Source organism: Pelecanus crispus, chromosome 3 (genome assembly GCF_030463565.1).
Source record: "Pelecanus crispus isolate bPelCri1 chromosome 3, bPelCri1.pri, whole genome shotgun sequence".
NCBI lineage: Eukaryota > Metazoa > Chordata > Aves > Pelecaniformes > Pelecanidae > Pelecanus > Pelecanus crispus.
In genome coordinates, this window is record NC_134645.1 from 14,193,099 (window position 1) to 14,769,814 (window position 576,716).

The window sequence follows — 576,716 nt, forward strand, 5'->3', positions numbered from 1 at the left end:
CAGCTCACAAAGTTAAAACATACAGCCATGTTTCCCTCTTAATATTTCTAAGGGCTTAATGCTCTTGCTGGTCCTCACCTTCCCTTGCCAGCACTTTCACACCCAGACAGACACTGCGGATGTACTTTTGCCTTGCCTCCCAGCACTCTCAATACACATTCGCAAGCTCACTCTCACTCTTCGCACAGACCAGCTCACAAAGTGCAAACATCCAGCCATTTCTCCCACACCAGAGCTCTAAGGGCTTAGAGCTCCTGCTGTTTCTGACCTTCCCTTGCCAGTGCTTTCACAGCCAAACATACACTAAGAATCTCCCCTTGCCTTGCCTCCCACCACTCCCAAGACACATTCGCAAGCTCACTCTCACTCTCGGCACAGACCAGCTCACAAAGTTAAAACATACAGCCATTTCTCCCACACCAGAGCTCTAAGGGCTTAGAGCTCTTGCTGTTTCTGACTTTCCCTTGCCAGTGCTTTCACAGCCAAACATACACTAAGAATCTCCCCTTGCCTTGCCTCCCACCACTCCCAAGACACATTCGCAAGCTCCCTCACACTCTCGGCACAGACCAGCTCACAAAGTTAAAACATCCAGCCATTTCTCCCACACCAGAGCTCTAAGGCCTAAGAGCTGGTGCTGTTTCTGACCTTCCCTTGCCAGTGCTTTCACAGCCAAACATACACTAAGAATCTCCCCTTGCCTTGCCTCCCACCACTCCCAAGACACATTCGCAAGTTCACTCTCACTCTCGGCACAGACCAGCTCACAAAGTTAAAACATACAGCCATGTTTCCCTCTTAATATTTCTAAGGGCTTAATGCTCTTGCTGGTCCTCACCTTCCCTTGCCAGCACTTTCACACCCAGACAGACACTGCGGATGTACTTTTGCCTTGCCTCCCAGCACTCTCAATACACATTCACAAGCTCACTATCACTCTTCGCACAGACCAGCTCACAAAGTGCAAACATCCAGCCATTTCTCCCACACCAGAGCTCTAAGGCCTAAGAGCTGGTGCTGTATTCAACTGCCCTTCCCACCGCACTCACAGCCAGACACCCCCCTGGCATCTCCCCTTGCCTTGCCTCCCACCACTCCCAAGACACATTCTCAAGCTCACTCTCACTCTCGGCACAGACCAGCTCACAAAGTTAAAACATACAGCCATTTCTCCCACACCAGACCTCTAAAGGCTTAGAGCGCTTGCTGTTTCTGACCTTCCCTTGCCAGTGCTTTCACAGCCAAACATACACTAAGAATCTCCCCTTGCCTTGCCTACCACCACTCCCAAGACACATTCGCAAGCTCCCTCTCACTCTCGGCACAGACCAGCTCACAAAGTTAAAACATACAGCCATGTTTCCCTCTTAATATTTCTAAGGGCTTAATGCTCTTGCTGGTCCTCACCTTCCCTTGCCAGCACTTTCACACCCAGGCAGACACTGCGGATGTACTTTTGCCTTGCCTCCCAGCACTCTCAATACACATTCGCAAGCTCACTCTCACTCTTCGCACAGACCAGCTCACAAAGTGCAAACATCCAGCCATTTCTCCCACACCAGAGCTCTAAGGGCTTAGAGCTCCTGTTGTTTCTGACCTTCCCTTGCCAGTGCTTTCACAGCCAAACATACACTAAGAATCTCCCCTTGCCTTGCCTCCCACCACTCACAAGACACATTCTCAAGCTCCCTCTCACTCTCGGCACAGACCAGCTCACAAAGTTAAAACATACAGCCATTTCTCCCACACCAGAGCTCTAAGGCCTAAGAGCTGGTGCTGTATTCAACTGCCCTTCCCACCGCACTCACAGACAGACACCCCCCTGGCATCTCCCCTTGCCTTGCCTCCCACCACTCCCAAGACACATTCTCAAGCTCACTCTCACTCGCGGCACAGACCAGCTCCCAAAGTATAAAACATCCAGCCATTTCTCCCACACCAGAGCTCTAAGGGCTTAGAGCTCTTGCTGTTTCTGACCTTCCCTTGCCAGTGCTTTCACAGCCAAACATACACTAAGAATCTCCCCTTCCCTTGCCTCCCACCACTCCCAAGACACATTCGCAAGTTCACTCTCACTCTCGGCACAGACCAGCTCACAAAGTTAAAACATACAGCCATGTTTCCCTCTTAATATTTCTAAGGGCTTAATGCTCTTGCTGGTCCTCACCTTCCCTTGCCAGCACTTTCACACCCAGACAGACACTGCGGATGTACTTTTGCCTTGCCTCCCAGCACTCTCAATACACATTCGCAAGCTCACTCTCACTCTTCGCACAGACCAGCTCACAAAGTGCAAACATCCAGCCATTTCTCCCACACCAGAGCTCTAAGGCCTAAGAGCTGGTGCTGTATTCAACTGCCCTTCCCACCGCACTCACAGCCAGACACCCCCCTGGCATCTCCCCTTGCCTTGCCTCCCACCACTCCCAAGACACATTCTCAAGCTCCCTCTCACTCTCGCCACAGACCAGCTCACAAAGTTAAAACATACAGCCATTTCTCCCACACCAGAGCTCTAAGGGCTTAGAGCTCCTGCTGTTTCTGACCTTCCCTTGCCAGTGCTTTCACAGCCAAACATACACTAAGAATCTCCCCTTGCCTTGCCTCCCACCACTCCCAAGACACATTCGCAAGCTCACTCTCACTCTTCGCACAGACCAGCTCACAAAGTTAAAACATCCAGCCATTTCTCCCACACCAGAGCTCTAAGGGCTTAGAGCGCTTGCTGTTTCTGACCTTCCCTTGCCAGTGCTTTCACAGCCAAACATACACTAAGAATCTCCCCTTGCCTTGCCTCCCACCACTCCCAAGACACATTCTCAAGCTCCCTCTCACTCTCGGCACAGACCAGCTCACAAAGTTAAAACATCCAGCCATTTCTCCCACACCAGAGCTCTAAGGGCTTAGAGCTCCTGCTGTTTCTGACCTTCCCTTGCCAGTGCTTTCACAGCCAAACATACACTAAGAATCTCCCCTTGCCTTGCCTCCCACCACTCCCAAGACACATTCGCAAGCTCACTCTCACTCTCGGCACAGACCAGCTCACAAAGTTAAAACATACAGCCATGTTTCCCTCTTAATATTTCTAAGGGCTTAATGTTCTTGCTGGTCCTCACCTTCCCTTGCCAGCACTTTCACACCCAGACAGACACTGCGGATGTACTTTTGCCTTGCCTCCCAGCACTCTCAATACACATTCGCAAGCTCACTCTCACTCTTCGCACAGACCAGCTCACAAAGTGCAAACATCCAGCCATTTCTCCCACACCAGAGCTCTAAGGGCTTAGAGCTCCTGTTGTTTCTGACCTTCCCTTGCCAGTGCTTTCACAGCCAAACATACACTAAGAATCTCCCCTTGCCTTGCCTCCCACCACTCACAAGACACATTCTCAAGCTCACTCTCACTCTCGGCACAGACCAGCTCACAAAGTTAAAACATACAGCCATTTCTCCCACACCAGAGCTCTAAGGCCTAAGAGCTGGTGCTGTATTCAACTGCCCTTCCCACCGCACTCACAGACAGACACCCCCCTGGCATCTCCCCTTGCCTTGCCTCCCACCACTCCCAAGACACATTCTCAAGCGCACTCTCACTCTCGGCACAGACCAGCTCACAAAGTATAAAACATACAGCCATTTCTCCCACACCAGAGCTCTAAGGGCTTAGAGCTCTTGCTGTTTCTGACCTTCCCTTGCCAGTGCTTTCACAGCCAAACATACACTAAGAATCTCCCCTTCCCTTGCCTCCCACCACTCCCAAGACACATTCGCAAGTTCACTCTCACTCTCGGCACAGACCAGCTCACAAAGTTAAAACATACAGCCATGTTTCCCTCTTAATATTTCTAAGGGCTTAATGCTCTTGCTGGTCCTCACCTTCCCTTGCCAGCACTTTCACACCCAGACAGACACTGCGGATGTACTTTTGCCTTGCCTCCCACCACTCTCAATACACATTCGCAAGCTCACTCTCACTCTTCGCACAGACCAGCTCACAAAGTGCAAACATCCAGCCATTTCTCCCACACCAGAGCTCTAAGGGCTTAGAGCGCTTGCTGTTTCTGACCTTCCCTTGCCAGTGCTTTCACAGCCAAACATACACTAAGAATCTCCCCTTGCCTTGCCTCCCACCACTCCCAAGACACATTCGCAAGTTCACTCTCACTCTCGGCACAGACCAGCTCACAAAGTTAAAACATACAGCCATGTTTCCCTCTTAATATTTCTAAGGGCTTAATGCTCTTGCTGGTCCTCACCTTCCCTTGCCAGCACTTTCACACCCAGACAGACACTGCGGATGTACTTTTGCCTTGCCTCCCACCACTCTCAATACACATTCACAAGCTCACTATCACTCTTCGCACAGACCAGCTCACAAAGTGCAAACATCCAGCCATTTCTCCCACACCAGAGCTCTAAGGCCTAAGAGCTGGTGCTGTATTCAACTGCCCTTCCCACCGCAGTCACAGACAGACACCCCCCTGGCATCTCCCCTTGCCTTGCCTCCCACCACTCCCAAGACACATTCTCAAGCTCACTCTCACTCTCGGCACAGACCAGCTCACAAAGTTAAAACATACAGCCATTTCTCCCACACCAGACCTCTAAGGGCTTAGAGCTCCTGCTGTTTCTGACCTTCCCTTGCCAGTGCTTTCACAGCCAAACATACACTAAGAATCTCCCCTTGCCTTGCCTCCCACCACTCCCAAGACACATTCGCAAGCTCACTCTCACTCTCGGCACAGACCAGCTCACAAAGTTAAAACATACAGCCATGTTTCCCTCTTAATATTTCTAAGGGCTTAATGCTCTTGCTGGTCCTCACCTTCCCTTGCCAGCACTTTCACACCCAGACAGACACTGCGGATGTACTTTTGCCTTGCCTCCCAGCACTCTCAATACACATTCGCAAGCTCACTCTCACTCTTCGCACAGACCAGCTCACAAAGTGCAAACATCCAGCCATTTCTCCCACACCAGAGCTCTAAGGGCTTAGAGCTCCTGTTGTTTCTGACCTTCCCTTGCCAGTGCTTTCACAGCCAAACATACACTAAGAATCTCCCCTTGCCTTGCCTCCCACCACTCACAAGACACATTCTCAAGCTCACTCTCACTCTCGGCACAGACCAGCTCACAAAGTTAAAACATACAGCCATTTCTCCCACACCAGAGCTCTAAGGCCTAAGAGCTGGTGCTGTATTCAACTGCCCTTCCCACCGCACTCACAGACAGACACCCCCCTGGCATCTCCCCTTGCCTTGCCTCCCACCACTCCCAAGACACATTCGCAAGCTCACTCTCACTCTCGGCACAGACCAGCTCACAAAGTATAAAACATCCAGCCATTTCTCCCACACCAGAGCTCTAAGGGCTTAGAGCTCTTGCTGTTTCTGACCTTCCCTTGCCAGTGCTTTCACAGCCAAACATACACTAAGAATCTCCCCTTGCCTTGCCTCCCACCACTCCCAAGACACATTCGCAAGTTCACTCTCACTCTCGGCACAGACCAGCTCACAAAGTTAAAACATACAGCCATGTTTCCCTCTTAATATTTCTAAGGGCTTAATGCTCTTGCTGGTCCTCACCTTCCCTTGCCAGCACTTTCACACCCAGACAGACACTGCGGATGTACTTTTGCCTTGCCTCCCAGCACTCTCAATACACATTCGCAAGCTCACTCTCACTCTTCGCACAGACCAGCTCACAAAGTGCAAACATCCAGCCATTTCTCCCACACCAGAGCTCTAAGGGCTTAGAGCGCTTGCTGTTTCTGACCTTCCCTTGCCAGTGCTTTCACAGCCAAACATACACTAAGAATCTCCCCTTGCCTTGCCTCCCACCACTCCCAAGACACATTCGCAAGTTCACTCTCACTCTCGGCACAGACCAGCTCACAAAGTTAAAACATACAGCCATGTTTCCCTCTTAATATTTCTAAGGGCTTAATGCTCTTGCTGGTCCTCACCTTCCCTTGCCAGCACTTTCACACCCAGACAGACACTGCGGATGTACTTTTGCCTTGCCTCCCAGCACTCTCAATACACATTCGCAAGCTCACTCTCACTCTTCGCACAGACCAGCTCACAAAGTGCAAACATCCAGCCATTTCTCCCACACCAGAGCTCTAAGGGCTTAGAGCTCCTGTTCTTTCTGACCTTCCCTTGCCAGTGCTTTCACAGCCAAACATACACTAAGAATCTCCCCTTGCCTTGCCTCCCACCACTCACAAGATACATTCTCAAGCTCACTCTCACTCTCGGCACAGACCAGCTCACAAAGTTAAAACATACAGCCATTTCTCCCACACCAGAGCTCTAAGGCCTAAGAGCTGGTGCTGTATTCAACTGCCCTTCCCACCGCACTCACAGCCAGACACCCCCCTGGCATCTCCCCTTGCCTTGCCTCCCACCACTCCCAAGACACATTAGCAAGCTCACTCTCACTCTCGGCACAGACCAGCTCACAAAGTGCAAAACATCCAGCCATTTCTCCCACACCAGAGCTCTAAGGGCTTAGAGCTCTTGCTGTTTCTGACCTTCCCTTGCCAGTGCTTTCACAGCCAAACATACACTAAGAATCTCCCCTTCCCTTGCCTCCCACCACTCCCAAGACACATTCGCAAGTTCACTCTCACTCTCGGCACAGACCAGCTCACAAAGTTAAAACATACAGCCATGTTTCCCTCTTAATATTTCTAAGGGCTTAATGCTCTTGCTGGTCCTCACCTTCCCTTGCCAGCACTTTCACACCCAGACAGACACTGCGGATGTACTTTTGCCTTGCCTCCCAGCACTCTCAATACACATTCGCAAGCTCACTCTCACTCTTCGCACAGACCAGCTCACAAAGTGCAAACATCCAGCCATTTCTCCCACACCAGAGCTCTAAGGGCTTAGAGCGCTTGCTGTTTCTGACCTTCCCTTGCCAGTGCTTTCACAGCCAAACATACACTAAGAATCTCCCCTTCTCTTGCCTCCCACCACTCACAAGACACATTCTCAAGCTCACTCTCACTCTCGGCACAGACCAGCTCACAAAGTTAAAACATCCAGCCATTTCTCCCACACCAGAGCTCTAAGGGCTTAGAGCTCCTGCTGTTTCTGACCTTCCCTTGCCAGTGCTTTCACAGCCAAACATACACTAAGAATCTCCCCTTGCCTTGCCTCCCACCACTCCCAAGACACATTCGCAAGCTCACTCTCACTCGCGGCACAGACCAGCTCCCAAAGTATAAAACATCCAGCCAATTCTCCCACACCAGAGCTCTAAGGGCTTAGAGCTCTTGCTGTTTCTGACTTTCCCTTGCCAGTGCTTTCACAGCCAAACATATACTAATAATCTCCCCTTGCCTTGCCTCGCACCACTCCCAAGACACATTCGCAAGCTCCCTCACACTCTCGGCACAGACCAGCTCACAAAGTTAAAACATCCAGCCATTTCTCCCACACCAGAGCTCTAAGGCCTAAGAGCTGGTGCTGTTTCTGACCTTCCCTTGCCAGTGCTTTCACAGCCAAACATACACTAAGAATATCCGCTTGCCTTGCCTCCCACCACTCCCAAGACACATTCGCAAGTTCACTCTCACTCTCGGCACAGACCAGCTCACAAAGTTAAAACATACAGCCATGTTTCCCTCTTAATATTTCTAAGGGCTTAATGCTCTTGCTGGTCCTCACCTTCCCTTGCCAGCACTTTCACACCCAGACAGACACTGCGGATGTACTTTTGCCTTGCCTCCCAGCACTCTCAATACACATTCACAAGCTCACTATCACTCTTCGCACAGACCAGCTCACAAAGTGCAAACATCCAGCCATTTCTCCCACACCAGAGCTCTAAGGCCTAAGAGCTGGTGCTGTATTCAACTGCCCTTCCCACCGCACTCACAGACAGACACCCCCCTGGCATCTCCCCTTGCCTTGCCTCCCACCACTCCCAAGACACATTCTCAAGCTCCCTCTCACTCTCGGCACAGACCAGCTCACAAAGTTAAAACATACAGCCATTTCTCCCACACCAGAGCTCTAAGGGCTTAGAGCTCCTGCTGTTTCTGACCTTCCCTTGCCAGTGCTTTCACAGCCAAACATACACTAAGAATCTCCCCTTGCCTTGCCTCCCACCACTCCCAAGACACATTCGCAAGCTCACTCTCACTCTTCGCACAGACCAGCTCACAAAGTGCAAACATCCAGCCATTTCTCCCACACCAGAGCTCTAAGGGCTTAGAGCGCTTGCTGTTTCTGACCTTCCCTTGCCAGTGCTTTCACAGCCAAACATACACTAAGAATCTCCCCTTGCCTTGCCTCCCACCACTCCCAAGACACATTCGCAAGTTCACTCTCACTCTCGGCACAGACCAGCTCACAAAGTTAAAACATACAGCCATGTTTCCCTCTTAATATTTCTAAGGGCTTAATGCTCTTGCTGGTCCTCACCTTCCCTTGCCAGCACTTTCACACCCAGACAGACACTGCGGATGTACTTTTGCCTTGCCTCCCAGCACTCTCAATACACATTCGCAAGCTCACTCTCACTCTTCGCACAGACCAGCTCACAAAGTGCAAACATCCAGCCATTTCTCCCACACCAGAGCTCTAAGGCCTAAGAGCTCCTGCTGTTTCTGACCTTCCCTTGCCAGTGCTTTCACAGCCAAACATACACTAAGAATCTCCCCTTGCCTTGCCTCCCACCACTCCCAAGACACATTCGCAAGCTCACTCTCACTCGCGCCACAGACCAGCTCACAAAGTTAAAACATACAGCCATTTCTCCCACACCAGAGCTCTAAGGGCTTAGAGCTCTTGCTGTTTCTGACTTTCCCTTGCCAGTGCTTTCACAGCCAAACATACACTAAGAATCTCCCCTTGCCTTGCCTCCCACCACTCCCAAGACACATTCGCAAGCTCCCTCACACTCTCGGCACAGAGCAGCTCACAAAGTTAAAACATCCAGCCATTTCTCCCACACCAGAGCTCTAAGGCCTAAGAGCTGGTGCTGTTTCTGACCTTCCCTTGCCAGTGCTTTCACAGCCAAACATACACTAAGAATCTCCCCTTGCCTTGCCTCCCACCACTCCCAAGACACATTCGCAAGTTCACTGTCACTCTCGGCACAGACCAGCTCACAAAGTTAAAACATACAGCCATGTTTCACTCTTAATATTTCTAAGGGCTTAATGCTCTTGCTGGTCCTCACCTTCCCTTGCCAGCACTTTCACACCCAGACAGACACTGCGGATGTACTTTTGCCTTGCCTCCCAGCACTCTCAATACACATTCACAAGCTCACTATCACTATTCGCACAGACCAGCTCACAAAGTGCAAACATACAGCCATTTCTCCCACACCAGAGCTCTAAGGCCTAAGAGCTGGTGCTGTATTCAACTGCCCTTCCCACCCCACTCACAGCCAGACACCCCCCTGGCATCTCCCCTTGCCTTGCCTCCCACCACTCCCAAGACACATTCTCAAGCTCACTCTCACTCTCGGCACAGACCAGCTCACAAAGTTAAAACATACAGCCATTTCTCCCACACCAGACCTCTAAAGGCTTAGAGCGCTTGCTGTTTCTGACCTTCCCTTGCCAGTGCTTTCACAGCCAAACATACACTAAGAATCTCCCCTTGCCTTGCCTCCCACCACTCCCAAGACACATTCGCAAGCTCACTCTCACTCTCGGCACAGACCAGCTCACAAAGTTAAAACATACAGCCATGTTTCCCTCTTAATATTTCTAAGGGCTTAATGCTCTTGCTGGTCCTCACCTTCCCTTGCCAGCACTTTCACACCCAGGCAGACACTGCGGATGTACTTTTGCCTTGCCTCCCAGCACTCTCAATACACATTCGCAAGCTCACTCTCACTCTTCGCACAGACCAGCTCACAAAGTGCAAACATCCAGCCATTTCTCCCACACCAGAGCTCTAAGGGCTTAGAGCTCCTGTTGTTTTTGACCTTCCCTTGCCAGTGCTTTCACAGCCAAACATACACTAAGAATCTCCCCTTGCCTTGCCTCCCACCACTCACAAGACACATTCTCAAGCTCACTCTCACTCTCGGCACAGACCAGCTCACAAAGTTAAAACATACAGCCATTTCTCCCACACCAGAGCTCTAAGGCCTAAGAGCTGGTGCTGTATTCAACTGCCCTTCCCACCGCACTCACAGACAGACACCCCCCTGGCATCTCCCCTTGCCTTGCCTCCCACCACTCCCAAGACACATTCTCAAGCTCACTCTCACTCGCGGCACAGACCAGCTCCCAAAGTATAAAACATCCAGCCATTTCTCCCACACCAGAGCTCTAAGGGCTTAGAGCTCTTGCTGTTTCTGACCTTCCCTTGCCAGTGCTTTCACAGCCAAACATACACTAAGAATCTCCCCTTGCCTTGCCTCCCACCACTCCCAAGACACATTCGCAAGTTCACTCTCACTCTCGGCACAGACCAGCTCACAAAGTTAAAACATACAGCCATGTTTCCCTCTTAATATTTCTAAGGGCTTAATGCTCTTGCTGGTCCTCACCTTCCCTTGCCAGCACTTTCACACCCAGACAGACACTGCGGATGTACTTTTGCCTTGCCTCCCAGCACTCTCAATACACATTCGCAAGCTCACTCTCACTCTTCGCACAGACCAGCTCACAAAGTGCAAACATCCAGCCATTTCTCCCACACCAGAGCTCTAAGGCCTAAGAGCTGGTGCTGTATTCAACTGCCCTTCCCACCGCACTCACAGCCAGACACCCCACAGGCATCTCCCCTTGCCTTGCCTCCCAACACTCCCAAGACACATTCTCAAGCTCACTCTCACTCTCGCCACAGACCAGCTCACAAAGTTAAAACATAGAGCCATTTCTCCCACACCAGAGCTCTAAGGGCTTAGAGCTCCTGCTGTTTCTGACCTTCCCTTGCCAGTGCTTTCACAGCCAAACATACACTAAGAATCTCCCCTTGCCTTGCCTCCCACCACTCCCAAGACACATTCGCAAGCTCACTCTCACTCTTCGCACAGACCAGCTCACAAAGTGCAAACATCCAGCCATTTCTCCCACACCAGAGCTCTAAGGGCTTAGAGCGCTTGCTGTTTCTGACCTTCCCTTGCCAGTGCTTTCACAGCCAAACATACACTAAGAATCTCCCCTTGCCTTGCCTCCCACCACTCCCAAGACACATTCTCAAGCTCCCTCTCACTCTCGGCACAGACCAGCTCACAAAGTTAAAACATCCAGCCATTTCTCCCACACCAGAGCTCTAAGGGCTTAGAGCTCCTGCTGTTTCTGACCTTCCCTTGCCAGTGCTTTCACAGCCAAACATACACTAAGAATCTCCCCTTGCCTTGCCTCCCACCACTCCCAAGACACATTCGCAAGTTCACTCTCACTCTCGGCACAGACCAGCTCACAAAGTTAAAACATACAGCCATGTTTCCCTCTTAATATTTCTAAGGGCTTAATGCTCTTGCTGGTCCTCACCTTCCCTTGCCAGCACTTTCACACCCAGACAGACACTGCGGATGTACTTTTGCCTTGCCTCCCAGCACTCTCAATACACTTTCGCAAGCTCACTCTCACTCTTCGCACAGACCAGCTCACAAAGTGCAAACATACAGCCATTTCTCCCACACCAGAGCTCTAAGGGCTTAGAGCGCTTGCTGTTTCTGACCTTCCCTTGCCAGTGCTTTCACAGCCAAACATACACTAAGAATCTCCCCTTGCCTTGCCTCCCACCACTCACAAGACACATTCTCAAGCTCACTCTCACTCTCGGCACAGACCAGCTCACAAAGTTAAAACATACAGCCATTTCTCCCACACCAGAGCTCTAAGGCCTAAGAGCTGGTGCTGTATTCAACTGCCCTTCCCACCGCACTCACAGACAGACACCCCCCTGGCATCTCCCCTTGCCTTGCCTCCCACCACTCCCAAGACACATTCTCAAGCTCACTCTCACTCTCGGCACAGACCAGCTCACAAAGTATAAAACATACAGCCATTTCTCCCACACCAGAGCTCTAAGGGCTTAGAGCGCTTGCTGTTTCTGACCTTCCCTTGCCAGTGCTTTCACAGCCAAACATACACTAAGAATCTCCCCTTGCCTTGCCTCCCACCACTCCCAAGACACATTCGCAAGTTCACTCTCACTCTCGGCACAGACCAGCTCACAAAGTTAACACATACAGCCATGTTTCCCTCTTAATATTTCTAAGGGCTTAATGCTCTTGCTGGTCCTCACCTTCCCTTGCCAGCACTTTCACACCCAGACAGACACTGCGGATGTACTTTTGCCTTGCCTCCCAGCACTCTCAATACACATTCGCAAGCTCACTCTCACTCTTCGCACAGACCAGCTCACAAAGTGCAAACATCCAGCCATTTCTCCCACACCAGAGCTCTAAGGCCTAAGAGCTGGTGCTGTATTCAACTGCCCTTCCCACCGCACTCACAGCCAGACACCCCCCTGGCATCTACCCTTGCCTTGCCTCCCACCACTCCCAAGACACATTCTCAAGCTCCCTCTCACTCTCGGCACAGACCAGCTCACAAAGTTAAAACATAGAGCCATTTCTCCCACACCAGAGCTCTAAGGGCTTAGAGCTCCTGCTGTTTCTGACCTTCCCTTGCCAGTGCTTTCACAGCCAAACATACACTAAGAATCTCCCCTTGCCTTGCCTCCCACCACTCCCAAGACACATTCGCAAGCTCACTCTCACTCTTCGCACAGACCAGCTCACAAAGTGCAAACATCCAGCCATTTCTCCCACACCAGAGCTCTAAGGGCTTAGAGCGCTTGCTGTTTCTGACCTTCCCTTGCCAGTGCTTTCACAGCCAAACATACACTAAGAATCTCCCCTTGCCTTGCCTCCCACCACTCCCAAGACACATTCTCAAGCTCCCTCTCACTCTCGGCACAGACCAGCTCACAAAGTTAAAACATCCAGCCATTTCTCCCACACCAGAGCTCTAAGGGCTTAGAGCTCCAGCTGTTTCTGACCTTCCCTTGCCAGTGCTTTCACAGCCAAACATACACTAAGAATCTCCCCTTGCCTTGCCTCCCACCACTCCCAAGACACATTCGCAAGTTCACTCTCACTCTCGGCACAGACCAGCTCACAAAGTTAAAACATACAGCCATGTTTCCCTCTTAATATTTCTAAGGGCTTAATGCTCTTGCTGGTCCTCACCTTCCCTTGCCAGCACTTTCACACCCAGACAGACACTGCGGATGTACTTTTGCCTTGCCTCCCAGCACTCTCAATACACATTCGCAAGCTCACTCTCACTCTTCGCACAGACCAGCTCACAAAGTTAAAACATCCAGCCATTTCTCCCACACCAGAGCTCTAAGGGCTTAGAGCTCCTGTTGTTTCTGACCTTCCCTTGCCAGTGCTTTCACAGCCAAACATACACTAAGAATCTCCCCTTGCCTTGCCTCCCACCACTCCCAAGACACATTCTCAAGCTCACTCTCACTCTCGGCACAGACCAGCTCACAAAGTTAAAACATACAGCCATTTCTCCCACACCAGAGCTCTAAGGGCTTAGAGCTGGTGCTGTTTCTGACCTTCCCTTGCCAGTGCTTTCACAGCCAAACATACACTAAGAATCTCCCCTTGCCTTGCCTCCCACCACTCCCAAGAAAAATTCGCAAGCTCCCTCACACTCTCGGCACAGACCAGCTCACAAAGTTAAAACATACAGCCATTTCTCCCACACCAGAGCTGTAAGGCCTAAGAGCTGGTGCTGTTTCTGACCTTCCCTTGCCAGTGCTTTCACAGCCAAACATACACTAAGAATCTCCCCTTGCCTTGCCTCCCACCACTCCCAAGACACATTCGCAAGTTCACTCTCACTCTCGGCACAGACCAGCTCACAAAGTTAAAACATACAGCCATGTTTCCCTCTTAATATTTCTAAGGGCTTAATGCTCTTGCTGGTCCTCACCTTCCCTTGCCAGCACTTTCACACCCAGACAGACACTGCGGATGTACTTTTGCCTTGCCTCCCAGCACTCTCAATACACATTCGCAAGCTCACTCTCACTCTTCGCACAGACCAGCTCACAAAGTGCAAACATCCAGCCATTTCTCCCACACCAGAGCTCTAAGGCCTAAGAGCTGGTACTGTATTCAACTGCCCTTCCCACCGCACTCACAGCCAGACACCCCCCTGGCATCTCCCCTTGCCTTGCCTCCCACCACTCCCAAGACACATTCGCAAGCTCACTCTCACTCTCGGCACAGACCAGCTCACAAAGTTAAAACATACAGCCATGTTTCCCTCTTAATATTTCTAAGGGCCTAATGCTCTTGCTGGTCCTCACCTTCCCTTGCCAGCACTTTCACACCCAGGCAGACACTGCGGATGTACTTTTGCCTTGCCTCCCAGCACTCTCAATACACATTCGCAAGCTCACTCTCACTCTTCGCACAGACCAGCTCACAAAGTTAAAACATCCAGCCATTTCTCCCACACCAGAGCTCTAAGGCCTAAGAGCTGGTGCTGTATTCAACTGCCCTTCCCACCGCACTCACAGCCAGACACCCCACTGGCATCTCCCCTTGCCTTGCCTCCCACCACTCCCAAGACACATTCTCAAGCTCCCTCTCACTCTCGGCACAGACCAGCTCACAAAGTTAAAACATACAGCCATTTCTCCCACACCAGACCTCTAAAGGCTTAGAGCGCTTGCTGTTTTTGACCTTCCCTTGCCAGTGCTTTCACAGCCAAACATACACTAAGAATCTCCCCTTGCCTTGCCTCCCACCACTCCCAAGACACATTCGCAAGCTCACTCTCACTCTCGGCACAGACCAGCTCACAAAGTATAAAACACCCAGCCATTTCTCCCACACCAGAGCTCTAAGGCCTAAGAGCTGGTGCTGTTTCTGACCTTCCCTTGCCAGTGCTTTCACAGCCAAACATACACTAAGAATCTCCCCTTGCCTTGCCTCCCACCACTCCCAAGACACATTCGCAAGCTCACTCTCACTCTCGGCACAGACCAGCTCACAAAGTGCAAAACATTCAGCCATTTCTCCCACACCAGAGCTCTAAGGGCTTAGAGCTCCTGCTGTTTCTGACCTTCCCTTGCCAGTGCTTTCACAGCCAAACATACACTAAGAATCTCCCCTTGCCTTGCCTCCCACCACTCCCAAGACACATTCGCAAGCTCACTCTCACTCTCGGCACAGACCAGCTCACAAAGTTAAAACATACAGCCATGTTTCCCTCTTAATATTTCTAAGGGCTTAATGCTCTTGCTGGTCCTCACCTTCCCTTGCCAGCACTTTCACACCCAGACAGACACTGCGGATGTACTTTTGCCTTGCCTCCCAGCACTCTCAATACACATTCGCAAGCTCACTCTCAGTCTTCGCACAGACCAGCTCACAAAGTGCAAACATCCAGCCATTTCTCCCACACCAGAGCTCTAAGGGCTTAGAGCTCCTGCTGTTTCTGACCTTCCCTTGCCAGTGCTTTCACAGCCAAACATACACTAAGAATCTCCCCTTGCCTTGCCTCCCACCACTCCCAAGACACATTCGCAAGCTCACTCTCACTCTCGGCACAGACCAGCTCACAAAGTTAAAACATACAGCCATGTTTCCCTCTTAATATTTCTAAGGGCTTAATGCTCTTGCTGGTCCTCACCTTCCCTTGCCAGCACTTTCACACCCAGACAGACACTGCGGATGTACTTTTGCCTTGCCTCCCAGCACTCTCAATACACATTCGCAAGCTCACTCTCACTCTTCGCACAGACCAGCTCACAAAGTGCAAACATCCAGCCATTTCTCCCACACCAGAGCTCTAAGGCCTAAGAGCTGGTGCTGTATTCAACTGCCCTTCCCACCGCACTCACAGCCAGACACCCCACAGGCATCTCCCCTTGCCTTGCCTCCCAACACTCCCAAGACACATTCGCAAGCTCACTCTCACTCTCGGCACAGACCAGCTCACAAAGTTAAAACATCCAGCCATTTCTCCCACACCAGAGCTCTAAGGGCTTAGAGCTCCTGCTGTTTCTGACCTTCCCTTGCCAGTGCTTTCACAGCCAAACATACACTAAGAATCTCCCCTTGCCTTGCCTCCCACCACTACCAAGACACATTCGCAAGCTCCCTCTCACTCGCGGCACAGACCAGCTCACAAAGTTAAAACATCCAGCCATTTCTCCCACACCAGAGCTCTAAGGGCTTAGAGCTCCAGCTGTTTCTGACCTTCCCTTGCCAGTGCTTTCACAGCCAAACATACACTAAGAATCTCCCCTTGCCTTGCCTCCCACCACTCCCAAGACACATTCGCAAGCTCACTCTCACTCTCGGCACAGACCAGCTCACAAAGTTAAAACATACAGCCATGTTTCCCTCTTAATATTTCTAAGGGCTTAATGCTCTTGCTGGTCCTCACCTTCCCTTGCCAGCACTTTCACACCCAGACAGACACTGCGGATGTACTTTTGCCTTGCCTCCCAGCACTCTCAATACACATTCGCAAGCTCACTCACTCTTCGCACAGACCAGCTCACAAAGTGCAAACATCCAGCCATTTCTCCCACACCAGAGCTCTAAGGCCTAAGAGCTGGTGCTGTATTCAACTGCCCTTCCCACCGCACTCACAGCCAGACACCCCACAGGCATCTCCCCTTGCCTTGCCTCCCAACACTCCCAAGACACATTCGCAAGCTCACTCTCACTCTTCGCACAGACCAGCTCACAAAGTTAAAACATACAGCCATTTCTCCCACACCAGAGCTCTAAGGGCTTAGAGCTCCTGCTGTTTCTGACCTTCCCTTGCCAGTGCTTTCACAGCCAAACAGACACTAAGAATCTCCCCTTGCCTTGCCTCCCACCACTCCCAAGACACATTCGCAAGCTCACTCTCACTCTCGGCACAGACCAGCTCACAAAGTTAAAACATACAGCCATTTCTCCCACACCAGAGCTCTAAGGGCTTAGAGCTCCTGCTGTTTCTGACCTTCCCTTGCCAGTGCTTTCACAGCCAAACATACACTAAGAATCTCCCCTTGCCTTGCCTCCCACCACTCCCAAGACACATTCGCAAGCTCACTCTCACTCGCGCCACAGACCAGCTCACAAAGTATAAAACATCCAGCCATTTCTCCCACACCAGAGCTCTAAGGGCTTAGAGCTCCTGCTGTTTCTGACCTTCCCTTGCCAGTGCTTTCACAGCCAAACATACACTAAGAATCTCCCCTTGCCTTGCCTCCCACCACTCACAAGATACATTCTCAAGCTCACTCTCACTCTGGGCACAGACCAGCTCACAAAGTTAAAACATACAGCCATTTCTCCCACACCAGAGCTCTAAGGCCTAAGAGCTGGTGCTGTATTCAACTGCCCTTCCCACCGCACTCACAGCCAGACACCCCCCTGGCATCTACCCTTGCCTTGCCTCCCACCACTCCCAAGACACATTCTCAAGCTCCCTCTCACTCTCGCCACAGACCAGCTCACAAAGTTAAAACATACAGCCATTTCTCCCACACCAGAGCTCTAAGGGCTTAGAGCTCCTGCTGTTTCTGACCTTCCCTTGCCAGTGCTTTCACAGCCAAACATACACTAAGAATCTCCCCTTGCCTTGCCTCCCACCACTCCCAAGACACATTCGCAAGTTCACTCTCACTCTCGGCACAGACCAGCTCACAAAGTTAAAACATACAGCCATGTTTCCCTCTTAATATTTCTAAGGGCTTAATGCTCTTGCTGGTCCTCACCTTCCCTTGCCAGCACTTTCACACCCAGACAGACACTGCGGATGTACTTTTGCCTTGCCTCCCAGCACTCTCAATACACATTCGCAAGCTCACTCTCACTCTTCGCACAGACCAGCTCACAAAGTGCAAACATCCAGCCATTTCTCCCACACCAGAGCTCTAAGGCCTAAGAGCTGGTGCTGTATTCAACTGCCCTTCCCACCGCACTCACAGCCAGACACCCCCCTGGCATCTCCCCTTGCCTTGCCTCCCACCACTCCCAAGACACATTCACAAGCTCCCTCTCACTCTCGGCACAGACCAGCTCACAAAGTTAAAACATAGAGCCATTTCTCCCACACCAGAGCTCTAAGGGCTTAGAGCTCCTGCTGTTTCTGACCTTCCCTTGCCAGTGCTTTCACAGCCAAACATACACTAAGAATCTCCCCTTGCCTTGCCTCCCACCACTCCCAAGACACATTCGCAAGCTCACTCTCACTCTTCGCACAGACCAGCTCACAAAGTGCAAACATCCAGCCATTTCTCCCACACCAGAGCTCTAAGGGCTTAGAGCGCTTGCTGTTTCTGACCTTCCCTTGCCAGTGCTTTCACAGCCAAACATACACTAAGAATCTCCCCTTGCCTTGCCTCCCACCACTCCCAAGACACATTCTCAAGCTCCCTCTCACTCTCGGCACAGACCAGCTCACAAAGTTAAAACATCCAGCCATTTCTCCCACACCAGAGCTCTAAGGGCTTAGAGCTCCAGCTGTTTCTGACCTTCCCTTGCCAGTGCTTTCACAGCCAAACATACACTAAGAATCTCCCCTTCCCTTGCCTCCCACCACTCCCAAGACACATTCGCAAGTTCACTCTCACTCTCGGCACAGACCAGCTCACAAAGTTAAAACATACAGCCATGTTTCCCTCTTAATATTTCTAAGGGCTTAATGCTCTTGCTGGTCCTCACCTTCCCTTGCCAGCACTTTCACACCCAGACAGACACTGCGGATGTACTTTTGCCTTGCCTCCCAGCACTCTCAATACACATTCGCAAGCTCACTCTCACTCTTCGCACAGACCAGCTCACAAAGTTAAAACATCCAGCCATTTCTCCCACACCAGAGCTCTAAGGGCTTAGAGCTCCTGTTGTTTCTGACCTTCCCTTGCCAGTGCTTTCACAGCCAAACATACACTAAGAATCTCCCCTTGCCTTGCCTCCCACCACTCACAAGACACATTCTCAAGCTCACTCTCACTCTCGGCACAGACCAGCTCACAAAGTTAAAACATACAGCCATTTCTCCCACACCAGAGCTCTAAGGCCTAAGAGCTGGTGCTGTATTCAACTGCCCTTCCCACCGCACTCACAGACAGACACCCCCCTGGCATCTCCCCTTGCCTTGCCTCCCACCACTCCCAAGACACATTCTCAAGCTCACTCTCACTCTCGGCACAGACCAGCTCACAAAGTATAAAACATCCAGCCATTTCTCCCACACCAGAGCTCTAAGGGCTTAGAGCTCTTGCTGTTTCTGACCTTCCCTTGCCAGTGCTTTCACAGCCAAACATACACTAAGAATCTCCCCTTGCCTTGCCTCCCACCACTCCAAGACACATTCGCAAGTTCACTCTCACTCTCGGCACAGACCAGCTCACAAAGTTAAAACATACAGCCATGTTTCCCTCTTAATATTTCTAAGGGCTTAATGCTCTTGCTGGTCCTCACCTTCCCTTGCCAGCACTTTCACACCCAGACAGACACTGCGGATGTACTTTTGCCTTGCCTCCCAGCACTCTCAATACACATTCGCAAGCTCACTCTCAGTCTTCGCACAGACCAGCTCACAAAGTGCAAACATCCAGCCATTTCTCCCACACCAGAGCTCTAAGGCCTAAGAGCTGGTGCTGTATTCAACTGCCCTTCCCACCGCACTCACAGACAGACACCCCACTGGCATCTCCCCTTGCCTTGCCTCCCACCATTCCCAAGACACATTCTCAAGCTCACTCTCACTCTCGGCACAGACCAGCTCACAAAGTAAAATACATTCAGCCATTTCTCCCACACCAGAGCTCTAAGGGCTTAGAGCTCTTGCTGTTTCTGACCTTCCCTTGCCAGTGCTTTCACAGCCAAACATACACTAAGAATCTCCCCTTCCCTTGCCTCCCACCACTCCCAAGACACATTCGCAAGTTCACTCTCACTCTCGGCACAGACCAGCTCACAAAGTTAAAACATCCAGCCATTTCTCCCACACCAGAGCTCTAAGGCCTAAGAGCTGGTGCTGTTTCTGACCTTCCCTTGCCAGTGCTTTCACAGCCAAACATACACTAAGAATCTCCCCTTGCCTTGCCTCCCACCACTCCCAAGACACATTCGCAAGCTCACTCTCACTCGCGGCACAGACCAGCTCACAAAGTTAAAACATCCAGCCATTTCTCCCACACCAGAGCTCTAAGGTCTTAGAGCTCCTGCTGTTTCTGACCTTCCCTTGCCAGTGCTTTCACAGCCAAACATACACTAAGAATCTCCCCTTGCCTTGCCTCCCACCACTCCCAAGACACATTCTCAAGCTCACTCTCACTCTCGGCACAGACCAGCTCACAAAGTTAAAACATACAGCCATTTCTCCCACACCAGAGCTCTAAGGGCTTAGAGCTGGTGCTGTTTCTGACCTTCCCTTGCCAGTGCTTTCACAGCCAAACATACACTAAGAATCTCCCCTTGCCTTGCCTGCCACTACTCCCAAGAAAAATTCGCAAGCTCCCTCACACTCTCGGCACAGACCAGCTCACAAAGTTAAAACATACAGCCATTTCTCCCACACCAGAGCTGTAAGGCCTAAGAGCTGGTGCTGTTTCTGACCTTCCCTTGCCAGTGCTTTCACAGCCAAACATACACTAAGAATCTCCCCTTGCCTTGCCTCCCACCACTCCCAAGACACATTCGCAAGTTCACTCTCACTCTCGGCACAGACCAGCTCACAAAGTTAAAACATACAGCCATGTTTCCCTCTTAATATTTCTAAGGGCTTAATGCTCTTGCTGGTCCTCACCTTCCCTTGCCAGCACTTTCACACCCAGACAGACACTGCGGATGTACTTTTGCCTTGCCTCCCAGCACTCTCAATACACATTCGCAAGCTCACTCTCACTCTTCGCACAGACCAGCTCACAAAGTGCAAACATCCAGCCATTTCTCCCACACCAGAGCTCTAAGGCCTAAGAGCTGGTACTGTATTCAACTGCCCTTCCCACCGCACTCACAGCCAGACACCCCCCTGGCATCTCCCCTTGCCTTGCCTCCCACCACTCCCAAGACACATTCGCAAGCTCACTCTCACTCTCGGCACAGACCAGCTCACAAAGTTAAAACATACAGCCATGTTTCCCTCTTAATATTTCTAAGGGCCTAATGCTCTTGCTGGTCCTCACCTTCCCTTGCCAGCACTTTCACACCCAGGCAGACACTGCGGATGTACTTTTGCCTTGCCTCCCAGCACTCTCAATACACATTCGCAAGCTCACTCTCACTCTTCGCACAGACCAGCTCACAAAGTGCAAACATCCAGCCATTTCTCCCACACCAGAGCTCTAAGGCCTAAGAGCTGGTGCTGTATTCAACTGCCCTTCCCACCGCACTCACAGCCAGACACCCCCCTGGCATCTCCCCTTGCCTTGCCTCCCACCACTCCCAAGACACATTCTCAAGCTCCCTCTCACTCTCGGCACAGACCAGCTCACAAAGTTAAAACATACAGCCATTTCTCCCACACCAGACCTCTAAAGGCTTAGAGCGCTTGCTGTTTTTGACCTTCCCTTGCCAGTGCTTTCACAGCCAAACATACACTAAGAATCTCCCCTTGCCTTGCCTCCCACCACTCCCAAGACACATTCGCAAGCTCACTCTCACTCTCGGCACAGACCAGCTCACAAAGTATAAAACACCCAGCCATTTCTCCCACACCAGAGCTCTAAGGCCTAAGAGCTGGTGCTGTTTCTGACCTTCCCTTGCCAGTGCTTTCACAGCCAAACATACACTAAGAATCTCCCCTTGCCTTGCCTCCCACCACTCCCAAGACACATTCGCAAGCTCACTCTCACTCTCGGCACAGACCAGCTCACAAAGTTAAAACATACAGCCATGTTTCACTCTTAATATTTCTAAGGGCTTAATGCTCTTGCTGGTCCTCACCTTCCCTTGCCAGCACTTTCACACCCAGACAGACACTGCGGATGTACTTTTGCCTTGCCTCCCAGCACTCTCAATACACATTCGCAAGCTCACTCTCACTCTTCGCACAGACCAGCTCACAAAGTGCAAACATCCAGCCATTTCTCCCACACCAGAGCTCTAAGGCCTAAGAGCTGGTGCTGTATTCAACTGCCCTTCCCACCGCACTCACAGCCAGACACCCCACAGGCATCTCCCCTTGCCTTGCCTCCCAACACTCCCAAGACACATTCGCAAGCTCACTCTCACTCTCGGCACAGACCAGCTCACAAAGTTAAAACATCCAGCCATTTCTCCCACACCAGAGCTCTAAGGGCTTAGAGCTCCTGCTGTTTCTGACCTTCCCTTGCCAGTGCTTTCACAGCCAAACATACACTAAGAATCTCCCCTTGCCTTGCCTCCCACCACTCCCAAGACACATTCGCAAGCTCCCTCTCACTCGCGGCACAGACCAGCTCACAAAGTTAAAACATCCAGCCATTTCTCCCACACCAGAGCTCTAAGGGCTTAGAGCTCCAGCTGTTTCTGACCTTCCCTTGCCAGTGCTTTCACAGCCAAACATACACTAAGAATCTCCCCTTGCCTTGCCTCCCACCACTCCCAAGACACATTCGCAAGCTCACTCTCACTCTCGGCACAGACCAGCTCACAAAGTTAAAACATACAGCCATGTTTCCCTCTTAATATTTCTAAGGGCTTAATGCTCTTGCTGGTCCTCACCTTCCCTTGCCAGCACTTTCACACCCACACAGACACTGCGGATGTACTTTTGCCTTGCCTCCCAGCACTCTCAATACACATTCGCAAGCTCACTCACTCTTCGCACAGACCAGCTCACAAAGTGCAAACATCCAGCCATTTCTCCCACACCAGACCTCTAAGGCCTAAGAGCTGGTGCTGTATTCAACTGCCCTTCCCACCGCACTCACAGCCAGACACCCCACAGGCATCTCCCCTTGCCTTGCCTCCCAACACTCCCAAGACACATTCGCAAGCTCACTCTCACTCTTCGCACAGACCAGCTCACAAAGTTAAAACATACAGCCATTTCTCCCACACCAGAGCTCTAAGGGCTTAGAGCTCCTGCTGTTTCTGACCTTCCCTTGCCAGTGCTTTCACAGCCAAACAGACACTAAGAATCTCCCCTTGCCTTGCCTCCCACCACTCCCAAGACACATTCGCAAGCTCACTCTCACTCTCGGCACAGACCAGCTCACAAAGTTAAAACATACAGCCATTTCTCCCACACCAGAGCTCTAAGGGCTTAGAGCTCCTGCTGTTTCTGACCTTCCCTTGCCAGTGCTTTCACAGCCAAACATACACTAAGAATCTCCCCTTGCCTTGCCTCCCACCACTCCCAAGACACATTCGCAAGCTCACTCTCACTCTTCGCACAGACCAGCTCACAAAGTTAAAACATCCAGCCATTTCTCCCACACCAGAGCTCTAAGGGCTTAGAGCGCTTGCTGTTTCTGACCTTCCCTTGCCAGTGCTTTCACAGCCAAACATACACTAAGAATCTCCCCTTGCCTTGCCTCCCACCACTCCCAAGACACATTCTCAAGCTCCCTCTCACTCTCGGCACAGACCAGCTCACAAAGTTAAAACATCCAGCCATTTCTCCCACACCAGAGCTCTAAGGGCTTAGAGCTCCTGCTGTTTCTGACCTTCCCTTGCCAGTGCTTTCACAGCCAAACATACACTAAGAATCTCCCCTTGCCTTGCCTCCCACCACTCCCAAGACACATTCGCAAGCTCACTCTCACTCTCGGCACAGACCAGCTCACAAAGTTAAAACATACAGCCATTTCTCCCACACCAGAGCTCTAAGGCCTAAGAGCTGGTGCTGTATTCAACTGCCCTTCCCACCGCACTCACAGACAGACACCCCCCTGGCATCTCCCCTTGCCTTGCCTCCCACCACTCCCAAGACACATTCTCAAGCGCACTCTCACTCTCGGCACAGACCAGCTCACAAAGTATAAAACATACAGCCATTTCTCCCACACCAGAGCTCTAAGGGCTTAGAGCTCTTGCTGTTTCTGACCTTCCCTTGCCAGTGCTTTCACAGCCAAACATACACTAAGAATCTCCCCTTGCCTTGCCTCCCACCACTCCCAAGACACATTCGCAAGTTCACTCTCACTCTCGGCACAGACCAGCTCACAAAGTTAAAACATACAGCCATGTTTCCCTCTTAATATTTCTAAGGGCTTAATGCTCTTGCTGGTCCTCACCTTCCCTTGCCAGCACTTTCACACCCAGACAGACACTGCGGATGTACTTTTGCCTTGCCTCCCAGCACTCTCAATACACATTCGCAAGCTCACTCTCACTCTTCGCACAGACCAGCTCACAAAGTGCAAACATCCAGCCATTTCTCCCACACCAGAGCTCTAAGGGCTTAGAGCTCCTGTTGTTTCTGACCTTCCCTTGCCAGTGCTTTCACAGCCAAACATACACTAAGAATCTCCCCTTGCCTTGCCTCCCACCACTCACAAGACACATTCTCAAGCTCACTCTCACTCTCGGCACAGACCAGCTCACAAAGTTAAAACATACAGCCATTTCTCCCACACCAGAGCTCTAAGGCCTAAGAGCTGGTGCTGTATTCAACTGCCCTTCCCACCGCACTCACAGACAGACACCCCCCTGGCATCTCCCCTTGCCTTGCCTCCCACCACTCCCAAGACACATTCTCAAGCTCACTCTCACTCTCGGCACAGACCAGCTCACAAAGTATAAAACATCCAGCCATTTCTCCCACACCAGAGCTCTAAGGGCTTAGAGCTCTTGCTGTTTCTGACCTTCCCTTGCCAGTGCTTTCACAGCCAAACATACACTAAGAATCTCCCCTTGCCTTGCCTCCCACCACTCCCAAGACACATTCGCAAGTTCACTCTCACTCTCGGCACAGACCAGCTCACAAAGTTAAAACATACAGCCATGTTTCCCTCTTAATATTTCTAAGGGCTTAATGCTCTTGCTGGTCCTCACCTTCCCTTGCCAGCACTTTCACACCCAGACAGACACTGCGGATGTACTTTTGCCTTGCCTCCCAGCACTCTCAATACACATTCGCAAGCTCACTCTCACTCTTCGCACAGACCAGCTCACAAAGTGCAAACATCCAGCCATTTCTCCCACACCAGAGCTCTAAGGGCTTAGAGCGCTTGCTGTTTCTGACCTTCCCTTGCCAGTGCTTTCACAGCCAAACATACACTAAGAATCTCCCCTTGCCTTGCCTCCCACCACTCCCAAGACACATTCGCAAGTTCACTCTCACTCTCGGCACAGACCAGCTCACAAAGTTAAAACATACAGCCATGTTTCCCTCTTAATATTTCTAAGGGCTTAATGCTCTTGCTGGTCCTCACCTTCCCTTGCCAGCACTTTCACACCCAGACAGACACTGCGGATGTACTTTTGCCTTGCCTCCCAGCACTCTCAATACACATTCGCAAGCTCACTCTCACTCTTCGCACAGACCAGCTCACAAAGTGCAAACATCCAGCCATTTCTCCCACACCAGAGCTCTAAGGGCTTAGAGCTCCTGTTCTTTCTGACCTTCCCTTGCCAGTGCTTTCACAGCCAAACATACACTAAGAATCTCCCCTTGCCTTGCCTCCCACCACTCACAAGATACATTCTCAAGCTCACTCTCACTCTCGGCACAGACCAGCTCACAAAGTTAAAACATACAGCCATTTCTCCCACACCAGAGCTCTAAGGCCTAAGAGCTGGTGCTGTATTCAACTGCCCTTCCCACCGCACTCACAGCCAGACACCCCCCTGGCATCTCCCCTTGCCTTGCCTCCCACCACTCCCAAGACACATTAGCAAGCTCACTCTCACTCTCGGCACAGACCAGCTCACAAAGTGCAAAACATCCAGCCATTTCTCCCACACCAGAGCTCTAAGGGCTTAGAGCTCTTGCTGTTTCTGACCTTCCCTTGCCAGTGCTTTCACAGCCAAACATACACTAAGAATCTCCCCTTCCCTTGCCTCCCACCACTCCCAAGACACATTCGCAAGTTCACTCTCACTCTCGGCACAGACCAGCTCACAAAGTTAAAACATACAGCCATGTTTCCCTCTTAATATTTCTAAGGGCTTAATGCTCTTGCTGGTCCTCACCTTCCCTTGCCAGCACTTTCACACCCAGACAGACACTGCGGATGTACTTTTGCCTTGCCTCCCAGCACTCTCAATACACATTCGCAAGCTCACTCTCACTCTTCGCACAGACCAGCTCACAAAGTGCAAACATCCAGCCATTTCTCCCACACCAGAGCTCTAAGGGCTTAGAGCGCTTGCTGTTTCTGACCTTCCCTTGCCAGTGCTTTCACAGCCAAACATACACTAAGAATCTCCCCTTCTCTTGCCTCCCACCACTCCCAAGACACATTCTCAAGCTCCCTCTCACTCTCGGCACAGACCAGCTCACAAAGTTAAAACATCCAGCCATTTCTCCCACACCAGAGCTCTAAGGGCTTAGAGCTCCTGCTGTTTCTGACCTTCCCTTGCCAGTGCTTTCACAGCCAAACATACACTAAGAATCTCCCCTTGCCTTGCCTCCCACCACTCCCAAGACACATTCGCAAGCTCACTCTCACTCGCGGCACAGACCAGCTCCCAAAGTATAAAACATCCAGCCAATTCTCCCACACCAGAGCTCTAAGGGCTTAGAGCTCTTGCTGTTTCTGACTTTCCCTTGCCAGTGCTTTCACAGCCAAACATATACTAATAATCTCCCCTTGCCTTGCCTCCCACCACTCCCAAGACACATTCGCAAGCTCCCTCACACTCTCGGCACAGAGCAGCTCACAAAGTTAAAACATCCAGCCATTTCTCCCACACCAGAGCTCTAAGGCCTAAGAGCTGGTGCTGTTTCTGACCTTCCCTTGCCAGTGCTTTCACAGCCAAACATACACTAAGAATATCCGCTTGCCTTGCCTCCCACCACTCCCAAGACACATTCGCAAGTTCACTCTCACTCTCGGCACAGACCAGCTCACAAAGTTAAAACATACAGCCATGTTTCCCTCTTAATATTTCTAAGGGCTTAATGCTCTTGCTGGTCCTCACCTTCCCTTGCCAGCACTTTCACACCCAGACAGACACTGCGGATGTACTTTTGCCTTGCCTCCCAGCACTCTCAATACACATTCACAAGCTCACTCTCACTCTTCGCACAGACCAGCTCACAAAGTGCAAACATCCAGCCATTTCTCCCACACCAGAGCTCTAAGGCCTAAGAGCTGGTGCTGTATTCAACTGCCCTTCCCACCGCACTCACAGACAGACACCCCCCTGGCATCTCCCCTTGCCTTGCCTCCCACCACTCCCAAGACACATTCGCAAGCTCACTCTCACTCTTCGCACAGACCAGCTCACAAAGTGCAAACATCCAGCCATTTCTCCCACACCAGAGCTCTAAGGGCTTAGAGCGCTTGCTGTTTCTGACCTTCCCTTGCCAGTGCTTTCACAGCCAAACATACACTAAGAATCTCCCCTTGCCTTGCCTCCCACCACTCCCAAGACACATTCGCAAGCTCACTCTCACTCTTCGCACAGACCAGCTCACAAAGTGCAAACATCCAGCCATTTCTCCCACACCAGAGCTCTAAGGGCTTAGAGCGCTTGCTGTTTCTGACCTTCCCTTGCCAGTGCTTTCACAGCCAAACATACACTAAGAATCTCCCCTTGCCTTGCCTCCCACCACTCCCAAGACACATTCGCAAGTTCACTCTCACTCTCGGCACAGACCAGCTCACAAAGTTAAAACATACAGCCATGTTTCCCTCTTAATATTTCTAAGGGCTTAATGCTCTTGCTGGTCCTCACCTTCCCTTGCCAGCACTTTCACACCCAGACAGACACTGCGGATGTACTTTTGCCTTGCCTCCCAGCACTCTCAATACACATTCGCAAGCTCACTCTCACTCTTCGCACAGACCAGCTCACAACGTGAAAACATCCAGCCATTTCTCCCACACCAGAGCTCTAAGGCCTAAGAGCTCCTGCTGTTTCTGACCTTCCCTTGCCAGTGCTTTCACAGCCAAACATACACTAAGAATCTCCCCTTGCCTTGCCTCCCACCACTCCCAAGACACATTCGCAAGCTCACTCTCACTCGCGCCACAGACCAGCTCACAAAGTTAAAACATACAGCCATTTCTCCCACACCAGAGCTCTAAGGGCTTAGAGCTCTTGCTGTTTCTGACTTTCCCTTGCCAGTGCTTTCACAGCCAAACATACACTAAGAATCTCCCCTTGCCTTGCCTCCCACCACTCCCAAGACACATTCGCAAGCTCCCTCACACTCTCGGCACAGAGCAGCTCACAAAGTTAAAACATCCAGCCATTTCTCCCACACCAGAGCTCTAAGGCCTAACAGCTGGTGCTGTTTCTGACCTTCCCTTGCCAGTGCTTTCACAGCCAAACATACACTAAGAATCTCCCCTTGCCTTGCCTCCCACCACTCCCAAGACACATTCGCAAGTTCACTCTCACTCTCGGCACAGACCAGCTCACAAAGTTAAAACATACAGCCATGTTTCACTCTTAATATTTCTAAGGGCTTAATGCTCTTGCTGGTCCTCACCTTCCCTTGCCAGCACTTTCACACCCAGACAGACACTGCGGATGTACTTTTGCCTTGCCTCCCAGCACTCTCAATACACATTCACAAGCTCACTATCACTCTTCGCACAGACCAGCTCACAAAGTGCAAACATACAGCCATTTCTCCCACACCAGAGCTCTAAGGCCTAAGAGCTGGTGCTGTATTCAACTGCCCTTCCCACCCCACTCACAGCCAGACACCCCCCTGGCATCTCCCCTTGCCTTGCCTCCCACCACTCCCAAGACACATTCTCAAGCTCACTCTCACTCTCGGCACAGACCAGCTCACAAAGTTAAAACATACAGCCATTTCTCCCACACCAGACCTCTAAAGGCTTAGAGCGCTTGCTGTTTCTGACCTTCCCTTGCCAGTGCTTTCACAGCCAAACATACACTAAGAATCTCCCCTTCCCTTGCCTCCCACCACTCCCAAGACACATTCGCAAGCTCACTCTCACTCTCGGCACAGACCAGCTCACAAAGTTAAAACATACAGCCATGTTTCCCTCTTAATATTTCTAAGGGCTTAATGCTCTTGCTGGTCCTCACCTTCCCTTGCCAGCACTTTCACACCCAGGCAGACACTGCGGATGTACTTTTGCCTTGCCTCCCAGCACTCTCAATACACATTCGCAAGCTCACTCTCACTCTTCGCACAGACCAGCTCACAAAGTGCAAACATCCAGCCATTTCTCCCACACCAGAGCTCTAAGGGCTTAGAGCTCCTGTTGTTTTTGACCTTCCCTTGCCAGTGCTTTCACAGCCAAACATACACTAAGAATCTCCCCTTGCCTTGCCTCCCACCACTCACAAGACACATTCTCAAGCTCACTCTCACTCTCGGCACAGACCAGCTCACAAAGTTAAAACATCCAGCCATTTCTCCCACACCAGAGCTCTAAGGCCTAAGAGCTGGTGCTGTATTCAACTGCCCTTCCCACCGCACTCACAGACAGACACCCCCCTGGCATCTCCCCTTGCCTTGCCTCCCACCACTCCCAAGACACATTCTCAAGCTCACTCTCACTCGCGGCACAGACCAGCTCCCAAAGTATAAAACATCCAGCCATTTCTCCCACACCAGAGCTCTAAGGGCTTAGAGCTCTTGCTGTTTCTGACCTTCCCTTGCCAGTGCTTTCACAGCCAAACATACACTAAGAATCTCCCCTTGCCTTGCCTCCCACCACTCCCAAGACACATTCGCAAGTTCACTCTCACTCTCGGCACAGACCAGCTCACAAAGTTAAAACATACAGCCATGTTTCCCTCTTAATATTTCTAAGGGCTTAATGCTCTTGCTGGTCCTCACCTTCCCTTGCCAGCACTTTCACACCCAGACAGACACTGCGGATGTACTTTTGCCTTGCCTCCCAGCACTCTCAATACACATTCGCAAGCTCACTCTCACTCTTCGCACAGACCAGCTCACAAAGTGCAAACATCCAGCCATTTCTCCCACACCAGAGCTCTAAGGCCTAAGAGCTGGTGCTGTATTCAACTGCCCTTCCCACCGCACTCACAGCCAGACACCCCACAGGCATCTCCCCTTGCCTTGCCTCCCAACACTCCCAAGACACATTCTCAAGCTCACTCTCACTCTCGCCACAGACCAGCTCACAAAGTTAAAACATAGAGCCATTTCTCCCACACCAGAGCTCTAAGGGCTTAGAGCTCCTGCTGTTTCTGACCTTCCCTTGCCAGTGCTTTCACAGCCAAACATACACTAAGAATCTCCCCTTGCCTTGCCTCCCACCACTCCCAAGACACATTCGCAAGCTCACTCTCACTCTTCGCACAGACCAGCTCACAAAGTGCAAACATCCAGCCATTTCTCCCACACCAGAGCTCTAAGGGCTTAGAGCGCTTGCTGTTTCTGACCTTCCCTTGCCAGTGCTTTCACAGCCAAACATACACTAAGAATCTCCCCTTGCCTTGCCTCCCACCACTCCCAAGACACATTCTCAAGCTCCCTCTCACTCTCGGCACAGACCAGCTCACAAAGTTAAAACATCCAGCCATTTCTCCCACACCAGAGCTCTAAGGGCTTAGAGCTCCTGCTGTTTCTGACCTTCCCTTGCCAGTGCTTTCACAGCCAAACATACACTAAGAATCTCCCCTTGCCTTGCCTCCCACCACTCCCAAGACACATTCGCAAGTTCACTCTCACTCTCGGCACAGACCAGCTCACAAAGTTAAAACATACAGCCATGTTTCCCTCTTAATATTTCTAAGGGCTTAATGCTCTTGCTGGTCCTCACCTTCCCTTGCCAGCACTTTCACACCCAGACAGACACTGCGGATGTACTTTTGCCTTGCCTCCCAGCACTCTCAATACACATTCGCAAGCTCACTCTCACTCTTCGCACAGACCAGCTCACAAAGTGCAAACATACAGCCATTTCTCCCACACCAGAGCTCTAAGGGCTTAGAGCTCCTGTTGTTTCTGACCTTCCCTTGCCAGTGCTTTCACAGCCAAACATACACTAAGAATCTCCCCTTGCCTTGCCTCCCACCACTCACAAGACACATTCTCAAGCTCCCTCTCACTCTCGGCACAGACCAGCTCACAAAGTTAAAACATACAGCCATTTCTCCCACACCAGAGCTCTAAGGCCTAAGAGCTGGTGCTGTATTCAACTGCCCTTCCCACCGCACTCACAGACAGACACCCCCCTGGCATCTCCCCTTGCCTTGCCTCCCACCACTCCCAAGACACATTCTCAAGCTCACTCTCACTCTCGGCACAGACCAGCTCACAAAGTATAAAACATCCAGCCATTTCTCCCACACCAGAGCTCTAAGGGCTTAGAGCGCTTGCTGTTTCTGACCTTCCCTTGCCAGTGCTTTCACAGCCAAACATACACTAAGAATCTCCCCTTGCCTTGCCTCCCACCACTCCCAAGACACATTCGCAAGTTCACTCTCACTCTCGGCACAGACCAGCTCACAAAGTTAAAACATACAGCCATGTTTCCCTCTTAATATTTCTAAGGGCTTAATGCTCTTGCTGGTCCTCACCTTCCCTTGCCAGCACTTTCACACCCAGACAGACACTGCGGATGTACTTTTGCCTTGCCTCCCAGCACTCTCAATACACATTCGCAAGCTCACTCTCACTCTTCGCACAGACCAGCTCACAAAGTGCAAACATCCAGCCATTTCTCCCACACCAGAGCTCTAAGGCCTAAGAGCTGGTGCTGTATTCAACTGCCCTTCCCACCGCACTCACAGCCAGACACCCCCCTGGCATCTCCCCTTGCCTTGCCTCCCACCACTCCCAAGACACATTCTCAAGCTCCCTCTCACTCTCGGCACAGACCAGCTCACAAAGTTAAAACATAGAGCCATTTCTCCCACACCAGAGCTCTAAGGGCTTAGAGCTCCTGCTGTTTCTGACCTTCCCTTGCCAGTGCTTTCACAGCCAAACATACACTAAGAATCTCCCCTTGCCTTGCCTCCCACCACTCCCAAGACACATTCGCAAGCTCACTCTCACTCTTCGCACAGACCAGCTCACAAAGTGCAAACATCCAGCCATTTCTCCCACACCAGAGCTCTAAGGGCTTAGAGCGCTTGCTGTTTCTGACCTTCCCTTGCCAGTGCTTTCACAGCCAAACATACACTAAGAATCTCCCCTTGCCTTGCCTCCCACCACTCCCAAGACACATTCTCAAGCTCCCTCTCACTCTCGGCACAGACCAGCTCACAAAGTTAAAACATCCAGCCATTTCTCCCACACCAGAGCTCTAAGGGCTTAGAGCTCCTGCTGTTTCTGACCTTCCCTTGCCAGTGCTTTCACAGCCAAACATACACTAAGAATCTCCCCTTCCCTTGCCTCCCACCACTCCCAAGACACATTCGCAAGTTCACTCTCACTCTCGGCACAGACCAGCTCACAAAGTTAAAACATACAGCCATGTTTCCCTCTTAATATTTCTAAGGGCTTAATGCTCTTGCTGGTCCTCACCTTCCCTTGCCAGCACTTTCACACCCAGACAGACACTGCGGATGTACTTTTGCCTTGCCTCCCAGCACTCTCAATACACATTCGCAAGCTCACTCTCACTCTCGGCACAGACCAGCTCACAAAGTTAAAACATCCAGCCATTTCTCCCACACCAGAGCTCTAAGGGCTTAGAGCTCCTGTTGTTTCTGACCTTCCCTTGCCAGTGCTTTCACAGCCAAACATACACTAAGAATCTCCCCTTGCCTTGCCTCCCACCACTCACAAGACACATTCTCAAGCTCACTCTCACTCTCGGCACAGACCAGCTCACAAAGTTAAAACATACAGCCATTTCTCCCACACCAGAGCTCTAAGGCCTAAGAGCTGGTGCTGTATTCAACTGCCCTTCCCACCGCACTCACAGACAGACACCCCCCTGGCATCTCCCCTTGCCTTGCCTCCCACCACTCCCAAGACACATTCTCAAGCTCACTCTCACTCTCGGCACAGACCAGCTCACAAAGTATAAAACATCCAGCCATTTCTCCCACACCAGAGCTCTAAGGGCTTAGAGCTCCTGTTGTTTCTGACCTTCCCTTGCCAGTGCTTTCACAGCCAAACATACACTAAGAATCTCCCCTTGCCTTGCCTCCCACCACTCCCAAGACACATTCGCAAGTTCACTCTCACTCTCGGCACAGACCAGCTCACAAAGTTAAAACATACAGCCATGTTTCCCTCTTAATATTTCTAAGGGCTTAATGCTCTTGCTGGTCCTCACCTTCCCTTGCCAGCACTTTCACACCCAGACAGACACTGCGGATGTACTTTTGCCTTGCCTCCCAGCACTCTCAATACACATTCGCAAGCTCACTCTCACTCTTCGCACAGACCAGCTCACAAAGTGCAAACATCCAGCCATTTCTCCCACACCAGAGCTCTAAGGCCTAAGAGCTGGTGCTGTATTCAACTGCCCTTCCCACCGCACTCACAGACAGACACCCCACTGGCATCTCCCCTTGCCTTGCCTCCCACCATTCCCAAGACACATTCTCAAGCTCACTCTCACTCTCGGCACAGACCAGCTCACAAAGTAAAATACATTCAGCCATTTCTCCCACACCAGAGATCTAAGGGCTTAGAGCTCTTGCTGTTTCTGACCTTCCCTTGCCAGTGCTTTCACAGCCAAACATACACTAAGAATCTCCCCTTCCCTTGCCTCCCACCACTCCCAAGACACATTCGCAAGTTCACTCTCACTCTCGGCACAGACCAGCTCACAAAGTTAAAACATCCAGCCATTTCTCCCACACCAGAGCTCTAAGGCCTAAGAGCTGGTGCTGTTTCTGACCTTCCCTTGCCAGTGCTTTCACAGCCAAACATACACTAAGAATCTCCCCTTGCCTTGCCTCCCACCACTCCCAAGACACATTCGCAAGCTCACTCTCACTCGCGGCACAGACCAGCTCACAAAGTTAAAACATCCAGCCATTTCTCCCACACCAGAGCTCTAAGGGCTTAGAGCTCTTGCTGTTTCTGACCTTCCCTTGCCAGTGCTTTCACAGCCAAACATACACTAAGAATCTCCCCTTGCCTTGCCTCCCACCACTCCCAAGACACATTCGCAAGCTCACTCTCACTCTCGGCACAGACCAGCTCACAAAGTTAAAACATCCAGCCATTTCTCCCACACCAGAGCTCTAAGGTCTTAGAGCTCCAGCTGTTTCTGACCTTCCCTTGCCAGTGCTTTCACAGCCAAACATACACTAAGAATCTCCCCTTGCCTTGCCTCCCACCACTCCCAAGACACATTCTCAAGCTCACTCTCACTCTCGGCACAGACCAGCTCACAAAGTTAAAACATCCAGCCATTTCTCCCACACCAGAGCTCTAAGGGCTTAGAGCTGGTGCTGTTTCTGACCTTCCCTTGCCAGTGCTTTCACAGCCAAACATACACTAAGAATCTCCCCTTGCCTTGCCTGCCACTACTCCCAAGAAAAATTCGCAAGCTCCCTCACACTCTCGGCACAGACCAGCTCACAAAGTTAAAACATACAGCCATTTCTCCCACACCAGAGCTGTAAGGCCTAAGAGCTGGTGCTGTTTCTGACCTTCCCTTGCCAGTGCTTTCACAGCCAAACATACACTAAGAATCTCCCCTTGCCTTGCCTCCCACCACTCCCAAGACACATTCGCAAGTTCACTCTCACTCTCGGCACAGACCAGCTCACAAAGTTAAAACATACAGCCATGTTTCCCTCTTAATATTTCTAAGGACTTAATGCTCTTGCTGGTCCTCACCTTCCCTTGCCAGCACTTTCACACCCAGACAGACACTGCGGATGTACTTTTGCCTTGCCTCCCACCACTCTCAATACACATTCGCAAGCTCACTCTCACTCTTCGCACAGACCAGCTCACAAAGTGCAAACATCCAGCCATTTCTCCCACACCAGAGCTCTAAGGCCTAAGAGCTGGTGCTGTATTCAACTGCCCTTCCCACCGCACTCACAGCCAGACACCCCCCTGGCATCTCCCCTTGCCTTGCCTCCCACCACTCCCAAGACACATTCTCAAGCTCACTCTCACTCTCGGCACAGACCAGCTCACAAAGTTAAAACATACAGCCATGTTTCCCTCTTAATATTTCTAAGGGCCTAATGCTCTTGCTGGTCCTCACCTTCCCTTGCCAGCACTTTCACACCCAGGCAGACACTGCGGATGTACTTTTGCCTTGCCTCCCAGCACTCTCAATACACATTCGCAAGCTCACTCTCACTCTTCGCACAGACCAGCTCACAAAGTTAAAACATCCAGCCATTTCTCCCACACCAGAGCTCTAAGGCCTAAGAGCTGGTGCTGTATTCAACTGCCCTTCCCACCGCACTCACAGCCAGACACCCCACTGGCATCTCCCCTTGCCTTGCCTCCCACCACTCCCAAGACACATTCTCAAGCTCCCTCTCACTCTCGGCACAGACCAGCTCACAAAGTTAAAACATACAGCCATTTCTCCCACACCAGACCTCTAAAGGCTTAGAGCGCTTGCTGTTTTTGACCTTCCCTTGCCAGTGCTTTCACAGCCAAACATACACTAAGAATCTCCCCTTGCCTTGCCTCCCACCACTCCCAAGACACATTCGCAAGCTCACTCTCACTCTCGGCACAGACCAGCTCACAAAGTATAAAACACCCAGCCATTTCTCCCACACCAGAGCTCTAAGGCCTAAGAGCTGGTGCTGTTTCTGACCTTCCCTTGCCAGTGCTTTCACAGCCAAACATACACTAAGAATCTCCCCTTGCCTTGCCTCCCACCACTCCCAAGACACATTCGCAAGCTCACTCTCACTCTCGGCACAGACCAGCTCACAAAGTTAAAACATACAGCCATGTTTCCCTCTTAATATTTCTAAGGGCTTAATGCTCTTGCTGGTCCTCACCTTCCCTTGCCAGCACTTTCACACCCAGGCAGACACTGCGGATGTACTTTTGCCTTGCCTCCCAGCACTCTCAATACACATTCGCAAGCTCACTCTCACTCTTCGCACAGACCAGCTCACAAAGTGCAAACATCCAGCCATTTCTCCCACACCAGAGCTCTAAGGGCTTAGAGCTCCTGTTGTTTTTGACCTTCCCTTGCCAGTGCTTTCACAGCCAAACATACACTAAGAATCTCCCCTTGCCTTGCCTCCCACCACTCACAAGACACATTCTCAAGCTCACTCTCACTCTCGGCACAGACCAGCTCACAAAGTTAAAACATCCAGCCATTTCTCCCACACCAGAGCTCTAAGGCCTAAGAGCTGGTGCTGTATTCAACTGCCCTTCCCACCGCACTCACAGACAGACACCCCCCTGGCATCTCCCCTTGCCTTGCCTCCCACCACTCCCAACACACATTCTCAAGCTCACTCTCACTCGCGGCACAGACCAGCTCCCAAAGTATAAAACATCCAGCCATTTCTCCCACACCAGAGCTCTAAGGGCTTAGAGCTCTTGCTGTTTCTGACCTTCCCTTGCCAGTGCTTTCACAGCCAAACATACACTAAGAATCTCCCCTTGCCTTGCCTCCCACCACTCCCAAGACACATTCGCAAGTTCACTCTCACTCTCGGCACAGACCAGCTCACAAAGTTAAAACATACAGCCATGTTTCCCTCTTAATATTTCTAAGGGCTTAATGCTCTTGCTGGTCCTCACCTTCCCTTGCCAGCACTTTCACACCCAGACAGACACTGCGGATGTACTTTTGCCTTGCCTCCCAGCACTCTCAATACACATTCGCAAGCTCACTCTCACTCTTCGCACAGACCAGCTCACAAAGTGCAAACATCCAGCCATTTCTCCCACACCAGAGCTCTAAGGCCTAAGAGCTGGTGCTGTATTCAACTGCCCTTCCCACCGCACTCACAGCCAGACACCCCACAGGCATCTCCCCTTGCCTTGCCTCCCAACACTCCCAAGACACATTCTCAAGCTCACTCTCACTCTCGCCACAGACCAGCTCACAAAGTTAAAACATAGAGCCATTTCTCCCACACCAGAGCTCTAAGGGCTTAGAGCTCCTGCTGTTTCTGACCTTCCCTTGCCAGTGCTTTCACAGCCAAACATACACTAAGAATCTCCCCTTGCCTTGCCTCCCACCACTCCCAAGACACATTCGCAAGCTCACTCTCACTCTTCGCACAGACCAGCTCACAAAGTGCAAACATCCAGCCATTTCTCCCACACCAGAGCTCTAAGGGCTTAGAGCGCTTGCTGTTTCTGACCTTCCCTTGCCAGTGCTTTCACAGCCAAACATACACTAAGAATCTCCCCTTGCCTTGCCTCCCACCACTCCCAAGACACATTCTCAAGCTCCCTCTCACTCTCGGCACAGACCAGCTCACAAAGTTAAAACATCCAGCCATGTTTCCCTCTTAATATTTCTAAGGGCTTAATGCTCTTGCTGGTCCTCACCTTCCCTTGCCAGCACTTTCACACCCAGACAGACACTGCGGATGTACTTTTGCCTTGCCTCCCAGCACTCTCAATACACATTCGCAAGCTCACTCTCACTCTTCGCACAGACCAGCTCACAAAGTGCAAACATACAGCCATTTCTCCCACACCAGAGCTCTAAGGGCTTAGAGCTCCTGTTGTTTCTGACCTTCCCTTGCCAGTGCTTTCACAGCCAAACATACACTAAGAATCTCCCCTTGCCTTGCCTCCCACCACTCACAAGACACATTCTCAAGCTCACTCTCACTCTCGGCACAGACCAGCTCACAAAGTTAAAACATACAGCCATTTCTCCCACACCAGAGCTCTAAGGCCTAAGAGCTGGTGCTGTATTCAACTGCCCTTCCCACCGCACTCACAGACAGACACCCCCCTGGCATCTCCCCTTGCCTTGCCTCCCACCACTCCCAAGACACATTCTCAAGCTCACTCTCACTCTCGGCACAGACCAGCTCACAAAGTATAAAACATCCAGCCATTTCTCCCACACCAGAGCTCTAAGGGCTTAGAGCGCTTGCTGTTTCTGACCTTCCCTTGCCAGTGCTTTCACAGCCAAACATACACTAAGAATCTCCCCTTGCCTTGCCTCCCACCACTCCCAAGACACATTCGCAAGTTCACTCTCACTCTCGGCACAGACCAGCTCACAAAGTTAAAACATACAGCCATGTTTCCCTCTTAATATTTCTAAGGGCTTAATGCTCTTGCTGGTCCTCACCTTCCCTTGCCAGCACTTTCACACCCAGACAGACACTGCGGATGTACTTTTGCCTTGCCTCCCAGCACTCTCAATACACATTCGCAAGCTCACTCTCACTCTTCGCACAGACCAGCTCACAAAGTGCAAACATCCAGCCATTTCTCCCACACCAGAGCTCTAAGGCCTAAGAGCTGGTGCTGTATTCAACTGCCCTTCCCACCGCACTCACAGCCAGACACCCCCCTGGCATCTCCCCTTGCCTTGCCTCCCACCACTCCCAAGACACATTCTCAAGCTCCCTCTCACTCTCGGCACAGACCAGCTCACAAAGTTAAAACATAGAGCCATTTCTCCCACACCAGAGCTCTAAGGGCTTAGAGCTCCTGCTGTTTCTGACCTTCCCTTGCCAGTGCTTTCACAGCCAAACATACACTAAGAATCTCCCCTTGCCTTGCCTCCCACCACTCCCAAGACACATTCGCAAGCTCACTCTCACTCTTCGCACAGACCAGCTCACAAAGTGCAAACATCCAGCCATTTCTCCCACACCAGAGCTCTAAGGGCTTAGAGCGCTTGCTGTTTCTGACCTTCCCTTGCCAGTGCTTTCACAGCCAAACATACACTAAGAATCTCCCCTTGCCTTGCCTCCCACCACTCCCAAGACACATTCTCAAGCTCCCTCTCACTCTCGGCACAGACCAGCTCACAAAGTTAAAACATCCAGCCATTTCTCCCACACCAGAGCTCTAAGGGCTTAGAGCTCCTGCTGTTTCTGACCTTCCCTTGCCAGTGCTTTCACAGCCAAACATACACTAAGAATCTCCCCTTGCCTTGCCTCCCACCACTCCCAAGACACATTCGCAAGCTCACTCTCACTCTCGGCACAGACCAGCTCACAAAGTTAAAACATACAGCCATGTTTCCCTCTTAATATTTCTAAGGGCTTAATGCTCTTGCTGGTCCTCACCTTCCCTTGCCAGCACTTTCACACCCAGGCAGACACTGCGGATGTACTTTTGCCTTGCCTCCCAGCACTCTCAATACACATTCGCAAGCTCACTCTCACTCTTCGCACAGACCAGCTCACAAAGTGCAAACATCCAGCCATTTCTCCCACACCAGAGCTCTAAGGGCTTAGAGCTCCTGTTGTTTTTGACCTTCCCTTGCCAGTGCTTTCACAGCCAAACATACACTAAGAATCTCCCCTTGCCTTGCCTCCCACCACTCACAAGACACATTCTCAAGCTCACTCTCACTCTCGGCACAGACCAGCTCACAAAGTTAAAACATCCAGCCATTTCTCCCACACCAGAGCTCTAAGGCCTAAGAGCTGGTGCTGTATTCAACTGCCCTTCCCACCGCACTCACAGACAGACACCCCCCTGGCATCTCCCCTTGCCTTGCCTCCCACCACTCCCAAGACACATTCTCAAGCTCACTCTCACTCGCGGCACAGACCAGCTCCCAAAGTATAAAACATCCAGCCATTTCTCCCACACCAGAGCTCTAAGGGCTTAGAGCTCTTGCTGTTTCTGACCTTCCCTTGCCAGTGCTTTCACAGCCAAACATACACTAAGAATCTCCCCTTGCCTTGCCTCCCACCACTCCCAAGACACATTCGCAAGTTCACTCTCACTCTCGGCACAGACCAGCTCACAAAGTTAAAACATACAGCCATGTTTCCCTCTTAATATTTCTAAGGGCTTAATGCTCTTGCTGGTCCTCACCTTCCCTTGCCAGCACTTTCACACCCAGACAGACACTGCGGATGTACTTTTGCCTTGCCTCCCAGCACTCTCAATACACATTCGCAAGCTCACTCTCACTCTTCGCACAGACCAGCTCACAAAGTGCAAACATCCAGCCATTTCTCCCACACCAGAGCTCTAAGGCCTAAGAGCTGGTGCTGTATTCAACTGCCCTTCCCACCGCACTCACAGCCAGACACCCCACAGGCATCTCCCCTTGCCTTGCCTCCCAACACTCCCAAGACACATTCTCAAGCTCACTCTCACTCTCGCCACAGACCAGCTCACAAAGTTAAAACATAGAGCCATTTCTCCCACACCAGAGCTCTAAGGGCTTAGAGCTCCTGCTGTTTCTGACCTTCCCTTGCCAGTGCTTTCACAGCCAAACATACACTAAGAATCTCCCCTTGCCTTGCCTCCCACCACTCCCAAGACACATTCGCAAGCTCACTCTCACTCTTCGCACAGACCAGCTCACAAAGTGCAAACATCCAGCCATTTCTCCCACACCAGAGCTCTAAGGGCTTAGAGCGCTTGCTGTTTCTGACCTTCCCTTGCCAGTGCTTTCACAGCCAAACATACACTAAGAATCTCCCCTTGCCTTGCCTCCCACCACTCCCAAGACACATTCTCAAGCTCCCTCTCACTCTCGGCACAGACCAGCTCACAAAGTTAAAACATCCAGCCATTTCTCCCACACCAGAGCTCTAAGGGCTTAGAGCTCCTGCTGTTTCTGACCTTCCCTTGCCAGTGCTTTCACAGCCAAACATACACTAAGAATCTCCCCTTGCCTTGCCTCCCACCACTCCCAAGACACATTCGCAAGTTCACTCTCACTCTCGGCACAGACCAGCTCACAAAGTTAAAACATACAGCCATGTTTCCCTCTTAATATTTCTAAGGGCTTAATGCTCTTGCTGGTCCTCACCTTCCCTTGCCAGCACTTTCACACCCAGACAGACACTGCGGATGTACTTTTGCCTTGCCTCCCAGCACTCTCAATACACATTCGCAAGCTCACTCTCACTCTTCGCACAGACCAGCTCACAAAGTGCAAACATACAGCCATTTCTCCCACACCAGAGCTCTAAGGGCTTAGAGCTCCTGTTGTTTCTGACCTTCCCTTGCCAGTGCTTTCACAGCCAAACATACACTAAGAATCTCCCCTTGCCTTGCCTCCCACCACTCACAAGACACATTCTCAAGCTCACTCTCACTCTCGGCACAGACCAGCTCACAAAGTTAAAACATACAGCCATTTCTCCCACACCAGAGCTCTAAGGCCTAAGAGCTGGTGCTGTATTCAACTGCCCTTCCCACCGCACTCACAGACAGACACCCCCCTGGCATCTCCCCTTGCCTTGCCTCCCACCACTCCCAAGACACATTCTCAAGCTCACTCTCACTCTCGGCACAGACCAGCTCACAAAGTATAAAACATCCAGCCATTTCTCCCACACCAGAGCTCTAAGGGCTTAGAGCGCTTGCTGTTTCTGACCTTCCCTTGCCAGTGCTTTCACAGCCAAACATACACTAAGAATCTCCCCTTGCCTTGCCTCCCACCACTCCCAAGACACATTCGCAAGTTCACTCTCACTCTCGGCACAGACCAGCTCACAAAGTTAAAACATACAGCCATGTTTCCCTCTTAATATTTCTAAGGGCTTAATGCTCTTGCTGGTCCTCACCTTCCCTTGCCAGCACTTTCACACCCAGACAGACACTGCGGATGTACTTTTGCCTTGCCTCCCAGCACTCTCAATACACATTCGCAAGCTCACTCTCACTCTTCGCACAGACCAGCTCACAAAGTGCAAACATCCAGCCATTTCTCCCACACCAGAGCTCTAAGGCCTAAGAGCTGGTGCTGTATTCAACTGCCCTTCCCACCGCACTCACAGCCAGACACCCCCCTGGCATCTCCCCTTGCCTTGCCTCCCACCACTCCCAAGACACATTCTCAAGCTCCCTCTCACTCTCGGCACAGACCAGCTCACAAAGTTAAAACATAGAGCCATTTCTCCCACACCAGAGCTCTAAGGGCTTAGAGCTCCTGCTGTTTCTGACCTTCCCTTGCCAGTGCTTTCACAGCCAAACATACACTAAGAATCTCCCCTTGCCTTGCCTCCCACCACTCCCAAGACACATTCGCAAGCTCACTCTCACTCTTCGCACAGACCAGCTCACAAAGTGCAAACATCCAGCCATTTCTCCCACACCAGAGCTCTAAGGGCTTAGAGCGCTTGCTGTTTCTGACCTTCCCTTGCCAGTGCTTTCACAGCCAAACATACACTAAGAATCTCCCCTTGCCTTGCCTCCCACCACTCCCAAGACACATTCTCAAGCTCCCTCTCACTCTCGGCACAGACCAGCTCACAAAGTTAAAACATCCAGCCATTTCTCCCACACCAGAGCTCTAAGGGCTTAGAGCTCCTGCTGTTTCTGACCTTCCCTTGCCAGTGCTTTCACAGCCAAACATACACTAAGAATCTCCCCTTCCCTTGCCTCCCACCACTCCCAAGACACATTCGCAAGTTCACTCTCACTCTCGGCACAGACCAGCTCACAAAGTTAAAACATACAGCCATGTTTCCCTCTTAATATTTCTAAGGGCTTAATGCTCTTGCTGGTCCTCACCTTCCCTTGCCAGCACTTTCACACCCAGACAGACACTGCGGATGTACTTTTGCCTTGCCTCCCAGCACTCTCAATACACATTCGCAAGCTCACTCTCACTCTTCGCACAGACCAGCTCACAAAGTTAAAACATCCAGCCATTTCTCCCACACCAGAGCTCTAAGGGCTTAGAGCTCCTGTTGTTTCTGACCTTCCCTTGCCAGTGCTTTCACAGCCAAACATACACTAAGAATCTCCCCTTGCCTTGCCTCCCACCACTCACAAGACACATTCTCAAGCTCACTCTCACTCTCGGCACAGACCAGCTCACAAAGTTAAAACATACAGCCATTTCTCCCACACCAGAGCTCTAAGGCCTAAGAGCTGGTGCTGTATTCAACTGCCCTTCCCACCGCACTCACAGACAGACACCCCCCTGGCATCTCCCCTTGCCTTGCCTCCCACCACTCCCAAGACACATTCTCAAGCTCACTCTCACTCTCGGCACAGACCAGCTCACAAAGTATAAAACATCCAGCCATTTCTCCCACACCAGAGCTCTAAGGGCTTAGAGCTCTTGCTGTTTCTGACCTTCCCTTGCCAGTGCTTTCACAGCCAAACATACACTAAGAATCTCCCCTTGCCTTGCCTCCCACCACTCCCAAGACACATTCGCAAGTTCACTCTCACTCTCGGCACAGACCAGCTCACAAAGTTAAAACATACAGCCATGTTTCCCTCTTAATATTTCTAAGGGCTTAATGCTCTTGCTGGTCCTCACCTTCCCTTGCCAGCACTTTCACACCCAGACAGACACTGCGGATGTACTTTTGCCTTGCCTCCCAGCACTCTCAATACACATTCGCAAGCTCACTCTCAGTCTTCGCACAGACCAGCTCACAAAGTGCAAACATCCAGCCATTTCTCCCACACCAGAGCTCTAAGGCCTAAGAGCTGGTGCTGTATTCAACTGCCCTTCCCACCGCACTCACAGACAGACACCCCACTGGCATCTCCCCTTGCCTTGCCTCCCACCATTCCCAAGACACATTCTCAAGCTCACTCTCACTCTCGGCACAGACCAGCTCACAAAGTAAAATACATTCAGCCATTTCTCCCACACCAGAGCTCTAAGGGCTTAGAGCTGGTGCTGTTTCTGACCTTCCCTTGCCAGTGCTTTCACAGCCAAACATACACTAAGAATCTCCCCTTCCCTTGCCTCCCACCACTCCCAAGACACATTCGCAAGTTCACTCTCACTCTCGGCACAGACCAGCTCACAAAGTTAAAACATCCAGCCATTTCTCCCACACCAGAGCTCTAAGGCCTAAGAGCTGGTGCTGTTTCTGACCTTCCCTTGCCAGTGCTTTCACAGCCAAACATACACTAAGAATCTCCCCTTGCCTTGCCTCCCACCACTCCCAAGACACATTCGCAAGCTCACTCTCACTCGCGGCACAGACCAGCTCACAAAGTTAAAACATCCAGCCATTTCTCCCACACCAGAGCTCTAAGGGCTTAGAGCTCTTGCTGTTTCTGACCTTCCCTTGCCAGTGCTTTCACAGCCAAACATACACTAAGAATCTCCCCTTCCCTTGCCTCCCACCACTCCCAAGACACATTCGCAAGCTCACTCTCACTCTCGGCACAGACCAGCTCACAAAGTTAAAACATCCAGCCATTTCTCCCACACCAGAGCTCTAAGGTCTTAGAGCTCCAGCTGTTTCTGACCTTCCCTTGCCAGTGCTTTCACAGCCAAACATACACTAAGAATCTCCCCTTGCCTTGCCTCCCACCACTCCCAAGACACATTCTCAAGCTCACTCTCACTCTCGGCACAGACCAGCTCACAAAGTTAAAACATCCAGCCATTTCTCCCACACCAGAGCTCTAAGGGCTTAGAGCTGGTGCTGTTTCTGACCTTCCCTTGCCAGTGCTTTCACAGCCAAACATACACTAAGAATCTCCCCTTGCCTTGCCTGCCACTACTCCCAAGAAAAATTCGCAAGCTCCCTCACACTCTCGGCACAGACCAGCTCACAAAGTTAAAACATACAGCCATTTCTCCCACACCAGAGCTGTAAGGCCTAAGAGCTGGTGCTGTTTCTGACCTTCCCTTGCCAGTGCTTTCACAGCCAAACATACACTAAGAATCTCCCCTTGCCTTGCCTCCCACCACTCCCAAGACACATTCGCAAGTTCACTCTCACTCTCGGCACAGACCAGCTCACAAAGTTAAAACATACAGCCATGTTTCCCTCTTAATATTTCTAAGGACTTAATGCTCTTGCTGGTCCTCACCTTCCCTTGCCAGCACTTTCACACCCAGACAGACACTGCGGATGTACTTTTGCCTTGCCTCCCAGCACTCTCAATACACATTCACAAGCTCACTCTCACTCTTCGCACAGACCAGCTCACAAAGTGCAAACATCCAGCCATTTCTCCCACACCAGAGCTCTAAGGCCTAAGAGCTGGTACTGTATTCAACTGCCCTTCCCACCGCACTCACAGCCAGACACCCCCCTGGCATCTCCCCTTGCCTTGCCTCCCACCACTCCCAAGACACATTCTCAAGCTCACTCTCACTCTCGGCACAGACCAGCTCACAAAGTTAAAACATACAGCCATGTTTCCCTCTTAATATTTCTAAGGGCCTAATGCTCTTGCTGGTCCTCACCTTCCCTTGCCAGCACTTTCACACCCAGGCAGACACTGCGGATGTACTTTTGCCTTGCCTCCCAGCACTCTCAATACACATTCGCAAGCTCACTCTCACTCTTCGCACAGACCAGCTCACAAAGTTAAAACATCCAGCCATTTCTCCCACACCAGAGCTCTAAGGCCTAAGAGCTGGTGCTGTATTCAACTGCCCTTCCCACCGCACTCACAGCCAGACACCCCACTGGCATCTCCCCTTGCCTTGCCTCCCACCACTCCCAAGACACATTCTCAAGCTCCCTCTCACTCTCGGCACAGACCAGCTCACAAAGTTAAAACATACAGCCATTTCTCCCACACCAGACCTCTAAAGGCTTAGAGCGCTTGCTGTTTTTGACCTTCCCTTGCCAGTGCTTTCACAGCCAAACATACACTAAGAATCTCCCCTTGCCTTGCCTCCCACCACTCCCAAGACACATTCGCAAGCTCACTCTCACTCTCGGCACAGACCAGCTCACAAAGTATAAAACACCCAGCCATTTCTCCCACACCAGAGCTCTAAGGCCTAAGAGCTGGTGCTGTTTCTGACCTTCCCTTGCCAGTGCTTTCACAGCCAAACATACACTAAGAATCTCCCCTTGCCTTGCCTCCCACCACTCCCAAGACACATTCGCAAGCTCACTCTCACTCTCGGCACAGACCAGCTCACAAAGTGCAAAACATTCAGCCATTTCTCCCACACCAGAGCTCTAAGGGCTTAGAGCTCCTGCTGTTTCTGACCTTCCCTTGCCAGTGCTTTCACAGCCAAACATACACTAAGAATCTCCCCTTGCCTTGCCTCCCACCACTCCCAAGACACATTCGCAAGCTCACTCTCACTCTCGGCACAGACCAGCTCACAAAGTTAAAACATACAGCCATGTTTCACTCTTAATATTTCTAAGGGCTTAATGCTCTTGCTGGTCCTCACCTTCCCTTGCCAGCACTTTCACACCCAGACAGACACTGCGGATGTACTTTTGCCTTGCCTCCCAGCACTCTCAATACACATTCGCAAGCTCACTCTCAGTCTTCGCACAGACCAGCTCACAAAGTGCAAACATCCAGCCATTTCTCCCACACCAGAGCTCTAAGGGCTTAGAGCTCCTGCTGTTTCTGACCTTCCCTTGCCAGTGCTTTCACAGCCAAACATACACTAAGAATCTCCCCTTGCCTTGCCTCCCACCACTCCCAAGACACATTCGCAAGCTCACTCTCACTCTCGGCACAGACCAGCTCACAAAGTTAAAACATACAGCCATGTTTCCCTCTTAATATTTCTAAGGGCTTAATGCTCTTGCTGGTCCTCACCTTCCCTTGCCAGCACTTTCACACCCAGACAGACACTGCGGATGTACTTTTGCCTTGCCTCCCAGCACTCTCAATACACATTCGCAAGCTCACTCTCACTCTTCGCACAGACCAGCTCACAAAGTGCAAACATCCAGCCATTTCTCCCACACCAGAGCTCTAAGGCCTAAGAGCTGGTGCTGTATTCAACTGCCCTTCCCACCGCACTCACAGCCAGACACCCCACAGGCATCTCCCCTTGCCTTGCCTCCCAACACTCCCAAGACACATTCTCAAGCGCACTCTCACTCTCGGCACAGACCAGCTCACAAAGTTAAAACATCCAGCCATTTCTCCCACACCAGAGCTCTAAGGGCTTAGAGCTCCTGCTGTTTCTGACCTTCCCTTGCCAGTGCTTTCACAGCCAAACATACACTAAGAATCTCCCCTTGCCTTGCCTCCCACCACTCCCAAGACACATTCGCAAGCTCCCTCTCACTCGCGGCACAGACCAGCTCACAAAGTTAAAACATACAGCCATTTCTCCCACACCAGAGCTCTAAGGGCTTAGAGCTCCAGCTGTTTCTGACCTTCCCTTGCCAGTGCTTTCACAGCCAAACATACACTAAGAATCTCCCCTTGCCTTGCCTCCCACCACTCCCAAGACACATTCGCAAGCTCACTCTCACTCTCGGCACAGACCAGCTCACAAAGTTAAAACATACAGCCATGTTTCCCTCTTAATATTTCTAAGGGCTTAATGCTCTTGCTGGTCCTCACCTTCCCTTGCCAGCACTTTCACACCCACACAGACACTGCGGATGTACTTTTGCCTTGCCTCCCAGCACTCTCAATACACATTCGCAAGCTCACTCACTCTTCGCACAGACCAGCTCACAAAGTGCAAACATCCAGCCATTTCTCCCACACCAGACCTCTAAGGCCTAAGAGCTGGTGCTGTATTCAACTGCCCTTCCCACCGCACTCACAGCCAGACACCCCACAGGCATCTCCCCTTGCCTTGCCTCCCAACACTCCCAAGACACATTCGCAAGCTCACTCTCACTCTTCGCACAGACCAGCTCACAAAGTTAAAACATACAGCCATTTCTCCCACACCAGAGCTCTAAGGGCTTAGAGCTCCTGCTGTTTCTGACCTTCCCTTGCCAGTGCTTTCACAGCCAAACATACACTAAGAATCTCCCCTTGCCTTGCCTCCCACCACTCCCAAGACACATTCGCAAGCTCACTCTCACTCTCGGCACAGACCAGCTCACAAAGTTAAAACATACAGCCATTTCTCCCACACCAGAGCTCTAAGGGCTTAGAGCTCCTGCTGTTTCTGACCTTCCCTTGCCAGTGCTTTCACAGCCAAACATACACTAAGAATCTCCCCTTGCCTTGCCTCCCACCACTCCCAAGACACATTCGCAAGCTCACTCTCACTTGCGCCACAGACCAGCTCACAAAGTATAAAACATCCAGCCATTTCTCCCACACCAGAGCTCTAAGGGCTTAGAGCTCCTGCTGTTTCTGACCTTCCCTTGCCAGTGCTTTCACAGCCAGACAGACACTAAGAATCACCCCTTGCCTTGCCTCCCACCACTCCCAAGACACATTCTCATGCTCACTCTCACTCTTCGCACAGACCAGCTCACAACGTGAAAACATCCAGCCAATTCTCCCACACCAGAGCTCTAAGGGCTTAGAGCTCCTGCTGTTTCTGACCTTCCCTTGCCAGTGCTTTCACAGCCAAACATACACTAAGAATCTCCCCTTGCCTTGCCTCCCAACACTCCCAAGACACATTCGCAAGCTCACTCTCACTCTCGGCACAGAGCAGCTCACAAAGTTAAAACATACAGCCATTTCTCCCACACCAGAGCTCTAAGGCCTAAGAGCTGGTGCTGTTTCTGACCTTCCCTTGCCAGTGCTTTCACAGCCAAACATACACTAAGAATCTCCCCTTGCCTTGCCTCCCACCACTCCCAAGACACATTCGCAAGCTCCCTCTCACTCTCGGCACAGACCAGCTCACAAAGTTAAAACATACAGCCATTTCTCCCACACCAGAGCTCTAAGGGCTTAGAGCGCTTGCTGTTTCTGACCTTCCCTTGCCAGTGCTTTCACAGCCAAACATACACTAAGAATCTCCCCTTGCCTTGCCTACCACCACTCCCAAGACACATTCGCAAGCTCACTCTCACTCTCGGCACAGACCAGCTCACAAAGTTAAAACATACAGCCATGTTTCCCTCTTAATATTTCTAAGGGCTTAGAGCTCCTGCTGTTTCTGACCTTCCCTTGCCAGCACTTTCACACCCAGACAGACACTGCGGATGTACTTTTGCCTTGCCTCCCAGCACTCTCAATACACATTCGCAAGCTCACTCTCACTCTTCGCACAGACCAGCTCACAAAGTGCAAACATCCAGCCATTTCTCCCACACCAGAGCTCTAAGGCCTAAGAGCTGGTGCTGTATTCAACTGCCCTTCCCACCGCACTCACAGCCAGACACCCCCCTGGCATCTCCCCTTGCCTTGCCTCCCACCACTCCCAAGACACATTCTCAAGCTCACTCTCACTCTTCGCACAGACCAGCTCACAAAGTATAAAACATCCAGCCATTTCTCCCACACCAGAGCTCTAAGGGCTTAGAGCTCCTGCTGTTTCTGACCTTCCCTTGCCAGTGCTTTCACAGCCAGACAGACACTAAGAATCTCCCCTTGCCTTGCCTCCCACCACTCCCAAGACACATTCTCAAGCTCACTCTCACTCTCGGCACAGACCAGCTCACAACGTGAAAACATCCAGCCAATTCTCCCACACCAGAGCTCTAAGGGCTTAGAGCTCCTGCTGTTTCTGACTTTCCCTTGCCAGTGCTTTCACAGCCAAACATACACTAAGAATCTCCCCTTGCCTTGCTTCCCACCACTCCCAAGACACATTCGCAAGCTCCCTCTCACTCTCGGCACAGACCAGCTCACAAAGTTAAAACATACAGCCATTTCTCCCACACCAGAGCTCTAAGGCCTAAGAGCTGGTGCTGTTTCTGACCTTCCCTTGCCAGTGCTTTCACAGCCAAACATACACTAAGAATCTCCCCTTGCCTTGCCTCCCACCACTCCCAAGACACATTCTCAAGCTCCCTCTCACTCTCGGCACAGACCAGCTCACAAAGTTAAAACATACAGCCATGTTTCCCTCTTAATATTTCTAAGGGCTTAATGCTCTTGCTGGTCCTCACCTTCCCTTGCCAGCACTTTCACACCCAGACAGACACTGCGGATGTACTTTTGCCTTGCCTCCCAGCACTCTCAATACACATTCACAAGCTCACTCTCACTCTTCGCACAGACCAGCTCACAAAGTGCAAACATCCAGCCATTTCTCCCACACCAGAGCTCTAAGGCCTAAGAGCTGGTGCTGTATTCAACTGCCCTTCCCACCGCACTCACAGCCAGACACCCCCCTGGCATCTCCCCTTGCCTTGCCTCCCACCACTCCCAAGACACATTCTCAAGCTCACTCTCACTCTCGGCACAGACCAGCTCACAAAGTTAAAACATACAGCCATTTCTCCCACACCAGACCTCTAAAGGCTTAGAGCGCTTGCTGTTTCTGACCTTCCCTTGCCAGTGCTTTCACAGCCAAACATACACTAAGAATCTCCCCTTGCCTTGCCTCCCACCACTCCCAAGACACATTCGCAAGCTCACTCTCACTCTCGGCACAGACCAGCTCACAAAGTTAAAACATACAGCCATGTTTCCCTCTTAATATTTCTAAGGGCTTAATGCTCTTGCTGGTCCTCACCTTCCCTTGCCAGCACTTTCACACCCAGACAGACACTGCGGATGTACTTTTGCCTTGCCTCCCAGCACTCTCAATACACATTCGCAAGCTCACTCTCACTCTTCGCACAGACCAGCTCACAAAGTGCAAACATCCAGCCATTTCTCCCACACCAGAGCTCTAAGGGCTTAGAGCTCCTGCTGTTTCTGACCTTCCCTTGCCAGTGCTTTCACAGCCAAACATATACTAATAATCTCCCCTTGCCTTGCCTCCCACCACTCCCAAGACACATTCGCAAGCTCCCTCACACTCTCGGCACAGAGCAGCTCACAAAGTTAAAACATCCAGCCATTTCTCCCACACCAGAGCTCTAAGGCCTAAGAGCTGGTGCTGTTTCTGACCTTCCCTTGCCAGTGCTTTCACAGCCAAACATACACTAAGAATCTCCCCTTGCCTTGCCTCCCACCACTCCCAAGACACATTCGCAAGTTCACTCTCACTCTCGGCACAGACCAGCTCACAAAGTTAAAACATACAGCCATGTTTCCCTCTTAATATTTCTAAGGGCTTAATGCTCTTGCTGGTCCTCACCTTCCCTTGCCAGCACTTTCACACCCAGGCAGACACTGCGGATGTACTTTTGCCTTGCCTCCCAGCACTCTCAATACACATTCACAAGCTCACTCTCACTCTTCGCACAGACCAGCTCACAAAGTGCAAACATCCAGCCATTTCTCCCACACCAGAGCTCTAAGGCCTAAGAGCTGGTGCTGTATTCAACTGCCCTTCCCACCGCACTCACAGACAGACACCCCCCTGGCATCTCCCCTTGCCTTGCCTCCCACCACTCCCAAGACACATTCTCAAGCTCACTCTCACTCTCGGCACAGACCAGCTCACAAAGTTAAAACATACAGCCATTTCTCCCACACCAGACCTCTAAAGGCTTAGAGCGCTTGCTGTTTCTGACCTTCCCTTGCCAGTGCTTTCACAGCCAAACATACACTAAGAATCTCCCCTTGCCTTGCCTCCCACCACTCCCAAGACACATTCTCAAGCTCCCTCTCACTCTCGGCACAGACCAGCTCACAAAGTTAAAACATACAGCCATGTTTCCCTCTTAATATTTCTAAGGGCTTAATGCTCTTGCTGGTCCTCACCTTCCCTTGCCAGCACTTTCACACCCACACAGACACTGCGGATGTACTTTTGCCTTGCCTCCCAGCACTCTCAATACACATTCACAAGCTCACTCTCACTCTTCGCACAGACCAGCTCACAAAGTGCAAACATCCAGCCATTTCTCCCACACCAGAGCTCTAAGGCCTAAGAGCTGGTGCTGTATTCAACTGCCCTTCCCACCGCACTCACAGACAGACACCCCCCTGGCATCTCCCCTTGCCTTGCCTCCCACCACTCCCAAGACACATTCTCAAGCTCACTCTCACTCTCGGCACAGACCAGCTCACAAAGTTAAAACATACAGCCATTTCTCCCACACCAGACCTCTAAAGGCTTAGAGCGCTTCCTGTTTCTGACCTTCCCTTGCCAGTGCTTTCACAGCCAAACATACACTAAGAATCTCCCCTTGCCTTGCCTCCCACCACTCCCAAGACACATTCGCAAGCTCACTCTCACTCGCGGCACAGACCAGCTCACAAAGTTAAAACATACAGCCATGTTTCCCTCTTAATATTTCTAAGGGCTTAATGCTCTTGCTGGTCCTCACCTTCCCTTGCCAGCACTTTCACACCCAGACAGACACTGCGGATGTACTTTTGCCTTGCCTCCCAGCACTCTCAATACACATTCGCAAGCTCACTCTCACTCTTCGCACAGACCAGCTCACAAAGTGCAAACATCCAGCCATTTCTCCCACACCAGAGCTCTAAGGCCTAAGAGCTGGTGCTGTTTCTGACCTTCCCTTGCCAGTGCTTTCACAGCCAAACATACACTAAGAATCTCCCCTTGCCTTGCCTCCCACCACTCCCAAGACACATTCTCAAGCTCACTCTCACTCTCGGCACAGACCAGCTCACAAAGTTAAAACATACAGCCATTTCTCCCACACCAGACCTCTAAGGCCTAAGAGCTGGTGCTGTATTCAACTGCCCTTCCCACCGCACTCACAGACAGACACCCCCCTGGCATCTCCCCTTGCCTTGCCTCCCACCACTCCCAACACACATTCACAAGCTCACTCTCACTCGCGGCACAGACCAGCTCCCAAAGTATAAAACATCCAGCCATTTCTCCCACACCAGAGCTCTAAGGGCTTAGAGCTCTTGCTGTTTCTGACCTTCCCTTGCCAGTGCTTTCACAGCCAAACATACACTAAGAATCTCCCCTTGCCTTGCCTCCCACCACTCCCAAGACACATTCGCAAGTTCACTCTCACTCTCGGCACAGACCAGCTCACAAAGTTAAAACATACAGCCATGTTTCCCTCTTAATATTTCTAAGGGCTTAATGCTCTTGCTGGTCCTCACCTTCCCTTGCCAGCACTTTCACACCCAGGCAGACACTGCGGATGTACTTTTGCCTTGCCTCCCAGCACTCTCAATACACATTCACAAGCTCACTCTCACTCTTCGCACAGACCAGCTCACAAAGTGCAAACATCCAGCCATTTCTCCCACACCAGAGCTCTAAGGGCTTAGAGCTCCTGCTGTTTCTGACCTTCCCTTGCCAGTGCTTTCACAGCCAAACATATACTAAGAATCTCCCCTTGCCTTGCCTCCCACCACTCCCAAGACACATTCGCAAGCTCCCTCACACTCTCGGCACAGAGCAGCTCACAAAGTTAAAACATCCAGCCATTTCTCCCACACCAGAGCTCTAAGGCCTAAGAGCTGGTGCTGTTTCTGACCTTCCCTTGCCAGTGCTTTCACAGCCAAACATACACTAAGAATCTCCCCTTGCCTTGCCTCCCACCACTCCCAAGACACATTCGCAAGTTCACTCTCACTCTCGGCACAGACCAGCTCACAAAGTTAAAACATACAGCCATGTTTCCCTCTTAATATTTCTAAGGGCTTAATGCTCTTGCTGGTCCTCACCTTCCCTTGCCAGCACTTTCACACCCAGGCAGACACTGCGGATGTACTTTTGCCTTGCCTCCCAGCACTCTCAATACACATTCACAAGCTCACTCTCACTCTTCGCACAGACCAGCTCACAAAGTGCAAACATCCAGCCATTTCTCCCACACCAGAGCTCTAAGGCCTAAGAGCTGGTGCTGTATTCAACTGCCCTTCCCACCGCACTCACAGACAGACACCCCCCTGGCATCTCCCCTTGCCTTGCCTCCCACCACTCCCAAGACACATTCTCAAGCTCACTCTCACTCTCGGCACAGACCAGCTCACAAAGTTAAAACATACAGCCATTTCTCCCACACCAGACCTCTAAAGGCTTAGAGCGCTTGCTGTTTCTGACCTTCCCTTGCCAGTGCTTTCACAGCCAAACATACACTAAGAATCTCCCCTTGCCTTGCCTCCCACCACTCCCAAGACACATTCTCAAGCTCCCTCTCACTCTCGGCACAGACCAGCTCACAAAGTTAAAACATACAGCCATGTTTCCCTCTTAATATTTCTAAGGGCTTAATGCTCTTGCTGGTCCTCACCTTCCCTTGCCAGCACTTTCACACCCAGACAGACACTGCGGATGTACTTTTGCCTTGCCTCCCAGCACTCTCAATACACATTCACAAGCTCACTCTCACTCTTCGCACAGACCAGCTCACAAAGTGCAAACATCCAGCCATTTCTCCCACACCAGAGCTCTAAGGCCTAAGAGCTGGTGCTGTATTCAACTGCCCTTCCCACCGCACTCACAGCCAGACACCCCCCTGGCATCTCCCCTTGCCTTGCCTCCCACCACTCCCAAGACACATTCTCAAGCTCCCTCTCACTCTCGGCACAGACCAGCTCACAAAGTTAAAACATACAGCCATTTCTCCCACACCAGACCTCTAAAGGCTTAGAGCGCTTGCTGTTTCTGACCTTCCCTTGCCAGTGCTTTCACAGCCAAACATACACTAAGAATCTCCCCTTGCCTTGCCTCCCACCACTCCCAAGACACATTCGCAAGTTCACTCTCACTCTCGGCACAGACCAGCTCACAAAGTTAAAACATACAGCCATGTTTCCCTCTTAATATTTCTAAGGGCTTAATGCTCTTGCTGGTCCTCACATTCCCTTGCCAGCACTTTCACACCCAGACAGACACTGCGGATGTACTTTTGCCTTGCCTCCCAGCACTCTCAATACACATTCGCAAGCTCACTCTCACTCTTCGCACAGACCAGCTCACAAAGTGCAAACATCCAGCCATTTCTCCAACACCAGAGCTCTAAGGCCTAAGAGCTGGTGCTGTTTCTGACCTTCCCTTGCCAGTGCTTTCACAGCCAAACATACACTAAGAATCTCCCCTTCCCTTGCCTCCCACCACTCACAAGACACATTCTCAAGCTCACTCTCACTCTCGGCACAGACCAGCTCACAAAGTTAAAACATACAGCCATTTCTCCCACACCAGACCTCTAAGGCCTAAGAGCTGGTGCTGTATTCAACTGCCCTTCCCACCGCACTCACAGACAGACACCCCCCTGGCATCTCCCCTTGCCTTGCCTCCCACCACTCCCAAGACACATTCTCAAGCTCACTCTCACTCGCGGCACAGACCAGCTCCCAAAGTATAAAACATCCAGCCATTTCTCCCACACCAGAGCTCTAAGGGCTTAGAGCTCTTGCTGTTTCTGACCTTCCCTTGCCAGTGCTTTCACAGCCAAATATACACTAAGAATCTCCCCTTGCCTTGCCTCCCACCACTCCCAAGACACATTCGCAAGTTCACTCTCACTCTCGGCACAGACCAGCTCACAAAGTTAAAACATACAGCCATGTTTCCCTCTTAATATTTCTAAGGGCTTAATGCTCTTGCTGGTCCTCACCTTCCCTTGCCAGCACTTTCACACCCAGACAGACACTGCGGATGTACTTTTGCCTTGCCTCCCAGCACTCTCAATACACATTCGCAAGCTCACTCTCACTCTTCGCACAGACCAGCTCACAAAGTGCAAACATCCAGCCATTTCTCCCACACCAGAGCTCTAAGGGCTTAGAGCTCCTGCTGTTTCTGACCTTCCCTTGCCAGTGCTTTCACAGCCAAACATATACTAAGAATCTCCCCTTGCCTTGCCTCCCACCACTCCCAAGACACATTCGCAAGCTCCCTCACACTCTCGGCACAGAGCAGCTCACAAAGTTAAAACATCCAGCCATTTCTCCCACACCAGAGCTCTAAGGCCTAAGAGCTGGTGCTGTTTCTGACCTTCCCTTGCCAGTGCTTTCACAGCCAAACATACACTAAGAATCTCCCCTTGCCTTGCCTCCCACCACTCCCAAGACACATTCGCAAGTTCACTCTCACTCTCGGCACAGACCAGCTCACAAAGTTAAAACATACAGCCATGTTTCCCTCTTAATATTTCTAAGGGCTTAATGCTCTTGCTGGTCCTCACCTTCCCTTGCCAGCACTTTCACACCCAGACAGACACTGCGGATGTACTTTTGCCTTGCCTCCCAGCACTCTCAATACACATTCGCAAGCTCACTCTCACTCTTCGCACAGACCAGCTCACAAAGTGCAAACATCCAGCCATTTCTCCCACACCAGAGCTCTAAGGCCTAAGAGCTGGTGCTGTATTCAACTGCCCTTCCCACCGCACTCACAGCCAGACACCCCCCTGGCATCTCCCCTTGCCTTGCCTCCCACCACTCCCAAGACACATTCTCAAGCTCACTCTCACTCTCGGCACAGACCAGCTCACAAAGTTAAAACATAGAGCCATTTCTCCCACACCAGAGCTCTAAGGGCTTAGAGCTCCTGCTGTTTCTGACCTTCCCTTGCCAGTGCTTTCACAGCCAAACATACACTAAGAATCTCCCCTTGCCTTGCCTCCCACCACTCCCAAGACACATTCGCAAGTTCACTCTCACTCTCGGCACAGACCAGCTCACAAAGTTAAAACATACAGCCATGTTTCCCTCTTAATATTTCTAAGGGCTTAATGCTCTTGCTGGTCCTCACCTTCCCTTGCCAGCACTTTCACACCCACACAGACACTGCGGATGTACTTTTGCCTTGCCTCCCAGCACTCTCAATACACATTCGCAAGCTCCCTCTCACTCTCGGCACAGACCAGCTCACAAAGTTAAAACATACAGCCATTTCTCCCACACCAGAGCTCTAAGGCCTAAGAGCTGGTGCTGTATTCAACTGCCCTTCCCACCGCACTCACAGACAGACACCCCCCTGGCATCTCCCCTTGCCTTGCCTCCCACCACTCCCAAGACACATTCTCAAGCTCACTCTCACTCGCGGCACAGACCAGCTCCCAAAGTATAAAACATACAGCCATTTCTCCCACACCAGAGCTCTAAGGGCTTAGAGCGCTTGCTGTTTCTGACCTTCCCTTGCCAGTGCTTTCACAGCCAAACATACACTAAGAATCTCCCCTTGCCTTGCCTCCCACCACTCCCAAGACACATTCGCAAGTTCACTCTCACTCTCGGCACAGACCAGCTCACAAAGTTAAAACATACAGCCATGTTTCCCTCTTAATATTTCTAAGGGCTTAATGCTCTTGCTGGTCCTCACCTTCCCTTGCCAGCACTTTCACACCCAGACAGACACTGCGGATGTACTTTTGCCTTGCCTCCCAGCACTCTCAATACACATTCGCAAGCTCACTCTCACTCTTCGCACAGACCAGCTCACAAAGTGCAAACATCCAGCCATTTCTCCCACACCAGAGCTCTAAGGGCTTAGAGCTCCTGCTGTTTCTGACCTTCCCTTGCCAGTGCTTTCACAGCCAAACATATACTAATAATCTCCCCTTGCCTTGCCTCCCACCACTCCCAAGACACATTCGCAAGCTCCCTCACACTCTCGGCACAGAGCAGCTCACAAAGTTAAAACATCCAGCCATTTCTCCCACACCAGAGCTCTAAGGCCTAAGAGCTGGTGCTGTTTCTGACCTTCCCTTGCCAGTGCTTTCACAGCCAAACATACACTAAGAATCTCCCCTTGCCTTGCCTCCCACCACTCCCAAGACACATTCGCAAGCTCACTCTCACTCGCGGCACAGACCAGCTCACAAAGTTAAAACATACAGCCATGTTTCCCTCTTAATATTTCTAAGGGCTTAATGCTCTTGCTGGTCCTCACCTTCCCTTGCCAGCACTTTCACACCCAGACAGACACTGCGGATGTACTTTTGCCTTGCCTCCCAGCACTCTCAATACACATTCGCAAGCTCACTCTCACTCTTCGCACAGACCAGCTCACAAAGTGCAAACATCCAGCCATTTCTCCCACACCAGAGCTCTAAGGCCTAAGAGCTGGTGCTGTATTCAACTGCCCTTCCCACCGCACTCACAGCCAGACACCCCCCTGGCATCTCCCCTTGCCTTGCCTCCCACCACTCCCAAGACACATTCTCAAGCTCACTCTCACTCTCGGCACAGACCAGCTCACAAAGTTAAAACATAGAGCCATTTCTCCCACACCAGAGCTCTAAGGGCTTAGAGCTCCTGCTGTTTCTGACCTTCCCTTGCCAGTGCTTTCACAGCCAAACATACACTAAGAATCTCCCCTTGCCTTGCCTCCCACCACTCCCAAGACACATTCGCAAGCTCACTCTCACTCTTCGCACAGACCAGCTCACAAAGTTAAAACATCCAGCCATTTCTCCCACACCAGAGCTCTAAGGGCTTAGAGCGCTTGCTGTTTCTGACCTTCCCTTGCCAGTGCTTTCACAGCCAAACATACACTAAGAATCTCCCCTTGCCTTGCCTCCCACCACTCCCAAGACACATTCTCAAGCTCCCTCTCACTCTCGGCACAGACCAGCTCACAAAGTTAAAACATCCAGCCATTTCTCCCACACCAGAGCTCTAAGGGCTTAGAGCTCTTGCTGTTTCTGACCTTCCCTTGCCAGTGCTTTCACAGCCAAACATACACTAAGAATCTCCCCTTGCCTTGCCTCCCACCACTCCCAAGACACATTCGCAAGTTCACTCTCACTCTCGGCACAGACCAGCTCACAAAGTTAAAACATACAGCCATGTTTCCCTCTTAATATTTCTAAGGGCTTAATGCTCTTGCTGGTCCTCACCTTCCCTTGCCAGCACTTTCACACCCAGACAGACACTGCGGATGTACTTTTGCCTTGCCTCCCAGCACTCTCAATACACATTCACAAGCTCACTATCACTCTTCGCACAGACCAGCTCACAAAGTGCAAACATGCAGCCATTTCTCCCACACCAGAGCTCTAAGGCCTAAGAGCTGGTGCTGTATTCAACTGCCCTTCCCACCGCACTCACAGCCAGACACCCCCCTGGCATCTCCCCTTGCCTTGCCTCCCACCACTCCCAAGACACATTCGCAAGCTCACTCTCACTCTCGGCACAGACCAGCTCACAAAGTTAAAACATACAGCCATTTCTCCCACACCAGACCTCTAAAGGCTTAGATCGATTGCTGTTTCTGATCTTCCCTTGCCAGTGCTTTCACAGCCAAACATACACTAAGAATCTCCCCTTGCCTTGCCTCCCACCACTCCCAAGACACATTCGCAAGCTCACTCTCACTCTCGGCACAGACCAGCTCACAAAGTTAAAACATACAGCCATGTTTCCCTCTTAATATTTCTAAAGGGCTTAATGCTCTTGCTGGTCCTCACCTTCCCTTGCCAGCACTTTCACACCCAGACAGACACTGCGGATGTACTTTTGCCTTGCCTCCCAGCACTCTCAATACACATTCGCAAGCTCACTCTCACTCTTCGCACAGACCAGCTCACAAAGTGCAAACATCCAGCCATTTCTCCCACCCCAGAGCTCTAAGGCCTAAGAGCTGGTGCTGTATTCAACTGCCCTTCCCACCGCACTCACAGCCAGACACCCCCCTGGCATCTCCCCTTGCCTTGCCTCCCACCACTCCCAAGACACATTCTCAAGCTCACTCTCACTCGCGGCACAGACCAGCTCCCAAAGTATAAAACATCCAGCCATTTCTCCCACACCAGAGCTCTAAGGGCTTAGAGCTCTTGCTGTTTCTGACCTTCCCTTGCCAGTGCTTTCACAGCCAAACATACACTAAGAATCTCCCCTTGCCTTGCCTCCCACCACTCCCAAGACACATTCGCAAGTTCACTCTCACTCTCGGCACAGACCAGCTCACAAAGTTAAAACATACAGCCATGTTTCCCTCTTAATATTTCTAAGGGCTTAATGCTCTTGCTGGTCCTCACCTTCCCTTGCCAGCACTTTCACACCCAGACAGACACTGCGGATGTACTTTTGCCTTGCCTCCCAGCACTCTCAATACACATTCGCAAGCTCACTCTCACTCTTCGCACAGACCAGCTCACAAAGTGCAAACATCCAGCCATTTCTCCCACACCAGAGCTCTAAGGGCTTAGAGCTCCTGCTGTTTCTGACCTTCCCTTGCCAGTGCTTTCACAGCCAAACATATACTAATAATCTCCCCTTGCCTTGCCTCCCACCACTCCCAAGACACATTCGCAAGCTCCCTCACACTCTCGGCACAGACCAGCTCACAAAGTTAAAACATCCAGCCATTTCTCCCACACCAGACCTCTAAGGCCTAAGAGCTGGTGCTGTTTCTGACCTTCCCTTGCCAGTGCTTTCACAGCCAAACATACACTAAGAATCTCCCCTTGCCTTGCCTCCCACCACTCCCAAGACACATTCGCAAGCTCACTCTCACTCTCGGCACAGACCAGCTCACAAAGTTAAAACATACAGCCATGTTTCCCTCTTAATATTTCTAAGGGCTTAATGCTCTTGCTGGTCCTCACCTTCCCTTGCCAGCACTTTCACACCCAGACAGACACTGCGGATGTACTTTTGCCTTGCCTCCCAGCACTCTCAATACACATTCGCAAGCTCACTCTCACTCTTCGCACAGACCAGCTCACAAAGTGCAAACATGCAGCCATTTCTCCCACACCAGAGCTCTAAGGCCTAAGAGCTGGTGCTGTATTCAACTGCCCTTCCCACCGCACTCACAGCCAGACACCCCCCTGGCATCTCCCCTTGCCTTGCCTCCCACCACTCCCAAGACACATTCTCAAGCTCCCTCTCACTCTCGGCACAGACCAGCTCACAAAGTATAAAACATACAGCCATTTCTACCACACCAGAGCTCTAAGGGCTTAGAGCTCCTGCTGTTTCTGACCTTCCCTTGCCAGTGCTTTCACAGCCAGACAGACACTAAGAATCTCCCCTTGCCTTGCCTCCCACCACTCCCAAGACACATTCTCAAGCTCACTCTCACTCTCGGCACAGACCAGCTCACAACGTGAAAACATCCAGCCAATTATCCCACACCAGAGCTCTAAGGGCTTAGAGCTCCTGCTGTTTCTGACTTTCCCTTGCCAGTGCTTTCACAGCCAAACATACACTAAGAATCTCCCCTTGCCTTGCTTCCCACCACTCCCAAGACACATTCGCAAGCTCCCTCTCACTCTCGGCACAGACCAGCTCACAAAGTTAAAACATACAGCCATTTCTCCCACACCAGAGCTCTAAGGCCTAAGAGCTGGTGCTGTTTCTGACCTTCCCTTGCCAGTGCTTTCACAGCCAAACATACACTAAGAATCTCCCCTTGCCTTGCCTCCCACCACTCCCAAGACACATTCTCAAGCTCCCTCTCACTCTCGGCACAGACCAGCTCACAAAGTTAAAACATACAGCCATGTTTCCCTCTTAATATTTCTAAGGGCTTAATGCTCTTGCTGGTCCTCACCTTCCCTTGCCAGCACTTTCACACCCACACAGACACTGCGGATGTACTTTTGCCTTGCCTCCCAGCACTCTCAATACACATTCGCAAGCTCACTCTCACTCTTCGCACAGACCAGCTCACAAAGTGCAAACATCCAGCCATTTCTCCCACACCAGAGCTCTAAGGCCTAAGAGCTGGTGCTGTATTCAACTGCCCTTCCCACCGCACTCACAGACAGACACCCCCCTGGCATCTCCCCTTGCCTTGCCTCCCACCACTCCCAAGACACATTCTCAAGCTCACTCTCACTCTCGGCACAGACCAGCTCACAAAGTTAAAACATACAGCCATTTCTCCCACACCAGACCTCTAAAGGCTTAGAGCGCTTGCTGTTTCTGACCTTCCCTTGCCAGTGCTTTCACAGCCAAACATACACTAAGAATCTCCCCTTGCCTTGCCTCCCACCACTCCCAAGACACATTCGCAAGCTCACTCTCACTCTCGGCACAGACCAGCTCACAAAGTTAAAACATACAGCCATGTTTCCCTCTTAATATTTCTAAGGGCTTAATGCTCTTGCTGGTCCTCACCTTCCCTTGCCAGCACTTTCACACCCAGACAGACACTGCGGATGTACTTTTGCCTTGCCTCCCAGCACTCTCAATACACATTCGCAAGCTCACTCTCACTCTTCGCACAGACCAGCTCACAAAGTGCAAACATCCAGCCATTTCTCCCACACCAGAGCTCTAAGGCCTAAGAGCTGGTGCTGTTTCTGACCTTCCCTTGCCAGTGCTTTCACAGCCAAACATACACTAAGAATCTCCCCTTGCCTTGCCTCCCACCACTCCCAAGACACATTCTCAAGCTCACTCTCACTCTCGGCACAGACCAGCTCACAAAGTTAAAACATACAGCCATTTCTCCCACACCAGAGCTCTAAGGCCTAAGAGCTGGTGCTGTATTCAACTGCCCTTCCCACCGCACTCACAGACAGACACCCCCCTGGCATCTCCCCTTGCCTTGCCTCCCACCACTCCCAAGACACATTCTCAAGCTCACTCTCACTCGCGGCACAGACCAGCTCACAAAGTATAAAACATCCAGCCATTTCTCCCACACCAGAGCTCTAAGGGCTTAGAGCTCTTGCTGTTTCTGACCTTCCCTTGCCAGTGCTTTCACAGCCAAACATACACTAAGAATCTCCCCTTGCCTTGCCTCCCACCACTCCCAAGACACATTCGCAAGTTCACTCTCACTCTCGGCACAGACCAGCTCACAAAGTTAAAACATACAGCCATGTTTCCCTCTTAATATTTCTAAGGGCTTAATGCTCTTGCTGGTCCTCACCTTCCCTTGCCAGCACTTTCACACCCAGACAGACACTGCGGATGTACTTTTGCCTTGCCTCCCAGCACTCTCAATACACATTCGCAAGCTCACTCTCACTCTTCGCACAGACCAGCTCACAAAGTGCAAACATCCAGCCATTTCTCCCACACCAGAGCTCTAAGGGCTTAGAGCTCCTGCTGTTTCTGACCTTCCCTTGCCAGTGCTTTCACAGCCAAACATATACTAATAATCTCCCCTTGCCTTGCCTCCCACCACTCCCAAGACACATTCGCAAGCTCCCTCACACTCTCGGCACAGAGCAGCTCACAAAGTTAAAACATACAGCCATTTCTCCCACACCAGAGCTCTAAGGGCTTAGAGCTCCTGCTGTTTCTGACCTTCCCTTGCCAGTGCTTTCACAGCCAAACATACACTAAGAATCTCCCCTTGCCTTGCCTCCCACCACTCCCAAGACACATTCGCAAGTTCACTCTCACTCTCGGCACAGACCAGCTCACAAAGTTAAAACATACAGCCATGTTTCCCTCTTAATATTTCTAAGGGCTTAATGCTCTTGCTGGTCCTCACCTTCCCTTGCCAGCACTTTCACACCCAGGCAGACACTGCGGATGTACTTTTGCCTTGCCTCCCAGCACTCTCAATACACATTCACAAGCTCACTCTCACTCTTCGCACAGACCAGCTCACAAAGTGCAAACATCCAGCCATTTCTCCCACACCAGAGCTCTAAGGCCTAAGAGCTGGTGCTGTATTCAACTGCCCTTCCCACCGCACTCACAGACAGACACCCCCCTGGCATCTCCCCTTGCCTTGCCTCCCACCACTCCCAAGACACATTCTCAAGCTCCCTCTCACTCTCGGCACAGACCAGCTCACAAAGTTAAAACATACAGCCATTTCTCCCACACCAGACCTCTAAAGGCTTAGAGCGCTTGCTGTTTCTGACCTTCCCTTGCCAGTGCTTTCACAGCCAAACATACACTAAGAATCTCCCCTTGCCTTGCCTCCCACCACTCCCAAGACACATTCTCAAGCTCCCTCTCACTCTCGGCACAGACCAGCTCACAAAGTTAAAACATACAGCCATGTTTCCCTATTAATATTTCTAAGGGCTTAATGCTCTTGCTGGTCCTCACCTTCCCTTGCCAGCACTTTCACACCCAGACAGACACTGCGGATGTACTTTTGCCTTGCCTCCCAGCACTCTCAATACACATTCACAAGCTCACTCTCACTCTTCGCACAGACCAGCTCACAAAGTGCAAACATCCAGCCATTTCTCCCACACCAGAGCTCTAAGGCCTAAGAGCTGGTGCTGTATTCAACTGCCCTTCCCACCGCACTCACAGACAGACACCCCCCTGGCATCTCCCCTTGCCTTGCCTCCCACCACTCCCAAGACACATTCTCAAGCTCACTCTCACTCTCGGCACAGACCAGCTCACAAAGTTAAAACATACAGCCATTTCTCCCACACCAGACCTCTAAAGGCTTAGAGCGCTTGCTGTTTCTGACCTTCCCTTGCCAGTGCTTTCACAGCCAAACATACACTAAGAATCTCCCCTTGCCTTGCCTCCCACCACTCCCAAGACACATTCGCAAGTTCACTCTCACTCTCGGCACAGACCAGCTCACAAAGTTAAAACATACAGCCATGTTTCCCTCTTAATATTTCTAAGGGCTTAATGCTCTTGCTGGTCCTCACCTTCCCTTGCCAGCACTTTCACACCCAGACAGACACTGCGGATGTACTTTTGCCTTGCCTCCCAGCACTCTCAATACACATTCGCAAGCTCACTCTCACTCTTCGCACAGACCAGCTCACAAAGTGCAAACATCCAGCCATTTCTCCAACACCAGAGCTCTAAGGCCTAAGAGCTGGTGCTGTTTCTGACCTTCCCTTGCCAGTGCTTTCACAGCCAAACATACACTAAGAATCTCCCCTTCCCTTGCCTCCCACCACTCACAAGACACATTCTCAAGCTCACTCTCACTCTCGGCACAGACCAGCTCACAAAGTTAAAACATCCAGCCATTTCTCCCACACCAGAGCTCTAAGGCCTAAGAGCTGGTGCTGTATTCAACTGCCCTTCCCACCGCACTCACAGACAGACACCCCCCTGGCATCTCCCCTTGCCTTGCCTCCCACCACTCCCAAGACACATTCTCAAGCTCACTCTCACTCGCGGCACAGACCAGCTCCCAAAGTATAAAACATCCAGCCATTTCTCCCACACCAGAGCTCTAAGGGCTTAGAGCTCTTGCTGTTTCTGACCTTCCCTTGCCAGTGCTTTCACAGCCAAATATACACTAAGAATCTCCCCTTGCCTTGCCTCCCACCACTCCCAAGACACATTCGCAAGTTCACTCTCACTCTCGGCACAGACCAGCTCACAAAGTTAAAACATACAGCCATGTTTCCCTCTTAATATTTCTAAGGGCTTAATGCTCTTGCTGGTCCTCACCTTCCCTTGCCAGCACTTTCACACCCAGACAGACACTGCGGATGTACTTTTGCCTTGCCTCCCAGCACTCTCAATACACATTCGCAAGCTCACTCTCACTCTTCGCACAGACCAGCTCACAAAGTGCAAACATCCAGCCATTTCTCCCACACCAGAGCTCTAAGGGCTTAGAGCTCCTGCTGTTTCTGACCTTCCCTTGCCAGTGCTTTCACAGCCAAACATATACTAAGAATCTCCCCTTCCCTTGCCTCCCACCACTCCCAAGACACATTCGCAAGCTCCCTCACACTCTCGGCACAGAGCAGCTCACAAAGTTAAAACATCCAGCCATTTCTCCCACACCAGAGCTCTAAGGCCTAAGAGCTGGTGCTGTTTCTGACCTTCCCTTGCCAGTGCTTTCACAGCCAAACATACACTAAGAATCTCCCCTTGCCTTGCCTCCCACCACTCCCAAGTCACATTCGCAAGTTCACTCTCACTCTCGGCACAGACCAGCTCACAAAGTTAAAACATACAGCCATGTTTCCCTCTTAATATTTCTAAGGGCTTAATGCTCTTGCTGGTCCTCACCTTCCCTTGCCAGCACTTTCACACCCAGACAGACACTGCGGATGTACTTTTGCCTTGCCTCCCAGCACTCTCAATACACATTCGCAAGCTCACTCTCACTCTTCGCACAGACCAGCTCACAAAGTGCAAACATCCAGCCATTTCTCCCACACCAGAGCTCTAAGGCCTAAGAGCTGGTGCTGTATTCAACTGCCCTTCCCACCGCACTCACAGCCAGACACCCCCCTGGCATCTCCCCTTGCCTTGCCTCCCACCACTCCCAAGACACATTCTCAAGCTCACTCTCACTCTCGGCACAGACCAGCTCACAAAGTTAAAACATAGAGCCATTTCTCCCACACCAGAGCTCTAAGGGCTTAGAGCTCCTGCTGTTTCTGACCTTCCCTTGCCAGTGCTTTCACAGCCAAACATACACTAAGAATCTCCCCTTGCCTTGCCTCCCACCACTCCCAAGACACATTCGCAAGTTCACTCTCACTCTCGGCACAGACCAGCTCACAAAGTTAAAACATACAGCCATGTTTCCCTCTTAATATTTCTAAGGGCTTAATGCTCTTGCTGGTCCTCACCTTCCCTTGCCAGCACTTTCACACCCAGACAGACACTGCGGATGTACTTTTGCCTTGCCTCCCAGCACTCTCAATACACATTCGCAAGCTCACTCTCACTCTTCGCACAGACCAGCTCACAAAGTGCAAACATCCAGCCATTTCTCCCACACCAGAGCTCTAAGGGCTTAGAGCGCTTGCTGTTTCTGACCTTCCCTTGCCAGTGCTTTCACAGCCAAACATATACTAAGAATCTCCCCTTGCCTTGCCTCCCACCACTCCCAAGACACATTCGCAAGCTCCCTCACACTCTCGGCACAGACCAGCTCACAAAGTTAAAACATCCAGCCATTTCTCCCACACCAGACCTCTAAGGCCTAAGAGCTGGTGCTGTTTCTGACCTTCCCTTGCCAGTGCTTTCACAGCCAAACATACACTAAGAATCTCCCCTTGCCTTGCCTCCCACCACTCCCAAGACACATTCGCAAGCTCACTCTCACTCTCGGCACAGACCAGCTCACAAAGTTAAAACATACAGCCATGTTTCCCTCTTAATATTTCTAAGGGCTTAATGCTCTTGCTGGTCCTCACCTTCCCTTGCCAGCACTTTCACACCCAGACAGACACTGCGGATGTACTTTTGCCTTGCCTCCCAGCACTCTCAATACACATTCGCAAGCTCACTCTCACTCTTCGCACAGACCAGCTCACAAAGTGCAAACATGCAGCCATTTCTCCCACACCAGAGCTCTAAGGCCTAAGAGCTGGTGCTGTATTCAACTGCCCTTCCCACCGCACTCACAGCCAGACACCCCCCTGGCATCTCCCCTTGCCTTGCCTCCCACCACTCCCAAGACACATTCGCAAGCTCACTCTCACTCTCGGCACAGACCAGCTCACAAAGTATAAAACATACAGCCATTTCTACCACACCAGAGCTCTAAGGGCTTAGAGCTCCTGCTGTTTCTGACCTTCCCTTGCCAGTGCTTTCACAGCCAGACAGACACTAAGAATCTCCCCTTGCCTTGCCTCCCACCACTCCCAAGACACATTCTCAAGCTCACTCTCACTCTCGGCACAGACCAGCTCACAACGTGAAAACATCCAGCCAATTATCCCACACCAGAGCTCTAAGGGCTTAGAGCTCCTGCTGTTTCTGACTTTCCCTTGCCAGTGCTTTCACAGCCAAACATACACTAAGAATCTCCCCTTGCCTTGCTTCCCACCACTCCCAAGACACATTCGCAAGCTCCCTCTCACTCTCGGCACAGACCAGCTCACAAAGTTAAAACATACAGCCATTTCTCCCACACCAGAGCTCTAAGGCCTAAGAGCTGGTGCTGTTTCTGACCTTCCCTTGCCAGTGCTTTCACAGCCAAACATACACTAAGAATCTCCCCTTGCCTTGCCTCCCACCACTCCCAAGACACATTCTCAAGCTCCCTCTCACTCTCGGCACAGACCAGCTCACAAAGTTAAAACATACAGCCATGTTTCCCTCTTAATATTTCTAAGGGCTTAATGCTCTTGCTGGTCCTCACCTTCCCTTGCCAGCACTTTCACACCCAGACAGACACTGCGGATGTACTTTTGCCTTGCCTCCCAGCACTCTCAATACACATTCACAAGCTCACTCTCACTCTTCGCACAGACCAGCTCACAAAGTGCAAACATCCAGCCATTTCTCCCACACCAGAGCTCTAAGGCCTAAGAGCTGGTGCTGTATTCAACTGCCCTTCCCACCGCACTCACAGACAGACACCCCCCTGGCATCTCCCCTTGCCTTGCCTCCCACCACTCCCAAGACACATTCTCAAGCTCACTCTCACTCTCGGCACAGACCAGCTCACAAAGTTAAAACATACAGCCATTTCTCCCACACCAGACCTCTAAAGGCTTAGAGCGCTTGCTGTTTCTGACCTTCCCTTGCCAGTGCTTTCACAGCCAAACATACACTAAGAATCTCCCCTTGCCTTGCCTCCCACCACTCCCAAGACACATTCGCAAGCTCACTCTCACTCTCGGCACAGACCAGCTCACAAAGTTAAAACATACAGCCATGTTTCCCTCTTAATATTTCTAAGGGCTTAATGCTCTTGCTGGTCCTCACCTTCCCTTGCCAGCACTTTCACACCCAGACAGACACTGCGGATGTACTTTTGCCTTGCCTCCCAGCACTCTCAATACACATTCGCAAGCTCACTCTCACTCTTCGCACAGACCAGCTCACAAAGTGCAAACATCCAGCCATTTCTCCCACACCAGAGCTCTAAGGCCTAAGAGCTGGTGCTGTTTCTGACCTTCCCTTGCCAGTGCTTTCACAGCCAAACATACACTAAGAATCTCCCCTTGCCTTGCCTCCCACCACTCCCAAGACACATTCTCAAGCTCACTCTCACTCTCGGCACAGACCAGCTCACAAAGTTAAAACATACAGCCATTTCTCCCACACCAGAGCTCTAAGGCCTAAGAGCTGGTGCTGTATTCAACTGCCCTTCCCACCGCACTCACAGACAGACACCCCCCTGGCATCTCCCCTTGCCTTGCCTCCCACCACTCCCAAGACACATTCTCAAGCTCACTCTCACTCGCGGCACAGACCAGCTCACAAAGTATAAAACATCCAGCCATTTCTCCCACACCAGAGCTCTAAGGGCTTAGAGCTCTTGCTGTTTCTGACCTTCCCTTGCCAGTGCTTTCACAGCCAAACATACACTAAGAATCTCCCCTTGCCTTGCCTCCCACCACTCCCAAGACACATTCGCAAGTTCACTCTCACTCTCGGCACAGACCAGCTCACAAAGTTAAAACATACAGCCATGTTTCCCTCTTAATATTTCTAAGGGCTTAATGCTCTTGCTGGTCCTCACCTTCCCTTGCCAGCACTTTCACACCCAGACAGACACTGCGGATGTACTTTTGCCTTGCCTCCCAGCACTCTCAATACACATTCGCAAGCTCACTCTCACTCTTCGCACAGACCAGCTCACAAAGTGCAAACATCCAGCCATTTCTCCCACACCAGAGCTCTAAGGGCTTAGAGCTCCTGCTGTTTCTGACCTTCCCTTGCCAGTGCTTTCACAGCCAAACATATACTAATAATCTCCCCTTGCCTTGCCTCCCACCACTCCCAAGACACATTCGCAAGCTCCCTCACACTCTCGGCACAGAGCAGCTCACAAAGTTAAAACATACAGCCATTTCTCCCACACCAGAGCTCTAAGGCCTAAGAGCTGGTGCTGTTTCTGACCTTCCCTTGCCAGTGCTTTCACAGCCAAACATACACTAAGAATCTCCCCTTGCCTTGCCTCCCACCACTCCCAAGACACATTCGCAAGTTCACTCTCACTCTCGGCACAGACCAGCTCACAAAGTTAAAACATACAGCCATGTTTCCCTCTTAATATTTCTAAGGGCTTAATGCTCTTGCTGGTCCTCACCTTCCCTTGCCAGCACTTTCACACCCAGGCAGACACTGCGGATGTACTTTTGCCTTGCCTCCCAGCACTCTCAATACACATTCACAAGCTCACTCTCACTCTTCGCACAGACCAGCTCACAAAGTGCAAACATCCAGCCATTTCTCCCACACCAGAGCTCTAAGGCCTAAGAGCTGGTGCTGTATTCAACTGCCCTTCCCACCGCACTCACAGACAGACACCCCCCTGGCATCTCCCCTTGCCTTGCCTCCCACCACTCCCAAGACACATTCTCAAGCTCCCTCTCACTCTCGGCACAGACCAGCTCACAAAGTTAAAACATACAGCCATTTCTCCCACACCAGACCTCTAAAGGCTTAGAGCGCTTGCTGTTTCTGACCTTCCCTTGCCAGTGCTTTCACAGCCAAACATACACTAAGAATCTCCCCTTGCCTTGCCTCCCACCACTCCCAAGACACATTCTCAAGCTCCCTCTCACTCTCGGCACAGACCAGCTCACAAAGTTAAAACATACAGCCATGTTTCCCTATTAATATTTCTAAGGGCTTAATGCTCTTGCTGGTCCTCACCTTCCCTTGCCAGCACTTTCACACCCAGACAGACACTGCGGATGTACTTTTGCCTTGCCTCCCAGCACTCTCAATACACATTCACAAGCTCACTCTCACTCTTCGCACAGACCAGCTCACAAAGTGCAAACATCCAGCCATTTCTCCCACACCAGAGCTCTAAGGCCTAAGAGCTGGTGCTGTATTCAACTGCCCTTCCCACCGCACTCACAGACAGACACCCCCCTGGCATCTCCCCTTGCCTTGCCTCCCACCACTCCCAAGACACATTCTCAAGCTCACTCTCACTCTCGGCACAGACCAGCTCACAAAGTTAAAACATACAGCCATTTCTCCCACACCAGACCTCTAAAGGCTTAGAGCGCTTGCTGTTTCTGACCTTCCCTTGCCAGTGCTTTCACAGCCAAACATACACTAAGAATCTCCCCTTGCCTTGCCTCCCACCACTCCCAAGACACATTCGCAAGTTCACTCTCACTCTCGGCACAGACCAGCTCACAAAGTTAAAACATACAGCCATGTTTCCCTCTTAATATTTCTAAGGGCTTAATGCTCTTGCTGGTCCTCACATTCCCTTGCCAGCACTTTCACACCCAGACAGACACTGCGGATGTACTTTTGCCTTGCCTCCCAGCACTCTCAATACACATTCGCAAGCTCACTCTCACTCTTCGCACAGACCAGCTCACAAAGTGCAAACATCCAGCCATTTCTCCAACACCAGAGCTCTAAGGCCTAAGAGCTGGTGCTGTTTCTGACCTTCCCTTGCCAGTGCTTTCACAGCCAAACATACACTAAGAATCTCCCCTTCCCTTGCCTCCCACCACTCACAAGACACATTCTCAAGCTCACTCTCACTCTCGGCACAGACCAGCTCACAAAGTTAAAACATACAGCCATTTCTCCCACACCAGAGCTCTAAGGCCTAAGAGCTGGTGCTGTATTCAACTGCCCTTCCCACCGCACTCACAGACAGACACCCCCCTGGCATCTCCCCTTGCCTTGCCTCCCACCACTCCCAAGACACATTCTCAAGCTCACTCTCACTCGCGGCACAGACCAACTCCCAAAGTATAAAACATCCAGCCATTTCTCCCACACCAGAGCTCTAAGGGCTTAGAGCTCTTGCTGTTTCTGACCTTCCCTTGCCAGTGCTTTCACAGCCAAATATACACTAAGAATCTCCCCTTGCCTTGCCTCCCACCACTCCCAAGACACATTCGCAAGTTCACTCTCACTCTCGGCACAGACCAGCTCACAAAGTTAAAACATACAGCCATGTTTCCCTCTTAATATTTCTAAGGGCTTAATGCTCTTGCTGGTCCTCACCTTCCCTTGCCAGCACTTTCACACCCAGACAGACACTGCGGATGTACTTTTGCCTTGCCTCCCAGCACTCTCAATACACATTCGCAAGCTCACTCTCACTCTTCGCACAGACCAGCTCACAAAGTGCAAACATCCAGCCATTTCTCCCACACCAGAGCTCTAAGGGCTTAGAGCTCCTGCTGTTTCTGACCTTCCCTTGCCAGTGCTTTCACAGCCAAACATATACTAAGAATCTCCCCTTCCCTTGCCTCCCACCACTCCCAAGACACATTCGCAAGCTCCCTCACACTCTCGGCACAGAGCAGCTCACAAAGTTAAAACATCCAGCCATTTCTCCCACACCAGAGCTCTAAGGCCTAAGAGCTGGTGCTGTTTCTGACCTTCCCTTGCCAGTGCTTTCACAGCCAAACATACACTAAGAATCTCCCCTTGCCTTGCCTCCCACCACTCCCAAGTCACATTCGCAAGTTCACTCTCACTCTCGGCACAGACCAGCTCACAAAGTTAAAACATACAGCCATGTTTCCCTCTTAATATTTCTAAGGGCTTAATGCTCTTGCTGGTCCTCACCTTCCCTTGCCAGCACTTTCACACCCAGACAGACACTGCGGATGTACTTTTGCCTTGCCTCCCAGCACTCTCAATACACATTCGCAAGCTCACTCTCACTCTTCGCACAGACCAGCTCACAAAGTGCAAACATCCAGCCATTTCTCCCACACCAGAGCTCTAAGGCCTAAGAGCTGGTGCTGTATTCAACTGCCCTTCCCACCGCACTCACAGCCAGACACCCCCCTGGCATCTCCCCTTGCCTTGCCTCCCACCACTCCCAAGACACATTCTCAAGCTCACTCTCACTCTCGGCACAGACCAGCTCACAAAGTTAAAACATAGAGCCATTTCTCCCACACCAGAGCTCTAAGGGCTTAGAGCTCCTGCTGTTTCTGACCTTCCCTTGCCAGTGCTTTCACAGCCAAACATACACTAAGAATCTCCCCTTGCCTTGCCTCCCACCACTCCCAAGACACATTCGCAAGTTCACTCTCACTCTCGGCACAGACCAGCTCACAAAGTTAAAACATACAGCCATGTTTCCCTCTTAATATTTCTAAGGGCTTAATGCTCTTGCTGGTCCTCACCTTCCCTTGCCAGCACTTTCACACCCACACAGACACTGCGGATGTACTTTTGCCTTGCCTCCCAGCACTCTCAATACACATTCGCAAGCTCCCTCTCACTCTCGGCACAGACCAGCTCACAAAGTTAAAACATCCAGCCATTTCTCCCACACCAGAGCTCTAAGGCCTAAGAGCTGGTGCTGTATTCAACTGCCCTTCCCACCGCACTCACAGACAGACACCCCCCTGGCATCTCCCCTTGCCTTGCCTCCCACCACTCCCAAGACACATTCGCAAGCTCCCTCACACTCTCGGCACAGAGCAGCTCACAAAGTTAAAACATCCAGCCATTTCTCCCACACCAGAGCTCTAAGGCCTAAGAGCTGGTGCTGTTTCTGACCTTCCCTTGCCAGTGCTTTCACAGCCAAACATACACTAAGAATCTCCCCTTGCCTTGCCTCCCACCACTCCCAAGACACATTCGCAAGCTCACTCTCACTCGCGGCACAGACCAGCTCACAAAGTTAAAACATACAGCCATGTTTCCCTCTTAATATTTCTAAGGGCTTAATGCTCTTGCTGGTCCTCACCTTCCCTTGCCAGCACTTTCACACCCAGACAGACACTGCGGATGTACTTTTGCCTTGCCTCCCAGCACTCTCAATACACATTCGCAAGCTCACTCTCACTCTTCGCACAGACCAGCTCACAAAGTGCAAACATGCAGCCATTTCTCCCACACCAGAGCTCTAAGGCCTAAGAGCTGGTGCTGTATTCAACTGCCCTTCCCACCGCACTCACAGCCAGACACCCCCCTGGCATCTCCCCTTGCCTTGCCTCCCACCACTCCCAAGACACATTCTCAAGCTCACTCTCACTCTCGGCACAGACCAGCTCACAAAGTTAAAACATAGAGCCATTTCTCCCACACCAGAGCTCTAAGGGCTTAGAGCTCCTGCTGTTTCTGACCTTCCCTTGCCAGTGCTTTCACAGCCAAACATACACTAAGAATCTCCCCTTGCCTTGCCTCCCACCACTCCCAAGACACATTCGCAAGCTCACTCTCACTCTTCGCACAGACCAGCTCACAAAGTTAAAACATCCAGCCATTTCTCCCACACCAGAGCTCTAAGGGCTTAGAGCGCTTGCTGTTTCTGACCTTCCCTTGCCAGTGCTTTCACAGCCAAACATACACTAAGAATCTCCCCTTGCCTTGCCTCCCACCACTCCCAAGACACATTCGCAAGCTCCCTCTCACTCTCGGCACAGACCAGCTCACAAAGTTAAAACATCCAGCCATTTCTCCCACACCAGAGCTCTAAGGGCTTAGAGCTCTTGCTGTTTCTGACCTTCCCTTGCCAGTGCTTTCACAGCCAAACATACACTAAGAATCTCCCCTTGCCTTGCCTCCCACCACTCCCAAGACACATTCGCAAGTTCACTCTCACTCTCGGCACAGACCAGCTCACAAAGTTAAAACATACAGCCATGTTTCCCTCTTAATATTTCTAAGGGCTTAATGCTCTTGCTGGTCCTCACCTTCCCTTGCCAGCACTTTCACACCCAGACAGACACTGCGGATGTACTTTTGCCTTGCCTCCCAGCACTCTCAATACACATTCACAAGCTCACTATCACTCTTCGCACAGACCAGCTCACAAAGTGCAAACATCCAGCCATTTCTCCCACACCAGAGCTCTAAGGCCTAAGAGCTGGTGCTGTATTCAACTGCCCTTCCCACCGCACTCACAGCCAGACACCCCCCTGGCATCTCCCCTTGCCTTGCCTCCCACCACTCCCAAGACACATTCGCAAGCTCACTCTCACTCTCGGCACAGACCAGCTCACAAAGTTAAAACATACAGCCATTTCTCCCACACCAGACCTCTAAAGGCTTAGAGCTCCTGCTGTTTCTGACCTTCCCTTGCCAGTGCTTTCACAGCCAAACATACACTAAGAATCTCCCCTTGCCTTGCCTCCCACCACTCCCAAGACACATTCGCAAGTTCACTCTCACTCTCGGCACAGACCAGCTCACAAAGTTAAAACATACAGCCATGTTTCCCTCTTAATATTTCTAAGGGCTTAATGCTCTTGCTGGTCCTCACCTTCCCTTGCCAGCACTTTCACACCCAGACAGACACTGCGGATGTACTTTTGCCTTGCCTCCCAGCACTCTCAATACACATTCACAAGCTCACTCTCACTCTTCGCACAGACCAGCTCACAAAGTGCAAACATCCAGCCATTTCTCCCACACCAGAGCTCTAAGGCCTAAGAGCTGGTGCTGTATTCAACTGCCCTTCCCACCGCACTCACAGACAGACACCCCCCTGGCATCTCCCCTTGCCTTGCCTCCCACCACTCCCAAGACACATTCTCAAGCTCACTCTCACTCTCGGCACAGACCAGCTCACAAAGTTAAAACATACAGCCATTTCTCCCACACCAGACCTCTAAAGGCTTAGAGCGCTTGCTGTTTCTGACCTTCCCTTGCCAGTGCTTTCACAGCCAAACATACACTAAGAATCTCCCCTTGCCTTGCCTCCCACCACTCCCAAGACACATTCGCAAGCTCACTCTCACTCTCGGCACAGACCAGCTCACAAAGTTAAAACATACAGCCATGTTTCCCTCTTAATATTTCTAAGGGCTTAATGCTCTTGCTGGTCCTCACCTTCCCTTGCCAGCACTTTCACACCCAGACAGACACTGCGGATGTACTTTTGCCTTGCCTCCCAGCACTCTCAATACACATTCGCAAGCTCACTCTCACTCTTCGCACAGACCAGCTCACAAAGTGCAAACATCCAGCCATTTCTCCCACACCAGAGCTCTAAGGCCTAAGAGCTGGTGCTGTTTCTGACCTTCCCTTGCCAGTGCTTTCACAGCCAAACATACACTAAGAATCTCCCCTTGCCTTGCCTCCCACCACTCCCAAGACACATTCTCAAGCTCACTCTCACTCTCGGCACAGACCAGCTCACAAAGTTAAAACATCCAGCCATTTCTCCCACACCAGAGCTCTAAGGCCTAAGAGCTGGTGCTGTATTCAACTGCCCTTCCCACCGCACTCACAGACAGACACCCCCCTGGCATCTCCCCTTGCCTTGCCTCCCACCACTCCCAAGACACATTCTCAAGCTCACTCTCACTCGCGGCACAGACCAGCTCACAAAGTATAAAACATCCAGCCATTTCTCCCACACCAGAGCTCTAAGGGCTTAGAGCTCTTGCTGTTTCTGACCTTCCCTTGCCAGTGCTTTCACAGCCAAACATACACTAAGAATCTCCCCTTGCCTTGCCTCCCACCACTCCCAAGACACATTCGCAAGTTCACTCTCACTCTCGGCACAGACCAGCTCACAAAGTTAAAACATACAGCCATGTTTCCCTCTTAATATTTCTAAGGGCTTAATGCTCTTGCTGGTCCTCACCTTCCCTTGCCAGCACTTTCACACCCAGACAGACACTGCGGATGTACTTTTGCCTTGCCTCCCAGCACTCTCAATACACATTCGCAAGCTCACTCTCACTCTTCGCACAGACCAGCTCACAAAGTGCAAACATCCAGCCATTTCTCCCACACCAGAGCTCTAAGGGCTTAGAGCTCCTGCTGTTTCTGACCTTCCCTTGCCAGTGCTTTCACAGCCAAACATATACTAATAATCTCCCCTTGCCTTGCCTCCCACCACTCCCAAGACACATTCGCAAGCTCCCTCACACTCTCGGCACAGAGCAGCTCACAAAGTTAAAACATACAGCCATTTCTCCCACACCAGAGCTCTAAGGCCTAAGAGCTGGTGCTGTTTCTGACCTTCCCTTGCCAGTGCTTTCACAGCCAAACATACACTAAGAATCTCCCCTTGCCTTGCCTCCCACCACTCCCAAGACACATTCGCAAGTTCACTCTCACTCTCGGCACAGACCAGCTCACAAAGTTAAAACATACAGCCATGTTTCCCTCTTAATATTTCTAAGGGCTTAATGCTCTTGCTGGTCCTCACCTTCCCTTGCCAGCACTTTCACACCCAGGCAGACACTGCGGATGTACTTTTGCCTTGCCTCCCAGCACTCTCAATACACATTCACAAGCTCACTCTCACTCTTCGCACAGACCAGCTCACAAAGTGCAAACATCCAGCCATTTCTCCCACACCAGAGCTCTAAGGCCTAAGAGCTGGTGCTGTATTCAACTGCCCTTCCCACCGCACTCACAGACAGACACCCCCCTGGCATCTCCCCTTGCCTTGCCTCCCACCACTCCCAAGACACATTCTCAAGCTCCCTCTCACTCTCGGCACAGACCAGCTCACAAAGTTAAAACATACAGCCATTTCTCCCACACCAGACCTCTAAAGGCTTAGAGCGCTTGCTGTTTCTGACCTTCCCTTGCCAGTGCTTTCACAGCCAAACATACACTAAGAATCTCCCCTTGCCTTGCCTCCCACCACTCCCAAGACACATTCTCAAGCTCCCTCTCACTCTCGGCACAGACCAGCTCACAAAGTTAAAACATACAGCCATGTTTCCCTATTAATATTTCTAAGGGCTTAATGCTCTTGCTGGTCCTCACCTTCCCTTGCCAGCACTTTCACACCCAGACAGACACTGCGGATGTACTTTTGCCTTGCCTCCCAGCACTCTCAATACACATTCACAAGCTCACTATCACTCTTCGCACAGACCAGCTCACAAAGTGCAAACATCCAGCCATTTCTCCCACACCAGAGCTCTAAGGCCTAAGAGCTGGTGCTGTATTCAACTGCCCTTCCCACCGCACTCACAGACAGACACCCCCCTGGCATCTCCCCTTGCCTTGCCTCCCACCACTCCCAAGACACATTCTCAAGCTCACTCTCACTCTCGGCACAGACCAGCTCACAAAGTTAAAACATACAGCCATTTCTCCCACACCAGACCTCTAAAGGCTTAGAGCGCTTGCTGTTTCTGACCTTCCCTTGCCAGTGCTTTCACAGCCAAACATACACTAAGAATCTCCCCTTGCCTTGCCTCCCACCACTCCCAAGACACATTCGCAAGTTCACTCTCACTCTCGGCACAGACCAGCTCACAAAGTTAAAACATACAGCCATGTTTCCCTCTTAATATTTCTAAGGGCTTAATGCTCTTGCTGGTCCTCACATTCCCTTGCCAGCACTTTCACACCCAGACAGACACTGCGGATGTACTTTTGCCTTGCCTCCCAGCACTCTCAATACACATTCGCAAGCTCACTCTCACTCTTCGCACAGACCAGCTCACAAAGTGCAAACATCCAGCCATTTCTCCAACACCAGAGCTCTAAGGCCTAAGAGCTGGTGCTGTTTCTGACCTTCCCTTGCCAGTGCTTTCACAGCCAAACATACACTAAGAATCTCCCCTTCCCTTGCCTCCCACCACTCACAAGACACATTCTCAAGCTCACTCTCACTCTCGGCACAGACCAGCTCACAAAGTTAAAACATACAGCCATTTCTCCCACACCAGAGCTCTAAGGCCTAAGAGCTGGTGCTGTATTCAACTGCCCTTCCCACCGCACTCACAGACAGACACCCCCCTGGCATCTCCCCTTGCCTTGCCTCCCACCACTCCCAAGACACATTCTCAAGCTCACTCTCACTCGCGGCACAGACCAACTCCCAAAGTATAAAACATCCAGCCATTTCTCCCACACCAGAGCTCTAAGGGCTTAGAGCTCTTGCTGTTTCTGACCTTCCCTTGCCAGTGCTTTCACAGCCAAATATACACTAAGAATCTCCCCTTGCCTTGCCTCCCACCACTCCCAAGACACATTCGCAAGTTCACTCTCACTCTCGGCACAGACCAGCTCACAAAGTTAAAACATACAGCCATGTTTCCCTCTTAATATTTCTAAGGGCTTAATGCTCTTGCTGGTCCTCACCTTCCCTTGCCAGCACTTTCACACCCAGACAGACACTGCGGATGTACTTTTGCCTTGCCTCCCAGCACTCTCAATACACATTCGCAAGCTCACTCTCACTCTTCGCACAGACCAGCTCACAAAGTGCAAACATCCAGCCATTTCTCCCACACCAGAGCTCTAAGGGCTTAGAGCTCCTGCTGTTTCTGACCTTCCCTTGCCAGTGCTTTCACAGCCAAACATATACTAAGAATCTCCCCTTCCCTTGCCTCCCACCACTCCCAAGACACATTCGCAAGCTCCCTCACACTCTCGGCACAGAGCAGCTCACAAAGTTAAAACATCCAGCCATTTCTCCCACACCAGAGCTCTAAGGCCTAAGAGCTGGTGCTGTTTCTGACCTTCCCTTGCCAGTGCTTTCACAGCCAAACATACACTAAGAATCTCCCCTTGCCTTGCCTCCCACCACTCCCAAGTCACATTCGCAAGTTCACTCTCACTCTCGGCACAGACCAGCTCACAAAGTTAAAACATACAGCCATGTTTCCCTCTTAATATTTCTAAGGGCTTAATGCTCTTGCTGGTCCTCACCTTCCCTTGCCAGCACTTTCACACCCAGACAGACACTGCGGATGTACTTTTGCCTTGCCTCCCAGCACTCTCAATACACATTCGCAAGCTCACTCTCACTCTTCGCACAGACCAGCTCACAAAGTGCAAACATCCAGCCATTTCTCCCACACCAGAGCTCTAAGGCCTAAGAGCTGGTGCTGTATTCAACTGCCCTTCCCACCGCACTCACAGCCAGACACCCCCCTGGCATCTCCCCTTGCCTTGCCTCCCACCACTCCCAAGACACATTCTCAAGCTCACTCTCACTCTCGGCACAGACCAGCTCACAAAGTTAAAACATAGAGCCATTTCTCCCACACCAGAGCTCTAAGGGCTTAGAGCTCCTGCTGTTTCTGACCTTCCCTTGCCAGTGCTTTCACAGCCAAACATACACTAAGAATCTCCCCTTGCCTTGCCTCCCACCACTCCCAAGACACATTCGCAAGTTCACTCTCACTCTCGGCACAGACCAGCTCACAAAGTTAAAACATACAGCCATGTTTCCCTCTTAATATTTCTAAGGGCTTAATGCTCTTGCTGGTCCTCACCTTCCCTTGCCAGCACTTTCACACCCACACAGACACTGCGGATGTACTTTTGCCTTGCCTCCCAGCACTCTCAATACACATTCGCAAGCTCCCTCTCACTCTCGGCACAGACCAGCTCACAAAGTTAAAACATCCAGCCATTTCTCCCACACCAGAGCTCTAAGGCCTAAGAGCTGGTGCTGTATTCAACTGCCCTTCCCACCGCACTCACAGACAGACACCCCCCTGGCATCTCCCCTTGCCTTGCCTCCCACCACTCCCAAGACACATTCGCAAGCTCCCTCACACTCTCGGCACAGAGCAGCTCACAAAGTTAAAACATCCAGCCATTTCTCCCACACCAGAGCTCTAAGGCCTAAGAGCTGGTGCTGTTTCTGACCTTCCCTTGCCAGTGCTTTCACAGCCAAACATACACTAAGAATCTCCCCTTGCCTTGCCTCCCACCACTCCCAAGACACATTCGCAAGCTCACTCTCACTCGCGGCACAGACCAGCTCACAAAGTTAAAACATACAGCCATGTTTCCCTCTTAATATTTCTAAGGGCTTAATGCTCTTGCTGGTCCTCACCTTCCCTTGCCAGCACTTTCACACCCAGACAGACACTGCGGATGTACTTTTGCCTTGCCTCCCAGCACTCTCAATACACATTCGCAAGCTCACTCTCACTCTTCGCACAGACCAGCTCACAAAGTGCAAACATGCAGCCATTTCTCCCACACCAGAGCTCTAAGGCCTAAGAGCTGGTGCTGTATTCAACTGCCCTTCCCACCGCACTCACAGCCAGACACCCCCCTGGCATCTCCCCTTGCCTTGCCTCCCACCACTCCCAAGACACATTCTCAAGCTCACTCTCACTCTCGGCACAGACCAGCTCACAAAGTTAAAACATAGAGCCATTTCTCCCACACCAGAGCTCTAAGGGCTTAGAGCTCCTGCTGTTTCTGACCTTCCCTTGCCAGTGCTTTCACAGCCAAACATACACTAAGAATCTCCCCTTGCCTTGCCTCCCACCACTCCCAAGACACATTCGCAAGCTCACTCTCACTCTTCGCACAGACCAGCTCACAAAGTTAAAACATCCAGCCATTTCTCCCACACCAGAGCTCTAAGGGCTTAGAGCGCTTGCTGTTTCTGACCTTCCCTTGCCAGTGCTTTCACAGCCAAACATACACTAAGAATCTCCCCTTGCCTTGCCTCCCACCACTCCCAAGACACATTCGCAAGCTCCCTCTCACTCTCGGCACAGACCAGCTCACAAAGTTAAAACATCCAGCCATTTCTCCCACACCAGAGCTCTAAGGGCTTAGAGCTCTTGCTGTTTCTGACCTTCCCTTGCCAGTGCTTTCACAGCCAAACATACACTAAGAATCTCCCCTTGCCTTGCCTCCCACCACTCCCAAGACACATTCGCAAGTTCACTCTCACTCTCGGCACAGACCAGCTCACAAAGTTAAAACATACAGCCATGTTTCCCTCTTAATATTTCTAAGGGCTTAATGCTCTTGCTGGTCCTCACCTTCCCTTGCCAGCACTTTCACACCCAGACAGACACTGCGGATGTACTTTTGCCTTGCCTCCCAGCACTCTCAATACACATTCACAAGCTCACTATCACTCTTCGCACAGACCAGCTCACAAAGTGCAAACATCCAGCCATTTCTCCCACACCAGAGCTCTAAGGCCTAAGAGCTGGTGCTGTATTCAACTGCCCTTCCCACCGCACTCACAGCCAGACACCCCCCTGGCATCTCCCCTTGCCTTGCCTCCCACCACTCCCAAGACACATTCGCAAGCTCACTCTCACTCTCGGCACAGACCAGCTCACAAAGTTAAAACATACAGCCATTTCTCCCACACCAGACCTCTAAAGGCTTAGATCGATTGCTGTTTCTGATCTTCCCTTGCCAGTGCTTTCACAGCCAAACATACACTAAGAATCTCCCCTTGCCTTGCCTCCCACCACTCCCAAGACACATTCGCAAGCTCACTCTCACTCTCGGCACAGACCAGCTCACAAAGTTAAAACATACAGCCATGTTTCCCTCTTAATATTTCTAAAGGGCTTAATGCTCTTGCTGGTCCTCACCTTCCCTTGCCAGCACTTTCACACCCAGACAGACACTGCGGATGTACTTTTGCCTTGCCTCCCAGCACTCTCAATACACATTCGCAAGCTCACTCTCACTCTTCGCACAGACCAGCTCACAAAGTGCAAACATCCAGCCATTTCTCCCACACCAGAGCTCTAAGGGCTTAGAGCTCCTGCTGTTTCTGACCTTCCCTTGCCAGTGCTTTCACAGCCAAACATACACTAAGAATCTCCCCTTGCCTTGCCTCCCACCACTCCCAAGACACATTCTCAAGCTCACTCTCACTCTCGGCACAGACCAGCTCACAAAGTTAAAACATCCAGCCATTTCTCCCACACCAGAGCTCTAAGGACTAAGAGCTGGTGCTGTATTCAACTGCCCTTCCCACCGCACTCACAGACAGACACCCCCCTGGCATCTCCCCTTGCCTTGCCTCCCACCACTCCCAAGACACATTCGCAAGCTCACTCTCACTCGCGGCACAGACCAGCTCACAAAGTTAAAACATACAGCCATGTTTCCCTCTTAATATTTCTAAGGGCTTAATGCTCTTGCTGGTCCTCACCTTCCCTTGCCAGCACTTTCACACCCAGACAGACACTGCGGATGTACTTTTGCCTTGCCTCCCAGCACTCTCAATACACATTCGCAAGCTCACTCTCACTCTTCGCACAGACCAGCTCACAAAGTGCAAACATCCAGCCATTTCTCCCACACCAGAGCTCTAAGGCCTAAGAGCTGGTGCTGTATTCAACTGCCCTTCCCACCGCACTCACAGCCAGACACCCCCCTGGCATCTCCCCTTGCCTTGCCTCCCACCACTCCCAAGACACATTCGCAAGCTCACTCTCACTCTCGGCACAGACCAGCTCACAAAGTTAAAACATACAGCCATTTCTCCCACACCAGACCTCTAAAGGCTTAGAGCGCTTGCTGTTTTTGACCTTCCCTTGCCAGTGCTTTCACAGCCAAACATACACTAAGAATCTCCCCTTGCCTTGCCTCCCACCACTCCCAAGACACATTCGCAAGCTCACTCTCACTCTCGGCACAGACCAGCTCACAAAGTTAAAACATACAGCCATGTTTCCCTCTTAATATTTCTAAGGGCTTAATGCTCTTGCTGGTCCTCACCTTCCCTTGCCAGCACTTTCACACCCAGACAGACACTGCGGATGTACTTTTGCCTTGCCTCCCAGCACTCTCAATACACATTCGCAAGCTCACTCTCACTCTTCGCACAGACCAGCTCACAAAGTGCAAACATGCAGCCATTTCTCCAACACCAGAGCTCTAAGGCCTAAGAGCTGGTGCTGTATTCAACTGCCCTTCCCACCGCACTCACAGACAGACACCCCCCTGGCATCTCCCCTTGCCTTGCCTCCCACCACTCCCAAGACACATTCTCAAGCTCACTCTCACTCGCGGCACAGACCAGCTCACAAAGTATAAAACATCCAGCCATTTCTCCCACACCAGAGCTCTAAGGGCTTAGAGCTCTTGCTGTTTCTGACCTTCCCTTGCCAGTGCTTTCACAGCCAAACATACACTAAGAATCTCCCCTTGCCTTGCCTCCCACCACTCCCAAGACACATTCGCAAGTTCACTCTCACTCTCGGCACAGACCAGCTCACAAAGTTAAAACATACAGCCATGTTTCCCTCTTAATATTTCTAAGGGCTTAATGCTCTTGCTGGTCCTCACCTTCCCTTGCCAGCACTTTCACACCCACACAGACACTGCGGATGTACTTTTGCCTTGCCTCCCAGCACTCTCAATACACATTCGCAAGCTCACTCTCACTCTTCGCACAGACCAGCTCACAAAGTGCAAACATCCAGCCATTTCTCCCACACCAGAGCTCTAAGGGCTTAGAGCTCCTGCTGTTTCTGACCTTCCCTTGCCAGTGCTTTCACAGCCAAACATATACTAATAATCTCCCCTTGCCTTGCCTCCCACCACTCCCAAGACACATTCGCAAGCTCCCTCACACTCTCGGCACAGAGCAGCTCACAAAGTTAAAACATACAGCCATTTCTCCCACACCAGAGCTCTAAGGCCTAAGAGCTGGTGCTGTTTCTGACCTTCCCTTGCCAGTGCTTTCACAGCCAAACATACACTAAGAATCTCCCCTTGCCTTGCCTCCCACCACTCCCAAGACACATTCGCAAGTTCACTCTCACTCTCGGCACAGACCAGCTCACAAAGTTAAAACATACAGCCATGTTTCCCTCTTAATATTTCTAAGGGCTTAATGCTCTTGCTGGTCCTCACCTTCCCTTGCCAGCACTTTCACACCCAGGCAGACACTGCGGATGTACTTTTGCCTTGCCTCCCAGCACTCTCAATACACATTCACAAGCTCACTCTCACTCTTCGCACAGACCAGCTCACAAAGTGCAAACATCCAGCCATTTCTCCCACACCAGAGCTCTAAGGCCTAAGAGCTGGTGCTGTATTCAACTGCCCTTCCCACCGCACTCACAGCCAGACACCCCCCTGGCATCTCCCCTTGCCTTGCCTCCCACCACTCCCAAGACACATTCTCAAGCTCCCTCTCACTCTCGGCACAGACCAGCTCACAAAGTTAAAACATACAGCCATTTCTCCCACACCAGACCTCTAAAGGCTTAGAGCGCTTGCTGTTTCTGACCTTCCCTTGCCAGTGCTTTCACAGCCAAACATACACTAAGAATCTCCCCTTGCCTTGCCTCCCACCACTCCCAAGACACATTCTCAAGCTCCCTCTCACTCTCGGCACAGACCAGCTCACAAAGTTAAAACATACAGCCATGTTTCCCTATTAATATTTCTAAGGGCTTAATGCTCTTGCTGGTCCTCACCTTCCCTTGCCAGCACTTTCACACCCAGACAGACACTGCGGATGTACTTTTGCCTTGCCTCCCAGCACTCTCAATACACATTCACAAGCTCACTCTCACTCTTCGCACAGACCAGCTCACAAAGTGCAAACATCCAGCCATTTCTCCCACACCAGAGCTCTAAGGCCTAAGAGCTGGTGCTGTATTCAACTGCCCTTCCCACCGCACTCACAGACAGACACCCCCCTGGCATCTCCCCTTGCCTTGCCTCCCACCACTCCCAAGACACATTCTCAAGCTCACTCTCACTCTCGGCACAGACCAGCTCACAAAGTTAAAACATACAGCCATTTCTCCCACACCAGACCTCTAAAGGCTTAGAGCGCTTGCTGTTTCTGACCTTCCCTTGCCAGTGCTTTCACAGCCAAACATACACTAAGAATCTCCCCTTGCCTTGCCTCCCACCACTCCCAAGACACATTCGCAAGTTCACTCTCACTCTCGGCACAGACCAGCTCACAAAGTTAAAACATACAGCCATGTTTCCCTCTTAATATTTCTAAGGGCTTAATGCTCTTGCTGGTCCTCACATTCCCTTGCCAGCACTTTCACACCCAGACAGACACTGCGGATGTACTTTTGCCTTGCCTCCCAGCACTCTCAATACACATTCGCAAGCTCACTCTCACTCTTCGCACAGACCAGCTCACAAAGTGCAAACATCCAGCCATTTCTCCAACACCAGAGCTCTAAGGCCTAAGAGCTGGTGCTGTTTCTGACCTTCCCTTGCCAGTGCTTTCACAGCCAAACATACACTAAGAATCTCCCCTTCCCTTGCCTCCCACCACTCACAAGACACATTCTCAAGCTCACTCTCACTCTCGGCACAGACCAGCTCACAAAGTTAAAACATACAGCCATTTCTCCCACACCAGAGCTCTAAGGCCTAAGAGCTGGTGCTGTATTCAACTGCCCTTCCCACCGCACTCACAGACAGACACCCCCCTGGCATCTCCCCTTGCCTTGCCTCCCACCACTCCCAAGACACATTCTCAAGCTCACTCTCACTCGCGGCACAGACCAACTCCCAAAGTATAAAACATCCAGCCATTTCTCCCACACCAGAGCTCTAAGGGCTTAGAGCTCTTGCTGTTTCTGACCTTCCCTTGCCAGTGCTTTCACAGCCAAATATACACTAAGAATCTCCCCTTGCCTTGCCTCCCACCACTCCCAAGACACATTCGCAAGTTCACTCTCACTCTCGGCACAGACCAGCTCACAAAGTTAAAACATACAGCCATGTTTCCCTCTTAATATTTCTAAGGGCTTAATGCTCTTGCTGGTCCTCACCTTCCCTTGCCAGCACTTTCACACCCAGACAGACACTGCGGATGTACTTTTGCCTTGCCTCCCAGCACTCTCAATACACATTCGCAAGCTCACTCTCACTCTTCGCACAGACCAGCTCACAAAGTGCAAACATCCAGCCATTTCTCCCACACCAGAGCTCTAAGGGCTTAGAGCTCCTGCTGTTTCTGACCTTCCCTTGCCAGTGCTTTCACAGCCAAACATATACTAAGAATCTCCCCTTCCCTTGCCTCCCACCACTCCCAAGACACATTCGCAAGCTCCCTCACACTCTCGGCACAGAGCAGCTCACAAAGTTAAAACATCCAGCCATTTCTCCCACACCAGAGCTCTAAGGCCTAAGAGCTGGTGCTGTTTCTGACCTTCCCTTGCCAGTGCTTTCACAGCCAAACATACACTAAGAATCTCCCCTTGCCTTGCCTCCCACCACTCCCAAGTCACATTCGCAAGTTCACTCTCACTCTCGGCACAGACCAGCTCACAAAGTTAAAACATACAGCCATGTTTCCCTCTTAATATTTCTAAGGGCTTAATGCTCTTGCTGGTCCTCACCTTCCCTTGCCAGCACTTTCACACCCAGACAGACACTGCGGATGTACTTTTGCCTTGCCTCCCAGCACTCTCAATACACATTCGCAAGCTCACTCTCACTCTTCGCACAGACCAGCTCACAAAGTGCAAACATCCAGCCATTTCTCCCACACCAGAGCTCTAAGGCCTAAGAGCTGGTGCTGTATTCAACTGCCCTTCCCACCGCACTCACAGCCAGACACCCCCCTGGCATCTCCCCTTGCCTTGCCTCCCACCACTCCCAAGACACATTCTCAAGCTCACTCTCACTCTCGGCACAGACCAGCTCACAAAGTTAAAACATAGAGCCATTTCTCCACACCAGAGCTCTAAGGGCTTAGAGCTCCTGCTGTTTCTGACCTTCCCTTGCCAGTGCTTTCACAGCCAAACATACACTAAGAATCTCCCCTTGCCTTGCCTCCCACCACTCCCAAGACACATTCGCAAGTTCACTCTCACTCTCGGCACAGACCAGCTCACAAAGTTAAAACATACAGCCATGTTTCCCTCTTAATATTTCTAAGGGCTTAATGCTCTTGCTGGTCCTCACCTTCCCTTGCCAGCACTTTCACACCCACACAGACACTGCGGATGTACTTTTGCCTTGCCTCCCAGCACTCTCAATACACATTCGCAAGCTCCCTCTCACTCTCGGCACAGACCAGCTCACAAAGTTAAAACATCCAGCCATTTCTCCCACACCAGAGCTCTAAGGCCTAAGAGCTGGTGCTGTATTCAACTGCCCTTCCCACCGCACTCACAGACAGACACCCCCCTGGCATCTCCCCTTGCCTTGCCTCCCACCACTCCCAAGACACATTCGCAAGCTCCCTCACACTCTCGGCACAGAGCAGCTCACAAAGTTAAAACATCCAGCCATTTCTCCCACACCAGAGCTCTAAGGCCTAAGAGCTGGTGCTGTTTCTGACCTTCCCTTGCCAGTGCTTTCACAGCCAAACATACACTAAGAATCTCCCCTTGCCTTGCCTCCCACCACTCCCAAGACACATTCGCAAGCTCACTCTCACTCGCGGCACAGACCAGCTCACAAAGTTAAAACATACAGCCATGTTTCCCTCTTAATATTTCTAAGGGCTTAATGCTCTTGCTGGTCCTCACCTTCCCTTGCCAGCACTTTCACACCCAGACAGACACTGCGGATGTACTTTTGCCTTGCCTCCCAGCACTCTCAATACACATTCGCAAGCTCACTCTCACTCTTCGCACAGACCAGCTCACAAAGTGCAAACATGCAGCCATTTCTCCCACACCAGAGCTCTAAGGCCTAAGAGCTGGTGCTGTATTCAACTGCCCTTCCCACCGCACTCACAGCCAGACACCCCCCTGGCATCTCCCCTTGCCTTGCCTCCCACCACTCCCAAGACACATTCTCAAGCTCACTCTCACTCTCGGCACAGACCAGCTCACAAAGTTAAAACATAGAGCCATTTCTCCCACACCAGAGCTCTAAGGGCTTAGAGCTCCTGCTGTTTCTGACCTTCCCTTGCCAGTGCTTTCACAGCCAAACATACACTAAGAATCTCCCCTTGCCTTGCCTCCCACCACTCCCAAGACACATTCGCAAGCTCACTCTCACTCTCGGCACAGACCAGCTCACAAAGTTAAAACATACAGCCATTTCTCCCACACCAGACCTCTAAAGGCTTAGATCGATTGCTGTTTCTGATCTTCCCTTGCCAGTGCTTTCACAGCCAAACATACACTAAGAATCTCCCCTTGCCTTGCCTCCCACCACTCCCAAGACACATTCGCAAGCTCACTCTCACTCTCGGCACAGACCAGCTCACAAAGTTAAAACATACAGCCATGTTTCCCTCTTAATATTTCTAAAGGGCTTAATGCTCTTGCTGGTCCTCACCTTCCCTTGCCAGCACTTTCACACCCAGACAGACACTGCGGATGTACTTTTGCCTTGCCTCCCAGCACTCTCAATACACATTCGCAAGCTCACTCTCACTCTTCGCACAGACCAGCTCACAAAGTGCAAACATCCAGCCATTTCTCCCACACCAGAGCTCTAAGGGCTTAGAGCTCCTGCTGTTTCTGACCTTCCCTTGCCAGTGCTTTCACAGCCAAACATACACTAAGAATCTCCCCTTGCCTTGCCTCCCACCACTCCCAAGACACATTCTCAAGCTCACTCTCACTCTCGGCACAGACCAGCTCACAAAGTTAAAACATCCAGCCATTTCTCCCACACCAGAGCTCTAAGGACTAAGAGCTGGTGCTGTATTCAACTGCCCTTCCCACCGCACTCACAGACAGACACCCCCCTGGCATCTCCCCTTGCCTTGCCTCCCACCACTCCCAAGACACATTCGCAAGCTCACTCTCACTCGCGGCACAGACCAGCTCACAAAGTTAAAACATACAGCCATGTTTCCCTCTTAATATTTCTAAGGGCTTAATGCTCTTGCTGTTTCTGACCTTCCCTTGCCAGCACTTTCACACCCAGACAGACACTGCGGATGTACTTTTGCCTTGCCTCCCAGCACTCTCAATACACATTCGCAAGCTCACTCTCACTCTTCGCACAGACCAGCTCACAAAGTGCAAACATCCAGCCATTTCTCCCACACCAGAGCTCTAAGGCCTAAGAGCTGGTGCTGTATTCAACTGCCCTTCCCACCGCACTCACAGCCAGACACCCCCCTGGCATCTCCCCTTGCCTTGCCTCCCACCACTCCCAAGACACATTCGCAAGCTCACTCTCACTCTCGGCACAGACCAGCTCACAAAGTTAAAACATACAGCCATTTCTCCCACACCAGACCTCTAAAGGCTTAGAGCGCTTGCTGTTTTTGACCTTCCCTTGCCAGTGCTTTCACAGCCAAACATACACTAAGAATCTCCCCTTGCCTTGCCTCCCACCACTCCCAAGACACATTCGCAAGCTCACTCTCACTCTCGGCACAGACCAGCTCACAAAGTTAAAACATACAGCCATGTTTCCCTCTTAATATTTCTAAGGGCTTAATGCTCTTGCTGGTCCTCACCTTCCCTTGCCAGCACTTTCACACCCAGACAGACACTGCGGATGTACTTTTGCCTTGCCTCCCAGCACTCTCAATACACATTCGCAAGCTCACTCTCACTCTTCGCACAGACCAGCTCACAAAGTGCAAACATCCAGCCATTTCTCCCACACCAGAGCTCTAAGGCCTAAGAGCTCCTGCTGTTTCTGACCTTCCCTTGCCAGTGCTTTCACAGCCAAACATACACTAAGAATCTCCCCTTGCCTTGCCTCCCACCACTCCCAAGACACATTCTCAAGCTCCCTCTCACTCTCGGCACAGACCAGCTCACAAAGTTAAAACATCCAGCCATTTCTCCCACACCAGAGCTCTAAGGCCTAAGAGCTGGTGCTGTATTCAACTGCCCTTCCCACCGCACTCACAGACAGACACCCCCCTGGCATCTCCCCTTGCCTTGCCTCCCACCACTCCCAACACACATTCACAAGCTCACTCTCACTCGCGGCACAGACCAGCTCCCAAAGTATAAAACATCCAGCCATTTCTCCCACACCAGAGCTCTAAGGGCTTAGAGCTCTTGCTGTTTCTGACCTTCCCTTGCCAGTGCTTTCACAGCCAAACATACACTAAGAATCTCCCCTTGCCTTGCCTCCCACCACTCCCAAGACACATTCGCAAGTTCACTCTCACTCTCGGCACAGACCAGCTCACAAAGTTAAAACATACAGCCATGTTTCCCTCTTAATATTTCTAAGGGCTTAATGCTCTTGCTGGTCCTCACCTTCCCTTGCCAGCACTTTCACACCCAGACAGACACTGCGGATGTACTTTTGCCTTGCCTCCCAGCACTCTCAATACACATTCGCAAGCTCACTCTCACTCTTCGCACAGACCAGCTCACAAAGTGCAAACATCCAGCCATTTCTCCCACACCAGAGCTCTAAGGGCTTAGAGCTCCTGCTGTTTCTGACCTTCCCTTGCCAGTGCTTTCACAGCCAAACATATACTAATAATCTCCCCTTGCCTTGCCTCCCACCACTCCCAAGACACATTCGCAAGCTCCCTCACACTCTCGGCACAGAGCAGCTCACAAAGTTAAAACATACAGCCATTTCTCCCACACCAGAGCTCTAAGGCCTAAGAGCTGGTGCTGTTTCTGACCTTCCCTTGCCAGTGCTTTCACAGCCAAACATACACTAAGAATCTCCCCTTGCCTTGCCTCCCACCACTCCCAAGACACATTCGCAAGTTCACTCTCACTCTCGGCACAGACCAGCTCACAAAGTTAAAACATACAGCCATGTTTCCCTCTTAATATTTCTAAGGGCTTAATGCTCTTGCTGGTCCTCACCTTCCCTTGCCAGCACTTTCACACCCACACAGACACTGCGGATGTACTTTTGCCTTGCCTCCCAGCACTCTCAATACACATTCACAAGCTCACTATCACTCTTCGCACAGACCAGCTCACAAAGTGCAAACATCCAGCCATTTCTCCCACACCAGAGCTCTAAGGGCTTAGAGCTCCTGCTGTTTCTGACCTTCCCTTGCCAGTGCTTTCACAGCCAAACATATACTAATAATCTCCCCTTGCCTTGCCTCCCACCACTCCCAAGACACATTCGCAAGCTCCCTCACACTCTCGGCACAGAGCAGCTCACAAAGTTAAAACATACAGCCATTTCTCCCACACCAGAGCTCTAAGGCCTAAGAGCTGGTGCTGTTTCTGACCTTCCCTTGCCAGTGCTTTCACAGCCAAACATACACTAAGAATCTCCCCTTGCCTTGCCTCCCACCACTCCCAAGACACATTCGCAAGTTCACTCTCACTCTCGGCACAGACCAGCTCACAAAGTTAAAACATACAGCCATGTTTCCCTCTTAATATTTCTAAGGGCTTAATGCTCTTGCTGGTCCTCACCTTCCCTTGCCAGCACTTTCACACCCACACAGACACTGCGGATGTACTTTTGCCTTGCCTCCCAGCACTCTCAATACACATTCACAAGCTCACTCTCACTCTTCGCACAGACCAGCTCACAAAGTGCAAACATCCAGCCATTTCTCCCACACCAGAGCTCTAAGGCCTAAGAGCTGGTGCTGTATTCAACTGCCCTTCCCACCGCACTCACAGACAGACACCCCCCTGGCATCTCCCCTTGCCTTGCCTCCCACCACTCCCAAGACACATTCTCAAGCTCCCTCTCACTCTCGGCACAGACCAGCTCACAAAGTTAAAACATACAGCCATTTCTCCCACACCAGACCTCTAAAGGCTTAGAGCGCTTGCTGTTTCTGACCTTCCCTTGCCAGTGCTTTCACAGCCAAACATACACTAAGAATCTCCCCTTGCCTTGCCTCCCACCACTCCCAAGACACATTCTCAAGCTCCCTCTCACTCTCGGCACAGACCAGCTCACAAAGTTAAAACATACAGCCATGTTTCCCTATTAATATTTCTAAGGGCTTAATGCTCTTGCTGGTCCTCACCTTCCCTTGCCAGCACTTTCACACCCAGACAGACACTGCGGATGTACTTTTGCCTTGCCTCCCAGCACTCTCAATACACATTCACAAGCTCACTCTCACTCTTCGCACAGACCAGCTCACAAAGTGCAAACATCCAGCCATTTCTCCCACACCAGAGCTCTAAGGCCTAAGAGCTGGTGCTGTATTCAACTGCCCTTCCCACCGCACTCACAGACAGACACCCCCCTGGCATCTCCCCTTGCCTTGCCTCCCACCACTCCCAAGACACATTCTCAAGCTCACTCTCACTCTCGGCACAGACCAGCTCACAAAGTTAAAACATACAGCCATTTCTCCCACACCAGACCTCTAAAGGCTTAGAGCGCTTGCTGTTTCTGACCTTCCCTTGCCAGTGCTTTCACAGCCAAACATACACTAAGAATCTCCCCTTGCCTTGCCTCCCACCACTCCCAAGACACATTCTCAAGCTCCCTCTCACTCTCGGCACAGACCAGCTCACAAAGTTAAAACATACAGCCATGTTTCCCTATTAATATTTCTAAGGGCTTAATGCTCTTGCTGGTCCTCACCTTCCCTTGCCAGCACTTTCACACCCAGACAGACACTGCGGATGTACTTTTGCCTTGCCTCCCAGCACTCTCAATACACATTCACAAGCTCACTCTCACTCTTCGCACAGACCAGCTCACAAAGTGCAAACATCCAGCCATTTCTCCCACACCAGAGCTCTAAGGCCTAAGAGCTGGTGCTGTATTCAACTGCCCTTCCCACCGCACTCACAGACAGACACCCCCCTGGCATCTCCCCTTGCCTTGCCTCCCACCACTCCCAAGACACATTCTCAAGCTCACTCTCACTCTCGGCACAGACCAGCTCACAAAGTTAAAACATACAGCCATTTCTCCCACACCAGACCTCTAAAGGCTTAGAGCGCTTGCTGTTTCTGACCTTCCCTTGCCAGTGCTTTCACAGCCAAACATACACTAAGAATCTCCCCTTGCCTTGCCTCCCACCACTCCCAAGACACATTCGCAAGTTCACTCTCACTCTCGGCACAGACCAGCTCACAAAGTTAAAACATACAGCCATGTTTCCCTCTTAATATTTCTAAGGGCTTAATGCTCTTGCTGGTCCTCACATTCCCTTGCCAGCACTTTCACACCCAGACAGACACTGCGGATGTACTTTTGCCTTGCCTCCCAGCACTCTCAATACACATTCGCAAGCTCACTCTCACTCTTCGCACAGACCAGCTCACAAAGTGCAAACATCCAGCCATTTCTCCAACACCAGAGCTCTAAGGCCTAAGAGCTGGTGCTGTTTCTGACCTTCCCTTGCCAGTGCTTTCACAGCCAAACATACACTAAGAATCTCCCCTTCCCTTGCCTCCCACCACTCACAAGACACATTCTCAAGCTCACTCTCACTCTCGGCACAGACCAGCTCACAAAGTTAAAACATACAGCCATTTCTCCCACACCAGAGCTCTAAGGCCTAAGAGCTGGTGCTGTATTCAACTGCCCTTCCCACCGCACTCACAGACAGACACCCCCCTGGCATCTCCCCTTGCCTTGCCTCCCACCACTCCCAAGACACATTCTCAAGCTCACTCTCACTCGCGGCACAGACCAACTCCCAAAGTATAAAACATCCAGCCATTTCTCCCACACCAGAGCTCTAAGGGCTTAGAGCTCTTGCTGTTTCTGACCTTCCCTTGCCAGTGCTTTCACAGCCAAATATACACTAAGAATCTCCCCTTGCCTTGCCTCCCACCACTCCCAAGACACATTCGCAAGTTCACTCTCACTCTCGGCACAGACCAGCTCACAAAGTTAAAACATACAGCCATGTTTCCCTCTTAATATTTCTAAGGGCTTAATGCTCTTGCTGGTCCTCACCTTCCCTTGCCAGCACTTTCACACCCAGACAGACACTGCGGATGTACTTTTGCCTTGCCTCCCAGCACTCTCAATACACATTCGCAAGCTCACTCTCACTCTTCGCACAGACCAGCTCACAAAGTGCAAACATCCAGCCATTTCTCCCACACCAGAGCTCTAAGGGCTTAGAGCTCCTGCTGTTTCTGACCTTCCCTTGCCAGTGCTTTCACAGCCAAACATATACTAAGAATCTCCCCTTCCCTTGCCTCCCACCACTCCCAAGACACATTCGCAAGCTCCCTCACACTCTCGGCACAGAGCAGCTCACAAAGTTAAAACATCCAGCCATTTCTCCCACACCAGAGCTCTAAGGCCTAAGAGCTGGTGCTGTTTCTGACCTTCCCTTGCCAGTGCTTTCACAGCCAAACATACACTAAGAATCTCCCCTTGCCTTGCCTCCCACCACTCCCAAGTCACATTCGCAAGTTCACTCTCACTCTCGGCACAGACCAGCTCACAAAGTTAAAACATACAGCCATGTTTCCCTCTTAATATTTCTAAGGGCTTAATGCTCTTGCTGGTCCTCACCTTCCCTTGCCAGCACTTTCACACCCAGACAGACACTGCGGATGTACTTTTGCCTTGCCTCCCAGCACTCTCAATACACATTCGCAAGCTCACTCTCACTCTTCGCACAGACCAGCTCACAAAGTGCAAACATCCAGCCATTTCTCCCACACCAGAGCTCTAAGGCCTAAGAGCTGGTGCTGTATTCAACTGCCCTTCCCACCGCACTCACAGCCAGACACCCCCCTGGCATCTCCCCTTGCCTTGCCTCCCACCACTCCCAAGACACATTCTCAAGCTCACTCTCACTCTCGGCACAGACCAGCTCACAAAGTTAAAACATAGAGCCATTTCTCCCACACCAGAGCTCTAAGGGCTTAGAGCTCCTGCTGTTTCTGACCTTCCCTTGCCAGTGCTTTCACAGCCAAACATACACTAAGAATCTCCCCTTGCCTTGCCTCCCACCACTCCCAAGACACATTCGCAAGTTCACTCTCACTCTCGGCACAGACCAGCTCACAAAGTTAAAACATACAGCCATGTTTCCCTCTTAATATTTCTAAGGGCTTAATGCTCTTGCTGGTCCTCACCTTCCCTTGCCAGCACTTTCACACCCACACAGACACTGCGGATGTACTTTTGCCTTGCCTCCCAGCACTCTCAATACACATTCGCAAGCTCCCTCTCACTCTCGGCACAGACCAGCTCACAAAGTTAAAACATCCAGCCATTTCTCCCACACCAGAGCTCTAAGGCCTAAGAGCTGGTGCTGTATTCAACTGCCCTTCCCACCGCACTCACAGACAGACACCCCCCTGGCATCTCCCCTTGCCTTGCCTCCCACCACTCCCAAGACACATTCGCAAGCTCCCTCACACTCTCGGCACAGAGCAGCTCACAAAGTTAAAACATCCAGCCATTTCTCCCACACCAGAGCTCTAAGGCCTAAGAGCTGGTGCTGTTTCTGACCTTCCCTTGCCAGTGCTTTCACAGCCAAACATACACTAAGAATCTCCCCTTGCCTTGCCTCCCACCACTCCCAAGACACATTCGCAAGCTCACTCTCACTCGCGGCACAGACCAGCTCACAAAGTTAAAACATACAGCCATGTTTCCCTCTTAATATTTCTAAGGGCTTAATGCTCTTGCTGGTCCTCACCTTCCCTTGCCAGCACTTTCACACCCAGACAGACACTGCGGATGTACTTTTGCCTTGCCTCCCAGCACTCTCAATACACATTCGCAAGCTCACTCTCACTCTTCGCACAGACCAGCTCACAAAGTGCAAACATGCAGCCATTTCTCCCACACCAGAGCTCTAAGGCCTAAGAGCTGGTGCTGTATTCAACTGCCCTTCCCACCGCACTCACAGCCAGACACCCCCCTGGCATCTCCCCTTGCCTTGCCTCCCACCACTCCCAAGACACATTCTCAAGCTCACTCTCACTCTCGGCACAGACCAGCTCACAAAGTTAAAACATAGAGCCATTTCTCCCACACCAGAGCTCTAAGGGCTTAGAGCTCCTGCTGTTTCTGACCTTCCCTTGCCAGTGCTTTCACAGCCAAACATACACTAAGAATCTCCCCTTGCCTTGCCTCCCACCACTCCCAAGACACATTCGCAAGCTCACTCTCACTCTTCGCACAGACCAGCTCACAAAGTTAAAACATCCAGCCATTTCTCCCACACCAGAGCTCTAAGGGCTTAGAGCGCTTGCTGTTTCTGACCTTCCCTTGCCAGTGCTTTCACAGCCAAACATACACTAAGAATCTCCCCTTGCCTTGCCTCCCACCACTCCCAAGACACATTCGCAAGCTCCCTCTCACTCTCGGCACAGACCAGCTCACAAAGTTAAAACATCCAGCCATTTCTCCCACACCAGAGCTCTAAGGGCTTAGAGCTCTTGCTGTTTCTGACCTTCCCTTGCCAGTGCTTTCACAGCCAAACATACACTAAGAATCTCCCCTTGCCTTGCCTCCCACCACTCCCAAGACACATTCGCAAGTTCACTCTCACTCTCGGCACAGACCAGCTCACAAAGTTAAAACATACAGCCATGTTTCCCTCTTAATATTTCTAAGGGCTTAATGCTCTTGCTGGTCCTCACCTTCCCTTGCCAGCACTTTCACACCCAGACAGACACTGCGGATGTACTTTTGCCTTGCCTCCCAGCACTCTCAATACACATTCACAAGCTCACTATCACTCTTCGCACAGACCAGCTCACAAAGTGCAAACATCCAGCCATTTCTCCCACACCAGAGCTCTAAGGCCTAAGAGCTGGTGCTGTATTCAACTGCCCTTCCCACCGCACTCACAGCCAGACACCCCCCTGGCATCTCCCCTTGCCTTGCCTCCCACCACTCCCAAGACACATTCGCAAGCTCACTCTCACTCTCGGCACAGACCAGCTCACAAAGTTAAAACATACAGCCATTTCTCCCACACCAGACCTCTAAAGGCTTAGATCGATTGCTGTTTCTGATCTTCCCTTGCCAGTGCTTTCACAGCCAAACATACACTAAGAATCTCCCCTTGCCTTGCCTCCCACCACTCCCAAGACACATTCGCAAGCTCACTCTCACTCTCGGCACAGACCAGCTCACAAAGTTAAAACATACAGCCATGTTTCCCTCTTAATATTTCTAAAGGGCTTAATGCTCTTGCTGGTCCTCACCTTCCCTTGCCAGCACTTTCACACCCAGACAGACACTGCGGATGTACTTTTGCCTTGCCTCCCAGCACTCTCAATACACATTCGCAAGCTCACTCTCACTCTTCGCACAGACCAGCTCACAAAGTGCAAACATCCAGCCATTTCTCCCACACCAGAGCTCTAAGGGCTTAGAGCTCCTGCTGTTTCTGACCTTCCCTTGCCAGTGCTTTCACAGCCAAACATACACTAAGAATCTCCCCTTGCCTTGCCTCCCACCACTCCCAAGACACATTCTCAAGCTCACTCTCACTCTCGGCACAGACCAGCTCACAAAGTTAAAACATCCAGCCATTTCTCCCACACCAGAGCTCTAAGGACTAAGAGCTGGTGCTGTATTCAACTGCCCTTCCCACCGCACTCACAGACAGACACCCCCCTGGCATCTCCCCTTGCCTTGCCTCCCACCACTCCCAAGACACATTCGCAAGCTCACTCTCACTCGCGGCACAGACCAGCTCACAAAGTTAAAACATACAGCCATGTTTCCCTCTTAATATTTCTAAGGGCTTAATGCTCTTGCTGTTTCTGACCTTCCCTTGCCAGCACTTTCACACCCAGACAGACACTGCGGATGTACTTTTGCCTTGCCTCCCAGCACTCTCAATACACATTCGCAAGCTCACTCTCACTCTTCGCACAGACCAGCTCACAAAGTGCAAACATCCAGCCATTTCTCCCACACCAGAGCTCTAAGGCCTAAGAGCTGGTGCTGTATTCAACTGCCCTTCCCACCGCACTCACAGCCAGACACCCCCCTGGCATCTCCCCTTGCCTTGCCTCCCACCACTCCCAAGACACATTCGCAAGCTCACTCTCACTCTCGGCACAGACCAGCTCACAAAGTTAAAACATACAGCCATTTCTCCCACACCAGACCTCTAAAGGCTTAGAGCGCTTGCTGTTTTTGACCTTCCCTTGCCAGTGCTTTCACAGCCAAACATACACTAAGAATCTCCCCTTGCCTTGCCTCCCACCACTCCCAAGACACATTCGCAAGCTCACTCTCACTCTCGGCACAGACCAGCTCACAAAGTTAAAACATACAGCCATGTTTCCCTCTTAATATTTCTAAGGGCTTAATGCTCTTGCTGGTCCTCACCTTCCCTTGCCAGCACTTTCACACCCAGACAGACACTGCGGATGTACTTTTGCCTTGCCTCCCAGCACTCTCAATACACATTCGCAAGCTCACTCTCACTCTTCGCACAGACCAGCTCACAAAGTGCAAACATGCAGCCATTTCTCCAACACCAGAGCTCTAAGGCCTAAGAGCTGGTGCTGTATTCAACTGCCCTTCCCACCGCACTCACAGACAGACACCCCCCTGGCATCTCCCCTTGCCTTGCCTCCCACCACTCCCAAGACACATTCTCAAGCTCACTCTCACTCGCGGCACAGACCAGCTCACAAAGTATAAAACATCCAGCCATTTCTCCCACACCAGAGCTCTAAGGGCTTAGAGCTCTTGCTGTTTCTGACCTTCCCTTGCCAGTGCTTTCACAGCCAAACATACACTAAGAATCTCCCCTTGCCTTGCCTCCCACCACTCCCAAGACACATTCGCAAGTTCACTCTCACTCTCGGCACAGACCAGCTCACAAAGTTAAAACATACAGCCATGTTTCCCTCTTAATATTTCTAAGGGCTTAATGCTCTTGCTGGTCCTCACCTTCCCTTGCCAGCACTTTCACACCCAGACAGACACTGCGGATGTACTTTTGCCTTGCCTCCCAGCACTCTCAATACACATTCGCAAGCTCACTCTCACTCTTCGCACAGACCAGCTCACAAAGTGCAAACATCCAGCCATTTCTCCCACACCAGAGCTCTAAGGGCTTAGAGCTCCTGCTGTTTCTGACCTTCCCTTGCCAGTGCTTTCACAGCCAAACATATACTAATAATCTCCCCTTGCCTTGCCTCCCACCACTCCCAAGACACATTCGCAAGCTCCCTCACACTCTCGGCACAGAGCAGCTCACAAAGTTAAAACATACAGCCATTTCTCCCACACCAGAGCTCTAAGGCCTAAGAGCTGGTGCTGTTTCTGACCTTCCCTTGCCAGTGCTTTCACAGCCAAACATACACTAAGAATCTCCCCTTGCCTTGCCTCCCACCACTCCCAAGACACATTCGCAAGTTCACTCTCACTCTCGGCACAGACCAGCTCACAAAGTTAAAACATACAGCCATGTTTCCCTCTTAATATTTCTAAGGGCTTAATGCTCTTGCTGGTCCTCACCTTCCCTTGCCAGCACTTTCACACCCAGGCAGACACTGCGGATGTACTTTTGCCTTGCCTCCCAGCACTCTCAATACACATTCACAAGCTCACTCTCACTCTTCGCACAGACCAGCTCACAAAGTGCAAACATCCAGCCATTTCTCCCACACCAGAGCTCTAAGGCCTAAGAGCTGGTGCTGTATTCAACTGCCCTTCCCACCGCACTCACAGACAGACACCCCCCTGGCATCTCCCCTTGCCTTGCCTCCCACCACTCCCAAGACACATTCTCAAGCTCCCTCTCACTCTCGGCACAGACCAGCTCACAAAGTTAAAACATACAGCCATTTCTCCCACACCAGACCTCTAAAGGCTTAGAGCGCTTGCTGTTTCTGACCTTCCCTTGCCAGTGCTTTCACAGCCAAACATACACTAAGAATCTCCCCTTGCCTTGCCTCCCACCACTCCCAAGACACATTCTCAAGCTCCCTCTCACTCTCGGCACAGACCAGCTCACAAAGTTAAAACATACAGCCATGTTTCCCTATTAATATTTCTAAGGGCTTAATGCTCTTGCTGGTCCTCACCTTCCCTTGCCAGCACTTTCACACCCAGACAGACACTGCGGATGTACTTTTGCCTTGCCTCCCAGCACTCTCAATACACATTCACAAGCTCACTCTCACTCTTCGCACAGACCAGCTCACAAAGTGCAAACATCCAGCCATTTCTCCCACACCAGAGCTCTAAGGCCTAAGAGCTGGTGCTGTATTCAACTGCCCTTCCCACCGCACTCACAGACAGACACCCCCCTGGCATCTCCCCTTGCCTTGCCTCCCACCACTCCCAAGACACATTCTCAAGCTCACTCTCACTCTCGGCACAGACCAGCTCACAAAGTTAAAACATACAGCCATTTCTCCCACACCAGACCTCTAAAGGCTTAGAGCGCTTGCTGTTTCTGACCTTCCCTTGCCAGTGCTTTCACAGCCAAACATACACTAAGAATCTCCCCTTGCCTTGCCTCCCACCACTCCCAAGACACATTCGCAAGTTCACTCTCACTCTCGGCACAGACCAGCTCACAAAGTTAAAACATACAGCCATGTTTCCCTCTTAATATTTCTAAGGGCTTAATGCTCTTGCTGGTCCTCACATTCCCTTGCCAGCACTTTCACACCCAGACAGACACTGCGGATGTACTTTTGCCTTGCCTCCCAGCACTCTCAATACACATTCGCAAGCTCACTCTCACTCTTCGCACAGACCAGCTCACAAAGTGCAAACATCCAGCCATTTCTCCAACACCAGAGCTCTAAGGCCTAAGAGCTGGTGCTGTTTCTGACCTTCCCTTGCCAGTGCTTTCACAGCCAAACATACACTAAGAATCTCCCCTTCCCTTGCCTCCCACCACTCACAAGACACATTCTCAAGCTCACTCTCACTCTCGGCACAGACCAGCTCACAAAGTTAAAACATACAGCCATTTCTCCCACACCAGAGCTCTAAGGCCTAAGAGCTGGTGCTGTATTCAACTGCCCTTCCCACCGCACTCACAGACAGACACCCCCCTGGCATCTCCCCTTGCCTTGCCTCCCACCACTCCCAAGACACATTCTCAAGCTCACTCTCACTCGCGGCACAGACCAACTCCCAAAGTATAAAACATCCAGCCATTTCTCCCACACCAGAGCTCTAAGGGCTTAGAGCTCTTGCTGTTTCTGACCTTCCCTTGCCAGTGCTTTCACAGCCAAATATACACTAAGAATCTCCCCTTGCCTTGCCTCCCACCACTCCCAAGACACATTCGCAAGTTCACTCTCACTCTCGGCACAGACCAGCTCACAAAGTTAAAACATACAGCCATGTTTCCCTCTTAATATTTCTAAGGGCTTAATGCTCTTGCTGGTCCTCACCTTCCCTTGCCAGCACTTTCACACCCAGACAGACACTGCGGATGTACTTTTGCCTTGCCTCCCAGCACTCTCAATACACATTCGCAAGCTCACTCTCACTCTTCGCACAGACCAGCTCACAAAGTGCAAACATCCAGCCATTTCTCCCACACCAGAGCTCTAAGGGCTTAGAGCTCCTGCTGTTTCTGACCTTCCCTTGCCAGTGCTTTCACAGCCAAACATATACTAAGAATCTCCCCTTCCCTTGCCTCCCACCACTCCCAAGACACATTCGCAAGCTCCCTCACACTCTCGGCACAGAGCAGCTCACAAAGTTAAAACATCCAGCCATTTCTCCCACACCAGAGCTCTAAGGCCTAAGAGCTGGTGCTGTTTCTGACCTTCCCTTGCCAGTGCTTTCACAGCCAAACATACACTAAGAATCTCCCCTTGCCTTGCCTCCCACCACTCCCAAGTCACATTCGCAAGTTCACTCTCACTCTCGGCACAGACCAGCTCACAAAGTTAAAACATACAGCCATGTTTCCCTCTTAATATTTCTAAGGGCTTAATGCTCTTGCTGGTCCTCACCTTCCCTTGCCAGCACTTTCACACCCAGACAGACACTGCGGATGTACTTTTGCCTTGCCTCCCAGCACTCTCAATACACATTCGCAAGCTCACTCTCACTCTTCGCACAGACCAGCTCACAAAGTGCAAACATCCAGCCATTTCTCCCACACCAGAGCTCTAAGGCCTAAGAGCTGGTGCTGTATTCAACTGCCCTTCCCACCGCACTCACAGCCAGACACCCCCCTGGCATCTCCCCTTGCCTTGCCTCCCACCACTCCCAAGACACATTCTCAAGCTCACTCTCACTCTCGGCACAGACCAGCTCACAAAGTTAAAACATAGAGCCATTTCTCCCACACCAGAGCTCTAAGGGCTTAGAGCTCCTGCTGTTTCTGACCTTCCCTTGCCAGTGCTTTCACAGCCAAACATACACTAAGAATCTCCCCTTGCCTTGCCTCCCACCACTCCCAAGACACATTCGCAAGTTCACTCTCACTCTCGGCACAGACCAGCTCACAAAGTTAAAACATACAGCCATGTTTCCCTCTTAATATTTCTAAGGGCTTAATGCTCTTGCTGGTCCTCACCTTCCCTTGCCAGCACTTTCACACCCACACAGACACTGCGGATGTACTTTTGCCTTGCCTCCCAGCACTCTCAATACACATTCGCAAGCTCCCTCTCACTCTCGGCACAGACCAGCTCACAAAGTTAAAACATCCAGCCATTTCTCCCACACCAGAGCTCTAAGGCCTAAGAGCTGGTGCTGTATTCAACTGCCCTTCCCACCGCACTCACAGACAGACACCCCCCTGGCATCTCCCCTTGCCTTGCCTCCCACCACTCCCAAGACACATTCGCAAGCTCCCTCACACTCTCGGCACAGAGCAGCTCACAAAGTTAAAACATCCAGCCATTTCTCCCACACCAGAGCTCTAAGGCCTAAGAGCTGGTGCTGTTTCTGACCTTCCCTTGCCAGTGCTTTCACAGCCAAACATACACTAAGAATCTCCCCTTGCCTTGCCTCCCACCACTCCCAAGACACATTCGCAAGCTCACTCTCACTCGCGGCACAGACCAGCTCACAAAGTTAAAACATACAGCCATGTTTCCCTCTTAATATTTCTAAGGGCTTAATGCTCTTGCTGGTCCTCACCTTCCCTTGCCAGCACTTTCACACCCAGACAGACACTGCGGATGTACTTTTGCCTTGCCTCCCAGCACTCTCAATACACATTCGCAAGCTCACTCTCACTCTTCGCACAGACCAGCTCACAAAGTGCAAACATGCAGCCATTTCTCCCACACCAGAGCTCTAAGGCCTAAGAGCTGGTGCTGTATTCAACTGCCCTTCCCACCGCACTCACAGCCAGACACCCCCCTGGCATCTCCCCTTGCCTTGCCTCCCACCACTCCCAAGACACATTCTCAAGCTCACTCTCACTCTCGGCACAGACCAGCTCACAAAGTTAAAACATAGAGCCATTTCTCCCACACCAGAGCTCTAAGGGCTTAGAGCTCCTGCTGTTTCTGACCTTCCCTTGCCAGTGCTTTCACAGCCAAACATACACTAAGAATCTCCCCTTGCCTTGCCTCCCACCACTCCCAAGACACATTCGCAAGCTCACTCTCACTCTTCGCACAGACCAGCTCACAAAGTTAAAACATCCAGCCATTTCTCCCACACCAGAGCTCTAAGGGCTTAGAGCGCTTGCTGTTTCTGACCTTCCCTTGCCAGTGCTTTCACAGCCAAACATACACTAAGAATCTCCCCTTGCCTTGCCTCCCACCACTCCCAAGACACATTCTCAAGCTCCCTCTCACTCTCGGCACAGACCAGCTCACAAAGTTAAAACATCCAGCCATTTCTCCCACACCAGAGCTCTAAGGGCTTAGAGCTCTTGCTGTTTCTGACCTTCCCTTGCCAGTGCTTTCACAGCCAAACATACACTAAGAATCTCCCCTTGCCTTGCCTCCCACCACTCCCAAGACACATTCGCAAGTTCACTCTCACTCTCGGCACAGACCAGCTCACAAAGTTAAAACATACAGCCATGTTTCCCTCTTAATATTTCTAAGGGCTTAATGCTCTTGCTGGTCCTCACCTTCCCTTGCCAGCACTTTCACACCCAGACAGACACTGCGGATGTACTTTTGCCTTGCCTCCCAGCACTCTCAATACACATTCACAAGCTCACTATCACTCTTCGCACAGACCAGCTCACAAAGTGCAAACATCCAGCCATTTCTCCCACACCAGAGCTCTAAGGCCTAAGAGCTGGTGCTGTATTCAACTGCCCTTCCCACCGCACTCACAGCCAGACACCCCCCTGGCATCTCCCCTTGCCTTGCCTCCCACCACTCCCAAGACACATTCGCAAGCTCACTCTCACTCTCGGCACAGACCAGCTCACAAAGTTAAAACATACAGCCATTTCTCCCACACCAGACCTCTAAAGGCTTAGATCGATTGCTGTTTCTGATCTTCCCTTGCCAGTGCTTTCACAGCCAAACATACACTAAGAATCTCCCCTTGCCTTGCCTCCCACCACTCCCAAGACACATTCGCAAGCTCACTCTCACTCTCGGCACAGACCAGCTCACAAAGTTAAAACATACAGCCATGTTTCCCTCTTAATATTTCTAAAGGGCTTAATGCTCTTGCTGGTCCTCACCTTCCCTTGCCAGCACTTTCACACCCAGGCAGACACTGCGGATGTACTTTTGCCTTGCCTCCCAGCACTCTCAATACACATTCGCAAGCTCACTCTCACTCTTCGCACAGACCAGCTCACAAAGTGCAAACATCCAGCCATTTCTCCCACACCAGAGCTCTAAGGGCTTAGAGCTCCTGCTGTTTCTGACCTTCCCTTGCCAGTGCTTTCACAGCCAAACATACACTAAGAATCTCCCCTTGCCTTGCCTCCCACCACTCCCAAGACACATTCTCAAGCTCACTCTCACTCTCGGCACAGACCAGCTCACAAAGTTAAAACATCCAGCCATTTCTCCCACACCAGAGCTCTAAGGACTAAGAGCTGGTGCTGTATTCAACTGCCCTTCCCACCGCACTCACAGACAGACACCCCCCTGGCATCTCCCCTTGCCTTGCCTCCCACCACTCCCAAGACACATTCGCAAGCTCACTCTCACTCGCGGCACAGACCAGCTCACAAAGTTAAAACATACAGCCATGTTTCCCTCTTAATATTTCTAAGGGCTTAATGCTCTTGCTGTTTCTGACCTTCCCTTGCCAGCACTTTCACACCCAGACAGACACTGCGGATGTACTTTTGCCTTGCCTCCCAGCACTCTCAATACACATTCGCAAGCTCACTCTCACTCTTCGCACAGACCAGCTCACAAAGTGCAAACATCCAGCCATTTCTCCCACACCAGAGCTCTAAGGCCTAAGAGCTGGTGCTGTATTCAACTGCCCTTCCCACCGCACTCACAGCCAGACACCCCCCTGGCATCTCCCCTTGCCTTGCCTCCCACCACTCCCAAGACACATTCTCAAGCTCACTCTCACTCTCGGCACAGACCAGCTCACAAAGTTAAAACATAGAGCCATTTCTCCCACACCAGAGCTCTAAGGGCTTAGAGCTCCTGCTGTTTCTGACCTTCCCTTGCCAGTGCTTTCACAGCCAAACATACACTAAGAATCTCCCCTTGCCTTGCCTCCCACCACTCCCAAGACACATTCGCAAGTTCACTCTCACTCTCGGCACAGACCAGCTCACAAAGTTAAAACATACAGCCATGTTTCCCTCTTAATATTTCTAAGGGCTTAATGCTCTTGCTGGTCCTCACCTTCCCTTGCCAGCACTTTCACACCCACACAGACACTGCGGATGTACTTTTGCCTTGCCTCCCAGCACTCTCAATACACATTCGCAAGCTCCCTCTCACTCTCGGCACAGACCAGCTCACAAAGTTAAAACATCCAGCCATTTCTCCCACACCAGAGCTCTAAGGCCTAAGAGCTGGTGCTGTATTCAACTGCCCTTCCCACCGCACTCACAGACAGACACCCCCCTGGCATCTCCCCTTGCCTTGCCTCCCACCACTCCCAAGACACATTCGCAAGCTCCCTCACACTCTCGGCACAGAGCAGCTCACAAAGTTAAAACATCCAGCCATTTCTCCCACACCAGAGCTCTAAGGCCTAAGAGCTGGTGCTGTTTCTGACCTTCCCTTGCCAGTGCTTTCACAGCCAAACATACACTAAGAATCTCCCCTTGCCTTGCCTCCCACCACTCCCAAGACACATTCGCAAGCTCACTCTCACTCGCGGCACAGACCAGCTCACAAAGTTAAAACATACAGCCATGTTTCCCTCTTAATATTTCTAAGGGCTTAATGCTCTTGCTGGTCCTCACCTTCCCTTGCCAGCACTTTCACACCCAGACAGACACTGCGGATGTACTTTTGCCTTGCCTCCCAGCACTCTCAATACACATTCGCAAGCTCACTCTCACTCTTCGCACAGACCAGCTCACAAAGTGCAAACATGCAGCCATTTCTCCCACACCAGAGCTCTAAGGCCTAAGAGCTGGTGCTGTATTCAACTGCCCTTCCCACCGCACTCACAGCCAGACACCCCCCTGGCATCTCCCCTTGCCTTGCCTCCCACCACTCCCAAGACACATTCTCAAGCTCACTCTCACTCTCGGCACAGACCAGCTCACAAAGTTAAAACATAGAGCCATTTCTCCCACACCAGAGCTCTAAGGGCTTAGAGCTCCTGCTGTTTCTGACCTTCCCTTGCCAGTGCTTTCACAGCCAAACATACACTAAGAATCTCCCCTTGCCTTGCCTCCCACCACTCCCAAGACACATTCGCAAGCTCACTCTCACTCTCGGCACAGACCAGCTCACAAAGTTAAAACATACAGCCATTTCTCCCACACCAGACCTCTAAAGGCTTAGATCGATTGCTGTTTCTGATCTTCCCTTGCCAGTGCTTTCACAGCCAAACATACACTAAGAATCTCCCCTTGCCTTGCCTCCCACCACTCCCAAGACACATTCGCAAGCTCACTCTCACTCTCGGCACAGACCAGCTCACAAAGTTAAAACATACAGCCATGTTTCCCTCTTAATATTTCTAAAGGGCTTAATGCTCTTGCTGGTCCTCACCTTCCCTTGCCAGCACTTTCACACCCAGACAGACACTGCGGATGTACTTTTGCCTTGCCTCCCAGCACTCTCAATACACATTCGCAAGCTCACTCTCACTCTTCGCACAGACCAGCTCACAAAGTGCAAACATCCAGCCATTTCTCCCACACCAGAGCTCTAAGGGCTTAGAGCTCCTGCTGTTTCTGACCTTCCCTTGCCAGTGCTTTCACAGCCAAACATACACTAAGAATCTCCCCTTGCCTTGCCTCCCACCACTCCCAAGACACATTCTCAAGCTCACTCTCACTCTCGGCACAGACCAGCTCACAAAGTTAAAACATCCAGCCATTTCTCCCACACCAGAGCTCTAAGGACTAAGAGCTGGTGCTGTATTCAACTGCCCTTCCCACCGCACTCACAGACAGACACCCCCCTGGCATCTCCCCTTGCCTTGCCTCCCACCACTCCCAAGACACATTCGCAAGCTCACTCTCACTCGCGGCACAGACCAGCTCACAAAGTTAAAACATACAGCCATGTTTCCCTCTTAATATTTCTAAGGGCTTAATGCTCTTGCTGTTTCTGACCTTCCCTTGCCAGCACTTTCACACCCAGACAGACACTGCGGATGTACTTTTGCCTTGCCTCCCAGCACTCTCAATACACATTCGCAAGCTCACTCTCACTCTTCGCACAGACCAGCTCACAAAGTGCAAACATCCAGCCATTTCTCCCACACCAGAGCTCTAAGGCCTAAGAGCTGGTGCTGTATTCAACTGCCCTTCCCACCGCACTCACAGCCAGACACCCCCCTGGCATCTCCCCTTGCCTTGCCTCCCACCACTCCCAAGACACATTCGCAAGCTCACTCTCACTCTCGGCACAGACCAGCTCACAAAGTTAAAACATACAGCCATTTCTCCCACACCAGACCTCTAAAGGCTTAGAGCGCTTGCTGTTTTTGACCTTCCCTTGCCAGTGCTTTCACAGCCAAACATACACTAAGAATCTCCCCTTGCCTTGCCTCCCACCACTCCCAAGACACATTCGCAAGCTCACTCTCACTCTCGGCACAGACCAGCTCACAAAGTTAAAACATACAGCCATGTTTCCCTCTTAATATTTCTAAGGGCTTAATGCTCTTGCTGGTCCTCACCTTCCCTTGCCAGCACTTTCACACCCAGACAGACACTGCGGATGTACTTTTGCCTTGCCTCCCAGCACTCTCAATACACATTCGCAAGCTCACTCTCACTCTTCGCACAGACCAGCTCACAAAGTGCAAACATCCAGCCATTTCTCCCACACCAGAGCTCTAAGGCCTAAGAGCTCCTGCTGTTTCTGACCTTCCCTTGCCAGTGCTTTCACAGCCAAACATACACTAAGAATCTCCCCTTGCCTTGCCTCCCACCACTCCCAAGACACATTCTCAAGCTCCCTCTCACTCTCGGCACAGACCAGCTCACAAAGTTAAAACATCCAGCCATTTCTCCCACACCAGAGCTCTAAGGCCTAAGAGCTGGTGCTGTATTCAACTGCCCTTCCCACCGCACTCACAGACAGACACCCCCCTGGCATCTCCCCTTGCCTTGCCTCCCACCACTCCCAACACACATTCACAAGCTCACTCTCACTCGCGGCACAGACCAGCTCCCAAAGTATAAAACATCCAGCCATTTCTCCCACACCAGAGCTCTAAGGGCTTAGAGCTCTTGCTGTTTCTGACCTTCCCTTGCCAGTGCTTTCACAGCCAAACATACACTAAGAATCTCCCCTTGCCTTGCCTCCCACCACTCCCAAGACACATTCGCAAGTTCACTCTCACTCTCGGCACAGACCAGCTCACAAAGTTAAAACATACAGCCATGTTTCCCTCTTAATATTTCTAAGGGCTTAATGCTCTTGCTGGTCCTCACCTTCCCTTGCCAGCACTTTCACACCCAGACAGACACTGCGGATGTACTTTTGCCTTGCCTCCCAGCACTCTCAATACACATTCGCAAGCTCACTCTCACTCTTCGCACAGACCAGCTCACAAAGTGCAAACATCCAGCCATTTCTCCCACACCAGAGCTCTAAGGGCTTAGAGCTCCTGCTGTTTCTGACCTTCCCTTGCCAGTGCTTTCACAGCCAAACATATACTAATAATCTCCCCTTGCCTTGCCTCCCACCACTCCCAAGACACATTCGCAAGCTCCCTCACACTCTCGGCACAGAGCAGCTCACAAAGTTAAAACATACAAGCCATTTCTCCCACACCAGAGCTCTAAGGCCTAAGAGCTGGTGCTGTTTCTGACCTTCCCTTGCCAGTGCTTTCACAGCCAAACATACACTAAGAATCTCCCCTTGCCTTGCCTCCCACCACTCCCAAGACACATTCGCAAGTTCACTCTCACTCTCGGCACAGACCAGCTCACAAAGTTAAAACATACAGCCATGTTTCCCTCTTAATATTTCTAAGGGCTTAATGCTCTTGCTGGTCCTCACCTTCCCTTGCCAGCACTTTCACACCCACACAGACACTGCGGATGTACTTTTGCCTTGCCTCCCAGCACTCTCAATACACATTCACAAGCTCACTATCACTCTTCGCACAGACCAGCTCACAAAGTGCAAACATCCAGCCATTTCTCCCACACCAGAGCTCTAAGGGCTTAGAGCTCCTGCTGTTTCTGACCTTCCCTTGCCAGTGCTTTCACAGCCAAACATATACTAATAATCTCCCCTTGCCTTGCCTCCCACCACTCCCAAGACACATTCGCAAGCTCCCTCACACTCTCGGCACAGAGCAGCTCACAAAGTTAAAACATACAGCCATTTCTCCCACACCAGAGCTCTAAGGCCTAAGAGCTGGTGCTGTTTCTGACCTTCCCTTGCCAGTGCTTTCACAGCCAAACATACACTAAGAATCTCCCTTGCCTTGCCTCCCACCACTCCCAAGACACATTCGCAAGTTCACTCTCACTCTCGGCACAGACCAGCTCACAAAGTTAAAACATACAGCCATGTTTCCCTCTTAATATTTCTAAGGGCTTAATGCTCTTGCTGGTCCTCACCTTCCCTTGCCAGCACTTTCACACCCACACAGACACTGCGGATGTACTTTTGCCTTGCCTCCCAGCACTCTCAATACACATTCACAAGCTCACTCTCACTCTTCGCACAGACCAGCTCACAAAGTGCAAACATCCAGCCATTTCTCCCACACCAGAGCTCTAAGGCCTAAGAGCTGGTGCTGTATTCAACTGCCCTTCCCACCGCACTCACAGACAGACACCCCCCTGGCATCTCCCCTTGCCTTGCCTCCCACCACTCCCAAGACACATTCTCAAGCTCCCTCTCACTCTCGGCACAGACCAGCTCACAAAGTTAAAACATACAGCCATTTCTCCCACACCAGACCTCTAAAGGCTTAGAGCGCTTGCTGTTTCTGACCTTCCCTTGCCAGTGCTTTCACAGCCAAACATACACTAAGAATCTCCCCTTGCCTTGCCTCCCACCACTCCCAAGACACATTCTCAAGCTCCCTCTCACTCTCGGCACAGACCAGCTCACAAAGTTAAAACATACAGCCATGTTTCCCTATTAATATTTCTAAGGGCTTAATGCTCTTGCTGGTCCTCACCTTCCCTTGCCAGCACTTTCACACCCAGACAGACACTGCGGATGTACTTTTGCCTTGCCTCCCAGCACTCTCAATACACATTCACAAGCTCACTCTCACTCTTCGCACAGACCAGCTCACAAAGTGCAAACATCCAGCCATTTCTCCCACACCAGAGCTCTAAGGCCTAAGAGCTGGTGCTGTATTCAACTGCCCTTCCCACCGCACTCACAGACAGACACCCCCCTGGCATCTCCCCTTGCCTTGCCTCCCACCACTCCCAAGACACATTCTCAAGCTCACTCTCACTCTCGGCACAGACCAGCTCACAAAGTTAAAACATACAGCCATTTCTCCCACACCAGACCTCTAAAGGCTTAGAGCGCTTGCTGTTTCTGACCTTCCCTTGCCAGTGCTTTCACAGCCAAACATACACTAAGAATCTCCCCTTGCCTTGCCTCCCACCACTCCCAAGACACATTCTCAAGCTCCCTCTCACTCTCGGCACAGACCAGCTCACAAAGTTAAAACATACAGCCATGTTTCCCTATTAATATTTCTAAGGGCTTAATGCTCTTGCTGGTCCTCACCTTCCCTTGCCAGCACTTTCACACCCAGACAGACACTGCGGATGTACTTTTGCCTTGCCTCCCAGCACTCTCAATACACATTCACAAGCTCACTCTCACTCTTCGCACAGACCAGCTCACAAAGTGCAAACATCCAGCCATTTCTCCCACACCAGAGCTCTAAGGCCTAAGAGCTGGTGCTGTATTCAACTGCCCTTCCCACCGCACTCACAGACAGACACCCCCCTGGCATCTCCCCTTGCCTTGCCTCCCACCACTCCCAAGACACATTCTCAAGCTCACTCTCACTCTCGGCACAGACCAGCTCACAAAGTTAAAACATACAGCCATTTCTCCCACACCAGACCTCTAAAGGCTTAGAGCGCTTGCTGTTTCTGACCTTCCCTTGCCAGTGCTTTCACAGCCAAACATACACTAAGAATCTCCCCTTGCCTTGCCTCCCACCACTCCCAAGACACATTCGCAAGTTCACTCTCACTCTCGGCACAGACCAGCTCACAAAGTTAAAACATACAGCCATGTTTCCCTCTTAATATTTCTAAGGGCTTAATGCTCTTGCTGGTCCTCACATTCCCTTGCCAGCACTTTCACACCCAGACAGACACTGCGGATGTACTTTTGCCTTGCCTCCCAGCACTCTCAATACACATTCGCAAGCTCACTCTCACTCTTCGCACAGACCAGCTCACAAAGTGCAAACATCCAGCCATTTCTCCAACACCAGAGCTCTAAGGCCTAAGAGCTGGTGCTGTTTCTGACCTTCCCTTGCCAGTGCTTTCACAGCCAAACATACACTAAGAATCTCCCCTTCCCTTGCCTCCCACCACTCACAAGACACATTCTCAAGCTCACTCTCACTCTCGGCACAGACCAGCTCACAAAGTTAAAACATACAGCCATTTCTCCCACACCAGAGCTCTAAGGCCTAAGAGCTGGTGCTGTATTCAACTGCCCTTCCCACCGCACTCACAGACAGACACCCCCCTGGCATCTCCCCTTGCCTTGCCTCCCACCACTCCCAAGACACATTCTCAAGCTCACTCTCACTCGCGGCACAGACCAACTCCCAAAGTATAAAACATCCAGCCATTTCTCCCACACCAGAGCTCTAAGGGCTTAGAGCTCTTGCTGTTTCTGACCTTCCCTTGCCAGTGCTTTCACAGCCAAATATACACTAAGAATCTCCCCTTGCCTTGCCTCCCACCACTCCCAAGACACATTCGCAAGTTCACTCTCACTCTCGGCACAGACCAGCTCACAAAGTTAAAACATACAGCCATGTTTCCCTCTTAATATTTCTAAGGGCTTAATGCTCTTGCTGGTCCTCACCTTCCCTTGCCAGCACTTTCACACCCAGACAGACACTGCGGATGTACTTTTGCCTTGCCTCCCAGCACTCTCAATACACATTCGCAAGCTCACTCTCACTCTTCGCACAGACCAGCTCACAAAGTGCAAACATCCAGCCATTTCTCCCACACCAGAGCTCTAAGGGCTTAGAGCTCCTGCTGTTTCTGACCTTCCCTTGCCAGTGCTTTCACAGCCAAACATATACTAAGAATCTCCCCTTCCCTTGCCTCCCACCACTCCCAAGACACATTCGCAAGCTCCCTCACACTCTCGGCACAGACCAGCTCACAAAGTTAAAACATCCAGCCATTTCTCCCACACCAGAGCTCTAAGGCCTAAGAGCTGGTGCTGTTTCTGACCTTCCCTTGCCAGTGCTTTCACAGCCAAACATACACTAAGAATCTCCCCTTGCCTTGCCTCCCACCACTCCCAAGTCACATTCGCAAGTTCACTCTCACTCTCGGCACAGACCAGCTCACAAAGTTAAAACATACAGCCATGTTTCCCTCTTAATATTTCTAAGGGCTTAATGCTCTTGCTGGTCCTCACCTTCCCTTGCCAGCACTTTCACACCCAGACAGACACTGCGGATGTACTTTTGCCTTGCCTCCCAGCACTCTCAATACACATTCGCAAGCTCACTCTCACTCTTCGCACAGACCAGCTCACAAAGTGCAAACATCCAGCCATTTCTCCCACACCAGAGCTCTAAGGCCTAAGAGCTGGTGCTGTATTCAACTGCCCTTCCCACCGCACTCACAGCCAGACACCCCCCTGGCATCTCCCCTTGCCTTGCCTCCCACCACTCCCAAGACACATTCTCAAGCTCACTCTCACTCTCGGCACAGACCAGCTCACAAAGTTAAAACATAGAGCCATTTCTCCCACACCAGAGCTCTAAGGGCTTAGAGCTCCTGCTGTTTCTGACCTTCCCTTGCCAGTGCTTTCACAGCCAAACATACACTAAGAATCTCCCCTTGCCTTGCCTCCCACCACTCCCAAGACACATTCGCAAGTTCACTCTCACTCTCGGCACAGACCAGCTCACAAAGTTAAAACATACAGCCATGTTTCCCTCTTAATATTTCTAAGGGCTTAATGCTCTTGCTGGTCCTCACCTTCCCTTGCCAGCACTTTCACACCCACACAGACACTGCGGATGTACTTTTGCCTTGCCTCCCAGCACTCTCAATACACATTCGCAAGCTCCCTCTCACTCTCGGCACAGACCAGCTCACAAAGTTAAAACATCCAGCCATTTCTCCCACACCAGAGCTCTAAGGCCTAAGAGCTGGTGCTGTATTCAACTGCCCTTCCCACCGCACTCACAGACAGACACCCCCCTGGCATCTCCCCTTGCCTTGCCTCCCACCACTCCCAAGACACATTCGCAAGCTCCCTCACACTCTCGGCACAGAGCAGCTCACAAAGTTAAAACATCCAGCCATTTCTCCCACACCAGAGCTCTAAGGCCTAAGAGCTGGTGCTGTTTCTGACCTTCCCTTGCCAGTGCTTTCACAGCCAAACATACACTAAGAATCTCCCCTTGCCTTGCCTCCCACCACTCCCAAGACACATTCGCAAGCTCACTCTCACTCGCGGCACAGACCAGCTCACAAAGTTAAAACATACAGCCATGTTTCCCTCTTAATATTTCTAAGGGCTTAATGCTCTTGCTGGTCCTCACCTTCCCTTGCCAGCACTTTCACACCCAGACAGACACTGCGGATGTACTTTTGCCTTGCCTCCCAGCACTCTCAATACACATTCGCAAGCTCACTCTCACTCTTCGCACAGACCAGCTCACAAAGTGCAAACATGCAGCCATTTCTCCCACACCAGAGCTCTAAGGCCTAAGAGCTGGTGCTGTATTCAACTGCCCTTCCCACCGCACTCACAGCCAGACACCCCCCTGGCATCTCCCCTTGCCTTGCCTCCCACCACTCCCAAGACACATTCTCAAGCTCACTCTCACTCTCGGCACAGACCAGCTCACAAAGTTAAAACATAGAGCCATTTCTCCCACACCAGAGCTCTAAGGGCTTAGAGCTCCTGCTGTTTCTGACCTTCCCTTGCCAGTGCTTTCACAGCCAAACATACACTAAGAATCTCCCCTTGCCTTGCCTCCCACCACTCCCAAGACACATTCGCAAGCTCACTCTCACTCTTCGCACAGACCAGCTCACAAAGTTAAAACATCCAGCCATTTCTCCCACACCAGAGCTCTAAGGGCTTAGAGCGCTTGCTGTTTCTGACCTTCCCTTGCCAGTGCTTTCACAGCCAAACATACACTAAGAATCTCCCCTTGCCTTGCCTCCCACCACTCCCAAGACACATTCGCAAGCTCCCTCTCACTCTCGGCACAGACCAGCTCACAAAGTTAAAACATCCAGCCATTTCTCCCACACCAGAGCTCTAAGGGCTTAGAGCTCTTGCTGTTTCTGACCTTCCCTTGCCAGTGCTTTCACAGCCAAACATACACTAAGAATCTCCCCTTGCCTTGCCTCCCACCACTCCCAAGACACATTCGCAAGTTCACTCTCACTCTCGGCACAGACCAGCTCACAAAGTTAAAACATACAGCCATGTTTCCCTCTTAATATTTCTAAGGGCTTAATGCTCTTGCTGGTCCTCACCTTCCCTTGCCAGCACTTTCACACCCAGACAGACACTGCGGATGTACTTTTGCCTTGCCTCCCAGCACTCTCAATACACATTCACAAGCTCACTATCACTCTTCGCACAGACCAGCTCACAAAGTGCAAACATCCAGCCATTTCTCCCACACCAGAGCTCTAAGGCCTAAGAGCTGGTGCTGTATTCAACTGCCCTTCCCACCGCACTCACAGCCAGACACCCCCCTGGCATCTCCCCTTGCCTTGCCTCCCACCACTCCCAAGACACATTCGCAAGCTCACTCTCACTCTCGGCACAGACCAGCTCACAAAGTTAAAACATACAGCCATTTCTCCCACACCAGACCTCTAAAGGCTTAGATCGATTGCTGTTTCTGATCTTCCCTTGCCAGTGCTTTCACAGCCAAACATACACTAAGAATCTCCCCTTGCCTTGCCTCCCACCACTCCCAAGACACATTCGCAAGCTCACTCTCACTCTCGGCACAGACCAGCTCACAAAGTTAAAACATACAGCCATGTTTCCCTCTTAATATTTCTAAAGGGCTTAATGCTCTTGCTGGTCCTCACCTTCCCTTGCCAGCACTTTCACACCCAGACAGACACTGCGGATGTACTTTTGCCTTGCCTCCCAGCACTCTCAATACACATTCGCAAGCTCACTCTCACTCTTCGCACAGACCAGCTCACAAAGTGCAAACATCCAGCCATTTCTCCCACACCAGAGCTCTAAGGGCTTAGAGCTCCTGCTGTTTCTGACCTTCCCTTGCCAGTGCTTTCACAGCCAAACATACACTAAGAATCTCCCCTTGCCTTGCCTCCCACCACTCCCAAGACACATTCTCAAGCTCACTCTCACTCTCGGCACAGACCAGCTCACAAAGTTAAAACATCCAGCCATTTCTCCCACACCAGAGCTCTAAGGACTAAGAGCTGGTGCTGTATTCAACTGCCCTTCCCACCGCACTCACAGACAGACACCCCCCTGGCATCTCCCCTTGCCTTGCCTCCCACCACTCCCAAGACACATTCGCAAGCTCACTCTCACTCGCGGCACAGACCAGCTCACAAAGTTAAAACATACAGCCATGTTTCCCTCTTAATATTTCTAAGGGCTTAATGCTCTTGCTGTTTCTGACCTTCCCTTGCCAGCACTTTCACACCCAGACAGACACTGCGGATGTACTTTTGCCTTGCCTCCCAGCACTCTCAATACACATTCGCAAGCTCACTCTCACTCTTCGCACAGACCAGCTCACAAAGTGCAAACATCCAGCCATTTCTCCCACACCAGAGCTCTAAGGCCTAAGAGCTGGTGCTGTATTCAACTGCCCTTCCCACCGCACTCACAGCCAGACACCCCCCTGGCATCTCCCCTTGCCTTGCCTCCCACCACTCCCAAGACACATTCGCAAGCTCACTCTCACTCTCGGCACAGACCAGCTCACAAAGTTAAAACATACAGCCATTTCTCCCACACCAGACCTCTAAAGGCTTAGAGCGCTTGCTGTTTTTGACCTTCCCTTGCCAGTGCTTTCACAGCCAAACATACACTAAGAATCTCCCCTTGCCTTGCCTCCCACCACTCCCAAGACACATTCGCAAGCTCACTCTCACTCTCGGCACAGACCAGCTCACAAAGTTAAAACATACAGCCATGTTTCCCTCTTAATATTTCTAAGGGCTTAATGCTCTTGCTGGTCCTCACCTTCCCTTGCCAGCACTTTCACACCCAGACAGACACTGCGGATGTACTTTTGCCTTGCCTCCCAGCACTCTCAATACACATTCGCAAGCTCACTCTCACTCTTCGCACAGACCAGCTCACAAAGTGCAAACATGCAGCCATTTCTCCAACACCAGAGCTCTAAGGCCTAAGAGCTGGTGCTGTATTCAACTGCCCTTCCCACCGCACTCACAGACAGACACCCCCCTGGCATCTCCCCTTGCCTTGCCTCCCACCACTCCCAAGACACATTCTCAAGCTCACTCTCACTCGCGGCACAGACCAGCTCACAAAGTATAAAACATCCAGCCATTTCTCCCACACCAGAGCTCTAAGGGCTTAGAGCTCTTGCTGTTTCTGACCTTCCCTTGCCAGTGCTTTCACAGCCAAACATACACTAAGAATCTCCCCTTGCCTTGCCTCCCACCACTCCCAAGACACATTCGCAAGTTCACTCTCACTCTCGGCACAGACCAGCTCACAAAGTTAAAACATACAGCCATGTTTCCCTCTTAATATTTCTAAGGGCTTAATGCTCTTGCTGGTCCTCACCTTCCCTTGCCAGCACTTTCACACCCAGACAGACACTGCGGATGTACTTTTGCCTTGCCTCCCAGCACTCTCAATACACATTCGCAAGCTCACTCTCACTCTTCGCACAGACCAGCTCACAAAGTGCAAACATCCAGCCATTTCTCCCACACCAGAGCTCTAAGGGCTTAGAGCTCCTGCTGTTTCTGACCTTCCCTTGCCAGTGCTTTCACAGCCAAACATATACTAATAATCTCCCCTTGCCTTGCCTCCCACCACTCCCAAGACACATTCGCAAGCTCCCTCACACTCTCGGCACAGAGCAGCTCACAAAGTTAAAACATACAGCCATTTCTCCCACACCAGAGCTCTAAGGCCTAAGAGCTGGTGCTGTTTCTGACCTTCCCTTGCCAGTGCTTTCACAGCCAAACATACACTAAGAATCTCCCCTTGCCTTGCCTCCCACCACTCCCAAGACACATTCGCAAGTTCACTCTCACTCTCGGCACAGACCAGCTCACAAAGTTAAAACATACAGCCATGTTTCCCTCTTAATATTTCTAAGGGCTTAATGCTCTTGCTGGTCCTCACCTTCCCTTGCCAGCACTTTCACACCCAGGCAGACACTGCGGATGTACTTTTGCCTTGCCTCCCAGCACTCTCAATACACATTCACAAGCTCACTCTCACTCTTCGCACAGACCAGCTCACAAAGTGCAAACATCCAGCCATTTCTCCCACACCAGAGCTCTAAGGCCTAAGAGCTGGTGCTGTATTCAACTGCCCTTCCCACCGCACTCACAGACAGACACCCCCCTGGCATCTCCCCTTGCCTTGCCTCCCACCACTCCCAAGACACATTCTCAAGCTCCCTCTCACTCTCGGCACAGACCAGCTCACAAAGTTAAAACATACAGCCATTTCTCCCACACCAGACCTCTAAAGGCTTAGAGCGCTTGCTGTTTCTGACCTTCCCTTGCCAGTGCTTTCACAGCCAAACATACACTAAGAATCTCCCCTTGCCTTGCCTCCCACCACTCCCAAGACACATTCTCAAGCTCCCTCTCACTCTCGGCACAGACCAGCTCACAAAGTTAAAACATACAGCCATGTTTCCCTATTAATATTTCTAAGGGCTTAATGCTCTTGCTGGTCCTCACCTTCCCTTGCCAGCACTTTCACACCCAGACAGACACTGCGGATGTACTTTTGCCTTGCCTCCCAGCACTCTCAATACACATTCACAAGCTCACTCTCACTCTTCGCACAGACCAGCTCACAAAGTGCAAACATCCAGCCATTTCTCCCACACCAGAGCTCTAAGGCCTAAGAGCTGGTGCTGTATTCAACTGCCCTTCCCACCGCACTCACAGACAGACACCCCCCTGGCATCTCCCCTTGCCTTGCCTCCCACCACTCCCAAGACACATTCTCAAGCTCACTCTCACTCTCGGCACAGACCAGCTCACAAAGTTAAAACATACAGCCATTTCTCCCACACCAGACCTCTAAAGGCTTAGAGCGCTTGCTGTTTCTGACCTTCCCTTGCCAGTGCTTTCACAGCCAAACATACACTAAGAATCTCCCCTTGCCTTGCCTCCCACCACTCCCAAGACACATTCGCAAGTTCACTCTCACTCTCGGCACAGACCAGCTCACAAAGTTAAAACATACAGCCATGTTTCCCTCTTAATATTTCTAAGGGCTTAATGCTCTTGCTGGTCCTCACATTCCCTTGCCAGCACTTTCACACCCAGACAGACACTGCGGATGTACTTTTGCCTTGCCTCCCAGCACTCTCAATACACATTCGCAAGCTCACTCTCACTCTTCGCACAGACCAGCTCACAAAGTGCAAACATCCAGCCATTTCTCCAACACCAGAGCTCTAAGGCCTAAGAGCTGGTGCTGTTTCTGACCTTCCCTTGCCAGTGCTTTCACAGCCAAACATACACTAAGAATCTCCCCTTCCCTTGCCTCCCACCACTCACAAGACACATTCTCAAGCTCACTCTCACTCTCGGCACAGACCAGCTCACAAAGTTAAAACATACAGCCATTTCTCCCACACCAGAGCTCTAAGGCCTAAGAGCTGGTGCTGTATTCAACTGCCCTTCCCACCGCACTCACAGACAGACACCCCCCCTGGCATCTCCCCTTGCCTTGCCTCCCACCACTCCCAAGACACATTCTCAAGCTCACTCTCACTCGCGGCACAGACCAACTCCCAAAGTATAAAACATCCAGCCATTTCTCCCACACCAGAGCTCTAAGGGCTTAGAGCTCTTGCTGTTTCTGACCTTCCCTTGCCAGTGCTTTCACAGCCAAATATACACTAAGAATCTCCCCTTGCCTTGCCTCCCACCACTCCCAAGACACATTCGCAAGTTCACTCTCACTCTCGGCACAGACCAGCTCACAAAGTTAAAACATACAGCCATGTTTCCCTCTTAATATTTCTAAGGGCTTAATGCTCTTGCTGGTCCTCACCTTCCCTTGCCAGCACTTTCACACCCAGACAGACACTGCGGATGTACTTTTGCCTTGCCTCCCAGCACTCTCAATACACATTCGCAAGCTCACTCTCACTCTTCGCACAGACCAGCTCACAAAGTGCAAACATCCAGCCATTTCTCCCACACCAGAGCTCTAAGGGCTTAGAGCTCCTGCTGTTTCTGACCTTCCCTTGCCAGTGCTTTCACAGCCAAACATATACTAAGAATCTCCCCTTCCCTTGCCTCCCACCACTCCCAAGACACATTCGCAAGCTCCCTCACACTCTCGGCACAGAGCAGCTCACAAAGTTAAAACATCCAGCCATTTCTCCCACACCAGAGCTCTAAGGCCTAAGAGCTGGTGCTGTTTCTGACCTTCCCTTGCCAGTGCTTTCACAGCCAAACATACACTAAGAATCTCCCCTTGCCTTGCCTCCCACCACTCCCAAGTCACATTCGCAAGTTCACTCTCACTCTCGGCACAGACCAGCTCACAAAGTTAAAACATACAGCCATGTTTCCCTCTTAATATTTCTAAGGGCTTAATGCTCTTGCTGGTCCTCACCTTCCCTTGCCAGCACTTTCACACCCAGACAGACACTGCGGATGTACTTTTGCCTTGCCTCCCAGCACTCTCAATACACATTCGCAAGCTCACTCTCACTCTTCGCACAGACCAGCTCACAAAGTGCAAACATCCAGCCATTTCTCCCACACCAGAGCTCTAAGGCCTAAGAGCTGGTGCTGTATTCAACTGCCCTTCCCACCGCACTCACAGCCAGACACCCCCCTGGCATCTCCCCTTGCCTTGCCTCCCACCACTCCCAAGACACATTCTCAAGCTCACTCTCACTCTCGGCACAGACCAGCTCACAAAGTTAAAACATAGAGCCATTTCTCCCACACCAGAGCTCTAAGGGCTTAGAGCTCCTGCTGTTTCTGACCTTCCCTTGCCAGTGCTTTCACAGCCAAACATACACTAAGAATCTCCCCTTGCCTTGCCTCCCACCACTCCCAAGACACATTCGCAAGTTCACTCTCACTCTCGGCACAGACCAGCTCACAAAGTTAAAACATACAGCCATGTTTCCCTCTTAATATTTCTAAGGGCTTAATGCTCTTGCTGGTCCTCACCTTCCCTTGCCAGCACTTTCACACCCACACAGACACTGCGGATGTACTTTTGCCTTGCCTCCCAGCACTCTCAATACACATTCGCAAGCTCCCTCTCACTCTCGGCACAGACCAGCTCACAAAGTGCAAACATCCAGCCATTTCTCCCACACCAGAGCTCTAAGGCCTAAGAGCTGGTGCTGTATTCAACTGCCCTTCCCACCGCACTCACAGACAGACACCCCCCTGGCATCTCCCCTTGCCTTGCCTCCCACCACTCCCAAGACACATTCGCAAGCTCCCTCACACTCTCGGCACAGAGCAGCTCACAAAGTTAAAACATCCAGCCATTTCTCCCACACCAGAGCTCTAAGGCCTAAGAGCTGGTGCTGTTTCTGACCTTCCCTTGCCAGTGCTTTCACAGCCAAACATACACTAAGAATCTCCCCTTGCCTTGCCTCCCACCACTCCCAAGACACATTCGCAAGCTCACTCTCACTCGCGGCACAGACCAGCTCACAAAGTTAAAACATACAGCCATGTTTCCCTCTTAATATTTCTAAGGGCTTAATGCTCTTGCTGGTCCTCACCTTCCCTTGCCAGCACTTTCACACCCAGACAGACACTGCGGATGTACTTTTGCCTTGCCTCCCAGCACTCTCAATACACATTCGCAAGCTCACTCTCACTCTTCGCACAGACCAGCTCACAAAGTGCAAACATGCAGCCATTTCTCCCACACCAGAGCTCTAAGGCCTAAGAGCTGGTGCTGTATTCAACTGCCCTTCCCACCGCACTCACAGCCAGACACCCCCCTGGCATCTCCCCTTGCCTTGCCTCCCACCACTCCCAAGACACATTCTCAAGCTCACTCTCACTCTCGGCACAGACCAGCTCACAAAGTTAAAACATAGAGCCATTTCTCCCACACCAGAGCTCTAAGGGCTTAGAGCTCCTGCTGTTTCTGACCTTCCCTTGCCAGTGCTTTCACAGCCAAACATACACTAAGAATCTCCCCTTGCCTTGCCTCCCACCACTCCCAAGACACATTCGCAAGCTCACTCTCACTCTTCGCACAGACCAGCTCACAAAGTTAAAACATCCAGCCATTTCTCCCACACCAGAGCTCTAAGGGCTTAGAGCGCTTGCTGTTTCTGACCTTCCCTTGCCAGTGCTTTCACAGCCAAACATACAATAAGAATCTCCCCTTGCCTTGCCTCCCACCACTCCCAAGACACATTCTCAAGCTCCCTCTCACTCTCGGCACAGACCAGCTCACAAAGTTAAAACATCCAGCCATTTCTCCCACACCAGAGCTCTAAGGGCTTAGAGCTCTTGCTGTTTCTGACCTTCCCTTGCCAGTGCTTTCACAGCCAAACATACACTAAGAATCTCCCCTTGCCTTGCCTCCCACCACTCCCAAGACACATTCGCAAGTTCACTCTCACTCTCGGCACAGACCAGCTCACAAAGTTAAAACATACAGCCATGTTTCCCTCTTAATATTTCTAAGGGCTTAATGCTCTTGCTGGTCCTCACCTTCCCTTGCCAGCACTTTCACACCCAGACAGACACTGCGGATGTACTTTTGCCTTGCCTCCCAGCACTCTCAATACACATTCACAAGCTCACTATCACTCTTCGCACAGACCAGCTCACAAAGTGCAAACATCCAGCCATTTCTCCCACACCAGAGCTCTAAGGCCTAAGAGCTGGTGCTGTATTCAACTGCCCTTCCCACCGCACTCACAGCCAGACACCCCCCTGGCATCTCCCCTTGCCTTGCCTCCCACCACTCCCAAGACACATTCGCAAGCTCACTCTCACTCTCGGCACAGACCAGCTCACAAAGTTAAAACATACAGCCATTTCTCCCACACCAGACCTCTAAAGGCTTAGATCGATTGCTGTTTCTGATCTTCCCTTGCCAGTGCTTTCACAGCCAAACATACACTAAGAATCTCCCCTTGCCTTGCCTCCCACCACTCCCAAGACACATTCGCAAGCTCACTCTCACTCTCGGCACAGACCAGCTCACAAAGTTAAAACATACAGCCATGTTTCCCTCTTAATATTTCTAAAGGGCTTAATGCTCTTGCTGGTCCTCACCTTCCCTTGCCAGCACTTTCACACCCAGGCAGACACTGCGGATGTACTTTTGCCTTGCCTCCCAGCACTCTCAATACACATTCGCAAGCTCACTCTCACTCTTCGCACAGACCAGCTCACAAAGTGCAAACATCCAGCCATTTCTCCCACACCAGAGCTCTAAGGGCTTAGAGCTCCTGCTGTTTCTGACCTTCCCTTGCCAGTGCTTTCACAGCCAAACATACACTAAGAATCTCCCCTTGCCTTGCCTCCCACCACTCCCAAGACACATTCTCAAGCTCACTCTCACTCTCGGCACAGACCAGCTCACAAAGTTAAAACATCCAGCCATTTCTCCCACACCAGAGCTCTAAGGACTAAGAGCTGGTGCTGTATTCAACTGCCCTTCCCACCGCACTCACAGACAGACACCCCCCTGGCATCTCCCCTTGCCTTGCCTCCCACCACTCCCAAGACACATTCGCAAGCTCACTCTCACTCGCGGCACAGACCAGCTCACAAAGTTAAAACATACAGCCATGTTTCCCTCTTAATATTTCTAAGGGCTTAATGCTCTTGCTGTTTCTGACCTTCCCTTGCCAGCACTTTCACACCCAGACAGACACTGCGGATGTACTTTTGCCTTGCCTCCCAGCACTCTCAATACACATTCGCAAGCTCACTCTCACTCTTCGCACAGACCAGCTCACAAAGTGCAAACATCCAGCCATTTCTCCCACACCAGAGCTCTAAGGCCTAAGAGCTGGTGCTGTATTCAACTGCCCTTCCCACCGCACTCACAGCCAGACACCCCCCTGGCATCTCCCCTTGCCTTGCCTCCCACCACTCCCAAGACACATTCGCAAGCTCACTCTCACTCTCGGCACAGACCAGCTCACAAAGTTAAAACATACAGCCATTTCTCCCACACCAGACCTCTAAAGGCTTAGAGCGCTTGCTGTTTTTGACCTTCCCTTGCCAGTGCTTTCACAGCCAAACATACACTAAGAATCTCCCCTTGCCTTGCCTCCCACCACTCCCAAGACACATTCGCAAGCTCACTCTCACTCTCGGCACAGACCAGCTCACAAAGTTAAAACATACAGCCATGTTTCCCTCTTAATATTTCTAAGGGCTTAATGCTCTTGCTGGTCCTCACCTTCCCTTGCCAGCACTTTCACACCCAGACAGACACTGCGGATGTACTTTTGCCTTGCCTCCCAGCACTCTCAATACACATTCGCAAGCTCACTCTCACTCTTCGCACAGACCAGCTCACAAAGTGCAAACATCCAGCCATTTCTCCCACACCAGAGCTCTAAGGCCTAAGAGCTCCTGCTGTTTCTGACCTTCCCTTGCCAGTGCTTTCACAGCCAAACATACACTAAGAATCTCCCCTTGCCTTGCCTCCCACCACTCCCAAGACACATTCTCAAGCTCCCTCTCACTCTCGGCACAGACCAGCTCACAAAGTTAAAACATCCAGCCATTTCTCCCACACCAGAGCTCTAAGGCCTAAGAGCTGGTGCTGTATTCAACTGCCCTTCCCACCGCACTCACAGACAGACACCCCCCTGGCATCTCCCCTTGCCTTGCCTCCCACCACTCCCAACACACATTCACAAGCTCACTCTCACTCGCGGCACAGACCAGCTCCCAAAGTATAAAACATCCAGCCATTTCTCCCACACCAGAGCTCTAAGGGCTTAGAGCTCTTGCTGTTTCTGACCTTCCCTTGCCAGTGCTTTCACAGCCAAACATACACTAAGAATCTCCCCTTGCCTTGCCTCCCACCACTCCCAAGACACATTCGCAAGTTCACTCTCACTCTCGGCACAGACCAGCTCACAAAGTTAAAACATACAGCCATGTTTCCCTCTTAATATTTCTAAGGGCTTAATGCTCTTGCTGGTCCTCACCTTCCCTTGCCAGCACTTTCACACCCAGACAGACACTGCGGATGTACTTTTGCCTTGCCTCCCAGCACTCTCAATACACATTCGCAAGCTCACTCTCACTCTTCGCACAGACCAGCTCACAAAGTGCAAACATCCAGCCATTTCTCCCACACCAGAGCTCTAAGGGCTTAGAGCTCCTGCTGTTTCTGACCTTCCCTTGCCAGTGCTTTCACAGCCAAACATATACTAATAATCTCCCCTTGCCTTGCCTCCCACCACTCCCAAGACACATTCGCAAGCTCCCTCACACTCTCGGCACAGAGCAGCTCACAAAGTTAAAACATACAGCCATTTCTCCCACACCAGAGCTCTAAGGCCTAAGAGCTGGTGCTGTTTCTGACCTTCCCTTGCCAGTGCTTTCACAGCCAAACATACACTAAGAATCTCCCCTTGCCTTGCCTCCCACCACTCCCAAGACACATTCGCAAGTTCACTCTCACTCTCGGCACAGACCAGCTCACAAAGTTAAAACATACAGCCATGTTTCCCTCTTAATATTTCTAAGGGCTTAATGCTCTTGCTGGTCCTCACCTTCCCTTGCCAGCACTTTCACACCCACACAGACACTGCGGATGTACTTTTGCCTTGCCTCCCAGCACTCTCAATACACATTCACAAGCTCACTCTCACTCTTCGCACAGACCAGCTCACAAAGTGCAAACATCCAGCCATTTCTCCCACACCAGAGCTCTAAGGGCTTAGAGCTCCTGCTGTTTCTGACCTTCCCTTGCCAGTGCTTTCACAGCCAAACATATACTAATAATCTCCCCTTGCCTTGCCTCCCACCACTCCCAAGACACATTCGCAAGCTCCCTCACACTCTCGGCACAGAGCAGCTCACAAAGTTAAAACATACAGCCATTTCTCCCACACCAGAGCTCTAAGGCCTAAGAGCTGGTGCTGTTTCTGACCTTCCCTTGCCAGTGCTTTCACAGCCAAACATACACTAAGAATCTCCCCTTGCCTTGCCTCCCACCACTCCCAAGACACATTCGCAAGTTCACTCTCACTCTCGGCACAGACCAGCTCACAAAGTTAAAACATACAGCCATGTTTCCCTCTTAATATTTCTAAGGGCTTAATGCTCTTGCTGGTCCTCACCTTCCCTTGCCAGCACTTTCACACCCACACAGACACTGCGGATGTACTTTTGCCTTGCCTCCCAGCACTCTCAATACACATTCACAAGCTCACTCTCACTCTTCGCACAGACCAGCTCACAAAGTGCAAACATCCAGCCATTTCTCCCACACCAGAGCTCTAAGGCCTAAGAGCTGGTGCTGTATTCAACTGCCCTTCCCACCGCACTCACAGACAGACACCCCCCTGGCATCTCCCCTTGCCTTGCCTCCCACCACTCCCAAGACACATTCTCAAGCTCCCTCTCACTCTCGGCACAGACCAGCTCACAAAGTTAAAACATACAGCCATTTCTCCCACACCAGACCTCTAAAGGCTTAGAGCGCTTGCTGTTTCTGACCTTCCCTTGCCAGTGCTTTCACAGCCAAACATACACTAAGAATCTCCCCTTGCCTTGCCTCCCACCACTCCCAAGACACATTCTCAAGCTCCCTCTCACTCTCGGCACAGACCAGCTCACAAAGTTAAAACATACAGCCATGTTTCCCTATTAATATTTCTAAGGGCTTAATGCTCTTGCTGGTCCTCACCTTCCCTTGCCAGCACTTTCACACCCAGACAGACACTGCGGATGTACTTTTGCCTTGCCTCCCAGCACTCTCAATACACATTCACAAGCTCACTCTCACTCTTCGCACAGACCAGCTCACAAAGTGCAAACATCCAGCCATTTCTCCCACACCAGAGCTCTAAGGCCTAAGAGCTGGTGCTGTATTCAACTGCCCTTCCCACCGCACTCACAGACAGACACCCCCCTGGCATCTCCCCTTGCCTTGCCTCCCACCACTCCCAAGACACATTCTCAAGCTCCCTCTCACTCTCGGCACAGACCAGCTCACAAAGTTAAAACATACAGCCATTTCTCCCACACCAGACCTCTAAAGGCTTAGAGCGCTTGCTGTTTCTGACCTTCCCTTGCCAGTGCTTTCACAGCCAAACATACACTAAGAATCTCCCCTTGCCTTGCCTCCCACCACTCCAAAGACACATTCGCAAGTTCACTCTCACTCTCGGCACAGACCAGCTCACAAAGTTAAAACATACAGCCATGTTTCCCTCTTAATATTTCTAAGGGCTTAATGCTCTTGCTGGTCCTCACATTCCCTTGCCAGCACTTTCACACCCAGACAGACACTGCGGATGTACTTTTGCCTTGCCTCCCAGCACTCTCAATACACATTCGCAAGCTCACTCTCACTCTTCGCACAGACCAGCTCACAAAGTGCAAACATCCAGCCATTTCTCCAACACCAGAGCTCTAAGGCCTAAGAGCTGGTGCTGTTTCTGACCTTCCCTTGCCAGTGCTTTCACAGCCAAACATACACTAAGAATCTCCCCTTCCCTTGCCTCCCACCACTCACAAGACACATTCTCAAGCTCACTCTCACTCTCGGCACAGACCAGCTCACAAAGTTAAAACATACAGCCATTTCTCCCACACCAGAGCTCTAAGGCCTAAGAGCTGGTGCTGTATTCAACTGCCCTTCCCACCGCACTCACAGACAGACACCCCCCTGGCATCTCCCCTTGCCTTGCCTCCCACCACTCCCAAGACACATTCTCAAGCTCCCTCTCACTCTCGGCACAGACCAGCTCACAAAGTTAAAACATAGAGCCATTTCTCCCACACCAGAGCTCTAAGGGCTTAATGCTCTTGCTGGTCCTCACCTTCCCTTGCCAGCACTTTCACACCCAGACAGACACTGCGGATGTACTTTTGCCTTGCCTCCCACCACTCTCAATACACATTCGCAAGCTCACTCTCACTCTTCGCACAGACCAGCTCACAAAGTGCAAACATCCAGCCATTTCTCCCACACCAGAGCTCTAAGGGCTTAGAGCTCCTGCTGTTTCTGACCTTCCCTTGCCAGTGCTTTCACAGCCAAACATATACTAAGAATCTCCCCTTCCCTTGCCTCCCACCACTCCCAAGACACATTCGCAAGCTCCCTCACACTCTCGGCACAGAGCAGCTCACAAAGTTAAAACATCCAGCCATTTCTCCCACACCAGAGCTCTAAGGCCTAAGAGCTGGTGCTGTTTCTGACCTTCCCTTGCCAGTGCTTTCACAGCCAAACATACACTAAGAATCTCCCCTTGCCTTGCCTCCCACCACTCCCAAGTCACATTCGCAAGTTCACTCTCACTCTCGGCACAGACCAGCTCACAAAGTTAAAACATACAGCCATGTTTCCCTCTTAATATTTCTAAGGGCTTAATGCTCTTGCTGGTCCTCACCTTCCCTTGCCAGCACTTTCACACCCAGACAGACACTGCGGATGTACTTTTGCCTTGCCTCCCAGCACTCTCAATACACATTCGCAAGCTCACTCTCACTCTTCGCACAGACCAGCTCACAAAGGGCAAACATCCAGCCATTTCTCCCACACCAGAGCTCTAAGGGCTTAGAGCTCCTGCTGTTTCTGACCTTCCCTTGCCAGTGCTTTCACAGCCAAACATACACTAAGAATCTCCCCTTGCCTTGCCTCCCACCACTCCCAAGACACATTCTCAAGCTCACTCTCACTCTCGGCACAGACCAGCTCACAAAGTTAAAACATCCAGCCATTTCTCCCACACCAGAGCTCTAAGGACTAAGAGCTGGTGCTGTATTCAACTGCCCTTCCCACCGCACTCACAGACAGACACCCCCCTGGCATCTCCCCTTGCCTTGCCTCCCACCACTCCCAAGACACATTCGCAAGTTCACTCTCACTCGCGGCACAGACCAGCTCACAAAGTTAAAACATACAGCCATGTTTCCCTCTTAATATTTCTAAGGGCTTAATGCTCTTGCTGTTTCTGACCTTCCCTTGCCAGCACTTTCACACCCAGACAGACACTGCGGATGTACTTTTGCCTTGCCTCCCAGCACTCTCAATACACATTCGCAAGCTCACTCTCACTCTTCGCACAGACCAGCTCACAAAGTGCAAACATCCAGCCATTTCTCCCACACCAGAGCTCTAAGGCCTAAGAGCTGGTGCTGTATTCAACTGCCCTTCCCACCGCACTCACAGCCAGACACCCCCCTGGCATCTCCCCTTGCCTTGCCTCCCACCACTCCCAAGACACATTCGCAAGCTCACTCTCACTCTCGGCACAGACCAGCTCACAAAGTTAAAACATACAGCCATTTCTCCCACACCAGACCTCTAAAGGCTTAGAGCGCTTGCTGTTTCTGACCTTCCCTTGCCAGTGCTTTCACAGCCAAACATACACTAAGAATCTCCCCTTGCCTTGCCTCCCACCACTCCCAAGACACATTCGCAAGCTCACTCTCACTCTCGGCACAGACCAGCTCACAAAGTTAAAACATACAGCCATGTTTCCCTCTTAATATTTCTAAGGGCTTAATGCTCTTGCTGGTCCTCACCTTCCCTTGCCAGCACTTTCACACCCAGGCAGACACTGCGGATGTACTTTGGCCTTGCCTCCCAGCACTCTCAATACACATTCGCAAGCTCACTCTCACTCTTCGCACAGACCAGCTCACAAAGTGCAAACATGCAGCCATTTCTCCAACACCAGAGCTCTAAGGCCTAAGAGCTGGTGCTGTATTCAACTGCCCTTCCCACCGCACTCACAGCCAGACACCCCACAGGCATCTCCCCTTGCCTTGCCTCCCACCACTCCCAAGACACATTCTCAAGCTCCCTCACACTCTCGGCACAGACCAGCTCACAAAGTTAAAACATACAGCCATTTCTACCACACCAGAGCTCTAAGGGCTTAGAGCTCCTGCTGTTTCTGACCTTCCCTTGCCAGTGCTTTCACAGCCAAACATACACTAAGAATCTCCCCTTGCCTTGCCTCCCACCACTCCCAAGACACATTCGCAAGCTCACTCTCACTCTTCGCACAGACCAGCTCACAAAGTTAAAACATCCAGCCATTTCTCCCACACCAGAGCTCTAAGGGCTTAGAGCGCTTGCTGTTTCTGACCTTCCCTTGCCAGTGCTTTCACAGCCAAACATACACTAAGAATCTCCCCTTGCCTTGCCTCCCACCACTCCCAAGACACATTCTCAAGCTCCCTCTCACTCTCGGCACAGACCAGCTCACAAAGTTAAAACATCCAGCCATTTCTCCCACACCAGAGCTCTAAGGGCTTAGAGCTCTTGCTGTTTCTGACCTTCCCTTGCCAGTGCTTTCACAGCCAAACATACACTAAGAATCTCCCCTTGCCTTGCCTCCCACCACTCCCAAGACACATTCGCAAGTTCACTCTCACTCTCGGCACAGACCAGCTCACAAAGTTAAAACATACAGCCATGTTTCCCTCTTAATATTTCTAAGGGCTTAATGCTCTTGCTGGTCCTCACCTTCCCTTGCCAGCACTTTCACACCCAGACAGACACTGCGGATGTACTTTTGCCTTGCCTCCCAGCACTCTCAATACACATTCACAAGCTCACTCTCACTCTTCGCACAGACCAGCTCACAAAGTGCAAACATCCAGCCATTTCTCCCACACCAGAGCTCTAAGGCCTAAGAGCTGGTGCTGTATTCAACTGCCCTTCCCACCGCACTCACAGCCAGACACCCCCCTGGCATCTCCCCTTGCCTTGCCTCCCACCACTCCCAAGACACATTCGCAAGCTCACTCTCACTCTCGGCACAGACCAGCTCACAAAGTTAAAACATACAGCCATTTCTCCCACACCAGACCTCTAAAGGCTTAGAGCGCTTGCTGTTTCTGACCTTCCCTTGCCAGTGCTTTCACAGCCAAACATACACTAAGAATCTCCCCTTGCCTTGCCTCCCACCACTCCCAAGACACATTCGCAAGCTCACTCTCACTCTCGGCACAGACCAGCTCACAAAGTTAAAACATACAGCCATGTTTCCCTCTTAATATTTCTAAAGGGCTTAATGCTCTTGCTGGTCCTCACCTTCCCTTGCCAGCACTTTCACACCCAGACAGACACTGCGGATGTACTTTTGCCTTGCCTCCCAGCACTCTCAATACACATTCGCAAGCTCACTCTCACTCTTCGCACAGACCAGCTCACAAAGTGCAAACATCCAGCCATTTCTCCCACACCAGAGCTCTAAGGCCTAAGAGCTCCTGCTGTTTCTGACCTTCCCTTGCCAGTGCTTTCACAGCCAAACATACACTAAGAATCTCCCCTTGCCTTGCCTCCCACCACTCCCAAGACACATTCTCAAGCTCCCTCTCACTCTCGGCACAGACCAGCTCACAAAGTTAAAACATCCAGCCATTTCTCCCACACCAGAGCTCTAAGGCCTAAGAGCTGGTGCTGTATTCAACTGCCCTTCCCACCGCACTCACAGACAGACACCCCCCTGGCATCTCCCCTTGCCTTGCCTCCCACCACTCCCAACACACATTCACAAGCTCACTCTCACTCGCGGCACAGACCAGCTCCCAAAGTATAAAACATCCAGCCATTTCTCCCACACCAGAGCTCTAAGGGCTTAGAGCTCTTGCTGTTTCTGACCTTCCCTTGCCAGTGCTTTCACAGCCAAACATACACTAAGAATCTCCCCTTGCCTTGCCTCCCACCACTCCCAAGACACATTCGCAAGTTCACTCTCACTCTCGGCACAGACCAGCTCACAAAGTTAAAACATACAGCCATGTTTCCCTCTTAATATTTCTAAGGGCTTAATGCTCTTGCTGGTCCTCACCTTCCCTTGCCAGCACTTTCACACCCAGACAGACACTGCGGATGTACTTTTGCCTTGCCTCCCAGCACTCTCAATACACATTCGCAAGCTCACTCTCACTCTTCGCACAGACCAGCTCACAAAGTGCAAACATCCAGCCATTTCTCCCACACCAGAGCTCTAAGGGCTTAGAGCTCCTGCTGTTTCTGACCTTCCCTTGCCAGTGCTTTCACAGCCAAACATATACTAATAATCTCCCCTTGCCTTGCCTCCCACCACTCCCAAGACACATTCGCAAGCTCCCTCACACTCTCGGCACAGAGCAGCTCACAAAGTTAAAACATACAGCCATTTCTCCCACACCAGAGCTCTAAGGCCTAAGAGCTGGTGCTGTTTCTGACCTTCCCTTGCCAGTGCTTTCACAGCCAAACATACACTAAGAATCTCCCCTTGCCTTGCCTCCCACCACTCCCAAGACACATTCGCAAGTTCACTCTCACTCTCGGCACAGACCAGCTCACAAAGTTAAAACATACAGCCATGTTTCCCTCTTAATATTTCTAAGGGCTTAATGCTCTTGCTGGTCCTCACCTTCCCTTGCCAGCACTTTCACACCCACACAGACACTGCGGATGTACTTTTGCCTTGCCTCCCAGCACTCTCAATACACATTCACAAGCTCACTCTCACTCTTCGCACAGACCAGCTCACAAAGTGCAAACATCCAGCCATTTCTCCCACACCAGAGCTCTAAGGGCTTAGAGCTCCTGCTGTTTCTGACCTTCCCTTGCCAGTGCTTTCACAGCCAAACATATACTAATAATCTCCCCTTGCCTTGCCTCCCACCACTCCCAAGACACATTCGCAAGCTCCCTCACACTCTCGGCACAGAGCAGCTCACAAAGTTAAAACATACAGCCATTTCTCCCACACCAGAGCTCTAAGGCCTAAGAGCTGGTGCTGTTTCTGACCTTCCCTTGCCAGTGCTTTCACAGCCAAACATACACTAAGAATCTCCCCTTGCCTTGCCTCCCACCACTCCCAAGACACATTCGCAAGTTCACTCTCACTCTCGGCACAGACCAGCTCACAAAGTTAAAACATACAGCCATGTTTCCCTCTTAATATTTCTAAGGGCTTAATGCTCTTGCTGGTCCTCACCTTCCCTTGCCAGCACTTTCACACCCACACAGACACTGCGGATGTACTTTTGCCTTGCCTCCCAGCACTCTCAATACACATTCACAAGCTCACTCTCACTCTTCGCACAGACCAGCTCACAAAGTGCAAACATCCAGCCATTTCTCCCACACCAGAGCTCTAAGGCCTAAGAGCTGGTGCTGTATTCAACTGCCCTTCCCACCGCACTCACAGACAGACACCCCCCTGGCATCTCCCCTTGCCTTGCCTCCCACCACTCCCAAGACACATTCTCAAGCTCCCTCTCACTCTCGGCACAGACCAGCTCACAAAGTTAAAACATACAGCCATTTCTCCCACACCAGACCTCTAAAGGCTTAGAGCGCTTGCTGTTTCTGACCTTCCCTTGCCAGTGCTTTCACAGCCAAACATACACTAAGAATCTCCCCTTGCCTTGCCTCCCACCACTCCCAAGACACATTCTCAAGCTCCCTCTCACTCTCGGCACAGACCAGCTCACAAAGTTAAAACATACAGCCATGTTTCCCTATTAATATTTCTAAGGGCTTAATGCTCTTGCTGGTCCTCACCTTCCCTTGCCAGCACTTTCACACCCAGACAGACACTGCGGATGTACTTTTGCCTTGCCTCCCAGCACTCTCAATACACATTCACAAGCTCACTCTCACTCTTCGCACAGACCAGCTCACAAAGTGCAAACATCCAGCCATTTCTCCCACACCAGAGCTCTAAGGCCTAAGAGCTGGTGCTGTATTCAACTGCCCTTCCCACCGCACTCACAGACAGACACCCCCCTGGCATCTCCCCTTGCCTTGCCTCCCACCACTCCCAAGACACATTCTCAAGCTCACTCTCACTCTCGGCACAGACCAGCTCACAAAGTTAAAACATACAGCCATTTCTCCCACACCAGACCTCTAAAGGCTTAGAGCGCTTGCTGTTTCTGACCTTCCCTTGCCAGTGCTTTCACAGCCAAACATACACTAAGAATCTCCCCTTGCCTTGCCTCCCACCACTCCAAAGACACATTCGCAAGTTCACTCTCACTCTCGGCACAGACCAGCTCACAAAGTTAAAACATACAGCCATGTTTCCCTCTTAATATTTCTAAGGGCTTAATGCTCTTGCTGGTCCTCACATTCCCTTGCCAGCACTTTCACACCCAGACAGACACTGCGGATGTACTTTTGCCTTGCCTCCCAGCACTCTCAATACACATTCGCAAGCTCACTCTCACTCTTCGCACAGACCAGCTCACAAAGTGCAAACATCCAGCCATTTCTCCAACACCAGAGCTCTAAGGGCCTAAGAGCTGGTGCTGTTTCTGACCTTCCCTTGCCAGTGCTTTCACAGCCAAACATACACTAAGAATCTCCCCTTCCCTTGCCTCCCACCACTCACAAGACACATTCTCAAGCTCACTCTCACTCTCGGCACAGACCAGCTCACAAAGTTAAAACATACAGCCATTTCTCCCACACCAGAGCTCTAAGGCCTAAGAGCTGGTGCTGTATTCAACTGCCCTTCCCACCGCACTCACAGACAGACACCCCCCTGGCATCTCCCCTTGCCTTGCCTCCCACCACTCCCAAGACACATTCTCAAGCTCCCTCTCACTCTCGGCACAGACCAGCTCACAAAGTTAAAACATAGAGCCATTTCTCCCACACCAGAGCTCTAAGGGCTTAATGCTCTTGCTGGTCCTCACCTTCCCTTGCCAGCACTTTCACACCCAGACAGACACTGCGGATGTACTTTTGCCTTGCCTCCCACCACTCTCAATACACATTCGCAAGCTCACTCTCACTCTTCGCACAGACCAGCTCACAAAGTGCAAACATCCAGCCATTTCTCCCACACCAGAGCTCTAAGGGCTTAGAGCTCCTGCTGTTTCTGACCTTCCCTTGCCAGTGCTTTCACAGCCAAACATATACTAAGAATCTCCCCTTCCCTTGCCTCCCACCACTCCCAAGACACATTCGCAAGCTCCCTCACACTCTCGGCACAGAGCAGCTCACAAAGTTAAAACATCCAGCCATTTCTCCCACACCAGAGCTCTAAGGCCTAAGAGCTGGTGCTGTTTCTGACCTTCCCTTGCCAGTGCTTTCACAGCCAAACATACACTAAGAATCTCCCCTTGCCTTGCCTCCCACCACTCCCAAGTCACATTCGCAAGTTCACTCTCACTCTCGGCACAGACCAGCTCACAAAGTTAAAACATACAGCCATGTTTCCCTCTTAATATTTCTAAGGGCTTAATGCTCTTGCTGGTCCTCACCTTCCCTTGCCAGCACTTTCACACCCAGACAGACACTGCGGATGTACTTTTGCCTTGCCTCCCAGCACTCTCAATACACATTCGCAAGCTCACTCTCACTCTTCGCACAGACCAGCTCACAAAGTGCAAACATCCAGCCATTTCTCCCACACCAGAGCTCTAAGGCCTAAGAGCTGGTGCTGTATTCAACTGCCCTTCCCACCGCACTCACAGCCAGACACCCCCCTGGCATCTCCCCTTGCCTTGCCTCCCACCACTCCCAAGACACATTCTCAAGCTCACTCTCACTCTCGGCACAGACCAGCTCACAAAGTTAAAACATAGAGCCATTTCTCCCACACCAGAGCTCTAAGGGCTTAGAGCTCCTGCTGTTTCTGACCTTCCCTTGCCAGTGCTTTCACAGCCAAACATACACTAAGAATCTCCCCTTGCCTTGCCTCCCACCACTCCCAAGACACATTCGCAAGTTCACTCTCACTCTCGGCACAGACCAGCTCACAAAGTTAAAACATACAGCCATGTTTCCCTCTTAATATTTCTAAGGGCTTAATGCTCTTGCTGGTCCTCACCTTCCCTTGCCAGCACTTTCACACCCACACAGACACTGCGGATGTACTTTTGCCTTGCCTCCCAGCACTCTCAATACACATTCGCAAGCTCCCTCTCACTCTCGGCACAGACCAGCTCACAAAGTTAAAACATACAGCCATTTCTCCCACACCAGAGCTCTAAGGCCTAAGAGCTGGTGCTGTATTCAACTGCCCTTCCCACCGCACTCACAGACAGACACCCCCCTGGCATCTCCCCTTGCCTTGCCTCCCACCACTCCCAAGACACATTCTCAAGCTCACTCTCACTCGCGGCACAGACCAGCTCCCAAAGTATAAAACATCCAGCCATTTCTCCCACACCAGAGCTCTAAGGGCTTAGAGCGCTTGCTGTTTCTGACCTTCCCTTGCCAGTGCTTTCACAGCCAAACATACACTAAGAATCTCCCCTTGCCTTGCCTCCCACCACTCCCAAGACACATTCGCAAGTTCACTCTCACTCTCGGCACAGACCAGCTCACAAAGTTAAAACATACAGCCATGTTTCCCTCTTAATATTTCTAAGGGCTTAATGCTCTTGCTGGTCCTCACCTTCCCTTGCCAGCACTTTCACACCCAGACAGACACTGCGGATGTACTTTTGCCTTGCCTCCCAGCACTCTCAATACACATTCGCAAGCTCACTCTCACTCTTCGCACAGACCAGCTCACAAAGTGCAAACATCCAGCCATTTCTCCCACACCAGAGCTCTAAGGGCTTAGAGCTCCTGCTGTTTCTGACCTTCCCTTGCCAGTGCTTTCACAGCCAAACATACACTAAGAATCTCCCCTTGCCTTGCCTCCCACCACTCCCAAGACACATTCGCAAGCTCACTCTCACTCTCGGCACAGACCAGCTCACAAAGTATAAAACATCCAGCCATTTCTCCCACACCAGAGCTCTAAGGGCTTAGAGCTCCTGCTGTTTCTGACCTTCCCTTGCCAGTGCTTTCACAGCCAAACATACACTAAGAATCTCCCCTTGCCTTGCCTCCCACCACTCCCAAGACACATTCGCAAGCTCACTCTCACTCGCGGCACAGACCAGCTCACAAAGTTAAAACATACAGCCATGTTTCCCTCTTAATATTTCTAAGGGCTTAATGCTCTTGCTGGTCCTCACCTTCCCTTGCCAGCACTTTCACACCCAGACAGACACTGCGGATGTACTTTTGCCTTGCCTCCCAGCACTCTCAATACACATTCGCAAGCTCACTCTCACTCTTCTCACAGACCAGCTCACAAAGTGCAAACATCCAGCCATTTCTCCCACACCAGAGCTCTAAGGCCTAAGAGCTGGTGCTGTATTCAACTGCCCTTCCCACCGCACTCACAGACAGACACCCCCCTGGCATCTCCCCTTGCCTTGCCTCCCACCACTCCCAAGACACATTCGCAAGCTCACTCTCACTCTCGGCACAGACCAGCTCACAAAGTTAAAACATACAGCCATTTCTCCCACACCAGAGCTCTAAGGCCTAAGAGCTGGTGCTGTTTCTGACTTTCCCTTGCCAGTGCTTTCACAGCCAAACATACACTAAGAATCTCCCCTTGCCTTGCCTCCCACCACTCCCAAGACACATTCGCAAGCTCACTCTCACTCTCGGCACAGACCAGCTCACAAAGTTAAAACATACAGCTATTTCTCCCACACCAGAGCTCTAAGGGCTTAGAGCGCTTGCTGTTTCTGACCTTCCCTTGCCAGTGCTTTCACAGCCAAACATACACTAAGAATCTCCCCTTGCCTTGCCTCCCAGCACTCTCAATACACATTCGCAAGCTCACTCTCACTCTTCGCACAGACCAGCTCACAAAGTTAAAACATACAGCCATGTTTCCCTCTTAATATTTCTAAGGGCTTAATGCTCTTGCTGGTCCTCACCTTCCCTTGCCAGCACTTTCACACCCAGACAGACACTGCGGATGTACTTTTGCCTTGCCTCCCAGCACTCTCAATACACATTCGCAAGCTCACTCTCACTCTTCGCACAGACCAGCTCACAAAGTGCAAACATCCAGCCATTTCTCCCACACCAGAGCTCTAAGGGCTTAGAGCTCCTGCTGTTTCTGACCTTCCCTTGCCAGTGCTTTCACAGCCAAACATACACTAAGAATCTCCCCTTGCCTTGCCTCCCACCACTCCCAAGACACATTCTCAAGCTCACTCTCACTCTCGGCACAGACCAGCTCACAACGTGAAAACATCCAGCCATTTCTCCCACACCAGAGCTCTAAGGGCTTAGAGCTCTTGCTCTTTCTGACTTTCCCTTGCCAGTGCTTTCACAGCCAAACATACACTAAGAATCTCCCCTTGCCTTGCCTCCCACCACTCCCAAGACACATTCGCAAGCTCCCTCACACTCTCGGCACAGACCAGCTCACAAAGTTAAAACATACAGCCATTTCTCCCACACCAGACCTCTAAGGGCTTAGAGCTCCTGCTGTTTCTGACTTTCCCTTGCCAGTGCTTTCACAGCCAAACATACACTAAGAATCTCCCCTTGCCTTGCCTCCCACCACTCCCAAGACACATTCGCAAGCTCACTCTCACTCTCGGCACAGACCAGCTCACAAAGTTAAAACATACAGCTATTTCTCCCACACCAGAGCTCTAAGGGCTTAGAGCTCCTGCTGTTTCTGACCTTCCCTTGCCAGTGCTTTCACAGCCAAACATACACTAAGAATCTCCCCTTGCCTTGCCTCCCACCACTCCCAAGACACATTCGCAAGCTAACTCTCACTCTCGGCACAGACCAGCTCACAAAGTTAAAACATCCAGCCATTTCTCCCACACCAGAGCTCTAAGGGCTTAGAGCTCTTGCTCTTTCTGACTTTCCCTTGCCAGTGCTTTCACAGCCAAACATATACTAATAATCTCCCCTTGCCTTGCCTCCCACCACTCCCAAGACACATTCGCAAGCTCCCTCACACTCTCGGCACAGACCAGCTCACAACGTGAAAACATCCAGCCATTTCTCCCACACCAGAGCTCTAAGGGCTTAGAGCTCCTGCTGTTTCTGACTTTCCCTTGCCAGTGCTTTCACAGCCAAACATACACTAAGAATCTCCCCTTGCCTTGCCTCCCACCACTCCCAAGACACATTCGCAAGCTCACTCTCACTCTCGGCACAGACCAGCTCACAAAGTTAAAACATACAGCTATTTCTCCCACACCAGACCTCTAAGGGCTTAGAGCTCCTGCTGTTTCTGACCTTCCCTTGCCAGTGCTTTCACAGCCAAACATACACTAAGAATCTCCCCTTGCCTTGCCTACCACCACTCCCAAGACACATTCGCAAGCTCACTCTCACTCTTGGCACAGACCAGCTCACAAAGTTAAAACATACAGCCATGTTTCCCTCTTAATATTTCTAAGGGCTTAATGCTCTTGCTGGTCCTCACCTTCCCTTGCCAGCACTTTCACACCCAGACAGACACTGCGGATGTACTTTTGCCTTGCCTCCCAGCACTCTCAATACACATTCGCAAGCTCACTCTCACTCTTCTCACAGACCAGCTCACAAAGTGCAAACATCCAGCCATTTCTCCCACACCAGAGCTCTAAGGCCTAAGAGCTGGTGCTGTATTCAACTGCCCTTCCCACCGCACTCACAGACAGACACCCCCCTGGCATCTCCCCTTGCCTTGCCTCCCACCACTCCCAAGACACATTCGCAAGCTCACTCTCACTCTCGGCACAGACCAGCTCACAAAGTTAAAACATACAGCCATGTTTCCCTCTTAATATTTCTAAGGGCTTAATGCTCTTGCTGGTCCTCACCTTCCCTTGCCAGCACTTTCACACCCAGACAGACACTGCGGATGTACTTTTGCCTTGCCTCCCAGCACTCTCAATACACATTCGCAAGCTCACTCTCACTCTTCGCACAGACCAGCTCACAAAGTGCAAACATCCAGCCATTTCTCCCACACCAGAGCTCTAAGGCCTAAGAGCTGGTGCTGTATTCAACTGCCCTTCCCACCGCACTCACAGACAGACACCCCCCTGGCATCTCCCCTTGCCTTGCCTCCCACCACTCCCAAGACACATTCGCAAGCTCACTCTCACTCTCGGCACAGACCAGCTCACAAAGTTAAAACATACAGCCATGTTTCCCTCTTAATATTTCTAAGGGCTTAATGCTCTTGCTGGTCCTCACCTTCCCTTGCCAGCACTTTCACACCCAGACAGACACTGCGGATGTACTTTTGCCTTGCCTCCCAGCACTCTCAATACACATTCGCAAGCTCACTCTCACTCTTCGCACAGACCAGCTCACAAAGTGCAAACATCCAGCCATTTCTCCCACACCAGAGCTCTAAGGCCTAAGAGCTGGTGCTGTATTCAACTGCCCTTCCCACCGCACTCACAGCCAGACAACCCCCTGGCATCTCCCCTTGCCTTGCCTCCCACCACTCCCAAGACACATTCGCAAGCTCACTCTCACTCTCGGCACAGACCAGCTCACAAAGTTAAAACATACAGCCATTTCTCCCACACCAGAGCTCTAAGGCCTAAGAGCTGGTGCTGTTTCTGACTTTCCCTTGCCAGTGCTTTCACAGCCAAACATACACTAAGAATCTCCCCTTGCCTTGCCTCCCACCACTCCCAAGACACATTCGCAAGCTCACTCTCACTCTCGGCACAGACCAGCTCACAAAGTTAAAACATACAGCTATTTCTCCCACACCAGAGCTCTAAGGGCTTAGAGCTCCTGCTGTTTCTGACCTTCCCTTGCCAGTGCTTTCACAGCCAAACATACACTAAGAATCTCCCCTTGCCTTGCCTACCACCACTCCCAAGACACATTCGCAAGCTCACTCTCACTCTCGGCACAGACCAGCTCACAAAGTTAAAACATACAGCCATGTTTCCCTCTTAATATTTCTAAGGGCTTAATGCTCTTGCTGGTCCTCACCTTCCCTTGCCAGCACTTTCACACCCAGACAGACACTGCGGATGTACTTTTGCCTTGCCTCCCAGCACTCTCAATACACATTCGCAAGCTCACTCTCACTCTTCGCACAGACCAGCTCACAAAGTGCAAACATCCAGCCATTTCTCCCACACCAGAGCTCTAAGGCCTAAGAGCTGGTGCTGTATTCAACTGCCCTTCCCACCGCACTCACAGCCAGACACCCCCCTGGCATCTCCCCTTGCCTTGCCTCCCACCACTCCCAAGACACATTCTCAAGCTCCCTCTCACTCTCGGCACAGACCAGCTCACAAAGTTAAAACATACAGCCATTTCTCCCACACCAGAGCTCTAAGGCCTAAGAGCTGGTGCTGATTCTGACCTTCCCTTGCCAGTGCTTTCACAGCCAGACAGACACTAAGAATCTCCCCTTGCCTTGCCTCCCACCACTCCCAAGACACATTCGCAAGCTCACTCTCACTCTCGGCACAGACCAGCTCACAAAGTTAAAACATACAGCCATGTTTCCCTCTTAATATTTCTAAGGGCTTAATGCTCTTGCTGGTCCTCACCTTCCCTTGCCAGCACTTTCACACCCAGACAGACACTGCGGATGTACTTTTGCCTTGCCTCCCAGCACTCTCAATACACATTCGCAAGCTCACTCTCACTCTTCGCACAGACCAGCTCACAAAGTGCAAACATCCAGCCATTTCTCCCACACCAGAGCTCTAAGGGCTTAGAGCTCCTGCTGTTTCTGACCTTCCCTTGCCAGTGCTTTCACAGCCAAACATACACTAAGAATCTCCCCTTGCCTTGCCTCCCACCACTCCCAAGACACATTCGCAAGCTCACTCTCACTCTCGGCACAGACCAGCTCACAACGTGAAAACATCCAGCCATTTCTCCCACACCAGAGCTCTAAGGGCTTAGAGCTCTTGCTCTTTCTGACTTTCCCTTGCCAGTGCTTTCACAGCCAAACATACACTAAGAATCTCCCCTTGCCTTGCCTCCCACCACTCCCAAGACACATTCGCAAGCTCACTCTCACTCTCGGCACAGACCAGCTCACAAAGTTAAAACATACAGCTATTTCTCCCACACCAGAGCTCTAAGGGCTTAGAGCTCCTGCTGTTTCTGACCTTCCCTTGCCAGTGCTTTCACAGCCAAACATACACTAAGAATCTCCCCTTGCCTTGCCTACCACCACTCCCAAGACACATTCGCAAGCTCACTCTCACTCTCGGCACAGACCAGCTCACAAAGTTAAAACATACAGCCATGTTTCCCTCTTAATATTTCTAAGGGCTTAATGCTCTTGCTGGTCCTCACCTTCCCTTGCCAGCACTTTCACACCCAGACAGACACTGCGGATGTACTTTTGCCTTGCCTCCCAGCACTCTCAATACACATTCGCAAGCTCACTCTCACTCTTCGCACAGACCAGCTCACAAAGTGCAAACATCCAGCCATTTCTCCCACACCAGAGCTCTAAGGCCTAAGAGCTGGTGCTGTATTCAACTGCCCTTCCCACCGCACTCACAGCCAGACACCCCCCTGGCATCTCCCCTTGCCTTGCCTCCCACCACTCCCAAGACACATTCTCAAGCTCCCTCTCACTCTCGGCACAGACCAGCTCACAAAGTTAAAACATACAGCCATTTCTCCCACACCAGAGCTCTAAGGCCTAAGAGCTGGTGCTGATTCTGACCTTCCCTTGCCAGTGCTTTCACAGCCAGACAGACACTAAGAATCTCCCCTTGCCTTGCCTCCCACCACTCCCAAGACACATTCGCAAGCTCACTCTCACTCCCGGCACAGACCAGCTCACAAAGTTAAAACATACAGCCATGTTTCCCTCTTAATATTTCTAAGGGCTTAATGCTCTTGCTGGTCCTCACCTTCCCTTGCTAGCACTTTCACACCCAGACAGACACTGCGGATGTACTTTTGCCTTGCCTCCCAGCACTCTCAATACACATTCGCAAGCTCACTCTCACTCTTCGCACAGACCAGCTCACAAAGTGCAAACATCCAGCCATTTCTCCCACACCAGAGCTCTAAGGCCTAAGAGCTGGTGCTGTATTCAACTGCCCTTCCCACCGCACTCACAGCCAGACAACCCCCTGGCATCTCCCCTTGCCTTGCCTCCCACCACTCCCAAGACACATTCGCAAGCTCACTCTCACTCTCGGCACAGACCAGCTCACAAAGTTAAAACATACAGCCATTTCTCCCACACCAGAGCTCTAAGGCCTAAGAGCTGGTGCTGTTTCTGACTTTCCCTTGCCAGTGCTTTCACAGCCAAACATACACTAAGAATCTCCCCTTGCCTTGCCTCCCACCACTCCCAAGACACATTCGCAAGCTCACTCTCACTCTCGGCACAGACCAGCTCACAAAGTTAAAACATACAGCTATTTCTCCCACACCAGACCTCTAAGGGCTTAGAGCTCCTGCTGTTTCTGACCTTCCCTTGCCAGTGCTTTCACAGCCAAACATACACTAAGAATCTCCCCTTGCCTTGCCTACCACCACTCCCAAGACACATTCGCAAGCTCACTCTCACTCTCGGCACAGACCAGCTCACAAAGTTAAAACATACAGCCATGTTTCCCTCTTAATATTTCTAAGGGCTTAATGCTCTTGCTGGTCCTCACCTTCCCTTGCCAGCACTTTCACACCCAGACAGACACTGCGGATGTACTTTTGCCTTGCCTCCCAGCACTCTCAATACACATTCGCAAGCTCACTCTCACTCTTCTCACAGACCAGCTCACAAAGTGCAAACATCCAGCCATTTCTCCCACACCAGAGCTCTAAGGCCTAAGAGCTGGTGCTGTATTCAACTGCCCTTCCCACCGCACTCACAGACAGACACCCCCCTGGCATCTCCCCTTGCCTTGCCTCCCACCACTCCCAAGACACATTCGCAAGCTCACTCTCACTCTCGGCACAGACCAGCTCACAAAGTTAAAACATACAGCCATGTTTCCCTCTTAATATTTCTAAGGGCTTAATGCTCTTGCTGGTCCTCACCTTCCCTTGCCAGCACTTTCACACCCAGACAGACACTGCGGATGTACTTTTGCCTTGCCTCCCAGCACTCTCAATACACATTCGCAAGCTCACTCTCACTCTTCGCACAGACCAGCTCACAAAGTGCAAACATCCAGCCATTTCTCCCACACCAGAGCTCTAAGGCCTAAGAGCTGGTGCTGTATTCAACTGCCCTTCCCACCGCACTCACAGCCAGACAACCCCCTGGCATCTCCCCTTGCCTTGCCTCCCACCACTCCCAAGACACATTCGCAAGCTCACTCTCACTCTCGGCACAGACCAGCTCACAAAGTATAAAACATCCAGCCATTTCTCCCACACCAGAGCTCTAAGGGCTTAGAGCTCCTGCTGTTTCTGACCTTCCCTTGCCAGTGCTTTCACAGCCAAACATACACTAAGAATCTCCCCTTGCCTTGCCTCCCACCACTCCCAAGACACATTCGCAAGCTCACTCTCACTCTCGGCACAGACCAGCTCACAACGTGAAAACATCCAGCCATTTCTCCCACACCAGAGCTCTAAGGGCTTAGAGCTGGTGCTGATTCTGACCTTCCCTTGCCAGTGCTTTCACAGCCAAACATACACTAAGAATCTCCCCTTGCCTTGCCTCCCACCACTCCCAAGACACATTCTCAAGCTCACTCTCACTCTCGGCACAGACCAGCTCACAAAGTTAAAACATACAGCCATTTCTCCCACACCAGAGCTCTAAGGCCTAAGAGCTGGTGCTGTTTCTGACTTTCCCTTGCCAGTGCTTTCACAGCCAAACATACACTAAGAATCTCCCCTTGCCTTGCCTCCCACCACTCCCAAGACACATTCGCAAGCTCACTCTCACTCTCGGCACAGACCAGCTCACAAAGTTAAAACATACAGCTATTTCTCCCACACCAGAGCTCTAAGGGCTTAGAGCTCCTGCTGTTTCTGACCTTCCCTTGCCAGTGCTTTCACAGCCAAACATACACTAAGAATCTCCCCTTGCCTTGCCTACCACCACTCCCAAGACACATTCGCAAGCTCACTCTCACTCTTGGCACAGACCAGCTCACAAAGTTAAAACATACAGCCATGTTTCCCTCTTAATATTTCTAAGGGCTTAATGCTCTTGCTGGTCCTCACCTTCCCTTGCCAGCACTTTCACACCCAGACAGACACTGCGGATGTACTTTTGCCTTGCCTCCCAGCACTCTCAATACACATTCGCAAGCTCACTCTCACTCTTCGCACAGACCAGCTCACAAAGTGCAAACATCCAGCCATTTCTCCCACCCCAGAGCTCTAAGGCCTAAGAGCTGGTGCTGTATTCAACTGCCCTTCCCACCGCACTCACAGCCAGACACCCCCCTGGCATCTCCCCTTGCCTTGCCTCCCACCACTCCCAAGACACATTCTCAAGCTCCCTCTCACTCGCGGCACAGACCAGCTCACAAAGTTAAAACATACAGCCATGTTTCCCTCTTAATATTTCTAAGGGCTTAATGCTCTTGCTGGTCCTCACCTTCCCTTGCCAGCACTTTCACACCCAGACAGACACTGCGGATGTACTTTGGCCTTGCCTCCCAGCACTCTCAATACACATTCGCAAGCTCACTCTCACTCTTCGCACAGACCAGCTCACAAAGTGCAAACATCCAGCCATTTCTCCCACACCAGAGCTCTAAGGCCTAAGAGCTGGTGCTGTATTCAACTGCCCTTCCCACCGCACTCACAGCCAGACACCCCCCTGGCATCTCCCCTTGCCTTGCCTCCCACCACTCCCAAGACACATTCGCAAGCTCACTCTCACTCTCGGCACAGACCAGCTCACAAAGTTAAAACATACAGCCATTTCTCCCACACCAGAGCTCTAAGGCCTAAGAGCTGGTGCTGTTTCTGACCTTCCCTTGCCAGTGCTTTCACAGCCAAACATACACTAAGAATCTCCCCTTGCCTTGCCTCCCACCACTCCCAAGACACATTCGCAAGCTAACTCTCACTCTCGGCACAGACCAGCTCACAAAGTTAAAACATCCAGCCATTTCTCCCACACCAGAGCTCTAAGGGCTTAGAGCTCTTGCTCTTTCTGACTTTCCCTTGCCAGTGCTTTCACAGCCAAACATATACTAATAATCTCCCCTTGCCTTGCCTCCCACCACTCCCAAGACACATTCGCAAGCTCCCTCACACTCTCGGCACAGACCAGCTCACAACGTGAAAACATCCAGCCATTTCTCCCACACCAGAGCTCTAAGGGCTTAGAGCTCCTGCTGTTTCTGACCTTCCCTTGCCAGTGCTTTCACAGCCAAACATACACTAAGAATCTCCCCTTGCCTTGCCTCCCACCACTCCCAAGACACATTCGCAAGCTCACTCTCACTCTCGGCACAGACCAGCTCACAAAGTTAAAACATACAGCCATTTCTCCCACACCAGAGCTCTAAGGCCTAAGAGCTGGTGCTGTTTCTGACTTTCCCTTGCCAGTGCTTTCACAGCCAAACATACACTAAGAATCTCCCCTTGCCTTGCCTCCCACCACTCCCAAGACACATTCGCAAGCTCACTCTCACTCTCGGCACAGACCAGCTCACAAAGTTAAAACATACAGCTATTTCTCCCACACCAGACCTCTAAGGGCTTAGAGCTCCTGCTGTTTCTGACCTTCCCTTGCCAGTGCTTTCACAGCCAAACATACACTAAGAATCTCCCCTTGCCTTGCCTACCACCACTCCCAAGACACATTCGCAAGCTCACTCTCACTCTTGGCACAGACCAGCTCACAAAGTTAAAACATACAGCCATGTTTCCCTCTTAATATTTCTAAGGGCTTAATGCTCTTGCTGGTCCTCACCTTCCCTTGCCAGCACTTTCACACCCAGACAGACACTGCGGATGTACTTTTGCCTTGCCTCCCAGCACTCTCAATACACATTCGCAAGCTCACTCTCACTCTTCTCACAGACCAGCTCACAAAGTGCAAACATCCAGCCATTTCTCCCACACCAGAGCTCTAAGGCCTAAGAGCTGGTGCTGTATTCAACTGCCCTTCCCACCGCACTCACAGACAGACACCCCCCTGGCATCTCCCCTTGCCTTGCCTCCCACCACTCCCAAGACACATTCGCAAGCTCACTCTCACTCTCGGCACAGACCAGCTCACAAAGTTAAAACATACAGCCATGTTTCCCTCTTAATATTTCTAAGGGCTTAATGCTCTTGCTGGTCCTCACCTTCCCTTGCCAGCACTTTCACACCCAGACAGACACTGCGGATGTACTTTTGCCTTGCCTCCCAGCACTCTCAATACACATTCGCAAGCTCACTCTCACTCTTCGCACAGACCAGCTCACAAAGTGCAAACATCCAGCCATTTCTCCCACACCAGAGCTCTAAGGCCTAAGAGCTGGTGCTGTATTCAACTGCCCTTCCCACCGCACTCACAGCCAGACACCCCCCTGGCATCTCCCCTTGCCTTGCCTCCCACCAGTCCCAAGACACATTCTCAAGCTCCCTCTCACTCTCGGCACAGACCAGCTCACAAAGTTAAAACATTCAGCCATTTCTCCCACACCAGACCTCTAAGGCCTAAGAGCTGGTGCTGATTCTGACCTTCCCTTGCCAGTGCTTTCACAGCCAAACATACACTAAGAATCTCCCCTTGCCTTGCCTACCACCACTCCCAAGACACATTCGCAAGCTCACTCTCACTCTCGGCACAGACCAGCTCACAATGTTAAAACATACAGCCATGTTTCCCTCTTAATATTTCTAAGGGCTTAATGCTCTTGCTGGTCCTCACCTTCCCTTGCCAGCACTTTCACACCCAGACAGACACTGCGGATGTACTTTTGCCTTGCCTCCCAGCACTCTCAATACACATTCGCAAGCTCACTCTCACTCTTCGCACAGACCAGCTCACAAAGTGCAAACATCCAGCCATTTCTCCCACACCAGAGCTCTAAGGCCTAAGAGCTGGTGCTGTATTCAACTGCCCTTCCCACCGCACTCACAGCCAGACACCCCCCTGGCATCTCCCCTTGCCTTGCCTCCCACCACTCCCAAGACACATTCTCAAGCTCACTCTCACTCTCGGCACAGACCAGCTCCCAAAGTATAAAACATCCAGCCATTTCTCCCACACCAGAGCTCTAAGGGCTTAGAGCTCCTGCTGTTTCTGACCTTCCCTTGCCAGTGCTTTCACAGCCAAACATACACTAAGAATCTCCCCTTGCCTTGCCTCCCACCACTCCCAAGACACATTCGCAAGCTCACTCACACTCTCGGCACAGACCAGCTCACAAAGTTAAAACATACAGCCATTTCTCCCACACCAGACCTCTAAGGGCTTAGAGCTCCTGCTGTTTCTGACCTTCCCTTGCCAGTGCTTTCACAGCCAAACATACACTAAGAATCTCCCCTTGCCTTGCCTCCCACCACTCCCAAGACACATTCGCAAGCTCACTCTCACTCTCGGCACAGACCAGCTCACAAAGTTAAAACATACAGCTATTTCTCCCACACCAGAGCTCTAAGGGCTTAGAGCTCCTGCTGTTTCTGACCTTCCCTTGCCAGTGCTTTCACAGCCAAACATACACTAAGAATCTCCCCTTGCCTTGCCTCCCACCACTCCCAAGACACATTCGCAAGCTAACTCTCACTCTCGGCACAGACCAGCTCACAAAGTTAAAACATCCAGCCATTTCTCCCACACCAGAGCTCTAAGGGCTTAGAGCTCTTGCTCTTTCTGACTTTCCCTTGCCAGTGCTTTCACAGCCAAACATATACTAATAATCTCCCCTTGCCTTGCCTCGCACCACTCCCAAGACACATTCGCAAGCTCCCTCACACTCTCGGCACAGACCAGCTCACAACGTGAAAACATCCAGCCATTTCTCCCACACCAGAGCTCTAAGGGCTTAGAGCTCCTGCTGTTTCTGACCTTCCCTTGCCAGTGCTTTCACAGCCAAACATACACTAAGAATCTCCCCTTGCCTTGCCTCCCACCACTCCCAAGACACATTCGCAAGCTCACTCTCACTCTCGGCACAGACCAGCTCACAAAGTTAAAACATACAGCCATTTCTCCCACACCAGAGCTCTAAGGCCTAAGAGCTGGTGCTGTTTCTGACTTTCCCTTGCCAGTGCTTTCACAGCCAAACATACACTAAGAATCTCCCCTTGCCTTGCCTCCCACCACTCCCAAGACACATTCGCAAGCTCACTCTCACTCTCGGCACAGACCAGCTCACAAAGTTAAAACATACAGCTATTTCTCCCACACCAGACCTCTAAGGGCTTAGAGCTCCTGCTGTTTCTGACCTTCCCTTGCCAGTGCTTTCACAGCCAAACATACACTAAGAATCTCCCCTTGCCTTGCCTACCACCACTCCCAAGACACATTCGCAAGCTCACTCTCACTCTTGGCACAGACCAGCTCACAAAGTTAAAACATACAGCCATGTTTCCCTCTTAATATTTCTAAGGGCTTAATGCTCTTGCTGGTCCTCACCTTCCCTTGCCAGCACTTTCACACCCAGACAGACACTGCGGATGTACTTTTGCCTTGCCTCCCAGCACTCTCAATACACATTCGCAAGCTCACTCTCACTCTTCTCACAGACCAGCTCACAAAGTGCAAACATCCAGCCATTTCTCCCACACCAGAGCTCTAAGGCCTAAGAGCTGGTGCTGTATTCAACTGCCCTTCCCACCGCACTCACAGACAGACACCCCCCTGGCATCTCCCCTTGCCTTGCCTCCCACCACTCCCAAGACACATTCGCAAGCTCACTCTCACTCTCGGCACAGACCAGCTCACAAAGTTAAAACATACAGCCATGTTTCCCTCTTAATATTTCTAAGGGCTTAATGCTCTTGCTGGTCCTCACCTTCCCTTGCCAGCACTTTCACACCCAGACAGACACTGCGGATGTACTTTTGCCTTGCCTCCCAGCACTCTCAATACACATTCGCAAGCTCACTCTCACTCTTCGCACAGACCAGCTCACAAAGTGCAAACATCCAGCCATTTCTCCCACACCAGAGCTCTAAGGCCTAAGAGCTGGTGCTGTATTCAACTGCCCTTCCCACCGCACTCACAGCCAGACACCCCCCTGGCATCTCCCCTTGCCTTGCCTCCCACCACTCCCAAGACACATTCTCAAGCTCCCTCTCACTCTCGGCACAGACCAGCTCACAAAGTTAAAACATTCAGCCATTTCTCCCACACCAGACCTCTAAGGCCTAAGAGCTGGTGCTGATTCTGACCTTCCCTTGCCAGTGCTTTCACAGCCAAACATACACTAAGAATCTCCCCTTGCCTTGCCTACCACCACTCCCAAGACACATTCGCAAGCTCACTCTCACTCTCGGCACAGACCAGCTCACAATGTTAAAACATACAGCCATGTTTCCCTCTTAATATTTCTAAGGGCTTAATGCTCTTGCTGGTCCTCACCTTCCCTTGCCAGCACTTTCACACCCAGACAGACACTGCGGATGTACTTTTGCCTTGCCTCCCAGCACTCTCAATACACATTCGCAAGCTCACTCTCACTCTTCGCACAGACCAGCTCACAAAGTGCAAACATCCAGCCATTTCTCCCACACCAGAGCTCTAAGGCCTAAGAGCTGGTGCTGTATTCAACTGCCCTTCCCACCGCACTCACAGCCAGACACCCCCCTGGCATCTCCCCTTGCCTTGCCTCCCACCACTCCCAAGACACATTCTCAAGCTCACTCTCACTCTCGGCACAGACCAGCTCCCAAAGTATAAAACATCCAGCCATTTCTCCCACACCAGAGCTCTAAGGGCTTAGAGCTCCTGCTGTTTCTGACCTTCCCTTGCCAGTGCTTTCACAGCCAAACATACACTAAGAATCTCACCTTGCCTTGCCTCCCACCACTCCCAAGACACATTCGCAAGCTCACTCACACTCTCGGCACAGACCAGCTCACAAAGTTAAAACATACAGCCATTTCTCCCACACCAGACCTCTAAGGGCTTAGAGCTCCTGCTGTTTCTGACCTTCCCTTGCCAGTGCTTTCACAGCCAAACATACACTAAGAATCTCCCCTTGCCTTGCCTCCCACCACTCCCAAGACACATTCGCAAGCTCACTCTCACTCTCGGCACAGACCAGCTCACAAAGTTAAAACATACAGCTATTTCTCCCACACCAGAGCTCTAAGGGCTTAGAGCTCCTGCTGTTTCTGACCTTCCCTTGCCAGTGCTTTCACAGCCAAACATACACTAAGAATCTCCCCTTGCCTTGCCTCCCACCACTCCCAAGACACATTCGCAAGCTAACTCTCACTCTCGGCACAGACCAGCTCACAAAGTTAAAACATCCAGCCATTTCTCCCACACCAGAGCTCTAAGGGCTTAGAGCTCTTGCTCTTTCTGACTTTCCCTTGCCAGTGCTTTCACAGCCAAACATATACTAATAATCTCCCCTTGCCTTGCCTCGCACCACTCCCAAGACACATTCGCAAGCTCCCTCACACTCTCGGCACAGACCAGCTCACAACGTGAAAACATCCAGCCATTTCTCCCACACCAGAGCTCTAAGGGCTTAGAGCTCCTGCTGTTTCTGACCTTCCCTTGCCAGTGCTTTCACAGCCAAACATACACTAAGAATCTCCCCTTGCCTTGCCTCCCACCACTCCCAAGACACATTCGCAAGCTCACTCTCACTCTCGGCACAGACCAGCTCACAAAGTTAAAACATACAGCCATTTCTCCCACACCAGAGCTCTAAGGCCTAAGAGCTGGTGCTGTTTCTGACTTTCCCTTGCCAGTGCTTTCACAGCCAAACATACACTAAGAATCTCCCCTTGCCTTGCCTCCCACCACTCCCAAGACACATTCGCAAGCTCACTCTCACTCTCGGCACAGACCAGCTCACAAAGTTAAAACATACAGCTATTTCTCCCACACCAGACCTCTAAGGGCTTAGAGCTCCTGCTGTTTCTGACCTTCCCTTGCCAGTGCTTTCACAGCCAAACATACACTAAGAATCTCCCCTTGCCTTGCCTCCCACCACTCCCAAGACACATTCTCAAGCTCACTCTCACTCTCGGCACAGACCAGCTCACAAAGTTAAAACATCCAGCCATTTCTCCCACACCAGAGCTCTAAGGACTAAGAGCTGGTGCTGTATTCAACTGCCCTTCCCACCGCACTCACAGACAGACACCCCCCTGGCATCTCCCCTTGCCTTGCCTCCCACCACTCCCAAGACACATTCGCAAGCTCCCTCTCACTCTCGGCACAGACCAGCTCACAAAGTTAAAACATACAGCCATGTTTCCCTCTTAATATTTCTAAGGGCTTAATGCTCTTGCTGTTTCTGACCTTCCCTTGCCAGCACTTTCACACCCAGACAGACACTGCGGATGTACTTTTGCCTTGCCTCCCAGCACTCTCAATACACATTCGCAAGCTCACTCTCACTCTTCGCACAGACCAGCTCACAAAGTGCAAACATCCAGCCATTTCTCCCACACCAGAGCTCTAAGGCCTAAGAGCTGGTGCTGTATTCAACTGCCCTTCCCACCGCACTCACAGCCAGACACCCCCCTGGCATCTCCCCTTGCCTTGCCTCCCACCACTCCCAAGACACATTCGCAAGCTCACTCTCACTCTCGGCACAGACCAGCTCACAAAGTTAAAACATACAGCCATTTCTCCCACACCAGACCTCTAAAGGCTTAGAGCGCTTGCTGTTTTTGACCTTCCCTTGCCAGTGCTTTCACAGCCAAACATACACTAAGAATCTCCCCTTGCCTTGCCTCCCACCACTCCCAAGACACATTCGCAAGCTCACTCTCACTCTCGGCACAGACCAGCTCACAAAGTTAAAACATACAGCCATGTTTCCCTCTTAATATTTCTAAGGGCTTAATGCTCTTGCTGGTCCTCACCTTCCCTTGCCAGCACTTTCACACGCAGACAGACACTGCGGATGTACTTTTGCCTTGCCTCCCAGCACTCTCAATACACATTCGCAAGCTCACTCTCACTCTTCGCACAGACCAGCTCACAAAGTGCAAACATCCAGCCATTTCTCCCACACCAGAGCTCTAAGGGCTTAGAGCTCTTGCTGTTTCTGACTTTCCCTTGCCAGTGCTTTCACAGCCAAACATACACTAAGAATCTCCCCTTGCCTTGCCTCCCACCACTCCCAAGACACATTCGCAAGTTCACTCTCACTCTCGGCACAGACCAGCTCACAAAGTTAAAACATACAGCCATGTTTCCCTCTTAATATTTCTAAGGGCTTAATGCTCTTGCTGTTTCTGACCTTCCCTTGCCAGCACTTTCACACCCAGACAGACACTGCGGATGTACTTTTGCCTTGCCTCCCAGCACTCTCAATACACATTCGCAAGCTCACTCTCACTCTTCGCACAGACCAGCTCACAAAGTGCAAACATCCAGCCATTTCTCCCACACCAGAGCTCTAAGGGCTTAGAGCTCCTGCTGTTTCTGACCTTCCCTTGCCAGTGCTTTCACAGCCAAACATATACTAATAATCTCCCCTTGCCTTGCCTCCCACCACTCCCAAGACACATTCGCAAGCTCCCTCACACTCTCGGCACAGACCAGCTCACAAAGTTAAAACATCCAGCCATTTCTCCCACACCAGACCTCTAAGGCCTAAGAGCTGGTGCTGTTTCTGACCTTCCCTTGCCAGTGCTTTCACAGCCAAACATACACTAAGAATCTCCCCTTGCCTTGCCTCCCACCACTCCCAAGACACATTCGCAAGCTCACTCTCACTCTCGGCACAGACCAGCTCACAAAGTTAAAACATACAGCCATGTTTCCCTCTTAATATTTCTAAGGGCTTAATGCTCTTGCTGGTCCTCACCTTCCCTTGCCAGCACTTTCACACCCAGACAGACACTGCGGATGTACTTTTGCCTTGCCTCCCAGCACTCTCAATACACATTCGCAAGCTCACTCTCACTCTTCGCACAGACCAGCTCACAAAGTGCAAACATGCAGCCATTTCTCCCACACCAGAGCTCTAAGGCCTAAGAGCTGGTGCTGTATTCAACTGCCCTTCCCACCGCACTCACAGCCAGACACCCCACAGGCATCTCCCCTTGCCTTGCCTCCCACCACTCCCAAGACACATTCTCAAGCTCCCTCTCACTCTCGGCACAGACCAGCTCACAAAGTTAAAACATACAGCCATTTCTACCACACCAGAGCTCTAAGGGCTTAGAGCTCCTGCTGTTTCTGACCTTCCCTTGCCAGTGCTTTCACAGCCAAACATACACTAAGAATCTCCCCTTGCCTTGCCTCCCACCACTCCCAAGACACATTCGCAAGCTCACTCTCACTCTTCGCACAGACCAGCTCACAAAGTTAAAACATCCAGCCATTTCTCCCACACCAGAGCTCTAAGGGCTAGAGCGCTTGCTGTTTCTGACCTTCCCTTGTCAGTGCTTTCACAGCCAAACATACACTAAGAATCTCCCCTTGCCTTGCCTCCCACCACTCCCAAGACACATTCTCAAGCTCCCTCTCACTCTCGGCACAGACCAGCTCACAAAGTTAAAACATCCAGCCATTTCTCCCACACCAGAGCTCTAAGGGCTTAGAGCTCTTGCTGTTTCTGACCTTCCCTTGCCAGTGCTTTCACAGCCAAACATACACTAAGAATCTCCCCTTGCCTTGCCTCCCACCACTCCCAAGACACATTCGCAAGTTCACTCTCACTCTCGGCACAGACCAGCTCACAAAGTTAAAACATACAGCCATGTTTCCCTCTTAATATTTCTAAGGGCTTAATGCTCTTGCTGGTCCTCACCTTCCCTTGCCAGCACTTTCACACCCAGACAGACACTGCGGATGTACTTTTGCCTTGCCTCCCACCACTCTCAATACACATTCACAAGCTCACTCTCACTCTTCGCACAGACCAGCTCACAAAGTGCAAACATCCAGCCATTTCTCCCACACCAGAGCTCTAAGGCCTAAGAGCTGGTGCTGTATTCAACTGCCCTTCCCACCGCACTCACAGCCAGACACCCCCCTGGCATCTCCCCTTGCCTTGCCTCCCACCACTCCCAAGACACATTCGCAAGCTCACTCTCACTCTCGGCACAGACCAGCTCACAAAGTTAAAACATACAGCCATTTCTCCCACACCAGACCTCTAAAGGCTTAGAGCGCTTGCTGTTTCTGACCTTCCCTTGCCAGTGCTTTCACAGCCAAACATACACTAAGAATCTCCCCTTGCCTTGCCTCCCACCACTCCCAAGACACATTCGCAAGCTCACTCTCACTCTCGGCACAGACCAGCTCACAAAGTTAAAACATACAGCCATGTTTCCCTCTTAATATTTCTAAAGGGCTTAATGCTCTTGCTGGTCCTCACCTTCCCTTGCCAGCACTTTCACACCCAGACAGACACTGCGGATGTACTTTTGCCTTGCCTCCCAGCACTCTCAATACACATTCGCAAGCTCACTCTCACTCTTCGCACAGACCAGCTCACAAAGTGCAAACATCCAGCCATTTCTCCCACACCAGAGCTCTAAGGCCTAAGAGCTCCTGCTGTTTCTGACCTTCCCTTGCCAGTGCTTTCACAGCCAAACATACACTAAGAATCTCCCCTTGCCTTGCCTCCCACCACTCCCAAGACACATTCTCAAGCTCCCTCTCACTCTCGGCACAGACCAGCTCACAAAGTTAAAACATCCAGCCATTTCTCCCACACCAGAGCTCTAAGGACTAAGAGCTGGTGCTGTATTCAACTGCCCTTCCCACCGCACTCACAGACAGACACCCCCCTGGCATCTCCCCTTGCCTTGCCTCCCACCACTCCCAAGACACATTCGCAAGCTCCCTCTCACTCTCGGCACAGACCAGCTCACAAAGTTAAAACATACAGCCATGTTTCCCTCTTAATATTTCTAAGGGCTTAATGCTCTTGCTGGTCCTCACCTTCCCTTGCCAGCACTTTCACACCCAGGCAGACACTGCGGATGTACTTTGGCCTTGCCTCCCAGCACTCTCAATACACATTCGCAAGCTCACTCTCACTCTTCGCACAGACCAGCTCACAAAGTGCAAACATCCAGCCATTTCTCCCACACCAGAGCTCTAAGGCCTAAGAGCTGGTGCTGTATTCAACTGCCCTTCCCACCGCACTCACAGCCAGACACCCCCCTGGCATCTCCCCTTGCCTTGCCTCCCACCACTCCCAAGACACATTCGCAAGCTCACTCTCACTCTCGGCACAGACCAGCTCACAAAGTTAAAACATACAGCCATTTCTCCCACACCAGACCTCTAAAGGCTTAGAGCGCTTGCTGTTTTTGACCTTCCCTTGCCAGTGCTTTCACAGCCAAACATACACTAAGAATCTCCCCTTGCCTTGCCTCCCACCACTCCCAAGACACATTCGCAAGCTCACTCTCACTCTCGGCACAGACCAGCTCACAAAGTTAAAACATACAGCCATGTTTCCCTCTTAATATTTCTAAGGGCTTAATGCTCTTGCTGGTCCTCACCTTCCCTTGCCAGCACTTTCACACCCAGACAGACACTGCGGATGTACTTTTGCCTTGCCTCCCAGCACTCTCAATACACATTCGCAAGCTCACTCTCACTCTTCGCACAGACCAGCTCACAAAGTGCAAACATCCAGCCATTTCTCCCACACCAGAGCTCTAAGGGATTAGAGCTCCTGCTGTTTCTGACCTTCCCTTGCCAGTGCTTTCACAGCCAAACATACACTAAGAATCTCCCCTTGCCTTGCCTCCCACCACTCCCAAGACACATTCGCAAGCTCACTCTCACTCTCGGCACAGACCAGCTCACAAAGTTAAAACATACAGCCATTTCTCCCACACCAGAGCTCTAAGGGCTTAGAGCTCTTGCTGTTTCTGACTTTCCCTTGCCAGTGCTTTCACAGCCAAACATACACTAAGAATCTCCCCTTGCCTTGCCTCCCACCACTCCCAAGACACATTCGCAAGCTCCCTCACACTCTCGGCACAGACCAGCTCACAAAGTGCAAACATCCAGCCATTTCTCCCACACCAGAGCTCTAAGGCCTAAGAGCTGGTGCTGTTTCTGACCTTCCCTTGCCAGTGCTTTCACAGCCAAACATACACTAAGAATCTCCCCTTGCCTTGCCTCCCACCACTCCCAAGACACATTCGCAAGTTCACTCTCACTCTCGGCACAGACCAGCTCACAAAGTTAAAACATACAGCCATGTTTCCCTCTTAATATTTCTAAGGGCTTAATGCTCTTGCTGGTCCTCACCTTCCCTTGCCAGCACTTTCACACCCAGACAGACACTGCGGATGTACTTTTGCCTTGCCTCCCAGCACTCTCAATACACATTCACAAGCTCACTCTCACTCTTCGCACAGACCAGCTCACAAAGTGCAAACATCCAGCCATTTCTCCCACACCAGAGCTCTAAGGCCTAAGAGCTGGTGCTGTATTCAACTGCCCTTCCCACCGCACTCACAGCCAGACACCCCCCTGGCATCTCCCCTTGCCTTGCCTCCCACCACTCCCAAGACACATTCGCAAGCTCACTCTCACTCTCGGCACAGACCAGCTCACAAAGTTAAAACATCCAGCCATTTCTCCCACACCAGAGCTCTAAGGGCTTAGAGCTCTTGCTCTTTCTGACTTTCCCTTGCCAGTGCTTTCACAGCCAAACATATACTAATAATCTCCCCTTGCCTTGCCTCGCACCACTCCCAAGACACATTCGCAAGCTCCCTCACACTCTCGGCACAGACCAGCTCACAACGTGAAAACATCCAGCCATTTCTCCCACACCAGAGCTCTAAGGGCTTAGAGCTCCTGCTGTTTCTGACCTTCCCTTGCCAGTGCTTTCACAGCCAAACATACACTAAGAATCTCCCCTTGCCTTGCCTCCCACCACTCCCAAGACACATTCGCAAGCTCACTCTCACTCTCGGCACAGACCAGCTCACAAAGTTAAAACATACAGCCATTTCTCCCACACCAGAGCTCTAAGGCCTAAGAGCTGGTGCTGTTTCTGACTTTCCCTTGCCAGTGCTTTCACAGCCAAACATACACTAAGAATCTCCCCTTGCCTTGCCTCCCACCACTCCCAAGACACATTCGCAAGCTCACTCTCACTCTCGGCACAGACCAGCTCACAAAGTTAAAACATACAGCTATTTCTCCCACACCAGACCTCTAAGGGCTTAGAGCTCCTGCTGTTTCTGACCTTCCCTTGCCAGTGCTTTCACAGCCAAACATACACTAAGAATCTCCCCTTGCCTTGCCTCCCACCACTCCCAAGACACATTCTCAAGCTCACTCTCACTCTCGGCACAGACCAGCTCACAAAGTTAAAACATCCAGCCATTTCTCCCACACCAGAGCTCTAAGGACTAAGAGCTGGTGCTGTATTCAACTGCCCTTCCCACCGCACTCACAGACAGACACCCCCCTGGCATCTCCCCTTGCCTTGCCTCCCACCACTCCCAAGACACATTCGCAAGCTCCCTCTCACTCTCGGCACAGACCAGCTCACAAAGTTAAAACATACAGCCATGTTTCCCTCTTAATATTTCTAAGGGCTTAATGCTCTTGCTGTTTCTGACCTTCCCTTGCCAGCACTTTCACACCCAGACAGACACTGCGGATGTACTTTTGCCTTGCCTCCCAGCACTCTCAATACACATTCGCAAGCTCACTCTCACTCTTCGCACAGACCAGCTCACAAAGTGCAAACATCCAGCCATTTCTCCCACACCAGAGCTCTAAGGCCTAAGAGCTGGTGCTGTATTCAACTGCCCTTCCCACCGCACTCACAGCCAGACACCCCCCTGGCATCTCCCCTTGCCTTGCCTCCCACCACTCCCAAGACACATTCGCAAGCTCACTCTCACTCTCGGCACAGACCAGCTCACAAAGTTAAAACATACAGCCATTTCTCCCACACCAGACCTCTAAAGGCTTAGAGCGCTTGCTGTTTTTGACCTTCCCTTGCCAGTGCTTTCACAGCCAAACATACACTAAGAATCTCCCCTTGCCTTGCCTCCCACCACTCCCAAGACACATTCGCAAGCTCACTCTCACTCTCGGCACAGACCAGCTCACAAAGTTAAAACATACAGCCATGTTTCCCTCTTAATATTTCTAAGGGCTTAATGCTCTTGCTGGTCCTCACCTTCCCTTGCCAGCACTTTCACACGCAGACAGACACTGCGGATGTACTTTTGCCTTGCCTCCCAGCACTCTCAATACACATTCGCAAGCTCACTCTCACTCTTCGCACAGACCAGCTCACAAAGTGCAAACATCCAGCCATTTCTCCCACACCAGAGCTCTAAGGGCTTAGAGCTCTTGCTGTTTCTGACTTTCCCTTGCCAGTGCTTTCACAGCCAAACATACACTAAGAATCTCCCCTTGCCTTGCCTCCCACCACTCCCAAGACACATTCGCAAGTTCACTCTCACTCTCGGCACAGACCAGCTCACAAAGTTAAAACATACAGCCATGTTTCCCTCTTAATATTTCTAAGGGCTTAATGCTCTTGCTGTTTCTGACCTTCCCTTGCCAGCACTTTCACACCCAGACAGACACTGCGGATGTACTTTTGCCTTGCCTCCCAGCACTCTCAATACACATTCGCAAGCTCACTCTCACTCTTCGCACAGACCAGCTCACAAAGTGCAAACATCCAGCCATTTCTCCCACACCAGAGCTCTAAGGGCTTAGAGCTCCTGCTGTTTCTGACCTTCCCTTGCCAGTGCTTTCACAGCCAAACATATACTAATAATCTCCCCTTGCCTTGCCTCCCACCACTCCCAAGACACATTCGCAAGCTCCCTCACACTCTCGGCACAGACCAGCTCACAAAGTTAAAACATCCAGCCATTTCTCCCACACCAGACCTCTAAGGCCTAAGAGCTGGTGCTGTTTCTGACCTTCCCTTGCCAGTGCTTTCACAGCCAAACATACACTAAGAATCTCCCCTTGCCTTGCCTCCCACCACTCCCAAGACACATTCGCAAGCTCACTCTCACTCTCGGCACAGACCAGCTCACAAAGTTAAAACATACAGCCATGTTTCCCTCTTAATATTTCTAAGGGCTTAATGCTCTTGCTGGTCCTCACCTTCCCTTGCCAGCACTTTCACACCCAGACAGACACTGCGGATGTACTTTTGCCTTGCCTCCCAGCACTCTCAATACACATTCGCAAGCTCACTCTCACTCTTCGCACAGACCAGCTCACAAAGTGCAAACATGCAGCCATTTCTCCCACACCAGAGCTCTAAGGCCTAAGAGCTGGTGCTGTATTCAACTGCCCTTCCCACCGCACTCACAGCCAGACACCCCACAGGCATCTCCCCTTGCCTTGCCTCCCACCACTCCCAAGACACATTCTCAAGCTCCCTCTCACTCTCGGCACAGACCAGCTCACAAAGTTAAAACATACAGCCATTTCTACCACACCAGAGCTCTAAGGGCTTAGAGCTCCTGCTGTTTCTGACCTTCCCTTGCCAGTGCTTTCACAGCCAAACATACACTAAGAATCTCCCCTTGCCTTGCCTCCCACCACTCCCAAGACACATTCGCAAGCTCACTCTCACTCTTCGCACAGACCAGCTCACAAAGTTAAAACATCCAGCCATTTCTCCCACAGCAGAGCTCTAAGGGCTTAGAGCGCTTGCTGTTTCTGACCTTCCCTTGTCAGTGCTTTCACAGCCAAACATACACTAAGAATCTCCCCTTGCCTTGCCTCCCACCACTCCCAAGACACATTCTCAAGCTCCCTCTCACTCTCGGCACAGACCAGCTCACAAAGTTAAAACATCCAGCCATTTCTCCCACACCAGAGCTCTAAGGGCTTAGAGCTCTTGCTGTTTCTGACCTTCCCTTGCCAGTGCTTTCACAGCCAAACATACACTAAGAATCTCCCCTTGCCTTGCCTCCCACCACTCCCAAGACACATTCGCAAGTTCACTCTCACTCTCGGCACAGACCAGCTCACAAAGTTAAAACATACAGCCATGTTTCCCTCTTAATATTTCTAAGGGCTTAATGCTCTTGCTGGTCCTCACCTTCCCTTGCCAGCACTTTCACACCCAGACAGACACTGCGGATGTACTTTTGCCTTGCCTCCCACCACTCTCAATACACATTCACAAGCTCACTCTCACTCTTCGCACAGACCAGCTCACAAAGTGCAAACATCCAGCCATTTCTCCCACACCAGAGCTCTAAGGCCTAAGAGCTGGTGCTGTATTCAACTGCCCTTCCCACCGCACTCACAGCCAGACACCCCCCTGGCATCTCCCCTTGCCTTGCCTCCCACCACTCCCAAGACACATTCGCAAGCTCACTCTCACTCTCGGCACAGACCAGCTCACAAAGTTAAAACATACAGCCATTTCTCCCACACCAGACCTCTAAAGGCTTAGAGCGCTTGCTGTTTCTGACCTTCCCTTGCCAGTGCTTTCACAGCCAAACATACACTAAGAATCTCCCCTTGCCTTGCCTCCCACCACTCCCAAGACACATTCGCAAGCTCACTCTCACTCTCGGCACAGACCAGCTCACAAAGTTAAAACATACAGCCATGTTTCCCTCTTAATATTTCTAAAGGGCTTAATGCTCTTGCTGGTCCTCACCTTCCCTTGCCAGCACTTTCACACCCAGACAGACACTGCGGATGTACTTTTGCCTTGCCTCCCAGCACTCTCAATACACATTCGCAAGCTCACTCTCACTCTTCGCACAGACCAGCTCACAAAGTGCAAACATCCAGCCATTTCTCCCACACCAGAGCTCTAAGGCCTAAGAGCTCCTGCTGTTTCTGACCTTCCCTTGCCAGTGCTTTCACAGCCAAACATACACTAAGAATCTCCCCTTGCCTTGCCTCCCACCACTCCCAAGACACATTCTCAAGCTCCCTCTCACTCTCGGCACAGACCAGCTCACAAAGTTAAAACATCCAGCCATTTCTCCCACACCAGAGCTCTAAGGACTAAGAGCTGGTGCTGTATTCAACTGCCCTTCCCACCGCACTCACAGACAGACACCCCCCTGGCATCTCCCCTTGCCTTGCCTCCCACCACTCCCAAGACACATTCGCAAGCTCCCTCTCACTCTCGGCACAGACCAGCTCACAAAGTTAAAACATACAGCCATGTTTCCCTCTTAATATTTCTAAGGGCTTAATGCTCTTGCTGGTCCTCACCTTCCCTTGCCAGCACTTTCACACCCAGGCAGACACTGCGGATGTACTTTGGCCTTGCCTCCCAGCACTCTCAATACACATTCGCAAGCTCACTCTCACTCTTCGCACAGACCAGCTCACAAAGTGCAAACATCCAGCCATTTCTCCCACACCAGAGCTCTAAGGCCTAAGAGCTGGTGCTGTATTCAACTGCCCTTCCCACCGCACTCACAGCCAGACACCCCCCTGGCATCTCCCCTTGCCTTGCCTCCCACCACTCCCAAGACACATTCGCAAGCTCACTCTCACTCTCGGCACAGACCAGCTCACAAAGTTAAAACATACAGCCATTTCTCCCACACCAGACCTCTAAAGGCTTAGAGCGCTTGCTGTTTTTGACCTTCCCTTGCCAGTGCTTTCACAGCCAAACATACACTAAGAATCTCCCCTTGCCTTGCCTCCCACCACTCCCAAGACACATTCGCAAGCTCACTCTCACTCTCGGCACAGACCAGCTCACAAAGTTAAAACATACAGCCATGTTTCCCTCTTAATATTTCTAAGGGCTTAATGCTCTTGCTGGTCCTCACCTTCCCTTGCCAGCACTTTCACACCCAGACAGACACTGCGGATGTACTTTTGCCTTGCCTCCCAGCACTCTCAATACACATTCGCAAGCTCACTCTCACTCTTCGCACAGACCAGCTCACAAAGTGCAAACATCCAGCCATTTCTCCCACACCAGAGCTCTAAGGGATTAGAGCTCCTGCTGTTTCTGACCTTCCCTTGCCAGTGCTTTCACAGCCAAACATACACTAAGAATCTCCCCTTGCCTTGCCTCCCACCACTCCCAAGACACATTCGCAAGCTCACTCTCACTCTCGGCACAGACCAGCTCACAAAGTTAAAACATACAGCCATTTCTCCCACACCAGAGCTCTAAGGGCTTAGAGCTCTTGCTGTTTCTGACTTTCCCTTGCCAGTGCTTTCACAGCCAAACATACACTAAGAATCTCCCCTTGCCTTGCCTCCCACCACTCCCAAGACACATTCGCAAGCTCCCTCACACTCTCGGCACAGACCAGCTCACAAAGTGCAAACATCCAGCCATTTCTCCCACACCAGAGCTCTAAGGCCTAAGAGCTGGTGCTGTTTCTGACCTTCCCTTGCCAGTGCTTTCACAGCCAAACATACACTAAGAATCTCCCCTTGCCTTGCCTCCCACCACTCCCAAGACACATTCGCAAGTTCACTCTCACTCTCGGCACAGACCAGCTCACAAAGTTAAAACATACAGCCATGTTTCCCTCTTAATATTTCTAAGGGCTTAATGCTCTTGCTGGTCCTCACCTTCCCTTGCCAGCACTTTCACACCCAGACAGACACTGCGGATGTACTTTTGCCTTGCCTCCCAGCACTCTCAATACACATTCACAAGCTCACTCTCACTCTTCGCACAGACCAGCTCACAAAGTGCAAACATCCAGCCATTTCTCCCACACCAGAGCTCTAAGGCCTAAGAGCTGGTGCTGTATTCAACTGCCCTTCCCACCGCACTCACAGCCAGACACCCCCCTGGCATCTCCCCTTGCCTTGCCTCCCACCACTCCCAAGACACATTCGCAAGCTCACTCTCACTCTCGGCACAGACCAGCTCACAAAGTTAAAACATACAGCCATTTCTCCCACACCAGACCTCTAAAGGCTTAGAGCGCTTGCTGTTTCTGACCTTCCCTTGCCAGTGCTTTCACAGCCAAACATACACTAAGAATCTCCCCTTGCCTTGCCTCCCACCACTCCCAAGACACATTCGCAAGTTCACTCTCACTCTCGGCACAGACCAGCTCACAAAGTTAAAACATACAGCCATGTTTCCCTCTTAATATTTCTAAGGGCTTAATGCTCTTGCTGGTCCTCACCTTCCCTTGCCAGCACTTTCACACCCAGACAGACACTGCGGATGTACTTTTGCCTTGCCTCCCAGCACTCTCAATACACATTCGCAAGCTCACTCTCACTCTTCGCACAGAGCAGCTCACAAAGTGCAAACATCCAGCCATTTCTCCCACACCAGAGCTCTAAGGGCTTAGAGCTCCTGTTGTTTCTGACCTTCCCTTGCCAGTGCTTTCACAGCCAAACATACACTAAGAATCTCCCCTTGCCTTGCCTCCCACCACTCCCAAGACACATTCTCAAGCTCCCTCTCACTCTCGGCACAGACCAGCTCACAAAGTTAAAACATCCAGCCATTTCTCCCACACCAGAGCTCTAAGGACTAAGAGCTGGTGCTGTATTCAACTGCCCTTCCCACCGCACTCACAGACAGACACCCCCCTGGCATCTCCCCTTGCCTTGCCTCCCACCACTCCCAAGACACATTCTCAAGCTCACTCTCACTCGCGGCACAGACCAGCTCACAAAGTATAAAACATCCAGCCATTTCTCCCACACCAGAGCTCTAAGGGCTTAGAGCTCTTGCTGTTTCTGACCTTCCCTTGCCAGTGCTTTCACAGCCAAACATACACTAAGAATCTCCCCTTGCCTTGCCTCCCACCACTCCCAAGACACATTCGCAAGTTCACTCTCACTCTCGGCACAGACCAGCTCACAAAGTTAAAACATACAGCCATGTTTCCCTCTTAATATTTCTAAAGGCTTAATGCTCTTGCTGGTCCTCACCTTCCCTTGCCAGCACTTTCACACCCAGACAGACACTGCGGATGTACTTTTGCCTTGCCTCCCAGCACTCACAATACACATTCGCAAGCTCACTCTCACTCTTCGCACAGACCAGCTCACAAAGTGCAAACATCCAGCCATTTCTCCCACACCAGAGCTCTAACGGCTTAGAGCTCCTGCTGTTTCTGACCTTCCCTTGCCAGTGCTTTCACAGCCAAACATACACTAAGAATCTCCCCTTGCCTTGCCTCCCACCACTCCCAAGACACATTCTCAAGCTCCCTCTCACTCTCGGCACAGACCAGCTCACAAAGTTAAAATATCCAGCCATTTCTCCCACACCAGAGCTCTAAGGGCTTAGAGCTCTTGCTGTTTCTGACTTTCCCTTGCCAGTGCTTTCACAGCCAAACATATACTAATAATCTCCCCTTGCCTTGCCTCCCACCACTCCCAAGACACATTCTCAAGCTCCCTCACACTCTCGGCACAGAGCAGCTCACAAAGTTAAAACATCCAGCCATTTCTCCCACACCAGACCTCTAAGGCCTAAGAGCTGGTGCTGTTTCTGACCTTCCCTTGCCAGTGCTTTCACAGCCAAACATACACTAAGAATCTCCCCTTGCCTTGCCTCCCACCACTCCCAAGACACATTCGCAAGCTCACTCTCACTCTCGGCACAGACCAGCTCACAAAGTTAAAACATACAGCCATGTTTCCCTCTTAATATTTCTAAGGGCTTAATGCTCTTGCTGGTCCTCACCTTCCCTTGCCAGCACTTTCACACCCAGACAGACACTGCGGATGTACTTTTGCCTTGCCTCCCAGCACTCTCAATACACATTCGCAAGCTCACTCTCACTCTTCGCACAGACCAGCTCACAAAGTGCAAACATCCAGCCATTTCTCCCACACCAGAGCTCTAAGGCCTAAGAGCTGGTGCTGTATTCAACTGCCCTTCCCACCGCACTCACAGCCAGACACCCCCCTGGCATCTCCCCTTGCCTTGCCTCCCACCACTCCCAAGACACATTCTCAAGCTCACTCTCACTCTCGGCACAGACCAGCTCACAAAGTTAAAACATAGAGCCATTTCTCCCACACCAGAGCTCTAAGGGCTTAGAGCTCCTGCTGTTTCTGACCTTCCCTTGCCAGTGCTTTCACAGCCAAACATACACTAAGAATCTCCCCTTGCCTTGCCTCCCACCACTCCCAAGACACATTCGCAAGCTCACTCTCACTCTTCGCACAGACCAGCTCACAAAGTGCAAACATCCAGCCATTTCTCCCACACCAGAGCTCTAAGGGCTTAGAGCTGGTGCTGTTTCTGACCTTCCCTTGCCAGTGCTTTCACAGCCAAACATACACTAAGAATCTCCCCTTGCCTTGCCTCCCACCACTCCCAAGACACATTCGCAAGCTCCCTCTCACTCTCGGCACAGACCAGCTCACAAAGTTAAAACATCCAGCCATTTCTCCCACACCAGAGCTCTAAGGGCTTAGAGCTCTTGCTGTTTCTGACCTTCCCTTGCCAGTGCTTTCACAGCCAAACATACACTAAGAATCTCCCCTTGCCTTGCCTCCCACCACTCCCAAGACACATTCGCAAGTTCACTCTCACTCTCGGCACAGACCAGCTCACAAAGTTAAAACATACAGCCATGTTTCCCTCTTAATATTTCTAAGGGCTTAATGCTCTTGCTGGTCCTCACCTTCCCTTGCCAGCACTTTCACACCCAGACAGACACTGCGGATGTACTTTTGCCTTGCCTCCCAGCACTCTCAATACACATTCACAAGCTCACTATCACTCTTCGCACAGACCAGCTCACAAAGTGCAAACATCCAGCCATTTCTCCCACACCAGAGCTCTAAGGCCTAAGAGCTCCTGCTGTTTCTGACCTTCCCTTGCCAGTGCTTTCACAGCCAAACATACACTAAGAATCTCCCCTTGCCTTGCCTCCCACCACTCCCAAGACACATTCTCAAGCTCCCTCTCACTCTCGGCACAGACCAGCTCACAAAGTTAAAACATCCAGCCATTTCTCCCACACCAGAGCTCTAAGGACTAAGAGCTGGTGCTGTATTCAACTGCCCTTCCCACCGCACTCACAGACAGACACCCCCCTGGCATCTCCCCTTGCCTTGCCTCCCACCACTCCCAAGACACATTCGCAAGCTCCCTCTCACTCTCGGCACAGACCAGCTCACAAAGTTAAAACATACAGCCATGTTTCCCTCTTAATATTTCTAAGGGCTTAATGCTCTTGCTGGTCCTCACCTTCCCTTGCCAGCACTTTCACACCCAGACAGACACTGCGGATGTACTTTTGCCTTGCCTCCCAGCACTCTCAATACACATTCGCAAGCTCACTCTCACTCTTCGCACAGACCAGCTCACAAAGTGCAAACATCCAGCCATTTCTCCCACACCAGAGCTCTAAGGGATTAGAGCTCCTGCTGTTTCTGACCTTCCCTTGCCAGTGCTTTCACAGCCAAACATACACTAAGAATCTCCCCTTGCCTTGCCTCCCACCACTCCCAAGACACATTCGCAAGCTCACTCTCACTCTCGGCACAGACCAGCTCACAAAGTTAAAACATACAGCCATTTCTCCCACACCAGAGCTCTAAGGGCTTAGAGCTCTTGCTGTTTCTGACTTTCCCTTGCCAGTGCTTTCACAGCCAAACATACACTAAGAATCTCCCCTTGCCTTGCCTCCCACCACTCCCAAGACACATTCGCAAGCTCCCTCACACTCTCGGCACAGACCAGCTCACAAAGTTAAAACATCCAGCCATTTCTCCCACACCAGACCTCTAAGGCCTAAGAGCTGGTGCTGTTTCTGACCTTCCCTTGCCAGTGCTTTCACAGCCAAACATACACTAAGAATCTCCCCTTGCCTTGCCTCCCACCACTCCCAAGACACATTCGCAAGCTCACTCTCACTCTCGGCACAGACCAGCTCACAAAGTTAAAACATACAGCCATGTTTCCCTCTTAATATTTCTAAGGGCTTAATGCTCTTGCTGGTCCTCACCTTCCCTTGCCAGCACTTTCACACCCAGACAGACACTGCGGATGTACTTTTGCCTTGCCTCCCAGCACTCTCAATACACATTCACAAGCTCACTATCACTCTTCGCACAGACCAGCTCACAAAGTGCAAACATCCAGCCATTTCTCCCACACCAGAGCTCTAAGGCCTAAGAGCTGGTGCTGTATTCAACTGCCCTTCCCACCGCACTCACAGCCAGACACCCCCCTGGCATCTCCCCTTGCCTTGCCTCCCACCACTCCCAAGACACATTCTCAAGCTCACTCTCACTCTCGGCACAGACCAGCTCACAAAGTTAAAACATACAGCCATTTCTCCAACACCAGACATCTAAAGGCTTAGAGCGCTTGCTGTTTCTGACCTTCCCTTGCCAGTGCTTTCACAGCCAAACATACACTAAGAATCTCCCCTTGCCTTGCCTCCCACCACTCCCAAGACACATTCTCAAGCTCACTCTCACTCTTCGCACAGACCAGCTCACAAAGTGCAAACATCCAGCCATTTCTCCCACACCAGAGCTCTAAGGGCTTAGAGCTCCTGCTGTTTCTGACCTTCCCTTGCCAGTGCTTTCACAGCCAAACATACACTAAGAATCTCCCCTTGCCTTGCCTCCCACCACTCCCAAGACACATTCGCAAGCTCCCTCTCACTCTCGGCACAGACCAGCTCACAAAGTTAAAACATACAGCCATGTTTCCCTCTTAATATTTCTAAGGGCTTAATGCTCTTGCTGGTCCTCACCTTCCCTTGCCAGCACTTTCACACCCAGACAGACACTGCGGATGTACTTTTGCCTTGCCTCCCAGCACTCTCAATACACATTCGCAAGCTCACTCTCACTCTTCGCACAGACCAGCTCACAAAGTGCAAACATCCAGCCATTTCTCCCACACCAGAGCTCTAAGGCCTAAGAGCTGGTGCTGTATTCAACTGCCCTTCCCACCGCACTCACAGCCAGACACCCCACTGGCATCTCCCCTTGCCTTGCCTCCCACCACTCCCAAGACACATTCTCAAGCTCACTCTCACTCTCGGCACAGACCACCTCACAAAGTTAAAACATAGAGCCTTTTCTCCCACACCAGAGCTCTAAGGGCTTAGAGCTGGTGCTGTTTCTGACCTTCCCTTGCCAGTGCTTTCACAGCCAAACATACACTAAGAATCTCCCCTTGCCTTGCCTCCCACCACTCCCAAGACACATTCGCAAGCTCACTCTCACTCTTCGCACAGACCAGCTCACAAAGTGCAAACATCCAGCCATTTCTCCCACACCAGAGCTCTAAGGGCTTAGAGCGCTTGCTGTTTCTGACCTTCCCTTGCCAGTGCTTTCACAGCCAAACATACACTAAGAATCTCCCCTTGCCTTGCCTCCCACCACTCCCAAGACACATTCGCAAGTTCACTCTCACTCTCGGCACAGACCAGCTCACAAAGTTAAAACATACAGCCATGTTTCCCTCTTAATATTTCTAAGGGCTTAATGCTCTTGCTGGTCCTCACCTTCCCTTGCCAGCACTTTCACACCCAGACAGACACTGCGGATGTACTTTTGCCTTGCCTCCCAGCACTCTCAATACACATTCACAAGCTCACTATCACTCTTCGCACAGACCAGCTCACAAAGTGCAAACATCCAGCCATTTCTCCCACACCAGAGCTCTAAGGCCTAAGAGCTCCTGCTGTTTCTGACCTTCCCTTGCCAGTGCTTTCACAGCCAAACATACACTAAGAATCTCCCCTTGCCTTGCCTCCCACCACTCCCAAGACACATTCTCAAGCTCCCTCTCACTCTCGGCACAGACCAGCTCACAAAGTTAAAACATCCAGCCATTTCTCCCACACCAGAGCTCTAAGGACTAAGAGCTGGTGCTGTATTCAACTGCCCTTCCCACCGCACTCACAGCCAGACACCCCCCTGGCATCTCCCCTTGCCTTGCCTCCCACCACTCCCAAGACACATTCGCAAGCTCACTCTCACTCTCGGCACAGACCAGCTCACAAAGTTAAAACATACAGCCATGTTTCCCTCTTAATATTTCTAAGGGCTTAATGCTCTTGCTGGTCCTCACCTTCCCTTGCCAGCACTTTCACACCCAGACAGACACTGCGGATGTACTTTTGCCTTGCCTCCCAGCACTCTCAATACACATTCGCAAGCTCACTCTCACTCTTCGCACAGACCAGCTCACAAAGTGCAAACATCCAGCCATTTCTCCCACACCAGAGCTCTAAGGGATTAGAGCTCCTGCTGTTTCTGACCTTCCCTTGCCAGTGCTTTCACAGCCAAACATACACTAAGAATCTCCCCTTGCCTTGCCTCCCACCACTCCCAAGACACATTCGCAAGCTCACTCTCACTCTCGGCACAGACCAGCTCACAAAGTTAAAACATACAGCCATTTCTCCCACACCAGAGCTCTAAGGGCTTAGAGCTCTTGCTGTTTCTGACTTTCCCTTGCCAGTGCTTTCACAGCCAAACATACACTAAGAATCTCCCCTTGCCTTGCCTCCCACCACTCCCAAGACACATTCGCAAGCTCCCTCACACTCTCGGCACAGACCAGCTCACAAAGTTAAAACATCCAGCCATTTCTCCCACACCAGACCTCTAAGGCCTAAGAGCTGGTGCTGTTTCTGACCTTCCCTTGCCAGTGCTTTCACAGCCAAACATACACTAAGAATCTCCCCTTGCCTTGCCTCCCACCACTCCCAAGACACATTCGCAAGCTCACTCTCACTCTCGGCACAGACCAGCTCACAAAGTTAAAACATACAGCCATGTTTCCCTCTTAATATTTCTAAGGGCTTAATGCTCTTGCTGGTCCTCACCTTCCCTTGCCAGCACTTTCACACCCAGACAGACACTGCGGATGTACTTTTGCCTTGCCTCCCAGCACTCTCAATACACATTCACAAGCTCACTATCACTCTTCGCACAGACCAGCTCACAAAGTGCAAACATCCAGCCATTTCTCCCACACCAGAGCTCTAAGGCCTAAGAGCTGGTGCTGTATTCAACTGCCCTTCCCACCGCACTCACAGCCAGACACCCCCCTGGCATCTCCCCTTGCCTTGCCTCCCACCACTCCCAAGACACATTCTCAAGCTCACTCTCACTCTCGGCACAGACCAGCTCACAAAGTTAAAACATACAGCCATTTCTCCAACACCAGACATCTAAAGGCTTAGAGCGCTTGCTGTTTCTGACCTTCCCTTGCCAGTGCTTTCACAGCCAAACATACACTAAGAATCTCCCCTTGCCTTGCCTCCCACCACTCCCAAGACACATTCTCAAGCTCACTCTCACTCTTCGCACAGACCAGCTCACAAAGTGCAAACATCCAGCCATTTCTCCCACACCAGAGCTCTAAGGGCTTAGAGCTCCTGCTGTTTCTGACCTTCCCTTGCCAGTGCTTTCACAGCCAAACATACACTAAGAATCTCCCCTTGCCTTGCCTCCCACCACTCCCAAGACACATTCGCAAGCTCCCTCTCACTCTCGGCACAGACCAGCTCACAAAGTTAAAACATACAGCCATGTTTCCCTCTTAATATTTCTAAGGGCTTAATGCTCTTGCTGGTCCTCACCTTCCCTTGCCAGCACTTTCACACCCAGACAGACACTGCGGATGTACTTTTGCCTTGCCTCCCAGCACTCTCAATACACATTCGCAAGCTCACTCTCACTCTTCGCACAGACCAGCTCACAAAGTGCAAACATCCAGCCATTTCTCCCACACCAGAGCTCTAAGGCCTAAGAGCTGGTGCTGTATTCAACTGCCCTTCCCACCGCACTCACAGCCAGACACCCCACTGGCATCTCCCCTTGCCTTGCCTCCCACCACTCCCAAGACACATTCTCAAGCTCACTCTCACTCTCGGCACAGACCACCTCACAAAGTTAAAACATAGAGCCATTTCTCCCACACCAGAGCTCTAAGGGCTTAGAGCTGGTGCTGTTTCTGACCTTCCCTTGCCAGTGCTTTCACAGCCAAACATACACTAAGAATCTCCCCTTGCCTTGCCTCCCACCACTCCCAAGACACATTCGCAAGCTCACTCTCACTCTTCGCACAGACCAGCTCACAAAGTGCAAACATCCAGCCATTTCTCCCACACCAGAGCTCTAAGGGCTTAGAGCGCTTGCTGTTTCTGACCTTCCCTTGCCAGTGCTTTCACAGCCAAACATACACTAAGAATCTCCCCTTGCCTTGCCTCCCACCACTCCCAAGACACATTCGCAAGTTCACTCTCACTCTCGGCACAGACCAGCTCACAAAGTTAAAACATACAGCCATGTTTCCCTCTTAATATTTCTAAGGGCTTAATGCTCTTGCTGGTCCTCACCTTCCCTTGCCAGCACTTTCACACCCAGACAGACACTGCGGATGTACTTTTGCCTTGCCTCCCAGCACTCTCAATACACATTCACAAGCTCACTATCACTCTTCGCACAGACCAGCTCACAAAGTGCAAACATCCAGCCATTTCTCCCACACCAGAGCTCTAAGGCCTAAGAGCTCCTGCTGTTTCTGACCTTCCCTTGCCAGTGCTTTCACAGCCAAACATACACTAAGAATCTCCCCTTCTCTTGCCTCCCACCACTCCCAAGACACATTCGCAAGCTCACTCTCACTCTCGGCACAGACCAGCTCACAAAGTTAAAACATACAGCCATGTTTCCCTCTTAATATTTCTAAGGGCTTAATGCTCTTGCTGGTCCTCACCTTCCCTTGCCAGCACTTTCACACCCAGACAGACACTGCGGATGTACTTTTGCCTTGCCTCCCAGCACTCTCAATACACATTCGCAAGCTCACTCTCACTCTTCGCACAGAGCAGCTCACAAAGTGCAAACATCCAGCCATTTCTCCCACACCAGAGCTCTAAGGGCTTAGAGCTCCTGTTGTTTCTGACCTTCCCTTGCCAGTGCTTTCACAGCCAAACATACACTAAGAATCTCCCCTTGCCTTGCCTCCCACCACTCACAAGACACATTCTCAAGCTCACTCTCACTCTCGGCACAGACCAGCTCACAAAGTTAAAACATACAGCCATTTCTCCCACACCAGAGCTCTAAGGCCTAAGAGCTGGTGCTGTATTCAACTGCCCTTCCCACCGCACTCACAGACAGACACCCCCCTGGCATCTCCCCTTGCCTTGCCTCCCACCACTCCCAAGACACATTCTCAAGCTCACTCTCACTCGCGGCACAGACCAGCTCCCAAAGTATAAAACATCCAGCCATTTCTCCCACACCAGAGCTCTAAGGGCTTAGAGCTCTTGCTGTTTCTGACCTTCCCTTGCCAGTGCTTTCACAGCCAAACATACACTAAGAATCTCCCCTTGCCTTGCCTCCCACCACTCCCAAGACACATTCGCAAGTTCACTCTCACTCTCGGCACAGACCAGCTCACAAAGTTAAAACATACAGCCATGTTTCCCTCTTAATATTTCTAAGGGCTTAATGCTCTTGCTGGTCCTCACCTTCCCTTGCCAGCACTTTCACACCCAGACAGACACTGCGGATGTACTTTTGCCTTGCCTCCCAGCACTCACAATACACATTCGCAAGCTCACTCTCACTCTTCGCACAGACCAGCTCACAAAGTGCAAACATCCAGCCATTTCTCCCACACCAGAGCTCTAAGGGCTTAGAGCTCCTGCTGTTTCTGACCTTCCCTTGCCAGTGCTTTCACAGCCAAACATACACTAAGAATCTCCCCTTGCCTTGCCTCCCACCACTCCCAAGACACATTCTCAAGCTCCCTCTCACTCTCGGCACAGACCAGCTCACAAAGTTAAAACATCCAGCCATTTCTCCCACACCAGAGCTCTAAGGGCTTAGAGCTCTTGCTGTTTCTGACTTTCCCTTGCCAGTGCTTTCACAGCCAAACATATACTAATAATCTCCCCTTGCCTTGCCTCCCACCACTCCCAAGACACATTCGCAAGCTCCCTCACACTCTCGGCACAGAGCAGCTCACAAAGTTAAAACATCCAGCCATTTCTCCCACACCAGACCTCTAAGGCCTAAGAGCTGGTGCTGTTTCTGACCTTCCCTTGCCAGTGCTTTCACAGCCAAACATACACTAAGAATCTCCCCTTGCCTTGCCTCCCACCACTCCCAAGACACATTCGCAAGCTCACTCTCACTCTCGGCACAGACCAGCTCACAAAGTTAAAACATACAGCCATGTTTCCCTCTTAAAATTTCTAAGGGCTTAATGCTCTTGCTGGTCCTCACCTTCCCTTGCCAGCACTTTCACACCCAGACAGACACTGCGGATGTACTTTTGCCTTGCCTCCCAGCACTCTCAATACACATTCGCAAGCTCACTCTCACTCTTCGCACAGACCAGCTCACAAAGTGCAAACATCCAGCCATTTCTCCCACACCAGAGCTCTAAGGCCTAAGAGCTGGTGCTGTATTCAACTGCCCTTCCCACCGCACTCACAGCCAGACACCCCCCTGGCATCTCCCCTTGCCTTGCCTCCCACCACTCCCAAGACACATTCTCAAGCTCACTCTCACTCTCGGCACACACCAGCTCACAAAGTTAAAACATAGAGCCATTTCTCCCACACCAGAGCTCTAAGGGCTTAGAGCTCTTGCTGTTTCTGACCTTCCCTTGCCAGTGCTTTCACAGCCAAACATACACTAAGAATCTCCCCTTGCCTTGCCTCCCACCACTCCCAAGACACATTCGCAAGCTCACTCTCACTCTTCGCACAGACCAGCTCACAAAGTGCAAACATACAGCCATTTCTCCCACACCAGAGCTCTAAGGGCTTAGAGCTGGTGCTGTTTCTGACCTTCCCTTGCCAGTGCTTTCACAGCCAAACATACACTAAGAATCTCCCCTTGCCTTGCCTCCCACCACTCCCAAGACACATTCGCAAGCTCCCTCTCACTCTCGGCACAGACCAGCTCACAAAGTTAAAACATCCAGCCATTTCTCCCACACCAGAGCTCTAAGGGCTTAGAGCTCTTGCTGTTTCTGACCTTCCCTTGCCAGTGCTTTCACAGCCAAACATACACTAAGAATCTCCCCTTGCCTTGCCTACCACCACTCCCAAGACACATTCGCAAGTTCACTCTCACTCTCGGCACAGACCAGCTCACAAAGTTAAAACATACAGCCATGTTTCCCTCTTAATATTTCTAAGGGCTTAATGCTCTTGCTGGTCCTCACCTTCCCTTGCCAGCACTTTCACACCCAGACAGACACTGCGGATGTACTTTTGCCTTGCCTCCCAGCACTCTCAATACACATTCACAAGCTCACTATCACTCTTCGCACAGACCAGCTCACAAAGTGCAAACATCCAGCCATTTCTCCCACACCAGAGCTCTAAGGCCTAAGAGCTGGTGCTGTATTCAACTGCCCTTCCCACCGCACTCACAGCCAGACACCCCCCTGGCATCTCCCCTTGCCTTGCCTCCCACCACTCCCAAGACACATTCTCAAGCTCACTCTCACTCTCGGCACAGACCAGCTCACAAAGTTAAAACATACAGCCATTTCTCCCACACCAGACCTCTAAAGGCTTAGAGCGCTTGCTGTTTCTGACCTTCCCTTGCCAGTGCTTTCACAGCCAAACATACACTAAGAATCTCCCCTTGCCTTGCCTCCCACCACTCCCAAGACACATTCGCAAGTTCACTCTCACTCTCGGCACAGACCAGCTCACAAAGTTAAAACATACAGCCATGTTTCCCTCTTAATATTTCTAAGGGCTTAATGCTCTTGCTGGTCCTCACCTTCCCTTGCCAGCACTTTCACACCCAGACAGACACTGCGGATGTACTTTTGCCTTGCCTCCCAGCACTCTCAATACATATTCGCAAGCTCACTCTCACTCTTCGCACAGAGCAGCTCACAAAGTGCAAACATCCAGCCATTTCTCCCACACCAGAGCTCTAAGGGCTTAGAGCTCCTGTTGTTTCTGACCTTCCCTTGCCAGTGCTTTCACAGCCAAACATACACTAAGAATCTCCCCTTGCCTTGCCTCCCACCACTCCCAAGACACATTCGCAAGCTCCCTCTCACTCTCGGCACAGACCAGCTCACAAAGTTAAAACATACAGCCATGTTTCCCTCTTAATATTTCTAAGGGCTTAATGCTCTTGCTGGTCCTCACCTTCCCTTGCCAGCACTTTCACACCCAGGCAGACACTGCGGATGTACTTTGGCCTTGCCTCCCAGCACTCTCAATACACATTCGCAAGCTCACTCTCACTCTTCGCACAGACCAGCTCACAAAGTGCAAACATCCAGCCATTTCTCCCACACCAGAGCTCTAAGGCCTAAGAGCTGGTGCTGTATTCAACTGCCCTTCCCACCGCACTCACAGACAGACACCCCCCTGGCATCTCCCCTTGCCTTGCCTCCCACCACTCCCAAGACACATTCGCAAGCTCACTCTCACTCTCGGCACAGACCAGCTCACAAAGTTAAAACATACAGCCATTTCTCCCACACCAGACCTCTAAAGGCTTAGAGCGCTTGCTGTTTTTGACCTTCCCTTGCCAGTGCTTTCACAGCCAAACATACACTAAGAATCTCCCCTTGCCTTGCCTCCCACCACTCCCAAGACACATTCGCAAGCTCACTCTCACTCTCGGCACAGACCAGCTCACAAAGTTAAAACATACAGCCATGTTTCCCTCTTAATATTTCTAAGGGCTTAATGCTCTTGCTGGTCCTCACCTTCCCTTGCCAGCACTTTCACACCCAGACAGACACTGCGGATGTACTTTTGCCTTGCCTCCCAGCACTCTCAATACACATTCGCAAGCTCACTCTCACTCTTCGCACAGACCAGCTCACAAAGTGCAAACATCCAGCCATTTCTCCCACACCAGAGCTCTAAGGGATTAGAGCTCCTGCTGTTTCTGACCTTCCCTTGCCAGTGCTTTCACAGCCAAACATACACTAAGAATCTCCCCTTGCCTTGCCTCCCACCACTCCCAAGACACATTCGCAAGCTCACTCTCACTCTCGGCACAGACCAGCTCACAAAGTTAAAACATACAGCCATTTCTCCCACACCAGAGCTCTAAGGGCTTAGAGCTCTTGCTGTTTCTGACTTTCCCTTGCCAGTGCTTTCACAGCCAAACATACACTAAGAATCTCCCCTTGCCTTGCCTCCCACCACTCCCAAGACACATTCGCAAGCTCCCTCACACTCTCGGCACAGACCAGCTCACAAAGTGCAAACATCCAGCCATTTCTCCCACACCAGAGCTCTAAGGCCTAAGAGCTGGTGCTGTTTCTGACCTTCCCTTGCCAGTGCTTTCACAGCCAAACATACACTAAGAATCTCCCCTTGCCTTGCCTCCCACCACTCCCAAGACACATTCGCAAGTTCACTCTCACTCTCGGCACAGACCAGCTCACAAAGTTAAAACATACAGCCATGTTTCCCTCTTAATATTTCTAAGGGCTTAATGCTCTTGCTGGTCCTCACCTTCCCTTGCCAGCACTTTCACACCCAGACAGACACTGCGGATGTACTTTTGCCTTGCCTCCCAGCACTCTCAATACACATTCACAAGCTCACTCTCACTCTTCGCACAGACCAGCTCACAAAGTGCAAACATCCAGCCATTTCTCCCACACCAGAGCTCTAAGGCCTAAGAGCTGGTGCTGTATTCAACTGCCCTTCCCACCGCACTCACAGCCAGACACCCCCCTGGCATCTCCCCTTGCCTTGCCTCCCACCACTCCCAAGACACATTCTCAAGCTCACTCTCACTCTCGGCACAGACCAGCTCACAAAGTTAAAACATACAGCCATTTCTCCCACACCAGACCTCTAAAGGCTTAGAGCGCTTGCTGTTTCTGACCTTCCCTTGCCAGTGCTTTCACAGCCAAACATACACTAAGAATCTCCCCTTGCCTTGCCTCCCACCACTCCCAAGACACATTCGCAAGTTCACTCTCACTCTCGGCACAGACCAGCTCACAAAGTTAAAACATACAGCCATGTTTCCCTCTTAATATTTCTAAGGGCTTAATGCTCTTGCTGGTCCTCACCTTCCCTTGCCAGCACTTTCACACCCAGACAGACACTGCGGATGTACTTTTGCCTTGCCTCCCAGCACTCTCAATACACATTCGCAAGCTCACTCTCACTCTTCGCACAGAGCAGCTCACAAAGTGCAAACATCCAGCCATTTCTCCCACACCAGAGCTCTAAGGGCTTAGAGCTCCTGTTGTTTCTGACCTTCCCTTGCCAGTGCTTTCACAGCCAAACATACACTAAGAATCTCCCCTTGCCTTGCCTCCCACCACTCACAAGACACATTCTCAAGCTCACTCTCACTCTCGGCACAGACCAGCTCACAAAGTTAAAACATACAGCCATTTCTCCCACACCAGAGCTCTAAGGCCTAAGAGCTGGTGCTGTATTCAACTGCCCTTCCCACCGCACTCACAGACAGACACCCCCCTGGCATCTCCCCTTGCCTTGCCTCCCACCACTCCCAAGACACATTCTCAAGCTCACTCTCACTCGCGGCACAGACCAGCTCACAAAGTATAAAACATCCAGCCATTTCTCCCACACCAGAGCTCTAAAGGCTTAGAGCTCTTGCTGTTTCTGACCTTCCCTTGCCAGTGCTTTCACAGCCAAACATACACTAAGAATCTCCCCTTGCCTTGCCTCCCACCACTCCCAAGACACATTCGCAAGTTCACTCTCACTCTCGGCACAGACCAGCTCACAAAGTTAAAACATACAGCCATGTTTCCCTCTTAATATTTCTAAAGGCTTAATGCTCTTGCTGGTCCTCACCTTCCCTTGCCAGCACTTTCACACCCAGACAGACACTGCGGATGTACTTTTGCCTTGCCTCCCAGCACTCACAATACACATTCGCAAGCTCACTCTCACTCTTCGCACAGACCAGCTCACAAAGTGCAAACATCCAGCCATTTCTCCCACACCAGAGCTCTAAGGGCTTAGAGCTCCTGCTGTTTCTGACCTTCCCTTGCCAGTGCTTTCACAGCCAAACATACACTAAGAATCTCCCCTTGCCTTGCCTCCCACCACTCCCAAGACACATTCTCAAGCTCCCTCTCACTCTCGGCACAGACCAGCTCACAAAGTTAAAATATCCAGCCATTTCTCCCACACCAGAGCTCTAAGGGCTTAGAGCTCTTGCTGTTTCTGACTTTCCCTTGCCAGTGCTTTCACAGCCAAACATATACTAATAATCTCCCCTTGCCTTGCCTCCCACCACTCCCAAGACACATTCGCAAGCTCCCTCACACTCTCGGCACAGAGCAGCTCACAAAGTTAAAACATCCAGCCATTTCTCCCACACCAGAGCTCTAAGGCCTAAGAGCTGGTGCTGTTTCTGACCTTCCCTTGCCAGTGCTTTCACAGCCAAACATACACTAAGAATCTCCCCTTGCCTTGCCTCCCACCACTCCCAAGACACATTCGCAAGCTCACTCTCACTCTCGGCACAGACCAGCTCACAAAGTTAAAACATACAGCCATGTTTCCCTCTTAATATTTCTAAGGGCTTAATGCTCTTGCTGGTCCTCACCTTCCCTTGCCAGCACTTTCACACCCAGACAGACACTGCGGATGTACTTTTGCCTTGCCTCCCAGCACTCTCAATACACATTCGCAAGCTCACTCTCACTCTTCGCACAGACCAGCTCACAAAGTGCAAACATCCAGCCATTTCTCCCACACCAGAGCTCTAAGGCCTAAGAGCTGGTGCTGTATTCAACTGCCCTTCCCACCGCACTCACAGCCAGACACCCCCCTGGCATCTCCCCTTGCCTTGCCTCCCACCACTCCCAAGACACATTCTCAAGCTCACTCTCACTCTCGGCACAGACCAGCTCACAAAGTTAAAACATAGAGCCATTTCTCCCACACCAGAGCTCTAAGGGCTTAGAGCTCCTGCTGTTTCTGACCTTCCCTTGCCAGTGCTTTCACAGCCAAACATACACTAAGAATCTCCCCTTGCCTTGCCTCCCACCACTCCCAAGACACATTCGCAAGCTCACTCTCACTCTTCGCACAGACCAGCTCACAAAGTGCAAACATCCAGCCATTTCTCCCACACCAGAGCTCTAAGGGCTTAGAGCTGGTGCTGTTTCTGACCTTCCCTTGCCAGTGCTTTCACAGCCAAACATACACTAAGAATCTCCCCTTGCCTTGCCTCCCACCACTCCCAAGACACATTCGCAAGCTCCCTCTCACTCTCGGCACAGACCAGCTCACAAAGTTAAAACATCCAGCCATTTCTCCCACACCAGAGCTCTAAGGGCTTAGAGCTCTTGCTGTTTCTGACCTTCCCTTGCCAGTGCTTTCACAGCCAAACATACACTAAGAATCTCCCCTTGCCTTGCCTCCCACCACTCCCAAGACACATTCGCAAGTTCACTCTCACTCTCGGCACAGACCAGCTCACAAAGTTAAAACATACAGCCATGTTTCCCTCTTAATATTTCTAAGGGCTTAATGCTCTTGCTGGTCCTCACCTTCCCTTGCCAGCACTTTCACACCCAGACAGACACTGCGGATGTACTTTTGCCTTGCCTCCCAGCACTCTCAATACACATTCACAAGCTCACTATCACTCTTCGCACAGACCAGCTCACAAAGTGCAAACATCCAGCCATTTCTCCCACACCAGAGCTCTAAGGCCTAAGAGCTCCTGCTGTTTCTGACCTTCCCTTGCCAGTGCTTTCACAGCCAAACATACACTAAGAATCTCCCCTTGCCTTGCCTCCCACCACTCCCAAGACACATTCTCAAGCTCCCTCTCACTCTCGGCACAGACCAGCTCACAAAGTTAAAACATCCAGCCATTTCTCCCACACCAGAGCTCTAAGGACTAAGAGCTGGTGCTGTATTCAACTGCCCTTCCCACCGCACTCACAGACAGACACCCCCCTGGCATCTCCCCTTGCCTTGCCTCCCACCACTCCCAAGACACATTCGCAAGCTCCCTCTCACTCTCGGCACAGACCAGCTCACAAAGTTAAAACATACAGCCATGTTTCCCTCTTAATATTTCTAAGGGCTTAATGCTCTTGCTGGTCCTCACCTTCCCTTGCCAGCACTTTCACACCCACACAGACACTGCGGATGTACTTTTGCCTTGCCTCCCAGCACTCTCAATACACATTCGCAAGCTCACTCTCACTCTTCGCACAGACCAGCTCACAAAGTGCAAACATCCAGCCATTTCTCCCACACCAGAGCTCTAAGGGATTAGAGCTCCTGCTGTTTCTGACCTTCCCTTGCCAGTGCTTTCACAGCCAAACATACACTAAGAATCTCCCCTTGCCTTGCCTCCCACCACTCCCAAGACACATTCGCAAGCTCACTCTCACTCTCGGCACAGACCAGCTCACAAAGTTAAAACATACAGCCATTTCTCCCACACCAGAGCTCTAAGGGCTTAGAGCTCTTGCTGTTTCTGACTTTCCCTTGCCAGTGCTTTCACAGCCAAACATACACTAAGAATCTCCCCTTGCCTTGCCTCCCACCACTCCCAAGACACATTCGCAAGCTCCCTCACACTCTCGGCACAGACCAGCTCACAAAGTTAAAACATCCAGCCATTTCTCCCACACCAGAGCTCTAAGGCCTAAGAGCTGGTGCTGTTTCTGACCTTCCCTTGCCAGTGCTTTCACAGCCAAACATACACTAAGAATCTCCCCTTGCCTTGCCTCCCACCACTCCCAAGACACATTCGCAAGCTCACTCTCACTCTCGGCACAGACCAGCTCACAAAGTTAAAACATACAGCCATGTTTCCCTCTTAATATTTCTAAGGGCTTAATGCTCTTGCTGGTCCTCACCTTCCCTTGCCAGCACTTTCACACCCAGACAGACACTGCGGATGTACTTTTGCCTTGCCTCCCAGCACTCTCAATACACATTCACAAGCTCACTCTCACTCTTCGCACAGACCAGCTCACAAAGTGCAAACATCCAGCCATTTCTCCCACACCAGAGCTCTAAGGCCTAAGAGCTGGTGCTGTATTCAACTGCCCTTCCCACCGCACTCACAGCCAGACACCCCACTGGCATCTCCCCTTGCCTTGCCTCCCACCACTCCCAAGACACATTCTCAAGCTCCCTCTCACTCTCGGCACAGACCACCTCACAAAGTTAAAACATAGAGCCATTTCTCCCACACCAGAGCTCTAAGGGCTTAGAGCTCCTGCTGTTTCTGACCTTCCCTTGCCAGTGCTTTCACAGCCAAACATACACTAAGAATCTCCCCTTGCCTTGCCTCCCACCACTCCCAAGACACATTCGCAAGCTCACTCTCACTCTTCGCACAGACCAGCTCACAAAGTGCAAACATCCAGCCATTTCTCCCACACCAGAGCTCTAAGGGCTTAGAGCGCTTGCTGTTTCTGACCTTCCCTTGCCAGTGCTTTCACAGCCAAACATACACTAAGAATCTCCCCTTGCCTTGCCTCCCACCACTCCCAAGACACATTCGCAAGTTCACTCTCACTCTCGGCACAGACCAGCTCACAAAGTTAAAACATACAGCCATGTTTCCCTCTTAATATTTCTAAGGGCTTAATGCTCTTGCTGGTCCTCACCTTCCCTTGCCAGCACTTTCACACCCAGACAGACACTGCGGATGTACTTTTGCCTTGCCTCCCAGCACTCTCAATACACATTCACAAGCTCACTATCACTCTTCGCACAGACCAGCTCACAAAGTGCAAACATCCAGCCATTTCTCCCACACCAGAGCTCTAAGGCCTAAGAGCTCCTGCTGTTTCTGACCTTCCCTTGCCAGTGCTTTCACAGCCAAACATACACTAAGAATCTCCCCTTCTCTTGCCTCCCACCACTCCCAAGACACATTCGCAAGCTCACTCTCACTCTCGGCACAGACCAGCTCACAAAGTTAAAACATACAGCCATGTTTCCCTCTTAATATTTCTAAGGGCTTAATGCTCTTGCTGGTCCTCACCTTCCCTTGCCAGCACTTTCACACCCAGACAGACACTGCGGATGTACTTTTGCCTTGCCTCCCAGCACTCTCAATACACATTCGCAAGCTCACTCTCACTCTTCGCACAGAGCAGCTCACAAAGTGCAAACATCCAGCCATTTCTCCCACACCAGAGCTCTAAGGGCTTAGAGCTCCTGTTGTTTCTGACCTTCCCTTGCCAGTGCTTTCACAGCCAAACATACACTAAGAATCTCCCCTTCCCTTGCCTCCCACCACTCCCAAGACACATTCTCAAGCTCACTCTCACTCTCGGCACAGACCAGCTCACAAAGTTAAAACATACAGCCATTTCTCCCACACCAGAGCTCTAAGGCCTAAGAGCTGGTGCTGTATTCAACTGCCCTTCCCACCGCACTCACAGACAGACACCCCCCTGGCATCTCCCCTTGCCTTGCCTCCCACCACTCCCAAGACACATTCTCAAGCTCACTCTCACTCGCGGCACAGACCAGCTCCCAAAGTATAAAACATCCAGCCATTTCTCCCACACCAGAGCTCTAAGGGCTTAGAGCTCTTGCTGTTTCTGACCTTCCCTTGCCAGTGCTTTCACAGCCAAACATACACTAAGAATCTCCCCTTGCCTTGCCTCCCACCACTCCCAAGACACATTCGCAAGTTCACTCTCACTCTCGGCACAGACCAGCTCACAAAGTTAAAACATACAGCCATGTTTCCCTCTTAATATTTCTAAGGGCTTAATGCTCTTGCTGGTCCTCACCTTCCCTTGCCAGCACTTTCACACCCAGACAGACACTGCGGATGTACTTTTGCCTTGCCTCCCAGCACTCACAATACACATTCGCAAGCTCACTCTCACTCTTCGCACAGACCAGCTCACAAAGTGCAAACATCCAGCCATTTCTCCCACACCAGAGCTCTAACGGCTTAGAGCTCCTGCTGTTTCTGACCTTCCCTTGCCAGTGCTTTCACAGCCAAACATACACTAAGAATCTCCCCTTGCCTTGCCTCCCACCACTCCCAAGACACATTCTCAAGCTCCCTCTCACTCTCGGCACAGACCAGCTCACAAAGTTAAAATATCCAGCCATTTCTCCCACACCAGAGCTCTAAGGGCTTAGAGCTCTTGCTGTTTCTGACTTTCCCTTGCCAGTGCTTTCACAGCCAAACATATACTAATAATCTCCCCTTGCCTTGCCTCCCACCACTCCCAAGACACATTCGCAAGCTCCCTCACACTCTCGGCACAGAGCAGCTCACAAAGTTAAAACATCCAGCCATTTCTCCCACACCAGAGCTCTAAGGCCTAAGAGCTGGTGCTGTTTCTGACCTTCCCTTGCCAGTGCTTTCACAGCCAAACATACACTAAGAATCTCCCCTTGCCTTGCCTCCCACCACTCCCAAGACACATTCGCAAGCTCACTCTCACTCTCGGCACAGACCAGCTCACAAAGTTAAAACATACAGCCATGTTTCCCTCTTAATATTTCTAAGGGCTTAATGCTCTTGCTGGTCCTCACCTTCCCTTGCCAGCACTTTCACACCCAGACAGACACTGCGGATGTACTTTTGCCTTGCCTCCCAGCACTCTCAATACACATTCGCAAGCTCACTCTCACTCTTCGCACAGACCAGCTCACAAAGTGCAAACATCCAGCCATTTCTCCCACACCAGAGCTCTAAGGCCTAAGAGCTGGTGCTGTATTCAACTGCCCTTCCCACCGCACTCACAGCCAGACACCCCCCTGGCATCTCCCCTTGCCTTGCCTCCCACCACTCCCAAGACACATTCTCAAGCTCACTCTCACTCTCGGCACAGACCAGCTCACAAAGTTAAAACATAGAGCCATTTCTCCCACACCAGAGCTCTAAGGGCTTAGAGCTCCTGCTGTTTCTGACCTTCCCTTGCCAGTGCTTTCACAGCCAAACATACACTAAGAATCTCCCCTTGCCTTGCCTCCCACCACTCCCAAGACACATTCGCAAGCTCACTCTCACTCTTCGCACAGACCAGCTCACAAAGTGCAAACATCCAGCCATTTCTCCCACACCAGAGCTCTAAGGGCTTAGAGCTGGTGCTGTTTCTGACCTTCCCTTGCCAGTGCTTTCACAGCCAAACATACACTAAGAATCTCCCCTTGCCTTGCCTCCCACCACTCCCAAGACACATTCGCAAGCTCCCTCTCACTCTCGGCACAGACCAGCTCACAAAGTTAAAACATCCAGCCATTTCTCCCACACCAGAGCTCTAAGGGCTTAGAGCTCTTGCTGTTTCTGACCTTCCCTTGCCAGTGCTTTCACAGCCAAACATACACTAAGAATCTCCCCTTGCCTTGCCTCCCACCACTCCCAAGACACATTCGCAAGTTCACTCTCACTCTCGGCACAGACCAGCTCACAAAGTTAAAACATACAGCCATGTTTCCCTCTTAATATTTCTAAGGGCTTAATGCTCTTGCTGGTCCTCACCTTCCCTTGCCAGCACTTTCACACCCAGACAGACACTGCGGATGTACTTTTGCCTTGCCTCCCAGCACTCTCAATACACATTCACAAGCTCACTATCACTCTTCGCACAGACCAGCTCACAAAGTGCAAACATCCAGCCATTTCTCCCACACCAGAGCTCTAAGGCCTAAGAGCTCCTGCTGTTTCTGACCTTCCCTTGCCAGTGCTTTCACAGCCAAACATACACTAAGAATCTCCCCTTGCCTTGCCTCCCACCACTCCCAAGACACATTCTCAAGCTCCCTCTCACTCTCGGCACAGACCAGCTCACAAAGTTAAAACATCCAGCCATTTCTCCCACACCAGAGCTCTAAGGACTAAGAGCTGGTGCTGTATTCAACTGCCCTTCCCACCGCACTCACAGACAGACACCCCCCTGGCATCTCCCCTTGCCTTGCCTCCCACCACTCCCAAGACACATTCGCAAGCTCCCTCTCACTCTCGGCACAGACCAGCTCACAAAGTTAAAACATACAGCCATGTTTCCCTCTTAATATTTCTAAGGGCTTAATGCTCTTGCTGGTCCTCACCTTCCCTTGCCAGCACTTTCACACCCACACAGACACTGCGGATGTACTTTTGCCTTGCCTCCCAGCACTCTCAATACACATTCGCAAGCTCACTCTCACTCTTCGCACAGACCAGCTCACAAAGTGCAAACATCCAGCCATTTCTCCCACACCAGAGCTCTAAGGGATTAGAGCTCCTGCTGTTTCTGACCTTCCCTTGCCAGTGCTTTCACAGCCAAACATACACTAAGAATCTCCCCTTGCCTTGCCTCCCACCACTCCCAAGACACATTCGCAAGCTCACTCTCACTCTCGGCACAGACCAGCTCACAAAGTTAAAACATACAGCCATTTCTCCCACACCAGAGCTCTAAGGGCTTAGAGCTCTTGCTGTTTCTGACTTTCCCTTGCCAGTGCTTTCACAGCCAAACATACACTAAGAATCTCCCCTTGCCTTGCCTCCCACCACTCCCAAGACACATTCGCAAGCTCCCTCACACTCTCGGCACAGACCAGCTCACAAAGTTAAAACATCCAGCCATTTCTCCCACACCAGAGCTCTAAGGCCTAAGAGCTGGTGCTGTTTCTGACCTTCCCTTGCCAGTGCTTTCACAGCCAAACATACACTAAGAATCTCCCCTTGCCTTGCCTCCCACCACTCCCAAGACACATTCGCAAGCTCACTCTCACTCTCGGCACAGACCAGCTCACAAAGTTAAAACATACAGCCATGTTTCCCTCTTAATATTTCTAAGGGCTTAATGCTCTTGCTGGTCCTCACCTTCCCTTGCCAGCACTTTCACACCCAGACAGACACTGCGGATGTACTTTTGCCTTGCCTCCCAGCACTCTCAATACACATTCACAAGCTCACTATCACTCTTCGCACAGACCAGCTCACAAAGTGCAAACATCCAGCCATTTCTCCCACACCAGAGCTCTAAGGCCTAAGAGCTGGTGCTGTATTCAACTGCCCTTCCCACCGCACTCACAGCCAGACACCCCCCTGGCATCTCCCCTTGCCTTGCCTCCCACCACTCCCAAGACACATTCTCAAGCTCACTCTCACTCTCGGCACAGACCAGCTCACAAAGTTAAAACATACAGCCATTTCTCCAACACCAGACATCTAAAGGCTTAGAGCGCTTGCTGTTTCTGACCTTCCCTTGCCAGTGCTTTCACAGCCAAACATACACTAAGAATCTCCCCTTGCCTTGCCTCCCACCACTCCCAAGACACATTCTCAAGCTCACTCTCACTCTTCGCACAGACCAGCTCACAAAGTGCAAACATCCAGCCATTTCTCCCACACCAGAGCTCTAAGGGCTTAGAGCTCCTGCTGTTTCTGACCTTCCCTTGCCAGTGCTTTCACAGCCAAACATACACTAAGAATCTCCCCTTGCCTTGCCTCCCACCACTCCCAAGACACATTCGCAAGCTCCCTCTCACTCTCGGCACAGACCAGCTCACAAAGTTAAAACATACAGCCATGTTTCCCTCTTAATATTTCTAAGGGCTTAATGCTCTTGCTGGTCCTCACCTTCCCTTGCCAGCACTTTCACACCCAGACAGACACTGCGGATGTACTTTTGCCTTGCCTCCCAGCACTCTCAATACACATTCGCAAGCTCACTCTCACTCTTCGCACAGACCAGCTCACAAAGTGCAAACATCCAGCCATTTCTCCCACACCAGAGCTCTAAGGCCTAAGAGCTGGTGCTGTATTCAACTGCCCTTCCCACCGCACTCACAGCCAGACACCCCACTGGCATCTCCCCTTGCCTTGCCTCCCACCACTCCCAAGACACATTCTCAAGCTCACTCTCACTCTCGGCACAGACCACCTCACAAAGTTAAAACATAGAGCCATTTCTCCCACACCAGAGCTCTAAGGGCTTAGAGCTCCTGCTGTTTCTGACCTTCCCTTGCCAGTGCTTTCACAGCCAAACATACACTAAGAATCTCCCCTTGCCTTGCCTCCCACCACTCCCAAGACACATTCGCAAGCTCACTCTCACTCTTCGCACAGACCAGCTCACAAAGTGCAAACATCCAGCCATTTCTCCCACACCAGAGCTCTAAGGGCTTAGAGCGCTTGCTGTTTCTGACCTTCCCTTGCCAGTGCTTTCACAGCCAAACATACACTAAGAATCTCCCCTTGCCTTGCCTCCCACCACTCCCAAGACACATTCGCAAGTTCACTCTCACTCTCGGCACAGACCAGCTCACAAAGTTAAAACATATAGCCATGTTTCCCTCTTAATATTTCTAAGGGCTTAATGCTCTTGCTGGTCCTCACCTTCCCTTGCCAGCACTTTCACACCCAGACAGACACTGCGGATGTACTTTTGCCTTGCCTCCCAGCACTCTCAATACACATTCACAAGCTCACTATCACTCTTCGCACAGACCAGCTCACAAAGTGCAAACATCCAGCCATTTCTCCCACACCAGAGCTCTAAGGCCTAAGAGCTCCTGCTGTTTCTGACCTTCCCTTGCCAGTGCTTTCACAGCCAAACATACACTAAGAATCTCCCCTTCTCTTGCCTCCCACCACTCCCAAGACACATTCGCAAGCTCACTCTCACTCTCGGCACAGACCAGCTCACAAAGTTAAAACATACAGCCATGTTTCCCTCTTAATATTTCTAAGGGCTTAATGCTCTTGCTGGTCCTCACCTTCCCTTGCCAGCACTTTCACACCCAGACAGACACTGCGGATGTACTTTTGCCTTGCCTCCCAGCACTCTCAATACACATTCGCAAGCTCACTCTCACTCTTCGCACAGAGCAGCTCACAAAGTGCAAACATCCAGCCATTTCTCCCACACCAGAGCTCTAAGGGCTTAGAGCTCCTGTTGTTTCTGACCTTCCCTTGCCAGTGCTTTCACAGCCAAACATACACTAAGAATCTCCCCTTGCCTTGCCTCCCACCACTCACAAGACACATTCTCAAGCTCACTCTCACTCTCGGCACAGACCAGCTCACAAAGTTAAAACATACAGCCATTTCTCCCACACCAGAGCTCTAAGGCCTAAGAGCTGGTGCTGTATTCAACTGCCCTTCCCACCGCACTCACAGACAGACACCCCCCTGGCATCTCCCCTTGCCTTGCCTCCCACCACTCCCAAGACACATTCTCAAGCTCACTCTCACTCGCGGCACAGACCAGCTCCCAAAGTATAAAACATCCAGCCATTTCTCCCACACCAGAGCTCTAAGGGCTTAGAGCTCTTGCTGTTTCTGACCTTCCCTTGCCAGTGCTTTCACAGCCAAACATACACTAAGAATCTCCCCTTGCCTTGCCTCCCACCACTCCCAAGACACATTCGCAAGTTCACTCTCACTCTCGGCACAGACCAGCTCACAAAGTTAAAACATACAGCCATGTTTCCCTCTTAATATTTCTAAGGGCTTAATGCTCTTGCTGGTCCTCACCTTCCCTTGCCAGCACTTTCACACCCAGACAGACACTGCGGATGTACTTTTGCCTTGCCTCCCAGCACTCACAATACACATTCGCAAGCTCACTCTCACTCTTCGCACAGACCAGCTCACAAAGTGCAAACATCCAGCCATTTCTCCCACACCAGAGCTCTAACGGCTTAGAGCTCCTGCTGTTTCTGACCTTCCCTTGCCAGTGCTTTCACAGCCAAACATACACTAAGAATCTCCCCTTGCCTTGCCTCCCACCACTCCCAAGACACATTCTCAAGCTCCCTCTCACTCTCGGCACAGACCAGCTCACAAAGTTAAAACATCCAGCCATTTCTCCCACACCAGAGCTCTAAGGGCTTAGAGCTCTTGCTGTTTCTGACTTTCCCTTGCCAGTGCTTTCACAGCCAAACATATACTAATAATCTCCCCTTGCCTTGCCTCCCACCACTCCCAAGACACATTCGCAAGCTCCCTCACACTCTCGGCACAGACCAGCTCACAAAGTTAAAACATCCAGCCATTTCTCCCACACCAGACCTCTAAGGCCTAAGAGCTGGTGCTGTTTCTGACCTTCCCTTGCCAGTGCTTTCACAGCCAAACATACACTAAGAATCTCCCCTTGCCTTGCCTCCCACCACTCCCAAGACACATTCGCAAGCTCACTCTCACTCTCGGCACAGACCAGCTCACAAAGTTAAAACATACAGCCATGTTTCCCTCTTAAAATTTCTAAGGGCTTAATGCTCTTGCTGGTCCTCACCTTCCCTTGCCAGCACTTTCACACCCAGACAGACACTGCGGATGTACTTTTGCCTTGCCTCCCAGCACTCTCAATACACATTCGCAAGCTCACTCTCACTCTTCGCACAGACCAGCTCACAAAGTGCAAACATCCAGCCATTTCTCCCACACCAGAGCTCTAAGGCCTAAGAGCTGGTGCTGTATTCAACTGCCCTTCCCACCGCACTCACAGCCAGACACCCCCCTGGCATCTCCCCTTGCCTTGCCTCCCACCACTCCCAAGACACATTCTCAAGCTCACTCTCACTCTCGGCACACACCAGCTCACAAAGTTAAAACATAGAGCCATTTCTCCCACACCAGAGCTCTAAGGGCTTAGAGCTCTTGCTGTTTCTGACCTTCCCTTGCCAGTGCTTTCACAGCCAAACATACACTAAGAATCTCCCCTTGCCTTGCCTCCCACCACTCCCAAGACACATTCGCAAGCTCACTCTCACTCTTCGCACAGACCAGCTCACAAAGTGCAAACATACAGCCATTTCTCCCACACCAGAGCTCTAAGGGCTTAGAGCTGGTGCTGTTTCTGACCTTCCCTTGCCAGTGCTTTCACAGCCAAACATACACTAAGAATCTCCCCTTGCCTTGCCTCCCACCACTCCCAAGACACATTCGCAAGCTCCCTCTCACTCTCGGCACAGACCAGCTCACAAAGTTAAAACATCCAGCCATTTCTCCCACACCAGAGCTCTAAGGGCTTAGAGCTCTTGCTGTTTCTGACCTTCCCTTGCCAGTGCTTTCACAGCCAAACATACACTAAGAATCTCCCCTTGCCTTGCCTACCACCACTCCCAAGACACATTCTCAAGCTCACTCTCACTCTCGGCACAGACCAGCTCACAAAGTTAAAACATACAGCCATGTTTCCCTCTTAATATTTCTAAGGGCTTAATGCTCTTGCTGGTCCTCACCTTCCCTTGCCAGCACTTTCACACCCAGACAGACACTGCGGATGTACTTTTGCCTTGCCTCCCAGCACTCTCAATACACATTCACAAGCTCACTATCACTCTTCGCACAGACCAGCTCACAAAGTGCAAACATCCAGCCATTTCTCCCACACCAGAGCTCTAAGGCCTAAGAGCTGGTGCTGTATTCAACTGCCCTTCCCACCGCACTCACAGCCAGACACCCCCCTGGCATCTCCCCTTGCCTTGCCTCCCACCACTCCCAAGACACATTCTCAAGCTCACTCTCACTCTCGGCACAGACCAGCTCACAAAGTTAAAACATACAGCCATTTCTCCCACACCAGAGCTCTAAAGGCTTAGAGCGCTTGCTGTTTCTGACCTTCCCTTGCCAGTGCTTTCACAGCCAAACATACACTAAGAATCTCCCCTTGCCTTGCCTCCCACCACTCCCAAGACACATTCGCAAGTTCACTCTCACTCTCGGCACAGACCAGCTCACAAAGTTAAAACATACAGCCATGTTTCCCTCTTAATATTTCTAAGGGCTTAATGCTCTTGCTGGTCCTCACCTTCCCTTGCCAGCACTTTCACACCCAGACAGACACTGCGGATGTACTTTTGCCTTGCCTCCCAGCACTCTCAATACACATTCGCAAGCTCACTCTCACTCTTCGCACAGAGCAGCTCACAAAGTGCAAACATCCAGCCATTTCTCCCACACCAGAGCTCTAAGGGCTTAGAGCTCCTGTTGTTTCTGACCTTCCCTTGCCAGTGCTTTCACAGCCAAACATACACTAAGAATCTCCCCTTGCCTTGCCTCCCACCACTCACAAGACACATTCTCAAGCTCACTCTCACTCTCGGCACAGACCAGCTCACAAAGTTAAAACATACAGCCATTTCTCCCACACCAGAGCTCTAAGGCCTAAGAGCTGGTGCTGTATTCAACTGCCCTTCCCACCGCACTCACAGACAGACACCCCCCTGGCATCTCCCCTTGCCTTGCCTCCCACCACTCCCAAGACACATTCTCAAGCTCACTCTCACTCGCGGCACAGACCAGCTCACAAAGTATAAAACATCCAGCCATTTCTCCCACACCAGAGCTCTAAGGGCTTAGAGCTCTTGCTGTTTCTGACCTTCCCTTGCCAGTGCTTTCACAGCCAAACATACACTAAGAATCTCCCCTTGCCTTGCCTCCCACCACTCCCAAGACACATTCGCAAGTTCACTCTCACTCTCGGCACAGACCAGCTCACAAAGTTAAAACATACAGCCATGTTTCCCTCTTAATATTTCTAAGGGCTTAATGCTCTTGCTGGTCCTCACCTTCCCTTGCCAGCACTTTCACACCCAGACAGACACTGCGGATGTACTTTTGCCTTGCCTCCCAGCACTCACAATACACATTCGCAAGCTCACTCTCACTCTTCGCACAGACCAGCTCACAAAGTGCAAACATCCAGCCATTTCTCCCACACCAGAGCTCTAACGGCTTAGAGCTCCTGCTGTTTCTGACCTTCCCTTGCCAGTGCTTTCACAGCCAAACATACACTAAGAATCTCCCCTTGCCTTGCCTCCCACCACTCCCAAGACACATTCTCAAGCTCCCTCTCACTCTCGGCACAGACCAGCTCACAAAGTTAAAACATCCAGCCATTTCTCCCACACCAGAGCTCTAAGGGCTTAGAGCTCTTGCTGTTTCTGACTTTCCCTTGCCAGTGCTTTCACAGCCAAACATATACTAATAATCTCCCCTTGCCTTGCCTCCCACCACTCCCAAGACACATTCGCAAGCTCCCTCACACTCTCGGCACAGAGCAGCTCACAAAGTTAAAACATCCAGCCATTTCTCCCACACCAGACCTCTAAGGCCTAAGAGCTGGTGCTGTTTCTGACCTTCCCTTGCCAGTGCTTTCACAGCCAAACATACACTAAGAATCTCCCCTTGCCTTGCCTCCCACCACTCCCAAGACACATTCGCAAGCTCACTCTCACTCTCGGCACAGACCAGCTCACAAAGTTAAAACATACAGCCATGTTTCCCTCTTAATATTTCTAAGGGCTTAATGCTCTTGCTGGTCCTCACCTTCCCTTGCCAGCACTTTCACACCCAGACAGACACTGCGGATGTACTTTTGCCTTGCCTCCCAGCACTCTCAATACACATTCGCAAGCTCACTCTCACTCTTCGCACAGACCAGCTCACAAAGTGCAAACATCCAGCCATTTCTCCCACACCAGAGCTCTAAGGCCTAAGAGCTGGTGCTGTATTCAACTGCCCTTCCCACCGCACTCACAGCCAGACACCCCCCTGGCATCTCCCCTTGCCTTGCCTCCCACCACTCCCAAGACACATTCTCAAGCTCACTCTCACTCTCGGCACACACCAGCTCACAAAGTTAAAACATAGAGCCATTTCTCCCACACCAGAGCTCTAAGGGCTTAGAGCTCTTGCTGTTTCTGACCTTCCCTTGCCAGTGCTTTCACAGCCAAACATACACTAAGAATCTCCCCTTGCCTTGCCTCCCACCACTCCCAAGACACATTCGCAAGCTCACTCTCACTCTTCGCACAGACCAGCTCACAAAGTGCAAACATACAGCCATTTCTCCCACACCAGAGCTCTAAGGGCTTAGAGCTGGTGCTGTTTCTGACCTTCCCTTGCCAGTGCTTTCACAGCCAAACATACACTAAGAATCTCCCCTTGCCTTGCCTCCCACCACTCCCAAGACACATTCGCAAGCTCCCTCTCACTCTCGGCACAGACCAGCTCACAAAGTTAAAACATCCAGCCATTTCTCCCACACCAGAGCTCTAAGGGCTTAGAGCTCTTGCTGTTTCTGACCTTCCCTTGCCAGTGCTTTCACAGCCAAACATACACTAAGAATCTCCCCTTGCCTTGCCTACCACCACTCCCAAGACACATTCGCAAGTTCACTCTCACTCTCGGCACAGACCAGCTCACAAAGTTAAAACATACAGCCATGTTTCCCTCTTAATATTTCTAAGGGCTTAATGCTCTTGCTGGTCCTCACCTTCCCTTGCCAGCACTTTCACACCCAGACAGACACTGCGGATGTACTTTTGCCTTGCCTCCCAGCACTCTCAATACACATTCACAAGCTCACTATCACTCTTCGCACAGACCAGCTCACAAAGTGCAAACATCCAGCCATTTCTCCCACACCAGAGCTCTAAGGCCTAAGAGCTGGTGCTGTATTCAACTGCCCTTCCCACCGCACTCACAGCCAGACACCCCCCTGGCATCTCCCCTTGCCTTGCCTCCCACCACTCCCAAGACACATTCTCAAGCTCACTCTCACTCTCGGCACAGACCAGCTCACAAAGTTAAAACATACAGCCATTTCTCCCACACCAGACCTCTAAAGGCTTAGAGCGCTTGCTGTTTCTGACCTTCCCTTGCCAGTGCTTTCACAGCCAAACATACACTAAGAATCTCCCCTTGCCTTGCCTCCCACCACTCCCAAGACACATTCGCAAGTTCACTCTCACTCTCGGCACAGACCAGCTCACAAAGTTAAAACATACAGCCATGTTTCCCTCTTAATATTTCTAAGGGCTTAATGCTCTTGCTGGTCCTCACCTTCCCTTGCCAGCACTTTCACACCCAGACAGACACTGCGGATGTACTTTTGCCTTGCCTCCCAGCACTCTCAATACACATTCGCAAGCTCACTCTCACTCTTCGCACAGAGCAGCTCACAAAGTGCAAACATCCAGCCATTTCTCCCACACCAGAGCTCTAAGGGCTTAGAGCTCCTGTTGTTTCTGACCTTCCCTTGCCAGTGCTTTCACAGCCAAACATACACTAAGAATCTCCCCTTGCCTTGCCTCCCACCACTCACAAGACACATTCTCAAGCTCACTCTCACTCTCGGCACAGACCAGCTCACAAAGTTAAAACATACAGCCATTTCTCCCACACCAGAGCTCTAAGGCCTAAGAGCTGGTGCTGTATTCAACTGCCCTTCCCACCGCACTCACAGACAGACACCCCCCTGGCATCTCCCCTTGCCTTGCCTCCCACCACTCCCAAGACACATTCTCAAGCTCACTCTCACTCGCGGCACAGACCAGCTCACAAAGTATAAAACATCCAGCCATTTCTCCCACACCAGAGCTCTAAGGGCTTAGAGCTCTTGCTGTTTCTGACCTTCCCTTGCCAGTGCTTTCACAGCCAAACATACACTAAGAATCTCCCCTTGCCTTGCCTCCCACCACTCCCAAGACACATTCGCAAGTTCACTCTCACTCTCGGCACAGACCAGCTCACAAAGTTAAAACATACAGCCATGTTTCCCTCTTAATATTTCTAAAGGCTTAATGCTCTTGCTGGTCCTCACCTTCCCTTGCCAGCACTTTCACACCCAGACAGACACTGCGGATGTACTTTTGCCTTGCCTCCCAGCACTCACAATACACATTCGCAAGCTCACTCTCACTCTTCGCACAGACCAGCTCACAAAGTGCAAACATCCAGCCATTTCTCCCACACCAGAGCTCTAAGGGCTTAGAGCTCCTGCTGTTTCTGACCTTCCCTTGCCAGTGCTTTCACAGCCAAACATACACTAAGAATCTCCCCTTGCCTTGCCTCCCACCACTCCCAAGACACATTCTCAAGCTCCCTCTCACTCTCGGCACAGACCAGCTCACAAAGTTAAAATATCCAGCCATTTCTCCCACACCAGAGCTCTAAGGGCTTAGAGCTCTTGCTGTTTCTGACTTTCCCTTGCCAGTGCTTTCACAGCCAAACATATACTAATAATCTCCCCTTGCCTTGCCTCCCACCACTCCCAAGACACATTCGCAAGCTCCCTCACACTCTCGGCACAGACCAGCTCACAAAGTTAAAACATCCAGCCATTTCTCCCACACCAGACCTCTAAGGCCTAAGAGCTGGTGCTGTTTCTGACCTTCCCTTGCCAGTGCTTTCACAGCCAAACATACACTAAGAATCTCCCCTTGCCTTGCCTCCCACCACTCCCAAGACACATTCGCAAGCTCACTCTCACTCTCGGCACAGACCAGCTCACAAAGTTAAAACATACAGCCATGTTTCCCTCTTAATATTTCTAAGGGCTTAATGCTCTTGCTGGTCCTCACCTTCCCTTGCCAGCACTTTCACACCCAGACAGACACTGCGGATGTACTTTTGCCTTGCCTCCCAGCACTCTCAATACACATTCGCAAGCTCACTCTCACTCTTCGCACAGACCAGCTCACAAAGTGCAAACATCCAGCCATTTCTCCCACACCAGAGCTCTAAGGCCTAAGAGCTGGTGCTGTATTCAACTGCCCTTCCCACCGCACTCACAGCCAGACACCCCCCTGGCATCTCCCCTTGCCTTGCCTCCCACCACTCCCAAGACACATTCTCAAGCTCACTCTCACTCTCGGCACACACCAGCTCACAAAGTTAAAACATAGAGCCATTTCTCCCACACCAGAGCTCTAAGGGCTTAGAGCTCTTGCTGTTTCTGACCTTCCCTTGCCAGTGCTTTCACAGCCAAACATACACTAAGAATCTCCCCTTGCCTTGCCTCCCACCACTCCCAAGACACATTCGCAAGCTCACTCTCACTCTTCGCACAGACCAGCTCACAAAGTGCAAACATACAGCCATTTCTCCCACACCAGAGCTCTAAGGGCTTAGAGCTGGTGCTGTTTCTGACCTTCCCTTGCCAGTGCTTTCACAGCCAAACATACACTAAGAATCTCCCCTTGCCTTGCCTCCCACCACTCCCAAGACACATTCGCAAGCTCCCTCTCACTCTCGGCACAGACCAGCTCACAAAGTTAAAACATCCAGCCATTTCTCCCACACCAGAGCTCTAAGGGCTTAGAGCTCTTGCTGTTTCTGACCTTCCCTTGCCAGTGCTTTCACAGCCAAACATACACTAAGAATCTCCCCTTGCCTTGCCTACCACCACTCCCAAGACACATTCGCAAGTTCACTCTCACTCTCGGCACAGACCAGCTCACAAAGTTAAAACATACAGCCATGTTTCCCTCTTAATATTTCTAAGGGCTTAATGCTCTTGCTGGTCCTCACCTTCCCTTGCCAGCACTTTCACACCCAGACAGACACTGCGGATGTACTTTTGCCTTGCCTCCCAGCACTCTCAATACACATTCACAAGCTCACTATCACTCTTCGCACAGACCAGCTCACAAAGTGCAAACATCCAGCCATTTCTCCCACACCAGAGCTCTAAGGCCTAAGAGCTGGTGCTGTATTCAACTGCCCTTCCCACCGCACTCACAGCCAGACACCCCCCTGGCATCTCCCCTTGCCTTGCCTCCCACCACTCCCAAGACACATTCTCAAGCTCACTCTCACTCTCGGCACAGACCAGCTCACAAAGTTAAAACATACAGCCATTTCTCCCACACCAGACCTCTAAAGGCTTAGAGCGCTTGCTGTTTCTGACCTTCCCTTGCCAGTGCTTTCACAGCCAAACATACACTAAGAATCTCCCCTTGCCTTGCCTCCCACCACTCCCAAGACACATTCGCAAGTTCACTCTCACTCTCGGCACAGACCAGCTCACAAAGTTAAAACATACAGCCATGTTTCCCTCTTAATATTTCTAAGGGCTTAATGCTCTTGCTGGTCCTCACCTTCCCTTGCCAGCACTTTCACACCCAGACAGACACTGCGGATGTACTTTTGCCTTGCCTCCCAGCACTCTCAATACACATTCGCAAGCTCACTCTCACTCTTCGCACAGAGCAGCTCACAAAGTGCAAACATCCAGCCATTTCTCCCACACCAGAGCTCTAAGGGCTTAGAGCTCCTGTTGTTTCTGACCTTCCCTTGCCAGTGCTTTCACAGCCAAACATACACTAAGAATCTCCCCTTGCCTTGCCTCCCACCACTCACAAGACACATTCTCAAGCTCACTCTCACTCTCGGCACAGACCAGCTCACAAAGTTAAAACATACAGCCATTTCTCCCACACCAGAGCTCTAAGGCCTAAGAGCTGGTGCTGTATTCAACTGCCCTTCCCACCGCACTCACAGACAGACACCCCCCTGGCATCTCCCCTTGCCTTGCCTCCCACCACTCCCAAGACACATTCTCAAGCTCACTCTCACTCGCGGCACAGACCAGCTCACAAAGTATAAAACATCCAGCCATTTCTCCCACACCAGAGCTCTAAGGGCTTAGAGCTCTTGCTGTTTCTGACCTTCCCTTGCCAGTGCTTTCACAGCCAAACATACACTAAGAATCTCCCCTTGCCTTGCCTCCCACCACTCCCAAGACACATTCGCAAGTTCACTCTCACTCTCGGCACAGACCAGCTCACAAAGTTAAAACATACAGCCATGTTTCCCTCTTAATATTTCTAAAGGCTTAATGCTCTTGCTGGTCCTCACCTTCCCTTGCCAGCACTTTCACACCCAGACAGACACTGCGGATGTACTTTTGCCTTGCCTCCCAGCACTCACAATACACATTCGCAAGCTCACTCTCACTCTTCGCACAGACCAGCTCACAAAGTGCAAACATCCAGCCATTTCTCCCACACCAGAGCTCTAAGGGCTTAGAGCTCCTGCTGTTTCTGACCTTCCCTTGCCAGTGCTTTCACAGCCAAACATACACTAAGAATCTCCCCTTGCCTTGCCTCCCACCACTCCCAAGACACATTCTCAAGCTCCCTCTCACTCTCGGCACAGACCAGCTCACAAAGTTAAAATATCCAGCCATTTCTCCCACACCAGAGCTCTAAGGGCTTAGAGCTCTTGCTGTTTCTGACTTTCCCTTGCCAGTGCTTTCACAGCCAAACATATACTAATAATCTCCCCTTGCCTTGCCTCCCACCACTCCCAAGACACATTCGCAAGCTCCCTCACACTCTCGGCACAGACCAGCTCACAAAGTTAAAACATCCAGCCATTTCTCCCACACCAGACCTCTAAGGCCTAAGAGCTGGTGCTGTTTCTGACCTTCCCTTGCCAGTGCTTTCACAGCCAAACATACACTAAGAATCTCCCCTTGCCTTGCCTCCCACCACTCCCAAGACACATTCGCAAGCTCACTCTCACTCTCGGCACAGACCAGCTCACAAAGTTAAAACATACAGCCATGTTTCCCTCTTAATATTTCTAAGGGCTTAATGCTCTTGCTGGTCCTCACCTTCCCTTGCCAGCACTTTCACACCCAGACAGACACTGCGGATGTACTTTTGCCTTGCCTCCCAGCACTCTCAATACACATTCGCAAGCTCACTCTCACTCTTCGCACAGACCAGCTCACAAAGTGCAAACATCCAGCCATTTCTCCCACACCAGAGCTCTAAGGCCTAAGAGCTGGTGCTGTATTCAACTGCCCTTCCCACCGCACTCACAGCCAGACACCCCCCTGGCATCTCCCCTTGCCTTGCCTCCCACCACTCCCAAGACACATTCTCAAGCTCACTCTCACTCTCGGCACAGACCAGCTCACAAAGTTAAAACATAGAGCCATTTCTCCCACACCAGAGCTCTAAGGGCTTAGAGCTCCTGCTGTTTCTGACCTTCCCTTGCCAGTGCTTTCACAGCCAAACATACACTAAGAATCTCCCCTTGCCTTGCCTCCCACCACTCCCAAGACACATTCGCAAGCTCACTCTCACTCTTCGCACAGACCAGCTCACAAAGTGCAAACATCCAGCCATTTCTCCCACACCAGAGCTCTAAGGGCTTAGAGCTGGTGCTGTTTCTGACCTTCCCTTGCCAGTGCTTTCACAGCCAAACATACACTAAGAATCTCCCCTTGCCTTGCCTCCCACCACTCCCAAGACACATTCGCAAGCTCCCTCTCACTCTCGGCACAGACCAGCTCACAAAGTTAAAACATCCAGCCATTTCTCCCACACCAGAGCTCTAAGGGCTTAGAGCTCTTGCTGTTTCTGACCTTCCCTTGCCAGTGCTTTCACAGCCAAACATACACTAAGAATCTCCCCTTGCCTTGCCTCCCACCACTCCCAAGACACATTCGCAAGTTCACTCTCACTCTCGGCACAGACCAGCTCACAAAGTTAAAACATACAGCCATGTTTCCCTCTTAATATTTCTAAGGGCTTAATGCTCTTGCTGGTCCTCACCTTCCCTTGCCAGCACTTTCACACCCAGACAGACACTGCGGATGTACTTTTGCCTTGCCTCCCAGCACTCTCAATACACATTCACAAGCTCACTCTCACTCTTCGCACAGACCAGCTCACAAAGTGCAAACATCCAGCCATTTCTCCCACACCAGAGCTCTAAGGCCTAAGAGCTCCTGCTGTTTCTGACCTTCCCTTGCCAGTGCTTTCACAGCCAAACATACACTAAGAATCTCCCCTTGCCTTGCCTCCCACCACTCCCAAGACACATTCTCAAGCTCCCTCTCACTCTCGGCACAGACCAGCTCACAAAGTTAAAACATCCAGCCATTTCTCCCACACCAGAGCTCTAAGGACTAAGAGCTGGTGCTGTATTCAACTGCCCTTCCCACCGCACTCACAGACAGACACCCCCCTGGCATCTCCCCTTGCCTTGCCTCCCACCACTCCCAAGACACATTCGCAAGCTCCCTCTCACTCTCGGCACAGACCAGCTCACAAAGTTAAAACATACAGCCATGTTTCCCTCTTAATATTTCTAAGGGCTTAATGCTCTTGCTGGTCCTCACCTTCCCTTGCCAGCACTTTCACACCCAGACAGACACTGCGGATGTACTTTTGCCTTGCCTCCCAGCACTCTCAATACACATTCGCAAGCTCACTCTCACTCTTCGCACAGACCAGCTCACAAAGTGCAAACATCCAGCCATTTCTCCCACACCAGAGCTCTAAGGGCTTAGAGCTCCTGCTGTTTCTGACGTTCCCTTGCCAGTGCTTTCACAGCCAAACATACACTAAGAATCTCCCCTTGCCTTGCCTCCCACCACTCCCAAGACACATTCGCAAGCTCACTCTCACTCTCGGCACAGACCAGCTCACAAAGTTAAAACATACAGCCATTTCTCCCACACCAGAGCTCTAAGGGCTTAGAGCTCTTGCTGTTTCTGACTTTCCCTTGCCAGTGCTTTCACAGCCAAACATACACTAAGAATCTCCCCTTGCCTTGCCTCCCACCACTCCCAAGACACATTCGCAAGCTCCCTCACACTCTCGGCACAGACCAGCTCACAAAGTTAAAACATCCAGCCATTTCTCCCACACCAGAGCTCTAAGGCCTAAGAGCTGGTGCTGTTTCTGACCTTCCCTTGCCAGTGCTTTCACAGCCAAACATACACTAAGAATCTCCCCTTGCCTTGCCTCCCACCACTCCCAAGACACATTCGCAAGCTCACTCTCACTCTCGGCACAGACCAGCTCACAAAGTTAAAACATACAGCCATGTTTCCCTCTTAATATTTCTAAGGGCTTAATGCTCTTGCTGGTCCTCACCTTCCCTTGCCAGCACTTTCACACCCAGACAGACACTGCGGATGTACTTTTGCCTTGCCTCCCAGCACTCTCAATACACATTCACAAGCTCACTATCACTCTTCGCACAGACCAGCTCACAAAGTGCAAACATCCAGCCATTTCTCCCACACCAGAGCTCTAAGGCCTAAGAGCTGGTGCTGTATTCAACTGCCCTTCCCACCGCACTCACAGCCAGACACCCCCCTGGCATCTCCCCTTGCCTTGCCTCCCACCACTCCCAAGACACATTCTCAAGCTCACTCTCACTCTCGGCACAGACCAGCTCACAAAGTTAAAACATACAGCCATTTCTCCAACACCAGACATCTAAAGGCTTAGAGCGCTTGCTGTTTCTGACCTTCCCTTGCCAGTGCTTTCACAGCCAAACATACACTAAGAATCTCCCCTTGCCTTGCCTCCCACCACTCCCAAGACACATTCTCAAGCTCACTCTCACTCTTCGCACAGACCAGCTCACAAAGTGCAAACATCCAGCCATTTCTCCCACACCAGAGCTCTAAGGGCTTAGAGCTCCTGCTGTTTCTGACCTTCCCTTGCCAGTGCTTTCACAGCCAAACATACACTAAGAATCTCCCCTTGCCTTGCCTCCCACCACTCCCAAGACACATTCGCAAGCTCCCTCTCACTCTCGGCACAGACCAGCTCACAAAGTTAAAACATACAGCCATGTTTCCCTCTTAATATTTCTAAGGGCTTAATGCTCTTGCTGGTCCTCACCTTCCCTTGCCAGCACTTTCACACCCAGACAGACACTGCGGATGTACTTTTGCCTTGCCTCCCAGCACTCTCAATACACATTCGCAAGCTCACTCTCACTCTTCGCACAGACCAGCTCACAAAGTGCAAACATCCAGCCATTTCTCCCACACCAGAGCTCTAAGGCCTAAGAGCTGGTGCTGTATTCAACTGCCCTTCCCACCGCACTCACAGACAGACACCCCACTGGCATCTCCCCTTGCCTTGCCTCCCACCACTCCCAAGACACATTCTCAAGCTCACTCTCACTCTCGGCACAGACCACCTCACAAAGTTAAAACATAGAGCCATTTCTCCCACACCAGAGCTCTAAGGGCTTAGAGCTCCTGCTGTTTCTGACCTTCCCTTGCCAGTGCTTTCACAGCCAAACATACACTAAGAATCTCCCCTTGCCTTGCCTCCCACCACTCCCAAGACACATTCGCAAGCTCACTCTCACTCTTCGCACAGACCAGCTCACAAAGTGCAAACATCCAGCCATTTCTCCCACACCAGACCTCTAAGGGCTTAGAGCGCTTGCTGTTTCTGACCTTCCCTTGCCAGTGCTTTCACAGCCAAACATACACTAAGAATCTCCCCTTGCCTTGCCTCCCACCACTCCCAAGACACATTCGCAAGTTCACTCTCACTCTCGGCACAGACCAGCTCACAAAGTTAAAACATACAGCCATGTTTCCCTCTTAATATTTCTAAGGGCTTAATGCTCTTGCTGGTCCTCACCTTCCCTTGCCAGCACTTTCACACCCAGACAGACACTGCGGATGTACTTTTGCCTTGCCTCCCAGCACTCTCAATACACATTCACAAGCTCACTATCACTCTTCGCACAGACCAGCTCACAAAGTGCAAACATCCAGCCATTTCTCCCACACCAGAGCTCTAAGGCCTAAGAGCTCCTGCTGTTTCTGACCTTCCCTTGCCAGTGCTTTCACAGCCAAACATACACTAAGAATCTCCCCTTCTCTTGCCTCCCACCACTCCCAAGACACATTCGCAAGCTCACTCTCACTCTCGGCACAGACCAGCTCACAAAGTTAAAACATACAGCCATGTTTCCCTCTTAATATTTCTAAGGGCTTAATGCTCTTGCTGGTCCTCACCTTCCCTTGCCAGCACTTTCACACCCAGACAGACACTGCGGATGTACTTTTGCCTTGCCTCCCAGCACTCTCAATACACATTCGCAAGCTCACTCTCACTCTTCGCACAGAGCAGCTCACAAAGTGCAAACATCCAGCCATTTCTCCCACACCAGAGCTCTAAGGGCTTAGAGCTCCTGTTGTTTCTGACCTTCCCTTGCCAGTGCTTTCACAGCCAAACATACACTAAGAATCTCCCCTTGCCTTGCCTCCCACCACTCACAAGACACATTCTCAAGCTCACTCTCACTCTCGGCACAGACCAGCTCACAAAGTTAAAACATACAGCCATTTCTCCCACACCAGAGCTCTAAGGCCTAAGAGCTGGTGCTGTATTCAACTGCCCTTCCCACCGCACTCACAGACAGACACCCCCCTGGCATCTCCCCTTGCCTTGCCTCCCACCACTCCCAAGACACATTCTCAAGCTCACTCTCACTCGCGGCACAGACCAGCTCCCAAAGTATAAAACATCCAGCCATTTCTCCCACACCAGAGCTCTAAGGGCTTAGAGCTCTTGCTGTTTCTGACCTTCCCTTGCCAGTGCTTTCACAGCCAAACATACACTAAGAATCTCCCCTTGCCTTGCCTCCCACCACTCCCAAGACACATTCGCAAGTTCACTCTCACTCTCGGCACAGACCAGCTCACAAAGTTAAAACATACAGCCATGTTTCCCTCTTAATATTTCTAAGGGCTTAATGCTCTTGCTGGTCCTCACCTTCCCTTGCCAGCACTTTCACACCCAGACAGACACTGCGGATGTACTTTTGCCTTGCCTCCCAGCACTCACAATACACATTCGCAAGCTCACTCTCACTCTTCGCACAGACCAGCTCACAAAGTGCAAACATCCAGCCATTTCTCCCACACCAGAGCTCTAACGGCTTAGAGCTCCTGCTGTTTCTGACCTTCCCTTGCCAGTGCTTTCACAGCCAAACATACACTAAGAATCTCCCCTTGCCTTGCCTCCCACCACTCCCAAGACACATTCTCAAGCTCCCTCTCACTCTCGGCACAGACCAGCTCACAAAGTTAAAACATCCAGCCATTTCTCCCACACCAGAGCTCTAAGGGCTTAGAGCTCTTGCTGTTTCTGACTTTGCCTTGCCAGTGCTTTCACAGCCAAACATATACTAATAATCTCCCCTTGCCTTGCCTCCCACCACTCCCAAGACACATTCGCAAGCTCCCTCACACTCTCGGCACAGAGCAGCTCACAAAGTTAAAACATCCAGCCATTTCTCCCACACCAGACCTCTAAGGCCTAAGAGCTGGTGCTGTTTCTGACCTTCCCTTGCCAGTGCTTTCACAGCCAAACATACACTAAGAATCTCCCCTTGCCTTGCCTCCCACCACTCCCAAGACACATTCGCAAGCTCACTCTCACTCTCGGCACAGACCAGCTCACAAAGTTAAAACATACAGCCATGTTTCCCTCTTAAAATTTCTAAGGGCTTAATGCTCTTGCTGGTCCTCACCTTCCCTTGCCAGCACTTTCACACCCAGACAGACACTGCGGATGTACTTTTGCCTTGCCTCCCAGCACTCTCAATACACATTCGCAAGCTCACTCTCACTCTTCGCACAGACCAGCTCACAAAGTGCAAACATCCAGCCATTTCTCCCACACCAGAGCTCTAAGGCCTAAGAGCTGGTGCTGTATTCAACTGCCCTTCCCACCGCACTCACAGACAGACACCCCCCTGGCATCTCCCCTTGCCTTGCCTCCCACCACTCCCAAGACACATTCTCAAGCTCACTCTCACTCTCGGCACACACCAGCTCACAAAGTTAAAACATAGAGCCATTTCTCCCACACCAGAGCTCTAAGGGCTTAGAGCTCTTGCTGTTTCTGACCTTCCCTTGCCAGTGCTTTCACAGCCAAACATACACTAAGAATCTCCCCTTGCCTTGCCTCCCACCACTCCCAAGACACATTCGCAAGCTCACTCTCACTCTTCGCACAGACCAGCTCACAAAGTGCAAACATACAGCCATTTCTCCCACACCAGAGCTCTAAGGGCTTAGAGCTGGTGCTGTTTCTGACCTTCCCTTGCCAGTGCTTTCACAGCCAAACATACACTAAGAATCTCCCCTTGCCTTGCCTCCCACCACTCCCAAGACACATTCTCAAGCTCCCTCTCACTCTCGGCACAGACCAGCTCACAAAGTTAAAACATCCAGCCATTTCTCCCACACCAGAGCTCTAAGGACTAAGAGCTGGTGCTGTATTCAACTGCCCTTCCCACCGCACTCACAGACAGACACCCCCCTGGCATCTCCCCTTGCCTTGCCTCCCACCACTCCCAAGACACATTCGCAAGCTCCCTCTCACTCTCGGCACAGACCAGCTCACAAAGTTAAAACATACAGCCATGTTTCCCTCTTAATATTTCTAAGGGCTTAATGCTCTTGCTGGTCCTCACCTTCCCTTGCCAGCACTTTCACACCCAGGCAGACACTGCGGATGTACTTTTGCCTTGCCTCCCAGCACTCTCAATACACATTCGCAAGCTCACTCTCACTCTTCGCACAGACCAGCTCACAAAGTGCAAACATCCAGCCATTTCTCCCACACCAGAGCTCTAAGGGATTAGAGCTCCTGCTGTTTCTGACCTTCCCTTGCCAGTGCTTTCACAGCCAAACATACACTAAGAATCTCCCCTTGCCTTGCCTCCCACCACTCCCAAGACACATTCGCAAGCTCACTCTCACTCTCGGCACAGACCAGCTCACAAAGTTAAAACATACAGCCATTTCTCCCACACCAGAGCTCTAAGGGCTTAGAGCTCTTGCTGTTTCTGACTTTCCCTTGCCAGTGCTTTCACAGCCAAACATACACTAAGAATCTCCCCTTGCCTTGCCTCCCACCACTCCCAAGACACATTCGCAAGCTCCCTCACACTCTCGGCACAGACCAGCTCACAAAGTTAAAACATCCAGCCATCTCTCCCACACCAGAGCTCTAAGGCCTAAGAGCTGGTGCTGTTTCTGACCTTCCCTTGCCAGTGCTTTCACAGCCAAACATACACTAAGAATCTCCCCTTGCCTTGCCTCCCACCACTCCCAAGACACATTCGCAAGCTCACTCTCACTCTCGGCACAGACCAGCTCACAAAGTTAAAACATACAGCCATGTTTCCCTCTTAATATTTCTAAGGGCTTAATGCTCTTGCTGGTCCTCACCTTCCCTTGCCAGCACTTTCACACCCAGACAGACACTGCGGATGTACTTTTGCCTTGCCTCCCAGCACTCTCAATACACATTCACAAGCTCACTATCACTCTTCGCACAGACCAGCTCACAAAGTGCAAACATCCAGCCATTTCTCCCACACCAGAGCTCTAAGGCCTAAGAGCTGGTGCTGTATTCAACTGCCCTTCCCACCGCACTCACAGCCAGACACCCCCCTGGCATCTCCCCTTGCCTTGCCTCCCACCACTCCCAAGACACATTCTCAAGCTCACTCTCACTCTCGGCACAGACCAGCTCACAAAGTTAAAACATACAGCCATTTCTCCAACACCAGACATCTAAAGGCTTAGAGCGCTTGCTGTTTCTGACCTTCCCTTGCCAGTGCTTTCACAGCCAAACATACACTAAGAATCTCCCCTTGCCTTGCCTCCCACCACTCCCAAGACACATTCTCAAGCTCACTCTCACTCTTCGCACAGACCAGCTCACAAAGTGCAAACATCCAGCCATTTCTCCCACACCAGAGCTCTAAGGGCTTAGAGCTCCTGCTGTTTCTGACCTTCCCTTGCCAGTGCTTTCACAGCCAAACATACACTAAGAATCTCCCCTTGCCTTGCCTCCCACCACTCCCAAGACACATTCGCAAGCTCCCTCTCACTCTCGGCACAGACCAGCTCACAAAGTTAAAACATACAGCCATGTTTCCCTCTTAATATTTCTAAGGGCTTAATGCTCTTGCTGGTCCTCACCTTCCCTTGCCAGCACTTTCACACCCAGACAGACACTGCGGATGTACTTTTGCCTTGCCTCCCAGCACTCTCAATACACATTCGCAAGCTCACTCTCACTCTTCGCACAGACCAGCTCACAAAGTGCAAACATCCAGCCATTTCTCCCACACCAGAGCTCTAAGGCCTAAGAGCTGGTGCTGTATTCAACTGCCCTTCCCACCGCACTCACAGCCAGACACCCCCCTGGCATCTCCCCTTGCCTTGCCTCCCACCACTCCCAAGACACATTCTCAAGCTCACTCTCACTCTCGGCACAGACCAGCTCACAAAGTTAAAACATAGAGCCATTTCTCCCACACCAGAGCTCTAAGGGCTTAGAGCTCCTGCTGTTTCTGACCTTCCCTTGCCAGTGCTTTCACAGCCAAACATACACTAAGAATCTCCCCTTGCCTTGCCTCCCACCACTCCCAAGACACATTCGCAAGCTCACTCTCACTCTTCGCACAGACCAGCTCACAAAGTGCAAACATCCAGCCATTTCTCCCACACCAGACCTCTAAGGGCTTAGAGCGCTTGCTGTTTCTGACCTTCCCTTGCCAGTGCTTTCACAGCCAAACATACACTAAGAATCTCCCCTTGCCTTGCCTCCCACCACTCCCAAGACACATTCGCAAGTTCACTCTCACTCTCGGCACAGACCAGCTCACAAAGTTAAAACATACAGCCATGTTTCCCTCTTAATATTTCTAAGGGCTTAATGCTCTTGCTGGTCCTCACCTTCCCTTGCCAGCACTTTCACACCCAGACAGACACTGCGGATGTACTTTTGCCTTGCCTCCCAGCACTCTCAATACACATTCACAAGCTCACTATCACTCTTCGCACAGACCAGCTCACAAAGTGCAAACATCCAGCCATTTCTCCCACACCAGAGCTCTAAGGCCTAAGAGCTCCTGCTGTTTCTGACCTTCCCTTGCCAGTGCTTTCACAGCCAAACATACACTAAGAATCTCCCCTTCTCTTGCCTCCCACCACTCCCAAGACACATTCGCAAGCTCACTCTCACTCTCGGCACAGACCAGCTCACAAAGTTAAAACATACAGCCATGTTTCCCTCTTAATATTTCTAAGGGCTTAATGCTCTTGCTGGTCCTCACCTTCCCTTGCCAGCACTTTCACACCCAGACAGACACTGCGGATGTACTTTTGCCTTGCCTCCCAGCACTCTCAATACACATTCGCAAGCTCACTCTCACTCTTCGCACAGAGCAGCTCACAAAGTGCAAACATCCAGCCATTTCTCCCACACCAGAGCTCTAAGGGCTTAGAGCTCCTGTTGTTTCTGACCTTCCCTTGCCAGTGCTTTCACAGCCAAACATACACTAAGAATCTCCCCTTGCCTTGCCTCCCACCACTCACAAGACACATTCTCAAGCTCACTCTCACTCTCGGCACAGACCAGCTCACAAAGTTAAAACATACAGCCATTTCTCCCACACCAGAGCTCTAAGGCCTAAGAGCTGGTGCTGTATTCAACTGCCCTTCCCACCGCACTCACAGACAGACACCCCCCTGGCATCTCCCCTTGCCTTGCCTCCCACCACTCCCAAGACACATTCTCAAGCTCACTCTCACTCGCGGCACAGACCAGCTCCCAAAGTATAAAACATCCAGCCATTTCTCCCACACCAGAGCTCTAAGGGCTTAGAGCTCTTGCTGTTTCTGACCTTCCCTTGCCAGTGCTTTCACAGCCAAACATACACTAAGAATCTCCCCTTGCCTTGCCTCCCACCACTCCCAAGACACATTCGCAAGTTCACTCTCACTCTCGGCACAGACCAGCTCACAAAGTTAAAACATACAGCCATGTTTCCCTCTTAATATTTCTAAGGGCTTAATGCTCTTGCTGGTCCTCACCTTCCCTTGCCAGCACTTTCACACCCAGACAGACACTGCGGATGTACTTTTGCCTTGCCTCCCAGCACTCACAATACACATTCGCAAGCTCACTCTCACTCTTCGCACAGACCAGCTCACAAAGTGCAAACATCCAGCCATTTCTCCCACACCAGAGCTCTAACGGCTTAGAGCTCCTGCTGTTTCTGACCTTCCCTTGCCAGTGCTTTCACAGCCAAACATACACTAAGAATCTCCCCTTGCCTTGCCTCCCACCACTCCCAAGACACATTCTCAAGCTCCCTCTCACTCTCGGCACAGACCAGCTCACAAAGTTAAAACATCCAGCCATTTCTCCCACACCAGAGCTCTAAGGGCTTAGAGCTCTTGCTGTTTCTGACTTTGCCTTGCCAGTGCTTTCACAGCCAAACATATACTAATAATCTCCCCTTGCCTTGCCTCCCACCACTCCCAAGACACATTCGCAAGCTCCCTCACACTCTCGGCACAGAGCAGCTCACAAAGTTAAAACATCCAGCCATTTCTCCCACACCAGACCTCTAAGGCCTAAGAGCTGGTGCTGTTTCTGACCTTCCCTTGCCAGTGCTTTCACAGCCAAACATACACTAAGAATCTCCCCTTGCCTTGCCTCCCACCACTCCCAAGACACATTCGCAAGCTCACTCTCACTCTCGGCACAGACCAGCTCACAAAGTTAAAACATACAGCCATGTTTCCCTCTTAAAATTTCTAAGGGCTTAATGCTCTTGCTGGTCCTCACCTTCCCTTGCCAGCACTTTCACACCCAGACAGACACTGCGGATGTACTTTTGCCTTGCCTCCCAGCACTCTCAATACACATTCGCAAGCTCACTCTCACTCTTCGCACAGACCAGCTCACAAAGTGCAAACATCCAGCCATTTCTCCCACACCAGAGCTCTAAGGCCTAAGAGCTGGTGCTGTATTCAACTGCCCTTCCCACCGCACTCACAGACAGACACCCCCCTGGCATCTCCCCTTGCCTTGCCTCCCACCACTCCCAAGACACATTCTCAAGCTCACTCTCACTCTCGGCACACACCAGCTCACAAAGTTAAAACATAGAGCCATTTCTCCCACACCAGAGCTCTAAGGGCTTAGAGCTCTTGCTGTTTCTGACCTTCCCTTGCCAGTGCTTTCACAGCCAAACATACACTAAGAATCTCCCCTTGCCTTGCCTCCCACCACTCCCAAGACACATTCGCAAGCTCACTCTCACTCTTCGCACAGACCAGCTCACAAAGTGCAAACATACAGCCATTTCTCCCACACCAGAGCTCTAAGGGCTTAGAGCTGGTGCTGTTTCTGACCTTCCCTTGCCAGTGCTTTCACAGCCAAACATACACTAAGAATCTCCCCTTGCCTTGCCTCCCACCACTCCCAAGACACATTCGCAAGCTCCCTCTCACTCTCGGCACAGACCAGCTCACAAAGTTAAAACATCCAGCCATTTCTCCCACACCAGAGCTCTAAGGGCTTAGAGCTCTTGCTGTTTCTGACCTTCCCTTGCCAGTGCTTTCACAGCCAAACATACACTAAGAATCTCCCCTTGCCTTGCCTACCACCACTCCCAAGACACATTCGCAAGTTCACTCTCACTCTCGGCACAGACCAGCTCACAAAGTTAAAACATACAGCCATGTTTCCCTCTTAATATTTCTAAGGGCTTAATGCTCTTGCTGGTCCTCACCTTCCCTTGCCAGCACTTTCACACCCAGACAGACACTGCGGATGTACTTTTGCCTTGCCTCCCAGCACTCTCAATACACATTCACAAGCTCACTATCACTCTTCGCACAGACCAGCTCACAAAGTGCAAACATCCAGCCATTTCTCCCACACCAGAGCTCTAAGGCCTAAGAGCTCCTGCTGTTTCTGACCTTCCCTTGCCAGTGCTTTCACAGCCAAACATACACTAAGAATCTCCCCTTGCCTTGCCTCCCACCACTCCCAAGACACATTCGCAAGCTCCCTCACACTCTCGGCACAGACCAGCTCACAAAGTTAAAACATCCAGCCATTTCTCCCACACCAGAGCTCTAAGGCCTAAGAGCTGGTGCTGTTTCTGACCTTCCCTTGCCAGTGCTTTCACAGCCAAACATACACTAAGAATCTCCCCTTGCCTTGCCTCCCACCACTCCCAAGACACATTCGCAAGCTCACTCTCACTCTCGGCACAGACCAGCTCACAAAGTTAAAACATACAGCCATGTTTCCCTCTTAATATTTCTAAGGGCTTAATGCTCTTGCTGGTCCTCACCTTCCCTTGCCAGCACTTTCACACCCAGACAGACACTGCGGATGTACTTTTGCCTTGCCTCCCAGCACTCTCAATACACATTCACAAGCTCACTATCACTCTTCGCACAGACCAGCTCACAAAGTGCAAACATCCAGCCATTTCTCCCACACCAGAGCTCTAAGGCCTAAGAGCTGGTGCTGTATTCAACTGCCCTTCCCACCGCACTCACAGCCAGACACCCCCCTGGCATCTCCCCTTGCCTTGCCTCCCACCACTCCCAAGACACATTCTCAAGCTCACTCTCACTCTCGGCACAGACCAGCTCACAAAGTTAAAACATACAGCCATTTCTCCCACACCAGACCTCTAAAGGCTTAGAGCGCTTGCTGTTTCTGACCTTCCCTTGCCAGTGCTTTCACAGCCAAACATACACTAAGAATCTCCCCTTGCCTTGCCTCCCACCACTCCCAAGACACATTCGCAAGTTCACTCTCACTCTCGGCACAGACCAGCTCACAAAGTTAAAACATACAGCCATGTTTCCCTCTTAATATTTCTAAGGGCTTAATGCTCTTGCTGGTCCTCACCTTCCCTTGCCAGCACTTTCACACCCAGACAGACACTGCGGATGTACTTTTGCCTTGCCTCCCAGCACTCTCAATACACATTCGCAAGCTCACTCTCACTCTTCGCACAGAGCAGCTCACAAAGTGCAAACATCCAGCCATTTCTCCCACACCAGAGCTCTAAGGGCTTAGAGCTCCTGTTGTTTCTGACCTTCCCTTGCCAGTGCTTTCACAGCCAAACATACACTAAGAATCTCCCCTTGCCTTGCCTCCCACCACTCACAAGACACATTCTCAAGCTCACTCTCACTCTCGGCACAGACCAGCTCACAAAGTTAAAACATACAGCCATTTCTCCCACACCAGAGCTCTAAGGCCTAAGAGCTGGTGCTGTATTCAACTGCCCTTCCCACCGCACTCACAGACAGACACCCCCCTGGCATCTCCCCTTGCCTTGCCTCCCACCACTCCCAAGACACATTCTCAAGCTCACTCTCACTCGCGGCACAGACCAGCTCCCAAAGTATAAAACATCCAGCAATTTCTCCCACACCAGAGCTCTAAGGGCTTAGAGCTCTTGCTGTTTCTGACCTTCCCTTGCCAGTGCTTTCACAGCCAAACATACACTAAGAATCTCCCCTTGCCTTGCCTCCCACCACTCCCAAGACACATTCGCAAGTTCACTCTCACTCTCGGCACAGACCAGCTCACAAAGTTAAAACATACAGCCATGTTTCCCTCTTAATATTTCTAAGGGCTTAATGCTCTTGCTGGTCCTCACCTTCCCTTGCCAGCACTTTCACACCCAGACAGACACTGCGGATGTACTTTTGCCTTGCCTCCCAGCACTCACAATACACATTCGCAAGCTCACTCTCACTCTTCGCACAGACCAGCTCACAAAGTGCAAACATCCAGCCATTTCTCCCACACCAGAGCTCTAAGGGCTTAGAGCTCCTGCTGTTTCTGACCTTCCCTTGCCAGTGCTTTCACAGCCAAACATACACTAAGAATCTCCCCTTGCCTTGCCTCCCACCACTCCCAAGACACATTCTCAAGCTCCCTCTCACTCTCGGCACAGACCAGCTCACAAAGTTAAAACATCCAGCCATTTCACCCACACCAGAGCTCTAAGGGCTTAGAGCTCTTGCTGTTTCTGACTTTCCCTTGCCAGTGCTTTCACAGCCAAACATATACTAATAATCTCCCCTTGCCTTGCCTCCCACCACTCCCAAGACACATTCGCAAGCTCCCTCACACTCTCGGCACAGAGCAGCTCACAAAGTTAAAACATCCAGCCATTTGTCCCACACCAGACCTCTAAGGCCTAAGAGCTGGTGCTGTTTCTGACCTTCCCTTGCCAGTGCTTTCACAGCCAAACATACACTAAGAATCTCCCCTTGCCTTGCCTCCCACCACTCCCAAGACACATTCGCAAGCTCACTCTCACTCTCGGCACAGACCAGCTCACAAAGTTAAAACATACAGCCATGTTTCCCTCTTAATATTTCTAAGGGCTTAATGCTCTTGCTGGCCCTCACCTTCCCTTGCCAGCACTTTCACACCCAGACAGACACTGCGGATGTACTTTTGCCTTGCCTCCCAGCACTCTCAATACACATTCGCAAGCTCACTCTCACTCTTCGCACAGACCAGCTCACAAAGTGCAAACATCCAGCCATTTCTCCCACACCAGAGCTCTAAGGCCTAAGAGCTGGTGCTGTATTCAACTGCCCTTCCCACCGCACTCACAGCCAGACACCCCCCTGGCATCTCCCCTTGCCTTGCCTCCCACCACTCCCAAGACACATTCTCAAGCTCACTCTCACTCTCGGCACAGACCAGCTCACAAAGTTAAAACATAGAGCCATTTCTCCCACACCAGAGCTCTAAGGGCTTAGAGCTCCTGCTGTTTCTGACCTTCCCTTGCCAGTGCTTTCACAGCCAAACATACACTAAGAATCTCCCCTTGCCTTGCCTCCCACCACTCCCAAGACACATTCGCAAGCTCACTCTCACTCTTCGCACAGACCAGCTCACAAAGTGCAAACATCCAGCCATTTCTCCCACACCAGAGCTCTAAGGGCTTAGAGCTGGTGCTGTTTCTGACCTTCCCTTGCCAGTGCTTTCACAGCCAAACATACACTAAGAATCTCCCCTTGCCTTGCCTCCCACCACTCCCAAGACACATTCGCAAGCTCCCTCTCACTCTCGGCACAGACCAGCTCACAAAGTTAAAACATCCAGCCATTTCTCCCACACCAGAGCTCTAAGGGCTTAGAGCTCTTGCTGTTTCTGACCTTCCCTTGCCAGTGCTTTCACAGCCAAACATACACTAAGAATCTCCCCTTGCCTTGCCTCCCACCACTCCCAAGACACATTCGCAAGTTCACTCTCACTCTCGGCACAGACCAGCTCACAAAGTTAAAACATACAGCCATGTTTCCCTCTTAATATTTCTAAGGGCTTAATGCTCTTGCTGGTCCTCACCTTCCCTTGCCAGCACTTTCACACCCAGACAGACACTGCGGATGTACTTTTGCCTTGCCTCCCAGCACTCTCAATACACATTCACAAGCTCACTATCACTCTTCGCACAGACCAGCTCACAAAGTGCAAACATCCAGCCATTTCTCCCACACCAGAGCTCTAAGGCCTAAGAGCTCCTGCTGTTTCTGACCTTCCCTTGCCAGTGCTTTCACAGCCAAACATACACTAAGAATCTCCCCTTGCCTTGCCTCCCACCACTCCCAAGACACATTCTCAAGCTCACTCTCACTCTCGGCACAGACCAGCTCACAAAGTTAAAACATCCAGCCATTTCTCCCACACCAGAGCTCTAAGGCCTAAGAGCTGGTGCTGTTTCTGACCTTCCCTTGCCAGTGCTTTCACAGCCAAACATACACTAAGAATCTCCCCTTGCCTTGCCTCCCACCACTCCCAAGACACATTTGCAAGTTCACTTTCACTCTCGGCACAGACCAGCTCACAAAGTTAAAACATCCAGCCATTTCTCCCACACCAGAGCTCTAAGGGCTTAGAGCTCTTGCTGTTTCTGACTTTCCCTTGCCAGTGCTTTCACAGCCAAACATATACTAATAATCTCCCCTTGCCTTGCCTCCCACCACTCCCAAGACACATTCGCAAGCTCCCTCACACTCTCGGCACAGAGCAGCTCACAAAGTTAAAACATCCAGCCATTTCTCCCACACCAGACCTCTAAGGCCTAAGAGCTGGTGCTGTTTCTGACCTTCCCTTGCCAGTGCTTTCACAGCCAAACATACACTAAGAATCTCCCCTTGCCTTGCCTCCCACCACTCCCAAGACACATTCGCAAGCTCACTCTCACTCTCGGCACAGACCAGCTCACAAAGTTAAAACATACAGCCATGTTTCCCTCTTAAAATTTCTAAGGGCTTAATGCTCTTGCTGGTCCTCACCTTCCCTTGCCAGCACTTTCACACCCAGACAGACACTGCGGATGTACTTTTGCCTTGCCTCCCAGCACTCTCAATACACATTCGCAAGCTCACTCTCACTCTTCGCACAGACCAGCTCACAAAGTGCAAACATCCAGCCATTTCTCCCACACCAGAGCTCTAAGGCCTAAGAGCTGGTGCTGTATTCAACTGCCCTTCCCACCGCACTCACAGCCAGACACCCCCCTGGCATCTCCCCTTGCCTTGCCTCCCACCACTCCCAAGACACATTCTCAAGCTCACTCTCACTCTCGGCACACACCAGCTCACAAAGTTAAAACATCCAGCCATTTCTCCCACACCAGAGCTCTAAGGGCTTAGAGCTCCTGCTGTTTCTGACCTTCCCTTGCCAGTGCTTTCACAGCCAAACATACACTAAGAATCTCCCCTTGCCTTGCCTCCCACCACTCCCAAGACACATTCGCAAGCTCACTCTCACTCTTCGCACAGACCAGCTCACAAAGTGCAAACATCCAGCCATTTCTCCCACACCAGAGCTCTAAGGGCTTAGAGCTGGTGCTGTTTCTGACCTTCCCTTGCCAGTGCTTTCACAGCCAAACATACACTAAGAATCTCCCCTTGCCTTGCCTCCCACCACTCCCAAGACACATTCGCAAGCTCCCTCTCACTCTCGGCACAGACCAGCTCACAAAGTTAAAACATCCAGCCATTTCTCCCACACCAGAGCTCTAAGGGCTTAGAGCTCTTGCTGTTTCTGACCTTCCCTTGCCAGTGCTTTCACAGCCAAACATACACTAAGAATCTCCCCTTGCCTTGCCTCCCACCACTCCCAAGACACATTCGCAAGTTCACTCTCACTCTCGGCACAGACCAGCTCACAAAGTTAAAACATACAGCCATGTTTCCCTCTTAATATTTCTAAGGGCTTAATGCTCTTGCTGGTCCTCACCTTCCCTTGCCAGCACTTTCACACCCAGACAGACACTGCGGATGTACTTTTGCCTTGCCTCCCAGCACTCTCAATACACATTCACAAGCTCACTATCACTCTTCGCACAGACCAGCTCACAAAGTGCAAACATCCAGCCATTTCTCCCACACCAGAGCTCTAAGGCCTAAGAGCTCCTGCTGTTTCTGACCTTCCCTTGCCAGTGCTTTCACAGCCAAACATACACTAAGAATCTCCCCTTGCCTTGCCTCCCACCACTCCCAAGACACATTCTCAAGCTCACTCTCACTCTCGGCACAGACCAGCTCACAAAGTTAAAACATCCAGCCATTTCTCCCACACCAGAGCTCTAAGGACTAAGAGCTGGTGCTGTATTCAACTGCCCTTCCCACCGCACTCACAGACAGACACCCCCCTGGCATCTCCCCTTGCCTTGCCTCCCACCACTCCCAAGACACATTCGCAAGCTCCCTCTCACTCTCGGCACAGACCAGCTCACAAAGTTAAAACATACAGCCATGTTTCCCTCTTAATATTTCTAAGGGCTTAATGCTCTTGCTGGTCCTCACCTTCCCTTGCCAGCACTTTCACACCCAGGCAGACACTGCGGATGTACTTTTGCCTTGCCTCCCAGCACTCTCAATACACATTCGCAAGCTCACTCTCACTCTTCGCACAGACCAGCTCACAAAGTGCAAACATCCAGCCATTTCTCCCACACCAGAGCTCTAAGGGATTAGAGCTCCTGCTGTTTCTGACCTTCCCTTGCCAGTGCTTTCACAGCCAAACATACACTAAGAATCTCCCCTTGCCTTGCCTCCCACCACTCCCAAGACACATTCGCAAGCTCACTCTCACTCTCGGCACAGACCAGCTCACAAAGTTAAAACATACAGCCATTTCTCCCACACCAGAGCTCTAAGGGCTTAGAGCTCTTGCTGTTTCTGACTTTCCCTTACCAGTGCTTTCACAGCCAAACATACACTAAGAATCTCCCCTTGCCTTGCCTCCCACCACTCCCAAGACACATTCGCAAGCTCCCTCACACTCTCGGCACAGACCAGCTCACAAAGTTAAAACATCCAGCCATTTCTCCCACACCAGAGCTCTAAGGCCTAAGAGCTGGTGCTGTTTCTGACCTTCCCTTGCCAGTGCTTTCACAGCCAAACATACACTAAGAATCTCCCCTTGCCTTGCCTCCCACCACTCCCAAGACACATTCGCAAGCTCACTCTCACTCTCGGCACAGACCAGCTCACAAAGTTAAAACATACAGCCATGTTTCCCTCTTAATATTTCTAAGGGCTTAATGCTCTTGCTGGTCCTCACCTTCCCTTGCCAGCACTTTCACACCCAGACAGACACTGCGGATGTACTTTTGCCTTGCCTCCCAGCACTCTCAATACACATTCACAAGCTCACTATCACTCTTCGCACAGACCAGCTCACAAAGTGCAAACATCCAGCCATTTCTCCCACACCAGAGCTCTAAGGCCTAAGAGCTGGTGCTGTATTCAACTGCCCTTCCCACCGCACTCACAGCCAGACACCCCCCTGGCATCTCCCCTTGCCTTGCCTCCCACCACTCCCAAGACACATTCTCAAGCTCACTCTCACTCTCGGCACAGACCAGCTCACAAAGTTAAAACATACAGCCATTTCTCCCACACCAGACCTCTAAAGGCTTAGAGCGCTTGCTGTTTCTGACCTTCCCTTGCCAGTGCTTTCACAGCCAAACATACACTAAGAATCTCCCCTTGCCTTGCCTCCCACCACTCCCAAGACACATTCGCAAGTTCACTCTCACTCTCGGCACAGACCAGCTCACAAAGTTAAAACATACAGCCATGTTTCCCTCTTAATATTTCTAAGGGCTTAATGCTCTTGCTGGTCCTCACCTTCCCTTGCCAGCACTTTCACACCCAGACAGACACTGCGGATGTACTTTTGCCTTGCCTCCCAGCACTCTCAATACACATTCGCAAGCTCACTCTCACTCTTCGCACAGACCAGCTCACAAAGTGCAAACATCCAGCCATTTCTCCCACACCAGAGCTCTAAGGGCTTAGAGCTCCTGTTGTTTCTGACCTTCCCTTGCCAGTGCTTTCACAGCCAAACATACACTAAGAATCTCCCCTTGCCTTGCCTCCCACCACTCACAAGACACATTCTCAAGCTCACTCTCACTCTCGGCACACACCAGCTCACAAAGTTAAAACATACAGCCATTTCTCCCACACCAGAGCTCTAAGGCCTAAGAGCTGGTGCTGTATTCAACTGCCCTTCCCACCGCACTCACAGACAGACACCCCCCTGGCATCTCCCCTTGCCTTGCCTCCCACCACTCCCAAGACACATTCTCAAGCTCACTCTCACTCGCGGCACAGACCAGCTCCCAAAGTATAAAACATCCAGCCATTTCTCCCACACCAGAGCTCTAAGGGCTTAGAGCTCTTGCTGTTTCTGACCTTCCCTTGCCAGTGCTTTCACAGCCAAACATACACTAAGAATCTCCCCTTGCCTTGCCTCCCACCACTCCCAAGACACATTCGCAAGTTCACTCTCACTCTCGGCACAGACCAGCTCACAAAGTTAAAACATACAGCCATGTTTCCCTCTTAATATTTCTAAGGGCTTAATGCTCTTGCTGGTCCTCACCTTCCCTTGCCAGCACTTTCACACCCAGACAGACACTGCGGATGTACTTTTGCCTTGCCTCCCAGCACTCTCAATACACATTCGCAAGCTCACTCTCACTCTTCGCACAGACCAGCTCACAAAGTGCAAACATCCAGCCATTTCTCCCACAGCAGAGCTCTAAGGGCTTAGAGCTCCTGCTGTTTCTGACCTTCCCTTGCCAGTGCTTTCACAGCCAAACATACACTAAGAATCTCCCCTTGCCTTGCCTCCCACCACTCCCAAGACACATTCGCAAGCTCACTCTCACTCTTCGCACAGACCAGCTCACAAAGTGCAAACATCCAGCCATTTCTCCCACACCAGACCTCTAAGGCCTAAGAGCTGGTGCTGTATTCAACTGCCCTTCCCACCGCACTCACAGCCAGACACCCCCCTGGCATCTCCCCTTGCCTTGCCTCCCACCACTCCCAAGAGACATTCTCAAGCTCACTCTCACTCTCGGCACAGACCAGCTCACAAAGTTAAAACATAGAGCCATTTCTCCCACACCAGAGCTCTAAGGGCTTAGAGCTCCTGCTGTTTCTGACCTTCCCTTGCCAGTGCTTTCACAGCCAAACATACACTAAGAATCTCCCCTTGCCTTGCCTCCCACCACTCCCAAGACACATTCGCAAGCTCACTCTCACTCTTCGCACAGACCAGCTCACAAAGTGCAAACATCCAGCCATTTCTCCCACACCAGAGCTCTAAGGGCTTAGAGCGCTTGCTGTTTCTGACCTTCCCTTGCCAGTGCTTTCACAGCCAAACATACACTAAGAATCTCCCCTTGCCTTGCCTCCCACCACTCCCAAGACACATTCTCAAGCTCCCTCTCACTCTCGGCACAGACCAGCTCACAAAGTTAAAACATCCAGCCATTTCTCCCACACCAGAGCTCTAAGGGCTTAGAGCTCTTGCTGTTTCTGACCTTCCCTTGCCAGTGCTTTCACAGCCAAACATACACTAAGAATCTCCCCTTGCCTTGCCTCCCACCACTCCCAAGACACATTCGCAAGTTCACTCTCACTCTCGGCACAGACCAGCTCACAAAGTTAAAACATACAGCCATGTTTCCCTCTTAATATTTCTAAGGGCTTAATGCTCTTGCTGGTCCTCACCTTCCCTTGCCAGCACTTTCACACCCAGACAGACACTGCGGATGTACTTTTGCCTTGCCTCCCAGCACTCTCAATACACATTCACAAGCTCACTATCACTCTTCGCACAGACCAGCTCACAAAGTGCAAACATCCAGCCATTTCTCCCACACCAGAGCTCTAAGGCCTAAGAGCTGGTGCTGTATTCAACTGCCCTTCCCACCGCACTCACAGCCAGACACCCCCCTGGCATCTCCCCTTGCCTTGCCTCCCACCACTCCCAAGACACATTCGCAAGCTCACTCTCACTCTCGGCACAGACCAGCTCACAAAGTTAAAACATATAGCCATTTCTCCCACACCAGACCTCTAAAGGCTTAGAGCGCTTGCTGTTTCTGACCTTCCCTTGCCAGTGCTTTCACAGCCAAACATACACTAAGAATCTCCCCTTGCCTTGCCTCCCACCACTCCCAAGACACATTCGCAAGCTCCCTCTCACTCTCGGCACAGACCAGCTCACAAAGTTAAAACATACAGCCATGTTTCCCTCTTAATATTTCTAAGGGCTTAATGCTCTTGCTGGTCCTCACCTTCCCTTGCCAGCACTTTCACACCCAGGCAGACACTGCGGATGTACTTTTGCCTTGCCTCCCAGCACTCTCAATACACATTCGCAAGCTCACTCTCACTCTTCGCACAGACCAGCTCACAAAGTGCAAACATCCAGCCATTTCTCCCACACCAGAGCTCTAAGGGATTAGAGCTCCTGCTGTTTCTGACCTTCCCTTGCCAGTGCTTTCACAGCCAAACATACACTAAGAATCTCCCCTTGCCTTGCCTCCCACCACTCCCAAGACACATTCGCAAGCTCACTCTCACTCTTCGCACAGACCAGCTCACAAAGTGCAAACATCCAGCCATTTCTCCCACACCAGACCTCTAAGGCCTAAGAGCTGGTGCTGTATTCAACTGCCCTTCCCACCGCACTCACAGCCAGACACCCCCCTGGCATCTCCCCTTGCCTTGCCTCCCACCACTCCCAAGACACATTCTCAAGCTCACTCTCACTCTCGGCACAGACCAGCTCACAAAGTTAAAACATAGAGCCATTTCTCCCACACCAGAGCTCTAAGGGCTTAGAGCTCCTGCTGTTTCTGACCTTCCCTTGCCAGTGCTTTCACAGCCAAACATACACTAAGAATCTCCCCTTGCCTTGCCTCCCACCACTCCCAAGACACATTCGCAAGCTCACTCTCACTCTTCGCACAGACCAGCTCACAAAGTGCAAACATCCAGCCATTTCTCCCACACCAGAGCTCTAAGGGCTTAGAGCGCTTGCTGTTTCTGACCTTCCCTTGCCAGTGCTTTCACAGCCAAACATACACTAAGAATCTCCCCTTGCCTTGCCTCCCACCACTCCCAAGACACATTCTCAAGCTCCCTCTCACTCTCGGCACAGACCAGCTCACAAAGTTAAAACATCCAGCCATTTCTCCCACACCAGAGCTCTAAGGGCTTAGAGCTCTTGCTGTTTCTGACCTTCCCTTGCCAGTGCTTTCACAGCCAAACATACACTAAGAATCTCCCCTTGCCTTGCCTCCCACCACTCCCAAGACACATTCGCAAGCTCACTCTCACTCTCGGCACAGACCAGCTCACAAAGTTAAAACATACAGCCATGTTTCCCTCTTAATATTTCTAAGGGCTTAATGCTCTTGCTGGTCCTCACCTTCCCTTGCCAGCACTTTCACACCCAGACAGACACTGCGGATGTACTTTTGCCTTGCCTCCCACCACTCTCAATACACATTCGCAAGCTCACTCTCACTCTTCGCACAGACCAGCTCACAAAGTGCAAACATCCAGCCATTTCTCCCACACCAGAGCTCTAAGGGTTAGAGCTCCTGTTGTTTCTGACCTTCCCTTGCCAGTGCTTTCACAGCCAAACATACACTAAGAATCTCCCCTTGCCTTGCCTCCCACCACTCACAAGACACATTCTCAAGCTCACTCTCACTCTCGGCACAGACCAGCTCACAAAGTTAAAACATACAGCCATTTCTCCCACACCAGAGCTCTAAGGCCTAAGAGCTGGTGCTGTATTCAACTGCCCTTCCCACCGCACTCACAGACAGACACCCCCCTGGCATCTCCCCTTGCCTTGCCTCCCACCACTCCCAAGACACATTCTCAAGCTCACTCTCACTCTCGGCACAGACCAGCTCCCAAAGTATAAAACATCCAGCCATTTCTCCCACACCAGAGCTCTAAGGGCTTAGAGCTCTTGCTGTTTCTGACCTTCCCTTGCCAGTGCTTTCACAGCCAAACATACACTAAGAATCTCCCCTTGCCTTGCCTCCCACCACTCCCAAGACACATTCGCAAGTTCACTCTCACTCTCGGCACAGACCAGCTCACAAAGTTAAAACATACAGCCATGTTTCCCTCTTAATATTTCTAAGGGCTTAATGCTCTTGCTGGTCCTCACCTTCCCTTGCCAGCACTTTCACACCCAGACAGACACTGCGGATGATCTTTTGCCTTGCCTCCCAGCACTCTCAATACACATTCGCAAGCTCACTCTCACTCTTCGCACAGACCAGCTCACAAAGTGCAAACATCCAGCCATTTCTCCCACACCAGAGCTCTAAGGGCTTAGAGCTCCTGCTGTTTCTGACCTTCCCTTGCCAGTGCTTTCACAGCCAAACATACACTAAGAATCTCCCCTTGCCTTGCCTCCCACCACTCCCAAGACACATTCTCAAGCTCCCTCTCACTCTCGGCACAGACCAGCTCACAAAGTTAAAACATCCAGCCATTTCTCCCACACCAGAGCTCTAAGGGCTTAGAGCTCTTGCTGTTTCTGACTTTCCCTTGCCAGTGCTTTCACAGCCAAACATACACTAAGAATCTCCCCTTGCCTTGCCTCCCACCACTCCCAAGACACATTCGCAAGTTCACTCTCACTCTCGGCACAGACCAGCTCACAAAGTTAAAACATACAGCCATGTTTCCCTCTTAATATTTCTAAGGGCTTAATGCTCTTGCTGGTCCTCACCTTCCCTTGCCAGCACTTTCACACCCAGACAGACACTGCGGATGTACTTTTGCCTTGCCTCCCAGCACTCTCAATACACATTCGCAAGCTCACTCTCACTCTTCGCACAGACCAGCTCACAAAGTGCAAACATCCAGCCATTTCTCCCACACCAGAGCTCTAAGGCCTAAGAGCTGGTGCTGTATTCAACTGCCCTTCCCACCGCACTCACAGCCAGACACCCCACTGGCATCTCCCCTTGCCTTGCCTCCCACCATTCCCAAGACACATTCTCAAGCTCACTCTCACTCTCGGCACAGACCAGCTCACAAAGTTAAAACATAGAGCCATTTCTCCCACACCAGAGCTCTAAGGGCTTAGAGCTCCTGCTGTTTCTGACCTTCCCTTGCCAGTGCTTTCACAGCCAAACATACACTAAGAATCTCCCCTTGCCTTGCCTCCCACCACTCCCAAGACACATTCGCAAGTTCACTCTCACTCTCGGCACAGACCAGCTCACAAAGTTAAAACATCCAGCCATTTCTCCCACACCAGAGCTCTAAGGCCTAAGAGCTGGTGCTGTTTCTGACCTTCCCTTGCCAGTGCTTTCACAGCCAAACATACACTAAGAATCTCCCCTTGCCTTGCCTCCCACCACTCCCAAGACACATTCGCAAGCTCACTCTCACTCTCGGCACAGACCAGCTCACAAAGTTAAAACATACAGCCATGTTTCCCTCTTAATATTTCTAAGGGCTTAATGCTCTTGCTGGTCCTCACCTTCCCTTGCCAGCACTTTCACACCCAGACAGACACTGCGGATGTACTTTTGCCTTGCCTCCCAGCACTCTCAATACACATTCGCAAGCTCACTCTCACTCTTCGCACAGACCAGCTCACAAAGTGCAAACATCCAGCCATTTCTCCCACACCAGAGCTCTAAGGGCTTAGAGCTCCTGCTGTTTCTGACCTTCCCTTGCCAGTGCTTTCACAGCCAAACATACACTAAGAATCTCCCCTTGCCTTGCCTCCCACCACTCCCAAGACACATTCTCAAGCTCCCTCTCACTCTCGGCACAGACCAGCTCACAAAGTTAAAACATCCAGCCATTTCTCCCACACCAGAGCTCTAAGGGCTTAGAGCTCTTGCTGTTTCAGACTTTCCCTTGCCAGTGCTTTCACAGCCAAACATATACTAATAATCTCCCCTTGCCTTGCCTCCCACCACTCCCAAGACACATTCGCAAGCTCCCTCACACTCTCGGCACAGAGCAGCTCACAAAGTTAAAACATCCAGCCATTTCTCCCACACCAGAGCTCTAAGGCCTAAGAGCTGGTGCTGTTTCTGACCATCCCTTGCCAGTGCTTTCACAGCCAAACATACACTAAGAATCTCCCCTTGCCTTGCCTCCCACCACTCCCAAGACACATTCGCAAGTTCACTCTCACTCTCGGCACAGACCAGCTCACAAAGTTAAAACATACAGCCATGTTTCCCTCTTAATATTTCTAAGGGCTTAATGCTCTTGCTGGTCCTCACCTTCCCTTGCCAGCACTTTCACACCCAGACAGACACTGCGGATGTACTTTTGCCTTGCCTCCCAGCACTCTCAATACACATTCGCAAGCTCACTCTCACTCTTCGCACAGACCAGCTCACAAAGTGCAAACATCCAGCCATTTCTCCCACACCAGAGCTCTAAGGGCTTAGAGCTCCTGCTGTTTCTGACCTTCCCTTGCCAGTGCTTTCACAGCCAAACATACACTAAGAATCTCCCCTTGCCTTGCCTCCCACCACTCCCAAGACACATTCGCAAGCTCACTCTCACTCTTCGCACAGACCAGCTCACAAAGTGCAAACATCCAGCCATTTCTCCCACACCAGACCTCTAAGGCCTAAGAGCTGGTGCTGTATTCAACTGCCCTTCCCACCGCACTCACACCAGACACCCCCCTGGCATCTCCCCTTGCCTTGCCTCCCACCACTCCCAAGAGACATTCTCAAGCTCACTCTCACTCTCGGCACAGACCAGCTCACAAAGTTAAAACATAGAGCCATTTCTCCCACACCAGAGCTCTAAGGGCTTAGAGCTCCTGCTGTTTCTGACCTTCCCTTGCCAGTGCTTTCACAGCCAAACATACACTAAGAATCTCCCCTTGCCTTGCCTCCCACCACTCACAAGACACATTCTCAAGCTCACTCTCACTCTCGGCACAGACCAGCTCACAAAGTTAAAACATACAGCCATTTCTCCCACACCAGAGCTCTAAGGCCTAAGAGCTGGTGCTGTATTCAACTGCCCTTCCCACCGCACTCACAGACAGACACCCCCCTGGCGTCTCCCCTTGCCTTGCCTCCCACCACTCCCAAGACACATTCTCAAGCTCACTCTCACTCGCGGCACAGACCAGCTCCCAAAGTATAAAACATCCAGCCATTTCTCCCACACCAGAGCTCTAAGGGCTTAGAGCTCTTGCTGTTTCTGACCTTCCCTTGCCAGTGCTTTCACAGCCAAACATACACTAAGAATCTCCCCTTCCCTTGCCTCCCACCACTCCCAAGACACATTCGCAAGTTCACTCTCACTCTCGGCACAGACCAGCTCACAAAGTTAAAACATACAGCCATGTTTCCCTCTTAATATTTCTAAGGGCTTAATGCTCTTGCTGGTCCTCACCTTCCCTTGCCAGCACTTTCACACCCAGACAGACACTGCGGATGTACTTTTGCCTTGCCTCCCAGCACTCTCAATACACATTCGCAAGCTCACTCTCACTCTTCGCACAGACCAGCTCACAAAGTGCAAACATCCAGCCATTTCTCCCACACCAGAGCTCTAAGGGCTTAGAGCTCCTGCTGTTTCTGACCTTCCCTTGCCAGTGCTTTCACAGCCAAACATACACTAAGAATCTCCCCTTGCCTTGCCTCCCACCACTCCCAAGACACATTCGCAAGCTCACTCTCACTCTTCGCACAGACCAGCTCACAAAGTGCAAACATCCAGCCATTTCTCCCACACCAGACCTCTAAGGCCTAAGAGCTGGTGCTGTATTCAACTGCCCTTCCCACCGCACTCACACCAGACACCCCCCTGGCATCTCCCCTTGCCTTGCCTCCCACCACTCCCAAGAGACATTCTCAAGCTCACTCTCACTCTCGGCACAGACCAGCTCACAAAGTTAAAACATAGAGCCATTTCTCCCACACCAGAGCTCTAAGGGCTTAGAGCTCCTGCTGTTTCTGACCTTCCCTTGCCAGTGCTTTCACAGCCAAACATACACTAAGAATCTCCCCTTGCCTTGCCTCCCACCACTCCCAAGACACATTCGCAAGCTCACTCTCACTCTTCGCACAGACCAGCTCACAAAGTGCAAACATCCAGCCATTTCTCCCACACCAGAGCTCTAAGGGCTTAGAGCGCTTGCTGTTTCTGACCTTCCCTTGCCAGTGCTTTCACAGCCAAACATACACTAAGAATCTCCCCTTGCCTTGCCTCCCACCACTCCCAAGACACATTCTCAAGCTCCCTCTCACTCTCGGCACAGACCAGCTCACAAAGTTAAAACATCCAGCCATTTCTCCCACACCAGAGCTCTAAGGGCTTAGAGCTCTTGCTGTTTCTGACCTTCCCTTGCCAGTGCTTTCACAGCCAAACATACACTAAGAATCTCCCCTTGCCTTGCCTCCCACCACTCCCAAGACACATTCGCAAGTTCACTCTCACTCTCGGCACAGACCAGCTCACAAAGTTAAAACATACAGCCATGTTTCCCTCTTAATATTTCTAAGGGCTTAATGCTCTTGCTGGTCCTCACCTTCCCTTGCCAGCACTTTCACACCCAGACAGACACTGCGGATGTACTTTTGCCTTGCCTCCCAGCACTCTCAATACACATTCACAAGCTCACTATCACTCTTCGCACAGACCAGCTCACAAAGTGCAAACATCCAGCCATTTCTCCCACACCAGAGCTCTAAGGCCTAAGAGCTGGTGCTGTATTCAACTGCCCTTCCCACCGCACTCACAGCCAGACACCCCCCTGGCATCTCCCCTTGCCTTGCCTCCCACCACTCCCAAGACACATTCGCAAGCTCACTCTCACTCTCGGCACAGACCAGCTCACAAAGTTAAAACATACAGCCATTTCTCCCACACCAGACCTCTAAAGGCTTAGAGCGCTTGCTGTTTCTGACCTTCCCTTGCCAGTGCTTTCACAGCCAAACATACACTAAGAATCTCCCCTTGCCTTGCCTCCCACCACTCCCAAGACACATTCGCAAGCTCACTCTCACTCTCGGCACAGACCAGCTCACAAAGTTAAAACATACAGCCATGTTTCCCTCTTAATATTTCTAAGGGCTTAATGCTCTTGCTGGTCCTCACCTTCCCTTGCCAGCACTTTCACACCCAGACAGACACTGCGGATGTACTTTTGCCTTGCCTCCCAGCACTCTCAATACACATTCGCAAGCTCACTCTCACTCTTCGCACAGACCAGCTCACAAAGTGCAAACATCCAGCCATTTCTCCCACACCAGAGCTCTAAGGCCTAAGAGCTGGTGCTGTATTCAACTGCCCTTCCCACCGCACTCACAGCCAGACACCCCACTGGCATCTCCCCTTGCCTTGCCTCCCACCATTCCCAAGACACATTCTCAAGCTCCCTCTCACTCTCGGCACAGACCAGCTCACAAAGTTAAAACATCCAGCCATTTCTCCCACACCAGAGCTCTAAGGGCTTAGAGCTCTTGCTGTTTCTGACTTTCCCTTGCCAGTGCTTTCACAGCCAAACATACACTAAGAATCTCCCCTTGCCTTGCCTCCCACCACTCCCAAGACACATTCGCAAGTTCACTCTCACTCTCGGCACAGACCAGCTCACAAAGTTAAAACATACAGCCATGTTTCCCTCTTAATATTTCTAAGGGCTTAATGCTCTTGCTGGTCCTCACCTTCCCTTGCCAGCACTTTCACACCCAGACAGACACTGCGGATGTACTTTTGCCTTGCCTCCCAGCACTCTCAATACACATTCGCAAGCTCACTCTCACTCTTCGCACAGACCAGCTCACAAAGTGCAAACATCCAGCCATTTCTCCCACACCAGAGCTCTAAGGCCTAAGAGCTGGTGCTGTATTCAACTGCCCTTCCCACCGCACTCACAGCCAGACACCCCACTGGCATCTCCCCTTGCCTTGCCTCCCACCACTCCCAAGACACATTCTCAAGCTCACTCTCACTCTCGGCACAGACCAGCTCACAAAGTTAAAACATAGAGCCATTTCTCCCACACCAGAGCTCTAAGGGCTTAGAGCTCCTGCTGTTTCTGACCTTCCCTTGCCAGTGCTTTCACAGCCAAACATACACTAAGAATCTCCCCTTGCCTTGCCTCCCACCACTCCCAAGACACATTCGCAAGTTCACTCTCACTCTCGGCACAGACCAGCTCACAAAGTTAAAACATCCAGCCATTTCTCCCACACCAGAGCTCTAAGGCCTAAGAGCTGGTGCTGTTTCTGACCTTCCCTTGCCAGTGCTTTCACAGCCAAACATACACTAAGAATCTCCCCTTGCCTTGCCTCCCACCACTCCCAAGACACATTCGCAAGCTCACTCTCACTCTCGGCACAGACCAGCTCACAAAGTAAAATACATTCAGCCATTTCTCCCACACCAGAGCTCTAAGGGCTTAGAGCTCTTGCTGTTTCTGACCTTCCCTTGCCAGTGCTTTCACAGCCAAACATACACTAAGAATCTCCCCTTGCCTTGCCTCCCACCACTCCCAAGACACATTCGCAAGTTCACTCTCACTCTCGGCACAGACCAGCTCACAAAGTTAAAACATACAGCCATGTTTCCCTCTTAATATTTCTAAGGGCTTAATGCTCTTGCTGGTCCTCACCTTCCCTTGCCAGCACTTTCACACCCAGACAGACACTGCGGATGTACTTTTGCCTTGCCTCCCAGCACTCTCAATACACATTCGCAAGCTCACTCTCACTCTTCGCACAGACCAGCTCACAAAGTGCAAACATCCAGCCATTTCTCCCACACCAGAGCTCTAAGGGCTTAGAGCTCCTGCTGTTTCTGACCTTCCCTTGCCAGTGCTTTCACAGCCAAACATACACTAAGAATCTCCCCTTGCCTTGCCTCCCACCACTCCCAAGACACATTCTCAAGCTCACTCTCACTCTCGGCACAGACCAGCTCACAAAGTTAAAACATCCAGCCATTTCTCCCACACCAGAGCTCTAAGGGCTTAGAGCTCTTGCTGTTTCAGACTTTCCCTTGCCAGTGCTTTCACAGCCAAACATATACTAATAATCTCCCCTTGCCTTGCCTCCCACCACTCCCAAGACACATTCGCAAGCTCCCTCACACTCTTGGCACAGAGCAGCTCACAAAGTTAAAACATCCAGCCATTTCTCCCACACCAGAGCTCTAAGGCCTAAGAGCTGGTGCTGTTTCTGACCATCCCTTGCCAGTGCTTTCACAGCCAAACATACACTAAGAATCTCCCCTTGCCTTGCCTCCCACCACTCCCAAGACACATTCGCAAGTTCACTCTCACTCTCGGCACAGACCAGCTCACAAAGTTAAAACATACAGCCATGTTTCCCTCTTAATATTTCTAAGGGCTTAATGCTCTTGCTGGTCCTCACCTTCCCTTGCCAGCACTTTCACACCCAGACAGACACTGCGGATGTACTTTTGCCTTGCCTCCCAGCACTCTCAATACACATTCGCAAGCTCACTCTCACTCTTCGCACAGACCAGCTCACAAAGTGCAAACATCCAGCCATTTCTCCCACACCAGAGCTCTAAGGGCTTAGAGCTCCTGCTGTTTCTGACCTTCCCTTGCCAGTGCTTTCACAGCCAAACATACACTAAGAATCTCCCCTTGCCTTGCCTCCCACCACTCCCAAGACACATTCGCAAGCTCACTCTCACTCTTCGCACAGACCAGCTCACAAAGTGCAAACATCCAGCCATTTCTCCCACACCAGACCTCTAAGGCCTAAGAGCTGGTGCTGTATTCAACTGCCCTTCCCACCGCACTCACACCAGACACCCCCCTGGCATCTCCCCTTGCCTTGCCTCCCACCACTCCCAAGAGACATTCTCAAGCTCACTCTCACTCTCGGCACAGACCAGCTCACAAAGTTAAAACATAGAGCCATTTCTCCCACACCAGAGCTCTAAGGGCTTAGAGCTCCTGCTGTTTCTGACCTTCCCTTGCCAGTGCTTTCACAGCCAAACATACACTAAGAATCTCCCCTTGCCTTGCCTCCCACCACTCACAAGACACATTCTCAAGCTCACTCTCACTCTCGGCACAGACCAGCTCACAAAGTTAAAACATACAGCCATTTCTCCCACACCAGAGCTCTAAGGCCTAAGAGCTGGTGCTGTATTCAACTGCCCTTCCCACCGCACTCACAGACACCCCCCTGGCGTCTCCCCTTGCCTTGCCTCCCACCACTCCCAAGACACATTCTCAAGCTCACTCTCACTCGCGGCACAGACCAGCTCCCAAAGTATAAAACATCCAGCCATTTCTCCCACACCAGAGCTCTAAGGGCTTAGAGCTCTTGCTGTTTCTGACCTTCCCTTGCCAGTGCTTTCACAGCCAAACATACACTAAGAATCTCCCCTTCCCTTGCCTCCCACCACTCCCAAGACACATTCGCAAGTTCACTCTCACTCTCGGCACAGACCAGCTCACAAAGTTAAAACATACAGCCATGTTTCCCTCTTAATATTTCTAAGGGCTTAATGCTCTTGCTGGTCCTCACCTTCCCTTGCCAGCACTTTCACACCCAGACAGACACTGCGGATGTACTTTTGCCTTGCCTCCCAGCACTCTCAATACACATTCGCAAGCTCACTCTCACTCTTCGCACAGACCAGCTCACAAAGTGCAAACATCCAGCCATTTCTCCCACACCAGAGCTCTAAGGGCTTAGAGCTCCTGCTGTTTCTGACCTTCCCTTGCCAGTGCTTTCACAGCCAAACATACACTAAGAATCTCCCCTTGCCTTGCCTCCCACCACTCCCAAGACACATTCGCAAGCTCACTCTCACTCTTCGCACAGACCAGCTCACAAAGTGCAAACATCCAGCCATTTCTCCCACACCAGACCTCTAAGGCCTAAGAGCTGGTGCTGTATTCAACTGCCCTTCCCACCGCACTCACACCAGACACCCCCCTGGCATCTCCCCTTGCCTTGCCTCCCACCACTCCCAAGACACATTCTCAAGCTCACTCTCACTCTCGGCACAGACCAGCTCACAAAGTTAAAACATAGAGCCATTTCTCCCACACCAGAGCTCTAAGGGCTTAGAGCTCCTGCTGTTTCTGACCTTCCCTTGCCAGTGCTTTCACAGCCAAACATACACTAAGAATCTCCCCTTGCCTTGCCTCCCACCACTCCCAAGACACATTCGCAAGCTCACTCTCACTCTTCGCACAGACCAGCTCACAAAGTGCAAACATCCAGCCATTTCTCCCACACCAGAGCTCTAAGGGCTTAGAGCGCTTGCTGTTTCTGACCTTCCCTTGCCAGTGCTTTCACAGCCAAACATACACTAAGAATCTCCCCTTGCCTTGCCTCCCACCACTCCCAAGACACATTCTCAAGCTCCCTCTCACTCTCGGCACAGACCAGCTCACAAAGTTAAAACATCCAGCCATTTCTCCCACACCAGAGCTCTAAGGGCTTAGAGCTCTTGCTGTTTCTGACCTTCCCTTGCCAGTGCTTTCACAGCCAAACATACACTAAGAATCTCCCCTTGCCTTGCCTCCCACCACTCCCAAGACACATTCGCAAGTTCACTCTCACTCTCGGCACAGACCAGCTCACAAAGTTAAAACATACAGCCATGTTTCCCTCTTAATATTTCTAAGGGCTTAATGCTCTTGCTGGTCCTCACCTTCCCTTGCCAGCACTTTCACACCCAGACAGACACTGCGGATGTACTTTTGCCTTGCCTCCCAGCACTCTCAATACACATTCACAAGCTCACTATCACTCTTCGCACAGACCAGCTCACAAAGTGCAAACATCCAGCCATTTCTCCCACACCAGAGCTCTAAGGCCTAAGAGCTGGTGCTGTATTCAACTGCCCTTCCCACCGCACTCACAGCCAGACACCCCCCTGGCATCTCCCCTTGCCTTGCCTCCCACCACTCCCAAGACACATTCGCAAGCTCACTCTCACTCTCGGCACAGACCAGCTCACAAAGTTAAAACATACAGCCATTTCTCCCACACCAGACCTCTAAAGGCTTAGAGCGCTTGCTGTTTCTGACCTTCCCTTGCCAGTGCTTTCACAGCCAAACATACACTAAGAATCTCCCCTTGCCTTGCCTCCCACCACTCCCAAGACACATTCGCAAGCTCACTCTCACTCTCGGCACAGACCAGCTCACAAAGTTAAAACATACAGCCATGTTTCCCTCTTAATATTTCTAAGGGCTTAATGCTCTTGCTGGTCCTCACCTTCCCTTGCCAGCACTTTCACACCCAGACAGACACTGCGGATGTACTTTTGCCTTGCCTCCCAGCACTCTCAATACACATTCGCAAGCTCACTCTCACTCTTCGCACAGACCAGCTCACAAAGTGCAAACATCCAGCCATTTCTCCCACACCAGAGCTCTAAGGCCTAAGAGCTGGTGCTGTATTCAACTGCCCTTCCCACCGCACTCACAGACAGACACCCCCCTGGCATCTCCCCTTGCCTTGCCTCCCACCACTCCCAAGACACATTCGCAAGCTCACTCTCACTCTCGGCACAGACCAGCTCACAAAGTTAAAACATAGAGCCATTTCTCCCACACCAGAGCTCTAAGGGCTTAGAGCTCCTGCTGTTTCTGACCTTCCCTTGCCAGTGCTTTCACAGCCAAACATACACTAAGAATCTCCCCTTGCCTTGCCTCCCACCACTCCCAAGACACATTCGCAAGTTCACTCTCACTCTCGGCACAGACCAGCTCACAAAGTTAAAACATCCAGCCATTTCTCCCACACCAGAGCTCTAAGGCCTAAGAGCTGGTGCTGTTTCTGACCTTCCCTTGCCAGTGCTTTCACAGCCAAACATACACTAAGAATCTCCCCTTGCCTTGCCTCCCACCACTCCCAAGACACATTCGCAAGCTCCCTCTCACTCTCGGCACAGACCAGCTCACAAAGTTAAAACATCCAGCCATTTCTCCCACACCAGAGCTCTAAGGGCTTAGAGCTCTTGCTGTTTCTGACCTTCCCTTGCCAGTGCTTTCACAGCCAAACATACACTAAGAATCTCCCCTTGCCTTGCCTCCCACCACTCCCAAGACACATTCGCAAGTTCACTCTCACTCTCGGCACAGACCAGCTCACAAAGTTAAAACATACAGCCATGTTTCCCTCTTAATATTTCTAAGGGCTTAATGCTCTTGCTGGTCCTCACCTTCCCTTGCCAGCACTTTCACACCCAGACAGACACTGCGGATGTACTTTTGCCTTGCCTCCCAGCACTCTCAATACACATTCGCAAGCTCACTCTCACTCTTCGCACAGACCAGCTCACAAAGTGCAAACATCCAGCCATTTCTCCCACACCAGAGCTCTAAGGGCTTAGAGCTCCTGCTGTTTCTGACCTTCCCTTGCCAGTGCTTTCACAGCCAAACATACACTAAGAATCTCCCCTTGCCTTGCCTCCCACCACTCCCAAGACACATTCTCAAGCTCCCTCTCACTCTCGGCACAGACCAGCTCACAAAGTTAAAACATCCAGCCATTTCTCCCACACCAGAGCTCTAAGGGCTTAGAGCTCTTGCTGTTTCTGACTTTCCCTTGCCAGTGCTTTCACAGCCAAACATATACTAATAATCTCCCCTTGCCTTGCCTCCCACCACTCCCAAGACACATTCGCAAGCTCCCTCACACTCTCGGCACAGAGCAGCTCACAAAGTTAAAACATCCAGCCATTTCTCCCACACCAGAGCTCTAAGGCCTAAGAGCTGGTGCTGTTTCTGACCATCCCTTGCCAGTGCTTTCACAGCCAAACATACACTAAGAATCTCCCCTTGCCTTGCCTCCCACCACTCCCAAGACACATTCGCAAGTTCACTCTCACTCTCGGCACAGACCAGCTCACAAAGTTAAAACATACAGCCATGTTTCCCTCTTAATATTTCTAAGGGCTTAATGCTCTTGCTGGTCCTCACCTTCCCTTGCCAGCACTTTCACACCCAGACAGACACTGCGGATGTACTTTTGCCTTGCCTCCCAGCACTCTCAATACACATTCGCAAGCTCACTCTCACTCTTCGCACAGACCAGCTCACAAAGTGCAAACATCCAGCCATTTCTCCCACACCAGACCTCTAAGGCCTAAGAGCTGGTGCTGTATTCAACTGCCCTTCCCACCGCACTCACAGCCAGACACCCCCCTGGCATCTCCCCTTGCCTTGCCTCCCACCATTCCCAAGACACATTCTCAAGCTCACTCTCACTCTCGGCACAGACCAGCTCACAAAGTTAAAACATCCAGCCATTTCTCCCACACCAGAGCTCTAAGGGCTTAGAACTCCTGCTGTTTCTGACCTTCCCTTGCCCGTGCTTTCACAGCCAAACATACACTAAGAATCTCCCCTTGCCTTGCCTCCCACCACTCCCAACACACATTCGCAAGCTCCCTCTCACTCTCGGCACAGACCAGCTCACAAAGTGCAAACATCCAGCCATTTCTCCCACACCAGAGCTCTAAGGGCTTAGAGCGCTTGCTGTTTCTGACCTTCCCTTGCCAGTGCTTTCACAGCCAAACATACACTAAGAATCTCCCCTTGCCTTGCCTCCCACCACTCCCAAGACACATTCTCAAGCTCCCTCTCACTCTCGGCACAGACCAGCTCACAAAGTTAAAACATCCAGCCATTTCTCCCACACCAGAGCTCTAAGGGCTTAGAGCTCTTGCTGTTTCTGACCTTCCCTTGCCAGTGCTTTCACAGCCAAACATACACTAAGAATCTCCCCTTGCCTTGCCTCCCACCACTCCCAAGACACATTCGCAAGTTCACTCTCACTCTCGGCACAGACCAGCTCACAAAGTTAAAACATACAGCCATGTTTCCCTCTTAATATTTCTAAGGGCTTAATGCTCTTGCTGGTCCTCACCTTCCCTTGCCAGCACTTTCACACCCAGACAGACACTGCGGATGTACTTTTGCCTTGCCTCCCAGCACTCTCAATACACATTCGCAAGCTCACTCTCACTCTTCGCACAGACCAGCTCACAAAGTGCAAACATCCAGCCATTTCTCCCACACCAGAGCTCTAAGGCCTAAGAGCTGGTGCTGTATTCAACTGCCCTTCCCACCGCACTCACAGACAGACACCCCCCTGGCATCTCCCCTTGCCTTGCCTCCCACCACTCCCAAGAGACATTCTCAAGCTCACTCTCACTCTCGGCACAGACCAGCTCACAAAGTTAAAACATACAGCCATTTCTCCCACACCAGACCTCTAAAGGCTTAGAGCGCTTGCTGTTTCTGACCTTCCCTTGCCAGTGCTTTCACAGCCAAACATACACTAAGAATCTCCCCTTCCCTTGCCTCCCACCACTCCCAAGACACATTCGCAAGTTCACTCTCACTCGCGGCACAGACCAGCTCACAAAGTTAAAACATCCAGCCATTTCTCCCACACCAGAGCTCTAAGGCCTAAGAGCTGGTGCTGTTTCTGACCTTCCCTTGCCAGTGCTTTCACAGCCAAACATACACTAAGAATCTCCCCTTGCCTTGCCTCCCACCACTCCCAAGACACATTCGCAAGCTCACTCTCACTCGCGGCACAGACCAGCTCACAAAGTTAAAACATCCAGCCATTTCTCCCACACCAGAGCTCTAAGGGCTTAGAGCGCTTGCTGTTTCTGACCTTCCCTTGCCAGTGCTTTCACAGCCAAACATACACTAAGAATCTCCCCTTCCCTTGCCTCCCACCACTCCCAAGACACATTCGCAAGCTCACTCTCACTCGCGGCACAGACCAGCTCACAAAGTGCAAACATCCAGCCATTTCTCCCACACCAGAGCTCTAAGGGCTTAGAGCGCTTGCTGTTTCTGACCTTCCCTTGCCAGTGCTTTCACAGCCAAACATACACGAAGAATCTCCCCTTGCCTTGCCTCCCACCACTCCCAAGACACATTCGCAAGCTCACTCTCACTCTCGGCACAGACCAGCTCACAAAGTTAAAACATCCAGCCATTTCTCCCACACCAGAGCTCTAAGGGCTTAGAGCTGGTGCTGTTTCTGACCTTCCCTTGCCAGTGCTTTCACAGCCAAACATACACTAAGAATCTCCCCTTGCCTTGCCTGCCACTACTCCCAAGAAAAATTCGCAAGCTCCCTCACACTCTCGGCACAGACCAGCTCCCAAAGTATAAAACATCCAGCCATTTCTCCCACACCAGAGCTCTAAGGGCTTAGAGCTCTTGCTGTTTCTGACCTTCCCTTGCCAGTGCTTTCACAGCCAAACATACACTAAGAATCTCCCCTTGCCTTGCCTCCCACCACTCCCAAGACACATTCGCAAGTTCACTCTCACTCTCGGCACAGACCAGCTCACAAAGTTAAAACATACAGCCATGTTTCCCTCTTAATATTTCTAAGGGCTTAATGCTCTTGCTGGTCCTCACCTTCCCTTGCCAGCACTTTCACACCCAGACAGACACTGCGGATGTACTTTTGCCTTGCCTCCCACCACTCTCAATACACATTCGCAAGCTCACTCTCACTCTTCGCACAGACCAGCTCACAAAGTGCAAACATCCAGCCATTTCTCCCACACCAGAGCTCTAAGGGCTTAGAGCTCCTGCTGTTTCTGACCTTCCCTTGCCAGTGCTTTCACAGCCAAACATACACTAAGAATCTCCCCTTGCCTTGCCTCCCACCACTCCCAAGACACATTCTCAAGCTCCCTCTCACTCTCGGCACAGACCAGCTCACAAAGTTAAAACATCCAGCCATTTCTCCCACACCAGAGCTCTAAGGCCTAAGAGCTGGTGCTGTTTCTGACCTTCCCTTGCCAGTGCTTTCACAGCCAAACATACACTAAGAATCTCCCCTTGCCTTGCCTCCCACCACTCCCAAGACACATTCGCAAGTTCACTCTCACTCTCGGCACAGACCAGCTCACAAAGTTAAAACATACAGCCATGTTTCCCTCTTAATATTTCTAAGGGCTTAATGCTCTTGCTGGTCCTCACCTTCCCTTGCCAGCACTTTCACACCCAGACAGACACTGCGGATGTACTTTTGCCTTGCCTCCCAGCACTCTCAATACACATTCGCAAGCTCACTCTCACTCTTCGCACAGACCAGCTCACAAAGTGCAAACATACAGCCATTTCTCCCACACCAGAGCTCTAAGGCCTAAGAGCTGGTGCTGTATTCAACTGCCCTTCCCACCGCACTCACAGACAGACACCCCCCTGGCATCTCCCCTTGCCTTGCCTCCCACCACTCCCAAGACACATTCGCAAGCTCCCTCTCACTCTCGGCACAGACCAGCTCACAAAGTTAAAACATACAGCCATTTCTCCCACACCAGACCTCTAAAGGCTTAGAGCGCTTGCTGTTTCTGACCTTCCCTTGCCAGTGCTTTCACAGCCAGACAGACACTAAGAATCTCCCCTTGCCTTGCCTCCCACCACTCCCAAGACACATTCGCAAGCTCCCTCTCACTCTCGGCACAGACCAGCTCACAAAGTTAAAACATACAGCCATGTTTCCCTCTTAATATTTCTAAGGGCTTAATGCTCTTGCTGGTCCTCACCTTCCCTTGCCAGCACTTTCACACCCAGGCAGACACTGCGGATGTACTTTTGCCTTGCCTCCCAGCACTCTCAATACACATTCGCAAGCTCACTCTCACTCTTCGCACAGACCAGCTCACAAAGTGCAAACATCCAGCCATTTCTCCCACACCAGAGCTCTAAGGGCTTAGAGCTCCTGCTGTTTCTGACCTTCCCTTGCCAGTGCTTTCACAGCCAAACATACACTAAGAATCTCCCCTTGCCTTGCCTCCCACCACTCCCAAGACACATTCGCAAGTTCACTCTCACTCTCGGCACAGACCAGCTCACAAAGTTAAAACATACAGCCATGTTTCCCTCTTAATATTTCTAAGGGCTTAATGCTCTTGCTGGTCCTCACCTTCCCTTGCCAGCACTTTCACACCCAGACAGACACTGCGGATGTACTTTTGCCTTGCCTCCCAGCACACTCAATACACATTCGCAAGCTCACTCTCACTCTTCGCACAGACCAGCTCACAAAGTGCAAACATCCAGCCATTTCTCCCACACCAGAGCTCTAAGGCCTAAGAGCTGGTGCTGTATTCAACTGCCCTTCCCACCGCACTCACAGACAGACACCCCACTGGCATCTCCCCTTGCCTTGCCTCCCACCATTCCCAAGACACATTCTCAAGCTCACTCTCACTCTCGGCACAGACCAGCTCACAAAGTAAAATACATTCAGCCATTTCTCCCACACCAGAGCTCTAAGGGCTTAGAGCTCTTGCTGTTTCTGACCTTCCCTTGCCAGTGCTTTCACAGCCAAACATACACTAAGAATCTCCCCTTCCCTTGCCTCCCACCACTCCCAAGACACATTCGCAAGCTCACTCTCACTCGCGGCACAGACCAGCTCACAAAGTGCAAACATCCAGCCATTTCTCCCACACCAGAGCTCTAAGGGCTTAGAGCGCTTGCTGTTTCTGGCCTTCCCTTGCCAGTGCTTTCACAGCCAAACATACACTAAGAATCTCCCCTTGCCTTGCCTCCCACCACTCCCAAGACACATTCGCAAGCTCACTCTCACTCGCGGCACAGACCAGCTCACAAAGTGCAAACATCCAGCCATTTCTCCCACACCAGAGCTCTAAGGGCTTAGAGCGCTTGCTGTTTCTGACCTTCCCTTGCCAGTGCTTTCACAGCCAAACATACACTAAGAATCTCCCCTTCCCTTGCCTCCCACCACTCCCAAGACACATTCGCAAGCTCACTCTCACTCGCGGCACAGACCAGCTCACAAAGTGCAAACATCCAGCCATTTCTCCCACACCAGAGCTCTAAGGGCTTAGAGCGCTTGCTGTTTCTGACCTTCCCTTGCCAGTGCTTTCACAGCCAAACATACACTAAGAATCTCCCCTTGCCTTGCCTCCCACCACTCCCAAGACACATTCGCAAGTTCACTCTCACTCTCGGCACAGACCAGCTCACAAAGTTAAAACATCCAGCCATGTTTCCCTCTTAATATTTCTAAGGGCTTAATGCTCTTGCTGGTCCTCACCTTCCCTTGCCAGCACTTTCACACCCAGACAGACACTGCGGATGTACTTTTGCCTTGCCTCCCAGCACTCTCAATACACATTCGCAAGCTCACTCTCACTCTTCGCACAGACCAGCTCACAAAGTGCAAACATCCAGCCATTTCTCCCACACCAGAGCTCTAAGGCCTAAGAGCTGGTGCTGTATTCAACTGCCCTTCCCACCGCACTCACAGCCAGACACCCCCCTGGCATCTCCCCTTGCCTTGCCTCCCACCACTCCCAAGACACATTCGCAAGCTCCCTCTCACTCTCGGCACAGACCAGCTCACAAAGTTAAAACATACAGCCATTTCTCCCACACCAGACCTCTAAAGGCTTAGAGCGCTTGCTGTTTTTGACCTTCCCTTGCCAGTGCTTTCACAGCCAAACATACACTAAGAATCTCCCCTTGCCTTGCCTCCCACCACTCCCAAGACACATTCGCAAGCTCACTCTCACTCTCGGCACAGACCAGCTCACAAAGTTAAAACATCCAGCCATTTCTCCCACACCAGAGCTCTAAGGCCTAAGAGCTGGTGCTGTTTCTGACCTTCCCTTGCCAGTGCTTTCACAGCCAAACATACACTAAGAATCTCCCCTTGCCTTGCCTGCCACTACTCCCAAGAAAAATTCGCAAGCTCCCTCACACTCTCGGCACAGACCAGCTCCCAAAGTATAAAACATCCAGCCATTTCTCCCACACCAGAGCTCTAAGGGCTTAGAGCTCTTGCTGTTTCTGACCTTCCCTTGCCAGTGCTTTCACAGCCAAACATACACTAAGAATCTCCCCTTGCCTTGCCTCCCACCACTCCCAAGACACATTCGCAAGTTCACTCTCACTCTCGGCACAGACCAGCTCACAAAGTTAAAACATACAGCCATGTTTCCCTCTTAATATTTCTAAGGGCTTAATGCTCTTGCTGGTCCTCACCTTCCCTTGCCAGCACTTTCACACCCAGACAGACACTGCGGATGTACTTTTGCCTTGCCTCCCAGCACTCTCAATACACATTCGCAAGCTCACTCTCACTCTTCGCACAGACCAGCTCACAAAGTGCAAACATCCAGCCATTTCTCCCACACCAGAGCTCTAAGGGATTAGAGCTCCTGCTGTTTCTGACCTTCCCTTGCCAGTGCTTTCACAGCCAAACATACACTAAGAATCTCCCCTTGCCTTGCCTCCCACCACTCCCAAGACACATTCGCAAGCTCCCTCTCACTCTCGGCACAGACCAGCTCACAGAGTTAAAACATACAGCCATTTCTCCCACACCAGACCTCTAAAGGCTTAGAGCGCTTGCTGTTTCTGACCTTCCCTTGCCAGTGCTTTCACAGCCAGACAGACACTAAGAATCTCCCCTTGCCTTGCCTCCCACCACTCCCAAGACACATTCGCAAGCTCACTCTCACTCTCGGCACAGACCAGCTCACAAAGTTAAAACATACAGCCATGTTTCCCTCTTAATATTTCTAAGGGCTTAATGCTCTTGCTGGTCCTCACCTTCCCTTGCCAGCACTTTCACACCCAGGCAGACACTGCGGATGTACTTTTGCCTTGCCTCCCAGCACTCTCAATACACATTCGCAAGCTCACTCTCACTCTTCGCACAGACCAGCTCACAAAGTGCAAACATCCAGCCATTTCTCCCACACCAGAGCTCTAAGGGCTTAGAGCTCCTGCTGTTTCTGACCTTCCCTTGCCAGTGCTTTCACAGCCAAACATACACTAAGAATCTCCCCTTGCCTTGCCTCCCACCACTCCCAAGACACATTCGCAAGTTCACTCTCACTCTCGGCACAGACCAGCTCACAAAGTTAAAACATACAGCCATGTTTCCCTCTTAATATTTCTAAGGGCTTAATGCTCTTGCTGGTCCTCACCTTCCCTTGCCAGCACTTTCACACCCAGACAGACACTGCGGATGTACTTTTGCCTTGCCTCCCAGCACACTCAATACACATTCGCAAGCTCACTCTCACTCTTCGCACAGACCAGCTCACAAAGTGCAAACATCCAGCCATTTCTCCCACACCAGAGCTCTAAGGCCTAAGAGCTGGTGCTGTATTCAACTGCCCTTCCCACCGCACTCACAGACAGACACCCCCCTGGCATCTCCCCTTGCCTTGCCTCCCACCACTCCCAAGAGACATTCTCAAGCTCACTCTCACTCTCGGCACAGACCAGCTCACAAAGTTAAAACATACAGCCATTTCTCCCACACCAGACCTCTAAAGGCTTAGAGCGCTTGCTGTTTCTGACCTTCCCTTGCCAGTGCTTTCACAGCCAAACATACACTAAGAATCTCCCCTTCCCTTGCCTCCCACCACTCCCAAGACACATTCGCAAGTTCACTCTCACTCGCGGCACAGACCAGCTCACAAAGTTAAAACATCCAGCCATTTCTCCCACACCAGAGCTCTAAGGCCTAAGAGCTGGTGCTGTTTCTGACCTTCCCTTGCCAGTGCTTTCACAGCCAAACATACACTAAGAATCTCCCCTTGCCTTGCCTCCCACCACTCCCAAGACACATTCGCAAGCTCACTCTCACTCGCGGCACAGACCAGCTCACAAAGTTAAAACATCCAGCCATTTCTCCCACACCAGAGCTCTAAGGGCTTAGAACTCCTGCTGTTTCTGACCTTCCCTTGCCCGTGCTTTCACAGCCAAACATACACTAAGAATCTCCCCTTGCCTTGCCTCCCACCACTCCCAACACACATTCGCAAGCTCCCTCTCACTCTTCGCACAGACCAGCTCACAAAGTGCAAACATCCAGCCATTTCTCCCACACCAGAGCTCTAAGGGCTTAGAGCGCTTGCTGTTTCTGACCTTCCCTTGCCAGTGCTTTCACAGCCAAACATACACTAAGAATCTCCCCTTGCCTTGCCTCCCACCACTCCCAAGACACATTCTCAAGCTCCCTCTCACTCTCGGCACAGACCAGCTCACAAAGTTAAAACATCCAGCCATTTCTCCCACACCAGAGCTCTAAGGGCTTAGAGCTCTTGCTGTTTCTGACCTTCCCTTGCCAGTGCTTTCACAGCCAAACATACACTAAGAATCTCCCCTTGCCTTGCCTCCCACCACTCCCAAGACACATTCGCAAGTTCACTCTCACTCTCGGCACAGACCAGCTCACAAAGTTAAAACATACAGCCATGTTTCCCTCTTAATATTTCTAAGGGCTTAATGCTCTTGCTGGTCCTCACCTTCCCTTGCCAGCACTTTCACACCCAGACAGACACTGCGGATGTACTTTTGCCTTGCCTCCCAGCACTCTCAATACACATTCACAAGCTCACTCTCACTCTTCGCACAGACCAGCTCACAAAGTGCAAACATCCAGCCATTTCTCCCACACCAGAGCTCTAAGGCCTAAGAGCTGGTGCTGTATTCAACTGCCCTTCCCACCGCACTCACAGACAGACACCCCCCTGGCATCTCCCCTTGCCTTGCCTCCCACCACTCCCAAGAGACATTCTCAAGCTCACTCTCACTCTCGGCACAGACCAGCTCACAAAGTTAAAACATACAGCCATTTCTCCCACACCAGACCTCTAAAGGCTTAGAGCGCTTGCTGTTTCTGACCTTCCCTTGCCAGTGCTTTCACAGCCAAACATACACTAAGAATCTCCCCTTCCCTTGCCTCCCACCACTCCCAAGACACATTCGCAAGTTCACTCTCACTCGCGGCACAGACCAGCTCACAAAGTTAAAACATCCAGCCATTTCTCCCACACCAGAGCTCTAAGGCCTAAGAGCTGGTGCTGTTTCTGACCTTCCCTTGCCAGTGCTTTCACAGCCAAACATACACTAAGAATCTCCCCTTGCCTTGCCTCCCACCACTCCCAAGACACATTCGCAAGCTCACTCTCACTCGCGGCACAGACCAGCTCACAAAGTTAAAACATCCAGCCATTTCTCCCACACCAGAGCTCTAAGGGCTTAGAGCGCTTGCTGTTTCTGACCTTCCCTTGCCAGTGCTTTCACAGCCAAACATACACTAAGAATCTCCCCTTCCCTTGCCTCCCACCACTCCCAAGACACATTCGCAAGCTCACTCTCACTCGCGGCACAGACCAGCTCACAAAGTGCAAACATCCAGCCATTTCTCCCACACCAGAGCTCTAAGGGCTTAGAGCGCTTGCTGTTTCTGACCTTCCCTTGCCAGTGCTTTCACAGCCAAACATACACGAAGAATCTCCCCTTGCCTTGCCTCCCACCACTCCCAAGACACATTCGCAAGCTCACTCTCACTCTCGGCACAGACCAGCTCACAAAGTTAAAACATCCAGCCATTTCTCCCACACCAGAGCTCTAAGGGCTTAGAGCTGGTGCTGTTTCTGACCTTCCCTTGCCAGTGCTTTCACAGCCAAACATACACTAAGAATCTCCCCTTGCCTTGCCTGCCACTACTCCCAAGAAAAATTCGCAAGCTCCCTCACACTCTCGGCACAGACCAGCTCCCAAAGTATAAAACATCCAGCCATTTCTCCCACACCAGAGCTCTAAGGGCTTAGAGCTCTTGCTGTTTCTGACCTTCCCTTGCCAGTGCTTTCACAGCCAAACATACACTAAGAATCTCCCCTTGCCTTGCCTCCCACCACTCCCAAGACACATTCGCAAGTTCACTCTCACTCTCGGCACAGACCAGCTCACAAAGTTAAAACATACAGCCATGTTTCCCTCTTAATATTTCTAAGGGCTTAATGCTCTTGCTGGTCCTCACCTTCCCTTGCCAGCACTTTCACACCCAGACAGACACTGCGGATGTACTTTTGCCTTGCCTCCCACCACTCTCAATACACATTCGCAAGCTCACTCTCACTCTTCGCACAGACCAGCTCACAAAGTGCAAACATCCAGCCATTTCTCCCACACCAGAGCTCTAAGGGCTTAGAGCTCCTGCTGTTTCTGACCTTCCCTTGCCAGTGCTTTCACAGCCAAACATACACTAAGAATCTCCCCTTGCCTTGCCTCCCACCACTCCCAAGACACATTCTCAAGCTCCCTCTCACTCTCGGCACAGACCAGCTCACAAAGTTAAAACATCCAGCCATTTCTCCCACACCAGAGCTCTAAGGCCTAAGAGCTGGTGCTGTTTCTGACCTTCCCTTGCCAGTGCTTTCACAGCCAAACATACACTAAGAATCTCCCCTTGCCTTGCCTCCCACCACTCCCAAGACACATTCGCAAGTTCACTCTCACTCTCGGCACAGACCAGCTCACAAAGTTAAAACATACAGCCATGTTTCCCTCTTAATATTTCTAAGGGCTTAATGCTCTTGCTGGTCCTCACCTTCCCTTGCCAGCACTTTCACACCCAGACAGACACTGCGGATGTACTTTTGCCTTGCCTCCCAGCACTCTCAATACACATTCGCAAGCTCACTCTCACTCTTCGCACAGACCAGCTCACAAAGTGCAAACATACAGCCATTTCTCCCACACCAGAGCTCTAAGGCCTAAGAGCTGGTGCTGTATTCAACTGCCCTTCCCACCGCACTCACAGACAGACACCCCCCTGGCATCTCCCCTTGCCTTGCCTCCCACCACTCCCAAGACACATTCGCAAGCTCCCTCTCACTCTCGGCACAGACCAGCTCACAAAGTTAAAACATACAGCCATTTCTCCCACACCAGACCTCTAAAGGCTTAGAGCGCTTGCTGTTTCTGACCTTCCCTTGCCAGTGCTTTCACAGCCAGACAGACACTAAGAATCTCCCCTTGCCTTGCCTCCCACCACTCCCAAGACACATTCGCAAGCTCCCTCTCACTCTCGGCACAGACCAGCTCACAAAGTTAAAACATACAGCCATGTTTCCCTCTTAATATTTCTAAGGGCTTAATGCTCTTGCTGGTCCTCACCTTCCCTTGCCAGCACTTTCACACCCAGGCAGACACTGCGGATGTACTTTTGCCTTGCCTCCCAGCACTCTCAATACACATTCGCAAGCTCACTCTCACTCTTCGCACAGACCAGCTCACAAAGTGCAAACATCCAGCCATTTCTCCCACACCAGAGCTCTAAGGGCTTAGAGCTCCTGCTGTTTCTGACCTTCCCTTGCCAGTGCTTTCACAGCCAAACATACACTAAGAATCTCCCCTTGCCTTGCCTCCCACCACTCCCAAGACACATTCGCAAGTTCACTCTCACTCTCGGCACAGACCAGCTCACAAAGTTAAAACATACAGCCATGTTTCCCTCTTAATATTTCTAAGGGCTTAATGCTCTTGCTGGTCCTCACCTTCCCTTGCCAGCACTTTCACACCCAGACAGACACTGCGGATGTACTTTTGCCTTGCCTCCCAGCACACTCACCAATACACATTCGCAAGCTCACTCTCACTCTTCGCACAGACCAGCTCACAAAGTGCAAACATCCAGCCATTTCTCCCACACCAGAGCTCTAAGGCCTAAGAGCTGGTGCTGTATTCAACTGCCCTTCCCACCGCACTCACAGACAGACACCCCACTGGCATCTCCCCTTGCCTTGCCTCCCACCATTCCCAAGACACATTCTCAAGCTCACTCTCACTCTCGGCACAGACCAGCTCACAAAGTAAAATACATTCAGCCATTTCTCCCACACCAGAGCTCTAAGGGCTTAGAGCTCTTGCTGTTTCTGACCTTCCCTTGCCAGTGCTTTCACAGCCAAACATACACTAAGAATCTCCCCTTCCCTTGCCTCCCACCACTCCCAAGACACATTCGCAAGCTCACTCTCACTCGCGGCACAGACCAGCTCACAAAGTGCAAACATCCAGCCATTTCTCCCACACCAGAGCTCTAAGGGCTTAGAGCGCTTGCTGTTTCTGGCCTTCCCTTGCCAGTGCTTTCACAGCCAAACATACACTAAGAATCTCCCCTTGCCTTGCCTCCCACCACTCCCAAGACACATTCGCAAGCTCACTCTCACTCGCGGCACAGACCAGCTCACAAAGTGCAAACATCCAGCCATTTCTCCCACACCAGAGCTCTAAGGGCTTAGAGCGCTTGCTGTTTCTGACCTTCCCTTGCCAGTGCTTTCACAGCCAAACATACACTAAGAATCTCCCCTTCCCTTGCCTCCCACCACTCCCAAGACACATTCGCAAGCTCACTCTCACTCGCGGCACAGACCAGCTCACAAAGTGCAAACATCCAGCCATTTCTCCCACACCAGAGCTCTAAGGGCTTAGAGCGCTTGCTGTTTCTGACCTTCCCTTGCCAGTGCTTTCACAGCCAAACATACACTAAGAATCTCCCCTTGCCTTGCCTCCCACCACTCCCAAGACACATTCGCAAGTTCACTCTCACTCTCGGCACAGACCAGCTCACAAAGTTAAAACATCCAGCCATGTTTCCCTCTTAATATTTCTAAGGGCTTAATGCTCTTGCTGGTCCTCACCTTCCCTTGCCAGCACTTTCACACCCAGACAGACACTGCGGATGTACTTTTGCCTTGCCTCCCAGCACTCTCAATACACATTCGCAAGCTCACTCTCACTCTTCGCACAGACCAGCTCACAAAGTGCAAACATCCAGCCATTTCTCCCACACCAGAGCTCTAAGGCCTAAGAGCTGGTGCTGTATTCAACTGCCCTTCCCACCGCACTCACAGACAGACACCCCCCTGGCATCTCCCCTTGCCTTGCCTCCCACCACTCCCAAGACACATTCGCAAGCTCCCTCTCACTCTCGGCACAGACCAGCTCACAAAGTTAAAACATACAGCCATTTCTCCCACACCAGACCTCTAAAGGCTTAGAGCGCTTGCTGTTTTTGACCTTCCCTTGCCAGTGCTTTCACAGCCAAACATACACTAAGAATCTCCCCTTGCCTTGCCTCCCACCACTCCCAAGACACATTCGCAAGCTCACTCTCACTCTCGGCACAGACCAGCTCACAAAGTTAAAACATCCAGCCATTTCTCCCACACCAGAGCTCTAAGGCCTAAGAGCTGGTGCTGTTTCTGACCTTCCCTTGCCAGTGCTTTCACAGCCAAACATACACTAAGAATCTCCCCTTGCCTTGCCTGCCACTACTCCCAAGAAAAATTCGCAAGCTCCCTCACACTCTCGGCACAGACCAGCTCCCAAAGTATAAAACATCCAGCCATTTCTCCCACACCAGAGCTCTAAGGGCTTAGAGCTCTTGCTGTTTCTGACCTTCCCTTGCCAGTGCTTTCACAGCCAAACATACACTAAGAATCTCCCCTTGCCTTGCCTCCCACCACTCCCAAGACACATTCGCAAGTTCACTCTCACTCTCGGCACAGACCAGCTCACAAAGTTAAAACATACAGCCATGTTTCCCTCTTAATATTTCTAAGGGCTTAATGCTCTTGCTGGTCCTCACCTTCCCTTGCCAGCACTTTCACACCCAGACAGACACTGCGGATGTACTTTTGCCTTGCCTCCCAGCACTCTCAATACACATTCGCAAGCTCACTCTCACTCTTCGCACAGACCAGCTCACAAAGTGCAAACATCCAGCCATTTCTCCCACACCAGAGCTCTAAGGGATTAGAGCTCCTGCTGTTTCTGACCTTCCCTTGCCAGTGCTTTCACAGCCAAACATACACTAAGAATCTCCCCTTGCCTTGCCTCCCACCACTCCCAAGACACATTCGCAAGCTCCCTCTCACTCTCGGCACAGACCAGCTCACAGAGTTAAAACATACAGCCATTTCTCCCACACCAGACCTCTAAAGGCTTAGAGCGCTTGCTGTTTCTGACCTTCCCTTGCCAGTGCTTTCACAGCCAGACAGACACTAAGAATCTCCCCTTGCCTTGCCTCCCACCACTCCCAAGACACATTCGCAAGCTCACTCTCACTCTCGGCACAGACCAGCTCACAAAGTTAAAACATACAGCCATGTTTCCCTCTTAATATTTCTAAGGGCTTAATGCTCTTGCTGGTCCTCACCTTCCCTTGCCAGCACTTTCACACCCAGGCAGACACTGCGGATGTACTTTTGCCTTGCCTCCCAGCACTCTCAATACACATTCGCAAGCTCACTCTCACTCTTCGCACAGACCAGCTCACAAAGTGCAAACATCCAGCCATTTCTCCCACACCAGAGCTCTAAGGGCTTAGAGCTCCTGCTGTTTCTGACCTTCCCTTGCCAGTGCTTTCACAGCCAAACATACACTAAGAATCTCCCCTTGCCTTGCCTCCCACCACTCCCAAGACACATTCGCAAGTTCACTCTCACTCTCGGCACAGACCAGCTCACAAAGTTAAAACATACAGCCATGTTTCCCTCTTAATATTTCTAAGGGCTTAATGCTCTTGCTGGTCCTCACCTTCCCTTGCCAGCACTTTCACACCCAGACAGACACTGCGGATGTACTTTTGCCTTGCCTCCCAGCACACTCAATACACATTCGCAAGCTCACTCTCACTCTTCGCACAGACCAGCTCACAAAGTGCAAACATCCAGCCATTTCTCCCACACCAGAGCTCTAAGGCCTAAGAGCTGGTGCTGTATTCAACTGCCCTTCCCACCGCACTCACAGACAGACACCCCCCTGGCATCTCCCCTTGCCTTGCCTCCCACCACTCCCAAGAGACATTCTCAAGCTCACTCTCACTCTCGGCACAGACCAGCTCACAAAGTTAAAACATACAGCCATTTCTCCCACACCAGACCTCTAAAGGCTTAGAGCGCTTGCTGTTTCTGACCTTCCCTTGCCAGTGCTTTCACAGCCAAACATACACTAAGAATCTCCCCTTCCCTTGCCTCCCACCACTCCCAAGACACATTCGCAAGTTCACTCTCACTCGCGGCACAGACCAGCTCACAAAGTTAAAACATCCAGCCATTTCTCCCACACCAGAGCTCTAAGGCCTAAGAGCTGGTGCTGTTTCTGACCTTCCCTTGCCAGTGCTTTCACAGCCAAACATACACTAAGAATCTCCCCTTGCCTTGCCTCCCACCACTCCCAAGACACATTCGCAAGCTCACTCTCACTCGCGGCACAGACCAGCTCACAAAGTTAAAACATCCAGCCATTTCTCCCACACCAGAGCTCTAAGGGCTTAGAACTCCTGCTGTTTCTGACCTTCCCTTGCCCGTGCTTTCACAGCCAAACATACACTAAGAATCTCCCCTTGCCTTGCCTCCCACCACTCCCAACACACATTCGCAAGCTCCCTCTCACTCTTCGCACAGACCAGCTCACAAAGTGCAAACATCCAGCCATTTCTCCCACACCAGAGCTCTAAGGGCTTAGAGCGCTTGCTGTTTCTGACCTTCCCTTGCCAGTGCTTTCACAGCCAAACATACACTAAGAATCTCCCCTTGCCTTGCCTCCCACCACTCCCAAGACACATTCTCAAGCTCCCTCTCACTCTCGGCACAGACCAGCTCACAAAGTTAAAACATCCAGCCATTTCTCCCACACCAGAGCTCTAAGGGCTTAGAGCTCTTGCTGTTTCTGACCTTCCCTTGCCAGTGCTTTCACAGCCAAACATACACTAAGAATCTCCCCTTGCCTTGCCTCCCACCACTCCCAAGACACATTCGCAAGTTCACTCTCACTCTCGGCACAGACCAGCTCACAAAGTTAAAACATACAGCCATGTTTCCCTCTTAATATTTCTAAGGGCTTAATGCTCTTGCTGGTCCTCACCTTCCCTTGCCAGCACTTTCACACCCAGACAGACACTGCGGATGTACTTTTGCCTTGCCTCCCAGCACTCTCAATACACATTCGCAAGCTCACTCTCACTCTTCGCACAGACCAGCTCACAAAGTGCAAACATCCAGCCATTTCTCCCACACCAGAGCTCTAAGGCCTAAGAGCTGGTGCTGTATTCAACTGCCCTTCCCACCGCACTCACAGACAGACACCCCCCTGGCATCTCCCCTTGCCTTGCCTCCCACCACTCCCAAGAGACATTCTCAAGCTCACTCTCACTCTCGGCACAGACCAGCTCACAAAGTTAAAACATACAGCCATTTCTCCCACACCAGACCTCTAAAGGCTTAGAGCGCTTGCTGTTTCTGACCTTCCCTTGCCAGTGCTTTCACAGCCAAACATACACTAAGAATCTCCCCTTCCCTTGCCTCCCACCACTCCCAAGACACATTCGCAAGTTCACTCTCACTCGCGGCACAGACCAGCTCACAAAGTTAAAACATCCAGCCATTTCTCCCACACCAGAGCTCTAAGGCCTAAGAGCTGGTGCTGTTTCTGACCTTCCCTTGCCAGTGCTTTCACAGCCAAACATACACTAAGAATCTCCCCTTGCCTTGCCTCCCACCACTCCCAAGACACATTCGCAAGCTCACTCTCACTCGCGGCACAGACCAGCTCACAAAGTTAAAACATCCAGCCATTTCTCCCACACCAGAGCTCTAAGGGCTTAGAGCGCTTGCTGTTTCTGACCTTCCCTTGCCAGTGCTTTCACAGCCAAACATACACTAAGAATCTCCCCTTCCCTTGCCTCCCACCACTCCCAAGACACATTCGCAAGCTCACTCTCACTCGCGGCACAGACCAGCTCACAAAGTGCAAACATCCAGCCATTTCTCCCACACCAGAGCTCTAAGGGCTTAGAGCGCTTGCTGTTTCTGGCCTTCCCTTGCCAGTGCTTTCACAGCCAAACATACACTAAGAATCTCCCCTTGCCTTGCCTCCCACCACTCCCAAGACACATTCGCAAGCTCACTCTCACTCGCGGCACAGACCAGCTCACAAAGTGCAAACATCCAGCCATTTCTCCCACACCAGAGCTCTAAGGGCTTAGAGCGCTTGCTGTTTCTGACCTTCCCTTGCCAGTGCTTTCACAGCCAAACATACACTAAGAATCTCCCCTTCCCTTGCCTCCCACCACTCCCAAGACACATTCGCAAGCTCACTCTCACTCGCGGCACAGACCAGCTCACAAAGTGCAAACATCCAGCCATTTCTCCCACACCAGAGCTCTAAGGGCTTAGAGCGCTTGCTGTTTCTGACCTTCCCTTGCCAGTGCTTTCACAGCCAAACATACACTAAGAATCTCCCCTTGCCTTGCCTCCCACCACTCCCAAGACACATTCGCAAGTTCACTCTCACTCTCGGCACAGACCAGCTCACAAAGTTAAAACATCCAGCCATGTTTCCCTCTTAATATTTCTAAGGGCTTAATGCTCTTGCTGGTCCTCACCTTCCCTTGCCAGCACTTTCACACCCAGACAGACACTGCGGATGTACTTTTGCCTTGCCTCCCAGCACTCTCAATACACATTCGCAAGCTCACTCTCACTCTTCGCACAGACCAGCTCACAAAGTGCAAACATCCAGCCATTTCTCCCACACCAGAGCTCTAAGGCCTAAGAGCTGGTGCTGTATTCAACTGCCCTTCCCACCGCACTCACAGCCAGACACCCCCCTGGCATCTCCCCTTGCCTTGCCTCCCACCACTCCCAAGACACATTCGCAAGCTCCCTCTCACTCTCGGCACAGACCAGCTCACAAAGTTAAAACATACAGCCATTTCTCCCACACCAGACCTCTAAAGGCTTAGAGCGCTTGCTGTTTTTGACCTTCCCTTGCCAGTGCTTTCACAGCCAAACATACACTAAGAATCTCCCCTTGCCTTGCCTCCCACCACTCCCAAGACACATTCGCAAGCTCACTCTCACTCTCGGCACAGACCAGCTCACAAAGTTAAAACATCCAGCCATTTCTCCCACACCAGAGCTCTAAGGCCTAAGAGCTGGTGCTGTTTCTGACCTTCCCTTGCCAGTGCTTTCACAGCCAAACATACACTAAGAATCTCCCCTTGCCTTGCCTGCCACTACTCCCAAGAAAAATTCGCAAGCTCCCTCACACTCTCGGCACAGACCAGCTCCCAAAGTATAAAACATCCAGCCATTTCTCCCACACCAGAGCTCTAAGGGCTTAGAGCTCTTGCTGTTTCTGACCTTCCCTTGCCAGTGCTTTCACAGCCAAACATACACTAAGAATCTCCCCTTGCCTTGCCTCCCACCACTCCCAAGACACATTCGCAAGTTCACTCTCACTCTCGGCACAGACCAGCTCACAAAGTTAAAACATACAGCCATGTTTCCCTCTTAATATTTCTAAGGGCTTAATGCTCTTGCTGGTCCTCACCTTCCCTTGCCAGCACTTTCACACCCAGACAGACACTGCGGATGTACTTTTGCCTTGCCTCCCAGCACTCTCAATACACATTCGCAAGCTCACTCTCACTCTTCGCACAGACCAGCTCACAAAGTGCAAACATCCAGCCATTTCTCCCACACCAGAGCTCTAAGGGATTAGAGCTCCTGCTGTTTCTGACCTTCCCTTGCCAGTGCTTTCACAGCCAAACATACACTAAGAATCTCCCCTTGCCTTGCCTCCCACCACTCCCAAGACACATTCGCAAGCTCCCTCTCACTCTCGGCACAGACCAGCTCACAGAGTTAAAACATACAGCCATTTCTCCCACACCAGACCTCTAAAGGCTTAGAGCGCTTGCTGTTTCTGACCTTCCCTTGCCAGTGCTTTCACAGCCAGACAGACACTAAGAATCTCCCCTTGCCTTGCCTCCCACCACTCCCAAGACACATTCGCAAGCTCACTCTCACTCTCGGCACAGACCAGCTCACAAAGTTAAAACATACAGCCATGTTTCCCTCTTAATATTTCTAAGGGCTTAATGCTCTTGCTGGTCCTCACCTTCCCTTGCCAGCACTTTCACACCCAGGCAGACACTGCGGATGTACTTTTGCCTTGCCTCCCAGCACTCTCAATACACATTCGCAAGCTCACTCTCACTCTTCGCACAGACCAGCTCACAAAGTGCAAACATCCAGCCATTTCTCCCACACCAGAGCTCTAAGGGCTTAGAGCTCCTGCTGTTTCTGACCTTCCCTTGCCAGTGCTTTCACAGCCAAACATACACTAAGAATCTCCCCTTGCCTTGCCTCCCACCACTCCCAAGACACATTCGCAAGTTCACTCTCACTCTCGGCACAGACCAGCTCACAAAGTTAAAACATACAGCCATGTTTCCCTCTTAATATTTCTAAGGGCTTAATGCTCTTGCTGGTCCTCACCTTCCCTTGCCAGCACTTTCACACCCAGACAGACACTGCGGATGTACTTTTGCCTTGCCTCCCAGCACACTCAATACACATTCGCAAGCTCACTCTCACTCTTCGCACAGACCAGCTCACAAAGTGCAAACATCCAGCCATTTCTCCCACACCAGAGCTCTAAGGCCTAAGAGCTGGTGCTGTATTCAACTGCCCTTCCCACCGCACTCACAGACAGACACCCCCCTGGCATCTCCCCTTGCCTTGCCTCCCACCACTCCCAAGAGACATTCTCAAGCTCACTCTCACTCTCGGCACAGACCAGCTCACAAAGTTAAAACATACAGCCATTTCTCCCACACCAGACCTCTAAAGGCTTAGAGCGCTTGCTGTTTCTGACCTTCCCTTGCCAGTGCTTTCACAGCCAAACATACACTAAGAATCTCCCCTTCCCTTGCCTCCCACCACTCCCAAGACACATTCGCAAGTTCACTCTCACTCGCGGCACAGACCAGCTCACAAAGTTAAAACATCCAGCCATTTCTCCCACACCAGAGCTCTAAGGCCTAAGAGCTGGTGCTGTTTCTGACCTTCCCTTGCCAGTGCTTTCACAGCCAAACATACACTAAGAATCTCCCCTTGCCTTGCCTCCCACCACTCCCAAGACACATTCGCAAGCTCACTCTCACTCGCGGCACAGACCAGCTCACAAAGTTAAAACATCCAGCCATTTCTCCCACACCAGAGCTCTAAGGGCTTAGAACTCCTGCTGTTTCTGACCTTCCCTTGCCCGTGCTTTCACAGCCAAACATACACTAAGAATCTCCCCTTGCCTTGCCTCCCACCACTCCCAACACACATTCGCAAGCTCCCTCTCACTCTTCGCACAGACCAGCTCACAAAGTGCAAACATCCAGCCATTTCTCCCACACCAGAGCTCTAAGGGCTTAGAGCGCTTGCTGTTTCTGACCTTCCCTTGCCAGTGCTTTCACAGCCAAACATACACTAAGAATCTCCCCTTGCCTTGCCTCCCACCACTCCCAAGACACATTCTCAAGCTCCCTCTCACTCTCGGCACAGACCAGCTCACAAAGTTAAAACATCCAGCCATTTCTCCCACACCAGAGCTCTAAGGGCTTAGAGCTCTTGCTGTTTCTGACCTTCCCTTGCCAGTGCTTTCACAGCCAAACATACACTAAGAATCTCCCCTTGCCTTGCCTCCCACCACTCCCAAGACACATTCGCAAGTTCACTCTCACTCTCGGCACAGACCAGCTCACAAAGTTAAAACATACAGCCATGTTTCCCTCTTAATATTTCTAAGGGCTTAATGCTCTTGCTGGTCCTCACCTTCCCTTGCCAGCACTTTCACACCCAGACAGACACTGCGGATGTACTTTTGCCTTGCCTCCCAGCACTCTCAATACACATTCGCAAGCTCACTCTCACTCTTCGCACAGACCAGCTCACAAAGTGCAAACATCCAGCCATTTCTCCCACACCAGAGCTCTAAGGCCTAAGAGCTGGTGCTGTATTCAACTGCCCTTCCCACCGCACTCACAGACAGACACCCCCCTGGCATCTCCCCTTGCCTTGCCTCCCACCACTCCCAAGAGACATTCTCAAGCTCACTCTCACTCTCGGCACAGACCAGCTCACAAAGTTAAAACATACAGCCATTTCTCCCACACCAGACCTCTAAAGGCTTAGAGCGCTTGCTGTTTCTGACCTTCCCTTGCCAGTGCTTTCACAGCCAAACATACACTAAGAATCTCCCCTTCCCTTGCCTCCCACCACTCCCAAGACACATTCGCAAGTTCACTCTCACTCGCGGCACAGACCAGCTCACAAAGTTAAAACATCCAGCCATTTCTCCCACACCAGAGCTCTAAGGCCTAAGAGCTGGTGCTGTTTCTGACCTTCCCTTGCCAGTGCTTTCACAGCCAAACATACACTAAGAATCTCCCCTTGCCTTGCCTCCCACCACTCCCAAGACACATTCGCAAGCTCACTCTCACTCGCGGCACAGACCAGCTCACAAAGTTAAAACATCCAGCCATTTCTCCCACACCAGAGCTCTAAGGGCTTAGAGCGCTTGCTGTTTCTGACCTTCCCTTGCCAGTGCTTTCACAGCCAAACATACACTAAGAATCTCCCCTTCCCTTGCCTCCCACCACTCCCAAGACACATTCGCAAGCTCACTCTCACTCGCGGCACAGACCAGCTCACAAAGTGCAAACATCCAGCCATTTCTCCCACACCAGAGCTCTAAGGGCTTAGAGCGCTTGCTGTTTCTGACCTTCCCTTGCCAGTGCTTTCACAGCCAAACATACACGAAGAATCTCCCCTTGCCTTGCCTCCCACCACTCCCAAGACACATTCGCAAGCTCACTCTCACTCTCGGCACAGACCAGCTCACAAAGTTAAAACATCCAGCCATTTCTCCCACACCAGAGCTCTAAGGGCTTAGAGCTGGTGCTGTTTCTGACCTTCCCTTGCCAGTGCTTTCACAGCCAAACATACACTAAGAATCTCCCCTTGCCTTGCCTGCCACTACTCCCAAGAAAAATTCGCAAGCTCCCTCACACTCTCGGCACAGACCAGCTCCCAAAGTATAAAACATCCAGCCATTTCTCCCACACCAGAGCTCTAAGGGCTTAGAGCTCTTGCTGTTTCTGACCTTCCCTTGCCAGTGCTTTCACAGCCAAACATACACTAAGAATCTCCCCTTGCCTTGCCTCCCACCACTCCCAAGACACATTCGCAAGTTCACTCTCACTCTCGGCACAGACCAGCTCACAAAGTTAAAACATACAGCCATGTTTCCCTCTTAATATTTCTAAGGGCTTAATGCTCTTGCTGGTCCTCACCTTCCCTTGCCAGCACTTTCACACCCAGACAGACACTGCGGATGTACTTTTGCCTTGCCTCCCACCACTCTCAATACACATTCGCAAGCTCACTCTCACTCTTCGCACAGACCAGCTCACAAAGTGCAAACATCCAGCCATTTCTCCCACACCAGAGCTCTAAGGGCTTAGAGCTCCTGCTGTTTCTGACCTTCCCTTGCCAGTGCTTTCACAGCCAAACATACACTAAGAATCTCCCCTTGCCTTGCCTCCCACCACTCCCAAGACACATTCTCAAGCTCCCTCTCACTCTCGGCACAGACCAGCTCACAAAGTTAAAACATCCAGCCATTTCTCCCACACCAGAGCTCTAAGGCCTAAGAGCTGGTGCTGTTTCTGACCTTCCCTTGCCAGTGCTTTCACAGCCAAACATACACTAAGAATCTCCCCTTGCCTTGCCTCCCACCACTCCCAAGACACATTCGCAAGTTCACTCTCACTCTCGGCACAGACCAGCTCACAAAGTTAAAACATACAGCCATGTTTCCCTCTTAATATTTCTAAGGGCTTAATGCTCTTGCTGGTCCTCACCTTCCCTTGCCAGCACTTTCACACCCAGACAGACACTGCGGATGTACTTTTGCCTTGCCTCCCAGCACTCTCAATACACATTCGCAAGCTCACTCTCACTCTTCGCACAGACCAGCTCACAAAGTGCAAACATACAGCCATTTCTCCCACACCAGAGCTCTAAGGCCTAAGAGCTGGTGCTGTATTCAACTGCCCTTCCCACCGCACTCACAGCCAGACACCCCCCTGGCATCTCCCCTTGCCTTGCCTCCCACCACTCCCAAGACACATTCGCAAGCTCCCTCTCACTCTCGGCACAGACCAGCTCACAAAGTTAAAACATACAGCCATTTCTCCCACACCAGACCTCTAAAGGCTTAGAGCGCTTGCTGTTTCTGACCTTCCCTTGCCAGTGCTTTCACAGCCAGACAGACACTAAGAATCTCCCCTTGCCTTGCCTCCCACCACTCCCAAGACACATTCGCAAGCTCCCTCTCACTCTCGGCACAGACCAGCTCACAAAGTTAAAACATACAGCCATGTTTCCCTCTTAATATTTCTAAGGGCTTAATGCTCTTGCTGGTCCTCACCTTCCCTTGCCAGCACTTTCACACCCAGGCAGACACTGCGGATGTACTTTTGCCTTGCCTCCCAGCACTCTCAATACACATTCGCAAGCTCACTCTCACTCTTCGCACAGACCAGCTCACAAAGTGCAAACATCCAGCCATTTCTCCCACACCAGAGCTCTAAGGGCTTAGAGCTCCTGCTGTTTCTGACCTTCCCTTGCCAGTGCTTTCACAGCCAAACATACACTAAGAATCTCCCCTTGCCTTGCCTCCCACCACTCCCAAGACACATTCGCAAGTTCACTCTCACTCTCGGCACAGACCAGCTCACAAAGTTAAAACATACAGCCATGTTTCCCTCTTAATATTTCTAAGGGCTTAATGCTCTTGCTGGTCCTCACCTTCCCTTGCCAGCACTTTCACACCCAGACAGACACTGCGGATGTACTTTTGCCTTGCCTCCCAGCACACTCAATACACATTCGCAAGCTCACTCTCACTCTTCGCACAGACCAGCTCACAAAGTGCAAACATCCAGCCATTTCTCCCACACCAGAGCTCTAAGGCCTAAGAGCTGGTGCTGTATTCAACTGCCCTTCCCACCGCACTCACAGACAGACACCCCACTGGCATCTCCCCTTGCCTTGCCTCCCACCATTCCCAAGACACATTCTCAAGCTCACTCTCACTCTCGGCACAGACCAGCTCACAAAGTAAAATACATTCAGCCATTTCTCCCACACCAGAGCTCTAAGGGCTTAGAGCTCTTGCTGTTTCTGACCTTCCCTTGCCAGTGCTTTCACAGCCAAACATACACTAAGAATCTCCCCTTCCCTTGCCTCCCACCACTCCCAAGACACATTCGCAAGCTCACTCTCACTCGCGGCACAGACCAGCTCACAAAGTGCAAACATCCAGCCATTTCTCCCACACCAGAGCTCTAAGGGCTTAGAGCGCTTGCTGTTTCTGGCCTTCCCTTGCCAGTGCTTTCACAGCCAAACATACACTAAGAATCTCCCCTTGCCTTGCCTCCCACCACTCCCAAGACACATTCGCAAGCTCACTCTCACTCGCGGCACAGACCAGCTCACAAAGTGCAAACATCCAGCCATTTCTCCCACACCAGAGCTCTAAGGGCTTAGAGCGCTTGCTGTTTCTGACCTTCCCTTGCCAGTGCTTTCACAGCCAAACATACACTAAGAATCTCCCCTTCCCTTGCCTCCCACCACTCCCAAGACACATTCGCAAGCTCACTCTCACTCGCGGCACAGACCAGCTCACAAAGTGCAAACATCCAGCCATTTCTCCCACACCAGAGCTCTAAGGGCTTAGAGCGCTTGCTGTTTCTGACCTTCCCTTGCCAGTGCTTTCACAGCCAAACATACACTAAGAATCTCCCCTTGCCTTGCCTCCCACCACTCCCAAGACACATTCGCAAGTTCACTCTCACTCTCGGCACAGACCAGCTCACAAAGTTAAAACATCCAGCCATGTTTCCCTCTTAATATTTCTAAGGGCTTAATGCTCTTGCTGGTCCTCACCTTCCCTTGCCAGCACTTTCACACCCAGACAGACACTGCGGATGTACTTTTGCCTTGCCTCCCAGCACTCTCAATACACATTCGCAAGCTCACTCTCACTCTTCGCACAGACCAGCTCACAAAGTGCAAACATCCAGCCATTTCTCCCACACCAGAGCTCTAAGGCCTAAGAGCTGGTGCTGTATTCAACTGCCCTTCCCACCGCACTCACAGCCAGACACCCCCCTGGCATCTCCCCTTGCCTTGCCTCCCACCACTCCCAAGACACATTCGCAAGCTCCCTCTCACTCTCGGCACAGACCAGCTCACAAAGTTAAAACATACAGCCATTTCTCCCACACCAGACCTCTAAAGGCTTAGAGCGCTTGCTGTTTTTGACCTTCCCTTGCCAGTGCTTTCACAGCCAAACATACACTAAGAATCTCCCCTTGCCTTGCCTCCCACCACTCCCAAGACACATTCGCAAGCTCACTCTCACTCTCGGCACAGACCAGCTCACAAAGTTAAAACATCCAGCCATTTCTCCCACACCAGAGCTCTAAGGCCTAAGAGCTGGTGCTGTTTCTGACCTTCCCTTGCCAGTGCTTTCACAGCCAAACATACACTAAGAATCTCCCCTTGCCTTGCCTGCCACTACTCCCAAGAAAAATTCGCAAGCTCCCTCACACTCTCGGCACAGACCAGCTCCCAAAGTATAAAACATCCAGCCATTTCTCCCACACCAGAGCTCTAAGGGCTTAGAGCTCTTGCTGTTTCTGACCTTCCCTTGCCAGTGCTTTCACAGCCAAACATACACTAAGAATCTCCCCTTGCCTTGCCTCCCACCACTCCCAAGACACATTCGCAAGTTCACTCTCACTCTCGGCACAGACCAGCTCACAAAGTTAAAACATACAGCCATGTTTCCCTCTTAATATTTCTAAGGGCTTAATGCTCTTGCTGGTCCTCACCTTCCCTTGCCAGCACTTTCACACCCAGACAGACACTGCGGATGTACTTTTGCCTTGCCTCCCAGCACTCTCAATACACATTCGCAAGCTCACTCTCACTCTTCGCACAGACCAGCTCACAAAGTGCAAACATCCAGCCATTTCTCCCACACCAGAGCTCTAAGGGATTAGAGCTCCTGCTGTTTCTGACCTTCCCTTGCCAGTGCTTTCACAGCCAAACATACACTAAGAATCTCCCCTTGCCTTGCCTCCCACCACTCCCAAGACACATTCGCAAGCTCCCTCTCACTCTCGGCACAGACCAGCTCACAAAGTTAAAACATACAGCCATTTCTCCCACACCAGACCTCTAAAGGCTTAGAGCGCTTGCTGTTTCTGACCTTCCCTTGCCAGTGCTTTCACAGCCAGACAGACACTAAGAATCTCCCCTTGCCTTGCCTCCCACCACTCCCAAGACACATTCGCAAGCTCACTCTCACTCTCGGCACAGACCAGCTCACAAAGTTAAAACATACAGCCATGTTTCCCTCTTAATATTTCTAAGGGCTTAATGCTCTTGCTGGTCCTCACCTTCCCTTGCCAGCACTTTCACACCCAGGCAGACACTGCGGATGTACTTTTGCCTTGCCTCCCAGCACTCTCAATACACATTCGCAAGCTCACTCTCACTCTTCGCACAGACCAGCTCACAAAGTGCAAACATCCAGCCATTTCTCCCACACCAGAGCTCTAAGGGCTTAGAGCTCCTGCTGTTTCTGACCTTCCCTTGCCAGTGCTTTCACAGCCAAACATACACTAAGAATCTCCCCTTGCCTTGCCTCCCACCACTCCCAAGACACATTCGCAAGTTCACTCTCACTCTCGGCACAGACCAGCTCACAAAGTTAAAACATACAGCCATGTTTCCCTCTTAATATTTCTAAGGGCTTAATGCTCTTGCTGGTCCTCACCTTCCCTTGCCAGCACTTTCACACCCAGACAGACACTGCGGATGTACTTTTGCCTTGCCTCCCAGCACACTCAATACACATTCGCAAGCTCACTCTCACTCTTCGCACAGACCAGCTCACAAAGTGCAAACATCCAGCCATTTCTCCCACACCAGAGCTCTAAGGCCTAAGAGCTGGTGCTGTATTCAACTGCCCTTCCCACCGCACTCACAGACAGACACCCCACTGGCATCTCCCCTTGCCTTGCCTCCCACCATTCCCAAGACACATTCTCAAGCTCACTCTCACTCTCGGCACAGACCAGCTCACAAAGTAAAATACATTCAGCCATTTCTCCCACACCAGAGCTCTAAGGGCTTAGAGCTCTTGCTGTTTCTGACCTTCCCTTGCCAGTGCTTTCACAGCCAAACATACACTAAGAATCTCCCCTTCCCTTGCCTCCCACCACTCCCAAGACACATTCGCAAGCTCACTCTCACTCGCGGCACAGACCAGCTCACAAAGTGCAAACATCCAGCCATTTCTCCCACACCAGAGCTCTAAGGGCTTAGAGCGCTTGCTGTTTCTGGCCTTCCCTTGCCAGTGCTTTCACAGCCAAACATACACTAAGAATCTCCCCTTCCCTTGCCTCCCACCACTCCCAAGACACATTCGCAAGCTCACTCTCACTCGCGGCACAGACCAGCTCACAAAGTGCAAACATCCAGCCATTTCTCCCACACCAGAGCTCTAAGGGCTTAGAGCGCTTGCTGTTTCTGACCTTCCCTTGCCAGTGCTTTCACAGCCAAACATACACTAAGAATCTCCCCTTCCCTTGCCTCCCACCACTCCCAAGACACATTCGCAAGCTCACTCTCACTCGCGGCACAGACCAGCTCACAAAGTGCAAACATCCAGCCATTTCTCCCACACCAGAGCTCTAAGGGCTTAGAGCGCTTGCTGTTTCTGACCTTCCCTTGCCAGTGCTTTCACAGCCAAACATACACTAAGAATCTCCCCTTGCCTTGCCTCCCACCACTCCCAAGACACATTCGCAAGTTCACTCTCACTCTCGGCACAGACCAGCTCACAAAGTTAAAACATCCAGCCATGTTTCCCTCTTAATATTTCTAAGGGCTTAATGCTCTTGCTGGTCCTCACCTTCCCTTGCCAGCACTTTCACACCCAGACAGACACTGCGGATGTACTTTTGCCTTGCCTCCCAGCACTCTCAATACACATTCGCAAGCTCACTCTCACTCTTCGCACAGACCAGCTCACAAAGTGCAAACATCCAGCCATTTCTCCCACACCAGAGCTCTAAGGCCTAAGAGCTGGTGCTGTATTCAACTGCCCTTCCCACCGCACTCACAGCCAGACACCCCCCTGGCATCTCCCCTTGCCTTGCCTCCCACCACTCCCAAGACACATTCGCAAGCTCCCTCTCACTCTCGGCACAGACCAGCTCACAAAGTTAAAACATACAGCCATTTCTCCCACACCAGAACTCTAAAGGCTTAGAGCGCTTGCTGTTTTTGACCTTCCCTTGCCAGTGCTTTCACAGCCAAACATACACTAAGAATCTCCCCTTGCCTTGCCTCCCACCACTCCCAAGACACATTCGCAAGCTCACTCTCACTCTCGGCACAGACCAGCTCCCGATGTATAAAACATTCAGCCATTTCTCCCACACCAGAGCTCTAAGGGCTTAGAGCTCCTGCTGTTTCTGACCTTCCCTTGCCAGTGCTTTCACAGCCAAACATACACTAAGAATCTCCCCTTGCCTTGCCTCCCACCACTCCCAAGACACATTCGCAAGCTCACTCTCACTCTCGGCACAGACCAGCTCACAAAGTGCAAAACATTCAGCCATTTCTCCCACACCAGAGCTCTAAGGGCTTAGAGCTCCTGCTGTTTCTGACCTTCCCTTGCCAGTGCTTTCACAGCCAAACATACACTAAGAATCTCCCCTTGCCTTGCCTCCCACCACTCCCAAGACACATTCGCAAGCTCACTCTCACTCTCGGCACAGACCAGCTCACAAAGTTAAAACATACAGCCATGTTTCACTCTTAATATTTCTAAGGGCTTAATGCTCTTGCTGGTCCTCACCTTCCCTTGCCAGCACTTTCACACCCAGACAGACACTGCGGATGTACTTTTGCCTTGCCTCCCAGCACTCTCAATACACATTCGCAAGCTCACTCTCACTCTTCGCACAGACCAGCTCACAAAGTGCAAACATCCAGCCATTTCTCCCACACCAGAGCTCTAAGGGCTTAGAGCTCCTGCTGTTTCTGACCTTCCCTTGCCAGTGCTTTCACAGCCAAACATACACTAAGAATCTCCCCTTGCCTTGCCTCCCACCACTCCCAAGACACATTCTCAAGCTCCCTCTCACTCTCGGCACAGACCAGCTCACAAAGTTAAAACATACAGCCATGTTTCCCTCTTAATATTTCTAAGGGCTTAATGCTCTTGCTGGTCCTCACCTTCCCTTGCCAGCACTTTCACACCCAGACAGACACTGCGGATGTACTTTTGCCTTGCCTCCCAGCACTCTCAATACACATTCGCAAGCTCACTCTCACTCTTCGCACAGACCAGCTCACAAAGTGCAAACATCCAGCCATTTCTCCCACACCAGAGCTCTAAGGCCTAAGAGCTGGTGCTGTATTCAACTGCCCTTCCCACCGCACTCACAGCCAGACACCCCACAGGCATCTCCCCTTGCCTTGCCTCCCAACACTCCCAAGACACATTCTCAAGCTCACTCTCACTCTCGGCACAGACCAGCTCACAAAGTTAAAACATACAGCCATTTCTCCCACACCAGAGCTCTAAGGGCTTAGAGCTCCTGCTGTTTCTGACGTTCCCTTGCCAGTGCTTTCACAGCCAAACATAAACTAAGAATCTCCCCTTGCCTTGCCTCCCACCACTCCCAAGACACATTCTCAAGCTCCCTCTCACTCTCGGCACAGACCAGCTCACAAAGTGCAAACATCCAGCCATTTCTCCCACACCAGAGCTCTAAGGGCTTAGAGCTCCTGCTGTTTCTGACCTTCCCTTGCCAGTGCTTTCACAGCCAAACATACACTAAGAATCTCCCCTTGCCTTGCCTCCCACCACTCCCAAGACACATTCGCAAGTTCACTCTCACTCTCGGCACAGACCAGCTCACAAAGTTAAAACATACAGCCATGTTTCCCTCTTAATATTTCTAAGGGCTTAATGCTCTTGCTGGTCCTCACCTTCCCTTGCCAGCACTTTCACACCCAGACAGACACTGCGGATGTACTTTTGCCTTGCCTCCCAGCACACTCAATACACATTCGCAAGCTCACTCTCACTCTTCGCACAGACCAGCTCACAAAGTGCAAACATCCAGCCATTTCTCCCACACCAGAGCTCTAAGGCCTAAGAGCTGGTGCTGTATTCAACTGCCCTTCCCACCGCACTCACAGCCAGACACCCCACTGGCATCTCCCCTTGCCTTGCCTCCCACCATTCCCAAGACACATTCGCAAGCTCACTCTCACTCTCGGCACAGACCAGCTCCCAAAGTATAAAACATCCAGCCATTTCTCCCACACCAGAGCTCTAAGGGCTTAGAGCTCTTGCTGTTTCTGACCTTCCCTTGCCAGTGCTTTCACAGCCAAACATACACTAAGAATCTCCCCTTCCCTTGCCTCCCACCACTCCCAAGACACATTCGCAAGTTCACTCTCACTCTCGGCACAGACCAGCTCACAAAGTTAAAACATACAGCCATTTCTCCCACACCAGAGCTCTAAGGCCTAAGAGCTGGTGCTGTTTCTGACCTTCCCTTGCCAGTGCTTTCACAGCCAAACATACACTAAGAATCTCCCCTTGCCTTGCCTCCCACCACTCCCAAGACACATTCGCAAGCTCACTCTCACTCGCGGCACAGACCAGCTCACAAAGTTAAAACATCCAGCCATTTCTCCCACACCAGAGCTCTAAGGGCTTAGAGCTCTTGCTGTTTCTGACCTTCCCTTGCCAGTGCTTTCACAGCCAAACATACACTAAGAATCTCCCCTTGCCTTGCCTCCCACCACTCCCAAGACACATTCGCAAGCTCACTCTCACTCGCGGCACAGACCAGCTCACAAAGTGCAAACATCCAGCCATTTCTCCCACACCAGAGCTCTAAGGGCTTAGAGCGCTTGCTGTTTCTGACCTTCCCTTGCCAGTGCTTTCACAGCCAAACATACACTAAGAATCTCCCCTTGCCTTGCCTCCCACCACTCCCAAGACACATTCGCAAGCTCACTCTCACTCTCGGCACAGACCAGCTCACAAAGTTAAAACATCCAGCCATTTCTCCCACACCAGAGCTCTAAGGGCTTAGAGCTGGTGCTGTTTCTGACCTTCCCTTGCCAGTGCTTTCACAGCCAAACATACACTAAGAATCTCCCCTTGCCTTGCCTCCCACCACTCACAAGACACATTCGCAAGTTCACTCTCACTCTCGGCACAGACCAGCTCACAAAGTTAAAACATACAGCCATGTTTCCCTCTTAATATTTCTAAGGGCTTAATGCTCTTGCTGGTCCTCACCTTCCCTTGCCAGCACTTTCACACCCCAGACAGACAATGCGGATGTACTTTTGCCTTGCCTCCCAGCACTCTCAATACACATTCGCAAGCTCACTCTCACTCTTCGCACAGACCAGCTCACAAAGTGCAAACATCCAGCCATTTCTCCCACACCAGAGCTCTAAGGCCTAAGAGCTGGTGCTGTATTCAACTGCCCTTCCCACCGCACTCACAGCCAGACACCCCACTGGCATCTCCCCTTGCCTTGCCTCCCACCACTCCCAAGACACATTCTCAAGCTCCCTCTCACTCTCGGCACAGACCAGCTCACAAAGTTAAAACATACAGCCATTTCTCCCACACCAGACCTCTAAAGGCTTAGAGCGCTTGCTGTTTCTGACCTTCCCTTGCCAGTGCTTTCACAGCCAAACATACACTAAGAATCGCCCCTTGCCTTGCCTCCCACCACTCCCAAGACAAATTCGCAAGCTCCCTCACACTCTCGGCACAGACCAGCTCTCAAAGTTAAAACATACAGCCATTTCTCCCACACCAGAGCTCTAAGGCCTAAGAGCTGGTGCTGTTTCTGACCTTCCCTTGCCAGTGCTTTCACAGCCAAACATACACTAAGAATCTCCCCTTGCCTTGCCTCCCACCACTCCCAAGACACATTCGCAAGTTCACTCTCACTCTCGGCACAGACCAGCTCACAAAGTTAAAACATACAGCCATGTTTCCCTCTTAATATTTCTAAGGGCTTAATGCTCTTGCTGGTCCTCACCTTCCCTTGCCAGCACTTTCACACCCAGACAGACACTGCGGATGTACTTTTGCCTTGCCTCCCACCACTCTCAATACACATTCGCAAGCTCACTCTCACTCTTCGCACAGACCAGCTCACAAAGTGCAAACATCCAGCCATTTCTCCCACACCAGAGCTCTAAGGGCTTAGAGCTCCTGCTGTTTCTGACCTTCCCTTGCCAGTGCTTTCACAGCCAAACATATACTAAGAATCTCCCCTTGCCTTGCCTCCCACCACTCCCAAGACACATTCGCAAGCTCACTCTCACTCTCGGCACAGAGCAGCTCACAAAGTTAAAACATCCAGCCATTTCTCCCACACCAGACCTCTAAGGCCTAAGAGCTGGTGCTGTTTCTGACCTTCCCTTGCCAGTGCTTTCACAGCCAAACATACACTAAGAATCTCCCCTTGCCTTGCCTCCCACCACTCCCAAGACACATTCGCAAGTTCACTCTCACTCTCGGCACAGACCAGCTCACAAAGTTAAAACATACAGCCATGTTTCCCTATTAATATTTCTAAGGGCTTAATGCTCTTGCTGGTCCTCACCTTCCCTTGCCAGCACTTTCACACCCAGACAGACACTGCGGATGTACTTTTGCCTTGCCTCCCACCACTCTCAATACACATTCGCAAGCTCACTCTCACTCTTCGCACAGACCAGCTCACAAAGTGCAAACATCCAGCCATTTCTCCCACACCAGAGCTCTAAGGCCTAAGAGCTGGTGCTGTATTCAACTGCCCTTCCCACCGCACTCACAGCCAGACACCCCACTGGCATCTCCCCTTGCCTTGCCTCCCACCACTCCCAAGACACATTCTCAAGCTCACTCTCACTCTCGGCACAGACCAGCTCACAAAGTTAAAACATACAGCCATTTCTCCCACACCAGACCTCTAAAGGCTTAGAGCGCTTGCTGTTTCTGACCTTCCCTTGCCAGTGCTTTCACAGCCAAACATACACTAAGAATCTCCCCTTGCCTTGCCTCCCACCACTCCCAAGACACATTCGCAAGCTCACTCTCACTCTCGGCACAGACCAGCTCACAAAGTTAAAACATACAGCCATGTTTCCCTCTTAATATTTCTAAGGGCTTAATGCTCTTGCTGGTCCTCACCTTCCCTTGCCAGCACTTTCACACCCAGACAGACACTGCGGATGTACTTTTGCCTTGCCTCCCAGCACTCTCAATACACATTCGCAAGCTCACTCTCACTCTTCGCACAGACCAGCTCACAAAGTGCAAACATCCAGCCATTTCTCCCACACCAGAGCTCTAAGGGCTTAGAGCTCCTGCTGTTTCTGACCTTCCCTTGCCAGTGCTTTCACAGCCAAACATACACTAAGAATCTCCCCTTGCCTTGCCTCCCACCACTCCCAAGACACATTCGCAAGCTCACTCTCACTCTCGGCACAGACCAGCTCACAAAGTTAAAACATCCAGCCATTTCTCCCACACCAGAGCTCTAAGGCCTAAGAGCTGGTGCTGTATTCAACTGCCCTTCCCACCGCACTCACAGACAGACACCCCCCTGGCATCTCCCCTTGCCTTGCCTCCCACCACTCCCAAGACACATTCTCAAGCTCACTCTCACTCTCGGCACAGACCAGCTCCCAAAGTATAAAACATAGAGCCATTTCTCCCACACCAGAGCTCTAAGGGCTTAGAGCTCTTGCTGTTTCTGACCTTCCCTTGCCAGTGCTTTCACAGCCAAACATACACTAAGAATCTCCCCTTGCCTTGCCTCCCACCACTCCCAAGACACATTCTCAAGCTCCCTCTCACTCTCGGCACAGACCAGCTCCCAAAGTGCAAACATCCAGCCATTTCTCCCACACCAGAGCTCTAAGGGCTTAGAGCTCCTGCTGTTTCTGACCTTCCCTTGCCAGTGCTTTCACAGCCAAACATACACTAAGAATCTCCCCTTGCCTTGCCTCCCACCACTCCCAAGACACATTCGCAAGTTCACTCTCACTCTCGGCACAGACCAGCTCACAAAGTTAAAACATACAGCCATTTCTCCCACACCAGACCTCTAAAGGCTTAGAGCGCTTGCTGTTTCTGACCTTCCCTTGCCAGTGCTTTCACAGCCAGACAGACACTAAGAATCTCCCCTTGCCTTGCCTCCCACCACTCCCAAGACACATTCGCAAGCTCCCTCTCACTCTCGGCACAGACCAGCTCACAAAGTTAAAACATACAGCCATGTTTCCCTCTTAATATTTCTAAGGGCTTAATGCTCTTGCTGGTCCTCACCTTCCCTTGCCAGCACTTTCACACCCAGGCAGACACTGCGGATGTACTTTTGCCTTGCCTCCCAGCACTCTCAATACACATTCGCAAGCTCACTCTCACTCTTCGCACAGACCAGCTCACAAAGTGCAAACATCCAGCCATTTCTCCCACACCAGAGCTCTAAGGGCTTAGAGCTCCTGCTGTTTCTGACCTTCCCTTGCCAGTGCTTTCACAGCCAAACATACACTAAGAATCTCCCCTTGCCTTGCCTCCCACCACTCCCAAGACACATTCGCAAGTTCACTCTCACTCTCGGCACAGACCAGCTCACAAAGTTAAAACATACAGCCATGTTTCCCTCTTAATATTTCTAAGGGCTTAATGCTCTTGCTGGTCCTCACCTTCCCTTGCCAGCACTTTCACACCCAGACAGACACTGCGGATGTACTTTTGCCTTGCCTCCCAGCACACTCAATACACATTCGCAAGCTCACTCTCACTCTTCGCACAGACCAGCTCACAAAGTGCAAACATCCAGCCATTTCTCCCACACCAGAGCTCTAAGGCCTAAGAGCTGGTGCTGTATTCAACTGCCCTTCCCACCGCACTCACAGACAGACACCCCACTGGCATCTCCCCTTGCCTTGCCTCCCACCATTCCCAAGACACATTCTCAAGCTCACTCTCACTCTCGGCACAGACCAGCTCACAAAGTAAAATACATTCAGCCATTTCTCCCACACCAGAGCTCTAAGGGCTTAGAGCTCTTGCTGTTTCTGACCTTCCCTTGCCAGTGCTTTCACAGCCAAACATACACTAAGAATCTCCCCTTCCCTTGCCTCCCACCACTCCCAAGACACATTCGCAAGCTCACTCTCACTCGCGGCACAGACCAGCTCACAAAGTGCAAACATCCAGCCATTTCTCCCACACCAGAGCTCTAAGGGCTTAGAGCGCTTGCTGTTTCTGGCCTTCCCTTGCCAGTGCTTTCACAGCCAAACATACACTAAGAATCTCCCCTTCCCTTGCCTCCCACCACTCCCAAGACACATTCGCAAGCTCACTCTCACTCGCGGCACAGACCAGCTCACAAAGTGCAAACATCCAGCCATTTCTCCCACACCAGAGCTCTAAGGGCTTAGAGCGCTTGCTGTTTCTGACCTTCCCTTGCCAGTGCTTTCACAGCCAAACATACACTAAGAATCTCCCCTTCCCTTGCCTCCCACCACTCCCAAGACACATTCGCAAGCTCACTCTCACTCGCGGCACAGACCAGCTCACAAAGTGCAAACATCCAGCCATTTCTCCCACACCAGAGCTCTAAGGGCTTAGAGCGCTTGCTGTTTCTGACCTTCCCTTGCCAGTGCTTTCACAGCCAAACATACACTAAGAATCTCCCCTTGCCTTGCCTCCCACCACTCCCAAGACACATTCGCAAGTTCACTCTCACTCTCGGCACAGACCAGCTCACAAAGTTAAAACATCCAGCCATGTTTCCCTCTTAATATTTCTAAGGGCTTAATGCTCTTGCTGGTCCTCACCTTCCCTTGCCAGCACTTTCACACCCAGACAGACACTGCGGATGTACTTTTGCCTTGCCTCCCAGCACTCTCAATACACATTCGCAAGCTCACTCTCACTCTTCGCACAGACCAGCTCACAAAGTGCAAACATCCAGCCATTTCTCCCACACCAGAGCTCTAAGGCCTAAGAGCTGGTGCTGTATTCAACTGCCCTTCCCACCGCACTCACAGCCAGACACCCCCCTGGCATCTCCCCTTGCCTTGCCTCCCACCACTCCCAAGACACATTCGCAAGCTCCCTCTCACTCTCGGCACAGACCAGCTCACAAAGTTAAAACATACAGCCATTTCTCCCACACCAGAACTCTAAAGGCTTAGAGCGCTTGCTGTTTTTGACCTTCCCTTGCCAGTGCTTTCACAGCCAAACATACACTAAGAATCTCCCCTTGCCTTGCCTCCCACCACTCCCAAGACACATTCGCAAGCTCACTCTCACTCTCGGCACAGACCAGCTCCCGATGTATAAAACATTCAGCCATTTCTCCCACACCAGAGCTCTAAGGGCTTAGAGCTCCTGCTGTTTCTGACCTTCCCTTGCCAGTGCTTTCACAGCCAAACATACACTAAGAATCTCCCCTTGCCTTGCCTCCCACCACTCCCAAGACACATTCGCAAGCTCACTCTCACTCTCGGCACAGACCAGCTCACAAAGTGCAAAACATTCAGCCATTTCTCCCACACCAGAGCTCTAAGGGCTTAGAGCTCCTGCTGTTTCTGACCTTCCCTTGCCAGTGCTTTCACAGCCAAACATACACTAAGAATCTCCCCTTGCCTTGCCTCCCACCACTCCCAAGACACATTCGCAAGCTCACTCTCACTCTCGGCACAGACCAGCTCACAAAGTTAAAACATACAGCCATGTTTCACTCTTAATATTTCTAAGGGCTTAATGCTCTTGCTGGTCCTCACCTTCCCTTGCCAGCACTTTCACACCCAGACAGACACTGCGGATGTACTTTTGCCTTGCCTCCCAGCACTCTCAATACACATTCGCAAGCTCACTCTCACTCTTCGCACAGACCAGCTCACAAAGTGCAAACATCCAGCCATTTCTCCCACACCAGAGCTCTAAGGGCTTAGAGCTCCTGCTGTTTCTGACCTTCCCTTGCCAGTGCTTTCACAGCCAAACATACACTAAGAATCTCCCCTTGCCTTGCCTCCCACCACTCCCAAGACACATTCTCAAGCTCCCTCTCACTCTCGGCACAGACCAGCTCACAAAGTTAAAACATACAGCCATGTTTCCCTCTTAATATTTCTAAGGGCTTAATGCTCTTGCTGGTCCTCACCTTCCCTTGCCAGCACTTTCACACCCAGACAGACACTGCGGATGTACTTTTGCCTTGCCTCCCAGCACTCTCAATACACATTCGCAAGCTCACTCTCACTCTTCGCACAGACCAGCTCACAAAGTGCAAACATCCAGCCATTTCTCCCACACCAGAGCTCTAAGGCCTAAGAGCTGGTGCTGTATTCAACTGCCCTTCCCACCGCACTCACAGCCAGACACCCCACAGGCATCTCCCCTTGCCTTGCCTCCCAACACTCCCAAGACACATTCTCAAGCTCACTCTCACTCTCGGCACAGACCAGCTCACAAAGTTAAAACATACAGCCATTTCTCCCACACCAGAGCTCTAAGGGCTTAGAGCTCCTGCTGTTTCTGACGTTCCCTTGCCAGTGCTTTCACAGCCAAACATAAACTAAGAATCTCCCCTTGCCTTGCCTCCCACCACTCCCAAGACACATTCTCAAGCTCCCTCTCACTCTCGGCACAGACCAGCTCACAAAGTGCAAACATCCAGCCATTTCTCCCACACCAGAGCTCTAAGGGCTTAGAGCTCCTGCTGTTTCTGACCTTCCCTTGCCAGTGCTTTCACAGCCAAACATACACTAAGAATCTCCCCTTGCCTTGCCTCCCACCACTCCCAAGACACATTCGCAAGTTCACTCTCACTCTCGGCACAGACCAGCTCACAAAGTTAAAACATACAGCCATGTTTCCCTCTTAATATTTCTAAGGGCTTAATGCTCTTGCTGGTCCTCACCTTCCCTTGCCAGCACTTTCACACCCAGACAGACACTGCGGATGTACTTTTGCCTTGCCTCCCAGCACACTCAATACACATTCGCAAGCTCACTCTCACTCTTCGCACAGACCAGCTCACAAAGTGCAAACATCCAGCCATTTCTCCCACACCAGAGCTCTAAGGCCTAAGAGCTGGTGCTGTATTCAACTGCCCTTCCCACCGCACTCACAGCCAGACACCCCACTGGCATCTCCCCTTGCCTTGCCTCCCACCATTCCCAAGACACATTCGCAAGCTCACTCTCACTCTCGGCACAGACCAGCTCCCAAAGTATAAAACATCCAGCCATTTCTCCCACACCAGAGCTCTAAGGGCTTAGAGCTCTTGCTGTTTCTGACCTTCCCTTGCCAGTGCTTTCACAGCCAAACATACACTAAGAATCTCCCCTTCCCTTGCCTCCCACCACTCCCAAGACACATTCGCAAGTTCACTCTCACTCTCGGCACAGACCAGCTCACAAAGTTAAAACATCCAGCCATTTCTCCCACACCAGAGCTCTAAGGCCTAAGAGCTGGTGCTGTTTCTGACCTTCCCTTGCCAGTGCTTTCACAGCCAAACATACACTAAGAATCTCCCCTTGCCTTGCCTCCCACCACTCCCAAGACACATTCGCAAGCTCACTCTCACTCGCGGCACAGACCAGCTCACAAAGTTAAAACATCCAGCCATTTCTCCCACACCAGAGCTCTAAGGGCTTAGAGCTCTTGCTGTTTCTGACCTTCCCTTGCCAGTGCTTTCACAGCCAAACATACACTAAGAATCTCCCCTTGCCTTGCCTCCCACCACTCCCAAGACACATTCGCAAGCTCACTCTCACTCGCGGCACAGACCAGCTCACAAAGTGCAAACATCCAGCCATTTCTCCCACACCAGAGCTCTAAGGGCTTAGAGCTCTTGCTGTTTCTGACCTTCCCTTGCCAGTGCTTTCACAGCCAAACATACACTAAGAATCTCCCCTTGCCTTGCCTCCCACCACTCCCAAGACACATTCGCAAGCTCACTCTCACTCTCGGCACAGACCAGCTCACAAAGTTAAAACATCCAGCCATTTCTCCCACACCAGAGCTCTAAGGGCTTAGAGCTGGTGCTGTTTCTGACCTTCCCTTGCCAGTGCTTTCACAGCCAAACATACACTAAGAATCTCCCCTTGCCTTGCCTCCCACCACTCACAAGACACATTCGCAAGTTCACTCTCACTCTCGGCACAGACCAGCTCACAAAGTTAAAACATACAGCCATGTTTCCCTCTTAATATTTCTAAGGGCTTAATGCTCTTGCTGGTCCTCACCTTCCCTTGCCAGCACTTTCACACCCAGACAGACAATGCGGATGTACTTTTGCCTTGCCTCCCAGCACTCTCAATACACATTCGCAAGCTCACTCTCACTCTTCGCACAGACCAGCTCACAAAGTGCAAACATCCAGCCATTTCTCCCACACCAGAGCTCTAAGGCCTAAGAGCTGGTGCTGTATTCAACTGCCCTTCCCACCGCACTCACAGCCAGACACCCCACTGGCATCTCCCCTTGCCTTGCCTCCCACCACTCCCAAGACACATTCTCAAGCTCCCTCTCACTCTCGGCACAGACCAGCTCACAAAGTTAAAACATACAGCCATTTCTCCCACACCAGACCTCTAAAGGCTTAGAGCGCTTGCTGTTTCTGACCTTCCCTTGCCAGTGCTTTCACAGCCAAACATACACTAAGAATCGCCCCTTGCCTTGCCTCCCACCACTCCCAAGACAAATTCGCAAGCTCCCTCACACTCTCGGCACAGACCAGCTCTCAAAGTTAAAACATACAGCCATTTCTCCCACACCAGAGCTCTAAGGCCTAAGAGCTGGTGCTGTTTCTGACCTTCCCTTGCCAGTGCTTTCACAGCCAAACATACACTAAGAATCTCCCCTTGCCTTGCCTCCCACCACTCCCAAGACACATTCGCAAGTTCACTCTCACTCTCGGCACAGACCAGCTCACAAAGTTAAAACATACAGCCATGTTTCCCTCTTAATATTTCTAAGGGCTTAATGCTCTTGCTGGTCCTCACCTTCCCTTGCCAGCACTTTCACACCCAGACAGACACTGCGGATGTACTTTTGCCTTGCCTCCCACCACTCTCAATACACATTCGCAAGCTCACTCTCACTCTTCGCACAGACCAGCTCACAAAGTGCAAACATCCAGCCATTTCTCCCACACCAGAGCTCTAAGGGCTTAGAGCTCCTGCTGTTTCTGACCTTCCCTTGCCAGTGCTTTCACAGCCAAACATATACTAAGAATCTCCCCTTGCCTTGCCTCCCACCACTCCCAAGACACATTCGCAAGCTCACTCTCACTCTCGGCACAGAGCAGCTCACAAAGTTAAAACATCCAGCCATTTCTCCCACACCAGACCTCTAAGGCCTAAGAGCTGGTGCTGTTTCTGACCTTCCCTTGCCAGTGCTTTCACAGCCAAACATACACTAAGAATCTCCCCTTGCCTTGCCTCCCACCACTCCCAAGACACATTCGCAAGTTCACTCTCACTCTCGGCACAGACCAGCTCACAAAGTTAAAACATACAGCCATGTTTCCCTATTAATATTTCTAAGGGCTTAATGCTCTTGCTGGTCCTCACCTTCCCTTGCCAGCACTTTCACACCCAGACAGACACTGCGGATGTACTTTTGCCTTGCCTCCCACCACTCTCAATACACATTCGCAAGCTCACTCTCACTCTTCGCACAGACCAGCTCACAAAGTGCAAACATCCAGCCATTTCTCCCACACCAGAGCTCTAAGGCCTAAGAGCTGGTGCTGTATTCAACTGCCCTTCCCACCGCACTCACAGCCAGACACCCCACTGGCATCTCCCCTTGCCTTGCCTCCCACCACTCCCAAGACACATTCTCAAGCTCACTCTCACTCTCGGCACAGACCAGCTCACAAAGTTAAAACATACAGCCATTTCTCCCACACCAGACCTCTAAAGGCTTAGAGCGCTTGCTGTTTCTGACCTTCCCTTGCCAGTGCTTTCACAGCCAAACATACACTAAGAATCTCCCCTTGCCTTGCCTCCCACCACTCCCAAGACACATTCGCAAGCTCACTCTCACTCTCGGCACAGACCAGCTCACAAAGTTAAAACATACAGCCATGTTTCCCTCTTAATATTTCTAAGGGCTTAATGCTCTTGCTGGTCCTCACCTTCCCTTGCCAGCACTTTCACACCCAGACAGACACTGCGGATGTACTTTTGCCTTGCCTCCCAGCACTCTCAATACACATTCGCAAGCTCACTCTCACTCTTCGCACAGACCAGCTCACAAAGTGCAAACATCCAGCCATTTCTCCCACACCAGAGCTCTAAGGGCTTAGAGCTCCTGCTGTTTCTGACCTTCCCTTGCCAGTGCTTTCACAGCCAAACATACACTAAGAATCTCCCCTTGCCTTGCCTCCCACCACTCCCAAGACACATTCTCAAGCTCACTCTCACTCTCGGCACAGACCAGCTCACAAAGTTAAAACATCCAGCCATTTCTCCCACACCAGAGCTCTAAGGCCTAAGAGCTGGTGCTGTATTCAACTGCCCTTCCCACCGCACTCACAGACAGACACCCCCCTGGCATCTCCCCTTGCCTTGCCTCCCACCACTCCCAAGACACATTCTCAAGCTCACTCTCACTCTCGGCACAGACCAGCTCCCAAAGTATAAAACATCCAGCCATTTCTCCCACACCAGAGCTCTAAGGGCTTAGAGCTCTTGCTGTTTCTGACCTTCCCTTGCCAGTGCTTTCACAGCCAAACATACACTAAGAATCTCCCCTTGCCTTGCCTCCCACCACTCCCAAGACACATTCTCAAGCTCCCTCTCACTCTCGGCACAGACCAGCTCCCAAAGTGCAAACATCCAGCCATTTCTCCCACACCAGAGCTCTAAGGGCTTAGAGCTCCTGCTGTTTCTGACCTTCCCTTGCCAGTGCTTTCACAGCCAAACATACACTAAGAATCTCCCCTTGCCTTGCCTCCCACCACTCCCAAGACACATTCGCAAGTTCACTCTCACTCTCGGCACAGACCAGCTCACAAAGTTAAAACATACAGCCATGTTTCCCTCTTAATATTTCTAAGGGCTTAATGCTCTTGCTGGTCCTCACCTTCCCTTGCCAGCACTTTCACACCCAGACAGACACTGCGGATGTACTTTTGCCTTGCCTCCCAGCAGACTCAATACACATTCGCAAGCTCACTCTCACTCTTCGCACAGACCAGCTCACAAAGTGCAAACATCCAGCCATTTCTCCCACACCAGAGCTCTAAGGCCTAAGAGCTGGTGCTGTATTCAACTGCCCTTCCCACCGCACTCACAGCCAGACACCCCACTGGCATCTCCCCTTGCCTTGCCTCCCACCATTCCCAAGACACATTCGCAAGCTCACTCTCACTCTCGGCACAGACCAGCTCACAATGTAAAATACATTCAGCCATTTCTCCCACACCAGAGCTCTAAGGGCTTAGAGCTCTTGCTGTTTCTGACCTTCCCTTGCCAGTGCTTTCACAGCCAAACATACACTAAGAATCTCCCCTTCCCTTGCCTCCCACCACTCCCAAGACACATTCGCAAGTTCACTCTCACTCTCGGCACAGACCAGCTCACAAAGTTAAAACATCCAGCCATTTCTCCCACACCAGAGCTCTAAGGCCTAAGAGCTGGTGCTGTTTCTGACCTTCCCTTGCCAGTGCTTTCACAGCCAAACATACACTAAGAATCTCCCCTTGCCTTGCCTCCCACCACTCCCAAGACACATTCGCAAGCTCACTCTCACTCGCGGCACAGACCAGCTCACAAAGTTAAAACATCCAGCCATTTCTCCCACACCAGAGCTCTAAGGGCTTAGAGCTCTTGCTGTTTCTGACCTTCCCTTGCCAGTGCTTTCACAGCCAAACATACACTAAGAATCTCCCCTTGCCTTGCCTCCCACCACTCCCAAGACACATTCGCAAGCTCACTCTCACTCGCGGCACAGACCAGCTCACAAAGTGCAAACATCCAGCCATTTCTCCCACACCAGAGCTCTAAGGGCTTAGAGCGCTTGCTGTTTCTGACCTTCCCTTGCCAGTGCTTTCACAGCCAAACATACACTAAGAATCTCCCCTTGCCTTGCCTCCCACCACTCCCAAGACACATTCGCAAGCTCACTCTCACTCTCGGCACAGACCAGCTCACAAAGTTAAAACATCCAGCCATTTCTCCCACACCAGAGCTCTAAGGGCTTAGAGCTCTTGCTGTTTCTGACCTTCCCTTGCCAGTGCTTTCACAGCCAAACATACACTAAGAATCTCCCCTTGCCTTGCCTCCCACCACTCCCAAGACACATTCGCAAGTTCACTCTCACTCTCGGCACAGACCAGCTCACAAAGTTAAAACATACAGCCATGTTTCCCTCTTAATATTTCTAAGGGCTTAATGCTCTTGCTGGTCCTCACCTTCCCTTGCCAGCACTTTCACACCCAGACAGACACTGCGGATGTACTTTTGCCTTGCCTCCCACCACTCTCAATACACATTCGCAAGCTCACTCTCACTCTTCGCACAGACCAGCTCACAAAGTGCAAACATCCAGCCATTTCTCCCACACCAGAGCTCTAAGGCCTAAGAGCTGGTGCTGTATTCAACTGCCCTTCCCACCGCACTCACAGCCAGACACCCCACTGGCATCTCCCCTTGCCTTGCCTCCCACCACTCCCAAGACACATTCTCAAGCTCCCTCTCACTCTCGGCACAGACCAGCTCACAAAGTTAAAACATACAGCCATTTCTCCCACACCAGACCTCTAAAGGCTTAGAGCGCTTGCTGTTTCTGACCTTCCCTTGCCAGTGCTTTCACAGCCAAACATACACTAAGAATCTCCCCTTGCCTTGCCTCCCACCACTCCCAAGACAAATTCGCAAGCTCCCTCACAGTCTCGGCACAGACCAGCTCACAAAGTTAAAACATACAGCCATTTCTCCCACACCAGAGCTCTAAGGCCTAAGAGCTGGTGCTGTTTCTGACCTTCCCTTGCCAGTGCTTTCACAGCCAAACATACACTAAGAATCTCCCCTTGCCTTGCCTCCCACCACTCCCAAGACACATTCGCAAGTTCACTCTCACTCTCGGCACAGACCAGCTCACAAAGTTAAAACATACAGCCATGTTTCCCTCTTAATATTTCTAAGGGCTTAATGCTCTTGCTGGTCCTCACCTTCCCTTGCCAGCACTTTCACACCCAGACAGACACTGCGGATGTACTTTTGCCTTGCCTCCCACCACTCTCAATACACATTCGCAAGCTCACTCTCACTCTTCGCACAGACCAGCTCACAAAGTGCAAACATCCAGCCATTTCTCCCACACCAGAGCTCTAAGGCCTAAGAGCTGGTGCTGTATTCAACTGCCCTTCCCACCGCACTCACAGACAGACACCCCCCTGGCATCTCCCCTTGCCTTGCCTCCCACCACTCCCAACACACATTCGCAAGCTCACTCTCACTCTCGGCACAGACCAGCTCACAAAGTATAAAACATCCAGCCATTTCTCCCACACCAGAGCTCTAAGGGCTTAGAGCTCCTGCTGTTTCTGACCTTCCCTTGCCAGTGCTTTCACAGCCAAACATACACTAAGAATCTCCCCTTGCCTTGCCTCCCACCACTCCCAAGACACATTCGCAAGTTCACTCTCACTCTCGGCACAGACCAGCTCACAAAGTTAAAACATACAGCCATGTTTCACTCTTAATATTTCTAAGGGCTTAATGCTCTTGCTGGTCCTCACCTTCCCTTGCCAGCACTTTCACACCCAGACAGACACTGCGGATGTACTTTTGCCTTGCCTCCCAGCACTCTCAATACACATTCGCAAGCTCACTCTCACTCTTCGCACAGACCAGCTCACAAAGTTAAAACATCCAGCCATTTCTCCCACACCAGACCTCTAAGGCCTAAGAGCTGGTGCTGTTTCTGACCTTCCCTTGCCAGTGCTTTCACAGCCAAACATACACTAAGAATCTCCCCTTGCCTTGCCTCCCACCACTCCCAAGACACATTCGCAAGTTCACTCTCACTCTCGGCACAGACCAGCTCACAAAGTTAAAACATACAGCCATGTTTCCCTCTTAATATTTCTAAGGGCTTAATGCTCTTGCTGGTCCTCACCTTCCCTTGCCAGCACTTTCACACCCAGACAGACACTGCGGATGTACTTTTGCCTTGCCTCCCAGCACTCTCAATACACATTCGCAAGCTCACTCTCACTCTTCGCACAGACCAGCTCACAAAGTGCAAACATCCAGCCATTTCTCCCACACCAGAGCTCTAAGGCCTAAGAGCTGGTGCTGTATTCAACTGCCCTTCCCACCGCACTCACAGCCAGACACCCCACTGGCATCTCCCCTTGCCTTGCCTCCCACCATTCCCAAGACACATTCGCAAGCTCACTCTCACTCTCGGCACAGACCAGCTCCCAAAGTATAATACATTCAGCCATTTCTCCCACACCAGGGCTCTAAGGTCTTAGAGCTCCAGCTGTTTCTGACCTTCCCTTGCCAGTGCTTTCACAGCCAAACATACACTAAGAATCTCCCCTTGCCTTGCCTCCCACCACTCCCAAGACAAATTCTCAAGCTCACTCTCACTCTCGGCACAGACCAGCTCACAAAGTTAAAACATACAGCCATTTCTCCCACACCAGACCTCTAAAGGCTTAGAGCGCTTGCTGTTTCTGACCTTCCCTTGCCAGTGCTTTCACAGCCAAACATACACTAAGAATCTCCCCTTGCCTTGCCTCCCACCACTCCCAACACACATTCGCAAGCTCCCTCACACTCTCGGCACAGACCAGCTCACAAAGTTAAAACATCCAGCCATTTCTCCCACACCAGACCTCTAAGGCCTAAGAGCTGGTGCTGTTTCTGACCTTCCCTTGCCAGTGCTTTCACAGCCAAACATACACTAAGAATCTCCCCTTGCCTTGCCTCCCACCACTCCCAAGACACATTCGCAAGTTCACTCTCACTCTCGGCACAGACCAGCTCACAAAGTTAAAACATACAGCCATGTTTCCCTCTTAATATTTCTAAGGGCTTAATGCTCTTGCTGGTCCTCACCTTCCCTTGCCAGCACTTTCACACCCAGACAGACACTGCGGATGTACTTTTGCCTTGCCTCCCAGCACTCTCAATACACATTCGCAAGCTCACTCTCACTCTTCGCACAGACCAGCTCACAAAGTGCAAACATCCAGCCATTTCTCCCACACCAGAGCTCTAAGGCCTAAGAGCTGGTGCTGTATTCAACTGCCCTTCCCACCGCACTCACAGACAGACACCCCCCTGGCATCTCCCCTTTCCTTGCCTCCCACCACTCCCAACACACATTCACAAGCTCACTCTCACTCTCGGCACAGACCAGCTCCCAAAGTATAAAACATCCAGCCATTTCTCCCACACCAGAGCTCTAAGGGCTTAGAGCTCCTGCTGTTTCTGACCTTCCCTTGCCAGTGCTTTCACAGCCAAACATACACTAAGAATCTCCCCTTGCCTTGCCTCCCACCACTCCCAAGACACATTCGCAAGTTCACTCTCACTCTCGGCACAGACCAGCTCACAAAGTTAAAACATACAGCCATGTTTCCCTCTTAATATTTCTAAGGGCTTAATGCTCTTGCTGGTCCTCACCTTCCCTTGCCAGCACTTTCACACCCAGACAGACACTGCGGATGTACTTTTGCCTTGCCTCCCAGCACTCTCAATACACATTCGCAAGCTCACTCTCACTCTTCGCACAGACCAGCTCACAAAGTGCAAACATCCAGCCATTTCTCCCACACCAGAGCTCTAAGGCCTAAGAGCTGGTGCTGTATTCAACTGCCCTTCCCACCGCACTCACAGACAGACACCCCCCTGGCATCTCCCCTTGCCTTGCCTCCCACCACTCCCAACACACATTCGCAAGCTCACTCTCACTCTCGGCACAGACCAGCTCCCAAAGTATAAAACATCCAGCCATTTCTCCCACACCAGAGCTCTAAGGGCTTAGAGCTCCTGCTGTTTCTGACCTTCCCTTGCCAGTGCTTTCACAGCCAAACATACACTAAGAATCTCCCCTTGCCTTGCCTCCCACCACTCCCAAGACACATTCGCAAGTTCACTCTCACTCTCGGCACAGACCAGCTCACAAAGTTAAAACATACAGCCATGTTTCCCTCTTAATATTTCTAAGGGCTTAATGCTCTTGCTGGTCCTCACCTTCCCTTGCCAGCACTTTCACACCCAGACAGACACTGCGGATGTACTTTTGCCTTGCCTCCCAGCACTCTCAATACACATTCGCAAGCTCACTCTCACTCTTCGCACAGACCAGCTCACAAAGTGCAAACATCCAGCCATTTCTCCCACACCAGAGCTCTAAGGGCTTAGAGCTCCTGCTGTTTCTGACCTTCCCTTGCCAGTGCTTTCACAGCCAAACATATACTAAGAATCTCCCCTTGCCTTGCCTCCCACCACTCCCAAGACACATTCGCAAGCTCCCTCACACTCTCGGCACAGACCAGCTCACAAAGTTAAAACATACAGCCATTTCTCCCACACCAGACCTCTAAGGCCTAAGAGCTGGTGCTGTTTCTGACCTTCCCTTGCCAGTGCTTTCACAGCCAAACATACACTAAGAATCTCCCCTTGCCTTGCCTCCCACCACTCCCAAGACACATTCGCAAGTTCACTCTCACTCTCGGCACAGACCAGCTCACAAAGTTAAAACATACAGCCATGTTTCCCTCTTAATATTTCTAAGGGCTTAATGCTCTTGCTGGTCCTCACCTTCCCTTGCCAGCACTTTCACACCCAGACAGACACTGCGGATGTACTTTTGCCTTGCCTCCCAGCACTCTCAATACACATTCGCAAGCTCACTCTCACTCTTCGCACAGACCAGCTCACAAAGTGCAAACATCCAGCCATTTCTCCCACACCAGAGCTCTAAGGCCTAAGAGCTGGTGCTGTATTCAACTGCCCTTCCCACCGCACTCACAGCCAGACACCCCACTGGCATCTCCCCTTGCCTTGCCTCCCACCACTCCCAAGACACATTCTCAAGCTCCCTCTCACTCTCGGCACAGACCAGCTCACAAAGTTAAAACATACAGCCATTTCTCCCACACCAGACCTCTAAAGGCTTAGAGCGCTTGCTGTTTCTGACCTTCCCTTGCCAGTGCTTTCACAGCCAAACATACACTAAGAATCTCCCCTTGCCTTGCCTCCCACCACTCCCAAGACACATTCGCAAGCTCACTCTCACTCTCGGCACAGACCAGCTCACAAAGTTAAAACATACAGCCATGTTTCCCTCTTAATATTTCTAAGGGCTTAATGCTCTTGCTGGTCCTCACCTTCCCTTGCCAGCACTTTCACACCCAGACAGACACTGCGGATGTACTTTTGCCTTGCCTCCCAGCACTCTCAATACACATTCGCAAGCTCACTCTCACTCTTCGCACAGACCAGCTCACAAAGTGCAAACATCCAGCCATTTCTCCCACACCAGAGCTCTAAGGGCTTAGAGCTCCTGCTGTTTCTGACCTTCCCTTGCCAGTGCTTTCACAGCCAAACATACACTAAGAATCTCCCCTTCCCTTGCCTCCCACCACTCCCAAGACACATTCTCAAGCTCCCTCTCACTCTCGGCACAGACCAGCTCACATAGTTAAAACATACAGCCATTTCTCCCACACCAGACCTCTAAGGCCTAAGAGCTGGTGCTGTATTCAACTGCCCTTCCCACCGCACTCACAGACAGACACCCCCCTGGCATCTCCCCTTTCCTTGCCTCCCACCACTCCCAACACACATTCACAAGCTCACTCTCACTCTCGGCACAGACCAGCTCACAAAGTATAAAACATCCAGCCATTTCTCCCACACCAGAGCTCTAAGGGCTTAGAGCTCCTGCTGTTTCTGACCTTCCCTTGCCAGTGCTTTCACAGCCAAACATACACTAAGAATCTCCCCTTGCCTTGCCTCCCACCACTCCCAAGACACATTCGCAAGTTCACTCTCACTCTCGGCACAGACCAGCTCACAAAGTTAAAACATACAGCCATGTTTCCCTCTTAATATTTCTAAGGGCTTAATGCTCTTGCTGGTCCTCACCTTCCCTTGCCAGCACTTTCACACCCAGACAGACACTGCGGATGTACTTTTGCCTTGCCTCCCAGCACTCTCAATACACATTCGCAAGCTCACTCTCACTCTTCGCACAGACCAGCTCACAAAGTGCAAACATCCAGCCATTTCTCCCACACCAGAGCTCTAAGGCCTAAGAGCTGGTGCTGTATTCAACTGCCCTTCCCACCGCACTCACAGCCAGACACCCCCCTGGCATCTCCCCTTGCCTTGCCTCCCACCACTCCCAAGACACATTCTCAAGCTCCCTCTCACTCTCGGCACAGACCAGCTCACAAAGTTAAAACATCCAGCCATTTCTCCCACACCAGAGCTCTAAGGGCTTAGAGCTCTTGCTGTTTCTGACCTTCCCTTGCCAGTGCTTTCACAGCCAAACATACACTAAGAATCTCCCCTTGCCTTGCCTCCCACCACTCACAAGACACATTCGCAAGCTCACTCTCACTCTCGGCACAGACCAGCTCACAAAGTTAAAACATACAGCCATGTTTCCCTCTTAATATTTCTAAGGGCTTAATGCTCTTGCTGGTCCTCACCTTCCCTTGCCAGCACTTTCACACCCAGACAGACACTGCGGATGTACTTTTGCCTTGCCTCCCACCACTCTCAATACACATTCGCAAGCTCACTCTCACTCTTCGCACAGACCAGCTCACAAAGTGCAAACATCCAGCCATTTCTCCCACACCAGAGCTCTAAGGCCTAAGAGCTGGTGCTGTATTCAACTGCCCTTCCCACCGCACTCACAGCCAGACACCCCACAGGCATCTCCCCTTGCCTTGCCTCCCAACACTCCCAAGACACATTCGCAAGCTCACTCTCACTCTCGGCACAGACCAGCTCACAAAGTATAAAACATCCAGCCATTTCTCCCACACCAGAGCTCTAAGGGCTTAGAGCTCTTGCTGTTTCTGACCTTCCCTTGCCAGTGCTTTCACAGCCAAACATACACTAAGAATCTCCCCTTCTCTTGCCTCCCACCACTCCCAAGACACATTCTCAAGCTCACTCTCACTCTCGGCACAGACCAGCTCACAACGTGAAAACATCCAGCCATTTCTCCCACACCAGAGCTCTAAGGGCTTAGAGCTGGTGCTGTTTCTGACCTTCCCTTGCCAGTGCTTTCACAGCCAAACATACACTAAGAATCTCCCCTTGCCTTGCCTACCACCACTCCCAAGACACATTCGCAAGCTCCCTCTAACTCTCGGCACAGACCAGCTCACAAAGTTAAAACATCCAGCCATTTCTCCCACACCAGAGCTCTAAGGGCTTAGAGCTCCTGCTGTTTCTGACCTTCCCTTGCCAGTGCTTTCACAGCCAAACATACACTAAGAATCTCCCCTTGCCTTGCCTCCCACCACTCGCAAGACACATTCGCAAGTTCACTCTCACTCTCGGCACAGACCAGCTCACAAAGTTAAAACATACAGCCATGTTTCCCTCTTAATATTTCTAAGGGCTTAATGCTCTTGCTGGTCCTCACCTTCCCTTGCCAGCACTTTCACACCCAGACAGACACTGCGGATGTACTTTTGCCTTGCCTCCCAGCACTCTCAATACACATTCGCAAGCTCACTCTCACTCTTCGCACAGACCAGCTCACAAAGTGCAAACATCCAGCCATTTCTCCCACACCAGAGCTCTAAGGCCTAAGAGCTGGTGCTGTATTCAACTGCCCTTCCCACCGCACTCACAGACAGACACCCCACTGGCATCTCCCCTTGCCTTGCCTCCCACCATTCCCAAGACACATTCGCAAGCTCACTCTCACTCTCGGCACAGACCAGCTCCCAAAGTATAAAACATTCAGCCATTTCTCCCACACCAGAGCTCTAAGGGCTTAGAGCTCTTGCTGTTTCTGACCTTCCCTTGCCAGTGCTTTCACAGCCAAACATACACTAAGAATCTCCCCTTCCCTTGCCTCCCACCACTCCCAAGACACATTCGCAAGCTCACTCTCACTCTCGGCACAGACCAGCTCACAACGTGAAAACATCCAGCCATTTCTCCCACACCAGAGCTCTAAGGGATTAGAGCTCCTGCTGTTTCTGACCTTCCCTTGCCAGTGCTTTCACAGCCAAACATACACTAAGAATCTCCCCTTGCCTTGCCTCCCACCACTCCCAAGACAAATTCTCAAGCTCACTCACACTCTCGGCACAGACCAGCTCACAAAGTTAAAACATACAGCCATTTCTCCCACACCAGACCTCTAAAGGCTTAGAGCGCTTGCTGTTTCTGACCTTCCCTTGCCAGTGCTTTCACAGCCAAACATACACTAAGAATCTCCCCTTGCCTTGCCTCCCACCACTCCCAAGACAAATTCGCAAGCTCCCTCACACTCTCGGCACAGACCAGCTCACAAAGTTAAAACATACAGCCATTTCTCCCACACCAGACCTCTAAGGCCTAAGAGCTGGTGCTGTTTCTGACCTTCCCTTGCCAGTGCTTTCACAGCCAAACATACACTAAGAATCTCCCCTTGCCTTGCCTCCCACCACTCCCAAGACACATTCGCAAGTTCACTCTCACTCTCGGCACAGACCAGCTCACAAAGTTAAAACATACAGCCATGTTTCCCTCTTAATATTTCTAAGGGCTTAATGCTCTTGCTGGTCCTCACCTTCCCTTGCCAGCACTTTCACACCCAGACAGACACTGCGGATGTACTTTTGCCTTGCCTCCCACCACTCTCAATACACATTCGCAAGCTCACTCTCACTCTTCGCACAGACCAGCTCACAAAGTGCAAACATCCAGCCATTTCTCCCACACCAGAGCTCTAAGGCCTAAGAGCTGGTGCTGTATTCAACTGCCCTTCCCACCGCACTCACAGACAGACACCCCCCTGGCATCTCCCCTTGCCTTGCCTCCCACCACTCCCAACACACATTCGCAAGCTCACTCTCACTCTCGGCACAGACCAGCTCCCAAAGTATAAAACATCCAGCCATTTCTCCCACACCAGAGCTCTAAGGGCTTAGAGCTCCTGCTGTTTCTGACCTTCCCTTGCCAGTGCTTTCACAGCCAAACATACACTAAGAATCTCCCCTTGCCTTGCCTCCCACCACTCCCAAGACACATTCGCAAGTTCACTCTCACTCTCGGCACAGACCAGCTCACAAAGTTAAAACATACAGCCATGTTTCCCTCTTAATATTTCTAAGGGCTTAATGCTCTTGCTGGTCCTCACCTTCCCTTGCCAGCACTTTCACACCCAGACAGACACTGCGGATGTACTTTTGCCTTGCCTCCCAGCACTCTCAATACACATTCGCAAGCTCACTCTCACTCTTCGCACAGACCAGCTCACAAAGTGCAAACATCCAGCCATTTCTCCCACACCAGAGCTCTAAGGCCTAAGAGCTCCTGCTGTTTCTGACCTTCCCTTGCCAGTGCTTTCACAGCCAAACATATACTAAGAATCTCCCCTTGCCTTGCCTCCCACCACTCCCAAGACACATTCGCAAGCTCCCTCACACTCTCGGCACAGACCAGCTCACAAAGTTAAAACATCCAGCCATTTCTCCCACACCAGAGCTCTAAGGCCTAAGAGCTGGTGCTGTTTCTGACCTTCCCTTGCCAGTGCTTTCACAGCCAAACATACACTAAGAATCTCCCCTTGCCTTGCCTCCCACCACTCCCAAGACACATTCGCAAGTTCACTCTCACTCTCGGCACAGACCAGCTCACAAAGTTAAAACATACAGCCATGTTTCCCTCTTAATATTTCTAAGGGCTTAATGCTCTTGCTGGTCCTCACCTTCCCTTGCCAGCACTTTCACACCCAGACAGACACTGCGGATGTACTTTTGCCTTGCCTCCCACCACTCTCAATACACATTCGCAAGCTCACTCTCACTCTTCGCACAGACCAGCTCACAAAGTGCAAACATCCAGCCATTTCTCCCACACCAGAGCTCTAAGGCCTAAGAGCTGGTGCTGTATTCAACTGCCCTTCCCACCGCACTCACAGCCAGACACCCCACTGGCATCTCCCCTTGCCTTGCCTCCCACCATTCCCAAGACACATTCTCAAGCTCCCTCTCACTCTCGGCACAGACCAGCTCTCAAAGTTAAAACATACAGCCATTTCTCCCACACCAGACCTCTAAAGGCTTAGAGCGCTTGCTGTTTCTGACCTTCCCTTGCCAGTGCTTTCACAGCCAAACATACACTAAGAATCTCCCCTTGCCTTGCCTCCCACCACTCCCAAGACACATTCGCAAGCTCACTCTCACTCTCGGCACAGACCAGCTCACAAAGTTAAAACATACAGCCATGTTTCCCTCTTAATATTTCTAAGGGCTTAATGCTCTTGCTGGTCCTCACCTTCCCTTGCCAGCACTTTCACACCCAGACAGACACTGCGGATGTACTTTTGCCTTGCCTCCCAGCACTCTCAATACACATTCGCAAGCTCACTCTCACTCTTCGCACAGACCAGCTCACAAAGTGCAAACATCCAGCCATTTCTCCCACACCAGAGCTCTAAGGGCTTAGAGCGCTTGCTGTTTCTGACCTTCCCTTGCCAGTGCTTTCACAGCCAAACATACACTAAGAATCTCCCCTTGCCTTGCCTCCCACCACTCACAAGACACATTCTCAAGCTCACTCTCACTCTCGGCACAGACCAGCTCCCAAAGTATAAAACATTCAGCCATTTCTCCCACACCAGAGCTCTAAGGGCTTAGAGCTCTTGCTGTTTCTGACCTTCCCTTGCCAGTGCTTTCACAGCCAAACATACACTAAGAATCTCCCCTTCCCTTGCCTCCCACCACTCCCAAGACACATTCGCAAGCTCACTCTCACTCTCGGCACAGACCAGCTCACAACGTGAAAACATCCAGCCATTTCTCCCACACCAGAGCTCTAAGGGCTTAGAGCTCCTGCTGTTTCTGACCTTCCCTTGCCAGTGCTTTCACAGCCAAACATACACTAAGAATCTCCCCTTGCCTTGCCTCCCACCACTCCCAAGACAAATTCTCAAGCTCACTCACACTCTCGGCACAGACCAGCTCACAAAGTTAAAACATACAGCCATTTCTCCCACACCAGACCTCTAAAGGCTTAGAGCGCTTGCTGTTTCTGACCTTCCCTTGCCAGTGCTTTCACAGCCAAACATACACTAAGAATCTCCCCTTGCCTTGCCTCCCACCACTCCCAAGACAAATTCGCAAGCTCCCTCACACTCTCGGCACAGACCAGCTCACAAAGTTAAAACATACAGCCATTTCTCCCACACCAGACCTCTAAGGCCTAAGAGCTGGTGCTGTTTCTGACCTTCCCTTGCCAGTGCTTTCACAGCCAAACATACACTAAGAATCTCCCCTTGCCTTGCCTCCCACCACTCCCAAGACACATTCGCAAGTTCACTCTCACTCTCGGCACAGACCAGCTCACAAAGTTAAAACATACAGCCATGTTTCCCTATTAATATTTCTAAGGGCTTAATGCTCTTGCTGGTCCTCACCTTCCCTTGCCAGCACTTTCACACCCAGACAGACACTGCGGATGTACTTTTGCCTTGCCTCCCACCACTCTCAATACACATTCGCAAGCTCACTCTCACTCTTCGCACAGACCAGCTCACAAAGTGCAAACATCCAGCCATTTCTCCCACACCAGAGCTCTAAGGCCTAAGAGCTGGTGCTGTATTCAACTGCCCTTCCCACCGCACTCACAGCCAGACACCCCCCTGGCATCTCCCCTTGCCTTGCCTCCCACCACTCCCAACACACATTCGCAAGCTCACTCTCACTCTCGGCACAGACCAGCTCCCAAAGTATAAAACATCCAGCCATTTCTCCCACACCAGAGCTCTAAGGGCTTAGAGCTCCTGCTGTTTCTGACCTTCCCTTGCCAGTGCTTTCACAGCCAAACATACACTAAGAATCTCCCCTTGCCTTGCCTCCCACCACTCGCAAGACACATTCGCAAGTTCACTCTCACTCTCGGCACAGACCAGCTCACAAAGTTAAAACATACAGCCATGTTTCCCTCTTAATATTTCTAAGGGCTTAATGCTCTTGCTGGTCCTCACCTTCCCTTGCCAGCACTTTCACACCCAGACAGACACTGCGGATGTACTTTTACCTTGCCTCCCAGCACTCTCAATACACATTCGCAAGCTCACTCTCACTCTTCGCACAGACCAGCTCACAAAGTGCAAACATCCAGCCATTTCTCCCACACCAGAGCTCTAAGGCCTAAGAGCTGGTGCTGTATTCAACTGCCCTTCCCACCGCACTCACAGACAGACACCCCCCTGGCATCTCCCCTTTCCTTGCCTCCCACCACTCCCAACACACATTCGCAAGCTCACTCTCACTCTCGGCACAGACCAGCTCCCAAAGTATAAAACATCCAGCCATTTCTCCCACACCAGAGCTCTAAGGGCTTAGAGCTCCTGCTGTTTCTGACCTTCCCTTGCCAGTGCTTTCACAGCCAAACATACACTAAGAATCTCCCCTTGCCTTGCCTCCCACCACTCCCAAGACACATTCGCAAGTTCACTCTCACTCTCGGCACAGACCAGCTCACAAAGTTAAAACATACAGCCATGTTTCCCTCTTAATATTTCTAAGGGCTTAATGCTCTTGCTGGTCCTCACCTTCCCTTGCCAGCACTTTCACACCCAGACAGACACTGCGGATGTACTTTTGCCTTGCCTCCCAGCACTCTCAATACACATTCGCAAGCTCACTCTCACTCTTCGCACAGACCAGCTCACAAAGTGCAAACATCCAGCCATTTCTCCCACACCAGAGCTCTAAGGCCTAAGAGCTGGTGCTGTATTCAACTGCCCTTCCCACCGCACTCACAGCCAGACACCCCACTGGCATCTCCCCTTGCCTTGCCTCCCACCATTCCCAAGACACATTCTCAAGCTCACTCTCACTCTCGGCACAGACCAGCTCCCAAAGTATAATACATTCAGCCATTTCTCCCACACCAGAGCTCTAAGGGCTTAGACCTCTTGCTGTTTCTGACCTTCCCTTGCCAGTGCTTTCACAGCCAAACATACACTAAGAATCTCCCCTTCCCTTGCCTCCCACCACTCCCAAGACACATTCGCAAGCTCACTCTCACTCTCGGCACAGACCAGCTCACAAAGTTAAAACATCCAGCCATTTCTCCCACACCAGGGCTCTAAGGGCTTAGAGCTCCAGCTGTTTCTGACCTTCCCTTGCCAGTGCTTTCACAGCCAAACATACACTAAGAATCTCCCCTTGCCTTGCCTCCCACCACTCCCAAGACAAATTCTCAAGCTCACTCTCACTCTCGGCACAGACCAGCTCACAAAGTTAAAACATACAGCCATTTCTCCCACACCAGACCTCTAAAGGCTTAGAGCGCTTGCTGTTTCTGACCTTCCCTTGCCAGTGCTTTCACAGCCAAACATACACTAAGAATCTCCCCTTGCCTTGCCTCCCAGCACTCTCAATACACATTCGCAAGCTCACTCTCACTCTTCGCACAGACCAGCTCACAAAGTGCAAACATCCAGCCATTTCTCCCACACCAGACCTCTAAGGCCTAAGAGCTGGTGCTGTTTCTGACCTTCCCTTGCCAGTGCTTTCACAGCCAAACATACACTAAGAATCTCCCCTTGCCTTGCCTCCCACCACTCCCAAGACACATTCGCAAGTTCACTCTCACTCTCGGCACAGACCAGCTCACAAAGTTAAAACATACAGCCATGTTTCCCTCTTAATATTTCTAAGGGCTTAATGCTCTTGCTGGTCCTCACCTTCCCTTGCCAGCACTTTCACACCCAGACAGACACTGCGGATGTACTTTTGCCTTGCCTCCCACCACTCTCAATACACATTCGCAAGCTCACTCTCACTCTTCGCACAGACCAGCTCACAAAGTGCAAACATCCAGCCATTTCTCCCACACCAGAGCTCTAAGGCCTAAGAGCTGGTGCTGTATTCAACTGCCCTTCCCACCGCACTCACAGACAGACACCCCCCTGGCATCTCCCCTTTCCTTGCCTCCCACCACTCCCAACACACATTCACAAGCTCACTCTCACTCTCGGCACAGACCAGCTCCCAAAGTATAAAACATCCAGCCATTTCTCCCACACCAGAGCTCTAAGGGCTTAGAGCTCCTGCTGTTTCTGACCTTCCCTTGCCAGTGCTTTCACAGCCAAACATACACTAAGAATCTCCCCTTGCCTTGCCTCCCACCACTCCCAAGACACATTCGCAAGTTCACTCTCACTCTCGGCACAGACCAGCTCACAAAGTTAAAACATACAGCCATGTTTCCCTCTTAATATTTCTAAGGGCTTAATGCTCTTGCTGGTCCTCACCTTCCCTTGCCAGCACTTTCACACCCAGACAGACACTGCGGATGTACTTTTGCCTTGCCTCCCAGCACTCTCAATACACATTCGCAAGCTCACTCTCACTCTTCGCACAGACCAGCTCACAAAGTGCAAACATCCAGCCATTTCTCCCACACCAGAGCTCTAAGGCCTAAGAGCTGGTGCTGTATTCAACTGCCCTTCCCACCGCACTCACAGCCAGACACCCCACTGGCATCTCCCCTTGCCTTGCCTCCCACCATTCCCAAGACACATTCGCAAGCTCCCTCTCACTCTCGGCACAGACCAGCTCCCAAAGTATAATACATTCAGCCATTTCTCCCACACCAGAGCTCTAAGGGCTTAGAGCTCTTGCTGTTTCTGACCTTCCCTTGCCAGTGCTTTCACAGCCAAACATACACTAAGAATCTCCCCTTCCCTTGCCTCCCACCACTCCCAAGACACATTCGCAAGCTCCCTCTCACTCTCGGCACAGACCAGCTCACAACGTGAAAACATCCAGCCATTTCTCCCACACCAGAGCTCTAAGGGCTTAGAGCTCCAGCTGTTTCTGACCTTCCCTTGCCAGTGCTTTCACAGCCAAACATACACTAAGAATCTCCCCTTGCCTTGCCTCCCACCACTCCCAAGACACATTCGCAAGCTCCCTCTCACTCTCGGCACAGACCAGCTCACAAAGTTAAAACATACAGCCATTTCTCCCACACCAGACCTCTAAAGGCTTAGAGCGCTTGCTGTTTCTGACCTTCCCTTGCCAGTGCTTTCACAGCCAAACATACACTAAGAATCTCCCCTTGCCTTGCCTCCCACCACTCCCAAGACAAATTCGCAAGCTCCCTCACACTCTCGGCACAGACCAGCTCACAAAGTTAAAACATACAGCCATTTCTCCCACACCAGAGCTGTAAGGCCTAAGAGCTCCTGCTGTTTCTGACCTTCCCTTGCCAGTGCTTTCACACCCAGACAGACACTAAGAATCTCCCCTTGCCTTGCCTCCCACCACTCCCAAGACACATTCGCAAGTTCACTCTCACTCTCGGCACAGACCAGCTCACAAAGTTAAAACATACAGCCATGTTTCCCTCTTAATATTTCTAAGGGCTTAATGCTCTTGCTGGTCCTCACCTTCCCTTGCCAGCACTTTCACACCCAGACAGACACTGCGGATGTACTTTTGCCTTGCCTCCCACCACTCTCAATACACATTCGCAAGCTCACTCTCACTCTTCGCACAGACCAGCTCACAAAGTGCAAACATCCAGCCATTTCTCCCACACCAGAGCTCTAAGGCCTAAGAGCTGGTGCTGTATTCAACTGCCCTTCCCACCGCACTCACAGACAGACACCCCCCTGGCATCTCCCCTTGCCTTGCCTCCCACCACTCCCAAGACACATTCTCAAGCTCACTCTCACTCTCGGCACAGACCAGCTCCCAAAGTATAAAACATCCAGCCATTTCTCCCACACCAGAGCTCTAAGGGCTTAGAGCTCCTGCTGTTTCTGACCTTCCCTTGCCAGTGCTTTCACAGCCAAACATACACTAAGAATCTCCCCTTGCCTTGCCTCCCACCACTCCCAAGACACATTCTCAAGCTCACTCTCACTCTCGGCACAGACCAGCTCACAACGTGAAAACATCCAGCCATTTCTCCCACACCAGAGCTCTAAGGGCTTAGAGCTGGTGCTGTTTCTGACCTTCCCTTGCCAGTGCTTTCACAGCCAAACATACACTAAGAATCTCCCCTTGCCTTGCCTCCCACCACTCCCAAGACACATTCGCAAGCTCACTCTCACTCTCGGCACAGACCAGCTCACAAAGTTAAAACATACAGCCATGTTTCCCTCTTAATATTTCTAAGGGCTTAATGCTCTTGCTGGTCCTCACCTTCCCTTGCCAGCACTTTCACACCCAGACAGACACTGCGGATGTACTTTTGCCTTGCCTCCCAGCACTCTCAATACACATTCGCAAGCTCACTCTCACTCTTCGGACAGACCAGCTCACAAAGTGCAAACATCCAGCCATTTCTCCCACACCAGAGCTCTAAGGGCTTAGAGCTCCTGCTGTTTCTGACCTTCCCTTGCCAGTGCTTTCACAGCCAAACATACACTAAGAATCTCCCCTTCCCTTGCCTCCCACCACTCCCAAGACACATTCGCAAGCTCCCTCTCACTCTCGGCACAGACCAGCTCACATAGTTAAAACATCCAGCCATTTCTCCCACACCAGACCTCTAAGGCCTAAGAGCTGGTGCTGTATTCAACTGCCCTTCCCACCGCACTCACAGACAGACACCCCCCTGGCATCTCCCCTTGCCTTGCCTCCCACCACTCCCAACACACATTCACAAGCTCACTCTCACTCTCGGCACAGACCAGCTCCCAAAGTATAAAACATCCAGCCATTTCTCCCACACCAGAGCTCTAAGGGCTTAGAGCTCTTGCTGTTTCTGACCTTCCCTTGCCAGTGCTTTCACAGCCAAACATACACTAAGAATCTCCCCTTCCCTTGCCTCCCACCACTCCCAAGACACATTCGCAAGCTCACTCTCACTCTCGGCACAGACCAGCTCACAACGTGAAAACATCCAGCCATTTCTCCCACACCAGAGCTCTAAGGGCTTAGAGCTCCAGCTGTTTCTGACCTTCCCTTGCCAGTGCTTTCACAGCCAAACATACACTAAGAATCTCCCCTTCCCTTGCCTCCCACCACTCCCAAGACACATTCGCAAGCTCCCTCTCACTCTCGGCACAGACCAGCTCACAAAGTTAAAACATACAGCCATTTCTCCCACACCAGACCTCTAAAGGCTTAGAGCGCTTGCTGTTTCTGACCTTCCCTTGCCAGTGCTTTCACAGCCAAACATACACTAAGAATCTCCCCTTGCCTTGCCTCCCACCACTCCCAAGACAAATTCGCAAGCTCCCTCACACTCTCGGCACAGACCAGCTCACAAAGTTAAAACATACAGCCATTTCTCCCACACCAGAGCTGTAAGGCCTAAGAGCTCCTGCTGTTTCTGACCTTCCCTTGCCAGTGCTTTCACACCCAGACAGACACTAAGAATCTCCCCTTGCCTTGCCTCCCACCACTCCCAAGACACATTCGCAAGTTCACTCTCACTCTCGGCACAGACCAGCTCACAAAGTTAAAACATACAGCCATGTTTCCCTCTTAATATTTCTAAGGGCTTAATGCTCTTGCTGGTCCTCACCTTCCCTTGCCAGCACTTTCACACCCAGACAGACACTGCGGATGTACTTTTGCCTTGCCTCCCACCACTCTCAATACACATTCGCAAGCTCACTCTCACTCTTCGCACAGACCAGCTCACAAAGTGCAAACATCCAGCCATTTCTCCCACACCAGAGCTCTAAGGCCTAAGAGCTGGTGCTGTATTCAACTGCCCTTCCCACCGCACTCACAGACAGACACCCCCCTGGCATCTCCCCTTGCCTTGCCTCCCACCACTCCCAACACACATTCGCAAGCTCACTCTCACTCTCGGCACAGACCAGCTCCCAAAGTATAAAACATCCAGCCATTTCTCCCACACCAGAGCTCTAAGGGCTTAGAGCTCTTGCTGTTTCTGACCTTCCCTTGCCAGTGCTTTCACAGCCAAACATACACTAAGAATCTCCCCTTCTCTTGCCTCCCACCACTCCCAAGACACATTCGCAAGCTCACTCTCACTCTCGGCACAGACCAGCTCACAACGTGAAAACATCCAGCCATTTCTCCCACACCAGAGCTCTAAGGTCTTAGAGCTCCAGCTGTTTCTGACCTTCCCTTGCCAGTGCTTTCACAGCCAAACATACACTAAGAATCTCCCCTTGCCTTGCCTCCCACCACTCCCAAGACACATTCGCAAGCTCCCTCTCACTCTCGGCACAGACCAGCTCACAAAGTTAAAACATCCAGCCATTTCTCCCACACCAGAGCTCTAAGGGCTTAGAGCTCCTGCTGTTTCTGACCTTCCCTTGCCAGTGCTTTCACAGCCAAACATACACTAAGAATCTCCCCTTGCCTTGCCTCCCACCACTCCCAAGACACATTCGCAAGTTCACTCTCACTCTCGGCACAGACCAGCTCACAAAGTTAAAACATACAGCCATGTTTCCCTCTTAATATTTCTAAGGGCTTAATGCTCTTGCTGGTCCTCACCTTCCCTTGCCAGCACTTTCACACCCAGACAGACACTGCGGATGTACTTTTGCCTTGCCTCCCACCACTCTCAATACACATTCGCAAGCTCACTCTCACTCTTCGCACAGACCAGCTCACAAAGTGCAAACATCCAGCCATTTCTCCCACACCAGAGCTCTAAGGCCTAAGAGCTGGTGCTGTATTCAACTGCCCTTCCCACCGCACTCACAGACAGACACCCCACTGGCATCTCCCCTTGCCTTGCCTCCCACCATTCCCAAGACACATTCTCAAGCTCCCTCTCACTCTCGGCACAGACCAGCTCTCAAAGTTAAAACATACAGCCATTTCTCCCACACCAGACCTCTAAAGGCTTAGAGCGCTTGCTGTTTCTGACCTTCCCTTGCCAGTGCTTTCACAGCCAAACATACACTAAGAATCTCCCCTTGCCTTGCCTCCCACCACTCCCAAGACACATTCGCAAGCTCACTCTCACTCTCGGCACAGACCAGCTCACAAAGTTAAAACATACAGCCATGTTTCCCTCTTACTATTTCTAAGGGCTTAATGCTCTTGCTGGTCCTCACCTTCCCTTGCCAGCACTTTCACACCCAGACAGACACTGCGGATGTACTTTTGCCTTGCCTCCCAGCACTCTCAATACACATTCGCAAGCTCACTCTCACTCTTCGCACAGACCAGCTCACAAAGTGCAAACATCCAGCCATTTCTCCCACACCAGAGCTCTAAGGGCTTAGAGCGCTTGCTGTTTCTGACCTTCCCTTGCCAGTGCTTTCACAGCCAAACATACACTAAGAATCTCCCCTTGCCTTGCCTCCCACCACTCACAAGACACATTCTCAAGCTCACTCTCACTCTCGGCACAGACCAGCTCCCAAAGTATAAAACATTCAGCCATTTCTCCCACACCAGAGCTCTAAGGGCTTAGAGCTCTTGCTGTTTCTGACCTTCCCTTGCCAGTGCTTTCACAGCCAAACATACACTAAGAATCTCCCCTTCCCTTGCCTCCCACCACTCCCAAGACACATTCGCAAGCTCACTCTCACTCTCGGCACAGACCAGCTCACAACGTGAAAACATCCAGCCATTTCTCCCACACCAGAGATCTAAGGGCTTAGAGCTCCAGCTGTTTCTGACCTTCCCTTGCCAGTGCTTTCACAGCCAAACATACACTAAGAATCTCCCCTTCCCTTGCCTCCCACCACTCCCAAGACACATTCGCAAGCTCCCTCTCACTCTCGGCACAGACCAGCTCCCAAACTATAAAACATCCAGCCATTTCTCCCACACCAGAGCTCTAAGGGCTTAGAGCTCCTGCTGTTTCTGACCTTCCCTTGCCAGTGCTTTCACAGCCAAACATACACTAAGAATCTCCCCTTGCCTTGCCTCCCACCACTCCCAAGACAAATTCTCAAGCTCACTCACACTCTCGGCACAGACCAGCTCACAAAGTTAAAACATACAGCCATTTCTCCCACACCAGAGCTCTAAGGCCTAAGAGCTGGTGCTGTTTCTGACCTTCCCTTGCCAGTGCTTTCACAGCCAAACATACACTAAGAATCTCCCCTTGCCTTGCCTCCCACCACTCCCAAGACACATTCGCAAGTTCACTCTCACTCTCGGCACAGACCAGCTCACAAAGTTAAAACATACAGCCATGTTTCCCTCTTAATATTTCTAAGGGCTTAATGCTCTTGCTGGTCCTCACCTTCCCTTGCCAGCACTTTCACACCCAGACAGACACTGCGGATGTACTTTTGCCTTGCCTCCCAGCACTCTCAATACACATTCGCAAGCTCACTCTCACTCTTCGCACAGACCAGCTCACAAAGTGCAAACATCCAGCCATTTCTCCCACATCAGAGCTCTAAGGCCTAAGAGCTGGTGCTGTATTCAACTGCCCTTCCCACCGCACTCACAGACAGACACCCCCCTGGCATCTCCCCTTGCCTTGCCTCCCACCACTCCCAAGACACATTCTCAAGCTCCCTCTCACTCTCGGCACAGACCAGCTCACAAAGTTAAAACATCCAGCCATTTCTCCCACACCAGAGCTCTAAGGGCTTAGAGCTGGTGCTGTTTCTGACCTTCCCTTGCCAGTGCTTTCACAGCCAAACATACACTAAGAATCTCCCCTTGCCTTGCCTCCCACCACTCACAAGACACATTCGCAAGCTCACTCTCACTCTCGGCACAGACCAGCTCACAAAGTTAAAACATACAGCCATGTTTCCCTCTTAATATTTCTAAGGGCTTAATGCTCTTGCTGGTCCTCACCTTCCCTTGCCAGCACTTTCACACCCAGACAGACACTGCGGATGTACTTTTGCCTTGCCTCCCACCACTCTCAATACACATTCGCAAGCTCACTCTCACTCTTCGCACAGACCAGCTCACAAAGTGCAAACATCCAGCCATTTCTCCCACACCAGAGCTCTAAGGCCTAAGAGCTGGTGCTGTATTCAACTGCCCTTCCCACCGCACTCACAGACAGACACCCCCCTGGCATCTCCCCTTGCCTTGCCTCCCACCACTCCCAACACACATTCTCAAGCTCCCTCTCACTCTCGGCACAGACCAGCTCCCAAAGTATAAAACATCCAGCCATTTCTCCCACACCAGAGCTCTAAGGGCTTAGAGCTCTTGCTGTTTCTGACCTTCCCTTGCCAGTGCTTTCACAGCCAAACATACACTAAGAATCTCCCCTTCTCTTGCCTCCCACCACTCCCAAGACACATTCTCAAGCTCACTCTCACTCTCGGCACAGACCAGCTCACAACGTGAAAACATCCAGCCATTTCTCCCACACCAGAGCTCTAAGGTCTTAGAGCTCCAGCTGTTTCTGACCTTCCCTTGCCAGTGCTTTCACAGCCAAACATACACTAAGAATCTCCCCTTGCCTTGCCTCCCACCACTCCCAAGACACATTCGCAAGCTCCCTCACACTCTCGGCACAGACCAGCTCACAAAGTTAAAACATACAGCCATTTCTCCCACACCAGAGCTGTAAGGCCTAAGAGCTCCAGCTGTTTCTGACCTTCCCTTGCCAGTGCTTTCACAGCCAAACATACACTAAGAATCTCCCCTTGCCTTGCCTCCCACCACTCCCAAGACAAATTCTCAAGCTCACTCTCACTCTCGGCACAGACCAGCTCACAAAGTTAAAACATACAGCCATGTTTCCCTCTTAATATTTCTAAGGGCTTAATGCTCTTGCTGGTCCTCACCTTCCCTTGCCAGCACTTTCACACCCAGACAGACACTGCGGATGTACTTTTGCCTTGCCTCCCAGCACTCTCAATACACATTCGCAAGCTCACTCTCACTCTTCGCACAGACCAGCTCACAAAGTGCAAACATCCAGCCATTTCTCCCACACCAGAGCTCTAAGGCCTAAGAGCTGGTGCTGTATTCAACTGCCCTTCCCACCGCACTCACAGCCAGACACCCCACTGGCATCTCCCCTTGCCTTGCCTCCCACCATTCCCAAGACACATTCTCAAGCTCACTCTCACTCTCGGCACAGACCAGCTCCCAAAGTATAAAACATTCAGCCATTTCTCCCACACCAGAGCTCTAAGGGCTTAGAGCTCTTGCTGTTTCTGACCTTCCCTTGCCAGTGCTTTCACAGCCAAACATACACTAAGAATCTCCCCTTCCCTTGCCTCCCACCACTCCCAAGACACATTCGCAAGCTCACTCTCACTCTCGGCACAGACCAGCTCACAACGTGAAAACATCCAGCCATTTCTCCCACACCAGAGCTCTAAGGGCTTAGAGCTCCTGCTGTTTCTGACCTTCCCTTGCCAGTGCTTTCACAGCCAAACATACACTAAGAATCTCCCCTTGCCTTGCCTCCCACCACTCCCAAGACAAATTCTCAAGCTCCCTCACACTCTCGGCACAGACCAGCTCACAAAGTTAAAACATACAGCCATTTCTCCCACACCAGACCTCTAAAGGCTTAGAGCGCTTGCTGTTTCTGACCTTCCCTTGCCAGTGCTTTCACAGCCAAACATACACTAAGAATCTCCCCTTGCCTTGCCTCCCACCACTCCCAAGACAAATTCGCAAGCTCCCTCACACTCTCGGCACAGACCAGCTCACAAAGTTAAAACATACAGCCATTTCTCCCACACCAGACCTCTAAGGCCTAAGAGCTGGTGCTGTTTCTGACCTTCCCTTGCCAGTGCTTTCACAGCCAAACATACACTAAGAATCTCCCCTTGCCTTGCCTCCCACCACTCCCAAGACACATTCGCAAGTTCACTCTCACTCTCGGCACAGACCAGCTCACAAAGTTAAAACATACAGCCATGTTTCCCTCTTAATATTTCTAAGGGCTTAATGCTCTTGCTGGTCCTCACCTTCCCTTGCCAGCACTTTCACACCCAGACAGACACTGCGGATGTACTTTTGCCTTGCCTCCCACCACTCTCAATACACATTCGCAAGCTCACTCTCACTCTTCGCACAGACCAGCTCACAAAGTGCAAACATCCAGCCATTTCTCCCACACCAGAGCTCTAAGGCCTAAGAGCTGGTGCTGTATTCAACTGCCCTTCCCACCGCACTCACAGCCAGACACCCCACTGGCATCTCCCCTTGCCTTGCCTCCCACCATTCCCAAGACACATTCTCAAGCTCACTCTCACTCTCGGCACAGACCAGCTCCCAAAGTATAAAACATCCAGCCATTTCTCCCACACCAGAGCTCTAAGGGCTTAGAGCTCCTGCTGTTTCTGACCTTCCCTTGCCAGTGCTTTCACAGCCAAACATACACTAAGAATCTCCCCTTGCCTTGCCTCCCACCACTCCCAAGACAAATTCGCAAGCTCCCTCACACTCTCGGCACAGACCAGCTCACAAAGTTAAAACATACAGCCATTTCTCCCACACCAGACCTCTAAGGCCTAAGAGCTGGTGCTGTTTCTGACCTTCCCTTGCCAGTGCTTTCACAGCCAAACATACAGTAAGAATCTCCCCTTGCCTTGCCTCCCACCACTCCCAAGACACATTCGCAAGTTCACTCTCACTCTCGGCACAGACCAGCTCACAAAGTTAAAACATACAGCCATGTTTCCCTCTTAATATTTCTAAGGGCTTAATGCTCTTGCTGGTCCTCACCTTCCCTTGCCAGCACTTTCACACCCAGACAGACACTGCGGATGTACTTTTGCCTTGCCTCCCACCACTCCCAAGACACATTCGCAAGCTCCCTCTCACTCTCGGCACAGACCAGCTCCCAAACTATAAAACATCCAGCCATTTCTCCCACACCAGAGCTCTAAGGGCTTAGAGCTCCTGCTGTTTCTGACCTTCCCTTGCCAGTGCTTTCACAGCCAAACATACACTAAGAATCTCCCCTTGCCTTGCCTCCCACCACTCCCAAGACAAATTCTCAAGCTCACTCACACTCTCGGCACAGACCAGCTCACAAAGTTAAAACATACAGCCATTTCTCCCACACCAGAGCTCTAAGGCCTAAGAGCTGGTGCTGTTTCTGACCTTCCCTTGCCAGTGCTTTCACAGCCAAACATACACTAAGAATCTCCCCTTGCCTTGCCTCCCACCACTCCCAAGACACATTCACAAGTTCACTCTCACTCTCGGCACAGACCAGCTCACAAAGTTAAAACATACAGCCATGTTTCCCTCTTAATATTTCTAAGGGCTTAATGCTCTTGCTGGTCCTCACCTTCCCTTGCCAGCACTTTCACACCCAGACAGACACTGCGGATGTACTTTTGCCTTGCCTCCCAGCACTCTCAATACACATTCGCAAGCTCACTCTCACTCTTCGCACAGACCAGCTCACAAAGTGCAAACATCCAGCCATTTCTCCCACATCAGAGCTCTAAGGCCTAAGAGCTGGTGCTGTATTCAACTGCCCTTCCCACCGCACTCACAGACAGACACCCCCCTGGCATCTCCCCTTGCCTTGCCTCCCACCACTCCCAAGACACATTCGCAAGCTCCCTCTCACTCTCGGCACAGACCAGCTCACAAAGTTAAAACATCCAGCCATTTCTCCCACACCAGAGCTCTAAGGGCTTAGAGCTGGTGCTGTTTCTGACCTTCCCTTGCCAGTGCTTTCACAGCCAAACATACACTAAGAATCTCCCCTTGCCTTGCCTCCCACCACTCACAAGACACATTCGCAAGCTCACTCTCACTCTCGGCACAGACCAGCTCACAAAGTTAAAACATACAGCCATGTTTCCCTCTTAATATTTCTAAGGGCTTAATGCTCTTGCTGGTCCTCACCTTCCCTTGCCAGCACTTTCACACCCAGACAGACACTGCGGATGTACTTTTGCCTTGCCTCCCACCACTCTCAATACACATTCGCAAGCTCACTCTCACTCTTCGCACAGACCAGCTCACAAAGTGCAAACATCCAGCCATTTCTCCCACACCAGAGCTCTAAGGCCTAAGAGCTGGTGCTGTATTCAACTGCCCTTCCCACCGCACTCACAGCCAGACACCCCACTGGCATCTCCCCTTGCCTTGCCTCCCACCATTCCCAAGACACATTCTCAAGCTCACTCTCACTCTCGGCACAGACCAGCTCCCAAAGTATAAAACATTCAGCCATTTCTCCCACACCAGAGCTCTAAGGGCTTAGAGCTCTTGCTGTTTCTGACCTTCCCTTGCCAGTGCTTTCACAGCCAAACATACACTAAGAATCTCCCCTTCCCTTGCCTCCCACCACTCCCAAGACACATTCGCAAGCTCACTCTCACTCTCGGCACAGACCAGCTCACAACGTGAAAACATCCAGCCATTTCTCCCACACCAGAGCTCTAAGGGCTTAGAGCTCCTGCTGTTTCTGACCTTCCCTTGCCAGTGCTTTCACAGCCAAACATACACTAAGAATCTCCCCTTGCCTTGCCTCCCACCACTCCCAAGACAAATTCTCAAGCTCCCTCACACTCTCGGCACAGACCAGCTCACAAAGTTAAAACATACAGCCATTTCTCCCACACCAGACCTCTAAAGGCTTAGAGCGCTTGCTGTTTCTGACCTTCCCTTGCCAGTGCTTTCACAGCCAAACATACACTAAGAATCTCCCCTTGCCTTGCCTCCCACCACTCCCAAGACAAATTCGCAAGCTCCCTCACACTCTCGGCACAGACCAGCTCACAAAGTTAAAACATACAGCCATTTCTCCCACACCAGACCTCTAAGGCCTAAGAGCTGGTGCTGTTTCTGACCTTCCCTTGCCAGTGCTTTCACAGCCAAACATACAGTAAGAATCTCCCCTTGCCTTGCCTCCCACCACTCCCAAGACACATTCGCAAGTTCACTCTCACTCTCGGCACAGACCAGCTCACAAAGTTAAAACATACAGCCATGTTTCCCTCTTAATATTTCTAAGGGCTTAATGCTCTTGCTGGTCCTCACCTTCCCTTGCCAGCACTTTCACACCCAGACAGACACTGCGGATGTACTTTTGCCTTGCCTCCCACCACTCTCAATACACATTCGCAAGCTCACTCTCACTCTTCGCACAGACCAGCTCACAAAGTGCAAACATCCAGCCATTTCTCCCACACCAGAGCTCTAAGGCCTAAGAGCTGGTGCTGTATTCAACTGCCCTTCCCACCGCACTCACAGCCAGACACCCCCCTGGCATCTCCCCTTGCCTTGCCTCCCACCACTCCCAACACACATTCGCAAGCTCCCTCTCACTCTCGGCACAGACCAGCTCCCAAAGTATAAAACATCCAGCCATTTCTCCCACACCAGAGCTCTAAGGGCTTAGAGCTCTTGCTGTTTCTGACCTTCCCTTGCCAGTGCTTTCACAGCCAAACATACACTAAGAATCTCCCCTTCTCTTGCCTCCCACCACTCCCAAGACACATTCTCAAGCTCACTCTCACTCTCGGCACAGACCAGCTCACAACGTGAAAACATCCAGCCATTTCTCCCACACCAGAGCTCTAAGGTCTTAGAGCTCCAGCTGTTTCTGACCTTCCCTTGCCAGTGCTTTCACAGCCAAACATACACTAAGAATCTCCCCTTGCCTTGCCTCCCACCACTCCCAAGACACATTCGCAAGCTCCCTCACACTCTCGGCACAGACCAGCTCACAAAGTTAAAACATACAGCCATTTCTCCCACATCAGAGCTCTAAGGCCTAAGAGCTGGTGCTGTATTCAACTGCCCTTCCCACCGCACTCACAGACAGACACCCCCCTGGCATCTCCCCTTGCCTTGCCTCCCACCACTCCCAAGACACATTCGCAAGCTCCCTCTCACTCTCGGCACAGACCAGCTCACAAAGTTAAAACATCCAGCCATTTCTCCCACACCAGAGCTCTAAGGGCTTAGAGCTGGTGCTGTTTCTGACCTTCCCTTGCCAGTGCTTTCACAGCCAAACATACACTAAGAATCTCCCCTTGCCTTGCCTCCCACCACTCACAAGACACATTCGCAAGCTCACTCTCACTCTCGGCACAGACCAGCTCACAAAGTTAAAACATACAGCCATGTTTCCCTCTTAATATTTCTAAGGGCTTAATGCTCTTGCTGGTCCTCACCTTCCCTTGCCAGCACTTTCACACCCAGACAGACACTGCGGATGTACTTTTGCCTTGCCTCCCACCACTCTCAATACACATTCGCAAGCTCACTCTCACTCTTCGCACAGACCAGCTCACAAAGTGCAAACATCCAGCCATTTCTCCCACACCAGAGCTCTAAGGCCTAAGAGCTGGTGCTGTATTCAACTGCCCTTCCCACCGCACTCACAGCCAGACACCCCACTGGCATCTCCCCTTGCCTTGCCTCCCACCATTCCCAAGACACATTCTCAAGCTCACTCTCACTCTCGGCACAGACCAGCTCCCAAAGTATAAAACATTCAGCCATTTCTCCCACACCAGAGCTCTAAGGGCTTAGAGCTCTTGCTGTTTCTGACCTTCCCTTGCCAGTGCTTTCACAGCCAAACATACACTAAGAATCTCCCCTTCCCTTGCCTCCCACCACTCCCAAGACACATTCGCAAGCTCACTCTCACTCTCGGCACAGACCAGCTCACAACGTGAAAACATCCAGCCATTTCTCCCACACCAGAGCTCTAAGGGCTTAGAGCTCCTGCTGTTTCTGACCTTCCCTTGCCAGTGCTTTCACAGCCAAACATACACTAAGAATCTCCCCTTGCCTTGCCTCCCACCACTCCCAAGACAAATTCTCAAGCTCCCTCACACTCTCGGCACAGACCAGCTCACAAAGTTAAAACATACAGCCATTTCTCCCACACCAGACCTCTAAAGGCTTAGAGCGCTTGCTGTTTCTGACCTTCCCTTGCCAGTGCTTTCACAGCCAAACATACACTAAGAATCTCCCCTTGCCTTGCCTCCCACCACTCCCAAGACAAATTCGCAAGCTCCCTCACACTCTCGGCACAGACCAGCTCACAAAGTTAAAACATACAGCCATTTCTCCCACACCAGACCTCTAAGGCCTAAGAGCTGGTGCTGTTTCTGACCTTCCCTTGCCAGTGCTTTCACAGCCAAACATACAGTAAGAATCTCCCCTTGCCTTGCCTCCCACCACTCCCAAGACACATTCGCAAGTTCACTCTCACTCTCGGCACAGACCAGCTCACAAAGTTAAAACATACAGCCATGTTTCCCTCTTAATATTTCTAAGGGCTTAATGCTCTTGCTGGTCCTCACCTTCCCTTGCCAGCACTTTCACACCCAGACAGACACTGCGGATGTACTTTTGCCTTGCCTCCCACCACTCTCAATACACATTCGCAAGCTCACTCTCACTCTTCGCACAGACCAGCTCACAAAGTGCAAACATCCAGCCATTTCTCCCACACCAGAGCTCTAAGGCCTAAGAGCTGGTGCTGTATTCAACTGCCCTTCCCACCGCACTCACAGCCAGACACCCCCCTGGCATCTCCCCTTGCCTTGCCTCCCACCACTCCCAACACACATTCGCAAGCTCACTCTCACTCTCGGCACAGACCAGCTCCCAAAGTATAAAACATCCAGCCATTTCTCCCACACCAGAGCTCTAAGGGCTTAGAGCTCTTGCTGTTTCTGACCTTCCCTTGCCAGTGCTTTCACAGCCAAACATACACTAAGAATCTCCCCTTCTCTTGCCTCCCACCACTCCCAAGACACATTCTCAAGCTCACTCTCACTCTCGGCACAGACCAGCTCACAACGTGAAAACATCCAGCCATTTCTCCCACACCAGAGCTCTAAGGTCTTAGAGCTCCAGCTGTTTCTGACCTTCCCTTGCCAGTGCTTTCACAGCCAAACATACACTAAGAATCTCCCCTTGCCTTGCCTCCCACCACTCCCAAGACACATTCGCAAGCTCCCTCACACTCTCGGCACAGACCAGCTCACAAAGTTAAAACATACAGCCATTTCTCCCACACCAGACCTCTAAGGCCTAAGAGCTGGTGCTGTTTCTGACCTTCCCTTGCCAGTGCTTTCACAGCCAAACATACAGTAAGAATCTCCCCTTGCCTTGCCTCCCACCACTCCCAAGACACATTCGCAAGTTCACTCTCACTCTCGGCACAGACCAGCTCACAAAGTTAAAACATACAGCCATGTTTCCCTCTTAATATTTCTAAGGGCTTAATGCTCTTGCTGGTCCTCACCTTCCCTTGCCAGCACTTTCACACCCAGACAGACACTGCGGATGTACTTTTGCCTTGCCTCCCACCACTCCCAAGACACATTCGCAAGCTCCCTCTCACTCTCGGCACAGACCAGCTCCCAAACTATAAAACATCCAGCCATTTCTCCCACACCAGAGCTCTAAGGGCTTAGAGCTCCTGCTGTTTCTGACCTTCCCTTGCCAGTGCTTTCACAGCCAAACATACACTAAGAATCTCCCCTTGCCTTGCCTCCCACCACTCCCAAGACAAATTCTCAAGCTCACTCACACTCTCGGCACAGACCAGCTCACAAAGTTAAAACATACAGCCATTTCTCCCACACCAGAGCTCTAAGGCCTAAGAGCTGGTGCTGTTTCTGACCTTCCCTTGCCAGTGCTTTCACAGCCAAACATACACTAAGAATCTCCCCTTGCCTTGCCTCCCACCACTCCCAAGACACATTCACAAGTTCACTCTCACTCTCGGCACAGACCAGCTCACAAAGTTAAAACATACAGCCATGTTTCCCTCTTAATATTTCTAAGGGCTTAATGCTCTTGCTGGTCCTCACCTTCCCTTGCCAGCACTTTCACACCCAGACAGACACTGCGGATGTACTTTTGCCTTGCCTCCCAGCACTCTCAATACACATTCGCAAGCTCACTCTCACTCTTCGCACAGACCAGCTCACAAAGTGCAAACATCCAGCCATTTCTCCCACATCAGAGCTCTAAGGCCTAAGAGCTGGTGCTGTATTCAACTGCCCTTCCCACCGCACTCACAGACAGACACCCCCCTGGCATCTCCCCTTGCCTTGCCTCCCACCACTCCCAAGACACATTCGCAAGCTCCCTCTCACTCTCGGCACAGACCAGCTCACAAAGTTAAAACATCCAGCCATTTCTCCCACACCAGAGCTCTAAGGGCTTAGAGCTGGTGCTGTTTCTGACCTTCCCTTGCCAGTGCTTTCACAGCCAAACATACACTAAGAATCTCCCCTTGCCTTGCCTCCCACCACTCACAAGACACATTCGCAAGCTCACTCTCACTCTCGGCACAGACCAGCTCACAAAGTTAAAACATACAGCCATGTTTCCCTCTTAATATTTCTAAGGGCTTAATGCTCTTGCTGGTCCTCACCTTCCCTTGCCAGCACTTTCACACCCAGACAGACACTGCGGATGTACTTTTGCCTTGCCTCCCACCACTCTCAATACACATTCGCAAGCTCACTCTCACTCTTCGCACAGACCAGCTCACAAAGTGCAAACATCCAGCCATTTCTCCCACACCAGAGCTCTAAGGCCTAAGAGCTGGTGCTGTATTCAACTGCCCTTCCCACCGCACTCACAGCCAGACACCCCACTGGCATCTCCCCTTGCCTTGCCTCCCACCATTCCCAAGACACATTCTCAAGCTCACTCTCACTCTCGGCACAGACCAGCTCCCAAAGTATAAAACATTCAGCCATTTCTCCCACACCAGAGCTCTAAGGGCTTAGAGCTCTTGCTGTTTCTGACCTTCCCTTGCCAGTGCTTTCACAGCCAAACATACACTAAGAATCTCCCCTTCCCTTGCCTCCCACCACTCCCAAGACACATTCGCAAGCTCACTCTCACTCTCGGCACAGACCAGCTCACAACGTGAAAACATCCAGCCATTTCTCCCACACCAGAGCTCTAAGGGCTTAGAGCTCCTGCTGTTTCTGACCTTCCCTTGCCAGTGCTTTCACAGCCAAACATACACTAAGAATCTCCCCTTGCCTTGCCTCCCACCACTCCCAAGACAAATTCTCAAGCTCCCTCACACTCTCGGCACAGACCAGCTCACAAAGTTAAAACATACAGCCATTTCTCCCACACCAGACCTCTAAAGGCTTAGAGCGCTTGCTGTTTCTGACCTTCCCTTGCCAGTGCTTTCACAGCCAAACATACACTAAGAATCTCCCCTTGCCTTGCCTCCCACCACTCCCAAGACAAATTCGCAAGCTCCCTCACACTCTCGGCACAGACCAGCTCACAAAGTTAAAACATACAGCCATTTCTCCCACACCAGACCTCTAAGGCCTAAGAGCTGGTGCTGTTTCTGACCTTCCCTTGCCAGTGCTTTCACAGCCAAACATACAGTAAGAATCTCCCCTTGCCTTGCCTCCCACCACTCCCAAGACACATTCGCAAGTTCACTCTCACTCTCGGCACAGACCAGCTCACAAAGTTAAAACATACAGCCATGTTTCCCTCTTAATATTTCTAAGGGCTTAATGCTCTTGCTGGTCCTCACCTTCCCTTGCCAGCACTTTCACACCCAGACAGACACTGCGGATGTACTTTTGCCTTGCCTCCCACCACTCTCAATACACATTCGCAAGCTCACTCTCACTCTTCGCACAGACCAGCTCACAAAGTGCAAACATCCAGCCATTTCTCCCACACCAGAGCTCTAAGGCCTAAGAGCTGGTGCTGTATTCAACTGCCCTTCCCACCGCACTCACAGACAGACACCCCCCTGGCATCTCCCCTTGCCTTGCCTCCCACCACTCCCAACACACATTCGCAAGCTCACTCTCACTCTCGGCACAGACCAGCTCCCAAAGTATAAAACATCCAGCCATTTCTCCCACACCAGAGCTCTAAGGGCTTAGAGCTCCTGCTGTTTCTGACCTTCCCTTGCCAGTGCTTTCACAGCCAAACATACACTAAGAATCTCCCCTTGCCTTGCCTCCCACCACTCCCAAGACACATTCGCAAGTTCACTCTCACTCTCGGCACAGACCAGCTCACAAAGTTAAAACATACAGCCATGTTTCCCTCTTAATATTTCTAAGGGCTTAATGCTCTTGCTGGTCCTCACCTTCCCTTGCCAGCACTTTCACACCCAGACAGACACTGCGGATGTACTTTTGCCTTGCCTCCCAGCACTCTCAATACACATTCGCAAGCTCACTCTCACTCTTCGCACAGACCAGCTCACAAAGTGCAAACATCCAGCCATTTCTCCCACACCAGAGCTCTAAGGCCTAAGAGCTCCTGCTGTTTCTGACCTTCCCTTGCCAGTGCTTTCACAGCCAAACATATACTAAGAATCTCCCCTTGCCTTGCCTCCCACCACTCCCAAGACACATTCGCAAGCTCCCTCACACTCTCGGCACAGACCAGCTCACAAAGTTAAAACATCCAGCCATTTCTCCCACACCAGAGCTCTAAGGCCTAAGAGCTGGTGCTGTTTCTGACCTTCCCTTGCCAGTGCTTTCACAGCCAAACATACACTAAGAATCTCCCCTTGCCTTGCCTCCCACCACTCCCAAGACACATTCGCAAGTTCACTCTCACTCTCGGCACAGACCAGCTCACAAAGTTAAAACATACAGCCATGTTTCCCTCTTAATATTTCTAAGGGCTTAATGCTCTTGCTGGTCCTCACCTTCCCTTGCCAGCACTTTCACACCCAGACAGACACTGCGGATGTACTTTTACCTTGCCTCCCAGCACTCTCAATACACATTCGCAAGCTCACTCTCACTCTTCGCACAGACCAGCTCACAAAGTGCAAACATCCAGCCATTTCTCCCACACCAGAGCTCTAAGGCCTAAGAGCTGGTGCTGTATTCAACTGCCCTTCCCACCGCACTCACAGCCAGACACCCCACTGGCATCTCCCCTTGCCTTGCCTCCCACCATTCCCAAGACACATTCTCAAGCTCCCTCTCACTCTCGGCACAGACCAGCTCTCAAAGTTAAAACATACAGCCATTTCTCCCACACCAGACCTCTAAAGGCTTAGACCTCTTGCTGTTTCTGACCTTCCCTTGCCAGTGCTTTCACAGCCAAACATACACTAAGAATCTCCCCTTGCCTTGCCTCCCACCACTCCCAAGACACATTCGCAAGCTCACTCTCACTCTCGGCACAGACCAGCTCACAAAGTTAAAACATACAGCCATGTTTCCCTCTTAATATTTCTAAGGGCTTAATGCTCTTGCTGGTCCTCACCTTCCCTTGCCAGCACTTTCACACCCAGACAGACACTGCGGATGTACTTTTGCCTTGCCTCCCAGCACTCTCAATACACATTCGCAAGCTCACTCTCACTCTTCGCACAGACCAGCTCACAAAGTGCAAACATCCAGCCATTTCTCCCACACCAGAGCTCTAAGGGCTTAGAGCGCTTGCTGTTTCTGACCTTCCCTTGCCAGTGCTTTCACAGCCAAACATACACTAAGAATCTCCCCTTGCCTTGCCTCCCACCACTCACAAGACACATTCTCAAGCTCACTCTCACTCTCGGCACAGACCAGCTCCCAAAGTATAAAACATTCAGCCATTTCTCCCACACCAGAGCTCTAAGGGCTTAGAGCTCTTGCTGTTTCTGACCTTCCCTTGCCAGTGCTTTCACAGCCAAACATACACTAAGAATCTCCCCTTCCCTTGCCTCCCACCACTCCCAAGACACATTCGCAAGCTCACTCTCACTCTCGGCACAGACCAGCTCACAACGTGAAAACATCCAGCCATTTCTCCCACACCAGAGCTCTAAGGGCTTAGAGCTCCAGCTGTTTCTGACCTTCCCTTGCCAGTGCTTTCACAGCCAAACATACACTAAGAATCTCCCCTTGCCTTGCCTCCCACCACTCCCAAGACAAATTCTCAAGCTCCCTCACACTCTCGGCACAGACCAGCTCACAAAGTTAAAACATACAGCCATTTCTCCCACACCAGACCTCTAAAGGCTTAGAGCGCTTGCTGTTTCTGACCTTCCCTTGCCAGTGCTTTCACAGCCAAACATACACTAAGAATCTCCCCTTGCCTTGCCTCCCACCACTCCCAAGACAAATTCGCAAGCTCCCTCACACTCTCGGCACAGACCAGCTCACAAAGTTAAAACATACAGCCATTTCTCCCACACCAGAGCTCTAAGGCCTAAGAGCTGGTGCTGTTTCTGACCTTCCCTTGCCAGTGCTTTCACAGCCAAACATACACTAAGAATCTCCCCTTGCCTTGCCTCCCACCACTCCCAAGACACATTCGCAAGTTCACTCTCACTCTCGGCACAGACCAGCTCACAAAGTTAAAACATACAGCCATGTTTCCCTCTTAATATTTCTAAGGGCTTAATGCTCTTGCTGGTCCTCACCTTCCCTTGCCAGCACTTTCACACCCAGACAGACACTGCGGATGTACTTTTGCCTTGCCTCCCAGCACTCTCAATACACATTCGCAAGCTCACTCTCACTCTTCGCACAGACCAGCTCACAAAGTGCAAACATCCAGCCATTTCTCCCACACCAGAGCTCTAAGGCCTAAGAGCTGGTGCTGTATTCAACTGCCCTTCCCACCGCACTCACAGCCAGACACCCCACTGGCATCTCCCCTTGCCTTGCCTCCCACCATTCCCAAGACACATTCTCAAGCTCACTCTCACTCTCGGCACAGACCAGCTCCCAAAGTATAAAACATTCAGCCATTTCTCCCACACCAGAGCTCTAAGGGCTTAGAGCTCTTGCTGTTTCTGACCTTCCCTTGCCAGTGCTTTCACAGCCAAACATACACTAAGAATCTCCCCTTGCCTTGCCTCCCACCACTCCCAAGACACATTCGCAAGTTCACTCTCACTCTCGGCACAGACCAGCTCACAAAGTTAAAACATACAGCCATGTTTCCCTCTTAATATTTCTAAGGGCTTAATGCTCTTGCTGGTCCTCACCTTCCCTTGCCAGCACTTTCACACCCAGACAGACACTGCGGATGTACTTTTGCCTTGCCTCCCAGCACTCTCAATACACATTCGCAAGCTCACTCTCACTCTTCGCACAGACCAGCTCACAAAGTGCAAACATCCAGCCATTTCTCCCACACCAGAGCTCTAAGGCCTAAGAGCTGGTGCTGTATTCAACTGCCCTTCCCACCGCACTCACAGCCAGACACCCCACTGGCATCTCCCCTTGCCTTGCCTCCCACCATTCCCAAGACACATTCTCAAGCTCACTCTCACTCTCGGCACAGACCAGCTCCCAAAGTATAAAACATCCAGCCATTTCTCCCACACCAGAGCTCTAAGGGCTTAGAGCTCTTGCTGTTTCTGACCTTCCCTTGCCAGTGCTTTCACAGCCAAACATACACTAAGAATCTCCCCTTGCCTTGCCTCCCACCACTCCCAAGACAAATTCGCAAGCTCCCTCACACTCTCGGCACAGACCAGCTCACAAAGTTAAAACATACAGCCATTTCTCCCACACCAGACCTCTAAGGCCTAAGAGCTGGTGCTGTTTCTGACCTTCCCTTGCCAGTGCTTTCACAGCCAAACATACACTAAGAATCTCCCCTTGCCTTGCCTCCCACCACTCCCAAGACACATTCGCAAGTTCACTCTCACTCTCGGCACAGACCAGCTCACAAAGTTAAAACATACAGCCATGTTTCCCTCTTAATATTTCTAAGGGCTTAATGCTCTTGCTGGTCCTCACCTTCCCTTGCCAGCACTTTCACACCCACACAGACACTGCGGATGTACTTTTGCCTTGCCTCCCAGCACTCTCAATACACATTCGCAAGCTCACTCTCACTCTTCGCACAGACCAGCTCACAAAGTGCAAACATCCAGCCATTTCTCCCACACCAGAGCTCTAAGGCCTAAGAGCTGGTGCTGTATTCAACTGCCCTTCCCACCGCACTCACAGACAGACACCCCACTGGCATCTCCCCTTGCCTTGCCTCCCACCACTCCCAACACACATTCGCAAGCTCACTCTCACTCTCGGCACAGACCAGCTCACAAAGTTAAAACATACAGCCATTTCTCCCACACCAGAGCTCTAAGGCCTAAGAGCTGGTGCTGTTTCTGACCTTCCCTTGCCAGTGCTTTCACAGCCAAACATACACTAAGAATCTCCCCTTGCCTTGCCTCCCACCACTCCCAAGACACATTCGCAAGTTCACTCTCACTCTCGGCACAGACCAGCTCACAAAGTTAAAACATACAGCCATGTTTCCCTCTTAATATTTCTAAGGGCTTAATGCTCTTGCTGGTCCTCACCTTCCCTTGCCAGCACTTTCACACCCAGACAGACACTGCGGATGTACTTTTGCCTTGCCTCCCAGCACTCTCAATACACATTCGCAAGCTCACTCTCACTCTTCGCACAGACCAGCTCACAAAGTGCAAACATCCAGCCATTTCTCCCACACCAGAGCTCTAAGGCCTAAGAGCTGGTGCTGTATTCAACTGCCCTTCCCACCGCACTCACAGCCAGACACCCCACTGGCATCTCCCCTTGCCTTGCCTCCCACCATTCCCAAGACACATTCTCAAGCTCCCTCTCACTCTCGGCACAGACCAGCTCTCAAAGTTAAAACATACAGCCATTTCTCCCACACCAGACCTCTAAAGGCTTAGACCTCTTGCTGTTTCTGACCTTCCCTTGCCAGTGCTTTCACAGCCAAACATACACTAAGAATCTCCCCTTGCCTTGCCTCCCACCACTCCCAAGACACATTCGCAAGCTCACTCTCACTCTCGGCACAGACCAGCTCACAAAGTTAAAACATACAGCCATGTTTCCCTCTTAATATTTCTAAGGGCTTAATGCTCTTGCTGGTCCTCACCTTCCCTTGCCAGCACTTTCACACCCAGACAGACACTGCGGATGTACTTTTGCCTTGCCTCCCAGCACTCTCAATACACATTCGCAAGCTCACTCTCACTCTTCGCACAGACCAGCTCACAAAGTGCAAACATCCAGCCATTTCTCCCACACCAGAGCTCTAAGGGCTTAGAGCGCTTGCTGTTTCTGACCTTCCCTTGCCAGTGCTTTCACAGCCAAACATACACTAAGAATCTCCCCTTGCCTTGCCTCCCACCACTCACAAGACACATTCTCAAGCTCACTCTCACTCTCGGCACAGACCAGCTCCCAAAGTATAAAACATTCAGCCATTTCTCCCACACCAGAGCTCTAAGGGCTTAGAGCGCTTGCTGTTTCTGACCTTCCCTTGCCAGTGCTTTCACAGCCAAACATACACTAAGAATCTCCCCTTGCCTTGCCTCCCACCACTCCCAAGACAAATTCGCAAGCTCCCTCACACTCTCGGCACAGACCAGCTCACAAAGTTAAAACATACAGCCATTTCTCCCACACCAGACCTCTAAGGCCTAAGAGCTGGTGCTGTTTCTGACCTTCCCTTGCCAGTGCTTTCACAGCCAAACATACAGTAAGAATCTCCCCTTGCCTTGCCTCCCACCACTCCCAAGACACATTCGCAAGTTCACTCTCACTCTCGGCACAGACCAGCTCACAAAGTTAAAACATACAGCCATGTTTCCCTCTTAATATTTCTAAGGGCTTAATGCTCTTGCTGGTCCTCACCTTCCCTTGCCAGCACTTTCACACCCAGACAGACACTGCGGATGTACTTTTGCCTTGCCTCCCACCACTCTCAATACACATTCGCAAGCTCACTCTCACTCTTCGCACAGACCAGCTCACAAAGTGCAAACATCCAGCCATTTCTCCCACACCAGAGCTCTAAGGCCTAAGAGCTGGTGCTGTATTCAACTGCCCTTCCCACCGCACTCACAGACAGACACCCCCCTGGCATCTCCCCTTGCCTTGCCTCCCACCACTCCCAACACACATTCGCAAGCTCACTCTCACTCTCGGCACAGACCAGCTCCCAAAGTATAAAACATCCAGCCATTTCTCCCACACCAGAGCTCTAAGGGCTTAGAGCTCCTGCTGTTTCTGACCTTCCCTTGCCAGTGCTTTCACAGCCAAACATACACTAAGAATCTCCCCTTGCCTTGCCTCCCACCACTCCCAAGACACATTCGCAAGTTCACTCTCACTCTCGGCACAGACCAGCTCACAAAGTTAAAACATACAGCCATGTTTCCCTCTTAATATTTCTAAGGGCTTAATGCTCTTGCTGGTCCTCACCTTCCCTTGCCAGCACTTTCACACCCAGACAGACACTGCGGATGTACTTTTGCCTTGCCTCCCACCACTCTCAATACACATTCGCAAGCTCACTCTCACTCTTCGCACAGACCAGCTCACAAAGTGCAAACATCCAGCCATTTCTCCCACACCAGAGCTCTAAGGCCTAAGAGCTCCTGCTGTTTCTGACCTTCCCTTGCCAGTGCTTTCACAGCCAAACATATACTAAGAATCTCCCCTTGCCTTGCCTCCCACCACTCCCAAGACACATTCGCAAGCTCCCTCACACTCTCGGCACAGACCAGCTCACAAAGTTAAAACATACAGCCATTTCTCCCACACCAGAGCTCTAAGGCCTAAGAGCTGGTGCTGTTTCTGACCTTCCCTTGCCAGTGCTTTCACAGCCAAACATACACTAAGAATCTCCCCTTGCCTTGCCTCCCACCACTCCCAAGACACATTCGCAAGTTCACTCTCACTCTCGGCACAGACCAGCTCACAAAGTTAAAACATACAGCCATGTTTCCCTCTTAATATTTCTAAGGGCTTAATGCTCTTGCTGGTCCTCACCTTCCCTTGCCAGCACTTTCACACCCAGACAGACACTGCGGATGTACTTTTACCTTGCCTCCCAGCACTCTCAATACACATTCGCAAGCTCACTCTCACTCTTCGCACAGACCAGCTCACAAAGTGCAAACATCCAGCCATTTCTCCCACACCAGACCTCTAAGGCCTAAGAGCTGGTGCTGTATTCAACTGCCCTTCCCACCGCACTCACAGCCAGACACCCCACTGGCATCTCCCCTTGCCTTGCCTCCCACCATTCCCAAGACACATTCTCAAGCTCCCTCTCACTCTCGGCACAGACCAGCTCTCAAAGTTAAAACATACAGCCATTTCTCCCACACCAGACCTCTAAAGGCTCAGACCTCTTGCTGTTTCTGACCTTCCCTTGCCAGTGCTTTCACAGCCAAACATACACTAAGAATCTCCCCTTGCCTTGCCTCCCACCACTCCCAAGACACATTCGCAAGCTCACTCTCACTCTCGGCACAGACCAGCTCACAAAGTTAAAACATACAGCCATGTTTCCCTCTTAATATTTCTAAGGGCTTAATGCTCTTGCTGGTCCTCACCTTCCCTTGCCAGCACTTTCACACCCAGACAGACACTGCGGATGTACTTTTGCCTTGCCTCCCAGCACTCTCAATACACATTCGCAAGCTCACTCTCACTCTTCGCACAGACCAGCTCACAAAGTGCAAACATCCAGCCATTTCTCCCACACCAGAGCTCTAAGGGCTTAGAGCGCTTGCTGTTTCTGACCTTCCCTTGCCAGTGCTTTCACAGCCAAACATACACTAAGAATCTCCCCTTGCCTTGCCTCCCACCACTCACAAGACACATTCTCAAGCTCACTCTCACTCTCGGCACAGACCAGCTCCCAAAGTATAAAACATTCAGCCATTTCTCCCACACCAGAGCTCTAAGGGCTTAGAGCTCTTGCTGTTTCTGACCTTCCCTTGCCAGTGCTTTCACAGCCAAACATACACTAAGAATCTCCCCTTCCCTTGCCTCCCACCACTCCCAAGACACATTCGCAAGCTCACTCTCACTCTCGGCACAGACCAGCTCACAACGTGAAAACATCCAGCCATTTCTCCCACACCAGAGCTCTAAGGGCTTAGAGCTCCTGCTGTTTCTGACCTTCCCTTGCCAGTGCTTTCACAGCCAAACATACACTAAGAATCTCCCCTTGCCTTGCCTCCCACCACTCCCAAGACAAATTCTCAAGCTCACTCACACTCTCGGCACAGACCAGCTCACAAAGTTAAAACATACAGCCATTTCTCCCACACCAGAGCTCTAAAGGCTTAGAGCGCTTGCTGTTTCTGACCTTCCCTTGCCAGTGCTTTCACAGCCAAACATACACTAAGAATCTCCCCTTGCCTTGCCTCCCACCACTCCCAAGACAAATTCGCAAGCTCCCTCACACTCTCGGCACAGACCAGCTCACAAAGTTAAAACATACAGCCATTTCTCCCACACCAGAGCTCTAAGGCCTAAGAGCTGGTGCTGTTTCTGACCTTCCCTTGCCAGTGCTTTCACAGCCAAACATACACTAAGAATCTCCCCTTGCCTTGCCTCCCACCACTCCCAAGACACATTCGCAAGTTCACTCTCACTCTCGGCACAGACCAGCTCACAAAGTTAAAACATACAGCCATGTTTCCCTCTTAATATTTCTAAGGGCTTAATGCTCTTGCTGGTCCTCACCTTCCCTTGCCAGCACTTTCACACCCAGACAGACACTGCGGATGTACTTTTGCCTTGCCTCCCACCACTCTCAATACACATTCGCAAGCTCACTCTCACTCTTCGCACAGACCAGCTCACAAAGTGCAAACATCCAGCCATTTCTCCCACACCAGAGCTCTAAGGCCTAAGAGCTGGTGCTGTATTCAACTGCCCTTCCCACCGCACTCACAGACAGACACCCCCCTGGCATCTCCCCTTGCCTTGCCTCCCACCACTCCCAACACACATTCGCAAGCTCACTCTCACTCTCGGCACAGACCAGCTCCCAAAGTATAAAACATCCAGCCATTTCTCCCACACCAGAGCTCTAAGGGCTTAGAGCTCCTGCTGTTTCTGACCTTCCCTTGCCAGTGCTTTCACAGCCAAACATACACTAAGAATCTCCCCTTGCCTTGCCTCCCACCACTCCCAAGACACATTCGCAAGTTCACTCTCACTCTCGGCACAGACCAGCTCACAAAGTTAAAACATACAGCCATGTTTCCCTCTTAATATTTCTAAGGGCTTAATGCTCTTGCTGGTCCTCACCTTCCCTTGCCAGCACTTTCACACCCAGACAGACACTGCGGATGTACTTTTGCCTTGCCTCCCAGCACTCTCAATACACATTCGCAAGCTCACTCTCACTCTTCGCACAGACCAGCTCACAAAGTGCAAACATCCAGCCATTTCTCCCACACCAGAGCTCTAAGGCCTAAGAGCTCCTGCTGTTTCTGACCTTCCCTTGCCAGTGCTTTCACAGCCAAACATATACTAAGAATCTCCCCTTGCCTTGCCTCCCACCACTCCCAAGACACATTCGCAAGCTCCCTCACACTCTCGGCACAGACCAGCTCACAAAGTTAAAACATACAGCCATTTCTCCCACACCAGAGCTCTAAGGCCTAAGAGCTGGTGCTGTTTCTGACCTTCCCTTGCCAGTGCTTTCACAGCCAAACATACACTAAGAATCTCCCCTTGCCTTGCCTCCCACCACTCCCAAGACACATTCGCAAGTTCACTCTCACTCTCGGCACAGACCAGCTCACAAAGTTAAAACATACAGCCATGTTTCCCTATTAATATTTCTAAGGGCTTAATGCTCTTGCTGGTCCTCACCTTCCCTTGCCAGCACTTTCACACCCAGACAGACACTGCGGATGTACTTTTGCCTTGCCTCCCACCACTCTCAATACACATTCGCAAGCTCACTCTCACTCTTCGCACAGACCAGCTCACAAAGTGCAAACATCCAGCCATTTCTCCCACACCAGAGCTCTAAGGCCTAAGAGCTGGTGCTGTATTCAACTGCCCTTCCCACCGCACTCACAGCCAGACACCCCACTGGCATCTCCCCTTGCCTTGCCTCCCACCACTCCCAAGACACATTCTCAAGCTCACTCTCACTCTCGGCACAGACCAGCTCACAAAGTTAAAACATACAGCCATTTCTCCCACACCAGACCTCTAAAGGCTTAGAGCGCTTGCTGTTTCTGACCTTCCCTTGCCAGTGCTTTCACAGCCAAACATACACTAAGAATCTCCCCTTCCCTTGCCTCCCACAACTCCCAAGACACATTCGCAAGCTCACTCTCACTCTCGGCACAGACCAGCTCACAAAGTTAAAACATACAGCCATGTTTCCCTCTTAATATTTCTAAGGGCTTAATGCTCTTGCTGGTCCTCACCTTCCCTTGCCAGCACTTTCACACCCAGACAGACACTGCGGATGTACTTTTGCCTTGCCTCCCAGCACTCTCAATACACATTCGCAAGCTCACTCTCACTCTTCGCACAGACCAGCTCACAAAGTGCAAACATCCAGCCATTTCTCCCACACCAGAGCTCAAAGGGCTTAGAGCTCCTGCTGTTTCTGACCTTCCCTTGCCAGTGCTTTCACAGCCAAACATACACTAAGAATCTCCCCTTGCCTTGCCTCCCACCACTCCCAAGACACATTCTCAAGCTCCCTCTCACTCTCGGCACAGACCAGCTCACATAGTTAAAACATACAGCCATTTCTCCCACACCAGACCTCTAAGGCCTAAGAGCTGGTGCTGTATTCAACTGCCCTTCCCACCGCACTCACAGACAGACACCCCCCTGGCATCTCCCCTTTCCTTGCCTCCCACCACTCCCAACACACATTCACAAGCTCACTCTCACTCTCGGCACAGACCAGCTCCCAAAGTATAAAACATCCAGCTATTTCTCCCACACCAGAGCTCTAAGGGCTTAGAGCTCCTGCTGTTTCTGACCTTCCCTTGCCAGTGCTTTCACAGCCAAACATACACTAAGAATCTCCCCTTGCCTTGCCTCCCACCACTCCCAAGACACATTCGCAAGTTCACTCTCACTCTCGGCACAGACCAGCTCACAAAGTTAAAACATACAGCCATGTTTCCCTCTTAATATTTCTAAGGGCTTAATGCTCTTGCTGGTCCTCACCTTCCCTTGCCAGCACTTTCACACCCAGACAGACACTGCGGATGTACTTTTGCCTTGCCTCCCAGCACTCTCAATACACATTCGCAAGCTCACTCTCACTCTTCGCACAGACCAGCTCACAAAGTGCAAACATCCAGCCATTTCTCCCACACCAGAGCTCTAAGGCCTAAGAGCTGGTGCTGTATTCAACTGCCCTTCCCACCGCACTCACAGCCAGACACCCCACTGGCATCTCCCCTTGCCTTGCCTCCCACCACTCCCAAGACACATTCTCAAGCTCACTCTCACTCTCGGCACAGACCAGCTCCCAAAGTATAATACATTCAGCCATTTCTCCCACACCAGAGCTCTAAGGGCTTAGAGCTCTTGCTGTTTCTGACCTTCCCTTGCCAGTGCTTTCACAGCCAAACATACACTAAGAATCTCCCCTTCCCTTGCCTCCCACCACTCCCAAGACACATTCGCAAGCTCACTCTCACTCTCGGCACAGACCAGTTCACAACGTGAAAACATCCAGCCATTTCTCCCACACCAGAGCTCTAAGGGCTTAGAGCTCCAGCTGTTTCTGACCTTCCCTTGCCAGTGCTTTCACAGCCAAACATACACTAAGAATCTCCCCTTCCCTTGCCTCCCACCACTCCCAAGACACATTCGCAAGCTCCCTCTCACTCTCGGCACAGACCAGCTCCCAAAGTATAAAACATCCAGCCATTTCTCCCACACCAGAGCTCTAAGGGCTTAGAGCTCCTGCTGTTTCTGACCTTCCCTTGCCAGTGCTTTCACAGCCAAACATACACTAAGAATCTCCCCTTGCCTTGCCTCCCACCACTCCCAAGACAAATTCTCAAGCTCCCTCTCACTCTCGGCACAGACCAGCTCACAAAGTTAAAACATACAGCCATTTCTCCCACACCAGACCTCTAAAGGCTTAGAGCGCTTGCTGTTTCTGACCTTCCCTTGCCAGTGCTTTCACAGCCAAACATACACTAAGAATCTCCCCTTGCCTTGCCTCCCACCACTCCCAAGACAAATTCGCAAGCTCCCTCACACTCTCGGCACAGACCAGCTCACAAAGTTAAAACATACAGCCATTTCTCCCACACCAGACCTCTAAGGCCTAAGAGCTGGTGCTGTTTCTGACCTTCCCTTGCCAGTGCTTTCACAGCCAAACATACACTAAGAATCTCCCCTTGCCTTGCCTCCCACCACTCCCAAGACACATTCGCAAGTTCACTCTCACTCTCGGCACAGACCAGCTCACAAAGTTAAAACATACAGCCATGTTTCCCTCTTAATATTTCTAAGGGCTTAATGCTCTTGCTGGTCCTCACCTTCCCTTGCCAGCACTTTCACACCCAGACAGACACTGCGGATGTACTTTTGCCTTGCCTCCCAGCACTCTCAATACACATTCGCAAGCTCACTCTCACTCTTCGCACAGACCAGCTCACAAAGTGCAAACATCCAGCCATTTCTCCCACACCAGAGCTCTAAGGGCTTAGAGCTCCTGCTGTTTCTGACCTTCCCTTGCCAGTGCTTTCACAGCCAAACATACACTAAGAATCTCCCCTTGCCTTGCCTCCCACCACTCCCAAGACAAATTCTCAAGCTCACTCTCACTCTCGGCACAGACCAGCTCACAAAGTTAAAACATACAGCCATTTCTCCCACACCAGACCTCTAAAGGCTTAGAGCGCTTGCTGTTTCTGACCTTCCCTTGCCAGTGCTTTCACAGCCAAACATACACTAAGAATCTCCCCTTGCCTTGCCTCCCACCACTCCCAAGACACATTCTCAAGCTCCCTCTCACTCTCGGCACAGACCAGCTCACATAGTTAAAACATACAGCCATTTCTCCCACACCAGACCTCTAAGGCCTAAGAGCTGGTGCTGTATTCAACTGCCCTTCCCACCGCACTCACAGACAGACACCCCCCTGGCATCTCCCCTTGCCTTGCCTCCCACCACTCCCAACACACATTCGCAAGCTCACTCTCACTCTCGGCACAGACCAGCTCCCAAAGTATAAAACATCCAGCCATTTCTCCCACACCAGAGCTCTAAGGGCTTAGAGCTCCTGCTGTTTCTGACCTTCCCTTGCCAGTGCTTTCACAGCCAAACATACACTAAGAATCTCCCCTTCCCTTGCCTCCCACCACTCCCAAGACACATTCGCAAGCTCACTCTCACTCTCGGCACAGACCAGCTCACAAAGTTAAAACATACAGCCATGTTTCCCTCTTAATATTTCTAAGGGCTTAATGCTCTTGCTGGTCCTCACCTTCCCTTGCCAGCACTTTCACACCCAGACAGACACTGCGGATGTACTTTTGCCTTGCCTCCCAGCACTCTCAATACACATTCGCAAGCTCACTCTCACTCTTCGCACAGACCAGCTCACAAAGTGCAAACATCCAGCCATTTCTCCCACACCAGAGCTCTAAGGGCTTAGAGCTCCTGCTGTTTCTGACCTTCCCTTGCCAGTGCTTTCACAGCCAAACATACACTAAGAATCTCCCCTTCCCTTGCCTCCCACCACTCCCAAGACACATTCGCAAGCTCCCTCTCACTCTCGGCACAGACCAGCTCACATAGTTAAAACATCCAGCCATTTCTCCCACACCAGACCTCTAAGGCCTAAGAGCTGGTGCTGTATTCAACTGCCCTTCCCACCGCACTCACAGACAGACACCCCCCTGGCATCTCCCCTTGCCTTGCCTCCCACCACTCCCAACACACATTCACAAGCTCACTCTCACTCTCGGCACAGACCAGCTCCCAAAGTATAAAACATCCAGCCATTTCTCCCACACCAGAGCTCTAAGGGCTTAGAGCTCTTGCTGTTTCTGACCTTCCCTTGCCAGTGCTTTCACAGCCAAACATACACTAAGAATCTCCCCTTCCCTTGCCTCCCACCACTCCCAAGACACATTCGCAAGCTCACTCTCACTCTCGGCACAGACCAGCTCACAACGTGAAAACATCCAGCCATTTCTCCCACACCAGAGCTCTAAGGGCTTAGAGCTCCAGCTGTTTCTGACCTTCCCTTGCCAGTGCTTTCACAGCCAAACATACACTAAGAATCTCCCCTTCCCTTGCCTCCCACCACTCCCAAGACACATTCGCAAGCTCCCTCTCACTCTCGGCACAGACCAGCTCACAAAGTTAAAACATACAGCCATTTCTCCCACACCAGACCTCTAAAGGCTTAGAGCGCTTGCTGTTTCTGACCTTCCCTTGCCAGTGCTTTCACAGCCAAACATACACTAAGAATCTCCCCTTGCCTTGCCTCCCACCACTCCCAAGACAAATTCGCAAGCTCCCTCACACTCTCGGCACAGACCAGCTCACAAAGTTAAAACATACAGCCATTTCTCCCACACCAGAGCTGTAAGGCCTAAGAGCTCCTGCTGTTTCTGACCTTCCCTTGCCAGTGCTTTCACACCCAGACAGACACTAAGAATCTCCCCTTGCCTTGCCTCCCACCACTCCCAAGACACATTCGCAAGTTCACTCTCACTCTCGGCACAGACCAGCTCACAAAGTTAAAACATACAGCCATGTTTCCCTCTTAATATTTCTAAGGGCTTAATGCTCTTGCTGGTCCTCACCTTCCCTTGCCAGCACTTTCACACCCAGACAGACACTGCGGATGTACTTTTGCCTTGCCTCCCACCACTCTCAATACACATTCGCAAGCTCACTCTCACTCTTCGCACAGACCAGCTCACAAAGTGCAAACATCCAGCCATTTCTCCCACACCAGAGCTCTAAGGCCTAAGAGCTGGTGCTGTATTCAACTGCCCTTCCCACCGCACTCACAGACAGACACCCCCCTGGCATCTCCCCTTGCCTTGCCTCCCACCACTCCCAACACACATTCGCAAGCTCACTCTCACTCTCGGCACAGACCAGCTCCCAAAGTATAAAACATCCAGCCATTTCTCCCACACCAGAGCTCTAAGGGCTTAGAGCTCTTGCTGTTTCTGACCTTCCCTTGCCAGTGCTTTCACAGCCAAACATACACTAAGAATCTCCCCTTCTCTTGCCTCCCACCACTCCCAAGACACATTCTCAAGCTCACTCTCACTCTCGGCACAGACCAGCTCACAACGTGAAAACATCCAGCCATTTCTCCCACACCAGAGCTCTAAGGTCTTAGAGCTCCAGCTGTTTCTGACCTTCCCTTGCCAGTGCTTTCACAGCCAAACATACACTAAGAATCTCCCCTTGCCTTGCCTCCCACCACTCCCAAGACACATTCGCAAGCTCCCTCTCACTCTCGGCACAGACCAGCTCACAAAGTTAAAACATCCAGCCATTTCTCCCACACCAGAGCTCTAAGGGCTTAGAGCTCCTGCTGTTTCTGACCTTCCCTTGCCAGTGCTTTCACAGCCAAACATACACTAAGAATCTCCCCTTGCCTTGCCTCCCACCACTCCCAAGACACATTCGCAAGTTCACTCTCACTCTCGGCACAGACCAGCTCACAAAGTTAAAACATACAGCCATGTTTCCCTCTTAATATTTCTAAGGGCTTAATGCTCTTGCTGGTCCTCACCTTCCCTTGCCAGCACTTTCACACCCAGACAGACACTGCGGATGTACTTTTGCCTTGCCTCCCACCACTCTCAATACACATTCGCAAGCTCACTCTCACTCTTCGCACAGACCAGCTCACAAAGTGCAAACATCCAGCCATTTCTCCCACACCAGAGCTCTAAGGCCTAAGAGCTGGTGCTGTATTCAACTGCCCTTCCCACCGCACTCACAGACAGACACCCCACTGGCATCTCCCCTTGCCTTGCCTCCCACCATTCCCAAGACACATTCTCAAGCTCCCTCTCACTCTCGGCACAGACCAGCTCTCAAAGTTAAAACATACAGCCATTTCTCCCACACCAGACCTCTAAAGGCTTAGAGCGCTTGCTGTTTCTGACCTTCCCTTGCCAGTGCTTTCACAGCCAAACATACACTAAGAATCTCCCCTTGCCTTGCCTCCCACCACTCCCAAGACACATTCGCAAGCTCACTCTCACTCTCGGCACAGACCAGCTCACAAAGTTAAAACATACAGCCATGTTTCCCTCTTACTATTTCTAAGGGCTTAATGCTCTTGCTGGTCCTCACCTTCCCTTGCCAGCACTTTCACACCCAGACAGACACTGCGGATGTACTTTTGCCTTGCCTCCCAGCACTCTCAATACACATTCGCAAGCTCACTCTCACTCTTCGCACAGACCAGCTCACAAAGTGCAAACATCCAGCCATTTCTCCCACACCAGAGCTCTAAGGGCTTAGAGCGCTTGCTGTTTCTGACCTTCCCTTGCCAGTGCTTTCACAGCCAAACATACACTAAGAATCTCCCCTTGCCTTGCCTCCCACCACTCACAAGACACATTCTCAAGCTCACTCTCACTCTCGGCACAGACCAGCTCCCAAAGTATAAAACATTCAGCCATTTCTCCCACACCAGAGCTCTAAGGGCTTAGAGCTCTTGCTGTTTCTGACCTTCCCTTGCCAGTGCTTTCACAGCCAAACATACACTAAGAATCTCCCCTTGCCTTGCCTCCCACCACTCCCAAGACACATTCGCAAGCTCACTCTCACTCTCGGCACAGACCAGCTCACAACGTGAAAACATCCAGCCATTTCTCCCACACCAGAGATCTAAGGGCTTAGAGCTCCAGCTGTTTCTGACCTTCCCTTGCCAGTGCTTTCACAGCCAAACATACACTAAGAATCTCCCCTTCCCTTGCCTCCCACCACTCCCAAGACACATTCGCAAGCTCCCTCTCACTCTCGGCACAGACCAGCTCCCAAACTATAAAACATCCAGCCATTTCTCCCACACCAGAGCTCTAAGGGCTTAGAGCTCCTGCTGTTTCTGACCTTCCCTTGCCAGTGCTTTCACAGCCAAACATACACTAAGAATCTCCCCTTGCCTTGCCTCCCACCACTCCCAAGACAAATTCTCAAGCTCACTCACACTCTCGGCACAGACCAGCTCACAAAGTTAAAACATACAGCCATTTCTCCCACACCAGAGCTCTAAGGCCTAAGAGCTGGTGCTGTTTCTGACCTTCCCTTGCCAGTGCTTTCACAGCCAAACATACACTAAGAATCTCCCCTTGCCTTGCCTCCCACCACTCCCAAGACACATTCGCAAGTTCACTCTCACTCTCGGCACAGACCAGCTCACAAAGTTAAAACATACAGCCATGTTTCCCTCTTAATATTTCTAAGGGCTTAATGCTCTTGCTGGTCCTCACCTTCCCTTGCCAGCACTTTCACACCCAGACAGACACTGCGGATGTACTTTTGCCTTGCCTCCCAGCACTCTCAATACACATTCGCAAGCTCACTCTCACTCTTCGCACAGACCAGCTCACAAAGTGCAAACATCCAGCCATTTCTCCCACATCAGAGCTCTAAGGCCTAAGAGCTGGTGCTGTATTCAACTGCCCTTCCCACCGCACTCACAGACAGACACCCCCCTGGCATCTCCCCTTGCCTTGCCTCCCACCACTCCCAAGACACATTCTCAAGCTCCCTCTCACTCTCGGCACAGACCAGCTCACAAAGTTAAAACATCCAGCCATTTCTCCCACACCAGAGCTCTAAGGGCTTAGAGCTGGTGCTGTTTCTGACCTTCCCTTGCCAGTGCTTTCACAGCCAAACATACACTAAGAATCTCCCCTTGCCTTGCCTCCCACCACTCACAAGACACATTCGCAAGCTCACTCTCACTCTCGGCACAGACCAGCTCACAAAGTTAAAACATACAGCCATGTTTCCCTCTTAATATTTCTAAGGGCTTAATGCTCTTGCTGGTCCTCACCTTCCCTTGCCAGCACTTTCACACCCAGACAGACACTGCGGATGTACTTTTGCCTTGCCTCCCAGCACTCTCAATACACATTCGCAAGCTCACTCTCACTCTTCGCACAGACCAGCTCACAAAGTGCAAACATCCAGCCATTTCTCCCACACCAGAGCTCTAAGGCCTAAGAGCTGGTGCTGTATTCAACTGCCCTTCCCACCGCACTCACAGACAGACACCCCCCTGGCATCTCCCCTTGCCTTGCCTCCCACCACTCCCAACACACATTCTCAAGCTCCCTCTCACTCTCGGCACAGACCAGCTCCCAAAGTATAAAACATCCAGCCATTTCTCCCACACCAGAGCTCTAAGGGCTTAGAGCTCTTGCTGTTTCTGACCTTCCCTTGCCAGTGCTTTCACAGCCAAACATACACTAAGAATCTCCCCTTCTCTTGCCTCCCACCACTCCCAAGACACATTCTCAAGCTCACTCTCACTCTCGGCACAGACCAGCTCACAACGTGAAAACATCCAGCCATTTCTCCCACACCAGAGCTCTAAGGTCTTAGAGCTCCAGCTGTTTCTGACCTTCCCTTGCCAGTGCTTTCACAGCCAAACATACACTAAGAATCTCCCCTTGCCTTGCCTCCCACCACTCCCAAGACACATTCGCAAGCTCCCTCACACTCTCGGCACAGACCAGCTCACAAAGTTAAAACATACAGCCATTTCTCCCACACCAGAGCTGTAAGGCCTAAGAGCTCCAGCTGTTTCTGACCTTCCCTTGCCAGTGCTTTCACAGCCAAACATACACTAAGAATCTCCCCTTGCCTTGCCTCCCACCACTCCCAAGACAAATTCTCAAGCTCACTCTCACTCTCGGCACAGACCAGCTCACAAAGTTAAAACATACAGCCATGTTTCCCTCTTAATATTTCTAAGGGCTTAATGCTCTTGCTGGTCCTCACCTTCCCTTGCCAGCACTTTCACACCCAGACAGACACTGCGGATGTACTTTTGCCTTGCCTCCCAGCACTCTCAATACACATTCGCAAGCTCACTCTCACTCTTCGCACAGACCAGCTCACAAAGTGCAAACATCCAGCCATTTCTCCCACACCAGAGCTCTAAGGCCTAAGAGCTGGTGCTGTATTCAACTGCCCTTCCCACCGCACTCACAGCCAGACACCCCACTGGCATCTCCCCTTGCCTTGCCTCCCACCATTCCCAAGACACATTCTCAAGCTCACTCTCACTCTCGGCACAGACCAGCTCCCAAAGTATAAAACATTCAGCCATTTCTCCCACACCAGAGCTCTAAGGGCTTAGAGCTCTTGCTGTTTCTGACCTTCCCTTGCCAGTGCTTTCACAGCCAAACATACACTAAGAATCTCCCCTTCCCTTGCCTCCCACCACTCCCAAGACACATTCGCAAGCTCACTCTCACTCTCGGCACAGACCAGCTCACAACGTGAAAACATCCAGCCATTTCTCCCACACCAGAGCTCTAAGGGCTTAGAGCTCCTGCTGTTTCTGACCTTCCCTTGCCAGTGCTTTCACAGCCAAACATACACTAAGAATCTCCCCTTGCCTTGCCTCCCACCACTCCCAAGACAAATTCTCAAGCTCCCTCACACTCTCGGCACAGACCAGCTCACAAAGTTAAAACATACAGCCATTTCTCCCACACCAGACCTCTAAAGGCTTAGAGCGCTTGCTGTTTCTGACCTTCCCTTGCCAGTGCTTTCACAGCCAAACATACACTAAGAATCTCCCCTTGCCTTGCCTCCCACCACTCCCAAGACAAATTCGCAAGCTCCCTCACACTCTCGGCACAGACCAGCTCACAAAGTTAAAACATACAGCCATTTCTCCCACACCAGACCTCTAAGGCCTAAGAGCTGGTGCTGTTTCTGACCTTCCCTTGCCAGTGCTTTCACAGCCAAACATACACTAAGAATCTCCCCTTGCCTTGCCTCCCACCACTCCCAAGACACATTCGCAAGTTCACTCTCACTCTCGGCACAGACCAGCTCACAAAGTTAAAACATACAGCCATGTTTCCCTCTTAATATTTCTAAGGGCTTAATGCTCTTGCTGGTCCTCACCTTCCCTTGCCAGCACTTTCACACCCAGACAGACACTGCGGATGTACTTTTGCCTTGCCTCCCACCACTCTCAATACACATTCGCAAGCTCACTCTCACTCTTCGCACAGACCAGCTCACAAAGTGCAAACATCCAGCCATTTCTCCCACACCAGAGCTCTAAGGCCTAAGAGCTGGTGCTGTATTCAACTGCCCTTCCCACCGCACTCACAGCCAGACACCCCACTGGCATCTCCCCTTGCCTTGCCTCCCACCATTCCCAAGACACATTCTCAAGCTCACTCTCACTCTCGGCACAGACCAGCTCCCAAAGTATAAAACATCCAGCCATTTCTCCCACACCAGAGCTCTAAGGGCTTAGAGCTCCTGCTGTTTCTGACCTTCCCTTGCCAGTGCTTTCACAGCCAAACATACACTAAGAATCTCCCCTTGCCTTGCCTCCCACCACTCCCAAGACAAATTCGCAAGCTCCCTCACACTCTCGGCACAGACCAGCTCACAAAGTTAAAACATACAGCCATTTCTCCCACACCAGACCTCTAAGGCCTAAGAGCTGGTGCTGTTTCTGACCTTCCCTTGCCAGTGCTTTCACAGCCAAACATACAGTAAGAATCTCCCCTTGCCTTGCCTCCCACCACTCCCAAGACACATTCGCAAGTTCACTCTCACTCTCGGCACAGACCAGCTCACAAAGTTAAAACATACAGCCATGTTTCCCTCTTAATATTTCTAAGGGCTTAATGCTCTTGCTGGTCCTCACCTTCCCTTGCCAGCACTTTCACACCCAGACAGACACTGCGGATGTACTTTTGCCTTGCCTCCCACCACTCCCAAGACACATTCGCAAGCTCCCTCTCACTCTCGGCACAGACCAGCTCCCAAACTATAAAACATCCAGCCATTTCTCCCACACCAGAGCTCTAAGGGCTTAGAGCTCCTGCTGTTTCTGACCTTCCCTTGCCAGTGCTTTCACAGCCAAACATACACTAAGAATCTCCCCTTGCCTTGCCTCCCACCACTCCCAAGACAAATTCTCAAGCTCACTCACACTCTCGGCACAGACCAGCTCACAAAGTTAAAACATACAGCCATTTCTCCCACACCAGAGCTCTAAGGCCTAAGAGCTGGTGCTGTTTCTGACCTTCCCTTGCCAGTGCTTTCACAGCCAAACATACACTAAGAATCTCCCCTTGCCTTGCCTCCCACCACTCCCAAGACACATTCACAAGTTCACTCTCACTCTCGGCACAGACCAGCTCACAAAGTTAAAACATACAGCCATGTTTCCCTCTTAATATTTCTAAGGGCTTAATGCTCTTGCTGGTCCTCACCTTCCCTTGCCAGCACTTTCACACCCAGACAGACACTGCGGATGTACTTTTGCCTTGCCTCCCAGCACTCTCAATACACATTCGCAAGCTCACTCTCACTCTTCGCACAGACCAGCTCACAAAGTGCAAACATCCAGCCATTTCTCCCACATCAGAGCTCTAAGGCCTAAGAGCTGGTGCTGTATTCAACTGCCCTTCCCACCGCACTCACAGACAGACACCCCCCTGGCATCTCCCCTTGCCTTGCCTCCCACCACTCCCAAGACACATTCGCAAGCTCCCTCTCACTCTCGGCACAGACCAGCTCACAAAGTTAAAACATCCAGCCATTTCTCCCACACCAGAGCTCTAAGGGCTTAGAGCTGGTGCTGTTTCTGACCTTCCCTTGCCAGTGCTTTCACAGCCAAACATACACTAAGAATCTCCCCTTGCCTTGCCTCCCACCACTCACAAGACACATTCGCAAGCTCACTCTCACTCTCGGCACAGACCAGCTCACAAAGTTAAAACATACAGCCATGTTTCCCTCTTAATATTTCTAAGGGCTTAATGCTCTTGCTGGTCCTCACCTTCCCTTGCCAGCACTTTCACACCCAGACAGACACTGCGGATGTACTTTTGCCTTGCCTCCCACCACTCTCAATACACATTCGCAAGCTCACTCTCACTCTTCGCACAGACCAGCTCACAAAGTGCAAACATCCAGCCATTTCTCCCACACCAGAGCTCTAAGGCCTAAGAGCTGGTGCTGTATTCAACTGCCCTTCCCACCGCACTCACAGCCAGACACCCCACTGGCATCTCCCCTTGCCTTGCCTCCCACCATTCCCAAGACACATTCTCAAGCTCACTCTCACTCTCGGCACAGACCAGCTCCCAAAGTATAAAACATTCAGCCATTTCTCCCACACCAGAGCTCTAAGGGCTTAGAGCTCTTGCTGTTTCTGACCTTCCCTTGCCAGTGCTTTCACAGCCAAACATACACTAAGAATCTCCCCTTCCCTTGCCTCCCACCACTCCCAAGACACATTCGCAAGCTCACTCTCACTCTCGGCACAGACCAGCTCACAACGTGAAAACATCCAGCCATTTCTCCCACACCAGAGCTCTAAGGGCTTAGAGCTCCTGCTGTTTCTGACCTTCCCTTGCCAGTGCTTTCACAGCCAAACATACACTAAGAATCTCCCCTTGCCTTGCCTCCCACCACTCCCAAGACAAATTCTCAAGCTCCCTCACACTCTCGGCACAGACCAGCTCACAAAGTTAAAACATACAGCCATTTCTCCCACACCAGACCTCTAAAGGCTTAGAGCGCTTGCTGTTTCTGACCTTCCCTTGCCAGTGCTTTCACAGCCAAACATACACTAAGAATCTCCCCTTGCCTTGCCTCCCACCACTCCCAAGACAAATTCGCAAGCTCCCTCACACTCTCGGCACAGACCAGCTCACAAAGTTAAAACATACAGCCATTTCTCCCACACCAGACCTCTAAGGCCTAAGAGCTGGTGCTGTTTCTGACCTTCCCTTGCCAGTGCTTTCACAGCCAAACATACAGTAAGAATCTCCCCTTGCCTTGCCTCCCACCACTCCCAAGACACATTCGCAAGTTCACTCTCACTCTCGGCACAGACCAGCTCACAAAGTTAAAACATACAGCCATGTTTCCCTCTTAATATTTCTAAGGGCTTAATGCTCTTGCTGGTCCTCACCTTCCCTTGCCAGCACTTTCACACCCAGACAGACACTGCGGATGTACTTTTGCCTTGCCTCCCACCACTCTCAATACACATTCGCAAGCTCACTCTCACTCTTCGCACAGACCAGCTCACAAAGTGCAAACATCCAGCCATTTCTCCCACACCAGAGCTCTAAGGCCTAAGAGCTGGTGCTGTATTCAACTGCCCTTCCCACCGCACTCACAGCCAGACACCCCCCTGGCATCTCCCCTTGCCTTGCCTCCCACCACTCCCAACACACATTCGCAAGCTCCCTCTCACTCTCGGCACAGACCAGCTCCCAAAGTATAAAACATCCAGCCATTTCTCCCACACCAGAGCTCTAAGGGCTTAGAGCTCTTGCTGTTTCTGACCTTCCCTTGCCAGTGCTTTCACAGCCAAACATACACTAAGAATCTCCCCTTCTCTTGCCTCCCACCACTCCCAAGACACATTCTCAAGCTCACTCTCACTCTCGGCACAGACCAGCTCACAACGTGAAAACATCCAGCCATTTCTCCCACACCAGAGCTCTAAGGTCTTAGAGCTCCAGCTGTTTCTGACCTTCCCTTGCCAGTGCTTTCACAGCCAAACATACACTAAGAATCTCCCCTTGCCTTGCCTCCCACCACTCCCAAGACACATTCGCAAGCTCCCTCACACTCTCGGCACAGACCAGCTCACAAAGTTAAAACATACAGCCATTTCTCCCACATCAGAGCTCTAAGGCCTAAGAGCTGGTGCTGTATTCAACTGCCCTTCCCACCGCACTCACAGACAGACACCCCCCTGGCATCTCCCCTTGCCTTGCCTCCCACCACTCCCAAGACACATTCGCAAGCTCCCTCTCACTCTCGGCACAGACCAGCTCACAAAGTTAAAACATCCAGCCATTTCTCCCACACCAGAGCTCTAAGGGCTTAGAGCTGGTGCTGTTTCTGACCTTCCCTTGCCAGTGCTTTCACAGCCAAACATACACTAAGAATCTCCCCTTGCCTTGCCTCCCACCACTCACAAGACACATTCGCAAGCTCACTCTCACTCTCGGCACAGACCAGCTCACAAAGTTAAAACATACAGCCATGTTTCCCTCTTAATATTTCTAAGGGCTTAATGCTCTTGCTGGTCCTCACCTTCCCTTGCCAGCACTTTCACACCCAGACAGACACTGCGGATGTACTTTTGCCTTGCCTCCCACCACTCTCAATACACATTCGCAAGCTCACTCTCACTCTTCGCACAGACCAGCTCACAAAGTGCAAACATCCAGCCATTTCTCCCACACCAGAGCTCTAAGGCCTAAGAGCTGGTGCTGTATTCAACTGCCCTTCCCACCGCACTCACAGCCAGACACCCCACTGGCATCTCCCCTTGCCTTGCCTCCCACCATTCCCAAGACACATTCTCAAGCTCACTCTCACTCTCGGCACAGACCAGCTCCCAAAGTATAAAACATTCAGCCATTTCTCCCACACCAGAGCTCTAAGGGCTTAGAGCTCTTGCTGTTTCTGACCTTCCCTTGCCAGTGCTTTCACAGCCAAACATACACTAAGAATCTCCCCTTCCCTTGCCTCCCACCACTCCCAAGACACATTCGCAAGCTCACTCTCACTCTCGGCACAGACCAGCTCACAACGTGAAAACATCCAGCCATTTCTCCCACACCAGAGCTCTAAGGGCTTAGAGCTCCTGCTGTTTCTGACCTTCCCTTGCCAGTGCTTTCACAGCCAAACATACACTAAGAATCTCCCCTTGCCTTGCCTCCCACCACTCCCAAGACAAATTCTCAAGCTCCCTCACACTCTCGGCACAGACCAGCTCACAAAGTTAAAACATACAGCCATTTCTCCCACACCAGACCTCTAAAGGCTTAGAGCGCTTGCTGTTTCTGACCTTCCCTTGCCAGTGCTTTCACAGCCAAACATACACTAAGAATCTCCCCTTGCCTTGCCTCCCACCACTCCCAAGACAAATTCGCAAGCTCCCTCACACTCTCGGCACAGACCAGCTCACAAAGTTAAAACATACAGCCATTTCTCCCACACCAGACCTCTAAGGCCTAAGAGCTGGTGCTGTTTCTGACCTTCCCTTGCCAGTGCTTTCACAGCCAAACATACAGTAAGAATCTCCCCTTGCCTTGCCTCCCACCACTCCCAAGACACATTCGCAAGTTCACTCTCACTCTCGGCACAGACCAGCTCACAAAGTTAAAACATACAGCCATGTTTCCCTCTTAATATTTCTAAGGGCTTAATGCTCTTGCTGGTCCTCACCTTCCCTTGCCAGCACTTTCACACCCAGACAGACACTGCGGATGTACTTTTGCCTTGCCTCCCACCACTCTCAATACACATTCGCAAGCTCACTCTCACTCTTCGCACAGACCAGCTCACAAAGTGCAAACATCCAGCCATTTCTCCCACACCAGAGCTCTAAGGCCTAAGAGCTGGTGCTGTATTCAACTGCCCTTCCCACCGCACTCACAGCCAGACACCCCCCTGGCATCTCCCCTTGCCTTGCCTCCCACCACTCCCAACACACATTCGCAAGCTCACTCTCACTCTCGGCACAGACCAGCTCCCAAAGTATAAAACATCCAGCCATTTCTCCCACACCAGAGCTCTAAGGGCTTAGAGCTCTTGCTGTTTCTGACCTTCCCTTGCCAGTGCTTTCACAGCCAAACATACACTAAGAATCTCCCCTTCTCTTGCCTCCCACCACTCCCAAGACACATTCTCAAGCTCACTCTCACTCTCGGCACAGACCAGCTCACAACGTGAAAACATCCAGCCATTTCTCCCACACCAGAGCTCTAAGGTCTTAGAGCTCCAGCTGTTTCTGACCTTCCCTTGCCAGTGCTTTCACAGCCAAACATACACTAAGAATCTCCCCTTGCCTTGCCTCCCACCACTCCCAAGACACATTCGCAAGCTCCCTCACACTCTCGGCACAGACCAGCTCACAAAGTTAAAACATACAGCCATTTCTCCCACACCAGACCTCTAAGGCCTAAGAGCTGGTGCTGTTTCTGACCTTCCCTTGCCAGTGCTTTCACAGCCAAACATACAGTAAGAATCTCCCCTTGCCTTGCCTCCCACCACTCCCAAGACACATTCGCAAGTTCACTCTCACTCTCGGCACAGACCAGCTCACAAAGTTAAAACATACAGCCATGTTTCCCTCTTAATATTTCTAAGGGCTTAATGCTCTTGCTGGTCCTCACCTTCCCTTGCCAGCACTTTCACACCCAGACAGACACTGCGGATGTACTTTTGCCTTGCCTCCCACCACTCCCAAGACACATTCGCAAGCTCCCTCTCACTCTCGGCACAGACCAGCTCCCAAACTATAAAACATCCAGCCATTTCTCCCACACCAGAGCTCTAAGGGCTTAGAGCTCCTGCTGTTTCTGACCTTCCCTTGCCAGTGCTTTCACAGCCAAACATACACTAAGAATCTCCCCTTGCCTTGCCTCCCACCACTCCCAAGACAAATTCTCAAGCTCACTCACACTCTCGGCACAGACCAGCTCACAAAGTTAAAACATACAGCCATTTCTCCCACACCAGAGCTCTAAGGCCTAAGAGCTGGTGCTGTTTCTGACCTTCCCTTGCCAGTGCTTTCACAGCCAAACATACACTAAGAATCTCCCCTTGCCTTGCCTCCCACCACTCCCAAGACACATTCACAAGTTCACTCTCACTCTCGGCACAGACCAGCTCACAAAGTTAAAACATACAGCCATGTTTCCCTCTTAATATTTCTAAGGGCTTAATGCTCTTGCTGGTCCTCACCTTCCCTTGCCAGCACTTTCACACCCAGACAGACACTGCGGATGTACTTTTGCCTTGCCTCCCAGCACTCTCAATACACATTCGCAAGCTCACTCTCACTCTTCGCACAGACCAGCTCACAAAGTGCAAACATCCAGCCATTTCTCCCACATCAGAGCTCTAAGGCCTAAGAGCTGGTGCTGTATTCAACTGCCCTTCCCACCGCACTCACAGACAGACACCCCCCTGGCATCTCCCCTTGCCTTGCCTCCCACCACTCCCAAGACACATTCGCAAGCTCCCTCTCACTCTCGGCACAGACCAGCTCACAAAGTTAAAACATCCAGCCATTTCTCCCACACCAGAGCTCTAAGGGCTTAGAGCTGGTGCTGTTTCTGACCTTCCCTTGCCAGTGCTTTCACAGCCAAACATACACTAAGAATCTCCCCTTGCCTTGCCTCCCACCACTCACAAGACACATTCGCAAGCTCACTCTCACTCTCGGCACAGACCAGCTCACAAAGTTAAAACATACAGCCATGTTTCCCTCTTAATATTTCTAAGGGCTTAATGCTCTTGCTGGTCCTCACCTTCCCTTGCCAGCACTTTCACACCCAGACAGACACTGCGGATGTACTTTTGCCTTGCCTCCCACCACTCTCAATACACATTCGCAAGCTCACTCTCACTCTTCGCACAGACCAGCTCACAAAGTGCAAACATCCAGCCATTTCTCCCACACCAGAGCTCTAAGGCCTAAGAGCTGGTGCTGTATTCAACTGCCCTTCCCACCGCACTCACAGCCAGACACCCCACTGGCATCTCCCCTTGCCTTGCCTCCCACCATTCCCAAGACACATTCTCAAGCTCACTCTCACTCTCGGCACAGACCAGCTCCCAAAGTATAAAACATTCAGCCATTTCTCCCACACCAGAGCTCTAAGGGCTTAGAGCTCTTGCTGTTTCTGACCTTCCCTTGCCAGTGCTTTCACAGCCAAACATACACTAAGAATCTCCCCTTCCCTTGCCTCCCACCACTCCCAAGACACATTCGCAAGCTCACTCTCACTCTCGGCACAGACCAGCTCACAACGTGAAAACATCCAGCCATTTCTCCCACACCAGAGCTCTAAGGGCTTAGAGCTCCTGCTGTTTCTGACCTTCCCTTGCCAGTGCTTTCACAGCCAAACATACACTAAGAATCTCCCCTTGCCTTGCCTCCCACCACTCCCAAGACAAATTCTCAAGCTCCCTCACACTCTCGGCACAGACCAGCTCACAAAGTTAAAACATACAGCCATTTCTCCCACACCAGACCTCTAAAGGCTTAGAGCGCTTGCTGTTTCTGACCTTCCCTTGCCAGTGCTTTCACAGCCAAACATACACTAAGAATCTCCCCTTGCCTTGCCTCCCACCACTCCCAAGACAAATTCGCAAGCTCCCTCACACTCTCGGCACAGACCAGCTCACAAAGTTAAAACATACAGCCATTTCTCCCACACCAGACCTCTAAGGCCTAAGAGCTGGTGCTGTTTCTGACCTTCCCTTGCCAGTGCTTTCACAGCCAAACATACAGTAAGAATCTCCCCTTGCCTTGCCTCCCACCACTCCCAAGACACATTCGCAAGTTCACTCTCACTCTCGGCACAGACCAGCTCACAAAGTTAAAACATACAGCCATGTTTCCCTCTTAATATTTCTAAGGGCTTAATGCTCTTGCTGGTCCTCACCTTCCCTTGCCAGCACTTTCACACCCAGACAGACACTGCGGATGTACTTTTGCCTTGCCTCCCACCACTCTCAATACACATTCGCAAGCTCACTCTCACTCTTCGCACAGACCAGCTCACAAAGTGCAAACATCCAGCCATTTCTCCCACACCAGAGCTCTAAGGCCTAAGAGCTGGTGCTGTATTCAACTGCCCTTCCCACCGCACTCACAGACAGACACCCCCCTGGCATCTCCCCTTGCCTTGCCTCCCACCACTCCCAACACACATTCGCAAGCTCACTCTCACTCTCGGCACAGACCAGCTCCCAAAGTATAAAACATCCAGCCATTTCTCCCACACCAGAGCTCTAAGGGCTTAGAGCTCCTGCTGTTTCTGACCTTCCCTTGCCAGTGCTTTCACAGCCAAACATACACTAAGAATCTCCCCTTGCCTTGCCTCCCACCACTCCCAAGACACATTCGCAAGTTCACTCTCACTCTCGGCACAGACCAGCTCACAAAGTTAAAACATACAGCCATGTTTCCCTCTTAATATTTCTAAGGGCTTAATGCTCTTGCTGGTCCTCACCTTCCCTTGCCAGCACTTTCACACCCAGACAGACACTGCGGATGTACTTTTGCCTTGCCTCCCAGCACTCTCAATACACATTCGCAAGCTCACTCTCACTCTTCGCACAGACCAGCTCACAAAGTGCAAACATCCAGCCATTTCTCCCACACCAGAGCTCTAAGGCCTAAGAGCTCCTGCTGTTTCTGACCTTCCCTTGCCAGTGCTTTCACAGCCAAACATATACTAAGAATCTCCCCTTGCCTTGCCTCCCACCACTCCCAAGACACATTCGCAAGCTCCCTCACACTCTCGGCACAGACCAGCTCACAAAGTTAAAACATCCAGCCATTTCTCCCACACCAGAGCTCTAAGGCCTAAGAGCTGGTGCTGTTTCTGACCTTCCCTTGCCAGTGCTTTCACAGCCAAACATACACTAAGAATCTCCCCTTGCCTTGCCTCCCACCACTCCCAAGACACATTCGCAAGTTCACTCTCACTCTCGGCACAGACCAGCTCACAAAGTTAAAACATACAGCCATGTTTCCCTCTTAATATTTCTAAGGGCTTAATGCTCTTGCTGGTCCTCACCTTCCCTTGCCAGCACTTTCACACCCAGACAGACACTGCGGATGTACTTTTACCTTGCCTCCCAGCACTCTCAATACACATTCGCAAGCTCACTCTCACTCTTCGCACAGACCAGCTCACAAAGTGCAAACATCCAGCCATTTCTCCCACACCAGAGCTCTAAGGCCTAAGAGCTGGTGCTGTATTCAACTGCCCTTCCCACCGCACTCACAGCCAGACACCCCACTGGCATCTCCCCTTGCCTTGCCTCCCACCATTCCCAAGACACATTCTCAAGCTCCCTCTCACTCTCGGCACAGACCAGCTCTCAAAGTTAAAACATACAGCCATTTCTCCCACACCAGACCTCTAAAGGCTTAGACCTCTTGCTGTTTCTGACCTTCCCTTGCCAGTGCTTTCACAGCCAAACATACACTAAGAATCTCCCCTTGCCTTGCCTCCCACCACTCCCAAGACACATTCGCAAGCTCACTCTCACTCTCGGCACAGACCAGCTCACAAAGTTAAAACATACAGCCATGTTTCCCTCTTAATATTTCTAAGGGCTTAATGCTCTTGCTGGTCCTCACCTTCCCTTGCCAGCACTTTCACACCCAGACAGACACTGCGGATGTACTTTTGCCTTGCCTCCCAGCACTCTCAATACACATTCGCAAGCTCACTCTCACTCTTCGCACAGACCAGCTCACAAAGTGCAAACATCCAGCCATTTCTCCCACACCAGAGCTCTAAGGGCTTAGAGCGCTTGCTGTTTCTGACCTTCCCTTGCCAGTGCTTTCACAGCCAAACATACACTAAGAATCTCCCCTTGCCTTGCCTCCCACCACTCACAAGACACATTCTCAAGCTCACTCTCACTCTCGGCACAGACCAGCTCCCAAAGTATAAAACATTCAGCCATTTCTCCCACACCAGAGCTCTAAGGGCTTAGAGCTCTTGCTGTTTCTGACCTTCCCTTGCCAGTGCTTTCACAGCCAAACATACACTAAGAATCTCCCCTTCCCTTGCCTCCCACCACTCCCAAGACACATTCGCAAGCTCACTCTCACTCTCGGCACAGACCAGCTCACAACGTGAAAACATCCAGCCATTTCTCCCACACCAGAGCTCTAAGGGCTTAGAGCTCCAGCTGTTTCTGACCTTCCCTTGCCAGTGCTTTCACAGCCAAACATACACTAAGAATCTCCCCTTGCCTTGCCTCCCACCACTCCCAAGACAAATTCTCAAGCTCCCTCACACTCTCGGCACAGACCAGCTCACAAAGTTAAAACATACAGCCATTTCTCCCACACCAGACCTCTAAAGGCTTAGAGCGCTTGCTGTTTCTGACCTTCCCTTGCCAGTGCTTTCACAGCCAAACATACACTAAGAATCTCCCCTTGCCTTGCCTCCCACCACTCCCAAGACAAATTCGCAAGCTCCCTCACACTCTCGGCACAGACCAGCTCACAAAGTTAAAACATACAGCCATTTCTCCCACACCAGAGCTCTAAGGCCTAAGAGCTGGTGCTGTTTCTGACCTTCCCTTGCCAGTGCTTTCACAGCCAAACATACACTAAGAATCTCCCCTTGCCTTGCCTCCCACCACTCCCAAGACACATTCGCAAGTTCACTCTCACTCTCGGCACAGACCAGCTCACAAAGTTAAAACATACAGCCATGTTTCCCTCTTAATATTTCTAAGGGCTTAATGCTCTTGCTGGTCCTCACCTTCCCTTGCCAGCACTTTCACACCCAGACAGACACTGCGGATGTACTTTTGCCTTGCCTCCCAGCACTCTCAATACACATTCGCAAGCTCACTCTCACTCTTCGCACAGACCAGCTCACAAAGTGCAAACATCCAGCCATTTCTCCCACACCAGAGCTCTAAGGCCTAAGAGCTGGTGCTGTATTCAACTGCCCTTCCCACCGCACTCACAGCCAGACACCCCACTGGCATCTCCCCTTGCCTTGCCTCCCACCATTCCCAAGACACATTCTCAAGCTCACTCTCACTCTCGGCACAGACCAGCTCCCAAAGTATAAAACATTCAGCCATTTCTCCCACACCAGAGCTCTAAGGGCTTAGAGCTCTTGCTGTTTCTGACCTTCCCTTGCCAGTGCTTTCACAGCCAAACATACACTAAGAATCTCCCCTTGCCTTGCCTCCCACCACTCCCAAGACACATTCGCAAGTTCACTCTCACTCTCGGCACAGACCAGCTCACAAAGTTAAAACATACAGCCATGTTTCCCTCTTAATATTTCTAAGGGCTTAATGCTCTTGCTGGTCCTCACCTTCCCTTGCCAGCACTTTCACACCCAGACAGACACTGCGGATGTACTTTTGCCTTGCCTCCCAGCACTCTCAATACACATTCGCAAGCTCACTCTCACTCTTCGCACAGACCAGCTCACAAAGTGCAAACATCCAGCCATTTCTCCCACACCAGAGCTCTAAGGCCTAAGAGCTGGTGCTGTATTCAACTGCCCTTCCCACCGCACTCACAGCCAGACACCCCACTGGCATCTCCCCTTGCCTTGCCTCCCACCATTCCCAAGACACATTCTCAAGCTCACTCTCACTCTCGGCACAGACCAGCTCCCAAAGTATAAAACATCCAGCCATTTCTCCCACACCAGAGCTCTAAGGGCTTAGAGCTCTTGCTGTTTCTGACCTTCCCTTGCCAGTGCTTTCACAGCCAAACATACACTAAGAATCTCCCCTTGCCTTGCCTCCCACCACTCCCAAGACAAATTCGCAAGCTCCCTCACACTCTCGGCACAGACCAGCTCACAAAGTTAAAACATACAGCCATTTCTCCCACACCAGACCTCTAAGGCCTAAGAGCTGGTGCTGTTTCTGACCTTCCCTTGCCAGTGCTTTCACAGCCAAACATACACTAAGAATCTCCCCTTGCCTTGCCTCCCACCACTCCCAAGACACATTCGCAAGTTCACTCTCACTCTCGGCACAGACCAGCTCACAAAGTTAAAACATACAGCCATGTTTCCCTCTTAATATTTCTAAGGGCTTAATGCTCTTGCTGGTCCTCACCTTCCCTTGCCAGCACTTTCACACCCACACAGACACTGCGGATGTACTTTTGCCTTGCCTCCCAGCACTCTCAATACACATTCGCAAGCTCACTCTCACTCTTCGCACAGACCAGCTCACAAAGTGCAAACATCCAGCCATTTCTCCCACACCAGAGCTCTAAGGCCTAAGAGCTGGTGCTGTATTCAACTGCCCTTCCCACCGCACTCACAGACAGACACCCCACTGGCATCTCCCCTTGCCTTGCCTCCCACCACTCCCAACACACATTCGCAAGCTCACTCTCACTCTCGGCACAGACCAGCTCACAAAGTTAAAACATACAGCCATTTCTCCCACACCAGAGCTCTAAGGCCTAAGAGCTGGTGCTGTTTCTGACCTTCCCTTGCCAGTGCTTTCACAGCCAAACATACACTAAGAATCTCCCCTTGCCTTGCCTCCCACCACTCCCAAGACACATTCGCAAGTTCACTCTCACTCTCGGCACAGACCAGCTCACAAAGTTAAAACATACAGCCATGTTTCCCTCTTAATATTTCTAAGGGCTTAATGCTCTTGCTGGTCCTCACCTTCCCTTGCCAGCACTTTCACACCCAGACAGACACTGCGGATGTACTTTTGCCTTGCCTCCCAGCACTCTCAATACACATTCGCAAGCTCACTCTCACTCTTCGCACAGACCAGCTCACAAAGTGCAAACATCCAGCCATTTCTCCCACACCAGAGCTCTAAGGCCTAAGAGCTGGTGCTGTATTCAACTGCCCTTCCCACCGCACTCACAGCCAGACACCCCACTGGCATCTCCCCTTGCCTTGCCTCCCACCATTCCCAAGACACATTCTCAAGCTCCCTCTCACTCTCGGCACAGACCAGCTCTCAAAGTTAAAACATACAGCCATTTCTCCCACACCAGACCTCTAAAGGCTTAGACCTCTTGCTGTTTCTGACCTTCCCTTGCCAGTGCTTTCACAGCCAAACATACACTAAGAATCTCCCCTTGCCTTGCCTCCCACCACTCCCAAGACACATTCGCAAGCTCACTCTCACTCTCGGCACAGACCAGCTCACAAAGTTAAAACATACAGCCATGTTTCCCTCTTAATATTTCTAAGGGCTTAATGCTCTTGCTGGTCCTCACCTTCCCTTGCCAGCACTTTCACACCCAGACAGACACTGCGGATGTACTTTTGCCTTGCCTCCCAGCACTCTCAATACACATTCGCAAGCTCACTCTCACTCTTCGCACAGACCAGCTCACAAAGTGCAAACATCCAGCCATTTCTCCCACACCAGAGCTCTAAGGGCTTAGAGCGCTTGCTGTTTCTGACCTTCCCTTGCCAGTGCTTTCACAGCCAAACATACACTAAGAATCTCCCCTTGCCTTGCCTCCCACCACTCACAAGACACATTCTCAAGCTCACTCTCACTCTCGGCACAGACCAGCTCCCAAAGTATAAAACATTCAGCCATTTCTCCCACACCAGAGCTCTAAGGGCTTAGAGCGCTTGCTGTTTCTGACCTTCCCTTGCCAGTGCTTTCACAGCCAAACATACACTAAGAATCTCCCCTTGCCTTGCCTCCCACCACTCCCAAGACAAATTCGCAAGCTCCCTCACACTCTCGGCACAGACCAGCTCACAAAGTTAAAACATACAGCCATTTCTCCCACACCAGACCTCTAAGGCCTAAGAGCTGGTGCTGTTTCTGACCTTCCCTTGCCAGTGCTTTCACAGCCAAACATACAGTAAGAATCTCCCCTTGCCTTGCCTCCCACCACTCCCAAGACACATTCGCAAGTTCACTCTCACTCTCGGCACAGACCAGCTCACAAAGTTAAAACATACAGCCATGTTTCCCTCTTAATATTTCTAAGGGCTTAATGCTCTTGCTGGTCCTCACCTTCCCTTGCCAGCACTTTCACACCCAGACAGACACTGCGGATGTACTTTTGCCTTGCCTCCCACCACTCTCAATACACATTCGCAAGCTCACTCTCACTCTTCGCACAGACCAGCTCACAAAGTGCAAACATCCAGCCATTTCTCCCACACCAGAGCTCTAAGGCCTAAGAGCTGGTGCTGTATTCAACTGCCCTTCCCACCGCACTCACAGACAGACACCCCCCTGGCATCTCCCCTTGCCTTGCCTCCCACCACTCCCAACACACATTCGCAAGCTCACTCTCACTCTCGGCACAGACCAGCTCCCAAAGTATAAAACATCCAGCCATTTCTCCCACACCAGAGCTCTAAGGGCTTAGAGCTCCTGCTGTTTCTGACCTTCCCTTGCCAGTGCTTTCACAGCCAAACATACACTAAGAATCTCCCCTTGCCTTGCCTCCCACCACTCCCAAGACACATTCGCAAGTTCACTCTCACTCTCGGCACAGACCAGCTCACAAAGTTAAAACATACAGCCATGTTTCCCTCTTAATATTTCTAAGGGCTTAATGCTCTTGCTGGTCCTCACCTTCCCTTGCCAGCACTTTCACACCCAGACAGACACTGCGGATGTACTTTTGCCTTGCCTCCCACCACTCTCAATACACATTCGCAAGCTCACTCTCACTCTTCGCACAGACCAGCTCACAAAGTGCAAACATCCAGCCATTTCTCCCACACCAGAGCTCTAAGGCCTAAGAGCTCCTGCTGTTTCTGACCTTCCCTTGCCAGTGCTTTCACAGCCAAACATATACTAAGAATCTCCCCTTGCCTTGCCTCCCACCACTCCCAAGACACATTCGCAAGCTCCCTCACACTCTCGGCACAGACCAGCTCACAAAGTTAAAACATACAGCCATTTCTCCCACACCAGAGCTCTAAGGCCTAAGAGCTGGTGCTGTTTCTGACCTTCCCTTGCCAGTGCTTTCACAGCCAAACATACACTAAGAATCTCCCCTTGCCTTGCCTCCCACCACTCCCAAGACACATTCGCAAGTTCACTCTCACTCTCGGCACAGACCAGCTCACAAAGTTAAAACATACAGCCATGTTTCCCTCTTAATATTTCTAAGGGCTTAATGCTCTTGCTGGTCCTCACCTTCCCTTGCCAGCACTTTCACACCCAGACAGACACTGCGGATGTACTTTTACCTTGCCTCCCAGCACTCTCAATACACATTCGCAAGCTCACTCTCACTCTTCGCACAGACCAGCTCACAAAGTGCAAACATCCAGCCATTTCTCCCACACCAGACCTCTAAGGCCTAAGAGCTGGTGCTGTATTCAACTGCCCTTCCCACCGCACTCACAGCCAGACACCCCACTGGCATCTCCCCTTGCCTTGCCTCCCACCATTCCCAAGACACATTCTCAAGCTCCCTCTCACTCTCGGCACAGACCAGCTCTCAAAGTTAAAACATACAGCCATTTCTCCCACACCAGACCTCTAAAGGCTCAGACCTCTTGCTGTTTCTGACCTTCCCTTGCCAGTGCTTTCACAGCCAAACATACACTAAGAATCTCCCCTTGCCTTGCCTCCCACCACTCCCAAGACACATTCGCAAGCTCACTCTCACTCTCGGCACAGACCAGCTCACAAAGTTAAAACATACAGCCATGTTTCCCTCTTAATATTTCTAAGGGCTTAATGCTCTTGCTGGTCCTCACCTTCCCTTGCCAGCACTTTCACACCCAGACAGACACTGCGGATGTACTTTTGCCTTGCCTCCCAGCACTCTCAATACACATTCGCAAGCTCACTCTCACTCTTCGCACAGACCAGCTCACAAAGTGCAAACATCCAGCCATTTCTCCCACACCAGAGCTCTAAGGGCTTAGAGCGCTTGCTGTTTCTGACCTTCCCTTGCCAGTGCTTTCACAGCCAAACATACACTAAGAATCTCCCCTTGCCTTGCCTCCCACCACTCACAAGACACATTCTCAAGCTCACTCTCACTCTCGGCACAGACCAGCTCCCAAAGTATAAAACATTCAGCCATTTCTCCCACACCAGAGCTCTAAGGGCTTAGAGCTCTTGCTGTTTCTGACCTTCCCTTGCCAGTGCTTTCACAGCCAAACATACACTAAGAATCTCCCCTTCCCTTGCCTCCCACCACTCCCAAGACACATTCGCAAGCTCACTCTCACTCTCGGCACAGACCAGCTCACAACGTGAAAACATCCAGCCATTTCTCCCACACCAGAGCTCTAAGGGCTTAGAGCTCCTGCTGTTTCTGACCTTCCCTTGCCAGTGCTTTCACAGCCAAACATACACTAAGAATCTCCCCTTGCCTTGCCTCCCACCACTCCCAAGACAAATTCTCAAGCTCACTCACACTCTCGGCACAGACCAGCTCACAAAGTTAAAACATACAGCCATTTCTCCCACACCAGAGCTCTAAAGGCTTAGAGCGCTTGCTGTTTCTGACCTTCCCTTGCCAGTGCTTTCACAGCCAAACATACACTAAGAATCTCCCCTTGCCTTGCCTCCCACCACTCCCAAGACAAATTCGCAAGCTCCCTCACACTCTCGGCACAGACCAGCTCACAAAGTTAAAACATACAGCCATTTCTCCCACACCAGAGCTCTAAGGCCTAAGAGCTGGTGCTGTTTCTGACCTTCCCTTGCCAGTGCTTTCACAGCCAAACATACACTAAGAATCTCCCCTTGCCTTGCCTCCCACCACTCCCAAGACACATTCGCAAGTTCACTCTCACTCTCGGCACAGACCAGCTCACAAAGTTAAAACATACAGCCATGTTTCCCTCTTAATATTTCTAAGGGCTTAATGCTCTTGCTGGTCCTCACCTTCCCTTGCCAGCACTTTCACACCCAGACAGACACTGCGGATGTACTTTTGCCTTGCCTCCCACCACTCTCAATACACATTCGCAAGCTCACTCTCACTCTTCGCACAGACCAGCTCACAAAGTGCAAACATCCAGCCATTTCTCCCACACCAGAGCTCTAAGGCCTAAGAGCTGGTGCTGTATTCAACTGCCCTTCCCACCGCACTCACAGACAGACACCCCCCTGGCATCTCCCCTTGCCTTGCCTCCCACCACTCCCAACACACATTCGCAAGCTCACTCTCACTCTCGGCACAGACCAGCTCCCAAAGTATAAAACATCCAGCCATTTCTCCCACACCAGAGCTCTAAGGGCTTAGAGCTCCTGCTGTTTCTGACCTTCCCTTGCCAGTGCTTTCACAGCCAAACATACACTAAGAATCTCCCCTTGCCTTGCCTCCCACCACTCCCAAGACACATTCGCAAGTTCACTCTCACTCTCGGCACAGACCAGCTCACAAAGTTAAAACATACAGCCATGTTTCCCTCTTAATATTTCTAAGGGCTTAATGCTCTTGCTGGTCCTCACCTTCCCTTGCCAGCACTTTCACACCCAGACAGACACTGCGGATGTACTTTTGCCTTGCCTCCCAGCACTCTCAATACACATTCGCAAGCTCACTCTCACTCTTCGCACAGACCAGCTCACAAAGTGCAAACATCCAGCCATTTCTCCCACACCAGAGCTCTAAGGCCTAAGAGTTCCTGCTGTTTCTGACCTTCCCTTGCCAGTGCTTTCACAGCCAAACATATACTAAGAATCTCCCCTTGCCTTGCCTCCCACCACTCCCAAGACACATTCGCAAGCTCCCTCACACTCTCGGCACAGACCAGCTCACAAAGTTAAAACATACAGCCATTTCTCCCACACCAGAGCTCTAAGGCCTAAGAGCTGGTGCTGTTTCTGACCTTCCCTTGCCAGTGCTTTCACAGCCAAACATACACTAAGAATCTCCCCTTGCCTTGCCTCCCACCACTCCCAAGACACATTCGCAAGTTCACTCTCACTCTCGGCACAGACCAGCTCACAAAGTTAAAACATACAGCCATGTTTCCCTATTAATATTTCTAAGGGCTTAATGCTCTTGCTGGTCCTCACCTTCCCTTGCCAGCACTTTCACACCCAGACAGACACTGCGGATGTACTTTTGCCTTGCCTCCCACCACTCTCAATACACATTCGCAAGCTCACTCTCACTCTTCGCACAGACCAGCTCACAAAGTGCAAACATCCAGCCATTTCTCCCACACCAGAGCTCTAAGGCCTAAGAGCTGGTGCTGTATTCAACTGCCCTTCCCACCGCACTCACAGACAGACACCCCACTGGCATCTCCCCTTGCCTTGCCTCCCACCACTCCCAAGACACATTCTCAAGCTCACTCTCACTCTCGGCACAGACCAGCTCACAAAGTTAAAACATACAGCCATTTCTCCCACACCAGACCTCTAAAGGCTTAGAGCGCTTGCTGTTTCTGACCTTCCCTTGCCAGTGCTTTCACAGCCAAACATACACTAAGAATCTCCCCTTCCCTTGCCTCCCACAACTCCCAAGACACATTCGCAAGCTCACTCTCACTCTCGGCACAGACCAGCTCACAAAGTTAAAACATACAGCCATGTTTCCCTCTTAATATTTCTAAGGGCTTAATGCTCTTGCTGGTCCTCACCTTCCCTTGCCAGCACTTTCACACCCAGACAGACACTGCGGATGTACTTTTGCCTTGCCTCCCAGCACTCTCAATACACATTCGCAAGCTCACTCTCACTCTTCGCACAGACCAGCTCACAAAGTGCAAACATCCAGCCATTTCTCCCACACCAGAGCTCAAAGGGCTTAGAGCTCCTGCTGTTTCTGACCTTCCCTTGCCAGTGCTTTCACAGCCAAACATACACTAAGAATCTCCCCTTGCCTTGCCTCCCACCACTCCCAAGACACATTCTCAAGCTCCCTCTCACTCTCGGCACAGACCAGCTCACATAGTTAAAACATACAGCCATTTCTCCCACACCAGACCTCTAAGGCCTAAGAGCTGGTGCTGTATTCAACTGCCCTTCCCACCGCACTCACAGACAGACACCCCCCTGGCATCTCCCCTTTCCTTGCCTCCCACCACTCCCAACACACATTCACAAGCTCACTCTCACTCTCGGCACAGACCAGCTCCCAAAGTATAAAACATCCAGCTATTTCTCCCACACCAGAGCTCTAAGGGCTTAGAGCTCCTGCTGTTTCTGACCTTCCCTTGCCAGTGCTTTCACAGCCAAACATACACTAAGAATCTCCCCTTGCCTTGCCTCCCACCACTCCCAAGACACATTCGCAAGTTCACTCTCACTCTCGGCACAGACCAGCTCACAAAGTTAAAACATACAGCCATGTTTCCCTCTTAATATTTCTAAGGGCTTAATGCTCTTGCTGGTCCTCACCTTCCCTTGCCAGCACTTTCACACCCAGACAGACACTGCGGATGTACTTTTGCCTTGCCTCCCAGCACTCTCAATACACATTCGCAAGCTCACTCTCACTCTTCGCACAGACCAGCTCACAAAGTGCAAACATCCAGCCATTTCTCCCACACCAGAGCTCTAAGGCCTAAGAGCTGGTGCTGTATTCAACTGCCCTTCCCACCGCACTCACAGCCAGACACCCCACTGGCATCTCCCCTTGCCTTGCCTCCCACCACTCCCAAGACACATTCTCAAGCTCACTCTCACTCTCGGCACAGACCAGCTCCCAAAGTATAATACATTCAGCCATTTCTCCCACACCAGAGCTCTAAGGGCTTAGAGCTCTTGCTGTTTCTGACCTTCCCTTGCCAGTGCTTTCACAGCCAAACATACACTAAGAATCTCCCCTTCCCTTGCCTCCCACCACTCCCAAGACACATTCGCAAGCTCACTCTCACTCTCGGCACAGACCAGTTCACAACGTGAAAACATCCAGCCATTTCTCCCACACCAGAGCTCTAAGGGCTTAGAGCTCCAGCTGTTTCTGACCTTCCCTTGCCAGTGCTTTCACAGCCAAACATACACTAAGAATCTCCCCTTCCCTTGCCTCCCACCACTCCCAAGACACATTCGCAAGCTCCCTCTCACTCTCGGCACAGACCAGCTCCCAAAGTATAAAACATCCAGCCATTTCTCCCACACCAGAGCTCTAAGGGCTTAGAGCTCCTGCTGTTTCTGACCTTCCCTTGCCAGTGCTTTCACAGCCAAACATACACTAAGAATCTCCCCTTGCCTTGCCTCCCACCACTCCCAAGACAAATTCTCAAGCTCCCTCTCACTCTCGGCACAGACCAGCTCACAAAGTTAAAACATACAGCCATTTCTCCCACACCAGACCTCTAAAGGCTTAGAGCGCTTGCTGTTTCTGACCTTCCCTTGCCAGTGCTTTCACAGCCAAACATACACTAAGAATCTCCCCTTGCCTTGCCTCCCACCACTCCCAAGACAAATTCGCAAGCTCCCTCACACTCTCGGCACAGACCAGCTCACAAAGTTAAAACATACAGCCATTTCTCCCACACCAGACCTCTAAGGCCTAAGAGCTGGTGCTGTTTCTGACCTTCCCTTGCCAGTGCTTTCACAGCCAAACATACACTAAGAATCTCCCCTTGCCTTGCCTCCCACCACTCCCAAGACACATTCGCAAGTTCACTCTCACTCTCGGCACAGACCAGCTCACAAAGTTAAAACATACAGCCATGTTTCCCTCTTAATATTTCTAAGGGCTTAATGCTCTTGCTGGTCCTCACCTTCCCTTGCCAGCACTTTCACACCCAGACAGACACTGCGGATGTACTTTTGCCTTGCCTCCCAGCACTCTCAATACACATTCGCAAGCTCACTCTCACTCTTCGCACAGACCAGCTCACAAAGTGCAAACATCCAGCCATTTCTCCCACACCAGAGCTCTAAGGGCTTAGAGCTCCTGCTGTTTCTGACCTTCCCTTGCCAGTGCTTTCACAGCCAAACATACACTAAGAATCTCCCCTTGCCTTGCCTCCCACCACTCCCAAGACAAATTCTCAAGCTCACTCTCACTCTCGGCACAGACCAGCTCACAAAGTTAAAACATACAGCCATTTCTCCCACACCAGACCTCTAAAGGCTTAGAGCGCTTGCTGTTTCTGACCTTCCCTTGCCAGTGCTTTCACAGCCAAACATACACTAAGAATCTCCCCTTGCCTTGCCTCCCACCACTCCCAAGACACATTCTCAAGCTCCCTCTCACTCTCGGCACAGACCAGCTCACATAGTTAAAACATACAGCCATTTCTCCCACACCAGACCTCTAAGGCCTAAGAGCTGGTGCTGTATTCAACTGCCCTTCCCACCGCACTCACAGACAGACACCCCCCTGGCATCTCCCCTTGCCTTGCCTCCCACCACTCCCAACACACATTCGCAAGCTCACTCTCACTCTCGGCACAGACCAGCTCCCAAAGTATAAAACATCCAGCCATTTCTCCCACACCAGAGCTCTAAGGGCTTAGAGCTCCTGCTGTTTCTGACCTTCCCTTGCCAGTGCTTTCACAGCCAAACATACACTAAGAATCTCCCCTTCCCTTGCCTCCCACCACTCCCAAGACACATTCGCAAGCTCACTCTCACTCTCGGCACAGACCAGCTCACAAAGTTAAAACATACAGCCATGTTTCCCTCTTAATATTTCTAAGGGCTTAATGCTCTTGCTGGTCCTCACCTTCCCTTGCCAGCACTTTCACACCCAGACAGACACTGCGGATGTACTTTTGCCTTGCCTCCCAGCACTCTCAATACACATTCGCAAGCTCACTCTCACTCTTCGCACAGACCAGCTCACAAAGTGCAAACATCCAGCCATTTCTCCCACACCAGAGCTCTAAGGGCTTAGAGCTCCTGCTGTTTCTGACCTTCCCTTGCCAGTGCTTTCACAGCCAAACATACACTAAGAATCTCCCCTTGCCTTGCCTCCCACCACTCCCAAGACACATTCTCAAGCTCACTCTCACTCTCGGCACAGACCAGCTCACATAGTTAAAACATACAGCCATTTCTCCCACACCAGAGCTCTAAGGCCTAAGAGCTGGTGCTGTATTCAACTGCCCTTCCCACCGCACTCACAGACAGACACCCCCCTGGCATCTCCCCTTTCCTTGCCTCCCACCACTCCCAACACACATTCACAAGCTCACTCTCACTCTCGGCACAGACCAGCTCCCAAAGTATAAAACATCCAGCTATTTCTCCCACACCAGAGCTCTAAGGGCTTAGAGCTCCTGCTGTTTCTGACCTTCCCTTGCCAGTGCTTTCACAGCCAAACATACACTAAGAATCTCCCCTTGCCTTGCCTCCCACCACTCCCAAGACACATTCGCAAGTTCACTCTCACTCTCGGCACAGACCAGCTCACAAAGTTAAAACATACAGCCATGTTTCCCTCTTAATATTTCTAAGGGCTTAATGCTCTTGCTGGTCCTCACCTTCCCTTGCCAGCACTTTCACACCCAGACAGACACTGCGGATGTACTTTTGCCTTGCCTCCCAGCACTCTCAATACACATTCGCAAGCTCACTCTCACTCTTCGCACAGACCAGCTCACAAAGTGCAAACATCCAGCCATTTCTCCCACACCAGAGCTCTAAGGCCTAAGAGCTGGTGCTGTATTCAACTGCCCTTCCCACCGCACTCACAGCCAGACACCCCACTGGCATCTCCCCTTGCCTTGCCTCCCACCACTCCCAAGACACATTCTCAAGCTCACTCTCACTCTCGGCACAGACCAGCTCCCAAAGTATAATACATTCAGCCATTTCTCCCACACCAGAGCTCTAAGGGCTTAGAGCTCTTGCTGTTTCTGACCTTCCCTTGCCAGTGCTTTCACAGCCAAACATACACTAAGAATCTCCCCTTCCCTTGCCTCCCACCACTCCCAAGACACATTCGCAAGCTCACTCTCACTCTCGGCACAGACCAGCTCACAACGTGAAAACATCCAGCCATTTCTCCCACACCAGAGCTCTAAGGGCTTAGAGCTCCAGCTGTTTCTGACCTTCCCTTGCCAGTGCTTTCACAGCCAAACATACACTAAGAATCTCCCCTTCCCTTGCCTCCCACCACTCCCAAGACACATTCGCAAGCTCCCTCTCACTCTCGGCACAGACCAGCTCCCAAAGTATAAAACATCCAGCCATTTCTCCCACACCAGAGCTCTAAGGGCTTAGAGCTCCTGCTGTTTCTGACCTTCCCTTGCCAGTGCTTTCACAGCCAAACATACACTAAGAATCTCCCCTTGCCTTGCCTCCCACCACTCCCAAGACACATTCTCAAGCTCCCTCTCACTCTCGGCACAGACCAGCTCACAAAGTTAAAACATACAGCCATTTCTCCCACACCAGACCTCTAAAGGCTTAGAGCGCTTGCTGTTTCTGACCTTCCCTTGCCAGTGCTTTCACAGCCAAACATACACTAAGAATCTCCCCTTGCCTTGCCTCCCACCACTCCCAAGACAAATTCGCAAGCTCCCTCACACTCTCGGCACAGACCAGCTCACAAAGTTAAAACATACAGCCATTTCTCCCACACCAGAGCTGTAAGGCCTAAGAGCTCCTGCTGTTTCTGACCTTCCCTTGCCAGTGCTTTCACACCCAGACAGACACTAAGAATCTCCCCTTGCCTTGCCTCCCACCACTCCCAAGACACATTCGCAAGTTCACTCTCACTCTCGGCACAGACCAGCTCACAAAGTTAAAACATACAGCCATGTTTCCCTCTTAATATTTCTAAGGGCTTAATGCTCTTGCTGGTCCTCACCTTCCCTTGCCAGCACTTTCACACCCAGACAGACACTGCGGATGTACTTTTGCCTTGCCTCCCAGCACTCTCAATACACATTCGCAAGCTCACTCTCACTCTTCGCACAGACCAGCTCACAAAGTGCAAACATCCAGCCATTTCTCCCACACCAGAGCTCTAAGGGCTTAGAGCTCCTGCTGTTTCTGACCTTCCCTTGCCAGTGCTTTCACAGCCAAACATACACTAAGAATCTCCCCTTGCCTTGCCTCCCACCACTCCCAAGACAAATTCTCAAGCTCACTCTCACTCTCGGCACAGACCAGCTCACAAAGTTAAAACATACAGCCATTTCTCCCACACCAGACCTCTAAAGGCTTAGAGCGCTTGCTGTTTCTGACCTTCCCTTGCCAGTGCTTTCACAGCCAAACATACACTAAGAATCTCCCCTTGCCTTGCCTCCCACCACTCCCAAGACACATTCTCAAGCTCCCTCTCACTCTCGGCACAGACCAGCTCACATAGTTAAAACATACAGCCATTTCTCCCACACCAGACCTCTAAGGCCTAAGAGCTGGTGCTGTATTCAACTGCCCTTCCCACCGCACTCACAGACAGACACCCCCCTGGCATCTCCCCTTGCCTTGCCTCCCACCACTCCCAACACACATTCGCAAGCTCACTCTCACTCTCGGCACAGACCAGCTCCCAAAGTATAAAACATCCAGCCATTTCTCCCACACCAGAGCTCTAAGGGCTTAGAGCTCCTGCTGTTTCTGACCTTCCCTTGCCAGTGCTTTCACAGCCAAACATACACTAAGAATCTCCCCTTGCCTTGCCTCCCACCACTCCCAAGACACATTCTCAAGCTCACTCTCACTCTCGGCACAGACCAGCTCACAACGTGAAAACATCCAGCCATTTCTCCCACACCAGAGCTCTAAGGGCTTAGAGCTCCTGCTGTTTCTGACCTTCCCTTGCCAGTGCTTTCACAGCCAAACATACACTAAGAATCTCCCCTTGCCTTGCCTCCCACCACTCCCAAGACACATTCGCAAGCTCACTCTCACTCTCGGCACAGACCAGCTCACAAAGTTAAAACATACAGCCATGTTTCCCTCTTAATATTTCTAAGGGCTTAATGCTCTTGCTGGTCCTCACCTTCCCTTGCCAGCACTTTCACACCCAGACAGACACTGCGGATGTACTTTTGCCTTGCCTCCCAGCACTCTCAATACACATTCGCAAGCTCACTCTCACTCTTCGCACAGACCAGCTCACAAAGTGCAAACATCCAGCCATTTCTCCCACACCAGAGCTCTAAGGGCTTAGAGCTCCTGCTGTTTCTGACCTTCCCTTGCCAGTGCTTTCACAGCCAAACATACACTAAGAATCTCCCCTTGCCTTGCCTCCCACCACTCCCAAGACACATTCGCAAGCTCACTCTCACTCTCGGCACAGACCAGCTCACATAGTTAAAACATACAGCCATTTCTCCCACACCAGACCTCTAAGGCCTAAGAGCTGGTGCTGTATTCAACTGCCCTTCCCACCGCACTCACAGACAGACACCCCCCTGGCATCTCCCCTTTCCTTGCCTCCCACCACTCCCAACACACATTCACAAGCTCACTCTCACTCTCGGCACAGACCAGCTCCCAAAGTATAAAACATCCAGCCATTTCTCCCACACCAGAGCTCTAAGGGCTTAGAGCTCCTGCTGTTTCTGACCTTCCCTTGCCAGTGCTTTCACAGCCAAACATACACTAAGAATCTCCCCTTGCCTTGCCTCCCACCACTCCCAAGACACATTCGCAAGTTCACTCTCACTCTCGGCACAGACCAGCTCACAAAGTTAAAACATACAGCCATGTTTCCCTCTTAATATTTCTAAGGGCTTAATGCTCTTGCTGGTCCTCACCTTCCCTTGCCAGCACTTTCACACCCAGACAGACACTGCGGATGTACTTTTGCCTTGCCTCCCAGCACTCTCAATACACATTTGCAAGCTCACTCTCACTCTTCGCACAGACCAGCTCACAAAGTGCAAACATCCAGCCATTTCTCCCACACCAGAGCTCTAAGGCCTAAGAGCTGGTGCTGTATTCAACTGCCCTTCCCACCGCACTCACAGCCAGACACCCCACTGGCATCTCCCCTTGCCTTGCCTCCCACCATTCCCAAGACACATTCTCAAGCTCACTCTCACTCTCGGCACAGACCAGCTCCCAAAGTATAATACATTCAGCCATTTCTCCCACACCAGAGCTCTAAGGGCTTAGAGCTCTTGCTGTTTCTGACCTTCCCTTGCCAGTGCTTTCACAGCCAAACATACACTAAGAATCTCCCCTTCCCTTGCCTCCCACCACTCCCAAGACACATTCTCAAGCTCACTCTCACTCTCGGCACAGACCAGCTCACAACGTGAAAACATCCAGCCATTTCTCCCACACCAGAGCTCTAAGGGCTTAGAGCTCCAGCTGTTTCTGACCTTCCCTTGCCAGTGCTTTCACAGCCAAACATACACTAAGAATCTCCCCTTGCCTTGCCTCCCACCACTCCCAACACACATTCGCAAGCTCACTCTCACTCTCGGCACAGACCAGCTCCCAAAGTATAAAACATCCAGCCATTTCTCCCACACCAGAGCTCTAAGGGCTTAGAGCTCTTGCTGTTTCTGACCTTCCCTTGCCAGTGCTTTCACAGCCAAACATACACTAAGAATCTCCCCTTGCCTTGCCTCCCACCACTCCCAAGACACATTCTCAAGCTCCCTCACACTCTCGGCACAGACCAGCTCACAAAGTTAAAACATCCAGCCATTTCTCCCACACCAGAGCTCTAAGGCCTAAGAGCTGGTGCTGTTTCTGACCTTCCCTTGCCAGTGCTTTCACAGCCAAACATACACTAAGAATCTCCCCTTGCCTTGCCTCCCACCACTCCCAAGACACATTCGCAAGTTCACTCTCACTCTCGGCACAGACCAGCTCACAAAGTTAAAACATACAGCCATGTTTCCCTCTTAATATTTCTAAGGGCTTAATGCTCTTGCTGGTCCTCACCTTCCCTTGCCAGCACTTTCACACCCAGACAGACACTGCGGATGTACTTTTGCCTTGCCTCCCAGCACTCTCAATACACATTCGCAAGCTCACTCTCACTCTTCGCACAGACCAGCTCACAAAGTGGAAACATCCAGCCATTTCTCCCACACCAGAGCTCTAAGGCCTAAGAGCTGGTGCTGTATTCAACTGCCCTTCCCACCGCACTCACAGACAGACACCCCCCTGGCATCTCCCCTTGCCTTGCCTCCCACCACTCCCAACACACATTCACAAGCTCACTCTCACTCTCGGCACACACCAGCTCCCAAAGTATAAAACATCCAGCCATTTCTCCCACACCAGAGCTCTAAGGGCTTAGAGCTCCTGCTGTTTCTGACCTTCCCTTGCCAGTGCTTTCACAGCCAAACATACACTAAGAATCTCCCCTTGCCTTGCCTCCCACCACTCCCAAGACACATTCGCAAGCTCACTCTCACTCTCGGCACAGACCAGCTCACAACGTGAAAACATCCAGCCATTTCTCCCACACCAGAGCTCTAAGGGCTTAGAGCTCCAGCTGTTTCTGACCTTCCCTTGCCAGTGCTTTCACAGCCAAACATACACTAAGAATCTCCCCTTCCCTTGCCTCCCACCACTCCCAAGACACATTCGCAAGCTCCCTCTCACTCTCGGCACAGACCAGCTCACAAAGTTAAAACATACAGCCATTTCTCCCACACCAGACCTCTAAAGGCTTAGAGCGCTTGCTGTTTCTGACCTTCCCTTGCCAGTGCTTTCACAGCCAAACATACACTAAGAATCTCCCCTTGCCTTGCCTCCCACCACTCCCAAGACACATTCGCAAGCTCACTCTCACTCTCGGCACAGACCAGCTCACAAAGTTAAAACATACAGCCATGTTTCCCTCTTAATATTTCTAAGGGCTTAATGCTCTTGCTGGTCCTCACCTTCCCTTGCCAGCACTTTCACACCCAGACAGACACTGCGGATGTACTTTTGCCTTGCCTCCCAGCACTCTCAATACACATTCGCAAGCTCACTCTCACTCTTCGCACAGACCAGCTCACAAAGTGCAAACATCCAGCCATTTCTCCCACACCAGAGCTCTAAGGGCTTAGAGCTCCTGCTGTTTCTGACCTTCCCTTGCCAGTGCTTTCACAGCCAAACATACACTAAGAATCTCCCCTTCCCTTGCCTCCCACCACTCCCAAGACACATTCGCAAGCTCACTCTCACTCTCGGCACAGACCAGCTCACATAGTTAAAACATACAGCCATTTCTCCCACACCAGACCTCTAAGGCCTAAGAGCTGGTGCTGTATTCAACTGCCCTTCCCACCGCACTCACAGCCAGACACCCCCCTGGCATCTCCCCTTTCCTTGCCTCCCACCACTCCCAACACACATTCACAAGCTCACTCTCACTCTCGGCACAGACCAGCTCACAAAGTATAAAACATCCAGCCATTTCTCCCACACCAGAGCTCTAAGGGCTTAGAGCTCCTGCTGTTTCTGACCTTCCCTTGCCAGTGCTTTCACAGCCAAACATACACTAAGAATCTCCCCTTGCCTTGCCTCCCACCACTCCCAAGACACATTCGCAAGTTCACTCTCACTCTCGGCACAGACCAGCTCACAAAGTTAAAACATACAGCCATGTTTCCCTCTTAATATTTCTAAGGGCTTAATGCTCTTGCTGGTCCTCACCTTCCCTTGCCAGCACTTTCACACCCAGACAGACACTGCGGATGTACTTTTGCCTTGCCTCCCAGCACTCTCAATACACATTCGCAAGCTCACTCTCACTCTTCGCACAGACCAGCTCACAAAGTGCAAACATCCAGCCATTTCTCCCACACCAGAGCTCTAAGGCCTAAGAGCTGGTGCTGTATTCAACTGCCCTTCCCACCGCACTCACAGCCAGACACCCCACTGGCATCTCCCCTTGCCTTGCCTCCCACCATTCCCAAGACACATTCTCAAGCTCACTCTCACTCTCGGCACAGACCAGCTCCCAAAGTATAATACATTCAGCCATTTCTCCCACACCAGAGCTCTAAGGGCTTAGAGCTCTTGCTGTTTCTGACCTTCCCTTGCCAGTGCTTTCACAGCCAAACATACACTAAGAATCTCCCCTTCCCTTGCCTCCCACCACTCCCAAGACACATTCGCAAGCTCACTCTCACTCTCGGCACAGACCAGCTCACAACGTGAAAACATCCAGCCATTTCTCCCACACCAGAGCTCTAAGGGCTTAGAGCTCCAGCTGTTTCTGACCTTCCCTTGCCAGTGCTTTCACAGCCAAACATACACTAAGAATCTCCCCTTGCCTTGCCTCCCACCACTCCCAAGACACATTCGCAAGCTCACTCTCACTCTCGGCACAGACCAGCTCCCAAAGTATAAAACATCCAGCCATTTCTCCCACACCAGAGCTCTAAGGGCTTAGAGCTCCAGCTGTTTCTGACCTTCCCTTGCCAGTGCTTTCACAGCCAAACATACACTAAGAATCTCCCCTTGCCTTGCCTCCCACCACTCCCAAGACACATTCGCAAGCTCACTCTCACTCTCGGCACAGACCAGCTCCCAAAGTATAAAACATCCAGCCATTTCTCCCACACCAGAGCTCTAAGGGCTTAGAGCTCCTGCTGTTTCTGACCTTCCCTTGCCAGTGCTTTCACAGCCAAACATACACTAAGAATCTCCCCTTGCCTTGCCTCCCACCACTCCCAAGACAAATTCTCAAGCTCACTCTCACTCTCGGCACAGACCAGCTCACATAGTTAAAACATACAGCCATTTCTCCCACACCAGACCTCTAAAGGCTTAGAGCGCTTGCTGTTTCTGACCTTCCCTTGCCAGTGCTTTCACAGCCAAACATACACTAAGAATCTCCCCTTGCCTTGCCTCCCACCACTCCCAAGACACATTCTCAAGCTCCCTCACACTCTCGGCACAGACCAGCTCACAAAGTTAAAACATCCAGCCATTTCTCCCACACCAGAGCTCTAAGGCCTAAGAGCTGGTGCTGTTTCTGACCTTCCCTTGCCAGTGCTTTCACAGCCAAACATACACTAAGAATCTCCCCTTGCCTTGCCTCCCACCACTCCCAAGACACATTCGCAAGTTCACTCTCACTCTCGGCACAGACCAGCTCACAAAGTTAAAACATACAGCCATGTTTCCCTCTTAATATTTCTAAGGGCTTAATGCTCTTGCTGGTCCTCACCTTCCCTTGCCAGCACTTTCACACCCAGACAGACACTGCGGATGTACTTTTGCCTTGCCTCCCACCACTCTCAATACACATTCGCAAGCTCACTCTCACTCTTCGCACAGACCAGCTCACAAAGTGCAAACATCCAGCCATTTCTCCCACACCAGAGCTCTAAGGCCTAAGAGCTGGTGCTGTATTCAACTGCCCTTCCCACCGCACTCACAGACAGACACCCCCCTGGCATCTCCCCTTGCCTTGCCTCCCACCACTCCCAACACACATTCACAAGCTCACTCTCACTCTCGGCACACACCAGCTCCCAAAGTATAAAACATCCAGCCATTTCTCCCACACCAGAGCTCTAAGGGCTTAGAGCTCCTGCTGTTTCTGACCTTCCCTTGCCAGTGCTTTCACAGCCAAACATACACTAAGAATCTCCCCTTGCCTTGCCTCCCACCACTCCCAAGACACATTCGCAAGTTCACTCTCACTCTCGGCACAGACCAGCTCACAAAGTTAAAACATACAGCCATGTTTCCCTCTTAATATTTCTAAGGGCTTAATGCTCTTGCTGGTCCTCACCTTCCCTTGCCAGCACTTTCACACCCAGACAGACACTGCGGATGTACTTTTGCCTTGCCTCCCAGCACTCTCAATACACATTCGCAAGCTCACTCTCACTCTTCGCACAGACCAGCTCACAAAGTGCAAACATCCAGCCATTTCTCCCACACCAGAGCTCTAAGGCCTAAGAGCTGGTGCTGTATTCAACTGCCCTTCCCACCGCACTCACAGCCAGACACCCCACTGGCATCTCCCCTTGCCTTGCCTCCCACCATTCCCAAGACACATTCGCAAGCTCCCTCTCACTCTCGGCACAGACCAGCTCACAAAGTATAATACATTCAGCCATTTCTCCCACACCAGAGCTCTAAGGGCTTAGAGCTCTTGCTGTTTCTGACCTTCCCTTGCCAGTGCTTTCACAGCCAAACATACACTAAGAATCTCCCCTTCCCTTGCCTCCCACCACTCCCAAGACACATTCGCAAGCTCACTCTCACTCTCGGCACAGACCAGCTCACAACGTGAAAACATCCAGCCATTTCTCCCACACCAGAGCTCTAAGGGCTTAGAGCTCCAGCTGTTTCTGACCTTCCCTTGCCAGTGCTTTCACAGCCAAACATACACTAAGAATCTCCCCTTCCCTTGCCTCCCACCACTCCCAAGACACATTCGCAAGCTCCCTCTCACTCTCGGCACAGACCAGCTCACAAAGTTAAAACATACAGCCATTTCTCCCACACCAGACCTCTAAAGGCTTAGAGCGCTTGCTGTTTCTGACCTTCCCTTGCCAGTGCTTTCACAGCCAAACATACACTAAGAATCTCCCCTTGCCTTGCCTCCCACCACTCCCAAGACACATTCGCAAGCTCACTCTCACTCTCGGCACAGACCAGCTCACAAAGTTAAAACATACAGCCATGTTTCCCTCTTAATATTTCTAAGGGCTTAATGCTCTTGCTGGTCCTCACCTTCCCTTGCCAGCACTTTCACACCCAGACAGACACTGCGGATGTACTTTTGCCTTGCCTCCCACCACTCTCAATACACATTCGCAAGCTCACTCTCACTCTTCGCACAGACCAGCTCACAAAGTGCAAACATCCAGCCATTTCTCCCACACCAGAGCTCTAAGGGCTTAGAGCTCCTGCTGTTTCTGACCTTCCCTTGCCAGTGCTTTCACAGCCAAACATACACTAAGAATCTCCCCTTGCCTTGCCTCCCACCACTCCCAAGACACATTCTCAAGCTCCCTCTCACTCTCGGCACAGACCAGCTCACATAGTTAAAACATACAGCCATTTCTCCCACACCAGACCTCTAAGGCCTAAGAGCTGGTGCTGTATTCAACTGCCCTTCCCACCGCACTCACAGACAGACACCCCCCTGGCATCTCCCCTTTCCTTGCCTCCCACCACTCCCAACACACATTCACAAGCTCACTCTCACTCTCGGCACAGACCAGCTCACAAAGTTAAAACATACAGCCATGTTTCCCTCTTAATATTTCTAAGGGCTTAATGCTCTTGCTGGTCCTCACCTTCCCTTGCCAGCACTTTCACACCCAGACAGACACTGCGGATGTACTTTTGCCTTGCCTCCCAGCACTCTCAATACACATTCGCAAGCTCACTCTCACTCTTCGCACAGACCAGCTCACAAAGTGCAAACATCCAGCCATTTCTCCCACACCAGAGCTCTAAGGCCTAAGAGCTGGTGCTGTATTCAACTGCCCTTCCCACCGCACTCACAGCCAGACACCCCACTGGCATCTCCCCTTGCCTTGCCTCCCACCATTCCCAAGACACATTCTCAAGCTCACTCTCACTCTCGGCACAGACCAGCTCCCAAAGTATAATACATTCAGCCATTTCTCCCACACCAGAGCTCTAAGGGCTTAGAGCTCTTGCTGTTTCTGACCTTCCCTTGCCAGTGCTTTCACAGCCAAACATACACTAAGAATCTCCCCTTCCCTTGCCTCCCACCACTCCCAAGACACATTCGCAAGCTCACTCTCACTCTCGGCACAGACCAGCTCACAACGTGAAAACATCCAGCCATTTCTCCCACACCAGAGCTCTAAGGGCTTAGAGCTCCAGCTGTTTCTGACCTTCCCTTGCCAGTGCTTTCACAGCCAAACATACACTAAGAATCTCCCCTTCCCTTGCCTCCCACCACTCCCAAGACACATTCGCAAGCTCCCTCTCACTCTCGGCACAGACCAGCTCCCAAAGTATAAAACATCCAGCCATTTCTCCCACACCAGAGCTCTAAGGGCTTAGAGCTCCTGCTGTTTCTGACCTTCCCTTGCCAGTGCTTTCACAGCCAAACATACACTAAGAATCTCCCCTTGCCTTGCCTCCCACCACTCCCAAGACAAATTCTCAAGCTCCCTCTCACTCTCGGCACAGACCAGCTCACAAAGTTAAAACATACAGCCATTTCTCCCACACCAGACCTCTAAAGGCTTAGAGCGCTTGCTGTTTCTGACCTTCCCTTGCCAGTGCTTTCACAGCCAAACATACACTAAGAATCTCCCCTTGCCTTGCCTCCCACCACTCCCAAGACAAATTCGCAAGCTCCCTCACACTCTCGGCACAGACCAGCTCACAAAGTTAAAACATACAGCCATTTCTCCCACACCAGAGCTGTAAGGCCTAAGAGCTCCTGCTGTTTCTGACCTTCCCTTGCCAGTGCTTTCACACCCAGACAGACACTAAGAATCTCCCCTTGCCTTGCCTCCCACCACTCCCAAGACACATTCGCAAGTTCACTCTCACTCTCGGCACAGACCAGCTCACAAAGTTAAAACATACAGCCATGTTTCCCTCTTAATATTTCTAAGGGCTTAATGCTCTTGCTGGTCCTCACCTTCCCTTGCCAGCACTTTCACACCCAGACAGACACTGCGGATGTACTTTTGCCTTGCCTCCCAGCACTCTCAATACACATTCGCAAGCTCACTCTCACTCTTCGCACAGACCAGCTCACAAAGTGCAAACATCCAGCCATTTCTCCCACACCAGAGCTCTAAGGGCTTAGAGCTCCTGCTGTTTCTGACCTTCCCTTGCCAGTGCTTTCACAGCCAAACATACACTAAGAATCTCCCCTTGCCTTGCCTCCCATCACTCCCAAGACAAATTCTCAAGCTCACTCTCACTCTCGGCACAGACCAGCTCACAAAGTTAAAACATACAGCCATTTCTCCCACACCAGACCTCTAAAGGCTTAGAGCGCTTGCTGTTTCTGACCTTCCCTTGCCAGTGCTTTCACAGCCAAACATACACTAAGAATCTCCCCTTGCCTTGCCTCCCACCACTCCCAAGACACATTCTCAAGCTCCCTCTCACTCTCGGCACAGACCAGCTCACATAGTTAAAACATACAGCCATTTCTCCCACACCAGACCTCTAAGGCCTAAGAGCTGGTGCTGTATTCAACTGCCCTTCCCACCGCACTCACAGACAGACACCCCCCTGGCATCTCCCCTTGCCTTGCCTCCCACCACTCCCAACACACATTCGCAAGCTCACTCTCACTCTCGGCACAGACCAGCTCCCAAAGTATAAAACATCCAGCCATTTCTCCCACACCAGAGCTCTAAGGGCTTAGAGCTCCTGCTGTTTCTGACCTTCCCTTGCCAGTGCTTTCACAGCCAAACATACACTAAGAATCTCCCCTTGCCTTGCCTCCCACCACTCCCAAGACACATTCGCAAGTTCACTCTCACTCTCGGCACAGACCAGCTCACAAAGTTAAAACATACAGCCATGTTTCCCTCTTAATATTTCTAAGGGCTTAATGCTCTTGCTGGTCCTCACCTTCCCTTGCCAGCACTTTCACACCCAGACAGACACTGCGGATGTACTTTTGCCTTGCCTCCCAGCACTCTCAATACACATTCGCAAGCTCACTCTCACTCTTCGCACAGACCAGCTCACAAAGTGCAAACATCCAGCCATTTCTCCCACACCAGAGCTCTAAGGCCTAAGAGCTCCTGCTGTTTCTGACCTTCCCTTGCCAGTGCTTTCACAGCCAAACATATACTAAGAATCTCCCCTTGCCTTGCCTCCCACCACTCCCAAGACACATTCGCAAGCTCCCTCACACTCTCGGCACAGACCAGCTCACAAAGTTAAAACATACAGCCATTTCTCCCACACCAGAGCTCTAAGGCCTAAGAGCTGGTGCTGTTTCTGACCTTCCCTTGCCAGTGCTTTCACAGCCAAACATACACTAAGAATCTCCCCTTCCCTTGCCTCCCACCACTCCCAAGACACATTCGCAAGCTCACTCTCACTCTCGGCACAGACCAGCTCACATAGTTAAAACATACAGCCATTTCTCCCACACCAGACCTCTAAGGCCTAAGAGCTGGTGCTGTATTCAACTGCCCTTCCCACCGCACTCACAGACAGACACCCCCCTGGCATCTCCCCTTTCCTTGCCTCCCACCACTCCCAACACACATTCACAAGCTCACTCTCACTCTCGGCACAGACCAGCTCCCAAAGTATAAAACATCCAGCCATTTCTCCCACACCAGAGCTCTAAGGGCTTAGAGCTCCTGCTGTTTCTGACCTTCCCTTGCCAGTGCTTTCACAGCCAAACATACACTAAGAATCTCCCCTTGCCTTGCCTCCCACCACTCCCAAGACACATTCGCAAGTTCACTCTCACTCTCGGCACAGACCAGCTCACAAAGTTAAAACATACAGCCATGTTTCCCTCTTAATATTTCTAAGGGCTTAATGCTCTTGCTGGTCCTCACCTTCCCTTGCCAGCACTTTCACACCCAGACAGACACTGCGGATGTACTTTTGCCTTGCCTCCCAGCACTCTCAATACACATTTGCAAGCTCACTCTCACTCTTCGCACAGACCAGCTCACAAAGTGCAAACATCCAGCCATTTCTCCCACACCAGAGCTCTAAGGCCTAAGAGCTGGTGCTGTATTCAACTGCCCTTCCCACCGCACTCACAGCCAGACACCCCACTGGCATCTCCCCTTGCCTTGCCTCCCACCATTCCCAAGACACATTCTCAAGCTCACTCTCACTCTCGGCACAGACCAGCTCCCAAAGTATAATACATTCAGCCATTTCTCCCACACCAGAGCTCTAAGGGCTTAGAGCTCTTGCTGTTTCTGACCTTCCCTTGCCAGTGCTTTCACAGCCAAACATACACTAAGAATCTCCCCTTCCCTTGCCTCCCACCACTCCCAAGACACATTCGCAAGCTCACTCTCACTCTCGGCACAGACCAGCTCACAACGTGAAAACATCCAGCCATTTCTCCCACACCAGAGCTCTAAGGGCTTAGAGCTCCAGCTGTTTCTGACCTTCCCTTGCCAGTGCTTTCACAGCCAAACATACACTAAGAATCTCCCCTTGCCTTGCCTCCCACCACTCCCAAGACACATTCGCAAGCTCACTCTCACTCTCGGCACAGACCAGCTCCCAAAGTATAAAACATCCAGCCATTTCTCCCACACCAGAGCTCTAAGGGCTTAGAGCTCTTGCTGTTTCTGACCTTCCCTTGCCAGTGCTTTCACAGCCAAACATACACTAAGAATCTCCCCTTGCCTTGCCTCCCACCACTCCCAAGACAAATTCTCAAGCTCACTCTCACTCTCGGCACAGACCAGCTCACAAAGTTAAAACATACAGCCATTTCTCCCACACCAGACCTCTAAAGGCTTAGAGCGCTTGCTGTTTCTGACCTTCCCTTGCCAGTGCTTTCACAGCCAAACATACACTAAGAATCTCCCCTTGCCTTGCCTCCCACCACTCCCAAGACACATTCTCAAGCTCCCTCACACTCTCGGCACAGACCAGCTCACAAAGTTAAAACATCCAGCCATTTCTCCCACACCAGAGCTCTAAGGCCTAAGAGCTGGTGCTGTTTCTGACCTTCCCTTGCCAGTGCTTTCACAGCCAAACATACACTAAGAATCTCCCCTTGCCTTGCCTCCCACCACTCCCAAGACACATTCGCAAGTTCACTCTCACTCTCGGCACAGACCAGCTCACAAAGTTAAAACATACAGCCATGTTTCCCTCTTAATATTTCTAAGGGCTTAATGCTCTTGCTGGTCCTCACCTTCCCTTGCCAGCACTTTCACACCCAGACAGACACTGCGGATGTACTTTTGCCTTGCCTCCCACCACTCTCAATACACATTCGCAAGCTCACTCTCACTCTTCGCACAGACCAGCTCACAAAGTGGAAACATCCAGCCATTTCTCCCACACCAGAGCTCTAAGGCCTAAGAGCTGGTGCTGTATTCAACTGCCCTTCCCACCGCACTCACAGACAGACACCCCCCTGGCATCTCCCCTTGCCTTGCCTCCCACCACTCCCAACACACATTCACAAGCTCACTCTCACTCTCGGCACACACCAGCTCCCAAAGTATAAAACATCCAGCCATTTCTCCCACACCAGAGCTCTAAGGGCTTAGAGCTCCTGCTGTTTCTGACCTTCCCTTGCCAGTGCTTTCACAGCCAAACATACACTAAGAATCTCCCCTTGCCTTGCCTCCCACCACTCCCAAGACACATTCGCAAGTTCACTCTCACTCTCGGCACAGACCAGCTCACAAAGTTAAAACATACAGCCATGTTTCCCTCTTAATATTTCTAAGGGCTTAATGCTCTTGCTGGTCCTCACCTTCCCTTGCCAGCACTTTCACACCTAGACAGACACTGCGGATGTACTTTTGCCTTGCCTCCCAGCACTCTCAATACACATTCGCAAGCTCACTCTCACTCTTCGCACAGACCAGCTCACAAAGTGCAAACATCCAGCCATTTCTCCCACACCAGAGCTCTAAGGCCTAAGAGCTGGTGCTGTATTCAACTGCCCTTCCCACCGCACTCACAGCCAGACACCCCACTGGCATCTCCCCTTGCCTTGCCTCCCACCATTCCCAAGACACATTCGCAAGCTCCCTCTCACTCTCGGCACAGACCAGCTCACAAAGTATAATACATTCAGCCATTTCTCCCACACCAGAGCTCTAAGGGCTTAGAGCTCTTGCTGTTTCTGACCTTCCCTTGCCAGTGCTTTCACAGCCAAACATACACTAAGAATCTCCCCTTCCCTTGCCTCCCACCACTCCCAAGACACATTCGCAAGCTCACTCTCACTCTCGGCACAGACCAGCTCACAACGTGAAAACATCCAGCCATTTCTCCCACACCAGAGCTCTAAGGGCTTAGAGCTCCAGCTGTTTCTGACCTTCCCTTGCCAGTGCTTTCACAGCCAAACATACACTAAGAATCTCCCCTTCCCTTGCCTCCCACCACTCCCAAGACACATTCGCAAGCTCCCTCTCACTCTCGGCACAGACCAGCTCACAAAGTTAAAACATACAGCCATTTCTCCCACACCAGACCTCTAAAGGCTTAGAGCGCTTGCTGTTTCTGACCTTCCCTTGCCAGTGCTTTCACAGCCAAACATACACTAAGAATCTCCCCTTGCCTTGCCTCCCACCACTCCCAAGACACATTCGCAAGCTCACTCTCACTCTCGGCACAGACCAGCTCACAAAGTTAAAACATACAGCCATGTTTCCCTCTTAATATTTCTAAGGGCTTAATGCTCTTGCTGGTCCTCACCTTCCCTTGCCAGCACTTTCACACCCAGACAGACACTGCGGATGTACTTTTGCCTTGCCTCCCAGCACTCTCAATACACATTCGCAAGCTCACTCTCACTCTTCGCACAGACCAGCTCACAAAGTGCAAACATCCAGCCATTTCTCCCACACCAGAGCTCTAAGGGCTTAGAGCTCCTGCTGTTTCTGACCTTCCCTTGCCAGTGCTTTCACAGCCAAACATACACTAAGAATCTCCCCTTCCCTTGCCTCCCACCACTCCCAAGACACATTCGCAAGCTCACTCTCACTCTCGGCACAGACCAGCTCACATAGTTAAAACATACAGCCATTTCTCCCACACCAGACCTCTAAGGCCTAAGAGCTGGTGCTGTATTCAACTGCCCTTCCCACCGCACTCACAGACAGACACCCCCCTGGCATCTCCCCTTTCCTTGCCTCCCACCACTCCCAACACACATTCACAAGCTCACTCTCACTCTCGGCACAGACCAGCTCCCAAAGTATAAAACATCCAGCCATTTCTCCCACACCAGAGCTCTAAGGGCTTAGAGCTCCTGCTGTTTCTGACCTTCCCTTGCCAGTGCTTTCACAGCCAAACATACACTAAGAATCTCCCCTTGCCTTGCCTCCCACCACTCCCAAGACACATTCGCAAGTTCACTCTCACTCTCGGCACAGACCAGCTCACAAAGTTAAAACATACAGCCATGTTTCCCTCTTAATATTTCTAAGGGCTTAATGCTCTTGCTGGTCCTCACCTTCCCTTGCCAGCACTTTCACACCCAGACAGACACTGCGGATGTACTTTTGCCTTGCCTCCCAGCACTCTCAATACACATTCGCAAGCTCACTCTCACTCTTCGCACAGACCAGCTCACAAAGTGCAAACATCCAGCCATTTCTCCCACACCAGAGCTCTAAGGCCTAAGAGCTGGTGCTGTATTCAACTGCCCTTCCCACCGCACTCACAGCCAGACACCCCACTGGCATCTCCCCTTGCCTTGCCTCCCACCATTCCCAAGACACATTCTCAAGCTCACTCTCACTCTCGGCACAGACCAGCTCCCAAAGTATAATACATTCAGCCATTTCTCCCACACCAGAGCTCTAAGGGCTTAGAGCTCTTGCTGTTTCTGACCTTCCCTTGCCAGTGCTTTCACAGCCAAACATACACTAAGAATCTCCCCTTCCCTTGCCTCCCACCACTCCCAAGACACATTCGCAAGCTCCCTCTCACTCTCGGCACAGACCAGCTCACAACGTGAAAACATCCAGCCATTTCTCCCACACCAGAGCTCTAAGGGCTTAGAGCTCCAGCTGTTTCTGACCTTCCCTTGCCAGTGCTTTCACAGCCAAACATACACTAAGAATCTCCCCTTGCCTTGCCTCCCACCACTCCCAAGACACATTCGCAAGCTCACTCTCACTCTCGGCACAGACCAGCTCCCAAAGTATAAAACATCCAGCCATTTCTCCCACACCAGAGCTCTAAGGGCTTAGAGCTCCTGCTGTTTCTGACCTTCCCTTGCCAGTGCTTTCACAGCCAAACATACACTAAGAATCTCCCCTTGCCTTGCCTCCCACCACTCCCAAGACAAATTCTCAAGCTCACTCTCACTCTCGGCACAGACCAGCTCACATAGTTAAAACATACAGCCATTTCTCCCACACCAGACCTCTAAAGGCTTAGAGCGCTTGCTGTTTCTGACCTTCCCTTGCCAGTGCTTTCACAGCCAAACATACACTAAGAATCTCCCCTTGCCTTGCCTCCCACCACTCCCAAGACACATTCTCAAGCTCCCTCACACTCTCGGCACAGACCAGCTCACAAAGTTAAAACATCCAGCCATTTCTCCCACACCAGAGCTCTAAGGCCTAAGAGCTGGTGCTGTTTCTGACCTTCCCTTGCCAGTGCTTTCACAGCCAAACATACACTAAGAATCTCCCCTTGCCTTGCCTCCCACCACTCCCAAGACACATTCGCAAGTTCACTCTCACTCTCGGCACAGACCAGCTCACAAAGTTAAAACATACAGCCATGTTTCCCTCTTAATATTTCTAAGGGCTTAATGCTCTTGCTGGTCCTCACCTTCCCTTGCCAGCACTTTCACACCCAGACAGACACTGCGGATGTACTTTTGCCTTGCCTCCCACCACTCTCAATACACATTCGCAAGCTCACTCTCACTCTTCGCACAGACCAGCTCACAAAGTGCAAACATCCAGCCATTTCTCCCACACCAGAGCTCTAAGGCCTAAGAGCTGGTGCTGTATTCAACTGCCCTTCCCACCGCACTCACAGACAGACACCCCCCTGGCATCTCCCCTTTCCTTGCCTCCCACCACTCCCAACACACATTCACAAGCTCACTCTCACTCTCGGCACACACCAGCTCCCAAAGTATAAAACATCCAGCCATTTCTCCCACACCAGAGCTCTAAGGGCTTAGAGCTCCTGCTGTTTCTGACCTTCCCTTGCCAGTGCTTTCACAGCCAAACATACACTAAGAATCTCCCCTTGCCTTGCCTCCCACCACTCCCAAGACACATTCGCAAGTTCACTCTCACTCTCGGCACAGACCAGCTCACAAAGTTAAAACATACAGCCATGTTTCCCTCTTAATATTTCTAAGGGCTTAATGCTCTTGCTGGTCCTCACCTTCCCTTGCCAGCACTTTCACACCCAGACAGACACTGCGGATGTACTTTTGCCTTGCCTCCCAGCACTCTCAATACACATTCGCAAGCTCACTCTCACTCTTCGCACAGACCAGCTCACAAAGTGCAAACATCCAGCCATTTCTCCCACACCAGAGCTCTAAGGCCTAAGAGCTGGTGCTGTATTCAACTGCCCTTCCCACCGCACTCACAGCCAGACACCCCACTGGCATCTCCCCTTGCCTTGCCTCCCACCATTCCCAAGACACATTCGCAAGCTCCCTCTCACTCTCGGCACAGACCAGCTCACAAAGTATAATACATTCAGCCATTTCTCCCACACCAGAGCTCTAAGGGCTTAGAGCTCTTGCTGTTTCTGACCTTCCCTTGCCAGTGCTTTCACAGCCAAACATACACTAAGAATCTCCCCTTGCCTTGCCTCCCACCACTCCCAAGACACATTCGCAAGCTCACTCTCACTCTCGGCACAGACCAGCTCACAACGTGAAAACATCCAGCCATTTCTCCCACACCAGAGCTCTAAGGGCTTAGAGCTCCAGCTGTTTCTGACCTTCCCTTGCCAGTGCTTTCACAGCCAAACATACACTAAGAATCTCCCCTTCCCTTGCCTCCCACCACTCCCAAGACACATTCGCAAGCTCCCTCTCACTCTCGGCACAGACCAGCTCACAAAGTTAAAACATACAGCCATTTCTCCCACACCAGACCTCTAAAGGCTTAGAGCGCTTGCTGTTTCTGACCTTCCCTTGCCAGTGCTTTCACAGCCAAACATACACTAAGAATCTCCCCTTGCCTTGCCTCCCACCACTCCCAAGACACATTCGCAAGCTCACTCTCACTCTCGGCACAGACCAGCTCACAAAGTTAAAACATACAGCCATGTTTCCCTCTTAATATTTCTAAGGGCTTAATGCTCTTGCTGGTCCTCACCTTCCCTTGCCAGCACTTTCACACCCAGACAGACACTGCGGATGTACTTTTGCCTTGCCTCCCAGCACTCTCAATACACATTCGCAAGCTCACTCTCACTCTTCGCACAGACCAGCTCACAAAGTGCAAACATCCAGCCATTTCTCCCACACCAGAGCTCTAAGGGCTTAGAGCTCCTGCTGTTTCTGACCTTCCCTTGCCAGTGCTTTCACAGCCAAACATACACTAAGAATCTCCCCTTGCCTTGCCTCCCACCACTCCCAAGACACATTCTCAAGCTCCCTCTCACTCTCGGCACAGACCAGCTCACATAGTTAAAACATACAGCCATTTCTCCCACACCAGACCTCTAAGGCCTAAGAGCTGGTGCTGTATTCAACTGCCCTTCCCACCGCACTCACAGACAGACACCCCCCTGGCATCTCCCCTTTCCTTGCCTCCCACCACTCCCAACACACATTCACAAGCTCACTCTCACTCTCGGCACAGACCAGCTCCCAAAGTATAAAACATCCAGCTATTTCTCCCACACCAGAGCTCTAAGGGCTTAGAGCTCCTGCTGTTTCTGACCTTCCCTTGCCAGTGCTTTCACAGCCAAACATACACTAAGAATCTCCCCTTGCCTTGCCTCCCACCACTCCCAAGACACATTCGCAAGTTCACTCTCACTCTCGGCACAGACCAGCTCACAAAGTTAAAACATACAGCCATGTTTCCCTCTTAATATTTCTAAGGGCTTAATGCTCTTGCTGGTCCTCACCTTCCCTTGCCAGCACTTTCACACCCAGACAGACACTGCGGATGTACTTTTGCCTTGCCTCCCAGCACTCTCAATACACATTCGCAAGCTCACTCTCACTCTTCGCACAGACCAGCTCACAAAGTGCAAACATCCAGCCATTTCTCCCACACCAGAGCTCTAAGGCCTAAGAGCTGGTGCTGTATTCAACTGCCCTTCCCACCGCACTCACAGCCAGACACCCCACTGGCATCTCCCCTTGCCTTGCCTCCCACCATTCCCAAGACACATTCTCAAGCTCACTCTCACTCTCGGCACAGACCAGCTCCCAAAGTATAATACATTCAGCCATTTCTCCCACACCAGAGCTCTAAGGGCTTAGAGCTCTTGCTGTTTCTGACCTTCCCTTGCCAGTGCTTTCACAGCCAAACATACACTAAGAATCTCCCCTTCCCTTGCCTCCCACCACTCCCAAGACACATTCGCAAGCTCACTCTCACTCTCGGCACAGACCAGCTCACAACGTGAAAACATCCAGCCATTTCTCCCACACCAGAGCTCTAAGGGCTTAGAGCTCCAGCTGTTTCTGACCTTCCCTTGCCAGTGCTTTCACAGCCAAACATACACTAAGAATCTCCCCTTCCCTTGCCTCCCACCACTCCCAAGACACATTCGCAAGCTCCCTCTCACTCTCGGCACAGACCAGCTCCCAAAGTATAAAACATCCAGCCATTTCTCCCACACCAGAGCTCTAAGGGCTTAGAGCTCCTGCTGTTTCTGACCTTCCCTTGCCAGTGCTTTCACAGCCAAACATACACTAAGAATCTCCCCTTGCCTTGCCTCCCACCACTCCCAAGACACATTCGCAAGCTCACTCTCACTCTCGGCACAGACCAGCTCACAACGTGAAAACATCCAGCCATTTCTCCCACACCAGAGCTCTAAGGGCTTAGAGCTCCAGCTGTTTCTGACCTTCCCTTGCCAGTGCTTTCACAGCCAAACATACACTAAGAATCTCCCCTTGCCTTGCCTCCCACCACTCCCAAGACACATTCGCAAGCTCCCTCTCACTCTCGGCACAGACCAGCTCACAAAGTTAAAACATACAGCCATTTCTCCCACACCAGACCTCTAAAGGATTAGAGCGCTTGCTGTTTCTGACCTTCCCTTGCCAGTGCTTTCACAGCCAAACATACACTAAGAATCTCCCCTTGCCTTGCCTCCCACCACTCCCAAGACAAATTCGCAAGCTCCCTCACACTCTCGGCACAGACCAGCTCACAAAGTTAAAACATACAGCCATTTCTCCCACACCAGAGCTGTAAGGCCTAAGAGCTCCTGCTGTTTCTGACCTTCCCTTGCCAGTGCTTTCACACCCAGACAGACACTAAGAATCTCCCCTTGCCTTGCCTCCCACCACTCCCAAGACACATTCGCAAGTTCACTCTCACTCTCGGCACAGACCAGCTCACATAGTTAAAACATACAGCTATTTCTCCCACACCAGACCTCTAAGGCCTAAGAGCTGGTGCTGTATTCAACTGCCCTTCCCACCGCACTCACAGACAGACACCCCCCTGGCATCTCCCCTTGCCTTGCCTCCCACCACTCCCAACACACATTCTCAAGCTCACTCTCACTCTCGGCACAGACCAGCTCCCAAAGTATAAAACATCCAGCTATTTCTCCCACACCAGAGCTCTAAGGGCTTAGAGCTCTTGCTGTTTCTGACCTTCCCTTGCCAGTGCTTTCACAGCCAAACATACACTAAGAATCTCCCCTTGCCTTGCCTCCCACCACTCCCAAGACACATTCGCAAGCTCCCTCTCACTCTCGGCACAGACCAGCTCACAAAGTTAAAACATACAGCCATTTCTCCCACACCAGACCTCTAAAGGCTTAGAGCGCTTGCTGTTTCTGACCTTCCCTTGCCAGTGCTTTCACAGCCAAACATACACTAAGAATCTCCCCTTGCCTTGCCTCCCACCACTCCCAAGACAAATTCGCAAGCTCCCTCACACTCTCGGCACAGACCAGCTCACAAAGTTAAAACATACAGCCATTTCTCCCACACCAGAGCTGTAAGGCCTAAGAGCTCCTGCTGTTTCTGACCTTCCCTTGCCAGTGCTTTCACACCCAGACAGACACTAAGAATCTCCCCTTGCCTTGCCTCCCACCACTCCCAAGACACATTCGCAAGTTCACTCTCACTCTCGGCACAGACCAGCTCACAAAGTTAAAACATACAGCCATGTTTCCCTCTTAATATTTCTAAGGGCTTAATGCTCTTGCTGGTCCTCACCTTCCCTTACCAGCACTTTCACACCCAGACAGACACTGCGGATGTACTTTTGCCTTGCCTCCCAGCACTCTCAATACACATTCGCAAGCTCACTCTCACTCTTCGCACAGACCAGCTCACAAAGTGCAAACATCCAGCCATTTCTCCCACACCAGAGCTCTAAGGCCTAAGAGCTGGTGCTGTATTCAACTGCCCTTCCCACCGCACTCACAGCCAGACACCCCACTGGCATCTCCCCTTGCCTTGCCTCCCACCATTCCCAAGACACATTCTCAAGCTCACTCTCACTCTCGGCACAGACCAGCTCCCAAAGTATAATACATTCAGCCATTTCTCCCACACCAGAGCTCTAAGGGCTTAGAGCTCTTGCTGTTTCTGACCTTCCCTTGCCAGTGCTTTCACAGCCAAACATACACTAAGAATCTCCCCTTCCCTTGCCTCCCACCACTCCCAAGACACATTCTCAAGCTCACTCTCACTCTCGGCACAGACCAGCTCACAACGTGAAAACATCCAGCCATTTCTCCCACACCAGAGCTCTAAGGGCTTAGAGCTCCAGCTGTTTCTGACCTTCCCTTGCCAGTGCTTTCACAGCCAAACATACACTAAGAATCTCCCCTTGCCTTGCCTCCCACCACTCCCAAGACACATTCGCAAGCTCACTCTCACTCTCGGCACAGACCAGCTCCCAAAGTATAAAACATCCAGCCATTTCTCCCACACCAGAGCTCTAAGGGCTTAGAGCTCCTGCTGTTTCTGACCTTCCCTTGCCAGTGCTTTCACAGCCAAACATACACTAAGAATCTCCCCTTGCCTTGCCTCCCACCACTCCCAAGACAAATTCTCAAGCTCACTCTCACTCTCGGCACAGACCAGCTCACATAGTTAAAACATACAGCCATTTCTCCCACACCAGACCTCTAAAGGCTTAGAGCGCTTGCTGTTTCTGACCTTCCCTTGCCAGTGCTTTCACAGCCAAACATACACTAAGAATCTCCCCTTGCCTTGCCTCCCACCACTCCCAAGACACATTCTCAAGCTCCCTCACACTCTCGGCACAGACCAGCTCACAAAGTTAAAACATCCAGCCATTTCTCCCACACCAGAGCTCTAAGGCCTAAGAGCTGGTGCTGTTTCTGACCTTCCCTTGCCAGTGCTTTCACAGCCAAACATACACTAAGAATCTCCCCTTGCCTTGCCTCCCACCACTCCCAAGACACATTCGCAAGCTCACTCTCACTCTCGGCACAGACCAGCTCACAAAGTTAAAACATACAGCCATGTTTCCCTCTTAATATTTCTAAGGGCTTAATGCTCTTGCTGGTCCTCACCTTCCCTTGCCAGCACTTTCACACCCAGACAGACACTGCGGATGTACTTTTGCCTTGCCTCCCAGCACTCTCAATACACATTCGCAAGCTCACTCTCACTCTTCGCACAGACCAGCTCACAAAGTGCAAACATCCAGCCATTTCTCCCACACCAGAGCTCTAAGGCCTAAGAGCTGGTGCTGTATTCAACTGCCCTTCCCACCGCACTCACAGCCAGACACCCCCCTGGCATCTCCCCTTTCCTTGCCTCCCACCATTCCCAAGACACATTCTCAAGCTCACTCTCACTCTCGGCACAGACCAGCTCCCAAAGTATAATACATTCAGCCATTTCTCCCACACCAGAGCTCTAAGGGCTTAGAGCTCTTGCTGTTTCTGACCTTCCCTTGCCAGTGCTTTCACAGCCAAACATACACTAAGAATCTCCCCTTCCCTTGCCTCCCACCACTCCCAAGACACATTCGCAAGCTCACTCTCACTCTCGGCACAGACCAGCTCACAACGTGAAAACATCCAGCCATTTCTCCCACACCAGAGCTCTAAGGGCTTAGAGCTCCAGCTGTTTCTGACCTTCCCTTGCCAGTGCTTTCACAGCCAAACATACACTAAGAATCTCCCCTTGCCTTGCCTCCCACCACTCCCAAGACACATTCGCAAGCTCACTCTCACTCTCGGCACAGACCAGCTCCCAAAGTATAAAACATCCAGCCATTTCTCCCACACCAGAGCTCTAAGGGCTTAGAGCTCCAGCTGTTTCTGACCTTCCCTTGCCAGTGCTTTCACAGCCAAACATACACTAAGAATCTCCCCTTGCCTTGCCTCCCACCACTCCCAAGACACATTCGCAAGCTCACTCTCACTCTCGGCACAGACCAGCTCCCAAAGTATAAAACATCCAGCCATTTCTCCCACACCAGAGCTCTAAGGGCTTAGAGCTCCTGCTGTTTCTGACCTTCCCTTGCCAGTGCTTTCACAGCCAAACATACACTAAGAATCTCCCCTTGCCTTGCCTCCCACCACTCCCAAGACAAATTCTCAAGCTCACTCTCACTCTCGGCACAGACCAGCTCACATAGTTAAAACATACAGCCATTTCTCCCACACCAGACCTCTAAAGGCTTAGAGCGCTTGCTGTTTCTGACCTTCCCTTGCCAGTGCTTTCACAGCCAAACATACACTAAGAATCTCCCCTTGCCTTGCCTCCCACCACTCCCAAGACACATTCTCAAGCTCCCTCACACTCTCGGCACAGACCAGCTCACAAAGTTAAATCATCCAGCCATTTCTCCCACACCAGAGCTCTAAGGCCTAAGAGCTCCTGCTGTTTCTGACCTTCCCTTGCCAGTGCTTTCACAGCCAAACATACACTAAGAATCTCCCCTTGCCTTGCCTCCCACCACTCCCAAGACACATTCGCAAGTTCACTCTCACTCTCGGCACAGACCAGCTCACAAAGTTAAAACATACAGCCATGTTTCCCTCTTAATATTTCTAAGGGCTTAATGCTCTTGCTGGTCCTCACCTTCCCTTGCCAGCACTTTCACACCCAGACAGACACTGCGGATGTACTTTTGCCTTGCCTCCCACCACTCTCAATACACATTCGCAAGCTCACTCTCACTCTTCGCACAGACCAGCTCACAAAGTGCAAACATCCAGCCATTTCTCCCACACCAGAGCTCTAAGGCCTAAGAGCTGGTGCTGTATTCAACTGCCCTTCCCACCGCACTCACAGACAGACACCCCCCTGGCATCTCCCCTTGCCTTGCCTCCCACCACTCCCAACACACATTCACAAGCTCACTCTCACTCTCGGCACACACCAGCTCCCAAAGTATAAAACATCCAGCCATTTCTCCCACACCAGAGCTCTAAGGGCTTAGAGCTCCTGCTGTTTCTGACCTTCCCTTGCCAGTGCTTTCACAGCCAAACATACACTAAGAATCTCCCCTTGCCTTGCCTCCCACCACTCCCAAGACACATTCGCAAGTTCACTCTCACTCTCGGCACAGACCAGCTCACAAAGTTAAAACATACAGCCATGTTTCCCTCTTAATATTTCTAAGGGCTTAATGCTCTTGCTGGTCCTCACCTTCCCTTGCCAGCACTTTCACACCCAGACAGACACTGCGGATGTACTTTTGCCTTGCCTCCCAGCACTCTCAATACACATTCGCAAGCTCACTCTCACTCTTCGCACAGACCAGCTCACAAAGTGCAAACATCCAGCCATTTCTCCCACACCAGAGCTCTAAGGCCTAAGAGCTGGTGCTGTATTCAACTGCCCTTCCCACCGCACTCACAGCCAGACACCCCACTGGCATCTCCCCTTGCCTTGCCTCCCACCATTCCCAAGACACATTCGCAAGCTCCCTCTCACTCTCGGCACAGACCAGCTCACAAAGTATAATACATTCAGCCATTTCTCCCACACCAGAGCTCTAAGGGCTTAGAGCTCTTGCTGTTTCTGACCTTCCCTTGCCAGTGCTTTCACAGCCAAACATACACTAAGAATCTCCCCTTCCCTTGCCTCCCACCACTCCCAAGACACATTCGCAAGCTCACTCTCACTCTCGGCACAGACCAGCTCACAACGTGAAAACATCCAGCCATTTCTCCCACACCAGAGCTCTAAGGGCTTAGAGCTCCAGCTGTTTCTGACCTTCCCTTGCCAGTGCTTTCACAGCCAAACATACACTAAGAATCTCCCCTTCCCTTGCCTCCCACCACTCCCAAGACACATTCGCAAGCTCCCTCTCACTCTCGGCACAGACCAGCTCACAAAGTTAAAACATACAGCCATTTCTCCCACACCAGACCTCTAAAGGCTTAGAGCGCTTGCTGTTTCTGACCTTCCCTTGCCAGTGCTTTCACAGCCAAACATACACTAAGAATCTCCCCTTGCCTTGCCTCCCACCACTCCCAAGACACATTCGCAAGCTCACTCTCACTCTCGGCACAGACCAGCTCACAAAGTTAAAACATACAGCCATGTTTCCCTCTTAATATTTCTAAGGGCTTAATGCTCTTGCTGGTCCTCACCTTCCCTTGCCAGCACTTTCACACCCAGACAGACACTGCGGATGTACTTTTGCCTTGCCTCCCACCACTCTCAATACACATTCGCAAGCTCACTCTCACTCTTCGCACAGACCAGCTCACAAAGTGCAAACATCCAGCCATTTCTCCCACACCAGAGCTCTAAGGGCTTAGAGCTCCTGCTGTTTCTGACCTTCCCTTGCCAGTGCTTTCACAGCCAAACATACACTAAGAATCTCCCCTTCCCTTGCCTCCCACCACTCCCAAGACACATTCGCAAGCTCCCTCTCACTCTCGGCACAGACCAGCTCACATAGTTAAAACATACAGCCATTTCTCCCACACCAGACCTCTAAGGCCTAAGAGCTGGTGCTGTATTCAACTGCCCTTCCCACCGCACTCACAGACAGACACCCCCCTGGCATCTCCCCTTTCCTTGCCTCCCACCACTCCCAACACACATTCACAAGCTCACTCTCACTCTCGGCACAGACCAGCTCCCAAAGTATAAAACATCCAGCTATTTCTCCCACACCAGAGCTCTAAGGGCTTAGAGCTCCTGCTGTTTCTGACCTTCCCTTGCCAGTGCTTTCACAGCCAAACATACACTAAGAATCTCCCCTTGCCTTGCCTCCCACCACTCCCAAGACACATTCGCAAGTTCACTCTCACTCTCGGCACAGACCAGCTCACAAAGTTAAAACATACAGCCATGTTTCCCTCTTAATATTTCTAAGGGCTTAATGCTCTTGCTGGTCCTCACCTTCCCTTGCCAGCACTTTCACACCCAGACAGACACTGCGGATGTACTTTTGCCTTGCCTCCCAGCACTCTCAATACACATTCGCAAGCTCACTCTCACTCTTCGCACAGACCAGCTCACAAAGTGCAAACATCCAGCCATTTCTCCCACACCAGAGCTCTAAGGCCTAAGAGCTGGTGCTGTATTCAACTGCCCTTCCCACCGCACTCACAGCCAGACACCCCACTGGCATCTCCCCTTGCCTTGCCTCCCACCATTCCCAAGACACATTCTCAAGCTCACTCTCACTCTCGGCACAGACCAGCTCCCAAAGTATAATACATTCAGCCATTTCTCCCACACCAGAGCTCTAAGGGCTTAGAGCTCTTGCTGTTTCTGACCTTCCCTTGCCAGTGCTTTCACAGCCAAACATACACTAAGAATCTCCCCTTCCCTTGCCTCCCACCACTCCCAAGACACATTCGCAAGCTCACTCTCACTCTCGGCACAGACCAGCTCACAACGTGAAAACATCCAGCCATTTCTCCCACACCAGAGCTCTAAGGGCTTAGAGCTCCAGCTGTTTCTGACCTTCCCTTGCCAGTGCTTTCACAGCCAAACATACACTAAGAATCTCCCCTTCCCTTGCCTCCCACCACTCCCAAGACACATTCGCAAGCTCCCTCTCACTCTCGGCACAGACCAGCTCCCAAAGTATAAAACATCCAGCCATTTCTCCCACACCAGAGCTCTAAGGGCTTAGAGCTCCTGCTGTTTCTGACCTTCCCTTGCCAGTGCTTTCACAGCCAAACATACACTAAGAATCTCCCCTTGCCTTGCCTCCCACCACTCCCAAGACAAATTCTCAAGCTCCCTCTCACTCTCGGCACAGACCAGCTCACAAAGTTAAAACATACAGCCATTTCTCCCACACCAGACCTCTAAAGGCTTAGAGCGCTTGCTGTTTCTGACCTTCCCTTGCCAGTGCTTTCACAGCCAAACATACACTAAGAATCTCCCCTTGCCTTGCCTCCCACCACTCCCAAGACAAATTCGCAAGCTCCCTCACACTCTCGGCACAGACCAGCTCACAAAGTTAAAACATACAGCCATTTCTCCCACACCAGAGCTGTAAGGCCTAAGAGCTCCTGCTGTTTCTGACCTTCCCTTGCCAGTGCTTTCACACCCAGACAGACACTAAGAATCTCCCCTTGCCTTGCCTCCCACCACTCCCAAGACACATTCGCAAGTTCACTCTCACTCTCGGCACAGACCAGCTCACAAAGTTAAAACATACAGCCATGTTTCCCTCTTAATATTTCTAAGGGCTTAATGCTCTTGCTGGTCCTCACCTTCCCTTGCCAGCACTTTCACACCCAGACAGACACTGCGGATGTACTTTTGCCTTGCCTCCCAGCACTCTCAATACACATTCGCAAGCTCACTCTCACTCTTCGCACAGACCAGCTCACAAAGTGCAAACATCCAGCCATTTCTCCCACACCAGAGCTCTAAGGGCTTAGAGCTCCTGCTGTTTCTGACCTTCCCTTGCCAGTGCTTTCACAGCCAAACATACACTAAGAATCTCCCCTTGCCTTGCCTCCCATCACTCCCAAGACACATTCTCAAGCTCACTCTCACTCTCGGCACAGACCAGCTCACAAAGTTAAAACATACAGCCATTTCTCCCACACCAGACCTCTAAAGGCTTAGAGCGCTTGCTGTTTCTGACCTTCCCTTGCCAGTGCTTTCACAGCCAAACATACACTAAGAATCTCCCCTTGCCTTGCCTCCCACCACTCCCAAGACACATTCTCAAGCTCCCTCTCACTCTCGGCACAGACCAGCTCACATAGTTAAAACATACAGCCATTTCTCCCACACCAGACCTCTAAGGCCTAAGAGCTGGTGCTGTATTCAACTGCCCTTCCCACCGCACTCACAGACAGACACCCCCCTGGCATCTCCCCTTTCCTTGCCTCCCACCACTCCCAACACACATTCACAAGCTCACTCTCACTCTCGGCACAGACCAGCTCCCAAAGTATAAAACATCCAGCCATTTCTCCCACACCAGAGCTCTAAGGGCTTAGAGCTCCTGCTGTTTCTGACCTTCCCTTGCCAGTGCTTTCACAGCCAAACATACACTAAGAATCTCCCCTTGCCTTGCCTCCCACCACTCCCAAGACACATTCGCAAGTTCACTCTCACTCTCGGCACAGACCAGCTCACAAAGTTAAAACATACAGCCATGTTTCCCTCTTAATATTTCTAAGGGCTTAATGCTCTTGCTGGTCCTCACCTTCCCTTGCCAGCACTTTCACACCCAGACAGACACTGCGGATGTACTTTTGCCTTGCCTCACAGCACTCTCAATACACATTCGCAAGCTCACTCTCACTCTTCGCACAGACCAGCTCACAAAGTGCAAACATCCAGCCATTTCTCCCACACCAGAGCTCTAAGGCCTAAGAGCTGGTGCTGTATTCAACTGCCCTTCCCACCGCACTCACAGCCAGACACCCCACTGGCATCTCCCCTTGCCTTGCCTCCCACCATTCCCAAGACACATTCTCAAGCTCACTCTCACTCTCGGCACAGACCAGCTCCCAAAGAATAATACATTCAGCCATTTCTCCCACACCAGAGCTCTAAGGGCTTAGAGCTCTTGCTGTTTCTGACCTTCCCTTGCCAGTGCTTTCACAGCCAAACATACACTAAGAATCTCCCCTTCCCTTGCCTCCCACCACTCCCAAGACACATTCGCAAGCTCACTCTCACTCTCGGCACAGACCAGCTCACAACGTGAAAACATCCAGCCATTTCTCCCACACCAGAGCTCTAAGGGCTTAGAGCTCCAGCTGTTTCTGACCTTCCCTTGCCAGTGCTTTCACAGCCAAACATACACTAAGAATCTCCCCTTGCCTTGCCTCCCACCACTCCCAAGACACATTCGCAAGCTCACTCTCACTCTCGGCACAGACCAGCTCCCAAAGTATAAAACATCCAGCCATTTCTCCCACACCAGAGCTCTAAGGGCTTAGAGCTCCTGCTGTTTCTGACCTTCCCTTGCCAGTGCTTTCACAGCCAAACATACACTAAGAATCTCCCCTTGCCTTGCCTCCCACCACTCCCAAGACAAATTCTCAAGCTCACTCTCACTCTCGGCACAGACCAGCTCACATAGTTAAAACATACAGCCATTTCTCCCACACCAGACCTCTAAAGGCTTAGAGCGCTTGCTGTTTCTGACCTTCCCTTGCCAGTGCTTTCACAGCCAAACATACACTAAGAATCTCCCCTTGCCTTGCCTCCCACCACTCCCAAGACACATTCTCAAGCTCCCTCACACTCTCGGCACAGACCAGCTCACAAAGTTAAAACATCCAGCCATTTCTCCCACACCAGAGCTCTAAGGCCTAAGAGCTGGTGCTGTTTCTGACCTTCCCTTGCCAGTGCTTTCACAGCCAAACATACACTAAGAATCTCCCCTTGCCTTGCCTCCCACCACTCCCAAGACACATTCGCAAGTTCACTCTCACTCTCGGCACAGACCAGCTCACAAAGTTAAAACATACAGCCATGTTTCCCTATTAATATTTCTAAGGGCTTAATGCTCTTGCTGGTCCTCACCTTCCCTTGCCAGCACTTTCACACCCAGACAGACACTGCGGATGTACTTTTGCCTTGCCTCCCACCACTCTCAATACACATTCGCAAGCTCACTCTCACTCTTCGCACAGACCAGCTCACAAAGTGCAAACATCCAGCCATTTCTCCCACACCAGAGCTCTAAGGCCTAAGAGCTGGTGCTGTATTCAACTGCCCTTCCCACCGCACTCACAGCCAGACACCCCCCTGGCATCTCCCCTTGCCTTGCCTCCCACCACTCCCAACACACATTCACAAGCTCACTCTCACTCTCGGCACACACCAGCTCCCAAAGTATAAAACATCCAGCCATTTCTCCCACACCAGAGCTCTAAGGGCTTAGAGCTCCTGCTGTTTCTGACCTTCCCTTGCCAGTGCTTTCACAGCCAAACATACACTAAGAATCTCCCCTTGCCTTGCCTCCCACCACTCCCAAGACACATTCGCAAGTTCACTCTCACTCTCGGCACAGACCAGCTCACAAAGTTAAAACATACAGCCATGTTTCCCTCTTAATATTTCTAAGGGCTTAATGCTCTTGCTGGTCCTCACCTTCCCTTGCCAGCACTTTCACACCCAGACAGACACTGCGGATGTACTTTTGCCTTGCCTCCCACCACTCTCAATACACATTCGCAAGCTCACTCTCACTCTTCGCACAGACCAGCTCACAAAGTGCAAACATCCAGCCATTTCTCCCACACCAGAGCTCTAAGGCCTAAGAGCTGGTGCTGTATTCAACTGCCCTTCCCACCGCACTCACAGCCAGACACCCCACTGGCATCTCCCCTTGCCTTGCCTCCCACCATTCCCAAGACACATTCGCAAGCTCCCTCTCACTCTCGGCACAGACCAGCTCACAAAGTATAATACATTCAGCCATTTCTCCCACACCAGAGCTCTAAGGGCTTAGAGCTCTTGCTGTTTCTGACCTTCCCTTGCCAGTGCTTTCACAGCCAAACATACACTAAGAATCTCCCCTTCCCTTGCCTCCCACCACTCCCAAGACACATTCGCAAGCTCACTCTCACTCTCGGCACAGACCAGCTCACAACGTGAAAACATCCAGCCATTTCTCCCACACCAGAGCTCTAAGGGCTTAGAGCTCCAGCTGTTTCTGACCTTCCCTTGCCAGTGCTTTCACAGCCAAACATACACTAAGAATCTCCCCTTCCCTTGCCTCCCACCACTCCCAAGACACATTCGCAAGCTCCCTCTCACTCTCGGCACAGACCAGCTCACAAAGTTAAAACATACAGCCATTTCTCCCACACCAGACCTCTAAAGGCTTAGAGCGCTTGCTGTTTCTGACCTTCCCTTGCCAGTGCTTTCACAGCCAAACATACACTAAGAATCTCCCCTTGCCTTGCCTCCCACCACTCCCAAGACACATTCGCAAGCTCACTCTCACTCTCGGCACAGACCAGCTCACAAAGTTAAAACATACAGCCATGTTTCCCTCTTAATATTTCTAAGGGCTTAATGCTCTTGCTGGTCCTCACCTTCCCTTGCCAGCACTTTCACACCCAGACAGACACTGCGGATGTACTTTTGCCTTGCCTCCCAGCACTCTCAATACACATTCGCAAGCTCACTCTCACTCTTCGCACAGACCAGCTCACAAAGTGCAAACATCCAGCCATTTCTCCCACACCAGAGCTCTAAGGCCTAAGAGCTCCTGCTGTTTCTGACCTTCCCTTGCCAGTGCTTTCACAGCCAAACATACACTAAGAATCTCCCCTTCCCTTGCCTCCCACCACTCCCAAGACACATTCGCAAGCTCACTCTCACTCTCGGCACAGACCAGCTCACATAGTTAAAACATACAGCCATTTCTCCCACACCAGACCTCTAAGGCCTAAGAGCTGGTGCTGTATTCAACTGCCCTTCCCACCGCACTCACAGACAGACACCCCCCTGGCATCTCCCCTTTCCTTGCCTCCCACCACTCCCAACACACATTCACAAGCTCACTCTCACTCTCGGCACAGACCAGCTCCCAAAGTATAAAACATCCAGCCATTTCTCCCACACCAGAGCTCTAAGGGCTTAGAGCTCCTGCTGTTTCTGACCTTCCCTTGCCAGTGCTTTCACAGCCAAACATACACTAAGAATCTCCCCTTGCCTTGCCTCCCACCACTCCCAAGACACATTCGCAAGTTCACTCTCACTCTCGGCACAGACCAGCTCACAAAGTTAAAACATACAGCCATGTTTCCCTCTTAATATTTCTAAGGGCTTAATGCTCTTGCTGGTCCTCACCTTCCCTTGCCAGCACTTTCACACCCAGACAGACACTGCGGATGTACTTTTGCCTTGCCTCACAGCACTCTCAATACACATTCGCAAGCTCACTCTCACTCTTCGCACAGACCAGCTCACAAAGTGCAAACATCCAGCCATTTCTCCCACACCAGAGCTCTAAGGCCTAAGAGCTGGTGCTGTATTCAACTGCCCTTCCCACCGCACTCACAGCCAGACACCCCACTGGCATCTCCCCTTGCCTTGCCTCCCACCATTCCCAAGACACATTCTCAAGCTCACTCTCACTCTCGGCACAGACCAGCTCCCAAAGAATAATACATTCAGCCATTTCTCCCACACCAGAGCTCTAAGGGCTTAGAGCTCTTGCTGTTTCTGACCTTCCCTTGCCAGTGCTTTCACAGCCAAACATACACTAAGAATCTCCCCTTCCCTTGCCTCCCACCACTCCCAAGACACATTCGCAAGCTCACTCTCACTCTCGGCACAGACCAGCTCACAACGTGAAAACATCCAGCCATTTCTCCCACACCAGAGCTCTAAGGGCTTAGAGCTCCAGCTGTTTCTGACCTTCCCTTGCCAGTGCTTTCACAGCCAAACATACACTAAGAATCTCCCCTTGCCTTGCCTCCCACCACTCCCAAGACACATTCGCAAGCTCACTCTCACTCTCGGCACAGACCAGCTCCCAAAGTATAAAACATCCAGCCATTTCTCCCACACCAGAGCTCTAAGGGCTTAGAGCTCCTGCTGTTTCTGACCTTCCCTTGCCAGTGCTTTCACAGCCAAACATACACTAAGAATCTCCCCTTGCCTTGCCTCCCACCACTCCCAAGACAAATTCTCAAGCTCACTCTCACTCTCGGCACAGACCAGCTCACATAGTTAAAACATACAGCCATTTCTCCCACACCAGACCTCTAAAGGCTTAGAGCGCTTGCTGTTTCTGACCTTCCCTTGCCAGTGCTTTCACAGCCAAACATACACTAAGAATCTCCCCTTGCCTTGCCTCCCACCACTCCCAAGACACATTCTCAAGCTCCCTCACACTCTCGGCACAGACCAGCTCACAAAGTTAAAACATCCAGCCATTTCTCCCACACCAGAGCTCTAAGGCCTAAGAGCTGGTGCTGTTTCTGACCTTCCCTTGCCAGTGCTTTCACAGCCAAACATACACTAAGAATCTCCCCTTGCCTTGCCTCCCACCACTCCCAAGACACATTCGCAAGTTCACTCTCACTCTCGGCACAGACCAGCTCACAAAGTTAAAACATACAGCCATGTTTCCCTATTAATATTTCTAAGGGCTTAATGCTCTTGCTGGTCCTCACCTTCCCTTGCCAGCACTTTCACACCCAGACAGACACTGCGGATGTACTTTTGCCTTGCCTCCCACCACTCTCAATACACATTCGCAAGCTCACTCTCACTCTTCGCACAGACCAGCTCACAAAGTGCAAACATCCAGCCATTTCTCCCACACCAGAGCTCTAAGGCCTAAGAGCTGGTGCTGTATTCAACTGCCCTTCCCACCGCACTCACAGCCAGACACCCCCCTGGCATCTCCCCTTGCCTTGCCTCCCACCACTCCCAACACACATTCACAAGCTCACTCTCACTCTCGGCACACACCAGCTCCCAAAGTATAAAACATCCAGCCATTTCTCCCACACCAGAGCTCTAAGGGCTTAGAGCTCCTGCTGTTTCTGACCTTCCCTTGCCAGTGCTTTCACAGCCAAACATACACTAAGAATCTCCCCTTGCCTTGCCTCCCACCACTCCCAAGACACATTCGCAAGTTCACTCTCACTCTCGGCACAGACCAGCTCACAAAGTTAAAACATACAGCCATGTTTCCCTCTTAATATTTCTAAGGGCTTAATGCTCTTGCTGGTCCTCACCTTCCCTTGCCAGCACTTTCACACCCAGACAGACACTGCGGATGTACTTTTGCCTTGCCTCCCACCACTCTCAATACACATTCGCAAGCTCACTCTCACTCTTCGCACAGACCAGCTCACAAAGTGCAAACATCCAGCCATTTCTCCCACACCAGAGCTCTAAGGCCTAAGAGCTGGTGCTGTATTCAACTGCCCTTCCCACCGCACTCACAGCCAGACACCCCACTGGCATCTCCCCTTGCCTTGCCTCCCACCATTCCCAAGACACATTCGCAAGCTCCCTCTCACTCTCGGCACAGACCAGCTCCCAAAGTATAATACATTCAGCCATTTCTCCCACACCAGAGCTCTAAGGGCTTAGAGCTCTTGCTGTTTCTGACCTTCCCTTGCCAGTGCTTTCACAGCCAAACATACACTAAGAATCTCCCCTTCCCTTGCCTCCCACCACTCCCAAGACACATTCGCAAGCTCACTCTCACTCTCGGCACAGACCAGCTCACAACGTGAAAACATCCAGCCATTTCTCCCACACCAGAGCTCTAAGGGCTTAGAGCTCCAGCTGTTTCTGACCTTCCCTTGCCAGTGCTTTCACAGCCAAACATACACTAAGAATCTCCCCTTCCCTTGCCTCCCACCACTCCCAAGACACATTCGCAAGCTCCCTCTCACTCTCGGCACAGACCAGCTCACAAAGTTAAAACATACAGCCATTTCTCCCACACCAGACCTCTAAAGGCTTAGAGCGCTTGCTGTTTCTGACCTTCCCTTGCCAGTGCTTTCACAGCCAAACATACACTAAGAATCTCCCCTTGCCTTGCCTCCCACCACTCCCAAGACACATTCGCAAGCTCACTCTCACTCTCGGCACAGACCAGCTCACAAAGTTAAAACATACAGCCATGTTTCCCTCTTAATATTTCTAAGGGCTTAATGCTCTTGCTGGTCCTCACCTTCCCTTGCCAGCACTTTCACACCCAGACAGACACTGCGGATGTACTTTTGCCTTGCCTCCCAGCACTCTCAATACACATTCGCAAGCTCACTCTCACTCTTCGCACAGACCAGCTCACAAAGTGCAAACATCCAGCCATTTCTCCCACACCAGAGCTCTAAGGCCTAAGAGCTCCTGCTGTTTCTGACCTTCCCTTGCCAGTGCTTTCACAGCCAAACATACACTAAGAATCTCCCCTTGCCTTGCCTCCCACCACTCCCAAGACACATTCTCAAGCTCCCTCTCACTCTCGGCACAGACCAGCTCACATAGTTAAAACATACAGCCATTTCTCCCACACCAGACCTCTAAGGCCTAAGAGCTGGTGCTGTATTCAACTGCCCTTCCCACCGCACTCACAGACAGACACCCCCCTGGCATCTCCCCTTTCCTTGCCTCCCACCACTCCCAACACACATTCACAAGCTCACTCTCACTCTCGGCACAGACCAGCTCCCAAAGTATAAAACATCCAGCTATTTCTCCCACACCAGAGCTCTAAGGGCTTAGAGCTCCTGCTGTTTCTGACCTTCCCTTGCCAGTGCTTTCACAGCCAAACATACACTAAGAATCTCCCCTTGCCTTGCCTCCCACCACTCCCAAGACACATTCGCAAGTTCACTCTCACTCTCGGCACAGACCAGCTCACAAAGTTAAAACATACAGCCATGTTTCCCTCTTAATATTTCTAAGGGCTTAATGCTCTTGCTGGTCCTCACCTTCCCTTGCCAGCACTTTCACACCCAGACAGACACTGCGGATGTACTTTTGCCTTGCCTCCCAGCACTCTCAATACACATTCGCAAGCTCACTCTCACTCTTCGCACAGACCAGCTCACAAAGTGCAAACATCCAGCCATTTCTCCCACACCAGAGCTCTAAGGCCTAAGAGCTGGTGCTGTATTCAACTGCCCTTCCCACCGCACTCACAGCCAGACACCCCACTGGCATCTCCCCTTGCCTTGCCTCCCACCATTCCCAAGACACATTCTCAAGCTCCCTCTCACTCTCGGCACAGACCAGCTCCCAAAGTATAATACATTCAGCCATTTCTCCCACACCAGAGCTCTAAGGGCTTAGAGCTCTTGCTGTTTCTGACCTTCCCTTGCCAGTGCTTTCACAGCCAAACATACACTAAGAATCTCCCCTTCCCTTGCCTCCCACCACTCCCAAGACACATTCGCAAGCTCACTCTCACTCTCGGCACAGACCAGCTCACAACGTGAAAACATCCAGCCATTTCTCCCACACCAGAGCTCTAAGGGCTTAGAGCTCCAGCTGTTTCTGACCTTCCCTTGCCAGTGCTTTCACAGCCAAACATACACTAAGAATCTCCCCTTGCCTTGCCTCCCACCACTCCCAAGACACATTCGCAAGCTCACTCTCACTCTCGGCACAGACCAGCTCCCAAAGTATAAAACATCCAGCCATTTCTCCCACACCAGAGCTCTAAGGGCTTAGAGCTCCTGCTGTTTCTGACCTTCCCTTGCCAGTGCTTTCACAGCCAAACATACACTAAGAATCTCCCCTTGCCTTGCCTCCCACCACTCCCAAGACAAATTCTCAAGCTCACTCTCACTCTCGGCACAGACCAGCTCACATAGTTAAAACATACAGCCATTTCTCCCACACCAGACCTCTAAAGGCTTAGAGCGCTTGCTGTTTCTGACCTTCCCTTGCCAGTGCTTTCACAGCCAAACATACACTAAGAATCTCCCCTTGCCTTGCCTCCCACCACTCCCAAGACACATTCTCAAGCTCCCTCACACTCTCGGCACAGACCAGCTCACAAAGTTAAAACATCCAGCCATTTCTCCCACACCAGAGCTCTAAGGCCTAAGAGCTGGTGCTGTTTCTGACCTTCCCTTGCCAGTGCTTTCACAGCCAAACATACACTAAGAATCTCCCCTTGCCTTGCCTCCCACCACTCCCAAGACACATTCGCAAGTTCACTCTCACTCTCGGCACAGACCAGCTCACAAAGTTAAAACATACAGCCATGTTTCCCTATTAATATTTCTAAGGGCTTAATGCTCTTGCTGGTCCTCACCTTCCCTTGCCAGCACTTTCACACCCAGACAGACACTGCGGATGTACTTTTGCCTTGCCTCCCACCACTCTCAATACACATTCGCAAGCTCACTCTCACTCTTCGCACAGACCAGCTCACAAAGTGCAAACATCCAGCCATTTCTCCCACACCAGAGCTCTAAGGCCTAAGAGCTGGTGCTGTATTCAACTGCCCTTCCCACCGCACTCACAGCCAGACACCCCCCTGGCATCTCCCCTTGCCTTGCCTCCCACCACTCCCAACACACATTCACAAGCTCACTCTCACTCTCGGCACACACCAGCTCCCAAAGTATAAAACATCCAGCCATTTCTCCCACACCAGAGCTCTAAGGGCTTAGAGCTCCTGCTGTTTCTGACCTTCCCTTGCCAGTGCTTTCACAGCCAAACATACACTAAGAATCTCCCCTTGCCTTGCCTCCCACCACTCCCAAGACACATTCGCAAGTTCACTCTCACTCTCGGCACAGACCAGCTCACAAAGTTAAAACATACAGCCATGTTTCCCTCTTAATATTTCTAAGGGCTTAATGCTCTTGCTGGTCCTCACCTTCCCTTGCCAGCACTTTCACACCCAGACAGACACTGCGGATGTACTTTTGCCTTGCCTCCCACCACTCTCAATACACATTCGCAAGCTCACTCTCACTCTTCGCACAGACCAGCTCACAAAGTGCAAACATCCAGCCATTTCTCCCACACCAGAGCTCTAAGGCCTAAGAGCTGGTGCTGTATTCAACTGCCCTTCCCACCGCACTCACAGCCAGACACCCCACTGGCATCTCCCCTTGCCTTGCCTCCCACCATTCCCAAGACACATTCGCAAGCTCCCTCTCACTCTCGGCACAGACCAGCTCACAAAGTATAATACATTCAGCCATTTCTCCCACACCAGAGCTCTAAGGGCTTAGAGCTCTTGCTGTTTCTGACCTTCCCTTGCCAGTGCTTTCACAGCCAAACATACACTAAGAATCTCCCCTTCCCTTGCCTCCCACCACTCCCAAGACACATTCGCAAGCTCACTCTCACTCTCGGCACAGACCAGCTCACAACGTGAAAACATCCAGCCATTTCTCCCACACCAGAGCTCTAAGGGCTTAGAGCTCCAGCTGTTTCTGACCTTCCCTTGCCAGTGCTTTCACAGCCAAACATACACTAAGAATCTCCCCTTCCCTTGCCTCCCACCACTCCCAAGACACATTCGCAAGCTCCCTCTCACTCTCGGCACAGACCAGCTCACAAAGTTAAAACATACAGCCATTTCTCCCACACCAGACCTCTAAAGGCTTAGAGCGCTTGCTGTTTCTGACCTTCCCTTGCCAGTGCTTTCACAGCCAAACATACACTAAGAATCTCCCCTTGCCTTGCCTCCCACCACTCCCAAGACACATTCGCAAGCTCACTCTCACTCTCGGCACAGACCAGCTCACAAAGTTAAAACATACAGCCATGTTTCCCTCTTAATATTTCTAAGGGCTTAATGCTCTTGCTGGTCCTCACCTTCCCTTGCCAGCACTTTCACACCCAGACAGACACTGCGGATGTACTTTTGCCTTGCCTCCCAGCACTCTCAATACACATTCGCAAGCTCACTCTCACTCTTCGCACAGACCAGCTCACAAAGTGCAAACATCCAGCCATTTCTCCCACACCAGAGCTCTAAGGCCTAAGAGCTCCTGCTGTTTCTGACCTTCCCTTGCCAGTGCTTTCACAGCCAAACATACACTAAGAATCTCCCCTTCCCTTGCCTCCCACCACTCCCAAGACACATTCGCAAGCTCACTCTCACTCTCGGCACAGACCAGCTCACATAGTTAAAACATACAGCCATTTCTCCCACACCAGACCTCTAAGGCCTAAGAGCTGGTGCTGTATTCAACTGCCCTTCCCACCGCACTCACAGACAGACACCCCCCTGGCATCTCCCCTTTCCTTGCCTCCCACCACTCCCAACACACATTCACAAGCTCACTCTCACTCTCGGCACAGACCAGCTCCCAAAGTATAAAACATCCAGCCATTTCTCCCACACCAGAGCTCTAAGGGCTTAGAGCTCCTGCTGTTTCTGACCTTCCCTTGCCAGTGCTTTCACAGCCAAACATACACTAAGAATCTCCCCTTGCCTTGCCTCCCACCACTCCCAAGACACATTCGCAAGTTCACTCTCACTCTCGGCACAGACCAGCTCACAAAGTTAAAACATACAGCCATGTTTCCCTCTTAATATTTCTAAGGGCTTAATGCTCTTGCTGGTCCTCACCTTCCCTTGCCAGCACTTTCACACCCAGACAGACACTGCGGATGTACTTTTGCCTTGCCTCACAGCACTCTCAATACACATTCGCAAGCTCACTCTCACTCTTCGCACAGACCAGCTCACAAAGTGCAAACATCCAGCCATTTCTCCCACACCAGAGCTCTAAGGCCTAAGAGCTGGTGCTGTATTCAACTGCCCTTCCCACCGCACTCACAGCCAGACACCCCACTGGCATCTCCCCTTGCCTTGCCTCCCACCATTCCCAAGACACATTCTCAAGCTCACTCTCACTCTCGGCACAGACCAGCTCCCAAAGAATAATACATTCAGCCATTTCTCCCACACCAGAGCTCTAAGGGCTTAGAGCTCTTGCTGTTTCTGACCTTCCCTTGCCAGTGCTTTCACAGCCAAACATACACTAAGAATCTCCCCTTCCCTTGCCTCCCACCACTCCCAAGACACATTCGCAAGCTCACTCTCACTCTCGGCACAGACCAGCTCACAACGTGAAAACATCCAGCCATTTCTCCCACACCAGAGCTCTAAGGGCTTAGAGCTCCAGCTGTTTCTGACCTTCCCTTGCCAGTGCTTTCACAGCCAAACATACACTAAGAATCTCCCCTTGCCTTGCCTCCCACCACTCCCAAGACACATTCGCAAGCTCACTCTCACTCTCGGCACAGACCAGCTCCCAAAGTATAAAACATCCAGCCATTTCTCCCACACCAGAGCTCTAAGGGCTTAGAGCTCCTGCTGTTTCTGACCTTCCCTTGCCAGTGCTTTCACAGCCAAACATACACTAAGAATCTCCCCTTGCCTTGCCTCCCACCACTCCCAAGACAAATTCTCAAGCTCACTCTCACTCTCGGCACAGACCAGCTCACATAGTTAAAACATACAGCCATTTCTCCCACACCAGACCTCTAAAGGCTTAGAGCGCTTGCTGTTTCTGACCTTCCCTTGCCAGTGCTTTCACAGCCAAACATACACTAAGAATCTCCCCTTGCCTTGCCTCCCACCACTCCCAAGACACATTCTCAAGCTCCCTCACACTCTCGGCACAGACCAGCTCACAAAGTTAAAACATCCAGCCATTTCTCCCACACCAGAGCTCTAAGGCCTAAGAGCTGGTGCTGTTTCTGACCTTCCCTTGCCAGTGCTTTCACAGCCAAACATACACTAAGAATCTCCCCTTGCCTTGCCTCCCACCACTCCCAAGACACATTCGCAAGTTCACTCTCACTCTCGGCACAGACCAGCTCACAAAGTTAAAACATACAGCCATGTTTCCCTATTAATATTTCTAAGGGCTTAATGCTCTTGCTGGTCCTCACCTTCCCTTGCCAGCACTTTCACACCCAGACAGACACTGCGGATGTACTTTTGCCTTGCCTCCCACCACTCTCAATACACATTCGCAAGCTCACTCTCACTCTTCGCACAGACCAGCTCACAAAGTGCAAACATCCAGCCATTTCTCCCACACCAGAGCTCTAAGGCCTAAGAGCTGGTGCTGTATTCAACTGCCCTTCCCACCGCACTCACAGCCAGACACCCCCCTGGCATCTCCCCTTGCCTTGCCTCCCACCACTCCCAACACACATTCACAAGCTCACTCTCACTCTCGGCACACACCAGCTCCCAAAGTATAAAACATCCAGCCATTTCTCCCACACCAGAGCTCTAAGGGCTTAGAGCTCCTGCTGTTTCTGACCTTCCCTTGCCAGTGCTTTCACAGCCAAACATACACTAAGAATCTCCCCTTGCCTTGCCTCCCACCACTCCCAAGACACATTCGCAAGTTCACTCTCACTCTCGGCACAGACCAGCTCACAAAGTTAAAACATACAGCCATGTTTCCCTCTTAATATTTCTAAGGGCTTAATGCTCTTGCTGGTCCTCACCTTCCCTTGCCAGCACTTTCACACCCAGACAGACACTGCGGATGTACTTTTGCCTTGCCTCCCACCACTCTCAATACACATTCGCAAGCTCACTCTCACTCTTCGCACAGACCAGCTCACAAAGTGCAAACATCCAGCCATTTCTCCCACACCAGAGCTCTAAGGCCTAAGAGCTGGTGCTGTATTCAACTGCCCTTCCCACCGCACTCACAGCCAGACACCCCACTGGCATCTCCCCTTGCCTTGCCTCCCACCATTCCCAAGACACATTCGCAAGCTCCCTCTCACTCTCGGCACAGACCAGCTCACAAAGTATAATACATTCAGCCATTTCTCCCACACCAGAGCTCTAAGGGCTTAGAGCTCTTGCTGTTTCTGACCTTCCCTTGCCAGTGCTTTCACAGCCAAACATACACTAAGAATCTCCCCTTCCCTTGCCTCCCACCACTCCCAAGACACATTCGCAAGCTCACTCTCACTCTCGGCACAGACCAGCTCACAACGTGAAAACATCCAGCCATTTCTCCCACACCAGAGCTCTAAGGGCTTAGAGCTCCAGCTGTTTCTGACCTTCCCTTGCCAGTGCTTTCACAGCCAAACATACACTAAGAATCTCCCCTTCCCTTGCCTCCCACCACTCCCAAGACACATTCGCAAGCTCCCTCTCACTCTCGGCACAGACCAGCTCACAAAGTTAAAACATACAGCCATTTCTCCCACACCAGACCTCTAAAGGCTTAGAGCGCTTGCTGTTTCTGACCTTCCCTTGCCAGTGCTTTCACAGCCAAACATACACTAAGAATCTCCCCTTGCCTTGCCTCCCACCACTCCCAAGACACATTCGCAAGCTCACTCTCACTCTCGGCACAGACCAGCTCACAAAGTTAAAACATACAGCCATGTTTCCCTCTTAATATTTCTAAGGGCTTAATGCTCTTGCTGGTCCTCACCTTCCCTTGCCAGCACTTTCACACCCAGACAGACACTGCGGATGTACTTTTGCCTTGCCTCCCAGCACTCTCAATACACATTCGCAAGCTCACTCTCACTCTTCGCACAGACCAGCTCACAAAGTGCAAACATCCAGCCATTTCTCCCACACCAGAGCTCTAAGGCCTAAGAGCTCCTGCTGTTTCTGACCTTCCCTTGCCAGTGCTTTCACAGCCAAACATACACTAAGAATCTCCCCTTGCCTTGCCTCCCACCACTCCCAAGACACATTCTCAAGCTCCCTCTCACTCTCGGCACAGACCAGCTCACATAGTTAAAACATACAGCCATTTCTCCCACACCAGACCTCTAAGGCCTAAGAGCTGGTGCTGTATTCAACTGCCCTTCCCACCGCACTCACAGACAGACACCCCCCTGGCATCTCCCCTTTCCTTGCCTCCCACCACTCCCAACACACATTCACAAGCTCACTCTCACTCTCGGCACAGACCAGCTCCCAAAGTATAAAACATCCAGCTATTTCTCCCACACCAGAGCTCTAAGGGCTTAGAGCTCCTGCTGTTTCTGACCTTCCCTTGCCAGTGCTTTCACAGCCAAACATACACTAAGAATCTCCCCTTGCCTTGCCTCCCACCACTCCCAAGACACATTCGCAAGTTCACTCTCACTCTCGGCACAGACCAGCTCACAAAGTTAAAACATACAGCCATGTTTCCCTCTTAATATTTCTAAGGGCTTAATGCTCTTGCTGGTCCTCACCTTCCCTTGCCAGCACTTTCACACCCAGACAGACACTGCGGATGTACTTTTGCCTTGCCTCCCAGCACTCTCAATACACATTCGCAAGCTCACTCTCACTCTTCGCACAGACCAGCTCACAAAGTGCAAACATCCAGCCATTTCTCCCACACCAGAGCTCTAAGGCCTAAGAGCTGGTGCTGTATTCAACTGCCCTTCCCACCGCACTCACAGCCAGACACCCCACTGGCATCTCCCCTTGCCTTGCCTCCCACCATTCCCAAGACACATTCTCAAGCTCCCTCTCACTCTCGGCACAGACCAGCTCCCAAAGTATAATACATTCAGCCATTTCTCCCACACCAGAGCTCTAAGGGCTTAGAGCTCTTGCTGTTTCTGACCTTCCCTTGCCAGTGCTTTCACAGCCAAACATACACTAAGAATCTCCCCTTGCCTTGCCTCCCACCACTCCCAAGACACATTCGCAAGCTCACTCTCACTCTCGGCACAGACCAGCTCACAACGTGAAAACATCCAGCCATTTCTCCCACACCAGAGCTCTAAGGGCTTAGAGCTCCAGCTGTTTCTGACCTTCCCTTGCCAGTGCTTTCACAGCCAAACATACACTAAGAATCTCCCCTTCCCTTGCCTCCCACCACTCCCAAGACACATTCGCAAGCTCCCTCTCACTCTCGGCACAGACCAGCTCCCAAAGTATAAAACATCCAGCCATTTCTCCCACACCAGAGCTCTAAGGGCTTAGAGCTCCTGCTGTTTCTGACCTTCCCTTGCCAGTGCTTTCACAGCCAAACATACACTAAGAATCTCCCCTTGCCTTGCCTCCCACCACTCCCAAGACAAATTCTCAAGCTCACTCTCACTCTCGGCACAGACCAGCTCACAAAGTTAAAACATACAGCCATTTCTCCCACACCAGACCTCTAAAGGCTTAGAGCGCTTGCTGTTTCTGACCTTCCCTTGCCAGTGCTTTCACAGCCAAACATACACTAAGAATCTCCCCTTGCCTTGCCTCCCACCACTCCCAAGACAAATTCGCAAGCTCCCTCACACTCTCGGCACAGACCAGCTCACAAAGTTAAAACATCCAGCCATTTCTCCCACACCAGAGCTCTAAGGCCTAAGAGCTGGTGCTGTTTCTGACCTTCCCTTGCCAGTGCTTTCACAGCCAAACATACACTAAGAATCTCCCCTTGCCTTGCCTCCCACCACTCCCAAGACACATTCGCAAGTTCACTCTCACTCTCGGCACAGACCAGCTCACAAAGTTAAAACATACAGCCATGTTTCCCTCTTAATATTTCTAAGGGCTTAATGCTCTTGCTGGTCCTCACCTTCCCTTGCCAGCACTTTCACACCCAGACAGACACTGCGGATGTACTTTTGCCTTGCCTCACAGCACTCTCAATACACATTCGCAAGCTCACTCTCACTCTTCGCACAGACCAGCTCACAAAGTGCAAACATCCAGCCATTTCTCCCACACCAGAGCTCTAAGGCCTAAGAGCTGGTGCTGTATTCAACTGCCCTTCCCACCGCACTCACAGACAGACACCCCCCTGGCATCTCCCCTTTCCTTGCCTCCCACCACTCCCAACAAACATTCACAAGCTCACTCTCACTCTCGGCACAGACCAGCTCCCAAAGTATAAAACATCCAGCCATTTCTCCCACACCAGAGCTCTAAGGGCTTAGAGCTCTTGCTGTTTCTGACCTTCCCTTGCCAGTGCTTTCACAGCCAAACATACACTAAGAATCTCCCCTTGCCTTGCCTCCCACCACTCCCAAGACACATTCGCAAGCTCACTCTCACTCTCGGCACAGACCAGCTCACAACGTGAAAACATCCAGCCATTTCTCCCACACCAGAGCTCTAAGGGCTTAGAGCTGGTGCTGTTTCTGACCTTCCCTTGCCAGTGCTTTCACAGCCAAACATACACTAAGAATCTCCCCTTCCCTTGCCTCCCACCACTCCCAAGACACATTCGCAAGCTCCCTCTCACTCTCGGCACAGACCAGCTCCCAAAGTATAAAACATCCAGCCATTTCTCCCACACCAGAGCTCTAAGGGCTTAGAGCTCCTGCTGTTTCTGACCTTCCCTTGCCAGTGCTTTCACAGCCAAACATACACTAAGAATCTCCCCTTGCCTTGCCTCCCACCACTCCCAAGACACATTCTCAAGCTCACTCTCACTCTCGGCACAGACCAGCTCACAAAGTTAAAACATACAGCCATTTCTCCCACACCAGACCTCTAAAGGCTTAGAGCGCTTGCTGTTTCTGACCTTCCCTTGCCAGTGCTTTCACAGCCAAACATACACTAAGAATCTCCCCTTGCCTTGCCTCCCACCACTCCCAAGACACATTCGCAAGTTCACTCTCACTCTCGGCACAGACCAGCTCACAAAGTTAAAACATACAGCCATGTTTCCCTCTTAATATTTCTAAGGGCTTAATGCTCTTGCTGGTCCTCACCTTCCCTTGCCAGCACTTTCACACCCAGACAGACACTGCGGATGTACTTTTGCCTTGCCTCCCACCACTCTCAATACACATTCGCAAGCTCACTCTCACTCTTCGCACAGACCAGCTCACAAAGTGCAAACATCCAGCCATTTCTCCCACACCAGAGCTCTAAGGCCTAAGAGCTGGTGCTGTATTCAACTGCCCTTCCCACCGCACTCACAGCCAGACACCCCACTGGCATCTCCCCTTGCCTTGCCTCCCACCATTCCCAAGACACATTCGCAAGCTCCCTCTCACTCTCGGCACAGACCAGCTCCCAAAGTATAATACATTCAGCCATTTCTCCCACACCAGAGCTCTAAGGGCTTAGAGCTCTTGCTGTTTCTGACCTTCCCTTGCCAGTGCTTTCACAGCCAAACATACACTAAGAATCTCCCCTTGCCTTGCCTCCCACCACTCCCAAGACACATTCGCAAGCTCACTCTCACTCTCGGCACAGACCAGCTCACAACGTGAAAACATCCAGCCATTTCTCCCACACCAGAGCTCTAAGGGCTTAGAGCTCCAGCTGTTTCTGACCTTCCCTTGCCAGTGCTTTCACAGCCAAACATACACTAAGAATCTCCCCTTGCCTTGCCTCCCACCACTCCCAAGACACATTCGCAAGCTCCCTCTCACTCTCGGCACAGACCAGCTCACAAAGTTAAAACATACAGCCATTTCTCCCACACCAGACCTCTAAAGGCTTAGAGCGCTTGCTGTTTCTGACCTTCCCTTGCCAGTGCTTTCACAGCCAAACATACACTAAGAATCTCCCCTTGCCTTGCCTCCCACCACTCCCAAGACAAATTCGCAAGCTCCCTCACACTCTCGGCACAGACCAGCTCACAAAGTTAAAACATACAGCCATTTCTCCCACACCAGAGCTGTAAGGCCTAAGAGCTCCTGCTGTTTCTGACCTTCCCTTGCCAGTGCTTTCACACCCAGACAGACACTAAGAATCTCCCCTTGCCTTGCCTCCCACCACTCCCAAGACACATTCGCAAGTTCACTCTCACTCTCGGCACAGACCAGCTCACATAGTTAAAACATACAGCTATTTCTCCCACACCAGACCTCTAAGGCCTAAGAGCTGGTGCTGTATTCAACTGCCCTTCCCACCGCACTCACAGACAGACACCCCCCTGGCATCTCCCCTTGCCTTGCCTCCCACCACTCCCAACACACATTCTCAAGCTCACTCTCACTCTCGGCACAGACCAGCTCCCAAAGTATAAAACATCCAGCTATTTCTCCCACACCAGAGCTCTAAGGGCTTAGAGCTCTTGCTGTTTCTGACCTTCCCTTGCCAGTGCTTTCACAGCCAAACATACACTAAGAATCTCCCCTTGCCTTGCCTCCCACCACTCCCAAGACACATTCGCAAGCTCCCTCTCACTCTCGGCACAGACCAGCTCACAAAGTTAAAACATACAGCCATTTCTCCCACACCAGACCTCTAAAGGCTTAGAGCGCTTGCTGTTTCTGACCTTCCCTTGCCAGTGCTTTCACAGCCAAACATACACTAAGAATCTCCCCTTGCCTTGCCTCCCACCACTCCCAAGACAAATTCGCAAGCTCCCTCACACTCTCGGCACAGACCAGCTCACAAAGTTAAAACATACAGCCATTTCTCCCACACCAGAGCTGTAAGGCCTAAGAGCTCCTGCTGTTTCTGACCTTCCCTTGCCAGTGCTTTCACACCCAGACAGACACTAAGAATCTCCCCTTGCCTTGCCTCCCACCACTCCCAAGACACATTCGCAAGTTCACTCTCACTCTCGGCACAGACCAGCTCACAAAGTTAAAACATACAGCCATGTTTCCCTCTTAATATTTCTAAGGGCTTAATGCTCTTGCTGGTCCTCACCTTCCCTTACCAGCACTTTCACACCCAGACAGACACTGCGGATGTACTTTTGCCTTGCCTCCCACCACTCTCAATACACATTCGCAAGCTCACTCTCACTCTTCGCACAGACCAGCTCACAAAGTGCAAACATCCAGCCATTTCTCCCACACCAGAGCTCTAAGGCCTAAGAGCTGGTGCTGTATTCAACTGCCCTTCCCACCGCACTCACAGCCAGACACCCCACTGGCATCTCCCCTTGCCTTGCCTCCCACCATTCCCAAGACACATTCTCAAGCTCACTCTCACTCTCGGCACAGACCAGCTCCCAAAGTATAATACATTCAGCCATTTCTCCCACACCAGAGCTCTAAGGGCTTAGAGCTCTTGCTGTTTCTGACCTTCCCTTGCCAGTGCTTTCACAGCCAAACATACACTAAGAATCTCCCCTTCCCTTGCCTCCCACCACTCCCAAGACACATTCTCAAGCTCACTCTCACTCTCGGCACAGACCAGCTCACAACGTGAAAACATCCAGCCATTTCTCCCACACCAGAGCTCTAAGGGCTTAGAGCTCCAGCTGTTTCTGACCTTCCCTTGCCAGTGCTTTCACAGCCAAACATACACTAAGAATCTCCCCTTGCCTTGCCTCCCACCACTCCCAAGACACATTCGCAAGCTCACTCTCACTCTCGGCACAGACCAGCTCCCAAAGTATAAAACATCCAGCCATTTCTCCCACACCAGAGCTCTAAGGGCTTAGAGCTCCTGCTGTTTCTGACCTTCCCTTGCCAGTGCTTTCACAGCCAAACATACACTAAGAATCTCCCCTTGCCTTGCCTCCCACCACTCCCAAGACAAATTCTCAAGCTCACTCTCACTCTCGGCACAGACCAGCTCACATAGTTAAAACATACAGCCATTTCTCCCACACCAGACCTCTAAAGGCTTAGAGCGCTTGCTGTTTCTGACCTTCCCTTGCCAGTGCTTTCACAGCCAAACATACACTAAGAATCTCCCCTTGCCTTGCCTCCCACCACTCCCAAGACACATTCTCAAGCTCCCTCACACTCTCGGCACAGACCAGCTCACAAAGTTAAAACATCCAGCCATTTCTCCCACACCAGAGCTCTAAGGCCTAAGAGCTGGTGCTGTTTCTGACCTTCCCTTGCCAGTGCTTTCACAGCCAAACATACACTAAGAATCTCCCCTTGCCTTGCCTCCCACCACTCCCAAGACACATTCGCAAGTTCACTCTCACTCTCGGCACAGACCAGCTCACAAAGTTAAAACATACAGCCATGTTTCCCTCTTAATATTTCTAAGGGCTTAATGCTCTTGCTGGTCCTCACCTTCCCTTGCCAGCACTTTCACACCCAGACAGACACTGCGGATGTACTTTTGCCTTGCCTCCCACCACTCTCAATACACATTCGCAAGCTCACTCTCACTCTTCGCACAGACCAGCTCACAAAGTGCAAACATCCAGCCATTTCTCCCACACCAGAGCTCTAAGGCCTAAGAGCTGGTGCTGTATTCAACTGCCCTTCCCACCGCACTCACAGACAGACACCCCCCTGGCATCTCCCCTTGCCTTGCCTCCCACCACTCCCAACACACATTCACAAGCTCACTCTCACTCTCGGCACACACCAGCTCCCAAAGTATAAAACATCCAGCCATTTCTCCCACACCAGAGCTCTAAGGGCTTAGAGCTCCTGCTGTTTCTGACCTTCCCTTGCCAGTGCTTTCACAGCCAAACATACACTAAGAATCTCCCCTTGCCTTGCCTCCCACCACTCCCAAGACACATTCGCAAGTTCACTCTCACTCTCGGCACAGACCAGCTCACAAAGTTAAAACATACAGCCATGTTTCCCTCTTAATATTTCTAAGGGCTTAATGCTCTTGCTGGTCCTCACCTTCCCTTGCCAGCACTTTCACACCCAGACAGACACTGCGGATGTACTTTTGCCTTGCCTCCCAGCACTCTCAATACACATTCGCAAGCTCACTCTCACTCTTCGCACAGACCAGCTCACAAAGTGCAAACATCCAGCCATTTCTCCCACACCAGAGCTCTAAGGCCTAAGAGCTGGTGCTGTATTCAACTGCCCTTCCCACCGCACTCACAGCCAGACACCCCACTGGCATCTCCCCTTGCCTTGCCTCCCACCATTCCCAAGACACATTCGCAAGCTCCCTCTCACTCTCGGCACAGACCAGCTCACAAAGTATAATACATTCAGCCATTTCTCCCACACCAGAGCTCTAAGGGCTTAGAGCTCTTGCTGTTTCTGACCTTCCCTTGCCAGTGCTTTCACAGCCAAACATACACTAAGAATCTCCCCTTCCCTTGCCTCCCACCACTCCCAAGACACATTCGCAAGCTCACTCTCACTCTCGGCACAGACCAGCTCACAACGTGAAAACATCCAGCCATTTCTCCCACACCAGAGCTCTAAGGGCTTAGAGCTGGTGCTGTTTCTGACCTTCCCTTGCCAGTGCTTTCACAGCCAAACATACACTAAGAATCTCCCCTTGCCTTGCCTCCCACCACTCCCAAGACACATTCGCAAGCTCCCTCTCACTCTCGGCACAGACCAGCTCACAAAGTTAAAACATACAGCCATTTCTCCCACACCAGACCTCTAAAGGCTTAGAGCGCTTGCTGTTTCTGACCTTCCCTTGCCAGTGCTTTCACAGCCAAACATACACTAAGAATCTCCCCTTGCCTTGCCTCCCACCACTCCCAAGACAAATTCGCAAGCTCCCTCACACTCTCGGCACAGACCAGCTCACAAAGTTAAAACATACAGCCATTTCTCCCACACCAGAGCTGTAAGGCCTAAGAGCTCCTGCTGTTTCTGACCTTCCCTTGCCAGTGCTTTCACACCCAGACAGACACTAAGAATCTCCCCTTGCCTTGCCTCCCACCACTCCCAAGACACATTCGCAAGTTCACTCTCACTCTCGGCACAGACCAGCTCACAAAGTTAAAACATACAGCCATGTTTCCCTCTTAATATTTCTAAGGGCTTAATGCTCTTGCTGGTCCTCACCTTCCCTTACCAGCACTTTCACACCCAGACAGACACTGCGGATGTACTTTTGCCTTGCCTCCCACCACTCTCAATACACATTCGCAAGCTCACTCTCACTCTTCGCACAGACCAGCTCACAAAGTGCAAACATCCAGCCATTTCTCCCACACCAGAGCTCTAAGGCCTAAGAGCTGGTGCTGTATTCAACTGCCCTTCCCACCGCACTCACAGCCAGACACCCCACTGGCATCTCCCCTTGCCTTGCCTCCCACCATTCCCAAGACACATTCTCAAGCTCACTCTCACTCTCGGCACAGACCAGCTCCCAAAGTATAATACATTCAGCCATTTCTCCCACACCAGAGCTCTAAGGGCTTAGAGCTCTTGCTGTTTCTGACCTTCCCTTGCCAGTGCTTTCACAGCCAAACATACACTAAGAATCTCCCCTTCCCTTGCCTCCCACCACTCCCAAGACACATTCTCAAGCTCACTCTCACTCTCGGCACAGACCAGCTCACAACGTGAAAACATCCAGCCATTTCTCCCACACCAGAGCTCTAAGGGCTTAGAGCTCCAGCTGTTTCTGACCTTCCCTTGCCAGTGCTTTCACAGCCAAACATACACTAAGAATCTCCCCTTGCCTTGCCTCCCACCACTCCCAAGACACATTCGCAAGCTCACTCTCACTCTCGGCACAGACCAGCTCCCAAAGTATAAAACATCCAGCCATTTCTCCCACACCAGAGCTCTAAGGGCTTAGAGCTCCTGCTGTTTCTGACCTTCCCTTGCCAGTGCTTTCACAGCCAAACATACACTAAGAATCTCCCCTTGCCTTGCCTCCCACCACTCCCAAGACAAATTCTCAAGCTCACTCTCACTCTCGGCACAGACCAGCTCACATAGTTAAAACATACAGCCATTTCTCCCACACCAGACCTCTAAAGGCTTAGAGCGCTTGCTGTTTCTGACCTTCCCTTGCCAGTGCTTTCACAGCCAAACATACACTAAGAATCTCCCCTTCCCTTGCCTCCCACCACTCCCAAGACACATTCTCAAGCTCCCTCACACTCTCGGCACAGACCAGCTCACAAAGTTAAAACATCCAGCCATTTCTCCCACACCAGAGCTCTAAGGCCTAAGAGCTGGTGCTGTTTCTGACCTTCCCTTGCCAGTGCTTTCACAGCCAAACATACACTAAGAATCTCCCCTTGCCTTGCCTCCCACCACTCCCAAGACACATTCGCAAGTTCACTCTCACTCTCGGCACAGACCAGCTCACAAAGTTAAAACATACAGCCATGTTTCCCTCTTAATATTTCTAAGGGCTTAATGCTCTTGCTGGTCCTCACCTTCCCTTGCCAGCACTTTCACACCCAGACAGACACTGCGGATGTACTTTTGCCTTGCCTCCCACCACTCTCAATACACATTCGCAAGCTCACTCTCACTCTTCGCACAGACCAGCTCACAAAGTGCAAACATCCAGCCATTTCTCCCACACCAGAGCTCTAAGGCCTAAGAGCTGGTGCTGTATTCAACTGCCCTTCCCACCGCACTCACAGACAGACACCCCCCTGGCATCTCCCCTTGCCTTGCCTCCCACCACTCCCAACACACATTCACAAGCTCACTCTCACTCTCGGCACACACCAGCTCCCAAAGTATAAAACATCCAGCCATTTCTCCCACACCAGAGCTCTAAGGGCTTAGAGCTCCTGCTGTTTCTGACCTTCCCTTGCCAGTGCTTTCACAGCCAAACATACACTAAGAATCTCCCCTTGCCTTGCCTCCCACCACTCCCAAGACACATTCGCAAGTTCACTCTCACTCTCGGCACAGACCAGCTCACAAAGTTAAAACATACAGCCATGTTTCCCTCTTAATATTTCTAAGGGCTTAATGCTCTTGCTGGTCCTCACCTTCCCTTGCCAGCACTTTCACACCCAGACAGACACTGCGGATGTACTTTTGCCTTGCCTCCCAGCACTCTCAATACACATTCGCAAGCTCACTCTCACTCTTCGCACAGACCAGCTCACAAAGTGCAAACATCCAGCCATTTCTCCCACACCAGAGCTCTAAGGCCTAAGAGCTGGTGCTGTATTCAACTGCCCTTCCCACCGCACTCACAGCCAGACACCCCACTGGCATCTCCCCTTGCCTTGCCTCCCACCATTCCCAAGACACATTCGCAAGCTCCCTCTCACTCTCGGCACAGACCAGCTCACAAAGTATAATACATTCAGCCATTTCTCCCACACCAGAGCTCTAAGGGCTTAGAGCTCTTGCTGTTTCTGACCTTCCCTTGCCAGTGCTTTCACAGCCAAACATACACTAAGAATCTCCCCTTCCCTTGCCTCCCACCACTCCCAAGACACATTCGCAAGCTCACTCTCACTCTCGGCACAGACCAGCTCACAACGTGAAAACATCCAGCCATTTCTCCCACACCAGAGCTCTAAGGGCTTAGAGCTGGTGCTGTTTCTGACCTTCCCTTGCCAGTGCTTTCACAGCCAAACATACACTAAGAATCTCCCCTTGCCTTGCCTCCCACCACTCCCAAGACACATTCGCAAGCTCCCTCTCACTCTCGGCACAGACCAGCTCACAAAGTTAAAACATACAGCCATTTCTCCCACACCAGACCTCTAAAGGCTTAGAGCGCTTGCTGTTTCTGACCTTCCCTTGCCAGTGCTTTCACAGCCAAACATACACTAAGAATCTCCCCTTGCCTTGCCTCCCACCACTCCCAAGACAAATTCGCAAGCTCCCTCACACTCTCGGCACAGACCAGCTCACAAAGTTAAAACATACAGCCATTTCTCCCACACCAGAGCTGTAAGGCCTAAGAGCTCCTGCTGTTTCTGACCTTCCCTTGCCAGTGCTTTCACACCCAGACAGACACTAAGAATCTCCCCTTGCCTTGCCTCCCACCACTCCCAAGACACATTCGCAAGTTCACTCTCACTCTCGGCACAGACCAGCTCACATAGTTAAAACATACAGCCATTTCTCCCACACCAGACCTCTAAGGCCTAAGAGCTGGTGCTGTATTCAACTGCCCTTCCCACCGCACTCACAGACAGACACCCCCCTGGCATCTCCCCTTTCCTTGCCTCCCACCACTCCCAACACACATTCTCAAGCTCACTCTCACTCTCGGCACAGACCAGCTCCCAAAGTATAAAACATCCAGCTATTTCTCCCACACCAGAGCTCTAAGGGCTTAGAGCTCTTGCTGTTTCTGACCTTCCCTTGCCAGTGCTTTCACAGCCAAACATACACTAAGAATCTCCCCTTCCCTTGCCTCCCACCACTCCCAAGACACATTCGCAAGCTCACTCTCACTCTCGGCACAGACCAGCTCACAACGTGAAAACATCCAGCCATTTCTCCCACACCAGAGCTCTAAGGGCTTAGAGCTCCTGCTGTTTCTGACCTTCCCTTGCCAGTGCTTTCACAGCCAAACATACACTAAGAATCTCCCCTTGCCTTGCCTCCCACCACTCCCAAGACACATTCGCAAGCTCCCTCTCACTCTCGGCACAGACCAGCTCACAAAGTTAAAACATACAGCCATTTCTCCCACACCAGACCTCTAAAGGCTTAGAGCGCTTGCTGTTTCTGACCTTCCCTTGCCAGTGCTTTCACAGCCAAACATACACTAAGAATCTCCCCTTGCCTTGCCTCCCACCACTCCCAAGACAAATTCGCAAGCTCCCTCACACTCTCGGCACAGACCAGCTCACAAAGTTAAAACATACAGCCATTTCTCCCACACCAGAGCTGTAAGGCCTAAGAGCTCCTGCTGTTTCTGACCTTCCCTTGCCAGTGCTTTCACACCCAGACAGACACTAAGAATCTCCCCTTGCCTTGCCTCCCACCACTCCCAAGACACATTCGCAAGTTCACTCTCACTCTCGGCACAGACCAGCTCACAAAGTTAAAACATACAGCCATGTTTCCCTCTTAATATTTCTAAGGGCTTAATGCTCTTGCTGGTCCTCACCTTCCCTTGCCAGCACTTTCACACCCAGACAGACACTGCGGATGTACTTTTGCCTTGCCTCCCAGCACTCTCAATACACATTCGCAAGCTCACTCTCACTCTTCGCACAGACCAGCTCACAAAGTGCAAACATCCAGCCATTTCTCCCACACCAGAGCTCTAAGGCCTAAGAGCTGGTGCTGTATTCAACTGCCCTTCCCACCGCACTCACAGCCAGACACCCCACTGGCATCTCCCCTTGCCTTGCCTCCCACCATTCCCAAGACACATTCTCAAGCTCACTCTCACTCTCGGCACAGACCAGCTCCCAAAGTATAATACATTCAGCCATTTCTCCCACACCAGAGCTCTAAGGGCTTAGAGCTCTTGCTGTTTCTGACCTTCCCTTGCCAGTGCTTTCACAGCCAAACATACACTAAGAATCTCCCCTTCCCTTGCCTCCCACCACTCCCAAGACACATTCGCAAGCTCACTCTCACTCTCGGCACAGACCAGCTCACAACGTGAAAACATCCAGCCATTTCTCCCACACCAGAGCTCTAAGGGCTTAGAGCTCCAGCTGTTTCTGACCTTCCCTTGCCAGTGCTTTCACAGCCAAACATACACTAAGAATCTCCCCTTCCCTTGCCTCCCACCACTCCCAAGACACAATCGCAAGCTCCCTCTCACTCTCGGCACAGACCAGCTCCCAAAGTATAAAACATCCAGCCATTTCTCCCACACCAGAGCTCTAAGGGCTTAGAGCTCCTGCTGTTTCTGACCTTCCCTTGCCAGTGCTTTCACAGCCAAACATACACTAAGAATCTCCCCTTGCCTTGCCTCCCACCACTCCCAAGACAAATTCTCAAGCTCACTCTCACTCTCGGCACAGACCAGCTCACAAAGTTAAAACATACAGCCATTTCTCCCACACCAGACCTCTAAAGGCTTAGAGCGCTTGCTGTTTCTGACCTTCCCTTGCCAGTGCTTTCACAGCCAAACATACACTAAGAATCTCCCCTTGCCTTGCCTCCCACCACTCCCAAGACAAATTCGCAAGCTCCCTCACACTCTCGGCACAGACCAGCTCACAAAGTTAAAACATCCAGCCATTTCTCCCACACCAGAGCTCTAAGGCCTAAGAGCTGGTGCTGTTTCTGACCTTCCCTTGCCAGTGCTTTCACAGCCAAACATACACTAAGAATCTCCCCTTGCCTTGCCTCCCACCACTCCCAAGACACATTCGCAAGTTCACTCTCACTCTCGGCACAGACCAGCTCACAAAGTTAAAACATACAGCCATGTTTCCCTCTTAATATTTCTAAGGGCTTAATGCTCTTGCTGGTCCTCACCTTCCCTTGCCAGCACTTTCACACCCAGACAGACACTGCGGATGTACTTTTGCCTTGCCTCCCACCACTCTCAATACACATTCGCAAGCTCACTCTCACTCTTCGCACAGACCAGCTCACAAAGTGCAAACATCCAGCCATTTCTCCCACACCAGAGCTCTAAGGCCTAAGAGCTGGTGCTGTATTCAACTGCCCTTCCCACCGCACTCACAGCCAGACACCCCACTGGCATCTCCCCTTGCCTTGCCTCCCACCATTCCCAAGACACATTCGCAAGCTCCCTCTCACTCTCGGCACAGACCAGCTCCCAAAGTATAATACATTCAGCCATTTCTCCCACACCAGAGCTCTAAGGGCTTAGAGCTCTTGCTGTTTCTGACCTTCCCTTGCCAGTGCTTTCACAGCCAAACATACACTAAGAATCTCCCCTTGCCTTGCCTCCCACCACTCCCAAGACACATTCGCAAGCTCCCTCTCACTCTCGGCACAGACCAGCTCACAAAGTTAAAACATACAGCCATTTCTCCCACACCAGACCTCTAAAGGCTTAGAGCGCTTGCTGTTTCTGACCTTCCCTTGCCAGTGCTTTCACAGCCAAACATACACTAAGAATCTCCCCTTGCCTTGCCTCCCACCACTCCCAAGACAAATTCGCAAGCTCCCTCACACTCTCGGCACAGACCAGCTCACAAAGTTAAAACATACAGCCATTTCTCCCACACGAGAGCTGTAAGGCCTAAGAGCTCCTGCTGTTTCTGACCTTCCCTTGCCAGTGCTTTCACACCCAGACAGACACTAAGAATCTCCCCTTGCCTTGCCTCCCACCACTCCCAAGACACATTCGCAAGTTCACTCTCACTCTCGGCACAGACCAGCTCACAAAGTTAAAACATACAGCCATGTTTCCCTCTTAATATTTCTAAGGGCTTAATGCTCTTGCTGGTCCTCACCTTCCCTTGCCAGCACTTTCACACCCAGACAGACACTGCGGATGTACTTTTGCCTTGCCTCCCACCACTCTCAATACACATTCGCAAGCTCACTCTCACTCTTCGCACAGACCAGCTCACAAAGTGCAAACATCCAGCCATTTCTCCCACACCAGAGCTCTAAGGCCTAAGAGCTGGTGCTGTATTCAACTGCCCTTCCACCGCACTCACAGACAGACACCCCCCTGGCATCTCCCCTTTCCTTGCCTCCCACCACTCCCAACACACATTCTCAAGCTCACTCTCACTCTCGGCACAGACCAGCTCCCAAAGTATAAAACATCCAGCTATTTCTCCCACACCAGAGCTCTAAGGGCTTAGAGCTCTTGCTGTTTCTGACCTTCCCTTGCCAGTGCTTTCACAGCCAAACATACACTAAGAATCTCCCCTTCCCTTGCCTCCCACCACTCCCAAGACACATTCGCAAGCTCCCTCTCACTCTCGGCACAGACCAGCTCACAAAGTTAAAACATACAGCCATTTCTCCCACACCAGACCTCTAAAGGCTTAGAGCGCTTGCTGTTTCTGACCTTCCCTTGCCAGTGCTTTCACAGCCAAACATACACTAAGAATCTCCCCTTGCCTTGCCTCCCACCACTCCCAAGACAAATTCGCAAGCTCCCTCACACTCTCGGCACAGACCAGCTCACAAAGTTAAAACATACAGCCATTTCTCCCACACCAGAGCTGTAAGGCCTAAGAGCTCCTGCTGTTTCTGACCTTCCCTTGCCAGTGCTTTCACACCCAGACAGACACTAAGAATCTCCCCTTGCCTTGCCTCCCACCACTCCCAAGACACATTCGCAAGTTCACTCTCACTCTCGGCACAGACCAGCTCACAAAGTTAAAACATACAGCCATGTTTCCCTCTTAATATTTCTAAGGGCTTAATGCTCTTGCTGGTCCTCACCTTCCCTTGCCAGCACTTTCACACCCAGACAGACACTGCGGATGTACTTTTGCCTTGCCTCCCACCACTCTCAATACACATTCGCAAGCTCACTCTCACTCTTCGCACAGACCAGCTCACAAAGTGCAAACATCCAGCCATTTCTCCCACACCAGAGCTCTAAGGCCTAAGAGCTGGTGCTGTATTCAACTGCCCTTCCCACCGCACTCACAGCCAGACACCCCACTGGCATCTCCCCTTGCCTTGCCTCCCACCATTCCCAAGACACATTCTCAAGCTCACTCTCACTCTCGGCACAGACCAGCTCCCAAAGTATAATACATTCAGCCATTTCTCCCACACCAGAGCTCTAAGGGCTTAGAGCTCTTGCTGTTTCTGACCTTCCCTTGCCAGTGCTTTCACAGCCAAACATACACTAAGAATCTCCCCTTCCCTTGCCTCCCACCACTCCCAAGACACATTCTCAAGCTCACTCTCACTCTCGGCACAGACCAGCTCACAACGTGAAAACATCCAGCCATTTCTCCCACACCAGAGCTCTAAGGGCTTAGAGCTCCAGCTGTTTCTGACCTTCCCTTGCCAGTGCTTTCACAGCCAAACATACACTAAGAATCTCCCCTTGCCTTGCCTCCCACCACTCCCAAGACACATTCGCAAGCTCACTCTCACTCTCGGCACAGACCAGCTCCCAAAGTATAAAACATCCAGCCATTTCTCCCACACCAGAGCTCTAAGGGCTTAGAGCTCCTGCTGTTTCTGACCTTCCCTTGCCAGTGCTTTCACAGCCAAACATACACTAAGAATCTCCCCTTGCCTTGCCTCCCACCACTCCCAAGACAAATTCTCAAGCTCACTCTCACTCTCGGCACAGACCAGCTCACATAGTTAAAACATACAGCCATTTCTCCCACACCAGACCTCTAAAGGCTTAGAGCGCTTGCTGTTTCTGACCTTCCCTTGCCAGTGCTTTCACAGCCAAACATACACTAAGAATCTCCCCTTGCCTTGCCTCCCACCACTCCCAAGACACATTCGCAAGCTCACTCACACTCTCGGCACAGACCAGCTCACAAAGTTAAAACATCCAGCCATTTCTCCCACACCAGAGCTCTAAGGCCTAAGAGCTGGTGCTGTTTCTGACCTTCCCTTGCCAGTGCTTTCACAGCCAAACATACACTAAGAATCTCCCCTTGCCTTGCCTCCCACCACTCCCAAGACACATTCGCAAGTTCACTCTCACTCTCGGCACAGACCAGCTCACAAAGTTAAAACATACAGCCATGTTTCCCTCTTAATATTTCTAAGGGCTTAATGCTCTTGCTGGTCCTCACCTTCCCTTGCCAGCACTTTCACACCCAGACAGACACTGCGGATGTACTTTTGCCTTGCCTCCCACCACTCTCAATACACATTCGCAAGCTCACTCTCACTCTTCGCACAGACCAGCTCACAAAGTGCAAACATCCAGCCATTTCTCCCACACCAGAGCTCTAAGGCCTAAGAGCTGGTGCTGTATTCAACTGCCCTTCCCACCGCACTCACAGCCAGACACCCCACTGGCATCTCCCCTTGCCTTGCCTCCCACCATTCCCAAGACACATTCTCAAGCTCACTCTCACTCTCGGCACAGACCAGCTCCCAAAGTATAATACATTCAGCCATTTCTCCCACACCAGAGCTCTAAGGGCTTAGAGCTCTTGCTGTTTCTGACCTTCCCTTGCCAGTGCTTTCACAGCCAAACATACACTAAGAATCTCCCCTTCCCTTGCCTCCCACCACTCCCAAGACACATTCTCAAGCTCACTCTCACTCTCGGCACAGACCAGCTCACAACGTGAAAACATCCAGCCATTTCTCCCACACCAGAGCTCTAAGGGCTTAGAGCTCCAGCTGTTTCTGACCTTCCCTTGCCAGTGCTTTCACAGCCAAACATACACTAAGAATCTCCCCTTGCCTTGCCTCCCACCACTCCCAAGACACATTCGCAAGCTCACTCTCACTCTCGGCACAGACCAGCTCCCAAAGTATAAAACATCCAGCCATTTCTCCCACACCAGAGCTCTAAGGGCTTAGAGCTCCTGCTGTTTCTGACCTTCCCTTGCCAGTGCTTTCACAGCCAAACATACACTAAGAATCTCCCCTTGCCTTGCCTCCCACCACTCCCAAGACAAATTCTCAAGCTCACTCTCACTCTCGGCACAGACCAGCTCACATAGTTAAAACATACAGCCATTTCTCCCACACCAGACCTCTAAAGTCTTAGAGCGCTTGCTGTTTCTGACCTTCCCTTGCCAGTGCTTTCACAGCCAAACATACACTAAGAATCTCCCCTTGCCTTGCCTCCCACCACTCCCAAGACACATTCTCAAGCTCCCTCACACTCTCGGCACAGACCAGCTCACAAAGTTAAAACATCCAGCCATTTCTCCCACACCAGAGCTCTAAGGCCTAAGAGCTGGTGCTGTTTCTGACCTTCCCTTGCCAGTGCTTTCACAGCCAAACATACACTAAGAATCTCCCCTTGCCTTGCCTCCCACCACTCCCAAGACACATTCGCAAGTTCACTCTCACTCTCGGCACAGACCAGCTCACAAAGTTAAAACATACAGCCATGTTTCCCTCTTAATATTTCTAAGGGCTTAATGCTCTTGCTGGTCCTCACCTTCCCTTGCCAGCACTTTCACACCCAGACAGACACTGCGGATGTACTTTTGCCTTGCCTCCCACCACTCTCAATACACATTCGCAAGCTCACTCTCACTCTTCGCACAGACCAGCTCACAAAGTGCAAACATCCAGCCATTTCTCCCACACCAGAGCTCTAAGGCCTAAGAGCTGGTGCTGTATTCAACTGCCCTTCCCACCGCACTCACAGACAGACACCCCCCTGGCATCTCCCCTTGCCTTGCCTCCCACCACTCCCAACACACATTCACAAGCTCACTCTCACTCTCGGCACACACCAGCTCCCAAAGTATAAAACATCCAGCCATTTCTCCCACACCAGAGCTCTAAGGGCTTAGAGCTCCTGCTGTTTCTGACCTTCCCTTGCCAGTGCTTTCACAGCCAAACATACACTAAGAATCTCCCCTTGCCTTGCCTCCCACCACTCCCAAGACACATTCGCAAGTTCACTCTCACTCTCGGCACAGACCAGCTCACAAAGTTAAAACATACAGCCATGTTTCCCTCTTAATATTTCTAAGGGCTTAATGCTCTTGCTGGTCCTCACCTTCCCTTGCCAGCACTTTCACACCCAGACAGACACTGCGGATGTACTTTTGCCTTGCCTCCCAGCACTCTCAATACACATTCGCAAGCTCACTCTCACTCTTCGCACAGACCAGCTCACAAAGTGCAAACATCCAGCCATTTCTCCCACACCAGAGCTCTAAGGCCTAAGAGCTGGTGCTGTATTCAACTGCCCTTCCCACCGCACTCACAGCCAGACACCCCACTGGCATCTCCCCTTGCCTTGCCTCCCACCATTCCCAAGACACATTCTCAAGCTCACTCTCACTCTCGGCACAGACCAGCTCCCAAAGTATAATACATTCAGCCATTTCTCCCACACCAGAGCTCTAAGGGCTTAGAGCTCTTGCTGTTTCTGACCTTCCCTTGCCAGTGCTTTCACAGCCAAACATACACTAAGAATCTCCCCTTCCCTTGCCTCCCACCACTCCCAAGACACATTCTCAAGCTCACTCTCACTCTCGGCACAGACCAGCTCACAACGTGAAAACATCCAGCCATTTCTCCCACACCAGAGCTCTAAGGGCTTAGAGCTCCAGCTGTTTCTGACCTTCCCTTGCCAGTGCTTTCACAGCCAAACATACACTAAGAATCTCCCCTTGCCTTGCCTCCCACCACTCCCAAGACACATTCGCAAGCTCACTCTCACTCTCGGCACAGACCAGCTCCCAAAGTATAAAACATCCAGCCATTTCTCCCACACCAGAGCTCTAAGGGCTTAGAGCTCCTGCTGTTTCTGACCTTCCCTTGCCAGTGCTTTCACAGCCAAACATACACTAAGAATCTCCCCTTGCCTTGCCTCCCACCACTCCCAAGACAAATTCTCAAGCTCACTCTCACTCTCGGCACAGACCAGCTCACATAGTTAAAACATACAGCCATTTCTCCCACACCAGACCTCTAAAGGCTTAGAGCGCTTGCTGTTTCTGACCTTCCCTTGCCAGTGCTTTCACAGCCAAACATACACTAAGAATCTCCCCTTGCCTTGCCTCCCACCACTCCCAAGACACATTCTCAAGCTCCCTCACACTCTCGGCACAGACCAGCTCACAAAGTTAAAACATCCAGCCATTTCTCCCACACCAGAGCTCTAAGGCCTAAGAGCTGGTGCTGTTTCTGACCTTCCCTTGCCAGTGCTTTCACAGCCAAACATACACTAAGAATCTCCCCTTGCCTTGCCTCCCACCACTCCCAAGACACATTCGCAAGTTCACTCTCACTCTCGGCACAGACCAGCTCACAAAGTTAAAACATACAGCCATGTTTCCCTCTTAATATTTCTAAGGGCTTAATGCTCTTGCTGGTCCTCACCTTCCCTTGCCAGCACTTTCACACCCAGACAGACACTGCGGATGTACTTTTGCCTTGCCTCCCACCACTCTCAATACACATTCGCAAGCTCACTCTCACTCTTCGCACAGACCAGCTCACAAAGTGCAAACATCCAGCCATTTCTCCCACACCAGAGCTCTAAGGCCTAAGAGCTGGTGCTGTATTCAACTGCCCTTCCCACCGCACTCACAGACAGACACCCCCCTGGCATCTCCCCTTGCCTTGCCTCCCACCACTCCCAACACACATTCACAAGCTCACTCTCACTCTCGGCACACACCAGCTCCCAAAGTATAAAACATCCAGCCATTTCTCCCACACCAGAGCTCTAAGGGCTTAGAGCTCCTGCTGTTTCTGACCTTCCCTTGCCAGTGCTTTCACAGCCAAACATACACTAAGAATCTCCCCTTGCCTTGCCTCCCACCACTCCCAAGACACATTCGCAAGTTCACTCTCACTCTCGGCACAGACCAGCTCACAAAGTTAAAACATACAGACATGTTTCCCTCTTAATATTTCTAAGGGCTTAATGCTCTTGCTGGTCCTCACCTTCCCTTGCCAGCACTTTCACACCCAGACAGACACTGCGGATGTACTTTTGCCTTGCCTCCCAGCACTCTCAATACACATTCGCAAGCTCACTCTCACTCTTCGCACAGACCAGCTCACAAAGTGCAAACATCCAGCCATTTCTCCCACACCAGAGCTCTAAGGCCTAAGAGCTGGTGCTGTATTCAACTGCCCTTCCCACCGCACTCACAGCCAGACACCCCACTGGCATCTCCCCTTGCCTTGCCTCCCACCATTCCCAAGACACATTCGCAAGCTCCCTCTCACTCTCGGCACAGACCAGCTCCCAAAGTATAATACATTCAGCCATTTCTCCCACACCAGAGCTCTAAGGGCTTAGAGCTCTTGCTGTTTCTGACCTTCCCTTGCCAGTGCTTTCACAGCCAAACATACACTAAGAATCTCCCCTTCCCTTGCCTCCCACCACTCCCAAGACACATTCGCAAGCTCACTCTCACTCTCGGCACAGACCAGCTCACAACGTGAAAACATCCAGCCATTTCTCCCACACCAGAGCTCTAAGGGCTTAGAGCTGGTGCTGTTTCTGACCTTCCCTTGCCAGTGCTTTCACAGCCAAACATACACTAAGAATCTCCCCTTGCCTTGCCTCCCACCACTCCCAAGACACATTCGCAAGCTCCCTCTCACTCTCGGCACAGACCAGCTCACAAAGTTAAAACATACAGCCATTTCTCCCACACCAGACCTCTAAAGGCTTAGAGCGCTTGCTGTTTCTGACCTTCCCTTGCCAGTGCTTTCACAGCCAAACATACACTAAGAATCTCCCCTTGCCTTGCCTCCCACCACTCCCAAGACAAATTCGCAAGCTCCCTCACACTCTCGGCACAGACCAGCTCACAAAGTTAAAACATACAGCCATTTCTCCCACACCAGAGCTGTAAGGCCTAAGAGCTCCTGCTGTTTCTGACCTTCCCTTGCCAGTGCTTTCACACCCAGACAGACACTAAGAATCTCCCCTTGCCTTGCCTCCCACCACTCCCAAGACACATTCGCAAGTTCACTCTCACTCTCGGCACAGACCAGCTCACATAGTTAAAACATACAGCCATTTCTCCCACACCAGACCTCTAAGGCCTAAGAGCTGGTGCTGTATTCAACTGCCCTTCCCACCGCACTCACAGACAGACACCCCCCTGGCATCTCCCCTTTCCTTGCCTCCCACCACTCCCAACACACATTCTCAAGCTCACTCTCACTCTCGGCACAGACCAGCTCCCAAAGTATAAAACATCCAGCTATTTCTCCCACACCAGAGCTCTAAGGGCTTAGAGCTCTTGCTGTTTCTGACCTTCCCTTGCCAGTGCTTTCACAGCCAAACATACACTAAGAATCTCCCCTTCCCTTGCCTCCCACCACTCCCAAGACACATTCGCAAGCTCACTCTCACTCTCGGCACAGACCAGCTCACAACGTGAAAACATCCAGCCATTTCTCCCACACCAGAGCTCTAAGGGCTTAGAGCTCCAGCTGTTTCTGACCTTCCCTTGCCAGTGCTTTCACAGCCAAACATACACTAAGAATCTCCCCTTGCCTTGCCTCCCACCACTCCCAAGACACATTCGCAAGCTCCCTCTCACTCTCGGCACAGACCAGCTCACAAAGTTAAAACATACAGCCATTTCTCCCACACCAGACCTCTAAAGGCTTAGAGCGCTTGCTGTTTCTGACCTTCCCTTGCCAGTGCTTTCACAGCCAAACATACACTAAGAATCTCCCCTTGCCTTGCCTCCCACCACTCCCAAGACAAATTCGCAAGCTCCCTCACACTCTCGGCACAGACCAGCTCACAAAGTTAAAACATACAGCCATTTCTCCCACACCAGAGCTGTAAGGCCTAAGAGCTCCTGCTGTTTCTGACCTTCCCTTGCCAGTGCTTTCACACCCAGACAGACACTAAGAATCTCCCCTTGCCTTGCCTCCCACCACTCCCAAGACACATTCGCAAGTTCACTCTCACTCTCGGCACAGACCAGCTCACAAAGTTAAAACATACAGCCATGTTTCCCTCTTAATATTTCTAAGGGCTTAATGCTCTTGCTGGTCCTCACCTTCCCTTGCCAGCACTTTCACACCCAGACAGACACTGCGGATGTACTTTTGCCTTGCCTCCCACCACTCTCAATACACATTCGCAAGCTCACTCTCACTCTTCGCACAGACCAGCTCACAAAGTGCAAACATCCAGCCATTTCTCCCACACCAGAGCTCTAAGGCCTAAGAGCTGGTGCTGTATTCAACTGCCCTTCCCACCGCACTCACAGCCAGACACCCCACTGGCATCTCCCCTTGCCTTGCCTCCCACCATTCCCAAGACACATTCTCAAGCTCACTCTCACTCTCGGCACAGACCAGCTCCCAAAGTATAATACATTCAGCCATTTCTCCCACACCAGAGCTCTAAGGGCTTAGAGCTCTTGCTGTTTCTGACCTTCCCTTGCCAGTGCTTTCACAGCCAAACATACACTAAGAATCTCCCCTTCCCTTGCCTCCCACCACTCCCAAGACACATTCTCAAGCTCACTCTCACTCTCGGCACAGACCAGCTCACAACGTGAAAACATCCAGCCATTTCTCCCACACCAGAGCTCTAAGGGCTTAGAGCTCCAGCTGTTTCTGACCTTCCCTTGCCAGTGCTTTCACAGCCAAACATACACTAAGAATCTCCCCTTCCCTTGCCTCCCACCACTCCCAAGACACAATCGCAAGCTCCCTCTCACTCTCGGCACAGACCAGCTCCCAAAGTATAAAACATCCAGCCATTTCTCCCACACCAGAGCTCTAAGGGCTTAGAGCTCCTGCTGTTTCTGACCTTCCCTTGCCAGTGCTTTCACAGCCAAACATACACTAAGAATCTCCCCTTGCCTTGCCTCCCACCACTCCCAAGACAAATTCTCAAGCTCACTCTCACTCTCGGCACAGACCAGCTCACAAAGTTAAAACATACAGCCATTTCTCCCACACCAGACCTCTAAAGGCTTAGAGCGCTTGCTGTTTCTGACCTTCCCTTGCCAGTGCTTTCACAGCCAAACATACACTAAGAATCTCCCCTTGCCTTGCCTCCCACCACTCCCAAGACAAATTCGCAAGCTCCCTCACACTCTCGGCACAGACCAGCTCACAAAGTTAAAACATCCAGCCATTTCTCCCACACCAGAGCTCTAAGGCCTAAGAGCTGGTGCTGTTTCTGACCTTCCCTTGCCAGTGCTTTCACAGCCAAACATACACTAAGAATCTCCCCTTGCCTTGCCTCCCACCACTCCCAAGACACATTCGCAAGTTCACTCTCACTCTCGGCACAGACCAGCTCACAAAGTTAAAACATACAGCCATGTTTCCCTCTTAATATTTCTAAGGGCTTAATGCTCTTGCTGGTCCTCACCTTCCCTTGCCAGCACTTTCACACCCAGACAGACACTGCGGATGTACTTTTGCCTTGCCTCCCACCACTCTCAATACACATTCGCAAGCTCACTCTCACTCTTCGCACACACCAGCTCACAAAGTGCAAACATCCAGCCATTTCTCCCACACCAGAGCTCTAAGGCCTAAGAGCTGGTGCTGTATTCAACTGCCCTTCCCACCGCACTCACAGACAGACACCCCCCTGGCATCTCCCCTTTCCTTGCCTCCCACCACTCCCAACACACATTCACAAGCTCACTCTCACTCTCGGCACACACCAGCTCCCAAAGTATAAAACATCCAGCCATTTCTCCCACACCAGAGCTCTAAGGGCTTAGAGCTCCTGCTGTTTCTGACCTTCCCTTGCCAGTGCTTTCACAGCCAAACATACACTAAGAATCTCCCCTTGCCTTGCCTCCCACCACTCCCAAGACACATTCGCAAGTTCACTCTCACTCTCGGCACAGACCAGCTCACAAAGTTAAAACATACAGCCATGTTTCCCTCTTAATATTTCTAAGGGCTTAATGCTCTTGCTGGTCCTCACCTTCCCTTGCCAGCACTTTCACACCCAGGCAGACACTGCGGATGTACTTTTGCCTTGCCTCCCACCACTCTCAATACACATTCGCAAGCTCACTCTCACTCTTCGCACAGACCAGCTCACAAAGTGCAAACATCCAGCCATTTCTCCCACACCAGAGCTCTAAGGCCTAAGAGCTGGTGCTGTATTCAACTGCCCTTCCCACCGCACTCACAGCCAGACACCCCACTGGCATCTCCCCTTGCCTTGCCTCCCACCATTCCCAAGACACATTCGCAAGCTCCCTCTCACTCTCGGCACAGACCAGCTCCCAAAGTATAATACATTCAGCCATTTCTCCCACACCAGAGCTCTAAGGGCTTAGAGCTCTTGCTGTTTCTGACCTTCCCTTGCCAGTGCTTTCACAGCCAAACATACACTAAGAATCTCCCCTTGCCTTGCCTCCCACCACTCCCAAGACACATTCGCAAGCTCCCTCACACTCTCGGCACAGACCAGCTCACAAAGTTAAAACATACAGCCATTTCTCCCACACGAGAGCTGTAAGGCCTAAGAGCTCCTGCTGTTTCTGACCTTCCCTTGCCAGTGCTTTCACACCCAGACAGACACTAAGAATCTCCCCTTGCCTTGCCTCCCACCACTCCCAAGACACATTCGCAAGTTCACTCTCACTCTCGGCACAGACCAGCTCACAAAGTTAAAACATACAGCCATGTTTCCCTCTTAATATTTCTAAGGGCTTAATGCTCTTGCTGGTCCTCACCTTCCCTTGCCAGCACTTTCACACCCAGACAGACACTGCGGATGTACTTTTGCCTTGCCTCCCACCACTCTCAATACACATTCGCAAGCTCACTCTCACTCTTCGCACAGACCAGCTCACAAAGTGCAAACATCCAGCCATTTCTCCCACACCAGAGCTCTAAGGCCTAAGAGCTGGTGCTGTATTCAACTGCCCTTCCACCGCACTCACAGACAGACACCCCCCTGGCATCTCCCCTTTCCTTGCCTCCCACCACTCCCAACACACATTCTCAAGCTCACTCTCACTCTCGGCACAGACCAGCTCCCAAAGTATAAAACATCCAGCTATTTCTCCCACACCAGAGCTCTAAGGGCTTAGAGCTCTTGCTGTTTCTGACCTTCCCTTGCCAGTGCTTTCACAGCCAAACATACACTAAGAATCTCCCCTTGCCTTGCCTCCCACCACTCCCAAGACACATTCGCAAGCTCCCTCTCACTCTCGGCACAGACCAGCTCACAAAGTTAAAACATACAGCCATTTCTCCCACACCAGACCTCTAAAGGCTTAGAGCGCTTGCTGTTTCTGACCTTCCCTTGCCAGTGCTTTCACAGCCAAACATACACTAAGAATCTCCCCTTGCCTTGCCTCCCACCACTCCCAAGACAAATTCGCAAGCTCCCTCACACTCTCGGCACAGACCAGCTCACAAAGTTAAAACATACAGCCATTTCTCCCACACCAGAGCTGTAAGGCCTAAGAGCTCCTGCTGTTTCTGACCTTCCCTTGCCAGTGCTTTCACAGCCAAACATACACTAAGAATCTCCCCTTCCCTTGCCTCCCACCACTCCCAAGACACATTCTCAAGCTCACTCTCACTCTCGGCACAGACCAGCTCACAACGTGAAAACATCCAGCCATTTCTCCCACACCAGAGCTCTAAGGGCTTAGAGCTCCAGCTGTTTCTGACCTTCCCTTGCCAGTGCTTTCACAGCCAAACATACACTAAGAATCTCCCCTTGCCTTGCCTCCCACCACTCCCAAGACACATTCGCAAGCTCACTCTCACTCTCGGCACAGACCAGCTCCCAAAGTATAAAACATCCAGCCATTTCTCCCACACCAGAGCTCTAAGGGCTTAGAGCTCCTGCTGTTTCTGACCTTCCCTTGCCAGTGCTTTCACAGCCAAACATACACTAAGAATCTCCCCTTGCCTTGCCTCCCACCACTCCCAAGACAAATTCTCAAGCTCACTCTCACTCTCGGCACAGACCAGCTCACATAGTTAAAACATACAGCCATTTCTCCCACACCAGACCTCTAAAGGCTTAGAGCGCTTGCTGTTTCTGACCTTCCCTTGCCAGTGCTTTCACAGCCAAACATACACTAAGAATCTCCCCTTGCCTTGCCTCCCACCACTCCCAAGACACATTCGCAAGCTCACTCACACTCTCGGCACAGACCAGCTCACAAAGTTAAAACATCCAGCCATTTCTCCCACACCAGAGCTCTAAGGCCTAAGAGCTGGTGCTGTTTCTGACCTTCCCTTGCCAGTGCTTTCACAGCCAAACATACACTAAGAATCTCCCCTTGCCTTGCCTCCCACCACTCCCAAGACACATTCGCAAGTTCACTCTCACTCTCGGCACAGACCAGCTCACAAAGTTAAAACATACAGCCATGTTTCCCTCTTAATATTTCTAAGGGCTTAATGCTCTTGCTGGTCCTCACCTTCCCTTGCCAGCACTTTCACACCCAGACAGACACTGCGGATGTACTTTTGCCTTGCCTCCCACCACTCTCAATACACATTCGCAAGCTCACTCTCACTCTTCGCACAGACCAGCTCACAAAGTGCAAACATCCAGCCATTTCTCCCACACCAGAGCTCTAAGGCCTAAGAGCTGGTGCTGTATTCAACTGCCCTTCCCACCGCACTCACAGCCAGACACCCCACTGGCATCTCCCCTTGCCTTGCCTCCCACCATTCCCAAGACACATTCTCAAGCTCACTCTCACTCTCGGCACAGACCAGCTCCCAAAGTATAATACATTCAGCCATTTCTCCCACACCAGAGCTCTAAGGGCTTAGAGCTCTTGCTGTTTCTGACCTTCCCTTGCCAGTGCTTTCACAGCCAAACATACACTAAGAATCTCCCCTTCCCTTGCCTCCCACCACTCCCAAGACACATTCTCAAGCTCACTCTCACTCTCGGCACAGACCAGCTCACAACGTGAAAACATCCAGCCATTTCTCCCACACCAGAGCTCTAAGGGCTTAGAGCTCCAGCTGTTTCTGACCTTCCCTTGCCAGTGCTTTCACAGCCAAACATACACTAAGAATCTCCCCTTGCCTTGCCTCCCACCACTCCCAAGACACATTCGCAAGCTCACTCTCACTCTCGGCACAGACCAGCTCCCAAAGTATAAAACATCCAGCCATTTCTCCCACACCAGAGCTCTAAGGGCTTAGAGCTCCTGCTGTTTCTGACCTTCCCTTGCCAGTGCTTTCACAGCCAAACATACACTAAGAATCTCCCCTTGCCTTGCCTCCCACCACTCCCAAGACAAATTCTCAAGCTCACTCTCACTCTCGGCACAGACCAGCTCACATAGTTAAAACATACAGCCATTTCTCCCACACCAGACCTCTAAAGGCTTAGAGCGCTTGCTGTTTCTGACCTTCCCTTGCCAGTGCTTTCACAGCCAAACATACACTAAGAATCTCCCCTTGCCTTGCCTCCCACCACTCCCAAGACACATTCTCAAGCTCCCTCACACTCTCGGCACAGACCAGCTCACAAAGTTAAAACATCCAGCCATTTCTCCCACACCAGAGCTCTAAGGCCTAAGAGCTGGTGCTGTTTCTGACCTTCCCTTGCCAGTGCTTTCACAGCCAAACATACACTAAGAATCTCCCCTTGCCTTGCCTCCCACCACTCCCAAGACACATTCGCAAGTTCACTCTCACTCTCGGCACAGACCAGCTCACAAAGTTAAAACATACAGCCATGTTTCCCTCTTAATATTTCTAAGGGCTTAATGCTCTTGCTGGTCCTCACCTTCCCTTGCCAGCACTTTCACACCCAGACAGACACTGCGGATGTACTTTTGCCTTGCCTCCCACCACTCTCAATACACATTCGCAAGCTCACTCTCACTCTTCGCACAGACCAGCTCACAAAGTGCAAACATCCAGCCATTTCTCCCACACCAGAGCTCTAAGGCCTAAGAGCTGGTGCTGTATTCAACTGCCCTTCCCACCGCACTCACAGACAGACACCCCCCTGGCATCTCCCCTTGCCTTGCCTCCCACCACTCCCAACACACATTCACAAGCTCACTCTCACTCTCGGCACACACCAGCTCCCAAAGTATAAAACATCCAGCCATTTCTCCCACACCAGAGCTCTAAGGGCTTAGAGCTCCTGCTGTTTCTGACCTTCCCTTGCCAGTGCTTTCACAGCCAAACATACACTAAGAATCTCCCCTTGCCTTGCCTCCCACCACTCCCAAGACACATTCGCAAGTTCACTCTCACTCTCGGCACAGACCAGCTCACAAAGTTAAAACATACAGCCATGTTTCCCTCTTAATATTTCTAAGGGCTTAATGCTCTTGCTGGTCCTCACCTTCCCTTGCCAGCACTTTCACACCCAGACAGACACTGCGGATGTACTTTTGCCTTGCCTCCCAGCACTCTCAATACACATTCGCAAGCTCACTCTCACTCTTCGCACAGACCAGCTCACAAAGTGCAAACATCCAGCCATTTCTCCCACACCAGAGCTCTAAGGCCTAAGAGCTGGTGCTGTATTCAACTGCCCTTCCCACCGCACTCACAGCCAGACACCCCACTGGCATCTCCCCTTGCCTTGCCTCCCACCATTCCCAAGACACATTCTCAAGCTCACTCTCACTCTCGGCACAGACCAGCTCCCAAAGTATAATACATTCAGCCATTTCTCCCACACCAGAGCTCTAAGGGCTTAGAGCTCTTGCTGTTTCTGACCTTCCCTTGCCAGTGCTTTCACAGCCAAACATACACTAAGAATCTCCCCTTCCCTTGCCTCCCACCACTCCCAAGACACATTCTCAAGCTCACTCTCACTCTCGGCACAGACCAGCTCACAACGTGAAAACATCCAGCCATTTCTCCCACACCAGAGCTCTAAGGGCTTAGAGCTCCAGCTGTTTCTGACCTTCCCTTGCCAGTGCTTTCACAGCCAAACATACACTAAGAATCTCCCCTTGCCTTGCCTCCCACCACTCCCAAGACACATTCTCAAGCTCACTCTCACTCTCGGCACAGACCAGCTCCCAAAGTATAAAACATCCAGCCATTTCTCCCACACCAGAGCTCTAAGGGCTTAGAGCTCCTGCTGTTTCTGACCTTCCCTTGCCAGTGCTTTCACAGCCAAACATACACTAAGAATCTCCCCTTGCCTTGCCTCCCACCACTCCCAAGACAAATTCTCAAGCTCACTCTCACTCTCGGCACAGACCAGCTCACATAGTTAAAACATACAGCCATTTCTCCCACACCAGACCTCTAAAGGCTTAGAGCGCTTGCTGTTTCTGACCTTCCCTTGCCAGTGCTTTCACAGCCAAACATACACTAAGAATCTCCCCTTGCCTTGCCTCCCACCACTCCCAAGACACATTCTCAAGCTCCCTCACACTCTCGGCACAGACCAGCTCACAAAGTTAAAACATCCAGCCATTTCTCCCACACCAGAGCTCTAAGGCCTAAGAGCTGGTGCTGTTTCTGACCTTCCCTTGCCAGTGCTTTCACAGCCAAACATACACTAAGAATCTCCCCTTGCCTTGCCTCCCACCACTCCCAAGACACATTCGCAAGTTCACTCTCACTCTCGGCACAGACCAGCTCACAAAGTTAAAACATACAGCCATGTTTCCCTCTTAATATTTCTAAGGGCTTAATGCTCTTGCTGGTCCTCACCTTCCCTTGCCAGCACTTTCACACCCAGACAGACACTGCGGATGTACTTTTGCCTTGCCTCCCACCACTCTCAATACACATTCGCAAGCTCACTCTCACTCTTCGCACAGACCAGCTCACAAAGTGCAAACATCCAGCCATTTCTCCCACACCAGAGCTCTAAGGCCTAAGAGCTGGTGCTGTATTCAACTGCCCTTCCCACCGCACTCACAGACAGACACCCCCCTGGCATCTCCCCTTGCCTTGCCTCCCACCACTCCCAACACACATTCACAAGCTCACTCTCACTCTCGGCACACACCAGCTCCCAAAGTATAAAACATCCAGCCATTTCTCCCACACCAGAGCTCTAAGGGCTTAGAGCTCCTGCTGTTTCTGACCTTCCCTTGCCAGTGCTTTCACAGCCAAACATACACTAAGAATCTCCCCTTGCCTTGCCTCCCACCACTCCCAAGACACATTCGCAAGTTCACTCTCACTCTCGGCACAGACCAGCTCACAAAGTTAAAACATACAGACATGTTTCCCTCTTAATATTTCTAAGGGCTTAATGCTCTTGCTGGTCCTCACCTTCCCTTGCCAGCACTTTCACACCCAGACAGACACTGCGGATGTACTTTTGCCTTGCCTCCCAGCACTCTCAATACACATTCGCAAGCTCACTCTCACTCTTCGCACAGACCAGCTCACAAAGTGCAAACATCCAGCCATTTCTCCCACACCAGAGCTCTAAGGCCTAAGAGCTGGTGCTGTATTCAACTGCCCTTCCCACCGCACTCACAGCCAGACACCCCACTGGCATCTCCCCTTGCCTTGCCTCCCACCATTCCCAAGACACATTCGCAAGCTCCCTCTCACTCTCGGCACAGACCAGCTCACAAAGTATAATACATTCAGCCATTTCTCCCACACCAGAGCTCTAAGGGCTTAGAGCTCTTGCTGTTTCTGACCTTCCCTTGCCAGTGCTTTCACAGCCAAACATACACTAAGAATCTCCCCTTCCCTTGCCTCCCACCACTCCCAAGACACATTCGCAAGCTCACTCTCACTCTCGGCACAGACCAGCTCACAACGTGAAAACATCCAGCCATTTCTCCCACACCAGAGCTCTAAGGGCTTAGAGCTGGTGCTGTTTCTGACCTTCCCTTGCCAGTGCTTTCACAGCCAAACATACACTAAGAATCTCCCCTTGCCTTGCCTCCCACCACTCCCAAGACACATTCGCAAGCTCCCTCTCACTCTCGGCACAGACCAGCTCACAAAGTTAAAACATACAGCCATTTCTCCCACACCAGACCTCTAAAGGCTTAGAGCGCTTGCTGTTTCTGACCTTCCCTTGCCAGTGCTTTCACAGCCAAACATACACTAAGAATCTCCCCTTGCCTTGCCTCCCACCACTCCCAAGACAAATTCGCAAGCTCCCTCACACTCTCGGCACAGACCAGCTCACAAAGTTAAAACATACAGCCATTTCTCCCACACCAGAGCTGTAAGGCCTAAGAGCTCCTGCTGTTTCTGACCTTCCCTTGCCAGTGCTTTCACACCCAGACAGACACTAAGAATCTCCCCTTGCCTTTCTCCCACCACTCCCAAGACACATTCGCAAGTTCACTCTCACTCTCGGCACAGACCAGCTCACATAGTTAAAACATACAGCCATTTCTCCCACACCAGACCTCTAAGGCCTAAGAGCTGGTGCTGTATTCAACTGCCCTTCCCACCGCACTCACAGACAGACACCCCCCTGGCATCTCCCCTTTCCTTGCCTCCCACCACTCCCAACACACATTCTCAAGCTCACTCTCACTCTCGGCACAGACCAGCTCCCAAAGTATAAAACATCCAGCTATTTCTCCCACACCAGAGCTCTAAGGGCTTAGAGCTCTTGCTGTTTCTGACCTTCCCTTGCCAGTGCTTTCACAGCCAAACATACACTAAGAATCTCCCCTTCCCTTGCCTCCCACCACTCCCAAGACACATTCGCAAGCTCACTCTCACTCTCGGCACAGACCAGCTCACAACGTGAAAACATCCAGCCATTTCTCCCACACCAGAGCTCTAAGGGCTTAGAGCTCCAGCTGTTTCTGACCTTCCCTTGCCAGTGCTTTCACAGCCAAACATACACTAAGAATCTCCCCTTGCCTTGCCTCCCACCACTCCCAAGACACATTCGCAAGCTCCCTCTCACTCTCGGCACAGACCAGCTCACAAAGTTAAAACATACAGCCATTTCTCCCACACCAGACCTCTAAAGGCTTAGAGCGCTTGCTGTTTCTGACCTTCCCTTGCCAGTGCTTTCACAGCCAAACATACACTAAGAATCTCCCCTTGCCTTGCCTCCCACCACTCCCAAGACAAATTCGCAAGCTCCCTCACACTCTCGGCACAGACCAGCTCACAAAGTTAAAACATACAGCCATTTCTCCCACACCAGAGCTGTAAGGCCTAAGAGCTCCTGCTGTTTCTGACCTTCCCTTGCCAGTGCTTTCACACCCAGACAGACACTAAGAATCTCCCCTTGCCTTGCCTCCCACCACTCCCAAGACACATTCGCAAGTTCACTCTCACTCTCGGCACAGACCAGCTCACAAAGTTAAAACATACAGCCATGTTTCCCTCTTAATATTTCTAAGGGCTTAATGCTCTTGCTGGTCCTCACCTTCCCTTGCCAGCACTTTCACACCCAGACAGACACTGCGGATGTACTTTTGCCTTGCCTCCCACCACTCTCAATACACATTCGCAAGCTCACTCTCACTCTTCGCACAGACCAGCTCACAAAGTGCAAACATCCAGCCATTTCTCCCACACCAGAGCTCTAAGGCCTAAGAGCTGGTGCTGTATTCAACTGCCCTTCCCACCGCACTCACAGCCAGACACCCCACTGGCATCTCCCCTTGCCTTGCCTCCCACCATTCCCAAGACACATTCTCAAGCTCACTCTCACTCTCGGCACAGACCAGCTCCCAAAGTATAATACATTCAGCCATTTCTCCCACACCAGAGCTCTAAGGGCTTAGAGCTCTTGCTGTTTCTGACCTTCCCTTGCCAGTGCTTTCACAGCCAAACATACACTAAGAATCTCCCCTTCCCTTGCCTCCCACCACTCCCAAGACACATTCTCAAGCTCACTCTCACTCTCGGCACAGACCAGCTCACAACGTGAAAACATCCAGCCATTTCTCCCACACCAGAGCTCTAAGGGCTTAGAGCTCCAGCTGTTTCTGACCTTCCCTTGCCAGTGCTTTCACAGCCAAACATACACTAAGAATCTCCCCTTCCCTTGCCTCCCACCACTCCCAAGACACAATCGCAAGCTCCCTCTCACTCTCGGCACAGACCAGCTCCCAAAGTATAAAACATCCAGCCATTTCTCCCACACCAGAGCTCTAAGGGCTTAGAGCTCCTGCTGTTTCTGACCTTCCCTTGCCAGTGCTTTCACAGCCAAACATACACTAAGAATCTCCCCTTGCCTTGCCTCCCACCACTCCCAAGACAAATTCTCAAGCTCACTCTCACTCTCGGCACAGACCAGCTCACAAAGTTAAAACATACAGCCATTTCTCCCACACCAGACCTCTAAAGGCTTAGAGCGCTTGCTGTTTCTGACCTTCCCTTGCCAGTGCTTTCACAGCCAAACATACACTAAGAATCTCCCCTTGCCTTGCCTCCCACCACTCCCAAGACAAATTCGCAAGCTCCCTCACACTCTCGGCACAGACCAGCTCACAAAGTTAAAACATCCAGCCATTTCTCCCACACCAGAGCTCTAAGGCCTAAGAGCTGGTGCTGTTTCTGACCTTCCCTTGCCAGTGCTTTCACAGCCAAACATACACTAAGAATCTCCCCTTGCCTTGCCTCCCACCACTCCCAAGACACATTCGCAAGTTCACTCTCACTCTCGGCACAGACCAGCTCACAAAGTTAAAACATACAGCCATGTTTCCCTCTTAATATTTCTAAGGGCTTAATGCTCTTGCTGGTCCTCACCTTCCCTTGCCAGCACTTTCACACCCAGACAGACACTGCGGATGTACTTTTGCCTTGCCTCCCACCACTCTCAATACACATTCGCAAGCTCACTCTCACTCTTCGCACACACCAGCTCACAAAGTGCAAACATCCAGCCATTTCTCCCACACCAGAGCTCTAAGGCCTAAGAGCTGGTGCTGTATTCAACTGCCCTTCCCACCGCACTCACAGACAGACACCCCCCTGGCATCTCCCCTTTCCTTGCCTCCCACCACTCCCAACACACATTCACAAGCTCACTCTCACTCTCGGCACACACCAGCTCCCAAAGTATAAAACATCCAGCCATTTCTCCCACACCAGAGCTCTAAGGGCTTAGAGCTCCTGCTGTTTCTGACCTTCCCTTGCCAGTGCTTTCACAGCCAAACATACACTAAGAATCTCCCCTTGCCTTGCCTCCCACCACTCCCAAGACACATTCGCAAGTTCACTCTCACTCTCGGCACAGACCAGCTCACAAAGTTAAAACATACAGCCATGTTTCCCTCTTAATATTTCTAAGGGCTTAATGCTCTTGCTGGTCCTCACCTTCCCTTGCCAGCACTTTCACACCCAGACAGACACTGCGGATGTACTTTTGCCTTGCCTCCCAGCACTCTCAATACACATTCGCAAGCACACTCTCACTCTTCGCACAGACCAGCTCACAAAGTGCAAACATCCAGCCATTTCTCCCACACCAGAGCTCTAAGGCCTAAGAGCTGGTGCTGTATTCAACTGCCCTTCCCACCGCACTCACAGCCAGACACCCCACTGGCATCTCCCCTTGCCTTGCCTCCCACCATTCCCAAGACACATTCGCAAGCTCCCTCTCACTCTCGGCACAGACCAGCTCCCAAAGTATAATACATTCAGCCATTTCTCCCACACCAGAGCTCTAAGGGCTTAGAGCTCTTGCTGTTTCTGACCTTCCCTTGCCAGTGCTTTCACAGCCAAACATACACTAAGAATCTCCCCTTGCCTTGCCTCCCACCACTCCCAAGACACATTCGCAAGCTCACTCTCACTCTCGGCACAGACCAGCTCACAACGTGAAAACATCCAGCCATTTCTCCCACACCAGAGCTCTAAGGGCTTAGAGCTCCAGCTGTTTCTGACCTTCCCTTGCCAGTGCTTTCACAGCCAAACATACACTAAGAATCTCCCCTTGCCTTGCCTCCCACCACTCCCAAGACACATTCGCAAGCTCCCTCTCACTCTCGGCACAGACCAGCTCACAAAGTTAAAACATACAGCCATTTCTCCCACACCAGACCTCTAAAGGCTTAGAGCGCTTGCTGTTTCTGACCTTCCCTTGCCAGTGCTTTCACAGCCAAACATACACTAAGAATCTCCCCTTGCCTTGCCTCCCACCACTCCCAAGACAAATTCGCAAGCTCCCTCACACTCTCGGCACAGACCAGCTCACAAAGTTAAAACATCCAGCCATTTCTCCCACACCAGAGCTGTAAGGCCTAAGAGCTCCTGCTGTTTCTGACCTTCCCTTGCCAGTGCTTTCACACCCAGACAGACACTAAGAATCTCCCCTTGCCTTGCCTCCCACCACTCCCAAGACACATTCGCAAGTTCACTCTCACTCTCGGCACAGACCAGCTCACAAAGTTAAAACATACAGCCATGTTTCCCTCTTAATATTTCTAAGGGCTTAATGCTCTTGCTGGTCCTCACCTTCCCTTGCCAGCACTTTCACACCCAGACAGACACTGCGGATGTACTTTTGCCTTGCCTCCCACCACTCTCAATACACATTCGCAAGCTCACTCTCACTCTTCGCACAGACCAGCTCACAAAGTGCAAACATCCAGCCATTTCTCCCACACCAGAGCTCTAAGGCCTAAGAGCTGGTGCTGTATTCAACTGCCCTTCCCACCGCACTCACAGCCAGACACCCCACTGGCATCTCCCCTTGCCTTGCCTCCCACCATTCCCAAGACACATTCTCAAGCTCACTCTCACTCTCGGCACAGACCAGCTCCCAAAGTATAATACATTCAGCCATTTCTCCCACACCAGAGCTCTAAGGGCTTAGAGCTCTTGCTGTTTCTGACCTTCCCTTGCCAGTGCTTTCACAGCCAAACATACACTAAGAATCTCCCCTTCCCTTGCCTCCCACCACTCCCAAGACACATTCTCAAGCTCACTCTCACTCTCGGCACAGACCAGCTCACAACGTGAAAACATCCAGCCATTTCTCCCACACCAGAGCTCTAAGGGCTTAGAGCTCCAGCTGTTTCTGACCTTCCCTTGCCAGTGCTTTCACAGCCAAACATACACTAAGAATCTCCCCTTGCCTTGCCTCCCACCACTCCCAAGACACATTCGCAAGCTCACTCTCACTCTCGGCACAGACCAGCTCCCAAAGTATAAAACATCCAGCCATTTCTCCCACACCAGAGCTCTAAGGGCTTAGAGCTCCTGCTGTTTCTGACCTTCCCTTGCCAGTGCTTTCACAGCCAAACATACACTAAGAATCTCCCCTTGCCTTGCCTCCCACCACTCCCAAGACAAATTCTCAAGCTCACTCTCACTCTCGGCACAGACCAGCTCACAAAGTTAAAACATACAGCCATTTCTCCCACACCAGAGCTCTAAAGTCTTAGAGCGCTTGCTGTTTCTGACCTTCCCTTGCCAGTGCTTTCACAGCCAAACATACACTAAGAATCTCCCCTTGCCTTGCCTCCCACCACTCCCAAGACACATTCTCAAGCTCCCTCACACTCTCGGCACAGACCAGCTCACAAAGTTAAAACATCCAGCCATTTCTCCCACACCAGAGCTCTAAGGCCTAAGAGCTGGTGCTGTTTCTGACCTTCCCTTGCCAGTGCTTTCACAGCCAAACATACACTAAGAATCTCCCCTTGCCTTGCCTCCCACCACTCCCAAGACACATTCGCAAGTTCACTCTCACTCTCGGCACAGACCAGCTCACAAAGTTAAAACATACAGCCATGTTTCCCTCTTAATATTTCTAAGGGCTTAATGCTCTTGCTGGTCCTCACCTTCCCTTGCCAGCACTTTCACACCCAGACAGACACTGCGGATGTACTTTTGCCTTGCCTCCCAGCACTCTCAATACACATTCGCAAGCTCACTCTCACTCTTCGCACAGACCAGCTCACAAAGTGCAAACATCCAGCCATTTCTCCCACACCAGAGCTCTAAGGCCTAAGAGCTGGTGCTGTATTCAACTGCCCTTCCCACCGCACTCACAGCCAGACACCCCACTGGCATCTCCCCTTGCCTTGCCTCCCACCATTCCCAAGACACATTCTCAAGCTCACTCTCACTCTCGGCACAGACCAGCTCCCAAAGTATAAAACATTCAGCCATTTCTCCCACACCAGAGCTCTAAGGGCTTAGAGCTCTTGCTGTTTCTGACCTTCCCTTGCCAGTGCTTTCACAGCCAAACATACACTAAGAATCTCCCCTTCCCTTGCCTCCCACCACTCCCAAGACACATTCTCAAGCTCACTCTCACTCTCGGCACAGACCAGCTCACAACGTGAAAACATCCAGCCATTTCTCCCACACCAGAGCTCTAAGGGCTTAGAGCTCCAGCTGTTTCTGACCTTCCCTTGCCAGTGCTTTCACAGCCAAACATACACTAAGAATCTCCCCTTGCCTTGCCTCCCACCACTCCCAAGACACATTCGCAAGCTCACTCTCACTCTCGGCACAGACCAGCTCCCAAAGTATAAAACATCCAGCCATTTCTCCCACACCAGAGCTCTAAGGGCTTAGAGCTCCTGCTGTTTCTGACCTTCCCTTGCCAGTGCTTTCACAGCCAAACATACACTAAGAATCTCCCCTTGCCTTGCCTCCCACCACTCCCAAGACAAATTCTCAAGCTCACTCTCACTCTCGGCACAGACCAGCTCACATAGTTAAAACATACAGCCATTTCTCCCACACCAGACCTCTAAAGGCTTAGAGCGCTTGCTGTTTCTGACCTTCCCTTGCCAGTGCTTTCACAGCCAAACATACACTAAGAATCTCCCCTTGCCTTGCCTCCCACCACTCCCAAGACACATTCTCAAGCTCCCTCACACTCTCGGCACAGACCAGCTCACAAAGTTAAAACATCCAGCCATTTCTCCCACACCAGAGCTCTAAGGCCTAAGAGCTGGTGCTGTTTCTGACCTTCCCTTGCCAGTGCTTTCACAGCCAAACATACACTAAGAATCTCCCCTTGCCTTGCCTCCCACCACTCCCAAGACACATTCGCAAGTTCACTCTCACTCTCGGCACAGACCAGCTCACAAAGTTAAAACATACAGCCATGTTTCCCTCTTAATATTTCTAAGGGCTTAATGCTCTTGCTGGTCCTCACCTTCCCTTGCCAGCACTTTCACACCCAGACAGACACTGCGGATGTACTTTTGCCTTGCCTCCCACCACTCTCAATACACATTCGCAAGCTCACTCTCACTCTTCGCACAGACCAGCTCACAAAGTGCAAACATCCAGCCATTTCTCCCACACCAGAGCTCTAAGGCCTAAGAGCTGGTGCTGTATTCAACTGCCCTTCCCACCGCACTCACAGACAGACACCCCCCTGGCATCTCCCCTTGCCTTGCCTCCCACCACTCCCAACACACATTCACAAGCTCACTCTCACTCTCGGCACACACCAGCTCCCAAAGTATAAAACATCCAGCCATTTCTCCCACACCAGAGCTCTAAGGGCTTAGAGCTCCTGCTGTTTCTGACCTTCCCTTGCCAGTGCTTTCACAGCCAAACATACACTAAGAATCTCCCCTTGCCTTGCCTCCCACCACTCCCAAGACACATTCGCAAGTTCACTCTCACTCTCGGCACAGACCAGCTCACAAAGTTAAAACATACAGACATGTTTCCCTCTTAATATTTCTAAGGGCTTAATGCTCTTGCTGGTCCTCACCTTCCCTTGCCAGCACTTTCACACCCAGACAGACACTGCGGATGTACTTTTGCCTTGCCTCCCAGCACTCTCAATACACATTCGCAAGCTCACTCTCACTCTTCGCACAGACCAGCTCACAAAGTGCAAACATCCAGCCATTTCTCCCACACCAGAGCTCTAAGGCCTAAGAGCTGGTGCTGTATTCAACTGCCCTTCCCACCGCACTCACAGCCAGACACCCCACTGGCATCTCCCCTTGCCTTGCCTCCCACCATTCCCAAGACACATTCGCAAGCTCCCTCTCACTCTCGGCACAGACCAGCTCACAAAGTATAATACATTCAGCCATTTCTCCCACACCAGAGCTCTAAGGGCTTAGAGCTCTTGCTGTTTCTGACCTTCCCTTGCCAGTGCTTTCACAGCCAAACATACACTAAGAATCTCCCCTTCCCTTGCCTCCCACCACTCCCAAGACACATTCGCAAGCTCACTCTCACTCTCGGCACAGACCAGCTCACAACGTGAAAACATCCAGCCATTTCTCCCACACCAGAGCTCTAAGGGCTTAGAGCTGGTGCTGTTTCTGACCTTCCCTTGCCAGTGCTTTCACAGCCAAACATACACTAAGAATCTCCCCTTGCCTTGCCTCCCACCACTCCCAAGACACATTCGCAAGCTCCCTCTCACTCTCGGCACAGACCAGCTCACAAAGTTAAAACATACAGCCATTTCTCCCACACCAGACCTCTAAAGGCTTAGAGCGCTTGCTGTTTCTGACCTTCCCTTGCCAGTGCTTTCACAGCCAAACATACACTAAGAATCTCCCCTTGCCTTGCCTCCCACCACTCCCAAGACAAATTCGCAAGCTCCCTCACACTCTCGGCACAGACCAGCTCACAAAGTTAAAACATACAGCCATTTCTCCCACACCAGAGCTGTAAGGCCTAAGAGCTCCTGCTGTTTCTGACCTTCCCTTGCCAGTGCTTTCACACCCAGACAGACACTAAGAATCTCCCCTTGCCTTGCCTCCCACCACTCCCAAGACACATTCGCAAGTTCACTCTCACTCTCGGCACAGACCAGCTCACATAGTTAAAACATACAGCCATTTCTCCCACACCAGACCTCTAAGGCCTAAGAGCTGGTGCTGTATTCAACTGCCCTTCCCACCGCACTCACAGACAGACACCCCCCTGGCATCTCCCCTTTCCTTGCCTCCCACCACTCCCAACACACATTCTCAAGCTCACTCTCACTCTCGGCACAGACCAGCTCCCAACGTATAAAACATCCAGCTATTTCTCCCACACCAGAGCTCTAAGGGCTTAGAGCTCTTGCTGTTTCTGACCTTCCCTTGCCAGTGCTTTCACAGCCAAACATACACTAAGAATCTCCCCTTCCCTTGCCTCCCACCACTCCCAAGACACATTCGCAAGCTCCCTCTCACTCTCGGCACAGACCAGCTCACAACGTGAAAACATCCAGCCATTTCTCCCACACCAGAGCTCTAAGGGCTTAGAGCTCCAGCTGTTTCTGACCTTCCCTTGCCAGTGCTTTCACAGCCAAACATACACTAAGAATCTCCCCTTGCCTTGCCTCCCACCACTCCCAAGACACATTCGCAAGCTCCCTCTCACTCTCGGCACAGACCAGCTCACAAAGTTAAAACATACAGCCATTTCTCCCACACCAGACCTCTAAAGGCTTAGAGCGCTTGCTGTTTCTGACCTTCCCTTGCCAGTGCTTTCACAGCCAAACATACACTAAGAATCTCCCCTTGCCTTGCCTCCCACCACTCCCAAGACAAATTCGCAAGCTCCCTCACACTCTCGGCACAGACCAGCTCACAAAGTTAAAACATACAGCCATTTCTCCCACACCAGAGCTGTAAGGCCTAAGAGCTCCTGCTGTTTCTGACCTTCCCTTGCCAGTGCTTTCACACCCAGACAGACACTAAGAATCTCCCCTTGCCTTGCCTCCCACCACTCCCAAGACACATTCGCAAGTTCACTCTCACTCTCGGCACAGACCAGCTCACAAAGTTAAAACATACAGCCATGTTTCCCTCTTAATATTTCTAAGGGCTTAATGCTCTTGCTGGTCCTCACCTTCCCTTGCCAGCACTTTCACACCCAGACAGACACTGCGGATGTACTTTTGCCTTGCCTCCCACCACTCTCAATACACATTCGCAAGCTCACTCTCACTCTTCGCACAGACCAGCTCACAAAGTGCAAACATCCAGCCATTTCTCCCACACCAGAGCTCTAAGGCCTAAGAGCTGGTGCTGTATTCAACTGCCCTTCCCACCGCACTCACAGCCAGACACCCCACTGGCATCTCCCCTTGCCTTGCCTCCCACCATTCCCAAGACACATTCTCAAGCTCACTCTCACTCTCGGCACAGACCAGCTCCCAAAGTATAATACATTCAGCCATTTCTCCCACACCAGAGCTCTAAGGGCTTAGAGCTCTTGCTGTTTCTGACCTTCCCTTGCCAGTGCTTTCACAGCCAAACATACACTAAGAATCTCCCCTTCCCTTGCCTCCCACCACTCCCAAGACACATTCTCAAGCTCACTCTCACTCTCGGCACAGACCAGCTCACAACGTGAAAACATCCAGCCATTTCTCCCACACCAGAGCTCTAAGGGCTTAGAGCTCCAGCTGTTTCTGACCTTCCCTTGCCAGTGCTTTCACAGCCAAACATACACTAAGAATCTCCCCTTCCCTTGCCTCCCACCACTCCCAAGACACAATCGCAAGCTCCCTCTCACTCTCGGCACAGACCAGCTCCCAAAGTATAAAACATCCAGCCATTTCTCCCACACCAGAGCTCTAAGGGCTTAGAGCTCCTGCTGTTTCTGACCTTCCCTTGCCAGTGCTTTCACAGCCAAACATACACTAAGAATCTCCCCTTGCCTTGCCTCCCACCACTCCCAAGACAAATTCTCAAGCTCACTCTCACTCTCGGCACAGACCAGCTCACAAAGTTAAAACATACAGCCATTTCTCCCACACCAGACCTCTAAAGGCTTAGAGCGCTTGCTGTTTCTGACCTTCCCTTGCCAGTGCTTTCACAGCCAAACATACACTAAGAATCTCCCCTTGCCTTGCCTCCCACCACTCCCAAGACAAATTCGCAAGCTCCCTCACACTCTCGGCACAGACCAGCTCACAAAGTTAAAACATCCAGCCATTTCTCCCACACCAGAGCTCTAAGGCCTAAGAGCTGGTGCTGTTTCTGACCTTCCCTTGCCAGTGCTTTCACAGCCAAACATACACTAAGAATCTCCCCTTGCCTTGCCTCCCACCACTCCCAAGACACATTCGCAAGTTCACTCTCACTCTCGGCACAGACCAGCTCACAAAGTTAAAACATACAGCCATGTTTCCCTCTTAATATTTCTAAGGGCTTAATGCTCTTGCTGGTCCTCACCTTCCCTTGCCAGCACTTTCACACCCAGACAGACACTGCGGATGTACTTTTGCCTTGCCTCCCACCACTCTCAATACACATTCGCAAGCTCACTCTCACTCTTCGCACACACCAGCTCACAAAGTGCAAACATCCAGCCATTTCTCCCACACCAGAGCTCTAAGGCCTAAGAGCTGGTGCTGTATTCAACTGCCCTTCCCACCGCACTCACAGACAGACACCCCCCTGGCATCTCCCCTTTCCTTGCCTCCCACCACTCCCAACACACATTCACAAGCTCACTCTCACTCTCGGCACACACCAGCTCCCAAAGTATAAAACATCCAGCCATTTCTCCCACACCAGAGCTCTAAGGGCTTAGAGCTCCTGCTGTTTCTGACCTTCCCTTGCCAGTGCTTTCACAGCCAAACATACACTAAGAATCTCCCCTTGCCTTGCCTCCCACCACTCCCAAGACACATTCGCAAGTTCACTCTCACTCTCGGCACAGACCAGCTCACAAAGTTAAAACATACAGCCATGTTTCCCTCTTAATATTTCTAAGGGCTTAATGCTCTTGCTGGTCCTCACCTTCCCTTGCCAGCACTTTCACACCCAGACAGACACTGCGGATGTACTTTTGCCTTGCCTCCCAGCACTCTCAATACACATTCGCAAGCTCACTCTCACTCTTCGCACAGACCAGCTCACAAAGTGCAAACATCCAGCCATTTCTCCCACACCAGAGCTCTAAGGCCTAAGAGCTGGTGCTGTATTCAACTGCCCTTCCCACCGCACTCACAGCCAGACACCCCACTGGCATCTCCCCTTGCCTTGCCTCCCACCATTCCCAAGACACATTCGCAAGCTCCCTCTCACTCTCGGCACAGACCAGCTCCCAAAGTATAATACATTCAGCCATTTCTCCCACACCAGAGCTCTAAGGGCTTAGAGCTCTTGCTGTTTCTGACCTTCCCTTGCCAGTGCTTTCACAGCCAAACATACACTAAGAATCTCCCCTTGCCTTGCCTCCCACCACTCCCAAGACACATTCGCAAGCTCCCTCTCACTCTCGGCACAGACCAGCTCACAAAGTTAAAACATACAGCCATTTCTCCCACACCAGACCTCTAAAGGCTTAGAGCGCTTGCTGTTTCTGACCTTCCCTTGCCAGTGCTTTCACAGCCAAACATACACTAAGAATCTCCCCTTGCCTTGCCTCCCACCACTCCCAAGACAAATTCGCAAGCTCCCTCACACTCTCGGCACAGACCAGCTCACAAAGTTAAAACATACAGCCATTTCTCCCACACGAGAGCTGTAAGGCCTAAGAGCTCCTGCTGTTTCTGACCTTCCCTTGCCAGTGCTTTCACACCCAGACAGACACTAAGAATCTCCCCTTGCCTTGCCTCCCACCACTCCCAAGACACATTCGCAAGTTCACTCTCACTCTCGGCACAGACCAGCTCACAAAGTTAAAACATACAGCCATGTTTCCCTCTTAATATTTCTAAGGGCTTAATGCTCTTGCTGGTCCTCACCTTCCCTTGCCAGCACTTTCACACCCAGACAGACACTGCGGATGTACTTTTGCCTTGCCTCCCAGCACTCTCAATACACATTCGCAAGCTCACTCTCACTCTTCGCACAGACCAGCTCACAAAGTGCAAACATCCAGCCATTTCTCCCACACCAGAGCTCTAAGGCCTAAGAGCTGGTGCTGTATTCAACTGCCCTTCCCACCGCACTCACAGCCAGACACCCCACTGGCATCTCCCCTTGCCTTGCCTCCCACCATTCCCAAGACACATTCTCAAGCTCACTCTCACTCTCGGCACAGACCAGCTCCCAAAGTATAAAACATTCAGCCATTTCTCCCACACCAGAGCTCTAAGGGCTTAGAGCTCTTGCTGTTTCTGACCTTCCCTTGCCAGTGCTTTCACAGCCAAACATACACTAAGAATCTCCCCTTCCCTTGCCTCCCACCACTCCCAAGACACATTCTCAAGCTCACTCTCACTCTCGGCACAGACCAGCTCACAACGTGAAAACATCCAGCCATTTCTCCCACACCAGAGCTCTAAGGGCTTAGAGCTCCAGCTGTTTCTGACCTTCCCTTGCCAGTGCTTTCACAGCCAAACATACACTAAGAATCTCCCCTTGCCTTGCCTCCCACCACTCCCAAGACACATTCGCAAGCTCACTCTCACTCTCGGCACAGACCAGCTCCCAAAGTATAAAACATCCAGCCATTTCTCCCACACCAGAGCTCTAAGGGCTTAGAGCTCCTGCTGTTTCTGACCTTCCCTTGCCAGTGCTTTCACAGCCAAACATACACTAAGAATCTCCCCTTGCCTTGCCTCCCACCACTCCCAAGACAAATTCTCAAGCTCACTCTCACTCTCGGCACAGACCAGCTCACATAGTTAAAACATACAGCCATTTCTCCCACACCAGACCTCTAAAGGCTTAGAGCGCTTGCTGTTTCTGACCTTCCCTTGCCAGTGCTTTCACAGCCAAACATACACTAAGAATCTCCCCTTGCCTTGCCTCCCACCACTCCCAAGACACATTCTCAAGCTCCCTCACACTCTCGGCACAGACCAGCTCACAAAGTTAAAACATCCAGCCATTTCTCCCACACCAGAGCTCTAAGGCCTAAGAGCTGGTGCTGTTTCTGACCTTCCCTTGCCAGTGCTTTCACAGCCAAACATACACTAAGAATCTCCCCTTGCCTTGCCTCCCACCACTCCCAAGACACATTCGCAAGTTCACTCTCACTCTCGGCACAGACCAGCTCACAAAGTTAAAACATACAGCCATGTTTCCCTCTTAATATTTCTAAGGGCTTAATGCTCTTGCTGGTCCTCACCTTCCCTTGCCAGCACTTTCACACCCAGACAGACACTGCGGATGTACTTTTGCCTTGCCTCCCACCACTCTCAATACACATTCGCAAGCTCACTCTCACTCTTCGCACAGACCAGCTCACAAAGTGCAAACATCCAGCCATTTCTCCCACACCAGAGCTCTAAGGCCTAAGAGCTGGTGCTGTATTCAACTGCCCTTCCCACCGCACTCACAGACAGACACCCCCCTGGCATCTCCCCTTGCCTTGCCTCCCACCACTCCCAACACACATTCACAAGCTCACTCTCACTCTCGGCACACACCAGCTCCCAAAGTATAAAACATCCAGCCATTTCTCCCACACCAGAGCTCTAAGGGCTTAGAGCTCCTGCTGTTTCTGACCTTCCCTTGCCAGTGCTTTCACAGCCAAACATACACTAAGAATCTCCCCTTGCCTTGCCTCCCACCACTCCCAAGACACATTCGCAAGTTCACTCTCACTCTCGGCACAGACCAGCTCACAAAGTTAAAACATACAGACATGTTTCCCTCTTAATATTTCTAAGGGCTTAATGCTCTTGCTGGTCCTCACCTTCCCTTGCCAGCACTTTCACACCCAGACAGACACTGCGGATGTACTTTTGCCTTGCCTCCCAGCACTCTCAATACACATTCGCAAGCTCACTCTCACTCTTCGCACAGACCAGCTCACAAAGTGCAAACATCCAGCCATTTCTCCCACACCAGAGCTCTAAGGCCTAAGAGCTGGTGCTGTATTCAACTGCCCTTCCCACCGCACTCACAGCCAGACACCCCACTGGCATCTCCCCTTGCCTTGCCTCCCACCATTCCCAAGACACATTCGCAAGCTCCCTCTCACTCTCGGCACAGACCAGCTCACAAAGTATAATACATTCAGCCATTTCTCCCACACCAGAGCTCTAAGGGCTTAGAGCTCTTGCTGTTTCTGACCTTCCCTTGCCAGTGCTTTCACAGCCAAACATACACTAAGAATCTCCCCTTCCCTTGCCTCCCACCACTCCCAAGACACATTCGCAAGCTCACTCTCACTCTCGGCACAGACCAGCTCACAACGTGAAAACATCCAGCCATTTCTCCCACACCAGAGCTCTAAGGGCTTAGAGCTGGTGCTGTTTCTGACCTTCCCTTGCCAGTGCTTTCACAGCCAAACATACACTAAGAATCTCCCCTTGCCTTGCCTCCCACCACTCCCAAGACACATTCGCAAGCTCCCTCTCACTCTCGGCACAGACCAGCTCACAAAGTTAAAACATACAGCCATTTCTCCCACACCAGACCTCTAAAGGCTTAGAGCGCTTGCTGTTTCTGACCTTCCCTTGCCAGTGCTTTCACAGCCAAACATACACTAAGAATCTCCCCTTGCCTTGCCTCCCACCACTCCCAAGACAAATTCGCAAGCTCCCTCACACTCTCGGCACAGACCAGCTCACAAAGTTAAAACATACAGCCATTTCTCCCACACCAGAGCTGTAAGGCCTAAGAGCTCCTGCTGTTTCTGACCTTCCCTTGCCAGTGCTTTCACACCCAGACAGACACTAAGAATCTCCCCTTGCCTTGCCTCCCACCACTCCCAAGACACATTCGCAAGTTCACTCTCACTCTCGGCACAGACCAGCTCACATAGTTAAAACATACAGCCATTTCTCCCACACCAGACCTCTAAGGCCTAAGAGCTGGTGCTGTATTCAACTGCCCTTCCCACCGCACTCACAGACAGACACCCCCCTGGCATCTCCCCTTTCCTTGCCTCCCACCACTCCCAACACACATTCTCAAGCTCACTCTCACTCTCGGCACAGACCAGCTCCCAACGTATAAAACATCCAGCTATTTCTCCCACACCAGAGCTCTAAGGGCTTAGAGCTCTTGCTGTTTCTGACCTTCCCTTGCCAGTGCTTTCACAGCCAAACATACACTAAGAATCTCCCCTTCCCTTGCCTCCCACCACTCCCAAGACACATTCGCAAGCTCACTCTCACTCTCGGCACAGACCAGCTCACAACGTGAAAACATCCAGCCATTTCTCCCACACCAGAGCTCTAAGGGCTTAGAGCTCCAGCTGTTTCTGACCTTCCCTTGCCAGTGCTTTCACAGCCAAACATACACTAAGAATCTCCCCTTGCCTTGCCTCCCACCACTCCCAAGACACATTCGCAAGCTCCCTCTCACTCTCGGCACAGACCAGCTCACAAAGTTAAAACATACAGCCATTTCTCCCACACCAGACCTCTAAAGGCTTAGAGCGCTTGCTGTTTCTGACCTTCCCTTGCCAGTGCTTTCACAGCCAAACATACACTAAGAATCTCCCCTTGCCTTGCCTCCCACCACTCCCAAGACAAATTCGCAAGCTCCCTCACACTCTCGGCACAGACCAGCTCACAAAGTTAAAACATACAGCCATTTCTCCCACACCAGAGCTGTAAGGCCTAAGAGCTCCTGCTGTTTCTGACCTTCCCTTGCCAGTGCTTTCACACCCAGACAGACACTAAGAATCTCCCCTTGCCTTGCCTCCCACCACTCCCAAGACACATTCGCAAGTTCACTCTCACTCTCGGCACAGACCAGCTCACAAAGTTAAAACATACAGCCATGTTTCCCTCTTAATATTTCTAAGGGCTTAATGCTCTTGCTGGTCCTCACCTTCCCTTGCCAGCACTTTCACACCCAGACAGACACTGCGGATGTACTTTTGCCTTGCCTCCCACCACTCTCAATACACATTCGCAAGCTCACTCTCACTCTTCGCACAGACCAGCTCACAAAGTGCAAACATCCAGCCATTTCTCCCACACCAGAGCTCTAAGGCCTAAGAGCTGGTGCTGTATTCAACTGCCCTTCCCACCGCACTCACAGCCAGACACCCCACTGGCATCTCCCCTTGCCTTGCCTCCCACCATTCCCAAGACACATTCTCAAGCTCACTCTCACTCTCGGCACAGACCAGCTCCCAAAGTATAATACATTCAGCCATTTCTCCCACACCAGAGCTCTAAGGGCTTAGAGCTCTTGCTGTTTCTGACCTTCCCTTGCCAGTGCTTTCACAGCCAAACATACACTAAGAATCTCCCCTTCCCTTGCCTCCCACCACTCCCAAGACACATTCTCAAGCTCACTCTCACTCTCGGCACAGACCAGCTCACAACGTGAAAACATCCAGCCATTTCTCCCACACCAGAGCTCTAAGGGCTTAGAGCTCCAGCTGTTTCTGACCTTCCCTTGCCAGTGCTTTCACAGCCAAACATACACTAAGAATCTCCCCTTCCCTTGCCTCCCACCACTCCCAAGACACAATCGCAAGCTCCCTCTCACTCTCGGCACAGACCACCTCCCAAAGTATAAAACATCCAGCCATTTCTCCCACACCAGAGCTCTAAGGGCTTAGAGCTCCTGCTGTTTCTGACCTTCCCTTGCCAGTGCTTTCACAGCCAAACATACACTAAGAATCTCCCCTTGCCTTGCCTCCCACCACTCCCAAGACAAATTCTCAAGCTCACTCTCACTCTCGGCACAGACCAGCTCACAAAGTTAAAACATACAGCCATTTCTCCCACACCAGACCTCTAAAGGCTTAGAGCGCTTGCTGTTTCTGACCTTCCCTTGCCAGTGCTTTCACAGCCAAACATACACTAAGAATCTCCCCTTGCCTTGCCTCCCACCACTCCCAAGACAAATTCGCAAGCTCCCTCACACTCTCGGCACAGACCAGCTCACAAAGTTAAAACATCCAGCCATTTCTCCCACACCAGAGCTCTAAGGCCTAAGAGCTGGTGCTGTTTCTGACCTTCCCTTGCCAGTGCTTTCACAGCCAAACATACACTAAGAATCTCCCCTTGCCTTGCCTCCCACCACTCCCAAGACACATTCGCAAGTTCACTCTCACTCTCGGCACAGACCAGCTCACAAAGTTAAAACATACAGCCATGTTTCCCTCTTAATATTTCTAAGGGCTTAATGCTCTTGCTGGTCCTCACCTTCCCTTGCCAGCACTTTCACACCCAGACAGACACTGCGGATGTACTTTTGCCTTGCCTCCCACCACTCTCAATACACATTCGCAAGCTCACTCTCACTCTTCGCACACACCAGCTCACAAAGTGCAAACATCCAGCCATTTCTCCCACACCAGAGCTCTAAGGCCTAAGAGCTGGTGCTGTATTCAACTGCCCTTCCCACCGCACTCACAGACAGACACCCCCCTGGCATCTCCCCTTTCCTTGCCTCCCACCACTCCCAACACACATTCACAAGCTCACTCTCACTCTCGGCACACACCAGCTCCCAAAGTATAAAACATCCAGCCATTTCTCCCACACCAGAGCTCTAAGGGCTTAGAGCTCCTGCTGTTTCTGACCTTCCCTTGCCAGTGCTTTCACAGCCAAACATACACTAAGAATCTCCCCTTGCCTTGCCTCCCACCACTCCCAAGACACATTCGCAAGTTCACTCTCACTCTCGGCACAGACCAGCTCACAAAGTTAAAACATACAGCCATGTTTCCCTCTTAATATTTCTAAGGGCTTAATGCTCTTGCTGGTCCTCACCTTCCCTTGCCAGCACTTTCACACCCAGACAGACACTGCGGATGTACTTTTGCCTTGCCTCCCAGCACTCTCAATACACATTCGCAAGCTCACTCTCACTCTTCGCACAGACCAGCTCACAAAGTGCAAACATCCAGCCATTTCTCCCACACCAGAGCTCTAAGGCCTAAGAGCTGGTGCTGTATTCAACTGCCCTTCCCACCGCACTCACAGCCAGACACCCCACTGGCATCTCCCCTTGCCTTGCCTCCCACCATTCCCAAGACACATTCGCAAGCTCCCTCTCACTCTCGGCACAGACCAGCTCCCAAAGTATAATACATTCAGCCATTTCTCCCACACCAGAGCTCTAAGGGCTTAGAGCTCTTGCTGTTTCTGACCTTCCCTTGCCAGTGCTTTCACAGCCAAACATACACTAAGAATCTCCCCTTGCCTTGCCTCCCACCACTCCCAAGACACATTCGCAAGCTCCCTCTCACTCTCGGCACAGACCAGCTCACAAAGTTAAAACATACAGCCATTTCTCCCACACCAGACCTCTAAAGGCTTAGAGCGCTTGCTGTTTCTGACCTTCCCTTGCCAGTGCTTTCACAGCCAAACATACACTAAGAATCTCCCCTTGCCTTGCCTCCCACCACTCCCAAGACAAATTCGCAAGCTCCCTCACACTCTCGGCACAGACCAGCTCACAAAGTTAAAACATACAGCCATTTCTCCCACACGAGAGCTGTAAGGCCTAAGAGCTCCTGCTGTTTCTGACCTTCCCTTGCCAGTGCTTTCACACCCAGACAGACACTAAGAATCTCCCCTTGCCTTGCCTCCCACCACTCCCAAGACACATTCGCAAGTTCACTCTCACTCTCGGCACAGACCAGCTCACAAAGTTAAAACATACAGCCATGTTTCCCTCTTAATATTTCTAAGGGCTTAATGCTCTTGCTGGTCCTCACCTTCCCTTGCCAGCACTTTCACACCCAGACAGACACTGCGGATGTACTTTTGCCTTGCCTCCCACCACTCTCAATACACATTCGCAAGCTCACTCTCACTCTTCGCACAGACCAGCTCACAAAGTGCAAACATCCAGCCATTTCTCCCACACCAGAGCTCTAAGGCCTAAGAGCTGGTGCTGTATTCAACTGCCCTTCCACCGCACTCACAGACAGACACCCCCCTGGCATCTCCCCTTTCCTTGCCTCCCACCACTCCCAACACACATTCTCAAGCTCACTCTCACTCTCGGCACAGACCAGCTCCCAAAGTATAAAACATCCAGCTATTTCTCCCACACCAGAGCTCTAAGGGCTTAGAGCTCTTGCTGTTTCTGACCTTCCCTTGCCAGTGCTTTCACAGCCAAACATACACTAAGAATCTCCCCTTGCCTTGCCTCCCACCACTCCCAAGACACATTCGCAAGCTCCCTCTCACTCTCGGCACAGACCAGCTCACAAAGTTAAAACATACAGCCATTTCTCCCACACCAGACCTCTAAAGGCTTAGAGCGCTTGCTGTTTCTGACCTTCCCTTGCCAGTGCTTTCACAGCCAAACATACACTAAGAATCTCCCCTTGCCTTGCCTCCCACCACTCCCAAGACAAATTCGCAAGCTCCCTCACACTCTCGGCACAGACCAGCTCACAAAGTTAAAACATACAGCCATTTCTCCCACACCAGAGCTGTAAGGCCTAAGAGCTCCTGCTGTTTCTGACCTTCCCTTGCCAGTGCTTTCACACCCAGACAGACACTAAGAATCTCCCCTTGCCTTGCCTCCCACCACTCCCAAGACACATTCGCAAGTTCACTCTCACTCTCGGCACAGACCAGCTCACAAAGTTAAAACATACAGCCATGTTTCCCTCTTAATATTTCTAAGGGCTTAATGCTCTTGCTGGTCCTCACCTTCCCTTGCCAGCACTTTCACACCCAGACAGACACTGCGGATGTACTTTTGCCTTGCCTCCCACCACTCTCAATACACATTCGCAAGCTCACTCTCACTCTTCGCACAGACCAGCTCACAAAGTGCAAACATCCAGCCATTTCTCCCACACCAGAGCTCTAAGGCCTAAGAGCTGGTGCTGTATTCAACTGCCCTTCCCACCGCACTCACAGCCAGACACCCCACTGGCATCTCCCCTTGCCTTGCCTCCCACCATTCCCAAGACACATTCTCAAGCTCACTCTCACTCTCGGCACAGACCAGCTCCCAAAGTATAATACATCCAGCCATTTCTCCCACACCAGAGCTCTAAGGGCTTAGAGCTCTTGCTGTTTCTGACCTTCCCTTGCCAGTGCTTTCACAGCCAAACATACACTAAGAATCTCCCCTTCCCTTGCCTCCCACCACTCCCAAGACACATTCTCAAGCTCACTCTCACTCTCGGCACAGACCAGCTCACAACGTGAAAACATCCAGCCATTTCTCCCACACCAGAGCTCTAAGGGCTTAGAGCTCCAGCTGTTTCTGACCTTCCCTTGCCAGTGCTTTCACAGCCAAACATACACTAAGAATCTCCCCTTGCCTTGCCTCCCACCACTCCCAAGACACATTCGCAAGCTCCCTCTCACTCTCGGCACAGACCAGCTCCCAAAGTATAAAACATCCAGCCATTTCTCCCACACCAGAGCTCTAAGGGCTTAGAGCTCCTGCTGTTTCTGACCTTCCCTTGCCAGTGCTTTCACAGCCAAACATACACTAAGAATCTCCCCTTGCCTTGCCTCCCACCACTCCCAAGACAAATTCTCAAGCTCACTCTCACTCTCGGCACAGACCAGCTCACAAAGTTAAAACATACAGCCATTTCTCCCACACCAGACCTCTAAAGGCTTAGAGCGCTTGCTGTTTCTGACCTTCCCTTGCCAGTGCTTTCACAGCCAAACATACACTAAGAATCTCCCCTTGCCTTGCCTCCCACCACTCCCAAGACAAATTCGCAAGCTCCCTCACACTCTCGGCACAGACCAGCTCACAAAGTTAAAACATCCAGCCATTTCTCCCACACCAGAGCTCTAAGGCCTAAGAGCTGGTGCTGTTTCTGACCTTCCCTTGCCAGTGCTTTCACAGCCAAACATACACTAAGAATCTCCCCTTGCCTTGCCTCCCACCACTCCCAAGACACATTCGCAAGTTCACTCTCACTCTCGGCACAGACCAGCTCACAAAGTTAAAACATACAGCCATGTTTCCCTCTTAATATTTCTAAGGGCTTAATGCTCTTGCTGGTCCTCACCTTCCCTTGCCAGCACTTTCACACCCAGACAGACACTGCGGATGTACTTTTGCCTTGCCTCCCACCACTCTCAATACACATTCGCAAGCTCACTCTCACTCTTCGCACACACCAGCTCACAAAGTGCAAACATACAGCCATTTCTCCCACACCAGAGCTCTAAGGCCTAAGAGCTGGTGCTGTATTCAACTGCCCTTCCCACCGCACTCACAGAGAGACACCCCCCTGGCATCTCCCCTTTCCTTGCCTCCCACCACTCCCAACACACATTCACAAGCTCACTCTCACTCTCGGCACACACCAGCTCCCAAAGTATAAAACATCCAGCCATTTCTCCCACACCAGAGCTCTAAGGGCTTAGAGCTCCTGCTGTTTCTGACCTTCCCTTGCCAGTGCTTTCACAGCCAAACATACACTAAGAATCTCCCCTTGCCTTGCCTCCCACCACTCCCAAGACACATTCGCAAGTTCACTCTCACTCTCGGCACAGACCAGCTCACAAAGTTAAAACATACAGCCATGTTTCCCTCTTAATATTTCTAAGGGCTTAATGCTCTTGCTGGTCCTCACCTTCCCTTGCCAGCACTTTCACACCCAGACAGACACTGCGGATGTACTTTTGCCTTGCCTCCCAGCACTCTCAATACACATTCGCAAGCTCACTCTCACTCTTCGCACAGACCAGCTCACAAAGTGCAAACATCCAGCCATTTCTCCCACACCAGAGCTCTAAGGCCTAAGAGCTGGTGCTGTATTCAACTGCCCTTCCCACCGCACTCACAGACAGACACCCCACTGGCATCTCCCCTTGCCTTGCCTCCCACCATTCCCAAGACACATTCGCAAGCTCCCTCTCACTCTCGGCACAGACCAGCTCCCAAAGTATAATACATTCAGCCATTTCTCCCACACCAGAGCTCTAAGGGCTTAGAGCTCTTGCTGTTTCTGACCTTCCCTTGCCAGTGCTTTCACAGCCAAACATACACTAAGAATCTCCCCTTGCCTTGCCTCCCACCACTCCCAAGACACATTCGCAAGCTCACTCTCACTCTCGGCACAGACCAGCTCACAACGTGAAAACATCCAGCCATTTCTCCCACACCAGAGCTCTAAGGGCTTAGAGCTGGTGCTGTTTCTGACCTTCCCTTGCCAGTGCTTTCACAGCCAAACATACACTAAGAATCTCCCCTTGCCTTGCCTCCCACCACTCCCAAGACACATTCGCAAGCTCCCTCTCACTCTCGGCACAGACCAGCTCACAAAGTTAAAACATACAGCCATTTCTCCCACACCAGACCTCTAAAGGCTTAGAGCGCTTGCTGTTTCTGACCTTCCCTTGCCAGTGCTTTCACAGCCAAACATACACTAAGAATCTCCCCTTGCCTTGCCTCCCACCACTCCCAAGACAAATTCGCAAGCTCCCTCACACTCTCGGCACAGACCAGCTCACAAAGTTAAAACATACAGCCATTTCTCCCACACCAGAGCTGTAAGGCCTAAGAGCTCCTGCTGTTTCTGACCTTCCCTTGCCAGTGCTTTCACACCCAGACAGACACTAAGAATCTCCCCTTGCCTTGCCTCCCACCACTCCCAAGACACATTCGCAAGTTCACTCTCACTCTCGGCACAGACCAGCTCACATAGTTAAAACATACAGCCATTTCTCCCACACCAGACCTCTAAGGCCTAAGAGCTGGTGCTGTATTCAACTGCCCTTCCCACCGCACTCACAGACAGACACCCCCCTGGCATCTCCCCTTTCCTTGCCTCCCACCACTCCCAACACACATTCTCAAGCTCACTCTCACTCGCGGCACAGACCAGCTCCCAAAGTATAAAACATCCAGCTATTTCTCCCACACCAGAGCTCTAAGGGCTTAGAGCTCTTGCTGTTTCTGACCTTCCCTTGCCAGTGCTTTCACAGCCAAACATACACTAAGAATCTCCCCTTCCCTTGCCTCCCACCACTCCCAAGACACATTCGCAAGCTCACTCTCACTCTCGGCACAGACCAGCTCACAACGTGAAAACATCCAGCCATTTCTCCCACACCAGAGCTCTAAGGGCTTAGAGCTCCAGCTGTTTCTGACCTTCCCTTGCCAGTGCTTTCACAGCCAAACATACACTAAGAATCTCCCCTTGCCTTGCCTCCCACCACTCCCAAGACACATTCGCAAGCTCCCTCTCACTCTCGGCACAGACCAGCTCACAAAGTTAAAACATACAGCCATTTCTCCCACACCAGACCTCTAAAGGCTTAGAGCGCTTGCTGTTTCTGACCTTCCCTTGCCAGTGCTTTCACAGCCAAACATACACTAAGAATCTCCCCTTGCCTTGCCTCCCACCACTCCCAAGACAAATTCGCAAGCTCCCTCACACTCTCGGCACAGACCAGCTCACAAAGTTAAAACATACAGCCATTTCTCCCACACCAGAGCTGTAAGGCCTAAGAGCTCCTGCTGTTTCTGACCTTCCCTTGCCAGTGCTTTCACACCCAGACAGACACTAAGAATCTCCCCTTGCCTTGCCTCCCACCACTCCCAAGACACATTCGCAAGTTCACTCTCACTCTCGGCACAGACCAGCTCACAAAGTTAAAACATACAGCCATGTTTCCCTCTTAATATTTCTAAGGGCTTAATGCTCTTGCTGGTCCTCACCTTCCCTTGCCAGCACTTTCACACCCAGACAGACACTGCGGATGTACTTTTGCCTTGCCTCCCAGCACTCTCAATACACATTCGCAAGCTCACTCTCAGTCTTCGCACAGACCAGCTCACAAAGTGCAAACATCCAGCCATTTCTCCCACACCAGAGCTCTAAGGCCTAAGAGCTGGTGCTGTATTCAACTGCCCTGCCCACCGCACTCACAGCCAGACACCCCACTGGCATCTCCCCTTGCCTTGCCTCCCACCATTCCCAAGACACATTCTCAAGCTCACTCTCACTCTCGGCACAGACCAGCTCCCAAAGTATAATACATTCAGCCATTTCTCCCACACCAGAGCTCTAAGGTCTTAGAGCTCTTGCTGTTTCTGACCTTCCCTTGCCAGTGCTTTCACAGCCAAACATACACTAAGAATCTCCCCTTGCCTTGCCTCCCACCACTCCCAAGACACATTCGCAAGCTCACTCTCACTCTCGGCACAGACCAGCTCACAACGTGAAAACATCCAGCCATTTCTCCCACACCAGAGCTCTAAGGGCTTAGAGCTCCAGCTGTTTCTGACCTTCCCTTGCCAGTGCTTTCACAGCCAAACATACACTAAGAATCTCCCCTTCCCTTGCCTCCCACCACTCCCAAGACACATTCGCAAGCTCCCTCTCACTCTCGGCACAGACCAGCTCCCAAAGTATAAAACATCCAGCCATTTCTCCCACACCAGAGCTCTAAGGGCTTAGAGCTCCTGCTGTTTCTGACCTTCCCTTGCCAGTGCTTTCACAGCCAAACATACACTAAGAATCTCCCCTTGCCTTGCCTCCCACCACTCCCAAGACAAATTCTCAAGCTCACTCTCACTCTCGGCACAGACCAGCTCACAAAGTTAAAACATACAGCCATTTCTCCCACACCAGACCTCTAAAGGCTTAGAGCGCTTGCTGTTTCTGACCTTCCCTTGCCAGTGCTTTCACAGCCAAACATACACTAAGAATCTCCCCTTGCCTTGCCTCCCACCACTCCCAAGACAAATTCGCAAGCTCCCTCACACTCTCGGCACAGACCAGCTCACAAAGTTAAAACATCCAGCCATTTCTCCCACACCAGAGCTCTAAGGCCTAAGAGCTGGTGCTGTTTCTGACCTTCCCTTGCCAGTGCTTTCACAGCCAAACATACACTAAGAATCTCCCCTTGCCTTGCCTCCCACCACTCCCAAGACACATTCGCAAGTTCACTCTCACTCTCGGCACAGACCAGCTCACAAAGTTAAAACATACAGCCATGTTTCCCTCTTAATATTTCTAAGGGCTTAATGCTCTTGCTGGTCCTCACCTTCCCTTGCCAGCACTTTCACACCCAGACAGACACTGCGGATGTACTTTTGCCTTGCCTCCCACCACTCTCAATACACATTCGCAAGCTCACTCTCACTCTTCGCACAGACCAGCTCACAAAGTGCAAACATCCAGCCATTTCTCCCACACCAGAGCTCTAAGGCCTAAGAGCTGGTGCTGTATTCAACTGCCCTTCCCACCGCACTCACAGACAGACACCCCCCTGGCATCTCCCCTTGCCTTGCCTCCCACCACTCCCAACACACATTCACAAGCTCACTCTCACTCTCGGCACACACCAGCTCCCAAAGTATAAAACATCCAGCCATTTCTCCCACACCAGAGCTCTAAGGGCTTAGAGCTCCTGCTGTTTCTGACCTTCCCTTGCCAGTGCTTTCACAGCCAAACATACACTAAGAATCTCCCCTTGCCTTGCCTCCCACCACTCCCAAGACACATTCGCAAGTTCACTCTCACTCTCGGCACAGACCAGCTCACAAAGTTAAAACATACAGCCATGTTTCCCTCTTAATATTTCTAAGGGCTTAATGCTCTTGCTGGTCCTCACCTTCCCTTGCCAGCACTTTCACACCCAGACAGACACTGCGGATGTACTTTTGCCTTGCCTCCCAGCACTCTCAATACACATTCGCAAGCTCACTCTCACTCTTCGCACAGACCAGCTCACAAAGTGCAAACATCCAGCCATTTCTCCCACACCAGAGCTCTAAGGCCTAAGAGCTGGTGCTGTATTCAACTGCCCTTCCCACCGCACTCACAGCCAGACACCCCACTGGCATCTCCCCTTGCCTTGCCTCCCACCATTCCCAAGACACATTCGCAAGCTCCCTCTCACTCTCGGCACAGACCAGCTCCCAAAGTATAATACATTCAGCCATTTCTCCCACACCAGAGCTCTAAGGGCTTAGAGCTCTTGCTGTTTCTGACCTTCCCTTGCCAGTGCTTTCACAGCCAAACATACACTAAGAATCTCCCCTTCCCTTGCCTCCCACCACTCCCAAGACACATTCGCAAGCTCACTCTCACTCTCGGCACAGACCAGCTCACAACGTGAAAACATCCAGCCATTTCTCCCACACCAGAGCTCTAAGGGCTTAGAGCTCCAGCTGTTTCTGACCTTCCCTTGCCAGTGCTTTCACAGCCAAACATACACTAAGAATCTCCCCTTGCCTTGCCTCCCACCACTCCCAAGACACATTCGCAAGCTCCCTCTCACTCTCGGCACAGACCAGCTCACAAAGTTAAAACATACAGCCATTTCTCCCACACCAGACCTCTAAAGGCTTAGAGCGCTTGCTGTTTCTGACCTTCCCTTGCCAGTGCTTTCACAGCCAAACATACACTAAGAATCTCCCCTTGCCTTGCCTCCCACCACTCCCAAGACACATTCGCAAGCTCCCTCACACTCTCGGCACAGACCAGCTCACAAAGTTAAAACATACAGCCATTTCTCCCACACCAGAGCTGTAAGGCCTAAGAGCTCCTGCTGTTTCTGACCTTCCCTTGCCAGTGCTTTCACACCCAGACAGACACTAAGAATCTCCCCTTGCCTTGCCTCCCACCACTCCCAAGACACATTCGCAAGTTCACTCTCACTCTCGGCACAGACCAGCTCACAAAGTTAAAACATACAGCCATGTTTCCCTATTAATATTTCTAAGGGCTTAATGCTCTTGCTGGTCCTCACCTTCCCTTGCCAGCACTTTCACACCCAGACAGACACTGCGGATGTACTTTTGCCTTGCCTCCCACCACTCTCAATACACATTCGCAAGCTCACTCTCACTCTTCGCACAGACCAGCTCACAAAGTGCAAACATCCAGCCATTTCTCCCACACCAGAGCTCTAAGGCCTAAGAGCTGGTGCTGTATTCAACTGCCCTTCCCACAGCACTCACAGACAGACACCCCCCTGGCATCTCCCCTTGCCTTGCCTCCCACCACTCCCAAGACACATTCTCAAGCTCACTCTCACTCTCGGCACAGACCAGCTCCCAAAGTATAAAACATCCAGCCATTTCTCCCACACCAGAGCTCTAAGGGCTTAGAGCTGGTGCTGTTTCTGACCTTCCCTTGCCAGTGCTTTCACAGCCAAACATACACTAAGAATCTCCCCTTGCCTTGCCTCCCACCACTCCCAAGACACATTCGCAAGTTCACTCTCACTCTCGGCACAGACCAGCTCACAAAGTTAAAACATACAGCCATGTTTCCCTCTTAATATTTCTAAGGGCTTAATGCTCTTGCTGGTCCTCACCTTCCCTTGCCAGCACTTTCACACCCAGACAGACACTGCGGATGTACTTTTGCCTTGCCTCCCAGCACTCTCAATACACATTCGCAAGCTCACTCTCACTCTTCGCACAGACCAGCTCACAAAGTGCAAACATCCAGCCATTTCTCCCACACCAGAGCTCTAAGGCCTAAGAGCTGGTGCTGTATTCAACTGCCCTTCCCACCGCACTCACAGCCAGACACCCCACTGGCATCTCCCCTTGCCTTGCCTCCCACCATTCCCAAGACACATTCTCAAGCTCACTCTCACTCTCGGCACAGACCAGCTCCCAAAGTATAATACATTCAGCCATTTCTCCCACACCAGAGCTCTAAGGGCTTAGAGCGCTTGCTGTTTCTGACCTTCCCTTGCCAGTGCTTTCACAGCCAAACATACACTAAGAATCTCCCCTTCCCTTGCCTCCCACCACTCCCAAGACACATTCGCAAGCTCACTCTCACTCTCGGCACAGACCAGCTCACAACGTGAAAACATCCAGCCATTTCTCCCACACCAGAGCTCTAAGGGCTTAGAGCTCCAGCTGTTTCTGACCTTCCCTTGCCAGTGCTTTCACAGCCAAACATACACTAAGAATCTCCCCTTGCCTTGCCTCCCACCACTCCCAAGACACATTCGCAAGCTCCCTCTCACTCTCGGCACAGACCAGCTCCCAAAGTATAAAACATCCAGCCATTTCTCCCACACCAGAGCTCTAAGGGCTTAAAGCTCCTGCTGTTTCTGACCTTCCCTTGCCAGTGCTTTCACAGCCAAACATACACTAAGAATCTCCCCTTGCCTTGCCTCCCACCACTCCCAAGACAAATTCTCAAGCTCACTCTCACTCTCGGCACAGACCAGCTCACAAAGTTAAAACATACAGCCATTTCTCCCACACCAGACCTCTAAAGGCTTAGAGCGCTTGCTGTTTCTGACCTTCCCTTGCCAGTGCTTTCACAGCCAAACATACACTAAGAATCTCCCCTTGCCTTGCCTCCCAAAACTCCCAAGACAAATTCGCAAGCTCCCTCACACTCTCGGCACAGACCAGCTCACAAAGTTAAAACATCCAGCCATTTCTCCCACACCAGAGCTCTAAGGCCTAAGAGCTGGTGCTGTTTCTGACCTTCCCTTGCCAGTGCTTTCACAGCCAAACATACACTAAGAATCTCCCCTTGCCTTGCCTCCCACCACTCCCAAGACACATTCGCAAGTTCACTCTCACTCTCGGCACAGACCAGCTCACAAAGTTAAAACATACAGCCATGTTTCCCTCTTAATATTTCTAAGAGCTTAATGCTCTTGCTGGTCCTCACCTTCCCTTGCCAGCACTTTCACACCCAGACAGACACTGCGGATGTACTTTTGCCTTGCCTCCCACCACTCTCAATACACATTCGCAAGCTCACTCTCACTCTTCGCACAGACCAGCTCACAAAGTGCAAACATCCAGCCATTTCTCCCACACCAGAGCTCTAAGGCCTAAGAGCTGGTGCTGTATTCAACTGCCCTTCCCACCGCACTCACAGACAGACACCCCCCTGGCATCTCCCCTTTCCTTGCCTCCCACCACTCCCAACACACATTCACAAGCTCACTCTCACTCTCGGCACACACCAGCTCCCAAAGTATAAAACATCCAGCCATTTCTCCCACACCAGAGCTCTAAGGGCTTAGAGCTCCTGCTGTTTCTGACCTTCCCTTGCCAGTGCTTTCACAGCCAAACATACACTAAGAATCTCCCCTTGCCTTGCCTCCCACCACTCCCAAGACACATTCGCAAGTTCACTCTCACTCTCGGCACAGACCAGCTCACAAAGTTAAAACATACAGCCATGTTTCCCTCTTAATATTTCTAAGGGCTTAATGCTCTTGCTGGTCCTCACCTTCCCTTGCCAGCACTTTCACACCCAGACAGACACTGCGGATGTACTTTTGCCTTGCCTCCCAGCACTCTCAATACACATTCGCAAGCTCACTCTCACTCTTCGCACAGACCAGCTCACAAAGTGCAAACATCCAGCCATTTCTCCCACACCAGAGCTCTAAGGCCTAAGAGCTGGTGCTGTATTCAACTGCCCTTCCCACCGCACTCACAGCCAGACACCCCACTGGCATCTCCCCTTGCCTTGCCTCCCACCATTCCCAAGACACATTCGCAAGCTCCCTCTCACTCTCGGCACAGACCAGCTCACAAAGTATAATACATTCAGCCATTTCTCCCACACCAGAGCTCTAAGGGCTTAGAGCTCTTGCTGTTTCTGACCTTCCCTTGCCAGTGCTTTCACAGCCAAACATACACTAAGAATCTCCCCTTGCCTTGCCTCCCACCACTCCCAAGACACATTCGCAAGCTCACTCTCACTCTCGGCACAGACCAGCTCACAACGTGAAAACATCCAGCCATTTCTCCCACACCAGAGCTCTAAGGGCTTAGAGCTCTTGCTGTTTCTGACCTTCCCTTGCCAGTGCTTTCACAGCCAAACATACACTAAGAATCTCCCCTTGCCTTGCCTCCCACCACTCCCAAGACACATTCGCAAGCTCCCTCTCACTCTCGGCACAGACCAGCTCACAAAGTTAAAACATACAGCCATTTCTCCCACACCAGACCTCTAAAGGCTTAGAGCGCTTGCTGTTTCTGACCTTCCCTTGCCAGTGCTTTCACAGCCAAACATATACTAAGAATCTCCCCTTGCCTTGCCTCCCACCACTCCCAAGACACATTCGCAAGCTCCCTCACACTCTCGGCACAGACCAGCTCACAAAGTTAAAACATACAGCCATTTCTCCCACACGAGAGCTGTAAGGCCTAAGAGCTCCTGCTGTTTCTGACCTTCCCTTGCCAGTGCTTTCACACCCAGACAGACACTAAGAATCTCCCCTTGCCTTGCCTCCCACCACTCCCAAGACACATTCGCAAGTTCACTCTCACTCTCGGCACAGACCAGCTCACAAAGTTAAAACATACAGCCATGTTTCCCTCTTAATATTTCTAAGGGCTTAATGCTCTTGCTGGTCCTCACCTTCCCTTGCCAGCACTTTCACACCCAGGCAGACACTGCGGATGTACTTTTGCCTTGCCTCCCACCACTCTCAATACACATTCGCAAGCTCACTCTCACTCTTCGCACAGACCAGCTCACAAAGTGCAAACATCCAGCCATTTCTCCCACACCAGAGCTCTAAGGCCTAAGAGCTGGTGCTGTATTCAACTGCCCTTCCCACAGCACTCACAGACAGACACCCCCCTGGCATCTCCCCTTGCCTTGCCTCCCACCACTCCCAAGACACATTCTCAAGCTCACTCTCACTCTCGGCACAGACCAGCTCCCAAAGTATAAAACATCCAGCCATTTCTCCCACACCAGAGCTCTAAGGGCTTAGAGCTCTTGCTGTTTCTGACCTTCCCTTGCCAGTGCTTTCACAGCCAAACATACACTAAGAATCTCCCCTTGCCTTGCCTCCCACCACTCCCAAGACACATTCTCAAGCTCACTCTCACTCTCGGCACAGACCAGCTCACAACGTGAAAACATCCAGCCATTTCTCCCACACCAGAGCTCTAAGGGCTTAGAGCTGGTGCTGTTTCTGACCTTCCCTTGCCAGTGCTTTCACAGCCAAACATACACTAAGAATCTCCCCTTGCCTTGCCTCCCACCACTCCCAAGACACATTCGCAAGTTCACTCTCACTCTCGGCACAGACCAGCTCACAAAGTTAAAACATACAGCCATGTTTCCCTCTTAATATTTCTAAGGGCTTAATGCTCTTGCTGGTCCTCACCTTCCCTTGCCAGCACTTTCACACCCAGACAGACACTGCGGATGTACTTTTGCCTTGCCTCCCAGCACTCTCAATACACATTCGCAAGCTCACTCTCACTCTTCGCACAGACCAGCTCACAAAGTGCAAACATCCAGCCATTTCTCCCACACCAGAGCTCTAAGGCCTAAGAGCTGGTGCTGTTTCTGACCTTCCCTTGCCAGTGCTTTCACAGCCAAACATACACTAAGAATCTCCCCTTGCCTTGCCTCCCACCACTCCCAAGACACATTCGCAAGTTCACTCTCACTCTCGGCACAGACCAGCTCACAAAGTTAAAACATACAGCCATGTTTCCCTCTTAATATTTCTAAGGGCTTAATGCTCTTGCTGGTCCTCACCTTCCCTTGCCAGCACTTTCACACCCAGACAGACACTGCGGATGTACTTTTGCCTTGCCTCCCACCACTCTCAATACACATTCGCAAGCTCACTCTCACTCTTCGCACAGACCAGCTCACAAAGTGCAAACATCCAGCCATTTCTCCCACACCAGAGCTCTAAGGCCTAAGAGCTGGTGCTGTATTCAACTGCCCTTCCCACCGCACTCACAGACAGACACCCCCCTGGCATCTCCCCTTTCCTTGCCTCCCACCACTCCCAACACACATTCACAAGCTCACTCTCACTCTCGGCACACACCAGCTCCCAAAGTATAAAACATCCAGCCATTTCTCCCACACCAGAGCTCTAAGGGCTTAGAGCTCCTGCTGTTTCTGACCTTCCCTTGCCAGTGCTTTCACAGCCAAACATACACTAAGAATCTCCCCTTGCCTTGCCTCCCACCACTCCCAAGACACATTCGCAAGTTCACTCTCACTCTCGGCACAGACCAGCTCACAAAGTTAAAACATACAGCCATGTTTCCCTCTTAATATTTCTAAGGGCTTAATGCTCTTGCTGGTCCTCACCTTCCCTTGCCAGCACTTTCACACCCAGACAGACACTGCGGATGTACTTTTGCCTTGCCTCCCAGCACTCTCAATACACATTCGCAAGCTCACTCTCACTCTTCGCACAGACCAGCTCACAAAGTGCAAACATCCAGCCATTTCTCCCACACCAGAGCTCTAAGGCCTAAGAGCTGGTGCTGTATTCAACTGCCCTTCCCACCGCACTCACAGACAGACACCCCACTGGCATCTCCCCTTGCCTTGCCTCCCACCATTCCCAAGACACATTCGCAAGGTCCCTCTCACTCTCGGCACAGACCAGCTCCCAAAGTATAATACATTCAGCCATTTCTCCCACACCAGAGCTCTAAGGGCTTAGAGCTCTTGCTGTTTCTGACCTTCCCTTGCCAGTGCTTTCACAGCCAAACATACACTAAGAATCTCCCCTTGCCTTGCCTCCCACCACTCCCAAGACACATTCGCAAGCTCACTCTCACTCTCGGCACAGACCAGCTCACAACGTGAAAACATCCAGCCATTTCTCCCACACCAGAGCTCTAAGGGCTTAGAGCTGGTGCTGTTTCTGACCTTCCCTTGCCAGTGCTTTCACAGCCAAACATACACTAAGAATCTCCCCTTGCCTTGCCTCCCACCACTCCCAAGACACATTCGCAAGCTCCCTCTCACTCTCGGCACAGACCAGCTCACAAAGTTAAAACATACAGCCATTTCTCCCACACCAGACCTCTAAAGGCTTAGAGCGCTTGCTGTTTCTGACCTTCCCTTGCCAGTGCTTTCACAGCCAAACATACACTAAGAATCTAGCCTTGCCTTGCCTCCCACCACTCCCAAGACAAATTCGCAAGCTCCCTCACACTCTCGGCACAGACCAGCTCACAAAGTTAAAACATACAGCCATTTCTCCCACACCAGAGCTGTAAGGCCTAAGAGCTCCTGCTGTTTCTGACCTTCCCTTGCCAGTGCTTTCACACCCAGACAGACACTAAGAATCTCCCCTTGCCTTGCCTCCCACCACTCCCAAGACACATTCGCAAGTTCACTCTCACTCTCGGCACAGACCAGCTCACATAGTTAAAACATACAGCCATTTCTCCCACACCAGACCTCTAAGGCCTAAGAGCTGGTGCTGTATTCAACTGCCCTTCCCACCGCACTCACACCAGACACCCCCCTGGCATCTCCCCTTTCCTTGCCTCCCACCACTCCCAACACACATTCTCAAGCTCACTCTCACTCTCGGCACAGACCAGCTCCCAAAGTATAAAACATCCAGCTATTTCTCCCACACCAGAGCTCTAAGGGCTTAGAGCTCTTGCTGTTTCTGACCTTCCCTTGCCAGTGCTTTCACAGCCAAACATACACTAAGAATCTCCCCTTCCCTTGCCTCCCACCACTCCCAAGACACATTCGCAAGCTCACTCTCACTCTCGGCACAGACCAGCTCACAACGTGAAAACATCCAGCCATTTCTCCCACACCAGAGCTCTAAGGGCTTAGAGCTCCAGCTGTTTCTGACCTTCCCTTGCCAGTGCTTTCACAGCCAAACATACACTAAGAATCTCCCCTTGCCTTGCCTCCCACCACTCCCAAGACACATTCGCAAGCTCCCTCTCACTCTCGGCACAGACCAGCTCACAAAGTTAAAACATACAGCCATTTCTCCCACACCAGACCTCTAAAGGCTTAGAGCGCTTGCTGTTTCTGACCTTCCCTTGCCAGTGCTTTCACAGCCAAACATACACTAAGAATCTCCCCTTGCCTTGCCTCCCACCACTCCCAAGACACATTCGCAAGCTCACTCTCACTCTCGGCACAGACCAGCTCACAACGTGAAAACATCCAGCCATTTCTCCCACACCAGAGCTCTAAGGGCTTAGAGCTCCAGCTGTTTCTGACCTTCCCTTGCCAGTGCTTTCACAGCCAAACATACACTAAGAATCTCCCCTTCCCTTGCCTCCCACCACTCCCAAGACACATTCGCAAGCTCCCTCTCACTCTCGGCACAGACCAGCTCACAAAGTTAAAACATACAGCCATTTCTCCCACACCAGACCTCTAAAGGCTTAGAGCGCTTGCTGTTTCTGACCTTCCCTTGCCAGTGCTTTCACAGCCAAACATACACTAAGAATCTCCCCTTGCCTTGCCTCCCACCACTCCCAAGACAAATTCGCAAGCTCCCTCACACTCTCGGCACAGACCAGCTCACAAAGTTAAAACATACAGCCATTTCTCCCACACCAGAGCTGTAAGGCCTAAGAGCTCCTGCTGTTTCTGACCTTCCCTTGCCAGTGCTTTCACACCCAGACAGACACTAAGAATCTCCCCTTGCCTTGCCTCCCACCACTCCCAAGACACATTCGCAAGTTCACTCTCACTCTCGGCACAGACCAGCTCACAAAGTTAAAACATACAGCCATGTTTCCCTCTTAATATTTCTAAGGGCTTAATGCTCTTGCTGGTCCTCACCTTCCCTTGCCAGCACTTTCACACCCAGACAGACACTGCGGATGTACTTTTGCCTTGCCTCCCAGCACTCTCAATACACATTCGCAAGCTCACTCTCACTCTTCGCACAGACCAGCTCACAAAGTGCAAACATCCAGCCATTTCTCCCACACCAGAGCTCTAAGGCCTAAGAGCTGGTGCTGTATTCAACTGCCCTTCCCACCGCACTCACAGCCAGACACCCCACTGGCATCTCCCCTTGCCTTGCCTCCCACCATTCCCAAGACACATTCTCAAGCTCACTCTCACTCTCGGCACAGACCAGCTCCCAAAGTATAATACATTCAGCCATTTCTCCCACACCAGAGCTCTAAGGGCTTAGAGCTCTTGCTGTTTCTGACCTTCCCTTGCCAGTGCTTTCACAGCCAAACATACACTAAGAATCTCCCCTTGCCTTGCCTCCCACCACTCCCAAGACACATTCTCAAGCTCACTCTCACTCTCGGCACAGACCAGCTCACAACGTGAAAACATCCAGCCATTTCTCCCACACCAGAGCTCTAAGGGCTTAGAGCTCTTGCTGTTTCTGACCTTCCCTTGCCAGTGCTTTCACAGCCAAACATACACTAAGAATCTCCCCTTCCCTTGCCTCCCACCACTCCCAAGACACATTCGCAAGCTCCCTCTCACTCTCGGCACAGACCAGCTCCCAAAGTATAAAACATCCAGCCATTTCTCCCACACCAGAGCTCTAAGGGCTTAGAGCTCCTGCTGTTTCTGACCTTCCCTTGCCAGTGCTTTCACAGCCAAACATACACTAAGAATCTCCCCTTGCCTTGCCTCCCACCACTCCCAAGACAAATTCTCAAGCTCACTCTCACTCTCGGCACAGACCAGCTCACAAAGTTAAAACATACAGCCATTTCTCCCACACCAGACCTCTAAAGGCTTAGAGCGCTTGCTGTTTCTGACCTTCCCTTGCCAGTGCTTTCACAGCCAAACATACACTAAGAATCTCCCCTTGCCTTGCCTCCCACCACTCCCAAGACAAATTCGCAAGCTCCCTCACACTCTCGGCACAGACCAGCTCACAAAGTTAAAACATCCAGCCATTTCTCCCACACCAGAGCTCTAAGGCCTAAGAGCTGGTGCTGTTTCTGACCTTCCCTTGCCAGTGCTTTCACAGCCAAACATACACTAAGAATCTCCCCTTGCCTTGCCTCCCACCACTCCCAAGACACATTCGCAAGTTCACTCTCACTCTCGGCACAGACCAGCTCACAAAGTTAAAACATACAGCCATGTTTCCCTCTTAATATTTCTAAGGGCTTAATGCTCTTGCTGGTCCTCACCTTCCCTTGCCAGCACTTTCACACCCAGACAGACACTGCGGATGTACTTTTGCCTTGCCTCCCAGCACTCTCAATACACATTCGCAAGCTCACTCTCACTCTTCGCACAGACCAGCTCACAAAGTGCAAACATCCAGCCATTTCTCCCACACCAGAGCTCTAAGGCCTAAGAGCTGGTGCTGTATTCAACTGCCCTTCCCACCGCACTCACAGACAGACACCCCCCTGGCATCTCCCCTTTCCTTGCCTCCCACCACTCCCAACACACATTCACAAGCTCACTCTCACTCTCGGCACAGACCAGCTCCCAAAGTATAAAACATCCAGCCATTTCTCCCACACCAGAGCTCTAAGGGCTTAGAGCTCCTGCTGTTTCTGACCTTCCCTTGCCAGTGCTTTCACAGCCAAACATACACTAAGAATCTCCCCTTGCCTTGCCTCCCACCACTCCCAAGACACATTCGCAAGTTCACTCTCACTCTCGGCACAGACCAGCTCACAAAGTTAAAACATACAGCCATGTTTCCCTCTTAATATTTCTAAGGGCTTAATGCTCTTGCTGGTCCTCACCTTCCCTTGCCAGCACTTTCACACCCAGACAGACACTGCGGATGTACTTTTGCCTTGCCTCCCAGCACTCTCAATACACATTCGCAAGCTCACTCTCACTCTTCGCACAGACCAGCTCACAAAGTGCAAACATCCAGCCATTTCTCCCACACCAGAGCTCTAAGGCCTAAGAGCTGGTGCTGTATTCAACTGCCCTTCCCACCGCACTCACAGCCAGACACCCCACTGGCATCTCCCCTTGCCTTGCCTCCCACCATTCCCAAGACACATTCGCAAGCTCCCTCTCACTCTCGGCACAGACCAGCTCCCAAAGTATAATACATTCAGCCATTTCTCCCACACCAGAGCTCTAAGGGCTTAGAGCTCTTGCTGTTTCTGACCTTCCCTTGCCAGTGCTTTCACAGCCAAACATACACTAAGAATCTCCCCTTCCCTTGCCTCCCACCACTCCCAAGACACATTCGCAAGCTCACTCTCACTCTCGGCACAGACCAGCTCACAACGTGAAAACATCCAGCCATTTCTCCCACACCAGAGCTCTAAGGGCTTAGAGCTCCAGCTGTTTCTGACCTTCCCTTGCCAGTGCTTTCACAGCCAAACATACACTAAGAATCTCCCCTTGCCTTGCCTCCCACCACTCCCAAGACACATTCGCAAGCTCCCTCTCACTCTCGGCACAGACCAGCTCACAAAGTTAAAACATACAGCCATTTCTCCCACACCAGACCTCTAAAGGCTTAGAGCGCTTGCTGTTTCTGACCTTCCCTTGCCAGTGCTTTCACAGCCAAACATACACTAAGAATCTCCCCTTGCCTTGCCTCCCACCACTCCCAAGACAAATTCGCAAGCTCCCTCACACTCTCGGCACAGACCAGCTCACAACGTGAAAACATACAGCCATTTCTCCCACACGAGAGCTGTAAGGCCTAAGAGCTCCTGCTGTTTCTGACCTTCCCTTGCCAGTGCTTTCACACCCAGACAGACACTAAGAATCTCCCCTTGCCTTGCCTCCCACCACTCCCAAGACACATTCGCAAGTTCACTCTCACTCTCGGCACAGACCAGCTCACAAAGTTAAAACATACAGCCATGTTTCCCTATTAATATTTCTAAGGGCTTAATGCTCTTGCTGGTCCTCACCTTCCCTTGCCAGCACTTTCACACCCAGACAGACACTGCGGATGTACTTTTGCCTTGCCTCCCACCACTCTCAATACACATTCGCAAGCTCACTCTCACTCTTCGCACAGACCAGCTCACAAAGTGCAAACATCCAGCCATTTCTCCCACACCAGAGCTCTAAGGCCTAAGAGCTGGTGCTGTATTCAACTGCCCTTCCCACAGCACTCACAGACAGACACCCCCCTGGCATCTCCCCTTGCCTTGCCTCCCACCACTCCCAAGACACATTCTCAAGCTCACTCTCACTCTCGGCACAGACCAGCTCCCAAAGTATAAAACATCCAGCCATTTCTCCCACACCAGAGCTCTAAGGGCTTAGAGCTGGTGCTGTTTCTGACCTTCCCTTGCCAGTGCTTTCACAGCCAAACATACACTAAGAATCTCCCCTTGCCTTGCCTCCCACCACTCCCAAGACACATTCGCAAGCTCACTCTCACTCTCGGCACAGACCAGCTCACAAAGTTAAAACATACAGCCATGTTTCCCTCTTAATATTTCTAAGGGCTTAATGCTCTTGCTGGTCCTCACCTTCCCTTGCCAGCACTTTCACACCCAGACAGACACTGCGGATGTACTTTTGCCTTGCCTCCCAGCACTCTCAATACACATTCGCAAGCTCACTCTCACTCTTCGCACAGACCAGCTCACAAAGTGCAAACATCCAGCCATTTCTCCCACACCAGAGCTCTAAGGCCTAAGAGCTGGTGCTGTATTCAACTGCCCTTCCCACCGCACTCACAGCCAGACACCCCACTGGCATCTCCCCTTGCCTTGCCTCCCACCATTCCCAAGACACATTCTCAAGCTCACTCTCACTCTCGGCACAGACCAGCTCCCAAAGTATAATACATTCAGCCATTTCTCCCACACCAGAGCTCTAAGGGCTTAGAGCGCTTGCTGTTTCTGACCTTCCCTTGCCAGTGCTTTCACAGCCAAACATACACTAAGAATCTCCCCTTCCCTTGCCTCCCACCACTCCCAAGACACATTCGCAAGCTCACTCTCACTCTCGGCACAGACCAGCTCACAACGTGAAAACATCCAGCCATTTCTCCCACACCAGAGCTCTAAGGGCTTAGAGCTCCAGCTGTTTCTGACCTTCCCTTGCCAGTGCTTTCACAGCCAAACATACACTAAGAATCTCCCCTTGCCTTGCCTCCCACCACTCCCAAGACACATTCGCAAGCTCCCTCTCACTCTCGGCACAGACCAGCTCCCAAAGTATAAAACATCCAGCCATTTCTCCCACACCAGAGCTCTAAGGGCTTAGAGCTCCTGCTGTTTCTGACCTTCCCTTGCCAGTGCTTTCACAGCCAAACATACACTAAGAATCTCCCCTTGCCTTGCCTCCCACCACTCCCAAGACAAATTCTCAAGCTCACTCTCACTCTCGGCACAGACCAGCTCACAAAGTTAAAACATACAGCCATTTCTCCCACACCAGACCTCTAAAGGCTTAGAGCGCTTGCTGTTTCTGACCTTCCCTTGCCAGTGCTTTCACAGCCAAACATACACTAAGAATCTCCCCTTGCCTTGCCTCCCAAAACTCCCAAGACAAATTCGCAAGCTCCCTCACACTCTCGGCACAGACCAGCTCACAAAGTTAAAACATCCAGCCATTTCTCCCACACCAGAGCTCTAAGGCCTAAGAGCTGGTGCTGTTTCTGACCTTCCCTTGCCAGTGCTTTCACAGCCAAACATACACTAAGAATCTCCCCTTGCCTTGCCTCCCACCACTCCCAAGACACATTCGCAAGTTCACTCTCACTCTCGGCACAGACCAGCTCACAAAGTTAAAACATACAGCCATGTTTCCCTCTTAATATTTCTAAGAGCTTAATGCTCTTGCTGGTCCTCACCTTCCCTTGCCAGCACTTTCACACCCAGACAGACACTGCGGATGTACTTTTGCCTTGCCTCCCAGCACTCTCAATACACATTCGCAAGCTCACTCTCACTCTTCGCACAGACCAGCTCACAAAGTGCAAACATCCAGCCATTTCTCCCACACCAGAGCTCTAAGGCCTAAGAGCTGGTGCTGTATTCAACTGCCCTTCCCACCGCACTCACAGACAGACACCCCCCTGGCATCTCCCCTTTCCTTGCCTCCCACCACTCCCAACACACATTCACAAGCTCACTCTCACTCTCGGCACAGACCAGCTCCCAAAGTATAAAACATCCAGCCATTTCTCCCACACCAGAGCTCTAAGGGCTTAGAGCTCCTGCTGTTTCTGACCTTCCCTTGCCAGTGCTTTCACAGCCAAACATACACTAAGAATCTCCCCTTGCCTTGCCTCCCACCACTCCCAAGACACATTCGCAAGTTCACTCTCACTCTCGGCACAGACCAGCTCACAAAGTTAAAACATACAGCCATGTTTCCCTCAATATTTCTAAGGGCTTAATGCTCTTGCTCGTCCTCACCTTCCCTTGCCAGCACTTTCACACCCAGACAGACACTGCGGATGTACTTTTGCCTTGCCTCCCAGCACTCTCAATACACATTCGCAAGCTCACTCTCACTCTTCGCACAGACCAGCTCACAAAGTGCAAACATCCAGCCATTTCTCCCACACCAGAGCTCTAAGGCCTAAGAGCTGGTGCTGTATTCAACTGCCCTTCCCACCGCACTCACAGCCAGACACCCCACTGGCATCTCCCCTTGCCTTGCCTCCCACCATTCCCAAGACACATTCGCAAGCTCCCTCTCACTCTCGGCACAGACCAGCTCACAAAGTATAATACATTCAGCCATTTCTCCCACACCAGAGCTCTAAGGGCTTAGAGCTCTTGCTGTTTCTGACCTTCCCTTGCCAGTGCTTTCACAGCCAAACATACACTAAGAATCTCCCCTTGCCTTGCCTCCCACCACTCCCAAGACACATTCGCAAGCTCACTCTCACTCTCGGCACAGACCAGCTCACAACGTGAAAACATCCAGCCATTTCTCCCACACCAGAGCTCTAAGGGCTTAGAGCTCTTGCTGTTTCTGACCTTCCCTTGCCAGTGCTTTCACAGCCAAACATACACTAAGAATCTCCCCTTGCCTTGCCTCCCACCACTCCCAAGACACATTCGCAAGCTCCCTCTCACTCTCGGCACAGACCAGCTCACAAAGTTAAAACATACAGCCATGTTTCCCTCTTAATATTTCTAAGGGCTTAATGCTCTTGCTGGTCCTCACCTTCCCTTGCCAGCACTTTCACACCCAGACAGACACTGCGGATGTACTTTTGCCTTGCCTCCCAGCACTCTCAATACACATTCGCAAGCTCACTCTCACTCTTCGCACAGACCAGCTCACAAAGTGCAAACATCCAGCCATTTCTCCCACACCAGAGCTCTAAGGCCTAAGAGCTGGTGCTGTATTCAACTGCCCTTCCCACAGCACTCACAGACAGACACCCCCCTGGCATCTCCCCTTGCCTTGCCTCCCACCACTCCCAAGACACATTCTCAAGCTCACTCTCACTCTCGGCACAGACCAGCTCCCAAAGTATAAAACATCCAGCCATTTCTCCCACACCAGAGCTCTAAGGGCTTAGAGCTGGTGCTGTTTCTGACCTTCCCTTGCCAGTGCTTTCACAGCCAAACATACACTAAGAATCTCCCCTTGCCTTGCCTCCCACCACTCCCAAGACACATTCGCAAGCTCACTCTCACTCTCGGCACAGACCAGCTCACAAAGTTAAAACATACAGCCATGTTTCCCTCTTAATATTTCTAAGGGCTTAATGCTCTTGCTGGTCCTCACCTTCCCTTGCCAGCACTTTCACACCCAGACAGACACTGCGGATGTACTTTTGCCTTGCCTCCCAGCACTCTCAATACACATTCGCAAGCTCACTCTCACTCTTCGCACAGACCAGCTCACAAAGTGCAAACATCCAGCCATTTCTCCCACACCAGAGCTCTAAGGGCTTAGAGCTCCTGCTGTTTCTGACCTTCCCTTGCCAGTGCTTTCACAGCCAAACATACACTAAGAATCTCCCCTTCCCTTGCCTCCCACCACTCCCAAGACACATTCTCAAGCTCCCTGTCACTCTCGGCACAGACCAGCTCACATAGTTAAAACATACAGCCATTTCTCCCACACCAGACCTCTAAGGCCTAAGAGCTGGTGCTGTATTCAACTGCCCTTCCCACCGCACTCACAGACAGACACCCCCCTGGCATCTCCCCTTTCCTTGCCTCCCACCACTCCCAACACACATTCACAAGCTCACTCTCACTCTCGGCACACACCAGCTCCCAAAGTATCAAACATCCAGCCATTTCTCCCACACCAGAGCTCTAAGGGCTTAGAGCTCCTGCTGTTTCTGACCTTCCCTTGCCAGTGCTTTCACAGCCAAACATACACTAAGAATCTCCCCTTCCCTTGCCTCCCACCACTCCCAAGACACATTCGCAAGTTCACTCTCACTCTCGGCACAGACCAGCTCACAAAGTTAAAACATACAGCCATGTTTCCCTCTTAATATTTCTAAGGGCTTAATGCTCTTGCTGGTCCTCACCTTCCCTTGCCAGCACTTTCACACCCAGACAGACACTGCGGATGTACTTTTGCCTTGCCTCCCAGCACTCTCAATACACATTCGCAAGCTCACTCTCACTCTTCGCACAGACCAGCTCACAAAGTGCAAACATCCAGCCATTTCTCCCACACCAGAGCTCTAAGGCCTAAGAGCTGGTGCTGTATTCAACTGCCCTTCCCACCGCACTCACAGCCAGACACCCCACTGGCATCTCCCCTTGCCTTGCCTCCCACCATTCCCAAGACACATTCTCAAGCTCACTCTCACTCTCGGCACAGACCAGCTCCCAAAGTATAAAACATTCAGCCATTTCTCCCACACCAGAGCTCTAAGGGCTTAGAGCGCTTGCTGTTTCTGACCTTCCCTTGCCAGTGCTTTCACAGCCAAACATACACTAAGAATCTCCCCTTCCCTTGCCTCCCACCACTCCCAAGACACATTCGCAAGCTCACTCTCACTCTCGGCACAGACCAGCTCACAACGTGAAAACATCCAGCCATTTCTCCCACACCAGAGCTCTAAGGGCTTAGAGCTCCAGCTGTTTCTGACCTTCCCTTGCCAGTGCTTTCACAGCCAAACATACACTAAGAATCTCCCCTTGCCTTGCCTCCCACCACTCCCAAGACACATTCGCAAGCTCCCTCTCACTCTCGGCACAGACCAGCTCCCAAAGTATAAAACATCCAGCCATTTCTCCCACACCAGAGCTCTAAGGGCTTAGAGCTCCTGCTGTTTCTGACCTTCCCTTGCCAGTGCTTTCACAGCCAAACATACACTAAGAATCTCCCCTTGCCTTGCCTCCCACCACTCCCAAGACAAATTCTCAAGCTCACTCTCACTCTCGGCACAGACCAGCTCACAAAGTTAAAACATACAGCCATTTCTCCCACACCAGACCTCTAAAGGCTTAGAGCGCTTGCTGTTTCTGACCTTCCCTTGCCAGTGCTTTCACAGCCAAACATACACTAAGAATCTCCCCTTGCCTTGCCTCCCAAAACTCCCAAGACAAATTCGCAAGCTCCCTCACACTCTCGGCACAGACCAGCTCACAAAGTTAAAACATCCAGCCATTTCTCCCACACCAGAGCTCTAAGGCCTAAGAGCTGGTGCTGTTTCTGACCTTCCCTTGCCAGTGCTTTCACAGCCAAACATACACTAAGAATCTCCCCTTGCCTTGCCTCCCACCACTCCCAAGACACATTCGCAAGTTCACTCTCACTCTCGGCACAGACCAGCTCACAAAGTTAAAACATACAGCCATGTTTCCCTCTTAATATTTCTAAGAGCTTAATGCTCTTGCTGGTCCTCACCTTCCCTTGCCAGCACTTTCACACCCAGACAGACACTGCGGATGTACTTTTGCCTTGCCTCCCACCACTCTCAATACACATTCGCAAGCTCACTCTCACTCTTCGCACAGACCAGCTCACAAAGTGCAAACATCCAGCCATTTCTCCCACACCAGAGCTCTAAGGCCTAAGAGCTGGTGCTGTATTCAACTGCCCTTCCCACCGCACTCACAGACAGACACCCCCCTGGCATCTCCCCTTTCCTTGCCTCCCACCACTCCCAACACACATTCACAAGCTCACTCTCACTCTCGGCACACACCAGCTCCCAAAGTATAAAACATCCAGCCATTTCTCCCACACCAGAGCTCTAAGGGCTTAGAGCTCCTGCTGTTTCTGACCTTCCCTTGCCAGTGCTTTCACAGCCAAACATACACTAAGAATCTCCCCTTGCCTTGCCTCCCACCACTCCCAAGACACATTCGCAAGTTCACTCTCACTCTCGGCACAGACCAGCTCACAAAGTTAAAACATACAGCCATGTTTCCCTCTTAATATTTCTAAGGGCTTAATGCTCTTGCTCGTCCTCACCTTCCCTTGCCAGCACTTTCACACCCAGACAGACACTGCGGATGTACTTTTGCCTTGCCTCCCAGCACTCTCAATACACATTCGCAAGCTCACTCTCACTCTTCGCACAGACCAGCTCACAAAGTGCAAACATCCAGCCATTTCTCCCACACCAGAGCTCTAAGGCCTAAGAGCTGGTGCTGTATTCAACTGCCCTTCCCACCGCACTCACAGCCAGACACCCCACTGGCATCTCCCCTTGCCTTGCCTCCCACCATTCCCAAGACACATTCGCAAGCTCCCTCTCACTCTCGGCACAGACCAGCTCACAAAGTATAATACATTCAGCCATTTCTCCCACACCAGAGCTCTAAGGGCTTAGAGCTCTTGCTGTTTCTGACCTTCCCTTGCCAGTGCTTTCACAGCCAAACATACACTAAGAATCTCCCCTTGCCTTGCCTCCCACCACTCCCAAGACACATTCGCAAGCTCACTCTCACTCTCGGCACAGACCAGCTCACAACGTGAAAACATCCAGCCATTTCTCCCACACCAGAGCTCTAAGGGCTTAGAGCTCTTGCTGTTTCTGACCTTCCCTTGCCAGTGCTTTCACAGCCAAACATACACTAAGAATCTCCCCTTGCCTTGCCTCCCACCACTCCCAAGACACATTCGCAAGCTCCCTCTCACTCTCGGCACAGACCAGCTCACAAAGTTAAAACATACAGCCATTTCTCCCACACCAGACCTCTAAAGGCTTAGAGCGCTTGCTGTTTCTGACCTTCCCTTGCCAGTGCTTTCACAGCCAAACATATACTAAGAATCTCCCCTTGCCTTGCCTCCCACCACTCCCAAGACACATTCGCAAGCTCCCTCACACTCTCGGCACAGACCAGCTCACAAAGTTAAAACATACAGCCATTTCTCCCACACGAGAGCTGTAAGGCCTAAGAGCTCCTGCTGTTTCTGACCTTCCCTTGCCAGTGCTTTCACACCCAGACAGACACTAAGAATCTCCCCTTGCCTTGCCTCCCACCACTCCCAAGACACATTCGCAAGTTCACTCTCACTCTCGGCACAGACCAGCTCACAAAGTTAAAACATACAGCCATGTTTCCCTCTTAATATTTCTAAGGGCTTAATGCTCTTGCTGGTCCTCACCTTCCCTTGCCAGCACTTTCACACCCAGGCAGACACTGCGGATGTACTTTTGCCTTGCCTCCCACCACTCTCAATACACATTCGCAAGCTCACTCTCACTCTTCGCACAGACCAGCTCACAAAGTGCAAACATCCAGCCATTTCTCCCACACCAGAGCTCTAAGGCCTAAGAGCTGGTGCTGTATTCAACTGCCCTTCCCACAGCACTCACAGACAGACACCCCCCTGGCATCTCCCCTTGCCTTGCCTCCCACCACTCCCAAGACACATTCTCAAGCTCACTCTCACTCTCGGCACAGACCAGCTCCCAAAGTATAAAACATCCAGCCATTTCTCCCACACCAGAGCTCTAAGGGCTTAGAGCTCTTGCTGTTTCTGACCTTCCCTTGCCAGTGCTTTCACAGCCAAACATACACTAAGAATCTCCCCTTGCCTTGCCTCCCACCACTCCCAAGACACATTCTCAAGCTCACTCTCACTCTCGGCACAGACCAGCTCACAACGTGAAAACATCCAGCCATTTCTCCCACACCAGAGCTCTAAGGGCTTAGAGCTGGTGCTGTTTCTGACCTTCCCTTGCCAGTGCTTTCACAGCCAAACATACACTAAGAATCTCCCCTTGCCTTGCCTCCCACCACTCCCAAGACACATTCGCAAGCTCACTCTCACTCTCGGCACAGACCAGCTCACAAAGTTAAAACATACAGCCATGTTTCCCTCTTAATATTTCTAAGGGCTTAATGCTCTTGCTGGTCCTCACCTTCCCTTGCCAGCACTTTCACACCCAGACAGACACTGCGGATGTACTTTTGCCTTGCCTCCCAGCACTCTCAATACACATTCGCAAGCTCACTCTCACTCTTCGCACAGACCAGCTCACAAAGTGCAAACATCCAGCCATTTCTCCCACACCAGAGCTCTAAGGGCTTAGAGCTCCTGCTGTTTCTGACCTTCCCTTGCCAGTGCTTTCACAGCCAAACATACACTAAGAATCTCCCCTTCCCTTGCCTCCCACCACTCCCAAGACACATTCTCAAGCTCCCTCTCACTCTCGGCACAGACCAGCTCACATAGTTAAAACATCCAGCCATTTCTCCCACACCAGACCTCTAAGGCCTAAGAGCTGGTGCTGTATTCAACTGCCCTTCCCACCGCACTCACAGACAGACACCCCCCTGGCATCTCCCCTTTCCTTGCCTCCCACCACTCCCAACACACATTCACAAGCTCACTCTCACTCTCGGCACACACCAGCTCCCAAAGTATCAAACATCCAGCCATTTCTCCCACACCAGAGCTCTAAGGGCTTAGAGCTCCTGCTGTTTCTGACCTTCCCTTGCCAGTGCTTTCACAGCCAAACATACACTAAGAATCTCCCCTTGCCTTGCCTCCCACCACTCCCAAGACACATTCGCAAGTTCACTCTCACTCTCGGCACAGACCAGCTCACAAAGTTAAAACATACAGCCATGTTTCCCTCTTAATATTTCTAAGGGCTTAATGCTCTTGCTGGTCCTCACCTTCCCTTGCCAGCACTTTCACACCCAGACAGACACTGCGGATGTACTTTTGCCTTGCCTCCCAGCACTCTCAATACACATTCGCAAGCTCACTCTCACTCTTCGCACAGACCAGCTCACAAAGTGCAAACATCCAGCCATTTCTCCCACACCAGAGCTCTAAGGCCTAAGAGCTGGTGCTGTATTCAACTGCCCTTCCCACCGCACTCACAGCCAGACACCCCACTGGCATCTCCCCTTGCCTTGCCTCCCACCATTCCCAAGACACATTCTCAAGCTCACTCTCACTCTCGGCACAGACCAGCTCCCAAAGTATAATACATTCAGCCATTTCTCCCACACCAGAGCTCTAAGGGCTTAGAGCGCTTGCTGTTTCTGACCTTCCCTTGCCAGTGCTTTCACAGCCAAACATACACTAAGAATCTCCCCTTCCCTTGCCTCCCACCACTCCCAAGACACATTCGCAAGCTCACTCTCACTCTCGGCACAGACCAGCTCACAACGTGAAAACATCCAGCCATTTCTCCCACACCAGAGCTCTAAGGGCTTAGAGCTCCAGCTGTTTCTGACCTTCCCTTGCCAGTGCTTTCACAGCCAAACATACACTAAGAATCTCCCCTTGCCTTGCCTCCCACCACTCCCAAGACACATTCGCAAGCTCCCTCTCACTCTCGGCACAGACCAGCTCCCAAAGTATAAAACATCCAGCCATTTCTCCCACACCAGAGCTCTAAGGGCTTAGAGCTCCTGCTGTTTCTGACCTTCCCTTGCCAGTGCTTTCACAGCCAAACATACACTAAGAATCTCCCCTTGCCTTGCCTCCCACCACTCCCAAGACAAATTCTCAAGCTCCCTCTCACTCTCGGCACAGACCAGCTCACAAAGTTAAAACATACAGCCATTTCTCCCACACCAGACCTCTAAAGGCTTAGAGCGCTTGCTGTTTCTGACCTTCCCTTGCCAGTGCTTTCACAGCCAAACATACACTAAGAATCTCCCCTTGCCTTGCCTCCCAAAACTCCCAAGACAAATTCGCAAGCTCCCTCACACTCTCGGCACAGACCAGCTCACAAAGTTAAAACATCCAGCCATTTCTCCCACACCAGAGCTCTAAGGGCTTAGAGCTGGTGCTGTTTCTGACCTTCCCTTGCCAGTGCTTTCACAGCCAAACATACACTAAGAATCTCCCCTTGCCTTGCCTCCCACCACTCCCAAGACACATTCGCAAGTTCACTCTCACTCTCGGCACAGACCAGCTCACAAAGTTAAAACATACAGCCATGTTTCCCTCTTAATATTTCTAAGGGCTTAATGCTCTTGCTGGTCCTCACCTTCCCTTGCCAGCACTTTCACACCCAGACAGACACTGCGGATGTACTTTTGCCTTGCCTCCCAGCACTCTCAATACACATTCGCAAGCTCACTCTCACTCTTCGCACAGACCAGCTCACAAAGTGCAAACATCCAGCCATTTTTCCCACACCAGAGCTCTAAGGCCTAAGAGCTGGTGCTGTATTCAACTGCCCTTCCCACCGCACTCACAGCCAGACACCCCACTGGCATCTCCCCTTGCCTTGCCTCCCACCATTCCCAACACACATTCGCAAGCTCCCTCTCACTCTCGGCACAGACCAGCTCCCAAAGTATAATACATTCAGCCATTTCTCCCACACCAGAGGTCTAAGGGCTTAGAGCTCTTGCTGTTTCTGACCTTCCCTTGCCAGTGCTTTCACAGCCAAACATACACTAAGAATCTCCCCTTGCCTTGCCTCCCACCACTCCCAAGACACATTCGCAAGCTCACTCTCACTCTCGGCACAGACCAGCTCACAACGTGAAAACATCCAGCCATTTCTCCCACACCAGAGCTCTAAGGGCTTAGAGCTCCAGCTGTTTCTGACCTTCCCTTGCCAGTGCTTTCACAGCCAAACATACACTAAGAATCTCCCCTTGCCTTGCCTCCCACCACTCCCAAGACACATTCGCAAGCTCCCTCTCACTCTCGGCACAGACCAGCTCACAAAGTGAAAACATACAGCCATTTCTCCCACACCAGAGCTCTAAGGGCTTAGAGCGCTTGCTGTTTCTGACCTTCCCTTGCCAGTGCTTTCACAGCCAAACATACACTAAGAATCTCCCCTTGCCTTGCCTCCCACCACTCCCAAGACACATTCGCAAGCTCACTCTCACTCTCGGCACAGACCAGCTCACAAAGTTAAAACATACAGCCATTTCTCCCACACCAGAGCTGTAAGGCCTAAGAGCTCCTGCTGTTTCTGACCTTCCCTTGCCAGTGCTTTCACACCCAGACAGACACTAAGAATCTCCCCTTGCCTTGCCTCCCACCACTCCCAAGACACATTCGCAAGTTCACTCTCACTCTCGGCACAGACCAGCTCACAAAGTTAAAACATACAGCCATGTTTCCCTCTTAATATTTCTAAGGGCTTAATGCTCTTGCTGGTCCTCACCTTCCCTTGCCAGCACTTTCACACCCAGACAGACACTGCGGATGTACTTTTGCCTTGCCTCCCACCACTCTCAATACACATTCGCAAGCTCACTCTCACTCTTCGCACAGACCAGCTCACAAAGTGCAAACATCCAGCCATTTCTCCCACACCAGAGCTCTAAGGCCTAAGAGCTGGTGCTGTATTCAACTGCCCTTCCCACCGCACTCACAGACAGACACCCCCCTGGCATCTCCCCTTGCCTTGCCTCCCACCACTCCCAAGACACATTCTCAAGCTCACTCTCACTCTCGGCACAGACCAGCTCCCAAAGTATAAAACATCCAGCCATTTCTCCCACACCAGAGCTCTAAGGGCTTAGAGCTCTTGCTGTTTCTGACCTTCCCTTGCCAGTGCTTTCACAGCCAAACATACACTAAGAATCTCCCCTTCTCTTGCCTCCCACCACTCCCAAGACACATTCTCAAGCTCACTCTCACTCTCGGCACAGACCAGCTCACAACGTGAAAACATCCAGCCATTTCTCCCACACCAGAGCTCTAAGGGCTTAGAGCTGGTGCTGTTTCTGACCTTCCCTTGCCAGTGCTTTCACAGCCAAACATACACTAAGAATCTCCCCTTGCCTTGCCTCCCACCACTCCCAAGACACATTCGCAAGCTCCCTCTCACTCTCGGCACAGACCAGCTCACAAAGTTAAAACATCCAGCCATTTCTCCCACACCAGAGCTCTAAGGCCTAAGAGCTGGTGCTGTTTCTGACCTTCCCTTGCCAGTGCTTTCACAGCCAAACATACACTAAGAATCTCCCCTTGCCTTGCCTCCCACCACTCCCAAGACACATTCGCAAGTTCACTCTCACTCTCGGCACAGACCAGCTCACAAAGTTAAAACATACAGCCATGTTTCCCTCTTAATATTTCTAAGGGCTTAATGCTCTTGCTGGTCCTCACCTTCCCTTGCCAGCACTTTCACACCCAGACAGACACTGCGGATGTACTTTTGCCTTGCCTCCCAGCACTCTCAATACACATTCGCAAGCTCACTCTCACTCTTCGCACAGACCAGCTCACAAAGTGCAAACATCCAGCCATTTCTCCCACACCAGAGCTCTAAGGCCTAAGAGCTGGTGCTGTATTCAACTGTACTTCCCACCGCACTCACAGCCAGACACCCCCCTGGCATCTCCCCTTGCCTTGCCTCCCACCACTCCCAAGACACATTCTCAAGCTCCCTCTCACTCTCGGCACAGACCAGCCCACAAAGTTAAAACATACAGCCATGTTTCCCTCTTAATATTTCTAAGGGCTTAATGCTCTTGCTGGTCCTCACCTTCCCTTGCCAGCACTTTCACACCCAGACAGACACTGCGGATGTACTTTTGCCTTGCCTCCCAGCACTCTCAATACACATTCACAAGCTCACTCTCACTCTTCGCACAGACCAGCTCACACAGTGCAAACATCCAGCCATTTCTCCCACACCAGAGCTCTAAGGCCTAAGAGCTGGTGCTGTATTCAACTGCCCTTCCCACCGCACTCACAGCCAGACACCCCACTGGCATCTCCCCTTGCCTTGCCTCCCACCACTCCCAAGACACATTCTCAAGCTCCCTCTCACTCTCGGCACAGACCAGCTCACAAAGTTAAAACATACAGCCATTTCTCCCACACCAGACCTCTAAAGGCTTAGAGCGCTTGCTGTTTCTGACCTTCCCTTGCCAGTGCTTTCACAGCCAAACATACACTAAGAATCTCCCCTTGCCTTGCCTCCCACCACTCCCAAGACACATTCGCAAGCTCACTCTCACTCTCGGCACAGACCAGCTCACAAAGTTAAAACATACAGCCATGTTTCCCTCTTAATATTTCTAAGGGCTTAATGCTCTTGCTGGTCCTCACCTTCCCTTGCCAGCACTTTCACACCCAGACAGACACTGCGGATGTACTTTTGCCTTGCCTCCCAGCACTCTCAATACACATTCGCAAGCTCACTCTCACTCTTCGCACAGACCAGCTCACAAAGTGCAAACATCCAGCCATTTCTCCCACACCAGAGCTCTAAGGGCTTAGAGCTCCAGCTGTTTCTGACCTTCCCTTGCCAGTGCTTTCACAGCCAAACATACACTAAGAATCTCCCCTTGCCTTGCCTCCCACCACTCCCAAGACACATTCGCAAGCTCCCTCTCACTCTCGGCACAGACCAGCTCCCAAAGTATAAAACATCCAGCCATTTCTCCCACACCAGAGCTCTAAGGGCTTAGAGCTCCTGCTGTTTCTGACCTTCCCTTGCCAGTGCTTTCACAGCCAAACATACACTAAGAATCTCCCCTTGCCTTGCCTCCCACCACTCCCAAGACACATTCGCAAGCTCACTCTCACTCTCGGCACAGACCAGCTCACAAAGTTAAAACATACAGCCATTTCTCCCACACCAGACCTCTAAAGGCTTAGAGCGCTTGCTGTTTCTGACCTTCCCTTGCCAGTGCTTTCACAGCCAAACATACACTAAGAATCTCCCCTTGCCTTGCCTCCCAAAACTCCCAAGACAAATTCGCAAGCTCCCTCACACTCTCGGCACAGACCAGCTCACAAAGTTAAAACATCCAGCCATTTCTCCCACACCAGAGCTCTAAGGCCTAAGAGCTGGTGCTGTTTCTGACCTTCCCTTGCCAGTGCTTTCACAGCCAAACATACACTAAGAATCTCCCCTTGCCTTGCCTCCCACCACTCCCAAGACACATTCGCAAGTTCACTCTCACTCTCGGCACAGACCAGCTCACAAAGTTAAAACATACAGCCATGTTTCCCTCTTAATATTTCTAAGGGCTTAATGCTCTTGCTGGTCCTCACCTTCCCTTGCCAGCACTTTCACACCCAGACAGACACTGCGGATGTACTTTTGCCTTGCCTCCCAGCACTCTCAATACACATTCGCAAGCTCACTCTCACTCTTCGCACAGACCAGCTCACAAAGTGCAAACATCCAGCCATTTCTCCCACACCAGAGCTCTAAGGCCTAAGAGCTGGTGCTGTATTCAACTGCCCTTCCCACCGCACTCACAGCCAGACACCCCACTGGCATCTCCCCTTGCCTTGCCTCCCACCATTCCCAAGACACATTCGCAAGCTCCCTCTCACTCTCGGCACAGACCAGCTCCCAAAGTATAATACATTCAGCCATTTCTCCCACACCAGAGCTCTAAGGGCTTAGAGCTCTTGCTGTTTCTGACCTTCCCTTGCCAGTGCTTTCACAGCCAAACATACACTAAGAATCTCCCCTTCCCTTGCCTCCCACCACTCCCAAGACACATTCGCAAGCTCACTCTCACTCTCGGCACAGACCAGCTCACAACGTGAAAACATCCAGCCATTTCTCCCACACCAGAGCTCTAAGGGCTTAGAGCTCCAGCTGTTTCTGACCTTCCCTTGCCAGTGCTTTCACAGCCAAACATACACTAAGAATCTCCCCTTCCCTTGCCTCCCACCACTCCCAAGACACATTCTCAAGCTCCCTCTCACTCTCGACACAGACCAGCTCACAAAGTGAAAACATACAGCCATTTCTCCCACACCAGACCTCTAAAGGCTTAGAGCGCTTGCTGTTTCTGACCTTCCCTTGCCAGTGCTTTCACAGCCAAACATACACTAAGAATCTCCCCTTGCCTTGCCTCCCACCACTCCCAAGACAAATTCGCAAGCTCCCTCACACTCTCGGCACAGACCAGCTCACAAAGTTAAAACATACAGCCATTTCTCCCACACCAGAGCTGTAAGGCCTAAGAGCTCCTGCTGTTTCTGACCTTCCCTTGCCAGTGCTTTCACACCCAGACAGACACTAAGAATCTCCCCTTGCCTTGCCTCCCACCACTCCCAAGACACATTCGCAAGTTCACTCTCACTCTCGGCACAGACCAGCTCACAAAGTTAAAACATACAGCCATGTTTCCCTCTTAATATTTCTAAGGGCTTAATGCTCTTGCTGGTCCTCACCTTCCCTTGCCAGCACTTTCACACCCAGACAGACACTGCGGATGTACTTTTGCCTTGCCTCCCACCACTCTCAATACACATTCGCAAGCTCACTCTCACTCTTCGCACAGACCAGCTCACAAAGTGCAAACATCCAGCCATTTCTCCCACACCAGAGCTCTAAGGCCTAAGAGCTGGTGCTGTATTCAACTGCCCTTCCCACCGCACTCACAGACAGACACCCCCCTGGCATCTCCCCTTGCCTTGCCTCCCACCACTCCCAAGACACATTCTCAAGCTCACTCTCACTCTCGGCACAGACCAGCTCCCAAAGTATAAAACATCCAGCCATTTCTCCCACACCAGAGCTCTAAGGGCTTAGAGCTCTTGCTGTTTCTGACCTTCCCTTGCCAGTGCTTTCACAGCCAAACATACACTAAGAATCTCCCCTTGCCTTGCCTCCCACCACTCCCAAGACACATTCTCAAGCTCACTCTCACTCTCGGCACAGACCAGCTCACAACGTGAAAACATCCAGCCATTTCTCCCACACCAGAGCTCTAAGGGCTTAGAGCTGGTGCTGTTTCTGACCTTCCCTTGCCAGTGCTTTCACAGCCAAACATACACTAAGAATCTCCCCTTGCCTTGCCTCCCACCACTCCCAAGACACATTCGCAAGCTCACTCTCACTCTCGGCACAGACCAGCTCACAAAGTTAAAACATACAGCCATGTTTCCCTCTTAATATTTCTAAGGGCTTAATGCTCTTGCTGGTCCTCACCTTCCCTTGCCAGCACTTTCACACCCAGACAGACACTGCGGATGTACTTTTGCCTTGCCTCCCAGCACTCTCAATACACATTCGCAAGCTCACTCTCACTCTTCGCACAGACCAGCTCACAAAGTGCAAACATCCAGCCATTTCTCCCACACCAGAGCTCTAAGGGCTTAGAGCTCCTGCTGTTTCTGACCTTCCCTTGCCAGTGCTTTCACAGCCAAACATACACTAAGAATCTCCCCTTCCCTTGCCTCCCACCACTCCCAAGACACATTCTCAAGCTCCCTCTCACTCTCGGCACAGACCAGCTCACATAGTTAAAACATCCAGCCATTTCTCCCACACCAGACCTCTAAGGCCTAAGAGCTGGTGCTGTATTCAACTGCCCTTCCCACCGCACTCACAGACAGACACCCCCCTGGCATCTCCCCTTTCCTTGCCTCCCACCACTCCCAACACACATTCACAAGCTCACTCTCACTCTCGGCACACACCAGCTCCCAAAGTATCAAACATCCAGCCATTTCTCCCACACCAGAGCTCTAAGGCCTAAGAGCTGGTGCTGTTTCTGACCTTCCCTTGCCAGTGCTTTCACAGCCAAACATACACTAAGAATCTCCCCTTGCCTTGCCTCCCACCACTCCCAAGACACATTCGCAAGTTCACTCTCACTCTCGGCACAGACCAGCTCACAAAGTTAAAACATACAGCCATGTTTCCCTCTTAATATTTCTAAGGGCTTAATGCTCTTGCTGGTCCTCACCTTCCCTTGCCAGCACTTTCACACCCAGACAGACACTGCGGATGTACTTTTGCCTTGCCTCCCAGCACTCTCAATACACATTCGCAAGCTCACTCTCACTCTTCGCACAGACCAGCTCACAAAGTGCAAACATCCAGCCATTTCTCCCACACCAGAGCTCTAAGGCCTAAGAGCTGGTGCTGTATTCAACTGCCCTTCCCACCGCACTCACAGCCAGACACCCCACTGGCATCTCCCCTTGCCTTGCCTCCCACCATTCCCAAGACACATTCTCAAGCTCACTCTCACTCTCGGCACAGACCAGCTCCCAAAGTATAATACATTCAGCCATTTCTCCCACACCAGAGCTCTAAGGGCTTAGAGCGCTTGCTGTTTCTGACCTTCCCTTGCCAGTGCTTTCACAGCCAAACATACACTAAGAATCTCCCCTTCCCTTGCCTCCCACCACTCCCAAGACACATTCGCAAGCTCACTCTCACTCTCGGCACAGACCAGCTCACAACGTGAAAACATCCAGCCATTTCTCCCACACCAGAGCTCTAAGGGCTTAGAGCTCCAGCTGTTTCTGACCTTCCCTTGCCAGTGCTTTCACAGCCAAACATACACTAAGAATCTCCCCTTGCCTTGCCTCCCACCACTCCCAAGACACATTCGCAAGCTCCCTCTCACTCTCGGCACAGACCAGCTCCCAAAGTATAAAACATCCAGCCATTTCTCCCACACCAGAGCTCTAAGGGCTTAGAGCTCCTGCTGTTTCTGACCTTCCCTTGCCAGTGCTTTCACAGCCAAACATACACTAAGAATCTCCCCTTGCCTTGCCTCCCACCACTCCCAAGACAAATTCTCAAGCTCACTCTCACTCTCGGCACAGACCAGCTCACAAAGTTAAAACATACAGCCATTTCTCCCACACCAGACCTCTAAAGGCTTAGAGCGCTTGCTGTTTCTGACCTTCCCTTGCCAGTGCTTTCACAGCCAAACATACACTAAGAATCTCCCCTTGCCTTGCCTCCCAAAACTCCCAAGACAAATTCGCAAGCTCCCTCACACTCTCGGCACAGACCAGCTCACAAAGTTAAAACATCCAGCCATTTCTCCCACACCAGAGCTCTAAGGGCTTAGAGCTGGTGCTGTTTCTGACCTTCCCTTGCCAGTGCTTTCACAGCCAAACATACACTAAGAATCTCCCCTTGCCTTGCCTCCCACCACTCCCAAGACACATTCGCAAGTTCACTCTCACTCTCGGCACAGACCAGCTCACAAAGTTAAAACATACAGCCATGTTTCCCTCTTAATATTTCTAAGGGCTTAATGCTCTTGCTGGTCCTCACCTTCCCTTGCCAGCACTTTCACACCCAGACAGACACTGCGGATGTACTTTTGCCTTGCCTCCCACCACTCTCAATACACATTCGCAAGCTCACTCTCACTCTTCGCACAGACCAGCTCACAAAGTGCAAACATCCAGCCATTTTTCCCACACCAGAGCTCTAAGGCCTAAGAGCTGGTGCTGTATTCAACTGCCCTTCCCACCGCACTCACAGCCAGACACCCCACTGGCATCTCCCCTTGCCTTGCCTCCCACCATTCCCAACACACATTCGCAAGCTCCCTCTCACTCTCGGCACAGACCAGCTCCCAAAGTATAATACATTCAGCCATTTCTCCCACACCAGAGGTCTAAGGGCTTAGAGCTCTTGCTGTTTCTGACCTTCCCTTGCCAGTGCTTTCACAGCCAAACATACACTAAGAATCTCCCCTTGCCTTGCCTCCCACCACTCCCAAGACACATTCGCAAGCTCACTCTCACTCTCGGCACAGACCAGCTCACAACGTGAAAACATCCAGCCATTTCTCCCACACCAGAGCTCTAAGGGCTTAGAGCTCCAGCTGTTTCTGACCTTCCCTTGCCAGTGCTTTCACAGCCAAACATACACTAAGAATCTCCCCTTGCCTTGCCTCCCACCACTCCCAAGACACATTCGCAAGCTCCCTCTCACTCTCGGCACAGACCAGCTCACAAAGTGAAAACATACAGCCATTTCTCCCACACCAGAGCTCTAAGGGCTTAGAGCGCTTGCTGTTTCTGACCTTCCCTTGCCAGTGCTTTCACAGCCAAACATACACTAAGAATCTCCCCTTGCCTTGCCTCCCACCACTCCCAAGACACATTCGCAAGCTCACTCTCACTCTCGGCACAGACCAGCTCACAAAGTTAAAACATACAGCCATTTCTCCCACACCAGAGCTGTAAGGCCTAAGAGCTCCTGCTGTTTCTGACCTTCCCTTGCCAGTGCTTTCACACCCAGACAGACACTAAGAATCTCCCCTTGCCTTGCCTCCCACCACTCCCAAGACACATTCGCAAGTTCACTCTCACTCTCGGCACAGACCAGCTCACAAAGTTAAAACATACAGCCATGTTTCCCTCTTAATATTTCTAAGGGCTTAATGCTCTTGCTGGTCCTCACCTTCCCTTGCCAGCACTTTCACACCCAGACAGACACTGCGGATGTACTTTTGCCTTGCCTCCCACCACTCTCAATACACATTCGCAAGCTCACTCTCACTCTTCGCACAGACCAGCTCACAAAGTGCAAACATCCAGCCATTTCTCCCACACCAGAGCTCTAAGGCCTAAGAGCTGGTGCTGTATTCAACTGCCCTTCCCACCGCACTCACAGACAGACACCCCCCTGGCATCTCCCCTTGCCTTGCCTCCCACCACTCCCAAGACACATTCTCAAGCTCACTCTCACTCGCGGCACAGACCAGCTCCCAAAGTATAAAACATCCAGCCATTTCTCCCACACCAGAGCTCTAAGGGCTTAGAGCTCTTGCTGTTTCTGACCTTCCCTTGCCAGTGCTTTCACAGCCAAACATACACTAAGAATCTCCCCTTCTCTTGCCTCCCACCACTCCCAAGACACATTCTCAAGCTCACTCTCACTCTCGGCACAGACCAGCTCACAACGTGAAAACATCCAGCCATTTCTCCCACACCAGAGCTCTAAGGGCTTAGAGCTGGTGCTGTTTCTGACCTTCCCTTGCCAGTGCTTTCACAGCCAAACATACACTAAGAATCTCCCCTTGCCTTGCCTCCCACCACTCCCAAGACACATTCGCAAGCTCCCTCTCACTCTCGGCACAGACCAGCTCACAAAGTTAAAACATCCAGCCATTTCTCCCACACCAGAGCTCTAAGGCCTAAGAGCTGGTGCTGTTTCTGACCTTCCCTTGCCAGTGCTTTCACAGCCAAACATACACTAAGAATCTCCCCTTGCCTTGCCTCCCACCACTCCCAAGACACATTCGCAAGTTCACTCTCACTCTCGGCACAGACCAGCTCACAAAGTTAAAACATACAGCCATGTTTCCCTCTTAATATTTCTAAGGGCTTAATGCTCTTGCTGGTCCTCACCTTCCCTTGCCAGCACTTTCACACCCAGACAGACACTGCGGATGTACTTTTGCCTTGCCTCCCAGCACTCTCAATACACATTCGCAAGCTCACTCTCACTCTTCGCACAGACCAGCTCACAAAGTGCAAACATCCAGCCATTTCTCCCACACCAGAGCTCTAAGGCCTAAGAGCTGGTGCTGTATTCAACTGTACTTCCCACCGCACTCACAGCCAGACACCCCCCTGGCATCTCCCCTTGCCTTGCCTCCCACCACTCCCAAGACACATTCTCAAGCTCCCTCTCACTCTCGGCACAGACCAGCCCACAAAGTTAAAACATACAGCCATGTTTCCCTCTTAATATTTCTAAGGGCTTAATGCTCTTGCTGGTCCTCACCTTCCCTTGCCAGCACTTTCACACCCAGACAGACACTGCGGATGTACTTTTGCCTTGCCTCCCAGCACTCTCAATACACATTCACAAGCTCACTCTCACTCTTCGCACAGACCAGCTCACAAAGTGCAAACATCCAGCCATTTCTCCCACACCAGAGCTCTAAGGCCTAAGAGCTGGTGCTGTATTCAACTGCCCTTCCCACCGCACTCACAGCCAGACACCCCACTGGCATCTCCCCTTGCCTTGCCTCCCACCACTCCCAAGACACATTCTCAAGCTCCCTCTCACTCTCGGCACAGACCAGCTCACAAAGTTAAAACATACAGCCATTTCTCCCACACCAGACCTCTAAAGGCTTAGAGCGCTTGCTGTTTCTGACCTTCCCTTGCCAGTGCTTTCACAGCCAAACATACACTAAGAATCTCCCCTTGCCTTGCCTCCCACCACTCCCAAGACACATTCGCAAGCTCACTCTCACTCTCGGCACAGACCAGCTCACAAAGTTAAAACATACAGCCATGTTTCCCTCTTAATATTTCTAAGGGCTTAATGCTCTTGCTGGTCCTCACCTTCCCTTGCCAGCACTTTCACACCCAGACAGACACTGCGGATGTACTTTTGCCTTGCCTCCCAGCACTCTCAATACACATTCGCAAGCTCACTCTCACTCTTCGCACAGACCAGCTCACAAAGTGCAAACATCCAGCCATTTCTCCCACACCAGAGCTCTAAGGGCTTAGAGCTCCAGCTGTTTCTGACCTTCCCTTGCCAGTGCTTTCACAGCCAAACATACACTAAGAATCTCCCCTTGCCTTGCCTCCCACCACTCCCAAGACACATTCGCAAGCTCCCTCTCACTCTCGGCACAGACCAGCTCCCAAAGTATAAAACATCCAGCCATTTCTCCCACACCAGAGCTCTAAGGGCTTAGAGCTCCTGCTGTTTCTGACCTTCCCTTGCCAGTGCTTTCACAGCCAAACATACACTAAGAATCTCCCCTTGCCTTGCCTCCCACCACTCCCAAGACACATTCGCAAGCTCACTCTCACTCTCGGCACAGACCAGCTCACAAAGTTAAAACATACAGCCATTTCTCCCACACCAGACCTCTAAAGGCTTAGAGCGCATGCTGTTTCTGACCTTCCCTTGCCAGTGCTTTCACAGCCAAACATACACTAAGAATCTCCCCTTGCCTTGCCTCCCAAAACTCCCAAGACAAATTCGCAAGCTCCCTCACACTCTCGGCACAGACCAGCTCACAAAGTTAAAACATCCAGCCATTTCTCCCACACCAGAGCTCTAAGGCCTAAGAGCTGGTGCTGTTTCTGACCTTCCCTTGCCAGTGCTTTCACAGCCAAACATACACTAAGAATCTCCCCTTGCCTTGCCTCCCACCACTCCCAAGACACATTCGCAAGTTCACTCTCACTCTCGGCACAGACCAGCTCACAAAGTTAAAACATACAGCCATGTTTCCCTCTTAATATTTCTAAGGGCTTAATGCTCTTGCTGGTCCTCACCTTCCCTTGCCAGCACTTTCACACCCAGACAGACACTGCGGATGTACTTTTGCCTTGCCTCCCAGCACTCTCAATACACATTCGCAAGCTCACTCTCACTCTTCGCACAGACCAGCTCACAAAGTGCAAACATCCAGCCATTTCTCCCACACCAGAGCTCTAAGGCCTAAGAGCTGGTGCTGTATTCAACTGCCCTTCCCACCGCACTCACAGCCAGACACCCCACTGGCATCTCCCCTTGCCTTGCCTCCCACCATTCCCAAGACACATTCGCAAGCTCCCTCTCACTCTCGGCACAGACCAGCTCCCAAAGTATAATACATTCAGCCATTTCTCCCACACCAGAGCTCTAAGGGCTTAGAGCTCTTGCTGTTTCTGACCTTCCCTTGCCAGTGCTTTCACAGCCAAACATACACTAAGAATCTCCCCTTCCCTTGCCTCCCACCACTCCCAAGACACATTCGCAAGCTCACTCTCACTCTCGGCACAGACCAGCTCACAACGTGAAAACATCCAGCCATTTCTCCCACACCAGAGCTCTAAGGGCTTAGAGCTCCAGCTGTTTCTGACCTTCCCTTGCCAGTGCTTTCACAGCCAAACATACACTAAGAATCTCCCCTTCCCTTGCCTCCCACCACTCCCAAGACACATTCGCAAGCTCCCTCTCACTCTCGACACAGACCAGCTCACAAAGTGAAAACATACAGCCATTTCTCCCACACCAGACCTCTAAAGGCTTAGAGCGCTTGCTGTTTCTGACCTTCCCTTGCCAGTGCTTTCACAGCCAAACATACACTAAGAATCTCCCCTTGCCTTGCCTCCCACCACTCCCAAGACAAATTCGCAAGCTCCCTCACACTCTCGGCACAGACCAGCTCACAAAGTTAAAACATACAGCCATTTCTCCCACACCAGAGCTGTAAGGCCTAAGAGCTCCTGCTGTTTCTGACCTTCCCTTGCCAGTGCTTTCACACCCAGACAGACACTAAGAATCTCCCCTTGCCTTGCCTCCCACCACTCCCAAGACACATTCGCAAGTTCACTCTCACTCTCGGCACAGACCAGCTCACAAAGTTAAAACATACAGCCATGTTTCCCTCTTAATATTTCTAAGGGCTTAATGCTCTTGCTGGTCCTCACCTTCCCTTGCCAGCACTTTCACACCCAGACAGACACTGCGGATGTACTTTTGCCTTGCCTCCCACCACTCTCAATACACATTCGCAAGCTCACTCTCACTCTTCGCACAGACCAGCTCACAAAGTGCAAACATCCAGCCATTTCTCCCACACCAGAGCTCTAAGGCCTAAGAGCTGGTGCTGTATTCAACTGCCCTTCCCACCGCACTCACAGACAGACACCCCCCTGGCATCTCCCCTTGCCTTGCCTCCCACCACTCCCAAGACACATTCTCAAGCTCACTCTCACTCTCGGCACAGACCAGCTCCCAAAGTATAAAACATCCAGCCATTTCTCCCACACCAGAGCTCTAAGGGCTTAGAGCTCTTGCTGTTTCTGACCTTCCCTTGCCAGTGCTTTCACAGCCAAACATACACTAAGAATCTCCCCTTCTCTTGCCTCCCACCACTCCCAAGACACATTCTCAAGCTCACTCTCACTCTCGGCACAGACCAGCTCACAACGTGAAAACATCCAGCCATTTCTCCCACACCAGAGCTCTAAGGGCTTAGAGCTCCAGCTGTTTCTGACCTTCCCTTGCCAGTGCTTTCACAGCCAAACATACACTAAGAATCTCCCCTTGCCTTGCCTCCCACCACTCCCAAGACACATTCGCAAGCTCCCTCTCACTCTCGGCACAGACCAGCTCACAAAGTTAAAACATCCAGCCATTTCTCCCACACCAGAGCTCTAAGGCCTAAGAGCTGGTGCTGTTTCTGACCTTCCCTTGCCAGTGCTTTCACAGCCAAACATACACTAAGAATCTCCCCTTGCCTTGCCTCCCACCACTCGCAAGACACATTCGCAAGTTCACTCTCACTCTCGGCACAGACCAGCTCACAAAGTTAAAACATACAGCCATGTTTCCCTCTTAATATTTCTAAGGGCTTAATGCTCTTGCTGGTCCTCACCTTCCCTTGCCAGCACTTTCACACCCAGACAGACACTGCGGATGTACTTTTGCCTTGCCTCCCACCACTCTCAATACACATTCGCAAGCTCAATCTCACTCTTCGCACAGACCAGCTCACAAAGTGCAAACATCCAGCCATTTCTCCCACACCAGAGCTCTAAGGCCTAAGAGCTGGTGCTGTATTCAACTGTACTTCCCACCGCACTCACAGCCAGACACCCCCCTGGCATCTCCCCTTGCCTTGCCTCCCACCACTCCCAAGACACATTCGCAAGCTCACTCTCACTCTCGGCACAGACCAGCTCACAAAGTTAAAACATACAGCCATGTTTCCCTATTAATATTTCTAAGGGCTTAATGCTCTTGCTGGTCCTCACCTTCCCTTGCCAGCACTTTCACACCCAGACAGACACTGCGGATGTACTTTTGCCTTGCCTCCCAGCACTCTCAATACACATTCACAAGCTCACTCTCACTCTTCGCACAGACCAGCTCACAAAGTGCAAACATCCAGCCATTTCTCCCACACCAGAGCTCTAAGGCCTAAGAGCTGGTGCTGTATTCAACTGCCCTTCCCACCGCACTCACAGCCAGACACCCCACTGGCATCTCCCCTTGCCTTGCCTCCCACCACTCCCAAGACACATTCTCAAGCTCCCTCTCACTCTCGGCACAGACCAGCTCCCAAAGTTAAAACATACAGCCATTTCTCCCACACCAGACCTCTAAAGGCTTAGAGCTCTTGCTGTTTCTGACCTTCCCTTGCCAGTGCTTTCACAGCCAAACATACACTAAGAATCTCCCCTTCCCTTGCCTTCCACCACTCCCAAGACACATTCGCAAGCTCACTCTCACTCTCGGCACAGACCAGCTCACAACGTGAAAACATCCAGCCATTTCTCCCACACCAGAGCTCTAAGGGCTTAGAGCTCCAGCTGTTTCTGACCTTCCCTTGCCAGTGCTTTCACAGCAAACATACACTAAGAATCTCCCCTTCCCTTGCCTCCCACCACTCCCAAGACACATTCGCAAGCTCCCTCTCACTCTCGGCACAGACCAGCTCACAAAGTGAAAACATACAGCCATTTCTCCCACACCAGACCTCTAAAGGCTTAGAGCGCTTGCTGTTTCTGACCTTCCCTTGCCAGTGCTTTCACAGCCAAACATACACTAAGAATCTCCCCTTGCCTTGCCTCCCACCACTCCCAAGACAAATTCGCAAGCTCCCTCACACTCTCGGCACAGACCAGCTCACAAAGTTAAAACATACAGCCATTTCTCCCACACCAGAGCTGTAAGGCCTAAGAGCTCCTGCTGTTTCTGACCTTCCCTTGCCAGTGCTTTCACACCCAGACAGACACTAAGAATCTCCCCTTGCCTTGCCTCCCACCACTCCCAAGACACATTCGCAAGTTCACTCTCACTCTCGGCACAGACCAGCTCACAAAGTTAAAACATACAGCCATGTTTCCCTCTTAATATTTCTAAGGGCTTAATGCTCTTGCTGGTCCTCACCTTCCCTTGCCAGCACTTTCACACCCAGACAGACACTGCGGATGTACTTTTGCCTTGCCTCCCACCACTCTCAATACACATTCGCAAGCTCACTCTCACTCTTCGCACAGACCAGCTCACAAAGTGCAAACATCCAGCCATTTCTCCCACACCAGAGCTCTAAGGCCTAAGAGCTGGTGCTGTATTCAACTGCCCTTCCCACCGCACTCACAGACAGACACCCCCCTGGCATCTCCCCTTGCCTTGCCTCCCACCACTCCCAAGACACATTCTCAAGCTCACTCTCACTCTCGGCACAGACCAGCTCCCAAAGTATAAAACATCCAGCCATTTCTCCCACACCAGAGCTCTAAGGGCTTAGAGCTCTTGCTGTTTCTGACCTTCCCTTGCCAGTGCTTTCACAGCCAAACATACACTAAGAATCTCCCCTTCTCTTGCCTCCCACCACTCCCAAGACACATTCTCAAGCTCACTCTCACTCTCGGCACAGACCAGCTCACAACGTGAAAACATCCAGCCATTTCTCCCACACCAGAGCTCTAAGGGCTTAGAGCTCCAGCTGTTTCTGACCTTCCCTTGCCAGTGCTTTCACAGCCAAACATACACTAAGAATCTCCCCTTCTCTTGCCTCCCACCACTCCCAAGACACATTCGCAAGCTCCCTCTCACTCTCGGCACAGACCAGCTCACAAAGTTAAAACATCCAGCCATTTCTCCCACACCAGAGCTCTAAGGCCTAAGAGCTGGTGCTGTTTCTGACCTTCCCTTGCCAGTGCTTTCACAGCCAAACATACACTAAGAATCTCCCCTTGCCTTGCCTCCCACCACTCGCAAGACACATTCGCAAGTTCACTCTCACTCTCGGCACAGACCAGCTCACAAAGTTAAAACATACAGCCATGTTTCCCTCTTAATATTTCTAAGGGCTTAATGCTCTTGCTGGTCCTCACCTTCCCTTGCCAGCACTTTCACACCCAGACAGACACTGCGGATGTACTTTTGCCTTGCCTCCCACCACTCTCAATACACATTCGCAAGCTCACTCTCACTCTTCGCACACACCAGCTCACAAAGTGCAAACATACAGCCATTTCTCCCACACCAGAGCTCTAAGGCCTAAGAGCTGGTGCTGTATTCAACTGTACTTCCCACCGCACTCACAGCCAGACACCCCCCTGGCATCTCCCCTTGCCTTGCCTCCCACCACTCCCAAGACACATTCGCAAGCTCACTCTCACTCTCGGCACAGACCAGCTCACAAAGTTAAAACATACAGCCATGTTTCCCTATTAATATTTCTAAGGGCTTAATGCTCTTGCTGGTCCTCACCTTCCCTTGCCAGCACTTTCACACCCAGACAGACACTGCGGATGTACTTTTGCCTTGCCTCCCAGCACTCTCAATACACATTCACAAGCTCACTCTCACTCTTCGCACAGACCAGCTCACAAAGTGCAAACATCCAGCCATTTCTCCCACACCAGAGCTCTAAGGCCTAAGAGCTGGTGCTGTATTCAACTGCCCTTCCCACCGCACTCACAGCCAGACACCCCACTGGCATCTCCCCTTGCCTTGCCTCCCACCACTCCCAAGACACATTCTCAAGCTCCCTCTCACTCTCGGCACAGACCAGCTCACAAAGTTAAAACATACAGCCATTTCTCCCACACCAGAGCTCTAAGGGCTTAGAGCTCCAGCTGTTTCTGACCTTCCCTTGCCAGTGCTTTCACAGCCAAACATACACTAAGAATCTCCCCTTGCCTTGCCTCCCACCACTCCCAAGACACATTCGCAAGCTCACTCTCACTCTCGGCACAGACCAGCTCACAAAGTTAAAACATACAGCCATGTTTCCCTCTTAATATTTCTAAGGGCTTAATGCTCTTGCTGGTCCTCACCTTCCCTTGCCAGCACTTTCACACCCAGACAGACACTGCGGATGTACTTTTGCCTTGCCTCCCAGCACTCTCAATACACATTCGCAAGCTCACTCTCACTCTTCGCACAGACCAGCTCACAAAGTGCAAACATCCAGCCATTTCTCCCACACCAGAGCTCTAAGGGCTTAGAGCTCCAGCTGTTTCTGACCTTCCCTTGCCAGTGCTTTCACAGCCAAACATACACTAAGAATCTCCCCTTGCCTTGCCTCCCACCACTCCCAAGACACATTCGCAAGCTCCCTCTCACTCTCGGCACAGACCAGCTCCCAAAGTATAAAACATCCAGCCATTTCTCCCACACCAGAGCTCTAAGGGCTTAGAGCTCCTGCTGTTTCTGACCTTCCCTTGCCAGTGCTTTCACAGCCAAACATACACTAAGAATCTCCCCTTGCCTTGCCTCCCACCACTCCCAAGACACATTCGCAAGCTCACTCTCACTCTCGGCACAGACCAGCTCACAAAGTTAAAACATACAGCCATTTCTCCCACACCAGACCTCTAAAGGCTTAGAGCGCTTGCTGTTTCTGACCTTCCCTTGCCAGTGCTTTCACAGCCAAACATACACTAAGAATCTCCCCTTGCCTTGCCTCCCAAAACTCCCAAGACAAATTCGCAAGCTCCCTCACACTCTCGGCACAGACCAGCTCACAAAGTTAAAACATCCAGCCATTTCTCCCACACCAGAGCTCTAAGGCCTAAGAGCTGGTGCTGTTTCTGACCTTCCCTTGCCAGTGCTTTCACAGCCAAACATACACTAAGAATCTCCCCTTGCCTTGCCTCCCACCACTCCCAAGACACATTCGCAAGTTCACTCTCACTCTCGGCACAGACCAGCTCACAAAGTTAAAACATACAGCCATGTTTCCCTCTTAATATTTCTAAGGGCTTAATGCTCTTGCTGGTCCTCACCTTCCCTTGCCAGCACTTTCACACCCAGACAGACACTGCGGATGTACTTTTGCCTTGCCTCCCAGCACTCTCAATACACATTCGCAAGCTCACTCTCACTCTTCGCACAGACCAGCTCACAAAGTGCAAACATCCAGCCATTTCTCCCACACCAGAGCTCTAAGGCCTAAGAGCTGGTGCTGTATTCAACTGCCCTTCCCACCGCACTCACAGCCAGACACCCCACTGGCATCTCCCCTTGCCTTGCCTCCCACCATTCCCAAGACACATTCGCAAGCTCCCTCTCACTCTCGGCACAGACCAGCTCCCAAAGTATAATACATTCAGCCATTTCTCCCACACCAGAGCTCTAAGGGCTTAGAGCTCTTGCTGTTTCTGACCTTCCCTTGCCAGTGCTTTCACAGCCAAACATACACTAAGAATCTCCCCTTGCCTTGCCTCCCACCACTCCCAAGACACATTCGCAAGCTCACTCTCACTCTCGGCACAGACCAGCTCACAACGTGAAAACATCCAGCCATTTCTCCCACACCAGAGCTCTAAGGGCTTAGAGCTCCAGCTGTTTCTGACCTTCCCTTGCCAGTGCTTTCACAGCCAAACATACACTAAGAATCTCCCCTTCCCTTGCCTCCCACCACTCCCAAGACACATTCGCAAGCTCCCTCTCACTCTCGGCACAGACCAGCTCACAAAGTGAAAACATACAGCCATTTCTCCCACACCAGACCTCTAAAGGCTTAGAGCGCTTGCTGTTTCTGACCTTCCCTTGCCAGTGCTTTCACAGCCAAACATACACTAAGAATCTCCCCTTGCCTTGCCTCCCACCACTCCCAAGACAAATTCGCAAGCTCCCTCACACTCTCGGCACAGACCAGCTCACAAAGTTAAAACATACAGCCATTTCTCCCACACCAGAGCTGTAAGGCCTAAGAGCTCCTGCTGTTTCTGACCTTCCCTTGCCAGTGCTTTCACACCCAGACAGACACTAAGAATCTCCCCTTGCCTTGCCTCCCACCACTCCCAAGACACATTCGCAAGTTCACTCTCACTCTCGGCACAGACCAGCTCACAAAGTTAAAACATACAGCCATGTTTCCCTCTTAATATTTCTAAGGGCTTAATGCTCTTGCTGGTCCTCACCTTCCCTTGCCAGCACTTTCACACCCAGACAGACACTGCGGATGTACTTTTGCCTTGCCTCCCAGCACTCTCAATACACATTCGCAAGCTCACTCTCACTCTTCGCACAGACCAGCTCACAAAGTGCAAACATCCAGCCATTTCTCCCACACCAGAGCTCTAAGGCCTAAGAGCTGGTGCTGTATTCAACTGCCCTTCCCACCGCACTCACAGACAGACACCCCCCTGGCATCTCCCCTTGCCTTGCCTCCCACCACTCCCAAGACACATTCTCAAGCTCACTCTCACTCTCGGCACAGACCAGCTCCCAAAGTATAAAACATCCAGCCATTTCTCCCACACCAGAGCTCTAAGGGCTTAGAGCTCTTGCTGTTTCTGACCTTCCCTTGCCAGTGCTTTCACAGCCAAACATACACTAAGAATCTCCCCTTCTCTTGCCTCCCACCACTCCCAAGACACATTCTCAAGCTCACTCTCACTCTCGGCACAGACCAGCTCACAACGTGAAAACATCCAGCCATTTCTCCCACACCAGAGCTCTAAGGGCTTAGAGCTCCAGCTGTTTCTGACCTTCCCTTGCCAGTGCTTTCACAGCCAAACATACACTAAGAATCTCCCCTTGCCTTGCCTCCCACCACTCCCAAGACACATTCGCAAGCTCCCTCTCACTCTCGGCACAGACCAGCTCACAAAGTTAAAACATCCAGCCATTTCTCCCACACCAGAGCTCTAAGGCCTAAGAGCTGGTGCTGTTTCTGACCTTCCCTTGCCAGTGCTTTCACAGCCAAACATACACTAAGAATCTCCCCTTCCCTTGCCTCCCACCACTCCCAAGACACATTCGCAAGTTCACTCTCACTCTCGGCACAGACCAGCTCACAAAGTTAAAACATACAGCCATGTTTCCCTCTTAATATTTCTAAGGGCTTAATGCTCTTGCTGGTCCTCACCTTCCCTTGCCAGCACTTTCACACCCAGACAGACACTGCGGATGTACTTTTGCCTTGCCTCCCAGCACTCTCAATACACATTCGCAAGCTCACTCTCACTCTTCGCACAGACCAGCTCACAAAGTGCAAACATCCAGCCATTTCTCCCACACCAGAGCTCTAAGGCCTAAGAGCTGGTGCTGTATTCAACTGTACTTCCCACCGCACTCACAGCCAGACACCCCCCTGGCATCTCCCCTTGCCTTGCCTCCCACCACTCCCAAGACACATTCGCAAGCTCACTCTCACTCTCGGCACAGACCAGCTCCCAAAGTTAAAACATACAGCCATGTTTCCCTCTTAATATTTCTAAGGGCTTAATGCTCTTGCTGGTCCTCACCTTCCCTTGCCAGCACTTTCACACCCAGACAGACACTGCGGATGTACTTTTGCCTTGCCTCCCACCACTCTCAATACACATTCGCAAGCTCACTCTCACTCTTCGCACAGACCAGCTCACAAAGTGCAAACATCCAGCCATTTCTCCCACACCAGAGCTCTAAGGCCTAAGAGCTGGTGCTGTATTCAACTGTACTTCCCACCGCACTCACAGCCAGACACCCCCCTGGCATCTCCCCTTGCCTTGCCTCCCACCACTCCCAAGACACATTCGCAAGCTCACTCTCACTCTCGGCACAGACCAGCTCACAAAGTTAAAACATACAGCCATGTTTCCCTCTTAATATTTCTAAGGGCTTAATGCTCTTGCTGGTCCTCACCTTCCCTTGCCAGCACTTTCACACCCAGACAGACACTGCGGATGTACTTTTGCCTTGCCTCCCAGCACTCTCAATACACATTCACAAGCTCACTCTCACTCTTCGCACAGACCAGCTCACAAAGTGCAAACATCCAGCCATTTCTCCCACACCAGAGCTCTAAGGCCTAAGAGCTGGTGCTGTATTCAACTGCCCTTCCCACCGCACTCACAGCCAGACACCCCACTGGCATCTCCCCTTGCCTTGCCTCCCACCACTCCCAAGACACATTCTCAAGCTCCCTCTCACTCTCGGCACAGACCAGCTCACAAAGTTAAAACATACAGCCATTTCTCCCACACCAGACCTCTAAAGGCTTAGAGCTCTTGCTGTTTCTGACCTTCCCTTGCCAGTGCTTTCACAGCCAAACATACACTAAGAATCTCCCCTTCCCTTGCCTCCCACCACTCCCAAGACACATTCGCAAGCTCACTCTCACTCTCGGCACAGACCAGCTCACAACGTGAAAACATCCAGCCATTTCTCCCACACCAGAGCTCTAAGGGCTTAGAGCTCCAGCTGTTTCTGACCTTCCCTTGCCAGTGCTTTCACAGCCAAACATACACTAAGAATCTCCCCTTCCCTTGCCTCCCACCACTCCCAAGACACATTCGCAAGCTCCCTCTCACTCTCGGCACAGACCAGCTCACAAAGTGAAAACATACAGCCATTTCTCCCACACCAGACCTCTAAAGGCTTAGAGCGCTTGCTGTTTCTGACCTTCCCTTGCCAGTGCTTTCACAGCCAAACATACACTAAGAATCTCCCCTTGCCTTGCCTCCCACCACTCCCAAGACAAATTCGCAAGCTCCCTCACACTCTCGGCACAGACCAGCTCACAAAGTTAAAACATACAGCCATTTCTCCCACACCAGAGCTGTAAGGCCTAAGAGCTCCTGCTGTTTCTGACCTTCCCTTGCCAGTGCTTTCACACCCAGACAGACACTAAGAATCTCCCCTTGCCTTGCCTCCCACCACTCCCAAGACACATTCGCAAGTTCACTCTCACTCTCGGCACAGACCAGCTCACAAAGTTAAAACATACAGCCATGTTTCCCTATTAATATTTCTAAGGGCTTAATGCTCTTGCTGGTCCTCACCTTCCCTTGCCAGCACTTTCACACCCAGACAGACACTGCGGATGTACTTTTGCCTTGCCTCCCACCACTCTCAATACACATTCGCAAGCTCACTCTCACTCTTCGCACAGACCAGCTCACAAAGTGCAAACATCCAGCCATTTCTCCCACACCAGAGCTCTAAGGCCTAAGAGCTGGTGCTGTATTCAACTGCCCTTCCCACCGCACTCACAGACAGACACCCCCCTGGCATCTCCCCTTGCCTTGCCTCCCACCACTCCCAAGACACATTCGCAAGCTCACTCTCACTCTCGGCACAGACCAGCTCCCAAAGTATAAAACATCCAGCCATTTCTCCCACACCAGAGCTCTAAGGGCTTAGAGCTCTTGCTGTTTCTGACCTTCCCTTGCCAGTGCTTTCACAGCCAAACATACACTAAGAATCTCCCCTTCTCTTGCCTCCCACCACTCCCAAGACACATTCTCAAGCTCACTCTCACTCTCGGCACAGACCAGCTCACAACGTGAAAACATCCAGCCATTTCTCCCACACCAGAGCTCTAAGGGCTTAGAGCTCCAGCTGTTTCTGACCTTCCCTTGCCAGTGCTTTCACAGCCAAACATACACTAAGAATCTCCCCTTGCCTTGCCTCCCACCACTCCCAAGACACATTCGCAAGCTCCCTCTCACTCTCGGCACAGACCAGCTCACAAAGTTAAAACATCCAGCCATTTCTCCCACACCAGAGCTCTAAGGCCTAAGAGCTGGTGCTGTTTCTGACCTTCCCTTGCCAGTGCTTTCACAGCCAAACATACACTAAGAATCTCCCCTTCCCTTGCCTCCCACCACTCCCAAGACACATTCGCAAGTTCACTCTCACTCTCGGCACAGACCAGCTCACAAAGTTAAAACATACAGCCATGTTTCCCTCTTAATATTTCTAAGGGCTTAATGCTCTTGCTGGTCCTCACCTTCCCTTGCCAGCACTTTCACACCCAGACAGACACTGCGGATGTACTTTTGCCTTGCCTCCCAGCACTCTCAATACACATTCGCAAGCTCACTCTCACTCTTCGCACAGACCAGCTCACAAAGTGCAAACATCCAGCCATTTCTCCCACACCAGAGCTCTAAGGCCTAAGAGCTGGTGCTGTATTCAACTGTACTTCCCACCGCACTCACAGCCAGACACCCCCCTGGCATCTCCCCTTGCCTTGCCTCCCACCACTCCCAAGACACATTCGCAAGCTCACTCTCACTCTCGGCACAGACCAGCTCACAAAGTTAAAACATACAGCCATGTTTCCCTATTAATATTTCTAAGGGCTTAATGCTCTTGCTGGTCCTCACCTTCCCTTGCCAGCACTTTCACACCCAGACAGACACTGCGGATGTACTTTTGCCTTGCCTCCCACCACTCTCAATACACATTCGCAAGCTCACTCTCACTCTTCGCACAGACCAGCTCACAAAGTGCAAACATCCAGCCATTTCTCCCACACCAGAGCTCTAAGGCCTAAGAGCTGGTGCTGTATTCAACTGTACTTCCCACCGCACTCACAGCCAGACACCCCCCTGGCATCTCCCCTTGCCTTGCCTCCCACCACTCCCAAGACACATTCGCAAGCTCACTCTCACTCTCGGCACAGACCAGCTCACAAAGTTAAAACATACAGCCATGTTTCCCTCTTAATATTTCTAAGGGCTTAATGCTCTTGCTGGTCCTCACCTTCCCTTGCCAGCACTTTCACACCCAGACAGACACTGCGGATGTACTTTTGCCTTGCCTCCCAGCACTCTCAATACACATTCACAAGCTCACTCTCACTCTTCGCACAGACCAGCTCACAAAGTGCAAACATCCAGCCATTTCTCCCACACCAGAGCTCTAAGGCCTAAGAGCTGGTGCTGTATTCAACTGCCCTTCCCACCGCACTCACAGCCAGACACCCCACTGGCATCTCCCCTTGCCTTGCCTCCCACCACTCCCAAGACACATTCTCAAGCTCCCTCTCACTCTCGGCACAGACCAGCTCACAAAGTTAAAACATACAGCCATTTCTCCCACACCAGACCTCTAAAGGCTTAGAGCTCTTGCTGTTTCTGACCTTCCCTTGCCAGTGCTTTCACAGCCAAACATACACTAAGAATCTCCCCTTCCCTTGCCTCCCACCACTCCCAAGACACATTCGCAAGCTCACTCTCACTCTCGGCACAGACCAGCTCACAACGTGAAAACATCCAGCCATTTCTCCCACACCAGAGCTCTAAGGGCTTAGAGCTCCAGCTGTTTCTGACCTTCCCTTGCCAGTGCTTTCACAGCCAAACATACACTAAGAATCTCCCCTTCCCTTGCCTCCCACCACTCCCAAGACACATTCGCAAGCTCCCTCTCACTCTCGGCACAGACCAGCTCACAAAGTGAAAACATACAGCCATTTCTCCCACACCAGACCTCTAAAGGCTTAGAGCGCTTGCTGTTTCTGACCTTCCCTTGCCAGTGCTTTCACAGCCAAACATACACTAAGAATCTCCCCTTGCCTTGCCTCCCACCACTCCCAAGACAAATTCGCAAGCTCCCTCACACTCTCGGCACAGACCAGCTCACAAAGTTAAAACATACAGCCATTTCTCCCACACCAGAGCTGTAAGGCCTAAGAGCTCCTGCTGTTTCTGACCTTCCCTTGCCAGTGCTTTCACACCCAGACAGACACTAAGAATCTCCCCTTGCCTTGCCTCCCACCACTCCCAAGACACATTCGCAAGTTCACTCTCACTCTCGGCACAGACCAGCTCACAAAGTTAAAACATACAGCCATGTTTCCCTATTAATATTTCTAAGGGCTTAATGCTCTTGCTGGTCCTCACCTTCCCTTGCCAGCACTTTCACACCCAGACAGACACTGCGGATGTACTTTTGCCTTGCCTCCCACCACTCTCAATACACATTCGCAAGCTCACTCTCACTCTTCGCACAGACCAGCTCACAAAGTGCAAACATCCAGCCATTTCTCCCACACCAGAGCTCTAAGGCCTAAGAGCTGGTGCTGTATTCAACTGCCCTTCCCACCGCACTCACAGACAGACACCCCCCTGGCATCTCCCCTTGCCTTGCCTCCCACCACTCCCAAGACACATTCGCAAGCTCACTCTCACTCTCGGCACAGACCAGCTCCCAAAGTATAAAACATCCAGCCATTTCTCCCACACCAGAGCTCTAAGGGCTTAGAGCTCTTGCTGTTTCTGACCTTCCCTTGCCAGTGCTTTCACAGCCAAACATACACTAAGAATCTCCCCTTCTCTTGCCTCCCACCACTCCCAAGACACATTCTCAAGCTCACTCTCACTCTCGGCACAGACCAGCTCACAACGTGAAAACATCCAGCCATTTCTCCCACACCAGAGCTCTAAGGGCTTAGAGCTCCAGCTGTTTCTGACCTTCCCTTGCCAGTGCTTTCACAGCCAAACATACACTAAGAATCTCCCCTTGCCTTGCCTCCCACCACTCCCAAGACACATTCGCAAGCTCCCTCTCACTCTCGGCACAGACCAGCTCACAAAGTTAAAACATCCAGCCATTTCTCCCACACCAGAGCTCTAAGGCCTAAGAGCTGGTGCTGTTTCTGACCTTCCCTTGCCAGTGCTTTCACAGCCAAACATACACTAAGAATCTCCCCTTGCCTTGCCTCCCACCACTCGCAAGACACATTCGCAAGTTCACTCTCACTCTCGGCACAGACCAGCTCACAAAGTTAAAACATACAGCCATGTTTCCCTCTTAATATTTCTAAGGGCTTAATGCTCTTGCTGGTCCTCACCTTCCCTTGCCAGCACTTTCACACCCAGACAGACACTGCGGATGTACTTTTGCCTTGCCTCCCACCACTCTCAATACACATTCGCAAGCTCACTCTCACTCTTCGCACAGACCAGCTCACAAAGTGCAAACATCCAGCCATTTCTCCCACACCAGAGCTCTAAGGCCTAAGAGCTGGTGCTGTATTCAACTGTACTTCCCACCGCACTCACAGCCAGACACCCCCCTGGCATCTCCCCTTGCCTTGCCTCCCACCACTCCCAAGACACATTCGCAAGCTCACTCTCACTCTCGGCACAGACCAGCTCACAAAGTTAAAACATACAGCCATGTTTCCCTATTAATATTTCTAAGGGCTTAATGCTCTTGCTGGTCCTCACCTTCCCTTGCCAGCACTTTCACACCCAGACAGACACTGCGGATGTACTTTTGCCTTGCCTCCCAGCACTCTCAATACACATTCACAAGCTCACTCTCACTCTTCGCACAGACCAGCTCACAAAGTGCAAACATCCAGCCATTTCTCCCACACCAGAGCTCTAAGGCCTAAGAGCTGGTGCTGTATTCAACTGCCCTTCCCACCGCACTCACAGCCAGACACCCCACTGGCATCTCCCCTTGCCTTGCCTCCCACCACTCCCAAGACACATTCTCAAGCTCCCTCTCACTCTCGGCACAGACCAGCTCACAAAGTTAAAACATACAGCCATTTCTCCCACACCAGACCTCTAAAGGCTTAGAGCGCTTGCTGTTTCTGACCTTCCCTTGCCAGTGCTTTCACAGCCAAACATACACTAAGAATCTCCCCTTGCCTTGCCTCCCACCACTCCCAAGACACATTCGCAAGTTCACTCTCACTCTCGGCACAGACCAGCTCACAAAGTTAAAACATACAGCCATGTTTCCCTCTTAATATTTCTAAGGGCTTAATGCTCTTGCTGGTCCTCACCTTCCCTTGCCAGCACTTTCACACCCAGACAGACACTGCGGATGTACTTTTGCCTTGCCTCCCAGCACTCTCAATACACATTCGCAAGCTCACTCTCACTCTTCGCACAGACCAGCTCACAAAGTGCAAACATCCAGCCATTTCTCCCACACCAGAGCTCTAAGGGCTTAGAGCTCCAGCTGTTTCTGACCTTCCCTTGCCAGTGCTTTCACAGCCAAACATACACTAAGAATCTCCCCTTGCCTTGCCTCCCACCACTCCCAAGACACATTCGCAAGCTCCCTCTCACTCTCGGCACAGACCAGCTCCCAAAGTATAAAACATCCAGCCATTTCTCCCACACCAGAGCTCTAAGGGCTTAGAGCTCCTGCTGTTTCTGACCTTCCCTTGCCAGTGCTTTCACAGCCAAACATACACTAAGAATCTCCCCTTGCCTTGCCTCCCACCACTCCCAAGACACATTCGCAAGCTCACTCTCACTCTCGGCACAGACCAGCTCACAAAGTTAAAACATACAGCCATTTCTCCCACACCAGACCTCTAAAGGCTTAGAGCGCTTGCTGTTTCTGACCTTCCCTTGCCAGTGCTTTCACAGCCAAACATACACTAAGAATCTCCCCTTGCCTTGCCTCCCAAAACTCCCAAGACAAATTCGCAAGCTCCCTCACACTCTCGGCACAGACCAGCTCACAAAGTTAAAACATCCAGCCATTTCTCCCACACCAGAGCTCTAAGGCCTAAGAGCTGGTGCTGTTTCTGACCTTCCCTTGCCAGTGCTTTCACAGCCAAACATACACTAAGAATCTCCCCTTGCCTTGCCTCCCACCACTCCCAAGACACATTCGCAAGTTCACTCTCACTCTCGGCACAGACCAGCTCACAAAGTTAAAACATACAGCCATGTTTCCCTCTTAATATTTCTAAGGGCTTAATGCTCTTGCTGGTCCTCACCTTCCCTTGCCAGCACTTTCACACCCAGACAGACACTGCGGATGTACTTTTGCCTTGCCTCCCAGCACTCTCAATACACATTCGCAAGCTCACTCTCACTCTTCGCACAGACCAGCTCACAAAGTGCAAACATCCAGCCATTTCTCCCACACCAGAGCTCTAAGGCCTAAGAGCTGGTGCTGTATTCAACTGCCCTTCCCACCGCACTCACAGACAGACACCCCCCTGGCATCTCCCCTTGCCTTGCCTCCCACCACTCCCAAGACACATTCTCAAGCTCACTCTCACTCTCGGCACAGACCAGCTCCCAAAGTATAAAACATCCAGCCATTTCTCCCACACCAGAGCTCTAAGGGCTTAGAGCTCTTGCTGTTTCTGACCTTCCCTTGCCAGTGCTTTCACAGCCAAACATACACTAAGAATCTCCCCTTCTCTTGCCTCCCACCACTCCCAAGACACATTCTCAAGCTCACTCTCACTCTCGGCACAGACCAGCTCACAACGTGAAAACATCCAGCCATTTCTCCCACACCAGAGCTCTAAGGGCTTAGAGCTCCAGCTGTTTCTGACCTTCCCTTGCCAGTGCTTTCACAGCCAAACATACACTAAGAATCTCCCCTTGCCTTGCCTCCCACCACTCCCAAGACACATTCGCAAGCTCCCTCTCACTCTCGGCACAGACCAGCTCACAAAGTTAAAACATCCAGCCATTTCTCCCACACCAGAGCTCTAAGGCCTAAGAGCTGGTGCTGTTTCTGACCTTCCCTTGCCAGTGCTTTCACAGCCAAACATACACTAAGAATCTCCCCTTGCCTTTCCTCCCACCACTCGCAAGACACATTCGCAAGTTCACTCTCACTCTCGGCACAGACCAGCTCACAAAGTTAAAACATACAGCCATGTTTCCCTCTTAATATTTCTAAGGGCTTAATGCTCTTGCTGGTCCTCACCTTCCCTTGCCAGCACTTTCACACCCAGACAGACACTGCGGATGTACTTTTGCCTTGCCTCCCACCACTCTCAATACACATTCGCAAGCTCACTCTCACTCTTCGCACAGACCAGCTCACAACGTGAAAACATCCAGCCATTTCTCCCACACCAGAGCTCTAAGGCCTAAGAGCTGGTGCTGTATTCAACTGTACTTCCCACCGCACTCACAGCCAGACACCCCCCTGGCATCTCCCCTTGCCTTGCCTCCCACCACTCCCAAGACACATTCGCAAGCTCACTCTCACTCTCGGCACAGACCAGCTCACAAAGTTAAAACATACAGCCATGTTTCCCTATTAATATTTCTAAGGGCTTAATGCTCTTGCTGGTCCTCACCTTCCCTTGCCAGCACTTTCACACCCAGACAGACACTGCGGATGTACTTTTGCCTTGCCTCCCAGCACTCTCAATACACATTCACAAGCTCACTCTCACTCTTCGCACAGACCAGCTCACAAAGTGCAAACATCCAGCCATTTCTCCCACACCAGAGCTCTAAGGCCTAAGAGCTGGTGCTGTATTCAACTGCCCTTCCCACCGCACTCACAGCCAGACACCCCACTGGCATCTCCCCTTGCCTTGCCTCCCACCACTCCCAAGACACATTCTCAAGCTCCCTCTCACTCTCGGCACAGACCAGCTCACAAAGTTAAAACATACAGCCATTTCTCCCACACCAGACCTCTAAAGGCTTAGAGCGCTTGCTGTTTCTGACCTTCCCTTGCCAGTGCTTTCACAGCCAAACATACACTAAGAATCTCCCCTTGCCTTGCCTCCCACCACTCCCAAGACACATTCGCAAGCTCCCTCTCACTCTCGGCACAGACCAGCTCACAAAGTTAAAACATACAGCCATGTTTCCCTCTTAATATTTCTAAGGGCTTAATGCTCTTGCTGGTCCTCACCTTCCCTTGCCAGCACTTTCACACCCAGACAGACACTGCGGATGTACTTTTGCCTTGCCTCCCAGCACTCTCAATACACATTCGCAAGCTCACTCTCACTCTTCGCACAGACCAGCTCACAAAGTGCAAACATCCAGCCATTTCTCCCACACCAGAGCTCTAAGGTCTTAGAGCTCCAGCTGTTTCTGACCTTCCCTTGCCAGTGCTTTCACAGCCAAACATACACTAAGAATCTCCCCTTGCCTTGCCTCCCACCACTCCCAAGACACATTCGCAAGCTCCCTCTCACTCTCGGCACAGACCAGCTCCCAAAGTATAAAACATCCAGCCATTTCTCCCACACCAGAGCTCTAAGGGCTTAGAGCTCCAGCTGTTTCTGACCTTCCCTTGCCAGTGCTTTCACAGCCAAACATACACTAAGAATCTCCCCTTGCCTTGCCTCCCACCACTCCCAAGACACATTCGCAAGCTCACTCTCACTCTCGGCACAGACCAGCTCACAAAGTTAAAACATACAGCCATTTCTCCCACACCAGACCTCTAAAGGCTTAGAGCGCTTGCTGTTTCTGACCTTCCCTTGCCAGTGCTTTCACAGCCAAACATACACTAAGAATCTCCCCTTGCCTTGCCTCCCAAAACTCCCAAGACAAATTCGCAAGCTCCCTCACACTCTCGGCACAGACCAGCTCACAAAGTTAAAACATCCAGCCATTTCTCCCACACCAGAGCTCTAAGGCCTAAGAGCTGGTGCTGTTTCTGACCTTCCCTTGCCAGTGCTTTCACAGCCAAACATACACTAAGAATCTCCCCTTGCCTTGCCTCCCACCACTCCCAAGACACATTCGCAAGTTCACTCTCACTCTCGGCACAGACCAGCTCACAAAGTTAAAACATACAGCCATGTTTCCCTCTTAATATTTCTAAGGGCTTAATGCTCTTGCTGGTCCTCACCTTCCCTTGCCAGCACTTTCACACCCAGACAGACACTGCGGATGTACTTTTGCCTTGCCTCCCAGCACTCTCAATACACATTCGCAAGCTCACTCTCACTCTTCGCACAGACCAGCTCACAAAGTGCAAACATCCAGCCATTTCTCCCACACCAGAGCTCTAAGGCCTAAGAGCTGGTGCTGTATTCAACTGCCCTTCCCACCGCACTCACAGCCAGACACCCCACTGGCATCTCCCCTTGCCTTGCCTCCCACCATTCCCAAGACACATTCGCAAGCTCCCTCTCACTCTCGGCACAGACCAGCTCCCAAAGTATAATACATTCAGCCATTTCTCCCACACCAGAGCTCTAAGGGCTTAGAGCTCTTGCTGTTTCTGACCTTCCCTTGCCAGTGCTTTCACAGCCAAACATACACTAAGAATCTCCCCTTCCCTTGCCTCCCACCACTCCCAAGACACATTCGCAAGCTCACTCTCACTCTCGGCACAGACCAGCTCACAACGTGAAAACATCCAGCCATTTCTCCCACACCAGAGCTCTAAGGGCTTAGAGCTCCAGCTGTTTCTGACCTTCCCTTGCCAGTGCTTTCACAGCCAAACATACACTAAGAATCTCCCCTTCCCTTGCCTCCCACCACTCCCAAGACACATTCGCAAGCTCCCTCTCACTCTCGGCACAGACCAGCTCACAAAGTTAAAACATACAGCCATTTCTCCCACACCAGACCTCTAAAGGCTTAGAGCGCTTGCTGTTTCTGACCTTCCCTTGCCAGTGCTTTCACAGCCAAACATACACTAAGAATCTCCCCTTGCCTTGCCTCCCACCACTCCCAAGACAAATTCGCAAGCTCCCTCACACTCTCGGCACAGACCAGCTCACAAAGTTAAAACATACAGCCATTTCTCCCACACCAGAGCTGTAAGGCCTAAGAGCTCCTGCTGTTTCTGACCTTCCCTTGCCAGTGCTTTCACACCCAGACAGACACTAAGAATCTCCCCTTGCCTTGCCTCCCACCACTCCCAAGACACATTCGCAAGTTCACTCTCACTCTCGGCACAGACCAGCTCACAAAGTTAAAACATACAGCCATGTTTCCCTATTAATATTTCTAAGGGCTTAATGCTCTTGCTGGTCCTCACCTTCCCTTGCCAGCACTTTCACACCCAGACAGACACTGCGGATGTACTTTTGCCTTGCCTCCCACCACTCTCAATACACATTCGCAAGCTCACTCTCACTCTTCGCACAGACCAGCTCACAAAGTGCAAACATCCAGCCATTTCTCCCACACCAGAGCTCTAAGGCCTAAGAGCTGGTGCTGTATTCAACTGCCCTTCCCACCGCACTCACAGACAGACACCCCCCTGGCATCTCCCCTTGCCTTGCCTCCCACCACTCCCAAGACACATTCTCAAGCTCACTCTCACTCTCGGCACAGACCAGCTCCCAAAGTATAAAACATCCAGCCATTTCTCCCACACCAGAGCTCTAAGGGCTTAGAGCTCCAGCTGTTTCTGACCTTCCCTTGCCAGTGCTTTCACAGCCAAACATACACTAAGAATCTCCCCTTGCCTTGCCTCCCACCACTCCCAAGACACATTCGCAAGCTCCCTCTCACTCTCGGCACAGACCAGCTCACAAAGTTAAAACATCCAGCCATTTCTCCCACACCAGAGCTCTAAGGCCTAAGAGCTGGTGCTGTTTCTGACCTTCCCTTGCCAGTGCTTTCACAGCCAAACATACACTAAGAATCTCCCCTTCCCTTGCCTCCCACCACTCCCAAGACACATTCGCAAGTTCACTCTCACTCTCGGCACAGACCAGCTCACAAAGTTAAAACATACAGCCATGTTTCCCTCTTAATATTTCTAAGGGCTTAATGCTCTTGCTGGTCCTCACCTTCCCTTGCCAGCACTTTCACACCCAGACAGACACTGCGGATGTACTTTTGCCTTGCCTCCCAGCACTCTCAATACACATTCGCAAGCTCACTCTCACTCTTCGCACAGACCAGCTCACAAAGTGCAAACATCCAGCCATTTCTCCCACACCAGAGCTCTAAGGCCTAAGAGCTGGTGCTGTATTCAACTGTACTTCCCACCGCACTCACAGCCAGACACCCCCCCTGGCATCTCCCCTTGCCTTGCCTCCCACCACTCCCAAGACACATTCGCAAGCTCACTCTCACTCTCGGCACAGACCAGCTCCCAAAGTTAAAACATACAGCCATGTTTCCCTCTTAATATTTCTAAGGGCTTAATGCTCTTGCTGGTCCTCACCTTCCCTTGCCAGCACTTTCACACCCAGACAGACACTGCGGATGTACTTTTGCCTTGCCTCCCACCACTCTCAATACACATTCACAAGCTCACTCTCACTCTTCGCACAGACCAGCTCACAAAGTGCAAACATCCAGCCATTTCTCCCACACCAGAGCTCTAAGGCCTAAGAGCTGGTGCTGTATTCAACTGCCCTTCCCACCGCACTCACAGCCAGACACCCCACTGGCATCTCCCCTTGCCTTGCCTCCCACCACTCCCAAGACACATTCTCAAGCTCCCTCTCACTCTCGGCACAGACCAGCTCACAAAGTTAAAACATACAGCCATTTCTCCCACACCAGACCTCTAAAGGCTTAGAGCGCTTGCTGTTTCTGACCTTCCCTTGCCAGTGCTTTCACAGCCAAACATACACTAAGAATCTCCCCTTGCCTTGCCTCCCACCACTCCCAAGACACATTCGCAAGCTCACTCTCACTCTCGGCACAGACCAGCTCACAAAGTTAAAACATACAGCCATGTTTCCCTCTTAATATTTCTAAGGGCTTAATGCTCTTGCTGGTCCTCACCTTCCCTTGCCAGCACTTTCACACCCAGACAGACACTGCGGATGTACTTTTGCCTTGCCTCCCAGCACTCTCAATACACATTCGCAAGCTCACTCTCACTCTTCGCACAGACCAGCTCACAAAGTGCAAACATCCAGCCATTTCTCCCACACCAGAGCTCTAAGGGCTTAGAGCTCCAGCTGTTTCTGACCTTCCCTTGCCAGTGCTTTCACAGCCAAACATACACTAAGAATCTCCCCTTGCCTTGCCTCCCACCACTCCCAAGACACATTCGCAAGCTCACTCTCACTCTCGGCACAGACCAGCTCCCAAAGTATAAAACATCCAGCCATTTCTCCCACACCAGAGCTCTAAGGGCTTAGAGCTCCTGCTGTTTCTGACCTTCCCTTGCCAGTGCTTTCACAGCCAAACATACACTAAGAATCTCCCCTTGCCTTGCCTCCCACCACTCCCAAGACACATTCGCAAGCTCACTCTCACTCTCGGCACAGACCAGCTCACAAAGTTAAAACATACAGCCATTTCTCCCACACCAGACCTCTAAAGGCTTAGAGCGCTTGCTGTTTCTGACCTTCCCTTGCCAGTGCTTTCACAGCCAAACATACACTAAGAATCTCCCCTTGCCTTGCCTCCCAAAACTCCCAAGACAAATTCGCAAGCTCCCTCACACTCTCGGCACAGACCAGCTCACAAAGTTAAAACATACAGCCATTTCTCCCACACCAGAGCTCTAAGGCCTAAGAGCTGGTGCTGTTTCTGACCTTCCCTTGCCAGTGCTTTCACAGCCAAACATACACTAAGAATCTCCCCTTGCCTTGCCTCCCACCACTCCCAAGACACATTCGCAAGTTCACTCTCACTCTCGGCACAGACCAGCTCACAAAGTTAAAACATACAGCCATGTTTCCCTCTTAATATTTCTAAGGGCTTAATGCTCTTGCTGGTCCTCACCTTCCCTTGCCAGCACTTTCACACCCAGACAGACACTGCGGATGTACTTTTGCCTTGCCTCCCAGCACTCTCAATACACATTCGCAAGCTCACTCTCACTCTTCGCACAGACCAGCTCACAAAGTGCAAACATCCAGCCATTTCTCCCACACCAGAGCTCTAAGGCCTAAGAGCTGGTGCTGTATTCAACTGCCCTTCCCACCGCACTCACAGCCAGACACCCCACTGGCATCTCCCCTTGCCTTGCCTCCCACCATTCCCAAGACACATTCGCAAGCTCCCTCTCACTCTCGGCACAGACCAGCTCCCAAAGTATAATACATTCAGCCATTTCTCCCACACCAGAGCTCTAAGGGCTTAGAGCTCCAGCTGTTTCTGACCTTCCCTTGCCAGTGCTTTCACAGCCAAACATACACTAAGAATCTCCCCTTCCCTTGCCTCCCACCACTCTCAAGACACATTCGCAAGCTCCCTCTCACTCTCGGCACAGACCAGCTCACAAAGTTAAAACATACAGCCATTTCTCCCACACCAGACCTCTAAAGGCTTAGAGCGCTTGCTGTTTCTGACCTTCCCTTGCCAGTGCTTTCACAGCCAAACATACACTAAGAATCTCCCCTTCCCTTGCCTCCCACCACTCCCAAGACAAATTCGCAAGCTCCCTCACACTCTCGGCACAGACCAGCTCACAAAGTTAAAACATACAGCCATTTCTCCCACACCAGAGCTGTAAGGCCTAAGAGCTGGTGCTGTTTCTGACCTTCCCTTGCCAGTGCTTTCACACCCAGACAGACACTAAGAATCTCCCCTTGCCTTGCCTCCCACCACTCCCAAGACACATTCGCAAGTTCACTCTCACTCTCGGCACAGACCAGCTCACAAAGTTAAAACATACAGCCATGTTTCCCTCTTAATATTTCTAAGGGCTTAATGCTCTTGCTGGTCCTCACCTTCCCTTGCCAGCACTTTCACACCCAGACAGACACTGCGGATGTACTTTTGCCTTGCCTCCCACCACTCTCAATACACATTCGCAAGCTCACTCTCACTCTTCGCACAGACCAGCTCACAAAGTGCAAACATCCAGCCATTTCTCCCACACCAGAGCTCTAAGGCCTAAGAGCTGGTGCTGTATTCAACTGCCCTTCCCACCGCACTCACAGACAGACACCCCCCTGGCATCTCCCCTTGCCTTGCCTCCCACCACTCCCAACACACATTCGCAAGCTCCCTCTCACTCTCGGCACAGACCAGCTCCCAAAGTATAAAACATCCAGCCATTTCTCCCACACCAGAGCTCTAAGGGCTTAGAGCTCTAGCTGTTTCTGACCTTCCCTTGCCAGTGCTTTCACAGCCAAACATACACTAAGAATCTCCCCTTCTCTTGCCTCCCACCACTCCCAAGACACATTCTCAAGCTCACTCTCACTCTCGGCACAGACCAGCTCACAACGTGAAAACATCCAGCCATTTCTCCCACACCAGAGCTCTAAGGGCTTAGAGCTGGTGCTGTTTCTGACCTTCCCTTGCCAGTGCTTTCACAGCCAAACATACACTAAGAATCTCCCCTTGCCTTGCCTCCCACCACTCCCAAGACACATTCGCAAGCTCCCTCTCACTCTCGGCACAGACCAGCTCACAAAGTTAAAACATCCAGCCATTTCTCCCACACCAGAGCTCTAAGGCCTAAGAGCTGGTGCTGTTTCTGACCTTCCCTTGCCAGTGCTTTCACAGCCAAACATACACTAAGAATCTCCCCTTGCCTTGCCTCCCACCACTCGCAAGACACATTCGCAAGTTCACTCTCACTCTCGGCACAGACCAGCTCACAAAGTTAAAACATACAGCCATGTTTCCCTCTTAATATTTCTAAGGGCTTAATGCTCTTGCTGGTCCTCACCTTCCCTTGCCAGCACTTTCACACCCAGACAGACACTGCGGATGTACTTTTGCCTTGCCTCCCAGCACTCTCAATACACATTCGCAAGCTCACTCTCACTCTTCACACAGACCAGCTCACAAAGTGCAAACATCCAGCCATTTCTCCCACACCAGAGCTCTAAGGCCTAAGAGCTGGTGCTGTATTCAACTGCCCTTCCCACCGCACTCACAGACAGACACCCCCCTGGCATCTCCCCTTGCCTTGCCTCCCACCACTCCCAAGACACATTCTCAAGCTCACTCTCACTCTCGGCACAGACCAGCTCACAAAGTTAAAACATACAGCCATGTTTCCCTCTTAATATTTCTAAGGGCTTAATGCTCTTGCTGGTCCTCACCTTCCCTTGCCAGCACTTTCACACCCAGACAGACACTGCGGATGTATTTTGCCTTGCCTCCCAGCACTCTCAATACACATTCACAAGCTCACTCTCACTCTTCGCACAGACCAGCTCACAAAGTGCAAACATCCAGCCATTTCTCCCACACCAGAGCTCTAAGGCCTAAGAGCTGGTGCTGTATTCAACTGACCTTCCCACCGCACTCACAGCCAGACACCCCACTGGCATCTCCCCTTGCCTTGCCTCCCACCACTCCCAAGACACATTCTCAAGCTCCCTCTCACTCTCGGCACAGACCAGCTCTCAAAGTTAAAACATACAGCCATTTCTCCCACACCAGACCTCTAAAGGCTTAGAGCGCTTGCTGTTTCTGACCTTCCCTTGCCAGTGCTTTCACAGCCAAACATACACTAAGAATCTCCCCTTGCCTTGCCTCCCACCACTCCCAAGACACATTCGCAAGCTCACTCTCACTCTCGGCACAGACCAGCTCACAAAGTTAAAACATACAGCCATGTTTCCCTCTTAATATTTCTAAGGGCTTAATGCTCTTGCTGGTCCTCACCTTCCCTTGCCAGCACTTTCACACCCAGACAGACACTGCGGATGTACTTTTGCCTTGCCTCCCAGCACTCTCAATACACATTCGCAAGCTCACTCTCACTCTTCGCACAGACCAGCTCACAAAGTGCAAACATCCAGCCATTTCTCCCACACCAGAGCTCTAAGGGCTTAGAGCGCTTGCTGTTTCTGACCTTCCCTTGCCAGTGCTTTCACAGCCAAACATACACTAAGAATCTCCCCTTGCCTTGCCTCCCACCACTCACAAGACACATTCTCAAGCTCACTCTCACTCTCGGCACATACCAGCTCCCAAAGTATAAAACATTCAGCCATTTCTCCCACACCAGAGCTCTAAGGGCTTAGAGCTCTTGCTGTTTCTGACCTTCCCTTGCCAGTGCTTTCACAGCCAAACATACACTAAGAATCTCCCCTTCCCTTGCCTCCCACCACTCCCAAGACACATTCGCAAGCTCACTCTCACTCTCGGCACAGACCAGCTCACAACGTGAAAACATCCAGCCATTTCTCCCACACCAGAGCTCTAAGGGCTTAGAGCTCCAGCTGTTTCTGACCTTCCCTTGCCAGTGCTTTCACAGCCAAACATACACTAAGAATCTCCCCTTGCCTTGCCTCCCACCACTCCCAAGACACATTCGCAAGCTCACTCTCACTCTCGGCACAGACCAGCTCACAAAGTATAAATCATCCAGCCATTTCTCCCACACCAGAGATCTAAGGGCTTAGAGCTCTTGCTGTTTCTGACCTTCCCTTGCCAGTGCTTTCACAGCCAAACATACACTAAGAATCTCACCTTCCCTTGCCTCCCACCACTCCCAAGACACATTCTCAAGCTCCCTCTCACTCTCGGCACAGACCAGCTCACAACGTGAAAACATCCAGCCATTTCTCCCACACCAGAGCTCTAAGGGCTTAGAGCTCCTGCTGTTTCTGACCTTCCCTTGCCAGTGCTTTCACAGCCAAACATACACTAAGAATCTCCCCTTCCCTTGCCTCCCACCACTCCCAAGACAAATTCTCAAGCTCACTCTCACTCTCGGCACAGACCAGCTCACAAAGTTAAAACATACAGCCATTTCTCCCACACCAGACCTCTAAAGGCTTAGAGCGCTTGCTGTTTCTGACCTTCCCTTGCCAGTGCTTTCACAGCCAAACATACACTAAGAATCTCCCCTTGCCTTGCCTCCCACCACTCCCAAGACACATTCGCAAGCTCACTCTCACTCTCGGCACAGACCAGCTCACAACGTGAAAACATACAGCCATTTCTCCCACACCAGAGCTCTAAAGGCTTAGAGCTCCTGCTGTTTCTGACCTTCCCTTGCCCGTGCTTTCACAGCCAAACATACACTAAGAATCTCCCCTTCCCTTGCCTCCCACCACTCCCAAGACAAATTCTCAAGCTCACTCTCACTCTCGGCACAGACCAGCTCACAAAGTTAAAACATACAGCCATTTCTCCCACACCAGACCTCTAAAGGCTTAGAGCGCTTGCTGTTTCTGACCTTCCCTTGCCAGTGCTTTCACAGCCAAACATACACTAAGAATCTCCCCTTGCCTTGCCTCCCACCACTCCCAAGACACATTCGCAAGCTCACTCTCACTCTCGGCACAGACCAGCTCACAACGTGAAAACATACAGCCATTTCTCCCACACCAGAGCTCTAAAGGCTTAGAGCTCCTGCTGTTTCTGACCTTCCCTTGCCCGTGCTTTCACAGCCAAACATACACTAAGAATCTCCCCTTCCCTTGCCTCCCACCACTCCCAAGACACATTCGCAAGCTCCCTCTCACTCTCGGCACAGACCAGCTCACAAAGTTAAAACATACAGCCATGTTTCCCTCTTAATATTTCTAAGGGCTTAATGCTCTTGCTGGTCCTCACCTTCCCTTGCCAGCACTTTCACACCCAGACAGACACTGCGGATGTACTTTTGCCTTGCATCCCACCACTCCCAAGACACATTCGCAAGCTCACTCTCACTCTCGGCACAGACCAGCTCACAACGTGAAAACATCCAGCCATTTCTCCCACACCAGAGCTCTAAGGCCTAAGAGCTGGTGCTGTATTCAACTGCCCTTCCCACCGCACTCACAGCCAGACACCCCCCTCGCATCTCCCCTTGCCTTGCCTCCCACCACTCCCAAGACACATTCTCAAGCTCCCTCTCACTCTCGGCACAGACCAGCTCACAAAGTTAAAACATACAGCCATGTTTCCCTCTTAATATTTCTAAGGGCTTAATGCTCTTGCTGGTCCTCACCTTCCCTTGCCAGCACTTTCACACCCAGACAGACACTGCGGATGTACTTTTGCCTTGCCTCCCAGCACTCTCAATACACATTCGCAAGCTCACTCTCACTCTTCGCACAGACCAGCTCACAAAGTGCAAACATCCAGCCATTTCTCCCACACCAGAGCTCTAAGGGCTTAGAGCTCCTGCTGTTTCTGACCTTCCCTTGCCAGTGCTTTCACAGCCAAACATACACTAAGAATCTCCCCTTGCCTTGCCTCCCACCACTCCCAAGACACATTCTCAAGCTCACTCTCACTCTCGGCACAGACCAGCTCACAAAGTTAAAACATCCAGCCATTTCTCCCACACCAGAGCTCTAAGGGCTTAGAGCTCTTGCTGTTTCTGACTTTCCCTTGCCAGTGCTTTCACAGCCAAACATATACTAAGAATCTCCCCTTGCCTTGCCTCGCACCACTCCCAAGACACATTCGCAAGCTCCCTCTCACTCTCGGCACACACCAGCTCACAAAGTTAAAACATACAGCCATATCTCCCACACCAGAGCTCTAAGGCCTAAGAGCTGGTGCTGTTTCTGACCTTCCCTTGCCAGTGCTTTCACAGCCAAACATACACTAAGAATCTCCCCTTGCCTTGCCTCCCACCACTCCCAAGACACATTCGCAAGTTCACTCTCACTCTCGGCACAGACCAGCTCACAAAGTTAAAACATACAGCCATGTTTCCCTCTTAATATTTCTAAGGGCTTAATGCTCTTGCTGGTCCTCACCTTCCCTTGCCAGCACTTTCACACCCAGACAGACACTGCGGATGTACTTTTGCCTTGCCTCCCAGCACTCTCAATACACATTCGCAAGCTCACTCTCACTCTTCGCACAGACCAGCTCACGAAGTGCAAACATCCAGCCATTTCTCCCACACCAGAGCTCTAAGGCCTAAGAGCTGGTGCTGTATTCAACTGCCCTTCCCACCGCACTCACAGACAGACACCCCCCTGGCATCTCCCCTTGCCTTGCCTCCCACCATTCCCAAGACACATTCGCAAGCTCCCTCTCACTCTCGGCACAGACCAGCTCACAAAGTATAATACATTCAGCCATTTCTCCCACACCAGAGCTCTAAGGGCTTAGAGCTCTTGCTGTTTCTGACCTTCCCTTGCCAGTGCTTTCACAGCCAAACATACACTAAGAATCTCCCCTTCCCTTGCCTCCCACCACTCCCAAGACACATTCGCAAGCTCACTCTCACTCTCGGCACAGACCAGCTCACAACGTGAAAACATCCAGCCATTTCTCCCACACCAGAGCTCTAAGAGCTTAGAGCTCCAGCTGTTTCTGACCTTCCCTTGCCAGTGCTTTCACAGCCAAACATACACTAAGAATCTCCCCTTGCCTTGCCTCCCACCACTCCCAAGACACATTCGCAAGCTCCCTCTCACTCTCGGCACAGACCAGCTCACAAAGTTAAAACATACAGCCATTTCTCCCACACCAGACCTCTAAAGGCTTAGAGCGCTTGCTGTTTCTGACCTTCCCTTGCCAGTGCTTTCACAGCCAAACATACACTAAGAATCTCCCCTTGCCTTGCCTCCCACCACTCCCAAGACAAATTCGCAAGCTCCCTCACACTCTCGGCACAGACCAGCTCACAAAGTTAAAACATACAGCCATTTCTCCCACACCAGAGCTGTAAGGCCTAAGAGCTCCTGCTGTTTCTGACCTTCCCTTGCCAGTGCTTTCACACCCAGACAGACACTAAGAATCTCCCCTTGCCTTGCCTCCCACCACTCCCAAGACACATTCGCAAGTTCACTCTCACTCTCGGCACAGACCAGCTCACAAAGTTAAAACATACAGCCATGTTTCCCTATTAATATTTCTAAGGGCTTAATGCTCTTGCTGGTCCTCACCTTCCCTTGCCAGCACTTTCACACCCAGACAGACACTGCGGATGTACTTTTGCCTTGCCTCCCACCACTCTCAATACACATTCGCAAGCTCACTCTCACTCTTCGCACAGACCAGCTCACAAAGTGCAAACATCCAGCCATTTCTCCCACACCAGAGCTCTAAGGCCTAAGAGCTGGTGCTGTATTCAACTGCCCTTCCCACCGCACTCACAGACAGACACCCCCCTGGCATCTCCCCTTGCCTTGCCTCCCACCACTCCCAACACACATTCGCAAGCTCACTCTCACTCTCGGCACAGACCAGCTCACAAAGTATAAAACATCCAGCCATTTCTCCCACACCAGAGCTCTAAGGGCTTAGAGCTCCTGCTGTTTCTGACCTTCCCTTGCCAGTGCTTTCACAGCCAAACATACACTAAGAATCTCCCCTTCCCTTGCCTCCCACCACTCCCAAGACACATTCTCAAGCTCACTCTCACTCTCGGCACAGACCAGCTCACAACGTGAAAACATCCAGCCATTTCTCCCACACCAGAGCTCTAAGGTCTTAGAGCTCCAGCTGTTTCTGACCTTCCCTTGCCAGTGCTTTCACAGCCAAACATACACTAAGAATCTCCCCTTGCCTTGCCTCCCACCACTCCCAAGACACATTCGCAAGCTCCCTCTCACTCTCGGCACAGACCAGCTCACAAAGTTAAAACATACAGCCATGTTTCCCTCTTAATATTTCTAAGGGCTTAATGCTCTTGCTGGTCCTCACCTTCCCTTGCCAGCACTTTCACACCCAGACAGACACTGCGGATGTACTTTTGCCTTGCCTCCCACCACTCTCAATACACATTCGCAAGCTCACTCTCACTCTTCGCACAGACCAGCTCACAAAGTGCAAACATCCAGCCATTTCTCCCACACCAGAGCTCTAAGGGCTTAGAGCGCTTGCTGTTTCTGACCTTCCCTTGCCAGTGCTTTCACAGCCAAACATACACTAAGAATCTCCCCTTGCCTTGCCTCCCACCACTCACAAGACACATTCTCAAGCTCACTCTCACTCTCGGCACATACCAGCTCCCAAAGTATAAAACATTCAGCCATTTCTCCCACACCAGAGCTCTAAGGGCTTAGAGCTCTTGCTGTTTCTGACCTTCCCTTGCCAGTGCTTTCACAGCCAAACATACACTAAGAATCTCCCCTTCCCTTGCCTCCCACCACTCCCAAGACACATTCGCAAGCTCACTCTCACTCTCGGCACAGACCAGCTCACAAAGTTAAAACATACAGCCATTTCTCCCACACCAGAGCTCTAAGGGCTTAGAGCTCCAGCTGTTTCTGACCTTCCCTTGCCAGTGCTTTCACAGCCAAACATACACTAAGAATCTCCCCTTGCCTTGCCTCCCACCACTCCCAAGACACATTCGCAAGCTCACTCTCACTCTCGGCACAGACCAGCTCACAAAGTATAAATCATCCAGCCATTTCTCCCACACCAGAGCTCTAAGGGCTTAGAGCTCTTGCTGTTTCTGACCTTCCCTTGCCAGTGCTTTCACAGCCAAACATACACTAAGAATCTCCCCTTGCCTTGCCTCCCACCACTCCCAAGACACATTCGCAAGCTCACTCTCACTCTCGGCACAGACCAGCTCACAACGTGAAAACATCCAGCCATTTCTCCCACACCAGAGCTCTAAGGGCTTAGAGCTCCTGCTGTTTCTGACCTTCCCTTGCCAGTGCTTTCACAGCCAAACATACACTAAGAATCTCCCCTTCCCTTGCCTCCCACCACTCCCAAGACACATTCGCAAGTTCACTCTCACTCTCGGCACAGACCAGCTCACAAAGTTAAAACATACAGCCATGTTTCCCTCTTAATATTTCTAAGGGCTTAAGGCTCTTGCTGGTCCTCACCTTCCCTTGCCAGCACTTTCACACCCAGACAGACACTGCGGATGTACTTTTGCCTTGCCTCCCAGCACTCTCAATACACATTCGCAAGCTCACTCTCACTCTTCGCACAGACCAGCTCACAAAGTGCAAACATCCAGCCATTTCTCCCACACCAGAGCTCTAAGGCCTAAGAGCTGGTGCTGTATTCAACTGTACTTCCCACCGCACTCACAGCCAGACACCCCCCTGGCATCTCCCCTTGCCTTGCCTCCCACCACTCCCAAGACACATTCGCAAGCTCACTCTCACTCTCGGCACAGACCAGCTCACAAAGTTAAAACATACAGCCATGTTTCCCTCTTAATATTTCTAAGGGCTTAATGCTCTTGCTGGTCCTCACCTTCCCTTGCCAGCACTTTCACACCCAGACAGACACTGCGGATGTACTTTTGCCTTGCCTCCCAGCACTCTCAATACACATTCGCAAGCTCACTCTCACTCTTCGCACAGACCAGCTCACAAAGTGCAAACATCCAGCCATTTCTCCCACACCAGAGCTCTAAGGGCTTAGAGCTCCAGCTGTTTCTGACCTTCCCTTGCCAGTGCTTTCACAGCCAAACATACACTAAGAATCTCCCCTTGCCTTGCCTCCCACCACTCCCAAGACACATTCGCAAGCTCACTCTCACTCTCGGCACAGACCAGCTCCCAAAGTATAAAACATCCAGCCATTTCTCCCACACCAGAGCTCTAAGGGCTTAGAGCTCCTGCTGTTTCTGACCTTCCCTTGCCAGTGCTTTCACAGCCAAACATACACTAAGAATCTCCCCTTGCCTTGCCTCCCACCACTCCCAAGACACATTCGCAAGCTCACTCTCACTCTCGGCACAGACCAGCTCACAAAGTTAAAACATACAGCCATTTCTCCCACACCAGACCTCTAAAGGCTTAGAGCGCTTGCTGTTTCTGACCTTCCCTTGCCAGTGCTTTCACAGCCAAACATACACTAAGAATCTCCCCTTGCCTTGCCTCCCAAAACTCCCAAGACAAATTCGCAAGCTCCCTCACACTCTCGGCACAGACCAGCTCACAAAGTTAAAACATCCAGCCATTTCTCCCACACCAGAGCTCTAAGGCCTAAGAGCTGGTGCTGTTTCTGACCTTCCCTTGCCAGTGCTTTCACAGCCAAACATACACTAAGAATCTCCCCTTGCCTTGCCTCCCACCACTCCCAAGACACATTCGCAAGTTCACTCTCACTCTCGGCACAGACCAGCTCACAAAGTTAAAACATACAGCCATGTTTCCCTCTTAATATTTCTAAGGGCTTAATGCTCTTGCTGGTCCTCACCTTCCCTTGCCAGCACTTTCACACCCAGACAGACACTGCGGATGTACTTTTGCCTTGCCTCCCAGCACTCTCAATACACATTCGCAAGCTCACTCTCACTCTTCGCACAGACCAGCTCACAAAGTGCAAACATCCAGCCATTTCTCCCACACCAGAGCTCTAAGGCCTAAGAGCTGGTGCTGTATTCAACTGTACTTCCCACCGCACTCACAGCCAGACACCCCCCTGGCATCTCCCCTTGCCTTGCCTCCCACCACTCCCAAGACACATTCGCAAGCTCACTCTCACTCTCGGCACAGACCAGCTCACAAAGTTAAAACATACAGCCATGTTTCCCTCTTAATATTTCTAAGGGCTTAATGCTCTTGCTGGTCCTCACCTTCCCTTGCCAGCACTTTCACACCCAGACAGACACTGCGGATGTACTTTTGCCTTGCCTCCCAGCACTCTCAATACACATTCGCAAGCTCACTCTCACTCTTCGCACAGACCAGCTCACAAAGTGCAAACATCCAGCCATTTCTCCCACACCAGAGCTCTAAGGGCTTAGAGCTCCAGCTGTTTCTGACCTTCCCTTGCCAGTGCTTTCACAGCCAAACATACACTAAGAATCTCCCCTTGCCTTGCCTCCCACCACTCCCAAGACACATTCGCAAGCTCACTCTCACTCTCGGCACAGACCAGCTCCCAAAGTATAAAACATCCAGCCATTTCTCCCACACCAGAGCTCTAAGGGCTTAGAGCTCCTGCTGTTTCTGACCTTCCCTTGCCAGTGCTTTCACAGCCAAACATACACTAAGAATCTCCCCTTGCCTTGCCTCCCACCACTCCCAAGACACATTCGCAAGCTCACTCTCACTCTCGGCACAGACCAGCTCACAAAGTTAAAACATACAGCCATTTCTCCCACACCAGACCTCTAAAGGCTTAGAGCGCTTGCTGTTTCTGACCTTCCCTTGCCAGTGCTTTCACAGCCAAACATACACTAAGAATCTCCCCTTGCCTTGCCTCCCAAAACTCCCAAGACAAATTCGCAAGCTCCCTCACACTCTCGGCACAGACCAGCTCACAAAGTTAAAACATCCAGCCATTTCTCCCACACCAGAGCTCTAAGGCCTAAGAGCTGGTGCTGTTTCTGACCTTCCCTTGCCAGTGCTTTCACAGCCAAACATACACTAAGAATCTCCCCTTGCCTTGCCTCCCACCACTCCCAAGACACATTCGCAAGTTCACTCTCACTCTCGGCACAGACCAGCTCACAAAGTTAAAACATACAGCCATGTTTCCCTCTTAATATTTCTAAGGGCTTAATGCTCTTGCTGGTCCTCACCTTCCCTTGCCAGCACTTTCACACCCAGACAGACACTGCGGATGTACTTTTGCCTTGCCTCCCAGCACTCTCAATACACATTCGCAAGCTCACTCTCACTCTTCGCACAGACCAGCTCACAAAGTGCAAACATCCAGCCATTTCTCCCACACCAGAGCTCTAAGGCCTAAGAGCTGGTGCTGTATTCAACTGCCCTTCCCACCGCACTCACAGCCAGACACCCCACTGGCATCTCCCCTTGCCTTGCCTCCCACCATTCCCAAGACACATTCGCAAGCTCCCTCTCACTCTCGGCACAGACCAGCTCCCAAAGTATAATACATTCAGCCATTTCTCCCACACCAGAGCTCTAAGGGCTTAGAGCTCTTGCTGTTTCTGACCTTCCCTTGCCAGTGCTTTCACAGCCAAACATACACTAAGAATCTCCCCTTCCCTTGCCTCCCACCACTCCCAAGACACATTCGCAAGCTCACTCTCACTCTCGGCACAGACCAGCTCACAACGTGAAAACATCCAGCCATTTCTCCCACACCAGAGCTCTAAGGGCTTAGAGCTCCAGCTGTTTCTGACCTTCCCTTGCCAGTGCTTTCACAGCCAAACATACACTAAGAATCTCCCCTTCCCTTGCCTCCCACCACTCCCAAGACACATTCGCAAGCTCCCTCTCACTCTCGGCACAGACCAGCTCACAAAGTTAAAACATACAGCCATTTCTCCCACACCAGACCTCTAAAGGCTTAGAGCGCTTGCTGTTTCTGACCTTCCCTTGCCAGTGCTTTCACAGCCAAACATACACTAAGAATCTCCCCTTGCCTTGCCTCCCACCACTCCCAAGACAAATTCGCAAGCTCCCTCACACTCTCGGCACAGACCAGCTCACAAAGTTAAAACATACAGCCATTTCTCCCACACCAGAGCTGTAAGGCCTAAGAGCTCCTGCTGTTTCTGACCTTCCCTTGCCAGTGCTTTCACACCCAGACAGACACTAAGAATCTCCCCTTGCCTTGCCTCCCACCACTCCCAAGACACATTCGCAAGTTCACTCTCACTCTCGGCACAGACCAGCTCACAAAGTTAAAACATACAGCCATGTTTCCCTATTAATATTTCTAAGGGCTTAATGCTCTTGCTGGTCCTCACCTTCCCTTGCCAGCACTTTCACACCCAGACAGACACTGCGGATGTACTTTTGCCTTGCCTCCCACCACTCTCAATACACATTCGCAAGCTCACTCTCACTCTTCGCACAGACCAGCTCACAAAGTGCAAACATCCAGCCATTTCTCCCACACCAGAGCTCTAAGGCCTAAGAGCTGGTGCTGTATTCAACTGCCCTTCCCACCGCACTCACAGACAGACACCCCCCTGGCATCTCCCCTTGCCTTGCCTCCCACCACTCCCAAGACACATTCTCAAGCTCACTCTCACTCTCGGCACAGACCAGCTCCCAAAGTATAAAACATCCAGCCATTTCTCCCACACCAGAGCTCTAAGGGCTTAGAGCTCCAGCTGTTTCTGACCTTCCCTTGCCAGTGCTTTCACAGCCAAACATACACTAAGAATCTCCCCTTGCCTTGCCTCCCACCACTCCCAAGACACATTCGCAAGCTCCCTCTCACTCTCGGCACAGACCAGCTCACAAAGTTAAAACATCCAGCCATTTCTCCCACACCAGAGCTCTAAGGCCTAAGAGCTGGTGCTGTTTCTGACCTTCCCTTGCCAGTGCTTTCACAGCCAAACATACACTAAGAATCTCCCCTTCCCTTGCCTCCCACCACTCCCAAGACACATTCGCAAGTTCACTCTCACTCTCGGCACAGACCAGCTCACAAAGTTAAAACATACAGCCATGTTTCCCTCTTAATTTTTCTAAGGGCTTAAGGCTCTTGCTGGTCCTCACCTTCCCTTGCCAGCACTTTCACACCCAGACAGACACTGCGGATGTACTTTTGCCTTGCCTCCCAGCACTCTCAATACACATTCGCAAGCTCACTCTCACTCTTCGCACAGACCAGCTCACAAAGTGCAAACATCCAGCCATTTCTCCCACACCAGAGCTCTAAGGCCTAAGAGCTGGTGCTGTATTCAACTGTACTTCCCACCGCACTCACAGCCAGACACCCCCCTGGCATCTCCCCTTGCCTTGCCTCCCACCACTCCCAAGACACATTCGCAAGCTCACTCTCACTCTCGGCACAGACCAGCTCCCAAAGTTAAAACATACAGCCATGTTTCCCTCTTAATATTTCTAAGGGCTTAATGCTCTTGCTGGTCCTCACCTTCCCTTGCCAGCACTTTCACACCCAGACAGACACTGCGGATGTACTTTTGCCTTGCCTCCCACCACTCTCAATACACATTCACAAGCTCACTCTCACTCTTCGCACAGACCAGCTCACAAAGTGCAAACATCCAGCCATTTCTCCCACACCAGAGCTCTAAGGCCTAAGAGCTGGTGCTGTATTCAACTGCCCTTCCCACCGCACTCACAGCCAGACACCCCACTGGCATCTCCCCTTGCCTTGCCTCCCACCACTCCCAAGACACATTCTCAAGCTCCCTCTCACTCTCGGCACAGACCAGCTCACAAAGTTAAAACATACAGCCATTTCTCCCACACCAGACCTCTAAAGGCTTAGAGCGCTTGCTGTTTCTGACCTTCCCTTGCCAGTGCTTTCACAGCCAAACATACACTAAGAATCTCCCCTTGCCTTGCCTCCCACCACTCCCAAGACACATTCGCAAGCTCACTCTCACTCTCGGCACAGACCAGCTCACAAAGTTAAAACATACAGCCATGTTTCCCTCTTAATATTTCTAAGGGCTTAATGCTCTTGCTGGTCCTCACCTTCCCTTGCCAGCACTTTCACACCCAGACAGACACTGCGGATGTACTTTTGCCTTGCCTCCCAGCACTCTCAATACACATTCGCAAGCTCACTCTCACTCTTCGCACAGACCAGCTCACAAAGTGCAAACATCCAGCCATTTCTCCCACACCAGAGCTCTAAGGGCTTAGAGCTCCAGCTGTTTCTGACCTTCCCTTGCCAGTGCTTTCACAGCCAAACATACACTAAGAATCTCCCCTTGCCTTGCCTCCCACCACTCCCAAGACACATTCGCAAGCTCACTCTCACTCTCGGCACAGACCAGCTCCCAAAGTATAAAACATCCAGCCATTTCTCCCACACCAGAGCTCTAAGGGCTTAGAGCTCCTGCTGTTTCTGACCTTCCCTTGCCAGTGCTTTCACAGCCAAACATACACTAAGAATCTCCCCTTGCCTTGCCTCCCACCACTCCCAAGACACATTCGCAAGCTCACTCTCACTCTCGGCACAGACCAGCTCACAAAGTTAAAACATACAGCCATTTCTCCCACACCAGACCTCTAAAGGCTTAGAGCGCTTGCTGTTTCTGACCTTCCCTTGCCAGTGCTTTCACAGCCAAACATACACTAAGAATCTCCCCTTGCCTTGCCTCCCAAAACTCCCAAGACAAATTCGCAAGCTCCCTCACACTCTCGGCACAGACCAGCTCACAAAGTTAAAACATCCAGCCATTTCTCCCACACCAGAGCTCTAAGGCCTAAGAGCTGGTGCTGTTTCTGACCTTCCCTTGCCAGTGCTTTCACAGCCAAACATACACTAAGAATCTCCCCTTGCCTTGCCTCCCACCACTCCCAAGACACATTCGCAAGTTCACTCTCACTCTCGGCACAGACCAGCTCACAAAGTTAAAACATACAGCCATGTTTCCCTCTTAATATTTCTAAGGGCTTAATGCTCTTGCTGGTCCTCACCTTCCCTTGCCAGCACTTTCACACCCAGACAGACACTGCGGATGTACTTTTGCCTTGCCTCCCAGCACTCTCAATACACATTCGCAAGCTCACTCTCACTCTTCGCACAGACCAGCTCACAAAGTGCAAACATCCAGCCATTTCTCCCACACCAGAGCTCTAAGGCCTAAGAGCTGGTGCTGTATTCAACTGCCCTTCCCACCGCACTCACAGCCAGACACCCCACTGGCATCTCCCCTTGCCTTGCCTCCCACCATTCCCAAGACACATTCGCAAGCTCCCTCTCACTCTCGGCACAGACCAGCTCCCAAAGTATAATACATTCAGCCATTTCTCCCACACCAGAGCTCTAAGGGCTTAGAGCTCCAGCTGTTTCTGACCTTCCCTTGCCAGTGCTTTCACAGCCAAACATACACTAAGAATCTCCCCTTCCCTTGCCTCCCACCACTCTCAAGACACATTCGCAAGCTCCCTCTCACTCTCGGCACAGACCAGCTCACAAAGTTAAAACATACAGCCATTTCTCCCACACCAGACCTCTAAAGGCTTAGAGCGCTTGCTGTTTCTGACCTTCCCTTGCCAGTGCTTTCACAGCCAAACATACACTAAGAATCTCCCCTTCCCTTGCCTCCCACCACTCCCAAGACAAATTCGCAAGCTCCCTCACACTCTCGGCACAGACCAGCTCACAAAGTTAAAACATACAGCCATTTCTCCCACACCAGAGCTGTAAGGCCTAAGAGCTGGTGCTGTTTCTGACCTTCCCTTGCCAGTGCTTTCACACCCAGACAGACACTAAGAATCTCCCCTTGCCTTGCCTCCCACCACTCCCAAGACACATTCGCAAGTTCACTCTCACTCTCGGCACAGACCAGCTCACAAAGTTAAAACATACAGCCATGTTTCCCTCTTAATATTTCTAAGGGCTTAATGCTCTTGCTGGTCCTCACCTTCCCTTGCCAGCACTTTCACACCCAGACAGACACTGCGGATGTACTTTTGCCTTGCCTCCCACCACTCTCAATACACATTCGCAAGCTCACTCTCACTCTTCGCACAGACCAGCTCACAAAGTGCAAACATCCAGCCATTTCTCCCACACCAGAGCTCTAAGGCCTAAGAGCTGGTGCTGTATTCAACTGCCCTTCCCACCGCACTCACAGACAGACACCCCCCTGGCATCTCCCCTTGCCTTGCCTCCCACCACTCCCAACACACATTCGCAAGCTCACTCTCACTCTCGGCACAGACCAGCTCCCAAAGTATAAAACATCCAGCCATTTCTCCCACACCAGAGCTCTAAGGGCTTAGAGCTCTAGCTGTTTCTGACCTTCCCTTGCCAGTGCTTTCACAGCCAAACATACACTAAGAATCTCCCCTTCTCTTGCCTCCCACCACTCCCAAGACACATTCTCAAGCTCACTCTCACTCTCGGCACAGACCAGCTCACAACGTGAAAACATCCAGCCATTTCTCCCACACCAGAGCTCTAAGGGCTTAGAGCTGGTGCTGTTTCTGACCTTCCCTTGCCAGTGCTTTCACAGCCAAACATACACTAAGAATCTCCCCTTGCCTTGCCTCCCACCACTCCCAAGACACATTCGCAAGCTCCCTCTCACTCTCGGCACAGACCAGCTCACAAAGTTAAAACATCCAGCCATTTCTCCCACACCAGAGCTCTAAGGCCTAAGAGCTGGTGCTGTTTCTGACCTTCCCTTGCCAGTGCTTTCACAGCCAAACATACACTAAGAATCTCCCCTTGCCTTGCCTCCCACCACTCGCAAGACACATTCGCAAGTTCACTCTCACTCTCGGCACAGACCAGCTCACAAAGTTAAAACATACAGCCATGTTTCCCTCTTAATATTTCTAAGGGCTTAATGCTCTTGCTGGTCCTCACCTTCCCTTGCCAGCACTTTCACACCCAGACAGACACTGCGGATGTACTTTTGCCTTGCCTCCCAGCACTCTCAATACACATTCGCAAGCTCACTCTCACTCTTCACACAGACCAGCTCACAAAGTGCAAACATCCAGCCATTTCTCCCACACCAGAGCTCTAAGGCCTAAGAGCTGGTGCTGTATTCAACTGCCCTTCCCACCGCACTCACAGACAGACACCCCCCTGGCATCTCCCCTTGCCTTGCCTCCCACCACTCCCAAGACACATTCTCAAGCTCACTCTCACTCTCGGCACAGACCAGCTCACAAAGTTAAAACATACAGCCATGTTTCCCTCTTAATATTTCTAAGGGCTTAATGCTCTTGCTGGTCCTCACCTTCCCTTGCCAGCACTTTCACACCCAGACAGACACTGCGGATGTATTTTGCCTTGCCTCCCAGCACTCTCAATACACATTCACAAGCTCACTCTCACTCTTCGCACAGACCAGCTCACAAAGTGCAAACATCCAGCCATTTCTCCCACACCAGAGCTCTAAGGCCTAAGAGCTGGTGCTGTATTCAACTGACCTTCCCACCGCACTCACAGCCAGACACCCCACTGGCATCTCCCCTTGCCTTGCCTCCCACCACTCCCAAGACACATTCTCAAGCTCCCTCTCACTCTCGGCACAGACCAGCTCTCAAAGTTAAAACATACAGCCATTTCTCCCACACCAGACCTCTAAAGGCTTAGAGCGCTTGCTGTTTCTGACCTTCCCTTGCCAGTGCTTTCACAGCCAAACATACACTAAGAATCTCCCCTTGCCTTGCCTCCCACCACTCCCAAGACACATTCGCAAGCTCACTCTCACTCTCGGCACAGACCAGCTCACAAAGTTAAAACATACAGCCATGTTTCCCTCTTAATATTTCTAAGGGCTTAATGCTCTTGCTGGTCCTCACCTTCCCTTGCCAGCACTTTCACACCCAGACAGACACTGCGGATGTACTTTTGCCTTGCCTCCCAGCACTCTCAATACACATTCGCAAGCTCACTCTCACTCTTCGCACAGACCAGCTCACAAAGTGCAAACATCCAGCCATTTCTCCCACACCAGAGCTCTAAGGGCTTAGAGCGCTTGCTGTTTCTGACCTTCCCTTGCCAGTGCTTTCACAGCCAAACATACACTAAGAATCTCCCCTTGCCTTGCCTCCCACCACTCACAAGACACATTCTCAAGCTCACTCTCACTCTCGGCACATACCAGCTCCCAAAGTATAAAACATTCAGCCATTTCTCCCACACCAGAGCTCTAAGGGCTTAGAGCTCTTGCTGTTTCTGACCTTCCCTTGCCAGTGCTTTCACAGCCAAACATACACTAAGAATCTCCCCTTCCCTTGCCTCCCACCACTCCCAAGACACATTCGCAAGCTCACTCTCACTCTCGGCACAGACCAGCTCACAACGTGAAAACATCCAGCCATTTCTCCCACACCAGAGCTCTAAGGGCTTAGAGCTCCAGCTGTTTCTGACCTTCCCTTGCCAGTGCTTTCACAGCCAAACATACACTAAGAATCTCCCCTTGCCTTGCCTCCCACCACTCCCAAGACACATTCGCAAGCTCACTCTCACTCTCGGCACAGACCAGCTCACAAAGTATAAATCATCCAGCCATTTCTCCCACACCAGAGATCTAAGGGCTTAGAGCTCTTGCTGTTTCTGACCTTCCCTTGCCAGTGCTTTCACAGCCAAACATACACTAAGAATCTCACCTTCCCTTGCCTCCCACCACTCCCAAGACACATTCTCAAGCTCCCTCTCACTCTCGGCACAGACCAGCTCACAACGTGAAAACATCCAGCCATTTCTCCCACACCAGAGCTCTAAGGGCTTAGAGCTCCTGCTGTTTCTGACCTTCCCTTGCCAGTGCTTTCACAGCCAAACATACACTAAGAATCTCCCCTTCCCTTGCCTCCCACCACTCCCAAGACAAATTCTCAAGCTCACTCTCACTCTCGGCACAGACCAGCTCACAAAGTTAAAACATACAGCCATTTCTCCCACACCAGACCTCTAAAGGCTTAGAGCGCTTGCTGTTTCTGACCTTCCCTTGCCAGTGCTTTCACAGCCAAACATACACTAAGAATCTCCCCTTGCCTTGCCTCCCACCACTCCCAAGACACATTCGCAAGCTCACTCTCACTCTCGGCACAGACCAGCTCACAACGTGAAAACATACAGCCATTTCTCCCACACCAGAGCTCTAAAGGCTTAGAGCTCCTGCTGTTTCTGACCTTCCCTTGCCCGTGCTTTCACAGCCAAACATACACTAAGAATCTCCCCTTCCCTTGCCTCCCACCACTCCCAAGACACATTCGCAAGCTCCCTCTCACTCTCGGCACAGACCAGCTCACAAAGTTAAAACATACAGCCATGTTTCCCTCTTAATATTTCTAAGGGCTTAATGCTCTTGCTGGTCCTCACCTTCCCTTGCCAGCACTTTCACACCCAGACAGACACTGCGGATGTACTTTTGCCTTGCATCCCACCACTCCCAAGACACATTCGCAAGCTCACTCTCACTCTCGGCACAGACCAGCTCACAACGTGAAAACATCCAGCCATTTCTCCCACACCAGAGCTCTAAGGCCTAAGAGCTGGTGCTGTATTCAACTGCCCTTCCCACCGCACTCACAGCCAGACACCCCCCTCGCATCTCCCCTTGCCTTGCCTCCCACCACTCCCAAGACACATTCTCAAGCTCCCTCTCACTCTCGGCACAGACCAGCTCACAAAGTTAAAACATACAGCCATGTTTCCCTCTTAATATTTCTAAGGGCTTAATGCTCTTGCTGGTCCTCACCTTCCCTTGCCAGCACTTTCACACCCAGACAGACACTGCGGATGTACTTTTGCCTTGCCTCCCAGCACTCTCAATACACATTCGCAAGCTCACTCTCACTCTTCGCACAGACCAGCTCACAAAGTGCAAACATCCAGCCATTTCTCCCACACCAGAGCTCTAAGGGCTTAGAGCTCCTGCTGTTTCTGACCTTCCCTTGCCAGTGCTTTCACAGCCAAACATACACTAAGAATCTCCCCTTGCCTTGCCTCCCACCACTCCCAAGACACATTCTCAAGCTCACTCTCACTCTCGGCACAGACCAGCTCACAAAGTTAAAACATCCAGCCATTTCTCCCACACCAGAGCTCTAAGGGCTTAGAGCTCTTGCTGTTTCTGACTTTCCCTTGCCAGTGCTTTCACAGCCAAACATATACTAAGAATCTCCCCTTGCCTTGCCTCGCACCACTCCCAAGACACATTCGCAAGCTCCCTCTCACTCTCGGCACACACCAGCTCACAAAGTTAAAACATACAGCCATATCTCCCACACCAGAGCTCTAAGGCCTAAGAGCTGGTGCTGTTTCTGACCTTCCCTTGCCAGTGCTTTCACAGCCAAACATACACTAAGAATCTCCCCTTGCCTTGCCTCCCACCACTCCCAAGACACATTCGCAAGTTCACTCTCACTCTCGGCACAGACCAGCTCACAAAGTTAAAACATACAGCCATGTTTCCCTCTTAATATTTCTAAGGGCTTAATGCTCTTGCTGGTCCTCACCTTCCCTTGCCAGCACTTTCACACCCAGACAGACACTGCGGATGTACTTTTGCCTTGCCTCCCAGCACTCTCAATACACATTCGCAAGCTCACTCTCACTCTTCGCACAGACCAGCTCACGAAGTGCAAACATCCAGCCATTTCTCCCACACCAGAGCTCTAAGGCCTAAGAGCTGGTGCTGTATTCAACTGCCCTTCCCACCGCACTCACAGACAGACACCCCCCTGGCATCTCCCCTTGCCTTGCCTCCCACCATTCCCAAGACACATTCGCAAGCTCCCTCTCACTCTCGGCACAGACCAGCTCACAAAGTATAATACATTCAGCCATTTCTCCCACACCAGAGCTCTAAGGGCTTAGAGCTCTTGCTGTTTCTGACCTTCCCTTGCCAGTGCTTTCACAGCCAAACATACACTAAGAATCTCCCCTTCCCTTGCCTCCCACCACTCCCAAGACACATTCGCAAGCTCACTCTCACTCTCGGCACAGACCAGCTCACAACGTGAAAACATCCAGCCATTTCTCCCACACCAGAGCTCTAAGAGCTTAGAGCTCCAGCTGTTTCTGACCTTCCCTTGCCAGTGCTTTCACAGCCAAACATACACTAAGAATCTCCCCTTGCCTTGCCTCCCACCACTCCCAAGACACATTCGCAAGCTCCCTCTCACTCTCGGCACAGACCAGCTCACAAAGTTAAAACATACAGCCATTTCTCCCACACCAGACCTCTAAAGGCTTAGAGCGCTTGCTGTTTCTGACCTTCCCTTGCCAGTGCTTTCACAGCCAAACATACACTAAGAATCTCCCCTTGCCTTGCCTCCCACCACTCCCAAGACAAATTCGCAAGCTCCCTCACACTCTCGGCACAGACCAGCTCACAAAGTTAAAACATACAGCCATTTCTCCCACACCAGAGCTGTAAGGCCTAAGAGCTCCTGCTGTTTCTGACCTTCCCTTGCCAGTGCTTTCACACCCAGACAGACACTAAGAATCTCCCCTTGCCTTGCCTCCCACCACTCCCAAGACACATTCGCAAGTTCACTCTCACTCTCGGCACAGACCAGCTCACAAAGTTAAAACATACAGCCATGTTTCCCTATTAATATTTCTAAGGGCTTAATGCTCTTGCTGGTCCTCACCTTCCCTTGCCAGCACTTTCACACCCAGACAGACACTGCGGATGTACTTTTGCCTTGCCTCCCACCACTCTCAATACACATTCGCAAGCTCACTCTCACTCTTCGCACAGACCAGCTCACAAAGTGCAAACATCCAGCCATTTCTCCCACACCAGAGCTCTAAGGCCTAAGAGCTGGTGCTGTATTCAACTGCCCTTCCCACCGCACTCACAGACAGACACCCCCCTGGCATCTCCCCTTGCCTTGCCTCCCACCACTCCCAACACACATTCGCAAGCTCACTCTCACTCTCGGCACAGACCAGCTCCCAAAGTATAAAACATCCAGCCATTTCTCCCACACCAGAGCTCTAAGGGCTTAGAGCTCCTGCTGTTTCTGACCTTCCCTTGCCAGTGCTTTCACAGCCAAACATACACTAAGAATCTCCCCTTCCCTTGCCTCCCACCACTCCCAAGACACATTCTCAAGCTCACTCTCACTCTCGGCACAGACCAGCTCACAACGTGAAAACATCCAGCCATTTCTCCCACACCAGAGCTCTAAGGTCTTAGAGCTCCCGCTGTTTCTGACCTTCCCTTGCCAGTGCTTTCACAGCCAAACATACACTAAGAATCTCCCCTTGCCTTGCCTCCCACCACTCCCAAGACACATTCGCAAGCTCCCTCTCACTCTCGGCACAGACCAGCTCACAAAGTTAAAACATACAGCCATGTTTCCCTCTTAATATTTCTAAGGGCTTAATGCTCTTGCTGGTCCTCACCTTCCCTTGCCAGCACTTTCACACCCAGACAGACACTGCGGATGTACTTTTGCCTTGCCTCCCACCACTCTCAATACACATTCGCAAGCTCACTCTCACTCTTCGCACAGACCAGCTCACAAAGTGCAAACATCCAGCCATTTCTCCCACACCAGAGCTCTAAGGGCTTAGAGCGCTTGCTGTTTCTGACCTTCCCTTGCCAGTGCTTTCACAGCCAAACATACACTAAGAATCTCCCCTTGCCTTGCCTCCCACCACTCACAAGACACATTCTCAAGCTCACTCTCACTCTCGGCACATACCAGCTCCCAAAGTATAAAACATTCAGCCATTTCTCCCACACCAGAGCTCTAAGGGCTTAGAGCTCTTGCTGTTTCTGACCTTCCCTTGCCAGTGCTTTCACAGCCAAACATACACTAAGAATCTCCCCTTCCCTTGCCTCCCACCACTCCCAAGACACATTCGCAAGCTCACTCTCACTCTCGGCACAGACCAGCTCACAAAGTTAAAACATACAGCCATTTCTCCCACACCAGAGCTCTAAGGGCTTAGAGCTCCAGCTGTTTCTGACCTTCCCTTGCCAGTGCTTTCACAGCCAAACATACACTAAGAATCTCCCCTTGCCTTGCCTCCCACCACTCCCAAGACACATTCGCAAGCTCACTCTCACTCTCGGCACAGACCAGCTCACAAAGTATAAATCATCCAGCCATTTCTCCCACACCAGAGCTCTAAGGGCTTAGAGCTCTTGCTGTTTCTGACCTTCCCTTGCCAGTGCTTTCACAGCCAAACATACACTAAGAATCTCCCCTTGCCTTGCCTCCCACCACTCCCAAGACACATTCGCAAGCTCACTCTCACTCTCGGCACAGACCAGCTCACAACGTGAAAACATCCAGCCATTTCTCCCACACCAGAGCTCTAAGGGCTTAGAGCTCCTGCTGTTTCTGACCTTCCCTTGCCAGTGCTTTCACAGCCAAACATACACTAAGAATCTCCCCTTCCCTTGCCTCCCACCACTCCCAAGACACATTCGCAAGTTCACTCTCACTCTCGGCACAGACCAGCTCACAAAGTTAAAACATACAGCCATGTTTCCCTCTTAATATTTCTAAGGGCTTAAGGCTCTTGCTGGTCCTCACCTTCCCTTGCCAGCACTTTCACACCCAGACAGACACTGCGGATGTACTTTTGCCTTGCCTCCCAGCACTCTCAATACACATTCGCAAGCTCACTCTCACTCTTCGCACAGACCAGCTCACAAAGTGCAAACATCCAGCCATTTCTCCCACACCAGAGCTCTAAGGCCTAAGAGCTGGTGCTGTATTCAACTGTACTTCCCACCGCACTCACAGCCAGACACCCCCCTGGCATCTCCCCTTGCCTTGCCTCCCACCACTCCCAAGACACATTCGCAAGCTCACTCTCACTCTCGGCACAGACCAGCTCCCAAAGTTAAAACATACAGCCATGTTTCCCTCTTAATATTTCTAAGGGCTTAATGCTCTTGCTGGTCCTCACCTTCCCTTGCCAGCACTTTCACACCCAGACAGACACTGCGGATGTACTTTTGCCTTGCCTCCCAGCACTCTCAATACACATTCGCAAGCTCACTCTCACTCTTCGCACAGACCAGCTCACAAAGTGCAAACATCCAGCCATTTCTCCCACACCAGAGCTCTAAGGGCTTAGAGCTCCAGCTGTTTCTGACCTTCCCTTGCCAGTGCTTTCACAGCCAAACATACACTAAGAATCTCCCCTTGCCTTGCCTCCCACCACTCCCAAGACACATTCGCAAGCTCACTCTCACTCTCGGCACAGACCAGCTCCCAAAGTATAAAACATCCAGCCATTTCTCCCACACCAGAGCTCTAAGGGCTTAGAGCTCCTGCTGTTTCTGACCTTCCCTTGCCAGTGCTTTCACAGCCAAACATACACTAAGAATCTCCCCTTGCCTTGCCTCCCACCACTCCCAAGACACATTCGCAAGCTCACTCTCACTCTCGGCACAGACCAGCTCACAAAGTTAAAACATACAGCCATTTCTCCCACACCAGACCTCTAAAGGCTTAGAGCGCTTGCTGTTTCTGACCTTCCCTTGCCAGTGCTTTCACAGCCAAACATACACTAAGAATCTCCCCTTGCCTTGCCTCCCAAAACTCCCAAGACAAATTCGCAAGCTCCCTCACACTCTCGGCACAGACCAGCTCACAAAGTTAAAACATCCAGCCATTTCTCCCACACCAGAGCTCTAAGGCCTAAGAGCTGGTGCTGTTTCTGACCTTCCCTTGCCAGTGCTTTCACAGCCAAACATACACTAAGAATCTCCCCTTGCCTTGCCTCCCACCACTCCCAAGACACATTCGCAAGTTCACTCTCACTCTCGGCACAGACCAGCTCACAAAGTTAAAACATACAGCCATGTTTCCCTCTTAATATTTCTAAGGGCTTAATGCTCTTGCTGGTCCTCACCTTCCCTTGCCAGCACTTTCACACCCAGACAGACACTGCGGATGTACTTTTGCCTTGCCTCCCAGCACTCTCAATACACATTCGCAAGCTCACTCTCACTCTTCGCACAGACCAGCTCACAAAGTGCAAACATCCAGCCATTTCTCCCACACCAGAGCTCTAAGGCCTAAGAGCTGGTGCTGTATTCAACTGCCCTTCCCACCGCACTCACAGCCAGACACCCCACTGGCATCTCCCCTTGCCTTGCCTCCCACCATTCCCAAGACACATTCGCAAGCTCCCTCTCACTCTCGGCACAGACCAGCTCCCAAAGTATAATACATTCAGCCATTTCTCCCACACCAGAGCTCTAAGGGCTTAGAGCTCCAGCTGTTTCTGACCTTCCCTTGCCAGTGCTTTCACAGCCAAACATACACTAAGAATCTCCCCTTCCCTTGCCTCCCACCACTCTCAAGACACATTCGCAAGCTCACTCTCACTCTCGGCACAGACCAGCTCACAAAGTTAAAACATACAGCCATTTCTCCCACACCAGACCTCTAAAGGCTTAGAGCGCTTGCTGTTTCTGACCTTCCCTTGCCAGTGCTTTCACAGCCAAACATACACTAAGAATCTCCCCTTCCCTTGCCTCCCACCACTCCCAAGACAAATTCGCAAGCTCCCTCACACTCTCGGCACAGACCAGCTCACAAATTTAAAACATACAGCCATTTCTCCCACACCAGAGCTGTAAGGCCTAAGAGCTGGTGCTGTTTCTGACCTTCCCTTGCCAGTGCTTTCACACCCAGACAGACACTAAGAATCTCCCCTTGCCTTGCCTCCCACCACTCCCAAGACACATTCGCAAGTTCACTCTCACTCTCGGCACAGACCAGCTCACAAAGTTAAAACATACAGCCATGTTTCCCTCTTAATATTTCTAAGGGCTTAATGCTCTTGCTGGTCCTCACCTTCCCTTGCCAGCACTTTCACACCCAGACAGACACTGCGGATGTACTTTTGCCTTGCCTCCCACCACTCTCAATACACATTCGCAAGCTCACTCTCACTCTTCGCACAGACCAGCTCACAAAGTGCAAACATCCAGCCATTTCTCCCACACCAGAGCTCTAAGGCCTAAGAGCTGGTGCTGTATTCAACTGCCCTTCCCACCGCACTCACAGACAGACACCCCCCTGGCATCTCCCCTTGCCTTGCCTCCCACCACTCCCAACACACATTCGCAAGCTCACTCTCACTCTCGGCACAGACCAGCTCCCAAAGTATAAAACATCCAGCCATTTCTCCCACACCAGAGCTCTAAGGGCTTAGAGCTCTAGCTGTTTCTGACCTTCCCTTGCCAGTGCTTTCACAGCCAAACATACACTAAGAATCTCCCCTTCTCTTGCCTCCCACCACTCCCAAGACACATTCTCAAGCTCACTCTCACTCTCGGCACAGACCAGCTCACAACGTGAAAACATCCAGCCATTTCTCCCACACCAGAGCTCTAAGGGCTTAGAGCTGGTGCTGTTTCTGACCTTCCCTTGCCAGTGCTTTCACAGCCAAACATACACTAAGAATCTCCCCTTGCCTTGCCTCCCACCACTCCCAAGACACATTCGCAAGCTCCCTCTCACTCTCGGCACAGACCAGCTCACAAAGTTAAAACATCCAGCCATTTCTCCCACACCAGAGCTCTAAGGCCTAAGAGCTGGTGCTGTTTCTGACCTTCCCTTGCCAGTGCTTTCACAGCCAAACATACACTAAGAATCTCCCCTTGCCTTGCCTCCCACCACTCCCAAGACACATTCGCAAGTTCACTCTCACTCTCGGCACAGACCAGCTCACAAAGTTAAAACATACAGCCATGTTTCCCTCTTAATATTTCTAAGGGCTTAATGCTCTTGCTGGTCCTCACCTTCCCTTGCCAGCACTTTCACACCCAGACAGACACTGCGGATGTACTTTTGCCTTGCCTCCCACCACTCTCAATACACATTCGCAAGCTCACTCTCACTCTTCGCACAGACCAGCTCACAAAGTGCAAACATCCAGCCATTTCTCCCACACCAGAGCTCTAAGGCCTAAGAGCTGGTGCTGTATTCAACTGCCCTTCCCACCGCACTCACAGACAGACACCCCACTGGCATCTCCCCTTGCCTTGCCTCCCACCACTCCCAAGACACATTCTCAAGCTCACTCTCACTCTCGGCACAGACCAGCTCACAAAGTTAAAACATACAGCCATGTTTCCCTCTTAATATTTCTAAGGGCTTAATGCTCTTGCTGGTCCTCACCTTCCCTTGCCAGCACTTTCACACCCAGACAGACACTGCGGATGTATTTTGCCTTGCCTCCCAGCACTCTCAATACACATTCACAAGCTCACTCTCACTCTTCGCACAGACCAGCTCACAAAGTGCAAACATCCAGCCATTTCTCCCACACCAGAGCTCTAAGGCCTAAGAGCTGGTGCTGTATTCAACTGACCTTCCCACCGCACTCACAGCCAGACACCCCACTGGCATCTCCCCTTGCCTTGCCTCCCACCACTCCCAAGACACATTCTCAAGCTCCCTCTCACTCTCGGCACAGACCAGCTCTCAAAGTTAAAACATACAGCCATTTCTCCCACACCAGACCTCTAAAGGCTTAGAGCGCTTGCTGTTTCTGACCTTCCCTTGCCAGTGCTTTCACAGCCAAACATACACTAAGAATCTCCCCTTGCCTTGCCTCCCACCACTCCCAAGACACATTCGCAAGCTCACTCTCACTCTCGGCACAGACCAGCTCACAACGTGAAAACATACAGCCATTTCTCCCACACCAGAGCTCTAAAGGCTTAGAGCTCCTGCTGTTTCTGACCTTCCCTTGCCAGTGCTTTCACAGCCAAACATACACTAAGAATCTCCCCTTCCCTTGCCTCCCACCACTCCCAAGACACATTCGCAAGCTCCCTCTCACTCTCGGCACAGACCAGCTCACAAAGTTAAAACATACAGCCATGTTTCCCTCTTAATATTTCTAAGGGCTTAATGCTCTTGCTGGTCCTCACCTTCCCTTGCCAGCACTTTCACACCCAGACAGACACTGCGGATGTACTTTTGCCTTGCATCCCACCACTCCCAAGACACATTCGCAAGCTCACTCTCACTCTCGGCACAGACCAGCTCACAACGTGAAAACATCCAGCCATTTCTCCCACACCAGAGCTCTAAGGCCTAAGAGCTGGTGCTGTATTCAACTGCCCTTCCCACCGCACTCACAGCCAGACACCCCCCTCGCATCTCCCCTTGCCTTGCCTCCCACCACTCCCAAGACACATTCTCAAGCTCCCTCTCACTCTCGGCACAGACCAGCTCACAAAGTTAAAACATACAGCCATGTTTCCCTCTTAATATTTCTAAGGGCTTAATGCTCTTGCTGGTCCTCACCTTCCCTTGCCAGCACTTTCACACCCAGACAGACACTGCGGATGTACTTTTGCCTTGCCTCCCAGCACTCTCAATACACATTCGCAAGCTCACTCTCACTCTTCGCACAGACCAGCTCACAAAGTGCAAACATCCAGCCATTTCTCCCACACCAGAGCTCTAAGGGCTTAGAGCTCCTGCTGTTTCTGACCTTCCCTTGCCAGTGCTTTCACAGCCAAACATACACTAAGAATCTCCCCTTGCCTTGCCTCCCACCACTCCCAAGACACATTCTCAAGCTCACTCTCACTCTCGGCACAGACCAGCTCACAAAGTTAAAACATCCAGCCATTTCTCCCACACCAGAGCTCTAAGGGCTTAGAGCTCTTGCTGTTTCTGACTTTCCCTTGCCAGTGCTTTCACAGCCAAACATATACTAAGAATCTCCCCTTGCCTTGCCTCGCACCACTCCCAAGACACATTCGCAAGCTCCCTCACACTCTCGGCACACACCAGCTCACAAAGTTAAAACATACAGCCATTTCTCCCACACCAGAGCTCTAAGGCCTAAGAGCTGGTGCTGTTTCTGACCTTCCCTTGCCAGTGCTTTCACAGCCAAACATACACTAAGAATCTCCCCTTGCCTTGCCTCCCACCACTCCCAAGACACATTCGCAAGTTCACTCTCACTCTCGGCACAGACCAGCTCACAAAGTTAAAACATACAGCCATGTTTCCCTCTTAATATTTCTAAGGGCTTAATGCTCTTGCTGGTCCTCACCTTCCCTTGCCAGCACTTTCACACCCAGACAGACACTGCGGATGTACTTTTGCCTTGCCTCCCACCACTCTCAATACACATTCGCAAGCTCACTCTCACTCTTCGCACAGACCAGCTCACGAAGTGCAAACATCCAGCCATTTCTCCCACACCAGAGCTCTAAGGCCTAAGAGCTGGTGCTGTATTCAACTGCCCTTCCCACCGCACTCACAGACAGACACCCCCCTGGCATCTCCCCTTGCCTTGCCTCCCACCATTCCCAAGACACATTCGCAAGCTCCCTCTCACTCTCGGCACAGACCAGCTCACAAAGTATAATACATTCAGCCATTTCTCCCACACCAGAGCTCTAAGGGCTTAGAGCTCTTGCTGTTTCTGACCTTCCCTTGCCAGTGCTTTCACAGCCAAACATACACTAAGAATCTCCCCTTCCCTTGCCTCCCACCACTCCCAAGACACATTCGCAAGCTCACTCTCACTCTCGGCACAGACCAGCTCACAACGTGAAAACATCCAGCCATTTCTCCCACACCAGAGCTCTAAGAGCTTAGAGCTCCAGCTGTTTCTGACCTTCCCTTGCCAGTGCTTTCACAGCCAAACATACACTAAGAATCTCCCCTTGCCTTGCCTCCCACCACTCCCAAGACACATTCGCAAGCTCCCTCTCACTCTCGGCACAGACCAGCTCACAAAGTTAAAACATACAGCCATTTCTCCCACACCAGACCTCTAAAGGCTTAGAGCGCTTGCTGTTTCTGACCTTCCCTTGCCAGTGCTTTCACAGCCAAACATACACTAAGAATCTCCCCTTGCCTTGCCTCCCACCACTCCCAAGACAAATTCGCAAGCTCCCTCACACTCTCGGCACAGACCAGCTCACAAAGTTAAAACATACAGCCATTTCTCCCACACCAGAGCTGTAAGGCCTAAGAGCTCCTGCTGTTTCTGACCTTCCCTTGCCAGTGCTTTCACACCCAGACAGACACTAAGAATCTCCCCTTGCCTTGCCTCCCACCACTCCCAAGACACATTCGCAAGTTCACTCTCACTCTCGGCACAGACCAGCTCACAAAGTTAAAACATACAGCCATGTTTCCCTATTAATATTTCTAAGGGCTTAATGCTCTTGCTGGTCCTCACCTTCCCTTGCCAGCACTTTCACACCCAGACAGACACTGCGGATGTACTTTTGCCTTGCCTCCCACCACTCTCAATACACATTCGCAAGCTCACTCTCACTCTTCGCACAGACCAGCTCACAAAGTGCAAACATCCAGCCATTTCTCCCACACCAGAGCTCTAAGGCCTAAGAGCTGGTGCTGTATTCAACTGCCCTTCCCACCGCACTCACAGACAGACACCCCCCTGGCATCTCCCCTTGCCTTGCCTCCCACCACTCCCAACACACATTCGCAAGCTCACTCTCACTCTCGGCACAGACCAGCTCCCAAAGTATAAAACATCCAGCCATTTCTCCCACACCAGAGCTCTAAGGGCTTAGAGCTCCTGCTGTTTCTGACCTTCCCTTGCCAGTGCTTTCACAGCCAAACATACACTAAGAATCTCCCCTTCCCTTGCCTCCCACCACTCCCAAGACACATTCTCAAGCTCACTCTCACTCTCGGCACAGACCAGCTCACAAAGTTAAAACATACAGCCATTTCTCCCACACCAGAGCTCTAAGGTCTTAGAGCTCCAGCTGTTTCTGACCTTCCCTTGCCAGTGCTTTCACAGCCAAACATACACTAAGAATCTCCCCTTCCCTTGCCTCCCACCACTCCCAAGACACATTCGCAAGCTCCCTCTCACTCTCGGCACAGACCAGCTCACAAAGTTAAAACGTACAGCCATGTTTCCCTCTTAATATTTCTAAGGGCTTAATGCTCTTGCTGGTCCTCACCTTCCCTTGCCAGCACTTTCACACCCAGACAGACACTGCGGATGTACTTTTGCCTTGCCTCCCACCACTCTCAATACACATTCGCAAGCTCACTCTCACTCTTCGCACAGACCAGCTCACAAAGTGCAAACATCCAGCCATTTCTCCCACACCAGAGCTCTAAGGGCTTAGAGCGCTTGCTGTTTCTGACCTTCCCTTGCCAGTGCTTTCACAGCCAAACATACACTAAGAATCTCCCCTTGCCTTGCCTCCCACCACTCACAAGACACATTCTCAAGCTCCCTCTCACTCTCGGCACATACCAGCTCCCAAAGTATAAAACATTCAGCCATTTCTCCCACACCAGAGCTCTAAGGGCTTAGAGCTCTTGCTGTTTCTGACCTTCCCTTGCCAGTGCTTTCACAGCCAAACATACACTAAGAATCTCCCCTTCCCTTGCCTCCCACCACTCCCAAGACACATTCGCAAGCTCACTCTCACTCTCGGCACAGACCAGCTCACAAAGTTAAAACATACAGCCATTTCTCCCACACCAGAGCTCTAAGGGCTTAGAGCTCCAGCTGTTTCTGACCTTCCCTTGCCAGTGCTTTCACAGCCAAACATACACTAAGAATCTCCCCTTGCCTTGCCTCCCACCACTCCCAAGACACATTCGCAAGCTCACTCTCACTCTCGGCACAGACCAGCTCACAAAGTATAAATCATCCAGCCATTTCTCCCACACCAGAGCTCTAAGGGCTTAGAGCTCTTGCTGTTTCTGACCTTCCCTTGCCAGTGCTTTCACAGCCAAACATACACTAAGAATCTCCCCTTGCCTTGCCTCCCACCACTCCCAAGACACATTCGCAAGCTCACTCTCACTCTCGGCACAGACCAGCTCACAACGTGAAAACATCCAGCCATTTCTCCCACACCAGAGCTCTAAGGGCTTAGAGCTCCTGCTGTTTCTGACCTTCCCTTGCCAGTGCTTTCACAGCCAAACATACACTAAGAATCTCCCCTTCCCTTGCCTCCCACCACTCCCAAGACAAATTCTCAAGCTCACTCTCACTCTCGGCACAGACCAGCTCACAAAGTTAAAACATACAGCCATTTCTCCCACACCAGACCTCTAAAGGCTTAGAGCGCTTGCTGTTTCTGACCTTCCCTTGCCAGTGCTTTCACAGCCAAACATACACTAAGAATCTCCCCTTCCCTTGCCTCCCACCACTCCCAAGACACATTCTCAAGCTCACTCTCACTCTCGGCACAGACCAGCTCACAACGTGAAAACATACAGCCATTTCTCCCACACCAGAGCTCTAAGGGCTTAGAGCTCCTGCTGTTTCTGACCTTCCCTTGCCAGTGCTTTCACAGCCAAACATACACTAAGAATCTCCCCTTGCCTTGCCTACCACCACTCCCAAGACACATTCGCAAGCTCCCTCTCACTCTCGGCACAGACCAGCTCACAAAGTTAAAACATACAGCCATGTTTCCCTCTTAATATTTCTAAGGGCTTAATGCTCTTGCTGGTCCTCACCTTCCCTTGCCAGCACTTTCACACCCAGACAGACACTGCGGATGTACTTTTGCCTTGCCTCCCACCACTCTCAATACACATTCGCAAGCTCACTCTCACTCTTCGCACAGACCAGCTCACAAAGTGCAAACATCCAGCCATTTCTCCCACACCAGAGCTCTAAGGCCTAAGAGCTGGTGCTGTATTCAACTGCCCTTCCCACCGCACTCACAGCCAGACACCCCCCTCGCATCTCCCCTTGCCTTGCCTCCCACCACTCCCAAGACACATTCTCAAGCTCCCTCTCACTCTCGGCACAGACCAGCTCACAAAGTTAAAACATACAGCCATGTTTCCCTCTTAATATTTCTAAGGGCTTAATGCTCTTGCTGGTCCTCACCTTCCCTTGCCAGCACTTTCACACCCAGACAGACACTGCGGATGTACTTTTGCCTTGCCTCCCAGCACTCTCAATACACATTCGCAAGCTCACTCTCACTCTTCGCACAGACCAGCTCACAAAGTGCAAACATCCAGCCATTTCTCCCACACCAGAGCTCTAAGGGCTTAGAGCTCCTGCTGTTTCTGACCTTCCCTTGCCAGTGCTTTCACAGCCAAACATACACTAAGAATCTCCCCTTGCCTTGCCTCCCACCACTCCCAAGACACATTCTCAAGCTCACTCTCACTCTCGGCACAGACCAGCTCACAAAGTTAAAACATCCAGCCATTTCTCCCACACCAGAGCTCTAAGGGCTTAGAGCTCTTGCTGTTTCTGACTTTCCCTTGCCAGTGCTTTCACAGCCAAACATATACTAATAATCTCCCCTTGCCTTGCCTCGCACCACTCCCAAGACACATTCGCAAGCTCCCTCACACTCTCGGCACAGACCAGCTCACAAAGTTAAAACATACAGCCATTTCTCCCACACCAGAGCTCTAAGGCCTAAGAGCTGGTGCTGTTTCTGACCTTCCCTTGCCAGTGCTTTCACAGCCAAACATACACTAAGAATCTCCCCTTGCCTTGCCTCCCACCACTCCCAAGACACATTCGCAAGTTCACTCTCACTCTCGGCACAGACCAGCTCACAAAGTTAAAACATACAGCCATGTTTCCCTATTAATATTTCTAAGGGCTTAATGCTCTTGCTGGTCCTCACCTTCCCTTGCCAGCACTTTCACACCCAGACAGACACTGCGGATGTACTTTTGCCTTGCCTCCCACCACTCTCAATACACATTCGCAAGCTCACTCTCACTCTTCGCACAGACCAGCTCACAAAGTGCAAACATCCAGCCATTTCTCCCACACCAGAGCTCTAAGGCCTAAGAGCTGGTGCTGTATTCAACTGCCCTTCCCACCGCACTCACAGCCAGACACCCCCCTGGCATCTCCCCTTGCCTTGCCTCCCACCATTCCCAAGACACATTCGCAAGCTCCCTCTCACTCTCGGCACAGACCAGCTCCCAAAGTATAATACATTCAGCCATTTCTCCCACACCAGAGCTCTAAGGGCTTAGAGCTCTTGCTGTTTCTGACCTTCCCTTGCCAGTGCTTTCACAGCCAAACATACACTAAGAATCTCCCCTTCCCTTGCCTCCCACCACTCCCAAGACACATTCGCAAGCTCACTCTCACTCTCGGCACAGACCAGCTCACAACGTGAAAACATCCAGCCATTTCTCCCACACCAGAGCTCTAAGGGCTTAGAGCTCCTGCTGTTTCTGACCTTCCCTTGCCAGTGCTTTCACAGCCAAACATACACTAAGAATCTCCCCTTGCCTTGCCTCCCACCACTCCCAAGACACATTCGCAAGCTCACTCTCACTCTCGGCACAGACCAGCTCACAAAGTTAAAACATACAGCCATTTCTCCCACACCAGACCTCTAAAGGCTTAGAGCGCTTGCTGTTTCTGACCTTCCCTTGCCAGTGCTTTCACAGCCAAACATACACTAAGAATCTCCCCTTGCCTTGCCTCCCACCACTCCCAAGACAAATTCGCAAGCTCCCTCACACTCTCGGCACAGACCAGCTCACAAAGTTAAAACATACAGCCATTTCTCCCACACCAGAGCTCTAAGGGCTTAGAGCTCCAGCTGTTTCTGACCTTCCCTTGCCAGTGCTTTCACACCCAGACAGACACTAAGAATCTCCCCTTGCCTTGCCTCCCACCACTCCCAAGACACATTCGCAAGTTCACTCTCACTCTCGGCACAGACCAGCTCACAAAGTTAAAACATACAGCCATGTTTCCCTCTTAATATTTCTAAGGGCTTAATGCTCTTGCTGGTCCTCACCTTCCCTTGCCAGCACTTTCACACCCAGACAGACACTGCGGATGTACTTTTGCCTTGCCTCCCACCACTCTCAATACACATTCGCAAGCTCACTCTCACTCTTCGCACAGACCAGCTCACAAAGTGCAAACATCCAGCCATTTCTCCCACACCAGAGCTCTAAGGCCTAAGAGCTGGTGCTGTATTCAACTGCCCTTCCCACCGCACTCACAGACAGACACCCCCCTGGCATCTCCCCTTGCCTTGCCTCCCACCACTCCCAACACACATTCGCAAGCTCACTCTCACTCTCGGCACAGACCAGCTCCCAAAGTATAAAACATCCAGCCATTTCTCCCACACCAGAGCTCTAAGGGCTTAGAGCTCCAGCTGTTTCTGACCTTCCCTTGCCAGTGCTTTCACAGCCAAACATACACTAACAATCTCCCCTTCTCTTGCCTCCCACCACTCCCAAGACACATTCTCAAGCTCCCTCTCACTCTCGGCACAGACCAGCTCACAACGTGAAAACATCCAGCCATTTCTCCCACACCAGAGCTCTAAGGTCTTAGAGCTCCAGCTGTTGCTGACCTTCCCTTGCCAGTGCTTTCACAGCCAAACATACACTAAGAATCTCCCCTTCCCTTGCCTCCCACCACTCCCAAGACACATTCTCAAGCTCACTCTCACTCTCGGCACAGACCAGCTCACAACGTGAAAACATACAGCCATTTCTCCCACACCAGAGCTCTAAGGGCTTAGAGCTCCTGCTGTTTCTGACCTTCCCTTGCCAGTGCTTTCACAGCCAAACATACACTAAGAATCTCCCCTTGCCTTGCCTACCACCACTCCCAAGACACATTCGCAAGCTCCCTCTCACTCTCGGCACAGACCAGCTCACAAAGTTAAAACATCCAGCCATGTTTCCCTCTTAATATTTCTAAGGGCTTAATGCTCTTGCTGGTCCTCACCTTCCCTTGCCAGCACTTTCACACCCAGACAGACACTGCGGATGTACTTTTGCCTTGCCTCCCACCACTCTCAATACACATTCGCAAGCTCACTCTCACTCTTCGCACAGACCAGCTCACAAAGTGCAAACATCCAGCCATTTCTCCCACACCAGAGCTCTAAGGCCTAAGAGCTGGTGCTGTATTCAACTGCCCTTCCCACCGCACTCACAGCCAGACACCCCCCTGGCATCTCCCCTTGCCTTGCCTCCCACCACTCCCAAGACACATTCTCAAGCTCACTCTCACTCTCGGCACAGACCAGCTCACAAAGTTAAAACATACAGCCATGTTTCCCTCTTAATATTTCTAAGGGCTTAATGCTCTTGCTGGTCCTCACCTTCCCTTGCCAGCACTTTCACACCCAGACAGACACTGCGGATGTACTTTTGCCTTGCCTCCCAGCACTCTCAATACACATTCGCAAGCTCACTCTCACTCTTCGCACAGACCAGCTCACAAAGTGCAAACATCCAGCCATTTCTCCCACACCAGAGCTCTAAGGGCTTAGAGCTCCTGCTGTTTCTGACCTTCCCTTGCCAGTGCTTTCACAGCCAAACATACACTAAGAATCTCCCCTTGCCTTGCCTCCCACCACTCCCAAGACACATTCTCAAGCTCACTCTCACTCTCGGCACAGACCAGCTCACAAAGTTAAAACATCCAGCCATTTCTCCCACACCAGAGCTCTAAGGGCTTAGAGCTCTTGCTGTTTCTGACTTTCCCTTGCCAGTGCTTTCACAGCCAAACATATACTAATAATCTCCCCTTGCCTTGCCTCGCACCACTCCCAAGACACATTCGCAAGCTCCCTCACACTCTCGGCACAGACCAGCTCACAAAGTTAAAACATACAGCCATTTCTCCCACACCAGAGCTCTAAGGCCTAAGAGCTGGTGCTGTTTCTGACCTTCCCTTGCCAGTGCTTTCACAGCCAAACATACACTAAGAATCTCCCCTTGCCTTGCCTCCCACCACTCCCAAGACACATTCGCAAGTTCACTCTCACTCTCGGCACAGACCAGCTCACAAAGTTAAAACATACAGCCATGTTTCCCTCTTAATATTTCTAAGGGCTTAATGCTCTTGCTGGTCCTCACCTTCCCTTGCCAGCACTTTCACACCCAGACAGACACTGCGGATGTACTTTTGCCTTGCCTCCCACCACTCTCAATACACATTCGCAAGCTCACTCTCACTCTTCGCACAGACCAGCTCACAAAGTGCAAACATCCAGCCATTTCTCCCACACCAGAGCTCTAAGGCCTAAGAGCTGGTGCTGTATTCAACTGCCCTTCCCACCGCACTCACAGCCAGACACCCCCCTGGCATCTCCCCTTGCCTTGCCTCCCACCATTCCCAAGACACATTCGCAAGCTCCCTCTCACTCTCGGCACAGACCAGCTCCCAAAGTATAATACATTCAGCCATTTCTCCCACACCAGAGCTCTAAGGGCTTAGAGCTCTTGCTGTTTCTGACCTTCCCTTGCCAGTGCTTTCACAGCCAAACATACACTAAGAATCTCCCCTTCCCTTGCCTCCCACCACTCCCAAGACACATTCGCAAGCTCACTCTCACTCTCGGCACAGACCAGCTCACAACGTGAAAACATCCAGCCATTTCTCCCACACCAGAGCTCTAAGGGCTTAGAGCTCCTGCTGTTTCTGACCTTCCCTTGCCAGTGCTTTCACAGCCAAACATACACTAAGAATCTCCCCTTGCCTTGCCTCCCACCACTCCCAAGACACATTCGCAAGCTCCCTCTCACTCTCGGCACAGACCAGCTCACAAAGTTAAAACATACAGCCATTTCTCCCACACCAGACCTCTAAAGGCTTAGAGCGCTTGCTGTTTCTGACCTTCCCTTGCCAGTGCTTTCACAGCCAAACATACACTAAGAATCTCCCCTTGCCTTGCCTCCCACCACTCCCAAGACAAATTCGCAAGCTCCCTCACACTCTCGGCACAGACCAGCTCACAAAGTTAAAACATACAGCCATTTCTCCCACACCAGAACTCTAAGGGCTTAGAGCTCCAGCTGTTTCTGACCTTCCCTTGCCAGTGCTTTCACACCCAGACAGACACTAAGAATCTCCCCTTGCCTTGCCTCCCACCACTCCCAAGACACATTCGCAAGTTCACTCTCACTCTCGGCACAGACCAGCTCACAAAGTTAAAACATACAGCCATGTTTCCCTCTTAATATTTCTAAGGGCTTAATGCTCTTGCTGGTCCTCACCTTCCCTTGCCAGCACTTTCACACCCAGACAGACACTGCGGATGTACTTTTGCCTTGCCTCCCAGCACTCTCAATACACATTCGCAAGCTCACTCTCACTCTTCGCACAGACCAGCTCACAAAGTGCAAACATCCAGCCATTTCTCCCACACCAGAGCTCTAAGGCCTAAGAGCTGGTGCTGTATTCAACTGCCCTTCCCACCGCACTCACAGCCAGACACCCCACTGGCATCTCCCCTTGCCTTGCCTCCCACCATTCCCAAGACACATTCGCAAGCTCCCTCTCACTCTCGGCACAGACCAGCTCCCAAAGTATAATACATTCAGCCATTTCTCCCACACCAGAGCTCTAAGGGCTTAGAGCTCCAGCTGTTTCTGACCTTCCCTTGCCAGTGCTTTCACAGCCAAACATACACTAAGAATCTCCCCTTCCCTTGCCTCCCACCACTCCCAAGACACATTCGCAAGCTCCCTCTCACTCTCGGCACAGACCAGCTCACAAAGTTAAAACATACAGCCATTTCTCCCACACCAGACCTCTAAAGGCTTAGAGCGCTTGCTGTTTCTGACCTTCCCTTGCCAGTGCTTTCACAGCCAAACATACACTAAGAATCTCCCCTTGCCTTGCCTCCCACCACTCCCAAGACAAATTCGCAAGCTCCCTCACACTCTCGGCACAGACCAGCTCACAAAGTTAAAACATACAGCCATTTCTCCCACACCAGAGCTCTAAGGGCTTAGAGCTCCAGCTGTTTCTGACCTTCCCTTGCCAGTGCTTTCACACCCAGACAGACACTAAGAATCTCCCCTTGCCTTGCCTCCCACCACTCCCAAGACACATTCGCAAGTTCACTCTCACTCTCGGCACAGACCAGCTCACAAAGTTAAAACATACAGCCATGTTTCCCTCTTAATATTTCTAAGGGCTTAATGCTCTTGCTGGTCCTCACCTTCCCTTGCCAGCACTTTCACACCCAGACAGACACTGCGGATGTACTTTTGCCTTGCCTCCCACCACTCTCAATACACATTCGCAAGCTCACTCTCACTCTTCGCACAGACCAGCTCACAAAGTGCAAACATCCAGCCATTTCTCCCACACCAGAGCTCTAAGGCCTAAGAGCTGGTGCTGTATTCAACTGCCCTTCCCACCGCACTCACAGACAGACACCCCCCTGGCATCTCCCCTTGCCTTGCCTCCCACCACTCCCAACACACATTCGCAAGCTCACTCTCACTCTCGGCACAGACCAGCTCCCAAAGTATAAAACATCCAGCCATTTCTCCCACACCAGAGCTCTAAGGGCTTAGAGCTCCAGCTGTTTCTGACCTTCCCTTGCCAGTGCTTTCACAGCCAAACATACACTAACAATCTCCCCTTCTCTTGCCTCCCACCACTCCCAAGACACATTCTCAAGCTCCCTCTCACTCTCGGCACAGACCAGCTCACAACGTGAAAACATCCAGCCATTTCTCCCACACCAGAGCTCTAAGGTCTTAGAGCTCCAGCTGTTGCTGACCTTCCCTTGCCAGTGCTTTCACAGCCAAACATACACTAAGAATCTCCCCTTCCCTTGCCTCCCACCACTCCCAAGACACATTCTCAAGCTCACTCTCACTCTCGGCACAGACCAGCTCACAACGTGAAAACATACAGCCATTTCTCCCACACCAGAGCTCTAAGGGCTTAGAGCTCCTGCTGTTTCTGACCTTCCCTTGCCAGTGCTTTCACAGCCAAACATACACTAAGAATCTCCCCTTGCCTTGCCTACCACCACTCCCAAGACACATTCGCAAGCTCCCTCTCACTCTCGGCACAGACCAGCTCACAAAGTTAAAACATCCAGCCATGTTTCCCTCTTAATATTTCTAAGGGCTTAATGCTCTTGCTGGTCCTCACCTTCCCTTGCCAGCACTTTCACACCCAGACAGACACTGCGGATGTACTTTTGCCTTGCCTCCCACCACTCTCAATACACATTCGCAAGCTCACTCTCACTCTTCGCACAGACCAGCTCACAAAGTGCAAACATCCAGCCATTTCTCCCACACCAGAGCTCTAAGGCCTAAGAGCTGGTGCTGTATTCAACTGCCCTTCCCACCGCACTCACAGCCAGACACCCCCCTGGCATCTCCCCTTGCCTTGCCTCCCACCACTCCCAAGACACATTCTCAAGCTCACTCTCACTCTCGGCACAGACCAGCTCACAAAGTTAAAACATACAGCCATGTTTCCCTCTTAATATTTCTAAGGGCTTAATGCTCTTGCTGGTCCTCACCTTCCCTTGCCAGCACTTTCACACCCAGACAGACACTGCGGATGTACTTTTGCCTTGCCTCCCAGCACTCTCAATACACATTCGCAAGCTCACTCTCACTCTTCGCACAGACCAGCTCACAAAGTGCAAACATCCAGCCATTTCTCCCACACCAGAGCTCTAAGGGCTTAGAGCTCCTGCTGTTTCTGACCTTCCCTTGCCAGTGCTTTCACAGCCAAACATACACTAAGAATCTCCCCTTGCCTTGCCTCCCACCACTCCCAAGACACATTCTCAAGCTCACTCTCACTCTCGGCACAGACCAGCTCACAAAGTTAAAACATCCAGCCATTTCTCCCACACCAGAGCTCTAAGGGCTTAGAGCTCTTGCTGTTTCTGACTTTCCCTTGCCAGTGCTTTCACAGCCAAACATATACTAATAATCTCCCCTTGCCTTGCCTCGCACCACTCCCAAGACACATTCGCAAGCTCCCTCACACTCTCGGCACAGACCAGCTCACAAAGTTAAAACATACAGCCATTTCTCCCACACCAGAGCTCTAAGGCCTAAGAGCTGGTGCTGTTTCTGACCTTCCCTTGCCAGTGCTTTCACAGCCAAACATACACTAAGAATCTCCCCTTGCCTTGCCTCCCACCACTCCCAAGACACATTCGCAAGTTCACTCTCACTCTCGGCACAGACCAGCTCACAAAGTTAAAACATACAGCCATGTTTCCCTCTTAATATTTCTAAGGGCTTAATGCTCTTGCTGGTCCTCACCTTCCCTTGCCAGCACTTTCACACCCAGACAGACACTGCGGATGTACTTTTGCCTTGCCTCCCACCACTCTCAATACACATTCGCAAGCTCACTCTCACTCTTCGCACAGACCAGCTCACAAAGTGCAAACATCCAGCCATTTCTCCCACACCAGAGCTCTAAGGCCTAAGAGCTGGTGCTGTATTCAACTGCCCTTCCCACCGCACTCACAGCCAGACACCCCCCTGGCATCTCCCCTTGCCTTGCCTCCCACCATTCCCAAGACACATTCGCAAGCTCCCTCTCACTCTCGGCACAGACCAGCTCCCAAAGTATAATACATTCAGCCATTTCTCCCACACCAGAGCTCTAAGGGCTTAGAGCTCTTGCTGTTTCTGACCTTCCCTTGCCAGTGCTTTCACAGCCAAACATACACTAAGAATCTCCCCTTCCCTTGCCTCCCACCACTCCCAAGACACATTCGCAAGCTCACTCTCACTCTCGGCACAGACCAGCTCACAACGTGAAAACATCCAGCCATTTCTCCCACACCAGAGCTCTAAGGGCTTAGAGCTCCTGCTGTTTCTGACCTTCCCTTGCCAGTGCTTTCACAGCCAAACATACACTAAGAATCTCCCCTTGCCTTGCCTCCCACCACTCCCAAGACACATTCGCAAGCTCCCTCTCACTCTCGGCACAGACCAGCTCACAAAGTTAAAACATACAGCCATTTCTCCCACACCAGACCTCTAAAGGCTTAGAGCGCTTGCTGTTTCTGACCTTCCCTTGCCAGTGCTTTCACAGCCAAACATACACTAAGAATCTCCCCTTGCCTTGCCTCCCACCACTCCCAAGACAAATTCGCAAGCTCCCTCACACTCTCGGCACAGACCAGCTCACAAAGTTAAAACATACAGCCATTTCTCCCACACCAGAACTCTAAGGGCTTAGAGCTCCAGCTGTTTCTGACCTTCCCTTGCCAGTGCTTTCACACCCAGACAGACACTAAGAATCTCCCCTTGCCTTGCCTCCCACCACTCCCAAGACACATTCGCAAGTTCACTCTCACTCTCGGCACAGACCAGCTCACAAAGTTAAAACATACAGCCATGTTTCCCTCTTAATATTTCTAAGGGCTTAATGCTCTTGCTGGTCCTCACCTTCCCTTGCCAGCACTTTCACACCCAGACAGACACTGCGGATGTACTTTTGCCTTGCCTCCCAGCACTCTCAATACACATTCGCAAGCTCACTCTCACTCTTCGCACAGACCAGCTCACAAAGTGCAAACATCCAGCCATTTCTCCCACACCAGAGCTCTAAGGCCTAAGAGCTGGTGCTGTATTCAACTGCCCTTCCCACCGCACTCACAGCCAGACACCCCACTGGCATCTCCCCTTGCCTTGCCTCCCACCATTCCCAAGACACATTCGCAAGCTCCCTCTCACTCTCGGCACAGACCAGCTCCCAAAGTATAATACATTCAGCCATTTCTCCCACACCAGAGCTCTAAGGGCTTAGAGCTCCAGCTGTTTCTGACCTTCCCTTGCCAGTGCTTTCACAGCCAAACATACACTAAGAATCTCCCCTTCCCTTGCCTCCCACCACTCCCAAGACACATTCGCAAGCTCCCTCTCACTCTCGGCACAGACCAGCTCACAAAGTTAAAACATACAGCCATTTCTCCCACACCAGACCTCTAAAGGCTTAGAGCGCTTGCTGTTTCTGACCTTCCCTTGCCAGTGCTTTCACAGCCAAACATACACTAAGAATCTCCCCTTCCCTTGCCTCCCACCACTCCCAAGACAAATTCGCAAGCTCCCTCACACTCTCGGCACAGACCAGCTCACAAAGTTAAAACATACAGCCATTTCTCCCACACCAGAGCTGTAAGGCCTAAGAGCTGGTGCTGTTTCTGACCTTCCCTTGCCAGTGCTTTCACACCCAGACAGACACTAAGAATCTCCCCTTGCCTTGCCTCCCACCACTCCCAAGACACATTCGCAAGTTCACTCTCACTCTCGGCCCAGACCAGCTCACAAAGTTAAAACATACAGCCATGTTTCCCTCTTAATATTTCTAAGGGCTTAATGCTCTTGCTGGTCCTCACCTTCCCTTGCCAGCACTTTCACACCCAGACAGACACTGCGGATGTACTTTTGCCTTGCCTCCCACCACTCTCAATACACATTCGCAAGCTCACTCTCACTCTTCGCACAGACCAGCTCACAAAGTGCAAACATCCAGCCATTTCTCCCACACCAGAGCTCTAAGGCCTAAGAGCTGGTGCTGTATTCAACTGCCCTTCCCACCGCACTCACAGACAGACACCCCCCTGGCATCTCCCCTTGCCTTGCCTCCCACCACTCCCAACACACATTCGCAAGCTCACTCTCACTCTCGGCACAGACCAGCTCCCAAAGTATAAAACATCCAGCCATTTCTCCCACACCAGAGCTCTAAGGGCTTAGAGCTCTTGCTGTTTCTGACCTTCCCTTGCCAGTGCTTTCACAGCCAAACATACACTAAGAATCTCCCCTTCTCTTGCCTCCCACCACTCCCAAGACACATTCTCAAGCTCACTCTCACTCTCGGCACAGACCAGCTCACAACGTGAAAACATCCAGCCATTTCTCCCACACCAGAGCTCTAAGGGCTTAGAGCTGGTGCTGTTTCTGACCTTCCCTTGCCAGTGCTTTCACAGCCAAACATACACTAAGAATCTCCCCTTGCCTTGCCTCCCACCACTCCCAAGACACATTCGCAAGCTCCCTCTCACTCTCGGCACAAACCAGCTCACAAAGTTAAAACATCCAGCCATTTCTCCCACACCAGAGCTCTAAGGCCTAAGAGCTGGTGCTGTTTCTGACCTTCCCTTGCCAGTGCTTTCACAGCCAAACATACACTAAGAATCTCCCCTTGCCTTGCCTCCCACCACTCCCAAGACACATTCGCAAGTTCACTCTCACTCTCGGCACAGACCAGCTCACAAAGTTAAAACATACAGCCATGTTTCCCTCTTAATATTTCTAAGGGCTTAATGCTCTTGCTGGTCCTCACCTTCCCTTGCCAGCACTTTCACACCCAGACAGACACTGCGGATGTACTTTTGCCTTGCCTCCCAGCACTCTCAATACACATTCGCAAGCTCACTCTCACTCTTCGCACAGACCAGCTCACAAAGTGCAAACATCCAGCCATTTCTCCCACACCAGAGCTCTAAGGCCTAAGAGCTGGTGCTGTATTCAACTGCCCTTCCCACCGCACTCACAGACAGACACCCCCCTGGCATCTCCCCTTGCCTTGCCTCCCACCACTCCCAAGACACATTCTCAAGCTCACTCTCACTCTCGGCACAGACCAGCTCACAAAGTTAAAACATACAGCCATGTTTCCCTCTTAATATTTCTAAGGGCTTAATGCTCTTGCTGGTCCTCACCTTCCCTTGCCAGCACTTTCACACCCAGACAGACACTGCGGATGTATTTTGCCTTGCCTCCCAGCACTCTCAATACACATTCACAAGCTCACTCTCACTCTTCACACAGACCAGCTCACAAAGTGCAAACATCCAGCCATTTCTCCCACACCAGAGCTCTAAGGCCTAAGAGCTGGTGCTGTATTCAACTGACCTTCCCACCGCACTCACAGCCAGACACCCCACTGGCATCTCCCCTTGCCTTGCCTCCCACCACTCCCAAGACACATTCTCAAGCTCCCTCTCACTCTCGGCACAGACCAGCTCTCAAAGTTAAAACATACAGCCATTTCTCCCACACCAGACCTCTAAAGGCTTAGAGCGCTTGCTGTTTCTGACCTTCCCTTGCCAGTGCTTTCACAGCCAAACATACACTAAGAATCTCCCCTTGCCTTGCCTCCCACCACTCCCAAGACACATTCGCAAGCTCACTCTCACTCTCGGCACAGACCAGCTCACAAAGTTAAAACATACAGCCATGTTTCCCTCTTAATATTTCTAAGGGCTTAATGCTCTTGCTGGTCCTCACCTTCCCTTGCCAGCACTTTCACACCCAGACAGACACTGCGGATGTACTTTTGCCTTGCCTCCCAGCACTCTCAATACACATTCGCAAGCTCACTCTCACTCTTCGCACAGACCAGCTCACAAAGTGCAAACATCCAGCCATTTCTCCCACACCAGAGCTCTAAGGGCTTAGAGCGCTTGCTGTTTCTGACCTTCCCTTGCCAGTGCTTTCACAGCCAAACATACACTAAGAATCTCCCCTTGCCTTGCCTCCCACCACTCACAAGACACATTCTCAAGCTCACTCTCACTCTCGGCACATACCAGCTCCCAAAGTATAAAACATTCAGCCATTTCTCCCACACCAGAGCTCTAAGGGCTTAGAGCTCTTGCTGTTTCTGACCTTCCCTTGCCAGTGCTTTCACAGCCAAACATACACTAAGAATCTCCCCTTCCCTTGCCTCCCACCACTCCCAAGACACATTCGCAAGCTCACTCTCACTCTCGGCACAGACCAGCTCACAACGTGAAAACATCCAGCCATTTCTCCCACACCAGAGCTCTAAGGGCTTAGAGCTCCAGCTGTTTCTGACCTTCCCTTGCCAGTGCTTTCACAGCCAAACATACACTAAGAATCTCCCCTTGCCTTGCCTCCCACCACTCCCAAGACACATTCGCAAGCTCCCTCTCACTCTCGGCACAGACCAGCTCACAAAGTATAAATCATCCAGCCATTTCTCCCACACCAGAGATCTAAGGGCTTAGAGCTCTTGCTGTTTCTGACCTTCCCTTGCCAGTGCTTTCACAGCCAAACATACACTAAGAATCTCACCTTCCCTTGCCTCCCACCACTCCCAAGACACATTCTCAAGCTCCCTCTCACTCTCGGCACAGACCAGCTCACAACGTGAAAACATCCAGCCATTTCTCCCACACCAGAGCTCTAAGGGCTTAGAGCTCCTGCTGTTTCTGACCTTCCCTTGCCAGTGCTTTCACAGCCAAACATACACTAAGAATCTCCCCTTGCCTTGCCTCCCACCACTCCCAAGACAAATTCTCAAGCTCACTCTCACTCTCGGCACAGACCAGCTCACAAAGTTAAAACATACAGCCATTTCTCCCACACCAGACCTCTAAAGGCTTAGAGCGCTTGCTGTTTCTGACCTTCCCTTGCCAGTGCTTTCACAGCCAAACATACACTAAGAATCTCCCCTTGCCTTGCCTCCCACCACTCCCAAGACACATTCGCAAGCTCACTCTCACTCTCGGCACAGACCAGCTCACAACGTGAAAACATACAGCCATTTCTCCCACACCAGAGCTCTAAAGGCTTAGAGCTCCTGCTGTTTCTGACCTTCCCTTGCCAGTGCTTTCACAGCCAAACATACACTAAGAATCTCCCCTTCCCTTGCCTCCCACCACTCCCAAGACACATTCGCAAGCTCCCTCTCACTCTCGGCACAGACCAGCTCACAAAGTTAAAACATACAGCCATGTTTCCCTCTTAATATTTCTAAGGGCTTAATGCTCTTGCTGGTCCTCACCTTCCCTTGCCAGCACTTTCACACCCAGACAGACACTGCGGATGTACTTTTGCCTTGCATCCCACCACTCCCAAGACACATTCGCAAGCTCACTCTCACTCTCGGCACAGACCAGCTCACAACGTGAAAACATCCAGCCATTTCTCCCACACCAGAGCTCTAAGGCCTAAGAGCTGGTGCTGTATTCAACTGCCCTTCCCACCGCACTCACAGCCAGACACCCCCCTCGCATCTCCCCTTGCCTTGCCTCCCACCACTCCCAAGACACATTCTCAAGCTCCCTCTCACTCTCGGCACAGACCAGCTCACAAAGTTAAAACATACAGCCATGTTTCCCTCTTAATATTTCTAAGGGCTTAATGCTCTTGCTGGTCCTCACCTTCCCTTGCCAGCACTTTCACACCCAGACAGACACTGCGGATGTACTTTTGCCTTGCCTCCCAGCACTCTCAATACACATTCGCAAGCTCACTCTCACTCTTCGCACAGACCAGCTCACAAAGTGCAAACATCCAGCCATTTCTCCCACACCAGAGCTCTAAGGGCTTAGAGCTCCTGCTGTTTCTGACCTTCCCTTGCCAGTGCTTTCACAGCCAAACATACACTAAGAATCTCCCCTTGCCTTGCCTCCCACCACTCCCAAGACACATTCTCAAGCTCACTCTCACTCTCGGCACAGACCAGCTCACAAAGTTAAAACATCCAGCCATTTCTCCCACACCAGAGCTCTAAGGGCTTAGAGCTCTTGCTGTTTCTGACTTTCCCTTGCCAGTGCTTTCACAGCCAAACATATACTAAGAATCTCCCCTTGCCTTGCCTCGCACCACTCCCAAGACACATTCGCAAGCTCCCTCACACTCTCGGCACACACCAGCTCACAAAGTTAAAACATACAGCCATTTCTCCCACACCAGAGCTCTAAGGCCTAAGAGCTGGTGCTGTTTCTGACCTTCCCTTGCCAGTGCTTTCACAGCCAAACATACACTAAGAATCTCCCCTTGCCTTGCCTCCCACCACTCCCAAGACACATTCGCAAGTTCACTCTCACTCTCGGCACAGACCAGCTCACAAAGTTAAAACATACAGCCATGTTTCCCTCTTAATATTTCTAAGGGCTTAATGCTCTTGCTGGTCCTCACCTTCCCTTGCCAGCACTTTCACACCCAGACAGACACTGCGGATGTACTTTTGCCTTGCCTCCCAGCACTCTCAATACACATTCGCAAGCTCACTCTCACTCTTCGCACAGACCAGCTCACGAAGTGCAAACATCCAGCCATTTCTCCCACACCAGAGCTCTAAGGCCTAAGAGCTGGTGCTGTATTCAACTGCCCTTCCCACCGCACTCACAGACAGACACCCCCCTGGCATCTCCCCTTGCCTTGCCTCCCACCATTCCCAAGACACATTCGCAAGCTCCCTCTCACTCTCGGCACAGACCAGCTCACAAAGTATAATACATTCAGCCATTTCTCCCACACCAGAGCTCTAAGGGCTTAGAGCTCTTGCTGTTTCTGACCTTCCCTTGCCAGTGCTTTCACAGCCAAACATACACTAAGAATCTCCCCTTCCCTTGCCTCCCACCACTCCCAAGACACATTCGCAAGCTCACTCTCACTCTCGGCACAGACCAGCTCACAACGTGAAAACATCCAGCCATTTCTCCCACACCAGAGCTCTAAGAGCTTAGAGCTCCAGCTGTTTCTGACCTTCCCTTGCCAGTGCTTTCACAGCCAAACATACACTAAGAATCTCCCCTTGCCTTGCCTCCCACCACTCCCAAGACACATTCGCAAGCTCCCTCTCACTCTCGGCACAGACCAGCTCACAAAGTTAAAACATACAGCCATTTCTCCCACACCAGACCTCTAAAGGCTTAGAGCGCTTGCTGTTTCTGACCTTCCCTTGCCAGTGCTTTCACAGCCAAACATACACTAAGAATCTCCCCTTGCCTTGCCTCCCACCACTCCCAAGACAAATTCGCAAGCTCCCTCACACTCTCGGCACAGACCAGCTCACAAAGTTAAAACATACAGCCATTTCTCCCACACCAGAGCTGTAAGGCCTAAGAGCTCCTGCTGTTTCTGACCTTCCCTTGCCAGTGCTTTCACACCCAGACAGACACTAAGAATCTCCCCTTGCCTTGCCTCCCACCACTCCCAAGACACATTCTCAAGCTCCCTCTCACTCTCGGCACAGACCAGCTCACAAAGTTAAAACATACAGCCATGTTTCCCTCTTAATATTTCTAAGGGCTTAATGCTCTTGCTGGTCCTCACCTTCCCTTGCCAGCACTTTCACACCCAGACAGACACTGCGGATGTACTTTTGCCTTGCCTCCCAGCACTCTCAATACACATTCGCAAGCTCACTCTCACTCTTCGCACAGACCAGCTCACAAAGTGCAAACATCCAGCCATTTCTCCCACACCAGAGCTCTAAGGGCTTAGAGCTCCTGCTGTTTCTGACCTTCCCTTGCCAGTGCTTTCACAGCCAAACATACACTAAGAATCTCCCCTTGCCTTGCCTCCCACCACTCCCAAGACACATTCTCAAGCTCACTCTCACTCTCGGCACAGACCAGCTCACAAAGTTAAAACATCCAGCCATTTCTCCCACACCAGAGCTCTAAGGGCTTAGAGCTCTTGCTGTTTCTGACTTTCCCTTGCCAGTGCTTTCACAGCCAAACATATACTAAGAATCTCCCCTTGCCTTGCCTCGCACCACTCCCAAGACACATTCGCAAGCTCCCTCACACTCTCGGCACACACCAGCTCACAAAGTTAAAACATACAGCCATTTCTCCCACACCAGAGCTCTAAGGCCTAAGAGCTGGTGCTGTTTCTGACCTTCCCTTGCCAGTGCTTTCACAGCCAAACATACACTAAGAATCTCCCCTTGCCTTGCCTCCCACCACTCCCAAGACACATTCGCAAGTTCACTCTCACTCTCGGCACAGACCAGCTCACAAAGTTAAAACATACAGCCATGTTTCCCTCTTAATATTTCTAAGGGCTTAATGCTCTTGCTGGTCCTCACCTTCCCTTGCCAGCACTTTCACACCCAGACAGACACTGCGGATGTACTTTTGCCTTGCCTCCCAGCACTCTCAATACACATTCGCAAGCTCACTCTCACTCTTCGCACAGACCAGCTCACGAAGTGCAAACATCCAGCCATTTCTCCCACACCAGAGCTCTAAGGCCTAAGAGCTGGTGCTGTATTCAACTGCCCTTCCCACCGCACTCACAGACAGACACCCCCCTGGCATCTCCCCTTGCCTTGCCTCCCACCATTCCCAAGACACATTCGCAAGCTCCCTCTCACTCTCGGCACAGACCAGCTCACAAAGTATAATACATTCAGCCATTTCTCCCACACCAGAGCTCTAAGGGCTTAGAGCTCTTGCTGTTTCTGACCTTCCCTTGCCAGTGCTTTCACAGCCAAACATACACTAAGAATCTCCCCTTCCCTTGCCTCCCACCACTCCCAAGACACATTCGCAAGCTCACTCTCACTCTCGGCACAGACCAGCTCACAACGTGAAAACATCCAGCCATTTCTCCCACACCAGAGCTCTAAGAGCTTAGAGCTCCAGCTGTTTCTGACCTTCCCTTGCCAGTGCTTTCACAGCCAAACATACACTAAGAATCTCCCCTTGCCTTGCCTCCCACCACTCCCAAGACACATTCGCAAGCTCCCTCTCACTCTCGGCACAGACCAGCTCACAAAGTTAAAACATACAGCCATTTCTCCCACACCAGACCTCTAAAGGCTTAGAGCGCTTGCTGTTTCTGACCTTCCCTTGCCAGTGCTTTCACAGCCAAACATACACTAAGAATCTCCCCTTGCCTTGCCTCCCACCACTCCCAAGACAAATTCGCAAGCTCCCTCACACTCTCGGCACAGACCAGCTCACAAAGTTAAAACATACAGCCATTTCTCCCACACCAGAGCTGTAAGGCCTAAGAGCTCCTGCTGTTTCTGACCTTCCCTTGCCAGTGCTTTCACACCCAGACAGACACTAAGAATCTCCCCTTGCCTTGCCTCCCACCACTCCCAAGACACATTCGCAAGTTCACTCTCACTCTCGGCACAGACCAGCTCACAAAGTTAAAACATACAGCCATGTTTCCCTATTAATATTTCTAAGGGCTTAATGCTCTTGCTGGTCCTCACCTTCCCTTGCCAGCACTTTCACACCCAGACAGACACTGCGGATGTACTTTTGCCTTGCCTCCCACCACTCTCAATACACATTCGCAAGCTCACTCTCACTCTTCGCACAGACCAGCTCACAAAGTGCAAACATCCAGCCATTTCTCCCACACCAGAGCTCTAAGGCCTAAGAGCTGGTGCTGTATTCAACTGCCCTTCCCACCGCACTCACAGACAGACACCCCCCTGGCATCTCCCCTTGCCTTGCCTCCCACCACTCCCAACACACATTCGCAAGCTCACTCTCACTCTCGGCACAGACCAGCTCCCAAAGTATAAAACATCCAGCCATTTCTCCCACACCAGAGCTCTAAGGGCTTAGAGCTCCTGCTGTTTCTGACCTTCCCTTGCCAGTGCTTTCACAGCCAAACATACACTAAGAATCTCCCCTTGCCTTGCCTCCCACCACTCCCAAGACACATTCTCAAGCTCACTCTCACTCTCGGCACAGACCAGCTCTCAAAGTTAAAACATACAGCCATTTCTCCCACACCAGACCTCTAAAGGCTTAGACCTCTTGCTGTTTCTGACCTTCCCTTGCCAGTGCTTTCACAGCCAAACATACACTAAGAATCTCCCCTTGCCTTGCCTCCCACCACTCCCAAGACACATTCGCAAGCTCACTCTCACTCTCGGCACAGACCAGCTCACAAAGTTAAAACATACAGCCATGTTTCCCTCTTAATATTTCTAAGGGCTTAATGCTCTTGCTGGTCCTCACCTTCCCTTGCCAGCACTTTCACACCCAGACAGACACTGCGGATGTACTTTTGCCTTGCCTCCCACCACTCTCAATACACATTCGCAAGCTCACTCTCACTCTTCGCACAGACCAGCTCACAAAGTGCAAACATCCAGCCATTTCTCCCACACCAGAGCTCTAAGGGCTTAGAGCGCTTGCTCTTTCTGACCTTCCCTTGCCAGTGCTTTCACAGCCAAACATACACTAAGAATCTCCCCTTGCCTTGCCTCCCACCACTCACAAGACACATTCTCAAGCTCACTCTCACTCTCGGCACATACCAGCTCCCAAAGTATAAAACATTCAGCCATTTCTCCCACACCAGAGCTCTAAGGGCTTAGAGCTCTTGCTGTTTCTGACCTTCCCTTGCCAGTGCTTTCACAGCCAAACATACACTAAGAATCTCCCCTTCCCTTGCCTCCCACCACTCCCAAGACACATTCGCAAGCTCACTCTCACTCTCGGCACAGACCAGCTCACAAAGTTAAAACATCCAGCCATTTCTCCCACACCAGAGCTCTAAGGGCTTAGAGCTCCAGCTGTTTCTGACCTTCCCTTGCCAGTGCTTTCACAGCCAAACATACACTAAGAATCTCCCCTTGCCTTGCCTCCCACCACTCCCAAGACACATTCGCAAGCTCACTCTCACTCTCGGCACAGACCAGCTCACAAAGTATAAATCATCCAGCCATTTCTCCCACACCAGAGCTCTAAGGGCTTAGAGCTCTTGCTGTTTCTGACCTTCCCTTGCCAGTGCTTTCACAGCCAAACATACACTAAGAATCTCCCCTTCCCTTGCCTCCCACCACTCCCAAGACACATTCGCAAGCTCACTCTCACTCTCGGCACAGACCAGCTCACAACGTGAAAACATCCAGCCATTTCTCCCACACCAGAGCTCTAAGGGCTTAGAGCTCCTGCTGTTTCTGACCTTCCCTTGCCAGTGCTTTCACAGCCAAACATACACTAAGAATCTCCCCTTCCCTTGCCTCCCACCACTCCCAAGACAAATTCTCAAGCTCACTCTCACTCTCGGCACAGACCAGCTCACAAAGTTAAAACATACAGCCATTTCTCCCACACCAGACCTCTAAAGGCTTAGAGCGCTTGCTGTTTCTGACCTTCCCTTGCCAGTGCTTTCACAGCCAAACATACACTAAGAATCTCCCCTTCCCTTGCCTCCCACCACTCCCAAGACACATTCTCAAGCTCACTCTCACTCTCGGCACAGACCAGCTCACAACGTGAAAACATACAGCCATTTCTCCCACACCAGAGCTCTAAGGGCTTAGAGCTCCTGCTGTTTCTGACCTTCCCTTGCCAGTGCTTTCACAGCCAAACATACACTAAGAATCTCCCCTTGCCTTGCCTACCACCACTCCCAAGACACATTCGCAAGCTCCCTCTCACTCTCGGCACAGACCAGCTCACAAAGTTAAAACATACAGCCATGTTTCCCTCTTAATATTTCTAAGGGCTTAATGCTCTTGCTGGTCCTCACCTTCCCTTGCCAGCACTTTCACACCCAGACAGACACTGCGGATGTACTTTTGCCTTGCCTCCCACCACTCTCAATACACATTCGCAAGCTCACTCTCACTCTTCGCACAGACCAGCTCACAAAGTGCAAACATCCAGCCATTTCTCCCACACCAGAGCTCTAAGGCCTAAGAGCTGGTGCTGTATTCAACTGCCCTTCCCACCGCACTCACAGCCAGACACCCCCCTCGCATCTCCCCTTGCCTTGCCTCCCACCACTCCCAAGACACATTCTCAAGCTCCCTCTCACTCTCGGCACAGACCAGCTCACAAAGTTAAAACATACAGCCATGTTTCCCTCTTAATATTTCTAAGGGCTTAATGCTCTTGCTGGTCCTCACCTTCCCTTGCCAGCACTTTCACACCCAGACAGACACTGCGGATGTACTTTTGCCTTGCCTCCCAGCACTCTCAATACACATTCGCAAGCTCACTCTCACTCTTCGCACAGACCAGCTCACAAAGTGCAAACATCCAGCCATTTCTCCCACACCAGAGCTCTTAAGGGCTTAGAGCTCCTGCTGTTTCTGACCTTCCCTTGCCAGTGCTTTCACAGCCAAACATACACTAAGAATCTCCCCTTGCCTTGCCTCCCACCACTCCCAAGACACATTCTCAAGCTCACTCTCACTCTCGGCACAGACCAGCTCACAAAGTTAAAACATCCAGCCATTTCTCCCACACCAGAGCTCTAAGGGCTTAGAGCTCTTGCTGTTTCTGACTTTCCCTTGCCAGTGCTTTCACAGCCAAACATATACTAATAATCTCCCCTTGCCTTGCCTCGCACCACTCCCAAGACACATTCGCAAGCTCCCTCACACTCTCGGCACAGACCAGCTCACAAAGTTAAAACATACAGCCATTTCTCCCACACCAGAGCTCTAAGGCCTAAGAGCTGGTGCTGTTTCTGACCTTCCCTTGCCAGTGCTTTCACAGCCAAACATACACTAAGAATCTCCCCTTGCCTTGCCTCCCACCACTCCCAAGACACATTCGCAAGTTCACTCTCACTCTCGGCACAGACCAGCTCACAAAGTTAAAACATACAGCCATGTTTCCCTCTTAATATTTCTAAGGGCTTAATGCTCTTGCTGGTCCTCACCTTCCCTTGCCAGCACTTTCACACCCAGACAGACACTGCGGATGTACTTTTGCCTTGCCTCCCACCACTCTCAATACACATTCGCAAGCTCACTCTCACTCTTCGCACAGACCAGCTCACAAAGTGCAAACATCCAGCCATTTCTCCCACACCAGAGCTCTAAGGCCTAAGAGCTGGTGCTGTATTCAACTGCCCTTCCCACCGCACTCACAGCCAGACACCCCACTGGCATCTCCCCTTGCCTTGCCTCCCACCATTCCCAAGACACATTCGCAAGCTCCCTCTCACTCTCGGCACAGACCAGCTCCCAAAGTATAATACATTCAGCCATTTCTCCCACACCAGAGCTCTAAGGGCTTAGAGCTCTTGCTGTTTCTGACCTTCCCTTGCCAGTGCTTTCACAGCCAAACATACACTAAGAATCTCCCCTTCCCTTGCCTCCCACCACTCCCAAGACACATTCGCAAGCTCACTCTCACTCTCGGCACAGACCAGCTCACAACGTGAAAACATCCAGCCATTTCTCCCACACCAGAGCTCTAAGGGCTTAGAGCTCCTGCTGTTTCTGACCTTCCCTTGCCAGTGCTTTCACAGCCAAACATACACTAAGAATCTCCCCTTGCCTTGCCTCCCACCACTCCCAAGACACATTCGCAAGCTCCCTCTCACTCTCGGCACAGACCAGCTCACAAAGTTAAAACATACAGCCATTTCTCCCACACCAGACCTCTAAAGGCTTAGAGCGCTTGCTGTTTCTGACCTTCCCTTGCCAGTGCTTTCACAGCCAAACATACACTAAGAATCTCCCCTTGCCTTGCCTCCCACCACTCCCAAGACAAATTCGCAAGCTCCCTCACACTCTCGGCACAGACCAGCTCACAAAGTTAAAACATCCAGCCATTTCTCCCACACCAGAGCTCTAAGGGCTTAGAGCTCTTGCTGTTTCTGACCTTCCCTTGCCAGTGCTTTCACACCCAGACAGACACTAAGAATCTCCCCTTGCCTTGCCTCCCACCACTCCCAAGACACATTCGCAAGTTCACTCTCACTCTCGGCACAGACCAGCTCACAAAGTTAAAACATACAGCCATGTTTCCCTCTTAATATTTCTAAGGGCTTAATGCTCTTGCTGGTCCTCACCTTCCCTTGCCAGCACTTTCACACCCAGACAGACACTGCGGATGTACTTTTGCCTTGCCTCCCACCACTCTCAATACACATTCGCAAGCTCACTCTCACTCTTCGCACAGACCAGCTCACAAAGTGCAAACATCCAGCCATTTCTCCCACACCAGAGCTCTAAGGCCTAAGAGCTGGTGCTGTATTCAACTGCCCTTCCCACCGCACTCACAGCCAGACACCCCCCTCGCATCTCCCCTTGCCTTGCCTCCCACCACTCCCAAGACACATTCTCAAGCTCCCTCTCACTCTCGGCACAGACCAGCTCACAAAGTTAAAACATACAGCCATGTTTCCCTCTTAATATTTCTAAGGGCTTAATGCTCTTGCTGTTTCTGACCTTCCCTTGCCAGCACTTTCACACCCAGACAGACACTGCGGATGTACTTTTGCCTTGCCTCCCAGCACTCTCAATACACATTCGCAAGCTCACTCTCACTCTTCGCACAGACCAGCTCACAAAGTGCAAACATCCAGCCATTTCTCCCACACCAGAGCTCTAAGGGCTTAGAGCTCCTGCTGTTTCTGACCTTCCCTTGCCAGTGCTTTCACAGCCAAACATACACTAAGAATCTCCCCTTGCCTTGCCTCCCACCACTCCCAAGACACATTCTCAAGCTCACTCTCACTCTCGGCACAGACCAGCTCACAAAGTTAAAACATCCAGCCATTTCTCCCACACCAGAGCTCTAAGGGCTTAGAGCTCTTGCTGTTTCTGACTTTCCCTTGCCAGTGCTTTCACAGCCAAACATATACTAAGAATCTCCCCTTGCCTTGCCTCGCACCACTCCCAAGACACATTCGCAAGCTCCCTCACACTCTCGGCACAGACCAGCTCACAAAGTTAAAACATACAGCCATTTCTCCCACACCAGAGCTCTAAGGCCTAAGAGCTGGTGCTGTTTCTGACCTTCCCTTGCCAGTGCTTTCACAGCCAAACATACACTAAGAATCTCCCCTTGCCTTGCCTCCCACCACTCCCAAGACACATTCGCAAGTTCACTCTCACTCTCGGCACAGACCAGCTCACAAAGTTAAAACATACAGCCATGTTTCCCTCTTAATATTTCTAAGGGCTTAATGCTCTTGCTGGTCCTCACCTTCCCTTGCCAGCACTTTCACACCCAGACAGACACTGCGGATGTACTTTTGCCTTGCCTCCCACCACTCTCAATACACATTCGCAAGCTCACTCTCACTCTTCGCACAGACCAGCTCACAAAGTGCAAACATCCAGCCATTTCTCCCACACCAGAGCTCTAAGGCCTAAGAGCTGGTGCTGTATTCAACTGCCCTTCCCACCGCACTCACAGCCAGACACCCCCCTGGCATCTCCCCTTGCCTTGCCTCCCACCATTCCCAAGACACATTCGCAAGCTCCCTCTCACTCTCGGCACAGACCAGCTCCCAAAGTATAATACATTCAGCCATTTCTCCCACACCAGAGCTCTAAGGGCTTAGAGCTCCAGCTGTTTCTGACCTTCCCTTGCCAGTGCTTTCACAGCCAAACATACACTAAGAATCTCCCCTTCCCTTGCCTCCCACCACTCCCAAGACACATTCGCAAGCTCACTCTCACTCTCGGCACAGACCAGCTCACAACGTGAAAACATCCAGCCATTTCTCCCACACCAGAGCTCTAAGGGCTTAGAGCTCCTGCTGTTTCTGACCTTCCCTTGCCAGTGCTTTCACAGCCAAACATACACTAAGAATCTCCCCTTGCCTTGCCTCCCACCACTCCCAAGACACATTCGCAAGCTCCCTCTCACTCTCGGCACAGACCAGCTCACAAAGTTAAAACATACAGCCATTTCTCCCACACCAGACCTCTAAAGGCTTAGAGCGCTTGCTGTTTCTGACCTTCCCTTGCCAGTGCTTTCACAGCCAAACATACACTAAGAATCTCCCCTTGCCTTGCCTCCCACCACTCCCAAGACAAATTCGCAAGCTCCCTCACACTCTCGGCACAGACCAGCTCACAAAGTTAAAACATACAGCCATTTCTCCCACACCAGAGCTCTAAGGGCTTAGAGCTCCAGCTGTTTCTGACCTTCCCTTGCCAGTGCTTTCACACCCAGACAGACACTAAGAATCTCCCCTTGCCTTGCCTCCCACCACTCCCAAGACACATTCGCAAGTTCACTCTCACTCTCGGCACAGACCAGCTCACAAAGTTAAAACATACAGCCATGTTTCCCTCTTAATATTTCTAAGGGCTTAATGCTCTTGCTGGTCCTCACCTTCCCTTGCCAGCACTTTCACACCCAGACAGACACTGCGGATGTACTTTTGCCTTGCCTCCCACCACTCTCAATACACATTCGCAAGCTCACTCTCACTCTTCGCACAGACCAGCTCACAAAGTGCAAACATCCAGCCATTTCTCCCACACCAGAGCTCTAAGGCCTAAGAGCTGGTGCTGTATTCAACTGCCCTTCCCACCGCACTCACAGACAGACACCCCCCTGGCATCTCCCCTTGCCTTGCCTCCCACCACTCCCAACACACATTCGCAAGCTCACTCTCACTCTCGGCACAGACCAGCTCCCAAAGTATAAAACATCCAGCCATTTCTCCCACACCAGAGCTCTAAGGGCTTAGAGCTCTTGCTGTTTCTGACCTTCCCTTGCCAGTGCTTTCACAGCCAAACATACACTAACAATCTCCCCTTCTCTTGCCTCCCACCACTCCCAAGACACATTCTCAAGCTCCCTCTCACTCTCGGCACAGACCAGCTCACAACGTGAAAACATCCAGCCATTTCTCCCACACCAGAGCTCTAAGGTCTTAGAGCTCCAGCTGTTGCTGACCTTCCCTTGCCAGTGCTTTCACAGCCAAACATACACTAAGAATCTCCCCTTCCCTTGCCTCCCACCACTCCCAAGACACATTCACAAGCTCACTCTCACTCTCGGCACAGACCAGCTCACAAAGTGCAAACATCCAGCCATTTCTCCCACACCAGAGCTCTAAGGGCTTAGAGCTCCTGCTGTTTCTGACCTTCCCTTGCCAGTGCTTTCACAGCCAAACATACACTAAGAATCTCCCCTTGCCTTGCCTCCCACCACTCCCAAGACACATTCGCAAGTTCACTCTCACTCTCGGCACAGACCAGCTCACAAAGTTAAAACATACAGCCATGTTTCCCTCTTAATATTTCTAAGGGCTTAATGCTCTTGCTGGTCCTCACCTTCCCTTGCCAGCACTTTCACACCCAGACAGACACTGCGGATGTACTTTTGCCTTGCCTCCCAGCACTCTCAATACACATTCGCAAGCTCACTCTCACTCTTCGCACAGACCAGCTCACAAAGTGCAAACATCCAGCCATTTCTCCCACACCAGAGCTCTAAGGCCTAAGAGCTGGTGCTGTATTCAACTGCCCTTCCCACCGCACTCACAGACAGACACCCCCCTCCCATCTCCCCTTGCCTTGCCTCCCACCACTCCCAAGACACATTCTCAAGCTCCCTCTCACTCTCGGCACAGACCAGCTCACAAAGTTAAAACATACAGCCATGTTTCCCTCTTAATATTTCTAAGGGCTTAATGCTCTTGCTGGTCCTCACCTTCCCTTGCCAGCACTTTCACACCCAGACAGACACTGCGGATGTACTTTTGCCTTGCCTCCCAGCACTCTCAATACACATTCGCAAGCTCACTCTCACTCTTCGCACAGACCAGCTCACAAAGTGCAAACATCCAGCCATTTCTCCCACACCAGAGCTCTAAGGCCTAAGAGCTGGTGCTGTATTCAACTGCCCTTCCCACCGCACTCACAGACAGACACCCCACTGGCATCTCCCCTTGCCTTGCCTCCCACCACTCCCAAGACACATTCGCAAGCTCCCTCACACTCTCGGCACAGACCAGCTCTCAAAGTTAAAACATACAGCCATTTCTCCCACACCAGACCTTTAAAGGCTTAGAGCGCTTGCTGTTTCTGACCTTCCCTTGCCAGTGCTTTCACAGCCAAACATACACTAAGAATCTCCCCTTGCCTTGCCTCCCACCACTCACAAGACACATTCTCAAGCTCACTCTCACTCTCGGCACAGACCAGCTCCCAAAGTATAAAACATTCAGCCATTTCTCCCACACCAGAGCTCTAAGGGCTTAGAGCTCTTGCTGTTTCTGACCTTCCCTTGCCAGTGCTTTCACAGCCAAACATACACTAAGAATCTCCCCTTGCCTTGCCTCCCACCACTCCCAAGACACATTCTCAAGCTCACTCTCACTCTCGGCACAGACCAGCTCACAACGTGAAAACATCCAGCCATTTCTCCCACACCAGAGCTCTAAGGGCTTAGAGCTCCAGCTGTTTCTGACCTTCCCTTGCCAGTGCTTTCACAGCCAAACATACACTAAGAATCTCCCCTTCCCTTGCCTCCCACCACTCCCAAGACACATTCGCAAGCTCACTCTCACTCTCGGCACAGACCAGCTCCCAAAGTATAAAACATCCAGCCATTTCTCCCACACCAGAGCTCTAAGGGCTTAGAGCTCCTGCTGTTTCTGACCTTCCCTTGCCAGTGCTTTCACAGCCAAACATACACTAAGAATCTCCCCTTGCCTTGCCTCCCACCACTCCCAAGACAAATTCTCAAGCTCACTCACACTCTCGGCACAGACCAGCTCACAAAGTTAAAACATACAGCCATTTCTCCCACACCAGACCTCTAAAGGCTTAGAGCGCTTGCTGTTTCTGACCTTCCCTTGCCAGTGCTTTCACAGCCAAACATACACTAAGAATCTCCCCTTGCCTTGCCTCCCACCACTCCCAAGACAAATTCGCAAGCTCCCTCACACTCTCGGCACACACCAGCTCACAAAGTTAAAACATACAGCCATTTCTCCCACACCAGAGCTCTAAGGCCTAAGAGCTGGTGCTGTTTCTGACCTTCCCTTGCCAGTGCTTTCACAGCCAAACATACACTAAGAATCTCCCCTTGCCTTGCCTCCCACCACTCCCAAGACAAATTCTCAAGTTCACTCTCACTCTCGGCACAGACCAGCTCACAAAGTTAAAACATACAGCCATGTTTCCCTATTAATATTTCTAAGGGCTTAATGCTCTTGCTGGTCCTCACCTTCCCTTGCCAGCACTTTCACACCCAGACAGACACTGCGGATGTACTTTTGCCTTGCCTCCCACCACTCTCAATACACATTCGCAAGCTCACTCTCACTCTTCGCACAGACCAGCTCACAAAGTGCAAACATCCAGCCATTTCTCCCACACCAGAGCTCTAAGGCCTAAGAGCTGGTGCTGTATTCAACTGCCCTTCCCACCGCACTCACAGACAGACACCCCACTGGCATCTCCCCTTGCCTTGCCTCCCACCACTCCCAAGACACATTCTCAAGCTCCCTCTCACTCTCGGCACAGACCAGCTCCCAAACTATAAAACATCCAGCCATTTCTCCCACACCAGAGCTCTAAGGGCTTAGAGCTCCTGCTGTTTCTGACCTTCCCTTGCCAGTGCTTTCACAGCCAAACATACACTAAGAATCTCCCCTTGCCTTGCCTCCCACCACTCCCAAGACACATTCGCAAGTTCACTCTCACTCTCGGCACAGACCAGCTCACAAAGTTAAAACATACAGCCATGTTTCCCTCTTAATATTTCTAAGGGCTTAATGCTCTTGCTGGTCCTCACCTTCCCTTGCCAGCACTTTCACACCCAGACAGACACTGCGGATGTACTTTTGCCTTGCCTCCCAGCACTCTCAATACACATTCGCAAGCTCACTCTCACTCTTCGCACAGACCAGCTCACAAAGTGCAAACATCCAGCCATTTCTCACACACCAGAGCTCTAAGGGCTTAGAGCTCCTGCTGTTTCTGACCTTCCCTTGCCAGTGCTTTCACAGCCAAACATATACTAAGAATCTCCCCTTGCCTTGCCTCCCACCACTCCCAACACACATTCGCAAGCTCCCTCACACTCTCGGCACAGACCAGCTCACAAAGTTAAAACATCCAGCCATTTCTCCCACACCAGAGCTGTAAGGCCTAAGAACTCCTGCTGTTTCTGACCTTCCCTTGCCAGTGCTTTCACACCCAGACAGACACTAAGAATCTCCCCTTGCCTTGCCTCCCACCACTCCCAAGACACATTCGCAAGTTCACTCTCACTCTCGGCACAGACCAGCTCACAAAGTTAAAACATACAGCCATGTTTCCCTATTAATATTTCTAAGGGCTTAATGCTCTTGCTGGTCCTCACCTTCCCTTGCCAGCACTTTCACACCCAGACAGACACTGCGGATGTACTTTTGCCTTGCCTCCCACCACTCTCAATACACATTCGCAAGCTCACTCTCACTCTTCGCACAGACCAGCTCACAAAGTGCAAACATCCAGCCATTTCTCCCACACCAGAGCTCTAAGGCCTAAGAGCTGGTGCTGTATTCAACTGCCCTTCCCACCGCACTCACAGCCAGACACCCCACTGGCATCTCCCCTTGCCTTGCCTCCCACCACTCCCAAGACACATTCTCAAGCTCACTCTCACTCTCGGCACAGACCAGCTCACAAAGTTAAAACATACAGCCATTTCTCCCACACCAGACCTCTAAAGGCTTAGAGCGCTTGCTGTTTCTGACCTTCCCTTGCCAGTGCTTTCACAGCCAAACATACACTAAGAATCTCCCCTTGCCTTGCCTCCCACCACTCCCAAGACACATTCGCAAGTTCACTCTCACTCTCGGCACAGACCAGCTCACAAAGTTAAAACATACAGCCATGTTTCCCTCTTAATATTTCTAAGGGCTTAATGCTCTTGCTGGTCCTCACCTTCCCTTGCCAGCACTTTCACACCCAGACAGACACTGCGGATGTACTTTTGCCTTGCCTCCCAGCACTCTCAATACACATTCGCAAGCTCACTCTCACTCTTCGCACAGACCAGCTCACAAAGTGCAAACATCCAGCCATTTCTCCCACACCAGAGCTCTAAGGGCTTAGAGCTCCTGCTGTTTCTGACCTTCCCTTGCCAGTGCTTTCACAGCCAAACATACACTAAGAATCTCCCCTTCCCTTGCCTCCCACCACTCCCAAGACACATTCTCAAGCTCCCTCTCACTCTCGGCACAGACCAGCTCACATAGTTAAAACATACAGCCATTTCTCCCACACCAGACCTCTAAGGCCTAAGAGCTGGTGCTGTATTCAACTGCCCTTCCCACCGCACTCACAGACAGACACCCCACTGGCATCTCCCCTTTCCTTGCCTCCCACCACTCCCAACACACATTCACAAGCTCACTCTCACTCTCGGCACAGACCAGCTCCCAAAGTATAAAACATCCAGCCATTTCTCCCACACCAGAGCTCTAAGGCCTAAGAGCTGGTGCTGTTTCTGACCTTCCCTTGCCAGTGCTTTCACAGCCAAACATACACTAAGAATCTCCCCTTGCCTTGCCTCCCACCACTCCCAAGACACATTCGCAAGTTCACTCTCACTCTCGGCACAGACCAGCTCACAAAGTTAAAACATACAGCCATGTTTCCCTCTTAATATTTCTAAGGGCTTAATGCTCTTGCTGGTCCTCACCTTCCCTTGCCAGCACTTTCACACCCAGACAGACACTGCGGATGTACTTTTGCCTTGCCTCCCAGCACTCTCAATACACATTCGCAAGCTCACTCTCACTCTTCGCACAGACCAGCTCACAAAGTGCAAACATCCAGCCATTTCTCCCACACCAGACCTCTAAGGCCTAAGAGCTGGTGCTGTATTCAACTGCCCTTCCCACCGCACTCACAGACAGACACCCCCCTGGCATCTCCCCTTGCCTTGCCTCCCACCACTCCCAACACACATTCGCAAGCTCACTCTCACTCTCGGCACAGACCAGCTCCCAAAGTATAAAACATCCAGCCATTTCTCCCACACCAGAGCTCTAAGGGCTTAGAGCTCCTGCTGTTTCTGACCTTCCCTTGCCAGTGCTTTCACAGCCAAACATACACTAAGAATCTCCCCTTGCCTTGCCTCCCACCACTCCCAAGACACATTCGCAAGTTCACTCTCACTCTCGGCACAGACCAGCTCACAAAGTTAAAACATACAGCCATGTTTCCCTCTTAATATTTCTAAGGGCTTAATGCTCTTGCTGGTCCTCACCTTCCCTTGCCAGCACTTTCACACCCAGACAGACACTGCGGATGTACTTTTGCCTTGCCTCCCAGCACTCTCAATACACATTCGCAAGCTCACTCTCACTCTTCGCACAGACCAGCTCACAAAGTGCAAATATCCAGCCATTTCTCCCACACCAGAGCTCTAAGGGCTTAGAGCTCCTGCTGTTTCTGACCTTCCCTTGCCAGTGCTTTCACAGCCAAACATATACTAAGAATCTCCCCTTGCCTTGCCTCCCACCACTCCCAACACACATTCGCAAGCTCCCTCACACTCTCGGCACAGACCAGCTCACAAAGTTAAAACATCCAGCCATTTCTCCCACACCACAGCTGTAAGGCCTAAGAGCTCCTGCTGTTTCTGACCTTCCCTTGCCAGTGCTTTCACACCCAGACAGACACTAAGAATCTCCCCTTGCCTTGCCTCCCACCACTCCCAAGACACATTCGCAAGTTCACTCTCACTCTCGGCACAGACCAGCTCACAAAGTTAAAACATACAGCCATGTTTCCCTCTTAATATTTCTAAGGGCTTAATGCTCTTGCTGGTCCTCACCTTCCCTTGCCAGCACTTTCACACCCAGACAGACACTGCGGATGTACTTTTGCCTTGCCTCCCAGCACTCTCAATACACATTCGCAAGCTCACTCTCACTCTTCGCACAGACCAGCTCACAAAGTGCAAACATCCAGCCATTTCTCCCACACCAGAGCTCTAAGGCCTAAGAGCTGGTGCTGTATTCAACTGCCCTTCCCACCGCACTCACAGCCAGACACCCCACTGGCATCTCCCCTTGCCTTGCCTCCCACCACTCCCAAGACACATTCTCAAGCTCACTCTCACTCTCGGCACAGACCAGCTCACAAAGTTAAAACATACAGCCATTTCTCCCACACCAGACCTCTAAAGGCTTAGAGCGCTTGCTGTTTCTGACCTTCCCTTGCCAGTGCTTTCACAGCCAAACATACACTAAGAATCTCCCCTTGCCTTGCCTCCCACCACTCCCAAGACACATTCGCAAGTTCACTCTCACTCTCGGCACAGACCAGCTCACAAAGTTAAAACATACAGCCATGTTTCCCTCTTAATATTTCTAAGGGCTTAATGCTCTTGCTGGTCCTCACCTTCCCTTGCCAGCACTTTCACACCCAGACAGACACTGCGGATGTACTTTTGCCTTGCCTCCCACCACTCTCAATACACATTCGCAAGCTCACTCTCACTCTTCGCACAGACCAGCTCACAAAGTGCAAACATCCAGCCATTTCTGCCACACCAGAGCTCTAAGGGCTTAGAGCTCCTGCTGTTTCTGACCTTCCCTTGCCAGTGCTTTCACAGCCAAACATACACTAAGAATCTCCCCTTCCCTTGCCTCCCACCACTCCCAAGACACATTCTCAAGCTCCCTCTCACTCTCGGCACAGACCAGCTCACATAGTTAAAACATACAGCCATTTCTCCCACACCAGACCTCTAAGGCCTAAGAGCTGGTGCTGTATTCAACTGCCCTTCCCACCGCACTCACAGACAGACACCCCCCTGGCATCTCCCCTTGCCTTGCCTCCCACCACTCCCAACACACATTCACAAGCTCACTCTCACTCTCGGCACAGACCAGCTCCCAAAGTATAAAACATCCAGCCATTTCTCCCACACCAGAGCTCTAAGGGCTTAGAGCTCCTGCTGTTTCTGACCTTCCCTTGCCAGTGCTTTCACAGCCAAACATACACTAAGAATCTCCCCTTGCCTTGCCTCCCACCACTCCCAAGACACATTCGCAAGTTCACTCTCACTCTCGGCACAGACCAGCTCACAAAGTTAAAACATACAGCCATGTTTCCCTCTTAATATTTCTAAGGGCTTAATGCTCTTGCTGGTCCTCACCTTCCCTTGCCAGCACTTTCACACCCAGACAGACACTGCGGATGTACTTTTGCCTTGCCTCCCAGCACTCTCAATACACATTCGCAAGCTCACTCTCACTCTTCGCACAGACCAGCTCACAAAGTGCAAACATCCAGCCATTTCTCCCACACCAGAGCTCTAAGGCCTAAGAGCTGGTGCTGTATTCAACTGCCCTTCCCACCGCACTCACAGACAGACACCCCACTGGCATCTCCCCTTGCCTTGCCTCCCACCACTCCCAAGACACATTCTCAAGCTCACTCTCACTCTCGGCACAGACCAGCTCCCAAACTATAAAACATCCAGCCATTTCTCCCACACCAGAGCTCTAAGGGCTTAGAGCTCCTG